General features: G+C 40.7%; 2 protein-coding genes and 1 pseudogene across 12 annotated transcripts in view; 2 read left to right on the plus strand and 1 right to left on the minus strand.

Moving 5' to 3' along the window:
• LOC101419457 (zinc finger protein 596-like) overlaps nt 1-26361 on the minus strand; it is a 74460-nt gene extending 48099 nt beyond the window's left edge. The window contains exons 1-2 of one of the 6 annotated variants that reach the window (XM_071209937.1): nt 26248-26361; nt 14365-14435 (exon numbers count right to left, since the gene is read on the minus strand). Coding sequence is in view for 1 of the 6 variants with exons in the window: in XM_058281881.2 (XP_058137864.1) it covers nt 14365-14427 (63 nt within the window). In the remaining 5 variants the exon portion in view is untranslated. The remainder of the gene's footprint in view (nt 1-14364; nt 14436-26247) is intronic. The other 5 variants (XM_058281881.2, XM_071209938.1, XM_071209939.1 and 2 more) reach the window with 5 other exon arrangements.
• A 4398-nt stretch (nt 26362-30759) lies between these two features.
• Nucleotides 30760-51427, plus strand: LOC101419018 (myotubularin-related protein 10-like; annotated as a pseudogene).
• A 120155-nt stretch (nt 51428-171582) lies between these two features.
• LOC101418574 (zinc finger protein 596-like) lies at nt 171583-436700 on the plus strand. Of its 6 annotated transcripts, XR_009181912.2 has the most exons (10): nt 171603-171733; nt 173575-173615; nt 236282-236367; nt 238630-238756; nt 268384-268476; nt 269025-269116; nt 269572-270626; nt 418689-418797; nt 422525-422583; nt 434653-436700. XR_009181912.2 is itself a non-coding variant. In XM_058281885.2 (8 exons), exons 3-7 carry the CDS (start codon nt 236335-236337, stop codon nt 270607-270609), a joined length of 1383 nt encoding a protein of 460 aa, XP_058137868.1. In that variant the 5' UTR covers nt 171599-171733; nt 173575-173615; nt 236282-236334; the 3' UTR covers nt 270610-270626; nt 275734-275817. The 6 variants fall into 6 exon arrangements, 5 of the variants coding, with proteins under 5 accessions (XP_012380014.2, XP_058137868.1, XP_058137869.1 ...); XM_058281885.2 differs by lacking the exons at nt 418689-418797; nt 422525-422583; nt 434653-436700 and adding an exon at nt 275734-275817 and having other exon boundaries at nt 171599-171733; XM_058281888.2 differs by lacking the exons at nt 418689-418797; nt 422525-422583; nt 434653-436700 and adding an exon at nt 205690-205836 and having other exon boundaries at nt 269575-273253.
• Nucleotides 436701-438822: the final 2122 nt, after the last annotated feature.

A 438822-nucleotide genomic window follows, 5' to 3' on the forward strand; every position in this document is an offset into this window, starting at 1 on the left:
CTGATAAACCTAAAATAAGAACAAGGCCTAGAGCAACATTGTGCCTGGGAATTTCCTCCTGTCAGCCTTCATGTTACTCAAATGTGGCCAGTCTCGAAGCCAAACTCAGCATGTAAATGCAATGCTTTCCCCCCAGCGTGGAACATGACACCCGGGGATGAGCCTCCCTGGCAACGAGGGACCACTATCAACTACCAACTGATGATGCAACTGGAAAATGACCTTATACGGAAGGTTCAATGCGGATCAGCAGAATATCCATGTCTACATAAAATACCATGACTTTAAAATGCTGTTTGACCTAAAGTAAGGGGGAAATGGAAAGGAGAAATGAGTTTATATGGCTACGAGTTTCTAAAAAAGAGTCTGGAGGCTGGCAGAAGGATTGCCCTCATGCACAACTGAGCAGAGTCAGAGAGACAGATAAAGCAGATACAACCCCCAGATATTGGTTCCTTTGAGGGCTAAAGAGACCCATGGGAGTTATGGTCATGGCCGATGGGGTTAACTACCAGGGCAGATGGCCCCTCTTTGGAAATGGTGTTTATGTGTGATGAATCTGGACTCAGATGGGATCTCCCTTCATAAGACTTTCATGCTAATGTGCTGGAGGTGCAGTTAATGTTGGGGTTTAAGATATATTTAGGGGATTTGAATCTCTGGACTGACAATGTGATAGCCAGGTCCTGAGCCTCAACAGACTCCAGCACCTACAATCTGATCTATTGGACTTACCACACTCAGCTAAGATGGAGTTGAAGAAGGACAACCACCACACCATGGAGCCTAGAGTGATTACAACTGAAAATGGAGGATTGCATCCAGCATCCATGTGGAATCTGAGCCTCCTCTTGACATAGAGGTGCAATGGACACAACCAATCCAATGTCCACATAGAAGAGGTGGCATTGGATTGGGAAAAGTGGACATGGTGGACGATGGGTATGGGGAAAGGCAGGAAGAGATGAGAGGTGGAGGCGTCTTTGGGACATGGAGCTGCCCTGGATGGTGCTTCAGAGGTAATCACCGGACATTGTAAATCCTCACAGGGCCCACTGGATGGAATGGAGGAGAGTATGGGCCATGATGTGAACCATTGTCTATGAGGTGCAGAGGTGCCCAAAGATGTACTTACCAAATCCAATGGATGTGTCATGATGATGGAAACGAGTGTTGTTGGGGGGGGGGGAAAGGGGGGGTGGGGGGGTGGGGTTGAATGGGACCTCACATATATATTTTTAATGTAATATTATTACAAAGTCAATAAAAAAAAAAAAAAAGGTAGAAGTAACCCAAATGTCCATCAACAGATAAATGGATACTCAAACTGTGGCATATATATATATTTACTTAGCTATAAGGACTGCAGTATTATTGCACAGGATAACATGGATGAATCTTGAAGACCTTGGATTGAGTGAAGTAAGCGAGGCACCAAAGTACAAGTATTACATGATCTCACTGATATGAACTAAGCAAATTGAGCAGACTCACAAAGTTAGAGTCTGGGAGATAAGTTCACAAGAAATAGAAAGGAGTAGAGGGTGGTGAGCCAATGCCAGTATGGGCAAAATCTATAATAATCTAGATGGATGTAGTTGTGCAGTGGATGAGCATGACAGTAGTGCAGTGATATGATTGGGTCCAGTAGTGCTGGTCTGTGAGGATGATAATGTGTGGGGGATTGCATTGGGCTATCCATGGAACTGGGGGGAAGATCAGATGAAGGAGCAGGTGAACTCTGGGGATTTGCAAGTCTGTGGTTAAGACTACAATGTTGGGAATTTTTTTTGGCAAATATGCCAAATAGTGCAGGGAGTTTGATGTGGGGAGATACATGGGACAGGGCACACCTGTGTCAGGCTTCTAAGGAATATGTAAGTGTTCATTTTGTCATAGCATATCAGTGGGTGGAGAACCACACAGTAATAAAGAAAATATTAAACCCCCATCCTGGGGAATCCTGCTATGTTTTCAATTAGAAAGACAAGAATCCCTCAAGAAGATATGCAGAGCCTAATAAAAGAAAACAGACCAATATGCCAAGCCCTCAATATTATTGCTAGTAACTATATGAATCTTATTCTTCAAAAATTGAAACTTAGTGGTTACCATAAATTCTGAGGGAAGGGGCAGGGAAGAACAGAAAATATGGAACATAAGATATTTTTAGGGCATTAGAATTGTTCAGCATGACCTGGTAATAACAGATATAGGCCACTTCAAATTTTGTCAAAATGTATACATGCGTATAATCCAAAATGTAAACCATTGATGACTGTTAGTAGCAATGTACCATCCACATGTAAAATGTTATTAATAAGGAAGAGAGGTAAAGGGGTAAGGCATTGGGCATATGGGAATCCCTGTGTTCTCTATGTGACTTTTCTGTATTCTAAAACTTCTTTGATGGTAAAATGAAAAAAACAAGACACTGGGCCATATATGGAAGAAAATGTCACTGAACACACAAAACAACAGATCTTAAAATGATCAATTTTATTTATTTTATTTCAATTTTTTGTATTTTTGGTATTTTTTATATTCATTTTTTAATGGTCTTTTTAAAACAGATACATAATCATAAAAAATGTTACGTTAAAAAATATCAAGATGGGAAGTGGATTTGGCCCAATGGATAGGGCATCCGCCTACCATATGGGAGGTCCGCGGTTCAAACCCCAGCCCTTCTTGACCTGTGTGGAGCTGGCCCATGTGCAGTGCTGATGAACACAAGGAGTGCCCTGTCACACAGGGGTGTCCCTCATAGGGGAACCCCACACGCAAGGAGTGCACCCCATAAGGAGAGCTGCCCAGCACGAAAGAAAGTGCAGCCTGCCCAGGAATGGCATTGCACACATGAAGAGCTGACACAACAAGATGACATGACAAAAAGAAACACAGATTCCTGGTGCAGCTGATAAGGATAGAAGCAGTCACAGAACACGGTGAATGGACACAGAGAGCGGACAACTGGGGGGGGGGAGGAGAGGAAGAGAAATAAATAAATAAATCTTTAAAAAAAAGAAGACATTGGAGGAGTACAAAGAAGAATCTGAAAGCATACAGAGAAAAATAGCAGATCTTATGGGAATGAAAGGTGCAATCAATGAAATTTAAAAAAACATTGGAATCATATAATAACAGATTTGAGGAGGCAGAAGAAAGGTTTGGTGAGCTTGAAGAAATGGCCTCTGAAAGTGAACATACAAAAGAACAGATGAAGAAAAGAATGGAAAAAATTGAACAAGGTCTCAGGGAACTAAATGACAGCAGAACACATGCAAACATACATGTCATGGGTATCCCAGAAGGAGAAGAGAAAGGAAAAGGGGCAGAAGGAATATTTAAAGAAATAATGGTAGAAAGTTTCCCAACCCTATCAAAGAACATTGATAACCCTGTCCAAGAAGCACAATGTACTCCCATCCAAAAAAACCCAAGTAGACGAACTCCAAGACACATACTCAGCAGAATGTCAAAGGCCAAAGACAAAGAGAGAATTCTGAGAGCAGCAAGAGAAAAGCAATGCATAACATATAAGGGATATCCAATAAGATTAAGTGCTGATTTCGTACCAGAAACCATGGAGGGAAGATGACAGTGGTCTGATATATTTAAGATACTACAAGAGAAAAACTTTCGGCCAAGAATCTTATATCCAGCAAGACTGTCTTTCAAAAATGAAGGCAAAATTAGAATATTCACAGATAAACAGAAACTGAGAGAATTTCTAAGCAAGAGACCAGAATTTCAAGAAATTCTAAAGGGTGTGCTAGAGCCTGAAAAGAAAAGACAGGAGAGAGGGGCCTGGAAGAGACTCTAGAAATGAAGACGATATCAATAAAAGTACTAAAAGTGTCCAAAGAGTGGTAAAAATAAAATATGACAGATAAAACTCAAATAGTCAGGAGTAAACTTAGCCAATGATGTAAAGCACTTGTATTCAGAAAACTGAAACTCAATGTTAAAACAAATCAAAAAAGCCCTAAATAACTGGAAGAATATTCCATGCTCATGAATTGGAAGACTAAATATCATTAAGATGTCAATTCTACTCAAATTGATATACAGATTTAATGCAATCCCAATAAAAATTCCACCAGCATTAAAGAAAAAATTGAAAACACAATCATTAAATTTATTTGGAAGGGTAAGGAGTCCTGAATAGCCAGAAACATCATAAAAAGGAAAGGTGAACCCTCATCTCCAGACTTTAAATCATAATACCTACCTATAGTGGTAAAAGCAACATGGTACTGGCCTAAAGACAGACACAACAGACCAACGGAACCAAATTTATGGTTCAGAAACAGACTCTCACAGGTGTGGTCAAGTGATTTTTGACTAGCCTGTCAAACTCATACAGCTCGGGCAGAACAATTCATTCAAAAAATGGTACTGAAGAAATTGGACATTCAGAGCTGAAAGAAGGAAAGAGGACCCCTATCTCACACCTTATCCAAAAATTAACTCAAAGTGGATCAAAAAACTAAAAATAAAAGCAAGAACCATAAAATTTCTAGAAGAAATTATTGGAAAATATCTTCAAGACCTGTCAGTAAGTGGTGGATTCTTAAAGGAGATAAGAGAAGGACTGAGTAGACTACTGATGTTTGTACTTGTATGTAGAAGTTTTAATTAGCTTTACTGTAAAATTGTGGAAATGTATAGTGTGGTGGTAACACACAGTGAATAACAGCAAATTTATAAATGGGGATGTGACTGAAAATGGTAGTCTAGTTAAGCAAATGCCAATTGTCAGAATGCTTGAGGATAATCTAGGAACTGGATAGCACAGTAAACCAAGAGGTGGGTGAGAATTGTGGTTGATGGTACAGATGCAAGAGTGTCCTTAGTTAGCTAGAACAAATGTATATCACTACTGCAGGGTGATGGGAATGCGGTGAACCATGGGAAAAATACAGCTGGAATGACCTATGAACTATAATTAGTAGTAATAATATAATATTCTTGCATCTATGCAAAAGATGTACTGTGTTGATACTGAGGCAGTATGAAAAACATGAGCCAAATGTACACTAGGGACATGGTAACAATCAGATGATATTATTTTATCTGTAGCAAATTACACACCACATTGTGGTGTGTTGATGGAGGGGTGTTGTTTGGGAATTCTGCACATGTGCAAGATTGTTTTATAAGTTTAGAACTTCTGTCATAAAAAAGTATATTTAAAAAATAATAATAGGGTGGGTTGGGGGGAAAAACACACCAAATGTAAGATAAGGACTATGATTAGTAGTAAGATTTCAACAGTGTTCTTTCATAGTTTGTAATAAACGTCTCATGACAATGCAAGGTGTTGGTGGAGGGTTGATGTATGGGATCCCTGTATGATGTTGTGCATGTTTGCTTTGTAAGTTCACAACTTTTACTATACACTTGTTTATGTATGTTTTATATAAATGATACAACGATAATAACAATTGGATTGGTTAGGGGAAAACTACTTTGTTTAGTAGTAATATTTTGACAATGCTCTTTAATCATTAAACAGGTTTAAAAACAATGCAAGTTATTTGTGGTAGGCTGAGATGTTATATACGTTTGTTTGATGTTATATATGTTTATTTTGTAAGTTCACAACTATTATGCACTTGTTTATGTATGTTTATGTACGAGTGATATATTTCAATAAATTTTTTAAAAATTAAAAAAGTCTATAGGCTAAAATGTAAAACATAATGTGAAATACAAATTAACCTAAAACTTTAGAAAATTGTACAGACTAAAATATAAACCATAATGTAAACCAAAAGGAACCATGTTTGAAAGCTATGTTTTAATATCTGTACATCAGCTGTAGCAAATATAACATGAACATGAAAAAAGATCAATCCTGGGAAAGGGGGGAAAGGGTTTGATGGTGGATATATGGGAGTCCCCTATATTGTATATGTGAATTACTGTGATCTAAAACTTCTGTGAAGACAAAATTAAAAACCAGGAAAAAGATAAAAACTGATGTAGACACTGAGGAAGAAATGAAAGAAATTGCCTTGCCACTGTACGTACAGGGCAACACCTATTGCAGTAATGTGAGAGACAAAAAGTCAAAAACAAAGCTTTATAATATTTTTCATTTTTTAATACCCAAATTTATTTTTACTTTATTTTAGTTTTTCTAAATTAGTATGTATTCTATTTCTAATCTTTAAAACCAGTACTGTATATTTTATTTTCCTATTAATATGTATTTGGCAATATATTAGGCTTTATTTTTGAAGAAGATTTGGACCACAGAGGGGTTCTACTATGGCAGGGGAGGAACACTGGTGTGGGGTGTTATTGATGGGTGGCACATGGTTGGGAGGGATCTCTCCAGGGCATGTATATAGGGTACATAAAAATGTTTGGATATATGTTGGGTATTTTCCTAGTAGTTACAGTTACAAATGACAACTGAGGGAGTGCTGAGTTCCTAGCCAGGGGAGCTCTATCACATTCCCCAATGGGACAGTAACAATCCCCCAAGTGCAACGGCAAAGACCAACAAAGAAGGATGGTCCAACAATGAGCCCTTGATACTGATGACTATGCTAGTGAGCTGTGTGCCTGAAATATGAACTAGGCCTAGATGTGCAGGGTGCCCAAGAGTTACCTCCTGAGAACCTCTATGTTGCTCAAATGTGGCCACTCTCTAAGCCAAAGTCAGCATGTAAATGCATTACCTTCCCTGCAGTGTGGGACATTACTCCCTGGGATGAACCTCCCTGGCTTGAGGGATTACTACAAAGCATCAGCTGGTAATGTAACTAGAAAAAGACCTTGAATAAAAGGATCAGCTCAGATCAGCAGAAGATCTCAGCCTACATGTAGGATCCTGTGTTAAAAGCTGCTTTTTGGCATTGAATAGAGGAGAAATGGCAAAGGCAAATGAGTTTATATGGCTAAGAGTCTTCAAAAAAGACTCAGGAGGTCATCAGAGGTGTTGCTCTTACTCACACCTCAGCAGGACACCAGAGACAGCCAAAGTAGATACAACCCCAGGTACTGGTTCTCCTGAGGGCTACAGAGAGCTACATGTTCTATGGTCATGGCAAATGACTCTGGAATTCAGTGCCATGTCAGCTGGTCCTACTTTGGATTTTGTGTTCCTAAGTGTGACTGAGTTGGACTCAGATGTGACCTTTCTATACATGACTCTTCTGTCACTTTTACTGAACCTCTGGTTGGTGCTAGAGTTGGTATATACTCAGGAGACTTGAATCTCTGGACTGTCCATGTGCCAGCTGGGCCCTCAGCCTCAGCAGACTTGCAACTCTTACACTCTGGTTCATTGGACTTATCCAGGTCAACTAACAGAGAGGTGAGGATGGTCAACCACCACACCAGGGAACCGAGAGGGCCTACAACTGTAAGCAGAATTGCATCCATCATCCATGTGGAATCTAAGTCCCCTCTCAATATAGAGTTGTAATGGACATCACCATTCCATGGTCCATAGGATGGAGGAATAAAAGATGGATTAGAGTGGACTTACTGATATTCTACTATGGAACTATTGTGACTAGTAATGGAAGCAATTGAGCACTGATGTGGAGAAAGTAGCCATGGTAGTTGCTGAGGGCAGTGAGAGGGAAGAAGAGATCGTATGTGGGGGCATTTTTGGAACTGGAGTTGTCCTAAATGATATTGCAGGAACAGATGCTGGACATTTTATATCCTGCTATAACCCACTGGATGGACTGGGGGAGAGTGTAAACTATTATGTAAACTATTTATCCATGTGGTGTAGCAGTGCTCCACATTGTACTCACCAAGTGCAATGAATGTGCCACAATGATGAAAGAGGTTGTTGATGTGGGAGGAGTGGCATGAGGGGTTGTGGGGGGTATATGAGAACCTCATATTTTTTGAACGTAACATTTAAAATAAATAAATAAATAAATAGAAAAAAAATCTAGAAAGGGGAAAATAAAAAGAGCTCTATTCAAATGGCCAAAACAAAAAAGAAAAAAATTATTTTTATCTTCATTGAAATGAATAAGTTTATTTTTCTTCACAGAATGGTATGAGGAAGGTGAACCTTAAATGGATACTAAAAGAAGTAAAATGTTCATATGAATACTTAAACAGTGATTAAGATTCCTGGAAATTTAACAATGTTTTGGTATAATAGTAGATAAAAATATGATGCTGTTAATCATGGTTTAATTATTTTTTAAAATGCTATGTGTCACAGAAAAAAACTGCCTGGAAATCAAAAGGTGGATGCTTTGATCATATTCATCTGATTTGCCTCACTCTGCTAAAGAAGCTCTATAGCTACAAAAAGAGAGTGGCCATTGAGGGATGCCAGGGGTGGTGCATAACAGTAAATTATCATAAGTTAAAGTAACACCACTACTGTATGCTGCAGTCCCAAATACTGAGTTTGCTGCAAGAAATTAATATCCAGTTTTGTCACTATCACTTTGTTTTAGAACTTGCTAAGGCTTTCTTTAGTATCTCTTTAGGCAAGTCCAGCCAACCTGCATTCACCTTCATGTGAGAAGGCCCATGGTGAATTTTGCAATGTCACCCCAAAGCTGTGTGCATAGCCCAACCACATGTCCTGGGCTGGTGGCAAAGAATCTGGCTGTATGGAAGAAACCTGTGGCTGTAACCCTATTTTTTTATACTGATGATATTATGTTACCAGTAATTCTTTATTCAGAACTAAAAGAAGCATCAAAGACAATGGTATCTTAAGAGTCTAGAGTAGGCAAACAACTGGGACAAGTTACAAAGTCCTGGTTGTGTATCAAATTCTTAAATGTTATTTTGTTGAGTAAAACAAAGATTATACCTTCTGCTATAATTGGTAAAGTACAATGTTTTCTCATATTAATAAGAGTTTGTAATATTGTCAGGACATTGAAAACCCTTCATCCCTCATTTAGATCAAATGTTAAAATCATTGTATGTGTTAAACTAAAAAAAAAGATGTGCATGGAAATAAGAAAAACCCCAAGTGGGCTGCTTTTAAAACAATGGCATAAGCTTAAGCAGTAAGGGAGGGTGGACCCTGACTTACCCTGTAAATTGGATGTGGCCAGCACCAATATTGGCTTTGGGTGGGGTTTGTGGTAGAGGCAGTTTTCTAAAAAACACCCCTTGGATTCTAGTCACAATTGTGGCAAGGGGCCAAAGTACAATATGACCCCTTAGGAAAGCAACTAAGACTGCCATCCCTATCCAGGGGTGGACTGCAGATACTAAAAATAAGACTGGAAAAATGAACTGTTGTGGGTTGCTCTCTGTGAGGGAAAGATCTGTGGAAGAACATCTGGGACACCTGCCAGCGGCAACAGGTAACTGTCTCTCATGTCACCACCCACTCTCTAACACCTCTCTTGTGACTGTTGAGGCAGGTGCCCTCACAAAGATCCAAAGCTATACCATTGAGACCCAAGAAGCAGCAGAGTGACCCCACAGGAAAATGGACATCAAAGCTGCTTCCAGTTGCCTGTTACCTGTCAACAGCATGTGGATATCATCCACAAGTGTCCTTTGTGTTCACTCTGATGACTGCAACATCAGTCCCCTCCTGCTCTCAGAAGGGGCAAGGCATGCTTTCAGTGCTGCAGAAACTGCAACTGAACTCTTGTAACCAGATCCTTACAACAATGGACTAAGTTTAAATTCAATGCTGAGGGCTCTGACTGCAGCTCCAGTTAAGATGCTAAAAGCAGGACCAATGTACACACTGGGATTATGAGTTATAGTGCCAGCTGCCCCTCAGCCCAAAAGGGGAAGTAATAATAATTTGTTGTTGTCTATGCCTCAAACTACACAAAATGGGGAAATGAGGTAATTTTGATCATGGCATTGGTCTATGCAGCCTTACTCATTGAGAATCTTAAGTCCATGGAAAATAGAAGTCATCCAAAACTGTTATAATGTCACCCAAGTCATGCAGCATATGGCATTTCAGATTACAGATTCTAGCACTTTAGCCCATGATCCTAGTAGTAACTGGAGAAACTCTTTAAGCTGGACTTGGAAGAAGGCATTAAAAGGTATTACTATTGCATTGTTCTGTATTATATAAAGTTGTTGCTTGATCACTTGGCATTACTCATTCTGTTTATAATCTATTACTAATATTCCTGGTGTTAGGGTAAGATTTGTACAAAACGGATATGTAGAATAATTAAAATTGTAAGCACCTGTTTTGAGTATGGTGCCCTCTGGTGGTTGATCTTATATATGAGGGGCACCTGTTGTGAGTACACAGCCTTCTAAGAACTTGTGGATTCCTATTGTGAGTATGGTACCTTACAAGTTAGGGTTGTTTTTCTTTTCTTTTTTCCTCACAGCACTGGGAAAACGTGTCTATTGTTTTTCTTTTGTATATATAAATTCCCAATTCTTGGGACTGAATGATGTACTATAAGAAAATTATTAAGAATTGTGAATTTATAAGCTTTCTTATCAATAATTTCTGCTGTTTTAGCCTAGAATTGTGAACGATTAACTTGTCCATTGTCCTTTGGAATGCTGTAATGCTGCTATGCAGACAACCTGCTCATCTAGTCACCAAAAAACAAATGCTTAAAAGGAACAAGTTACGAGTTGTGGCATTTGCATGTCTTGTTTGTATTCCCTGTAAAACTAAAAGCTGAAAACCTTATGTTCCTGTTCAGTATGCCATGAATATAATAAAACAAAGACTGCTTGAGAACTGCATCTCTCCTATGGAAGGCTGGCCACTACCACCCCCAGATGGATTCAGTTACTTTCAATGAGGTCATTCCTCACAAGCTGCAAGACTCATTGGAGTTCTGAGGTTCTGTACCACTTAAAAGGGATGGTCCCCAAGCTGCCAGCTACAGTCTCACCAAGGAGGGAATGGTCTGCCTGGGACCATTTTTTCCAATTAGGACTCTGATCAGCTGCAAAGGGGTTCCCCAACCATATGAGAGATTAGATGCTGAGTTTTCCCCTGATTTGGTGAGTGGTTGTATATACTTTCATTCTTTCCTATGTCTGTTGTGATTGCTCAATTGTTATAATCATTTGATATAACCTGAAACTCATTTGATTGAATAAAGCTGCCTTTATTCAATCTAAATGCATAGCATTTAGAGTTTCTGCCTCTTCCTTAGCAGAACATTTTGGCATGGTCAGGAGTCATTAGATATTAAGCTTCCATTATTGTTAACCTTCCTTAGTAAAACACATAATGAAACCTCAATGACAATATGAATATGGGTTATATTGTATATATGACTCTTTTTACAAAATATAAATACAAATAAACTAGAGAGAAGGAAACTGAATAATAGCTATGCATAGCAGGGGAAGCATAGAGAGATTGAGAGTTGAGAGTTGATGAGTTTTGTTTGGTTGATTTTTGTTTTTTATGATTGTTTTTATTACTGGAATAATGACAGTAATCTAAAATATTGAAGTGATGAATGCATAAGTATGTGATTATACTAATATTATTTATTGTGCACTTTGGATGGAGTTATGCTTTATTAGTTTGCATCAATAAAATTGCTTTGTAAATAAATAAATAAATGAAATGTAAAAAAAAAATTAAAGGAGTGCTTTGAAGATAATTTATAGATGTAAACACCTAATGTAATAAATAAGAAAAACCTTAAATCAGTAACAAAAAACCTAACCCTACATCTTAACGAACTTTAAAAAGAAGAGTAAAGTAAACACAGGGAAGCGGACCTGGCCGAATGGATAGAGCATCCACCTACCACATGGGAGGTCCGCGGTTCAAACCCCGGGCCTCCTTGACCTGTGTGGAGCTGGCCCATGCTGAGTGCTGATGTGCGCAAGGAATGCCCTGCCACGCAGGGGTGTCCCCCATGTAGGGGAGCCCCACGCGCAAGGAGTGCGCCCCGTAAGGAGAGCTGCCCAGCGTGAAAAAAGTGCAGCCTACCCAAGAATGGCATTGCACACAAGGAGAGCTCACACAACAAGATGACACAACAAAAAGAAACACAGATTCCCGGTGCCGTTGATAAGGATAGAAGCGGTCAAAGAAGAACACACAGCGAATGGGGGGGGGGGGGGGGGTGGGGGAGGAAAGGGAGAGAAATAAATAAAAAATAAATCTTAAAAATAAATAAGTAAACCCAAAGATACGAGAAAGAAGAAAATAAGAATGAGTGGACATCATAGAATAGGGAAGAGAGAAAACAATACAGAAATATCAGCAAAACTAAAAATTGGTTCTTTGACAAGATAAATAGAATTGTTAAACCCTTAACTGACAAGGAAAAAAAGAGAGAAAACATAAAAAATTAAAGTCAGAAATGAAATTGTGTACATCACTACTGACTATAAAAATTCAAAGGTTGTAAAATGATGCAATGAACAACTGAACCCCAACAAATTACATAACTTAAACTAAATGGAAAGAATCCTAGAAACATACGACTATAAAAATTGACTCAAGAAGATATAGCCTATCTTAGAACAATAATAAACTAAAAGAGTGAATCAGAAATCAAAAAATCTCCAAAGAATTGTTCAAAACAAAATGGTTACACAGTTGAAATCTCTGAAACATTTAAAAAAGAATTTGCACCAAATCATTCTCAAACTCTTACAAGAAATAGAAGAGAAGAGAATACATCCTAACTAATTCTATGGGTCTAGGCTTGTCCTCATTTGAAAGCCAGACAAAGGCATCAAACCTACAGACAATTATCCCTCATAAACAGATGCCAAAATCCTCAACAAAATACTGGCAAACCAAATCTAGCAGAATGTTAATAGGATTACACAATATGACCAAGTGGGATTTAACTTAAGAATGCAAGGAATGTGTCAACATAGAGAAATCAACCAATGTTGGTTGACCAGAAATGAGAATATCTAATTTGATACAAAAAAAAGCATTTGATAAAACCCATCATTTCATAATAAAAACAAACACCACACTAGGAATGGAAGGGAACTTCCTCAACTTGATGAAGATTATGTATGAAAACCCCACAGCCAGCATCATAAACAATGGAGAAAGCTTGAAACTTTCCTCATAAGATCAGGAAGAAGGCAACAATGCTTGCTTTCACTTTCTGCTATTACACATTGTACAGGATATTCTTTTCAGAGCAATTTGGCTATAAAAAGATAAAATACACATATAAATTGGAAAGCAAGAAGTAAAATTACTCTATTCTAGAGATATATTTTGGCATTTTTGTAATATTGGGGCATTTTTGAGACATTGGAATTGTCCTGAATGACATTGCAATGACAGATACAGGCCATTATACATCTTGTCATAATTTACAAAATTGTACAGGAGAGACTTTAAACTATAAGGTAAACTATAATCCACACTTAGTGGTAATGCTCCAATATGTGTTCATCAATTGTAACAAATGTACCGCACTAATAAAGGATGTTGTTAATGTGGGAAAATGTGGGAGAGGTAGGAATTGGGGCATATGGGAATCCCCTACATTTTTTATGTAACATTTAGGTAATCTAAGTATCTTTTAAAAATTAAAAATATAAAATATAAAAATTTTAAAAATTATCTCTATTCTGAGATGACTAATCTTATATATAGAAAAACCTATAGCAGCTACACAAGCACATGTCTACACTCATGCACCCTAACTATTAGAGCTAATAAATAAATGCAGCAAAATTGCAGGGAAAAAGATTAACACGCATAAATCAGTTGTATTTAGGCAAACAAATTGTAAGGAATCAAAAAGAAATTAAGAAAAAATTAATTTTCGGAGGCATCAAAAATAGTAAAATTGCTGTGAATAATTTTAACCAAGGTATGCAAGATTTACGTACTATCTTTAAAATATTGCTGAAAGAAATTAAAGAGGACCTAAATAAATGGAAAAAATCCCATTTAATAGAATGGGAGATTTAATATGGTTAAGGTGGCAATTCTCCCCCAAATAATTTAGAGATAGAATACAATACCATATATCAAAATCCCATAGCCAATTTTTAAAAAGAAATGTAAAATCTGACGCTTAAAATCATGGAATTATATAAATAGATGAAATTATATTGAAAAAAAAAGAACAAAACTAGATGATATCCAATTCTACATTTCAAAGTATAGAAGAAATCTACAGTTTAATATCTATTGTAATTCTGACATAAAAGTATCTAAAACAAAGGAATAGAATTGATACTTCAGAAATAAAGCCACATATCTATAGTCAATTAATTTTCAACATACATGGCACCAAGGTCTTACACTCAGGAAAGAACAGTGTCTTTACTATATGATGTTCAAACAACTGGATATGCACATGGAAAGCATGAATTTTGATCCTTACCTTACAATATTTACAAAAAATTTAGTCACTTAAAGAGATAAATGTAAAAGCAAAGCTATGACACACTTACAAGTAAATAGAGTGGTAATTCTTCATTAATTTGGATCTGGCAATTGATGCTTAGATATGACATTAAAATCACTAGAAACAAAAGAAAAAAACAGATTAATTATATTTCAAAAAAATTAAAAACTTTTTCATCAAAGGACTCTTTTAAGAAAGTGAAAAGATAACCTACAGAAAGGGAGAAAATACTTACCAAACATGTATTTGAGAAGGACCTAATATCTAGAATATGTATTTTAAAAACCCCTTATTACTTAATAAAAAGACAAATAATCTAATTTAAAAGATGGGCTAAGTATTTGAATACACATTTCTTTTAGGAATATATGCAATTGGCTAACAAGCACATGAAAGGATGCTCACCATGTTTAGTCATTAGAGATATGCAAATCAATACAACAAAATGACATCACTTCACACATATTGGGAATGGTTACACATTTTTGAAAATCTAAAATAACTGTTGATGAGGATGTGGAGAAACTGGAATCTTTGTACATTGCTGGTGGGTATGTACAATGGTGCAACCAATGTGGAAAGTATTTGGACAGCTCCTTAATAAGTTTTATGTAGAAACAGCAGATGATCCAGCAATTTCTTCCTTGATATATACCCCCCAAAACTGAAGAGAGTATTCAAGGAAATATTCATAGCAGTATTATTTATAACAACAAACAGGTGGAAACAATTCAAATATCACGTAATGAATGGATAACCAAAATGTGTTATATCCATACACTGGAATTTTTTAAAAAGATTTATTTATTTCTCCACCCCCTCCCCACCCCACCCCCTGCCCCAGCTGTCTGTTCTCTGTGTCTATTTGCCACATGTTCTTCTTTGTCCACTTCTGTTGTTGTCAGCGGCATGGGAATCTGTGTTTCTTTTTGTTGCGTCATCTTGTTTTGTCAGCTCTCCGTACGTGCGGCGCCATTCCCAGGCAGGCTGAACTTTCTTTCACGCGGGGTGGCTCTCCTTATGGGGCACACTCTTTGTGCGGAGGCTTCCCCGCGCAGGGACATCCCTGCATGGCAGGGCACTCCTTGCATGCATCAGTGCTGCGTGTGGGCCAGCTCCACACGGGTCAAGGAAGTCTGGGGTTTGAATCGCGGACCTCCCATGTGGTAGACGGACATCCTATCCACTGGGCCAAGTCTGCATCCCCATACATTGGAATTTTGTTCAGTCACAAAAAGGAATGAAGTAATGATACAAGCTATAACATGGAAAAATCTAGAAAACATGCCAAGTTAAAGAAGCCAGATAAGAAAGGTCACATTTTTTAAAGATTCCATTTTTATACAATATCCAGAATAGCTAAATCCATAGAGACAGAAAGAAGATTAATGGTTGACAGAAATTGAATGGAGTGGGGAATGTGGAATAACTACTTTTTTGTGTATAAAGTTTCCTCTGGAATTGTTAAAAATGTTCTGATATTAGATAAAGCTGATGCACAACATTGTACTACATACAACTGACTGTACTTTTAAATTGGTTAATTTTATATTATGTGAATTTCACCTTGGTAAAAAATGTACAGATAATATCAAGTACAGAAAGTACATGAGATTTTATTCAAAGAAATCTAATTTTCTCTTGAATATAAAACACATGTTTTACTATAAAAATGTGAATATAAACATTAATGTTTAAATACTAATAAAGTTACTTTCTCGTATTTCTTTTTCTTACATAAATACCATATTCAGAATAAAATAAGAATGGCAAATTAAAAGGAAACACTTGAATTCCTTTCAAATATTTGTACTATTCAACTGTGAATGAAATGACAACAAAATTATGTCCTGCACTGTTATGCACTATAGTTTTTATATAATTTCCCCTTATCAAAACAAGTATAAAACTGGCTTCCAATATTCCTTCAGATAATTATTAACATTTTTATCCTGTTCTAGAGAGTACTACATGGCTTCTACACTGTGATTCTCACCTTCATTCTTCATCCCTTTAACCTGTTGTATTTTTGTCACATCTTTAGGCCTCCTGAAATCTTCATAATTATTCATCTTCCATTTATTTTTATTTCCAGATTTATTTCAGATAATTCCAGCATTTTATCTAGCAAGCCAGTGTGTTAGGATACCTAAAGTATGTCTAGGAACTGGAGTATTTCCTAGTACACATAATGAAATAATAAGAACTTATGAATTAAAGAAGGAATGAATGAATCTTCATAATTTCTCTTCATAATAGTCTTAAATACCCAATATCACCTGAGGGTTATAATTTTGAAATTACCTGGTAAAGCCAATGAAGATGAAGTGTGTGTTCCACAGAATGAAGCACTGACTAGTTTCATTACCTATGTAATCAGGGTATGACTCCTGGAATATAGTCCTTATGTGGTTTATTGGCTGTTTTAAAAGGGTATGGAAAAATAGAGGTTATATTCACCTTGAGAAGAAGAACTAGATGTGGAAGAACTTTGGGAAGAGAGGAAAGTGCTGCTTTCTTTTGGAACCTGTCTCACAACCTAATTGACCTCACCATGTCTTCCAAGTTGGGGATTTTTGTGAGTTCTCCAAACAACAGATGTGAACAGTCCACATTTACTTGCCTATTATAAATCCTGACTATATTCAGCCATTTTTTATATCCCAGAAATATCTTCCATTTTATTTTATCTACTTTTGCCTCACCATTCTCATTTTCTATATTTTTTTAAAGATTTATTTATTTATTTCTCTCCCCTCCCCCACCACCCCGGTTGTCTGTTCTCTGTGTCTATTTGCTGCATCGTCTTTGTCCGCTTCTGTTGTTGTCAGTGGCATGGGAATCTGTGTTTCTTTTTGTTGTGTCATCTTGTTGTGTCACAGGAATGTGTGCGACACCATTCCTGGGCAGACTGCACTTTCTTTTGTGCTGGGTGGCTCTCCTTATGGGGCGCACTCCTTGCGCGTGGGGCTCCCCTACGCGGGGGACACCCCTGCGTGGCACGGCACTCCTTGCGTGCATCAGTGCTGCGCATGGGCCAGCTCCACACGGGTCAAGGAGGCCTCGGGTTTGAACCACGGACCTCCCATGTGGTAGACGGACGCCCTAACCATTGGGCCAAGTCCACCGCCTCATTTTCTATTTTTGACTATTTGTGTCCTTTATTCATTTTTGTTTTGAATCTACTTATTTTTTATTGCATTGTCCAAGATTCTGTCTTTTCTGTTCAATATTGTAAGCAATAGACATATCTGACTATTAACTTAATTTAAAATTAAATTAGACTAAAAACTCAGTGCTTTAGTAGCACTAACCAAATTTCAGGTGCCCAATAGTTATAACAGTGGCTTCAGTAATGGACTGTGCAGATATAGAACATTATCTTCATTGCAGAAAGAAAATTAGGCACATTGATCTGAATCATAAATATTTCTTCTATTTTTTCAATTTATAAATGATTTATTTTTCCCTCTTTATGAATTCCCTATATCTACACCCCAATAATGTTTTTTTACCCTAATAATGTTTAATTTTATTTCTTTTAATCTTTTTAAAGGAGGTGCTTATATCATTTAATTATTTATTTTTAAGTATTTTACACAATATAAGACTAATAATTATCTCAAGAACATTGGTTTAGATTTGTGACTGGTAATTTTATGTAATATATTCAACTATTTTTGTTATTTTTCATAGCATAGATTTTTAATGTGCAAAGGTTATTTAGAAGAGTTTCCCCCCTTAATTCTCAGTTCATAAATTATATTTCCCTTGTTTGTCATTATTTTCTAGTTTGTTTGTTTTTTTTTTTTTGAATAGGGAATACTGGTTACCCCTTTCAAATTTTTGAGGTTTTCCTCCATCCTATTGTATGGTGGGTCCATGAGCTCTTTAAAGGTAGATTTCCTTTTTCAAGACATGTTACTTTAATATATACTCTGTTGAATAATTGTGGAAATCATTCTAATTTTTTTGAGAAAATAGTAAGGATTTTTATTGTCAAAGCAAGAACAGATAGAAGCCTAAGAGATGTTACATAAGTGCCATAGGCCTGAGCTGGAATGCATCATGCTAAGCCCCAATTCAGCAAACAAAAGCTTAACTAAGTTTCTGTCCCTGCTAAGTGCTCCTATCTCATAACCAGAATCCTGAGAACAACCAATTACTCAACAGGTCCCTCCCTTTTCTATAGCTTAGTTCATCTAAGTCAAGGCTGAGCCAAATAAGGAAAACTATCATGGGTCAATAAATGATTATTTTATTTAAGCCTACCTTGTTCTGCCTATAGAAATTTTTTGCTCTTGCTCTTCTGATCTCCCTTCCATTTTATGGATTGGATGTTGTCTGATTAATTAATTGCTTTAAAAAGTTTTGAGATATAAACATTTAATTTTCTTTGGACTTTTTGTTTTGTTTTTGGCAGTTTTGACTATGAGGACAGGATCCAAAGGTGACTGCTGATGATTTGAGATGACAAGAAACAAAGACAAAAGTGCCTACGGAACCCTCTGTGTTTTCTTTTCTCCTCACCATCTCCAAGGTTCATGGATGAGTCCCTCTCATATCTGAGTTTCACCAGTTTTGTGTTTGAGCTCTCTGATCTTGCTAAGGTTAGTGGATTATTATAGATAAGAAAGTTCAAAATTTGAGCCTGAGTCCCTAGACTTTTGGTATGGATCAGTTTCTTTCCTGCTACTGCCAGTTTCTTTGTCCTGTGCATAAGGTAAAAGTGAAATGATAAAGATGGGATCCATACCTTTATCTAAAAACTTTGATTCTCTCCATTATGGCACTTTGGCATATTACATTTTCAAAATTTATGAATTTCAGTGTCTATTCTGGGGAACATCCAACCAGATAAAATTACTCATCACTTCAGGAAAGACACCGCAAACTAAAGAGCTGAATGGAATGCCTACTTTAAATGGTACTCAGACTTACCTAAGGTATCACAAGACTCAAAAAATAATTTCATTAAAAAATTCTTTGCAAAAGGAAAATAAATTGTAAGTTCATGGGATTTCTATGTTTTCTTTATTTCTATTTTTATGTCTGACAAATGACTAAATTATTTTTAATTGAAGCTATAAGCTCTCTATTTGTGTCTGTCTGTATGTTTGAGGTATATTTTCCTACCTCTGAACGGTATTACAAAATTAACATGAAATTCCTATAAAGTGCTCTACTCAAGTTGGCATAAATATAAATAAGCTCTTATTTATAAATTAATATCCCTATAGTTCCAGATGTTAAGAAAAACAAGCATTTTAGGTGAAAGCTAAATGTTGAAGTAGAAGGATCTCATAAGATCTTTTTTTTTTAAGATTTATTTTTTTATTTATTTCTCTCCCCTGCCCCGCCCTGCCCCAGTTGTCTGTTCTCTGTGTCCATTTGCTGCATGTTCTTCTGTGTTCTTCTTTTGTTCACTTCAGTTGTTGTCAGAGGCATGGGAATCTTGTGTCTCTTTTTTTGTTGTTGTGTCATCTTGCTGTGTCAGTTCTCCGTGTGTACAGCACCACTCCTGGGCAGAATGCACTTTCTTTCATGCTGGGCAGCTCTCCTTATGGGGGAACATTCCTTGTGCATGGGGCTCCAGGAACATTCCTTGCGCATGGGGCTCCCCTACGCGGGGACACCCCTGCATGGCACGGCACTCCTTGCGTGCATCAGCACTGTGCATGGGCCAGCTCCACATGGGTCAAAGAGGCCCCGGGTTTGAACCGCAGACTTCCCATGTGTTAGACGGACGCTCTATCCACTGGGCCAAGTCTGCTTCCTGTCATAAGATCTTAACTCCGCTACTCTCCTACCTTTGTACAATGAGGGGATGACTATAAACAGGTGACTTCAAAGATTAATGAACCTACACGCTCTTTGATTAACCCAGATGTCATTCTATTTGTTAATGCTTATTATGGAGCAATTTCAATGGTACATTCCAAGCAGGCTATGTGCTTACCACATACTGATTGAATACGGTAGCCTTCTACAATTTTCTTCTACAAAAAAGGATGAACTCTATGCTCTCACTTAAACCTGTTTTCTATCTGAAGGAAATTCTGTTAATGTCTATAATGATTTCAGCATGCTATGGAAGCAAGGAGGGTTCCTCACTTCTTCTGGTATGCAGCTGAAAATTGTGGACAAGTAAATTATCTCCTTTCTGCCATTTTACTCCCATCTATGGTTGTTATCAAGACAGAGGCTTACATGAAAAGAACTAAGCCTGAATAGTTTTTAAAAAATGCTCTTGCATATTACATGTGAAACAGCTACTACTAAAACAGTTGTAATTATAAACTCAAATTAAAACTATCAAAATTATCTGAAAAATCTGGCCTTTCCTGGTCCAAAATTTTACCTGTGGCCCTCATGTTTATTCATAGAATACCTTTTGGAAATCACAAACTATCTCCATATGAAACTGTTACTATTAGATCAATCTCTAAGAATAAAATTGAGAACAGATCACTTATTGTCACACCATGACATGATCCAATTTGCAAATCTTTAATGAATTATGCCAAAGATTATCTTCAACAAGTAAAGGATACCTTTCCTGTCCCACATATCAGACACCCCATTAATCATAATCTAACATGAGGATAATGGGCATACTGGAAATGACACCAACAAAAGACAGCCTAGATCCTCATTAAAAGGAACCATGAGTAAGGCCCATCAACAGGGCACCAAATTTCTGAGATTGTCTGTCCTGCCTATAGTGCCTGGGTGTCTCTAGAGCCCTCAGGAGCACTGGCATTTGAGGCAGTATTTACTGTGGCAGTCAATGAGATGCTGCTGAGACATGGTTAAGTGTAACCTCTGGAATAATCTCCTAACTCACTTTAAAGTCTCTTAGCCACAAAAACTCATTTGTATTTAATATTTCCTAGTTGTGGGCAAGGTCTTTTTCAAGATTCATTGCTAGCACACACTTGGTAATAATCCCTTAGTGTCAGGGAGGCTCATCCCCAGGGGTCATGTCCCATGCTGGGGGGAAGGCAATGTATTTATATGCTGTGTTTGGCTTAGAGAAAGGCCACATTTAAGCAACAAGGAGGCTTTCAGGAGATAACTCTTAGGCAATATATAATACTAGGCTGTTTCAATTTCACTAGAAAAGGTTCATAAGTATAACTTTCAATTTCAAGGGCCTGACATAATGGCCTGTCCTCCTTTTCTAGGCACTGCCCATGTACTTAGGGGATTTTTCCTGCTCTATTAGAGAATGTAGCTGGACTTCCCAGTATGAGAATTCAATATTCTTTTCATTATTGTGTGGCACTCTACCCACCAAAACAATGCCCCATGACCACTTGAACATATTCATATGCCATAGAGGCATGCCCCAGGTACACCCTTTCCCACACATCCCTCATCACTGACACCCCACAACAGTGATCCTTCCCTGCCATAGTTATGACCCTTCTGTGATCCAAAACCTCCCCAAAAACAAAGCCAAAAAATAAGCAAATAAAAACAGTAAGAAAATGAGAAAAAAATTTTAAAAATACAAAAATAAAAATTTTTTCATTGTGTCTCTCATCACTGTTAAGATCTGTTATCTTTCATGTACAGTGACCATTTCTTCCTCATTCTCCCCCAGTGTTTTATTTTTTTAGGTCTATCTTCAGAGAAACTTTAGGTTATGGAAAAGTCACATAGAAAATATATCCAAATGCCCTACCATTAATAACATTTTACATGTGGGTGGTACATTTCTTACAATTGCTGTACAAATATTGAAGCATTGCTTTTAATGATGGTCAATGGCTTATATTATGTTTTATATTTTGCCTGTATTCTCTTACGGGTTATGACAAAATTTAAAATTGCCTGTATCTATCATTGTATGATCCTGGAGAACAGTTCCCATGCTCTGAAAATGCCGTATGTTCCATCTATTGTATTCTTCCCTCTCACTCCCCTCAGAACCTATGGTGACCACTAAGTTTCAATTTTGAAGAATAAGGTTCAAATTTACATGCAATAATATTGAGAACTTGACATATTGGGCCTTTTTTAGAATATATGCTTTCCAGTGTAGCAGACTTATTAGGCTCATTTATAATTTCCCTACACATGGCTCTTCTGCCCCTTTTATGTGAACTTATAATTAGCACTATACGTGTTAAATATATGTCCCAGAGACTTAAATGTTTGGTCTGTTCATATGCTCATTGAGTCCTGAATGTCAGCAGAGTTGTAACACCTACTCATAAGCTCATTGGACTCATCCATGACAATTAACTAAAGGATGATGATGGACAATGCACATTCCAGGAATCAGAGAATGTCTGCAACTGCAAACAATACAGTTCCATCCATCTGCCCCATGAAATATAAGCCCTCTCTCAATCAGAGACAGGGTGGGCATCACCATCCCCAAATCCTCAAGATTGATGAGTGAAAAAACAAAAGGGGGAAAAGCAACTATGGACTAAACTAGACTTACAATTATTCTAACAATGGAAGTACTTTTATCAGTGATATAAATGAGGTGGACACCAGAGGTTCTGAGGGGAAAGAGAGGGAAGAATAGGTATAATGTGTGGGCATTTTAGGGACACTGGAATTGTCCTGCATGACACTGCAATGATGGATACAGGCTATTATATCTCTTGTCAAAACCTATTGTGTGGGGCAAAGTGTAAACTATAATGTAAACTGTAATCCTTGACTAGTACAATGCTTCAATATGTGTTCATCAATTTTAACAAATGTACCTCACTAATGAAAGATGTTAGTTTGGGAGGGAGAGTAGTGGGGTATATGGGAATCCCCTATACTTTTTATGTAACATTTTGAAATCGAAAGCTTCTTTAAAAATAAAAAATATTTTAAAGAAAAGAAAGAAATGGGGGTAAAAAGGAACCCTGCCAAGTACTCCTAACTTCTAACATTGCAACTTAAGTATAGGGTCTCAACTAAAAAAGTTCCATCAGACTCCAGAACTTGCTCTAATCCTGGAGACTTAAAAATCAAAGTAGTCATGAAGGGCAGTAGACAATGTCACAAGGTACACTACTTATTCCCAAAGTGACAGATAAAGTATTTACATAAACAAGTCCTGACAGACTTTACACTACTAATACTTATAGCGCATAAAATTTTGTATTTCCCTATGCTTTGTCCCTAGACTAGTCTGGAAAGACAATACCATTGTCTGCCCCACCCAGGACATTTCAAAAGGTGGTAACCTTACAGACTGTTGGATTTGTCACCTTTAAACCCTGATCTATGCACATTGCAGGGGACTCCATTTTTCTACCCATAGCAAGTTTCTTTCTTGTCCCAAATGCTTCAGTCTCTTTGGATCAGACTGCACCATTTGTTTCATATCAAATACAAAATAACTAGACCAAGGTCCTCTTTACTCTGCTTTAAACTTTCTTGGATCTGTAACCTTGTAACCAAGATTTAAGAATTAACCAAAGTTTATGATTACTGAATCATTATATAGATACTACTTTTTCTTATTTTCTTCAGTATATTATGGAATAGCTAAAAGCTAATGCCTAAAATTACTGAAACTGGTTAGATCAACCTCACCCTTCTTCATAGTTATTTCACACTAGATTTACCCTTGTGCATACTTACTATGGTGATGGTTATTCCACACAGATTATACCTTTGTTCATGGTTATTTCAAAACTAGGCTCAACCTTGTGTATAGTTAACTATTATAGTGTTTATTTTAGATTAAACTTACTTTTGTTTATGGTTATTTGAAAACCTGGCTTATGCTTGTGTATATTTAGTATGGTAATGGTAACCACCACTCCACCCTCCCCTATTTGAATCCATAAAAACCCTAAACTCCTCAAAATCATAGAGGCAGACTTTGGAGCCCTTGGTCCAATTACCCCTTTTCTAGACTAGAAAATAAACCCTTTCTCACTTGGAACCCCAGTCTCTCAGGAACTGGTCTTTAAACTGTATTGGGAGGAAAGAATCTGCTTTTGCTCAGTATCAACCACACTATAGACACAATTGGCCTAGAGAATTATACAGATATCATGGAAAAGTTTGAAAAATTTATTATGATAGTCCACATGCCTCTATAAACTACAAGGTACCTTAACAATGCATACCCACTTTCAGGTTTAAAACACTGGTTCTGCAAAAGATGCACAACAAAATAAATTCCGGTCAATTCTTCATTTATACTCTCAATATCATCACAGACCCTTGGATACTAAGGACAAATGATAGTATTCCTAGTAATATATCTATAAACAACATCACTTTGGCTATAGTTACATTGTTCTGCCAGGCAATATTTTTATTGTGGAAGTTCTATAATATATTTCCCTGGGCAATAAATTGCCTTAATAGCTGGAAAATGTCTGGGTAATGTGCACTTGGTCTCCTCAAAATTCCTTAGAGTTTATAATCAATCAGAAGCTTCTCACTGGACTACTCCCCTCAATCTAAATTATCGGACAAAACACAATTTATCCAGGGAGTTCATGATTCTGGGTAAATTGGCAGATTGTTGATACTGCTTGGGTTAACACAAATGAAAACCAGATTAGATATCTATAAATTGCAAAAGGAGAAATTACTGACTCTACTGCTAGAGATATAGGTACACAGCAAGTCATTAGATTTAGTAGCAAAACTTGTTTTAGACAATAACATTGCCAAAACTGATTTCTTATTAGTTGAACAAGGAGGCATTTTTGCCATTGGCAACACCACCTGTTGTACTCGGGTACACTTCTGGGGAAGCCGACACCCGCTTGCATGAAATAATGAAACAAACCACATGGTTTTAACAGTTAAGGCCTTCCACAAGGCCCTGATTTGATCACTTTGATTTCAGTTGATTAAAATCATGGAGATTTGAGAATTTTATCACTCATAGCACTCATTATAGAGTCCCTGGCATACTGTTTTCTCTCAAGAGTTTTGAATGTGTGCCCCCAGCCACTTGTGACCCAGAAAATGATTTCTTTATGTCTGGGATAACATAAAATGATGATCATGGAAAAACTGACAGTCATGACCACCTATAAGCCAAACATAAATACAACTTGCAGGTATGACTCCAAGATCTTAGGAAATAACTGAAAATGGGCTCAACCCCTTAAATTTTGATCACAACTCTCAAAGGCTGAGAGCCAGGTCAAAATGGGGGAAATTTTTAAATAAAGTAAGTATGCCCTAGATGGAGTCCTTCACAGGAAGCCCGAAATCAGTGAACTGAAGCTTAAATTAGTTCCAATCTCTTGTAAATACTTGCCCCCAGAACCTGAGACATAACAATCTGCCATAACTTGCCAGCTAGTATCTCTTCGTTGCCCAGGAATCTTCTTCTGTTCTGTTTGTTTCGTGCAGAATTTTGTCCCAGCTCCTCTTAAGTTTTAAAATTCTTTTCCTCACTCAGTGCTACATTTTCCTTAAACTTTTCATTTCTGGGACCCTCTTGTCTCACAGCAGTTCAGTTTAACCCTCCCTTCCCCTGTGTTTTTCTCTGTGAGGCTTTTCTGCAAAAGGTTTCTTTCCTGGCAGGTTATCCTGCCTCTGGGAGTCAGACAGGGTCATTCCAGGAAGGTGGAGCCCTCCAGAAAAGTCTGTTCTGCAATTAGGTAATTCCACTGACAGTAACTGGATGGAGTGAGTGCATCACTCAGCCGCAGCCTTTCAGCCGCAGTTTTACTCCCTCTCCACCCCCCAAACGGGGTCCCTTCATTTTCAGCACTCCTCAGCATCTTGTTTTCCACCCTGGTTCTCTGTGGATTCTGGTCTCTGCGCCCGGATATGCGTGGGGTTCTAACTCGCCGCTGTGAGTTCCTCTAAAATCTGTTTCCCTGGTGAGAGGGACCCAGGCTGCCCGCTGCCTCTCGAGAGCTCCCGAGCTTTGCACAAGGCCCATTGAGAGGGAAGGGAAGAGGACCGGCAATAAATGAAAGTTTCCTACCTGGTATTTTTCTCTTTTTTTCAATTCAGCATCTGTGGAATCTTTCTGCAGTCTCTACCGCTCTCCAGGGTATCTGGGGAGATTTTTTCAGGGGATGTCTTCCGTCGCTGTGTTGATGACGTCATCCTCCACCATTGATTTTTTTAAAAACTTTATTTCAACTTCAAAAAATCAAATATGAGAGAGTCTGGGCTATGATGTGGACCATTGACTATGGGGTGCAGTGATGCTCAGAGATGAACTTACCAGGTGCAATGGATGTGTCATGATGATGGGAGAGAGTGTTGCTGTGGGGGGAGTGGGGGGTGGAGGCGGTGGGGTTGAATGGGACCTCATATTTTTTTTAATGTAATTAAAAAAATAATAAATAAATAATTAAAAAAAATAAATAAAATGGAGAAATAGTTTTAAAAAAATCAAATAATATGCACCTCTCTTGCCTGAAGCACACCTGCACCCATGTATTTGGTGTGTACATTCCCTTTCTCTTGTTTCTCAATAAACTCTTTTACCTGCCTCATTAAAAATAAAATAAGATTCAAAAAGCTTAACAGATTATGGGAGCATTACTCTGAAAAAAAAATCTGTCCAGGCACATTTATCTTACTTAATTCAAAAATAAACTCAATGGTTTTTGCAGTGTTCAGAAGGACATATAAAGGAGCACAGATTGGTTAAATGACAGTACCAAGGTCTCCTTGTTAATGAAGAAAATAAAGAATGCTTAATCATATTAATAGCTCATAAAACTAAACCCCATATTATTATTTTTTACCTTCATAGTTGATATAATATCTTCTTTTCCTTTCCTACAAATTATTACAATACTACTGGTAACTATGGTTACCAGTATAAGTTACATTAGTTGTATTTTCCCCATTATCACCATATTCTTAACACCCTGTAGTAGAACATTTTTGTATTTATATTATTAACCAGAATCCTCATCTACCACAAAAATCACTATGTTACACATCCCCTATATTTTTCTTTGGTAGTCTTTCAATTAACATTAACCTACCTAGACTACCCTCTTTCAAGCACAATCCCATTCATATATAAGCAGTGTGTGTAATACTCATTATAATGTGCTACCATCAACTATCCATTAGAACACATTTACAATTGACCTTATTTAACATTCTACATATATTCAATATCATCTCCCCTTCTTAACCAGCATTCTGTCTTCTAACTAATGTATACTCTATAATTTAATTCCATAAGTTTACTAATAGTGTTTAGTTCATATCAGTGAGAACATACTATCTTTATCCTTTTGTGTCTGTCTTATTTCACGCAATATAATATCTTCAAGGTTCATCCATGTCGTGTGCTTCCCCAGATCTTTCTTCTTACTGTTGATTAATATTCCATCACAGGTATATAACACAATTTTGTTTATCTATTCATTGGTTGATGGGCACTTATGAGGCGTGCTAGTTGAGGGACTGGAAAGACTACTGGCGGAAAAACATGGCAATGAAACACATGGTCATGGAACCACCTGGAACTCACCTGAGGGAAAGATCCTCCACCAGAAGGCAGCTGGAAGAATCCCATGAGAGACCCTTATTTAGAACGGGATTTTATCTGGGATTAAGAAAAAGCCCCAGAAATTCTCAAGGGGCTTTATCATTGGGCTCCTCAGGGGCAATTGATGGGTGTGGCAATCAACCAAAACAGCAAACAGCTGGGACCCCTCCCCTGAACATTACCAACTGGTAGGAATAATTAATGGTTTACAAAGCAAGCACAGAAGCTCAATCACCCCTTTTTTCCTTCTCTTCTTGGACCAGCCCTTAGGTATATCTGGGACCCATAATCAATTATTTTATCCCATTTCTAGTATACCTACCACAAGATCTTAAAGATGTTTCTGTACATTTTCTTCTAGGAGTTTTGGTTCTAGCATTTATATTTAGGTTATTGGCCTATTGTGAGTTAATTTTTGTATAAGATGTGAGATTGGGATCCTTTTCTTTTTTTAAGACATGGATATCCAGTTTTACCAGCACCATTTGTTGAATAGGCTGTTCTGACCCAGTTGTATTGTCAAAAATCACTTGACCATAGATAGACTCAGTCTATTTCTGAGTTGTCTATATGGTTCCATTGGTCATTCTATGTCTTTATGCCAGTACCTTGCTTTTATTGGGGGATGGCACCTTAGTTAAGTGCATACATATTTATTATTGTTATAGTTCATTTTGGTGAATTGTCCCATTAACATGTAGTGATCTTCTTCGTCCTTTATAACAGTTTTGCATTTAAAATCTATTTTGTCTGGCATTAGTATTGCATTGGTGATTTTACTCTGTTGATCAATCTCCCTCTCTTGCCCAGTGTTTTGTTTCACAGCTCTTCTTTGATTTCTGGTTCAGTTTTGCCCTGTTTAAGTTATCAAAATAGGGGAAGGGAACCACTTACGGGGCATAGACCAGATGTAAGGTGACTGGGAAAGAAACTGTGGACACAAGGCTCGTCTTCCTTCATTTTACTGTCTTGCCAGCAGATGGCACTCTTTGGCAAACCTTTCCAGTGCAATGAATTCTTCAATTTCCTTTGACTTCTGAGCCAGCAATTCAAAACCAGATTATATTGCTTAAACTCACTGACGAGAACTCACACTCAACCCTATGCTGCATCCTCCCTGCATCCAGGGAGGAATATATCCTTTTTCCCTCTCCATTGGCTGTCAGCTGCAGATTTAGCAGTGGCTGTTCACCTCAAGTGTGGGGGGGATGAGCACCATTCCCAGCTGCATGGCTAGCAACTCATAGTTTTCCTTTTGGCCTCTTAGTCTTTCCATCCTCAGTCTCTCCTGGATCATGTCTGTAGCACTCTCCTGGTCTGCCATTCCCCAAATCAGCTCCCTTGGACAATTTCTATGATTTCTCCCTATTTCATAAGAGAGCTGCTCCCTGTCTGAGCTTCTCTGTTGCCATGTTCCCAGAACTCTCACCATTGATAACTTGTTTCTTGGTTTCCGTTTTTGCCCAAGATTCTAATTTCTCTTAATTCCAGACGTTGGGAAGACTTACATCACATACTAATTTTTACAAACCTTTCCATGGCTTTTTTCTATATTTACAGGGAACATGTCTCATCTTCATATTCATGAGGATTCTGTATTTATGAGGCCCTTCAATAACACCTTCCCTCATGAATATAGATTTTCTATCCCATCAGGACTGGAGGCCAGATGGAGGCAGATACTCTTCTGGGGCCCATTAGTGACAGATTATCATATGGTCCCAGCATCTGTTATGGGACCACTTGTAATGGGACACATTTAAACCTAAATTCCCATCACCTAGGAATATTCCATATTTCAGGATATATAGAATGGATATTAATCATCCCCCCATGAATCTCCTTAAGTAAATTTAAATTGTTTCTCCAGAACCATTTACATAAAGTATGTGCCTCCAAGAAGGGAGCTCCATTTGGTAAATGATAATCACATTCAAAAATAATGAGGGAGCAAAACCCTCTCCCACTACAATGAAACCAGGCAATATTACCAATATTATTATTTATTATGTTATTATTGGTAATCATGTCAAGGTGAGGGTGGGAAGGTAGAATAAAGCAAGAAAAAGTCTATTGGATGCATGTCTAACACTATTTTGTTGGCTTTTTTTTTTTTATTATTGGTCTGGGTACTTTCATTGGTTTGAAATCCAGAAGATCAAACACTCCAAATAAGCCATTCTTTCAATGAAAAGTGTCAAATGCTGAGGTGCATGTGCCATCAAATTTGGCTAATACAGGCCAGGCACTCCAAAGACCTAGCTTACTTGTCTATCTCCAACTGAACCAACAATTGAAGAAAATGGTCCATAGTAATTGGATAAATTGGAGGAGATGACTACAGGGTAATGCTGGAGCTCCAACCTCAGTCACAAGTATTTTAATTACCAAGCAACCTGACACTTTAGTAGCAACATGTGCCCTAATCAGGCCATATGATTTAAAACTTATTTGCAACAGCATCCTTCTCATCACCTAACTTAGCAAAACCTTGGACTATTGGGACTTTTTCCATTCAGCTGCCATTAATTGGGGTTTTAGTTGTACTAATTGTGTTCTGGTTCCTTGGCTAAATTACAGCAGCATCAACTTTCCTAGCTGTGCACCGACAAAACCCCTTAATTTAATAGATATTTGCAAGTCAGATTTTTGGCCTAATTTTGCCTTCAAACTCTACAAGCAGCTAGAGGTCTGGAGCTGCCAGCTGCCAGCTGCCAGCCTTGTGTGCAGTCTCTCTGGCAGGGTGGCAGGTCAATTCTGGGGATGGGCCCTTGTGATCAGTTTGGCCTGACCCTGCCCCAGCTCCATCCCTCTCAGGCAGGCACTCCTCTGTGTTGGGGCTAGCAAGTAACCTAGTCCTGGATGGTGGCAGGCAGGGCCTGGGCTGCTGCACCTGAAGGCTTCTGAAGGCATGGGGGTGGGGAGGAGGCATCATCATTAATACCAGTGGGTCCCAGGCAAAGAGGAGGAAGCAACATGTTCTCCTTCAAGCTGCCCAGACCCACCTCTGGTGCCACCCCAGACTGACAATAAATTTAATTCAGGACCAAAGATTAAAAAACTGGAGCCGGTCCATTTGCCAGGAGAAATTGTCATAAATGAAGTTAATTTTGTATGAAAAGGCATTGCAACAGATACAAGTCAGAACCAATTTGTGGGGAAAGCTGATATGCAGTGACTTCAAATTTTCCTTTATTCTTAACACTTTGTAAAAGAAGAACATTCTTGCACTTATACTGTTAACCACAAAATTTTCAAATTTTCATCTACCACCAAAATCACTGTCATACTAGTCCCTACATTATTCTCTAGCTTCCTTTTGATTGAAATATTACAATCACAGAGGGCTTCTGGGAAGATGGTGAACTAGAAAGACATGGGACTCTCTTCTCCTCCAGAAAAATAGTTGAAGGACAGACTGAAACAGCCTAGAAAAAGATATTCTAGGGTTTAGGACACTAGAAGGCTGGATAATGCCCAAAGGAGAGAGGGACAAAGAAGGGAAAGCTCAACTACAGAACTGTGAGTTGAAACCAGAGGCTGCTGTAGCTGGCACCCTCCCACATACTAAAGACATTTTTAGAATTATTGGGACTCTGGACCTGCCACTACAGGTAAAGGGGGTCCCAAGGACCTACCACCCCAGGAAAGGGGAGAGAAGGGAGCAAAGCCTAAGGCTGACTCAGCTTCTGAACCACAAATTTGGTCTGCTGTGTCACACCATCCTTCCCAGGCCGGGTGGGACCACACTGTGCTTTGCCCTGGGAGCTCACACAGGACTGGAGAAATCTGACCCTCACAATTTTCCTCTCTTCTAACCAGGAATGATAATTGGGGATGATGCACCTCCCCAGGAAAAGGGAGAGAGAGGGGCACAGCCTAAGGCTGACAGTTTTTGACTCACAAAGTTGGTCTACTGTGTCCCAGGAGCTCTTCCAGAGTGGGTAGGGCCATGCCATTGTTTGCCTGAAAGCAATCACAGGACTAAAGGTATACAACCCCCTACCCAATCTCTTTCTCTACTAACCAGAATTGATTGTTGAGGACTCAGAGGGGAATGGCAATATTTCCTAGCCAGAAAAAGGGCTGCCAGAGAAGGTTGGACAACTGTCTCAGAGAAAGTTTGAATTACAAGGCTCTTAGCCTCCGGTCAGGAAGCTCTGTCACATAGATCCAGTCCGTATTGCAACAAATACACTCCAACCAGTCATTGAACTGAGAGCTGCCAAAGATCACCATCTGCTGGCAGACTAAGGGAGTACATGTGAGAAAATTAAAAATAAGTAGGAAAGGCTTTTTCCAGCCTCTATATCTTCCCTCCTGAAGGTCCTAGGAAGTGAGTCTACAAATAATTATTGGGACCAGAGCCCAGTTTTGAGCAACTAGCAGAGCCAATCCTAACAATCCACGTTGAGCCAGGAATAAAAAAAAAAAAACAGTGGTACCATACAGCCTTCTGCCACTAAATCCCTACAAAAAAGAAACTGAGCATCTGAGTAAACTACATCCTAATCAGATGCCTAGACATCAGCAAAAAATTTTGTGCCATACTAAGAAAATAGAAGACATGGCCCAAGAAATGGAACATATTAAAGTCCCAGAAGAGAGGCAGGATTTGAGAACTAATCAGCAAGATGTGCACAAATTTCCAAAATGAAATTAATGAGTTGAAAGACAATATGGTTAAAGAGATAAATGGCATCAAGAAGATATTAAGTGAGTGCAAAGAATTTGAAATCCTGAACAGAAAAGTAATAGATCTTATGGGAATAAAAGACACAATAGGTAAGATAAAAAAACACATTAGAGGCATATAGCAGCAAAGTGATAGAAGAAAGAAAAAGTGATAGAGAAGACAGGCCAGCTATAATTGAAGAGAAAAAATAAGAAAGAGCGAAAAGAATGGAAAAATTGAACAGGGGCTCAGAGAGTTGAATGACAACATGAAATGCAACTATATATGTGCCGTGTGGGTTCCAGAAGGAGAGATAGGAAAAGGGGCAGAAAGAGTATTTGAGAAATAATAGCTGAAAATTTCCCAACTCTCATGAGAAAAATGAATTTAAATGTCAAAGAAGTGCACTGTATCCCTATCCAAATAAATCCAAATAGACCTACTCCAAGACAAATACTACTCACAATGTCAAATATCAAAGATAAAGAGAAAATTCTCAGAGCAGCAAGGGAGAAGCAAACCATCACATACCAGAGACACCCAGGAAGACTTAGAGTGGATTTCTCTTTAGAAACCATAGCGGTGAAAAGACAGTGGTATGATACAATTAGGATACTGGATGAAAAAAATTGCCAGTTGAGAATTCTTCATCCAGGAAGATTGTTCTTCAAATATGAAGGTGAGTATAAAATATTCACAAACAGAAACTAAGAGAGTTTGCAAAAAAGAATCCACCTTTGCAGGACATATTAAAGGGAGCCTTCGAACCTGAAAGGAAAAGGCAGGAGAGACAGTCTTGGAGGAAAATATGTAAGAAAGAATAGCAGAAAGGATAACTAAAAGAGTAAAAAGACAGACAAAAGTATGGTATGATATGTAAAAACCGAAGAATAAAATGGTGGAAATAAATAGTGCATTTACAGTAATATCATTGAATGTGAATGGATTAAATTCTCCAATCAAATGATACAGGCTGGGAAGTGGATTTGGCTCAATGGATAGAGCATCCACCTATTACATGGGAGGGCCAGGATTCAAACCCAGAGCCTCCTGACCCATGTGATGAGCTAACCCACGTGCAGTTTTGACGCCTGCCAGGAGTACCATGCTATGCAGGGGTGTCCCCTGTGTAGGGGAGCCCCACACACAAGGAATGGGCCCTGCAAGGAGAACCGCCTAGCACGGAAATAGAGCCACCCACCCAGGCATGACACCACACACACGGAGAGCTGACACAGCAAGATGATGCAACAAAAAGAGACACAGATTCCTGGTGCTGCTGATAAGAGTACAAGTGGACACAGAAGAACACACAGTGAATGGACACAGAGAGCAGACAACTGGGGGGGGGTGGGTTGGGCAGGGAAGGGGAGAGAAATAAATAAAAAATAAATCTTCTTTTAAAAAAAGATACAGGCTGACAGAATGGAAAAAACATGAGCCATCTCTATGCTGCTTACAAGAAACTCACCTTAGACCCAGGGATACAGAATGGCTGGAAGTGAAAGATTGGAAAAAGATACTCCATGAGAATAGCGACCAAAATAAAGTAGGGGCAGCTGTACTGTCAGACAAAACAGAGTTTATTTATTTATTTTTTAAAGATTTATTTATTTTTATTTATTTATCTCCCCTCCCCCCCAACCCGCCCCCCCCCCCCCCGTTGTCTGCTGTCTGTGTCCATTTGCTGTGTGTTCTTCTTTGTCCACTTCTGTTGTCAGCAGCACAGGAATCTGTGTTTCTTTTTGTTGCATTATCTTGTTGTGTCAGCTCTCCGTGTGTGTGGTACCATTGCTGGGCAGGCTGAACTTTCTTTTCACGCTGGGCAGCTCTCCTTACGGGGAGCACTCCTTGCGCGTCAGGCTCCCCTACACGGGGGACACCCCTGGGTGGCACGGCACTCCTTGCGCACATCAGCACTGCATGAGGGCCAGCTCCACACGGGTCGAGGAGGCCCAGGGTTTGAACCGGGGATCTCCCATGTGGTAGATGGATGCCCTAACCACTGGGCCAAGTCCGCTTCCCCAAACAGAGTTTAAATGTAAAAAAGTTATAGGAGATACAGAAGACTACTATATATTAATAAAAGGAACAATTCACCAGGAAGATATAAGAACAATAAGTATCGATGTACCTAACCAGGGTGCCCCAAAATACATGAGACAAACTCTGGCAAAACCGCAGGGAAAAACAGTCATCTCTATAATAATCATTGGAGACTTCAACACCCCACTCACATCATTAGATAGAACAACTAGACAGGAGATCAACAAGGAAAGAGAGAACTTGAACAATATGATAAATGAGTTAGCCCTAACAGACATATACAGAACACTGCATCCAAATGCAGTGGGTTATACATTCTTCTCAAGTACCCATGGATCTTTCTCCAGGATAGACCACATGTTACAGCACAATGAGCTCACAGTAAATATAAAAAGATTGAAATTATACAAAGCAACTTCTCAGATCATAATGGAATGAAACTGGAAATCAATAATAGACAGGAAAAAAGTAAATTTGCAAATGTATGAAGGCTGAGCAACACACTCCTAAACAATTGGTGGGTCAAAGAAGAAATTGCAAGTGAAATCAGTAAATATATTGAGACAAATAAAAATGAGACACAACTTATCAAAACTTATGGGATACAGTGAAAGCAGCCCTGAGAGGGAAATTTATAGTCTTAAACACCTTTATTACAGAAGAAAAAGAGCTAAACTCAAAGATTTAACTGAACAAGTAGAGCAATTAGAAAAAGAACAGCAAACCAATCCCAAAGCAAGCAGAAAGAAAGAAATAATAAAGATTAGATCAGAAATAAATGAAATTGAGGACAACATGAAAAAAAATAGAGAAAATCAACAAAACCAAAACCTGGTTCTTTGAGAAGATCAATAAATTTGACAAACCCCTAGCTAGACTAACAAAGAAAAAAAAGAGAGAAGATGCAAATAAATGCAATCAGAAATGAAAAGGAGAAGTTACAACTAACCCCACAGAAATAAAAAGAATCATAAAAGGATATTATGAGAAACTGTATGCCAACAAACTAGACAACCTAGATGAAATGGACAAATTCCTAGAAATGTGCAAACAACCTACACTGATACTAAAAGAAATATAAGAATTTATCAAACCAATCATATTTAAAGAGATTGAATCCATCATCAAAAATCTCCCAGCAAACAAAAGTCTAGGACCAGATGGCTTCACAGGTGAATTCTACCTAGCATTTTGAAAAGAATTAACACCAATCCTATTTAAACTCTTCCAAAAACTTGAAGAGAAGGGGAAATTACCCAACACATTTTATGAAGCCAACATCAACCTAATGCCAAAGCCAGATAAAGATACTACAAGAAAAGAAAATTACAGACCAGTCTCTCTAATGAACATCCATGCAAGAATTCTCAACAAAATACTGTTCAAATAAAATCCAACAACATATTAAAAGACTTATACATCACAACCAAGTGGGTTTGGTTCCTGGTATGCCAGACTGGTTCAACATAAGAAACTCAATCAATGTAATACACCACATTAACAAATTGAAGGAAAAAAACACATGATCATTTCAATTGATGCACAGAAAGCATTTGAGAAAATCCAGCATCTTTTTAAAAAAACATTAATTTAATTTATTTATTTTTCCCTACCCCTTGTTTGCACTTGCTGTGTCTGTTCATTTTCCTTGTTTCTTTAGGAGGCACCAGGAACCAAACCCCTCTGGTACCTTTGATGTAGGAGGGAAGTGTCTAATTGCTTGAACCACCTCCACTCCAGCATCCTTTTTTGAAAAAACACTTCAAAAGATAGGAATAGAAGGAAATTTTCTCAATATGATTAAAGGCATATATGAAAAACCCACAGTCAACATGTACTCCATGAGGAAATGTTGAAAGCTTTCCCTCTAAGATTGGAAGTAAGACAAGGATACCCACTACCACACATTGTTATTCAATATTGTACTAGTAGTTCTAGCTAAGGCAATTAGACAAGAAAAAAAATTAAAGAAAAAATTAAAGAAAAAGAGGAAGTAAAACTCTCACTGTTAAACCACCATACCAGGGAACCAAGACTGCCTGCAACTGAAAGCAGGAGAATTGCATCCAGCATCCATCTGGAATCTAAGCCCCCTCTTGATATAGATGTGGAATGGACACAACCATTCCAAGGTCCACAGGATGGAGGAATAGAGTATGGATTAGAGTGGACTTACTGATATTCTATTCATGAACTATTGTTATTAGTAATTGAAGAAAATGTGGCATTGGTGTGGAGAAAGTGGCCATGGTGGCTGCTGGAGGTAGGGAGTGGGAGGAAGAGATGAGATGTGGGGGCATTTTCGGGACTTGGAGTTGTTCTGGATGGTGCTGCAGGGACAGTTACTGGACATTGTATGTCCTCCCATGTCCCACTGGGTGGAATGTGGGAGAGTGTGGGCTATGATGTGGACCATTGACCATGAGGTGCAGTGGTGCTCGGAGATGTATTCACCAAATGCAATGAATGTCTCATGATGATGGAGGAGATTGTTGTTATGGGGGGAGGAGTGGGGTAAGGGGGGTAGGGGGATATGGGGACCTCATATTTTTTAAATGTAATATTTAAAAAATAAAGACCAAAAAAACCTCTCACTGCAAGTGGATGACATGATCTTGCACTTAGAAAATTCTGAAATATCCACAACAAAGCTACTTGAGCTAATAAATGAGTTCAGCAAAGTGGCAGGATACCAGATCAATATGCAAAAATCAGTAATGCTTTTGTACACTAGTACTGAGCAACCTGAGGAGGAAATTAGTGGGAAAATTCTATTTATAATAGCAAAGAAAAGACTCAAATACTTAGAAATTAATTCGACCAAAGAAGTACAGGACCTATATGCAGAAAACTACAAAACAATGCTAAAAGAAATTTTAAAAGACCTAAACAAATTGAAAGACATTCTGCCTTCATGGATTGGAAGAATAAATATCAGGAAGATGTCAATTTTACCCAAACTGATTTACATGTTCAATGCAATACCAATCAAAATCCCAACAGTTTACAGTATTAGAAAAGGCAATTACCAAATTCATTTGGAAGAGAAAGTGCACCCAAATAGCCAAAAACATTCTTAAAAAGAAGAGCAACATGGGAGGAATTTCACTGCCTGAGCTTGAAATATATTACAAAGCTACAATGGCTAAATTACTGGCATAAAGGTAGACATGTCAATCATTGAAATAGAATTGAGAGCCTAGAAATAAACCCTCACCTATACAGTCAACTGGTTTTGACAAACCTACCAAGTTAATGTTAATGGGACAAAACAGTCTGTTCAACAAATGGTGCAGGGAATAATGGATATCTATAACCAAAAGAGCACCCCTATCTCACTCCCTGTATTAGTCAGCCAAAAGGGTGCTAATCCAAAATACCAGAAATCAGTTGGCTTTTATAAGGGGTATTTATTTTGGGGTAGAATTTTAAGCTACCAGGTCATAAAGCATAAGTTAGTTCCCTCGCCAAAAATCTATTGCCACGGGTTGGGACAAGATGGCTGTTGACATCTGTGAGGGTTCAGGCTTCTTGGGCTCCTCTCTTCCTGGGGCTCTGTTTCTCTCCAGGCTCAGCTGCTGTGCTCTCACCACAAGGCCACCCGTAGATTATCAGGCAAATGGCTCTGTCTCTCTCCCTGGGGCTTCTGCCTGTCTAATGAGCCATCTCTATTCCTCTGTTGTTTTTCTCACACAGTGAGTGTTTACTTTCTGGACTCCAGTTCAAAACTCAAACCAAATCCTTTGCTCTGCTGTATATTTTTATATCTTACTAACATGGCTCAGTTAAAGTCCTAATCATTATTTAATATACCCAGGTACAGACCAGTTTACAAACATAATCCAATATCTATTTTTGGAATTCATAAACAATGCCAAACTGCCATACTCCCTGCACAAAAAACAACTCAAAATGGATCAAAGACCTAAATATAAAAGCCAGGACCATAAAACTACTAGAAGAAAATGTAGGGAAGCAACTTCAAGGCCTTCTAGTAGGTTGTGGTTTCTTGAACCTTACTCCCAAACATGTGCAACAACAGAAAAATAGATAAATGGGACCTCCTCAAAATTCAACACTTTTGCACCTCACAGGACTTTGTTAAGAGGATGAAAAGGCAACTAATTCAATTGGAGAAAATATTTGGAAATCACATATCTATCTGTTAAGGGTTTAATATCCAGGGTATATAAAGAGATGTTACAACTCAACAATAAAAAGACAAATGACCCAATTTAAAAATGGGCAAAAGACTTGAATAGACATTTGTCCAAAGAAGAAACACAAATGGCAAAAAAACATATGAAGAAATGCTCAACATCACTTATGATTAGGGAAATGCAAATCAAAACTACAATGAAATACCATTTCACACCTATCAGAATGAACACTACTAAAGAGACAGAGACCTACAAATGTTGGAGAGGATATGGAGAGATAGGAACACTTATTTGCTGTTAGTGGGGATGCAGAATGGTGCACCCACTGTGGAAGATTGTTTGGCAGTTCCTAAAGAAGTTGAATATAGACTTGCTATGTGACCCTGCAATACCACTGCTGAGTATGTACCCAGAAGAACTGAGAACAGTGACATGAACATCAATGTTCATAGTAGTATTATTCATGATTACCAAAAAGTTGGAAAGAACCCAGGTGTCCATCAATGGATGAATGGATAAACAAACTGGTGTATTCACATGATGGAATATTATCCAGCTGTGAGAAGAAATGAAGTCATAAAGCACATGACAGCATGATGAACCTGGAGGAATTTAGATTTATTGTCTAGCAAGCGAGACACAAAAGGACAAATATTGTATGATTGCATTACTATGAACTAAATGTATTGTATATTCAAAAAAATTATATGTATCCAGTACATTTAATTGAGAAATGGATCCCTTTATTTAAAAAAGAAAAAGAAATAGTACAACCACAGACTACCCCTATCAACCACAAGCACATATATCAACCAGCAGTTTTAGTTATACTCACTATAATTCACAACCATAAAGTTTATTCATTTCCACACATTTACAATATATCTTATTAAAAATCCTGCACACATTATGCATCAGCTCCCATTCTCAACCCACATTCTATTTCCTAAGGGACTTTTGGATTTTTCCTTTTATAGTAATATAAATATTCTAAAATTGACTGAGGTGATGACAGAACAACTCTGTGATGAATATGAGAGCCACTGACTATAAATTTTTAATGGATTTACAAAGCACAGGACTGTATAACACAATGAATCCTGTGATGGAAGATGGACTGTGTTTAATTGAACAAATATGAGAACATTCTCTCATGAAATATAAGTATATACTACTAATACAGGGCGTCAATAGGTGGGTGGGTTGGGAGAAAAATACACCAAATGGAATATATTGTCTATAGTTAGTAGTAATGTTTTGATGATGCTCTTTCATAGTTTGTAGCAATTGTTTCACAACAATGCCAGGTTTTGGTGACAGGGTAGTGTATAGGAGCACTGTATGATAATATGCATGTTGTTTTTGTAAGTTTACAACTTTTACTATCCACTCATTGTTTATATATGTTCATAAATGAATGATAAATGTCAATGAAAAAAGGTAAAAAATGTTTCCTTTATTGTGGATGATCCAATGCCATTACTGAAATTCCATTATAAGAACCTTCTTCCTACTGAACATGATGTCCCTTTAACATGTATTGAGCAAATTGTCACAGTAAATGACCACAAAAGGAAGCAGAAAATCCTAGGCACCAAGCAGAAGCTGAAATCTAATCCAACAGTTAAATTATTTATTGTAAAGATTTCAGGATTGTCAGATTTTGATTTGATAAATCAGATCCTGAAACTGCCAGAAAGGTATACCTTGCAATAACTCATTATCCCCAGCCAATAGACCTGCAACTAGTCTTTCCATTTAAATATGTTGGGAAAAAATACCAAAATTTAGCCAACAATTAAATGGACTACCCTCAGGAGGTGAAGGAGGAAGTGGTGAGGCTAGTCATGGCAACAGCCAAAAACCCTGTTCAAAACTTATGCAGATTAGGACAGATAAATCAAGAGGATGAATACTTCTGGGTGGAGAGTTTGTTCCATTAATGGGGGTTATATGATACCCACTTGCCTTCCATAATTCTTTGTAGTGCCAAGTTCTTTAGCAGACCAAGACCTAAAGATCTTTTCCTTTTCCTTTCTTTTTTTTTTTTTTTTGTTGGGAGAAGGGTGCCACTCCTGCGCTGGAACCACCCTAATGGCAGTGCCTTGGTGAGAATGACTTTCATAAAGGATGTGTGTCAGCAGTGAAAAATTGATCAAAGGATCTGTAATGCAATAACTAGAAAAGTCATCCATAGAGAAGTAATATTTACAAATGTAACATTTTTTGTGATCTATGTATCTTAAAAAAAATACAATACAATAAAAAAAATTAAAGAAAGACCTTGCCTAATACCCAAGAAACACAGGCAGCATTTGTAAAATTTAAGCAAGTATGTATCGATGAGTCTTTTGAAGAAACTGAAGAGAAATGACTATCTTCATTTGAAAGTACTCCGTTAGGTAAAATACATAAGAGTGTTCTTTAAACACACTGTAGAACTTGTGCACATGCTGGAGAACAAACATCCCTCTGTAATCCTACAAGAGGAGGAAGGAAGAGATATTAGTTGTTTCATAGCTTCTCTTATTCAAGTGATGCTGGACCTCTATTTTAGGAAAATCACTGGATTTCAGATACAGAAGGAGTAGCTTATGGTCATCTATCATTTCCTGGACAGATGCAACCATTTAAAGAGGTCAGAAGGGGAACAGATGTAGCTCAAGAGGTTGAGTGCCTGCTTCCCACATTCAAGGTTCTGGGTTCAATCTCTGACCCTGGTAACTCAGGGGAAAAAAAAAAACAAATAAAGAGATGAAAAAGAGTCTCTCTTATTTTGCTCTCTGTAGATGTCACACGGCATCCTATATCCACTGGCATTGGAGTTCTCTGAAACTTCCTTAGGGTCCTGCACAAGAGTATACCCACACCTCACTGTTCTGCACATTCCTATTCAACTGTCCTAACCAGAGGGTGAAGCATAGCAGAAAATTTGCTATAAGTGAAAATATTCAATTGGGTGATGAAAAGGTCTTAAAATTCCCATGAGTTTGTTTCTGGTCTCTTCAGATTATAGCAAAGAATCACACCCTTTTCCATAACCCCTTAAACTTGGGAAGAGCACACCTTATGTACCTAATGGCTCTGTGAAATCTTTTAAATGGACAAAGGAAAGCTACAGCTCCACACTAAGAGGACTGCTGTCCTCTCTCAAGAATGGACTCATCAGTGACCAAGAACTGCTCCAGGGAGAAACTCCTTAATATTAAAACTAAAGCCAGACCCTCTTCAGCACACAGACAGCCAGGATGGTAGCTTGGAACAGTATTTTAGGGAATGATTTTCCAAGCTGGTATACCTGCATGGTGTTCTTCTGCCACATCTCTCTGGAGCACACATAAGTTTTTGGAACCTGTGCTACTTCTGCTAGGTTCCCAAGGTGCAGGTCAACAAAGGCAGCTTCACCACTGCCCCCCACAGTTTCTCCCTCCTGGTGGATGAAGTCAGCCTGCTTGGCAGGATGCTCCAGCAGCACAGGAGCAGCAAGCCTGCTGCACAGAGCTGGAGCAGGGCAGGATGTACTTCCAAGCCAACAGCCTGCATAAAGCCTCAGAGATAGCAGAGTACCTCTCCTCTTCATTTCCCTTTTCTCCTGCATTAAGTCTATGCAGACAAGTCATTCTAGGAATGCAGGAACCAATTTTTCAGTGCAACCAAAATATAATTATCCACTGGGACACCAGCAAATGAGGTTAAAGGTAGTATTTTCTGACATTTTGAGGAAGTTGTAAAAAAATTTCCCTCTGAATTGAAATTGCTAACCTAGGAATTTGAAGCTCTAAAATTTTTATATGCAAGAATTATAGTTAAATTGTGTATTTTAAACACTTGAATCATTCTTCCTTCACATTTTTTTGAAGAACAAATTTTGTTTTTTATGTCTTTCTGTTATTAGGTCTTGTTCATTTATAGGGGATTTGTGGCAGACATCCTTATATTATAAATGGTGGAGCTAATCAGATTTTTTATTTTTGGGGGGTTAATTTTTTTATCTTTAAAGAAGTTTCAGATTACATAAATGTTACATCAAAAGGAGGCTCTGGCACATTGGTCTGCCTTCCTATGCTAGACACTGCCCATGTACTCCAAAGATTCTTTTTTTTTTTTTCATTTTTCATTTTATGATCATATTTTTAAAAGATACATAAAACATAAAATGTTACATTAAAAAATACAGGGTTCCCATATACCCCACTCCCACACCCCCCACTCCTCACACATCAACAACTTCTTTCATTAGTGTGGTGCATTCACTGCATTTGATAAATATATTTTGGAGCACTGCTACACAGCATTGATTATAGTTTATGTGGTAATTTACACTCTCTCCCACACTATTCAGTGGGTTATGGCAGAATATATAATGTCCTGCATCTGTCCCTGCAATATCATTCAGGAAAACTCCAAGTCCTGAAAATGCCCTAATCTCACACCTCTTTTTCTCTCTCCCTGCCTTCAGCAACTCCTGTGGCCACTGTCTCCATATCAATGACATAATTTCTTACAATACTAGAGTCAGAACAATTCTATAGAAGAATACCAGTAAGTCCACTCTAATTCATATTTTATTCCTCCATCCTGAGGACTTTGGGATGGTGATGTTCACTCCATATCTAAATCAAGACAGGGCTTAGATTCCACATGGCTGATGGATGGAATTCTCCTCTCTGCAGCTGTAGACACTCTTGGTTCCCTGGTGTGGTAGTTGACCATCCTCACCTCCTTGTTAGCTGGCCTGGGTAAGTCCAATGAACCAGAGAGTAGGTGTTGTGACTCTGCTGAGGCTCAGGGCCCAGATGCACACAGAGTCCAGAGATTAAAGTTTCCTAGCATACACCAACCCCAGTGCCAACTACAGGTTCAGTAAAAGTGACAGAAGAGGCAGGCATAGAGAGATCACATCTGAGTCCAACTCCATTACACTCAGGAGCACAAATTCCAAAGTAGGGCCCACTGACAGGGCACTGAACTCTAAAGCCATCTGCCATGACCATGGGACCTGGGTGGCTCTGTAACCCTCAGGATCACCCGTACCTGGGGTTGTATCTTCTTTGGCTGTCTCTGAGATCCTGAGATTTGCGTAAGTGCAACCCCTTTGATGACCTCCCGACCCATTTTGAAGTCTCTTAACCATATAAACTCATTTGTCTTTACTGTTTCCCCCTTTTATTCAAGGTCTTTTTCTAGTTGCATCATCAGTTGGTGCTTGGTAGTGATCCCTCAGTGCCAGGGAGGTTCATCCCAGGAGTCATGTCCCACACTGGGGGAAAGGTAATGCATTTACATGTTGAGTTTGGCTTAGAGAGTGGCCACGTTTGAGCAGCAGAGAGGCTCTCAGGAGGTAACTTTTAGGCACCCTGCAGCTCTAGGTCTAGTTGCAATTTCAAGCACACAGGCTCATAGGCACAGACATCAGTATCAAGAACCCATCATTATACCATCTTTCTTCACTGGTCTTTGCCCTTGTACTTGGGGGATTGTTGCTGCTCCACTGGGGAGTGTGACAGAGTTTCCCAGAGTGGGAAATCAGCACTCCCTCAGTTGTCATGTGAAACTCTACCCCCTATGTCAATACCCAATGAACATATGAACATATCTATATACTCTATATGCATGCCCTGGAGAACTCCCTCCCATCCATGCATCCCCCATCAATGATACCCCACATCAGTGACATCAGTGCTCCTCCCCTGCTACAGTTGAACCTCTCTGTGATCCTAAACTTCTTAAAAAATGAAGTCTAATATATTGCCAAATTCAATGACTAGGAAAATGAAATAGTAATGATAGGTTTAAATATTAGAAATAGAAAACATAATAATTTAGAAAAGCTAAAATAAATTAAAAAATAAATTGGAGTATCTAAAAAATGAAAAATATCATAAAAACTTTTTTGATGCTTTGCCTTTCATCATTGGTAATAGGTGTTGCCCTTTATGTACAGTGGCAAGGCAATCTCTTCCAATTTTTCCTTTTTTTAAAACTATGTCTTCAAAAAAGTTTTAGGTCACAGCAAATTCACATATAGAATATAGGAAACTCCTATATACCCAACATCAAATCCTTTTCCCCCTTCCCCAGCAATGAGCTTTCTACATGTGGATGTTACATTTGCTGCAACCGATGAACAGATATTGAAACATATAGATACTAACCATGTTTCCACTATGGTTTACATTATGATTTACACTTTAGACTATACACTTTATAAATTTTTGGTGATATTTAACATGGCCTGTATCCATCATTGCAGGATTATGCAGAAAACTTCCATTGCCCCCAGTTACCCCCTCTTCCAACTATTCTTTTCCTCTCTCCCCCCACCTTGGGGCCCACTGTGACCAGCAAGCTTCACTGCTTGAAGGACAAGATTCATAGATACTTGCAACAATGCTGAGGGCTTGACACACTAGTCTGTCCTCCCCCATTGGGACTACCCATGCTCTCAAGAGAAAACCTCCCCTCTGATTGAGAACATCAGGCCTCCCCAGGATGGGGGCATAACACCTTCCTGCTCATTGTATGGGTCTCCACCCACTGATATAACACACTGTGACAAGTTGAGCACTCACACACTCCCTAGAAGCCCATTCCAGGTGCACCCTGTGCCAGATGCCCCTTGGTCAAACACCTGATACCAGTAAACCTTCTTTATTGTATTTTCTAAAGAGTTTTCTCAATATTATAGTTTGAACCACATACCTGACAACCCCCCATGTTCACTTGCTCCCCCTAACCCTTCCCCCAATTCCTTGGATCATCTGACACAGCCTCCAAACCCTAGCTCCTCTCAATCCTGCAAAGCCCAACCCAATAGTATCCCTATGCCCCATCTTATCCCTTCATTGTACAACTACTTACCTTCATTTCATCATAGATTTCGCCCATGTGGGCACTGACTCACAATCTTCCTCTCCCCCCCTATTTCCTATAAGCCTATTTTCCAGTCTCTAGCTCTCTGAGACAGTTTCATTTGCTTAATTCATATAAGAGAGGTCATGTAGTATTTGTCCTTCAATGCCTGTCTTGCTACACTCAACATAAGGTCCTCAAGATGCATCCATACTCCAGAGATTCTTGCCACTGTACAAAAGAATGTAGCAGGACTTACTAGCATGGGAATTCAATATTCCATAAATTAATCTGTGGATCTCCACTCACTGAAACTGTTGTGGAAGCAAAGAGATTTAATGATTATGTATTGAAGGACAGGACTCAGGAATATTCTTGAGAAGTAAAATTTATTAATGACCGTCCAGGCCAGGGACTCCTGTCCAAAAACTTAAGCCCTGAATAGGTTTTCTGTGTTCCTTTTATATAGAGAGTATGGCGGCGGGGGGGGGGGGGGGGGGGGGCAGCGGGGGGCGGCTTGGAGTTAGGAAGTGTTTGGCGTGAAAGGTTAGGTTTTAGTTTCAGTTTCCAGAGCTTAGCTTCCCAGGAACCAGGCAGAAAAGAGTGGTTGGCATGGTTACGAGAGGCGGGGCTGCAGTTTTTACTGCTTGCAAGCACACATGGCTTATGCTGGAATCTTAAATTTAACAAGCTTACACACACAGCCAAGGTTATTCATGAAGAAACACACAACCCGCACACACAGCCCATATCAGAACAATACCCCATGACCACACGAACACACTCCTAGTGGAGTGCCCCAGGCACCCCCCCCCCACAACATCCCCACCACCACTAACACCCTGGACCAGTGATCCTCCCCTACCACAGCTGCAACCCCTCTACAACACAACACCTCCCCAAAACAAAGCCAACAGAAAATAACAATAACAAAATTTTAAAAATGAAACATTTTTTTAAAAAAAAATTTGCATTGTGCCTTTTATCTCTATAAGACCTGTTATCTTTTATGTATATTCACAATTTCTTCTGTATGTTTCCCCAGTAACTGTTTTCACTTTATTTTCTGTGAAGATTTAGATTATAGAAAATGCATATAGAAAATACAGGGGATTCCCATACATCACACTCCTTCCTCCCTACATCTCCCCCTACCAAATAACATCCTACAGGAGTATGGTATATTTGTTATAATTGATAAACAAATATTGAAGCACTGCTACTAACCACAGTCGGTGGTTTACATTATGTTTTACCTTTTGCACCATATAATTTTATAGGTTCTGACAACATGTATAATGGCCTGTATTTGTTATTGCAAGATTATACAGAACAACTCCAATGCCCCAGATACCCTCAAGTTTTCAGTGACTAATCACACTGTCAAGACCTGTTTTTAAAAGTGAGACTCACCAGACAGTGGTTTTCCAGACAGTGCAGTTTGCTTGTCCTATGACCCAACTTTGCTTGGTGATGCCTGTAAAATTGTAATTTAATTTATGCCCCTCAGGATTATACTGATATTTCTCATGTTAAGTGGCAATAAATCTGCAGTCCCTCCAAAATTAAGGTTCCTGTTAATATCACCTCTCTTGCCTAACGGGTGCCGTGACTGAGGTCCATGCTATATGTTCTCCTAGGTAAAAAGTAGAATTCTGCGGACCTCCTAATGTGTTATTTGTGCCCATTCACTCTCTTTCCCTTCCCTTTTGTCATTATTCATCATCCATATTCTCTCATCAATTTCTCCTACCCATCAATCTCTCTTGCCCTTCTTGCATTATACATTCTATCAAAATCTATAAAATTGTGTGGGTATAAAGTGTAAACTCTACTGTAAACTATAGTTCATGGTTAGTAACACTGCTTCAATATGTGTTCATCAATTGTAACATATGTACCATGCTAACGAAAGATGTTTTCAATGCGGAAAAGTGGGGGAGAAGGAAGGGTGAGTTTATGGGAATCCCTGTATATTTTCAATGTAACATGTATGTAATCTAAAGCTTCTTTCAAAATAATTAAAAAAAAAAAGACTACATGGCAAATTAAAACCAATCCCATTACCACAGCCTCTTGGATATTTACACAGATTTCCAGTCTATACATACATTAACTGGACTAGTCTCTTATGTATTGACTAATTGTAACTGCTGGATTTACCACTGCCCAGCTTTCAAACATTTATCCAGCTCATATCTGGCCTAGAAATGGAAAATATTGGAAAATTAAAACATCTTCCAAACTGCCCCCTCCCCTGAATCTAGGGTGCCTGTCCCCTCATGGCATCTAGTGATTGCTCTCATGTTTCCTCAATACATAGCACATATAAATAACCTAGTAGACAACTCCACACCCTTTTGGTTGAGTTTTTATGCCATACTCCCAGACAGAGCTTTCATGAAGGAATATGTTTACTTAGCATCTACTTGAGTCAGGAATGAGTCTGAATAACAAGTCCTAGCTCCCAGGAGCTTATAATCTATACTAAGCACCATTAAGGATACTTACAAGGAAATTCAGATTTACAACTGCACACATGTGCAGAGATGGACATAGAAAATACATAAGTATCATGTAATCTTTGTGCTTTAGTTCAGAGGTCAGTGTGAAGAAGGGAGAAAAGATTTGTAGATTTTTGCAAATAAGGGCAAATCAAATAAATATTAATGTTAAGAGAACCAATTTTGTTTTCAATTCATTATATCATGACATTATTTTAAATGTCCTATCATAGATAAATTATTTTCCTAAGTAATCTGAGTTATGAAGAGAATATAGATATTTTCCACATCAATAAAAGTTACAATAAGTGTACAAACTTACCTATGTTCAGATGCTGTCATCTGTTTGCTGTGGGGGTAAAATGCAAATTTATAAAACTAATGGAAATTACATTGACCTTATTCTTATGAAAAATTCAAGGCCATTATTAGTCCATTTTGAATAGTGGTACCTTATGCATTTTAAGAAATTAGGGAAAGGGAATGCATGCAATGATCGTTAACCACTTATTAACCCTCTCCAGTGCTCTTGTTACTATTTGATGCCATTTCCTTTCACTGTAGGAATTCCTTTTAGTATTTCTTGTAGAGGAAGTCTTGAAAAAATAGCTCTCTGTCGTATTTTAAAACTTGGAGTGAGTTTATCTCACCCTACTTTTTAAAGAAAAGGTTTCTATTTTGGAACAATATTAGATTAGAGAAGAAATACACGTTGCATGGATCATACAGCAGCCCCATATTCCCTTCACCCATCCTCTAATGTTAGCATCTCACGTAACCATGGTATATTTATCAAAAACGAGAAATCTACATTGTTACATCATTACAACACTACCTACTAAACTACAGAATATTCAGTTCTCACCAATATTTCCCAACAATGTCCTTTTTGTGTTTCAAGCATCCAATCCAGATGTGATTTCGCATTTAATCATTATGTCTCTTTAGTTTCCATTCTGTGACAGTTTCTCAGCCTTTCTTTGTCTTTCATGATCTGGACAGTGTTGAAGAGTACTACTCATGATCAGTAATTTTGTCCTCAATTTGGGTTTGCCTAATTGATTCTCATTGTTAGATTGAGTTTATGGATTTCGGGGAAGAGTACAACAGATGTGAGGTGCTCTTCTCATTATATCAAGGGGTACTTGCTGCCAATATGACTTATCACTGGTGATGTTTCCTTGCTTGCTTGGCTAAGTTGGCATCAACCAGATTTCTCCACTGTGAAGTTACCATGATTTCCCCCCGTGTTTTCTTTACTGCAAGTGAGTCACTAAATCCAGTCACACACTTGAGGGGAAGGGAATTAAGATCCATCTTCTGAAAGAAGTAACATTGCATGTATCAATTTTCCTTCATTTTTGTAAAATACTTTTGATTTATATAAAATTCTTGGTTTTACTTTTGTTATAGCTCCTTGAACATGTCAACAAGGCAGCATGTCTTCTTGCCTCCATTATCAATGATTATGTCAGCCATTAATTGCCTTACTGCTTCCCTGAATGTGGTGAGCTGTTTTTCTCTTTCTGCTTTTAAGATTTTCTCATTTCTTTGGCTTTCAATATTTTGGCTATGATTTACCTAAGGGTGAGTCTATTTTAACCTACCTTGGGTTTGTTCTGTTTCTTTGATCTGTATATTAGTATTTTTCAGCAGATTTGGGATGTTTGATGTCACTGTTCCTTATTTTTAAACCTCAGTGGCCATTTATTTTTCATTCACACACATTTAGGGTCAGGTGGGACAGTTCTGCTGCTTTCACTTGAGCTTGGCTTCAAGCTACAAGTTCAGTTCAGGTCTGCTACAAGTGTTTTTTGTTCTTTTGCAGCCAGTTTGCTTCCCAGGACAAGTATTTTTCATGAGGGATAACAATCTACAAAAGAGCTTAGCAGCAACTTGTAATATTTCTTAAAACCTAGGTTCAAATCTGATACCCTTCATTTCTTCCTACATGCTACTGGCCAAGCCCAACATCAATGGGGTGAAGAACACGTACTCTGCCGCTAGTGAGAAGAACTGCAGTCTCACATGGTTAAGGGTCAAGATAAAACAGTGTGTGAGGAATCAGGGACACTTATGCAATCAATCACAATTTACTTGCCTATTTGTTATTGCATACCCTGACTAGTTCAAAAAAGTAAAAAAACGGTTATAAGGTGAATCCACTGTTTCTAAAGTCACACATTTTCACAGTACTTTTACTGGAGAGGAAAGAAAAAGAAAACACTTTCATATAAATATCTTAAGACATAAATATGTAATTTGTTCATATAGAGGGAAAAATATCACTAAAATAAGAAACCAGGAGCTTTAAGATGGACCCATTCTCTCGCAATGCAGAAATCCTTGTCTGTTTGGGGCATGGCAATATCTGTGTCTAGACATCATAGGGGCTCAGTAAACATTTTTCAATCAATGAGGCTCTCGCTTCTTTCTGAGACAGCTTGTGCTATTCATGCATAGCTCTAATTGCACATACTGTTAATGATTTAAGGTATGATCATCATATCGGGCCTAGGTACTTTTAAAATCATTAGTTAATTGATTTTTTGCATGAGAAATTTTTCTTTGATTAGATGTCAATGAATCAAAAATGTACAAACAAATCTCCTAAATTCACTGAGATAAGGGAAGAGATAAAGGATATTAAGAAGATATTAAAAGAGCCCAGTACTTAGTGCAAGAAAAGCTTAGCCAGAATGGAAGCCAAGAATTTAAACTGAGGTCATCTGAGAGCTAATTCAGTTTTTCCCAGATTGGAGAGATCACCGTGTTTGCTTGCTTGCCTGACTCTTTAACTAATGCATTTATTTATGGTGTTAAAAAGGAAGTGTTGATCGGACTGACAATAAAGAGGTCACCATCGACAATAGCGATGGGATTGGAAGGCCAATTAGAAGGAATGGGAGGGATGAAGTACTTCCAGGAAAAAGAAAACATTTGCACTGGGAACTTTTCCATTAAGGGGAGGGGAAAATGGTTAATAGCAAGGAGGAATATGCAGCAAAGTGAAGAGAAGAAATCGAGGCAGAACCCTCAGCAACCAATTCCATGTCCCTTAGGTCCCTCTCGAGCTCCTCCCAATTCAGCCTCCATTCCTTCAGGGCCCCAGGAGCCGCCAGCACGGGGCAGGGGCCACCAGAGGTGGCGTAGCAGCCCTGGAGCGGGGCTCGGGTGAGGGCGGGCCCTGGGGCGGGGGACCGCGGCTCCACTACCTCCACCTCCGCCTCGCGGAGTCTGGAGCGCGGCCCTGCGGCGAGCTGGAGGGCGCCGGCTCCTCCCGCTCCCGGTCGGCTCTGCCCGCTCCCGCCTCGCTCGGCCCTACCCCGCCGGGGCCGAGGGAGGCGGGGGCTGCGGGGCGGGCCGCAGGCGGTCAGGCCGCGGCGGCGGTGCCGGGGCCCAGCTGAACTCGATGCTTCCGGCGCCGGGAACCCACTGCCAGAGGCGGGCGGCAGCGTGCGGATCCGCGAGAAGCTGGACGCTTCGAGGGCGAGGCGGGGAGCACCTCCATGGTCGGGGGCGCCAGCGGCCCTTCCCAGCCCACCACCGAGCTGGTGAGCCAGCGCCTTGGGTGGCCCGCCTGCGCTGCGACCCCGAACCCTACGCAGTGCGCTGGCAGCCTCAAGGTCGCCCAAGTGGTAGGTGTGGCGCGGGCTTAGCCCCGCCTTCCCTTCCCGCTCCGGCTTCTGGGGCACAGGCTCGTCCTCAGCGGTGCAGCCGCGGCCTCACAGGCCAGGCCCCAGCTCCCGAACCCCTTCTTCCTCCCAGGGTACCTGGACGCTCTCCCGCCTGTGCTGTGGACCCCGCCCCTGGCCGACCTGCCATCTCCCTCCCCGGAGTCGGCTAACCAAGGACTTGTTTCATTTTCAGGCTTGGTGATGCAGAGCCTGGCACCAGGGTCATGCTGTCCCTGGGGCGCTAAAGTTCTTAGCAACTTGTGATATGTTTTTGGGCTCACAACCTCCACCCACCCTCCCTTCCACGGTCCTTGTCCCTCTCAGCTTCCACCACTGGGAACTGGGTCCCTCCCCATGGCCTAGAAAAGTGTGGAGCCTATGGTAGACACCCAACAATTATTTGTGGAATGGAGGAATGTAGCCTAGATGCAGTGGGGTAGCCCACATCTGTCCACAAAGCCTCTAGTTTGTACTGCAGAGTTTGATTTCTCCTAATTAATCTCAAGACAGACCAGGCATCCTTTAGCTCACTGTCCCAGCACAGTGGCTGGCAATCCCCAATTGATACACAGAGTTAAATACTCGAAGGGCTGACTGTGTTGGAGGTAACAGAAACAGAGAACTTTTTGTTGGACTTGTCCATAGTAGAGCTCATTTCTCAGGCTTTTCAGCTCTGCCCATGTCTCGCGGTTTTCTAACAGATCTCTCTGGGCAGTTGCCTGGCTCTGTTGTGGATAGGGTATGCTCAAGCTCCAAAAAAGAAAAAAAAAGTACTGTGTGCCCTCGAGGTTTCCACTACTCACAGTTAGGCCTTGCTCAGAGGCCATCAACAAAACTTCTCCAGAGAAACCATTTGCAGTGAGCTGCAATGTATGTGCATTTTGTTTCTTCCAAGATTTGGTCATCTTGTGATTATGTGAGTGCACAGATGAACTTTCCTTGGGAATAATAGTTTTGAAGGACTCTAAGGAGCCGGTGTAGAATTTTAAACTGATCTTTTGCCGTAAGCTGAAATGCTCTCAAATATATATTGGTTTGGTAGTTATGCCTTGCTGTTAGCAAAAAGAATAGGGGAGAGGGGCCCAGGTGTAATACTGGGCCTTCAGTAAACTTGCATTTTTAGGCTGTGGCCTTTTCAAAGTAAATGGAACTTGGCACTTGCAAAGTTGAACCAACTTGTCATGCAAAATATTGAAATATAGTAGTTTGAACAAAATGTTATCATCTCACTGCTGGGAGTTTGTCACCTAAGGTCAGGGATGGAATCTCTGGTTTTTATTTTTGCCTTTTGGTAAGGTACTATTTTTGTAAAGCGTTACTTTTCATCTGGAAAAACTTTTAGGCCCACCTCCTAAGATTTAGCCTGACTCTGCCAGTTGTCTAATCTCCAGAATTTTAAAAGCAAGAGGTTATGCATGTGTGAGAAGAGAAGGGACCTGCTTGAAGTGTATGGCAATGTGCAAAAGTTTTCCCTGTACTTGACTTTTCAGCATTGACAAAAATCAGGGACTTTAGGGAACCATCCCCACAAAACTCCAAAAAATTGGGTTCTAAATTTAAACTGGAAAAGAAAACTGGAAGTCGTTATAAAATGGTTCTAAGGTATTACATAGTTCAGGATCCCATCAAGAAATATGTTTCTAATTCTAATCCTGTGAATTTTGAGATAAGTTTATTTTAAAAATTTGAATTTTTAAAAAGATTTTTTTTCATGTGATCTGTGGCCTATTACAACTTGATCCTTGCTATCAAAATGTGTTCCTTAGACCATCAGCCTCACCAAATTCTGAGAGCTTGTTAGAAATGCCTCACCCTACACCTTCTGAATCATAATGGGCATTGTAACATAGTCTCCCCAGGTGGTTCATATGCCCATTAAATTTTGAGAAGCCTAGTTCTGTTTTTGTCCAAAAAATCTCACATAGGTGCTAGCCATCAGCTCTCAGAGTCACTTAATAATCCACCTGAAGCCTGAGATTATTCTGGAAAAGGAGTTTTGTACCTCCATCATAGGATTAAAAGGATGAGATAACATTTAAAAGTTAGCATCTATCTTAAGTACTTAATTGGTGTGTAGTAAATATCCATGTTGCTATTTAATATTCTCTGTCTCTAAAGAAATTTCATGAAAATGGTAACCTTGAGACATGGATCTATGTTTAAATTTATGATACTTTACTTCTTCATGATTTATAAGTTAAATTGATATTTTAAATGGGAAGTTACTTGAGACTAAAATTAATCTGAAATATTATTGAAGTTGGGGGCAAGTCAGGACTTCCCTGTGCTACCAAGAGTGGGATAAAAGCCTTGTTAACAAATGCATTTTCAGTTCCTAAGACATTCAAAGCATCTCACAGACCCAAAATGAGGACAGCAGTTGTTGGAAGATTAAAGGTGGGTAGGAAACACCCTTGTGTCTAGGGCTGACTTTCAATAGCCCTCAGAGAGGAAGCTGCTCTGCTCCATATGAAACCCCAACCCAGACTCAGAAGGGGATATGGCAGACAACCAAAAGAGGGCACAAATAGGCTATGACTAAAAGTTCAGACTCATCAGTCCTTGCTGGGGATGGGGAGGCTTTTGGAGGTATCTGGGGCTTCCCCTTGACCCAGATGGGACCTCATGGCAGGGGTCCAGGCAGGGTTTCACAGCCATAGTCCCTGCCAGGTCTCAGTCAGTTCTCAGCTGTGGCTCATTTTCCTTTTCCCTAAACCATCCTGCCTCATAATGAAAACAAATCAGAGGAATTGCATAGATTATATCTTTAAAAAGAGAAACCCATGCCTATCTCTTATTTGGGAGGGTGTCTACTGTAGTTATATTAAACAATAAGAATGCATTTTTTTTGTGGAAATGAGTTAAACTATTGATTTAAATTAGCTTCCTCCTAGTCATGAGTATGAATTTTGTGAGAGCTTATTGTTTTTAGGTCCCATACATGTTATGGAATAGTTAATATGAGTCTTTTGGTTGAGAAATCCAGGTTTCTATTGTTTTTATGAGCTTGGTTGAAAGCAGTTTTCCTTTCAAAGGGGGGATACTATCATATATGCTATGATATAAGGACATTGTGAGAAGGGGATGGGCCCTGGATTGGACAAGACATTCCGAACAACAGTAATAGTAGCCATCACTTACTGTGTGCTTACTGTACTGTTGTCACTTTATGGGTGAGGAAATTGAGGCACAGAAGCTGTAAGTCATTCAACGTCACAGGGCTAGTGGGTGGCTGAGCTGGGATTTGAACCCAGGTTTCCGTGTTCTCTTCTGTGTCTGAATATATCATTTTGAGTTATTCCTCATAGTGGCACAGGAGACTGAGAGCCCAAGGATATTTCTGTGATCTTTGGGCAGGCAACCTGATGCCTGTATGGTTGAGTTTTCACGCACTCAAGTGACAGAATTATAAAGGTTTCCATTTCTCCAATGTCTCCATGGGCATGCAGTGTTCCTAGATACGCATGGTGAAGGAGAGGGCAGGCCTCAAAAGTGCCAGGAGTGGAATCAGCATTTCAGTTCAGAAAGGGCCTTTCAGGGAGCTCTTGTTGCTTCAGATCCCTTCCTCAAATGCCTCCCATGATCTTCTGACATAGCATTTGTTCAGGAATTTTTATAACGTAAGGGAGGGTAATAGGAGATGATTTTAGAATTCAGATGTTTGTTCTGCTGATTTGGAAACCACCTAATCTCATTGTGTCAGCTTTCTCAATGAAGAATATAGGTGGTAATGAATAAGCTTTTTAGGAATTGTAAAGAGTAAAGGGTTAATGTTCGATAGTGCTTTCTTAGTGTTATTGGATTTTATCTAGGTTCTTGGCTATGCTGCAGAAATTAATTTTCAAGAGCACACCGAGTGAGTTAGGTCAGTAATTTATTCAAGTAGGGAGGGAAGGGAAATGGGAGAAAATAACACAGCAGGGGTCCCAGGTAGAGAGGAGGGGCGTGAAGAGGGATAAAGAGGACTAATTTACAAGCTATAATTCCCCATTATAGATTATAAATCCCCAGGTTTAAAAATGGCAAGAGTGGCGCACAGAGGGCTGGAATGGATCCAGAGGCAAGAGAGCAGGGTGAGTGCATGCTCAGGCCTCGTGATTTGCTTTATAAATTATTAATTATTCTATCCCTTTGCTACTGGCAGGGGAGGGGTTCCAGCTGTTTGCTGTTTTGATTGATTACCCCACCCATCAATTAACTAGTGAGGACCCAGTGATAAAGTCCCTCGGGAACATCTGGGGCCTTTTCTTGCTCCCAGAAGTCTTTGTTCTGGAGAGCAGAATCTTGGGGTTGGGGGTCTTCCAGCAGCCATCTTGGAGGTTGCTGATGCCCACGTGGACCCTCTGCTAGGTTCCAGATCCGTCTATTAATTCCCTATCTTACTAGCCTGCTTCATTAGATAACTCACAGACAAATTAGAGTTTTGGCATTTCAGGGTTGGGTAATGACATATCTTTTATTTGTTGGAAACCTTGTCAGTTTTTCATCTCCAGCCAGTCCACCCAGTCCCTGAAGGGTTTCTGCTGGCTGGGTATGTGTTGGGCTGGGTGAGGATGTGCATTTGATGGTAGGTGAGGGAAGGATTTCACAGCATTCAATTCTCAGATTTACCATAAAATGGGTTCTTGTAAGTCCCTTGTGCCCTCAGGAAGAAGGTTACCTTTGGGAGTTGCCTTTCTGATCAGGGACTTGGAATCAAGAAAATCCTAGGAGAAAAGAAAAGTTATAATCACTCTCCAAGTTTTTATGGTGGCTAAAATAGTAAAATTATCATCCAAGATCTTGGAAAAAGGAGTGTTTTACAAATTGCCCCTGTTCTACCCAAGACCCATGAAGCCATCTTTCTTTAGAGATGGTGTGTGTGTGGGGGGAGGTGTGTGAGGAACTGAGGCCAGGGTGGAAGGGAGAATTTTCACTGTACAGTTTTTCCTTCCTTTTGAATTTTGCACAAAATGCAGCTATCTAACACTTAAAAATAACTAAAGTATTAGCTGGTCATTAGCTCTATTTTAGTACAATTAGCCCTAAAGGGAATAAACTGACCATAGTCTGTAAGTAACATTCATTTATCGTCCTTACTTTGTAATTTGACTGTTCTTGGGGACTGGAGGGAGGAATGGTTTAGGTAATACCTCTTGAGCAAAATTGAAGCTGTATTTTCTGTTTCAATGAATTTTTTTGTAAAAGCCAGGCATTCTGCAAACTCATAGGAGAAGCATCTAGAATATGGGTTACCAAGGGATGAGATGAGGATAAGGAATATTAAATTAAGTCTTATAATGTACTAAGTTTCTATTTGGGGGTCATAAAAAGTTTTGGTAATAGATGGTGGTGATGGTAGCACAACCTAGTGAATGTAATTAACAGCACTGAGTTATATATTTAAATGTGGCTAAAAGGAGGAAATTTTAGGTTGTGTATATGATCAAAAAAAACAGGCATCCTATTGATGTAGCACTATGGCAGGTACTTATAGTTTTGTTGAAACTAATGGTAAAGTTTCTTCCATTTGAAAGGATTTTCCCCATTTTATTTATTAGTTTAAGTATTTGTGGCACAATGTGTCCTGATCCTTTTGTTTAGAAAATAAGATCATTTCATTCCCAGGGCCCATGCTGTGTGTGCAAGAGTTAAAAAGAAGTGTGAGATTGATATAGCCTGTGCATTAAAATCAAAATTATTTCCAAGAGTACCTAGTCTCCAAGATGGCCAAATAAGTAATAAAGGCCCTACAGTCTTTGAATGTTCAGAAGGGATGTGAGACTGAATGTGTATTCAGGGCTGCCTCCAGACAATGTGGAGCTATGCTAATCCAAACTGGCTTGGATGTGGAGAATATGTAACTCACCTGGAGGAAATAACCTATCTGATACTAAGATCTGAAGAACCTAACCAAAGGTCTGTTTACCATCACTGTTAGTCTTCCTAATCCTATATCCTCTGTATAAAAGGGTCTGGAAAAGGCTGTTCGGGGCTCGGTTTTTGTTAGGACAAGAGTCCGCCGAGCCCGGCCGGTCGAAATAAACCAACTTCCTTCTCAGTATTCTCTCGTGTCCTGGCCTTCGAAACCGCGCCTATCCGAATTTCTCCACTACATTTCTGGCGAGCCAGCCAGGAGGGCGCTGAGAAGGTCAGAGGCGGCAACAGTTGTTTGCCCCTACCGGACGTCTCCGGGGAGGCCGGGAGGGCCCGGGCGAAGCCCAGCCCTGGGCGCCCCTGGACACCCCATTTGAGTCCAGAAAGAGGTTGTGGTTTTCGCTGGAGCCCTTCCGGAGGAGCCGGGGACACCGGGAGGTTTGAGAGACCCTGAGAACGAAGCAAGGAGCTCCACACGTCGGATTGGTAAGACCCCCGGGGGCATAGTGCAGGGAAGGCCTAATTCTGAAATTAGGAGGGAGTCTGATCAACTCTCATAGAGGAGGCCCTAGTACTCCTGAGAATACGGGAGGAAGCCGTCTCCTCTTCAGGTCCGAGGAAAGGAAAGGGGGGTGGTTGTGTGCGTGTGCTTGTGGCGACTGAGTGAGACGCGGAAAATTGCTTCTGCGGCGCGAGTGCGGAGTCCCGATCCGCGGTTCCGTGGCGACCTCATACGATCAAGGGCGGTCTGGGGGGTCCCTGCAAAGGGACCCTCTTCCATATCGGGGGCTTATACCGATCCGCTAAGGTTAAGAGGCGCCTGAAAGTTCCCGCGAGGGACGCGGCCGGAGACGGACGAAGCGAAAGGCTTGAGTGACTGTTGTACACCGCCGGCACAGGGTGGAAATGGGAAACACACACAGTAAAACCCCGTTAGGATGTATGCTAGAAAACTTCCCCCGTGCATTCCAGGGAGAGATGTACGGCATAAGGTTTCAGCCAGGAAAGCTTAGGATGCTTTGTGAGTTAGAATGGCCAACTTTCGGCATGGGCTGGCCCCAGGAGGGCACTTTGGATCCCCGGATCATCCGTAAAGTCCACGAGGCAGTGACTGGAAATCCAGGGCATCCGGACCAATTCCCCTACATTGATGCTTGGGAAAACGCTGTGAGCCAAAACCCACCTTGGTTAAGGAAGTGCATGGCTAAGGAAGCTAGAATTTGCTTAATGCAGAAACCGAGGAGTGCCGTCCCAGGGACCAAACCAAACAATCACCGTGCAAAGGGCACAGAGGAAGTGCATCCCAAGTCCAGTGCTAATCCGCCCGTTTTGAAAGGGCCAGATGAAACCCGGGCCCCAATCTTTTACGATGCAGATGGCCAGGTTCAGGGAGGAAGCCGTACATTCCTCTATGTGCCCTTTACTACGACAGATCTCTTTAACTGGAAAAGCCACACCCCACCATTTTCGGAGAAGCCTCAGGCCATGGCAGACCTTTTCCAGTCTATCATACAGACCCACAGACCCACGTGGGCTGATTGTAAACAACTTATAATGACTTTATTGAACTTTGAGGAGAGAATGCGGGTCACACAGGGAGCGCTAGCCTGGCTTAGAGAGCACCCACCTGAGGGAACTTTGGACAGTGATCAATATGCCCGCATGCAGTTCCCAGAAGAGGACCCCCTGTGGGATCCAAATAGCGCTGTCGGGCTCAACCGACTAGAGACATTCCATAGGGCATTAGTTGAAGGATTCAAGGCGGGGAGCCGCAAGGCAGTGAATATGGCAAAGACCAGTCAAATTCTACAGGCTCTAGATGAGAGTCCTGCTCAATTCTATGAGAGACTATGTGAGGCGTTCCGTGTATACACGCCCTTTAACCCAGATGCTCCTGAGAGCCAAACAATGGTAAATGCAGCATTTGTTGCTCAGTCACAGGCTGACATTCGGAGAAAGCTGCAGAAATTAGATGGGTTTGCTGGAATGAATATCTCTCAGCTCATGGAAGTAGCTACTAAGGTTTATGTCAACCGTGATGAAGAAACAAAAAGGGAGGAAATTAGGAAGATGAGGAAAAAGGCAGATTTTCTGGCTGCAGCCATAGTGGAAAAGTCCATTCCTGTAACAAGGAAGGTAACTTGGCAAGCCCCAGCCCCAAGGAGAGGGAAAGGCCCACGTCTAGGGCGAAATCAGTGCGCATACTGCAAGGAGGATGGACATTGGAAGCGAGAGTGTCCTAGCTGGCCACTTGACCCGGCTGCCTCTGCAGCCAAAGCATTAGCCAGAAAGGCCAGTGGGGTATCACGACCCAAACGCTGCGACCGTAAAGGTTCAGAAAAGAAACCTGCAAATCAGATCATTGGGCTGGCAGGAATGGAGGACTCTGATAGAGATTATTAGGACAGACCGGGCTCCTATTCCCTTGGCCCCGAGGAGCCTATGGTCGGAGTTCAAATTGGGGGCCGCACCATACAGATGATGGTTGACACTGGGGCTCAACATTCTGTAATGACCAAGCCAGTTGGGCCTCTATCAAAAAGGCAAGCCAATATCGTAGGGGCAACTGGCAAAAGTGCCCAACGGCCTTTCCTTCAAGCCAGGACCTGCAACATTGGGGGAAGGGAAGTCACTCACGAATTCCTCTATCTTCCGGAGTGCCCAGTCCCCCTCCTGGGTCGAGACCTGCTGTCAAAACTACAGGCTCAAATTACCTTTAGTGCCACAGGGCAATCCACACTGATCTTGGGGCCACAAGACCCTCCGAAGGTAGCGCTGACCCTTCCTCTGCAGGAGGAATGGAGACTGTTTTGCCTGAGTGAGACTGGCCAATCTATGGCCACACAGCTCCCCTTTGAAGATGTGCCTGAAGTATGGGCAGAGGGGAACCCGATGGGGATGGCACATGACATTCCTCCAGTTATTATTGAAATAAAGCCTACAGCCAGTCCAGTAAGCATAAGGCAGTATCCAGTTCCACGCGAAGCGCAAGAAAGGGTCCAGCTACATATTCAGAGATTGCTGAGTGAGGGCATATTGAAGCCGTGCCAGTCTCCGTGGAACACCCCTCTCTTCCCAGTTAAAAAGCCAGATGGAGATTACCGCCCAGTCCAGGACTTACGAGCAGTTAATTTGGCAGTAGTAGCCCTTCATTCTGAAGTTTCTAATCCTTATACTCTGCTCAGCTTAATACCAGCATCGGCAATCTATTTCTCATGCCTAGATCTTAAGGATGCTTTCTTCTGCATTAGGGTAGCACCAAGGAGTCAGCCGATTTTTGCCTTTACATGGGAAAATCCAAATTCAGGTGAAAGGCAGCAGCTGACATGGACGCGATTGCCTCAGGGATTTAAAAATGCACCCACTATTTTTGGACAAGCCCTGGCCAGTGATCTCAAATCCTTTAAGGCAGAAAGCCATAACTGTTTTCTTCTCCAGTATGTAGATGACCTCATTCTCGGAAGTTCCACCTATCAGGACTGTGCTGGTGGAACCCATGCTCTTTTAAAACATCTACAGCAGAAGGGCTATCGGGTGTCTAAGAAAAAGGCCCAAATCTGCCTACCTCAGGTCAAATACCTAGGTTACAAAATAACACAGGGGCGCCGTGAATTAGGACTTGAGAGAAAGGAAGCGATCTGTAGTCTTCCTGAGCCCAATTCTCGCCGGAAGCTGCGAGAGTTCCTTGGGGCAGCTGGATTCTGCCGCAATTGGATCCCCAATTTTGGGGTTCTCACGCGCCCTTTATATGAAGCCACAAAGGGGGGAGATAGGGATCCCCTGCTCTGGGAAAGCCCACAGAAAAATGCTTTCACTGCTCTCAAACAAGCTCTAATGGAAGCACCGAGTCTCGGACTTCCGGACCTCAGTAAGCCGTTCTACCTCTATGTTCACAACCGCCAAAGCATAGCAGTAGGAGTACTCACTCAATACCTCGGTTCCTGGCAAAGACCTGTAGCGTATTTATCTAAACAACTGGACACTGTAGCCCAGGGATGGCCTTCATGTTTGCAAGCTGTAGCGGCTGCAGCCGTGCTTACAGTAGAAGCTATAAAATTGACTCTTGGGCAGCCTATTATTGTCCGGGTTCCACATGCAGTAGTCACAATCTTAGAAGCCAAAGGAACACATTGGCTTACTAACAGCCGCCTGGTTAAATATCAGACTCTATTATGTGAAAACCCATCCATCCAGCTGGAACTTGTAAAAACCCTAAATCCAGCCACCCTGCTACCCGTAGAGCCAGGGGTTCCAGCCCATAACTGCCTGGAAACATTGCAAGAAGTATATTCCAGCAGGCCAGACCTTCAAGACCAGCCATTGGCAAATCCTGACATGGAGTTTTTTACAGATGGGAGTAGCTTTATGCAGGGCAGCAATCGACGAGCAGGATATGCTGTAGTAACATCTGAGACCACAGTAGAGGCACAGCGCCTCCCAAATAACACATCAGCACAAAAAGCTGAACTCATTGCCCTCACCCGAGCCTTGCAACTTGCAGCCGGAGCCAAGGTTAACATCTACACAGACTCCAAATATGCCTTTCTTACCCTGCATGCGCATGGAGCCTTATATAAACAAAAGGGACTCATTAACTCGGGAGGGAAGAGCATTAAATACGGCACACAGATTCTGGAGCTACTAGATGCAGTTTGGGAGCCTGCCAAAGTAGCTGTAATGCACTGTAAGGGACACCAGACCAGCCACAGCCCCATTGCCCAGGGAAATCGGAGGGCAGACGCTGAAGCAAAAAGAGTGGCACGGGAGGGATCCCTATCTGAAAACCTGGCTGCTGCTCTCATTCCTCAACCCCTTAATTATCAGAACATCCAGCATACACTGCCTGTCCTTGCCCCGCAGCCTCTGAGTCACCGAGAGCCACAATATACTCAAGCTGAGAGAGAGTGGATACTCTCTGAGGGCGGGACACAAGGGGAAAATGGATGGTGGACATTGCCTGATCACAGAATAGTTGTGCCACAAATATTAGCAGCAGCCGTAGTTCAAGACTACCATGAGAATACACACTTGAGAAAAACTCATCTTAAGGAAGTGTTAGAAAGATTCTTTTACATCCCAAGACTAGTCACTATCACCCATGCTGTATGCCAACGATGTGTGACATGTGCAAAGAATAACCCTCGCCAGGGGCCCACAACAGCCCCAGGGGTCCAGAGAATTGGTAGTATGCCCCTCGAAGATCTAGTAGTTGATTTCACTGAAATGCCACGATCTGGAGGCTATAAATATCTCCTAGTCCTTGTTTGCACGTTTTCTGGCTGGGTGGAAGCCTTCCCCACTCGAACAGAAAAAGCTGAAGAAGTAGCCAAGGTTCTCCTTAGGGAAATTATTCCTCGCTATGGGCTACCGCTCTCAATTGGCTCTGACAATGGACCAGCCTTTGTCTCTGAAATCACTCAAAAGATTGCAAAGGCACTGCGCATCCAATGGAAATTGCACACCGCTTACCATCCTCAGAGCTCAGGAAAGGTAGAGCGAATGAATCGTACAATAAAGACTTATATTGCCAAGATTTGCCAAGAAACTGGGCTAACATGGGTGCAAGTACTTCCAAGTGCTCTCCTCCAAATTCGAGCCAGCCCAAGCCGAAAACTAAGCCTAACTCCTTATGAAATCCTCTTTGGGAGGCCTCCTCCCTTAATCAGAAATATAGAGGGGGATCTTAGAGAAAGAGGGAACTTATCAATAGCTCAGCAGATGATAAGCTTAGGAAAAACCCTACATAACCTGCATCACTGGGTCCAAGAAAGGGCCCCCATTAGCTTAAGCAGCTCTGTACACCCGTACAAGCCAGGAGATGCAGTCTGGGTCAAGGACTGGAAGTCAGCTCCACTAACTCCTCGATGGCGAGGGCCCTATCTTGTCATTTTATCCACCCCCACTGCAGTTAAGGTGGCTGAAATCATCCCGTGGATTCACCATAGCCGAGTCAAGCGAGCTGCCTCAGAGTCCTGGACCTGTGTTCCAGATACCCACAGCCCAACCAAGCTCATCTTGCGAAAAAGGGGAACGCCGAGCCCTGCTCCAGTCACACCCCGGAAGCTGACTGGTCTACGCACGGCTGAAGATTGAGGAGGGAACACCGAGCCCTGCTCCAGTCACACCCCGGAAGCTGACTGGTCTACGCACGGCCGAAGATTGAGGAGGGAACACCGAGCTCTGCTCCAATCACACCCGGAAGCTGATTGGTCTACGCACAGCCGAAGATTAGGAATCCGGTTTAATCTGTTGCAATGCCCCTTTGCCTGTTTTTCCTACTTCTAGCCCTAAACCTCCCCTGGTCCCAGGTCGACACCACAGAATGTGAGCCATGTATTCAAAAGGTGCGTACAGGGGCCCATGTCAACACCACATTAATATATCATAGTCATTACACCTGCAAGGGCCAGGTAACCACCTGTCAGTTTCAGGGAACCTCCTATAGTGTCTGTAATGCATCTGGCCAAATAACCTGCTATGATCCTAGACCCCCAACAGTCTCCCGTAAATGGGAAATAAGAGTGCTTAATCGAAATGGGAAGTTGCTTTCCTCCACCCCAGTCATGAGCCAGAATGAACAAGTGTCCCTCCTATTTGATGCATGTCAGGCTATAGACTCTGGGACACCATGGAACACAAATTGTGGAGGGCTCGGCTGGGAGCGGAAGTATACTCATAGCAATAAGTACATGTGCGCTCCAGAGATGAGAAGTGCAGCCCAAGGGGGGAGCTTTTGGTGCAAATACATAGGTGCATACTACTGCCCTTACTGGTCTTGTGTCACCTGGGCCACCTGGAAAACAAACATAGCTAAACAGACAGCTATCCTCACCAAGGGTATGGCCCCGGCTAACTGTCCACGTGGTCAATGTAACCCTTTAAATCTCACCATCCTTAAACCTGAATCCTGGCAGACTCAGGGAGTCCGAATGGGCCTCCGCATTGATGGTAAAGGAATAGACCCAGGAGCCTACATCTGGGTTGGGTATCAAGAATACCCACTCACAAGTAAAGCCCATTCTGTGTTCCACTCCTTTTATGAAGAAATGGAAAAGCCCTTTTCCATCCCACAAGCAGCAACAAACCTCTTTATAAGCCTGGCTGAAGTGGTGGGCGCAGCCTTAAATGTCTCCTCATGTTATGTATGTGGTGGTACTAATATGGGAGACCAATGGCCATGGGAGACCAAGGAATACAATTACAGCCAACCATATAATGCAACTGGCCTCCCAGCTGTCCCCCGAGATAGTATGTGGCCCTTACAAACTTCTGTCATAGGAAAATATTGTGCTTCAAGGGCCTGCCTAAGCTCCTCTATAGCTGTTGGAAATCTAACATGTACAGGGGGAAAATTCCAAAATTATACCACAAATACAACAGAACCTTGGGGAACATGGAACGAATCAGACCTCGTTCTCATAAATCGTACTTTCCCCAATTTAATCACGGTGTGGAACTCCACTGCAAAGGGCCCCTTTACTGCCCCAAATGGTTTGTACTGGATTTGTGGGAAAGTTGCATTCCGAGAACTGCCACGCAACTGGTGTGGAACTTGTATGCTTGGTACAATAAAACCCTCCTTCTTCCTCATTCCCCTAACAGAAGGGAAAGAGCTAAGCCAGCCAGTGTATCAAAACATAAAGGAAAAAAGGGCTGTCATTACCTGGGGAGGTGAAGAATGGCCCCCTGAGCGTATAATCCAATACTATGGGCCAGCAACTTGGGCAGAGGATGGCATGTGGGGTTACCGAACCCCTATCTATATGTTAAACCGAATCATCCGCCTACAAGCGGTGGTAGAAATAATAACTAATGAAACTGCCCATGCACTGAACTTACTAGCCCAAGAGCAAACTAAATTCAGGAATGCCATCTATCAAAACCGTCTTGCCCTAGACTATCTCTTGGCAGCTGAAGGGGGAGTTTGTGGAAAATTCAATCTCTCTAACTGCTGCCTTGAATTAGATAACACTGGAAAGGTTATTGATGAAATTACAAGCAATATAGTAAAAATTGCTCATGTCCCAGTGCAAACCTGGAATGGCTGGAATATAAATAACCCCTTTGGAAGCTGGCAGTCAATAGTAAACAATTTCAAGCTTCTATTGGGAATAGTTGCCCTCTTCATAGGAGCATGCACCATCCTTCCATGCCTCCTTCCTTTCATCATAAGCAGAATGCGCACCCTAATAGATGGTGTAGTAAAAAGGCAAACAGCTGCCCATCTCATGGCTCTATATACATACCAGCCAGTCCAGAGGGACTCAGACAATAGTGATGCCGAAGTTTAATAACTTAAACTCGGCCTCAAAGGGGGGAATATGATATAGCCTGTGCATTAAAATCAAAATTATTTCCAAGAGTACCTAGTCTCCAAGATGGCCAAATAAGTAATAAAGGCCCTACAGTCTTTGAATGTTCAGAAGGGATGTGAGACTGAATGTGTATTCAGGGCTGCCTCCAGACAATGTGGAGCTATGCTAATCCAAACTGGCTTGGATGTGGAGAATATGTAACTCACCTGGAGGAAATAACCTATCTGATACTAAGATCTGAAGAACCTAACCAAAGGTCTGTTTACCATCACTGTTAGTCTTCCTAATCCTATATCCTCTGTATAAAAGGGTCTGGAAAAGGCTGTTCGGGGCTCGGTTTTTGTTAGGACAAGAGTCCGCCGAGCCCGGCCGGTCGAAATAAACCAACTTCCTTCTCAGTATTCTCTCGTGTCCTGGCCTTCGAAACCGCGCCTATCCGAATTTCTCCACTACAAGATGAGATGAAATTGGATTCATGAACAAGTGGGACTTGAGCAGGCAGAAGGAAGGATAGATGTGGAGAGGTAGAGAGAAAAAAGTAAGAGAGCAAGGAATCCTGGCCTGGGGAATGACTGCAGTAGTACATGTGGTAGCAGGAGCCAATTTAACCTTTAAAAGACTTAGTTCAAAGACTTTGAAACATGTATAGTGTCATGTATCTGTCAGTTCAGTATCATACGGAACAATGCTAAAGTAAGGTCCTGTACAACTATAAAACTGTACAGCACAAAGTGTAAACCATAATATAAACTATAGACCTTTGTAAGTAGCAGTGCTTCAATATTGGTTCATGCATTGCAACAAATGTACCACACTAATGTAAGATGTTAATAGTAGGAGAAATTGTATAAGTGGGTGGGGTTTTTATGAGAATCCCCAATACTTTCTTTGAGGTATTGGGGCCTGGGGATTGAACCAAGGACCTTGTCCATGGGAAGCCAGTGTTTAACCACTCGCCTGATCGGCACCCCTCCCCTATACTTTTTATTTTAAATTTTGTTGACATATATCATTCATACATGAATATACATAAACAATAAGTGTATAGTAAAAGTTGTGAACTTACAAAACAAAAATACGTGACATCATACAGGGGTCCCATATATCAATCCACCACCAACACCTTGCATTGTTGTGAAACATTGGTTACAAATTATGAAAGAGTATCATCAAAACCTTACTATTACCTATAGTCCATATCTTACATTTGGTGTATTTTTTTCCTCAGCCCATGCTCCTTTTCCTATACTTTTTTTTCCCTTATGAATCTGGATGATTTTTTAAAGCTTTATTTTGTACATTTAATAATTGACGATATGAACAATTAAAAACTAAAAAGAAAACACAGCTGAATTAAAAATATACATTTCTCAATTAAATGTACTGGATACACATAAATTTTTTTTGAAGCATACAATGTCACACAATATATTTGGTTCATAGTAATAGAATCATACAGTATATGTCCTTTTGTGTCTGCTTTGCTTCACTCAACATAATGTCTTCCAGGTCTATCCATGTTGTCATAGGCTTTATGACTTCATTTCTTCTTACAGCTGCATAATATTCCATTGTGTGAATATTCCACAATTTGTTTATCCATTCATCAGTTGATGGATACCTGGGTTGTTTCCAACTTTGGGCAATCATGAATAATGCTGCTCTGAACATTGGTGTGCAGATGTCTGTTCATGTTGTTGTGGTATTTAAGAGAAGTTCAATTATTTGAGTATAGAGAGGCCAGGACTCAGGAATGATTTTGAGAAGGAAAAATGGTTTATTGACTGCCGGCCGGACTCGGGAGCTTTCAGTTTGAATCCCGAGCCCCGAACAAGATTTTCAAACGTCTTTTATGCAGAGAGGAAAGGCCAAATGGTCCCTTTGTTTCAGTTCTCAATAGGCTTCAATTAGCATATATCTCTTCCACATCTTAGGTAAGCTTTTAGCATGGACTCCAGACATTCTAGATAAGCCTTGGTTTTTGCATTTCCCCTAAATACTTAAAGTTTACAGCCCTTGCACTGTTAAACATTTCCTGGGACTGGAGCCTGTTGCCATTTTCCCTAAGGGCAGGACTGCAGCCTCTTATCTTTCCACACTCACAAGTCAAACAGCTTAGTTATTTCTGAAGAGACAAAGAGCCTTCCACCCATAGCCCACATCATTCCCCCCTTTCTGCCAAAGATTAACTTGCTAAGCTTTGGCATAATTATTGTTGGAGCTATGAGGTGGATGGCTGTTTGTTGTTTTGATTAATTATTTATCAGTCTTTAGTACAGCATCCAGGACTGTTTTTAGAAGTTTAGAGCTTTTCATTCTGGACAGCAGAATCTTGGGCAGGGGCCTCCTGCAGTTATTCTGCTGCCACTGGCACTCACATGGATTTCCAGTCAGGTTCCAGATCCATCTATTACTTTTATTTTACTCTTAAAGAGTTTACACCTTTAATTTAAAAGGGGTACTGAAGGGAGACGATCTCTTTTCTGTAACTGCTTCCTGCTGGCCATGGGCTGTAGTCATTGCCTAATAAGGTGTAAAACTCTTAATTTATTCTAACTGGAGGAAGATGGATCTGGCATTCTGTACGAAGTTGGATGAAGTTTTCATATGGTTAATAAGATGTTCACTCTGAAAGAAACAAACTTAATTAAAAATTTGGAATACCCGTTTTTAAAAGAGGACACATTGGATTACAGAGGTAGACAAGGTTAGGTGCCTATAAAGATGGCACTCCTTAAAAGCTGGTGGGAACAGCATATATATTCTTTTTTAAGTTATCCATCTTTAGAGAGAAATTGCAACAGACACTAAGCTTTGTCTGAAGACACATTCCAAGCTGTTCAATGATTGACACTCATTCGCTCTGTCAGATGCTCCTGGTGAACTGGCACTCCTTGGGCAACTGGCTTCACTCAGGATTAGAACACTAATTTGGAAATGCTCTTAGTTTTCACCTGTGGGAGTGATCAGAACTACAGAATAAAGATTTTTACACCTTGGTTTTCATTGTACAATTTCTAGCAATTTTGACTTGTTCAATAGGTGACTCACCATCAGCAAGCAAGCCTCACTTTTGCTACACAGCAGAGTACAGCAGAATATAGAAGTTGACTGAGACTGGCTGAGACTGCCACCTTATTCTATAGACATGTTATTAACCGTTTAGAAAATGATTTTACCAGGAATTTAACATGTCTAATATACTTCTGCACTTGATCCAAAATAGAAAAGATAACATTACAATTATTAGGCATATATTTAGTACAGGATAAAAGTACAGCACTTAATATTAACTAATGTATTACTTAATGCATAAGGATTCAAAGTTACAATTATTAGTTTTGAGTTTCAGGTTTGTAATACTTTACATGTTATCTCTCCATGAGAGCAGGCCATAATGCCAATTGTGTTTAAGTTTCACTTACAGTATCCTGGTTTCATGGCTCCACTTAGCATGTTCTTCAATGCAGTGAGCAAGTTGCAGCATCCTTCATCTTAGATTTTCCAGTATTCTACTAGCCTGGTGCATAGTGCTCTCTGGCACCATGGAACAGTGCCAGTCTGGAGGCGATATCCATTGTACACTTGGCTGTACCGAGTCATTATTAGCTGCAGGAGCTTGAAACTGCAATATAGTTTCCATCGACTTCAGGAGCAGAACCAGAGACTGATATAGCACATATTTTTAATTGAGGGGTCAGTGACCAGCCTAGCCAATAACTCACATGGAGAGGCCACCTGTAATGTATACAAGGCCTGGTTCGAATGCACAAGAGTTTGACAATGTTAAAGTTTATTCCTTGTTTTATATATATTTTAAACAACTTAACACAATACATATATCAAATGACTATTTACTTACACAATTTTACTATGAAGATAACAGTAGGTACTTTACTTTAGTAATAGAGGAAAAATATTATTTTTCATTGTTAGAATGAAAACAGAATATTTCCAATAGAATCAAGACAACTTTTTATTACCATTTACTTAAATGTGTATTTTGCAGTGGCCTTCAGACAGGTTTATTATCATGAAGTTATTTCTGCTACCAATACCAATCTAAGTTTCTTTAGTTAACAATGACTTCTACAACTAGTACTATTTAAACATTTTCAGTTTGGAAGATGTTTTACAAACTCTTTATAATTGACTATAACCACATTGACTAGCCACCTCGTGTTTAAATAAACTTACTAAATTACAATTACCAATGAAAGAAATTTACTCTTTATTTAAGAGAGCATATCTACAATCTTTTTCCTTTAGCCTAATTTCACCAATGTGCACTTACAATTTTCATTACTGTAAAGATTTTGTACATATAATGTTAATTTAGTTTATAAATTAACTATGGGAGATTACACTCAAGTTAAATAAAATTGAAACCATAATAGTTTATGCAAGGAATGTTCTCTTTTTCCCTTACAGGAAGCTAAAAACTTCTTTTCTTTAAGTTATGAAAATTATTAATTTAAAAGCATAACTGACTACCAGGTTTTAAAACACATTACACAATTACTTAATTTTTTTAAAAAATCATAACCCAGGAAAGATCTCTCCATAGTTTTTATGGACTTTCCTTTACTTACTGAAATGTGTTAATAGAGCCACTAATTACCTTTATTTTGTTGGAAAGAAATCTTCTGGAAGAAATTAAGGCTCACCAGATTGTGGAGAAGAAAATAATTTATTCTCAATCTTGCAAGAAGGGGTGCAGAGCCAGATATGGCTGGTGCCACGAACAAAGAAAAATGACACAATTTATACCCCTAAGCCTAGCATGCAAGCTCTTCCTGTTTTTCCATAGATTGAATACTTCAGAAGTTACAGCTTATCTGAGATTTAACTTTCCCATGCAAAAGTTTGATTTAACTGCTTCCTCTATCACATTCCAACCATTTTAGTTTTTACCTGCTCCCCCCTTTTTCAAATAAGGAATAGAATTTAGTGCTGAAATGGCACCGACTTAGTTAGCTCCTTCTTGGGCATCCTTCCACTGCCCATAGGACTGGCCTAAACTGGTCTCCTCCACTGCTGTCCAACCCGGGAGTGGGAGACTGAGGCAGCAGGCCACCAGGTTACATCAACATTTTCTTATGTGAAAATTAACCTAATCTTTGTGTTTTTTTTTTTTTTTTTTGCAATTTATGGCTGACAAAGGTTTAAACTGGGAAATTACCAGGCAAACTGATTCTTAATTCCCTAGCCTAGTAGATAGGTTTAATCTGCCACACCTAGTCTCTTGCCTTAAAAGCTCTTGCAAAGAGGAGGCCCTTTCCCAATTGTTTCCATAATCAGATTTCTATGACTTTTCCATCCTGCTTAGTTTAATTTGGGCTTTAAGAATATTTATAAATATAACTGCATATTTAACCTCAACAATTTGAGCAAATAGGCAGACATGAATAGTTTGACACAACAACATGACTTTAGTTACTTTAAACTTTTCAAAGACTTTTGAAACTCTTCTTAATTTGCACTATGACCATGCAGTTTACCACAAGAATTTTCTTTCTTACTTAATGGATTGTAATAACCAAAATGTTCTCAATACCTTAGCACCATTTTGTTTTAGAACTTTATATTTTACTTTGAAATTAGCAGAATTTTGGATAAGTAACAAGATTAATTTTATATATATTTACTGAGGCTATTTGAAGCCTCAGGGAGACAGACTGCTTTCTCTCATGAATTGCCACTCTTAGGAACACTGACCGTCAAGGCAGGAGACTTCTCCCCCTCCACCCCCCTTTTTGATTTTGGAGATAATAAAACTCCAGTGGTCATTTAACCTTATTCCATCAGGCAGTCATTTATTTAGTTTACACTTGAATTCATGAGAGAAAGGGTTACTAATACCAGGAGAGGAGACAGTGATGTCCCAGCTCTTCTCAATTATGAAATAACCATAGGCAAAGGCAAAGGGTGAGGTTAGCCTTGAAGTAACCATAAACAAAGGAAAGGTTAGTTTAGAGTTTACACTTAAATAATAGTTTCAGGCTAAATTCACCCAGCTATAATCTCAGTTATTGTCTTTCCACTGTTTTATAATATGAATGCATTTATAAATGATTTTAACTCTTAGTTACAGTTTTTATTAATTTTTTAAAACCTATTAATTTTATAACACCTTTAAATACCTTTCATTCAACTTATAACATATTAAATGAACTTAACCATTACTTTAATTTTCCTTTAAAGTAAAAGAATAAATCTCTTGCAGTTAGTTTGAAATAAAAGCTACTTTTCAGGATTTGATTTCTAGAACATAAAATGTTCTTTTAAAAGAGGTAAGACTCTTCTTCAAACACTGAGGAAATGATGAGGTTAAAGCACAAGAAGCTATTGATAAAAGATTTTCTTTGTATATTGATCTTATTCAATTTTAATCATAAAAATTTCCCTTCCACAAACCTTCTACACTTTCAGTATTCATTCAGGTTCTGTCCCACACTCTACTCTTTCCAATAGTCAATCATTTTATCTTAGGACAAAATCATCTTCTGTTTCCTTAACAATAAAAACACACTCCATATATCCCACATACTAAGTTACCAGGCAAACTTCTTAAAACATATAATTGCCATTAATACTAAACAAGTTTGTTAAAATAATGAACTTTTCTTCACTTTAAATACTTAGTAGCATGTAATACCAGAAACAGTTTTTTGGAAGTTGGCAGGGGAGATTGGCTGCCGAATAAGTTTGTTATAAAATTGCCTTTTATTATTATTATTATTATCAATTCAGTTTTGTTAAATAATGACTTTCTTCTGCAATTAGCCACTTAAATACCTTAAACAGTGCTTTGTAAAACTTTTATAATTATTTATACCCTTAAGACAAATTTTACCTTCACAGAACACATTCTCTTACTTAAGGTTACTACAATACCTTCTAAGAACCTGAGCAGAATGCAAACGTATTTTGGCTTTGACACCCTAAGGAGGGAACTTTACTGCATTTATTCTGATTCTGCTTTTCACCCCCTTCACTTCCCCCGCTTCCAGGCAGTTGGGTGCACAACAAACAGGAATGAGGCTTAGGAATAGAAGGGTGGACTCACTGGAAAGGGGCAAGCCACTCCCCCCTTTCCAGCTTTCAGCCAAAATGGGCAGACAGAACCTACTCAAATTTGGCAACACTCCCAGGAACCCAGCCACCCTGACTGGGACATCCCCAACAGACTTGGGTGCATGACGCGGACACAGATGTCCTCCAAGCCCCGGCAAAGGGCCAGACCAGAGACAAGACAGCAGAGCATTTACAAACATCTAGACTCCTCAAACATCCAGACTCCTCAGCTTTTGCCCCAGAATCATTTCACCCCCTTGCCAATGGCAAGGGAGGGCTCCAGCTCAGCTGTAATTCCACTTTACATAACTCCAACACTAACATTGAGCTGACACAGACAGAAGCACAAAGGTCACTAATCTGACTCACAAGTTTATATATTTATTTTCACCATGGCTGCCCCCACAGCCATCACAAACCTCAGAACACTTAACATTTGGTATAAAGCGAATTCATTCACAAATTAGCACCATAACAAAAGATTTCAGCTAGACTTTTCCACTGTTTAAACTTTACACCCAGACCAAGCTCCACCAGAAAAGCCGATCCATTTTCCTGTAACCAAGTTTTGTTTCCCTTAATCTAGACCAATTTCCAGGACATTAGGGCTTGAACCTATAAATAGCCCTTCCTATTAAAATCGAGACTCCACTCCTTTAGTGGATATAAGACCAGTACCAGATTCTAACATGCAGTTAGACAAACCCAAAACACCAGGGCTTTTCCCCGGTTTTCCTCCTTTTCCCAAGCCTAGAGAGAACGGCTTCCCCCCAGCCTTCTGGGGCTACTAGGGTTCTCTCGGGAGGTGATCAGCCTCCCCTTCCTATCAATTAAAGCTAGGGCCTTCCAGACTGTGCTCACCCGGGGAGTCTTACCTTCTTCCATGTTCGGAGTTCTTTTTCGTTCCCAGAATCTTTCTCTTCAGACCTTCCATTGCCCTCGATTTTTGTCGGGAAGATTCTGGTGGAGCCCACATCTTTTCTGGATTAAATTTAATCCAGGGGCGCCCAGATTTGGGGTTCACCCGAGTCCTCCCGGCTTCCTCGGGGATTTGGAAGGGGCAGCAAAATGCTACCGTCTCTGGCCTTCATTTATTGTCCCTTCGTGGTCACCAAAAATGTTGTGGTATTTAAGAGAAGTTCAATTATTTGAGTATAGAGAGGCCAGGACTCAGGAATGATTTTGAGAAGGAAAAATGGTTTATTGACGGCCAGCCGGACTCGGGAGCTTTCAGTTTGAATCCCGAGCCCCGAACAAGATTTTCAAACGTCTTTTATACAGAGAGGAAAGGCCAAATGGTCCCTTTGTTTCAGTTCTCAATAGGCTTCAATTAGCATATATCTCTTCCACATCTTAGGTAAGCTTTTAGCATGGACTCCAGACATTCTAGATAAGCCTTGGTTTTTGCATTTCCCCTAAATACTTAAAGTTTACAGCCCTTGCACTGTTAAACATTTCCTGGGACTGGAGCCTGTTGCCATTTTCCCTAAGGGCAGGACTGCAGCCTCTTATCTTTCCACACTCACAAGTCAAACAGCTTAGTTATTTCTGAAGAGACAAAGAGCCTTCCACCCATAGCCCACATCAATGTCACTGCTCTCAGTTCTTCTGGGTATATACCCAGTAGTGGTATTGCAGGGTCACATGACAAATCTGTATATTTAACTTCTTTAGGAACTGCCAAACAGTCCTCCACAGTGACTGTGCCACTCTGCCTTCCCACCAACAGTGAATAAGTGCACCTGTCTCTCCACAACCTCTCTAACACTTTTCTGTTTTTTTAATAGTGACCATTCTGATAGGTGTGAAATGATATCTCATTGTAGTTTTGATTTACATTTCCCTAATCATGAGTGATGTTGAGCACTTCTTCATGTGTTTTTTTGCCATTTGTATTTCTTCTTTGCACAAACGTCTATTCAAGTCTTTTGCCCATTTTTTAAATTGGGTGGTTTTATTGTCAAGTTATAAAATCTCTTTATATATCCTGGATATTAAACACTTATTGGATATGTGATTTCCAAATATTTTCTCCCATTGAGTTGGCTGCCTTTTCACCCTCTTGACAAAGTCTTGTAAGGTGCAAAAGTGCTTAATTTTGAGGAGGTCCCATTTGTCTAATTTTTCTTTGTATGCATGTGCTTTGGGTGTAAGGTCTAAGAAACTACTACCTACTACAAGATTTGAAGAGATGTTTCCCGACATTTCCTTCTAGTAGTTTTATGGTTCTGGCTTTTATATTTAGGTCTTTGATCCATTTTGAGTTGCTTCTTGTAGAGGGAGTGAGATAAGGGTCCTCTTTCATTCTTTTATAGATACCCGCTTCTCCCAACACCATTTGTTGAAGAGACTGTTTTGTTCCATTAACATGGGCTTGGTAGGTTTGTCAAAAACCAGTTGACTGTATAGATGAGAGTTTATTTTTGGATTCTCAATTCTTTTCCATTGATTGATGTGTCTATCTTTATGACAGTACCAGCTGTTTTGACCACTGTAGCTTTGTAATGTGTTTCAAGGTCAAGCAGTGAAATTCCTCTCACATTGCTCTTCTATTTTAGAATGCTTTTGGCTATTCAGGTGCACTTTCCCTTCCAAATGAATTCAGTAATTGCTTTTACTAATTCTGTAAATTATGCTTTGGAATTGTGGAGGCATCTATTTCACCACTTAGTTTTTCCAATGTTTGCTTAATGTATTTTTATGTACCACTTTAGGTACATAAGTGTTTATGATTGTTCTTCTTCTTGATAGAGTTCCCATTTTATTGCTGTATAGTTTACTTCTTTGTCTCTTAGAATAGTTTTGCATTTAAAGTTTATTTTGCCCAATATTAGTATAGCTACCTCCACCCTTTTTTGGTTATTGTTTGCATGTAAAATTGTTTTGCAACAATTCACTTTTGTCTCCTTGCCTCCCTAGGTCTAAGGTGAGTTTTTTGTAGACAGCATATAGATGGGTCATATTACCTTATCCATTCTGCCAATCTGTGTCTCTTGATTGGAGAGATTAAGTCATTAACATTCAGTGTTATTACTGTCAAGGAATTACTAATTTTAGCCATATTTTCTTTAGGTTTATGTCTGCCATATGTTGTTTCTATTTCTCTTTTTATATTTTCAGTTTTTCTTACATTCTCCTCTGACTCTCTCTCTTCTGTTTTTTCCTTTCAACCTGCAGAAATCCCTTTAGTATTTCTTGAAGGGTAGGTTTCTTGTTGACAAACTCTTACTTTCTGCTTATCTGTGAATATGTTGAACTCTCCCTCATTTTTGAATGCCAGCTGTGCTGGATAGAGAATTCTTGGCTGACTTTTTTTTCCCCTCTTTTAGCACCTTAATTGTGTCATACCACTGCCTTCTTGCCTCCATGGTTTCAGATAAGAAATCAGCATTTAATCTTATTGAGTTTCCTTTGTGTGTGATGGATCTCTTTTCTCTTGCTCTTTTCCGTATTCTCTCTTTGTCTTGAGCATTGGACAGTTTGACAAGTATATGTCTTGGGGTAGGCCTGTTAGGATTTATACTGTTTGGGGTGTGCTGTGCTTCCCGGACATGTGCATCCATGTCCCTCAATAGAGTTGGGAAATTTTCAGCCATTATTTCCTCCAACACTCTTTCTGCCTCCTTTCACTTATCTTGTCTCTCTGGGATGCCATAATGCATATGAATAACATTGTTATTCAAGTCCCTAAGTCCTTGCTGGATTTTTTCTATCTTTTTATCTATCTATTCTACTGTGTGGCTAATTTCAGATGTTCTGTCTTCCACATTGTTGATTCTTTCCTCTGCCTGTTCAAATCTGCTGTTATGTGCTTCCAGTGTATTTTTGATTTCTTGCAGTGTGCCATTCATCCCCATTATATCCATTATCTTTTTTTCGTTATCTTTTAATATATGTTTACAATTTCTTCAGTATGTTCTTCCAGTGTCTTCTTAATATCCTTCGTCTCTTCCTTCACTTCATTAAGTTGATTCATGATATGCATTTGGAATCTTTGATTAGTTGTTCCATGCTCTGCATCTCCTCCAGTTTTTCAGTTTATTTGATTGGGCCATGCCTTTCTGTTTCTTAGTATGGCTTGCAATTTTTTTTTTTTGGTGCCTAGCAACTGTTTTTCTTGATGGATTTATTCAGTTGGTTAGCTTCTTTTTCTGCAGTAGGTCTTTATTTTGTTCTTTTTGTTTGTTGTAAGGTTTTATTTTTACACTTTGTTCCTCTTATTCTATTTCCTTGCTGTTGTCTATGTTCCCTTGAACAAAGTATTAGGACCAGAGAAAGGGAAAGAGATAAGAAGGGAAAAAGAAGAATTGTAAGAGTAATTTTAAAAAGGTTGAAGAGGAATTGTACAAGACCTAGGAATATAAATAATTCAGCACAAGTAAAAAATCATAAGGATTATAGATTAATAAGTTTTAAAAATTGGAATAGAAAAAATGAAATGAGAAACAAAAGAGAGAAAAGTATATAGTATGAATTAAAAGGATAGAATTCATATCTATCCCTCTCTTATCATGATAAGATGATAAGAGAGGAAATTTAAAAAGAAAAAATAAAAGAAAGAAAAAGTAAAAAATAATGATAGAAAACAGAGAAGAAAATAATGAGAAAGAAATAAAAATTTAAAAAATGAAGACCAAACAAAAAGAGGTGGAATGAATGGAAAACAACAGAAAACAGAAGATAGAAAAATGAAGGAAAGAAAAGAAATAACATAGGTAGTAAAAATTGGTTAAATGAAAAAAGGGGGGACAAAGAAAGGGGAAACACAACAAACAAGAAAGAAAACGGCAGCAACCAAAAACAACCAAGGAAAATCAGCCTTCCCTTAGGCCCCTAAGGAGCTTCTCAGGCTGCTGATGTTCATCAATCAAGCATTCTGAAGCACACTGAAATTTAATTTAAAATTGAAATTTTAAAAAGTGTTAATAAAATAAAACTGGAACCTTAAAAAAAAACATATCTAAGAAAGCCTACAATGAAAAGAATGTCTGTATGCTCCCTGTTATAAAGTATCAGCTGTATGTCTGATAACCAGTGGATCACTCTCTTAATTGACCCAGGAATTGAAACAGGGGCCTCATATGTGTAAGGCACAGATTCCACCACTGAGCTAAATTGTCTCCATAGGTTAATTGGTCTTCAGAGAGCTATCTACGTCGTTTCCTGCAGGTGTTTTTAGACTTTTGCAGTCTGCTAGAGTCCTGATGATTAGGCATTTGCCCCCTCTCCCTGGGTAGCTGGGCATGACAGCCTGCCTGAGCAGATCCCCTCTCTCCTCTCCCCATTGGATCAAGGTCCCTTCCAAGATTCAAAGGGGACTCAGCTAGACAAACTCACAGCAAAGAAACCACTCTCCACTCTCTTACAGACCCCTCTTCCTCCCAGGGAATGCCCCTTCCCAGCCCCTTGTCAGCAGCAAGCCAGGGACACTGAGGCTACTTGTAATGAGGGTGGGGTATATGTGCCATTTCCAGTCACAGGAATGAACAACTCATGGTTTTACTTTCCCTTCTTTATCTTTCCAGTACCCTCCAGATAACTCAGAGCACCTTCCCATTCTATGTATATCCAAAGCACCTCCTTCAATATGTCACCTGCCTTCCTTCTACTATTTTGTGAGAATGTCAGTCTCTGGATGCCTACTCAATCGCCATTTTCCTGGAAGTCCTCTGTTCTGACTTCTGTATTATTCTTTCTTCTATCATTTAAAGTCTGCTCTTTCATGGCTCTAACATGTTTTTTTTTTTTTTAATCTCACCTATTGTGTTTTTCATCCCATGACCTCTGTTACTTTTTTGTTCAGGATTTCAAATTCTTCTTTACACTCACTCAATGTCTTCTTGATGCTATTTATCTCTTTAGCCATATTGTCTTTCAACTCATTAATTTGATTTTGGAAATTCGTGTGCATCTCACTAATTTGTTCCCTCAAATACTGTATCTCTTCTGGGGCTTTGATATTTTCCTTTTCTTGGGTCATATCTTCCATTTTCTTAGTATGGTTCATAATTTTTTGCAGATGTCCAGGCATCTGATTAGGGTGTAGTTTACTCACATGTTCAATTTCTTTCTCATTTGTGGGGATTTAGTGGCAGAAAGCTGAGTGTTACCACTGCTTTTTTATTCTTGGCTCAACCTGGATGTTAGGATTGCCTGCTAGTTGCTCAAAACTGGACACTTGATCCAGTAGTTGTTTGTAGACTCACTTTCTAGGGCCTTGGGGAGGGAGGGTGTAGTGACCAGAAAAAAACTCTCCTACTTATTTTTAATTTTCTCATTTGCACTTCTTTGGTCTGACAGCCAATGGTACTTTGGTAGCTTTCAATTCAATGCCTGGTTGGAGTATATTTGTTGCAACACAGACTGGATCAGCTTCCTGCCCGGAGGCTAGGGGCCTTGCATTTCAAACTTTTTCTGAGACAGTTCTCCAGCCTTCTCTGGCAGCCCGCACCCTTTTCCTGGCTAGGAAATATTTCCATTCCCCTCTGAATCCTCAAAAATCAGTCTTTGCTAGTAGAGAAGGAGATTAGGAGGGTTGTATATCTTTAGCCCCTTGCTGGCTCTCAAGGTAAAGAAAAGGCATGGCCCCACCTGGCCTGGAAGGGCTCCTGGGACACTGCAGACCAAATTTGTGAGTCTAAATCTGAGTCAGCCTTAGGCTGTGTTCCCCTCTCTCCCCTTTCCTGGGGAGTCCTCAACAATCAGTCCCAGCTACGAGAGAGAGAGATTGTGAGAGTTGACTTTCTCCAGTCCTTTGTTGGCTTCCAGGGCAAATCACTGTGTGGTCCCACCCAGCCTAGAAGGGCTGGTGGGACAGAGCAGACCAAATTTGTGGATCAGAAGCTGAGTCAGCCTTAGCTGTGTCCCTTTCTCTCCCCTTTCCTGGGGTGGAAGATGCATGGAGCCCCCTTTGTCTGTAGTGGCAGGCCCAAAGCCTGAAAATTCTGGTGTCTTTAGTGTGGGGGATGGTGCCAGCAGCAGAAGCTACTGGTTCAACTTACATGTATCTTTCATTTGTCCCTCTCTCCTCTGGGTGATGTCCAGCCTTCATCTGGTATCCTAAATCCTAGAATATTTATACTGTATATGTACGTATCTATATATACATATATAAGTATGTACATAAAGACAATTATATCTATATATATTTCCATATATATATGTTGAAAACCACAAATCCACCCCAAGACCATGTACTTGATTTATAGGATCCAGTGCAAAAGGAAAGGTGGGATCCTTTTTCTAAAAGCAGGAAAAAATGGTGCTATTAATTATACTAAAATATAAAGCTTTTTCCTTCCTCCCACAATACCTCTACTGTTTTTTTATGATTAAACAAATTAGGTAATTGTGTAATGTATTTTATTTTATTTTATTTTGTCTTAATTTTTTAATGTTACATTAAAAACATATGAGGTCCCTATATACCCCCAACCCCCCTCCCCCCCCTCCTCCCCCCATAACAACAACCTCCTCCGTCATCATGAGACATTCATTGCACTTGGTGAATACATCTCAGAGCACTGCTGCACCTCATGGTCAGTGGTCCACACCATAGCCCACACTCTCCCACAGTCCACCCAGTGGGCCATGGGAGGACAAACAGTGTCCAGTAACTGTCCCTGCAGCACCACCCAGGACAACTCCAAGTCCCAATAACGCCCCCACATCACATCTCTTCCTCCCACTCCCTACTCCCAGCAGCCACCATGGCCACTTTCTCCACACCAATGCCACATTTTCTTCAATTACTAATCACAATAGTTCATGAATAGAATATCAGTAAGTCCACTCTAAGCCATACTCTATTCCTCCATCTTGTGGACCTTAGAATGGTTGTGTCCACTCCACATCTATATCAAGAGGGGGCTTAGATTCCACATGGATGGATACAATTCTGGATACAATTCTCCTGCTTTCAGTTGTAGGCACTCTTGGCTCCCTGGTATGGTGGTTGACCTTCTTCACCTCCATGTTAGCTGAGTGGGGTAAGTCCAATAAACCAGAGTGTAGGAGTTGCAAGTCTGTTGAGGCTCAGGGCCTGAGTATCACATGAATACCTCTACTTTTCATGGCATTTTAAAACTACTACTTAATGCCATTCTAAGTAAAGAAGAATTAAAATTTTGTTATTAGCATAAATTTTCTGTTCTTTATATTGTGCAGTGTTACTTTTAAATTCAACTATAAGAGCATTTATCTTGTATGTGGAATCATTAAATTACATAATTCCTATTTCATAGCTCTTATTTCATTGTGCATGTTTTTTGTTCTCATTAGAATAGTTGAAACACTGCCCAAAACTAACACAGCTGTTTTTACTTTGCTTTTTGGTATGTACACGTTTGACCAACACTATCTTTTCCTTAGTGCTGACTATGGAAAGCCTGAAGGAAAGGAACTATTAGTTGCCCTAACTTTCCCTTTCTTTCTCTTGTCATTTTCACTGTAAGTAGTTGACTAATAGAGGGTACCAAGAGTAAGAAAGGATATGATGCTAAGAGCTCCAAGAGGTCACACTCTTCTTTCAAACTAAAACTTACTTCCAAGGTAGAAAGGAGATCATGACCTTCTAAAAAACAAAAATAACCAAGGACCCCCATCATATCATAACTTCCCATTAGCACAAAATTACAATGAACCTATGATGGGTGGGAGTTCAGCAAGACTCAGTGTGAGTACAAAGGTAAGCATGTTACCTCTATGAGTAAAGTTGGTCTGAAGCAATGTGCAGCTTTGCACATCACATTAATCCTTCAGTAAATAATGGAATTTTCCCTCTGACCATCATCACCTGCTTCTTCCTTTTTATTATTAAATTGTTGTTTATACATGATGATAAATGTGATGTAGTCCATTTGTTCTCTAGTTCTTCTGGAACTAAAACTAAAACTCCTTCTTAGACCAGGCAGATCATTGTATTTCTGCCTACTTGTACCATATGATTGTTATCTGTTGAAGACCTGAATTTATGGAATGGGTAAGCAGACGATTTGGAGATGAGAACTTGGGGTTTGGAGACAGACATTCCTGATTTGAATCCTGCTCTAGTCTGGGCTCTTCCTCTTGGCCTCTGTGTGACCACTGGCCCTTCTCCTGACTATTCTAAAGCTCAGTTTTCCCTCCCACCTGTAAAATAGGGTAAAATGACTCCTGTCATGGTTACAGTGACCATTAAAGGAATAATTCTTGTACAGCACTTAGCACAGAGCCTGACCCACATAAGTGCTCAATATGTATTTAAACCTATTTTAACATGATTTTTAAGTGCACCTTGGTATATTGTCTTTGATCTTCCTGGGTTAACACTATATGACAGAGCTCCCCTAGTCATGGTAGGGATTTTCCATTAATTTATGCAACAAGTAATTTTGGAAGACCTGTTTTGTGCCAGGCATAATTCCTCTTGCTGGCAGTAGAGCAATGAAAAAACAAAAACAAACAGGAAATAATCCCAGCCCTGAAGGAGCTTATATTCTAGGAGGGGGTGGGATTTACATAATAAATAAGTAAATTATTTAATACATGAGAAATTGAGAATGCTATGGAAATAAAGGGAGAACAAGGTAGTGAGGGTGTTGGGAGAGAAGAGTATGTTTTAAAATGTTGTCATGGAGGGCATCACCAAGAAGGGTCACTTCAGCAATACTTGAAGGAAAAATAAATTGGGCATGCAGATATCTGGAGAAGAGCATCCCATGAAATCTTTGATGTGGGAGTGAGTTTCTCGTGTGTTCAAAAAATAGCCAGAGGGATAGTGGTGCTGGAGAGCAATTGAGTGGTTAGTTGGTGATGAAGTTGAGATTGGGGGTGGTGGAAGGATGGGACTGGGGCAAGATGGGGAGTTGCAGCTCACTTAGGCCTTGGGTTCTCTCCTGAGTGAGATGGGGGCCATTAGAAAGTATGAGTGGAGGGTAAGTTTTTCAACTTGTGTATCTTACTGTTTTTTCCCTCCCTTCCTTCCTCCCTCCCTCCTTTCTTTCTTCCCCCCTCCCTCCCTTCCTTCTCCTTCCTCCCCTTCTCTTCCTTTCTTTCCCTTCCTTTTTTATATTCTATCCCTCCTTTAAATCCTTCTGAGATAATCCTATCTGTATCTTCTCATTGTTCGCATCTGTTGATTGTCTTTTCTCATTCAAATTGAAAATTTCCTGATTCTTGGAATGACTAGTGGTTTTTTTTCCTACGATCTCTTTATTTTATTTTTTAAATGTTACATTCAAAAAATATAAGAGGTTCCATATACCCCCCAACCCCCTCACCCCACTCCTCCCACATCAACAACCTCTTTCATCATTGTGGCACATTAATTGCATTTGGTGAATACATTTTGGAGCACTGCTGCACCGCATGGATTATAGTTTACATTGTAGTTTACACTCTCCCCCAGTCCATTCAGTGGGTTATGGCAGGATATATAATGTCCAGCATCGGTCCCTGCAATATCATTTAGGACAACTCTAAGTCCTGAAAATGCCTCCACATCACATCTCTTCTTCCTTCTCCCTACCCTCAGCAACTAGTAGGTTTTGATTGTACCTTAGACACTGGGGTTTTGAGACTCGGTCCTACTTAATCTTCTCCTTTGCAGGCAGTTACCCTGTTGAAGTACAGGATGCAGGTCCAGATGGAGATGGATGTTTAACTCCCTATGGGCTCCAATAACACCACCCCAGCAAAAATGAAGCAACCACTGGCCCCACCTCATCTTTCCAATTTCCACAGCATTTTAAAGGTTATGATTGGGGTGGAGGTTCAGCTCTGTGCTTGGCCTCACTGATACCGACAAGGGAAAGAGCAGAAGGAGGGAAAACAAAGTGCTGACTATCCCATCCTTGCTCTGAGACATTCATCCTCACTGTTGCTGAGCTGCCTGAAGCACCCTGCTGACATCACCCTACAAAAATAAGGCACCAATTCACAGCCCCTCACTCTGGCTTGTTGCTACCAGCTGGAGTGGACATTCGACCGACACCTTGACACCAGCCCCACTGACACCTTGGGTAGTTTTTCATTTGGAGCTTGGGTGCGTGGGTATTGTCAAAAAAGGTTTTGTTTGTCCTTTGGATAGAAAGGCAAGACTCTTTTTCTGCAGCAGTTGGTTCCGGGTCATGGGCTTCTTTAGCACCCTCTTTGGGATACATGAGAGGAACAGAGAACTCACTGCCACATTTTTCCTAAAGGTCTAATGTCCTTAGCTAACTTGCTTTTTTTCTTCCACTCTTCAGATTCTTCTATGTTTATTGTATTATGTCCAGGATTTTTTGTTGTAAGTGGGAGAACTAGTGAGGAATATGGCTACTCCATCTTGACTAGGGAGCCAGAAGTCTGAAAGTTAGATTTGTCAGACAAACTGTGTCACTCTTAGGACTGAATGAGTGTGATGTATGGGTGCCTGAGCAACAGGTACAAAACAGAAAATAAGGTCATTATATTTATAATCCTTGTTCCAGGCTAATCTCAAATGGGAATCACTTTGTCACTTTCACTCAAGTTTCAAACACATTTTTGAGAGCCCAGCACTACCAGATGGTGTTGAGGATGTTGATTTCTTTTTGGGACATTTTTTAGGAGGTACTGGAGATTGAACTCAGACCCTCATACATGGGAAGCAGGCACTCAACCACTAAGCTACAACTGCTCCCTGGTCTTGATTTCTTGTCTTGTCTACTACCTGTGGATTTCCACTCAGCATGGGTGTCCTCATTCTCTCTAGTTAAAGAAAGGTCAGGAGTGATATCACTGGATGTTGGGGGATAAGCTGCCCTCAGCCTAAGCTTTTCTCATTACTGTAATGGATGCTACTTGACCTCCTGGGAATGTCACTGGCTCCTGATAGTAGTTTGTACATCTGTGTCTCTAAGATTCCCTGCCTTTGGTGCTCACTTTTTGAGGCAAGAGACGCTTCTGGCTACAGGTCTCTTGTGTTTCCAGGGCTCAGAAATTTCTCTTAAGGTTTTTTGTTGCTTACTGCAGAACCTTGTTCCTTTCATCAAGTAATCTCCAAGTCAGATATTCTAGGGCTGATCCAGGATGAACCTGCCTAATTCTATACAGAGTTACCTCCCAGATCCTTTAAACCTGCTAGGTCCTGATTAGAGGCCCTTAATCGCATGGTGATTATTTATGCTTTGTCTAGAATAAATGCCATAGAGAAGATCTCCCCATCATTTCCATATACAGTTTGTCTCATTTATCTAGGTAATGAATCTCCATGGATATAATGGGAAATAGGTCCAAAATTACTAGGGCAAGCTGGAGTTTACTCCCAACTTCCATCACTGTGCCATTATATATGAACGATTTTGAAATAGTTGTTGGTACATTAGGACAAGAAACAAGACTTCATGTGGCTACCTAAGACTTAGAGTCATCCTGGACAGAGCATATATTTAAGTGAAAAGGTTGAGAATAAGTTTAAGTCTGGACAGAGAATAGGCAGGACTACATTTGGATAGAACTTTTGGGTCTGGATATCTGGATAGCCTATTAATACCCCTGTTTGGGCAAATATTTGTGACTTGATGTGTAGGAAAGAAGCAGTCAAAAAAGGTTATTAGTGTTATTTCTCAAGAGTCAAATTTATAGCTAATTTTTATCTGAAAGAGGCAACATAATATAGTAATTAGATCCATGGACTCTGAAGTCAGAAACACTGGGTTTTAATCCCAGCTCTGCCTATTACCTCTGTGTGTTCAGATGATTCATATGGAAAGAAAATATAGTACCTACCTGATTGAGCCATTGAGGCTTATATGTGATTCTATAATGCTTAGAATAGGGCCTGATATGAAGTAAGTGATGTTTCTGTGTTAGCTTTTACTAGTCTTTTTTCACTTGAATGAAAAGTCATATTACATGAATTTATTCACTTTTATCAAATTCAGAAATTATTTAAGAAATTTTTTTTGGTCTTCAAAAAAGAAAGCAATGATATTTGAAAGCATGAAAGGTGGTTGTTCAAAGAAACTGAGAGAAACTGTTTGGCATGTGGTTTCAGAGAAAAGTTTGTCAGACTAAGAATTAATTCTGTGTTTTAATTCTATAGGGAATAATTCTATTTCCCCACAGAAGGTTTGAAAAACTAACAAACTCAAAAGCACCATCTTCCTCAAATCTCTGGTAATGAATTAAAGGGTTGGAGTAACTGGGTAAGTGCTAAACCAAGAAAATACAGATTGAAACATGGTAGCAGCCCTTGGTGTCTTGCTGGCCCTTTCCCCATCCCTTTCCTGGTGTGGTGGGAAGCTGGCCTGTACTCTCATTATGAATCACTGGCCCTGTTCCAGAGGGAGCAGAGTAGCCCCTATGTACATACTTGGGTATCTGTATGTCAGCTCCAGTCCATCAGGTGGCATTCTGAAAAAGTGAAAACCAGGAAATTAATCTCTGGCTTGGCCTCCCAGAATTTGTCCTGCAAGCAGAAGCAGGTCGTGGACAGCTAATACAGTGTAAGAAACATTTAAGTCAAGGTAGTATAGGCAAAGGATTATGAGTTTAAAGACACACGAAAGAGTATGAATAGGGAAGGTGGAAAATGATAGTTCATAGGATATAGAAGGGTCATATGGATTCCTGTAAATGGGGGAATTCCTAAGGCCATGAGTAAACACAAGTCCATGTCAAGACACAGGCTCAGAAAATACAAAGAGAAACCTTCACTTCAGTTTTGCCTCAGAGTATTCTTGATGGGAAGGTACAACTCTGAAGAACAGCAGTGCGGTCACCCCTCGGGCTGAAGTGTGGTTTGCTGGCCTGGCGGGGGAGCAGCCGCGGCAGGCCAAGCTGCTGCCCCCATAATAGGGTGGCTGGTCGGACTCACCGCCACCCCTGAAGGGAGCTCGGCATGGGCGCAGAGTGCCCTCGGGTCTCCCCTTCTCGGCAGCCATGTTTCCGCGGCCGCCCCACCTCCTGGATGGTGCCACACGATGCCTGAGGGCGGCACCCTTCTTCTTCTTTCTCCCTGCGCAGGCGCAGGGCGGAAAATTCCAGTCTGCCCTTTTCCCCTCCCCCGACAGCAGCAACAGCCAGGCGTAGGCGGAAAAATCCAGTCTGCCCTTTTCCCTTCCCCCGACAGCAGCAACAGCCAGGCGTGGGTGGGAAACTCAAGTCTGCCCTCCACCCCAGCAACAGCAGCCACCAATCCCTAAACCCTGCCCTTTCCCCCAGCAACAGCGACAGCCAATCCCTAACCACCACCCCTCCCCTGTCCAGTACTGCCCACTGACCTTTCGCCGGCAACCAATCAGAACAGGGCGTGGCTTCGACCAATCAGCCTTCCCCAGCCCCTATAAAACTGTTGCCTCTCCCTCAATAAAGTGGACTTGCGTGTTTACCTTGTCTCCGCGGTAGTTCTTCTGCCGTGCGCCCTCCAGTCCTGAGAGCCCCCGACAAGGGCCTGGCCTCCCTTGTCCCCAGTTCGTCGCCTGCTTCTCCGGGCAACCCCTTCATCGCCGGCTTCGCCGGGCGACCCCGTCAGCCAAACCGCGCAACGCCTGTGAGACCGACCCCTCGTCTGCTGCCGGACCGACCCCTCATCCCAAGTGGGACCAACCCCTCGTCCCAAGCTGGACCGACCCCTCGTCCGCAGCCAGACCCCACCTCTACCGACTGAGCAAGCCGCCGCACAGCAGCAAGTGTAAAGTAAATTTGCAAAGACTATAAAAGGAGCTTGCATTTATTTGTTTGTTTTTGTTAGTTCCTGGCACACAAAGAAATCTGTCATTTCACTAACAAGATTCAAATTTAAGGAATAAACAGCTCAGGGACTAAATTCTAGAATTAATGCCTTAAAATATACAATGTTCAATAAAAATTATAAGACAGGGTGGCGGACTTGGCCCAGTGGTTAGGGTGTCCGCCTACCACACGGGAGGTCCGTGGTTCAAACCCCAGGCCTCCTTGACCCGTGTGGAGCTGGCCCATGCACAGTGCTGATGCACACAAGGAGTGCTGTGCTATGCAGGGGTATCCCCGCTTAGGGGAGCCCCACATGCAAGGAGTGTGCCCCGTAAGGAGAGCCACCCAGTGCGAAAGAAAGTGCAGCCTGCCCAGGAATGGCACTGCACACATGGAGGGCTGACACAACAAGATGACGCAACAAAAAAGAAACACAGATTCCCATGCTGCTGACAACAGCAGAAGAGGACAAAGAAGATGCAGCAAATAGACACAGAAAACAGACAACTGGGGTGGGGGTGGGGGGAAGGGAGAGAAATAAATAAATCTTTTAAAAAAATTACAAGACAAAGAAACAGGAAATAATGGCCTATTCAAAGAAAAAGATAAAAGTCCAAAAACCATCAATGAAGAAGAAGAGACATTAGACATAACAGAATAGACTTTCAAAAAATGATCTTTGATATGGTCAAGGAGATAATGGAAAACATGGAGAAAGAACTAAAATATATCAGGAAAACAATAAACGAACAAAATGAGATCTCAATAAAGGAAACTAAAAACTATAATAAATGAAATAAACATTCCTTAGGAGGGTTCCAACAACAGAGTGGAGTTGGCAGAAGAAGGAATCAGTGAACTTGAAGACAAGACTTGAGCACAAAGAAAGAAGAATGAAGAAAAGTGAACAGAGCCTAAGAGAGCTGAAAGACACCATCAAGCAGACTAATACACATGGAAGTAACAGAAAAAGAAGAAAGAAAGGGCCATAATGTATATTCAAAGAAATAGTGGCATAAAACTTCACAAATTTTACAAGAGATATGAATATACACATTCAAGAACCCCAAACAGTATGGAAATGAAAAAAGCCATGACCAGATACATTATAATGGGACTGCTGAGAACCAACAGAGAATATAATGTAACTGATCAAGACTAAGAGAGAATTCTGAAAACTGCAAAACAAAAGCAACCTGTACAAGGGAGCCCCAATAAGACTAAGTGCTGATTTCTCATCTGAAAGCAGGGAGGCAAAAAGGCAATAGGCAGTGGGATGATATACTTAAAGTACTAAAAAAAAACAATTGCCAACTAAGATTTTATATCTAATTTGTGATGGTTAGTCTCATGTGCCAACCTGGCCAGGTAATGGTGCCCAGGTTTTTGGTCAAGCAAGCAGTCCCCTAATTGTTACTGTGGGGACATTTCATGCACTTAAATCATCAGTGAGTTGATGCATCTGTGGCTGACTACATCTATAATCAATTGAGATTGCCTTCAGCAATGAGAGATGTCTTATCCAATCAGTTGAAGACCTAAAAAGGAGAAGTGGTTTCAGCAGTTAGAGGAGAATTCCCATCTCTACTTCAGAGAGTCAGCTTCATCTCAGGAACTAGTTTATCAGGGACCTTCATTGCAGTTCTGGGTTTGCAGTCTGCCTTACAGAATATGGATTCATACATTCCCACAGTTCCATGACAAAATTTTATTAAACTGCATAATATTTACAAATATCTACCATCAGTTCTTTTTCCCTAGAGATCACTATTCACAGTTGAAGTTATCAAATCAGACTTGATTTTTACAAATTTAGGATGTTAAATTTAAGTCCTGTGTAACCACAAAACAAACATCTGAAAATTAACGCAGAAAAAGTGAGAAGATTAAAAATGATTCACTACATGGGACATGACTCCTGGGGATGAGCCTCCCTGGCACTGAGGGATTGCTACCAAGCACCAGCTGATGATGTAACTACAAAAAGACCATGAACAAAGTGGTCAACTCAGACTGGCATGTAATATCAGATGTTAAAAACTGTTTTTTTCCTTTGGATAAAAAGGGGGAAATGGGAAGGACAAGTGAGTTTATATGGCTAAGAGTCTCCAAAAAAGAGTCAGGAGGTCATCGGGGGTGATGCTTATGCATGCCTCAGCAGGGTACCAGAGACAGCCAAGGTAGATGGAAACCCAGGTGCTGGTTCTCCTGAGGGCTGCAGCGACCCACAGGTTCTATGGTCATGGCAGATGACTCTGGAGTTCAGGGCCATGTCAGTTGGCCCTACTTTGGAGTTTGTGTTCCTGAGTGTGATGGAGTTGGACTCAGATATAACCTTTCTACACATGCCTCTTCTGTTACTTTTACCAGACCCATGGTTGGTGTTTGGGTGGTGTATACTCAGGAGACCTGAATCTCTGAACTGTTCATGTGACAGCCAGGCCCAGGGCCTCAGCAGACTTGTAGCTCCTACCCTCTGGTTTCTTGGACTTACCCTGGCCAGCTGACAGGGAGGTGAAGCAGGTCAACCACCACACCAGGGAGCCAAGAATGCCTACAGCTGCAAGCTGAATTGGATCCATCATCCATGTGGAATCTAAACCTCCTCTTGATGTAGAGGGAGACTGGACATAGCCATCCCAGGTCCACAAGATGGAGGAATAGAGTATGGATTAGAATGGACTTACTGGTGTTCTGTTGGGGAACTATTGTGATTAGTAAGGGAAGAAATTGTAGTAGTGATGTGGAGAGGGTGGCCATGGTTGCTGCTGATGGTTGGGAGAGGGAAGAAGAGATATGGTTTGGGGGCATTTTCAGGATTTGGAGTTGTACTAGGTGGTGCTGCAGGGACAGGTACTGGACATTGTGTGTCCTGTCATGGCCCACTGGGTGGACTGGGGGAGAGTGTGGACTACAATGTGGATCACTGTCCATGTGCTGCAGCGGTTCTCCAGAATGTATTTGCTGGGTGCAGTGGATATGCCACAATGATGGAAGAGTTTGTTGATGTGGGAGGGGTGGCGTGGGTGGGGTGGGGGCTATATGGGGTCCTCATATTTTTTGAATGTAACATTTAAAAGAAAGTAAAGAAGAAAAAAAAAATGATTCACTACAAAAGACCAGATCAATATGAAAGAAGGCAGTGATAGAAAAATTGAGGGATACAAAAATTTAAGACTTACAAAACTATGGTAGAATAATAGTAAGTCTACTCTACTCTAGTCCATTATTCACTTCCCATTCCTGAGGATTCTGGGGTGGTGATGCCCACTCTACCTCTGAGAGGGATCTTAGATCCTATGGGGCAGATGGATGGGATTATCTTGCTTGCAGTTGCAGACTCTCTCTGTTCCTTGGGATGGTCATTACTTATATTCCATTATAGACTTATTGTGATTCTAGCAAGGGAAGAACTTTTGTCATTGATGTGGAGGCAGTGGCTGCTGGAGGTTTTAAGGTGAGGGAGAGGGAAAAATAGGTGTAATATGGGGGCATTTTGGGGGAGTTGGGAATTGTCCTGAATGACATTGCAGTGACAGATATAGGCCATTTATATCTTGTCATAATTTACAAAATTGTGTGGGAGAGATTATAAACTACAATGTAAATTATAATCCACACACAGTGGCAATGCTCCAATATGTGTTCATCTATTGTAACAAATGTACCACACTAAAAAAAAAAAAAAAAAGACACAAAACTAAATACCATAGCTGTACTATATTTCAAAGTAGTTTTTAAAAAAATCATATAGGGACTTCTCCATTCCTCCTGTGAGGTATCTTTGCCATGGCTACCACCTGGACACCACTGCCATGCTGACTCTGAGGGAGACAGAGCACATAGATTGTTGACTTAAAGAAGTAAGTATAGAAGACTTGCTTTCTTAATGCACAGCTTCACTCTCTACACTTAAAGATAGAAAAAAGATATATCAATGAGATCTCTAGCTTTTGGAAGGTGTAGCAGTTTAATATTATTGATGAATTCCAAAAAGAAATGTTGGATTATGCTTGTAATCTGATCTTTACCTGGGTATGATTGAGTTATGATTAGGGCGTTGAGTCCCCACTCACCAAGGGGTGGGAACTCACAGATAAAAGTCATGGCAAAGAACAGAACTGGGGGTTTCTGATGTTGGAGTTTTGATGTTGGAATTGGATGCTGGAGTCTTAAGCTGAAGCTCCGGGGAAAGAGAACCATTCACCTGATAGTCTACAGCTGACCTTGAGGAGAGAAGTAAAGCCTAGAGAGCCTCATAGTCTACAGCTGACCTTGTGGAGAAAACAGAGGAGCTGAGCCCAGAGGAACCCAGAAAGCCTGAACCCTTACAGACGTCAGCAGCCATCTTGCTCCAACATGTGGAAATAGAGTTTGGTGAGGGAAGTAACTTATGCTTTATGGCCTGGTAACTGTAAGCTCCTACCCCAAATAAATACCCTTTCTAAAACCAACCAATTCCTGGTGTTTTGCATCAGCACCCCTTTGGCTGACTAATACAGAAGGTATAAACCTACTTCAAAGAAACTGGGCAAAAGTGTAAATAAGAAATGAAAATATGATGAGTTATCTTTCCCTCAGCAGTATAGATGCTAATAATGTACCGTATTATGCCTTAAGCAACAGAGCATTTTCATATAAAACCATGATATCACTTCAGTTTTGGCATCACTTTGAGTCCATTCCTGCAGAGTTATAGAAAAAGGAATTAGATATTTTCAAAGGCAATATTATTAGTTCTTTGAAGCCATATATTATTACAGGTTTTCAAACTGGAAATGCAGAAGCTACTGGAGAATTCTAGGTTTGAATTTCTGATAAGGGGAATATAGATAGCTATAACCCACATAAACACAAAGCTCTTTGGGGTCCTCAATATTTTTGTTAAAAGTGTAATGGGATTTTAAGATCAAAAAGTGAGGAGAAACCACTGAGGATAATCCACAGCTTGGATTGGTCCATTTCTTGTGATTACTTCACAAGGAACCATTGTTATGGAACTCTAAGCCTCTTTATCAGACCTTTGGTCTGAGGTTTATCGTCTGCTAACACAGGAAGCTGTTTTTGTGATGTGTGGTACTAGGACTGCTCTTAGCTTATTTATTTCTCATTCTTGTGGATTCTTTTTAAATTTTTTTCAGTTCAAGTTCCTGTATCCCTTGTTAAGAACCCCTTTTGTAGACCCTTGTAAGAGAACAATGCTACAGCCTATAATGAGAAATCCGTGGGTGAATGTGGGCTATGAACATCAAGAACTTAATCCCTATGTGGAGCCCATCCTGGATTACCAAGACCCCTGCTGGACAGCATTGATGGTGTCCATGGGATACAGCATAGAAGAAGTAAAGGAATCACTGAATGATGAAAAGCATAATGAAGTCATGGCAACCTACCTGTTGCTGGGCTACAACAGGTGGGAGCAGGAGACTTCCACCCCTCCCCTCCAGTCCCATCTCTCACCTGATCAGAAACACAGCTGCACTTCTTCCCCACACCACATGGAAGAACACAGTGTGCATGCCTTGCCCATACCACAAAGATACAGTGAACCTGCAATTCTCCACTCTAATTCATTATCCAAAAACATTAAGGAATACAGAAAGTTCAAGTGCTCTGAGAAGGGCCATGATTCAGGCAGAAAGGCTTGGAGCAGAACCACTATTCCTACCCACCCCTGCCAGGCCAGGAAGGGGAGAAGCCCACCCCTGTCCCTTCTAGGCACAACCTCTCCACCAGCACTGGTCAACACTACAATACTTCTCTTCTGGAGAGGAGAAGACTTTACCAGACCTTCATTCAGAGGGCAGAAAAAGCCAAAGCAAATTAGAGTTGGGATCCTTGAATCTTCTGTTTCAGCTACAGAGTCCTGGGCCCTGCCACACCTGTACCAAGTGCACCCCACGCAAGCTGCCAGGGAGAACCACCAGGAGGGCCCCCAGCTTGGCTCTGTGGCCTCAACTTCTGCCCATACCAGCTGCAGTGGAGATGGAGATCCTAAAGGAAGCAATCCTCCCTAGCTGTTCCAAGGGAAACTCCGTCCATAGCAGGCAACAATAGAATTCGACCTGTCTGATGAGGCCAGACTTCCCTTCTGGCAATAGCCAAGGGTGAATAAGGGACCATGAGGCATTTCATGAAGTTTATTTGAAGTAATATATGCTTGATGTGTACCAGCAGGAAGGAGAGAAAACACCAAGGAGAGAAAACACCAAGGAGGCCTTCAGGAGGCCCAGCCATGCTCACAGAACTTTAAATGGAGGAAGAATATCATGAGCTCCCTGGAGCCCGAAGAGGTGATGCAGGAGATCTGCAAAATGCACTTGGCTGTGAGTGGGACCTGCCTGAGTGCAATGGGCTGCTGTGCATATGCAGCATGACAGGCAGGGAGGGCATTCTTCAGTGGAAGATGGAGGTGTGCAGACTGCTATGGTGGGGTCTCCATGGAGTAAAAGTAGAAAGGCTATCTGGAAACTCCAGGACCTTCAAAAACATTGTTACCAAACTAACAAAGCTGCTTCAGCTTAAACTGGCTCCAATTGTATGTGACTTTACTGTAATCTAAAACTTTTTTGAAGACAAAATTAAAAATTTAAAAAAAGGATGTAGACACTGGAAGGAATGACAGAAATTGCCTTGCCACTGTACATACAGGGCAACACCTATTACAGAGATGAAAGGCAAGATGTCAAAAAGAAAGTTTTATGATATTTTTCACTTTTTAATACCCCAATTATTTTTACTTTATTTTAGTTTTTCTAAATTAGTATGTATTCTATTTCTAATATTTTAACCTATCATTATTATTTCATTTTCCTACCAATTGAATTTGGCAATATATTAAGTTTCATTTTTGAAGAAATTTTGGACCACAGAGGGGTTCAACTATGGCAGGGGAGGAACTCTGGTTGGGGAGTTATTGATGGGGAACACATGGATGAGATGGAGTTCTACAGGGCATGTATATAGGGTATATAAAAATGTTTGGATATTCGCTGGGTATTTTCACAGTGGTTAGAATTACAAATGACAACTGAGGGAGTGCTGGGTTCCCAGCCAAGGGGGTGCGGTCACATTCCCCTATGGAATGGCAAAAATTCCCCAAGTGCAATGGCAAAGATCAGTGAAGAAGGATGGTCCAATGATGAGCCCTTTATACTGATGACTATGCTTATAAGCCTGTGTGCCTGAAATATGAATTAGGCCTAGAGCTGCAGGGTGCCTGAGAACCTCCATGTTGCTCAAATGTGGCCACTCTCTAAGCCAAACTCAGCATGTAAATGCATTACCTGCCCCCACAGCATGGGACATGACTCCTGGGGATGAACCTCCCTGGCACTGAGGGATTACTACTAATCACTAACTGGTGAGGAAACTAGAAAAAGATCTTGAATAAAAGGGGGAAATAGTAAAGACAAATGAGTTTATATGGGTAAGAATCTTCAAAAAAAAGTCAGGAGTTCATCAGAGGGTTGCACTTATGCACACCTCAGCAGGATCTCAGAGATAGCCAAAATAGATACAACCCCAGGTACTGGTGCTCCTGAGAGCTACAGAGACACACAGGTTTTACAGTCATGGGAAATGGCTCTGGAGTTCAGTGCCTTGTCAGTGCTCCCTACTTTGGAATTTGCGTTCCTGAGTGTGATGGGGTTGGACTCAGATATCACTTTTCTACACATGCCTCTTCTGTCACTTTTACTGAAACTGTGGTTGGTGCTAGAGTTGTTGTATACTCAGGAGTCTTGAATCTCTGGACTGCCCATGCGCCATCTGGACCCTGAGCCTCAGCAGAGTTGCAACACCTACTCTTCGGTTCATTGGACTCACCCAGGTCAGTTAATAGGGAGGTGAAGATGGTCAACCACCACACCAGTGAACCAAGAGTGCCTACAACTTTAAGCAGGAGAATTGCATCCATTAAGTATGTGGGATCTAAGCCCCTTCTCAATATAGAGGTGAAGTGGACATCACCATCCCAGAGTCCAAAAGATGGAGGAATAAAATAATATTAGAGTGGACCACTTATATCCTACTACAGAGCTATTGTGACTAGTCATGGAAGAAACTGTAACATTGATAAGGAGAAATTGACCATGGTAGTTGCTGAGGGCAGGGAGAGGGAAGAAGAGATGTGATGTGGGGCATTTTCAGACTTGGAATTGTCCTAAATGATATTGCAGGGAAAGATGCTGGGCATTATATATCATGCCATAACCCACCGAATGAATGTACTGGGGTGAGTGTAAACTACAATGTAAACTATAATCCATGTGGTGCAACAGTGCTCCAAAATGTATTCATCAAATTCAATGAATGTGCCACCATGATGAAAGAGGTTGTTGATGTAGGAGGAGTGGAGGGGGGGGTGGTATATGGGAACTTCTTATATTTTTTAATGTAACATTTTATGTGATCTATGTATCTTCAAAAAATTCATTTAAAAAAAGAAAAAAGGAAAAAAAATGACAACAAATCAAGTGGTAGTTACCAGCATTTTTTATATTTTTTGCCATAATTTTACATGCTTTCCCACTCTCTGAATCTATGAGAATTTCTCACTAGAAACCATTCTGAGTCAGTAAAATTAGTGCAGTATGCTTTGATTGGAAACTTGCATGTGCCTGGCTAAAATGCTCCATTACAAAATAAAAAACGAACCACATAGGAACAGGGCAGAAAATGAATGATTTAAGGAAAATCATCTCAGATGATATTTAAGAAAAATATCATCTTGGGGAAGCTTTTTACTCACTGTGAATGCTGTCCAAGTTGTCCCAATGCTGAGAATGTCTCCCTCTGCAGTTCTGGGGAAGAAGCTCTTATCCTAACAGTGGAAGCTGCTCCACAGTCCATGGGGCTTAACAGGAAGGACATTGCTGAGCAGTCTGAGACTCATTTGCGACAAAAGGTTGGGTCATCTTTCCTTGTCACAGAGCACAGCACAAGGTATTTGGTACTCAGTGTCCAGCTCTGGATATGCACCTATCCTGTTTCCCTTCTGAATCTCTGAAAATTTCATTTTATTCAGTGCCATAAATTTGCAAATTCAAAGGAAATAGAGCTGTCAACTACTTTAAAGAGAATGCATAGAGATAACAAGAAGCAAAGTACAGAGCCAATACACAAATTCAACTGATTTCTCCATAATAATGAACAAAGAGGTAAAAATAAGTGAACAAGTATATTTATAATAAGCACACAATGAATTCCTATGGTTTAAACCTACAAATATAGGTAAATATCTTCATTTGTAAACCATGGAAACCTTGAAAGAAATAAAAGAAAACCTAAATAGATAAATATTCCTTTTTCATGGTGGGTATACTCTATAAAAATTCCAGTTGTTCCCAAATTGATCTATAGAGTCAATGCAATTTCAATCAAAATCCCAGCAAGATATTTTGTAGATATTTACAATTTCTAATCCTAGAAGATCACTAAAATTGCTTATGAAGAATGAAGTTAAAGAGCTCACATTGCATGAAGCCAATATTTATTTTAAAGCTACATTAGTTGAGAGTGTGATTGTGGCACACATAAAAATGGAGAATAAATATAGTCAAATGAGCATAAACCTTTCAATAAATGGTGAACGAACAAGTTTACAACAAAATGGGAAAAAACTAAAAGAAGAAACTTAACATCTTACACAAAAATTAACCCCAAATAGTTTATAGGCTTATGTGTAATATGAGAAATTTAAAAAAATTAGAAGACAACAGAAAAGAAAATCTATGTGACCTTAAGATAGTTGATCAGTTTTTATATGCATCATATATAGAAAGAGTCATGAAAAGAACAAAGGTGGTGATGGGAATAAAATTTTTAAAAATCCTAGTCTGGATTGAACTAGCAAGATGGCCACGGAGTAAGGAGCTCCTAGAGTCAGCCCCTGCTACAGGGCAGTTAACAAACACCCAGAGCTCTCTGAAGCTAGCTGAAGCACCTCTTTGGGGGCTCCAGAAGGCCAGAAGAGCAACCTACACTGTCCTTGGGGGAGTGGAAGGAGGAGACTGCCTGTCTGCAGAGAAGACTCGTAAGTAGAGCGTTCCACGCCACAGAGGCTGGTGCCCATCCTCCACTGGAGGCACAAGGTGCCTCAGGAGCTGTTCTCTTGTGAAATTGAAAGCTCCACTTCCCCAGGATGGGAGAAAGAGATGGTTGGGCACCAGTTTCAGCTATGATGAGAAAATTCGGTGGGCTACTGTATGATCCTGAGAACAGCTAAGATTTGAGACTGTCCAAGTCAGAAAGAGACCAGGAGCTGCCATTTTAACTCTGCACCTGGCACAAGGGGAAGTAGGGTGGACTGAAAATCCCAGTGCTGGTGGGGACCGGCTTTTTCTCATCCAGATCATATTGCAGGTCTAGCCTAGGCCCTAGTGCCACCTCCAGCAGGGAGGAAGCTGCGGGGACCAGCCTCTCTGGGAAATTATCAGCCAAGCCGAGGAAGTTGGTGATTATCCTACTCTGGTGGCACGCACCACCTCAGGAGCTGTTCTGTGATGGGAATTGGAAGCTCCATTTCCCAGAAACACGGAAGGAGGAGACTGTTGGCTGCTGATTTTGGCTATTGATTGGGAGACTAGGCTGGCTAAGAGATAACCTGTGGAACAGCTGGGGTGAGAACCAGCCCAAGTCAGAAAGAGGCCAGTAGCTGCCATTCTTACTCTGCCCCCAGCCTAAGGGGAAGCTGAACTGACTGAAACTCTCACTGTCAGCAGAAATCAGTTTCTTTCATGCAGATCAGCCTGCAGCCCTAGCCTAGGCTTCAGCCTCTCCTCTGGCACCAGCCTATACAGGTAACTGCAAGGAACTTTGACTGGCATAGACTGAAAATCACAAGTCTACCAGGGCAACTGCAGTAATCTTGGACCCACACTGCATAGATTGCTGCCCACACCTGCAGCTCCATCCCTGCCCCAGGCAGGGGAGAAAGGGATGTGAAGCTTCATAAGTCTCTCTGTGTAACTACAGTCTAGGCCTGTACGTGGATTATTCCACATAGTTGTGATGCTGTCCCTACCCCTGGCAAAGGAGAAAGTTGGAAGAAGCTTCATTGGTCCCTGGTGCAATGAGGGCAGCTTGAGCCTCCACAGCTTACAGCACCAACTACATGTGTGGCTCCTACTGCATAACCAGCAAGGGAGAAATGATAGGAAGCCCTAAACTAAAGAGAAAAACTGCACCAGAAAAAATACTCTAGTAAGCTAGATGCGAAGACACTAACAAAAAATTACAATCCACACCAAGAAACAGGCCCAGTTAAAGGAAAGAGATAAGTCTCCAGATGACATAAAGGAGTTGAGATAACTAATTATAGATGTTCAACCAAATATCCTTAATAAATTCAATGAGATGCCTAAAGAGATTAAGGATACTAGGAAGACAATGGATGAGCACAAAGAAGAATTTGAAAGCATACATAGAAAAATAGCAGATCTTATGGGAATGAAAGGTGCAATCAATGAAATTTAAAAAACATTGGAATCATATAATAGCAGATTTGAGGAGGCAGAAAAAAGGATTGGTGAGCTTGAAGAAATGGCCTCTGAAAGTGAACATACAAAAGAACAGATGAAGAAAAGAATGGAAAAAATTAAACAAGGTTTCAGGGAACTAAATGATTGCAGAAGATGTGCAAACATATGAGTCATGGGTGTCCCAGAAGGAGAAGAGATGAGAAAAGGGGCAGAAGGAATATGCAAAGAAATAATGGTCAAAAATTTCCCAACCCCATTGAAGGAGATAGATATCCCTGTCCAAGAAGCACAACATACTCCCATCCAAAAAATTCAAATAGAAAAACTCCAAGACACATACTCATCAGATGTCAAAGGCCAAAGACAAAGAGAGAATTCTGAGAGAATCAAAAGAAAAGCAGTGCATAACATATAAGGGGTATCCAATAGATTAAGTGCTGATATCTCACTAGAAACCATGGAGGCAAGAAGACAGTGGTCTGATATATTTAAGATACTACAAGAGAAAAACTTCCAGCCAAGAATCTTATATCCAGCAAGACTGTCTTTCAAAAATGAGGGCAAAATTAGAGTATTCACAGACAAACAGAAACTGAGAGAATTTCTAAGCAAGAGATCAGAATTTCAGGAAATACTAAAAGGTGTGCTAGAGCCTGAAAAGAAAATACAGGAGAGAGGGACCCAGAAGAGTCTAGAAATGAAGATTAGATCAATAAAAGTAACTGAAAGTGTCCAAAGAGTGGTGAAAATAAAATATGACAGATAAAACTCAAATAGGAATAAACTTAACCAATGATGGAAAGCACTTGTATTCAGAAAACTGCAACTCAATGTTAAATCAAAAAAGCCCTAAATAACTGGAAGAACATGCCATGCTCACAAATTGGAAGACTAAATATCATTACAATGTCAATTCTACTCAAATTGATATACAGATTTAATGCAATCCCAATAAAAATTCCACCAGAATTAAAGAAAAAATTGAAAACACGATCATTACATTTTTTGGAAGGGTAAAGAGTCCTGAATAGCCAGAAACATCATAAAAAGGAAAAGTGAACCCTCATCTCCAGACTTTAAATCATAATACCTACCAATAGTGGTAAAAACAGCATAGTGCTGTTCTAAAGACAGACACAATAGACCAGCAGAACCAAATTTATGGTTCAGAAATAGACCCACACAGGTATGGTCAAGTGATTTTTGACTAGCCTGTCAAACTCACCCAGCTTGGACAGAACAATCCATTCAACAAGTGGTGCTGAAAGAATTGGACATCCATAGCTGAAAGAAGGAAAGAGGACCCCTATCTCACCTCTTATCCAAAAATTAACTCAGAATAGACCAAAAACCTAAAAATAAAAGCAAGAACCAAAAAACTTCTAGAAGAAATTATTGGAAAATATCTTCAAGACCTGGTGGTAGGTGGTGGATTCTTAAAGGAGATAAGAAAAGGACTGAATGGACTACTGATGTTTAATGTATGTAGAAGTTTTAATTAGCTTTACTGTAAAATTGTAGAAATATGTAGAGTAGATGGTAACACACAGTGAGTAACAGCTAGTTTATAAATGGCAATGTGACTGAAAGTGGTAGTCTAGTTATGTAAATACCAATTGACAGAATGCTTGAGAATAATCTAAGAACTGAATGGCACGATGAACCAAGAGGTGGGTGAGAATTGTGGTTAATGGTATTAATGCAAGTGTGTCCTTTATTAGGTAGAGCAAATGTATATCACTACTGCAGGGTGTTGGGAATGTTGAGAAGCATGGGATAAAGTCAGCTGGAGTGACCTATGGACTGTGGTTAGCAGTAATTATATAATATTTTTGCATCTATGCAAAAGATGTACTGTGCTGATACTAAGGCAGTATGGAAAATGTGAGCCAAATGTACACTATGGACATGGTAATAATCAGATGATATTGTTTTATCACATTGTAGTGTGTTGATGGAGAGATGTTGTTTGGGAATTCTGCACATGTGCATAACTTTATAAGTTTACAACTTCTGTCATAAAAAATATATTTAAAAAATAATAATAGGGTTGGTTGGGGAAAAAATGCACAAAACATAATATAAGGACTATGATTAGTAGTAAAATTTAGACAGTGGTCTTTCATAGTTTGTAACAAACGTCTCATGACAATGCAAAGTGTTGGTGGAAGGTTGATGTATGGGACCCCTGTATGATGTTATGCATGTTTGTTTTGTAAGCTCACAACTTTTACTATACACTTAATTGTTTATGTATGTTCATATATAAATGATATAAAGATAATAATTGGATTGGTTAGGGGAAAATACTTTGTTTAGTAGTAATATTTTGACAATGTTCTTTAATCATTAGTTAAGAAGGTTTAAAAACAATGCAAGTTATTGGTGGTAGGGTGAGATGTTATGTATGTTTGTTTGATGTTATGTATGTTTGTTTTGTAAGTTCACAACTATTATACATTTATTGTTGATATATATTTATGTATGAGTATATATTTCAATAAATTTAAAAATATTCTACTCTGGAAGTCACTGCTAACCTGCACTGAGAGAATATTTTGCAAAATGCATTTATAAAAATTACTTGTACCAAAATATTCAAAAGACCTAAAGCTCAACAATTAAAACAAAAAACACCCTATTAGCAAATGGGTAAATGATTAAGCAGACACATCACTGAATTAGCTAAACAGTTGGCAAATAAGCACACATAAACATCATTTGTTATTACAGAAAACCAATTTAAGACAACTATGAGAGACACTACACACCCATTGGAATGGCTACATCCAAAGAACAGACAATACCAATAGTTAGCAATGATGTGTATTTGCTGGGACCCAGCAATCCAAAGTCTCTGAAGAGGGGTCTCACTAGGCCCTTGACCCTTCCCTCATATTCCTGAGTCAGAAGGCTTCTCCACCACCTCCTATGTTGGGGCTGGTAGCCCCAGTCAATGGAGAGGCTGTTTGACTCCAGGGTGTGGGATGGGTGTCATACACTGCCATGAAGCAATTGGCTCACAGTTCCTCAGTAGTTGACTCTCAGTCTACCAGTCATACTCCTTCCTGAATGTTGAACTGTGGTCCCCTGACTTCCAGAGTCCAAGCACAATCATCTCACTCTCCCTATACCAATTTGCATCTGCCTACACCATGCAAGGCTTCCCTCATGAGCTATTCACACCACTTCCCCTGAATCTGGCAAGGTATCCCTCAAGAGCCATCCATGCCACTTCTCCCTGAACCCTGGAAGTAGTTTGATTTTTTTAAGCCTCCAAAGTTAGAGCAATGTCCAGGATTCCCACTGGGCCTTTTTTAGTGAGAGATATGGGCCCATGGCTCAACACCCAATAATTTAGGTTTGGTGTCGGAAGTTACATGAACTTGGTAGAGTCTTTTTAAATGAGTTTCTTTTTTTTTTTTTATTGACTTTGTAATAATATTACATTAAAAATATATATGTGAGGTCCCATTCAACCCCACCCCCCCACCCCCCCTCTCCCCCCCCCAACAACACTCGTTCCCATCATCATGACACATCCATTGGATTTGGTAAGTACATCTTTGGGCACCTCTGCACCTCATAGACAATGGTCCACATCATGGCCCATACTCTCCTCTATTCCATCCAGTGGGCCCTGTGAGGATCCACGATGTCCGATGATCACCCCCGAGGCGCCATCCAGGGCAGCTCCACGTCCCAAATACGCCCCCACCTCTCATCTCTTCCTGCCCTTCCCCATACCCATCGTCCACCATGTCCACTTTGCCCAATCCAATGCCACCTCTTCTATGTGGACATTGGATTGGTTGTGTCCATTGCACCTCTATGTCAAGAGGAGGCTCAGATTCCACATGGATGCTGGCTGCCATCCTCCCATTTTCAGTTGTAATCATTCTAGGCTCCATGGTGTGGTGATTGTCCTTCTTCAACTCCATCTTAGCTGAGTGTGGTAAGTCCAATAAATCAGATTGTAGGTGCTGGAGTCTGTTGAGGCTCAGGACCTGGCTATCACATTAAATGAGTTTCTATCAACAGGATGAAGCACCACCAGAATGATTACTCATGGAAAATTCCACCTAACTCTTTGAGCTATTCTTGGCCAGGTAATGGTGCCCAGTTGTTTAATCAAGCAAGCACTGAACTAATTGTATTACAAGGGCATTTCATGGACTCTAATCATCAGTGAGTTTATTTAATAGATGGTTAACCTAAGCATCACAGCACCCTTAATGCCCATGGAACTTTATATAAAGAAAGGGCAATCCTCTGAAACCACAAATGAAACATGGCCTCACTGTATTACAGCTCTTAGAAGCAGTAAGGCAACTTTCAAGAAGGGTGGAAATAGACCATTGTGGGAGACACCAAAAGGAGAGATGCTGATATAGTAAAGGAAAATGATAAAGTAGATGCCAACACTAGGTAAGCTGCCCACAGATTTGCAAAGCAGCTGGCTCTGCTTCCTGGAGAAGCCAACACAGAAATACTCACCTGTGTACTCAAAATAAGAGGAAGAAATAGCACAGAAGGAGTGTATATTAGTCTGCCAAAGGGGTGCTGATACAAAGTACCATAAATCTGGTGGCTTTTATAATGGGGATTTATTTTGAGAGTAAAAGCTTACAGTTCAAAGGCCAAATCAAGGCATCAGAGAGATCTTTTCTTATCAAAATCAGCTACTGTTAGTCCCACCAATCTCTGCAAGGTTTCAGTCTTCTCCTCTGGACTCCTTCTCTCAGGTTTAGCTGCTCTGCTTTCTTCCCAGTTTCAGCTGCAAGCTGGCATAGAGCTTGTCATGAGCTATCAGGGAAATGGCTCTCGTCTCCCTGGGGCCTCAGCTTCTGAGCCTTCTCCTTTCTGTCACATAGCAGGATAAAAAATGACAGAACTCTCTCTGTGTTTGTCTAAATGAGTGTCCATTTACATCAGACCCAGTAAGGGGGGGACTCAATCTGAGTCACACCCACTGACAGTCAAATCAAAAGCCCTAAGTCAATCTTAACAGGTAATCTAATCAAAGGCCCCTCAACTAAATTTAATGCAATCAAAGGGTATCACACCTATAGGAATAGATTAGTTAACAAACATACTCTTTCTCTTTTGGGGGTTCATAGCATAATGTCAAACTGCCACAATCCACCCTTTGAATCCCAAAAAGACATTACAATATTCAAAAAAATAAAAATAAAAAACCACAACAAAAAAGACAGCATTATTTCAGTAGCAATGCTAAGTACAAAATCACATCAAAATCAGTTATAATAATAAATTTTATTTTGGGGAAATGTTCCTTCTGGCTGTAGACCTGTGAGACTTACAAAACAAGTTATCTGCTTCCAATATACAAATGAGGCACAGACATAGGATAAACATTGCATTACCATACGGAGAATTTCATATGGAAACATGCATTATGGGTCTCCAAAATTCCAAAAATCTGCAGGGCATATACCATTAGATTTCAGTCTAAGAGTCATCCTTAAAATGATGGTTTCTTCTTCTTCTCAGGGCCTCATGGAAGCCCACTCTTTCCACAGGCTTGCCCAACTGCCATACTTTCAGTTCCACCCTCAACAAGCAACTGTGTGGTAACTGAGCTCCAGACCTCATCCTCCAAAACATCGAGATGATGGCCACACATTCCCCAATCTCTGGGGTACAGTCCCAACCCCCTTAATACAGTGAGGTGGTGGCAACATTATCCCTAATCTCTGACATACAGGCCCAACCTTCTCAGAACAGTGAAGTGGTGACCTGGTTCTCCCTAATCTATGTGGACAAAACCCAACTCTCTCAGAGCAGTGGGGTGGTGACCTAACTCCCAACCTATGGGGAATACACTCCATCCTCCCTGTAGCCTGGGGCAGCCAAACTCTCCCTGAACAGCAGGCTGGAGCAGCCACCCTCTTCAAATGGTGGGACAAACTCACCCTCTCCATATACTTGGGCATGGTCCCTCTCTTGGGCTGAAGAAATGTCTTAATTCCAGACCTCAACTTCCATGGTTTTCCTCTTAAAACTATGTGCCTTCAATCTTTCCCCTCACTGTCTGTTTGAGTTCAGGCTGACAGTGGTTTTGTTCATACGGGTCTCACAAAAATCTTGTTTTAGCATGCAGGAAAAAGGGGGCCAAGCCATCAGACAGTAAGACTTTCCACAAGTCTTTCCTAGATAACTGCATTTTCAATCCTAACTTGTAACTCCCAAGTTTACTTAGTACCTCAAATAGGCCACTATCTTTTGGGGGCTTGTTTTCTGGAAGCTTGGATTTTTCAAAATTATTCTATGGCTTCTTTGTGCCCAACAATTCAGTTCTCAACTTATCTCTTTTCTCCCACATTTTGCTGTAAGCTGCAAGGAGAAGTCAGGCTGCCTTTTCCACATTTACTTTGGAAATCTCAGATAAATGTCAAAGCTTGTCATTTTCAAATTCTGCCTTCCATTTAACATCAGGGGTCACTCTTGCCAAGTTCTTTGCATTGTCAAGACAAGGATTACCTTTCCTCCAGTTTCCAATAATACTTTTATAATTTCCTTCTAAGGCTCAACAGAAATAACTTTAGGGTCTATGTCCCTACCAACGGTCTCTTCAAAGCATCTAGGCCATTTCTGTCAAGAATCTCACAATTCCTCCAAAAAATATCCCTTTACTCATTTATAAAACCTTTCCATCATTTTTGGTAATTGCAAGCAACACAAACCACTCTCCTGGTACCAATTTCTGTGTTAGTCTGACAAAGGGGTACCAATGCAAAGTACCAGGAATCTGTTGTTTTTATAGAGAGCATTTATTTGGAGTAAAACCTTACAGTCCCAAGGCTGTGGAAATGCCAACTCAAGGCACCGTGAAAGGTGCTTTCTCACCAAAGTCAGCTGTCACATGTTAAAGCAAGATGACAGGCAAACTCTGCATGGTCTCTCCTCTTTCAACCTCATCTTCCTCTTGAGCTCCATGGGCTCAACCTCTTGAAGCTTCATGCTTAAGTGATCCTGTAGTCCTCTCTGTCCTTGCTTAGTGCTTATTTCTTTCCAGGTCTTCTGTATCAATTTCATTTGTAAGCTATCAGGCAAAATGGCTCAGGTCTCCCCAGGGCTTCAGCTGTTTGAACTTTCTCCTTTCTATCATATGGCAGGATAACAAATGACTGAGCTCTCTCTTCCTGTATCTTTCTGTCCATATGAGTGTCTATTTATATCAGACCAAGAAAGGGGGCAGGGACTCAACCTGAATCACACCCACTGACATAGTTAATCAAAAGTCTTAATTTAATAGGTAATCTAATTAAAGGCCCCTCAACTGAATTTAATGTAATCAAAAGGTATTGCACCCAGAGGAATAGATTCGTTTACAAATATAACCTTTCTTTTTTTTGGGATTCACAAAATAGTCTCAAACTGCCACATGGGACTTCTTTAAAAATGGGGGCTTGTTTGAAAATGAACATGGACAGTTATTTCTGCCCCCAAAATGAGGTGACATATACAATTAGGAAAGCATACCAGAGAACCCAATATGGAAAGGAGGTCTTGCATAAACTGGATAAAATACAGCGTGGTAAACATCGGGATGAAAAACCTGATAGAGCAGGCCATCAATTCATGTCCCACCTACACAATCAGTAATCCAACATTTGATTTCCCATGGTACCCAACATCAAGCCTGTCAAATTGAAGGTTGCCTACCCTGGAGAGGACAGGAAAGTGGAATTCACCTTCATGCCTTGAGCACCAGGTAATTTAGATATCTTCTAGTGGTAGTGAACAATTTTTTTTTTTTTTGATGAATGAGACCTTTCCTACATGAACAGAAAACTGAACTGAAGTCTGAAAGCACCCCTCAAAGAAATAGTCAATAGATTTGGACTCTCTAGATCATTCTAGAGTGTCATAAGCCTCACCTTTGTTTCCCAGGTAGTACAAGGACTTTCAAGAGGTATTGGGCATCAATTATATTAAGTTTGAAGACCTCAGTCTTCAAAGAAGGTAGACAGAGATGATCAGCACCTTAAGAGGACACTGAGGGGATGTGGGGCAAGATGGCATCCAAGTAGGCACACCATTGTCATCTCTTGCAAAAGACCGGCTGTGTGGTCACAGAATTCTCCTGGAGCAGGCTGTTTCAGGAACCTACAGGGCAGGAGGTGTCTAGATGTTGATATGGAGAGACTGCAGCAGAATTAGTGCTTGCTCAAGGTAGAACTGTGGGTTTCTAACACTGAACTTAGAAGTCATGGGAAGGTAAATCCCTTCCCTCTAGGACTGAGGGCTTAGCACTCCTGGAGAACTGCCAGTCTTGTGACAGCATTCCCAAGCTCTATGTTCCCCGTATGCATGAACCACAAGCCCGTGTTCCCTGAACCCCACAACCCACATTTCGCAGACCTACTACCCCAAAAGGACATTCTTCTGGGGCTGTGTTTCCTGAGCACAGCATTCCTGGAAATTTCGCATTGCACTACCCCTCCAGTCTGGGACTGACTCCAGGAGTGGGAGGGTTTAGGTGAGGGGCGCAGATGGGCCCAAGGACTGCAGGTTCAATTTTGTGGTGGCCCCTTTTATTGAGTTTGGAGGAGCATATCAGCTGACTTGAGGAGAGCCTAGGAAGAGAGGAGAGGTGAATCTGCTGAGAGCCTGATTTACCTAAATGCCCTGGGATAGGAAACTTGGTCTGGGAGAAGGTGGAGTCAGAAAATTAGCTCCCCTGTAGCACACCTAAGGGAGAGGGACAGTAGGACATGCTTTGCAGGCTTCAAATAGCATTACTAGGCAGGGGGTGTGTGCTCTCTCTCAAGAAATTAAGAGACATTATTTTCTGAGGAGAGTTGGTTCACCAGGGACCCATTTGAATTTCCTATAGGAGCCATCATGCAGCCTTCCTGCTGCCCTAGGGAAGAGGGAAGTGAGGAAGGGAGAAAGGGGAATTGTCAGACTCTTAAGCAGTCTATTCAGTTGCAAAGAGGATTCCTTGCCTGTGGCCTTATCTGTTCCTTTTTGTTGGGTTTTTTCTTGTTTTTCTTTCCACTTTATCCCCTCCAAGGCTGTTTTTTCCTTTTTTTTTTTTCCTCTCTTTTTCATGCTGGTTTTTTTTTTTTAATTTTTTTCCTTTTTTTTCTTCTTTTTTCTTTTTTTATATTAGGTTCTGGAGGCAACATTTCTTTTTTTTAAAAAAAAGATTTATTTATTTATTTATTTCTCCAACCCCCCCCCCCCCCCCCAGTTGTCTGTTCTCTGTGTCTATTGGCTGCATGTTCTTTGTTCACTTCTGTTGTCAGCAGCACGGGAAGCTGTGTTTCTTTTTATTGTGTCATCTTGTTGTGTCAGCTCTCCGTGTGGGCAGCACCATTCCTGGGCAGGCTGCACTTTCTTTTGCGCTGGGTGGCTCTCCTTTTGGGGCACACTCCTTGTGCATGGGGCTCTCCCCTATGTGGGGGACACCCAGCGTGGCACGGCACTCCTTGCACTCATCAGCACTGTGCATGGGCCGGCTCCACATGGGTCAAGGAGGTCCGGGGTTTTAACTGTAGATCTCCCATGTGGTAGGCGGATGCCCTAACCACTGGGCCAAGTCCGCTTCCCAAAATTTCTTAATTGTTGTGCTTCCTCCTATTCAATTTTCTCTTCTGTGTGTACTGATTTTGCCTACCAATGCATCCCCTTTTCCTTTACATCATTCTCTCTTTCATTATTTAATGATCCTCTTAAATTCCACCTCTCTTTGTTTAGCCCCCAATATTTCTGACTTTTTTATCTCTAATACCTCTAATCTGTCTTCTTTTATTCACTCTTTATACTACTCTCCTTTCTTTTCTCTTTCCCTCTCTCCTGACCACATTGGCCTTTTAATTGATATCACATTCTTCCCCATGTCCAGTTTACTATCTCATTATAGGTACTCTACTTTTTCATGGTTATAACTATGCACAGCTTTTGTGAGTTCAATATCCATTCTCCTAGATCTCACATGGTTCTTCTGCTAATGTTCACTATCAATACTACTATGATATTTTATTTTCTTATTCCTTTTGCCTTCTCTGGCCCTAATATATTCCTTCAAGGGAACTTAACTAACAGCAAGGAAATAGAATAAAAAGAACAAAGTGACAAAGAGAAGACTTAATACACACACAAAAACAACAACTAATTAAATCCTGAGATGAAGAAGCTAATCAACTGAATAAACCTAACAAGATAAAATGATGAAAAGACAGCAACAAAAAACTACAGACCATACCAATAATCAGGAAAACATGGCCCAATCCAATGAACAAAATAAAAACCAGGAAGACAAGTGGAACACTGAACAAATAATTAAAGCTCTCAAAACATGTATCATGGACCAAGTCAAAGAAGTGAAGGAAGAGATTAAGGATGTTAAGAAACCACTTGGAGGGAAACGGACTTTGGCCCAGTGGTTAGGGCGTCCGTCTACCATATGGGAGGTCCACGGTTCAAACCCTGGGCCTCCTTGACCCGTGTGGAGCTGGCCATGTGCAGTGCTGATGTGCGCAAGGAGTGCCGTGCCACGCAAGGGTGTCCCCCACGTGGGGGGGAGCCCCATGTGCAAGGAGTGCGCCCATGAGGAAAGCCGCCCAGTGTGAAAAGAAAGAGCAGCCTGCCCAGGAATGGCGCCACCCACATTTCCCGTGCCGCTGATGACAACAGAAGCAGACAAAGAAACAAGACGCAGCAAATGGACACCAAGAACAGACAACCAGGGGAGGGGGGGAAATTAAATAAATAAATAAATCTTTAAAAAAAAAAAAGAAACCACTTGGAGAGCATACAGAAGAAATTGTAATCATGCACAAAAAGATAACGGATATGATGGGGATCAACAGCACATTCTGAGAAATCAAAAATACATTCTCAGCAAATAACAGATTTGAAGAGGCAGAGGAAAGAATTAGTGATGTGGAAGACAGTACATCTGAAAACAAACAGATAAGAATTGATCGATAAAAAGATAGGAGAGGTGGCAGACTTGGTCCAGTGGTAAGGGTGTCCATCTACCACATGGGAGGTCTGCAGTTCAAACCCCAGGCCTCCTTGACTTGTGTGGAGCTGGCCCATGTGCAGTGCTGATGCGTGCAAGGAGTGCCGTGCCACGCAGGGGTGTCCCCCATGTAGGGGAGCCCCACATGCAAGGAGTGTGCCCCATAAGGAGAACCACCCAGTGTGAAAGTGCAGCCTGCCCAGGAATGGAACAGCACACAAGCAGAACTGACACAACAATATGACACAACAAAAAGAGACACAGATTCCCATGCCACTGACAACAACAGAAGCGGACAAAGAAGATGCAGCAAATAGACACAGAGAACAGATAACTGGGGTGGGGGGAGGGGAAGGGGAGAGAAATAATTAAATAAATAAATCTTAAAAATATATATATAGGAAAAATCCAGCAGGGACTTAAGGACCTGAATGACAATGCAAAATGCACAAACATGCATCATAGGCATCCCAGAAGGAGAAAAGAAGGGAAAGGGGACAGAAGGGGTGTTGAAGGAAATAGTGGCTGAAAACTTCCCAAACCTATTGAGGGAGATGCATGTACATGTCCAGGAAGCATGATGCACAACAAACAGCATAAATCCCAACAGGCCTACCCCAAGACATATTTGTCAAATTATCCAGTGCACAAGACAAGGGAAAATACTAAAAGCAGCAAGAGAAAAGAGAACCATTACATACAAGGGGGGGGGGGGCTCCATAAGATTAACTGCTGATTTCTCATCTGAAATGATGGAGGCAAGAAGGCAGTGGTATGACATAGTCAAGGTACTAAAAGAAATGAATTTCCAACCAAGAATACTCTATCCAGCAAAGCTTGCATTAAAAAATGATGGAGAGTTGAGACTATTCACAGATAAACAGAAACTAAGAGAGTATGCCAATAAGATACCTGTGCTTCAGGAATTACTAAAGAGAGTTCTGCAGAAGGAAAGCAAAAAAGAGGACAGGCACAGTTGGAGGGGAGTATAAGATCAACTAAACTGACAAAAAGAGAAAAAATATCAAACAACATATGACAAACACAAATCCAAAGAAAATATGGCTAATATACGTAATTCCTTGAAAATAATAACACTGAATATCAATGGATTAAACTCACCTGTAAAGAGACACAGATTGGAAGATTGGATAAGGAGATATGACCCATCTATATGCTGTCTACAGGAAACACATCTTAGACCCAGGAATTCAAGGAGATTGAAAGTAAATGGCTGGAAAAAAATCTTACAGGCAAACAATAACAAAAAAAGGGCATCTGTACCTATATTAATATCAGACAACATAGACTTTATATGCAAAACTATTTTGAGAGACAAAGATGGATGACACATATTAGTGAAAGGGATCATCTTTCAAAAAGAAAGAACAATCATAAACATTTATGCCCCTAACAAGGGCACCTCCAAATACGTGAGGCAAACACTGGAGAAACTAAGTGAAGGAATAGATGCCTCTACAATTATAGTGGGGGACTATAACACACCACTATCACCATTGGACAGAACATCTCAAAAGAGAATCAATAAAGAAACAAATACTTTGAACAATAGATTAGAGGATCTGAACCTAATAGGCATATACAGAACAGTACACCCAAAAATACATCAGGATATACATTCTTCTCAAGTGCACGTGGATTATTCTCCAACAATGACAATGTGCTGGGCCACAAAGAAAGTTTCAACGAATTCAGAAAGATTGAAATCATACAACATAATTTCTCTGACCACAGTGCAGTGAAGCTGGAAGTCTGCAAGGGCCAGAGACACAGATTTGGCACCAAGATATAGAAGCTAAACAACACATTCTTAGAAAAACAGTGGGTCAAGGAGAAATCTCAACAGAAATCAATAACTACCTTGAAACTAATGAAAATGATAACACAACATATCAAAACTTATGGGATGCAGCAAAAGCTGTACTGATAGGGAAATTCATAGCCATAAATTCATACCTCAAAAAAGAAAAGAAGAAAGAGCTAAAATTGAAGAACTAACTGCACAATGGGAGAAATTAGTAAAAAAAAACAACAACACACTAACCCCAAAAAAAGAAGAAAGAAAGAAAAAACAAAGGTCAGAGCAGAAGTAAATGAAATAGAAAATAAGAAATGACTCAAAAAAAATAAACAAAATGAAGAGCTGGTTCTTTGAGAAGATCAATGAAATTAACAAACCTTTAGCTAGAATAACAAAGAAAAAAAGAGAGAAGATGCAAATACACAAAATAAGAAATGAGAAAGGGGATTTCACCATTGACCCCAATGAAATAAAGAGAACCATAAGAGGATACTTTGAGAAACTATATTCCAACAAGAAGGACAATTTAGATCAAATGGACAAATTGCAAGAAACATGTAAGCAGACTACACTGAAGAAGAAATCGATGAACTCAACAAACCAATTATAGGTAAAGAGATAGATTCAGTCATTAAAAATCTCCTAACTAAGAAGAGTCCTGGGCCAGATTGCTTCAAAGGTGAATATTATGCCAAACATTCCAGAAAGAATTAATACCAGTCTTACTTAAACTGTTCCAAAAAATTGAAATAGAAGGAACATTGCCTAACTCATTTATAATGCCAACATTACCCTAATACCAATGCCAAACAAAGACACAAGAAAGGAAAATTACAGACCTATCTCTCTAATGAATCTAGATGTGAAAATCCTCAACAAAATATTTGCTAATTGGATTCAACAACACATTAAACAAATTATACACTATGACCAAGTGGATTTCATTCCTGGTACGCAAGGAGGGTTCAACATAAGAAAATCAATTATTGTAATACACCACATAAACAGACTGAAGGGGAAAAAATCTCATGATCCTATCTATAGATGCAGAAAAAACAGCACCCTTTCTTGATAAAAACATGGTAAAATATTGAATAGAAGGAAACTTTCTGAATATGATAAAGGGTATATATGAAAAACTCACAGCTAACATCATTTACAATGGTGAAATCCTAAAATCTTTTCCTCTAAGATCAGGAACAAGGCAAGGATGCCCACATCACCCCTTCTATTTACCATTACATTAGAAGTATTTGCTCGAGCACTTAGGCAAGACCCAGATATAAAAGGGATCCAAATAGGAAAGGGAGAAGTCAAATTTTCACTATTTGCAGATGACATGATCCTATACATAGAAAGCCCTGGATGTCTACAACAAAGCTTCTAGAACTTTTAAATGAGTTCAGTAAAGTCATAGGGTATAAGATCAATGCACAAAAGTCATTAGCATTCCTGTACACAGATGATGAGCAATCTGAGGAGGAACTCAAGAAACAAATACCATTTACAATAGTAAATAAAAAATCTTAAATTTATCTAAAGATGTAAAAGACTTATACACAGAAAAGTACACACTTTTCAAGGAAATCAAAGAAGACCTAAACAAGTGGAAGAATATTCTCTGTTCATGGATAGGAAGACTAAATATTATTAAGATGTCTATCCTACCAAAACTGATCTACAGATTCAATGCAATCCCAATAAAAATCAACACAGCAATTTTTAATGAACTAGAAAAACTAACTACAAAATTTATTTGGAAAGGAAAGAGGCCCCAAATAGCCAAAGACATCTTGAAAAAGAAAAATGAAACCAGAGGAATCACACTACCACACTTCAAAACATACTTCAAAGCTACAGTAGTGAAAATGGCATAGTATAGGCACAAGAATAGACACACTGACCAGTGGAACCTAACTGAGAGTTCTGATATAGATCCTCATATATACATTCATCTGAAATTCAACATTGCTCCCAAGCCCACTCAACTGGGAAAGCATGGCCTCTTCAACAAATGGTGTCTAGAGAATTGGATATCCATATACAAAAGAAGGAGAGAGGATTACTATCTCACACCTTATACAAAAATCAACACAAGATGGATCAAAGACCTAAATATTAGAGCCAAGACCATAAAGACTCGGAAAACAATGTAGGGAAGCATCCACAGGACCTTGTAATAGGAAATGGCTTCATAAACTTCACACCCAAAGCATGAGCAGCAAAAGAACAAATAGTTAAATGGGACTTCCTCAAAATTAAAGCCTTTTTCACCTCAAAAGAGTTTGTCAAGAAAGTGAAAAGAGAGCTTACACAATGGGAGACAATATTTGGTAAGCATATATCTGATAGGAAACTTTAATCCTGCATATATAATGAACTTCTGTATCTCAAAAATAAAAAGACAACCCATTTTAAAAATGGGGAAAAGATTTCAAAAGACACTTCTCCAAAGGAGAAATACAAATGGCTAAAAAGCACATGGAAAAATGCTCAAAATCACTAGCTTTTAGGGAAATGCAAATCAAAACTACAATGGGATACCATGCTACTCTCATAAGTTTGCCAGCTGTCAAAAACACACACACACACACACACACACACACAGAAGACTACAAGTGCTGGAGAGGATGTGGAAGAATGGGAACACTCATCCACTGGTGGTGGGAATGCAGAAGGATCCAGTTATTCTGGAGGACAGTTTGCCAGTTTCTCAAAAAGCTAGCTATTGATTTGCCATATGACCCAGCAATTCCACTGCTGGGTATATACCCAGAAGAACTGAAGATAAGGACACAAACTGATATATGCACATCAGTGTTCATAGCAGCATTATTCACTATTGCCAAATGTTAAAATCAACTCAAATGCCCATCAACTGATGAATGGATAAATAAAATGTGGTATACACATACAATGGAATACTACTCAGCTATAAGAAGGAATACAGTACAAGCACATGTGATAATAGGGATGAATCTTGAGGACCTATGTTGAGTGAAGCAAGCCAGACATTAAGGCCAAATACGACATGACCTCTCTGATATGAAATAAGCAAACCAAGCTGTCTCAGAGAGCTAGAGACTGGAAGATAGTCTTAAAGGAGTTTCGGAGAGGCGAGGAAGATTGCAAGCTGATGCCTACATGGGTGAAGTCCATGACAAGTTGGAGGTAAGTATTTGTACAGAGAAGGGATAAAATGGGGGCATAGGGATAGCTTTGCTGGGACTGGCAGATGGCCCAAAGAATTGGGGGGAGGATGGGGAACAGTTGAATATGGAGACTGTCAGGTATATGTTTGAAGCTATAGTGTTGAGAAAACTCTTTATAAAATATAATAAGGAAGGATTACATGTTTAAGGTGATTAAACGGGGGGCATCTGGTACAGGGGCAAGCTTCTAGGGAGTGTGTGAGTGCTCGTTTTGTCATAGTGTGTCATATCTTTGGGTGGAGACCCATACAATGAGTGTGAAGGTATATACCACATCCTGGGGAGACCTGATGTTCCTAAATAGAGGGAATTGGGTGTCTCGAGAGAATCCATGGCTCCCAATTAGTTAGGGCTGTTTAGTATATCCAGCCCTCAACATTGTCACAGCATCTATAAATCTGGTCCCTCAAGTAGTGAAGATTGATTGTCACTGTGGGCCCTGAGGGGAGGAGATCATATAGTGGATATAGGACATATTAACTTATACCAAAAGTATATAAAAGTCTATAAGCTAAAATGTAAACCATAATGTAAAACATAAGGAAGCTAAAACTTTAGAAATTTGTACAGTCTAAAATATAAACTATAATGTAAACCAAAATGGAACCATGTTTGATAGCTTTGTTTCAAAATCTGTACATCAGCTGCAGCAAATATAACATGAACATGTAAAAAGATCATTGCTGGGGAAAGGGGAACAGGGTTTGATGTTGGATATATGGGAGTCCCCTATATTGTGTATGTGAATTACTGTGATCTAAAACATTTTTGAGGACAAAATTTAAAAATTAGGGGAAAAAAAGGATGTTGACACTGAGGAAAAAAAGAAAGTGCCTTGCCACTGTACATAGAAGGCAACACCGATTATAGTGATGAAAGGCAAAGTGTTTGAAACAAAGCTTTATAATATTTTTCATTTTATTAATAAACCAATTTATTTTTACTTATTTTAGTATTTCTAAATTATTATGTATTCTATTTCTAAACTTTAAACCAATCACTATATTTTGATTTCCTATTAATTGAATTTGGCAATATATTAGGCTTCATTGTTGAAGAAGTTTTGGACCACAGATATGTTCAACTATGGCAGGAGAGGAACATTGGTGTGGGGTGTTATTCATGGGGGGCACATGGGTAGGGGGAGTTCCCCAGGGCATGTATATAGGGGACATAAAAATGTTCTGATATATGTTGGGTATTTTTATAGTAGTTACAGTTACACACATCAACTGAGGGAGTGCTGACTTCCTACCCAGGGGATCTCTGTCACATCCCCCAACAGAAAACAATAATCCCCCAAGGGCAATGGCAAAGACCAAAAAGGAAGGATGGTTCAATAATGAGCCCTTGATACTGATGACTATGCTTAGAAACCTGTGTGTCTGAAACATAAACTAGTCCTAGAGCTGCAGGGTGCCTAAGTGTTACCTCCTGAGAGCCCCCATGTTGCTCAAATGTGGCCACTCTCTAAGCCAAACTCAGCATGTAAATGCATTACCTTTCCCCCAGCATGGGACATGATTCCTGAGGATGAGCCTTCCTGGCACTGAGGGATTACTACCAATCACTAACTGGTGATACAACTAGAAAGAGACCTTGAACAAAAGGGTCAACTTAGACCAGCATAATATCCCAGCCTACATGTTGGATCAAGTGTTAAAAACTGCTTTTTAACCTTGAATAAAAGGGTGAAATGACAAAGGCAAATGAGTTTTTTTGGCTAAGAGTCTTCCAAAAAGAGTCAGGAGGTCATCAGAGGGGTCATGCTTATGCACACCTCAGGAGAACCCCAGAGAGGGCCAAAGTAGGTACAACCCTAGGTGCTGGTTCTCCTGAAGGCTACAGAGATCCATAGGGTATATGGTCATGATGGATGGATTTGGAGTTCTGTGCCATGTTAGAGAGCCCTACTTTGGAATTTGTTCTCCTGAATGTGATGGAGCTGGACTCAAATGTGACCTTCCTGCACATGCCTCTTCTGTCACTTTTGCTGAATCTGTCACTGGTGCTTAGGATGGTGCATGCTCAGGGGACTTGAAGCTCTGGACTGCCCATGTGCTAGCTGGACCCTAAGCCTCAGCAGAGTTGCAATTCCTACTCTCTGGTTCATTGGACTTACCCAAATTAGCTAACAGGGAAGTGAAAATGGTCAACCACCACATCAGGGAATCAAGAGTGCCAACAACTGCAAGCACAGGAATTGCATCCATCATCCATGTGGAATCTAAGCCCCCTCTTGATCTAAAAGTGGAGTGGACATCACCATCCCAGGGTCCACAGAATGGAGGAATACAATATGCATTAGAGTAGACTTACTGATATTCTTCTATAAAACTGTTGTGACTAGTAGTAGAAGAAATTGTAGCATTGAGGTTGAGAAAGTGGCCACGGTAATTGGAGAGGGCAGAGAGAGGGAAGAAGAGATGTGATGTGGGGGAATTTGGGGGACCTTGAGTTGTCCTAAATGATATTGCAGGGTCAGATGCTTGCCTTTATATATCCTGCCATAACCCACTGAATGTACTGGGGGAGAGTGTGAACTACAGGGTAAACTCTTATCTATGTGGTGCAGCAATGCTCCAAAATGTGTTCACCGAGTGTGATGAGTGTGCCAGAATGGTGGAGGAGGTTGGTGTGGGAGGAGTGGGGTAGTGTAGGGTGGCACTGTGTGGGAGCGCGGCGACAGCAAGGGTCGGCTCGTCTCCAGCCGCCAGTGCGAGTCGGACCTGGGTGGCAGGAACGGGCGTTAAGGCCCTCCGCTTGGGGTTCAGGCGTACTGCCCGCCCCTCTGCCCAGCTGCACCCGCTTCCCCCTCAGTGGCCTAACCCTGCCTCTCCCCCGAGGGCCACCGCCACGCCATGACAGCCCCGCCTCGCTGCCGCCAAGAACCCTGGCTACCCCGTCTTCTGCCCGCAACCAGTGATGCACCCCTGCACGAACCTATCATCCGTCTGCTGCCCCCCGGCCACGCCCCCTGCCCCTCCCCCATCTTCACCCTATATTAACCGCTGTACTTCCTGAATAAATCAGATTTGTGCACAGATCCTGGTCTCCTCGGTAGTCTTCTTCCTACCGCGCGTCCTCCGCACCTTGCCGGCCCTGGAGCGCCTTCTCGGAAGGCCCCTCCGTGTGTTGCAGCCCTCCGCCCGAGCCCACACCGCCCCTGCAGCGGCCCTCCAGGCGAGCCCATACTGCGACATTTAGTGTCCAACGTGGGGGCAACAACTTCCCAGCCGGACCCCCACCCCGCCTCGCCCGCAAGGTAAGGACCCCCATCTTCGCTAGGCCCTGCCGTCGGCACCATGGGCGGCCATCTTTCCTCCCGCCAGGCGCCTCAGGTTAGGGCCCTTGCCGGCCTTTTAAACACCAATCATATGAATGTCTCAGTAAAGCAGCTCCAAACGTACTGGGACCTTTTGCTGCCTTTCAACCCCTGGCTCTCCACTTGCCAGCTGTGGGACCCGGACACATACACTAACCTCATTGACCACGTCACGGCGGCTATGGAGTATGAGAACAAGTGTTTTCCCCCCAGCCTTCTCCCCACGCTCATCGCCATTCGCTTGTGCCTCCAGGGCACCCCCGTCAATCGGGATGCTTTCCACTGCACCTGCGGTAAGAGCAAGGGAGAGGGGTCTCAGTCAGACAGTGATTCTGACACCGAGTCCTTGTCCAGCTGCCTCAACAACGCCCTGGACTCTTGCCCGCCCAAACCGGACGCGTGTACCTCGCCCCAGGATGGTGAACTTCCGCCTTCTTCTTGGGAGGATAAAGGGAAGTCCCTCCCCCTATACCCACCCCCTCCGGCCACGGCGCCATCTTGGCCCCCGCCGGAAGAGGAGCGGCCGCCATCTTACAAGCCGCCTACCCCCTGGGGCAGTCCGCCATCTTGTGAGGCGCCGCCATCTTGGGATGAGCCACGTTCTCGCCCCACCCCCTGGGCACCCCCCGCCACGGATCCCTCATCCACCAGAGGGCCCATGGGTACTTGGCCCCCACGGGCAGAGGCCCCTGCGCATCAGACGCTGCTCTTATACCCGCTGAATGCTGCCCCCTCGCGGCACCGTCCGCAGGATTGGTACCTCTTTATAGCCGACGAAATAAAAAACCTCTGCAAGGCTGTTAAAGAGGACGGCCTTGGTAGCCCATACACCCAACATTTGCTTGAGGAGCTTAGCACTCAGCTCGCGGTTCCGTATGACTGGGTTTCCCTCGCTCGGGCCATTCTAACCCCCGGCCAATTCATCGACTGGCGTGCTCACTTTACATCAGAGGCAGAAAAGCAAGTGGCACACAACGCCCGTGTCGGGGCTCGCCATCCCCCGGACGCTTACACAGGCACGGGCCAATTCGCCAATCCGGCCCAATATCACAACGCCCCCCCCGAGTTCTGGCTCCAACTTCGCGAGCTGGCTTTACACGCTTTCCGCAGCTGCTCTGCCACCAGACCTGAGCCACTTGCCAAGCTAGTCCAATGAAAAAACGAAGACTTCGCCGACTTCGTATCCCGGGTTCAGGAGGCCTGCAAGCACAAGGTCCCTGGCGAGCGTGCGCAACAAGCCCTTGCCCAGGAACTCATTCTGGAAGGGGCCACCAATGCCTGCCGACAAGCCATCCTACCAATGAAGGAAAGGGGAGTACACGACTGGATCCTGGCCTGCTCCCACATAGACCTGCAGGCCACTGCGCTGGCTCAGGCCATAGCCACGGCCATGTCCCTCTCCTCCGACTGCTTCAAATGTGGAGAAACCGGACATTTTGCCCGTGAATGCCCTCATGCCGCCCAACCACGACCATCCACGAACACGCCTCGAGACACCGGAGGAGCCAGACCACGCGCGCCTCCCACCCCATGTCCCCGCTGCGGCAAAGGATACCATTGGGCCCGTGACTGCCACACCACCAACAGCCAACAGCAGCCTTTAAACGTGAGAGGGGGCAGGCCTCAGCCCCGCCAGCAAGAGGCCGCTCACCCATGCCACCACCCCCTGCCATAATGTGGACTGTTCCACTGGGACCCAAGAAACCAATAATGGAGTTAGAGGTTGAAGGCCAATGGTTCGAGGGAATCCTTGACACTGGGGCAGAAATATCCTGCTTCCCAGAAACAGCCGCACACAACTGGGGTGTGCTCCCTGGCCCCCGTGTCATTGGAGCCACCGGAACAGCTCCCTCATTCCAAACCAGCTGAGATCTTATTTGGAAGGACAAGGAAGGCCACCAAGGCACCTTCCGCCCCCTTGTCCTGCCCGGCATCGACAATATCCTCTGGGGCCGGGATGTCCTCTCGAACTGTGGAGCCATTCTATCCACGGCTTCCCCCAATGATATACGCCACTGCTTGCATTACACCTCCAGCACCCACTCCTCTTGAATGGGATACCGAGGAGCCCATTTGGGTGGAGCAGTGGCCCATCTCATCCCAGAAACTGTTAGTTCTCTGAGCTCTTGTCTATGACCAGCTCGACGCAGGACACATTGAGCCATCCACCAGTCTGTACTCACCCGTCTTCATCATTCAGAAGAAGTCAGGCAAGTACCAGCTCCTCCACAACCTGCGTGAGATCAACAAGCACATCCGCCCAAGGGGCTCCCCCCAAACGGGGTGCCCCCACCCCACGGCTATACCTAGACACTGGTGCGCCGCCACCATTGACATCAAGGACTGTTTCTTCTTCATTCCACTGCACCCAAAAGACCGTCCAAAATTCGCCTTCACGCTCCCGTGCACCAATCACCAAGAAGTAGCTGAGCGTTACCAATGGCAAGTCCTCCCACAAGGAATGCGAAACAGCCCAGCCATCTGCCAGCTTTAGTCAATAAGGCAATTCAGCCATTAAAGAACTTTGCATACATTGTTCATTACATGGACGACCTTCTCGTGGCACATGAAACCCCCAGAGGCCTTCCAAGCCATCCTCACGGCATTACTGCGCCATCTCAACAACCTTGGCCTACAAGTCCAACAAGATAAGGTACGCATGGAGCTCCCCTTCACCTTTCTAGGCTTCAACATCCACAACACCATCACGCCTGCGGCCCCCCAACTGGCCATTCCGCAGAAGCTATCTCTGACAGAGCTACAGCAAATCTGTGGGCACATCAATTGGCTCTGTTTGGCTCTCCCGATCACCACCGCTCAACTACAACCCCTCTTCGCCCTCCTGCAAACGGACCAAGACCCTCCACAGGCCGTAACAAAGAAAATTGCTACAACCTCGGCTGCGCAGGAGGCCATCCGAGCTGTCAATGATGCCCTGCGAGAATGCCAACTGCAGTGTCACAACCCCAACTGAGCCATCTTGGCACTGATCCTGCCTATCACAGGTACGCCCACCGGGCTCCTCTGGCAGAAGGGGCCCCTTCTCTGGCTCCATACCGCCAAAAGCAAGCTCAGAAAAATCGGCCCGCAAGTCACCCTCTGGATCTCCTTGGCCATTGACCTCGTCTGGCTATGCACCCACATATATGGTACTCCCCCTGACACCATTGTGTGGCTGCTTGATGCCAAGAAAACCACCGCACTGCTTCTGTCCAGTCCAGACATGCAAGTCCTTGCGGAACTCTTCCATGGCGAATTTGACAACCACTACCCCAGTCATCGGCTGCTTTAGGGCATCTCCCAGTTATCCTTCATCCCTCCACCACACCACCCCTTCCCGTCTCGCCGCCCCTACCCACATGCCACCACCGCCTTCACTGATGCCTCCAAGCACAAGTTCGCAGCTGTCATCTACTCACCTGGTACGTCAGAGCCTCAAATACTCATCCACATCAACGTGAACTCTGTCCAGGTAGGAGAGCTCCAAGCCGTCGTCCTAGCTCTCCGCGCCTGTCCCGACAGAACCCTCAACATCTTCACCGACAGCCTGTACACCTTGCAAGTCTGCCAAGTCTTGGCTTTCGCCACGTTTTTTCCTGCCAAAAGGCCTATCGACCAAGCACTCCTAACTCTCCAGAGTCTCTTGGAAAACCGCACGGTGCCCTGGTACATCGCCCATGTGAGGAGCCATTCTGGCCTTCCTGGACCTATCGCCGCCGGCAATAACCTCACTGATCAAGCCGTCCAAGCCCTCCCAGCCTCAGTAGAGCGCTCGGGAGGCCGACCGCCCGCCCCTCCACCTGGCGACCTCCTCAACCAAGCCAAGCTACTCCACTCTCGATTTCACTTCTCTGCCAGGAGCCTTCACAAGTTGTTCCCGGAACTTTCCATCCAGGCCTGCAAGCACATGGTCAGATGCTGCCAAACCTGTGCACCCCTTCTGCCCCTTGGGCCGCTACAGCCGCAAGGAGTTAATCCGCACGGGCTACGCCCCAATGCCTGATGGCAAATGGACGTCACCCACGTACCCCAGTTCGGCAGGCTCAAGTATCTCCATGTGGCCATCGACACCTTCTCCCACCTGTGCTATGCCGTTCCCCTCCCAGGAGAAACAGCCAAGCACTGCATTCAGGCCCTCAGACAAGCCATCCTCTTCATGGGAGTCCCATGGGACCTGAAAACCAACAATGGACCAGCATATCGCAGCGCTTCCTTCTCTGCGTTCCTGAGGCTATACAACATCACTCATCACTTTGGAATTCCGTTCAACCCCCAAGGTCAAGGCATGGTTGAACGCACTCATCTCTTCCTCAAGCATCTTATTCAAAAGGAAAGGAACAACCATCCCCGCCACACACCTGGAGAAATTGTCACCTCTGCCTTAATCCACCACAACCTCCTCTGCTTTGATGAGGATGGCCTTTCCCCAGTACATGCTCACTGGGGCCCATCCTACCGGCCCACACAGGCCCCCCTTGTTCAGTGGAAAGACCCCAAGACTAACATCTGGTCAGGGCCTGCCCCCCTCCTTGCCCAGGGAAGGGGTTTTGCTTGTGTCTTTCCAGATGACGCCGCCCAGCCCATCTGGATCCCAGGACGCCTCATCCGGCCCGCCACCGCCGAACCGCCTGACCCGGAGAGAGAAACGTCGCCAGCGACACCTCGCCCCTCGGATGGGCATGATGACCCTGAATGCCGAGCCCGACCCTCTCCACCAACAAGTTCTGCGGCTACTCCACCTAGCCCAAGCTGAAAGGGCCCGGCGGCCGCCACCACCCACCTTTACCCCCCACCCAAGACAGGCTTCTCGAACGCGCTGCCTGGCGAGGCCCCCCCCAACAAAATGAGCGCTGGCCCTTCCTCTTCCACCTTCTTCGGCGCTTAATAAAAGAAAAGGGGGAAATGTAGGGTGGCACCGTGTGGGAGCGTGGCGACAGCAAGGGTCGGCTCGTCTCCAGGTGCTGGTGCGAGTCGGACCCGGGTGGCAGGAACGGGCGTTAAGGCCCCCCGCTTGGGGTTCGGGCGTCTTCGGCGCTTAATAAAAGAAAAGGGGGAAATGTAGGGTGGCACCGTGTGGGAGCGTGGCGACAGCAAGGGTCGGCTCGTCTCCAGGCGCTGGTGCGAGTCGGACCCGGGTGGCAGGAACGGGCGTTAAGGCCCCCTGCTTGGGGTTCGGGCGTACTGCCTGCCCCTCTGCCCAGCTGCACCCGCTTCCCCCTCGGTGGCCTAACCCCGCCTCTCCCCCGAGGGCCACCGCCGCGCCATGACAGCCCCGCCTCGCTGCCGCCGAGAACCCTGGCTACCCCGTCTTCTGCCCGCAACCAGTGATGCACCCCTGCACGAACCTATCAGCCGTCTGCCGCCCCCCGGCCACGCCCCCTACCCCTCCCCCATCTTCGCCCTATATTAACCGCTGTACTTCCTGAATAAATCAGACTTGCGCACAGATCCTGGTCTCCTCGGTAGTCTTCTTCCTACCGCGCATCCTCTGCACCTTGCTGGCCCCGGAGCGCCTTCTCAGAAGGCCCCTCCATGTGTTGCAGCCCTCCGCTCGAGCCCACACCGCCCCTGCAGTGGCCCTCCGGGCAAGCCCACACTGCGACACCATGCAACTTGAAAACATATCAAATAAACAAAACTAGTTTTAGTTCCTCACTTTTTACAAGGTGAAAGAACAAATCCTGGGAAGCGGACTTGGCCCAGTGGTTAGGGTGTCCGTCTACCACATAGGAGGTCCATGATTCAAACCCCAGGTCTCCTTGACCTGTGTGGAGCTGGCCCATGCGTAGTGCTGATGTGCACAAGAAGTGCCGTGCCACGCAGGGGTGTCCCCGCGTAGGGGAGCCCCATGCGCAAGGAGTGCACCCTGTAAGGAGAGCTGTCCAGCACAAAAGAAAGTGCAGCCTGCCCAAGAATGGTGCCGCACACATGGAGAGCTGACACAACAAGATGACGCAACCACAAAGAGACACAGATTCCCATGCTACTGACAACAACAGCAGCGGACAAAGAAGACGATGCAGCAAATGGACACAGAGAACAGACAAAGGGGGGAGGGGAGAGGGGATAGAAATAAATAAACCTTAAAAAAAAAAAAGAGCAAATCCTTTGTGATTTTCCTGATGAATCTCTGGTTCAAAAATGTATCAATCAGGGTTCAATTGTGGGAAGGTAATATGTCAAAAGTTTCAGGTTTTGACATTTGTTAATTAGGATGATGGATCACTGTGAAATAATATTTTGTCCTGAAGTAACAATAAAATATTTAAAAAGTAAATAGGGGTGGCGGACTTGGCCCAGTGGTTAGGGCGTCCACCTACCACATGGGAGGTCTGCGGTTCAAACTCCAGGCCTCTTTGACCCATGTGGAGCTGGCCCATGGGCAGTGCTGATGCGCGCAAGGAGTGCTGTGCCACACGGGGGTGTCCCTGCGTAGGGGAGCCCCATGCACAAGGAGTGCGCCCTGTAAGGAGAGCCGCCCAGCGCAAAAGAAAGTGCAGCCTGCCCAGGAATGGTGCCACACACACGGAGAGCTGACACAAGATGACACAACAAAAAAAGAAACAGATTCCAGTGCCGCTGACAACCACAGATGTGGACAAAAGAAGAAGATGCAGCAAATAGACCCAGAGAACAGACAACCAGGATGGAGGCAGAAGGGGAGAGAAATAAATAAATAAATCTTAAAAAAAAAAAGTAAATAGGGACTGCATCTCTCATTACTGTAGTACTGAGGTTATTGAAGTTATATAAAACACATCTCAGTTGGTTTCTTGGAAAGGTATTTGTTAAGTCCTGCTGGTGGACTGACAGACAAATGTCATACATAGGCAGAGAGAATTAAGATCAATGTATTTCATGCTTTGCACACAAGTCCAGAGATTGTACAACCACATGACTTCACAGTTGTGATCTCAAAGAAAGGAATTCCACCTTTTATCTTTTTCTTGAAGTTAATGTAAAAATAATCTGAAACTAATCTTTTGAAACATTTTTGATAGATGGTCTAGTAAAGATGGAGTAGTAATGTTTTATCCATTTAGCGATTGTTTATTTTCCCTTATGTAATCTCAAATGTAACTTATTTGTTCAGCTCAGTGATATTACAGCTGAAAAAAGTCATACATTAGTAAAAGGACAAGCAGAAATCAGAAATGTATCTTACTATTGATTATTTTATATTGAGTTGAATATTTGAGTCTAACACTTTCCTGCATACAAAACAAAAGTATCTTCATTATTGCATTATAAAGGAATTCAGTATGTCATAAGTACTTTCTAAAGATTTGACACTTGATTGTAGTATCATATGTTGGGTAATTTCTTTATAAGCCCCGTGATGGGAAGACTTGAAGATGAAAGTGAGAAAAGTTGGAATAACTTGAACTGTCAGGTTCTGTTAAATTGCTACATGTATCTTGCTTGCTTAAGTTTTGTTCATTAATTTATATCCACTCAATTTCATAAAGCGAATATAGATTAAAAAAAGTAAATAGAAGATGTAGCATGATTGTAAAATATACATAATTATTTCAAAAGTGAGATGATTTTTTCTGTAAAAGGATGATGGGGTCAGTATAAAGCTCAGGAGATTATTCTGATAAGATACAGAATGTTTGCCTTCTAAGCAAGTTACTCAGTTAAGGAAATCCTTTTATAACTTATTAAAGGCAGATCAATAACCAAGAAAACTTTCATTCTAACAAAGAGAAAACAAAATTCTAATATTGTATGAACATATTGTCTGATAAGAAAACTTTTAAAAATCTTACAGACTTATCAAATCTTAACCAACCTGGCCCATAACAAATAAAATTCCTTTTCTGTTTCTACAAGTTTCTATATCAATTCATGATTGTCCTACACATTCCTGTCTCACATTTTGCAACAACCAGTTATTTTACTTTAAGACAATACTACTTTATTTTCCCTTAACAAAGCTCATCTTGCATACCTTACATATTTAAATAATCCAAAAGAACTTGGAAACTATCTTCAAGATAACATCCTTAAAACACAATTATGCTTTAAACATAAATTTACATTTTCATCAACTTAAAGATCTAGTAGATATGATGCTAATTTATTTGATCAGTAATCCTGTAAAATTGGAAAAAACACACCCAAGTAGAATGAAATTATATACTTTTATTGTACTTAAAATGATAAATCCAAAAACATGGCTATTATTATTTGGTTAAGAGGTATTCAGTTTTTTGTATACTGACAGATTCATTTTGTACTATTTTGCTAATGTTTGGAAGTTTTTTTTAGATTTGTGAGATTTTGTTACACAGCACCCCAGCATGTTCTTGGAGATCTGTCCATCAGGCTGCAGGCATCCCCTTCTGACTCGTGCATGCAGCCACAAGGCTGGAAACACTAAGTCCAGCAGAGGCCCCACCCCCCACCCGCACATGCATGCTGGCCCTCCCCACCCTCCTCCCACTTTCTGCATCAACTCATCATCTGGAAGACACAAAAAGCATTAGCAGGAAGGGTATAAAGGATGCCTTCAACCCCTTTACTCCTAAAAGCAACCTTTTTAGTTGTAACTATATAAAAAGAAGATGCTTTTATTAAAATGATGAGCAAGAGTAATCCATCAATATTCCATATTTCTCATGTCTCACTTAAAATATTCCAGCAAATTTTAGAGAAACAAGGTAATAAGGGCCTTGCTGGTTACAGCATCATTCAAGTTCCCAGTGGAAAAAAGCAACTAGAATCCTGTGCCAGGTGAAGGAAATATGCTTGCAGCCAGGCCAGGGTCAGGGCAGAGAGGGCTTTTGGTGGATAGCAGCTCCAGCTGCAGTCACCAAGAAGAAGCCAAATGCATGTGCTGGGCCTTTAGTAGGCAGGACTACATCTCCTTGCAAAGAAATGTTCTGAGTTCAAACAGCTGAGAGTTAGGGAATGCACCATCCTGATGCAGGTGGGGCAACTCACTGCATTCCAAAGACACTGACATCCAGGTCAAGATCAAAGGTCTATTTCTTAACCAACCCCAAAGAAGAGGATACAGCTTTATCATTGGCAGGTGCAGAAAGAGGAATGGCTGGCAGCCAAGCACATGAAGAAGGCAACTGGGACATCTACTCTACAGCAGAGGAACCAACACTGTGACAATAAGGACAGATGGAAGGGAGCACATCATTCACTATGAAGGATGGCTTCTGTGTAGACATAAAAACATAGAAGAATTAACCCTTGTTTTCTTTGTTATGAGGATTCTTACTTTCTTCATGATTTTAAAGCCTGTGAGAAGGATCTTCTTGGCTAACTTGTTTCACAGCATTATCACAGAGCCATTTGAAATCTGCCTGAAAAAGAAATAAAAAGTAATTCAAGTTTGAAATGCCGTACAGAAAACAGCAAAGAATCCTAGGTTCCTGTCAAATGAGGTGGAAAAGACAAGGCTGAACTTGAGTGGGAAAAATTGAACCTGGTTCTTGGATTTAAAAAGTAATTTTTAAAAACGTCAAGAGAATTTTCCCTAACTGTTCCTTGGTATAAACTTGCATGAAAACATTAAGAGTTAGTCAAGATCTGTAAGTTCTTTGTGGGCCTAAAGGATACATGTTATAAGGGAAAAGGAATTTCCTCTGCTTCCTTCCCTATTTTAGCGATTGTCACTCACTTTGGGAGGAACTCATACTTAAATGAAGGAGAAGAATGAACAATTGGGTTCTTATCATTAAGACTGAGGGATAAGTTGAAGGATGAGGCTCAGGGACATCCTCTTCTCTGGTATATTTCCACAGAAGAGATTTGAAATGTTTGTCAACATATAGGTATTCTCACACTAAAAGACTTTTCCTCAAATAAGGAGACTCTCATTGAACAAAACAGCAATGTATATTAAAACTACTTTAAACATCAGTATTCTTTTACTATAGCCACCTTTTTTGGCACACACCTGTCACCTGGTAAGCTATGAGTAATGATGGAGAATGACCGCCATGGACATGTATAGGATTTGTCCTTTTCAGCCACACTGACTTAGATGTGCTATTTGGGATCTTTATCCTGTCACTCTTATTTGGTCTCACTGTTGGCAGTGTGCCACAGAGTATCCCAGACATGAGAGGCTATGACAGGCTCTGCACACATCCTTGTTGCAGACACATGATGGGGTGGATGCCACCCATACAAAGGAGTTGTGGGCATATGTTCCTCCTAGTACTCTGACTCTGGCCTTGCCTGGTTCTCCTGTGCATATGCTTCATGTCTCCCACTTTCAGTCAGCAACATGGTGTCTCTGGAGCCAGCAATGCCTTCCAGTCAATGTCTCTAATAAATCAAATATGAAAGTCAAGCTTTTCCAGAAGGTAACAGAACCAAAGAAAAACAATGCCTTTCTCTAGTCTAAACGATATTATTGCCACTGTTACCAAGCATTGAATTTATGCTCTAACAAAATAACTTTTTTCTCCTAGTTTCAGAACTAATAAGCAATTCCCCAATCTCATGACTGATACCCCCAAAAATATAGAGAGCTAACAGGAGAGTACTCAGGAAATGTATGAATTTATTACTCAAAAAAAAAAATCCAGATATTGCAAGAAAAAATAAGAATTAGGAAAACTACATTTCTAAAAATATCTATTCTTGTGTCAGGCCAAATTGGATGTATCATTGCTTGAGTCAATAGCATACAACAGATGGTCCAGCAGAAAAAATAAAATATTGAGAAAATTACATTCAACTCATATCCTTAATGCTGTGTTTGAGAAACATTAACTTAGACTCGGAAATGTGTGCAATCACTTGTGACTGGAAATGACCCAGGATAGCTGAAGAGTTTTGCTGGGCATAAACACATGCACACACCTTTGCAACAATTATTTCTGGAAATAATATTAATCTATTTTAAATTCTATGACTGACTTGTATTTATTAGCTATGATTTTGTTTTTTAGCGGGCCCAAATCTAACAGATGTTTTATCATCATTGAATATGTAGGACCAATTACATCTATGATAGTAAAAGCAAAATACACATAAGGATTTTTTCTAAAAACAAAGAAGATATCTTTATTTATATTGAAGAACCCCTAAAATGTAGATTTCCTAAAGGAAGCCAAGTTACTCACAATTCAAAAATTTTATGCAATTGACTAAATTTTGATTGTTCCCTAAAACTAGAAATGATGAAATTTATCCTTTTTCTATTGTGACAGTTATTTTGGCTATGCTAGAAAATTACATCTGTGAAGTCTCTGTACACTTACCCTCATACCACATCAACTTTGGAGCAAATAGAATCAGTACTGAAAGATCCAGGGACATTCATGAGTTCATGAGCTCTTCCTTCTCTGCTCACTGGTCTTGAGGCCCTGGGATCACTTTGTACAGTTCTTGTCCATCTCCTTCACTGAGGCAAGGGGACAAATGATAACTGGTTCTTGGCAGAGGAGAAGCTATGATTTCAAACATGGTCTCTGTCCTGCTTTATCTACTGTGGACCCTAGAAAATTGTATTCTTAAGCTAACCCATTCCTGTGCTTATAAAGGCAATATAGATGGGTCTTGATTAGATTCAGTTAAGGAAACTTAAATTAGATCATCTTTTGATTAGATAATTTTAAGGCCTTTGATTGGACTAAGTCAGTGAGGTGAGACCCAGGTCGGGTATCTGCCCTCTCGCTGGGGTCTTATATAAACAGATCTAGAAACAGACACACAGAGAAAGATAGCCACCATTTTGACCTTGCCAGGTGAGAGAGAGGAAACATGAGAGGCTGAGAGAAGTCCCAGAGGCCAGAGCTCTGTATGCTTTAAATCAGCAAAGCAGAGAGGTAAGGAAAGAGGCCTCTGAGAGGCTAGGCCCATGGAGCAGCTCAAAACTGAAGGGGCCACTTCTCCACATCAATGCTACAGTTTCCTCCATTACTAGTCACAATAGTTATATAGTAGAATATCAGTTAGTCCACTCTAATCCATATTTGATTCCTGCATCCTGTGGACCCTGGGATGATGATGTCTACTCTATCTCTGTATCAAGAGGGGGCTAAGATCCCACATGGAGTTGCTGAGGGCAGGAAGAGGGAAGAAGAGATGTAATGTGGGGGCATTTTCAGGACTTGGAGTTGTCCTAAATGATATTTCAGGGACAGGTGCTGGACGTTATATATCTTGCCATAACCTACTGAAAGTACTGGGGGAGAGTGTAAACTACAGTGTAAACTATTATCCATGCGGTGCAGCAGTGCTCCAAAATGTATTCACTGGATGCAATGAATGTGCCACAATGATGAAAGAGTTTGTTGATGTGGGAGGAGTGGGGGATGGGGGGGGTCTATGGGAACTTCTTATACTTTAATGTAACATTTTTTTGTGATCTATGTATCTTCAAAAAAAAAAACAATAAAAAATAAACAAACAAAACAAAACAAAAACAAAACTGTAGGGAAAGCCCTGCCAAGTGTTTGATAGCCCACAGCTGAGCTCTGAGAGAAAGCAGCCTCAAGGTGAAGGCATGTGGAAAAAGCCCATGATCCAACCAGCAGCTGACCTTCGATGAGAAAGCCTCTCTGGTGATGCCTTGATTTGGACATTTTTCTAGCTTCAGGGTAAGATTTTACCCTAGTAAATATGCATTATGAAAGCCAATACATTTCTGGTATTTTGCATTGGCAGCCTTAACAAAGTAAAAGTCTCTTTTATTCTTCTTGTTCTCAGGAGATGTGAGAAAGCAGGAGAGTTAAGTGACTGACTTTTGAGCACTCAATTTGGAAACACTTTCTGAATACTTCAACTGAACATCTGACCCATTTTCTCTTCATTCTCCATTAATGGGTAAAGTTGTACCCAAAAGCTAACTCACGCATTCTTGGTAGTAAAGCTATGGACTTGAATGAGAGATAATCTTTCACTCAAATGGAGAGAAAAGCCAAAGAAATCTGAATTGAAGCATCGTAAGATAAAAATCTATTTTAGCATGAACTGGACACTAAAGCCATCTTAACACTTTTCTTGTAGTAGCTTCTTTGGTACATTTGTGCTTATTAAAATCTATTGCCCAGAGAGGTTGAGATGTGAAGAATTTTCTTGTTTGTTTGCTTTTTGTTTATTACTATCATTAGTTTTGAAATGATGAAAATGCTCTAATATTGGCTGAAGTTATGAATGCATAACTCTGTGATTATACCAAATACCACTGATGGTTCATTTTGGATGAATATATGTTTTATTAATATGTATCAACAAAATTGATTTGTTTAGTAAAAAATAGTTTATTGCGCAACATAGTCTGGAAACCTTAGAACTTTAGTTGCTGAAGAATACAAAATACAAACACTAGAAAACAAGAAGATTTCTGCTGTGAGCAACATCAAGTAGCTGGTATCAAACCAGTTGACTGACAAAAGTAGAAAGATGAATGGAATTTTAAAAAGCTGCTTAAAGGCATTAAAAAAACTAAGGTATCTTGGATCTGTGGGTCCATTCTCCTATAAATAAGAAACTCACAAGAACAAGTTGGGGCAAACATATGCAAGAGAGTCTATTCACCCCAGTCAATAACTATCCAACCACAGAACAGGGCCACCCAGCCAACCCACAGCTGACTGCAGACACAAGAGAGAATCCCACCAGGACCACGGATATAGCTGAATCCTCCTAAAGCATCACCCAACTCAATCATGAGCTCTGATTTTAAGTCACTAGGTTTGCAGGGTGGCTTCTTTTGCAGCAATAGCTAACTGATACATAGTAGCCCAAAACAGAACATGTTCTTTCAATTTATTCAAATCTTTTGTTTGAATTTTATATTTTTCATAAAAGTTCTTTTCATTTCTTAACTGTATTTGGGTAATTTCATGTATATCTCTATTTGTTTATATTATGAATGGAATTCTTTGTTACATATTAAATGTTTTGTTATTCCTAGAATATGACTGCAGCCTCTAAAAACAAAACAAAGCAAAATAAAACAAAGAGCTGCAATGTTGTTTCACCAACATGGGAGTCTCATGCTAACAAATCTAAAGAGCACACTATAGCAGACCTTAAGGAGTCCTAACTAATAAATTCTCTAGGCTAAGAACTCTTACTAAACATCATACACTGTAATAAATTAAGTCACATGACATGGATAAATATCAGATTTGCTTCTTTTGATGCAATGAGTCTCAGAGCCCCATCCATTAAGTAAAATTTGTTTTGGTTTTCACAGACAAAAAATGTCCAATGTTGTTGCATACAGTCAATCTCATGTTAGAGAAGAAAATGCTAAGATGACTGGAAAACCTCAGTCCCCAATTGGACTGGGAGTTACCCTGGCACTCTAATGATAGAATGAAAGATACAAAACTGGGTAAAAGTGAAATGTCTGTTTCACAGATTGTGATTGAGACTTCTCAGAAAGTGAGAATAGCACACATCCCCAGTTACAGGCTCTTTATAAACACTCAGCATTTAAGTCTGGAGCTGGCAGAAGGATTGCTCTAGGAATTGCTGAATAGGTGTGTTCTCATTTTCAGTTGGCAATTAAAAATGAAAATAAAAAAGAGTAAATGATTGAGGTATCACTTCATTATCACTCCACAGTATTTATTTAACTGTTTGATGTGACAGCATGGTTTGGGCTCAAGCAAGAAGTGGGGGTACAAGCATAAATCAGATGCAGCCTCTGCACTCATGAAGTTTAATTGGGGGGTAGGGAAATCTGTCACAAAGTCACCTTAAATTACCCTGGCATCCCTTAGAACAACAATATAATCCTATCATTTACCAATCTGTTTCCAGGATATACCACTATTAGGCCTCATAAGTTCTGACACGCTATGGAGGAGAGAACAATGAATTTGGACATAGTCTGATCTTGGCTTCACCAAATATTGTTTTCCTTGAGAAAGTTCCTAAACTTCTGGATACGCTTCAGGTACTTATCTATAAAATGGGGATAAAATACAAACTGCACAGGGATCTTGTTAGGCCTTCAGTTAACTAGCCTTTGGACCATAGACACCCCTCACAAGACAGGTCCCTGCAGAATGACACTCTTGAGTGGATGGCAACCAGTGTGTTTCTGGAAAATGCCAGCAACAGGAGAAACAAAGCATTCTTAGAAGGTTAGGCTCAGATTATGTATGATGAGAAAGACTCCAAGTGTGAGAGAGGAAGCACACAGTAAATGAATACTAAACACAACTGAGGTGAACAGAGTAGACCAAAGAAAGCATTATCTCATCATCAGTGCTTCAGATATATTGGAGGGTACATTGGGGGTACAATCTTGAAAATGTAGTTGGGTTGGTTAAGTTAACATTTATGAGCAATTTTTCTACCTCTGCAGACATGTCCACTTAATTATTGTATTGTACCCAATGTTCTCTACTCCCCAGCACACCCAGCAATAACCTTACAATTTCAACTTGTTCACCACGGCAATGACTCTAAACAGGAGGGGGCATCATTGCCAGAATCTGGCAGTCTCCTCAAATGATGAAATAACACCTTCATTAATTTTAGATACTCAAGCCCAGAGTCAGGAAAAGATATCTCTGCAGAGCAAACTTGCAACTGATTTGGTATATCTGACTATTTGAAAGTCAGAGAGGAAAACACCCACACAGGGAGAATCATAGAAGTGAGCATTATAGAAGCTTCCCTCCGGGAAAGTCAGTGTGGTGCATGTGAGTTGTGGTGTTTGAATAACCAATCCCAGAACTGCCCACTTCCTGTCTTGCATACCTTCCCTGCTGCCTCAGCTTCTCTGCAATCTGTGAGATGCACCCTAAACACAGGACATTTGGGTCATTAGGAAGAAACACCCTCATGGTAAGTACAAATGTCCCCACTTATGCTGCAATTGCTCTGAATTTGGGGTGTGACACGTAAGGGGGATCAAAAGGCTAAATTTTCTTGGTTGGGAATTCTAGCCAAATTCCATCCCTGAGAGGTGGTGGTCTCTCCCAGAAAAAATGACAGAAATTTCAAGATTATCCAACTTCCTTCATTAGTGTATGCTCACTTTAAGTAAGTTCAGAGCTATCTTTTTGGTTTTTAAATGGACTTGAGAGCAGGTAGGAATAATCTGATAATAAGTGACACCTCCCTTCTTTCCAAAGGGAATTATCTGTACTCTGGTTTGCAGATCAGTCTCTTAGGAGTCTGATTAAGTGAGGTGCTGATCTCTTTGAGGTGCAAAGGAAGATGAAGCCAGATTTCTAGGCCAGGGGTTGGTAAATTTTTTCTGTAAAGACAAGATGGAGAATAGTTAGAATTTGTCAGCTACATGCAGTCATTCTCTGTGGCATACTCTTTTTGAAGTCTTTAAAATACATTTCACTCTTAGCTTGTGGTTTTTTAAAAGAGAAACAAAACAGATGATGGCAGCAACCTGTAATGTAGGGTGACACTTAATGAGGCACTGAAAGAGAAAATAAAATGTCTGTTGTCTTCTTTTCCATTTTTCTCCTTAAAAGCTTGAGTGCACTGTGTCAACCTTATTTTAAAATGACAAGCTCTGGTGCTCTAGGAATGTCTATGTGAAATATCCTGACCCTTGCCTGGTTGAGTCCAGCTGGCTCTAATTGGCCTCTGCCTTCTTTCCAGGATCACAGTCCATGGTTTCTCTAGGCCTCCCCCCGCCCCCTTCTCTCTTTCTGAGTTAGGCATCATTTCTTATCTTTCTGTGATGCAAAGCCAAGGTAATGAGGGCAACAGAAACAGCTGGATTATCATCCCAGAATGACAACAGCCTCATCTGTCTCAGTTTCTAAGGGGGAAAAATGAAGCTGAGACAAAGGTCATCTTCCAGAGATTCTTTTCATCCCAGACTTCCCAATTTCACAAGTCCCCACCTAAGGGGTTGTCCTAGAGAAGGTAAGGAATAAACCCAGACCTGAAGCAATTAATGGTCCTTTTTAGGTTTGGAGGGAAGCTGAGAAAGGGAGGCATCTTAAAAATAAGACTGGGAGTCAGGGTCCATATAAACAAAGACTTTAATGAGTTTAGCAAGTGGGCTGCATCTGAAATGGACAGCAGCAGTGAAGCGAGGGGGAGTTTTTATAAATTGCTCTGGGGCTAGACACAGTGGATAACTCATATTGGCTTTGTAGATCCATTTGTGTCCCTCAGATGTGGGCTGCCACTGTCTATCAATGGAGCAGGGAATGCGCTCCCGCAGGAAGAGGGAGGAGGGAGAGGGGATCAAGGAGGGGCAGGATAGGAGCCCTGGGCCTAACATACTGGACTCTTTTTATTTTTATTTATTTTTAGTTTGTTTTTGCTGGGGTAAAGGATGATGATCTGTAGCTACTTCCTGCTGACCAGGGCATAGAGCTGTCCCTAACAGTTGTCTTGTGCCAGGGTTTGGTAGCAGTTGGCTTGCTGCATGAGAAACATATTGCTGATGGCCTGATTGATCATAGCATGAAGAGTCCTGTGGAGGAAACTTGTTAGGAGTCCTTGGGAGACAGGGCCTTGCCTCTTCTGAGGGCAGGAGGGGATTGATGTACAGTTGTTGGAGTGAGCACAATGAACATTCATGGGTTATGTCCATGAGCTATTAGTGAGCAACAGGCAGCTGGAAGTGCTGTCACAGGGTTCAGTAGCTATAACGTCTGTTTTTCTTGTGGAGCCACTCTGCTGCTTCTCAGGTTTCAAGGGGATGGCTCTGGACCTTTGCAAGGGTATCTGCTTCACAGTCCTGAGAAGGCTGTTAGAGGAGTGGGCAGGGATATGATAGACAGTTACCTGCTGCTGCTGGCAGGCATTTCAGAAGTTTTTTCACAGATCTTTTCCCTGCAGAGGGAGGTTCATTCACAACAGTTTCTTGTTCTTGCCTTGTTTCTAATATCTGCAATCCACCCCTGGATAGGGATGGCAGTTTTTAAAGTGACTGGACATTAATAGGTTAAGCCTCCTACTTGTAACAGCACATGGCATGTGCAAAATGGATGCTTTTTAAAAGGGGCTATATTGCAATTTGGCCTTTTTCTACAATTGTGATTAAAACCCAAGAGGTACTTGTTTGGAATGTTGCCTTTGCCACAAACCCCACTGAAAGACAATATTGGTGCTGGCCACATCCAATTCACAGGCTCATCCCCCTTAGTGTTTGAGACTGTGTTATTGTTTTTAAAAACAGCCTCCTGGGGGGGGTTCTTATTTCCATTAATTGGATGTTAATTTTTTGCAACAAAGTAGCAATGTTTGAGACTGCTGTTTTTATAGCAGTGGTGTTACTTTACTTATGATAAGAGGTTGTTTCTGTGACACATAGTATTTTTTAAAAAGTAATTAAAACCATGGTTAACAACATGATACTTTTATGTACTATTATGCTGAACCTCTGTTAAATTTTTAGGAATTTTATATAATCTTTAAGTATTCATATGAATATTTTATTCATATACTTTAACAGAGGGTTAAAGAATCCTTTTAAATTTTGTAACACTTTCTAAACAATTTTCATTCAAGTAATAACATTAAATAAATTCAGTTATTTTATTACTTCACTTTTTCCAGGTAAAAGAACAAGGTGGGAGGGGCAGAGGGGCCCAAAGCCACAGGTAGAGTGGGCACATAGGAAGGGGAATAGAGTCATTCACCAGGTCGAAGGATGTTTCTGATGAGGCATCAGGGGGAGACTGAAGAAGAAGAATATGAAAAGTGAAATAGAACTAACCAAAGGAGGGGCACCTGCACAGCTCAAAAAAGGCTTGCACACAAAGCAGATGTGGCTCAAGTGATAGGGCTTCAGCCTACAATTTGGGAGGATCCAGGTTTGAGCCCTGGGCCCTCCTGTTAAAAAAAAATGAAAAAGAGAAAGCATGCCTGTGTAGTGAGCCAGTGCCTATGTGGTGAGCCAAGTGCCCACATGAGTGCCTGCATGGCAAGCTGAGTGCCCACATGGCAAGCTGAGTGCCCATGCAGTGAGCTGAGTGCCCACATGAGTGCCTGCATGGCAAGCCAGTGCCCATGCAGTGAGCCGAGTGCCTACATCGAGAGCTGAGTGCCCATGCAATGAGCCAGTGCCCACGCAAATGAGTTATGCAACAAGATGATGACACAACAAAAGACAAGGGGGAGAGTCAAGGTGGAAGCACAGCAGAAACCAGGAACTGAGGTTGCACAGGTGACAGAGAACCTCTCTCCACATCAGAGGTCCTCAGGATTAAATCCCAGTGAATCCTAGAGATGAAAAAAATGAGAGGATGAAAAGGGAAATAGATACAGAAGATCACACATTGAATGGACACAGCCAGCATAAACACCAGGGCAGGGGAAAGGGGAGGTGGAGGGGTAAATAAAGATTTTTTAAAAAAGGTTTGGACTTATGGGATTTTGCTCCACTTGTTTAAGCATTGACATAATTATTGAGGTCTATAAGAATTTGTAAGTCTAAGGTCCCATTTTTTTGGCCAGAATTATTGTTGAGAGGGTAATGAGGTCACACAGTGTTAGAGTAAAAGATGAGCATTTTTAGCCAGAGATCAGATTCAAGACTGAGGTTTTTAAGATTTCAAAAGAGGTGTTTTGGGGGTGGCTTGGCTGTTGTCCATGGGGTTAAGGAGGTTTCACCAAGTTCCTGAGGTGCTGATGGATCACAGGAGGCATCCCACCCTGTGTCTCTTTGGGCTGGATAGAGGGCAGAACACCACAGGGAGGTGTCCTTCCATCTAGTCACTCTGCAGGGGGTGTAGGAGCAGAGACAGCCCTCTACCAAGGGCTGGGGTTTAACAGAAGAGGGTGCTGGGCATGCAGGAAAAGGGTAAAGCTCCTTCTTGGGTTATCTGTGAGAGTTTTCCTGGACAACTGAGCACAGAGGAAGGCATCAGCTTGAACAATCCTCCTGGTGTGGATGGAAAAGGGACTGGACAAGTGGATTGGCTCCCATGATCTTGGCTCCCAGGTTTCGGCACCAGAAATGTTAGGTTTGGAGGGAAGTCTTTCTGCATCTGAAATGGACAGCAGCAGTGAAGGGAGGTGGGATAGAGTTTTTATAATTCCTTCTGGATCTAGACTACAAAGGACTACTTTGTGATGATTTATGCTAGCTTTGCAGTTTTAAGGCCAGGGCATGATAACTCATCATGTTTGTAGTTCCATTCATGTCCTTCAGATGTGAGCTGCTACTTTTCTGTTGATGGGAATATTTAGGGAGGGAGCAGGGAATGTGCTTCTGCAGGAAGAGTAGGGAGGGTGGGTGGATGAAGGGAAGGCAAGACAGGAGCCTGGGCCAAACAGCCCTGGCTTACTTTTCACTACAAACCACCTGTTTTCCTAGGGAAAGAGCATGCCCATACTTGGGGTCCTCCCTGGCGATGTTAGGGCCAACACACTTGGCTGCTGCTCTTCATTGCCTTTTCCTTGCTCCTCTCATCCTCATCAAGGACATTTCAACTTCTTTTCTTTGGGACTCTTTTGCTCGTGGTCTGACCTGTCATTGTAATACCTGGGGTTGTGGCTGGAGCCCAAGAGCTCAGTCACTTCACTTCCCCCAACCTTGACCTACCTTCCAGGGCTTCTCCATGGTCATCTCTGCATAATATGTATCAAATTCCCAAACAGACAGTGGATATCACTGCTCTATTTTCAGGATTGAGCCAGCGGAGCTGACAATCAAGGACCTGATATCCTGGTCTCAAACTGCGACAGACACCACCTGCTGCAGAACCCCAGGCTTTGGTGTTCCTCCCAGATCCCAGTCTCAGACTACCCTGTTGCAAGATCCCTGAAGGCCCCTACCCACCAAGGCCTGATGTACCCCCAGGGTGCATGAAGACTCCAACACAAAAGGTGCACAGTGATGGGGTCTGGTAACTCTGCAGAACCCAGTCTCTTATCATGGCCCCACCCCTAAACCCACCACAGAGTATGTGGACTGGGAGGGGTTGGCAGCTGTCCTGAGAAAGAAGAAAAGAGGAAATCTGAAGAGATCTTCAGGACCTTGGCTTTTCACACAAGTGTCAAGGGTCCAGGAGAAGGAAGGACTTGAGACAGGATGGAGGTCAAAGAGGGATCCTGCCTGACTGGGGATGAAAGGGGGCTCTTGAAGGAAATAAACCAAACAAATCCAACTCCCTCCTTTAGGCCTCCCTTCCCCCAGGAGGATTTCTAGGACTACAGAGAGACACAACTCCTAGCAGGAAGTGTGGTCCTTTCAGCCACTTCCAGCTCCCCCTGCAGTGGTTCAGTGGAGCTTACCTATTCCCTCCCTCCAAACATGCTTCCAACCTACCCACACATACTTCCAGACTTTGTTTTTAACCTGGGGCTTCTTCTCATCTCAGTCAGAAGAGTGAACAGCTAAAACTTGCACTGTGAGGGTTTCCTCAGCTAAAACTTGCACTGCAGCCTGGTCAAGAAAAACTGCAAAGACTGCCAGGAAGTTGGGGGCTGAACCAGAAGATGGGCCATGAGTGGTGGATGGCAAAAAGCCACCAGGCCATTCATCCAATGGACCCTTGGAGTAAGTGAGACCCTACCTTGTATCCAGTCTTGGGTCTGCCCACCTTTCTCCCAGTGTTCACCCTGTATCCACATGGTCCTATATCTGCCTACCTATTTCTCAGACCTTTGCCTTCTACTTCCTCTCAAATTCAGGCAAAATTTTACTTGTCAAGTTTTGGTTCACTAAAAATCTCCCACTCCAAATATTGGTAACTGATACTTCGAGTCAGGGAGATGGAAAGGGGCAACAGGCTAAATAGCATTTCAATATATCCATATGCCTGGGGTCAAAATCTTCTTTGTCTCACATATCTGTTTTATTTAGCTTGAAGCTTGAGCTGTGCTTGCTTTATACTGCACAGAGCAATAAGCATTGCTTTCACCTGGGAGTTAGTATTAATGATAGAATAATAGAATAATGAAAAACATCACTCATTATTGGGGTCCTATTACTTTATTAGCCAGATGTAGACTGTTTAGTCCATTTTTCAAAACACACACAAATACTTTTGATATAAATGTAATAATTTAAACAATTGAAAAGTTGTGGTTGAGTGGGCAAGCTTCAGTCTTCCAAGGCATAAATGTGCCAGAAATGTAAAGAGTTATTGGGAATCAGAGGCGGGGGAGATGAAGGGGAGGCAGAAACAGTGCTCACAGGACCTTGAGAAAATCCTCTGCAAATGTTTCCTGAAGACTCAAAAACTAGAGTAGAGGGGCTAGGCCAGATCATGTGAGCAGAGCCATGGGGTAGAGGGGACAATGCTTATGCTCAAGTTGGCAGGATGCTGTGCTGCACACACCAGTTGGGGAATCTGTCCTAGGATCAGGAACAGATCCATTCATGGAAAGTAGTGCTGGTTGTCTCTGAACAAATTTCTTTTTTAGTTCTCAGGTGTGTTATTGCATAGCAGGTAGTCAGCTCAACCAACACTCATAAAATCAACTGCAATTCTGTATAAAGTCATACTTAAACTGCCAAAGTTTATCCTTCATGATGGAATTACACACTAGCTTCTGGTGTGGGAATCTGTGGGCCCTTCATCCATGGACACCTGACTTATGTGACCTGCATTGGGGGTGACCTTCCACCTTAGTTCTTGGTGCATTTATACACTTCCAGCTATTGACAGCCTGCTTAATGTGAGGTCACACAAAGCTTTGCCTTGTGAAGTGTATCCTCTACTTTCTGTAGGATGCTTTTCCTATCACAGCAATGGTTTCCATCTGCCCCAGATGCCTTCCTGCTCCTTCTGCCTCCACTTCTCAGAAGGTCCCACGCTTGGCCCCTTGAACACACTGTGCATCGTGGATGGAAGACTGAAGGACACAGCAGGCATCAGAGAGAGGAAAGCCCAGCTTGCTCAGTGGCTCAGTCCACAGCCTCTTGTTGGCCTCTTTGCTAGCAATCTCTCCCTGTACCTGGCTGTCATCCTTGTCTCCCTCCCATTTTGCCTCCACCTGGCCATTTGAGGCTCTGAACTCTGAATATAGGCTTACCATCCTGATTTTGACCCAATGCTGCTAATTTGCAGCCTAAGGACAACCTGGTCAAGAGGCAGAATGCAGCTGTGTGCAGAAAGTATGAAGTCCTTGGGTAAGAACAGCTGCTGAGGGGGCAGGGAGAGGAGAGAGTGAGAGATATGGCAAGACTGTTGGTGTACCAGGCAGATGCCACTAAAAACAGGGAGATCCTCAGTCCTTCACCAGACTCTTGGGTGGAGAGAAAGGATTAGGGAAGCTGGTTTGGAGGGGAAGCCTTGTGAGGAGGATGGGAATGCCGTTCACATATAAGCATAAGCAGTCACTTTCCCAGGGTGGACAGCCCAACAAAATCTGCCCTGTGGTTGTAATGCTGCCACATTTTCTGATATTCTTTTTATTCTGGCTGTTGACCTTCTTGTGGCTCTTCCTTGGGGTTTTCCTTGTTGTTAGCTAACCAAGACAATCATGCACTGGATGCACTGTGGACCCCTTGGATATCTATTGAAGGATGCACTGCTGGTTCATGGTCTGACTTGCCCTTCAAGTCTCTCACTTTGACCCTGTCAGAGCTTCCTTTTTGAGTTTCCATTCCTGCTTCCACACAGACTTTGCACACAGACACCATTTAACTGTAATTAATTGTCTAGGATGTGGCATCATTCTTGAACTGTGCGAACTGCTGAGCCTGTTCACCTTCAATGTTTTTAGTCCTCCAGAGCAGCTCTCTGGCCTGCTAAACATAAATTCAAGATGGGCCAATGTCTATGCAGTTCTTGCAGACAGTTGTCCATTTCTCCAGTGACTGTGACAGGAAGCATAACCAAAAATTTATCCTGCACCTGGGCAACCGAGAAGCTACCCCTCCACCATGGGGTCTCACTAAGGACCACCCATGTCAGAGAAACTGAGTGAGGAAGCAAGAAAGTGAGAAAATGATGAGATCAGAGGAAGTAGTTGCCCTGGTGGCCCAAGGGGAGGGTTGGTTCTTGCAAAAGAGGTAGGTTCATGAGGCCCCTCCCAAGTGGTGTGGATGAACTAGGCTGGTAAGTTAAGTGGGCAATGCCTGGGAGGGGAGAAGGAGGAGGACCAATGCTCTGTGCCCCCAATTTCTGAAGAGCCTGAAAATTTAAATTCCAGAACAGTCCTCCAGGCATAGTGCCCTAAAGGTGTATGTACCAAGCAGGAAGATGGAGTGTGCTGTGTTGCACAGTGGGCTAGATTGATGTGTAATCACCACATATATTCATGTACCACATGAGGGCTCTATTGTCCTCTCCATCTGGGCCCCATGGATGTCAGGGGACTGGTCATATCTGTATGGCATGTCTAGGAGAAAGTTGTTTATTTCTCACTACCATCTCCTTTGAATTTCTGATAGGTGACCATCACTGTGCTGGGAATCACAATGGAAGGGTCTTTGCTGAACAGTCTGACTCCTTATGCTTTTAATTGAGGTGAAAATGACATACAACATAATGCACAGCATTTAAGATTACAATCAATGAAATTTTGGAAATGCACACACACATGTAAACAATGCCTAACTCAAAACCCAGAACTTTTCCACCACCCTAGAAGTTTCCCTCATTCCCCTACACTTTGTCTCCACCTCTCACCACTGTTCTGCTTTCCCTCACCACAGGTTAATTTTTTCTGTTCTTGGACATCCTGTCAAGAAATCATGTGTGAGCAACATTGGGATCTGGTTTCATTCACATACATGATGTCTGTGATGTACATCCACATTGTATGGGTTAGCTATTTAAATGTTTATATTGTTGAGGACTATTCCCTTTATGAATAGAAAATGGTTTGTTTAGTCATTTTCTTATATTAATTATATAATATAATTAATATAATTATATTAATTACAGTCTGTATTAATTACACTTGTATTAATTACAGTCTGGAGTTTATAAAAAGAAATAAAGCAAAATAGAATTACTATGGCTAAGAGATTGCTCTTAGGTAAATATCAGCCAGATGTCACAAACTGCCAAATTATGCAAAACGTCAAGCCACAGTGTTTCTTAAAATCTCAAAGGCAGATGGTATTCTGGGAAGGTGGCATCAGAGTAGACAGGCATGGCTCAGAAACAGTGAAGCAAGGGTCAAAATTTGTCTTAGGGATCAGCTTTCAGAGTCAGCAGTCCAGAACAGTGTTACACAACTCACAGGAAGGTAAGGGACAGAGAGATAAAGAACCCAAGACAACAAATGTGAGTTAACAAACTCCCTCATCAGCCAGGAAGGACTCCAAAACCCCATTCCCAAGATATTAAGCTGGGATAAAACACCTGATTCATGGCAGCTTTCTAATATCTTCCTTTCTGTCAGCTGTTACAAAGGAAGATGAAGGGGGATTTGGGGAGCTTCTCTTCAGTGAATTCGGTCAGCAGAACTGGCGTTGAATCTTGGCTCTGGTCTGTTTTGACACAGGAAAGTGAATTTTAAAGAAACACCCCCTGGGAAATGTGTAATGATGACCACCATCTGCTGGCTGGTTTGGAAATTGCATGGAGAAAAACTGCTTTTATGTCTCTATTAACGTGAAATCTTCAACCCATTAGTGAGTCCCTGGCCTGATATTGTTAACTTAAGATGGACAATTAAAGAATTATAGTAACCTGAACTAAATATCAAAGAAGAACTTGATAAAAACAATAGACAAGAGAGGGAAATTGGCCATCAGGGAAAATTTATGAATATATTCATAGCTTAGATATCAGTAAAAATTAAAAACCATACTAGGAAACAGGAAGAGATGGACTAGACAAAGGAGCAATCCAAATATTATGAAGAGATACAGGATTAAAGACAATTAATCAATGATAATCCTGCAACTATCTTAGATCAATTCAAAGAATTGAGAGAAATTATGATGAAAGAGATAAAGCATATTAAGACACTGGGTGAGCATAAAGAACAATTTGAAAGCCTGCAAAGAAAAGTAACAGACCTGACAGGAATGAGAGGCACAATGGATGAGATTAAAAATACATTAGAGTAGGGGTACTTAACCAGGGGTTAAGAATTCAAGGAGCCCATTAGCTTGGCTTGAAAATTTGTAAACACATTATTCTTGTGGGACTTGGTGTGGTGTGATACATTTATTAAATAATATACAGTATAGTATAGACTTAGTTAGGGGTCTGTGGTTTTCATCTGACTCTTAAAGGGGTCCGTGGAATAAAAAAGGTTAAGAATACCTGCATTAGAGGCACATAAGAGCAGATACAAATTGCTCAAACACAGAATTAGTGATTTCAAAGACAAGGCATCTGAGCTGGAAAAGACAGGAGAACAGAAAGAGAAGAGAATGGAAAAAATGGAGCAGGTTCTCAGGGAATTGAATGACAATGCAAAATGCACAAACATACACATAATCAGTATTCCAGAAGGAGAAGAGAATGGAAAAGGAGCAGAAAGAATATTTGATGAAATAATCACTGAAAACTTCCCAAGCCTTTTGAAAGCCATAAAATCAATATCCAAGAAGGACAATGAATCACAAAAGAATAAATCTGAATAGAATGTTTCCTGAGACACTTAATATTCACAAAGAAAAATATCAGAGATAAAGAGAGGATTCTGAAAGCAGCAAGAGAAAAGCAAAGCATCACATATAAGGGAACCTCAACAAGATTAAGTGCCATCCTCTTATCAGAAACCATGGAGGAGAAAGTGGTATGATGTATTTAAGGTAATGAAAGAGAAAAACTGTCAGCTAAGAATTCTACATCCAACAAAGCTGTACTTCAAAAATCAGGGTGAGTTCAAATTCTTCAGAGACAAAGAAAAATTGATAGAATATGTTACCAAAAGACCAGAATTACAAGAGATATTAAAGAGAGTGCTGTGGCCTGAAAAGAATAAACAAGGTGAGAGACTTGGAGAAGAGTGTAGAAATAAAGGTTTTTAGGAAGGGTAAATTAAAGGGTAAAAAGACAAACAGTATGACAGAAATCCAAAGGAAAAAATAGAAGTAAATAATACCTTTTTGGTAATAACATTGACTGCTAATGGCTGGAATTCCCCAATCAAAAGTCATAGACTGATAGAATGGGTGAAAAAAATATGAGCAATCTATTTACTGTCTTCAAGAGACTCGCCTCAGACAGAAGGACACAACCAGGTCAAAGTGAGAGATTACAAAAAGATACTCCATGTAAATAGTAGATCTGGAGTAGCAGTACTAATATCAGACAAAATAGATTTTAAATGCAAAACTGTTATGAGAGATGAAAAAAGATCATTATATATTAATAAAAGGGACAATTCATCAAGAAAAAATAAGTATACTAAGTATTTATGCACCTAATCTGAGTGCCCCAAGATACATGAGACACACACTGATGAAACAGAAGGGAGAAATACACATATATACAATAACAGTACCACCCTCCATACTGGATAGAACATCTAGATAGAGAATAAAGAAATAAAGAAAGAGTTTGGATAATATGATAAATGAACTAGATATAACAGACATCTATAGAGCATTGCACCCCAAAATAGCAGGATTCTTTTCAAGCATTCAAGAATATTTCTTCAGGATAATATATTGGTTCACAGACAAGACTCAATGAACTTAAAAAGAATGAAATTACACAAGACAATTTCTGTGATCATAATAGTATGAAACTGAAAACCAATAATGAACAGAAAAAGGGAAAATTCAACTATATGGCGATTAAACAACACAAATAATCAGTGGGTCAAAGAGAAGTTGCTAGAGAATTCAGCACACATGGAGAGATGACACACAAAATGATGCAACAAAAAGAAAACACAAATTCCCATGCCACTGACAACAACAGAAGTGGACAAAGAAGAACACGCAGCAAATGGACACAGAGAGCAGACAATGGGGGGGGGGTTAGGGGAGGGAAGGGGAGAGAAATAAATAAAAAATAAATAAATACATCTTCAAAAAAAAAAAGAATTATACCATATGACCAAGTGGGTTTTATCCCATGTATGCAAATGTGGTTCAACACAAGGAAATCAACTAGTTCAATAAATCCATTGATAAACTGAAGACAAAAAATCACATGACCCTCTTGATTGATGCAGACTAGGCATTTGAAAAACCACAGCATCCTTTCTTGATAAAAACAAAAACAAACTCCAAAGGATAGGAACAGAAGGAAATTTTCTCAATATGGTAACATGCATATAAGAAAAACCTACAGGGAAGCAGACTTGGCCCAATGGATAGGGCATCTGTCTACCACATGGGAGATCCAAGGTTCAAACCTTGGGCCTCCTTGACCCATGTGGAGCCAGCCCATGTGCAGTGCTGATGTGCGCAAGGAGTGCCCTGCCATGCAGGGGTGTCCCCAATATAGGGAAGCCCGATGTGCAAGGAGTGCACCCCATAAGGAGAGCCACCCAGCACAAAAGAAAGTGCAGCCTGCCCAGGAATGGCACCACACACACGGAGAGCTGCCACAGCAAGATGACACAACAAAAAGAAACACAGATTCCTGTGCCGCTGACAACAATGGAAGTGGACAAAAAGAAGAACACTTCAGCAAATGGACACAGAGAACAGACAACTGGGGTGGGGGGAGGGGAGAGAAATAAATAAAATAAATCTTAAAAAAAAAAAGAAAAACCTACAGGCAGCATTGTATTCAATGATGAAAGATTGAAAAATTTCCTGCTAGATCAGGAACAAGACAAGGATGCCCACTGGCACCACTGTTATTCCATATTGTGCTAGAAGTTATAGCTCAAGTGATTCAGTTAGATAAAGAAATAAAATACACCCAAATAGAAAGAAAGAAGTTAAACTTTCATTATTTGCTATGATCCTATATCTAGAAAATCCTGAAATATCCACAATAAAGTTATTAGAACTAATAGATAAGTCTAGCAAAGTGGCAGAACACAAATTTAATATGCAAAAATCCAAAGTTTCTATATATTACTGATGAGCAATCTGAGGAGGAAATTTTTTATAAAAATTCCATTCACAATGGCAACAAAAGTCAAATATTTAGGAATAAACTTAATCAAGGACATAAAGGACCTGTGTTCAGAAAGTACAAAACTTTGTTAAAAGAACTTAAAGAAGGTGCAAATAAATGAAAGGACATTCCATGTTCATGGATTGGAAAACTAAATATTGTTAAGATGTCTGTTCTACTCACACTGATTTATAGATTCAACATAATCCCAATAAAAATCCAAACATTGTGTTTTGCAGAAATGGAAAAAACAATTATCAAATTTATTTGGAAGGGTAAGGGGCCCCAAAGAGTCAAAACTTTCTCAAAAAAGAAGAATGAAGTTGGTGGATGCTCACTTCCTAGCTTTATAGCATATTACTTAGTTACAGTGGTTAAAAACAACAACAAGCCAGCATGGTACTGGCATAAAGACAGATTGACCAGTGGAACTGATTTGAGAATTCAGAAGTAGAACCTAACATCTACAAGTAAGTGATTTTTTACAAAGTTGTCAAGCCCTGCAAGCTGGGCCAGAACAGTCTATTCAACAAATGGTGCTGTGAGAACCTGATAGCCATATCTAAAAGAAAGAGGATGCCTATCTCACACCTCACACCAAAATTAATTCGAGTTGGATCAAGTTTGTAAATATAAAACAACCATAAAACTCCTAGAAGAAAATGCAAAAAACCATTTTCAAGATCTTGCGGTGGGTGGTACTTTCTTAAATCTTACATTCAAATCATAAGCAACAAATGAAAAAATAGAGAAATGGGACCTCTTCAAAATTAAACACTTTTTCACCTCAAAGGACATTTTCAAGAGGGTGAAGAGGCAGCCAACTCAATGGGAGAAAATATTTTGCAATCACATATCCAGTAAGAATTTAATACCCATGATATATAGAGTTCATATAAATCAACAATAAAAAGACAAATAGCAAGGGGAATTGTGGGAACATGTTCATTGGTAGGCAGATAAGGCTCAGTTCTCACCAAAACAATGGAGAAAGAGCCACAGTCTGTCCTTGGGGGGTCAGCAGACCAGGACAATGCTTCACACCTCCCAGGGGTGTGAGGGACAGGGAGATGAAGAAGCCAAAACAACAAACTGTGAGTACCTAAATGCCCTGCCTGCCAGGAAGTGCTCCCACCCCCAGATAATATCTAAGGGAAAACCTCTGGTGCATTGCAGCTCACTAAGAGGAGAGTGGATGTCTTCTTCCCTGTCAGCTGTTACAGGGGAAAATGGAGACAGAGTCAGGGGGATTTTCTTCAGTGTATTTTGCCAGCAGAGCCCACTTTGAATCTTGGCTCTGACCAAACAAAAACAAAGGAAAACCAAGAGAGATACACCTCCTCAGAATGGTGAGCCAGTGAGTGTCATCTGTTGGCCAGTCTGGAAATTACAGAGACAAAAATTGCTTTTAGAGCTCTCTTTACCCAACCCTTGGGAGAAAGTCCACACCACATTAGTGAGTCCCTGGCATGATTTTGATAACTTAAGCTGGGCAATTTTAATGACAGTATAAGTTTAGCCAAATATAAAAGATCTGTTAAAAAATAATAATAGGCAAGAGAGAGAAATTGGCCATCAGAGTAAATTCACTGACATATCAGATGCCTAGACATCAGCAAAAAAAATTACAACCCATACTAGGAAACAGGAAGAGATGGTCCAGACAAAGAAACAAACCAAATATACTGAAGAGATTCAGGGTTTGAGACAATTAATCAATGATAATCACAAAGATCTCCTGCATCATTTTAAAGAAATGAAAGAAAATATGAACAAAGAGATAAAGGATATTGTGAAGACACTGGGTAGGTATACAGAAAACTTGAAATTCTACAAAAAGAGTAACTGAACTTATGGGAATGAAAGACATGATGGATGAGATTAAAAACACATTAGAGTCACATAAAATAAGATATGAATGGCACTGCTTGAAGATAGAATTAGTACTTTGAAAGACAGAACATCTAAACTGGAAAAGACCAAACAGAAAGAGAAGAGAATGGAAAAAATGGAACAGTGTCTCAGGGAATTGAATGACAACATGAAATGCAAAAACATATGGTATTCCAGAAGGAGAAGAAAATGGAAAAGAGATAGAATATTTGAGGAAATAATGACTGAAAACTTCCCTACCATTATGAAAGACATAAATATCAATATCCAAGAAGGACAATAGACCCCAAACAGAATAAACATGAGCAGACCTACCCTGAGACATCTACTATTCAGAATGACAAATATCAGAGATAAAGAGAAGATTTTTGAAAGCAGCAAGAGAAAGCAAAGCATCACACACAAAGGAAACTCAATAAGATTAAATGCTGAACTCTCATCAGAAACCATGAAGGAGAGAAGAAAGTGACATACTTAAGACATTGAAAGAGAAAAACTGCCAGCTAAGAATTCTCTATCTGACAAAGCTGTCCTTAAAAAATGAGGTGAAGTTCAAAGTCTTCACAGGGAAACAAAAACTGATGAATATGTTGCCAAAAGACCAGAATTACAAGAGATACTAAAGAGAGTGCTACAGCCTGGAAGGAAAAACAAGGGCAAGGGACTTGGAGAAAAGTGTAGAAGTGAAGAATATTAGAAAGGGTAAAAAGATAGACTACAGTATGATATGACAACAGAAAGCCAAAGGTCAAAATGGATGAAGTAAGTAATGCCTTGAACTCCCCAATCAAAAGACACAGACTGATAGAATGGATTAAAAAATATTAGTCATCTATATATTGTCTACAAGACACTAACCTCACATTAAGGACACAACCTGATTAAAGTGAAGGGTTGGAAAAAGATATTCCATGCAAATAGTAACCAAAAAAAGAGCTGGACTTGTGACACTAATAACAGATGAAACAGATTTTTAAAAAACATTTATTTATTTCTCACCCCTCCCTCCATTGTCTGCTCTCTGTGTCCATTCCCTTTGTGTTCTTCTATGTTTGCTGGTATTACCATTAGGTGGCTCCAGGTACTGATCATGGGACCTTCCGGAGTGTGAGAGAGGTGATCATTCTCTTGCACCACCTCAGCTCCCTGGTGCTACATCTATTATCTCTCCTCTCTGTCTCTTTTTGTTGTGTCATCTTGCTGTGCCAGCTCTCCATGTGGTCCAGCACTCCTGTATGGGGCAGTACTCCATGCAGGCCAACGCTCTGCATGGGCCAGCACTCCACACACACCAGCACTCCATATGAACTAGCACTCTGCATGGGCCAGCTTGCCACATGGGCCAGCTTGCCTTCACCAGTACGCCATGGGTATCGAACCCTGGACCTCCTATATGGTAGATGGGAGTCCAATTGCTTGAGCCACAGCTGCTTCCCCAAAATAGATTTTAAATGCAAAACTGTTATAAGGAATGAAGAAGGTCATTAAATATTAAGAAAAGGGGCAATTAAACAAGAAGAAATAACTATTCTAAATATTTATGCACCTAACTTCAGTGTCCCAAGATACACGAGGTAAACATCGATAAAACTGAAGGGAGAAATAGATGTTTCTACCTTAATAGTTGGAGATTTCAATACAACTCTCAGTATTGAATAGGACATCTGGACAGAGGATAAATAAAGAAACAGAGAACTTGAATAATATGAAATATGAACTAGATCTAACAGACATCTATAGAATATTGCACCCCGAAACAGTAGGATATACATTTTTTCAAGTGCTCATGTCTCCTTCTCCAAGGTAGACTATATGGTAGGTCATGAAGGAAGTCTTAATAAATTTAAAATGATCAAATGATACAAAACACTTTCTCTGATCATAACAGAATGAAGCTGGAAATCAATAATGAACAGAAAAAGGGAAAATTCATAAATATATGGAGATTAAACAACATACTCTTAATCAGCAGGTCAAAGAAGAAATTGCAAGAGAATTCAGCAAATACCTTAAGATGAATGAAAATGAGAACACAACATATCGAAATGTATGGGAAGCTGCAAAGACAGTGCTGAGAAGAAAATTTAGGGCATTTATGATCACATTGAAAAAGAAGAGCGAACTAATCCCAAACCAAGCTGAAGGAATAATAGTAAAGATCAGAGCAGAGATAAATGAAATTGAGAACAAATAAGCAATAGATAGAATCAACAAAACAAAACAAAAAAGGTTCTTTGAGAAGATCAAAATTGACAAACCCTTAGCTAGACAGACAAAGAAAAAAAAAGAAAAGACACAAATAAAATCAGAAATGGGGGGGGGTCATTACCACTGACCCAGCAGAAATAAAAGAGATCATAAGATGACACTATGAACAACTGTATGCCAAAAAAACTACAAAGTGTAGATGAGATGGACAAATTCCTGGAAATACACGAACCACCTACACTGATTTTAGAAATAGAAGACCTCAACAAACCAATCATAAGTAAAAATGGGAACTGTCATCAAAAAACCTCCAAAAAAAGGAAAAGCCTGGAAGCAGAAGCCTTCACAATTGAATTCTACCAATTATTCAAAGATGATTTAATAGTGATCTTGCTAAAGGTTTTCCAAAAAATTGAATACGAAAGAATATTACCAAACTCATTTTATGAAGCCAGCATCTCCCTAATACCAAAACCAGATAAATATAATACAAAATAAAATTGCAGACCAATATCTCTAACGAATATAGGTGCAAAAATCTTAAACTAAATACTTGCAAATAGAATCCAAAAGCACATTAAAAGAATTATACTCCATGATCAAGTGGGTTTCATCCCAGGCATTCAAGGGTGGTTTAGTATAAGGAAATCAATTAGTGTAATAAACCACATTGACAAATTGAAGAAGAAAAATCACATGATCCTCTAAATAGATGCAGAAAAGGCATTTGATAAAATACAGCACCCTTTCTTGATAAAAAACACTCCAAAAGATAGGAATAGAAGGAAGCTTTCTCAATATGATCAAGTGCATGTACGAAAATCCTACAGCTAGCATTGTACTAAATGTTGCAAGATTGAAAGCTTTCCCACTGAGATCAGGAAGAAGACAAGGATGCCCACGGTCACCATTATTATTCAATATCATGCTAGAAGTTCTAACTAGAGCAATTAAGCTAGACAAAGTAATTAAAAGTACCCAAATAGCAAAGGAAGAAGTAAAACTTTCACTTTTCACTGAGGATGTGATCCTATATCTAGAAAATCCTGTAAAATCCACAACAAAGCTACTAGAACTAATAGATGAATTCAGCAAAGTGGTGGGATACAAGGCAAAATCCAAGCATTTCTATATACCACTGATTTGCAATCTGAGGAGGAAATCAGAAATAAAATTCCATTTATAATAGTGACTGAAACAATCAAATATTTAGGAATAAACTTAAATAAGATTATAAAAATCCTGTATTCAGAAAACTATAACACATTGCTAAAAAAAACTGAAGAAGACTTAAATAATTGGAAGGACATTCCGTGTTCATGGATTGGATAAATAAATGTGGTTAAGATGTCAATTGTACCCAAACTGATGTACAGATTCAATGCAATCCCAGTAAAAATCTCAAAACTCTTTTTTTTTCAGACATTGAAAAGCCAATAACCAAATTTATTTGCAAGTGTAAGGGGCCCTGAAAAGCAATTTAAAAAGTCTTGAAAAAGAACAAAGCTGGAGGACATTTGCTTCCTAACTTTAGAGCATATTACTTGGCTGTAGTGTAAAAACAGCATGGTACTGGCATAAGGACTGACAGAATGACCAATGGAACCAAATTGAGAACTCAGAAATTGGCCCTCGCATCTACAATCAAGTGACTTCTGACAAGGCTGTTAAGCACACCCAGCTGGGCCAGAACAGTCTGGTCAAAAACTGGTGATGGGAGAACTGGATAGCCATATCCAAAAGAAAGAAAGTGGATCATTATCTCATACCTTATACAAAAATTAACTCAAAATGAATCAAGAACCTAAATACAAAAACAACAACCATAAAATTCCTAGAAGAAAATGTAGGGAAACATCTTCAATATCTTGTAGTAGGTGGTAGTTTCTCAGACCTTAAGCCCAAAGCACAAGCAACAAAAGAAAAAACAGATAAATCTGACCTCCTTAAAATTCAAACTTTTGCACCTCAAAGGACTTAATCAAAAAGATGAAAAGGCAGCTGACTCAATGGGAGAAAATATTTGGCAATCACATAACTGATAAGGGCTTAATATCCATGATATATATAAGGAGATCATAAAACCCAAAAATTAAAAGACAAAGTATCCATTAAAAAATGGGCAAAAGATATGAAAAGCCAACTGCCCAAAGAAGAAATACAAATGGTGAAGAACCACATGAAAATATGTTGAACATCACTAGCAATTAGGGAAATGCAAATCAAACTACAAAGAGATATCATTTTGCTCTTATTAGACTGGCTGCTATTAAAGCATCAGAAAAGTGTAAATGTTGGAGAGGATGTGGAGAGATAGGAATCCCTATTCAGTGTGGGAAAGTAGAATGGTATAGCAACTAAGCAGGACTGTTTGGCAGTTCCTAAGGAAGTTGAATATAGACTTGCCATGGGACCCAGCAATACCATTGCTAGGTATACACCAAGAAGTACTGAGAACATTGAACGAATACGTTCTGCACATTTATATTCATAGAAGCATTATTCATGATAACCAAAAGTTGGAAACAACGCAGCTGTCCCTCAACTGATGAATGGATAAACAAATTGTGGACTATACACACAATGGAATATTATGCAATTGTAAGAAAAATGAAGTCGTGAAACATATAACAACATAGATGAACCTGGAGGACATCATTTTGAGTGAAGCAAGCCAGACACAAAAGGAAAAATACTTTATGATTGCTCTATTATGAACTAAAATATATTATGTGAAATATGAATATGAATAGAATTGCATATATGACTGTTTTTCTTTGAACCTGAACAAATATAATAGCACAAAATGTTAATATCATACCAAATAAAAACCCATTACACTAAGTGAAGGAGACCAGAAACAGAGTACTATATATTGTATGATTCCATTTACATAAAATATAATTATAAATCAATTTATAAAGATGAAAGGAGATTAGTGGTTATATAGGTTTGAGGAAGGAATGCTAAGGTGTGTGATGTCTTTCTTTTCAGAGTAATGAAATTGTTCTGAAATTTTTGATATGATGAATGTACAACATTGTGATTATATTAAAAGCCATCGATTATACATTTTGGATAGAATAGCCAGAAACAGGAGCTATGTACATTAGGGAAAGCATAGAAAGATGGAGAGGTGAGGAATTTTCTTATTTGTTTGTTTTTATTATTATTATTGAAATAATGAAAATGTTCTAATAATGATTGAAGTGATGCATGCACAATGATGTGATGATACCAAATACCATTGACTGTGCACTTTAGATGAAATGTATGTTTATTAATGTGTATTAATAAAATTGATTTTTTTTAAAGACAAATGTTCAGTTTAAAAGTGGGCTAAACACTTGAAAAGAATATTTCCTTGAAAGTAATAACACTGAATGTCAATGGATTAAACTCACCTATCAAAAGATTCAGACTGTGACATTGGATAAGGAAATATGACCCATCTATATGCTGTCTACAAGAGATACATCTTAGACCCAGAGATTCATGGAGGCTGAAAGTGAATGGTTGGAAAACAATCTTACAAGCAAACAATAACCCAAAAAAGGCAGGAGTAGCTATATTAATATCAGACAAAATAGACTTTAAATGTGAAACAATTGTGAGAGACAAAGAAGGATACTACATTTTAGTGAAAGGGAAAATCTGTCAAGAAGACCAAACAATCATAAATATTTATGCTCCTAACAAGGATGCCTCTAAATACGTGAGGCAAACGCTGGAAAAACTAAGTGAAACAATAGATACATCTACAATTATAGTGGGGGATTTTAATACACCACTATCAACTCTGGACAGAACATCTCAAAAAAGAATCACCAAAGAAACAAAACATCTGAACAGTATATTAGAAGAGCTGGATCTAATAGACATATATAGATTGCTACACCCAAACACAGCAGGATATACATTTTTCTCAAGCGCACATGGATCATTCTCCAAGATAGACCATATGCTAGGCCACAAAGAAAGGCTGAATGAATTCAGAAAGATTGAAATCATACAAAACAATATCTCTGACCACAGTGGAGTCAAGCTGGAAATTTGCAAGGGACAGAAGCCCAGATTTCACACCACGATTTGGAAATTAAACAGCACAACCTTAGAAAAACAGAGGATCAAAGAGGAAATTTCAAAAGAAATCAATGACTACCTTGAATCAAATGATAATGATAACACAACATACCAAAATTTATGGGATGCAGCAAAAGCAGTACTGAGAGGAAAATTTATACCCATAAATTCATATATCAAAAAAGAAGAAAGAGCAAAAATTGAAGAACTAACTGCACATTTGAAGGAATTAGAAAAACAACAACAAAGTAACCAACAGGAAGAAGAAGGAAGGAAATAACAAAAATAAGAGCAGAACTAAATGAAAAAGAAAATAAGAAAGCACTTGAAAAGATAAACAAGACCAAGAGCTGGTTTTTTGAGAAGATCAACAAAATTGACAAACCTTTAGCGAGACTAACAAAGAAAAAAAGAGAGAAGATGCAAATACACAAAATAAGAAATGAGAAAGGCGATATCACCACTGACCCCACTATCATAAGAGGATACTTTGAAAAACTATATTCCAACAAAAATGACAAATTAGAGGAAATGGACAAATTCCTAGAAACACATAAGCAGCCCATATTGACAAAAGAAGAAATTGATGATCTTAACAAACCAATCACAAGCAGAGAGATAGAATCAGTTATTAAAAATCTCCCAACTAAGAAGAGCCCAGGGCCAGATGGCTTCACAGGTGATTTCTACAAAACATTCTGGAAAGAACTGACACCAATCCTGCTGAAACTATTCCAAAAAAATCAAAACAGAAAGAACATTACCCAACTCCTTCTATGATGCCAACATTACCCTAGTACCAAAGCCAAACAAAGACACCACAAGAAAGGAAAATTACAGACCAATTTCTCTAATGAACCTAGACGCAAAAATACTTAACAAAATACTTGCTAATCGTATTCAACAACACATTAAACGAATTATACACCATGACCAAGTGGGATTTATTCCAGGTATGCAAGGATGGTTCAACATAAGAAAATCAATCAATATAATACACCATATAAACAGATTGAGAGAAAAAAACCACATGATTATATCTATAGATGCAGAAAAGGCATTTGACAAAATACAGCACCCTTTCTTGATAAAAACACTCCAAAAGATTGGAATACAAGGAAAGTTTTTGAACATGATAAAGAGTATATATGAAAAACCTAAAGCCAATATTGTTTACAATGGAGAAATCCTAGACTCCTTCCCTCTAAACTCAGGAACAAGACAAGGATGCCCACTGTCTCCGCTCCTATTTAACATTGTCTTAGAAGTACTTGCTCGAGCACTGAGGCAAGAACCAGAAATAAAAGGCATTCAAATTGGAAAGGAAGAAGTCAAAATTTCATTATTTGCAGATGACATGATCCTATACATAGAAAACACTGAGAGATCTACAACAAAGCTTCTAGAACTCATAAATGAGTTTAGTAAAGTCGCAGGTTATAAGATCAATGCGCAAAAATCAGTAGCATTTCTGTACACCAATAACGAGCAAGATCAGGAGGAAATCAAGAAACAAATACCATTCACAATAGTAAATAAAAAAATCAAATACTTAGGAATAAATTTAACTAAAGAGGTAAAGAACTTATACACCGAGAACCATACAAGATTGTTCAAGGAAATCAAAGAGGACCTAAATAAATGGAAGACTATTCCTTGTTCATGGATAGGAAGACTGAATATTATTAAGATGTCTATCCTACCAAACTGATCTACACATTCAATGCAATCCCAATAAAAATCAACACAGCCTTCTTTAAGGAACTAGAAAAACTAACTATGAAATTTATTTGGAATGGAAAGAGACCCTGAATAGCCAAAGACACACTGAAAAAGAAAGACAAAATTGGAGGAATCACACTACTTGACTTCAAAACATACTACAAAGCTACGGTGGTGAAAACAGCATGGTATTGGCATAAGGAGAGACACACAGACCAATGGAATCGAATTGAAAGCTCTGATATAGAACCTCACATATATAGCCACATAATATTCGATAAAGCCACCAAACCCTCTCAACTGGGAGAGAGTGGCCTATTCAACAAATGGTGTCTGGAGAACTGGATAGCCATATGTAGAAGAATGAAAGAGGATTACTATCTCACACCTTATACAAAGATCAACTCAAGATGGATCAAAGACCTAAATATAAGAGCCAAGACCATAAAAACCTTAGAAAGCAGTGTAGGGAAACATCTACAGACCTTGTAATAGGCAATGGATTTATGAATATCTCACCAACAGCACGAGCAGCAAAAGAACTAATAGATAAATGGGACTTCCTCAAAATTAAAGCCTTCTGCACCTCAAAGGAGTTTGTCAAGAAAGTAAAAAGGGAGCCCACACAGTGGGAGAAAATATTTGGCAACCATATATCTGATAAGAAACTTATAACTTGCATATATAAAGAACTCCTATATCTTGAAAATAAAAAGAAAAACAACCCATTTAAAAAATGGGAAAAAGACTTAAACAGACACTTTTCCAAAGTAGAAATACAAATGGCTAAAAAGCACATGAAAAAATGTTCCAAATCTCTAGCTATCAGGGAAATGCAAATCAAAACCACAATGAGATACCATCTTACACCCATAAGATTGGCAGCTATGAAAAAAACAGAAGAATACAAGTGCTGGAGAGGATGTGAAGAAAGGGGAACACTCATCCACTGCTGGTGGGAATGCAGAAGATCCAACCATTCTGGAGGACAGTATGGCGGTTTCTCAAAAAACTAGCCATAGATTTGCCATATGACCCAGCCATACCACTGCTGGGTATATACCCAGCAGAACTGAAAACAAGGACACAAACCGATATATGTACACCAATGTTCATAGCAGCATTGTTCACTATTGCCAAAAGTTGGAATCAACCCAAATGCCCATCAACAGATGAGTGGATCAATAAAATGTGGTATATACACACAATGGAATACTACTCGGCTGTAAGAACAAACACACTACAAACACATGTGATAACATGGATGAATCTTGAGAACCTTAAGTTGAGTGAAGCAACCCAGATATTGAAGGACAAATACTACATGACCTCAATGATATGAAATAACCAAGCTGCCCTAGATAGCAAGAGACTGAACGATAGGCTTACAGGAAATCGGAGGGTGGAGGAAGGATGTGAGCCGATGTCTGCAGGGGTGGATTTTAAGACGAGATGGTGATAAGTATGAACACAAAGAAGAGATAAAATGGGGGCAAGGGGTTGCCTTTGGTTGGGGCTTTGCGGGTTTGAGGGTGGCTGGGGATGGGCGGATGGGTAATATTGCCCAAAAGTGGGGGGAGGGAGTGGTAGCATACGAACACAGGAGAGTGTCAGGTGTTGGTGGAGAGTAAAATGCCGAGAAAATCATATCAAAATATAATAAAGAGGGTTACCTGTTTAGAATGCTCGGAGGGGAGGGTCCGATGCAGGACGGGCTCCTGGGGAATGTCTAAATGCTCATTCTGCCAGAGTGGGTGACACCATGGGGTAGAAACCCAAGTAGTGAGAGTGGGGGTGGACCCACATCCTGGGGAGGACTAATGCCATCAAATAGAGGGAACTGTATCCCTCGAAAGGGTGGCTCCCAGGGCATTGGGGCAGTTGAGCAAGTTAGGCCCTGAACACTATTCCATCTATCTCTGGAAGTGGCTCCTTGGGAAACAGAGGTTGGCTGTCACTGTGGGCACCAAGGTGGAAGGGAAAATGTACGTTAAATGTGTGGAACCAAGGTAAATGGGGGGTAAGAGAGGAGCTTCGTGAGAGTACACAAGGATGGATATAAACATGTAATGTTACACCATAACATATAGGAGAGGACAGACTGATAATGTAAACCATAATGTAAAACTTCGGATAACTAAGAATTTTAAAAAACTGTGTATCCTAAAGTATGCACCACAATGTAAGCACAGATGTCACCTTGTTTGAAAGCTATTGTCTCAGACTCTGTACATCACGTTAAGTAAATATGATGTGAATAGGGTGTAAGAGTATCACTGTGGAAGGGAAAAGGTTTTGTGGTGGATGTATGGGAGTGCTGTATATTATATATATGCATTGCTGTGGTCTAGGGCTCCTGTGAAGAGAAGTTCAATAATTAGGGGAAAAAAAAAAAAAGATAGGATGTAGAATTTTTTCCAAGTCAACACGTATTCTTTATCTAACCTTTAAACCCATCGCTATATGCCATTTCCTAGTAAGGGACCCTGACATTATATTGGGCTTCAAATTTCAGGGAGTTCTGGATCACAGAGTGGTTCAACAATGGCAATGGAGGAATACTGGTATAGGATACCATTGACAGGTGATATATGGCTGACAGGGAGCTGTACAGATCATATGTCCAGGGTGCATGGTAATGTTTGGATATACTCATAGTGGCAACAATTAAAAACCACAGCGGGGGGGGGTACTGGGTTCCTGGCCAGTGGTGCTCTGTCGTGGTCCCTAGGGGAGCAGCGACAGTCTCCCAGGTGCAGCGGCGGGGACCGGGAGGGAGTGAGGGTTCAACAGTGAGCCCCTGATGCTAATGACTATGCTTGTGAGCTGATAAGCCTAAAATAAGAACAAGGCCTAGAGCAGCATTGTGCCTGGGAATTTCCTCCTGTCAGCCTTCATGTTACTCAAATGTGGCCAGTCTCGAAGCCAAACTCAGCATGTAAATGCAATGCCTTCCCCCCAGCGTGGGACATGACACCCCGGGATGAGCCTCCCTGGCACCGAGGGACCACTATCAACTACCAACTGATGATGCAACTGGAAAATGACCTTATACGGAGGGTTCAAAGAGGATCAGCAGACTATCCCTGTCTACATAAAATAACATGACTTTAAAATGCTGTTTGACCTAATGTAAGGGGGAAATGGAAAGGAGAAATGAGTTTATATGACTACGAGTCTCTAAAAAAGAGTCTGGAGGCTGTCAGAAGGATTGCCCTTATGCACAACTGAGCAGAGTCTGAGAGACAGATAAAGCAGATACAACCCCCAGGTATTGGTTCCTTTGAGGGCTAAAGAGACCCATGGGAGTTATGGTCATGGCCGATGGGGTTAACTACCAGGTCAGATGGCCCCTCTTTGGAACTGGTGTTTATGTGTGATGAATCTGGACTCAGATGGGATCTCTCTTCATAAGACTTTCATGCTAATGTGCTGGAGTTGCAGTTAGTGTTGGGGTTTAAGATATATTTAGGGGATTTGAATCTCTGGACTGACAATGTGATAGCCAGGTCCTGAGCCTCAACAGACTCCAGCACCTACAATCTGATTTATTGGACTCACCACACTCAGCTAAGATGGAGTTGAAGAAGGACAACCACCACACCATGGAGCCTAGAGTAATTACAACTGAAAGTGGGAGGATTGCATCCAGCATCCATGTGGAATCTGAGCCTCCTCTTGACATAGAGGTGCAATGGACACAACCAGTCCAATGTCCACATAGAAATAGAAAAGGTGGCATTGGATTGGGAAAAGTGGACATGGTGGCTGATGGGTATGGGGAAAGGCAGGAAGAGATGAGAGGTGGAGGCGTCTTTGGGACATGGAGCTGCCCTGGATGGTGCTTCAGGGGCAATCACCGGGCATAGTAAATCCTCACAGGGCCCACTGGATGGAATGGGGGAGAGTATGGGCCATGATGTGGACCATTGACCATGAGGTGCAGAGGTGCCCAAAGATGTACTTACCAAATGCAATGGATGTGTCATGATGATGGGAATGAGTGTTGCTGGGGGGGGAGAGGTGGGGTGGGGGTGGTGGGGTTGAATGGGACCTCACATATATATATATATTTTTAATGTAATATTATTACAAAGTCAATAAAAAAAAAACAAGGAAAAAAAAAACCTTGAAAAGACAGTTGTCCAAAGAAGAAATGCAAATGGCAAAAATACACATGAAAAAATTGTCAGCATCACAAATGATTAGGGAAATGCAAATCAAAACTACAATGAGATATCATTTCACACTTCTTAGACTAGCCATTAATAAAATACCAGAAAATTGTGAATGGTGGGATAGAATGTGGAGAGACAGAAGCACTTATTCACTGATGGTGGAAATGTAGAATGGTACAGCCACTGTGGAGTATTGTTTGGCAATTTCTAAGGAAGTTGAATATAGAAGTGCCTTGTGATGGGGCAATAGCTTTACCAGCTATACATCCAAAATGACTGAGAGTAGTGGCATGGACAGACGCCTGCACACCATGGTATAGTGGCATTATTCATGATTGCAAAAGGTTGTAAATAACACTGGTGTCCTTCAAATGATGAATGGATAAACAAATTGTGGTGTACACATGATAGAATAGTATGCATTAGTAAGAAGAAATGAAGTTGTGAAGCATCTGACAACATAGATGAACCTGGAGGGCATATTGAGTGAAGCAAGCCAGGCACAAAAAGAATACTGTATGATTGTGCTATTGTGAACTAAATATATTGTGTAAACTAAAGAGTTAATTAGAATATAGGTCATCAGAAAATAGAATGAGGGTAGAGAATGGAAAGCTGAGGGTTAATCTGTGCAGAATTGGTAAAAAGGTTATCCGTAAATCTTTGGAAATTAATAGAAAAGGTGAAAGCGCAACATAGCATTTGTAACTAGCAGAGCCATTATATGGGTATGACAGTGGTTGAAAATATAAGTTTAAGGTCATGTATAAATGGAAAAACAAAAATGTAACATGGGACTCTATAACATAGTGAAACCTCATGTAAAATATGGATATCAGTAATATTGCATATACGACTATTTTAACAAAATATAAATATAAATAAACTAGAGAGATGGAAAAAATATCAGGTATGTTCTGCAGGGGAATATAGAGGGATTGAGAAGTGATGAGTTTTTTGTTTATTTTTTCTTTTATTATTATTATTGTTATTGGAATAATCAAAATGCTCTAAAATGAAGTGATGAATGCACAACTGTGTGTTTATACTGAATACCATTGCTTATATACTTTGGATATATTTATGCTTTTTTAATATGTACCAATAAAAATAGATTTGTTAAAAAAATCCCATGGACATCCAGACACCATAAAACAAACCATAAGATAAAGAACCCAGTAAACTGTTAAACTGAAGGACCTCTGGAGCACCTCAGATATCCACCAAACACAACTTAAGTAATTTTTCTCTTTAAAAAACCTTACGTAGAAATGCCAAGATAGGACATGATTTGTGTTGCTAGCTGAATATATGATCCTGAATTGCAATTGTAAGACCCCAAATAAGTGTCTTGGTGGCCTTGCAGCTCAGTTTACATTTTTTGGGTGAAAGTTTATTAAAAATAAAGCTGTGGCAGGCCCAGAATGGCAGAGCATGAAGTTTACAAATAGCTTCTTCCCCTAGAATAATGAAAGAGCTAAAAATACAGCAAATGTAAGATATTGGTTATAGTTAGTCATAATGTTTTGATGATGCTCTTTCATCATTTTTAACAACTGTTTCACAACAATGCAGAGGGTTGTTGTTGGGGTAATATATGGGAGTCTATATGATGGTATGCATGTTTGTAAATTCTTAACTTTTACTATAAATTTATTTTTTATGGATGTTCACATATGAATGATAAACTTCAATTTTAAAAAATTTAAGAAAAGAAGTAAAAAGACTGGAATTAATTAGGTGGTAATCTTAGAACCAGAATGAACTTTAAGAACAACTACATGTGTGCTAGAGGAAAAAAAAGTGGACCCTTATCTCATACCTTTACAAAAATTAATTCAAGATGGATCAAGGACCTAAATATAAAAACTAGACCCATAATACTCTTGGAAGAATATGTAGGGAAACATCTTCAAGATCTTGTATATGGTGGTGGTTTCTGGAATCTCATACCCAAATCATGAGTAACAAAAGAAAAAATAGATAAATGGGACTGTCTCAAAATTAAATGCATTTTTTTCTTCAAAAGACCTTGACAAGAGAGTAAAAAGGCAGCATACTCCATGGGAAAAGTCTTCAGAAACCATATATCTTATAAGGGATGGCTCTCCATGTTATCGAGTTCATACAACTTAATGACAAAATGACAAAATTGGGCAAAAGAATTGAACAGACATTTTTCTGAAGTGGAAATACAAATGACCAAAAGATACATGAAAAGATGTTCAGCATCAATAGCTATTAGGAAAATGCATATCAAACGGTAATGAGATAGCATCCCACACCATACAGAATGGCCATTATTAAAAGAAGAGAAACCTTCAAGTGCTGGAGGAGATGTGGAATAAAAAATAGGAACACTCCTTCACTGTTGGTGGGACTGTAAAATGATGCAAACTCTGTAGAAGATGATCTGATGGTTCCTCAGGAAACTAAATATAGAACTGCCATATGATCCAGCAATCCTGTTACTAGATATATATTCAGAAAACCTGAAAGCAAGGAACAAGGATGTGAACAGATATTTGCATACCAATGTTCATAGCAGGGTTATTCACAATTGCTAAAAGATGGAAAGAACATATCCACTAACTGGTGAATGAATAAACAATATGTGGTATAGTCATTTGATGGAATATTTACTCAGCTCTAAGAAGAAATCAACTGGGGAAGCATGTGATAACATGGAGGAACCTTGAGGATATTATGGTGACTGAAATAAGCTGGACACAAAACTTGAATATTGTATGGTCTCACTGACATGAACTAAATACAATAATTAGACTTACAGAGTTGGACTATGAAGTGAAGGTTGGTGGGAGATGGAATGGGAGCTGATAAGGGGCAGAAGATTCTGGATGTATGTGGAATGTTTAATAAGGTCAAATTTAAATATGTGGTAATGATTAGATGTGATGGTAACACATTATAATGAATGTAACAAATACTTTTGTAGTTTCAAAGATTTTGTTAAAATGGTGAAAGGGTAGCCTACTCAATGGGAAAAAAATCTTCAGAAAACACATATCTGATAAAGGTTTTATTTCTATGTTATTTAAAGAGGTCACATAACTCAAAGACAGAAGATAAGCAACCTAATTAAAAAATGGGCAAATGGCTTGAATAGATAATATTTTCCAAAGTGGAAATAAAAATGGTTTTAAAGATGCTCATGAAAAGATGCTCAACATTACTAGCAATTAGGGAAATGCAGATCAAAACTACAGTACAATAACATTTTCTGCCTTATAGAATGGCAATTTAAAACAACAACAACAACAAAACCAGAAACTTATGGATGCTGGAGAGGTTGTGGAGAAATAGGAAATAGGAACACTTCTTTACTGTTGGTGGGAGTGTAGAGTAGAATAGTGTCTACAGGCATCAGTTTGGCAGTTCCTCAGGAAGGTAAATATAGAAGTGCCCTATGATCCAGCAATCCTGCTACTAGGAATATATTCAGAAGGATTGAAAGCAAGGATGCACATAGATATTTGCAAAACAATGTTAATAGCAGCGTTACTCACAATTGCTAAAAGATGGAAACAACCTAAATTCCCATCATCAGAAGAATGAATAAACAAAATGTGGTTATACAGACAATGGAATACTATTCAACTGTAAGAAGAAAGAACTGGGGAAGCATATGGCAACATGGATGAACTTTGAGCATGTTGGAGAAAATACGGCTCTTATTGGGACACGGGGACTGATTGACCATAAGCAAAGAATTTATTGAGAGGCTCTCCCAGTGGAGGGGGTTTGAAGAACAGACTTCAGCCCACTCCTGGAAGGGGGGGACTTGAATTTATACAGAACTTTCCTATGTGGGGAAATGATAGTGGGAGTTGGGGGGTTGAGGGTCCAAGTGAGGTAGTGGGGGGGGGGGTTGAGGGAGTTTATAATTCCTTGGAATGCTGCAGGAGCAGATGCTTTTCATCTGTAGGGATTAAAGGATATGTAAATAGTGAAGGTTTCCATTTCTGTCTCCCTCTGATCTGCAGGTAGAGGTAGTAAGGATCTCCATCTCCCTCTGATATGCAGATGGTGAAGATCCCTATCTCCCTTTATTTCCGTCTCTATGAGGTTTCTTTGTTTAACCTGTAGGAAAGTGCCGTGCCCTCAACACAACACCGGGGATGGGTTTAGCCTCTCCCCAGTGCATATCAGGGGAAACTGAGTTACAGCATGTTAATTATTGCAAACCTCCAACATTCCTCTCTCTCTCTCTCTCTCTCTCTCTCTCTCTCTCTCTCAAATATATATATATATATTTGAGGACCTGGGTATTGGGGTACATGGTACTGGGCAGGATGGGAGGGTGAGGGGATCTGGGGCATCTTCTCTGTCTGGCTACTCCCTGCTCTTAAGGGGCAGAGAAAAGTTTTTTCATCCTGTACAGTGGGCTGTGGTTTTAGGTCCCACAGGGGTTGATATTATTGTTCACACAGCAGAAGGACGCTGTTTAAGTATTTCTGGGTTATTGACTGTACGAATCAGACAAGAAGCTGTAAGAGATAAGGACCAAAAAGAAGCAGCAGCAACACTGTTAATAATGGTGTTATAATGGGTAAAAGGATTGATTTTAATGGTGAAGAAAATAAGAAAAGAATGAAGATAACCATGATTAATTTTTATAATTATTATTTCCGTATTCTGAATGATTTTTATATATTTTCTAAGACTTCAAGATTTTTTTATCTGACCAGTTCTGTTAATGTAAAAGCATCAAGTTTCATTTATGATTGATTGCACAGGTGCCTAGTACATCCTATTGGATTAGGGACAGGGGTAGGGGTTTGGGGTTATTTGTTATCTGTTATTGGGGCAGGGGAGGCCTGAAATTCCCAACTCTTTTTGATATGATTGGGTGAAAAGGGAGAACAGGAAGGTGTTGTGGGATTTAGTTACTGTTTTTTTTTGGTGCTGAGATGTTTTGGCTTCTGGCACGGTGGCTGGCACTATATTTTCGCAGCAGGAGAAGAACATGTACATGATCATGGGTGATATCTTGGACGGCTGTCTGGATAAACTGAGTTATTGCATGGAAGATGTGTGGACCTGTTGATAGGAGAATGAGAGTTATAATTGTGGTAAGAATAGGAATTAATCAGGAAATTTAGGGTTGGCTATGAGGTTATCACCTCCAGGAGTCTGAGGAGAAGGAATAAGATTATACATTCAGCATTAAACAATGGCATTAATGGTTGATAGTGAAATTACCTGATTTGATGGGCTTATTTACTTAAGAGTTTTAGCTGGAAGAGGAGACTTTATTAACTGTGGCTTTATAACAGTGTTTTTGAGTGATTTTTTATGGATTTAAGATTTCCAACCAGCAGAGCTGCATAGACCAGTATGGTGATCAAAATGACCATATTTCCCCCAGTTTATATAGTATGAAGCGTAGGCAATGACAAATTATTACTACTTCCCTTTTTGGGCTTGGAGCAGCTGGCACTTTAACTTGTAATTTAGATTTAGTCCATTGTTGTAAGGATTTAGTTACAAGGTTACAAGAGTCCCATTGCAGTGCCTACAGCACCGAAAGCATACCTTGCCCCTTCTGAGAGAGAGAGGGGACAGATGTATCCACTTGCCATCGTGCTTCTGGAGTCTGTGCTTGGCCAGTATGTTTTGTTCAGTGAGGTAATTGTTACAGTTATTGGAATGAGCACCATGGACACTCATGGGTGATGTTCATGAGCTGCTGGTGAGTGACAGGCAGTTGGAACTGCTGGACTAGGCACCACAAGGTTTGCTATCCACGATGTTTGCCTTTTCAGGGGAGCCACTCTGTTGCTTTTTGGGTTTTAATAGTATGGTCCTGGATCTTTGTGAGAGCATCTGCCTTAAGAGTTCCAAGAGAGATATTAGAGGAGGGGGCAGGGACATGATAGACAGTTACTTGTCACCCCTGGCAGGTGTTCCAGATGTCTTTTATAGATTTTTCTTTTTTATAGAGAACAACTTAAAACAGTTTATTGTTTTTGTTTTGCAATTTGTTTTTTTTTTTTGCAATTGTGACTAAAACTTAAGTGGTATTTGTTTAGAAAGTTGCCTTTGCCACAAACCCCACCCAAAGCCAATATTGGTAGTAGCTACATCCAAATTACAGGGTAAGTTAAGCTCCTCCCCCTGACTGTTTGAACTTGTGTTATTATTTTAAAAGCAGCCTGCTAGGGGGCTCTCATTTCCATGCACAACTTTTTCTGATTAACACATATAATGGTTTTAATATCTGAGCTAAATGAAGGATGAAGGTTTTTAGTATTGCAATAATATGAGAAATCATTATACTACATTAGTTACAACAGAGGGTACAGTTCTTTGTTTTACTTAAGTACCATTTAAGAATGTGATAGACAATCAGGACTTTGTAGCTTGTCCTAATTGTTTACCTATTTCAAGTTTTTAAGATAAACCAGTTGTTTTATTTTAGGACAAAATTATTATCTTTTTCCTTAACAATAAAACACATTTTATATATCCTACATACATAAGTTAAAATGATTTTGGAAACTGTCTTAAAGCAAATTTTTTACAATTTCACGATTACATTAATAACAGGTATTTTATTTTAGCAGTGCAGGAAAAACCACTTTTTTCCATTATTTTATGAAAATTTAAGATTTCCAATGGAATTAAAATTATTTTTTCCCTATTACCACTGTAATATGCAGATCAAGGTGGCTTTTAATCATCAATTCAGTTTTTGTTTGAGAATAACTTTTTAGTTATTTGACTATTTCAGTTTAAGCAATCCTTTACAAATTTTTTATAACCATTTATAACCACATAGAGTATAGTTACTTTATTTTAAGACAAACTCCGCCTTCACAGAACACATTCCCTTACTCAGTGCTACCACAATACTTTCTACAACTTGCCATCTGCATTTAAATTTTGTTTTACATACTTCCATTCTGATTTTATGAAAACCAGCCATCTTATCTTAGGACAAAATACACTTCTTGAACAAACTTATTAAATTTCAGTCAGCACTCTTACAAACTTTCAATACCTTACATTTTATTTTGTGAAGAAATATAAACTTTATTTTAATTTAGGCAAGAACCATTTTTCATGAAGAGATTTGTAGCAATTTTTTCAGTCAAGATTTATAATTTTTATCAGTTATATCTATTTATTAATATAAACACTTGCTTAATTTTGGCCATTTGAATAGAGCTCTTGTAGGAATTAATATTACCATCCAGAGATATTAAAATATATACTGCCAGTGAACAAACAGACAAACACAAGAAGAGTTAAGGCACACAGACAGAAACATAAAATTCATTAATTAGAGTTACAATTTTTACTCCTTATTTTACTGCCTTTAAGATTTTTTGGAATCAGTGTTGCTTGTAATATGCAACTTTGTTTTTGGAAACATGTTTACTAGTAATAAGCAACAGGAATATTTGAGCATGATAAATGCAGTTAAACTTCAATTTAACAATTTGATAGATATTTAGCACATGTATTTTGGATTATTACCTTTTAGGAATATATTTAGATTTAGGAGTCAGCTGAAAGCTTACTTGTAAGGATCGAGCAATTGTAGGTTAAGGAAGGTTATTAGGGACAGCTGGGTATTGGTTAGATGTGAGGAATTAGAGGAATAGGATCTGAGAAGGTGTTTGATTTGGGAGAGAAGGGGGTGTGTTTTCTGCCTCAGCTACTTCCTGGAGAGGGAGGACAGGAGCTGGGGAAGGAACCTGGAGAGTGTGGAACTGGGCTTGAAAATGGACGGTGGGTGGGGAGAAGGAGGCAGGGTCACAGGGAGATGTGGGGGAACTGGAGGAGGATGGACTAAGTTGGGGTGCTGATGAGGCATACAGCAGTGGACGAGGGATGTGATGGGGAGATCTGAGTTGGAAGAAGGGTTTTCTGTGTATGGAAGGCAAGGAAGGGTGGAGTGCGGAGGTGAACTCCAGCTTCTGCACCTGTATGAGGAGGGGAGAATGTTGGGGTGGCAGGCTGTGGGAACCAGAGGGGGAAGAAGGGGAGTCAGAGAATGAGGAGGGTGGGTGGGTTGATGCGATGTTTGAGAAATATATGGAGGAAGTGCAGGGGGAGTCTGATCAGCTGGATTAAAGTTGAGGTTTTTGCGGTATTTGGTGGGCAGAAAGGAGGAAGAAAAAAGCATTTGATGAGGTTTTTGGTGTAAAAGAAGAACAGGATACAAAGATGAGAGAAGTCCTGTGCATAAGGAATCTTACATGTCTATCACTGCTCTGGATGAAGTTTTTTAAGTTTTGGAGAACTTGGGAATTAAAAGTGCATTGATATTCATTGTCCAATTGGTATTGTGGCCACACAGAAAATGAGTTTTTTAGGTCTGATGTTTCCTTTTGGGTTCAGAGTTTTAAGGTTATAAAGGAGACAGCCCAGAGGTGTGGTTTTTGGGGGGCCAAAATTGAATTCTCATTTTTGGTGGCTGGGGTGAGACTAAGGATCTCTAGAAAGGGGGAGATTATGAGTGAGACAGGTGTCCCCGAATCAGTTAGATATCTCCAAGGAAATGGGAAACTGCACTTGGAGCCAGACGTCTCTGGAGCCAAGGGGTTTCTTCCCACAAGGATGCAGGCATACCACCCACAGTGGCCCTTCACTATGTTTTCCCAGTGGGTTGCCCTGGACAATGGAAAAGGAGAGAGAGAGAGACAGCAGGATCCTCTGGCAGATAAATCCTTAACTCACCCAGCCCAGACTCGATGTCCAGTGCCTGATGAGCATTTAGCCATGGCAGAGAGGAGACTCCTCACTAGTCAATCAGTCTCAACATGACCCCAGCCCTGGGTTTTTGGTACCATATGTTGGAGAAAATACGGCTCTTACTGGGACATGAAGACTGACTGACCATAAGCAAAGAATTTATTGAGAGGCTCTCCCAGTGGAGGGGGTTTGAAGAACAGACTTCAGCCCACTCCTGGAAGGGGGGGACTTGAATTTATACAGAACTTTCCTACGTGGGGAAATGATAATTAGTGGGAGTTGGGGGGTTGAGGGTCCAAGTGAGGTAGTGGGAGGAGGTTGAGGGAGTTTACGTTTTCTTGGAATTCTGCAGGAGATGTTTCTTTTCATCTGTAGGGATTAAAGGATATGTAAATAGTGAAAGTTTCCATTTCTGTCTCCCTCTGATATGCAGGTAGAGGTAGTAAGGATCTCCATCTCCCTCTGATATGCAGATGGTGAAGATCTCTATCTCCCTTTATTCCTGTCTCTATGAGGTTTCTTTGTTTAACCTGTAGGAAAGTGCCGTGCCCTCAACACAACACCGGGGATGGGTTTAGCCTCTCCCCAGTGCATATCAGGGGAAACTGAGTTACAGCTTGTTAATTATTGCAAACCTCTAACAGAGGATATTATGTTGAGTGAAATAAGACACACAAAGGGGCAAATATTATATGTTATTACTGATATAAGCTAGGTAAGCTTATAGAATTAAACTACAATGTATAGGTTACTAGGAGACAATGTTGATTATGAAGGTGAAGATGACAGTGAATGTATGAAGAGTGTTTAATAAGGTCAATTGTAACTATGTTGTAATAGAGTTGATGGTGGTACCTTACAATGTGTATAACATACTGCTGATTTCTAAATGGGATTGTGGTTTGTGGGGTAGTCTAGGGAGGTTGATGTTGATTGAAAGACTGCTAGAGGATAATTTAGGAGCGGAATAACTGATTTTGATGGTTGATGAGGATTGTGCTTAATAATATAAAGACAAGAATGTTCTACTACAGGGTGTTAAAGATATGGTGATATACGGAAAAAATACAGCTAATGTAACTTATAGACTGTAGTTACTAGTAATATTGTAATTTTTTGTAGCAATAGCAAAGAGGGTACTAGATCAATGCTAAAGGTCAAAATTTTAAATGAGGTTCAGTTTTATGAGATATGAATATGATTAAGCATTTTCCTTCATTTTCTTCATTAGCAAGGAGAACTTGGTCATGTCATTTAACCAACCTATGCTCATTTATCTTTCTGAAAGCTGAGAAACAATTGAGCTTTTTTAAAAAGGGATAAATAAGATAAATATGTCTTGCAGAATTTTTCAGACTAATGCTTCCATAATTTTTTAAGCTGCCTTCTGTCTGTTATTTTTAGAAATTGAAATAAAGTTTTTTTAAAAAAGCAATGGCGGAGCGGTGACGTCATCAACTAAGCGACGGAAGACACCCCCCGAAAAACGATCCGAGATATTCAGTGGATATAAGAGCAGATTCCAGAACTCTGGAGGATGGTAGAATCTGGAGAAGGACTCCACCAACATCGAATTGAAGAAAGAAAAATATGAGGTAGGAAACTTCTGTTCAAGATCTGCTGGTCCTCTTTCCTTCCCTCTCAACGGGCCTTGTGCAAAGGTCGGGAGCTCTCCAGAGGCAGCGGGCAGCCTGGGTCCCTCTCGCCAGGGAAAGAGATTTTAGAGGAACTCACAGGAGTGTGTTAGAACCCCACGCATATCCAGGCACAGAGACCCAGGGTAGAAAACAAGCGGCTGGAAAGTGCTGAAAACAAAAGTGCCCCCCCCTCCCCAGCCGGGTGGGAGGCGCGGAGGGTGTGAAAGTGCTGCAGGACGGCGGTGGCTGAATGGTGCACTCACTCAATCCAGTTACTGTTGGTGGAACTCCCTGTATGCAGAATGGACTTTTCTGGCAGGACCCACCTTGCTGGAATGATGCCGTCTGACTCTGAGAGTCAGGATAGCATAGCAGGCAGAAACCTGAGGTAGAAAAGCCTCAGAATAAAACATGTGGGGAGGATTAAACTGAACTGTGAGACTGGAGGGTCCCAGAAATGAAAAGTACAAGGAAAATGGGGGCACTGAGTGAGGAAGAGAATTGAAATAAATCATAGGCGCTGGGGACAAAATTCTGCGAAAAGCAAACAACAGATCAAGATTTCTGGAGAAGGAAAAGAAGCTGGCAGGTTATTGCAGGCTGTTCTCTTGTTTCAGGTTCTGGGAAAAGGAGCACTTTCAAGAGATAGGAATTTAGTTAAGCTTCAGTTTGTTGATATCGGGCTTAATATGAGGGACTCCATCTAGGGCATACTTAATTTATTTAACAATTTTCTCCATTTTAATCTGGCTCTCAGCCATTGAGAGTTGTTATCAAAATTTGAGATGTTGAGCCCATTTTCAGTTACTGTCCAGTATCTTGGAGTACTACTTGCAGGTTGTTTTCATGTTGGGCTCATAGGTAGTCATGATGCTGTCAATTTTTTCAGGATCATCATTTTTAGGTCACCCTAGACATAAAGAAATCACTTGCTGGTTCATAAGTACCTGGGGACACACATTCAAAATGCTTGAGAGAAAACAGTGTACCAAGAAGACTGTAATGAGTACTATGAGTGACAAAATGCACAAATGCCCATGGCTTAGGATGCTCCTAAGCCCGGAGTCCATGATTTAAACCAGTTGAAACCAAAGTGATCAAATCAGGGCCCTGAGAAAGACCTTACCTGTTTAAACTATGTGGCTTGTTTACTTTTTTCATGCAATTGTTTCTTAACTTCCCCAGAAGTGTTTACTCAAGTACAACAGGTGGTGTTGGCAATGGTAAAAAATGCCTCCTTGTGCAGACAATAAGTAATCATTTGGCAGTGCTCTTGTCAAAACAAGTTTAGTTAATAAATGTAATGATTTGCTGTGCAGCTCTATCTCTAGCAGTAGATTCAGAAATTTCTCCTATTGTGATAGATAGATATCTAATCCTGTTTTCATTTGTGTTAACCACAAGCCAAAGTAGTATCAATCTGCCAAAAAGAGGCGAACTCAGAACCATGGGCTCCCTGGGTAAATCCTGTTTTGCCTGATAATGTAGATTGAGGAGAGTAATCCCCTGGGAAGTTTCAGTTATAAACTTCTAAGGAACTGTGAGGGGATGACATGCACATTTACCAGATATTTACAAGCTATGAAGGGAATTACCACCCAGGGAAATATCTTATAAAATTTCCACAGTAAAAATATTGCCTGGAAGGACAGAATAACTACAGTTAAGGTGATGTTTATAGATCCATAGATCCATTACTAGGAATACTATCATTTGTCCTTACCATCCAAGATTCTGTTGTATTGAGAGTATAAATGAGGAGTTAACCAATATTCATTTGTTTTGTGAATCTTTTGCAGATCCATTGTCTTGAACCTGAAATTGGACTTCCATTGTTAAGGTAACTTAATTTATGGAGGCACGAGGACTATTATAGTAAGGTTTCAAGGCTCTTTTATGATATCTGTGTAATTCTCTAGACCAGTTTTGTCTATAGTGTGTTTCATACTAAGCAAAAGTAAGTTCTTTCCTCCCAATGCACTTTAAAGACCAATTCCTATGACACTGGGGTTCCAGAGAGAAAGGGTTTATTTGCTGGTCTAGCAAAAGAAGTCATTGGCCCAAGGGCCCAAAAATCTGCCTTCCTTATTTTAAGGAGTTTAAGGTTTTTATGGATTCAGACAGGGGAGGGTAGAGTGGTTATCATCATCACCCTAGTAAATATACATAAGAGTGAGCCTAATACTGAAATAACCATAAACAGAGGGAAGGTCAGTCTAAAATAGCCATCATAATAGTAAGTAATACAGGGGTGAGCCTAGTTTGAAGTAACCATAAAGAAGGGTGAAGTTAATCTAGCTAGTAAAAATTACATCTATATAATGAGTCAGCATAATCATAAAATTTTGTTAATTTTTCTTTCATGGTTACAAGGTTATAAGTCCAAGAAAGATTAAAGCAGAGTAAGAACAAAGGACCTTGAGTCTAGTATTTGTATTTGATATAAAACAAATGGTGCAGTTTGATCCAAGGAGACTGAGCATTTGGGACAAGGAAGAAATTTGTAATAAGTAGCATAATGGGGTCCCCAGCAATGTGCAGAGATTGTAGTTCATGGTGACAGATCCAACAGTTTGTGAAGTTACCTCCCTTTGAAATGTCTTGGAAGAAGCAGGCAATGGCATTGTCTTTCCAGGCCAATGCTTGGACGAAGCATCAGGAAATATAAATGTTTTTATGCATAAATATTAGTAAAGTCAAGTCTATGAGATAAATTGTTTATGTGAGGAATTGATCTTTCACCATAGCTATTAGTGTACTTCATGATATTGTCTACTTCATTTCCTGGTTAGTTTGATTTTTTAAGTCTCCAGAGTTAGAACAAGTCCAGAAGTCTGATGGAACATTTTTTTTAGTTTGACCAATTGTTTGACCAATGGTCAATATCCTATAATAAAGTTGCAGTGTCAGAAGTTAGGAGTACTTGACAGGGTTCCTTTTAATGAGAATCCAGGGCTGTTTTTTTTTTTTTTTTTTTTTTTTTTTTTTTTTTTTAAAGATTTATTTATTTATTTAATCCCCCCCCCCCTCCCCTGGTTGTCTGTTCTTGGTGTCTATTTGCTGCGTCTTGTTTCTTTGTCCGCTTCTGTTGTCATCAGCGGCACAGGAAGTGTGGGCGGCGCCATTCCTGGGCAGACTGCACTTTTCTTTCGCGCTGGGCGGCTCTCCTTACGGGTGCACTCCTTGCGCGTGGGGCTCCCCATGCGGGGGACACCCTTACGTGGCACGGCACTCCTTTGCGCGCATCAGCACTGCGCATGGCCAGCTCCACACGGGTCAAGGAGGCCCGGGGTTTGAACCGCGGACCTCCCATATGGTAGACGGACGCCCTAACCACTGGGCCAAAGTCCGTTTCCCCAGGGCTGTTTTTTGACTGTGCCATTTCCAGTAGACCTATTATCTTGGTATCAGATTATGATTAAACGTATATCGTCTACCTTTTGAAGATTATCTTTAGCAAAACGCATTAAGGACTTGCAAATTGGTTTATATCATGGTGTGAAAATGTTATCAGTTCTCAATTTTATTCCCAGAGACAGGTCTGCTAGTAACAGTTTCATATGGGGAGAGTTTGTGTTAACCAAAGGGAATGCTATGAATCATTATGAGAGCCTAAGGTAACATTTTGGGTCAGGGAAGGCCAGGTCTTTCAGTTAATATAGACAGTTTTAATGCAAGTTTATAATTATAGCTGTTTTAGTAGTGGTAGTTTTCACATGAAAATTTGCAAGAGCATGTTTTAAAAATATTCAGGTTCAGCTCCTTTTGAGTGTACCTCTGTCTTAATGATGACAACCACAGATGGGAGTAAAATGGCAGAAAGGAGATAATTTACTTGTTCCCAATTTTCAGCTGGCATACTGGAAGAAGTGAAGAACTCTTTTTTTTTACATAGCATGCTGAAATCATAAATTGCAGCATATCTGGTATCATAATAGGTGTTACACAATTTTCTGTGGATAGAAAACAGGCTTGGGTAAGAGCACGGAGTTCATCCTTTTCAGCAGAAAATTGTGGAAGTCTACCTTATTCAGTCAGTATGTGGAAGCCACATAGCCTGCTTGGAATATTCCATTGAAATTTCTAACATAAGAAACATACAAATAGAATGACATCTGGGTTGATCATAGGAGCATGTATAGAGTTTTCGTTTTTTTGTTACCATAGGCTGGGTATTGAACCTGGAACCTTGTATGTGGGAAGCTGGCACACAACCACTGAGTCACAACAGCTTCCCTGAGTTGGTTTGTCATTTGTTTGCTTGTTATTTGTTGTTTTTTTGTTCTTTCAGGAGGCACTGGGAATCAAACCCAGGACCTCCCATGTGGGAGGTGGGAGGTGGGACCTCAACTGTTTGAACCACATCATCCTTTATTGTTTTAGAGAACAAAGTATATTGACAAGTCTCTAAGAACTTTATGTAATTTCTGAAATGTTTATTTTAACATTTAACCAACAGGAAGTTACAAAATCCTTTTAAATTTGATAATACTTCCTATGCAACTGATGACATATCAAATAAAACTAACTAGTTTTAAGACTTTACTTTTTACAAGGTGAAAGAAAAAGTCCCTTGTGATTTTCCAAGGGCCCTCTAGAAAATCCCAACAAGAGTTTGAGATAAAGAAGATATCATATATGGTTCAATTTTTTGGAAGGAAGTTGTCAAAAGTTTTCAGGTTTTGACATTTTGTTAAATAGGATCATGGGAAACTGTGAAACAATATTTAGTTCCCTTCTTAATGAAAGTGACACCAAATATTTTAAATTAAGAAGAGGAGGTAGCATGATGGTAAAAAAAAAAATCATTTCAAAAGTAAGAAACTTTGTTCTCTAAAACAATAAAGGGTGATAAGATCAATATGAAGCACGGAGTTTTTCTGATAAGATACAGAATCTTTGCTTTCTAAATAGTTACTCAGATATTTTAGAAAAACCTTTTTAAAAAATTCTTACTAAGAGCAGACCAGTAATCCAAGAATACTTTGTCATTTTAACAGAAAGAAAACCAAATACTAGTTCTACATGAAGATACTGTCTAAGAAAACTTAAAAATTTTATAAACCTATCAAGTCTTAAACCAACCTTGACTATGACAAATAAAATCCCTTTTCTGCATTCCTTCTACAATTCTCTATATCTATTCAGGATTGTCCTACACATTCCTGTTTCTCATTCAGCAGCAACCTGTCATTTGAGTTTAAGCAAAACTATTTTCCTTTCCCTTAACAAAAAGCATCCTGCATACCTTACATATTTAAATTATCAAAGAGATCTAGTAAATTGCCTTCAACTCTACATTCTTGAAAACACAATTTACATTTTTTTTACCATCTTAAAGATCTAGTACATATGCTATATTATTTCATTAGAAAACTGTATAAATTTAGAAAGAACAAACCTGAGTAGAAAAAAATTGTGTGGTTACATTGTACTTAAAATTGAAAATTGCAAAGACATCACTGTTTTCATTTAACTAATAATTTTAAATCAGTCCTGTTTGTCTAGGTTTTTTTTTAAGATTTATTTATTTATTTATTTCTCTCCCCCCCGCCCCCAGTTGTCTGCTCTCTCTGTCCATTTGCTGTGTGTTCTTCTGTGACCGCTTGTATTCTTATAAGCGGCACCAGGAATCTATGTTTCTTTTTGTTGAATCATCTTGTGTCAGCTCTGTGTGTGTGCGGTGCCATTCTTGGGCAGGCTGCACTTTCTTTTGCTCTGGGTGGCTCTCCTTATGGGGCTCATTCCTTGCTTTTGGGGCTCTCCTATGCGGGGGACACACCTGCATAGCAGGGCACTCCTTGTATGCATCAGCACTGCACATGGGCCAGCTCCACACAGGTCAAGGAGGCCCGGGGTTTGAACTGCAGACCTCCCATGTTGTAGGTGGATGCCCTATCCATTGGGCCAAGTCCACTTCCCTGTTTGCTTAGGTTTTACCTGAAGTATATGATCTTTAATTTTCTTTAAAAATTTGGGTTCTCTTCTAAGAATACTGCTTCCATCCCGTTTCAGAGCTCCTCTTCTGGAGTGATGGGTAATTTTGTTTAATTGGATGATCCTCAGAATGTACTCTGTAATTCCAGGTTGTCTTTTGTGAGATTTTGTCATTTTTTTAGATTGGCACAGCTTCCATCCTCATAAATTTTGAACATGTAATATGCCAGAATGCCAGAATGTAGAGAATCAAAGTTTTTAGATAAAAATGAGGATCCCATCTTTATCATTTCACTTTTTACCACCTTGTACATAGGGTAAAGAGACCAACAATGGAAGAAGTAAAATTAGTGTACCAAAAGGCTAGGGACTCAGGCTCAAAATTTGATCTTTCTCATCATTAAGATTAACCCACTAACTTTGGACTGAGAGCTAGCAAGATCAGAGAACTTAAACACAAAATTATTGGTGCTCATATCTGAAAGGGGCTCATCCATGGACCTTGGAGCTGGTGGCAAGAAAAGAAAACACAAATTCAGTAGGCACTTTTGTCTGTCTTCTTGTCTCCAGAGTCATTAGCTGTCAACTTTGATCCTATCCTCATAGCCGAGACTTGAAAATCCCCCAAAATCCAAAGGAAATTATTATTGTTTTGTATCTAATATGCTTTTCAAGCTATTTATAACTTGGGCAACATACAATCTGTAAAATGGAAAGGAGATCAGAAGAGCAAAGAAGGCTTCTATAGGCAGAACAAAGTAAAGAAAATAAACATATTAGTAACATATGATACTTTTCCTGACTTGGCTTAGACTTGACATAGAGGAACTAAGCAACATAAGAAAAAGGGAGCTCTTGAGTAATAATTGGTTGTTCACAAGATCCAGGTTCTGTGATAGGAGCACTTACAGAGACAGGAACTTACTAAGCTTTGGTTTGCTGAAATGGGGCTTAGCCTGAGGGCTCCATTCAGGCCTATAGAACTTATGTAACATCTTTTATGCTTATATCCTTCTTGTTCTGGCAATAAAAATCCTTAACTACTGCCTCAAAAAATTAGAATAATTTCCACAATTATTCAACAATTTATATATTAACATAACATGTCCTGAAAAAAAATCTATGTTTAAAGAGCTCATGGACAAAACATACAAATGTTTCATACAGTAGAATGGAGGAAACCTTAAAAATTTCAAAGGAAAATAAAACCAGAAGATAATGACAAACATGAAAAGTCTATGAACTGAATATTTAGGTGGGAAATTCTTCTGAATAACCTTGGCACAAATAAAAATATATATAATGAAAAATAAAGGGAGCAGATTTGGCTCAAGTGGTTGGGTATCTGCTTCCCACATGGGAAGTCCTGGGTTCAGGTTCCCAAGACTCTTGAAAAAAACAAAAACAAACGGGAACCAAATGGAAAAACTAACACAGAGTAGCCAGTGTGGCTCAGTGGCTGAACACTGGCTTCCCACATGCAAGGGCCAGGTTCAATCCCCAGCCACCAGTATCTCAAAAAATAAAAATAAAAATAAAAATAATAATAGTTGAATATATTACGTTACATAAAATTATGGAGTCACAAGTCTAAACCAATATTCCTGAGATAATTATTGGTTCTTATATTGTGTAAATACTTACATAAATTAAAATAAATAATTAAATAATATAAGCACCTACCTTAGAAAGATAAAAGAAATAAAAGTAAACATTATTGGAGTATAGACATAGAAGGAAATTAGTAGAGAAACAAACAATCACTCATAAATGGAAAAAATAGGAGAAACATCCAAGATCCAGATCAACATCCTAATAGTTCCTTCTGCAATGAAGTTCTATATTGGCACACTCCATTACAGAAGCCACACATAGCTGTTGGGCACTTAAAATTTAGTTAATACTACTAAAGCACTAAATTTTTAGTGTTATTTAAATTTAATAGTCACATATGGTTATTACTTACAGTATTGAATAGCAAAGACCTAGAACCTTGGACAATGCAATTAAAAGTAATTAAATAGATTTAAAATAAAAATGAATAAAAGACACAGTCAAAAATAGGAAATGAGACTCGTAAGGCCAAAGTTGATACAATAAAATGGAAGATACTTCTTTGGTATGAAAAATGTCTGAATATAGTCAGGATTTATAAAAGTGCATGTAAATGTGGCCTGCTCACATCTTGTTTGGAGAACTCAACAGAATCCCAAAATTGGAACACAGGTTAAGGTCAGCTAGGTTCAGAGGTTCCAAAGGAAAGCAGCACTTTCCTCTCCTTCACAAATCCTGCCCTGTCCAGTTTCTTCTTCTCATGGCAAATATAATATTTATTTTTCCATACCCCTTTAAAACAGTCAATAAACAATATAATGACTATATTCTAGTGGTCACATCTTGATTGCACAAGAGAAATGATGAAGATTCACTTATTCCTTTATTCATTCATAATTTATTTTTGTTGCATTATGGATACTAATATTCCTTAGTACCAGTGTGTTATGGGTACTAATGGATGCTAATATTTCTTAGTACCCATAATGCAATAACACACTGGTTCTCTATGGATAAAAGGCTGGAATTCTCTGAAGTAAATCTGGAAATGTAAATGGAAGAGGAATAAATATGAGCATTTCAGCAGGATTAATGATGAGACAAAAATACAACAGTTTACTGGGATGAAGAATGGAGTATGGGAGTAGTAGGGTAGAAACTACATAGTATTCTTTAGAACAGGATAAGATGTTAGTAATTATCTGAAGGAAAATCAGAAACCAATTTTATACTTGTTTGATAAAGGGAAATTATGTAAAAATTTAGTACATAACACCGTGCAGGGCATAATTTTATTGCCATTTCATTCACAATTGTACAAATATTTGAGAAGAATTCAAGGGTTTCCTTTAAGTTGCCATTTTTATTTTATTTTCCTCTGAATATGGTGTTATTTAAACTTGAAAAAAGAAATATAAGAAAATAAATTTGTTCACTAAAATTTAGAACTATTAATGCTTATATTCACTTTATATTAAAATATGTTTTATATTGCAGAGAAAATTGGATTTCTTTGAATAAAATCTCATGCACTTTTTGACATTATCTACACTTTTTTATTGAAATGAAATTCACATTACATAAAATTAACCATTTAAAGAATATAGTCAATGGCATTGAGTACATTCAAAATGTGCATCGGCTTTATTGATTTCAGAACATTTTTATGAACTCTAAAGGAAACCACATACACCAAAAAGAATTATGCCACATTCCCCATTCTCCTCAATTCCTGTCAACCATTAATCTTCCTTCTGTCTCTCTTAAATGAATCTTTAAAAAATGTAACCTTTTGTATTTGGCTTCTTTCACTTTGCCTGTTTTCAAGATTTTTTTCATGGTATAACTTATACCATTTCTTCATTTCTTTTTATGAGGGAACAAAATTCCAATGTATGGACATAAACATTTTTTTTATACCAGGGCTGGAATTGAACCCTGGACCTTGTATGTGGGAAGCTGGTGTTCAACCACTGAGCTAAACCCACTCCTCAATGAGAGTTGAATTTTTTCAGTTTTTAGGTTTTAGGAGGTACCAGGGATCAAACCTGGGACTTGTACATGGTAGGCAGGCACTCATAAGCTATATCTATTCCCCTTATATGGATTTTTGAAGTTTTTTTTTTTTTTTTTTTTTGAGGTACTGGGCCTGGGGATTGAATCTGGAACCTCATATGTGAGAAGATAGAGTTTAACCACTGAGTCACATTGGCTCCTATGAGTTGGTCCCTTCATTTGTTTTGCTTGTTTTTTTTAGGAGGCACCAGGAACCACACCTGGGACCTCCAATCCTCTAATATGGGAAGCAGGTGTCCAACTGCTTTAGCCACATCTGCCTCCCAAAATAACACATTTTGTTTATCTGTTATTAGGTGGTAGATATTTGAGCTGCTTCCACTGTTTCTTATTGTAAATAATGCTTCTGTGAACATTTGTGGACAATTATTTGAATATCCCTCTTCAATATTGGGGGTATATATTAAGGAAGAAAATTCCTGGTTCATTTGCTAGTTCTGTGCCTAATTTATTGAATAATTGCTCAAATACTCTCCACAGTGGTTGCACCACTCTACTTACCCACAAGCAATGTAAAAGGATTCCAATTTCTCCACTTACCAACAACTCTTTTAGATTTTCAAAAAGTATAACCATCCCAGTGGGTGTGAAGTGATACCTCATTGTAGTGTTGATTTGCATATCCTAATGACTAAAGATGTTTGCATCATTTCATGTGCTTGTTATCAACTGCATATATGCTTTGAAGAAATGTCTTTTCAAACACTTTGCCCATTTTTAATTAGAATATTTGTTTTTTGTTAAGTGGTAAGAAAATTTTTAAATATATATTCTGTACATTAGACCTTTGTCAGATATATGATTGGCAAGGATTTTCTCCCTTTATATAGGTTCTTTCACTTCTTTGAGAGAGTTCTTTGGTGAAAATGTTTTAGTTTCTGTGAAATACAATTTATCTATTTTTTCTTTTGTTTGTGGTACTTTTAATATCAAATCTGAGCATCAATTTCCACATTCACAGTCACGAATTATCCCATATTTACTTGTAAGAGTGTTATAGTTTTGCTCTTACATTTACTGCTCTTAAGTGACTTACTTTTAAAAAATAACTGTAGATTTATATTATGTTTTAAAATATAGAATTGGATATCCTCTAGTTTTGTTCTTTTTAACATAATTTTATCTATTCAGGATCTCTTATAATTGCATAATTTTAAGGGTCAGCTTTTAAAAAATGGTTGATTCGATTTTGATAGATATTGAATTTTATCTCTAAATAAAGTGAATTGCCATTTTAACTATATTAAATCTCCCATTCCACTAAATGGGATGTCTTTCCGTTTATTTAGGTCCTCTAGTTTCTTTTAGCAGTATTTTATAGATATCACTATACCAGTCTTGCATACTTTGGTTAAAATTATTCATTGCAATTTTATTATTTTTGGTGCCTCTGAAAATTCATTTTTCTTATTTTTCCTTTTGGATTTTTCACAATTTGCATAAATACAATTGATTTATGCATGTTAATATTTAATGCATTTATTTATTAGCTCTAATAATTATGGTGTGTGCATGCATGAGTGTGCTTGTGTGGATGCTGTATGTTTTTCTCTATATAAAATCATATCATCTCAGTGAGATAATTTTACTTCTTATTTTCCAATTTGCATGCCTTTTATTTCTTTTTATTCTTGCTCTAACAAGAATATTCAATACAATGTTTAATAACAGAGAGTGAATGCAAGCATCCTTGTCTTCTTCCTGATCTTAGTAGAAAAGTTTCGGGCTTTCTCCATTGTTTATAATGGTGGTTGTGAATTTTTCATAAATCCCTTTATCAAGTTGAGGAAGTCCCTTCCATTCCTTGTGTGCTGATTTTTTCATCGTGAAATGATATTGGCTTTTATCAAATGCTTTTCCTGCATCAAATTAGATGGTCTCATTTTTGGTCAATCAGTTGTAGAATATTACATTTGTTGATTTTATATTTTGACACATCCGTTGCATCCTTAAGTCCCATTTGTTGATATTGTGTAATCCTGTTAACATTCTGCTAGATTTAATTTGCTAGTATTTTGAGGATTTTGGCATCTGTATTTATGAGGGATAATTTTAGGTTTGATGCCTTTGTCTGGCTTTCATACAAAGACAAGGCTGGATCCATAGAATTAGTTTAGGATGTGTTCCCTTCTCTTCTGTATTTTGTAGGAGTTGGAGAAGAACTGCTGTTAATATATCTTTAAATGTTTTGTAGATTTCAACAATGAAGCCATATTCTCCTGAGCATTTCTGTTTGGAGGTTTTTGATTTCTGATTTACTCTCTTTGCTTGTGATTATTCTAAGATAAGCTCTTTCTTCTTGAGTCCATTTTCGTAGTTTGTGTGCTTCTAGAATTATTTCCATTTCATCTACATTGTGTAATTTGTTGTTCTATTCATAGTTTTATTTTACAATCTTGTAATTTCTATAGTCAGTAGTAATGTACACAATTTCATTTCTGATTTTAGTTATTCATGTTTTCTCATCTTCTTTGTCTTGTCAGTTGAGCTAAAGGTTTGGCAATTTTATTGATCTTGTCAAAGAACCGACTTTTGGTTTTGTTGATTTTTTTTGTATTTTCTCTTCCCTATGCCATGTGTGTTCACTTTAATGCTTATTGTGGAGGCTACCTGAGTCAGTTTCACAGATGGTTAAATAAAAGCCATCAGTGTTCATTGGCCCAAACCCTTTCACAGTAACCTGAACTGAGATTAGTGATGATGGTTCAATAAAAGATAACCTGCAATCTAAACGGTGTAAATTTATGAATACTTAGACTCCTTATTTGCAGGATAAAAATCATTTAATGCATAATTTCATCATTAGCAGTGACAGTACATTTTCATCATGAAGTCATTTTTTGTAGGCAAGTATAAAAAGTATATTTTTGGCCCATGCTCTTTGGGGCATATTAGATTATTGCAAAGGTTTCCCTTTTCCATTTTATCAAAATCATTGCCATGTTTCTGTCTAATTTATGAAGAATATTTGCCAGATTACTTAGTTTAAGTTATGGAAAAATTTTTTTCCAGTTCTTAAAATAATACCAGGTTTTCCAATATTGAAGATGGAAATTTATCGATAAAATTTATTGTTTTCTCAATTCATCCTGTGAAGTTTTTGATGTTGTTAGAATTATTCTAAAGCAGAAATCAGTCATTTACATGGAAATGTTTGATACTACTTGGAAAATTTGGAAAATTGTGAACAGTGCCCCATCCTTTCTAAGGATTGGTCTGTTGTCTATGATTGGTATATTATAATCAGTACATAACTATTTCAAACATATATTGGGTCACATAAAAACCTCAATAAATTTAAAAAGCTGAAGTCATATAATGTATCTTCAATCCTAATGGACTGAAACTAGAAAACAATAACATAAGTAGAACTGGAAAATATGTGAATATTAAAGAACATACTCTTAAACAACAAATGGGTTAAAGACAGAATCACAATGGAAATTAGGAAATTGAGGTATATTAAAATGAAAATCCAACATACCAAAATTTGTGGGCTGCAACACGTGCTGTGCTGAGATGTAAATTAATAGCTATAAATGCTTATATTAAAAAGGATCGAAGATTTCAAATCAGAGACTTACCTTAACACTGAAAAAAACTAGATAAATATGAGAAAATTAAGCCCATATGAACAGAAGGAAGGAAATAAAGATTAGAACAGAGATTAAGAAAACAACATAGAAAAAATTAAAAAATGAGAATCAAAATAATAAGTTGGTTCATTGAAAAGATAGATAAAGTTCACAAAACTTCAGCTAGATTCATGAAGAACAAAGGAGAGAGGACACAAATGACTAAAATAAAATGGGGGCTATGTTACTGATTCCAATGAAATAAAAAATAATTATAAGAGGATACTTGAAGACCTGCATGTCAAAATATTAGATGACCTAGATGAAATGAACAAATTATTCCTAGAAACAGAAACTTTCTACAATGAATCCAAATGAAACAGGAGATCTCAACAAACCAATAACTTGTAGAAAGATTGAATTAGTTATCAAAAACCTCCCAAAGAAGAAAAGCCATCTTGAAAAAGAAGAATGAAATTCATACTTTCCAATCATAAAAATTCTTATAAAGTCACAATAAGCGAAACATCATGGCACTGGCACAAGGGCAGACATAGGCTAATGGGATTCAATTGAGAACTCATAAATCAAATCTTACATTGAAAGCTAACTGATTTTTGATAAAAGGGCCAAGTCCATCTTCGGAAAAAGAATAGTCTCTTCAACAAATTGTGCTGGGGACACTGGATCTCCATTTGCAAAAGAATGGAGGACCCCTACCACATTCCTTTTACAAAAATCAACTCAAAATGGATCAAAGTCTTAAATATAAGAGCCAGAGCTGTGAAAGTCCTGGAAGATATTGTGGGGAAACATCTTTAAGATACTGTGTTAGGCCATGGTTTCTTAGACTTTACACCCAACACACAAGCACCAAAAGAAAAAAATAGATATAAGGGACATCATCAAATTTAAAAACTTTGTGCATCAAAAGACATTATTATGAAAGTGGAAAAACAAACTACCCAATGGGAGAAAATATTTGGAACCATATATCCAATAAACAATGTCAAGGATATATTTTAAAAATCCTTCAACTTATCGATAGAAAGGGAAAGAACTCACTTGAAATATGTATGGAAAAAGGATCTGAACCAGTATTTCTACAAAAAGGAAGCACAAATGACCAAAAAGGCCATGAAAAGTTGCTCAACATCATTAACAATTAGGATATTATAGATCAAAACCACAATATGATACAATTTCACACTCACCAGAATGGCTACTACTTAAAAAAAAAATGGATAATTACAAGTGTTGAAAAGGATGTGGAGAAATAAGAACATACTTATTTTTGGTGGGAATGTGAAATAGTGCAGCTGCTCTAGAATAAAGATTGGCAATTTTTAGAAAGTTAAGTTAGAATTACCATATGATCTGGCAATTCCATGACCACATATGTACACAAAAAAGAGCAGAAACTAGGAGACTCTTTTGCACACCAATGATCATAGCAATATTATCCTCAAGTGTCAAAATATGGAAGAAATCCAAGTCTCCATCAACTGATGAGTGGACAAATAAAATGTGATAAATACATAAAATGGAATATTATTCAGTAATAAAAAGGAAGAAAGTTATGATAAGATGGCAACATGGACGAACAATGATGACATCAACCTGAGTGAAATAAGCTAGGAATAAAAGGACAAATATTGTATGATCTCACTGATATGAAAAAATTAGAATAAGAAAACTCATAAGATCATAATCTAGAATATCGTTTACTTTGTTATGGGGTAAGGGTAAGGAATGTATTGAAGCTCAAATTGTATAGAATTTCTAGGTTGAATAAAATGTTTCTGTAATGGATGGTATGATGTCATTACAACATTGTGAATGTTATTAACACCACTGAATTACATATTTGTATGTGGTTAAAAGGGGAAATCATAGGTTCTATGTATGGTATTGGAATAAAGATTTTTAAAAAGTGACTGTACAACAGAATCTGTAAACAGTATTGTAAATAATGGACTATAGGTAATACAGTTTTTAAAACATTTTTTTTCATGAATTATAAAAATTCTACCACACAAATGCAAGGCAATGTATGGGAAACCTGATTTTTATGTATGATTTTTTGCTAAACCCACAACAACTGTAAAAAAAAATTTTTTTTGAAAAATTGAAACTACACAAATACCTGAGGGAGAGTTAAGACAAGCCCATAAAAATAAAAGTTGTGGAAGTTTATGTCCACTATACCTTTTCTATAAGAAATGCAAAAGGAAGTTCTTCAGGCTAAAAGGAAAGAATAGTTAACAAATAGATTAAAGATTCATGAGAAAATAAAGATCTCCAGTAAAAGAAACACCATGGGTAAAAATAAATACCATTATTATTGTTTTTCTAGGGGAGAGTTATAATTCCACAGTTTACGTACTACAGGATCTAAAATACAAATGCATGAAAAGCAGTGACAAATCAGTGTTTTTGGACTTATAATAAACATAATTTGTGAGTATAACTGCTTAACAGTGGAGGAATAAAGGAATATAGGAACATAGCATGTGTATGATATGGAAGCTGCATTGATATGAAAACAAAAGAGTTTGTTGTAGTTTTAGGATGCTAAATTTAAGTTTCATGGTAACCACAAAGAAAATTTCAGAAAAATATGCATGCAAAGAAATGAGAATGTTTTCTAAAGTGTTCAGTATTAAAACAGGCAAAGGACTTGAACAGACATTCATCCATAGATGATGTACATATGGCCAATGAGCATATGTAAAAGTATTCGATATCATTGAACATTGGAAAGATGCAAATCAAAGCCAGTGAATTACCACCTCAGTACCCCTAGAATGACTATTATTTTAAAATGAAAAATAACAAGAGCTCATGAGGACACAGAAAAATGGGAGACAGTACAGAGTTGGTGGGAATGTGAGATGATATAGCTGCTATATGAAAATAGTTTGGTAATTTCTAAGGAAATTGAATGTAAAAATACTAATTGATATAGCAATCCCAATTCTAGGTATATATCAAAATAATTGAAAGCATGGTCTGGGTCAGATATTTATACACTAATATTAATGACAGCATTGGGGAAACAGATGTGACTCAACCAATTGGGCTCCTGTCTAGTGGCTCAACCAATTGGGCTCCTGTCTACCATATAAGAGATCCAGGGTTCTATGCCCAGGGCCTCCTGGTGAGGGCAAGCTGGCCCACATGGTAAGCTGGCCAACACGGAGTGCTGAGCCATGCTGAAATGGTGCCCCACATAGGAGTGCCTTCCTGCATGGAAATGCCACCCAGGGCAGGAGAGCTGCCCTGTGCCGGAGTGCTGGCCAATGCTGAGAACTTGTGCAGCAAAATGACACAACAAGAGACACAGAGGAGAGAAAATAAGAAGATGTAGCAAAACAGGCAGTTGAGGTGGTGTAAGAGAGTAATTGCCACTCCCACTCTGGAAGGTCCCAGGATTGGTTCCTGGAGCCACCTAATGAAAATATAGGCAGACACTGAAAAACACGCAATGAATGGACACAGAGAGCAGAAAATGGGGGTATGGGACGGAGGGAGAGGGGGGAGAAGTAAATAAAAATAAATCTTTAAAGAAAAATAGCATTGTTCCAAGTGCTAGGAGTTGGAGGTAATCATAAATGATAGATTGAAAGAAAATGCAACAAACAATTATGCAAGAAAAATCATTGCACAAGCTAGAAATTTATATACAGCTAAATTTAGCAATAAATAATATTTGAACAAGGATGCAAATAATGAAATAATTTAACTAAAATTGTGATTTAATTATTTTCAAAGTATTAGGCTTGGCAGGTTTGCTGTGGGAGTACCAAAAATGTTGATATATTAAGTATTGTTGGAAAAAATTAATTTAAAAATGAATGCATGTAATTGAAACATGGAGATATACACAAAAAGTGTTAAAGTATATAGAAAATGTTACATCTGAAATTGTCGAAAAATAGGACAGGGTCCTATCAGTCACTCTAAGATTGGCAGTATTATTATTTTAACAAACTAATTCTTTATTTTGAGCCAAAATCCAAAGCAAGGGAAATGCTGGAGAACTGGGAGCTTAGCACTAATGTCAGGGTATCTGAATTATTATAGTATAGTTAAAATTCCTGTGATTATCTTTATAAAAATGTCTGAGTTTTCTCTTTTCATCAGAGATTCATTTGGATATGAATGGAATGAGGCAGTGGCAGTATCTTCATTATCTTCATTGTTAGGCATAGGTGTTTTGAAAGTTGACATAGAATGTTGAAGTGAACATTTTTGTACTATTTTTTAAAATATACTTTTAATTTATTTTTAAAATATACTTAAATTACATAAAATGTTACATAAAAAATTATAAGGGATTCCCAGGTGTCACACTCCCCACATCTCCCACCCTTTCCCACATTAACAACTTCTTTTGTTAGTGTTGTACATTCATTGCAATTGATGAACACATTTTGGAACATTGCAACTACTCATGGATTGTAGTTCACTTTGTAGTTTACACTCTTTCCCACTCAATTCTGTAGATTATGGCCATATATATAATGACTCATATCTGTCATTGCAATGTCACTCAGGATTCCAAGTCCTGAAATTGCCCCTGTATTACATGTCTTTGTCTCTCTCCCTGACTTCAGCATCTCTAGGGCCACTGTCTCCACATCTATGATATACTTTCTTCCACTGCTAGAATCACAGTAAGTCTATAGTAGAATACCTGTAATCCACTCTAGTCCATATTTTATTCCCCAATCCTGAGATTCTCGGATAGCGATGCCCACCAAATGCAACGAATGTCCCATGATGATGAAAGAGGTTGTTGATGTGGGAGGAGTGTGGTGAGGGGGGTGGTAGGGTATATGGGGACCTCTTACACTTTTTGAATGTAACATTTTAAAAAAATAGAGAGGAAAAAGAGGGGGCCTCGATCCAATACGGCTGATGGATGGGATTCTCTTGCCTGCGGTTGTAGATTCTCTTGGTTCTTTGGTGTAGTGGTTGTCCATCCTTACCTCCTTGTTAGTTGTCCTGGATGAGTCCAATGAACTGGAGAGTAGGTGTTGCAACTCTGCTGAGGCTCAGGGCCCAGCTGGCATATGGACAGCCCAGAGATTCAAGTCTCTTGGATGTACACCTACAACTCCATCACCAACAATAGGTTCAAATAAAGGGGACAGAAGAGGCATGTGTAGAGGAGTCATATCTGAGTCAAACTCTGTCACACTAGGGAGCACAAACTCCAATTTAGGGTCCACTGATAAGGCTTCAACCTACAGAGCTATCTGCCATGACCATAGGACCTGGGTGTCTCCGTAGCCCTTAGGAGGCCCACTATTTGGGGGTAGTATCTACTTTGGCTATCTGTGAGATCCTGCTGAGACATGCATTACCTCTGGGAAGACCTCCCAACTAATTTTGAAGTCTCTTAGGCATATAAACTCATTTGTCTTTACCTTTTCCCCCTTTAATTCAAGATCTTTTTCCAGTTGCATTGCTCATTGGTGTTTGGTAGTAATTCCTCTGTGCCAGGGAGGCTCATCCCTGGGAGTCATTTCCCACACTTGGGAGAATGTAATACATTTATATGCTGCGTTTGGCTCAGAGAGAGGACACATCTGAGCAACAGGCAGGCTCCCAGGAGGTAACTCTTAAGACACCTTACACCAGTAGGCTATGTTGCAACCTAAAGAACAAAGGCTCATAAGGATAGTCATAAATATCAAGGGCCCATCAATGGACACTAGTCATTGCCCTTGTACTTGGGTGACAGTTGCTCTTCCATTACAGAATGTGGCAGCGCTCCCTAGAATGGTAATTCAATGTTCTTTCAGTTGTTTTATGAATCTCTACCCACAGTGGCAATGCCCCATGAACATTGAACACATTTATATATCTTATATGTATACCCAGGTGAACTTCCTCCTATGTATCTGCCATCACTGACACCCCACATGAATGATTCTCCTCTACCATAGTTGTAACCACTCTGTGATCCAAAACTTCAAAAATAAAACCCAGAATATTGCCAAATACAGTTATTAGGAAAATGAAATTTTAACGATAGGTTTAAACATAGGAAATAAAATACATAATTTAGAAAAACTGACAGTAAAAAAATTGGAATATTGTTTAAAAAATAAAAATATTAAATACTTTTTTTGACATTTTACCTTTCATCATTGTAATATCTGTCATTCTGTATGTACAGTGGGATTTCTTCTATTTCTTCCCCGGTGTTTTACTTTTTTTTAAAAATTTAGTCTTCAAAGAAGTTTTAGTTCACTAAAGTCACATACAGAATATAGGGGACTCCCATACACCCAACATCCTCTCCCCTTTCCTCCCTCTTGTATCAATAACTTTACATGTGGATGGTCCATTTGCCACAACTGGTGTACAATATTGATACATAGCTCCTAACCATGGTCAATGGTTCACATTATGGTTTTCACTTTAGACCATATACTTTTATATTATTTTTGATGAAATTAACATGTCCTGTATCTGTCATTGTAAGATCATGCAGAACACTTCCATTACCCTTTCAATACCCCTCTTCCATCTATTCTATTCCTCCCTTCCCCTCCCCTCAGGTTCCATGGTGACCACTAGGCTTCACTCCTTGAAGGACAAGATTCATAGGTCCCACAATGCTGAGGGCTTGACACACTAATCTGTCCTCCCCTATTGGGAGCCACCCATGCTGTCAAGAGACACCAGCCCCTCTGTTTGAGAACATATCAGGCCTCCCGAGGATGGGAGTCTAACTCCTTCTGTTCATTATATGGGCCTCCACTTGTACAATATGGCAAAATAATCACACATTTTCTAGAAGACTTCCTCAGGGGTGCCCTGTCCCAAATGCCTCCCCCATCCAATACCCTAAACCAGTAACCCTTCCTTGTTATATTGCCAAGAGAGCTTTCTCAACGTTTTAGGTTCAACCACATACCCATCAATCCCCAGTGCTCACATGCTTCTTCTCCCAGGCCCCCTCCCAATTTCATGGATCATCCGAACCATCCTCTCCACCCTACTCCCCTGTCAAGCTTGCACCACCCAACCCAATGTACAACTACACCTCTTTTATACCTCTTCACTGCACAACTACTCACTTCCACCTTACCATAGATTTTGCCCATATGGGCATGGGCTCATAGCCTTCTTCTCCCTTTCTACTTCCTATAAACCTATCTTCCAGACTCTATCTCTCTGAGTAAGCTCAATCTGCTTAATTCATATCAGAGAGGTAATGTAATAATTGTCCTTCAATGTCTGGCTTGCTTCACTCAACATTAGTTCCTCAAGATTCTTGATTTCTTCCTCACCTTGCTCATTATTGGTGTATAGAAATGCTACTGATTTTTGCACATGATCTCATAACCTGCGACTTTACTAAACTCATTCATAAGTTCTAGAAGCTTTGTTGTAGATTTCTCAAGGCTTCGTATGTATAGGATCATGTCATCATCTGCAAATAATGAAATTTTGACTTATTCCTTTCCGATTTGGATGTCTTTTTTATGTTTTTCTTGCTTCAGTGCTCAAACAACTACTTCTAATAATGTTAAAGAGGAGGGGTGACAGTGGGCATCTTTTTCTTTTTCCTGATCTTAGAGGGAAAGCTTTTTGGATTTCCCCATGATGATAACTGTGGGTTTTCCATATATACACTTTATCATATTCAGAAAGTTTCCTTCTGTTCCTATTTTTGCCATGTTTATATCAGGAAAGGGTGCTGTATTTAGTCAAATGCTTGTTCTGTGTCTATAGGGATGATTGTGATTTTTTCCTTAGATCTGCTTATGTAGTGTCTTTGGCTATTAGGTATTGGTATTAGGGTAATGTTGGCATCATAGAATGAGTTAGGAAATGTTCCTTCTATTTTTTGGAAAAGTTTAAGCAGGGCTGGTGTTAGTTCTTTCTGGAATGTTTGGTAGAATTCACCTGTAAAGGCTACTGTCCTTGGCTTTTCTTATTTGGGAGATTTTTGATGACTGATTCTCTTTTTATTTGTGATTGGATCTGTTGAGTTAATCAATTTCTTCTTTCATCAGTATGGGTTGCTTGAGTGTTTCTAGGAATTTGTCCATTTCCTCTAAATTTTCCTTCTTGTTGACATACAATTTTTAAGTTTTCTTATGATATTCTTTATTTTTGTGGGGTCAGTGGTGATATCCCCTTCCTCATTTTCTTATTTTGTCTATTTGCCTCTTCTCTCTTTTTTTCTTTGTTAGTCTAGCTAAGGGTTTGTCAATTTTATTGATCTTCTCAAAAAACCAGCTTTTGGTTTTGTTTATGTTTTCTAGTGTTTTCTTATTTTCCATTTCCTTTAGTTCGGCTCTAATCTTCGTTATTTCCTTGTATCTACTTACTTTGGGTTCAGTTTGTTTTTCTTTTTCTAATTCCTCCAGGTGTGCCTTAGGTCTTTGATTTTAGCTCTTTCTTCTTTTTTGATATGCATTTATGGCCTTGAATTTCCCTCTGAGTACAGCTTTTGCTGCACCCCATAGGTTTTGATATGTTGTCTTGTCACTTTCATTTGTTTCAAGGTAGTTATTGATTTCTTTGGAAATTTCCACCTTGACCCACTGTTTGTCTAAGAATGTGTTATTTAACTTCCATATTTTTGTGCCTGACCTTGTTCTTTGGCCTTTACTTATTTCCTGCTTCACTTTACTGTGATCAGAGAAATTACTTTGAATAATTACAGTCTTTCTGAGTTCAAAGAGCATATTTCTGTGGCCTAGCATGTGGTCTATCTCAGAGAATGATCCATGTGCACTTGAAAAGAATGTATATCCTGCTATATTTGGGTAGTGTTCTGTATATGTCTATTAGGTCTAGATCCTCTAATGTATTATTCAAAGGCTTTGTTTCTTTATTGATTCTGTCAAGATGTCGTGTCTAATAGTCATAATGGTGTATTAAATTCTGCCTCTACATTCGTAGAGACATTTGTTTCTCCACTTAGTTTTTCCAATGTTTGCCTCATGTATTTTGAGGCTCCATAGTTAGGTGCATAAATGTTTATGATTGTTCTTTCTTCTTGAAAGATACCCTTTTTACTAATATATAGTGCCCATCTATGTCTCTTACAATAGCCTTGCATTTAAAGTCTATTTTGTCTGATATTAGTATAGCTACTTCACTCTTTTTTGATTATTGCTTTCTTGTAGGATTGTTTTACAGCCATTCATTTTCAACAACCTTGAATCCCTGGGTCTAAGGTGGGTTTCTTGTATACCGTGTATAGATAGGTCGTATTTCCTTATCCATTCTGCCAATCTGTACCTCTTGACTGGTGAGTTTAATCCATTAACATTCAGTGTTATTACTCTCAAGGAATTACTTACATTAGCCATGTTTTATTTGGTGTTATGTATGTCATATGTTGTTTTTATTTCTCTTTATGTCTTTTTAGTTTTTCTTCCACTCTCCTCCAACTCTCTCTCTCCTCTGTTTTTTTCTTTCATCCTGCAGAACTCTTTTTAGTATTGCAGGTTTCTTATTGGCATACTCTCTTAATTTCTGTTTATCTGTGAATATTTTGAACTCTCCATCGTTTTTTAATTTATTTTTTATTTATTTCTCTCCTCTTCCTCCCCCGCCCCAAGTTGTCTTTTCTCTGTGTCCATTTGCTGTGTGTTCTTCTGTGACTGCTTTTATCCTTATCAGCAGCATCAGGAATCTGTTTTCTTTTTGTTGCATCATCTTGTTATGTCAGCTCTCCGTGTGTGCGGCGCCATTCTTGGGCAAGCTGCACTTTCTTTTGCGCTGAGTGGCTCTCCTTATGGGGTGCACTCCTTGTGCATGGGGCTCCCCTATGTGGGGGACACTCCTGCATGGCATGGCACTTTTTGTGTGCATCAGCACTGCACATGGGCCAGTTCCACATGGGTCAAGGAGGCCCAGGGTTTGAACTGTGGATCTCCCATGTGGTAGGTAGACACCCTATCCATTGGACCAAGTCTGCCTCCCTCTCCATCATTTTTGAATGCCTGCTTTGCTGGATAGATAATTCTTGGCTGAAAGTTTTTTCTTTTAGTACCTTAATTATGTCATCCCATGCCTTCTTGCCTCCATGTTTCAGATGAGAAATGAGCACTTAATCTTATTGAGCTTCCCTTGTATATGATGGTTCTCTTTTCTCTCCCTGGCTTCAGTATTTTTTCTTACTTTTGAGCATTGGAGAGTTTGACAAGTGTGTGTTTTGGAGTAGGCTTGTTGGGATTTGTTTGATGTGCATTGCACTTCCTGGGCGTGTACAACCATCTCCCTCAATAGAATTGGGAAGTTTTCAGCCATTATTTTCTCAAACACTCCTGTTCCCTTTCCTTTTTTTTCTTGCTCTGGGATACCTATAATGTGTATATTTGTGCGTTTTGTGTTGTCATTCAAATCCCTAATTCCCTGATGGACTTTTTTCTATCTTTTTCTCTCTCTGTTCTACTATCTGTTTGATTTCAGATGTGTTGGCTTCCACATCACTAATTCTTTCCTCAACCTGTTCATATCTGTTGTTATGTGCTTCCAGTGTATTCTTGACTTATTGGAATGTGCCTTTCATCACTATCATACCCATTATCTTTTTATATATGTTTACAATTTCTTTATTATATTCTCCCAGTGTCATCTTTTTTTTAAAGATTTATTTATTTTTTATTTCTCTCCCATCCCCTCCCCCAGTTGTCTGCTTTCTGTGTCCATTTGCTGTGTGATCTTCTTTTTCTGCTTGTTTTTTTTGTCAGTGGCACCTGGAATCTGTGTCTTGTTTTGTTGCGTCATTTTGCTGCATCAGCTCTCCATGTATGGGCACCGTTCCTGGGGAAGCTGCACTTTTTTCATGCTTGGCGGCTCTCCTTATGGGGTGCACTCCTTGCGCGTGGGGCTCCCCTATGTGGGGGACACCCCTGCTTGGCATTGCACTCCTTGTATGCATCAGCACTGTGCATGGGTCAGCTCATCACACGGGTCAGGAGGCCCTGGGTTTGAACCTTGGAGCTACCATGTGGTAGGCAGACACTGCTTCTGTTGGGCTAAATTCACTTCCCCCAGTGTCTTCTTAATATCCTTATCTCTTCCTTTACTTCATTAAATTGGTCCATGATATTTGTTTGGACAACTTTGACTTTTTTGTTCAATGGTCTGTATCTCTTCCGGTTTTTAATTTGTTCATTGGACTGGGCCATGTCTTCCTGTTTCTTGGTGTGTTTTATAATTTTTTGTTGCTGTCTTGTCATCTTTTTATCTTGATGGGTTTATTCTGTTGATTAGCTTCTCTTTCTACTCCAGGGTTTTATTTAGCTGCTTTGTGTGTGTGTGTATTTGTGTGTTTGTGTTAAGTTTTCTCTTTGGCGTTTTGTTCTTCTTGTTCTGTTTCCTTGCTAGTTTTTATATTCCCTGAAGGAAAAAAGATTAGGGCCAGGGAAAGTGAAAGAGGCAAGAAAAGAAAAAAGGATAATAGTAGTAAAAATAGTAAAAGTTAGAAGAGGAACTGTATAAATCCTAGGTAAATGAGTATGTAGTTCATGTAAGTAGTGTATAGTAATAGGAATAATGAAGTGGAATACCTACCATGAAATGGGAATCCAAATAGAGAAAACATATATAGAATGAATTAAAAGGTCAGAATGATGAGGAGACAGGGAAAGAGAAAAGAAAGGACAAATGAAAATTAATGAAAGAAAACAGAATAGATGAGTTTGAAATATAAACTGGAAAAAATGAGGGGTAAACAGAGAGGTGGGATGTAAGAATAATGCGTGAAAGTGGAAGATAGGAAGATGAAGAAAGGAAGAGAGATCACTTTGGTAGACAAAATTGGAATACACAGAAATGGGGAAATCACAGAGGCAGAAGCACAGCAAATAAGAAAGAAGCCAGCAGCATCAAATTAAAAAAAAGGGGGGAGGAGATGGGGAAGAAAGAGGAAGGAAAAACAAGAAAACAAACAACAACAACAACAACAAAAACCCAACCACATAAGCAAGTAGTTAAACAAACACTAAGGAAGAACAGCCTTCCATCTTGGGCCCTTGTGGAACTTCTCAGGGTGCAGGTGTTCATCAATTGATTACCCTGCAGCTTTCCCTCTGCACATTTTGAAGTGGATTTTAGTGAGCAAGTTAATTTTTCAAAAAAGTAACCTTCTCTTTTAGGAAAAATAAGAAACCCAAACAAAGGTAGCACAAATAAAATGGCTATGTTTTTCCTGGCCTAAAGTATCAGCTGGCTGTTTGATATCCTCTTGGATCATTGCTCTAAGAGGAACTGGAAATTGAACAAGGACCTCGTATATTCAAGGCAGAAACTTCTCCACTGAGCTAAACTTTCTCTTTGGGTCAGTTAGTCTTCAGGAAGCTACTAGTCAGTTTCCCTCAGTCAGGTTTGTCCCTCTTCCCTTTCTGTTCTTATTGTTTTCTCTCCCAGAGCAACAGGACTTCATAACCTGTGGGATGGAATCCCCCCTCATTTATTTGGGTCAGGTTGAGTTCACTTTTGAAAATCAAATGGGACACTGGTGACAGAATTCACTGTAGAAAAAAAGACTCTCAACAATCTTCTAAACCACTCCATTCTCCCAGTAGACCCTACATACCCTCTTGGAAGCTTATTAGGTGCTTCCTACTGCCTGCCTCCCTTACAGGCATTAATATTTTGATAGTTTTCTGCATGGACTGGTGAGTTGCCTGATTCCACCCTTGCCCAGGCCAGGTTCCTCTCTCCCAGGTTGGCTCAGTAAATCAGACTGCCTCAGCATATTCACCTCTCCACTCTTCCTGGTGCCACATCAAACCAGCTTTTATGGTCTAAAAAGCTCAAATGGGGTCCAGCTAAATGAACCCACAGAAAGAAAACCCCTCTCCAGCATTTGCCAGAATCATCCTGCTCTCAAAGAACACTTGGAGAATGCTCCTTCCCACTGGGTGGCCCCTGGGAGTCAGGGCTCAGAGCAGCTTATTGCCTTATGGGTGGGGCTTAGCCTTCCTGTCTCACAGTTTCTAGCCTCAGAGCCTAGAAACTGAGGGTTATACCTTGAGCAATTTATCTTTGTTTAGCTTTCTCCAGATTGATACCCTGAAGCCTCCTGCTCTGTGGTTTCCAAAACAGTTCAGTTGGGCAGGATCTTGTGCCCATGCAGTGGTTTTGGTGAGAAAGGTGATGAGTGCACACTTAAATGATGTCATCTTGGTCTTTTACCCTTCCATTCTTACACTATAAAATTTTAAAAATTTTCTTATCTTTGTAAAAAAAAAGATACATATATCACAAAAAATGCTACATTAAAAATATAAGAGGTTCCCATATACCCCACACCCCACCTCCCCCATTCCTCCCACATCAACAACCTCTTTCGTCATTGTGGCACATTCATTGCACTTGGTGAATACATTTTGGAGCACTGCTGCACTGCATAGATTATAGTTTATATTGTAGTTTATACTCTCTACCAGTCCATTCATTGGGTTATGGCAGGGATATATAATGTCCTACATCTGTCAAGGCAATATCATTTAGGATAATTCCAAGTCCCAAAAATGCCCCCACGTCACATCTTCTCTTCCCTCTCCCTGCCCTCAGCAACTGCCATGGCCAGTGTCTCCACATCAATGATTTAAGTTTTTCCATTGCTAGAGTCACAATAGTTCTATAGTAGAATACCAGTAAGTCCACTCTAATACATATTTTATTCCTCCATCCTGTGGATCCTGGGATGGTCATATCCACTCCATTTCTAAATTGAGAGGGGGCTTAGATCCCATATGTCTGATGGATGTAATTCTGTCTGCAGTTGTTGCAATTCTTGGTTCCCTGGTGTGATGGTTGACCATCTCCTCCTCCCAGTTAGCTGACCTGGGTAAGTCCAATGAAACAAAAGAGTAGGTGTCGCAACTCTGCTGAGGCTCAGGGCCCAGCTGGCACATGGCCAGTCCAGAGATTAAAGTCACCTGAGTATACACCAACCCCAGCACCAACCACAGGTTCAGTAAAAGTGACAGAAGAGGCATGTGTAGAAAAGTCACATCTGATTCCAACTCCACCACTCTCAGAAACACAAATTCCAAAGTAGGGCCCACTAGCAAGGCACTGAACTCCAGAGCCTTCTGCTATGACCATAGACCTGTGTGTCTCTGTAGCCCTTAGGACCACCAGTACCTGGGTTTTTTATACTTTGTCATCTCTGGGATCCTGCTGAAATGTGCATAAGCCCAACCCCTCTGATAACCTTCTGACTTATTTTAAAGTCTCTTAGCCATAAGCTCATTTGTCTTTACTATTTCCCCCTTTTATTCCAGGTCTTTTTCTAGTTGCATCACCAGATGGTGATTGATAGTAATCTCTCATCAGCAGGGAGGCTTGTCCCTGGGAGCCATGTCCCACACTGGGGGAAGGTAATGCATTTACATACTGAGTTTGGCTTAGAGTGTGGCCACATTTGAGCAACATGGAGGCTCTCAGGAGATAACTCTTAGGTACCCTGCAGCTCTATTTAAATTTCAGTAGAGCTAGTTGAAATTCAGTCACACAGGCTCCTAAGCATAGTCATCAATATCAAGGGCCCTTCATTGGACCATCCTTCTTCACTGGTCTTTGCCCAACACTTGGGGGATTATTGCTGTTCCATTGGGGAATGTGACAGAGCATCCCTGGCTAGGAACTCAGCTCTCCCTCAGTTGTCATTTATATCTCTACCTATATGACCTTACCCAATGAATATCTGAACATTTTTGTGTACCCTATATACATGCCCTAGAGAATTCGCTCCCAACCATGTGTTCCCCCATCAATGACACCCCACACCAATGTTCCTCCCCTGCCATAGTTGAACCCTCTGTGATCCAAAACTTCTTAAAAAATGAACCCTAATATATTGCCAGATCAGATTAGTAGGAAAATGAAATAGTAACAATAGGTTTTAAGATTAGAAATAGAATACATACTAATTTAGAAAAAATAAAGTAATAAATTGGGGTATTAAAAAATGAAAAATATCATAAAACTTTGTTTTGACATTTTGCCTTTCATCACTCTAATAGGTGTTGCTCTCTATGTACAGCGGCAAAGCAGTCTCTTCCATTCTTTCCTCAGTGTCTACATCCTTTTTCTTTTTAATTTTTAATGTCTTCATAAAAGTTTTAGATCATAGTAGTCACATATACAATATAGGGGACTTCCATTTATCCAACATCAAACCCCTTTCCCCCTTCCTCAGCAATGATGTTTTTACATGTTCATGTTATATTTGCTACAGCTGATATACAGATATTGAAACATAGCTATCAAACATGGTTCCATTTTGGTTTACATTATGGTTTCTGTTTTAGACTGTACACATTTCTAAATTTTTAGTTACATTATGGTTTACATTATGGTTTACATTTTATAATATACACTTTTATAAATTTTTGGTGAAATTTAACATAGCCTATATCCATCTTTGCACAATCTTGTGGAACACTACCATCGCCCTCAGTTACCCCCTCTTCCATCTATTCTATTCCTCACTCCCTCTCCCATAAGGGCGTGCAGTGACAACCAAGCTTCACTGCTTGAAGGACCAGATTCATAGATACTTGCACCAATGCTGAGGGTTTGACACACTAGACTGTCCTCTCCCATTGGGAAACCACCCATGCTGTTGAGAGACACTCTTTCCTCTGTTTGAAAACATCAGGCCTCCCCAGAATGAGGGTACACCTTCCTACTCACTGTATGGGTCTCCACCCAGTGATATAACACACTATGACAAGATGAGCACTCACACACTCCCTAGAAGCCTACTCCTGTGCCGTATGTCCCCCATTAAGCACCTTAAACAAGTAACCCTTCTTATTATATTTTCTAAAGAGTTTTCTCAACATTATAGTTTCAACCTGACACCTGACAATCACCTTTGTTCATCTGCTCCCCCAATCCTCCCTCCAATTCCTTGGACCATCTGACCCATACTTCCAACCCTACCCCATCAAGCCTGCAAAGCCCCACCCAGTAGTATCCCTATGCCCCCATCTTATCCCTTCCCTGCCCAACTACTTACCTCCACTTTATGATAGATTTCATTCATGTAGGCATGAGCTCACAATCTTCTTCTCTCCCGAATTTCCTGTAATTTCAGTCTCTAGCTCTCTCAGACAACTTGATTTGATTATTTCATATCACACAGGTCATGTAGTATTTGTCCTTCAATGCCTGGCTTGCTTCATTCAGCCGAAGGTCCTCAAGATTCATCCATGTAATCCCATGTGTCAGGACTGAATTCCTTCTTACAGCTGAGTAGTATTCCATTGTACGCATATACCACATTTTGTTTATCCATTCATTGGTTGATGGGCATTTGGGCTGATTCCAACTTTTGACAATGGTGAATAATGCCGCTATGAACATTGGTGTGCATATATTGATTTCTGTCCTTGTTTTCAGTTCTTCTGGGTTTATACACAGCAGTCTAATTGCTGGGTCATATGGCAAATCTATAGCTAGTTTTTTGAGGAACCACCAACCTGTCCTCCAGAATGGCTGGATCCTTCTGCATTCCCACCAGCAGTGGATGAGTGTTCCCATTCTTCCACATCCTCTCCAACACTTGTAGTCTTCTGTTTTTTAATAGCTACCAGTCTAATGGTATAAAATAGTATCTCATTGTAATTTTGATTTGCATTTCCATAATAGATAGTGATTGTACGCATCTTTTCATGTGCTTTTTAGCCATTTGTATTTCTTCTTTGGAGAAACAACTGTCCAAATCACATGCCTATTTTTTAAATGGGTTGTTTGTCTTTTTATTTTCAAGATACAGGATTTCTTTATATATGCAGGATATTTGTCTCCCATCAGATATATATTTTCTCCCATTTGGTAGACTGTCTTTTTACTAGTTGACAAACACTTGTGAGGTGCAAAAGGCTTTAATTTTGAGGAGGTCCCATATATGTATTTTTTTCTTTTGCTGCTCATGCTTTAGGTGTGAAATTCATGAAGGTATTTCCTATTATGAAGTCCTGTCGATGCTTCCCTACTTTTCCAAAATCTTTATGGTCTTGGCTTTTATATTTAGGTTTTTGCTCTATATTGAGTTGATTTTTATATAAGGTGTGAGATGGTAATCCTCTTTCATTCTTTTTTTGTGGATATGTAGTTGTCCAAGCACCATTTGTAGAAGAGGCCATTCTCTCCCAGTTGAGTGGGCTTAATGGCCTTGGCAAATATCAAATAACTGTATATGCGAGGATCTATATCAGAACTCTCAGTTCGTTTCCATTGGTCAGTATGTCTATCCTTGTTCAACACCATGCCATTTTGACCACTGTAGCTTTGTAGTATGTTTTGAAGTCAGGTAATGTGGTTCCATGAATTTCATTTTTTTTTTTCAATATGTCTTTGGCTATTTCAGGTCTCTTTCCAAATAAATTTTATAGTAAGTTTTTCTAGTTCATTTAAAAAATTCTGGGGAAGCAGACTTAGCCCAATGGATAGGGCGTCTGCTTACCACATGGGAGGTTCGTGGTTCAAACCCTGGGCCTCCTTGACCTGTGTGTAGCTGGCCCATGCACAGTGCTGACGCACGCAAGGAGTGCCATGCCACACAGGGGTGTCTCCCACGTAGGGGAGCCCCACCCACAAGGAGTGCATCCTGTAAGGAGAGCCGCCCAGCGCGAAAGGAAGTGCAACCTGCCTAGGAATGGTGTCACACACACGGAGAGCTGACACAGCAAGATGATGCAACAACCACAACAACAAGAAAAGAAACACAGATTCCTGGTGCTGCTGATAAGGATAGAAGCAGTCACAGAAGAGCAAATGGACAAGGAAGAACAGACAACTGGTGGTGGTGGGGGGAAGAAAAATAAATGAAAAATAAATCTTTTACAAAAATTCTGTGTTAATTTTTATTGGGATTGCATTAAATCTGTAGATGAGTTTGGGTAGAATATACATCTTAATGATATTTAGTCTTCCTATCCATGAAGAGTGATTATTCTTCCATTTATTTAGGTCTTCTTTGATTTCCTTGAACAGTGTTGTGTAGTTTTCTGTGTATGATTCTTTTATATCTTTAGTTAAACTTATTCCTAGGTATTTGATTTTTTAATTTACTATTGTAAATGATATTTGTTTCTTGATTTCTTCCTCAGATTGCTCATCATCAGTGTACAGAAATGCTACTGATTTTTGTGCATTGATCTTATACCCTGTGACTTTACTGAACTCATTTATAAGTTCTAGAAGCTTTGTTGTAGCCTTCTCAGGGCTTTCTATATATAGGATCATGTCATCTGCAAATAGGGAAATTTTGACTTCTTCCTTTTGTATATGGATCCCTTTTATACCTGGTTCTTGCCTCAGTGCTCAAGCAAGTACTTCTATCACAATGTTAAATAGAATGGTTGATGGTGGGCATCCTTGTCTTGCTCCTGATCTTAGAGGGAAAGATTTTACTATTTCACTATTGTAAATGATGTTAGCTATGGGTTTTTCATATATACCCTTTATCATGTCAGAAAGTTTCCTTCTATTCCTATCTTTTGCAGGGTTTTTAATCAAGAAAGGGTGCTGTATTTTGTCAAATGCTTTTTCTGCATCTATAGATAGGATCTTGTGAATTTTTTACTTCAGTCTGTTTATGTGGTGTGTTACATTGATAGATTTTATGTTGAACCATTCTTGCATACCAGGAATGAAATCCACTTGACCCTGGTGTATAATTCATTTGATGAGTTGTTAAATATGAATAGTAGGCATTTTTTTGAGGATTTTTGCATCTAGGTTCATTAGAGTGAGTGATCTGTAACTTTCCTTTCTTGTGGTGTCTTTGTTTGGCTTTGCTACTAGGGTAATATCGCATCTGTCCGTGCAGTATCATTCTGGACAACTCCATGTCCCCAAAATGCTGCCATATCACACCTCTTTTTTCCTCTCCCTGCCCTCAGCAACTCCCATGTCCACTGTTGCCACAACAATGATATAATTTCTTTCAGTGCTAAAGTCACAATAATTCTATAGCAGAATACCAATAAGTCCTCTCTAATCCATATTTTATTCCTCCATCCGAGGACCCTGGGATAATGATGCCTACTCCACCTCTAAATTGAGAGGGGGCCCTTGTTTTGTTAATGGGGGAACTTTTGGGTGGTGTCATGAATTTACTTGAGTGTAAGTCACACATTGATCAGTTGTATTTTGAATGGTTTGGCATAAATTGGGCCCCACCAGAAACCAATCCATTTATACAGAGTTTCACATCCATAATGAGTAATTTGGTGAAAGTATGTTATGATGGGTTTAAGGAGTCCTTCTCGAACAAGAATTTTATGCATATCATCATGTTCATTTCTACTTTCTAACTATTCTGTTGCCAGCTTTTCTCTAAGTTCTTGGCTAAGCTGCAAAAAATGAATTTTAAGTGCAAGCCAGTAATTTAGTAAGGCATGGAGAGAAGAGAAATGGGAGAAAATACAAGATTATGGGTCCCAAGTAGAGAGGAAAGGGGCTGAAAAGAGATAAAGAGGGCTGATTCACAGACTACAGTTCTCCACTACAGATTATAAATCCCCAGGTTTACCTGTATGATGATCCAGGCAGGGGGAGAAAAGGGAAGAGGGGAAAAACATGACTAGAACAGGGCAAGGGCAAAAGGGCTGATTTGGATTTGGCACTTACTTTATAAACCATTAATTATTCTGCCCCTTTGCTAATGTGGAATCCCAGCTTTGATTGATTACACCACCCCTCAATCCCTTAGGAGGGCCCAATGATAAGGCCCCTTGAGAATATCTGGTGTTTCTCCTTGATTCCAGAGGAAATCTCATTCCCAGTGGGGTTTCTCACAAGGTTCTTCCAGCAGCCATCTTGTGGGGTATACATGGCTACATGTTTAATGGTAGCAGTTTTTCTGCCAGGTTCCAGATCCATCTATTGATTCCTAATCTAGCCTTCCTCAGTCCTTGTTCTGTTAAATTTGTAAATCCCCACTCTTTTGCCCTTGCCAAGTTTTTTTCTGAATATTAAGTTTCCCAATACTTTCAAGCTCAGGTCCCCATTCACTGTGAGGTACCTGTGGATTTTGGCTAAAACATGTCTAGAGTTGCAGAAGGGGTTTCCCTCTTGACTGCTTTCTTCACAGCCTTATTTGCTAGCTTATTGTATGTAGTTTCTTTGCTATTATTAGATTGATGTCCTTTACAGTGGATGACCACCAATTCTTTCCAATGTAAAACTGCATCTAGCAGTTGCAAGACTAAATCTGTATGTTTAATATATTCATTTGTAGTGGTTAGCAAACCACACTCTTTCCGAATAGCTCCATGGTCATGCAGGATGGCAAAAGCATATCTAGAGTATATATATTTGCTTTTTGTCTTGCCCTCAATTGCAGGACTCTTAGAGCAATTAATTTAGCTCTTTGTGCTGAAGATCCTGAGAGCAAATGTTCTGCTTCTAGTATTTCAGTGAGAGTGACTACTGAAATAGTCAGTAGTCTCTGACTACTTGTGCTTTCCATGATTCATCTAACTGCTCCCATCAGAGAGCAATTACAAGTCTGGGTGTGAGAGTGGGATGTCAGTCAATCCTGGACAGCTAGAGTATACTTCATCAAGAAGTTGTACACAATCACGTCTGGGAGTTTTCCATTCTGCCCTTTCATTAAATTTCATTAAATTTGGGTAGTAAGGTGCCCTGGTTGAGTTTATCTATAGTTTTCAGTGTGACCTTTGCTTTGTTTAATAAAATGGTTTGATATTTGCTCAAATTGTCCATGGTTAACCTTTGATCCCCTTTTCGTTCTAGTATAATAAGAACATAGTGTGGTGTGAAAACTCAGATGGAAGAGCTCAATGTGAACTTCTCTGATTCCTGTAGAAGATCACAAGTGGCAGCTACAGCTTGCAAGCAAGCTGGCCATCCTTGGGCTACAGAGTCAAGCTGCTTTGATAAGTAAACAACCAGCTGGATGTTTCCTCCAAATTCTTGTACTAATACTCCCAATGCAATGCCTTGTCATTCATATACAAACAATGCAAATCCTTTCATTAGGTGTGGTATCTTAGGACTGGGCCTGAGAGAAATTTATCCTTAAGCTCTTGAAATGTCAGAGAACATTCTAAGGTTCATTCTAAGCAATAATTTTCTTCCCCCTTAAAGCTCCAAATAGGGATTTAGCAATGAGTCTAAAATTTGGTATCCAGAGCCTGTAAATCCAGACATACTTAGAAGCCCTCTAAGTTCCTTTCTGTTTTCTGTTTCTGACTCTCACCATAAGGTTTGCTTTTGGCTGGGCAGCAGGGCTATCTTGCAACTAAACATATAGCTATGAAACTGGTATTGTAGGGTGGTTTTTGTTGGGGAGAAATATAATTGCTAGGTGAATTTTACTGTTATGGAGATTTCTAATGTAACTTTTTATCTTTTGTTCATAATTCTCATAAAAAAGTTGCTGCATCTCCTAAGACTGGACACACTGCACCCTCGTGTTATTGGATTTTGTCTAGGTTCTTGAGTATGCTGCAGAAATGAATTTCAAGAGCATGTTGGGTGAGTTAGGCCAGTAATTTATTAAGGTGGGGAGGGAAGAGAAATGGGAGAAAATAACAGATCATGGTTCCCAGATAGAGAGGAAGGGGCTGAAAAGTGATAAAATGGGCTGATTTACAAACTACAATTCCCCACTGTAGATTATAAATGCCCAGGTTTTACTTGTATGGTGACCATGGCAGGGGAAAAATGGCGAGAGCAGGGTGCAGAGGCAGGAACAAAGGTGAGAGAGAACGAGTTCAGGCCTTGTGCTTGGTTTTTGAACCATTAATTATTCTACCCCTTTGCTAATGGCAGGGGAGGAGTTCTAGATGTTTGCTGTTTTGATTGATTACCCCACCCATCAGTTCCCCAGGAGGACCCAATGATAAAGTCCGTGGGGAATATCCAGGGCTTCTCCTGGCTTCTGGAGGAAATCTTGTTCTGGACAGCAGAATCTTGTGTGTGGGGGCCTTTGAGCAGCAGTCTTGGGGGTTATTGATGTCCTTGTGGACTTCTTGCCAGTTCCAGATCCATCTATTGATTTCTTATCTTACTAGCTGGCTTCACTTGCAAACCCCCAGATGAATTGCCCTACCTCCACATCCTTGTGGGTGGTGCACATTTCTACAGATGTTTTCCGGTGTGTGTCACCATCCTCCAAAGCACTCCTGCCTCATGATCAAGCTGGACAGTCCCATGCTGAAGTTCTCGCTAGGCTGTAGTGCCAGTTTCCCCTTTTCTTCCATGATGCCAAGTCCTGTCTGCCCAAGAAAGAGCAGTTCACTGCTCTTGAAACTCCTCAGGAAATTTTCCAGATAATCTCCTTTGATGTATATGCCCATTGCTCTCATTAACCATTCATTCCAGGTAGTGGTCATGCATATAATCGAGCATCATAAAGGACTTCTTCTGTTTCATGGAGGAGTCGTCCATGCCCCTGAATATTACTATCAAGGTGTCTGAGCCTTCACCGGAGAAGATTTCAACTCTCCCAGGAATTGTCTTGGACCATGTTCTGTAGGCAGCCATGGCAGGGACCCATAGGTATTTTTGGTGGTCATGACTCCCACAAAGAGAAAGTTCCTGTCCCACAGGCTGTAGTCCAGAACCATGCTTGTTGCCAGAGCTGTGCCCTTCACCATCACTGAGTGTACTGTCTACCTAAGGTGCATTCCCTGGCCCAGGCTGGCTGCCATTGGGGCTGGAGCAGAGCTAGGGACTCATATGCTTCAGCTCAGAAGTGGCTCAGTGCAGGGCAAGGCCCAAGGCCCCCAGGAGCCTGAGCAGAATGCTGAGCTGAGCCAGGCCCCACCCCTCCACCCACTGAGCTGTTGCCATTTCTTCACCTGCAGCTCCACGCAGCCCAGCAGTAGTCCGGAGAGCCTATACCAGTGCTTTTTTCCCTGCTCCTGCACCCTGCCAGTGCCTGGCCTGCGCCCTTAAGAGGGGACCATACCAGGCACCGCAGTGGTTGCTCCTCCCCACTGGCATGTGGTTTTATGGGACCAGCACTATGGTGATGGCTGGGGCAGCCAAGTCCAGGCCCTTGTGCCAACCAACTTGCATTCCCTGCCTGTGGCTGCCCTGGCACTCACCCCCATCCTCTTCATAGCCTCTGCTGCTGCTGCAGCTGCACATCCTCTAGCTTATTTTGCCAGTGCAATAGGAGCCCCTCAACTCATGCACAGTGCGTTATATCAACAGCATGTTAAATCTCCACATACTTGTGGATTTTCTTTTCCTGCCTATTTTTAATTTCTAACCTGATTCCATTTTGATCAGAGAAAGTGTTTTGTATAATTGCAATATTTTTAAATTCATTGAGATTTGACTTACGTCCTAACATAAGGTCTGTGGCAGTTTGTTATTATTTATGAGTTCCAAAAAGAGATATTGATTATGTTTGTAAATTGGTCTTTTTCTCTGGGTATGATACCTTTTGCTCTAAATACAAAGGCTTTACATTTTCTTGATTAAATCAAGATTAGGGCTTTTGATTTGACCACATCATTAGGGCATCAAGGGTTGAGTCCTTACCCCCATGGTGGACTATATAAATGGACACTTAATCAAGAAGACAGAAGAAGATGATACACACGGAGAAAGAGAGCTCCATAGACATGACAGAGGAGAGAGCTTTGATTCTGAGGCCCAGAAAGAGATATGAGCTGTGATGGTTAGGCTAATATGTCAACTCAGCCAGGTATTTGTTCCCAGTTGTTTGATGAAGCAAGCACTGGGCTAACTGTAATACAAGGGCATTTATGGACTTTAGTCACCATTGGCTTCACTGCAGTGGTAAATCATAGATAGCTGATTACAATTAACATCTGTCAGGGAGATTGCCATCAGCAATGAGTGATGCTTTACCAATCAGTTGAATGCCTTAAAAGGGGAAGTGATTCCAGTATTGAGTGAGAATTTCCTTGCTCATCTTTGGACAGCCAACGTCTCCCCAAACTCATCAAGGGCCTTCACTGGACTTTCATTGGAGCTCCTGGTTGCAGCCTGCCTATGGAACCTGGACTTGTCCCATGGTCACATGAGAGACTCTGATAGAATATCTTATTATTGACAGATATCTCTTGTTGATTCTGTTTCCTTAGAGAACACTGACTAATACATGAGCCATTCACCTGATAGTTTGTAGCTGAAGAGAACAGAGAATGGAGCATATGAGCTTGAAAGAAATGAGCCCTCCAGCTTATAGCTGCAATCAGATGAAACTGGGCCCATGGAACCTTAAGAGAAAGAGGAAGGCTGAACACTCACAGACATCACCTGCCATCTTGCTTCAACACATGGCAAATGACTTTGGGTGCAAAATCAACCTTGAGTTGGACTCTTTAGGGTCTTGGAACTGTAAGCTTTTACCCCAAATAAATACCCTTTATAAAAGTCAACAGATTTCTGGTACTTTGCAGCAACACCCCTTTTGGCTGACTAATACATGGTGTATTCCTGGAGAAAGATCCATGAGCAACTGAGAAGAATATGTGTCATATTGTGTTTGGGTGTAATTTTCCATAAATGTCTATTAGATCTAGTTCATTTATCATATTATTCAGATTCTCACTTTCCTTATTTATCCTCTGTCCAGACATTCTATTTAATGCTGAAAGTGGAGTGTTGAAGTCTCCAACTATTATTGTAGAGATAATTATGTCTCCCATCAATTTTGCCAATGTGTATCTCATGTATATTTGGACACTTAGGTATATAAATATTTATAATTTCTTTTGGAGAATTGTACTTTTTATTAATATATTGTATCCTAAATAATCTCTTATAACAGTTTGGCATTTAAATCTATTTTATCTGATATTTACACTACATCAGCTTTTTAAAAAAATTGCTAATGCATGGAATATCTTTTTCCAGCATTTTGTTGCCTGTGTTTGGTTTCCAGGTTCTTGGCCATGTTATAGAAAATTATTTATTTAAGCAAGTAAAGAGTTTATTGTTAAGCTAAAGAAAGAGAAAGTACAGATCCAAGACAGGGGTGCAGATGTCTTCAAGGAAAAGAAGGGCATTGGGGCTGGCACTGTGACCTTATTTAAGACCCGCCACCCCTCCTTTCCTTCCTCCATATAAATGAAGACTTGTGAATTGCAATATTCCGATTGGTTCTGAGTATGCAAAAGAAGAATTGGAAACAACGTGTTCATTGGTTCTGAGTGTCTGTTGGCCTGACACTGAGTGGGGTCAGGGGTAGGGGTACAAATTGGCTACTCATTATATTGTCTTCAGGTATTTGGTTTTGGGTGATTGACTTCTACATTATTGGTGGGGACTTTCTGCTGTCAGGCACAGGCAAAGACGGACACACATGAGTAGGAGTTTTATACAGAACTGACTCTTTTATCCTTATTGACTTAGTACTTTCCTATGGCACCCCACTTCCCCTTGGGTCCCTCTTCTAGCCTGCCTCACCTTCCCTCTCAGAGGGTTTTCACCCTTATTCTTAAGGGGGAGCAGAAAGTCTATGGTCATTTTTATGCAGCTGCTTCCTGCTGGTTAGGGGCAGTCATCCCTGCCTGACAGGTGTGAAACTCTCTGGCTATTCTATTGAGGCTGAGGAGAAGTGAACTTGGGACATTGGTTGGAACTGGCTGGAATCCTCTCATGGTCATTAATTTGCTTTGTAAAGTGTTCATCTGGGAAGAGATAAACTTGGTTAGAGATTTAAAAACACAAGGCCTATTAGAAGAATAAAGAGAAAGGTTGAGATTGGACCTAAAAGCAGTATAAGACAGGAAATGTTAGGAACACAGATAATTTTTGGAGGGCTAGATTGGTGGGTCCATAAGATGTGGAAGGGGAAATGTACACTAGTGAGCATAAAAGCCTGTCTAACAGGGAGGTAAAGAGAGGTAAGCCTTGTTTCCACAAAGAAAGAAAATCTAATCTTGATAGTTTAAAGTAGCAGCATATGTGAGAATGGGCAAAGTTTTCATCTTCTGTAGTTACTTCCTCCTGATTAGGGGTGAGGAAAATCTTCATTTCATTTTGGAAGATGCCCTAGACACAAACTCACAAAGACAATATAGGCAATAACAAGACAAGCACAATAAAGACAGTACTGAAGAGAGCCATTCTTTTATCTTATAGGCAAGTTCATCAACTACTTTAGAAAATGAATCAAGTTTGCCAAGACTTTTAGCATGTTCAATAACCCTCTGCATTTGATCCAGTATAGAGGAGATATCATATTCATCAGCTATATAGGTATAGGGCTTAATACTAATTAATGGACATTTTTCTTGGGCTCCAGTTAATATATCTAAGCTTCAGGTTTGCAATGCCATACATGTCTCTGCATGGGAGCAGGCCATAATGCCGATTGTGTTTGTTTAGTTTCTACTCACTTTACACTGCTAATGACTGATCTACTTGTATGTATCCTTCACACAGCCAGCACAATGTAGCACTGACAATTCTAGAGAAAGGCTAAGAAGGCAGACACCAGTGTTTCAATGGCCTGATACATACTATCCTCTGGCAGTATGAAACAGAGCCATTCTGGAGGCAATGTCCATTGTAAATCTAGCAATATTGAGCCACCACTGGCTGCTGCAGGGGTCCAAGACAGCAACATATTTCCATTTACTTCAGGAGAATGACCAGGAGATGTGGTAGATACTTTTATTGTTTTAGGGGTCATATTGACCTATCTAGCCAATAACTCAAATGGAGAGGCACCATGCATGGAACTAGGGGCTTGGTTTAAATGCACAAGAAAGTTTGACAACACAGAAGTCATTTTTATACACTTTCTAAATACTTCAAATGCAATATATATAATACCAAATGAACTAAACTACTTTTAATACTTCACTTTTAATTCTGCACCTTTACCATGATTATGTTAACAGGTATTTTACTTTGGCAGGCCAGGAAAATTGTACTTTCTTAATTATTTTATGAAAACCTAAGATTCCCACTGGTATCAAGAATATATTTCCAAGGTTGTTGATGTGGGAGGAGTAGTGGAATGGGGTATGGGGTATATGGGAACCTCTTATATTTTTTAATGTAACATTTTTTTGTGATCTATGTATCTCTTTAAAAAAGACAATAAAAATATGCATGAACAAGAGTATCCTCTACCATCATCTTAATATGCAAATTGAGGTGGCCTCTGACAGGTTTCTTTTTTGTGATGTTAATTTTGTTACTAATAGCAATTCAGGTTTCTATTTAATAATGACTTCTTCCAATTAACTATTTAAATACTTCAATTTAGAAAATGCTTTTTCAATCTTCCCATAACCAACCATAACCACATAGACTAGTTACTTCACCTTTAAATAAGATCTTTAAATTACACTTGGCAACCAATGACATTTACTTTATTCATTTAAGTCTTTTTTTTTTAAATTTTTAATTCATTTTTAAAAAATATTACATTAAAAAAATATGAGGTCCCATTCAACCCCACCACCCCCACCCCACCACTCCCCCCCCCCCCCCCCCCACAGCAACACTCTCTCCCATCATCATGACACATCCATTGCATTTGGTAAGTACATCTCTGGGCATCGCTGCACCTCATGGTCAATGGTCCACATCATAGCCTATTCATTTAAGTCTTGTCTTACATCCCTTATTCTGTTCTGTGAAACCTAGTCATTTCACTTTAGGAAAGAGCAACATTTTCTTCTTTAACTTAATTTAATTAAACACAAACTTACAACTTTCATCATCTTAAAGATATAATAAATACATTAATTTTATTAGTGTTCTATAAACCTAGGTTGATTACATCCAAACCAAACAAAATTGGAACAATTACAGTTTATGCAAGAGTTGTTCTCTGTTTCTTCCATGGGAAGGTAAAACTTCTTTTATATAATATTCTAAAATTGTGAAAAACCTTAAAAGCATTGCTGACTACCAGGTTTTGGAATATATTATAATTATTTGTTTTAATTATAATTTGGAAAAATCTTTCCATTGCTTTCATGGATTTTTTCTTTACTTACTGAAAATGGAAGTTGGATTATTAATTATTCTCATTCCAAGGTTGTTAAAAGTGTTAAATTGGGGAATTATAGGACAAATTAAGCAAACAAAGGTTTATTCTGTAAAATTTCCTCTGTCCTTAATTTCCCAGCCTAGTAGGCAGAGTCGTAAGCTAAACTTACATTTTCTTATTTTATGACACCTAGCTAGCTAGCCCTTCTGCATAGCTTACTTGAAAAGAATGCCCTGGGAGGGGCAGGGTAGGTCAAGAAGCTTAGTATAAATTCTTTCTTCTTCCAATAATTTCTTTATTTAGATTTCTATATAACCTTTCCATCCTGTTTAGCTTCTCTAATTTGGGCTCCAGGAATATTCATTTACATATATAAGTGCATAATTAATTTTTGTTGTTGTTTTTGCTTTTTAAAAAAATTATTGAAGTGTATCACTCACACATAAACATACATAAACAATAAGTGTATAATAATAGTTGTGAACTTACAAAACAAACATATATATCACCACACAGGACTCTCATACCTCACCCTACCACCAATACCTTGCATTATTAAACATTTTTAACTAATGATTTAAAAGCATTGTCAAAATATTGCTACTAATCAAAAGTGTTTCCCCCACCCACCCTATTATTATTATCTTTATATCATTTATATATGAACATAGATAAACAATGAGAATATAGTAAAAGTTGTGAACTTACAAAACAAACATGCATAGCATCTGTATTAGTCAGCCAAAGGTTTGCTGTTGCAAAATACCAGAAATTGGTTGGTTATTTTATTTGGGGTAGGAGCTTACAGATATCAGGCCATAAAGCATAAGTTACTTCCCTCACCAAAGTCTGTTTTCACGTGTTGGAGCAAGCAAGATGGCTGCTGATGTCTGTGAGAGTTCAGGCTTCTTGGGTTCCTCCCTTCCTGGGGCTCTCTTCTCTTTCCTCTGTGGGCTAACTTCCTGGGGCTCCAGCTTAAGGCTTCAGCATCAAACTCCAACATCAAAAATCCTTAATTCTGTCCTTTGCCATGCCTTTGATCTGTGAGTCCCCAGCCTTTAGTAGGTGGGGACTCAACAACCTACTGGCACAAGAGGTTTACATAATTGATCAAGTAAACCTATGAATCCAATATAATCTAATATGCCCAGAGGAGATCAGTTTACAAACATAATCCAATTATTTCTTTGTGGAATTAATCAATAATATCAAACTGCTACAACATCATACATGGGTCCCATACATCAACCCTCCACCAACTCCTTGCATTGTTGTGAGACGTTTGTTACAAATTATGAAAGAATATGTCAAAATCTTACTGCTAATTATATTCCTTATTTTACATTTGGTGTATTTTCCCCCCAAACTGTCCTATTATTATTTTTAAAAAATATTTTTATGACAAAAGTTGTAAACTTACAAAACAATCATGCACATATACAGAATTCCCAAATAACACCCCTCTATCAACACACCACACTGCGGTGGAACATTTGTTAATGATAAGATAATATCATCTGATTGTTGTTACCATGTCCACAGTGTACATTTGGCACATTTTTCCATACTGCCCCATTATCAGCACAGTACATCCTTAGCATAGATACAAGAATATTATATTATTACTGCTAACCACAGTCCATAGGTCACTCTAGTCATCTATTTCCCATGTTTCTCCACATTCCCACACCCTGCAATAGTGATGTACATTTGCTCCAGCTAACAAAGGACACTCTTGCATCTGTACCATCAACCACAATTCTCATCCACCTCTTGGTTTACTGTACTATTCAGTTCCTAGAATATTCTCTAGCATTCTGTCAATTGGCATTTACATACCTAGACTACCATTTTCAGCCACATTCCCATTTATAAACTGTTATTCACTATGTGTTACCATCCACTCTATACATTTCCAAACTTTTACAGTAAAGCTAATTAAAAGTACTACATACATTAAACATCAGTAGTCCATCTTGTTACTCTAAGAATCCACCACCTACCACCAAGTCTTGAAGATATTTTCCTACAAATTCTTCTAGAAGCTTTATGGTTCTTGGTTTTATTTGTAGGTTTTTGATCCGTTGTGAGTTAATTTTTGGATAAGGTGTGAGATAGGGGTCCTCTTTACTTCTTTTGGCTATGCATACCCAGTTCTTTCAGCACCATTTGTTGAAAGGACTGGTTCTGCCCAAGCTGTGTGGGTTTGACAGGCTAGCCAAAAATCATTTGATGGGAAGCAGATTTGGCCCAACGGATAGGGCATCTGCCTACCACATGGTAGGTCCAAGGTTCAAACCCAGGGCCTCCTGACCCATATGATGAGCTGGCCCATGTGCAGTGCTGATGCACACAGGGGTGCTGTGCCACGCAGGGAAGCCCCATGTGCAAGGAATGCACCCTGTAAATAGAACCACCTAGTGCGAGAAAAGTGCAACCCACCCAGGAATGGTGCTGCACACACATGGAGAGCTGATGCAGCAAGATGATGCAACAAAAAGAGACACAGATTCCCAAAGAAGAACACACAACAAATGGGCACAGAGAGCAGACAACTGGGGGATGGGAGGGGGAAGTGGGGGAAAAGAGCAGAGAAATAATAAAAAAATAAATCTTTAAAAAAAAATCATTTCCCCGTACATGTGAAGGTTTTTTCCTGAGCCGTCAGTTTGGTTCCATTCGTCTACGTGTCTTTCTTTATGCCAGTACCATACTGTTTTTACCACTGTTGCTAGATAATATAATTTAAAGTCTGGAGATGAAAGTTTTCCTTTTTAAGATATTTCTGGCTATTCAGGATCCCTTACATTTCCAAGTAAATTGGATAATCATGTTTTCAATTTTAAAAAATAATGCTGGTGGAATTTTTATCAGAATTGCTTTGAATCTATATATCAACTTAAGTATAATTGACATCTTAATAATATTTAGTCTTTTAATCCATGAGCATGGAATGTTCTTCCAGTTATTAAGGGCTTTAAAAAAATTTTTTTTTAACACTGAGTTGGAGTTTTCTGAATACAAGTGTTTTACATCATTAATTAAATTTATTCCCATTTGAGTTTTATCTGTCATATTTTATTTTCACCACCCTTTTGACACTTTTAGTTACTTTTATTGTTATAATCTTCATTTCCAGACTGTCCTGCAGGCCCCTCTCTCCTGTCTTTTCTTTTTAGGCTCTAGCACACCCTTTAGTATTTCCTGAAAATCTGATCTCTTGGTTAGAAATTCTCTCAGTTTCTGTTTATCTGTGAATATTCTAAACTGGCCTCATTTTTCAAAGACAGTCTTGCTGGATTTAAGATTCTTGGCTGGAAGTTTTTCCCTTGTAGTATCTTAAATATATCATACCACTGTCTTCTTGCCTCCATGGTTTCTGGCGAGAAATCAGCATTTAATCTTATTGGGTATCCCTTATATGTTATGCATTGCTTTTCTCTTTCTGCTCTGAGAATTCTCTCTTTGTCTTTGGCATTTGACATTCTGGTAATATGTGTCTCACAGTTGGTCTATTCAGATTTTTTCAAATGGGGCTATGTTGTGCTTCTTGGACATGGATATCTATGCCCAATAGGTTTGGGAAATTTTCTACCATTATTTCTTCAAATGTTCCTTGTGCCCCTTTTCCCTTCCCTTCTCCTTTTGGGGCACCCATGACACTTATGTTTGCATGTCTCTTGCTGTCATTTGGTTCCCTGAGACCTTGTTTAATTTTTTCCATTCTTTTCTTCATCTGTTCTTTTCTGTGTTCATTTTCAGAAGCTATTTCTTCAAGCTCACCAATCCTTTCTTCTGCTTCCTCAAACGTGCTTATTTTCATTTATTGTGTCTTTCATTCCCAGAAGATCTGCTATTTTTCTATACATGCTTTGAAATTCTTCTTTGTGCTCATCCAATGTCGTCATCTTTTTTTTTTTTTAGGATTAAAAATGGGAATTTATTCACTCACAGGTTTGAGCCAGGAAAATGTTCAAATCAAGGCATCATCAAGGCAATGCTTTCTTTCCAAAAACCAGCAGCTGCCAGTGATCGTTGGCACATCAGCCACATGGATCTGCTAGTTTTTCTACTCTTCCAGGTTTCATTTATTTCAGCTTCTTGCTTCTGTGGCTTTCTCTCTTTCTGTCTGAATTTGATTCTCTTACAAAGGATCCAGTAATAGAATTAAGACCCATCCTGGTTGAGGTGGGACATACCTAAACTGAAATAACCTTATCAAAAGATCCTACTTACAATGGGGTTTATACCCACAGGAATCGATTAGATGTAAGAGTATGTTTTTCACAGGGTACATACAACTTCAAACCACCACACTACAACTTCAATAAGTTCAACTTAATTATAAGCAGAATAAAAAGAAATCTCCACGTAGACATACCATAGTGAGACAGCAGAACACCAGAGATAATCTGTAGATCATAAAAACCATTTAAAAAGTAAAGTAGTGAAAAATCATTAAAGAAGTATCATATATGATGACAGCTGACTTAGCTTAGCAACAAGGGAAGCCAGAAAATAGTGGAGTATCCTCAGTGCAAACAAATGTCAAGGTAGAATTCTATATCCAGTAAAATTTTTTAAAAAATTTATTGAAGTATATCACTCATACATAAACATACATAAACAATAAGTGTATAATAGTTGTGAACTTACAAAACAAACATATAATATCATACAGGACTCTTATAACTCACCCTACCACCAAGAACTTACATTGTTGTTAAACCTTTTTAACTAATGATTAAAGAGCATTGTCAAAATATTACTACTAAACAAAGTATTTTCCCCCTACCAATCCTATTATCTTTATATCATTTATATAAAAACATACATAAGCAATTAAGTATATAGTAAAAGTTGTGAACTTACAGAGCAAACATGCATAACATCATACAAGGGTCCCATACATCAACAACCCTCTTCCAACACCTTGCATTGTCATGAGACATTTGTTACAAATTATGAAAGAATATTGTCAAAATCTTACTACTAATTATAGTCCTTATTTTACATTTGGTGTGTTTTTCCCCCAACCCACCCTATTATTATTTTTTAAATATATTTTTTTCTGACAGACATTGTAAACTTATATAAAACAATCAGCACATGTGCAAAATTCCCAAACAACACCCCTCCATCAACACAACACAATGTGGCATGTCATTTGCTACAGATAAAATAATGTCATCTGATTGTTACCATGTCCATAGTGTACATTTGGGTCACATTTTCCATACTGCCTCAGTATCAGCACAGTACATCTTTCGCATAGGTGCAAGAATATTATATTATTACTACTAACCACTTTCCATGAGTCACTCCAACTGTATTTTTCCCATGCTTCTCCACATTCCCAATATCCTGCAGTAGTGATGTACATTTGCTCTAGCTCACAAAGAACACTTTTGCATCTGTACCATCAACTACAAATCCCATCCACCTCTTGGTTTACTGTGCTATCCAGTTCCTAGGTTATTCTCTAGCATTCTGTCATCTGGCATATACATAACTAGACTACCATTTTCAGTCATATCCCCACTTATAAACTAGCTCTTACTCACTGTGTGTTACCATCCACTCTATACATTTCCATACTTTTACAGTAAAGCTAATTAAAACTTCTACATACATTAAACGTCAGTAGTCCACTCAGTCCTCCCCTTATCTCCTTTAAGAATCTACCACCTACCACCAGGTCTTGAAGATATTTTCCAATACTTTCTTCTAGAAGTTTTATAGTTCTTGCTTTTATTTTTAGTTTTTTGATCCATTTTGAGTTAATTTTAGGATAAGGTGTGAGATAGAGGTCCTCTTTCCTTCTTTCAGATATGGATATCCAATTCTTTCAGCACTGTTTGTTGAATGGCTTGTTCTGCCTGAGCTGTGTGAGTTTGACAGGCTAGTCAAAAATCATTTGACCATACCTGTGAGGGTCTGTTTCTGAACCATAAATTTGGTTCCATTGGTCTATTGTATCTGTCTTTAGGCCAGTACCATGCTGTTTTACCACTATAGGTAGATATTATGATTTAATAAAGGTTCACTTTTCCTTTTTATGATGTTTCTGGCTATTTAGTCTCCTTAACCTTCCAAATAAACTTAATGATTTTGTTTTCAACTTTTTCTTTAATGCTGGTGGAATTTTTATTGGGATTGAATTAAATCTGTGTATCAATTTGAGTAGAATTGACATCTTAATGATATTTAGTCTTCCAATCCATGAGCATGGCATGTTGATTTTTTCTAAGTTGTGTTGCAGTTTTCTGAATTTAAGTGCTTTACATCATTGGTTAAGTTTATTCCTGACTATTTGCGTTTATCTGTTATATATTTTTTCACCACTCTTTTGACACTTTTAGTTACTTTTATTGATATACTCTTAATGTCTAGACTCTCTTGCAGGCCCCACTCCTGTCTTTTCTTTTCAGGCTCTAGCATACCCTTTAGTATTTCCTGAAAATCTGGTCTCTTCCTTAGAAATTCTCTTAGTTTCTGTTTATCTGTGAATTTTCTCTTGTAGTATCTTAAATATATACCACTGTCTTCTTGCCTCCATGGTTTGTGAGAAATCGGCACATGATCTCAGAATTCTCTCTTTGTCTTTGGTATTTGCCGTTCTGATGAGTATGTGTCTCAGAGTTGTCTATTTGGATTTTTTCTGATGGGAGTACATTGTGCTTCTTGGACAGGGATATCTATGTCCTTCAATAGGGTTGGGAAATTTTCTACCATTATTTTTTCAAATATTCCTTCTGCCCCTTTTCCCTTCTCTTCTCCTTCTGGAACACCCATGATATGTATGTTTGCATGCCTTTTGTTGTCATTTAGTTCCTTGAGACCTTGTTCAATTTTTTCCATTTGTTTCTTCATTTGTTCTTTTGTATGTTCACTTTCAGAGACAATTTCTTCAAGCTCACCAATCCTTTCTTCTCCCTCCTCAAATCTGCTATTATATGTTTCCAATGTTTTAAAATTTTCATTTATTGTACCTTTCATTTCCTGTAAGATCTGCTATTTTTCTATGTATGCTTTCAAATTCTTCTTTGTGCTCATCCAATGTCTTCCTAATATCCTTAATCTCTTTAGCCATCTCATTGAATTTATTAAGGAGATTTGTTTGAACATCTATAATTAGTTGTCTCAACTCCTTTATGTCATCTGGAGGCTTATCTTGCTCCTTTACCTGATCCATAGCTTCCTATTTCTTGGTGTGGATTGTAATTTTTTGCTGGTGCTTTTGCATCTGGCTTATTAGAGTATTTACTCTGGGTGCAGTTTTTCTCTTTAGTTTAAGGCTTCCTATCCTTTCTTCCTTGCCTGTTGCGCAGTAGGAGCCAAGCATGTAGTTGGCGCTGTAAGCTGTGGAGGCTCAAGGTGCCCTCATTGCACCAGGGACCAATGAAGCTTCTTCCAACTTTCTTCTTTGCCAGGGGTAGGGACAGCATCACAGCTATGTGGAATAATTCATGTGCAGGCCTAGACTGTAGTTGCCCAGAGAGACTGATGAAGCTTCACATTCCTTTCTCCCCTGCCTGGGGCAGGGATGGAGCTGCAGGTGTGGGCAGCAATCTCTGCAGTACGGGTTCAAGATGACCACAGTTCCCTGGTAGACTTCTGATTTTCACTCAATGCCAGCCAAAGTTACCCACAGTTACCTATATAGGCTGGTGCAGGGCTCCTCAGCCTTCTCCCTGCCAGAGGCAGGGCTGAAGCCTAGGCTAGGGCTGCAGGCTGGTCGGGTGAAAGAAACTGGTTCCTGAGAGTTTCAATCAGCCCTCCTTCCCGTCAGGCTGGGGGTGGAGTCAAATGGTGGCTACTGGCCTCTTTCTGACTTGGGGTGATTCACACCCCAGTTGTTCCCAGGGTTATATCTTAGCCATCCAAGTCTTCGAAGTTGGCAGCCAACTGTCTCTTCCTACCCTGTTTTTGGGAAATGGAGCTTGCAATTTGAGCCACAGAATAGCTCCTGGGATGGCCTATGCCACCAGAGTAGGATATTAACCAGCCTTCCTGGCATGGAGCACTCTACTTACGAGTCTTCTCTGCAGATGGGCGGTCTCCTCCTTCCACTCCTTCAAGGATGTTGCAGGATGCTCTTCTGTTCTCCTGAAGCCCCCAACCAGGTGCTTCAGCTAGCTCCAGAGAGCTCTATGTATTTGCTAACTGCCCTGTAGTAGGAACTGACTCTAGGAGCTCCTTACTCTGCTGCCATCTTGCTGGTTTTCCAATGTCTTCTTAATATCCTTAATCTTTTTAGCCATCTCATTGAATTTATTAGGGAGATTATTTGTACATCTGTGATTAGTTGTCTCAACTCTTTTATGTCATCTGGAGGCTTATCTTTTTGCTTTAACTGGGTCATATCTTTCTTTTCCTTGGTGTGGATTGTACTTTTTTTTTTTGGTGTCTTGGCATCTGGCTTACTAGAGTATTTATTCTGGGTGCAGTTTTTCTGTTTAGGTTAGGGCTTCCTGCCCTTTCTCCCTTGCTGGTTGGGCAGAAGGAGCCAAGGATATAGTTGGTCCTATAAGCTGTGGAGGCTCAAGATGTCCTCATTGCCTAGGGTCCAGTGAAGCTTCTCCCAACTTTCTCCTTTGCCAGGTGTAGGGGCAGAGTCACAGCTGTGAGGAATAATCCAAGTCATGCAGGCCTAGACTCTAGTTGCCCAGAGAGAATGATGAAGCTTCACACCCCTTTCTCCTCTTCCTGGGGTGGGGATAGATCTGCTGGTATGGGCAGCATTCTATGCAGTATGGGTCCAAGATGAACACATTTGCCCTAATAGACTTCCAATGATTTAGTATGTGCTGGTGTAGGGCTCCTCAGCCTCCTTCCTACCAGAGGCAGGGCTGAAGCCTAGGCTAGGCCTGCAGGCTGATTTGCATGAAAGAAACTGGTTCAGTCAGCCTGGCTTCCCCTCAGGCCGGCGACAGAGTCAGAATGGCAGTTACTGGCCTCTTTCTGACTTGGGCTGGTTCTCACCCCAGCTGTTTCCAGGGTTATCTCTTAGTAAGCCAAGTCTCCCTATCTGTAGCCGAAATCGGCAGCCAACTGTCTCCTCCTCCTCTGTTTCTGGGAAATGTATCTTCCAATTCCCATCACAGAACAGCTCCTGGGGCGGCTGGTGCCGCCAGAGCAGGATAATCACTGACCTCCGGTGCTTGGCCACTAATTTCCTGGAGAGGTTGGTGCAGGTTCCTGCAGTTTCCTCCCTGCTGGAAGTAGTACTGGGGTCTAGGCTAGACCTGCGATTTTATCTAGCGATTTGATCTAGATGGAAAAAAGCCGGTCCCCACCAGCACTGGGTTTCTCAGTCTGCCCTGCTTCCCCTTGTTCCAGGCACAGATTTAAGATGGCAGCTCCTGGCCTCTTTCTAGCCTGGACAGGCTCAAACCTTATCTGTTCTCAGGACCACACTGTAGCCCACTGAATTTCCTCATCATAGTTGAAATTGGTGCCCAACTGTCTCTTCCTCACCCATTTTGGGGAAGTGAAGCTTTCGATTCCAGCCGCGGAACAGCTCCCGAGGCATCCTTTCCCTACCGTGGAGGATGGGCACTGGTCCCCGTGGCGTGGAGTGCTCTACTTATGAGTCTTCTCTGCAGATGGGCATCTCCTCCTTCCACTCCTTCAAGTATGTTGCATGATGCTCTTCTGGCCTCCTAGAACCCCCAAACAGGTGCTTCAGCTAGCTCCAGAGAGCTCTGGGTGTTTCCTAATGGCCCTGTAGTAGGAGCTTACTCTAGGAGCTCCGGATCTGCCATTTTCTTTCTTTCTTCCCTTCCCCCTCCACCACCCTGTTGTTTTTGCTGTCTGTGTGCATTTGCTGTGTGATCTTCTGTATCTGTTTCTCATTTTGTCTTTTTTTCTTGTCTTTCTCCTCTAGGATTCACCAGGATTTGATCCTGGTTGGAGAGAGGTTCCCTGTCAATTTTACCACCTCAGTCCCTGGTCTCTGCTGTGTTTCACCTTGACTCTCCCCTTCGTCTCTCTTTGTTGCATCATCTTGCTGTGTGACTCACTTGTGCAAGCGTGGGCCCACCATGTGGGCACTCACCTTGCTGCATAGGCACTCAGCTCAGCATGTGGGTACTGGCTCACTGCATGGGCACTTGTGTGGGCACTTGGCTCACCATGTGGGCACTCGGCTCACTATGTGGGCACTCAGGTCATTGCATGTGCACTTGGTTCACTGCATGTGCACTCGGCTTGCCACGCAGGCATTGGCTCACTGTGCAGGCATACTTGCTCTTCTTTTTCACCAGGAGGCCCAAGGATTTGAACGTGGGTCCTCCCATATGGTAGGTGGAGGCCTTGTCCCTTGAGCCACATCTGCTTCCCAAGATCAGCTATTTTTCTATCTATGCTTTCAAGTTCTTCTTTGTGCTCATCCAATATCTTCTTAATATCCTCAGTCTCTTTTGTCATCTCATTGACTTTATTAAGATTTGTTTGAACATCTATAATTAATTGTCTCAACTCGTATATGTCATCTGGAGGTTTGTCATGTTCTTTAACTGGGCCATATCTTCCTGTTTCTTAGTATGTTGTGGGTGTAGGGTGTGGGGTATGTGGGAATTTTTTATATATTTTTAATGTAACATTTTTCATGATCCATGTATCTTTAAAAAAAATACAATAAAAAAGAAGAAAAAAGGATAGCTGTGGGTAATTACTAACTTCCCTGTAGCATAAGTGACTCTAGGAACTCCTTACTCTGCTGCCATCTTGCTAGTTGTCTCAAGCATATTTTTTTGAGGTACCAGAGCCAGGGATTGAACCCAGAACCTATATGTGGGAAGCTGGCCCTCAACCACTGAACCACATCAGCTCCCTTGAGTTGGTTGTGGTCCCTCATTTGTTTGGTTGCTTGTTTGTTTTTGTTTCCTGGAGGCACCAGAGGTTAAAATCTCGGGCCTACTCTGTGGGAAGCAGGTGCTCAATCACTTGAGCCACATCCTCTCCCAATCCAAATGTGTTTATTTTTTTAAATTTTTTAATTTTTAATTTTTTAGTTTATTTTTTAATTTTTAAAGATGCTTTAGATTACATAAACGTTACAACAAAAATAAAGTTGATTCCCATATACATCACCCCTTCCCCTCCCACACTTCCCACATTAACAACATCCTTCATTAGTGTGATACATGTGTTACAACACATATTGAAGCACTGCTACTAACCATGGACTACAATTTCCACTATAGTTTACATTTTGCACTGCACAATTTTATAGGTTTTGACAAAACGTGTAATGACCTGTACCCATCATTGCAATGTCATGGAGGGAAATTCTCATGTCTTCAGAGTACCTCATGTTACACCTATTCTGCCTTTTTATTTTTTTCAGGCTTAATCCTATTATTGGAGTCCTTTATTTTTATTTTTTTTCAAATTCTACTCAATTTATTCATTTTTAAAAAAATATTACATTAAAAAAATATGAGGTCCCCATTCACCCCCACTGCCCCCACCCCACCACTCCCCCCACAGTAACACTGTCCCCCATCATCATGACACATCCATTGCATCTGGTGAGTACATCTCTGGGTGAGTACATCGCTGCACCCCATGTCCTGTGGTCCACACCATGGCTCACACTCTCTCACGTTCCATCCAGTGGGCCATGGGAGGACATACAATGTCTGGCAGTTGTCCCTGCAGCACCACCCAGGACAACTCCAAGTCCCGAAAATGCCTCCACATCTCATCTCCTCCTCCCATTCCCCGCACCCAGCAGCCACCATGGCCACTTTTTCCACACCAATGCCACATTTTCTCGATTATTAACAACAATAGTTCATGAATAGAATATCATTAAGTCCACTCCGATCCTTACGTATTCCTCCTTCCTGTGGACCTTGGCTTGGTTGTGTCCATTCCACATCTATGTCAAGAGGGGGTTTAGATTCCACATGGATACTTGATGCAATCCTCCTGCTTTCAGTTGTAGGCACTCTAGGCTCCATGGTGTGGTGGTTGACATTCTTCAACTCCATGTTAGCTGAGTGGGGTAAATCCAATAAATCAGAGTGTAGGAGCTGAAGTCTGTTGAGGCTCAGGGCCTGGCTATGATATTGTCAGTCAAGAGATTCAAATCCCCTAGATATATCTTAAACCCCAGCACCAACTACAATTCCAGTAAAGTAGCATGAAAGGCTTGTGAAAAGAGATCCCATCAGAGTCCAGCTCCATCACACAGAAACACCAGCTCCAAAGAAAGGCCAACTGGCATGGCAGTGAACCCCATCTGCCGTGACCATAGAACCTGTGGGTCTCTTTAGCCCTCAAAAGGACCGATACCTGGGCTTGTATCTACTTTATCTGTCTCTGAGACTCTGCTCAGGTGTGCATAAGGGCAATCCTTTTGACAACCTCCAGACTCTTTTTTAGAGACTCATAGCCATATGAACTCATTTGTCCTTTCCATTTCCCCCTTACTTTAGGTCAAACAGCATTTTTACCTCCTGTTATTTTATGTAGACAGGGATATTCTGCTGGTCTGTGTTGAACCTTTAATTCAAGGTCATTTTCTAGTTACGTCATCAGCTGGTACTTGGTAGTGATCCCTCGGTGTCAGGGAGGCTCATCCCTGGGTGTCATGTCCCACGCTGGGGGGAAGACATTGCATTTACACGCTGAGTTTGGCTTCAAGACTGGCCACATTTGAGTAACACGGAGGCTGTCAGGAGGGAACTCTTAGGCACAGTGCTGCTCTAGGTCTTGTTCTTTTTCAGGTGTATAGGCTCACAAGCATAGTCATTAGTATCAGGGGCTCATTGTTGGACCCTCATTCCTTCCTGGTCCTTACCAATGCACCTGGGGGAATGCCGCTGCTTCCCTAGGGACCACGACAGAGCCCCCCCCCCGCCAGGAACCCAGTACCCCCGTTGCACCTGGGGGAATGCCGCTGCTCCCCTAGGGACCACGACAGAGCCCCCCCTCCCCCAGCCAGGAACCCAGTACCCCCCAGCTGTTGTTTTTAATTGTTTCCACTATGAGTATATCCAAACATTTCCATGCACCCTAGACACATGCCCTGTATAACTCCCTGTCAACCATATATCGCCTGTCAATAACATCCCATACCAGTATTCCTCCGCTGCCATTGTTGAACCACTCTGTGATCCAAAACTTCCTGAAAGGTGAAGCCCAATATAATGTCAGGTTCCCTTACTAGTAAAATGGAATATAGCGATGAGTTTAAAGGTTAGATATAGAATACATATTGATTTGGAAAAATTCTATATCCTATCTTTTTCTTTTCTTTTTTCCTAATTATTGAGCTTCTCTTCACAAAAGCCTTAGATCACAGTAATTCATATATACAATATACAGTACTCCCACATATCCATTATAAAACCTTTTCCCTTCCACAGCAAAATCTTTTAACTTATTCATATCATATTTACTGAAACTGATGTACAGATATTGAGACAATAGCTTTCAAACAAGGAGACATTTGTGTTTACATTGTGGTTTATACTTTAGGCTATACAGTTTTCTAAATTTTTTAGTTATCCTATGTTTTACATTATGGTTTACATTATTAGTCTGTTGTCCCCTATATGTTTTTGTGTAATATTACATGTTTTATATCCATCCTTGTGTACTCTTGTGAAACACTTCTTTTGCCCTCACATTTACTTTGGTTCTATCTATTCAATATCTATTTCCCCCTCCCCTTGGGGCCCACAGTGACAGTCAATCTTCATTTCTTGAGGAGCCATGTTCAGAGATACTTGCAACAGTGTTGAGGGCTTGACATGCTCAACTGCCCTAATGCCCTGGGAGCCACCCTTTCTCTTGAGAGATACAGTTCCCTCTATTTGATGGCATTAGTCGTCCCCAGGATGTGGGTCTACCTTCACTCTCATTATATGGGTCTCTACCCAATGGTAAAACCCACTCTGGCAAAATGAGCATTCAGATATTCCCTAGGAGTCTGTCCTGCATCAGATTATCCCCTTTGAGTATCTTAAACAGGTAACTTTCCTAATTATATTTTGAAAAGGTTTTCTCAGCATTTTAATTTCAACCAACACCTGACTATCTCCTATGTTCGTATGTTGCCCTACCTCCCCCCAATTTCTTGGGCAATATTACCCATTCGCCCATCCCTAGCCCCCCTCAAGCCCGCAAAGCCCCACCCAAAGGTAACCCTATGCCCCCATTTTATCTCTTCCTTGTGCATATACTTAACGCCAGTTTATCATAGATTTCACCCATGTAGATGTCAGCTTACATCCTTCCTCTACCCCCCATTTCCTGTAAGCCTATCTTCCAGTCTCTAGGCCTCTGAGGCAACTTGCTTATTTCATATCATTGAGGTCATGTAGTATTTGTCCTTCAATGCCTGGGTTGCTTCACTCAACATAAGGTTCTCAGGATTCATCTATGTTATCACGTGTGTTTGTAGTGTATTTGTTCTTACAGCCGAGTAGTATTCCATTGTATGTATATACCACATTTTATTGATCCACTCATCTGTTGATGGGCATTTGGGTTGATTCCAACTTTTGGCGATAGTGAACAATGCTGCTGTGAACATTGGTGTGCGTATATCGGTTTGTGTCCTTGTTTTCAGTTCTGCTGGGTATATACCCAGCAGTGGAATTGCTTGGTCATATGGCAAATCTATGGTTAGTTTTTTGAGAAACCGCCAAACTGTCCTCCAGAATGGTTGGATCCTTCTGCATTCCCACCAGTAGTGGATGAGTGTTCCCATTTCTTCACGTCCTCTCCAGCATTTGTATTCTTCTGGTTTTTTCATGGTTGCCAATCTTATGGGAGTAAGATGGTATCTCATTGTAGTTTTGATTTGCATTTCCCTGATAGCAAAAGATTTGGAGCATTTTTTCATGTGCTTTTTAGCCATTTGTATTTCTTCTTTGGAGAAGTGTCTGTTTAAATCTTTTTCCCATTTTCTAAATGGGTTGTTTATCTTTTTATTTTCAAGATATAGGAGTTCTTTTTTTTTTTTTTTAAAGATTTATTTATTTATTTTAATTCCCTCCTTTCCCCCGGTTGTCTGTTCTCTGTGTCTATTTGCTGTGTCTTGTTTCTTTTGTCCGCTTCTGTTGTCGTCAACGGCCCGGGAACTGTGGGCGGCGCCATTCCTGGGCAGGCTGCACTTTCTTTTGTGCTGGGCGGCTCTCCTTACGGGCACACTCCTTACGCGTGGGGCTCCCCTACGCGGGGGACACCCCTGCGTGGCAGGGCACTCCTTGCGTGCACCAGCACTGTGCATGGGCCAGCTCCACACGGGTCAAGGAGGCCCGGGGTTTGAACTGCGGACCTCCCATGTGGTAGACGGACGCCCTAACCACTGGGCCAAGTCCGTTTCCCTAGGAGTTCTTTGTATATGCATGTTATAAGTCTCTTATCGGATATATGGTTGCCAAATATTTTCTCCCATTGTGTAGGCTCCCTTTTTACTTTCTTGACAAAATCGTTTGAGCTACAGAAGGCTTTAATTTTGAGGAAGTCTCATTTATCTATTTGTTCTTTTGCTGCTTGTGCTTTTGGTGTGATGTTCATGAAGCCATTTCCTATTACAAGGTCTTGTAGATGTTTCCCTACACTGCTTTCCAAGGTCTTTATGGTCTTAGCTCTTATATTTAGGTCTTTGATCCATCTTGAGTTGATCTTTGTATAAGGTGTGAGATGGTAATCCTCTTTCATTCTTCTACATATGGCTATCCAGTTCTCCAGGCACCATTTGTTGAATAGGCCATTCTCTCCCAGTTGAGAGGGTTTGGTGGATTTATGAAATATTATATGGCTATATATATGAGGTTCTATATCAGAACTTTCAATTCGATTCCATTGGTCTGTGTGTCTCTCCTTATGCCAATACCATGCTGTTTTCACTACTGTAGCTTTGTAGTATGTTTTGAAGTCAGGTAATGTGATTCCTCCAATTTCATTTTTCTTTTTCAATATGTCTTTTGCTATTCGGGACCTCTTTCCTTTCCAAATAAATTTCATAGTTAATTCTTCTAGTTCCTTAAAGAAGGCTGTGTTGATTTTTATTGGGATTGCATTGAATGTGTAGACCAGTTTTGGTAGGATAGACATCTTAATAATATTTAGTCTTCCTATCCATGAACAGGGAATATTCTTCCATTTATTTAGGTCTTCTTTGATTTCCTTGAACAGTCTTTTATAGTTTTCGGTGTACAAGATTTTTACATCTTTAGTTAAATTTATTCTTAAATATTTGATTTTTTTATTTACTATTGTGAATGGTATTTGTTTCTTGATTTCCTCCTGATCTTGCTCATTATTCGTGTACAGAAATGTTACTGATTTTTGCACATTGATCTTATAACCTGCGAATTTAATAAACTCATTTATGAGTTCTAGAAGCTTTGCTGTAGACTTCTCAGGGTTTTCTATGTATAGGATCATGTCATCTGCAAATAATGAAATTTTGACTTCTTCCTTTCCAATTTGAATGCTGTTTATATCTGGTTCTTGCCTCAGTGCTCGAGCAAGTACTTCTAAGACAATGTTAAATAGAAGGGGAGAGAGTGGGCATCCTTGTAAGGTTCCTGAATTTAGAGGGAAGGATTTTAGGATTTCTCCATTGTAAACAATGTTGGCTGTAGGTTTTTCATATATACTCTTTATCATGTTCAAAAAATTTCCTTGTATTCCGATCTTTTGGAGTGTTTTTATCAAGAAAGGGTGCTGTATTTTGTCAAATGCTTTTCCTGCATCTATAGATATAATCATGTGATTTTTTTTTCCTTCAATCTGTTTATATGGTGTATTACATTGATTGATTTTCTTGTGTTGAACCATCCTTGCATACCTGGAATGAATCCCACTTGGTCGTGGTGTATAATTCATTTAATGTGTTGTTGAATACGATTAGCAAGTATTTTGTTAAGTATTTTTGCGTCTAGGTTCATTAGAGAAATTGGTCTGTAATTTTCCTTTCTTGTGGTGTCTTTGTTTGGCTTTGGTACTAGGGTAATGTTGGCATCATAGAAGGAGTTAGGCAATGTTCCTTCTGTTTGGATTTTTTGGAAGAGTTTCAGCAGGATTGGTGTTAGTTCTTTCCGGAATGTTTTGTAGAATTCACCTCTGAAGCCATCTGGCCCTGGGCTCTTCTTAGTTGGGAGGTTTTTAATGACTTATTCTATCTCTTTACTTGTGATTGGTTTGTTGAGATCATCAATTTCTTCTTTTGTCAATATGGGCTGCTTATGTGTTTCTAGGAATTTGTCCATTTCCTCTGAATTGTCATTTTTGTTGGAATATAGTTTTACAAAGTATCCTCTTATGATAGTCTTTATTTCTGTGGGGTTCATGGTCATATCTCCTTTCTCATTTCTTATTTTGTGTATTTGCATCTTCTCTCTTTTTTTCTTTGTTAATCTCGCTAAAGGTTTGTCAATTTTATTGATCTTCTCAAAAAACCAGCTCTTGGTCTTGTTTATCTTTTCAAGTGCTTTCTTATTTTCTGTTTCATTTAGTTCTGCTCTTATCTTTGTTGTTTCCTTCCTTCTTCTTCCTGTTGGATTACTTTGTTGTTTTTTTCCTAATTCCTCCCAATGTGCAGTTAGTTCTTCAATTTTTACTCTTTGTTCTTTTTTGATGTATGAATTTCTGGCTATAAATTTCCCTCTCAGTACTGCTTTTGCTGCATCCCATAAATTTTGGTGTGTTGTGTTATTATTATCATTTGTTTCAAGGTAGTCATTGATTTCTTTTGAGATTTCCTCTTTGGCCCACTGTTTTTCTAAGAGTGTGCTGTTTAATTTCCATATCTTGGTGTGAAATCTGGGCCTCTGGCCCTTGCAGATTTCCAGCTTGACTCCACTGTGGTCAGAGATATTATTTTGTATGATTTTGATCTTTCTGAATTCACTGAGCCTTTCTTTGTGGCCTACCATATGGTCTATCTTGGAGAATGATCCATGTGCACTTGAGAAAAATGTATATCCTACTGTGTTTGGGTGTAATGATCTGTATATGTCTATTAGATCCAGCTCCTCTAATATACTGTATATGTCTATTAGATCCAGCTCCTCTAATATACTGTTCAAATATTTCATTTCTTTAGTGATTCTCTTTTGAGATGTTCTGTCCAGAGTTGATAGTGGTGTATTAAAATCCCCCACTATAATTGTAGATGCATCTATTCTTTCACTTGGTTTTCCAGCGTTTGCCTCACGTATTTAGAGGCGCCCTTGTTAGGAGCAAAAATATTTATGATTGTTCATTCTTCTTTACAGATTGTCCCTTTCACTAATATGTAGTATCCTTCTTTGTCTCTCACAAATGTTTCACATTTAATGTCTATTTTGTCTGATATTAATATGGCTACTTCTGCCTTTTTTGGTTATTGTTTGCTTGTAAGATTGTTTTCCAGCCATTCACTTTCAGCCTCCATGAGTCTCTGGGTCTAAGATGTATCTCTTGTAGACAGCATATAGATGGGTCATATTTCCTTATCCAGTGTCCCAGTCTTAATCTTTTGATAGGTGAGTTTAATCTGTTGACATTCAGTGTTATTACTTTCAAGGAATTATTTATTTTAGCCATATTTTAATTGGACTTGTGTTTGTCATATTTTGTTCGTTTTTTTTTCCTTCTCTTTTTGTCTTTTTTGTTGCTCTTACACTGTCCTCCAATTCTGCCTGTCCTGTTTTTTCCTTTCTTCCTGCAGAACTCCCTTTAGAATTTCTTGAAGGGGAGGTTTCTCGTTGGCATACTCTTTCAATTTCTATTTATCTGTGAATATTTTGAACTCTCCATCATATTTGAATGCTAGTTTAGCTGGATAGAGTATTTTTGGTTGGAAATTTTTTTCCTTTAGTACCTTGACTATATCATACCACTGCCTTCTTGCCTCCATGGTTTCGGATGAGAAATCAGCACTTAATCTTATGGACCTTCCCTTTGTATGTGATGGTTTTCTTTTCTCTTGCTACTTTTAGAATTTTCTCTTTGTCTTGAGTGTTGAATAATTTGACAAGTATATGTCTTGGCGTGGGCTTGTTGGGGTTTATGATGATTGGGGTGCGCTGTGCTTCTTGGATATGTACATCTGTCTCTTTCAGTAAATTTGGGAAGTTGTCAGCCATTATTTCCTGCAACACTACTTCTGACCCCTTTCTCTTCTCTTCTCCTTCTGTGATGCCTATAATACGTATGTTTGTGCGTTTTGCATTGTCATTCAGGTCCCTAAGTCCTAGCTGGATTTTTTCTATCTTTTTATTGATCAGTTCTACTATCTGTTTGATTTCCGATATACTGTCTTCCACATCACTAATTCTCTGCTCTGCCTCTTCTAACCTGCTGTTATTTGCTGCGAGTGTATTTTTGATTTCTTGAACTGTGGTGTTCATTCCCATCATATCTGTTATCTTTTTGCATATGTCTGCAATTTCCCCTCCAAGTGTTGTCTTCATATTGTTAATCTCTTACTTTACTTCATTAAATTTGTTTGTGATATATGTTCTGAGATCTTTAATTACTTGTGTGAAGTTTTGCTCCCTTTCCTGGTTTTTAGTTTGTTCATTGGATTCAGCCATGTTTTCCTGATTACTGGTTTGGTTTGTAGATTTTTGTTGCTGTCTGGTCATCATTTTATCTTAATGAGTTTAATCAGTTCCTTAGCTTCTTTATCTAGTCTTGGGGATTAATTAGCTGTTGTTTTTGCGTAAGTGTCATATCTTCTCTTTGTCACTTTGTTCTTCTTATTCTAATTTCTTATTGCTGGCTGAGTTCACTTTGAAGGAAAGTAGTAGGGCCAGGGAAAGGCAATTGTGTAAGCAAGGAAAATGTGTAAAGTAGTATTGGTAATAAATGTTAACAGAGCAACAATATGAGATCTGGGAGGATGGATATTAGATTCATGTAAGTTGTGTAGAGTTATAGCAGTAGGTAGAGTACCTATAATGAGGTAGTTGACTGAATATGGGAGGTACATGGTATGAATTAAAAAGCTAGTGTTTTCGTGAGAGAGGGAAAGAGAAAGGAAAGGCAATAAATTCAAGAGTGGATAAAAGACAGAAAACAGAACAAAGGTATTAGAAATTAAGAGTTAGATAATTTGGGGATCAAGAAAAGGGAGGTGGAATATAGGAGAGACAGTAGATGACGGAGGATATCAAGATGTAGGGGAAAGGGGATAGTGTAGGTAGCCAAAATCAATTCACACAGAAATGAGGCAACGGAGGATGAGGAAACCCAGCAAATATGAGGTGTTCCCTGCAGCACCTATTGTATAATTAAGATAAAATAAAATAAGAAGAAAATGAGGGACAAGAGAGAAAAATAAAAGAAAAAAAAGAGAAGAAAAAAAGAAAGAGAAAGGGGGTGGGTAAAGGGAAGGGAACAAGTAAGGAAAAGAAAAAAAGATATAGAACAACCACCACAGCAACAACAAAAAACCCCCTTAAATAACTGAAAAAAAAAAAAAAAAGACTTTGGGGGATACGATGGGAGAAAAGACTAGGAGATAATGCAATGTTATCAATCAGGACAATAAAAAATAAAAAAATAAAATAAAAATAAAACAAAACAAAACAAAAAAAGAAAAAACGCAAACGTTGAGAGATAGGATATTCAAGGACCTCAGATGGACCTCAGGGCGTGATGGATTCAGGGATGGAAAGTCTGTGATATTGCAGACTCAGGAGGTGTGAGTCTCTGGGGTGTGGGCCACCAGGGTTTAGGGGACTCAGACCTGGCAACCTCAAATCTGGTTAACAGGGAGCCTGGGTGCACTGCAGTGCAATACAGCCTTCAGGGATCCCCGCAGCTGGGTGCCAGCCCTATGGGGGAGGTCATATCCGCAAATCTGACCCCTGTGTCTGAACCCCACAATTCACCCTCTCACTCGGGTCTCTTCTGTGGCTGTATCACCAATTCGACTTGAGGACACCTCCTGCCCTGTAAGCTCCGGAATCGGCCACCTAGGGTCGCCTCTACACTGTAGCCAATTTAATGACGCAGATCAGTAGCCAGGCCCAGGGGGTGGGGCTCCATCTAGAAACGCAGATATCAGAGTCCGAAACCGGAATTCCCACACTTTTCAAAATATTCCCCTAATCGGCTTCCAGACGTCTCCCACCCTGCCAGTCCCTGTAACAGCCTCCTGGTGGCGTCACTTTATTGTGAGCAATTTAAGGGCACTGCAGATTGGCAGCTGGCCTTGGGGGCGGGGCTCTAGCCGGAAGCTCTATTATTTGTGTCCGCAATCAAAAATTCCCCAATTCGCAATAAAACTCCTGTTTGTCTCCCCAAATTGGTCTGTGAAGGCCTCCTGCCCTGTTAGCCCCCCAATAGCCCACTGAGGGCTTATGAATTCCCCAGTACCGCACCTCCAGGAATCACAGCCGCAGCACCGGTGCCATGGCTCCGTGCACCCCAGGAGGGAGCGACCTGCGTGCAGCCCCCACCTCCGTGTAATAGAGCCTCAATTTTATCTTATACACAAATTTTCTTTGTTACCTTCCCACCAAATCGATGTCCAGACACCTCCTGCCCAGCAAAATCCCGAAATAGCCTGGTCTCGAAGAATTTCCAACGCTGCCCAGCCGCTTCTTTGCAGGAGAGATTATCAAGTGCGCTCACTCAGCCACCATCTTGCCCCGCCCTCCCAATCCAAATGTATTTAATGCAAACATTATCTTCCTGGACTTCAGGTACAAATGGCTAAATTAATCATAGCTCTGTTGATGATACCTTCTCATTATTTGTCCATAAAATGCATATAATTATTAAAGATATATTAGAGGACAATTTACAGTATACACATCCTTTGCAAACACAATGAAATGTGGGGATGTTGAAGTTAATGATGATTAATATAGGAGAAGATTTCACTTCAAAGTGTTCAAATATGTTTTCTCCCAAATCCCTTCATTATGTATCTTCTTCACCTCTTCCTCCTATGAGGATTGTGGGATGTGGCAATGACATTGTGATCCATATAGTTCTGCTATTTTTGATGCAGGGGATTTATATGATTAGATTTACGTGATGGGAGTCATTGATCCCTCCCACTTGACCAAAACCTTGAATTGATCAACCTCATAATATGATATATTCTTAAGTTTCTTGATTGATTTCCAAATACATTGGGGTGAGATTTAGAACTTGGCATTGAAGGGGTTTCATTGTTAGACTTCACATATGGAAGTATCAAGATGATTTAGGACAAGTATATCCAGAAGGTCTGGTTCATGGTAGAGTGTTCCCCACCTTATTTCTCCTGCCCGCCGGCCCCTAGTAACCTTTTTTACATATCAGCCCTTTTTAGCAGCAGCTTATGCTACTGCCTCCCTTCACCCCTCCTCCCAGTCATTGTTATCTTCCCCTTCCAGCCGTTGCTGTTCTCCCCGCCAGTCCCGCCCACATTGCCAACATATAATCTGCCTCCCTCCTTAGCCACTGCTTACCTCATAGCCATCCACCTTTACCCACCTATCCACCACCACCCTGTAGCTAGCCCGCCCTTGCACTAACCCCTCCCCTACCCAGCACTATAAAACTAAGTGTACTTCCTCAATAAAGTAGACCTGCGCACAGCCCTTGTCTCCGTGGCGTTTTTCCACCACGCTGTGCGTCCCCACCACACCTTGAGCCGCCTGCTGCTGGCTCAAAGGGCCCCCGGCCCCCCGGCAGCTTTCCCTGAGCCAACTGAGCCTAGCCGGTCTGCAGTAGAGCAGGGAGGAAGTGAGAGTCCAAAAACAGAGATAGATTTTGGAGAAGCTATGCTAATGGAAAAGTCAAGAATAAGTATGATCAAGAAATTCCAGTCTGCTTTCTCTGTTTGAGACCTAATTCCAGATATGACATGGGCCAGGAATTCCTTTTTTTTTTTAGGTACCATGAGCCAGTGAGTGAACCCAGAACCTCATACGAGGGAACCTGGTGCTCAACCACTGAGCCACCTCAGCTTCCCTGCATTATTTCTTTTTTCATTTGTTTTGCTTGTTGTTTGTTTTTATTTTTTCAAGATGCACTAGGAACCAAACCCAGGACCTCTCGTGTGGGAAGCAGGAGCTCAACTGCCTGAGCCACGTCTGTTTCCATATTCTTATGTTTTTTAATCAGGGATGGAATTGAAAGTCTCTGAACATCATGGACTAATTAATAAATACAGTTCATGGATTTTCATGTTCTTATCTGTACAGTGAAGATATTCATATCATCTTTATTAGCCAGAGAAACAAGATCTCTGGCCCCTTGACCCTGGAAAAGGAGAATCCTCCTCTTATGTCCCTTGGCAAATGCTTCTTGTTCCTGTTGTTGAGTGGGCTGCGGTTACTCCCAGGTGAAGGGTTTGGCATTCGTGACAGATGGGCCTGGAATTTGTGGTCAAGGCTTGAATCTTAAGGTTTCTTTCTCTCTTTTCAGCTTTTCTAGCCTTCTGCTTGTCTGGTTGTAAGTGAAAATTCAGAGGAAGACAGATGCCAGCTGAGGTAATGGCAATGCAATCACAGGTGAGTAGGGAATTCTTCAATTGAATTTGCACCTTGGTTGTCAACAGATGGGAAAATTTCTTTTATTGGCATGGATATTTGAAGTGCATTCAGGAGCTCTTCAATGATCTGGGCTTAAATTAAGTTTATACAGGACTCTAGAATAATTATGGTAAATCAGGGCTTGATCAATAAGTAATCTCTTTCCAACCATTACAGTAGTTGTTTGTAACTTCCATAAAGGCTGTATATTCTCTGAAAAAATGAGATTTTCTTTTTCTCACCCAATGCATGGCCTTATTGGAGAAATAATGTATTAATGAATAAGGTTAATGCCTGTAATTGGTATAGGCATGCAGTGAATGGAAGGGATAGTGATGAGGAAGGATAGGAGTTCACAGTCAGAAAGGAGACTGAGTTTTCAGCTGGTACATTCAGTCAATCCAGTGTTGGAGGTACTGGGGTATAGTTCTAGGCATATAATAAATCTACTTTGATCCATGTTTGAATCCCCCCTTATGTTTGTTCATTCCTCAATTTTGAGGATTTTGGGATGGTAATGCCTTCTTTGCTTCAGATTAAGAAGGGGTGTAAATCTTATGGAGCAGATGGAAGGAAATGTTTTGCTGCAGTTGTAGATAATGTTGTTTTTCAGAATGGGGGCTGGCCATCATTCTCATTATGTTAGTTGCCCTGGGTGAGTCCAATGAACTGGAGAGTAGGTCCAGTGAACTGCTGAGATTTAGGGCTTATATATAAACAGACCAAATATTTAAGTTTCTGGGACATATATTTAATGTATATGGTGCTAATTGTAGACTCAAATAAAAGGCATAGAAGAATCATGTATAGGGAACGTATAAATGAATCTAACTCTGTTACTTTGGGGAAATAGGTTGTCATACAGTCTAAGGTAAGACCCACCAAAGGGAGAGAACAAAGAGGAATGGGAACACTCATCCAGTCATGGTGAGAATGTAGAATGGTGCAGCCATTGTGGAGGACAGTTTGGTGGTTCCTCAAGAAGCTAAGTATAGAATTGACATATGATTTGGCAACCCCAGTACTAAGAATATAACCAGAAGAATTGAAACCAGCTACATAAGCAGATATATGGAATGTTCATCATGGCATTATTCACTATTGCCAAAAGTCAGAAGCAACCCAGATGTCCATCAATGGATGAAGGGATAAAGAAAATATGGTATATACAGACATTGGAATATTACTCAGTTGTAAGAAGGAATGGAGTGTTAACACATGTGACAACATGGGTGAACCTCAAAGACCTTATGTTAAGTTAATCTAGTCATGAAAGGACAAATGTATGATCTCACTGATATGAACTAAGGATACTGAGCAGACTGAGGGAGGCAGAGTCTGGAAGATAGGTTACCAGGAGATAGAGAATAGAGTGGTAACCCAATATTCAATTTTGGCAGAAATTATGATAAGGTGGATGGGATTGGTTTGGCGGTAGAGAGGGTGATGATGGTGCAGTGATGTGAGTCAGGTTGATTTTGCTGAAGTGTTCGTGTTAAGTGGGGTTAGGGTGTGGGTTTTGCTATCCATGGGCTTGGGGGAGGGCTGGAGGAAGGAACAGGTGAACTCTAGGGAGATGGAGGACTGTGGTTGAGAATACAGTGGTGGGGGGACTTGGGTGGCAGAGTGCACCTAGGGTATTCCTTTATGGAATATGAATGTGTTCATGGTGTCATAGGGTGTTACCTCAGTAGGTTGAAACCCATACAATAACCAGCAAAGTGTTAAACTCCCATCCTGGTCAGTCCTGCTGCATTCTCAGAGGGGCAAGAATCTCCTGAGTACATAGACAGTGCCTATTTAAAGAAAACAGAGCAATGTGCCAAGCCCTCAATATTAATGCTTTTACTTAAGAACTTTATTCTTGTAAAGTTGAAACTTAGTCTAATGAAAACTATTGCCTAAGAGTTACCTCCTGAAAACCTTGTTACTCTAATGTGCCCTCTGTCTAAGCCAAACTCAGCGAATAAATTCACTGTCTTCCCCCCAGCATGATATTACTTCCAGGGATGTGCCTTCCTGGCACTGAGTGATTACTACTGAGCACCAATCAGTGATGCATTTGGAAAAAGACCTTGACCAAAAGGGAGACACATTAAATTCAAAAGATATTTTGTGACTAATAGATTTCGAAGTGAGTTGGGAGGTCATTCCATAGGTTGATGCTGTTATTTTGAGCATCACATTCAGAACATTGGTAAAGGTAGCCCTTTGTGAACCTGCATTTCTGTGATGTTTTAGGAGTTACTGACCTTCAAAGATGTGGCTGTAGACTTCACCCAGGAAGAGTGGGTCCTGCTAGATACATCCCAGAGAGAACTATTCAGAGAAGTGATGCTGGAGAATATCAATCACCTTGTTTCAGTGGGTAAGAATCTCAAAATTTATTTATCATATCTATCATCTATCTATCTACCTACCTACCTACCTATCTACCTATCTTTTATCTATCTACCATCTATCTAACTTATCTATCTGCAATCTATCTATATTTATCATAAATCATCTTCTGTTTATTTATTCAAACACCTAGATCAGCTTCTCCATATTGTTGTATAATCTTTATTTTCTCTTATATTTTTATATGTCATAATTTTAATATATTTATATTATTTTATAACACAAACATGTGACTAAATGAAATTTGTTTCCTTACTTTTTACTTATATCTTGTTCACCCCAATAGAACTTAATCTTCTTGACTACAACTTAATGTCTTTCCTGAATCTCAGTTTCCAGAATTCAGGGCAGTATAGGGAACACAATGAATACTTTTGAATGGATAAATAATTGACTGTTGAGACATAAGAATTATGGTCCAAGGGCTATGATGAGGCTTCAGAACACATATATCCTTTTCCACATAGACTTGAGATCATTCTGGTAAAATTCATGTTTATTGAATTTTTTAAAAACATAATCATTTTGGAAACAGATTTCTCCATTTAGAATATACAGAATTCTGCAATTCCTCTAATCTTATGCATGGGCAGCAACAAGTGTTCATCACTGAAATGAGCAAAAGGTCAAGAGTTACATCTTTCCTGTTGAAATATTTTCAGTCATCTCACGTCAAGATACTGTTGTATTGCTGACCTACAATACTTATTGTATTATTCTGCCAAAGGGCTCCTGATACAAAGTACCAGAAATCTGTTGGCTTTTATAAAGGCTGTTTATTTGGGATAAAAGCTTACAGTTACAAGGCCATAAAAAATTCTGACTCAAGGTTGCTTTCTCACCAAAGTCAGTTCCATGTATGTTATTGTAAGGATGACTATTTCCAATAGAAGGGTCCACCTGATCCAGCATTACAAAGGAGAAACATTTTTCTCAATGAGAAAGTGATTTATTTTGAGTACACAAGCAAAGAACTGGTGGAATTTTCTCAAAACAAGTTCTACATAAGAAGCTAAGTTTTTTAAAGGCAAAGAAAAAAAAAAGAAAAGGGGAAGTTGAAAAGAAAAACAAGCTAAAAAAACAAGTGATGCCAGTGGGCTTTTGAGGAAGATACATGCAATTTCTCAGTCCTGTGTTTCCTCAAGCACGTCAAACTTGTCCTTGATTTCAGCAGCTAATAAATCACAGTTTAGTTATAGTGGTGCAGGTGCAAGGCCTTCGTGCTTCCTCATCCACCTGCTGAAGAGTATCAAGCTTTATGTCTCTGAGAAATATACAGATATATACCATTCTGTCTGGTTTTGCTTTGAGATGTTTTCTTATTCCTGTAGGTAAAACTAAGAAGATCTGGTTAATATCCTTCAGGGAACTAAGTGCAAGGGGTAAACTTCTAAAATTAGATGAATAGAAATCCAGTTCAGTTAGTTTTAGAATTTTCAGAGCTGCCTAAGTGAATAAATTTTAATAAGTACATTTCCAACTATCAAATCCCCCTTGTATTTGTACTTTTCTTATTCTTAAGAAGATAAGTTTCATAAGCATTCCTCATATAAGGAAAATGGGCAAAGGTCTTATCTTTTGTAGTTACTTCCTGCTGATCATTGACAGAGAAAATTTTCATATCATTTTGGAGGATCCTCTAGACATAAACTTACAAAACAATATAGGCAACAAGATAAGCATATGTCAAGCAAATTAAAGGCAGTACATAAGGAAGCCATTCACCATTTCATAGGTAAGTTCATTAACCCCTCAAAATGAATCAAGTCTTCCAAGATTTTTAACATGTTCAATATCACCTTGCATATGATCTGGTATAGAGCAGTCTTATCATATTCCTCAGGTATGTAGGTACATTAATTTATACCCATTAACATACATTCTCCCTTAAGCTGCAGTTAATATATCCAAAGGTATTCTATTTTAGAGGATAAACTTTCTCAACTGGGCCACTTCCTTCTTAATCAAAGTGAGTCTTTCCTTAGCCTCTAGCATAAATTGAGTGGTAAGATTTGCCAGGGCAGTAACCTGTGTGAGAGCATCTAGTGCTCCCCGTCCTGGGAAAAAAATAGAGGCCATTTATACCATAGTAAGTCACTTTTAGATCTGACTGGGTTCATTGTGTCTTTATGTAAACTTAAATGGTCCTCCAAAGCTTTAATATTACTTGGGGTCTCAGGTAAATTTTTAAGTATCTGTGCTGGTAGAAAGGGATACCGAATAGTGCATCTCCCTCCCTAGGAAAGTATGGCCAGAAGTTAGACCCACAGAGACAACCAACTCACTCGGGGCAAATAACCTGACAGCTCTGAGCAATCATATTCCTAAAGTGGGACCACAATTGGCCATTCATCTTTCCATGGAATATTTATTCTTTCACACTTAGAGTTGGATAGATTACTTACTGGGCTTGGCCGAGTGGAGCCATCTCACTGTTCTATAAAAATGGGCATTTCCATGTAAAATTCTGCTCTCTCCTACTAACCAGTCTTGCCCATTCCAGGTTGAAGTATATTTTGGGGAGATCTAAAAATAACCTTCTAGTTTGTAAACTCTATAGGTTTCTTTAGCAGTTGTGTAATTAAAATTGTCATATTCTAAATCCATTACAGGGAGGTCCCAACACACAAGTATGGAGGTTCTACGCACCTGCGGGTTAGAAAAATCTCAGACCCTGGAATAGCAGGAAGGTGTGGGTAAAGGTGGTATAGGATAGGCTGTAATTGTCCAGTCTGACCAGTTTCCTAAGTCAGAAGCAAAATAGACCAGGGCAAACTAGCACTTCAGGAGGTGGCAAATGGCTACAAATCCAACAGTTGTTTTTCTGGTAAGTAGCAACTGCTGCTGAAGTCCATTTTAAAATGGATATTACCTTGTGCAGATTGTGATAGGAGAAGAGGGGGAAAAATGCTATTTCCAAGTATTTATAATGGATTGGGTGACCTACAAAAAGGCAGTTTTAGGTTAGCATTGGGGGTACGCAAGTAGGAGATACCTTTTTCTTATCACGAATCTGGCTTAACTCATGAGTGGTGAATCCATGACTTGATGCCCTGTACTTTTAGAGAAGAGTTAGGTAGTTAATAATACAACATAAGGTCCTTGTCACTTAGGAATGAGTTATTTATTCTTCCAGGTTTTTAATAATAACCAAATCTCCTGGTTTATACAGGTGTAAAGACAAATCTGTAGGAAAAGAAAGTCAATTACTTGCAAATTCATAAATCATTCTTATAGTATTTCCTAGGGAAATAACTGCATCTTTCTGGAATTTATCATACATATTTTGCATAGAAATATTCCCAATTATATTTTTGAGGAAAGGTGTCCCATAAATCATTTCAAAAGGGCTTAAATCTAATCTGCCTCTAGGTGCAAACCAAATTTCGATAAGGACAATAGGCAACACTTTGTCTCAAGTAAAGGTTAGTTTTCTGACATATCTTAGCAATAGTTTTCTTCAAAGTATGATTCATCTTTTTGGTTTTTCAAGTCAACTGAAGCCTCCATGATGCATGTAACTTCCTATTTTTTTTTTTTTATTGTATTTTTTTGAAGATACATGGATCACAAAAAATGTTAGATTAAAAAATATAAGAGGTTGCCATATACCCCACACTCCACGCCCCCGCTCCTCACATATCAATAACCTCTTTCATCATTGTGGCACATTCATTGCATTTGGTGAATACATTTTGGGGCACTGCAGCACCACATGGATTATAATATACATTGTACTTTACACTCTCCCCCAGTACATTTAGTGGGTTATGGCAGGATATATAATGCCCAGCATCGGTCCCTGCAATATCATTTAGGACAACTTCAAGTCCCTAAAATGCCCCCATATCACATCTCTTCTTCCCTCTCCCTGCCCTCAGCAACTACAGTGGCCACTTTCTCCACATCATTGCTACAGTTTCTTCCTCCACATCCATGCTACAGTTTCTACCATTACTAGTCACAATAGTTCTAGAGTAGAATACTTCCAAGTGCCTTTGAATGGAGAATGGGACCCCAAATCTAGGTATTATTTCCTTTAACAAAACTTTTGTGACTTCAGTTGCTCTTTCAGTGTGGGTGGGAAGGCTTCTACTCACCCTGTAAATAAAGCAACCAATACTAGAAAATAGTGGAAGTGCCTGGCTGCTCAGGGCATTACTGTAAAGTGTATTTGCCAGTCTTGACCAGATGAGAAACATTGGGCTTGCACCGCTGCTTTCAGAGGGAGTGTACCAGTCTCCAAGCAGGGGTCTGCTGCTTGAATTTTTGGTCCTACTATCCATGCTGCAAAGACTCTTTTCCATAATGGATACCTTTGTGCACTACTTTTTATGGTAGTGCTTTTTATGGTAACAAAACCTGGCCTGATTTTGACTGCAGCCATCCTGCTTTTGACTTGACATTAAATCCCCCTTCTTTACCTCTGTCTAGATCTTTTGCTTCATAGGATGGGGTAAATGAGGAGAGGTCCAAAGTTGGGATGAGCTCATTCTCCCATGTCCTGAACCTTGAACTGTGTCTAAGCAGCCTGTTTTGCTGCCAAACTACCTTTAGCATTCCCTTCCTTTAAATAACTGTGAGATCTTTGGTGCCATTATTTCCACTTCTGTGGATAGCAGTACAGCTTCTAGTAAAGCTAATATAGACTCTGGATGTTTAATCTCTTTATTACTGGTGGCCAAAAGCCCTCTTTCCTTCCAAATTATACCAAGGGCATGTACTATAAAAAAGCATAATAGGGAATCTGTGTAAACATTTACTCTCTTACCTTGTCCATTGACCAAGACCTGGGTCATGGTATTAAGTTCAGTCTTTAGGATTGAAGTACCTGGCAGCAGGGTTTTGGCTTCTAGCACCTACCTCTGTTAAGGTCACCACGACATAGCTCATCAGTGTCTATGATACATAAAACTGTTCCCATCCATGAACATCTCCAAGTCAGTTTCTTTGAAAGGGATGTCCCCAATGTCTGGTTGGCTGGAGAACACCTCAATATTCTGAACACAGTCATGCAAAGGTCAACTGGATTCTAGTATCAGTGTAGCTGGTTTAGAACTGTAGAACCTAAGAGGTGCACATTTGGATTATCCAACAATAGAGCCTGATATTTTCCTGGCCTGCCAGCATTCAACTAGTAGAACCCCTTTTGCTCAAGTAGGAAGAGCACTCTGTGTGGGGTGTACACTGTAACTTCCTGACCCAAGGTAGATTTTTCAGCTCCCTGCAGTACATCACAAGTAGCTACCACAGCCCAAAGGCAAGGTGACCAACCCTGCATTACCAAGTCTAGTTTTTTTTAGAAATATGCCACTAGCCTTTTTTTTTTTAAAGCTACACCAATTATACAAATGTCACATAAAAAATATAGGGGATTCCCATATGCCCACTCCCCCACACCTCCCACATTTTCCCATATTACCAACATCCTTCATTAGTGAGGTACATTCATTGTAATTGATGAACACATTTTGGAGCATTGCTACTAAGTGTTGATTAAAGTTTACATTTTCGTTTACACTCTCTCCCACCCAATTCTGTTGGTTATGGCAAGATTTATAATGGCCTGTCCCTGTCATTACAGTGTCATTCAGAACAATTACCAAGTCCCAAAAGTGCCCCCATATTACAACTGTTTATCTCTCTCTGCCTTCAGAACCTCTAGTAGTCACTGCCTCCACATCAATGACATAATTTCTTCCATTGCTAGAATCACAGTAAGTCTACAGTAGAATACTTGTAAGTTTACTTTAGTCCATAGTTCATTCCCCTATCCTAAGGATTCTGGGATGGTGATGTCTATTCCACCTCTAATTGAGAGGGGCCTGTGATCCCATAGAGCCAATGGATGGGACTATTGCTTGCAGTTGTAGACTCAGTTCCTTGGGATGGAGTTGTCCATCATCACTTCCATGTTAGTTGTCCTGGGTGAGATCAATGAACTGGAGAGTAGGTGTTGCAACTCCATTGAGATTCAGGGCCCAACTGGCACATGGACATCCCAAAGATTTAAGTCCCTTGAATGTACACCTACCAACTGTAGTACTAATAGGTTCAAATAGAAGGACAGAAGAGCCATGTGTAGGGAAATCACAATGGAGTCCAGCTCTGTCACTCTGGGAAGCATAAATTCTAAAGTATGGCTCACTGGCAAGTCACCAAACTCCTGAGTTATCTGCCCTGATTATAGGGTCTAGATATCTCCTGACCCCTCAGGAGCCCTACCATTTGGAGTAGTATCTACTTTGTATGCCATTAGTCTTTGATGTTCTCCCGAAGTTTGCATGAGAACACAAACCCTACTGCTTGCCTTTCATGTATGAACAGGTCAAAAGTTTATGTATGTCAGGCAGTCCCAAAGCTGGAGAAGTGCTCAGCTTTCCCTTAATCTAGTGAAAGGCCTGACTGCATTCTCCAGTCCACTCTAGGGCTTCTCTGTCTGAGCCCTATACTCAGCATTATACTAGTGTTAGCAAAAACTTCTGGATTCTGGACTTCTATTTTCCTGGCTATGTTGCATAAAGGAATTTAAGGGCATGTCATAGGGTAGGTAAGGGAGTAAAGATTTTTATTAAGAAACAAGAAAAGTAAAACAGTACACAACCCTAGACATGGTTGTGGGTATACTACAGAGTGAGAAGTTCATGTGGGGCCCCAGGTTAGGCCCCAGTTGGGGAGAAGCCCCACCTGTTTGCTGTTCTATTTGGTTGCCCCACCTGTTAGTTCTCAGGGGACCAATAATGAGGCCTTTTGCTTGGAGTTAATCTGGGGCTTTTCTTTGACCCAGAAATATTCCAAAAGGGACCTTATGGCCAGGATCTAGGTAGGGTCTTTCTAGCTTTGTACTTAGTGGCAGGAAGTTTCTGGATGGAATCTTATTGCCATGTTCTCTGCCAGGTCTCAGCCACTTTCCCTCATTCCCTATACTAATCTGCTTCAACTCCTCCCTCAGGAGAGTTTACACCTTTATTCTTAAGGGAGAGCTGAAGAGTGATGGTCATTCTTCTATAGCTGCTTCCTCCTGATTAGGGGCAGTAGTCTTTGCCTGACAGGGTGAACAACCCTCTTTCTGTTCTGTTGAGGTTGAGGAAGATAGGTCTGGTACCATAGTTGGAACTGGAAATCCCCATGTGAGTAATAACTTTTCCTGGAAGGCATTTATTCTGGAATAAATAAACTTAGTTAGAGTTTGAGATATATCATCCTACTACAAGGATAAAGAAAATGGTGGTAAGCAGGCCCAAAATGCGGGCAAGCCATTACATACTGGACCATGATGGTAAGAAAGTCCAGGTGACTTCAGAGGCTGCATCCTCCCAAAGTTGATGGGGAACAGGATTCTTCCTTGAGTTGTTTTATACTTTGGGTAACTGTAGGGAGAGATTGTGGCAGACCTGCTGGGTTTGGTATAAATTGCCATCCCCAATTCCCATGACAGTGGTTATGCCCAGGGCAGCTAGGAGAGAGGTATGAAGAGAGGCACTGCCCTAGACATAAACTTGCAAAGACAGTATAGGAAACAAACATATGGCAAACAAAATAAAGACAGTACTTAAGAGAGGCATTCCTTTTTTTTTTTTTTTTTTTTTTTGCACTGTTTGGTTTTTCTTTTTATTTTTTATTTATTTATTTTTTTTTTTATTGACTTTGTAATAATATTACATTAAAAATATATATGTGAGGTCCCATTCAACCCCACCCCCCCACCTCCCCTTTCCCCCCCCCCAACAACACTCGTTCCCATCATCATGACACATCCATTGGATTTGGTAAGTACATCTTTGGGCACCTCTGCACCTCATATACATTGGTTCACATCATGGCCCATACTCTCCTCTATTCCATCATGTAGGCCCTGTGAGGATTTACAATGTCCGGTGATTACCTCTGAAGCACCATCCAGGGCAGCTCCATGTCCCGAAGATGCCTCCACCTCTCATCTCTTCCTGCCTTTCCCCATACCCTTTGTCCATTTTATCTAATCAGTATGTTCATTAACTACTTAGAAAATGAATTAAGTTTACCAGGACTTTTAACATGTTCAATATCCCTCTGCATGGGATCTAGAATCGAAGAGATAATCATGTTCATCAGGTATATAGGTACAATACTTAATACTAATCAATGCATAAATTCTTCTTTGATTTGCAGCTAATAGATCTAAATTCCAGGTTTGCAATACCATACATGTCTCTTCATGGGAGCAGACCCTAATGCCATTTGTGTTGGTTTAAATTCTATCACATCACTTTCATAATTATTGCTCCACTTGGTACATCTTTCACACAGCCAGCATGCTGCAGCACCACTAATCCTAGAGAAAGGCTAGGAAATTAGGCTCTAGTCTTTCATCAGCCTGGTGCATAGTACCCTTTCAGCACTATTAAACAGAGCTAGTCTGGAGGCAATATTCATGTAATTCTGGCTGTATCAAGCCATTGCCAGCTGTTGCAGGAATCTAAAACTGCACTGTACTCTCCATCTACTTCAGGAACATGTCCAGATGTGATAGATACTTTTATTTTTTTAGGGGTCATAGGGGCGAACCTAACCAATAACTCAAATGGAGAGGCACTATTCAGGGTATTGGGGCCTGGTTTGAATGAACAAGAGAATTTGACAATACTGAAGTCTATCTCTTTTAATTTTTGTACACTTTCTAAATACTTCAAATGTAGTTTATAACATATCAAATGAACTTAACTATTTTTAGTATTTTACTTTTTACTTTTACACCTTTGCCATAATTACATTAATTAACAGGTATTTTACTTTAACAGTACAGGAAAAAATAATGACTTTCTTCATTATTTTATGAAAGCCTAAGATTCCCAGTGGACTCAAGATTATCTTTCCCTTACCACCATGTAATATCCAGATTGACATGGCCACTGACAGGATTCTCTGCTATCAATATCTGTTTAAGTTTCTAATTAATAATGGCTTTCTGGAATTAGTGATTTAAATATTTCAGTTTAGAAAATGCTTTTGTGAATTTCCTATAACCAGCCATAACCATATAGGCTAGTCACTTTTACCCTTAAATAAGTATATTACTTACAGGTAGCACCCAGTGAAATTTACCTTATTCATTTGAATCTTGTCTTACATTCCTCATTGTGTTCTGGGAAAACTAGTCATTTCACTTCAGGATAGATATACATTTCCTTCTTTAACTTAATTTTATTAAACACAAATTTATAATTTTTATCATCGTTGTAATTTAATACATTTAAAGTTAATTTATTAGTATCCTAGGGAGATTACACCCTAGCTAGGGAGAGTACATCCAAGCTAAATAAAATTGAAATAATTATAGTTTATGCAAGAAATGTTCTTTTTCCTTCACAGGAGGCTAAAATCACTTTTTCAGAGTTAATAAAATTCTAACATTGTGGATAACCCTAAAAGCATACTGACTGCTAGGTTCTGTAATATATTATGTTTGTTTAATTTGTTTTAATCATAATTTAGAAAAGATCTTCCCATTGATTTAAAGATTTGCCTTTACTTACTTAAATTTAACAATTTGATTATTAATTACTCTCATTTTAAGACTGTTAAAAGGTTTAAATTGGGGAATTATAGGACAAACTTGACTCTTAAAATCCCTGGCCTAGTAAGCACTTATTTAATTTTTGTAATTTGAATAGAGCTTTTTATACATATATGTATATATTTATTTTTTTTAAAGATACTTAGATTGCACAAAATGTTGCATACAAAAATATAAGGGATTCCCATATGCCTCACTCCCCACACCTCCCACCCTTCCCCACATTAACAACTCCTTTCATTACTGTGGTATATTCATTGCAAATGATGAACACTTTTGGAGCATTGCCGCTAAACATGAATTGTAGTTTACACTCTCTCTCACTCAATTCTGTAGGTTATGGCAGGATATATAATGGCCTATATCTGTTGTATTACACCTGTTTATTTCCCACTCCCTATCTCCAGAACCTCTAGTGACGACTATCTCCACATCAATGATATAATTTCTTCCATTACTAGAATAACAAAATGTCTATAGTAGAATACCAGTAAGTCTACCCTAGTCCATATTTTACTTCCCAGTCCTGAGAATTTTTGAATGGTGAAGCCCATTCCACCTCTAATTGAGAGGGGACCTTGGTCCATTATGGACTCTCTCTTTTTTTTTTTTATTCATTTTTAAAAAATATTACATTCAAAAAATATGAGGTCCCATTCAACCCCATTCCACCCCACCACTCCCCCCACAGCAACACTCTCTCCCATCATCATAACACATCCATTGCATTTGGTAAGTATATCTCTGGGCATCGCTGCACCTCATGGTCAATGGTCCACATCATAGACCATACTCTCCCACGTTCCATCCAGTGGGCCCTGGGAGGATCTACAATGTCCGGTAATTGTCCCTGAAGCACCATCCAGGACAACTTCAAGTCCATTATGGACTCTCTTGCTTGCAGTTGTAGACTCTCTTGGTTGCTTGGTATGGAGGTTGTCAATCCTTACCTTCTTGTAAATTGTTCTGGGTGAGTCCAATGAACTAGAGAGTAGGTTTTGCAACTCTGCTGAGGCTCAGGACCCAGCTGGCACATTGCCAGCCAAAGATTCAAGTCTCTTGGATGTATACCTACCAACTGTAGTGCCCACTATGTGTTCAAATAGAAGGGACAGAAGAAGCATTTGTAGAGAAGTCACAACTGTGTCCAACTCTGTCACACTAGGAGCACAAACTTCAAAGAAGGACACACTGGCAAGGCAACAAATTCCAGAGCTATCTGTCATGACTATAGGACCTATGTGTCTCCAGAACACTCAGGAGCCACACTATTTGGAGTAGTTATCTACTTTGGCAGTCTATGAAATCCTCCTGAGACATGCATAAGTATTATCTCTGGGATGACCTCCTGACTCACTTTGAAGTCTCTAAGCCATATAAACTTATTTGTCTTCACATTTTCTGCCTTTTGGTCAAGGCCTTTTTCCAGTTGCATTGCTTGTTGGTGCTTGGTAGTAATTCCTCAGTGCCAGGGAGTCTCATCCCTGGGAGTCATGTCCCACATTGGGGAAAGGTAATGCATTTATATGCTGAATTTGTCTTAGAAAGAAGCCATGTTTTAGCAACATGTGAGCTCTCAGAAGATAACTTAAACAGAGCTCTTTTAAGAATTTTCATTTGTTAATTTGATATTACCATCCCAAATTATGAAAATATACACTGAGCAAATAGGCAGTCACAAATAAAGTTATTCACAGACAACTCACTAATGTTACTTATCATTTTCATTCTTACAAAATAAGCTTAACTATAAAATGTTAACAGCTTTCAAAAGATCTCTTTGTAGACTCTAATCTGCACTGTTATGATGCAGTTTTGCTCAAGAATTTCATTCTTTTTAGTAATTGGTTTATAACCAAATTTTTCTTAGTGCCTTACAGTACAGTCTACAACGTTTTTCTTTACTTCAGAGCTCTGCTTATTTCCCATTTTGACTTTGACAGACCTCAGATGATGAGCAATACCAATTCCAGTATATATTTACTAAGGTCACTGAAGTCTTAGAGAAAAGTGTTTTCTCATGACTGCTGCTTTTGGAATTCTTGACACTCAAGGTGGATGATACTCCACTCCCCAATCTCAGAGATAACAGGACTCCAGAAGCAGCTGGACTGGAAGAGTGGACCCTGGGGAACAAGAATTCCCACCATGCAGCAATTTCTTCAAAGATCATGGTGTCCATCTGGGATCTTGCCCAGAGTAGGTAAATTCGAGTCCACATCTGGATAATCATGAAAGCAAGCACCTACCAACACCATTAACACCAGTGTAAAGACTGGAGACAGGGGTTTCTCAATGTTTTCTTCCCCCAAGCATTGGGGCCAGAAATTGCCATGCTACAAACAGGGGAGAATAGAGTAGTTATCTTTAAAAAGGTGAGCAAGTACACCCAAGGGTGAGGCCAGTGCTGAAATAATGATAAGCAAAGGCAAACTCAGTTCAGAATTACCATTACAATAGCTCAAGTCTAAGGGTGAAGCTAGTAAACTAGTACTACAGCAAGCATATAGGAAGGTGAGGCTAGACATGAAGTAACCATAAACAAAAGTAAATTTATCTAAGATTACTATCACCATAGTAGATCTAGGCTAAATCCACACAGTTATAGCAATTTCAGCTTTTGCTGTTTTATATGGTTTATGAATTCCGAAAATAGGTACTAGATTATATTTGTAATCTGGTCTGTTCCTCTGGGCATATTAGAGTATATTGGATTCAGAGGTTTTGCTTTTATTTGATCAAATAATAATTAAGGCTTTAATTGAGCAATGTCAGTAGGATGTTGAGTCCCCACCCCCTTGGTGGGTGGGGACTGTCAGGTCTGAGCTCCTCAGCCAGAGTGGAGGAGTCAGCACCATTAGCAAAGAAAAAGGCATGTGGAGCTCTGGGGAGTTTATGCATATTGAATTTATTCCATGCTCTTTCCCTTCCTCTGCTCACTCTCTGCTGTCTCCTGCTCCTGCTCCTGCTCCTTTACGGTTCCTTTGTTCTCTCTCTGCTCTCTACTGCTCCTCTGTTTACATGGCAACTGCTATTATGTTACTACTATCAGAATATATGTTTGGTTCTTACTGTGGCATACCTATCATGTTATATATACTGATTAGCCGGTATATGTGCTGGTTGGGATCAAGTCCATCCCCCAGATGCTGAGTGCAGTTATGCTGTGTCACTGTTAGCCAGCTACAGCCAAGAAGTATCCAGGATGCTTAGGCCATTTAACTACTGGGCTCTAGCTCCCCCTACAGGACTCCAAGAGAAATTGCACTACAGAGAAGGGAGTTGGAATTTGGATGCTGCAGTCTTGAGCTGGAACCCCAGGAAGCAAGCAAGAGGGGCTTGGTTGTGAGGAAAGAGAGAAGGCCCCAGGAAGAGAAACAAGCTGTTTGCCTAATAGTCTACAGCTGGCCTTGTGGAGAGAGGAAATCCTAGAGAGCCTCATAGTCTACAGCTGGCCTTGTGGAGAAAACAGGAGCTGAGTCCAGAGAGAAATGAACCCTGGGGAGAGAGGAACCCAGGAAGCCTGAACTCTCACAGATGTCGACAGCCATCTTGCTCCAACATGTGGCAAAAGGCTTTGGTGAGGGAAGTATCTTAGTTTTTATGGCCTGGTAACTAAGCTTCTATCCCAAATAAAACCCTTTATAAAAACCAACCATTTTCTGGTATTTTGCACCAGCACCCCTTTGGTTGACTAATACAGTTACCTTTCATCATTATCAAATTTGTAGCAGGCAAACTCCAGATCTAATTTATGAGTTCTTAGGCATGAGCAGACTGACAAAGTTAAAGTAAGCACAGATTAGAGCAGAAGAGAGACTTTTACACACTTAATTAGCATAGGGAAAGACCTGACAGAAGCCTTTCTCCAAGAACTTTTTAATCTTAATTGATGGCATATGAGGAGGTTCCTTATTCTACAGGGGAGAGGTTTAGTAAACAGCCTAGATCTTGATTCACAATTTACTCCCCTTATTAGGCACAACTGATGCTAGAGAGGTCCAGAGTGGCAGGTTAGGACTGAGTGAAGTAGCTTCTATGTTAATTAAGAAATTAACAATGTTACCTGCCATGTAAGGGTCACCTGAGGCTCTTCCTGGTTGATGGTTCACATGTGGCTTTAGATCCCTTGAATCCTCCCCTGGGGCAAGCCCCCAGTCATCTAGGTGTTTAGGCAGCTTGGGTCCTAGTTCCCGTTGATGTGGAGCCTGGATTTGGGTGGCCTTGAGATGACAGTGACTTTAATGGTGGAAGCTAAAAGATGAGCCTACCCTGGACCCCATGCCTGTCCCTTCTTACCTTTTCCATCTTGGAGGCATGGCCTCAATTGTTGAAAACTGAGAAGGTTGTTGCTAAAAGGGAGTTAATGGAAGTTTGGGAGCCTAGCGAAGTTTTTGCAGCTTTCAACAGATATCCAAGATAGACTGGCTATAAAAGTGAGTTCTTAGGAGGTTCTGTCCTCTAGAATTATGATCTAACAGAAGGCATTTTTTATTGCTCCTACCAGCTTGAAATAAGGCTGGGTTTTTAGGTCCTGCCTCTGAGTAATTTCCCTGAGCTTATTAAAATTGACTGGTTTTGTAGGTACTTCCTAATCCCTTGAGTAGACATGTGAACACATGGTCTCTGGCCCTCAAATCTGTCAGTCTCCTCCTCTCTTACATAGGTTTAACTAGAATACAGGGTCCCATGCGGAGCCCACTCTTGGCCATACTGTGGTCATGTGGTATGGCAGGAAATGATTAGCCTCTTCGTTTTTATACCATCAGTAGGCAGGTTGTCCCAATTCCTGAGAAGACACCCCAGTGGGGAGACTGCTGGAATGCTGGAGAAGCCACCCATTGTCTTAGAAGAGAATAAATGCATTTGTCAGTCTTTGGTGGCATCCCACTGCTAGATCTGACTGAATGGATTGCTTGCTGAGCCAGAGTCCTGGACATTGGAAGCCCTGCTCGATGTCCCCATGTTCTGGGGATTGGAAGTCTTATGTCTCTGAGCATCCCCAGAGCTTAGACATCTAGGCAGACATTTGGGTCCAGTTCCCAGACTGAAGCTTCCAAGCCAGTTTTTCCTAATGAGAAAGGGACTGGCTAGGAACCTACTCTTGCAGAGGTCTTAGAAAGTAGTTGTGAGTGAGATCTCATTTTATAGCCACTGCCAGGGACTGAGTTTTAAGAAGCAGAGACTGTTCTGTGGCTTACAGGAAAGCAGCATCAGGAACCCTGATAATTGATTACCAGGAATCTCAGGGCCTCCTGGGGGCTAAGTAAGGAACAAACCTCTTGGCATGGCCAAGGTTGAGAGACTCAGGTATGTCACTAATAAAACAAAAGAGAGCACAGGCAGGCTTTAATTAAAAAGCCTAGACTCACCAGTCTTCATAGGGTGTCAGGGAGCACAACTTGCCTCTTTGTCTCCTGCCTTGGCTCACCAAATATGTTAGCAGAAAGCTCTGGGTTCTGGGCTTCTACTTTCTTGGCTCTGTTGCATAAAGGAATTTAAGGAAATGCTATAGGGTAGGCAAGGAAGTAAAGATTATTAAGAAACAAGAAAAACGGTACACAACCATAGACATGGTTGTGGCATGCTATGAGGTGAGCTATGCATGTGGGGCCCCAGGTTAGGCCTTTTAAAGATCTTTCCTCCTCCCCTTTCCTAATGTTGGGGAGGAGCTCCAGCTGTTTGCTGTTCTGATTGGTTCCCCCACCTGTTAATTCTCAGGGGACCCATTATAAGACATTTTATTTGGAATTATCTGGGGCTTCCTCTTGACCCTGGAAAGAGTTCCAAATGGGATTTCATGGTCAGGGTCTAGGCAGGGTCTTTCCAGCTTTGTTCTTAGTAATAAGGTGTTTCCAGGTAGAGTCACATGGCCATGTTCTCTGCCAGGTCCCAGCTACCTTCCCTCATTCCCTATACTAACCTGCCTTACAAGGATTTTGGGATCCATATGTGCCTGAAGCCCACTCTGGCTGTTTGAGATTATATATGAACCCCCAAAAAGATAAGGATTATATTTGTAAACTGGTCTGTTCCTCTGGGTGTGATACCCTTTGATTGCATTAAATCCAAAGGCTTTACATTTAAGTGATTAAATTAAGGTCATGGCTTTGATTCAACCATGTTAGTAGGGCATGTCCAAGGGTGGAGTCCCCACCCCCGTGGGCCATATAAATGAACACTCACTCAAGAAGCCACATAAAGGAAGATAAACATGGAAAGAGTGAAGCTCCGTAGATACCAGAGGAGAAAGCTTTGTAAGTATTGACCCTGTGGCCTGGGGAAGAGAGATGAGCCAGTCACCTGATAGTTTAGAGCTTACCTTATGAAGAGAATGGAGTAGCTGAGGCCAGAAAGAAATAAGCCCTATGCCAGCCTACAGCTGAGATCAGAAGAAACTGGGACCATGGAGCCTTAAGGGGAAGAAGGAAGGCTGAACCTTTGCAGAGATCAGCAACAGACTTTGGTGAGAAGGTACCTCTTATGGCACCTTGAGTTGGAATCTTCAGGGCCTTGTAATTGTAAGCTTTTAACCCAAATAAATACCCTTTATAAAAGCCAACAGATTTCTGGTACTTTGTATCAGCACCCCTTTGGCTGAATAATATGTCCACCATTCCAAAAAATCCCATAATTGCCTCTTTGTCTTAGTGACAGAAATATTCACCAGGGCTTGACATCTATTAGGCAGGATGGCCCTCTGGCCCTGGGTGAGAAAATACTGTAGGTATTTGATGCAGGATTTAGTAATTTGAGCCTTCTGAGATGTGTTGTATCCCCTGAAGTTTAGAAAATTCAATGTTCTAATGGCATTTGCATCTGGAACTACAGGAGTTTCACTGGCTATTAGTATGTAATCTACATATTGGAGTAGGATGCCTCTGATGCAATTGCAAATCTCATAAATCTTTGGCTGACTTCCCCAAAAGGGATGGGGAAATGGTAAAACAGCCCATGTACGTTGTTCTTCAGTTTTCCTGTCTGGGTCTTCCCATTCAAAGGCAAATATTTCCTGTGACTCATAAGCCATGGAAATGCAAAAGGAAGCATCTTTTAAATCCATTATGGAGAACCATTTAAAATTGCCAGTTAAAGTAGTTAACAAAGTGTAAGGATTAGGCACAACTGGGTGAACATCTTGTGCAATCTTGTATATAGCTCTCAAGTCCTGGATGAGCCTGTATTCATTACTAGTTCCAGGCTTCAAGGCTGCAAGTATAGGAGTGTTATATGGAAACAGACAAGACTGAATAAGACCAGCTCCTTTTAATGTCTCTATTACTGGTTTAATGCCTCTCCTAGTGCTACCGGATTCTATCTAGGTTCTTGGCTATCCTGCAGAAATGAATTTCAAAAGCATACTGGGTGAGTTAGGCCAATAATTTATTCAGGTAGGGAGGGAAGAGAAATGGGAGAAAATAACAGAAAATAATAGAGCAGGGGTCCCAGGTAGTGAGGAAGGAGATGAAAAGGGATGAAGAGGCTAATTTACAAACTACAATTCCCAATTATAGATTATAAGTCCCCAGGGTTACTTGTGTGGCCACATGGTGAAGGAAAAATGGTGAAAACAACACAAAGAGGGCAGGACGGTCCGCAGACCAAAAGAGCAAGGCGAGAGAGTGCACTTAAGTCTCACAGTTTGCGTTTAAATTGCTTATTATTCCACCCCTTTTGCTAATGGCTGGGGAGGGGGTTTTAGCTGTTTGCTGTTTGGATTGATTATCCTACCCATGAATCCCTTAGGGATGACCCAATGATAATGTTCTTAGGAAACATCTGGAAATTTTCCTTGTTCCCGGGAGGAAGCCTTTGTTCTGGATAGCAGAATTTCAGAGGTGGGGGCCTCTAGCAGCCTTCTTGTGGGTTTCTGATGTCCATGTGGATTCTGCCAGGTTCCAGATCCATCTGTTAATTCCCTATCTTATTAGCCTGCTTCAGTAGCATGCAATGATAAAAGAGTATCGATGTACCTTTGGTTGATTTGCTCCTATTTTGAGCTCAATCTTTACCAGGAAAGCTGTTACAGCCTTCCCTGGAATGTCAGATCACCATACCTCAGGGGTGACTTGTTCCAAAATATGGGCTGGTACAGGGTCCTTTTCATGTTTTTTGACTTGTAGGAGGGCACTTTGCAAATGCAGTCCTTTGTTGGGGGTACTCAAATTTTTACCTCTCCTTCTGAAAACACAATTTGAGCATTTAATTTGGTCAGCAAGCCTCTTCCCAATAGGTGTATAGGACACTCAGGCACATACAAAAATTGATGCTGCAAATATTCCTTTCTAGTTGTGCATTCCAGGGCTTCTAAAAGCACTCCAGGCGTGCTCTGCCCATTTAGCCCAATTATTATTATCTGCTCTTTTTTTTGTGACTAATTGGTGATTCAGCTCTGAATATCCTACCCCTTTATCAATAAGAAAGCCCTTCAGTTTACATCACACCCCTACTTTTACCCAAGGTTCTTGGTGTGAGATGGGAATGGCAGACAAAAGGACTGCCAATATCCTTGGCCCCCCTAATCTAAATCCTCTGAATTGAACCTGCAGACCATCATTTCCATTTCACTTTTCTCCTTTTTTTTTTTTTTTTTTAACCAATTTGGGGCATTTTTTTACCCCAATGGTCTTTTTCTGTACAATAATGACACTGTTCTTTAGTAGTCTTACTACCGCCCTTCTTAAATCCTTTGCCTTACTCACCTTGTAGTTTGTTTACAGTCAGAGTAGCTGCTAACAATGCAGTCTGCTGCTCTAGCTGTTGCTTCTGGCCTTCATCCCAGTTATTACATACTTCGAAAGCAACATCTATTAGCATTGTCATAAGCACTTAAAACCCACCTTCTTTGTTCTGCAGTTTATGACAGATATCTGGAACTTTGGCTAATGAAGGTCATATTAATAATCCTAGAATTCTCAGGCTTCTTTGGATCTACATCAGTGTACCTATGGTATGCCTCAAAATTTCTGTTCAAAAAGGCTGAGAGTTTCTCAGATTCCTGGCATACTCCTTGTATTTTACTCAGAGATTTTTGCTTTGGGGTCCAATTATTTAAACCAGCCAAATGCATACCTTATAATGATGTAGAAGTCAAGAGAGTTTCAATTATTTGTGTATAGAAAGACCAGGACTCAGGAATAATTTTGGGAAGGAAAAAAAAAGAAAGATTTATTTATGAGCAGTTGGGCTCAGAGCTTTTCATCCCAAAATGTGAGCCCTGAATAGAATTTGGGTCCTTTTTATATGGGGCCTGTAGTCCAATGGTGCTTTTATGAAAGAAAACGACTTTCCTTTGTTAGTTAAGTGTTTGACTGAGTACCAGATAGGTCTTGAATTAGCATATTCCCCACATTTCAGGTAAACTTGAATTAACATATTGCTTACATTTCAGGTAAGCTTGAATTAACATATCACCCACATTCCATCTGGATACAACCTTGAATACACATTCAGTCAAAGCCTATATTGCCTATATTACTTAAGTGGATTTCTAGAGAGTAGGCATACTTGGATACAGAATTAGGTAATTTTGAATTTAGGCACAGGCTCTATTATATTCCCCCCTTTGAGGCCAAGCTTAAGTCCATTAAGCTTTGGCGTCACTATTGTCAGAGTCCCCCTGGACTGACTGGTATGTCATGAGATGGGCAGCTGCCTGTATTTCGATTGATTACCCCACTCATTAATTTTTCAGTGAAAGCCTAAAGACAAAGTTCCTGGGTAATATTGGGGCCCATCCTGTTTTCAGAAGGTCTCGTTCTGGACAGCAGAATTCTGGGGGCAGGGCTTCCCCCCCAGCAGTCATCCTGGGGGCCACTGGTCCTTATGTGGATTTCCTGCCAGGCTCCAGATCCACCTATTAATTTTATTTTACCCTAAAGAGTTTACACTTTTAATCTTAAAGGGGTGCTGAAGGGAGATGATCTCTTTTCTGTAACTACTTCTTGCTGACCATGGGTTGTAGTCATTACCTTGTGGTAGAAGTTGAGAGAGGTTCGATTATTTGCGTATAGAAAGGCCAGGACTCAGGAATAATTTTGGGAAGGAAAAAAGGATTTATTTACGGTGGGCCGGACTCAGGAACTTTCTGTTCCAAACCCTGAGTCTTGAACAAGATTTTCAAGTTCCTTTTATACAGGGTGGGGAGTCAAATGGTGCTTCTGTGAAAGAAAATTACTTTCTTTGTTAGTTAAGTATCTGTCTGAATACCAGATAGGTTTTGAATTAACATATTGCCCACATTCCGTCTGGATGCAACCTTGAATACACATCCTTTCTGAACATTCGTGGTCTAAAGGGCCTATATTACTTAATTGGATTTCTAGGCACACTTGGACACAGAATTAGATAATTTTGAATTCATGCACAGGCTATATTATATTTTCCCATTCAAGGCCAAGTCCAAGTCCACTTAAGTTCGGCATCACCACCATCAGAGTCTCCCTGGACTGACTGGTATGTATATAGAGTTTGCGTTGCTAAATGGCCTCCTGGGACTGGAGTCATTGCCATGGTCACCAAGGGCAGGGCTGCAGCCTCTCACTGTCCCATATTCACAGCTCAGGACACATACAGCTTAGGTTATCTACAAAGAGATGAACAGCCTCCCACCCATAGCCCACATCAACCTAACAAGGTTTTGGTACTTTATTTTGTTACTTTATTTTGAATGGAGGAAGATGGATCTGGCATTCTGTACGAAGCTGGATGAAGTTTTCGTATGGTTAATAAGATGTTCATTCTGAAAGAAACAAACTTTATTAAAATTTTGGAATACCTGTTTTTAAAAGAGGACATTGAATTACAGAGGTAGAGAAGGTTAGGTACCTATAAAGATGGTACCCTTTTTAAAAGTTGGTGGAGAACAGTGTGTGTGTGTGTATATATATTTAACTTATTTATTTTCAGAGGGAAATTGTAATAGATAACCGTATTAAGTACTTACCTTTGTTTTGAAGATGCATTTCAGGTTGTTTAATGATTGGCACCCATGTGCTCTGTCAGGTGTTTCTGGCAAATTGGCACCTTTTGGGCAGTTGGTTTCATGCAGAATTAGTGCACCAAGTTGGAAATTCTCTTAGTTTTTAGCTGTGGGAGTGATCAGAACTACAGAATAAAGTTTTCTTTTACATTTTGGTTTTAACTGTACAATTTCTGGTAATTTTGACTGTTCAATAGGTGACCCATCACCAGCAAGCAAGCCTCGTTTCACTACACAGTAGAGTAAAGTAGAGTAGTAGAGTGGCTGAGCCTGGCATTAATTAACCGGTTACCTGCAAACCACTGGTGGCCCCTTTTTTTTTTTTTTTTGCTAAGATGGCTATTTTATTTTATAGACACGTTCATTAACTACTTAGAAAATGAAGTTTACCAGGAGTTTAACATGTCTAATGTACTTTTGTACATGATTTAGAATAGAAAAGATAACATTATAATTATTAGGCATATATTTGGAACAGGATAAAGGTACAGCACTTAATATTAATTAATATATTACTTAATGCATAAGGATTCTGAGTTGCAATTAATAGTTTTAAATTTTAGGTTTGTAATACTTTCCATGTTATCTCTCCATGGGAGCAGGCCATAATGCCAATTTGTAGTTACGTTTTACTCATGGTACTCTGGTGATCATGGCTCTACTCTTTATGTTCTTCATGCAGTGAGCAAGCCGCAGCATCATCAGTCCTAGAGAGAAGCCAAGAAGGCAGTTTCCAGTATTATACCGGCCTGGTGCATAGTGCTCTCTGGCACTATGGAACAGTGCCAGTCTGGAGGTGATATCCATTGTACATTTGGCTATATGGAGCCAATATGGGCTGCTGCAGGAGTTTGAAACTGCAACATAGTTTTCATCAACTTCAGGAGCACAACCAGAGACCTGATGTAGTAAATACTTCTATTATTTGGCGGGTCATTGACCACCCTAGCCAATAACTCCCATGGAGAGGCAACCTGTAATGTAGTCAAGGCCTGGTTTGAATGCACAAGAGAGTTTGACAATGTTAAAGTTTATCCTTTGTTTTATATATTTTAAACATTTTAATGCAACACATCATATATTAAATGACTTTGTTTACTTATACAATTTTACCATGAAGGTAATAGTAGGTATTTTACTTTAGTAATAGAGGGGGGAAAAAAGCTATTTTTCATTATTAAAATGAAAACAGAAGATTCCTAATGGAATCAAGATAACTTGCCATTACTATTTACTTAGATATGCACCTTGCGGTGACTTTCAGAGAAGTTTTATTACCACGAAGTTACTTTTTGCCATCAATACCAATGCAGGTTTTTAACTAATAATGGCTTCTAGAATTAGAACCATTTAAATATTTGTTTGGAAGATGTTTTTACAAACTTTTTACACTTAGCCACAACCACATAGACTAGTTAGCTTACATTTAAATAAACTTATTAAATTACAATTACCAACCAAAGAAGTTTACTTTATTCATTTAAGAGAGCATATCTACAGTTTTCTTTAGTTTAATTTCATTAACATGAACTTACAATTTCCATTACTCCAGAGATTTTGTACATATAATGTTAATTTATTTAATGGGCATTTTATAAACCAAGGGAGATTACACACAAGCTAAATAAAATTGAAACCATTATAGTTTATGCAAGGAATGTTCTCTTTCCTTTCTTTATAGGAAGCTAAAACCTCTTTTTTTTTGTTTAAGTTCTGAAACTGAATAATTTTTAAAGCATACTGACTACTAGGTTCTGAAATACATTATAATTGCATAATTTGTTTAATCATAATTTAGGAAAGACCTTTCCATAGCTTTTATGGATTTTCTTTTACTTACTGGAATTTGGTAATAAAATTATTAACCTCCCTTATTTTAAGGCTGTTAAAAGGTTTAAACTGGGGAATTATAGGGCAAACTAATTCTTAATTCTCCAGCCTAAAAGATAGTTTTAATCTGCCACACTTAACCCCTCCCTCAAAGCTCTTGCAAAGAGTAGTTCCTATCATCAGATTTCTATATAACCTTTCCATCCTGCTTAGTCTAATTTGGGCTCCAGGAATATTTATTTACATATATAACTGCATATTTAATTAACAATTTGAATAGAGCTCTTTTAAGAATTTTCATTTGTTAATTTGATATTATCCTGATGTATGAAGATATACACTGAGCAAATTGGCAGACACAAATAGAACTAGACACAGAAACACAACTCACTGATGTTACTTATAATTTGCATTATTTTATGTACTGTTTAATTTGGGTTTTAGAAATATATCTTACTTATATAACTGCATATTTAACCCCAATAATTTGAGCAAATAGGCAGGCATGAATAGTTTGACACAGAAACATAATTTAGTTACTTAAAACTTTCGTTTTTTTACAAAATGAGTGTGACTGCAAAACATTTGAAAGACTCCTGGAAGGTTTTTTTTTTTTCTTAATTTGCACTATGACCATGCAGTTTTGCACAAGAATTTTGTTTCTTAACTAATGGCTTGTAACCAAAATGTTCCCAATGCTTTAATACAATTTTCCTTTCTTTCAGAACCTTATATTTAACTCTGACTTTAGCAGATTTTGGATGAGCAAGACTATTTCTATGTATATTCACCGAGGCTATCGCAGCCTCAGGGAGACTGGTTTCTCTCATGAATTGCCATTCTTAGGAACCCTGACAGTCAAGACAGGAGGTCTCCTTCATTTCCCAGGCCTTGGAGATAAAAAGATCCCAGTGGACATTCAACTCTGAGGGTCGAGAATTCCACCAGGCAACAATTTAGTCCACTTGGAATCATGAGAGAAAGCAGGGTTACTAATACCAGTAGGACAGGAGACAAGGATGTCTCATGTCTGCTTTTCCCTAGGCTATAGGGGCAGAAGCTGTTATGAAATAACCATAAGCAAAGGCAAGGGGTGAGGGTAGGCTTTAAAGTGACCATAAATGAAGGTAAGGTAGTTTAGAATTTATGCTTACAATAATAGGTTCAGGCTAAATCCACCCAGTTATAATTTCAGTTATTATCTTTCTGCTGTTTTATAATATAAATGCACCTATAAATGATCTTAACTCTTAGTTAGAGTTTTCATTAAGTTTTTACCTTAAGGTGAATTGGATACCTTTATTAATTAAGTTACAAAAATTTTATTAGTGACAATCCTGTGAAGTTGTGCCTTTTTCTAGTAATAGAACAAATTCTCATCTGCGAGTTATGCATTTAATTCACCAGCCAGAGAGTATTGGCATTTAAAGATTCATTTTGAAACTACCTTTTAGCGTGAATTCTTAGACGCAAGCAAATTGACAAAAGCCAAACACAGATTCTAAAGTTGAGGTTTATCCTTTTTTTCCTGCAGTTTTATGACCCTTACTGCTGATGTTCCCAGCCAGACGGTTAAAAGGGCTTTCAAGTCATTAGAGGTCTATTGTTTTCAAGCAATAGCCTCCTTCCTTTAGACAAGTTTACAGCTTTAAAACATTACATAGCATTTCTACATAGACTCATAGGGAGAGAGATTCAGAAAAGCAGGACCTGGGTAGAATGCAAATTTATTTTGGCCTTTGACACCTTAGGGAGGGAACTTTATTGCATTTATTTTGATCCTGCTCTGTGTCTCCTTCACCTCCCCCTTCCAGGCAGTTGGGTGCATAGTGATTAAATAGGAATGTGGCTTATGAATAGAAGGCATGGACTCAATGGAAAGGGGCAAGCCACTCCCCCCTTTCCAGCTCTTTGCTAAAATGACTTGAAAGAACTTTTCAAATTTGGCACCTTTCTTGGGAACCCAGCCACTCTCACTGGGGCCAGTTTCAATAATCTTGGGTGCGCAGCATGGGTACGGATGGCCCCCAAGTCCCGGTAAAGGGGCGGACTCAGAGACAAGACAGCAGAGCATGTGCAAACATTTAGATTCTGTGGTTTTGCCTTATAAACTATAATCAATTCACTCCTTTGCTAATGGTGGGAGGGTTCCAGCTTAACCAAAGATTACCACTTTATGTGATTACACAATTCAACACCAGCCTTTGAGCACAGACAGAAGCACAAGACTTATCAATCTGACTCACAATCTCTATATTTTCTAGACACGGCTGACCCTGCAACCATTATAAACCTTAGAAAGAGAGAACTTTCAGTACTAAAATTTAACAGGATTTTCTATCGACCCTGTCTCTTTACAAAGTGAATTTATCTGCAATTCAGCACCAAGATAAAAGACTCCTGGTTAAACTTTTCTCACTGTTTTAACTTTACACCCAGATCAAACTTCACTAGAAAGCCGATTCGTTTCCCTGTAGCCAAGTTTCTCAAAATCCAGACCAATTTCCAGGACATTAGGACTTGAACCTATAAACATCCTTTCCTATTATAATCAAGCCTTCATTTCCTCAGTGGAGACAAGACCAGTACCAAATTTTAACATACAGTTAGACAAACCCCAAACACCAGGCTTTTTCCCTTTTTTTTTTCAGACCTACAACGGCTTTCCCCCAAATATCTGGAGGTACTGGGACTGTCTCGGGAGGTGATTGGGCTCCCCTTCCTAGCAGTTAAAGCTAGGGCTTTTCCCGACACTATGCTCCCTGGGAAGTCTTACCTTCTTCCATATTTGAAGTCTTTTTGTTGTTCCCAGAATTTTTTTCCAGACCTTCCATTGCCTTTGATTTTCATCGGGAGGATTCTGGTGGAGCCCACATCTTTTCTGGACTAAATTTAATCCAAGGGCACCCAGATTCAGGGTTCACCTGAGTCCTCCCAGCTTCCTTGGGGATCTGGAGGGGTAGCGAAATGCTACCTTCTCTGACCTTCATTTGCAAATCCCAGATGAGCCCCCCAAATGTTGTAGAAGTCGAAAGAGGTTCAATTATTTGCATGTAGAAAGACCAGGACTCAGGAATAATTTTGGGAATGAAAAAACAGATTTACTTATGCCTGGTTGGGCTCAGAGCGTCTTATCCCAAAATCCATGCCCCAAATAGAATTATGGGTCCTTTTAATACAAGGTGGGGAGTCCGGTGGTGCTTTTATGAAAGCAAACGACTTTCCTTTGTTAGTTAAGTGTTTGAGTAGCAGATAGGTCTTGAATTAGCATATTCCCCACATTTCAGGTAAGCTTGAATTAACATATCTTTGAATTAGCATATTGCTCACATTCCAGGTAAACTTGAATTAACATATCGTTCACATTCCATCTGGATGCAACCTCGAATATACATTCAGTCAAAACCAGTAGGGCCTATATTACTTAATTTGATTTCTAGAGAGTAGGCACACTTGGATACAGAATTAGATAATTTTGAATTTATGCACAACTATATTAATAATGATTCAACTGGACAGCCTCCATGAACGCATTTGGATCCTAGTGGAGATCTGCATCAGGAAGAAATTCACCCAGGTCAGCAAAAAAAGGATTCTGAGGGAGCCCTTTCCCTCAGGTTCTCAGCTTTTTGTCTAGCCTTATCTAAAACCATCCTTGTTTTGGAGTCAGTAAAAATTTCAATAATGTCTTAATATCTACTGAAGGTGTGTTACCAGATTTTATCTAGGTTCTTGGCTATGCTGCAGAAATGAATTTCAAGAGCACTCCAGGTGAGTTAGACCAGTAATTTATTCAGGTAGGGAGGGAAGAGAAATGGGAGAAAATAACAGAGCAGGGGTCCCAGGTAGAGAAGAAGGGGGTGAAATGGGATGAAGAGGGCTGGTTTACAAACTACAATTCCCCATTATAGATTATAAATCCCCAGGTTTACTTTCATGGCCGTGTGGCAGAGGAAAAATGGCGAGGGGGGGAGGAGTAAGAGGGCAGGACAGGTCTGCAGGCAAGAGAGCAGGGCAAGAGCCCGCGCTCAGGCCTGTGCCTGGCTTTTGAACTGTTAATTATTCCACCTTTTTGCTAATAGCAGGGGAGGGGGTTCCAGCTGTTTGCTGTTTTGATTGATTACCCCACCAATCAATCCCTTAGGATCCAAAGTTCCTAGGGATATGGGGCTTTTCCTCACTCCCAGGAAGAAGTCTTTGTTCTGGATAGCAGAATCTTGGGGGTTATTGATGTCCACATGTACTCTTTGCTAGGTTTCAGATCTGTCTATTAATTCCTTATCTTACTAGCTTGCTTCAAGTGTATGTCACAAAGATAGATAAAAACAACCTTCTCATTTGTTCAGGTTCTTCCTTATAGCCAGGGGTGTTTTTTTCCCAATTTATTAGCTCAGAGGTGGAGACTGGGGCATGTATGAGCATGAATCCTTGAGACTGTCCTTGACTGTCAGTTCCTAAAGAGACTTGTCATTGGGAATTGCCCTACCCCAGAAGTGGCTGCTCCCTGACCAAATTGTGTACCACTATGGGTGTGAGGCAGAGAAGCCATTCTTCCAGCTGCACCCTCTCCTGGATCATTAGGAGGTATAGAGGGGCATCAGGAGCCACCACCAAAACTGCAGGGGGTGGCAGAGGAAGGAACAGAATATCATCTAAGGGGTACCCTCTTCAGCCACTGGAGGCTGTAGGGACTCTTTTTTATTTAATTTTTTAATTATCTTTTTTTAAAGTTAATAGATCACACAAAACATTACATTTAAAAACATAAGAGGTTTCCATATACCTCACTCCCCACCCCTCCACTTTTTTTATTGTTTTTTTTTATTGTTTTTTTATTGTTTTTTTTTTTTTTTTGGAGATATAGATCACAGAAAATGTTACATTAAAAAATATGAGATTCCCATATATCCCACACCCCACCTACCTCCACTCCTCCCACATCAACAACCTCTTTCTTTCATCATTGTGGCACATTCATTGCATTTGGTGAATACATTGTGGAGCACTGCAGCACCACGTGGATTATTGTTTACATTGTAGTTTACACTCTCCCCAGTACATTCAGTGGGTTATGACAAGATATATAATGTCTAGCATCTGTCCCTGCAATAGGCATTTTCTTTTGACTTTTAAAACACGTAATCTACATTTTTCCAAGGCTTCCTGGTCATTAAGTCTAAGAAAATTTGAACCTAAGGTAACTCATCCCATTTGTGATTTTTCTTAACAAAACAAATTAACTGCAAAATAGTATTAAAATTTACAGCCACATTCTTAGGCCATTCTTCACCTTCATCCAATTTATGCTGTGGCAAGGCAACATTGCAATAGAAAATAATTTTCTTCCTCTTAAGGGGGTCTCCTCCATACTTAGACCAATTATCCAACATACAAGCCAGAGGAGATATGGTCAGCAAGTTTGAGAGTTTCCCACATCTAGGCAACATCAACAGAAATCATGAAGATAGAACATCAAGAACAGGAGCTCCTCAAAAATCAGTAGGCTCCCCAACTTCAAAGCAAAAATGTGACTTTATAATCAACAGGTGAACTCCAAATCTGTGATTATGGGTAATGGGACTCAAACACTGGGTCTGTATTCATGAGTTCAGATCAGCTCAAAATTCAATGGTCACCTTGACATGAGCAGACTGACAAAACTAATCCAACAGTTTCCTTGGTAAAAGCAGTCTGACAAAGTTAAAGTAAGCACAGATCAGAACCAAAGAAAATTTCACACACTTACCTAGCACAGGGAAAAACTGAGCTGCAGTATCACCTTCACACAAAGCACCATGACTGCCCATGGCAGGAACTTCACCTGAAACCTCCAGCCTTGGTCACCCAGGAAAATCCCTAGGCAGTTGCTAGGCATGGATATGAGGGATCCAGGGAAGCCCTGCAGCTGGTGAGATACAGATCTGACCTCCAGAGGCTTCCTCCCAGAACAGCATGGCTTCTGGCTAGATCACCAAGTTTTGTTAATGTAAGGATGGATATTTCTAACAGAAGGACCCATCTGATCCAGTGCCGCAAAGAAGAAACATTTTTTCTCCGTGAAAAGGTGATTTATTACAAGTGTACAAGCAAAAAAACTAGTTGAATTTTCCTAAAACCAGTTCAAAGTGAGAATAGGAGCTAGGGTTTTTAAAGGCAAAGAGAAAAAGAAAAGAAAAGGAGTAGTTGATAAGAAAAACAAGTTTTAAAAAAATGATGCCAGCGGTCTTGTGAGGTGGGTACATGCAATTTCTCAATCCTGTATTGTCTCAAGCATATCAAACCTGTCCTTGATTTCTGTAGCTAATTAATCACAGTTTAGATATAGTTAGTCTGGTACAGGGCCTTCATGGCTTCTTTTTCATCCAAGTTCTCAAGGATATCAAACTTTTTGTCTCTGAGAAAAGTTACAGATTTACACCATCCTGTCTGGTTTTGTTTGAGATGTTATCTTTTTCTCAACAAAACTGAGAAGGTCTGGTTAATATCCTCAGGGAACTAACCGCAGAGTAAACTTCTAAAATTAGATAATAGAAAACCAGCTCAATTGGTTTTAGAAATTTCAGAGCTGCTTAAGTGAAGAAATGCTTAATAAGCACATTTTCCAGGCATCATGTATTTACTCATGATGGTTGTTCATCTCTGGCGTGTCTCTACATTCCCCTCTGGGCTTCCTCTTCCTCTTGAGATTCTGTGGGCCCAACTTCTTAAGGCTTCATGCTTAAGTGAACCCCTTTCACTCCTGCTAGGGCTTCTCTCTCAGGACTTCCTATATCAGTCTTGGCTCTCTGCCCAAGGTCAGCTATAGGCTATCAAGCAAAATTGTTTATCACTCCCAGGGCTGTAGCTGTTTGAGCCTTCTTTCTATAACATGGCTGGAACAAAAATGACAGAGCTCTCTCTTCCCATGTGTCTGTCTATGTAAGTGTCCATTTATATCAGACCCAACAATAGGGCAGGGACTCAACCTGAGTCATGCCTTACCGATGCGATCAAATCAGAAAGTCCTAATTTTAACAGGCAATCTGATAAAAAACACTTCAGCTGAATTTAATACAAAGGGTATCACAGCCAGAGGAATAGATTAGTTTACAAACATAATCTTTCTCTTTTGGGGATTCATAAAATAATCTCAAACTGCCTTTTTTTTTGGTAACCTGCCATAGATATCATGATCATGCACTGTTACTAACACAACTCAAATTTCAGGTCTTTTGTTTACTACAAACAGGATATCAAGTCTGCAAATCAGATGTACTTTCCCAGTTGGAACAAGAAGAAGTATGGAGAGAAAGAATAGGATTTTCTAAATACCAGAGTACAGGTAAGCTCTAAGGACCTGTGCATCGGTAGAAGAGGGACCTCTTCATATAATGAACAGTTGCTTAAAAATATCAACTTCAGGATCCCTTAAGTAAATTACAGTTCTTCAAATTTCCTTAAGTAAGTTATGATTTCTGAAATGTATCTGAGGATATTGGAGAAATTTTAGTCACATGCAGTCATTATTCCATACACTTCTCAAGCTCTATTCAAGTATTCAGAAAGTGACATTAATTTGCTGTTGCAATTACATTTTCACATAATGCTCTTTGTTCTGATCTATTAAATAATTCTTGGAAGATTTACCCTCTTTTTTTACCACCCTCACATTCCAACTTCTTTTTATTCTCATATTTCATGCCTGAAAATCTTTTCTGAATTTAATGTCCTATAATGTTTTCTTATTCCAAAGTATTCATTAATTTGATATCCTTTTCCTGCTAATTGTGAATGTTAGAAATATACTAACAGGGATTTTTGGAACTTTCCAACATTTTCATCTCCTAACACTACTCTTATAATTTATTTTGTTTTTTCCTATTATTACAGGAAGGAAAAGTGCCTTTAAAAAATGGGACATGGTAGAAATGATATTTAACCCACCTCTGTGTTGGAAAGACACTTCTAAAATTATGTCATTGGTAAGCTTCATTGTGTATAGACCCTTGTAGTCCAAATATGTACCCAGGAATGGAAAAAGTTAGGAATTCAGTAAAATCACATATCTGTAATAAATGTTGGGATTATGTGCTAATCCAGCAAAAACCTGTCATCATTTGAATTTAGGGAAAAATTAACCTAAGCACAAAAATCTAATATGAGTACATATGAAAAAAGAATTGCATGAACAGGTTTCACATAGATAATCTTGGAAACATCATGAAGTTGAAATTTGATTTGATAGTGCTGAAATTGGATAGCTATAATAGAGATAATCTCTGTTTATGGAGGAGAATTGTGTATATATAAATATCATGAGAAAGATTTAAATTTGAGACTACCACTAGTAGATTACTTTAGAATTCACATGTGGACAAGTGAGGAAATTCGTATATATGAAGAAATGTTTTACATTTTCTCATCTAATTCCCCACAGCAGAGATCCCACATTCAAAAGAATTCCTTTAAATGTAATTATTTGCAAGAAGATACCACTCACAGATCCACAGTGACTCAATATGCATTAACTCACATGACAAAGAATCTGTGTTTCAGCAATCCACTCAGAAACGTCCTCAGTGACCATCCATCTTTTTGTCAATTCAAGCAGGTTCACAATAGAGATACATCATATGAATTTCACCAAAGTACTAAAGCCTTTACGAATTGCTCTGGTCTCAAACAATATAATGGAGAGCACATTGGAGAGAAACCCCATGAATGTCATCTATGTGGGAAAGCCTTCTGTCATTATTCTCATCTTAGGCAATATGAGAGAATTTACACTAGAAAGAAATCCCATGGATATCATATATGTGGGAAAACCTTTGGTCACTGTTGCAATCTTAGACAACATGAAATAACTCACACTGGAGAGAAACCCCATGAAAGTCATCTATGTGGGAAAGCCTTTGGTCATTATTCTCATCTTAATCAACAAGAAAAAACTCACACTGGAGAGAAATCGCATGAATGTCACCTATGTGGGAAAGCCTTCACACGATATTATGATTATAGGCAACATGAGAGAACTCACACTGGAGAGAAACCCTTTGAATGCCATCTTTGTGGGAAAGCCTATGTTCATTCCTCTTCCCTTAAACTACATAAGAGAACTCACACTGGAGAGAAACCCCATGAATGTCATCTATGTGGGAAAGCCTTCAGTCGTTATTCTAATCTTAAAACACATGAGCGAATTCACACTGGTGAAAAACCCCATAAATGTCATCTATGTGGCAAAAGCTTCAATCAGTATCCCAATCTGAAGCGACATGAGAGAACTCACACTGGTGAGAAACCCCATGAATGTCATCTATGTGGGAAAGGTTTCACTCAATATTCTCATCTTAAACGACATGAAAGAACTCACAGTGGAGAGAAACCCCATGAATGTCATCTATGTGGCAAAGTTTTCAGTTACAGTTCTGCCCTTCAGAGACACAGGAGAATGCATGCTGGACAGAAACTATAAGAATATCATTTATACAGGTAAATACTTAATTTTTATAATTGTAGACAACATGAGATTACTCAAAGTGAAGAGAATTCCTGTGAATGACAGTAATGTGAGAAGTCAATGCTCTGACCTTAAATGAAAGAAATTACACTGTAAAGTTTTTGGATATGAAAAAGACTTTAAACACACCAGAGAACTAACATACTGAAGAAATGTTATGTTTGTAATCAATATTGAAGTGCCTGTAGTTATCCACACTACTGATAATGTATTGGCATTCATCCTGGAGAGAATCCATGTGCATGTCATCTATGGAGCAAACCCCTTAGTAGATGGTTAGATTATTTACCACATGAGGGAACTCATGATATAAATATAAGGGAAGTAGAGAGGCCTCATCTACCACTCTAACTTATAACCAGAGAAATTACATGTGAGGAATTCTATATCTTCATACCATAGGGGATTGCCTTATTTTCTAATTTATCCTTTAAATAACATGGTGAACTCCAAAAGAGTGAAGCACTATGTCTGTAATCAATGATGTGCACTATCATTCTGTCAAACCCAAGCCTTGGTGTGCTAAAGTAAACTCATTTTAAGAATAACCACAGGGTGTTAATAATCAGGTAGTTTGGGAGAAAAATACACCAAATGTAAGAAGTAGTAATATTTTGATGAAGCTCTTTCAGAGTTTTTAACAAATGTTTCACCACAATGAAAAGTGTTGGTGGTGGGGAGGTGTATGGGAGCATTGTATGATATATGCATGTTTATTTTGTAAATTCACAAATTTTGATATACATTTATTGTATATGTTCATGTATGAATGATATACTTCAATAAATTTTTATTTAAAAAATAACCTAAAAAGTATGAAATAATAGGAAAAAGTCTTTATTAGCAGGATGAAACCCCTTGAGGGATTTCCAGGAAATTCATGGTGGAGATTGTATTCAATGAAAAATCATGGGAAATCATTTATTTAGAGATTGAGGAGGTTGTATGCATCAGTAATTTTGTTTCTGTAAGGGATAGTGTTTCAGGGGTTTGGGAAAATGATTAGTTATCTGAGGACTGAGTTATGGACATCAGTGGTGGAAATGGTGTAGGTTTGGGGGATAGAAGAATGTGTGAAATCTCTGATTTTGGAGTTTTCTAGGGTAAATTAATACAGTTCCCTGGTTGCCTCTCTTGGACCAGTGATTAAATATCTGAAGAGTAGGAAAAGACACAATTGCTTTGTTTTTGATCTTAGAGGAAAAATTACTTAAGTTTGGTGACTGGAATCCTTATCAATGGGTATGAGAGTTATGCACCCAATAGTTCACTGTGCTGAAGAGAGGTCCAGATCATTCCCATTGCCTTTTACTAATGACCCAGTAAGGAGTCAAAATATGCTGCATTAATCATATTGTTAACCAAATATCTAATAGATTCCAAAACATGCAAGGTCCATAGGCAATGCCATTATGATGGTCCCACATTTGGAAATCTTGTCCTTGACCTTATTAAAAAAATCATTACCCAGAGCATGCAAATAGGAAAAATTTGCTGCTAAAGACTGTTCAATGCTTTCCTACTAAAATTGGGGTCACTAAATGTATTTCTGTTCTCAGTACTAACTTTATCTTTCATGTAATATTGAAAGACAGAATGCTTTATTCCAAACAGAGACCAAAAAATGATCTCTTTTCTCATCACTTCCATAATGTAGAAATATAATGCCCAATAGCTTCAGTTTGGCTGATTCATCAGTGAACCAGCACTGAGCATCTGATGTCCTCAGGATGTAAATGCAGTGAGGGCAAGGCCTTTGGTATTGCATCAGAATTATTTTTGCTGGGTGTCTCTACCACCCAATCATGAAAGTTTGTCACTTCCTAGGGGTTGTGGCAAGCATGGTCCTGAATTTATCACTTCCAATTGATGATACTCTGTCATTGGGAACTGCCTGGGGAAGTGTTCTGGTTACCCAGAACCTAGGATGAGATGGAATTTTCTAGTCTCAGGAGGACCTAAGAGCTCTTGGTAACCTTCCCATTTCTACCAGGGTATGAGCACACAACACATTGCCTTTTTTTTTTTTTTTTTTTTTTTAAGATTTCTTTCTTTTCCCCCTTTCTCCTCCTCCTGCCCTACTGTTTTTGCTGTCTGTGTTGTCTTCTCTTCTCATTTTCTCTCCTCTAGAATTCACTGGGATTCCATCCTGGAGACTCTTGATATGGAGAGAGGTTCCCTGTCAATTGTACCACCTCAGTTCCTGGTTTCTGCTGTTTCACCTTTACTCTCCCCTTGTGTCTCTTTTTGTTGTATCATCATCTTGCATGACTCACTTGCACAGGCACTGGCTCACCATGCGGGCACTCATGTGGGCACTGGATCACTGCATGCACATTCATGTTCAATGTGTGGGCACTGTCTCACTGTGTGGGCATGCTTTCTCTTCTTTTTCACCAGAAGGCCCTAGGGATCGGACCCAGGTCCTTCCATATGGTAGGCAGATGCTTTATGACTTGAGCCACATCCCCTTCCTTTTTTCAGGAGTACTGCTGGCTCAGACACAGATAGAAGGTCTTTGATGAGTTCTGTAACGACCTTTTCTCTATCTGGAAGGCAGTATTGCTGCTCTTGACAATGCACGGAGGTGCATCCCCAAACATGAGATTTTTGGGATGGGGAGCATAAAATTTTAGTCATTACTGGGATATGCAGTGGTGCAGAGGATGTATATGTATAGAAACTCCACAAGTTTTAACCATTAATTATAGATGAACTATCACCACCCTGCCCCTGGTAACTAACCTACCTTGCATCAATGAGAGTGTTAATTATTTCAGAACACTGGGCTAACAAAATGTTTTCATTTTTGAATCTACCTTATTTCACTCAACATATCTTGTGTTAATTTATGTTGTTGCGTGTGTTATAACTTCATTCCTTTTTTAATACTTAGCAGTATTACATTATGTGTACATAACATTTTATTATGCATTCAGTGGTTGATGGACATGAGTTTCTTCCATTTTTTAGTGATTGTGAATAATGTGACTATGAACATCAGTGTGCAAATATCTGTCTGAGCCACTACTGTTTAATTTTTTATTATCTTTTTTAAAGTTAATAAATCATACAAAACATTACTTTAAAAAACATGAGGTTCCCATACACCCCACTCCCCACCCACCCACCCCCACCATTTTTTAAATTACATTTTTTTAAAGATACATAGATCACAAAAAACATTACATTAAAAAATATAAGAGGTTTCCATATACCCCATACCCCACCCACCGCATTCCTCCCCCATCAACCACCTCTTTCATCATTGTGGCACATTCACTACATTTGGTGAATACATTTTGAAACACTGCTGCACCACATGGATAAGAGTTTGCATTGTAGTTTAAACTCCCCTTGTCCATTCAGTTAGTTATGGCAGGATATGTAATGTCCAGCATCCATCCCTGCAATATCATTTAGGACAACTCCAAGTCCAGAAAATGCCCCCACATCACATTTCTTCTTCTCTCTCCCTGCCCTCAGCAACTACTGTAGCTACCTTCTCCACATCAATGCTACAATTTCTTCCATTACTAGTCACAATACTTCTATAGTAGGATACCAGTAAGTCCACCCTAATCCATATTATATTCCTCCATCCTGTGGACCCTGGGATGGTGATGTCCACTCCACCTCTATATCAAAAGGGGGCTTAGATTCCACGTGGATGGTGGATGCAATTCTGCTTGCAGTTGTAGGTACTCTCAGTTCCCTGGTGCAGTGGTTGACCATCTTCACTTCCCTGTTAGCTGACCTGGGTAAGTCCATCAAACCAGAGAGTAGGAGTTCCAACTCTGCTGAGGCTCTGGGCCCAGCTGGCACATGGACAGTCCAGAGATTCAAGTCTCCTGAGTATATACCAACCCTTGCACCAACCACAAGTTCAGTAAAAGTGACAGAAGAGGCATGTGTAGAAAGGTCACATCTGAGTCCAACTCCATCACACTCAGGAACACAAATTCCAAAGTAGGGCCAACTCCAGAGCCATCTGCCATGACCTTAGAACCTTTGGGTCTCCATAGCCTTCAGGAGCACCAGTACCTGGGGTTGTACCTACTTTGGCTATCTTTTGCGTCCTGCTGAGGTGTGTGTAAGCGTGACGTCTCTGATGACCTCCTGACTCTCTTTTGAACACTCTTAGCCACATAAACTCATTTGTCTTTGCCATTTCCCCCTTTTATTCAAGATGAAAAAGGAGTTTACCATATTATCCTGCATGTAGGCTGAGATGTTCTGCTGGTCTGAGTTGAACCTTTTATTCAAGGTCTCTTTCTAGTTGTGTCGCCAGTTAGTGATTGTTAGTAATCCCTTGGTGCCAGGGAGGCTCATCCCTGGGAGTCATGTCCCATGCTGTGGGGAAGGTCATGCATTTGCATTCTGAGTTGGCTTAGAGAGTGGCCACATTTGACCAACATGGATGAGCCACTACTTTTAATTCTTTTTGGTATATACCTAAAATTGGGATTCCCAGGTCATATGGTTCTATACTTAGCTTTCTGAGGAGCTACCAAACTGTTTTCCATAGTGGCTGCATCATTTTATATTGTCATCTGGAATGAATGAGTTCCTATTTCTGCACATCCTCTCCAAAACTTATTTTCCATTTTTACATAGCAGCCATTCCAATGTATGTGAAAGAGTATCTTCCTGTCGTTTTCATTTGCATTTTCCAGATAGTAAATGATGAGCATCTTTTCCTGTACTTTCTTGTCATTTCTATATCTTCTTTGAAGAGATACACGTTCAAGTCTTTTACCCACTTTTTAGTTTTGTTTTTTTTTTGTCTTTTTGTTATTAAACTGAAAGATTTCATTATATATACTGGATAGTAATCCCTTATTAGATATGTTTCCAAATATTTTGTCTTTGAGTAGGCTGTCATTTATCTCTTATGATAAACTCCTTTGAGCAATAAAGTGTAAAAGTTTGATGAGATCCCGTTTACCTATTTTTTTATTTTGTTGCTTGTAATTTGGGTGTAGAGGCTAAGAAACCATTGCCTAAGACATGGTCCTGAAGATACTTCCCTACAATTTCTTCTTAGAAATTTCATAGTTACAACTCTTATATTAATAGGCACAGAGAAAAAAGAAGCTGCTGTTTTTTATCTTGCCATGTGAGACAGGGCTCAAGGATCGCTGCCAAAGCTTAAACACAAAGCCCCCAAGAGGCTAGGCCCAAAGAACAGCTCAACACACCATGGAGTCTAGAGGGCCTACAACTGAAAGCAAGAGGATTGCATCCAGTATCCATGTGGAATCTGAGCCTCCTCTTGACATAGAGGTGCAACGGACACAACCAATCCAAGGTCCACAGAGAAAAGGTGGCATTGGAGTGGGAAAAGTGGACATGGTGGCTGATGGGTATGGGGAATGGCAGGAAGAGATGAGAGGTGGAGGCGCCTTTGGGACTTAGAGTTGCCCTGGATGGTGCTTCAGGGGCAATCACCAGACATTGTAAATCCTCCCAGGGCCCACTGGATGGAATGTGGGAGAGTATGGGCCATGATGTGGACCATTGACCATGGAGTGCAGAGATGCCCAGAGATGTACTTACCAGGTGCAATGGATGTGTCATGATGATGGGAGTGAGGGTTGCTGGGGGGGGGGGGGGGGGGGGAGTGGTGGGGTGGGGGTGATAGGGTTAAATGGGACCTCATATTTTTTTAATGTAATATTTTTACAAAATCAATAAAAAAAAAAAAAAAAAAAGAACAGCTCAAGGTTGAAGAGATGGGCAATATACCTGATAACACACAGCTCAGTACCAGGAGATGGTAGATTGTGGAAGTGAAGGCAGGGTCCTCAGCAGAGAACAGTTGTCATCTTGCTTTGCCATGTGGCAGGGCTCCAGGATCATCAGTAGCTAATTTTGGTGAGAAATCATCTCTGCTGATGCCTCAGTCTGGACATTTCACAGCTACAGCATCATAATCTTGTACCATAAATAAAATTCTCTTTATAAAAGCCAACTTATTTCTTGTATTTTATATCAATAGCCTATGGCAAACGGACACATCTGTTCATAGAATGCCCCTATAGTCCTTTTATATTTCAGTAGGGATGGTAGTAATATCTCCCTTTTCATTTCTGATTTTCATTATTTGTACCCTCTCTTCTTTGTTAGTCAGCTAAATGTCAATTCTATTGATCTTTATAGAGAATCAACTTGGAGTTTGTTAATCCTCTGATTCCTTGTTTTCTATTTCATTTATCTCTGATCTAATCTTTGTTTCCTTCTTTCTGCTTGCTTTTGATTTAGTTTGCTATTCTTTTTCTCATTGTTCCAGTTGTGAGGCTGATTTTCTGATTTGAAGCCCTTCATCCATTTTTTAAACAAGTCAATTTTATTGGAACTTATTAATAAAGCATAAATCAATCCAAAATGTACAATAAATGGTATTTGGTGTAATCATGTATTTGTGCATTCATCACTTCAATCATTCTTGGACCACTTTCATTATTCCAATAATAATAAATAAAAAACAAAACTCAGCACCTCTCAATTGCTCTGTGCTTCCCCTGCCATACAAAGCTGCCATTCTTTTTCCTTTTCTCTAGGGTATTTTTATTTATATTTTGTAAAAACTGTCATATATGAAATATCACCCATATTCATGTTTTACATGAGGTTCCATGTTACAGTTTTTAGCTTTCCATCTAGTAATATACATGATCTTAGACTTTAGCTTTCAGTCACTGTCACACATATATAATAGCACTGCTACTTATAAATACCATGCTATGCTTTCATCATTTCTGTTTATGTCCAAAGATTTACAAACAACAATTTTACCAATTCTGGAAGTGGACTTGGCCCAATGGATAGGGTGTCTGCCTACCACATGGGAGGTCCGGGGTTCAAACCCCGGGCCTCCTTGACCTGTGTGGAGCTGGCCCATGTGCAGTGCTGATGCGCACAAGGGGTGCCGTGCCACGCAGGGATGTCCCCTGCATAGGAGTAGGGGAGCCCCATGCACAAGGAGTGCGTCCTGTAAGGATAGCTGCCCAGTGTGAAAGAAAGTGCAGTCTGCCCAAGAATGGTGCCACACACATGGAGAGCTGACACAACAAATTGACAAAACAAAAACATAGATTCCCGGTGCTTCTGATAAGGATAGCAGCAGTCACAGAAGAACACACAGCAAATGGACACAGAGAGCAGACAACTGGGGTGGGGAGGGGGTGGGGAGGGGGTGGGGAAGGGGAGAGAAATAAAAAATTGTAAAGTTTTTTTTTTTTTTTTTTTTTTTTTTTACCAATTCTGCACAGATTAAATCTCAGCTCTCCATTCTCTAAGCTCATTCTATTTCCTGGTGACCTATATTTAATTATTAACTCCATGAGAATATGCAATATATTTAGTTCATAAAAGCACAATCATACAGTATTTGTCCTTTTGTGTTTGGCTTGCTTCACTCACCATAAAGTACTTGAGTTTCATCCATGTTGTCATATATTTAATGACTTCATTTCTTCCTGCTTCATAATATTCCATCATGTGTATACACCACAATTTGTTTATCTGGTCATCAGTTGATAGACACTGGGGTTGTTTACAACTTTTGGCAATCATGAATAATGCTGCTATGAACATCAGTGTGCAGATGTCTGTTCATTTCTCTACTTACAGTTCTTTTGGATATGTACCTAGTAATGGTATTGCCAGGTCACATGGCAAGTTGATATTCAACTTCCATAGTAACTGCCAGAGTCCTCCACTGTGGCTGTACCATTCTACATTCCCACAAACAGTGACTAAGTATTTCAGTCTCTCCACATCCTCTCCAACATTTGCAGTTCTCCAACTTTTTAATTTTGGCCACTCTAATAGTTGTGAAAAGATATTGTATTGTAGTTTTGATTTGCATTTCCCTAATCACTAGTGATGTTGAGCATTTTTTCATTTGTTTCTTTGTCATTTGTATTTCTTCTTTGGACAATTTTTTCAAGTCTTTTGACAAAGTGTTTGGTGGTGCAAAAGTGTTGAATGTTTAGGGGGTCCTATTTATTTTTTGTTTTGCTGCTTTTGCTTTGGGTGTAAGTTTCCAGAAACTACTCCCTCTCAAAATATCTTGAAGATGTTTTTCTACATTTTCTTCTTGGTATTTTATGGTTACTTTTATATTGTGTTCCTTGATCCATTTTGAGTTGATTTTTGTATAAGGTGTGTGATGGGATTACTCTTTTTTTCTTTTGCATATGGCTATCCAATTCTCCCAGGATCATTTGTTGAATAGAGTGTTCTGGTTCAGCTGGGAGGGCTTGACTTCCTTGTCAAAAATCACTTGATTGTAAATGTGAGGGTCTATTTCTGAGTTCTTGCTTTGGTTCCATTAGTCAATGTGTCTGTTTTTATGCCAGTACCATGCTGTTTTAGGAGTGTAGCTAAGTAATATGCTTTAAGGTCTGGAAGTGACAGTCCTCCAAGTTTGTTCTTCTTTAAGATCCTTTTTGGCGCTTCAGGGCCCCTACCTAAAAATAAATGTGATAATTGGATTTTCCACTTCTGTAAGAAAGCCTGTTGGGTTTTTTATTCAATTGCATTAAATTAAATAAATATATTTATTTTTAATTTATAAATTGTTAAATTTAATAAATTGTGTAGAATTGATATCTTAATGATATTTAGTCTTTCATTCTATAAACATGGAATATCCTTCTATTTATTTGTGCCTTCTTTAATTTCATTATCTATGTTTTGTAGTTTTCTGAATACAGGCCCTTTATGTCCTTGGTTATTTTATTCCTAAATATTTAATTGTTATAGTTGCTATTATAATAGAATATTTTCTGATTTATTCCTGAGATTGCACATCTGAACAGTATAGAAATATTATTAATTTTATGAATTAATCTTGTATCCCAACACTTTGCTTAGATTGTCTATTAGTTCTAGTAGTTTTGCTGTGGATTTTTTAGGAGATTCTAGATATAGGATTATATCATCAGCAAACAGTGAAAGTTTTACTTCTTCCTTTCCTATTTAGGTATGTTTTATTTCTTTAACTTGCTTAATTGCTCTAGCTAGAACCACTAGCACAATATTGAATAGCAATGGTGACACTGTGCATCCTTGTCTCAGTCCTGATCTCTGCAGAAAAACTTTCGGTCTTTTACCATTGATTACAATGTTTGTTGTAGGTTTTTCATATATCCACTTTCCCATATTGAAAAAGCTTCTTTCTATTCCTATCTTTTGGAGTATTTTTATCAAGAAACTGTGCTGTCTTTTGTCATATGCCTTTTCTTTTCTTTTTTTTTTTCTAATTCTCGATTTATTCATTTTTTAAAAAAATATTACATTAAAAAAATATGAGGTCCCCATTAACCCCCACCGCCCCCACCCCACCACTCCCCCCACACATATGCCTTTTCTGCATTAATCAAAAGGATCATGTTTTTTTTTTGTTCAATTTATCTATCTAGTTTATTATGCTAATTGATTTTCTTGTGTTGAACTTCCCTTTTTTTATTCCTTGCTGAATATCTTTTATTTTATTTTTTTAAATTGTCTCATTTTTTAAAGATACATAGATCACACAAAATGTTGCATCCCATTTATCCCCCTCTCCCCTCCCCCCAGTTCCCCACATCAGCAATCTCTTTCATCATTGTGGCACATTCATTGCATTTGGTGAATACATTTTGAAACACTGCTACACAGCGTGGATTATAGTTTACACCATCCCTCAGTCCATGCAAGGCAGTTAAGTGGGTTAAGGCAGGATAAAATGATGTCCTACATTGTCCCTGCAAGATCATTGAAGACAACTCCAAGTCCAAAAATGCCCCCATATCACACTTCTTTTTCTCTCTCCCTGCCCTCAGCAACTCCTGTGGCCACTGTCTCCACATCAATGATACAATTTCAGTGCTAGAATCACAATAGTTCTGTAGTAGAATACCAGTAAGTCCACTCTAATCCATATTTTATTCCTTCATCCTGTGGACCCTGGGATGGTGATTTCCACTCCACTTCTAAATTGGAAGAGGGATTAGATCCCACATGACTGATGGATATGATTCTCCTGCTTGCAGTTGTAGACTCTCTTGGTTCCTTGATGTAGTTGTTGACCATACTCACCTCCCTGTAATTTGAGCTGGGTAAGTCCAACAAAATGGAAAGTAGATGCTGCAATTCTGTGAGGTTCAGCTCATAACTGGCACATGGACAGTCCAGAAATTTAAGTCACCTGAGCATACAGCAACCCCAGCACCAACCATGGGTTCAGTAAAAGTGACAGAAGCATGTGTAGTGAGGTCACATCAGAGTCCAACTCCATCCCATTCAGGAGTACAAATTCCAAAGTAGGGCCCACTGGCAAGGTACTGAACTCCAGAGTCATCTGCCATGGCTGTAGGGCCTGTCTCCAAAGCCCTCAGGAGCACTAGTACCTGGGGTTCTATCTGCTTTGGCTGTCTCTGAGATTCTGCTGAAGCATGCGTAAGCATGACCCCTCTGATGACCTCCAAATTCTTTTTGAAGTCTCTTTGCTATATAAACTCATTTGTCTTTACTATCTCCTCCTTTTATTCAAGATCTTTTTCTAGTTTCATCACCAGTTAGTGATTAGTAGTAATCCCTCAGCACCAGGGAGGCTTACCCCAGGAGTCATGTCCCACACTCAGGGGAAGGTAATGCATTTACATGCAGAGTTTGGTTTAGAGAGTGGCCACATTTGAGTAACATGGAGGCTCTGAGGAGGTAACTCTTAGGCACCCTGCAGCTCTAGGCCTAGTTGAAATTTCAAGCATTCAGGCTCATAAGCATAGTCATCAGTATCAAGGGCCCATCTTTGGGCCATCCTTCTTCACTGCTCTTTGCCCTTGCACTTGGGGGATTGTTGCTGTTCCATTGGGGACTGCAACAGAGCTTCCCTGGTTAGGAGCTCAGCACTCCCTCAGTTGTCATATGTAACTCTACCTACTATGACAAATACCCAATGAATATCCAGACATACTTATATACCCTATGTGCATGCCCTATATAACTCCTTCCCACCAATGCATACCCCATCAATGACACCCTACATCAGTGCTCCTACCCTGCCATAGTTGAACCCCTCTGTGGTCCAAAACTTCTTCAAAAAATGAAGCCTAAAATATGTCAAATTCAATTAATAGGAAAAAGAAATAGTAATGATAGGTTTAAAGATTAGAAATAAAATACATAATTTTAAAAACTAAAATAAAGTAAAAAAATTGGTGTATTAAAAATGAAAAATATCATATAACCTTTTTTTTTTTACATTTTGCCTTTCATCAATATAATAGGTGTAGCCCTGTATGTACAGTGGCAAGGCAATCTCTTCCGTTCCTTCCTCAGTGTCTGCATCCACTTTTTTAATTTTTAATTTTTCTTCAAAAAAGTTGTAGATTACAGTAAATCCTATATACAATATAGGGGACTCTCATATACCCGACATCAAACCCTTTTCCCCCTTCCCCAGCAATGATCTTTTTGCATATGGATGCTTTATTTGCTACAACTGATGTACAGATACTGAAACATAGCTAGTAACCATGGTTCCATTATGGTTTGCATTGTGTTTTATATTTTAGACAGTAAAATTTTCTAAATTCTTGGATAAATTATGATTTACATTTTAGACTATACATTTTTATAAATTTTTGTTGAAATTTAACATGGCCTATATCCATTGTTGCACGATCTTGTGGAACACTTCCCAGTGTCTTTTTTTTTAAGATTTATTTTATTTCTCTCCCATCCCCCCCATTATCTGCTCTCTGTGTCCACTTGCTGTGTGTTCTGTGTCTGCTTGCACCCTCAGTGGCACTAGGAAACTGTGTCTCTTTTTTGTTACATCATCTTGCTGCATCAGCTCTCCATGTGTGTGATGTCACTCCTGGGCAGACTGCACTTTTTTCACCTGGGGCAGCTCTCCTTACAGGGTGCACTCCTTGTGCACGGGGCACCCCCATGTGGGGGCCCCCCTGTGTGGCACAGCACTCCTTGTGCATGGCAGCTTCTGCTCATGGGCCAGCTCAACACACGGGTCAGGAGGCCCTGGGTATCAAACCCTGGACCCTCCCATATGGTATGCAGAGGCTTTATCAGTTGAACCATGTCCACTCCCCCCCAGTGTCTTCTTAATATCCCTTATTTCCTTAATCAGTTTTATTTAAATTATTTGAAGTGATTTAGGTGATTTGTGTGATTATCACTGCCTAATTGTCTTAAATCATGTATATCTTCAGAATATTTGGTTAGTTCTTTTGGCTGGGACATCTCTTCCTGGTTCCTAGTATGGCTTGTAATTTTTTGCTCATCTTCGGCATCTAAATAGGTTGGTGTATTTATTCTGATGGCCAATTTCTCTCTCTTGCCTATTTTTTCCCCACAGCTCTTCTTTGATAGTTGGTCCAACTTATTCTGTTTTTAAATTTGCCTGGCTTAAGTTATCAAAATTGGACCAGGTACTCACTAGTGGGGTGCAGATTTTCTCCCAGGGGTTAGGATATAAATAGTACAGAGAACAGCTTTTTTTAATATTTTTTTTTTTGCTTTTTTAAAGATACATAAATCATACAAAATGTTACATTAAAAAATATAAGAGGATCCCATATATCCCCTTTCCCCCCCCTCCTCCCACATCACCAAACTGTTTCATCTGTGTGGTACATTTATTGAATTTGATTAATACATTTTGGAGCACTGCTACACAGCATGGATTATAGTTAGCATCGTAATTTACTCTCTCCCAGTCCATTCACTGTGTTATCACAGGATATATGATGTCCTGCATCTGTCTTTGCAGTATCATTCTGGACAACTCCAAGTCCTGAAAATGCCCCCGTATCATACCTCTTCTTCCTTCTCCCTCCCCTCAGTAACTCCCATGGCCACTGTCTCCACATCAATGATACAGTTTCTTTCATTGTTAGAGTCACTGTAATTCTATAGTAGAATACCAATAAGTCCACTCTAATCCATGTTTTATTTCTCCATCCTGAGGACCCTGGGATGGCAATGTGCACCTCACCTCTAACTCAAGAGGGGGCTTAGATCCCACATGTCTGATGGATGGAATTCTTCTGCTAGTGGTTGTAGACTCTCAGTTCCCTGGCATAGTGGTTGGCCATCCCTCCCTCCCTGTTAACTAAACTGGGCAAGTGCAATGATCCAGAGAGTAGTTGCTGCAACTCCATTGAGGCTTAGGTCTCAGCCAGCACACAGTCAGTCCAGAGAGTCAAGTCTGAGCATAAACCAACCTCAGCACCAACCACAGGTTCAGTAAAAGTGACAGAAGAAGCATGTGTTGAGAGGTCACATCTGAGCCCAACTCCATCACCAGAGAACAGTTTTGTCCATGCAATTCCCAGACCAGTCAGCAGTTAGTGTTCATCAGTGCACATTTCCACAGAGGTGTTTCAGTTTGGGTTTTCCCGTGCTCCTGTTCTGGATTTCCAGGGTGGAGATTTGAAGTAGCCTAACTCCATCTCCTTTTTCCTTGAAACAGCTGACAGGGAGGATGGTGTCTTTTCCCCTCAGTTGACTGCAGTGAGGCCAGGGCTTTACTCCAGTTTAATATCTTTGGCATTGTGGAGGGGTTCCATTTCCTGCTGCCATGGGTGCTTGGTAACTCAGGTTTGTTTTGGCTTCTTTGTCTCTGTCCCTCACCCTTCTGGGAGTTGTGTAGCACTTTGTTGGTCTGCTGACTCCCAAAACAGGTCCCTCAGACAGTTTTTGTCTCTTTCTCTGTTGTTTCTGTGCAAGTATTGAACTCTGCCTCTTAGCGTGGTGCCATCTTCTCACAATTTCCCCATTTTTCGATTTTAATGTAGGCATCTAGAGCTATAAATTTCCCTCTCAGCACTGCCTTCATTGTGTCCCAAAAGTTTTGGAATGTTGTATTTTCGTTTTCATTCACCACAATATATTTCCTAATTATGCATCTGATTTCTTCATCCTAATGATTGTTTAGATTTGTACTGTTTAATTTCTCCATATTTGTGAGTTTCCCCTTTCTCCCTCTGTTACTGATTTCTGATCTGAAAATAAACATTGTATGAGTTCAATATTTTTAAATCTATTGAGACCCAACATATAGTTTTTTTCTGGAGAATGATGCATGTGCACCTGAGAAGAATATGTATTTTGTTTTTGGCAGTTGCAGTGGTCTATCTATGTCTGCTAGGTCTAGTTGGTTCAGTATATTGCTGAAGTAATGTCCTTCCTTATTAATCTTCTGACTAGATACTCCACCCTTTATTGAGAAGCCTATGTTAAAATCTACTAATGATGTAGAACTATTCATTTTTCCCTTCAACTTGTCAATATTGATGCATATATTTTGGGCTCTGATGTTAGGTGCATATATATTAATAATTGCTACTCCTTCCTATTGAATTGTCCCTTTATAAGTGTGTAATAATCATCTTTGTCCCTCATTTCTGTTTTTGATTTAAAAACTACTTCATCTTATATTATTATGGCCACCTCAGTTCTCTTTTGATTTCAACTTGCATGGTAGACTTTTCCATCATTTCACCCTCAACCTAATTGTATTTTTGAATTTAAAATGAGTCTCTTGAAGACAGCATATTGTTCCGTCAGGCTTTTTAATCCATTTTGCCAATCTCTAACATTTGACTAAAGAGTTTATTCCATTTACATGTAAAAGTACTACTGATAATATAGGACTTTCTTCTCTCATTTTTCTATTTAAACTTTGTAAGTCTTATACCATTTTGTCCCTCACTTCTATTTAAGCCTACTTTATTATTAATTTTCTTTCTTGTGTTGTACCATATTGAGTGCCTCCTCATTTCTATCTGGATATATTTGTCATTTCTTTTCCTTGTAGTTACCATGCTGTGACAATTTGAGATTATTTATGAATCCTAAAAAGAAAAAGATTATATTTGTAAACTAATCTATTCCTCTGGGTACAATACACTTTGATTGTATTAAGCTCAAAAGATTTATGTTTATTTGATAAAATCAAATGAGACTTTTTGATTTGATCATGTCAGTAAGGTGTGACTCAGTTTGAGTCCCCACCCCCTTAGTGGGCTGATATAAATGGACCTTCACTCAAAAAGACATATGGGCAGAAAGAAAGCTCTGTCATTTTTTATCCTGGTCCTCCAGGGAAAGATGAGCCATTTGCCTGATAGTTTGCCACTGACAAGAACAGAGAAGTGGAGCAGCTGAGAAGGCTTGGAAAGAAACAAGTCCTATGCCTGAAACTGATATAGGAAGCACTGAAAGATGAGCCCTAACCAGGAGAGAGGGAGGACTGAAAGCCTGGGGGGAAAGGAGAGATCAGGCAGAGAGCATCAACCATCTTGCTTCAACATGTGGAAACTGGCTTTGATAAGAAAGCAACTTTGAGTTGGACTTTTTAGGGTCTATACCTATAAACTTTTACCCCAAATAAATACTCTTTATAAAAGCCAACCGATTTCTTGTGTTTTGCATCAGCATCTCTTTGGTAGACTAATACACATGGGGCTAAAATTTGACATAGTATATAAAAATTATCTTCAGTTTGATACTTATTGAACTTCAATAACATGTATAAATACTATAAGCCTCTGACCCTCCACCATCTTTTGTATTGTTATTACTTATACGTTTCAGTGTTGTATGTACAAAGTAATTTATCATTAATTTCTATGCATTTGCATTTTAGCACATGTAGGAAGCAAGAAGAATTACAAACCAAACAATACAATAATACTGGCATTTTCAGTTACCCAAATGGTTACTTTTACTGCACGTCATTATTTTTCATGCTGCTTTGAAGTATTTTATAGTGTACTTTCATTTCAATCTGAAAAACTCCCTTTAGCATTGCTTGTGGGTTAGGTTTTGTCATGAAGAATTGTGTCAGCATTTATCAGAGAATATCTTAATTTCTCCCTCAGTTTTGAAAGAAGATCTCACTGAATATAACATTTTTGGTTGGCAGTCGTTTTCCTTCATTACTTTAAATATTTCAACCAATTGCCCTTTGCCTCCATGGTTTCTGATGGGAAATCAGAACTCAATCTAATTGGGACTCTGTTGTATATAAAATATTGCTTCTCTCTTGCAGCTTTCAGAACACTCTTCTTGTCCTTTGCATTTGATTGTGTAATCAGTATATGGTGGGGTATGTTTTTCTTCATGTTTATCCTGTTTGGGATTCTCTGAGCTTCTTAGATATACATATTCACACCCTTTTCTATGTTTGGGAAGTTTTCTGTCATTATTTCTTTGAATATTCCTTCTGTCCCTTTTTCTCTATTTTTACTTTCTGGAACTCCCATAATGTGTATACTGGTATGCTTCATGGTGTCCCATAGATGTCATAGGCTTTTTGTAAATTTTAAATATGGTATATATTCCCTCAACCCACCCTATTCTTATATTTAAATATATTTTTATTACAAAAGTTGTGAACTTAAACAATTATGCACATGTGTAGAATTCCCAAATAAAACCCCTTCACCAACACACCACACCATGGTGGAACATTTGTTACAGATTATGAGATAATATCATCAAATTATAACCACCAACCATAGTCCATAGAGTATATTTGGCACATTTTTTCCATACTACCTATTATCAACAGGACATCTTTGGCACTGATGCAAAAAGATTGCAGTATTGCTATTAACTACAGTCCATAGATCACTGGAACTGTATTTTCCTGTGCTTCTCCTGCAATAATGGTGTACATCTACTCTAACTCACAGGACAGTCTTGCATCTGTGCCATGAAACACAATTTTTATCTACCTCTCTGTTCATGGTGTTATTCAGTCCCTAGGTTATTCCCTAGCTTTCTTTCTGTTAGAGAAAAGGGGGCACTCATTGTGTCATGGGGACCGATGATAACAGGCTGGAGGTTTATTGAGAAGCTCTCAGAGTGGAAGCAGTGTGAAGATTAAACTTCAGCTTGCCCTTGACAAAGGTGGTCATGAATTTATACAATACATCTATAGGCAGGAAAATAATCAGTGGGAGTGATTAGGGCTTGGATAAGACCCAAGGGCCAATAGGAAATTGTAGAGGTGATTTTTTTCTCCTTTTATGGCTAGGGAGTGGTGGGCTAGGGGTAGTGAATTCTAGGGGTATGGGAGGGGTTAGTGGTGCCATATGGCTCCTTTGTCTATTCATGTGAGAAAATGAGCTGTATCTGAAAATGTAGGCTCTGGATGGGGGGCTCTTCTATATCTTGGGAATGCAGGTCATTTGTTTGTTTAACCTTTTGATCAGTTAATCATTATAAATCTTGTGAGAGAGAAGCCTTTAACATTCCTTACTCTTTAGTTTTATAGTTTATATTATATATATACTCATATGGTAAGGGACCTAAGGAGGGGAGTAAGGGCTGGGCTGGATGGAAGGGTGAGGGGGTTGGGGCATTGACTCCTCTAGTTACTTCCTCCAGTCAAGGGGTGGCAAGGGATTCACTTACATCCTGCCTTATGGGTTCTGATTTCTGGCCCTGAAGAGCCTGGCATTGGCATTCAGACAGCAGAAAGAAGCCTTTCACATATTCCTGAGTTGTTAATTATACAGTAGGCATATGACCTGGACGAGGAGCTGTAAGAGACCAAGGACTAAAGAGAAGCAGCAAAAATAATATCAGTACTGGTGTTATGAGGAGTAAAAGGATTGGTTTAAGGATGAGGAGAAATAAGAAACAAATGAGGATAGCCACAATTGAGTATATTTTAAGCCTTGTCAGGCACTCATGGAAAGGGGATACTGTGGAATGTTTGTGAAAGAGGAGGGTTTCTTTAAGATTATCCTAACAGGGCTGGTGTGTCATGACTGAAGGGGAACTAGTGTTCCAGACATGGGACGTACTTCTGTCTGCATTACAGGAAGGATGTCAAAAGGAAGTGGGGAAGGTATCGGTGTAGTGTATAAAAGGAATGAATATGAGGAGAGGAGAAAGGATAGGCAAAAGACAGCTTGGTCAGCTTGGTGGAGCACTCAGGGGTAGAAGGTGGCAGCAAGGGTGAGGATAGAGATGACTTTGGAGGCTCATGGAAAAGGGGTACGGGAGGATCTTGTTTACTGGATTAACGTCAACATTTTCAGGAGACTTGGGATGTGGGTGAGAGGGTGATGAAAGTTTTAGTGGGAATTTCTGATGTAAAAGAAGAATTTAGTAAGAAGAACAGGATTGGCAGAGGAAGGGGCAATTTGCTCACTGGGATTACAGGCAGAAATGAAAGAAAAAGAAAGCCTGAATGTAAGGAACACCAGACAACCCACAACTCCACTGGGTGTAGATTTCTAGGTTTTGGAGATGTTGGAATTTGAAAGTGCTGCATTCTGGCCATTGACTTTCATTGTTTAATTTGTATCAAGGCCACACAGAGATTGAATAGAAAATGAGTATTTTAGGTCTGATGTCTCCTTCTGGTCTAGAGTATTAAGGTTATGAGGAGATAGGCCAGAGGCATGTTTCTCTGGGGGCAGAAATTGAATTTCCCATTTTAGGTGGTGTGGATGAGACTAAGGATATCTAGCAAAGAAAGAACAGGGGAGATTCCGAATGAGAGAGGCATCCCCAAATCAGTTGGAAATCACCCAAGGAAACGGAAGACCACACTTGGGACTGGACATCTCCAGAGCCAAGGGATCTCTTCTCACAAGGACACAGGCCTGCCACCTGCCCATGGGGATGGTGAGGATCACTGGCCTAATGCTAGGATTTTCAGTGGGTCGTCCTGGACAAAAAGAAAGAAAGCAGGATCCTCCAGTGGAGAAATCCTTCACTCACCCAGCTATGATTCAGTGTCTGGTATTGGATGGTGTGATGGTTAGGCTATTGTGTCAACTTGGCCAGGGAATTGTGCCCAGTTATTTGGTCAAGCAAGCATTGGGCTAACTGTAACACAAGGGCATTTATGGATTTTAGTCACCATTGATTTTCCTGCAGTGGGAAGTCATAGATAGCTGGTTATAATTACATCAGTCAGGGAGATTGCTATCAGCAGTGAGTGACACTTAACACAATCAGTTGAATTCCTTAAAAGAGAAAATGATTCCAGCATTGAGAAAGAATTTCCCAGCTCTTCTTTGGACAGCCAACATCTCCCAGAACTCGTCAAGAATCTTCACTGGACTTTCATCAGAGCTCCAAGTTGCAGCCTGCCTGCAGAACCTGTACTTGTGCATTCCCATGGCTGCATGAGAGACTCTGATAAATCTCTTACTATCGACAGATATCCCTTGTTGATTCTGTTTCCCTAGAGAACCCTGACTAATACAGATAGGGTCTCAGCAATCAGTCTCAACACCAGCCCAGTCCTGGGTTTCACCACCAAATGTTAGAGAAAAGGGGGGCACTCACTGGGACATGGAGACTGATAATGGCAGGCAGGAAATTTATTGAGAAGCTCACCCAGCAGAGGACATCTGAAAACTAGACGTCAGCCTGCCCCTCACAGAGGTGGTCATGAGTTTATACAGTTTATACAGTGGGAGTGGGTTGGGGCTTGGGTAAGACCTGAGGGCCAATAGGGGACTGTAGAGGTGAATTTCTTCCCTTGAATGGCTAGGGATTTGTGGGCTAGGGCTAGTGAATTCTAGGGATGTGAGTGGTTGGTGGTGCCAAATAACACCTTTGTCTATTCTTGTGAGGAAATGGGCTGTATCTGAGCATGTAGGCTCTGGGTGGAGCTGCATTGAGCATCAGTAGTCATCTCATCCATCCTTTTATCTCCTAATAACTGGTACTCTAGATTTTAACTCCATGCACTTATTCTTCATATTTAGTGCATTTTAATGAGACCATGCAATATTTGTCCTTTTGTATCTGGCTTACTTCACTTAGCAAAATGTCTTCAAGATGCGTCCATGTTATCAAATGTGTTCCAATTTCATTTTTTCTTACTACATCATATGTATATCACATTTTGTTTATCCGGTCATTGGCTGATGGACACTTGGGTTGTTTCCATCTATTGGCAATGGTGAATAACACCACTATGAACATCAGTGTGCAGATGCCTGTTCATGTAACAGTTTTCAGTTCTTCTGAATTTATTCCTAGTAGAAGAATTGCTGGATCATATGGGCATTTCTGTATTTAGCTTCCTGAGGAGCCACCAAACTTTTTCCAAAGAGGCTGCACTGTTTTACAATCCTACCAGTAGTGAAGGAGTGTTCCTATTTCTCCACATCCTCTCCAGCATTATTGTTTTCTGTTTTTTAAAAAAATTACCATTCTATGTGATGTGAAATGATAACTCATTGTCGTTTTGATTTATATTACCCTAATAGTTAATGATATGGAACATTTTCTCATGTGCTTTTTGGCTGTTTATATTTCTTCTTTGGTAAAATGTCTATTTAAGTCTTTTGTTGATTTTTAATTGGATTAATCTTTTATTGTTGAGTTGATGATCTCTTTATATAGAGTGGAAATTATTGTGTTTGGTGTCCAAATATTTTCTCCCATTGAGTGGGCTGCCTTTTCACCTTCTTGACAAAGTCCTTTGGATAACAAAAGTGTTTTAAGTTTAAGGCAGTCCCATTTATCCATGTTTTCTTTCATTGCTCATGCTTTTGGTGTAAGGTTTAAGAATCCAGCACCTACCACAGTTCTTGAAGATGTTTTCCTACATTTATTCTAGGAGCTTTATGGTTCTTGCTCTTATATTTAGGTCTTTGATCCATTTTGAGTTAATTTTTTAATAAAGTGTGAGACAGGGGTCCTCTTTCTTTTTGATACAGCTATCCAATTCTCCCAGCACCATTTGTTGAATAGACTGTTCTGCCCCAGCTGGGTGGGTTTGACAGGCTTGTAAAAAATAACTTGACAGTAGATGTGAGGGTCTGTTTCTGAACCTTCAGTTCCGTTCCATTGCTCTGTGTTTATCTTTATGCCAGTACTATGCTGTTTTTACCACTATAACTAGATAATATGATTTAAAGTCTGGAAGTGAGAGTGCTCTAACTTTGCTTTTCCTTTTTTAGATGTTTCTATTTGGAACCCCTTATCATTCCAAATAAATTTGATAATTACATTTTCCATTTCTTTAAAATGCTGGTGGAATTTTTAAAATCAGGATTGCATTGAATCTGTATATCAATTTGTGTAGAATTGACATCTTAATGATATTTAGTTTTCCACTTCATGAGCATAGAATGTTCTTCCAATTATTTACATTTTAAAAATTTCTTTTAACAGTGCATTGTAGTTTTCTAAATACAAGTGTTTTGCATCCGTGTTTAGCTTTTTCCTAAATATTTGACTTTATTGGATGCTATTGCAAATGGAATTTTTTTCTGACTTCCTCTTCAGATAACACATTACTAGTTGTAGCAGTTTGATACTATAGATGAATTCCAAAAAGACATATTGGATTATGTTTGTAAACTGATCTTTTCCTCTGGGTATATTAGATTATATTGGATTCATAGGTTTACTTGATTAAGTAATTATGTAAACCTCTTGTGCCAGTAGGGTGTTGAGTTCCCACCCTTTGGTGGTGGGGACTCACAGATAAAAGGCATGGCAAAGGACAGAGATGAAGATTTTTGATGTTGGAGTTTTGATGTTGGAGTTTGATGCTGAAGTCTTAAGTTGGAGCCCCAGGAGGTAAGCTCACAGAGGAAACAGAAGGAAGCCCCAGGAAGAGAGAAATCCTGAACCCAGGAAAAAGAAGACCTTAGAAGGAAGGAACCCAGGAAGCCTGAACCCTCACAGATGTTGGCAACCATCTTGCTCCAACATGTCAAAATAGACTTTGGTAAGGGAAGTAACTTATGCTTTATGGCCTGGTATCTGTAAGCTTCTACCCCAAATAAATACCCTTTATAAAAACCAACCAATTTCTGGTATTTTGCATCAGCACCTCTTTGGCTGACTAATACACTAGTGTATAGATACACCACTGATTTTTGCATATTGATCTTGCATCCTGACACTCTACTGAAATAATTTATTAGCTTTCAGCTTTGTTGTATTTTGTGGGAACTTTGTAGATATAGGATCATATCTGCAAATAACAAAAGTTCCTTCTTATTTTCTGATTTGGATTCATTTTATTTCTTTTTCTTGCCTGATTGCTTTAGCTAGAACATTTAGCACTATATTGAGCAACAGTAGTGACAGGGGGCATCCTTATCTTGATCTCAATAGGAAAGCTTTCAGTCTTTGAAAATTGAGTTCAATGTTAGCTATGGATTTTTCGTATATGGCCTTCTTTATATTGAGAAAGTTTCATGCAATTCCTACATTTTGTAGTATTTTTCTCAAGAAAGAATGTTTTTGGGAAGCGGACTTGGCCCAGTGGTTAGGGCATTCGTCTACCACATGGGAGGTCCACAGTTCAAACTCCGCGCCTCCTTGACCTGTGTGGAGCTGGCCCACATGCAGTGGTGATGTGCACAAGGAGTGCCGTGCCACGCAGGGGTGTCCCCGTGCAGGGTAGCCCCATGCGCAAGGAGTGCACCCCATAAGGAGAGCCGCCCAATGTGAAAGAAAGTTCAGCCTGCCCAGGGATGGCACCATGCATACAGAGAGCTGACACAATAAGAAGATGCAACAAAAAGAAACAGATTCTTGTGTCCTTGACAACAATAGAAGTGGACAAAGAAGAACATGCAGCAAATAGAACAGACAACTGGGGTGGGGAGAAGGGGAGATAAATAAATAAATCTTTAAAAAAAAAAGAGAGAGAATGTTTTGTGTCCTGTTGTGGCCCCCTGGATGGACTGTGGGAGAGTGTGGACTACAATGTGGACCACTGTCCATGTGCTGCAGTGGTTCTCCAGAATGTATTCACCAGGTGCAGTGGATGTGCCACAATGATGGAAGAGTTTGTTGATGTGGGAGGGGTGGCATGGGTGGGGTGGGAGGTATATGGGGACCTCATATTTTTTGAATGTAACATTTAAAAGAAAATAAAGAAAGGAAAAGAATATTTTGTCAAATACTTTTTCTGTGTTAATCATTAGGATCATGTGATTTTTTTCTTCTTTGAATTATTAATGTAGTGTATATGCTGATTGATTTTCTTGTGTTGAACCACCCTTGCATGCCTGGTATAAAACCCATTCAATCATGATGAATAATTATTTTAATGTCTTGTTGGATTTAATTAGCAACCTTTTGTTGAGGATTTTTGCATCTGTGTCATTAGGGAAATGAGTCTGTAATATTCTTTTTGTTCAATATCTTTACCTGGTTTTGGTATTAGGGTGATATTGAAATTCATAGTATGAGTTTTGTAGCATTCCTTCCTCAATTTTTTGAAAGAGCTTGAGTAAGATTGGTATTAAATCTTTGAATGCTTGGTAGAACTCACGTGTGAAATAATTTGGTCCTGGGTTTTTCATTTTGAAGAGCTGTTTGATGACTGCTTCAGTCTCTTTACTTGTGATTGGTTTGTTGAGGTTTTCTATTCTACTAGGGTTAGTGTAGGTTGTTCATATGTTACTAGGAATTTTTCCATTTTATCTACATTTTGTAGTTTTTTGGCATACAGTTCATATTATCCTCTTATGAGCTCTTATTTCTGTGGGGTCAGTACCAATGATGTCTCTGTTTCACTTTTTAAATTTTATTTACAGCTTCCCTCTTTATTCTTTTTCAGTTTAGCTAAGGGTTTATGGATTTTGTCAATCTTGAGCAACAATTTTTGGTTTGTTAATTCTCTCTATTGTATTTTTGTTCTCAATTTATGAGAACAAAATGCTCTGATCTTTGTTATTTCATTCCTTCTACTTGCTTTGGGATTCGTTTGCTTTTATCTGCTTCCTTCAGCTGTGTAGTAGGTTATTGATTTTAGCTCTTCTTTTTTAATGTAGTCATTGAGGGTATAAATTTCCATCTCTCCACTGCTTTCACTGTATCCCACAGGTTCTGATATGTTGTGTTCTTGCTTTCATTCATCTCAATATATTTATTGATTTCTCATGAAATTTCTTCTGTGATCCACTGCTTATTTAAGAGTGTGTTTTTAAAATCTCCATGTATTTGTGAATTTCTCCTTTTATCACCTATTATTCATTTCCACCTTTATTCCATCTGATCAGAGAAATTTACTGAGATCTGCTTTGTGACCCACAATATGGTCTAGCTTGGAAAGAGATCCATGAACATTTGCAAAGAACATATATCCTGCTGTTTTGGGGTGCAATGCTCTGTACATGTCTATTCGACTTAGTCCATTTGTCATAATATTAAAGCTCTCTGTTCCTTTATTGATCATCTGCCCAGATGTTCTATCCAATTCTGAGAGTGGTGTATTGAAGCTTCCAACTCTTACTGTACAGAAATCTATTTCTCCCTTCATTTTGCCAGTGTTTGCCTCATGTAACTTGGGGCATTCTGGTGAGGTGCATATACATTTATGATTCTCATTTTTTCATTTACCAACTGCTTGAGTCTCATCCATTTCCCTCTAGTGTACTTTTAATTTCATGTTATTGTGCTTTTCATTCCCACAAGAGCCACTGTTTTTCTATGTATTCTTTCAAATTCTTCCTTGTGCTCACTTAGTGTCTTCTTAATATCCTTAATATCTTTAGCCATCTCATTGAATTTATTAAGATTTGTTGAACATCTATGATTAAGTTGTGTCAACTCCTTTATGTTATCTGGAGATTTTTCTTGTTTGTTAACTGGGCCATATCTTCCTGTTTCTGGGTATAGATTGTAATTTTTTGTTTGTGTGTTGGCCAAAATTGACCAAGTTGTGTAGGTCAAAATTAACTCCTGTCTTCCCTTGCCATGGGAATGGGCCCTCTGGATTGCCCAAGAATATAATCTATGTGGGCCAAAATTACCTGTGGTTGCACCATGAGGCTGAAGTAGTACTGTCCCTTCTCCCATTTAGTGGGTGGGAACAGAATTACTAATATCCTACACTTTAGTGCCTATAGGCTGAAAGTGCCTGTCTTTGCCTGGGTAAGCTAAGGAAACACCAGCCTCCTCCTCCTATCCTAATGGATGATGGAGGCAGAGCCACAGGCACTCAAAAGTTCAGTCCCTGTAGGCCAAGAGTTCCTGCCGTTGCTTGAAGAGACAGGAAACACCAGGCCCCTCCTATCCTCTCAGGAGGCAGACACCCAACAGTTCTGTCATTGTAGGCTGAAATTACTTGCTGTTGTCCAGAGAGGCTGTGGAAACACCAGTCTCCTCCTATCCTATTGGGGGGCGGTGGTGGATCTGCAGGCACCCAGCAGTTCAGTGTGTGCAGGCCAAAATTGCATGCCATTGTGTTTTAGGCTATTTTGACTTTTAATATTTCTTTTCTATTTCTTCTCCTTTGCTTTATTCTTTTCAAGGGCCTTCAGGTTCATTTTCACTGATTCTTTCTTCTTCCAGCTCCAGCCTCCTCTTGAAACATTTCTGGGCATTTTTTTTACAACTGATATTGTGGTCTTCACCTTCAGTACTACTGTTTTGTTACTTTTTAAAATATCTGTCTCCTTATTTAGAATATCATATTGTTCATTTATTGTTTTTCTGATATCCTTTAGTTCTTTTTAATTTTTAAAAAATTTTTAGAAAAGCTTTAGAGTATATAAATGTTATATAAAAATATAGGGATTCCCATATCCTCCACCCCCTACCCTCCCCACACTTTCCCACATTAGCATCTTTTGTTATTGTGATACATTTATTAAAATTGATGGGCATATATTGAAACATTATTACTAAGCATGGTCTGCAGTTTACATTATACTTTAACCCTGCCCTGCACAAATTTATAGGTTACGACCAAATACATAATGACCTGGATCTGTCATTACAGTGTCATGCAGGACAATTCCAATGTCCTGAAACTTCCCCCATGTTATACTTATTCTTCCCTCTCCCTCCCCTTAGAACCTCTGATGCCACTGCTTTTATATAAATGATAAAAGTTCTTCCACTGCTAGAATAATAAGTCTATAATAAAATAAGTCTATTTTAATTGATTGTTCATTCCCCAGTCTTGAGGATTTTGGGATGGTGATGTCCATTCTGTTTCTAAATTGAGAGTTGGCTTGGATCCCATGGGACAGATGGATGGAACAATCTTGCTTGAAGTTGCTGACACTCTCCGTTCCTTGGAATGGGTGTTGTCCATCATCTCCTCGTTAGTTGTCCTGGATGAGCCCAATGAACTGGAGATTAGGTGTTGAAATTCCACTGAGACTCAGGGCTCAACTGTACATGAACTGACCAAAGATTTAAGTCTCTGTGGCATATATTCAACAAGTATAGTGCTAATTATAGGTTCAAATAAAAGGGGCAGAAGAGTCATATGTAGGAAAACTATAAACAAGTCTAACTCTGTTAAATTGGGGAGCATAAATTCCAAAGTCAGGCCCACTGACTGGGTGCTGCAATCCTGAGCTAAGGCATTAGTATTGTTCTACATTGTTTTGCAATAATGAGTACAGGCTATTTTAAATTTCATCAAAACCTATAAAAGTATATGGCACAAAATGGTGACATCTGCTCCATCTCTAAATCATGTAAAGCATAATGGAAACCATTGACAATGGTTAGTAGCAATGCTTCAATATTTGTACATCAATTGTAAGAAATGTACCATCCATATGTAAAATATTATTAATAGAGGAAATTGGAAAAGGGGGAAGGTGTTGGGTATATGGGAATTCCCTATAGTTTTCTATGTGTCTTTTCTGTAAACTAAAGCTTCTTTGAAGATAAATTGAAAAAAAAAGACATGGGTGGAACATACAGAAGAAATTGTCACTATATATACAAGATTACAGTTCTTAGTGATGAAAAACAATGTATCCAAATTTTTAATTTAATTTTAATTTTAATTTTGTTATTTTTGGAATTATTTTCTTTTTAATTTTAATTCATTATCTTTTTGGTTTCATTTTTTTAGCGGTTTTTGATCACAGAAGTGTTACAACTGTGACAGGGGAGGATAATTGGTGCAGGGTGTCAGTGATGGGAGGATGCATAGGGAGGGGTGTACCTGGGGTATAGCTCTAAGGCATATATGTTCAAATATTCATGGGGCATTGTCTTGGTGGGTGGAGACCCACACAATATAGTGAAATAAGACAGACCATTATGTCAGTCCCTTGATATTGATCATTGTATTTATGAGCTTTTTCTGGTCAAATTGAAAGTTTGACTAGTATTATATATTGCCTAAGAGTTACCTCCTGAAAGCCTCCTTGTTGCTCAGATGTGGCCTCTCTTTTAACCAAACTCAGCATATAAATACACTGTCTTCCCCCTGATGTGAGACATAACTCCCAGGGAAGAGTGTCCCCGGCACAAAGGAATTATTAACAAGGGCCAACTAACAATTCATATAGGAAAATACATTGACCTAAAGGGGAAATATGAAATACAAATGAGTTTTTTCACTTTTTTATTTTTAAAAGATACTTTGATTACTTAAATGTTATAGAGAATATATAGGGGATTCCCATAAGCCCTATTCCCCACACCTCCCACATTTTCTCACATCAGCCACATCTTTTTTCAGTGTGGTACATTCATTGCAATTGGTAAACACATTTTGGAGCATTGCCACTAAGCATGGATTATAGTTTTACGTTGTAGTTTACACTCTTTCCCATTCGACCATGTATGTTATGGCCAGATATATAATGGCCTGTATCTGTTGTTGTAATGTCATTCAGGATGATTCCAAAGATGCCCCATTATATCTGTTTATCCCTCTACCTAACCACAGAACATCCATGGGTCACTGCCTCCACAACAAGGGTACTTCATCCATTGCTAGAATCACAATAAGCCTATGGTAGAATTCTAGTAAGTTAATTTTAGTCCGTATTTCATTTCTAAATCCTGAGAATTCTGGGATGGTGATGCCCATTCCACTATTAATTGAGGGGCTTTGATTCCATACATATGATCAATGTGACTCTCTTGCAGTTGTTGGCACTCTTGGTTCCTTTTTACATTGCTTGTTCATCTTCTCCTCCTCATTAGTTGTCCTGGGTGAGTCTATTGAACTGAAGAATAGGTGTTGCAACTCCATTGAGATTCAGGGCTAAGCTGGCACATGGACAGTCTGAAAATTTAATTCTCTTGGATGTACAAATACCAACTCTAGTATTAATTGTAGGTTCAAATAGAAGGACAGAATAGTCATGCATAAGGAAACCACTGTATCTATGAGGTTTTATGGCTAAGAGATTTCAAAGTGAATCAGAAGGTCGTTCCAGAGGTTACACTTAGGTACATCTCAGCAGGATCTCATTGACTGCCACAGTAAACAATGCCTCCAACAGTGGGGCTCCTGAGGGCTCTAATGCCATCCTTTATTTCTTTACCTGTACTTTCCTTCATGTTCTTGAGCATTTTTACCTTTACTTTTTTTGTTGTTTTTAAAGATTTATATATTTATTTTCTCCCTTTCCCTCCTCCCACCCTGCTATTTCTGCTGTCTGTGTTGTCTTCTCATCTTTCTCCTCTAGGATTCAGAGGGATTTGATCCTGGAGACCTCTGATGGGGAGAGAGGTTCCCTGTCAATTGCACCACCTCAGTTTCTGGTTTCTTCTGCTCTTCATCTTGACTCTCCCTTTGTCTCTCTTTTGATGTGTCATCATCGTGCTGTATGACTCACTTTCACAGACTACTGGCTCACCTTGTGGGCACTCATGTAGGCACTGGCTTGCCACACAGGCATGCTTTCTCTTCTTTTTACCAGGAGGCCCCAGGGATCGAACCCAGGTCCTCCCATATGGTAGGCAGAAGCTCTATCACTTGAGCCACATCTGCTTCCCTACCTTTATTTTTAATGAAATTTTAGATTACAGAAAAGTTACATAAAAAATATAGGGGAACTGGGTGGACTGGGGGAGAGTGTAAACTACAATGTGGACTGTTATCCATGTGGTGCATGTCAGTGGGCCCTACTTTGGAATTTGTGTTCCTGAGTGTGATGGAGTTGGACTCAGATGTGACCTTTCTACACATGCCTCTTCTGTCACTTTTACTGAACCTATGGTTGGTGCTAGGGTTGGTGTCTACTCAGGAGACTTGAATCTCTGGGCTGTCCATGTGCCAGCTGGACCCTGAGCCTCAGGAGAGTTGCAACTCCTACTCTCTGGTTTGTTGGACTTACACAGGTCAGCTAACAGGGTGGTGAAGATGGTCAACCACCACACCAGGGAACCGAGAGTGCTTACAACTGCAAGCAGGAAAATTGCATCCATCATTCATGTGAGATCTAAGTCCCCTCTTGCTATAGAGATGGAGCAGACATCACCATCCCAGGGTCCACAGCATGTAGGAATATAATATGGATTAGGGTGAATTTACTGATATTCTACTATAGAACTATTGTGACTAGTAATGGAAGAAATTGTAGCACTGATGTGGAGAAAGTAGCCATGGTAGTTGCTGAGGGCAGGGAGAGAGAAGAAGAAATGTATTGTGGGGGCATTTTCAGGACTTGGAGTTGTCCTAAATGATATTGCAGGAACAGATGCTGGACATTATATATCCTGCCATAAATCACTGAATGTACTGGGGGAGAGTGTAAACTACAATGTAAACCATTATCCATGTGGTGCAGCAGTGCTCCAAAATGTATTCACCAAATGTAATGAATGTGCCACAATGATGAGAAAGGTTGTTGATGTGGGAGGAGTGGGATGGGAGAGTGGAGTATATGGGAGCCTCTTATATTTTTTAATGTAACTTTTTTTGTGATCTTTGTAGCTCCAAAAAAATACAATTAAAAAAAAAACGATGGGTGTGGGGGCTGGGGAGTGGAGTATATGGGAACATCTTATGTTTTTATTTTTTATTATATTTATTTTCATTTATTTCTCTCTCCTTCCCCACACCCCCAGTTGTCTGTTCTTTGTGTCCATTCACTGTGTGTTCTTTGGTATTCTTGTCAGCAGCACCCAGAATCTGCATCTCATTTTGTTGAGTCGTCTTGCTGCATCAACTCTTTGTGTGTGAGGTGCCATTCCTGGGCAGGCTGCACTTTTTTTTCATGCTGGGCAGCTCTCCTTATGGGGTGCATTCCTTGTGCATGGGGATCCCCTATGCGGGGGGACACCCTTGCGTGGCATGGCACTCCTTGTGTGCATCAGCACTGCACGTGCTCATCACACAGGTCAGGAGGCCTGGGTTTGAACCTTGGACTTCCCATGTGGTAGGCAGATGCCCTATTCATTTGGCCAAATATAGTTCTATAGGTTACATTATTTGTATTTTCCCCATGCTTCTCCACATTCTTACCACTTTGCAATAGTGATCTACATTTGCTTTAGTTCATAGAAGGACATTTTTGTATTTGTACTATTAACCACAATGCTCATCCACCTCTTGGTTCGCTATATTATTTAAATCCTAGATTATCTCTAGCTTTATTTCAATTAACATTTACATCCCTAGACTTACCCTTTTCAGCCAAAATCTCATTTATAGACCAGCAGCATTAGTTCTATTCAGTACATTGTGTTACCATCAACTCTATCCATTTCCATACTTTTACAGTCACGTTAATTAAAACTTCCAGATATCTTAAGCATCAGTACACATTCTCAGTCCTCCTCCTATCTCCTAATAACCATTCCTCTAGGTTTTGACTCCATGAATTTATTCTTCATATTTGGGTCATTTTAGTGAGGCATGCAATATTTGTTCTTTTCTGTCTGGCTTATTTCATTTAGCATAATGACTTCCAGGTTCATCCATGTTATCCTATGCATCCAAGAAAGAATGCAGTGTTAATACATGGATGAATCATGAAGACCTTATGTTGAGTGAAGTAAGTCTGTCACTGAAGGACAAATGTGACCTTCACTGTTATGAATTGAAGCAATTTGAGCAGACTCTCAGAGCTAGAGACTGGAAGATATGCTATCAGGAGACAGAAAGGAAGTAGAGGGTGGTGAGCCAATACTCGATATGGTAAAATTTATGATAAGATGGAAGGGGGTGATTGGGCAGTGGATGGGGATGACAGTGGTGGAAAGATATGCTTGGGTTTGAGGGTGCAGGAATGTGAGAGGGAGTAGGATGGGTCCTTGAGTTGTACAATCCATGGAACTGCAGAGAGGATTGGAGGAAAGATCAGGTGAACTTGGGGGATTTGCAGGACTGTGGCTAAAACTACAATGGTGGGGAAGCGGATGTGGCTCAACTGATAGAGCATCTACCTACCATATGGCAGGGTCCAGGGTTCAATACCCAGGGCCTCCTGACCCATGTGGTGAACTGGCCCACACACAGAGCTGTTGTGCACAAGGACTGCCATGCCGCATAGGGGCGCCCCCATGTGGGGATGCCCCATGTGCAAGGAGTGCACCTTGTAAGGAGAGCTGCCCCATGTGAAAAAAGTGCAGCTCTCCCAAGAGTGGCACCACACACACGGAGAGCCGATACAGCAAGATGACTTAACAAAAAAGAGATGCAGTTTCCCGGTGCCACTGAGGGTGCAAGTGGACACAGAAGAACACACAGGGAATGGACACAGAGAGCAGACAATGGGGGGGGAGGGGAGAGAAATAAATAAATCTTTAAAACAAAAGAAAACTACAATGGTGGGAATGTTCTTTTGGTAAATATGACAAAGGAGGATTACTGGTGCAGGGCAAGATGTATGGGATGATATGTGGGATAGGGCACACCTGGGGCATGCCTCTGGAATATGAAAGTGTTCATCTCATCACAGTGTGTAATCTCAATGGGTGGAGACCCACACAATAATCAGAAAATATTAAGCTCCCAATCTGGAGAGTATTACTATGTTCTCAGTTAGAGGTGCAAAAATCTTTCAAGAACATAGACAATGCCTAATAAAAGAAAACATCAAGTAAAGCATGTAACTATGAATCTTATTCTTCAAAAATTGAAAGTTAGTGATTACCAAGGTTCTGAGGGGAGAGGGAGGGAAGAATAGAATAGATGGACAGGGCATTGGAATTGCTCTGTGTGATCTTGCAATGATGGATAGGCCATTGTAAATTTTGTCAAAACCTACAAAAGTGTATGGGAAAATGTAAACCATAAAGTATACCATTGACCATGGTTAGTAGCAATGCTTATGTATTGATACATCAATTTTAACAACTGTATCATACATATGTAAAATGTCATTAATGGGAGAGTGAGAGAGAGGGAGGAGTTTGGGTATATGGGAACCCCCTCTATTTTCTATGTGACTTTTCTCTAACCTAAAGTTTCATACAAGTTAAAGGAAAAAAAATAAGACACTGAGAGAACATACAGAAGAACTTGTCACTGTACATAAAGATAACAGCTTACAGTGACAAAAGGCACAATGAAAAATATTTTTATTTTAAAATTGTGTTTATTTTTGTATTTTATTATTACTATTTTCTTATTATTCTTATTTTTAAATATACTTTTTTTAAAAAAAGATACATAGATTACATAAATGTTACATAAAAAATATGGGGGATTTCCATATGCCCCACTCCTGTCCTTCCCACATATTCCCACATTAACAACATTCTTTGTTAGTGTGGTACATTTGTTACAACTGTTGAACAAATTTTGGAGCATAGCCACTAAGCATGGATTATAGTTTATATTGTAGTATACACTCTCTCCTGCACAATTTTGTAAGTTATGGCAGGATATATAATGGCCTGTATCTGTCATTGCAATGTCATTCAAGACAGTTCCCACGTCCCCCAAAATGCCCCCATATTACACCTGTTTTCCCTCTCCCTTACCACAGAACCTTCAAGGGCCACTGCCTCCACATCAATGATATAAGTTCTTTCATTGCTAGAATCACAATAAGTCTATACTAGAATAGCAATAAGTCCACTCCAATCCATTGTTCATTCCTTGCTCCTGAGGATTCTGGGATGGTGATGCCTACTGCACCTCTAATTGGGGGGGGGGGGCTTAGATCCCATGGGGCAGATGGATAGGATTATCTTGGTTGCAGCTGTAGTCTCTCAGTTCCCTGGAATGGTCATTGTCCATCATCATCTCCTTGTTAGTTGTCCTGGGTGAGTCCAATGAACTGGAGAGTAGGTTTTACAACTCTGTTGAGATTCAGGGCCCAACTTGCACATGGAAAGCACAAAGATTTAAGTCTCTTGGACATACACCTATCAACTCTAGTACTAACTATAGGTTCAAATAGAAGAGGCAGAAGAGACATGTGTAGGGAAACTACAGATGAGTACAACTCTATCAAACTGGGGAGCATAAATTCCAAAGTAGGGCCCATGGCAGAGTGTGAAACTCCTGAACTGTCAGCACTTCCTATTGTGTCTGGATGTCTCCAGAGTCCTCAGGAGTCCCGCTATTTGAGGCAATATTTACTTTGGCAGTCAATGAGATCCTGCTGAGGTGTGCATAAATGTAACATCTGGAAATGACCTCCTGACTCACTTTGAAGTCTCTTAACCATGTAAGCTCATTTGCCTTTACATTTTCCCCCTTTTGGTCAAGGTCTACTTCCAGTTGCACTGCTAGTTGGTGCTTGATAGTAATCCCTTGGTGCCAGGGAGGCTCATCCCTGGGATTCTTGTCCCATGATGGGGGGAAGGTAATGCATTTATATGCTGTTTAACTTAGATAGAGCCACATTTGATCAAAAAGGAAGCTCTCAGGAGGTAACTCTTAGGTACTCTATTATATGGCTAAGTTTTAATTTCAAAAGTAAAGATTCATAAGTAAGTCCTCAATGTCAAGGGCTTGTCAATGATCCATCTTCCTTCACTATTCACTGTCCCTGTACTTGGGGGCTTCTTCCTGTCCCATTAGGGAATGTGGCAGAGATCCCCACCACAGGATGGGAATTTGATATTCTCTCAGATATTGTGTTAACCTCCACCCATGGTGACAATGTCCTATAAATACTTGAGCACATTTCTATGCCTTGTAGTTGTACTCCTCATGAACCTCCTCCCATGCATCCCCCATCACTGACACCTTACACCAGTGATCCCCCCCTATCACAGTTGTAACCCTTCTGTGATCTAAAACTTCTTCAAAAATGAAGGCAAGGGAAATGGATGTGGCTCAGCCACTTGGGCACCCACCTACCACATGGATGGTCCAGGTTCAGATTCCAGTGTTTCTTAAAGGTAGATGAGAAGCTGCCTTCTACCTCAATGAGCTAGATGCTGCCTCCTGCTTGCAAAGAGCTAGATGTCTCTGCCCTCAATGAGCTAGATGCCACCCGCACTGCAACAACCAAAGACCACAAGGCAGCAGACCCTGCTACCCATAGGTTGTGGATGTGGCTCAGGCTGTTGGACACTCCCTTTTCATGTGGGATGTCCTGGATTCAGTTCCCACTGCCCCCTGGAGAAGGGGCACAAACAATGAGCAGAGAAATAAGTGAACTATCTGGGGGAGGAGGGATACAAATAAAAGTAAATTAAAAATTGCAAAAAACTTCATGGTCATAGTTTCATGTAAAAAAATGAAGCAAACAAAATAACCAAATACAATTAATGAGCAAATGAAATAATGATAGCTTAAAAATAACATAAAATGCAAAAAAAAATGGGAATAATAAAAATAAAATTTTTAAAAATGTTGACATGTCTTTTATCACTGTAAGATATGTTGTTTTGTATGTACAGTGACATTTTCTTCAATTTATTCCCCCAGTGTCTAATTTTTTCATTTTATCTTCAAAGAAGCTTTATGTTACCAAAAAGTCACATACAGAATATAGGGGATTCCCATATTCCCAACATCTTCCCCCTTTTCCCCTTTCCTCTATTAATATTTTACATGTGAATGGTACATTTGTTAGTATTGATGCATAAATACTGAAACATTGCTACTAACCAAAGTCAATGATTTACATTATGGTTTACATTTTGGATGATACACTTTTATGAATTTTGTTGTAATTTAACATGGCCTGTATCCATCACTGCAAGATCATGTAGCACAGTATCAAGGTTCCAAATACTCTATTCCTCCCTCCCCCTCCCCTCAGGACCCATGTCAACACCAAGCTTCATTTCTTGAAGAACAAGATTTATACTTACTTGCAACAACATTGAGGGCTTTACATACTGACCTGTCTTCCCCTATTAGGCACTGCTTATGCTCTTGAGAGACTCCCACCCCTCTATTGGAGAGCATAGCAGTAATTCCCAGGATGGGAGTCCAACACCTTCCTGCCAATTATAGGGGTCTCCACCCACTGATACAACACACTATGACAAGATGAACACTCGCACACTCCCTAGAAGCCTGCCCCAGGTGTACCTTGTACCACTTGCCCCCTACATCCAACACTCTAACCTAGTAACCCTCACCTGTCATATTTACCAAAAGAACATTCCCAACATTGTAGTTTCAACCACATATCCATAAATTGCCAGAGTTCATCTGCTCCCTCACCAACCCTATCCCCAGTTCCAAGGACAGTCCAACCCACACTCCCCTTCCTGCACCCCTCACAAATCAGCACCACCTATCCCAAAAGCATCACTACACCACTGTCATGTTCATCCACTGAACAACTGTTTACTTTTTGACTTTCTTTTTGGGAAGGTTTTGGATCACAGTAAGGTCACAACTCTGGCAGAGGAGGGTCACTGGTGCAGAGTGTTTGTGATGGGGAGATGTACAGGTAGTGGTACACCTGGGACATGCCTCTAAGGCATATGAATATTTCAAGTGATTATGGGGCATTGTCTTGGTGGGTGGAGACTCACATAGTAAATGAAAGAATATTTCATTCTAAGCCTGGGAAGTACTGCTACGTTCTCTAGTAGAGCAACAAGAATCCCCTGAGTACACGGGAAGTGCCTAGTGAGGGAAGACAGTCAATTATGCCACACCCTTGACATTGATGGTTGTTCTTATGAGACTTTTCTTGTGAAATTGAAACTTAGCCCTAATATACATGGCCTTGGTCTTACCTCCTTAAAACCTCTTTGTTGCTCAAGTGTGACCTATCTCTAATCCAGACTCAGTATATGTATGCACGACCTTCTCCCCAGCATGGGACATGGTTCCTGGAGATAAGCCACTCTGGCACTAAGGGAGTATTACCAAACACCAACTAGTGATGAATCTGTAAAATACCTTGACCAAAAGGGGGGAAATATTAATTGCAAATGAAGTTTTTTTTTTGGCTAAGAGACTTCCAAGTGAGTCCAGAGGTTATTCCAGTGGTTATGGCTATGCATGTCTCAGCAGGTTCTCATTGATAGCCACAGTAAAGAGTGGCACTCCTGAGGGTCCTAGAGCCATCTACACACTATAAGCAGGGCAGAAAATCTCAGAAATTTGGTACCTTGTTCAGAGTCTTACTTTGGAATATATGTTCCCCAGTGTAACAGAGTTAGATTCATTTATAATTTCCCTACACATGGCTCTTCTCACCCTTTTATTTGAACCTGTAATTAGCACCATACTTATTACATATATGTCCCAGAGATATCATGAAATTTCTTCTTTGATCCACTGCTTATTTAAGAGTGTGTTGTTTAATCTCTATATATTTGTGAATTTTCTTTTTTCCCACCTGTTGTTGATGTCCAGTTTTTTTTCCATTAGGATCAGAGCAAGTGCATTGTATAATTTCAATCTTGTTGAATTTATTGAGATCTGCTTTGTGACCCAACATATGGTCTGTCCCAGAAAGAGATCTATGTGCACTTGAGAAGAATGTATATCCCATTGTTTAGGTGTGCACTGTTCTGTACATGTGTTTGCCTAATAATAAAGATGTAGTCTACTTATCGTATTATTCAAGCTCTCAGGTTCTTTATCGATCCTCTGCCCAGATGTTCTGTTCAATGCTGAGAGTGGTATATTGACATCTCCAACTAGTATTTTTTTGTAAAGATTTATTTATTTATTTATTTCTCTCCCCTCCCCCCCCCACACACACCAGTTGTCTGTTCTCTGTGTCTATTTGCTGCATCTTCTTTGTCTGCTTCTGTTGTTGTCAGCGGCATGGGAATCTGTGTTTCTCTTTGTTGCATAATCTTGTGTCAGCTCTCCGTATGTGTGGCACCATTCCTGGGCAGGCTGCACTTTCTTTCACACTGGGTGGCTCTCCTTACAGGGTGCACTCATTGCGCATGGGGTTCCCCTATGTGGGTCACACCCCTGCGTGGCATGGCACTCCTTGCGTGCATCAGCACTGCTCATGGGCCAGCTCCACACAGGTCAAGGAGGCCCGGGGTTTGAACCGCGGACCTCCCATGTGGTAGATGGATGCCCTAACCACTGGGCAAAATCCACCACCTCCAACTAGTATTGTAGAGAAATCTATTTCTCTCTCTAGTTTTGCAAGTGTTTGCCTCATATGATATGGGGCACCATTCTAAGTTGCATATATATTTATGATTGTTATTGTTTCCTGGTGAACTGTCCCTTTTATTAATATGTAATCACTTTCAGTCTCTAATAAAAATCTTGCTTTTTAAAAATCGTTTATTAGTTCTTTAAATATACATATATCATATAAATGTTGTTTGAAAAATATGAGGTTCCCATACACCCAATTCCCCAACCACTCCCACTCCTCCCACATCAACACCTCTTTCATCAGTGTGGCACATTCACTGCATTTGATGAATACATTTTGAAGCACGGTTACACAGCATGGATTATAGTTTACATTGTAATTTACACTCATTCCCAGTCCATTCAGTGGGCTAGGGCAGGATATATAAGGTCCTGCATCTGTCCCAGCAATATCATGCAGGACAACTTCAAGTTCTGAAAATGCCCCCACATCACACTTCTTCTTCCCTCTCCCTGCCCTCAGCAACTCCCATGGCCACTGTCTCCAGTTTCTTCCATTGCTAGAGTCACAATAATTCTATAGTAGAACACCAGTAAATCCACTCTAATCCATATTTTATTCCTCCATCCCGAGGATCCTGAGATGGCGATGTCCACTCCACCTCTAAATCAAGAGGCGGCTTAGATCCAACATGGCTGATGGATGGGATTGTCCTGCTTGCAGCTGTAGACTTGCTCAGTTCCCTGGTGTGGTGGTTGATCCTCCTCACCTCCCTGTTGGCTGACCTGGGTAAGCCCAATGAACTTGAGAGTAGGCTTTACAACTCTGCTGAGGCTCACGGCCCAGCTGGCATATAGACAGTCCAGAGATTCAAGTCTCCTGAGCATATACAAATCGTAGCACCAAAAACAGGTTCAGTAAAAGTGACAGATGAGGCATGTGTAGAGAGGTCACATCTGAGTCCAACTCCATCACTCAGGAGCACAAATTCCAAAGTAGAGCACATGGCAAGGCACTGAACTCCAGAGCCATCTGCCATGACCATAGGACCTCTGTGTCTCTGTAGCTCTAAGGAACACCACTATCTGGGGTTGTATCTTCTTTGGCTGTCTCTGAAATCCTGCTGAGGCATGCCAAATGCAAACCCTCTGATGACCTCCTGACTCATTTTGAAGTCTCTTAGCCATATAAATTCATTTGTCTTTACTATTTCCCCATGTTATTCAGTCTTTTTCAAGTTGTATCACCAGGTGATGCTTGGTAGTAATCTTTCAGTGCCACGGAGGTTCATCCCGGGGAGTGATATTCCATGCTGGGGGTAAGGTAATGCATTTACAAGCAAAGTTTGGCTTAGAGAGTGGCCACACTTGAGCAACATGGAGGCTCTCAGGAGGTAACTCTTAGGCACTCTGCAGTTCTAGACTTAGTTGAAATTTCAAGCACACAGGCTCATAAGCTAGTCATCAGTATCAAGAACCCATCATTGGACCTTCCTTCTTCACTGGTCTTTACCCTAGCATTTGGGGGATTGTTGATGCTCCATTGCAGAATGCAACAGTTCCCTGGAATGGAAACCCAGCACTCCCTCAGTTGTTCTGTGAAACTACCCACTATGTCAATACCCAATGAACATCCGAACGTATCTATATACCCTATATGCATACCCTGAAGAACTCCCTCCCACCCATGCATCCTCCATCAAAGACACCCCACATCAGTGCCCCTCCCCTGCCAGAGTTGAACCCTTCTGTGGTCCAAACCTTCTCCAAAATGAGGCCTACTATGTTGCCAAATTCAATTAACAGGAAAATGAAATACTAATGACTGGTTTAAAGATTAGAAACAAAATACATAATAATTTAGAAAAACTAAAATAAAGTAAAAAATAAATAAAAAAATGAGAAATATCATAATTTTTTTCATGTTTTGCCTTTCATCACTGTAATAGGTTTAGCCCTGTATGTACAGTGGCAAGGCAATCTCTTCCATTTCTTCTTCAGTGTCTACATTTTTTACAATTATGTCTTCAAAAAAGTTTTAGATCACAGTAATTTACATACACAATACAGGGACCCCCAAATATCCAACATCAAACCCATTTCCCCATTCCCCAGCATTGATCTCTTTACATGTTCATGTTGTATTTGCTGCAGCTGATGTACAAATTTTGTAACATAGCTATCAAACGTGGCTCCATTTTGGTTTACATTATTGTTTATATTTTAGACTGTACAAATTTCTGAATTTTTAGTTTCCTTGTGTTTTACATTATAGTATACATTTTAGTTTATAGATGTTTATACACTTTAGATGTAAATTGACATGTCCATCACTGCATGATCTTGGGGAGCACCTCCATTGCCCCCCAGTTGCTCTGCTTCCATTCCTGCTATACCTCTCTCCGCCTTCCCTCAGGGCACACTGTGACGCTCAGTCTCCACTACTTGAGGGACCAGATTTATGGATACTGCAACAGTACTGAGGGCTTGACATACTAGTCTGCCCTAACTAATTGGGAGCCAGCAATTCTCTCTCTTTGGGAACATCAGGTCTCCACCAGGATGTGGGTACACCTTCACACTCATTGTATGGGTTTCCATCCAATGATATAAGACACTATGACAAGAAGAGCACTCACACATTCCCGTAGAAGCCAGGTGAGCTCTGTGCCAGATGTTCCCCATGAAACACCTTAAATCAGTAACCCTTCCTTATTATATTTTCTAAAGAGTTTTCTCAACATAGTTTCAATTACATATGCAACAATCTCCTTTGTTCACCTGCACCCCCCCCAATCCTCCACCTAATTCATTGGATTATCTAGTCCATCTTCCCAACCCTAGCCCCCCTCAATCCCACAAAGCCCCACCTAAAGGTATCCCTATGCCCCCATCTTATCCCTTCCCTGTACAAATACCTTCAGCTTATCATAGATTTCACCCATGTAGGCATCAGCTTGCAACCTTCCTTTCCCCCCCCAATTCCTTTAAGCCTATCTTCAAGTCTTTAGCTCTCTGAGACAGCTCGGTTTGCTTGTTTCATATCAGAGAGGTCATGTAGTATTTGTCCTTCAATGCCTGGCTTGCTTCACTCAACATAAGATCCTCAAGATTCATCCATGTTATCCCATGTGTATGTACTGTATTCCTTCTTATAGATGAGTAGTATTCCATTGTATGTATATGCCACATTTTATGTATCCATTCATCTGTTGATGGGCATTTCTGTTGATTCCAACTTTTGGCAATAGTGTATAATGTTGCTATGAACATTGGTGTACATATATTGGTTTGTGTTATTTTCAGATCTTCTGGGTATATACCCAGCCGTGGAATTGCTGGGTCATATGGCAAATCTATAGCTAACTTTTTGAGAAACCACCAAACAGTCCTCAAGAAAGGCTGGATCCTTCTGCATTCCCACCAGCAGTGGATGAGTGTTCCCATTCTCCACATCCTCTCAAGCACTTGTAGTCTTCTGTTTTTTGGATAGCTGCCAGTCTTATGGGAGTAAGATGGTATCTCATGGTAATTTTGATTTGCATTTCCCTAATAGCTAGTGATTTTGAGCATTTTTTCATGTGCTTTTTAGCCATTTGTATTTCTTCTTTGGAGAAGAGTCTGTTCAAATCTCTTGCCCAATTTTTATTTGTTTATTTATTTATTTATTATTTCTCACCGCCCCCCCCAGTTGTCTGTTCTCTGTGTCTATTTGCTGCATGTTCTTCTTTGTCCTCTTCTGTTGTTGTCAGAGGCATGGCAATTTGTGTCTCTTTTTGCTGTGTCATCTTGTTGTGTCAGCTCTCTGTGTGTGCAGTGCCATTCCTGGGCAGGCTGCACTTTCTTTCGTGCTGGGTGGCTCTCCTTATGGGGTGCACTCCTTGCGTGTGGGGCTCCCCTATGTGGGGACACCGCTGTGTGGCACGGCACTCCTTGGACATATCAGCACTGCATGTGGGCCTGCTCCACATGGGTCAAGGAGGCCCGGGGTTTGAACAACGGACCTCCCATGTGGTAGATGGACGCCCTAAACACTGGGCCAAGTCTGCGTCCCATCTTGCCCATTTTTTAAATGGGTTGTTTGTCTTTTTATTTTTGAGATATATGAGTTCTTTATATATGCAGGATATAAGTCTCCTATCAGATATATGTTTACCAAATATTTTCTCCCATTGAATAGGCTCTCTTTTCACTTTCTTGACAAACTCCTTTGAGGTGCAAAAGGCTTTAATTTTAAGGAAGTCCCATTTATCTATTTGTTCTTTTGCTGCTCATGCTTTTGGTGTGAAGTTCATGAAGCCATTTTCTATTACAAGGTCCTGTAAATGCTTCCCTACATTGTTTTCCAAGGTCTTTATGGTCTTGGCTCTTACATTTAGGTCTTTGATCCATCTTGTGTTGATTTTTGTATAAGGTGTGAGATGGTAATCCTCTTTCCTTCTTTTTCATATAGATATCCAATTCTCTAGAGACCATTTGTTGAAGAGGCCATTCTCTCCCAGTTGAGTGGGGTTGGTGGCCTTGTTGAATATCAGATGAGTGTATATATGAGGACCTATATCAGAACTCTCTATTTAGTTCCATTGGTTATTGTTTCTTTCCTTGTACCAATATCATGCCATTTTCACTACTGTAGCTTTGTAGTATGTTTTGAAGTCTGATAGTGTGATTCCTCCTGTTTCATTTTTCTTTTTCAATATGTCTTTGGCTATTCAAGGTCTTTTCCTTTCCAAATAAATTTCACAGTTAGTTTTTCTACTTCATTAAAAAATTCTGTGTTGACTTTTATTGGGATTGTATTGAATCTGTAGATCAGTTTTGGTAGGATAGATGTCTTAATAATATTTAGTCTTCCTATTGATGAAAAGGGAATATTCTTCCATTTATTTAGGTCTTCTTTGATTTCCTTGAACAGTGTTGTGTAGTTTTCTGTGTAAAAGTCATTTACATCTTTGGTTAAATTTATTCCTAGGTATTTGATATTATTATTTACTATTGTAAATGATATTTGTTTCTTGATTTCCTCCTCAGGTTGCTCATCATCAGTGTACAGAAATGCTACTGATTTTTGTGCATTGATCTTATACCCTTCAACTTTACTGAACTCATTTATAAGTTCTAGAAGATTCGTTGTAGACTTCTCAGGGCTTTCTATGTAAAGGATCATGTCATCTGCAGATAGTGAAAATTTGAGTTCGTCCTTTCCTTTTTGGATTCCTTTTATATCTGGGTATTGCCTCAGTGCTCAAGCAAGTATTTCTAACACAATGTTAAATAGAAGGGGTGATAGTGGGCATCCTTGTCTTGTTCCTGATCATAGAGGGAAAGATTTTAGAATTTCACCATTGTAAATCATGTTAGCTGTCGGTTTTTCATATAAACCCTTTACAATGTTCAGAAAGTTTCCTTGTATTCCTCTCTTTTGCAGTGTTTTTATCAAGAAAGGGTGCTGTAGTTTGTCAAATGCTTTTTCTGCATCTATAGATATGATCATGTGATTTTTTTCTTTCATCCGTTTATGTGGTTTATTACATTAATTGATTTTCTTATGTTGAACCATCCTTGCATACCAAGGATGAAGTCCACTTGGTCATGGTGTATAATTTGTTTAATGTGTTGTTTAATACAATTAGTAATTATTTTGTTGAGGATTTTCACATCCAGGTTCATCAGAGAGATTGCGCTGTAATTTTCCTTTCTTGTGGTGTCTTTGTTTGGTTTTGGTATTAGGGTAATGGCGGCATAAAATGAATTAGGCAATGTTCCTTCTATTTCAATTTTTTCGAAGAGTTTAAGTGAAATTGGTGTTATTTCTTTCCAGAATGTTTGGTAGGATTCACCTGTGAAACCATCTGGCCCAGGGGTCTTCTTAGTTGGGAGGTTTTTAATGACTGATTCTATCTCTTTACTTGGATTGGTTTATTGAGATCAATTTCTTCTTTTGTCATTGTAGGCTGCTTATGTGTTTCTAGGAATTTGCCCATTTCCTCTAAATTGTCTTTCTTGTTGGAATACAGTTTTTCAAAATATCCTCTTATGATAGTCTTTATTTCAGTGGGGTCACTGGTGATATCACCCTTCTCATTTCTTATTTTGTGTATTTGCATCTTCTCTCTTTTTTTCTTTTTTAGTCTAGCTAAGGGTTTGTTAATTTTATTGATCTTCTCAAAGAACTGGCTCTGTTTTATTTTTTTGAATGCTTTCCTATTTTCTATTTCATTTAGTTCTGCTGTAATTTTTATTTCTTTCTTCTTTCTTTGCAGTTAGTTTGTTGTTTTCTTTACTAATTCCTCCAATTGTTCACCTAGTTCTTCAATTTTAGCTCTTTCTTCTTTTTTGATGTATTAATTTATAGCTGTGAATTTCCCTCTCAGTGAAGCTTTTGCTACATCCCACAAATTTTGATATGTTGTGTTATCATTTTCATTAGTTTCAAGGTAGTTATTGATTTCTGTTGAGATTTTCTCCTTGACCCACTGTTTTTCTAAGAGTGTGTTGTTTAACTTCCATATCTTGGTACCAAATCTGGACCCCTGGCCCTTGCAGATTTCCAGCTTCACTCCACTGTGGTCAGAGAAATTATTTTGTATGATTTTGATCTTTCTGAATTCACTGAGACTTTCTTTGTGACCTAGCATGTGGTCTATCTTGGAGAATGATCCATGTGCACTTGAGAAAATGTATATCCTGCTGTATTTGGGTGTAATGTTCTGTATATGTCTATTAGGTCCAGATCCTCTAATATATTGTTCAAAGTCTTTGTTTTGTTATTGATTCTCTTTTAAGATGTTTTGTCCAATGGTGATAGTGGTGTGTTATAGTCCCCCACTATAATTGTAGAGGCATCTGTTCCTTCACTTAGTTTCTTCAGTGTTTACCTCATGTATTTGCAGGCGCCCTTGTTAGAAGCATAAATGTTTATGATTTTTCTTTCTTCTTGAAACATTATCCCTTTCACTAATATGTAGTGTCCATCATTTTCTCTCACAATAGCTTTGCATTTAAAGTCTATCTTGACTGACATTTATATAGCTACACCTGCCCTTTTTTGGTTATTGTTTGCCTGTACATTTGTTTTCCAGCCATTCCCTTTCAATCTCCTTGAATCCCTGCATCTAAGATGGGTTTCTTATAGACAACATATAGATGAGTCATATTTCCTTATCCAGTCTTCCAATCTGTGTCTCTAAACAGGTGAGTTTAATCCATTGACAATTTGTGTTATTACTTTCAAGAAATTACTTATATTAGCCATATTTTCTTTGGATTTGTATTTGTCTTATGTTGTTCGATTTTTTTTCTCTTTTTGTAGTTTTAGTTGTTCTTACACTCTCCTGAAACTCTGTCTCCCCTATTTTTTTCTTTCCTCCCCCAGAACTCCCTTTAGTATTTCTTGAAGGGCAGGTTTCTTGTTGGCATACTCTCTTAGTTTCTGTTTATCTGTGAATATTTTGAACTCTCCATCTTTTTTTTTTAAGATTTTTTAAAAATTTATTTCTCTCCCCTCCCCCCCCCCCTCCCCCCCCAGTTATCTGTTCTCTGTGTCCATTCGCTGTTTGTTCTTTGGTGACCACTTCTATCCTTATCAGCAGCACTGGGAATCTGTGTTTCTTTTTGTTGCTTCATCTTGTTGCATCAGCTCTGGGTGTGTGCAGGGCCATTCTTGGGCAGGCTGCATTTTCTTTCATGCTGGGCGGCTCTCCTTACAGGGTGCACTTCTTGTGCATGGGGTTCCCCTACACGGGGGACACTCCTGCATGGCAGGGCACTCCTTGCACGCATCAGCACTGTGAATGGGCCAGCTCCACACGTGTCAAGGAGGCCTGGGTTTTGTACCACGGACCTCCCATGTGGTAGGCACATGCCCTATGCATTGGGCCAAGTATGCTTCCCTCTCCATCATTTTTGAATGCTAGCTTTGCTGCGTAGAGTATTCTTGGTTGGAAATTCTTTTCTTTTAGTACCTTGACTATGTCATACCACTGTCTTCTTGTCTCCATGGTTTCAGATTAGAGATCAACACTTAATTTTATGGAGCCTTCCTTGTATGTGTAGATTCTCTTTTCTCTTGCTACTTTTAATATTTTCTATTTGTCTTGTGGATTGGATAATTTGATAAGTATATGTCTTGGGATAGGCCTGTTGGGATTTATGCTCTTTGGGGTGCTTCCTGGACATGTACATGCATCTCCTTCAATAGGTTTGGGAGATTTTCAGCCATTATTTCCTCCAACACTCCTTCTGTTCCCTTTTCCTTCTCTTCTTGTTCTGGGATGCCTATAATGCATATGTTTGCGCATTTTGCATTGTCATTCAGGTCCCTAAGTCCCTGCTGGATTTTTTCTATCTTTTTATCAATCAATTCTATTATCTGTTTGATTTCAGATGTATTGTCTCCCACATTACTAATTCTTTTCCCTGCCTCTTCAAATCTACTTTTTTTTGCTGAGAGTGTATTTTTGATTTCTTGAACTGTGCTGTTCATCACCATCATATCTGTTATCTTTTTTTTTGGATGATTGAAATTTCTTCTATATTCTCTGCAAGTGATTTCTTCATATTCTTAATCTCTTCCTTCACTTCATTAAATTGGTCCCTAATATATGTTTTGAGGGCTTAATTACTTGTTGAATGGTCTGCTTCTCTTCCTGGTTTTTAGTTTGTTCATTGGATTGGGCCATATTTTCCTGATTATTGGTTTGGTTTGTAGTTTTTTGTTTCTGTCTGGTCATCATTTTATCTTGTTGAATTTATTCTGATGATTATCTTCGTCTAGTCTTGGGGTTTAAATAGTTGTTGTTTTTTTGTGTGTGTTAAATCTTCTCTTTGTCACTTTTTTCTTTTTCTATTTCCTTGTTGTTGGCTAAGTTCCCTTGAAGGAAAATATTAGATTCAGAGAAAGCTAAAGGGGTAAGAATAGAAAAATATAATAGTAGTGTTGATTGTAAATGTTAGCAGAAGAACCATGTGAGATCTAGGAGAATGGATATAGAACTCATGTAAGCTGTGTGTAGTTACAACTGTAAAAAAGTGGAGTACCTATAATGAGATAGTAAACTGAATATGGGGAGGAATATACTAAGAATTAAAAGATCAGTGTGGTCAGGAGAGATGGAAAAAGAATAGAGGACAATAATATAAAGAGTGAATAAATGATGGAAAACAGATTACAGGTATTAGAGATAAAAAGTCAGAAATATTGGAGGCTAGAGAGAGGTGGAATGTAAGAGAAACAATAAATGATGGAGTAGAGAATGATGTAAAGGAAAGGGAATAGCATTGGTAGCCAAAATCAGTACACACAGAAAGGAGAAAACTGTGGATGAGGAAGCACAGCAAATAAGAAATATTGGGCGGTGGACTCGGCCCAGTGGTTAGGGCGTCCGTCTATCACATGGGAGGTCCGCGGTTCAAACCCCGGGCCCCCTTGACCTGTGTGGAGCTGGCCCATGTGCAGTGCTGATATGCGCAAGGAGTGCCCTGCCATGCAGGGGTTTCCCCCTTGTAGGGGAGCCCCATGCACAAGGAGTGTGTCCCATAAGGAGAGCCGCCCAGCACAAAAGAAAGTGCAGCCTGCCCAGGAATGGTGCCACACACACACGGAGAGATGACACAACAAAAAGAAACAGATTCCTGTGCTGTTGACAACAACAGAAGTGGTCAAAGAAGATGCAGCAAAATAGACACAGAGAACAGACAACTGGGGTGGGGGGGGAGGGGATAGAAATAAATAAATAAATAAATCTTTAAAAAAAAGAAATATTGCTGTAGCGCTAATATAAAAAAGAGAAAAAATGGAAAAAGAAAGAGAAAAGAAAAAAAAGCAGAGCAAGAAAAAGAGAAGGGAGAAAAAAGAAAAAGAAAAAAAAGGCAGTGGGGAGAATAAAGAAGAAGAAAAAAGAAAACAAACCAACAAAAAAGACCAGACAAGGCCTCAGGCAAAGAATCCTCTTTGTAATTGAATAAACTGCTTAGGAATCTGATCTTCCCCCTTTCTCCCTTCCTCATTTCCCTCTCTTCCAAGGTAGCAGGAAGGCTGCATGAGGGTTCCTGTAGGAAATTCAAATGGATCCCTAGTGAACCAAGTCACCTGAGAAAATAATGTCTCTTAATTTCTGGAGAGAAAGCACCCACCCCTTGCTAGGAACCCTAAATATGCTATTGGAAGCCTGTAAAGCACGTTATACTGTCCCTCTCCCTTAGGTATGCTACAAGGGGGCTAGTTAATTTTCTGACTCCACCTTCTCCCAGACCAAGTTTCCTACCAGGGCATTTAGGTAAATTGGACTCTCTAACCAGATTCGCCTCTCCTCTCTTCCTAGGCTCTCCCCAAGTCAGCCGATATGCTCCTCCAAACTCAATAAAAGGGGCGACCAGAAAATTGAACCTGCACTCCTTGGCCCCTCTGCACCTCCCATCTAAACTCTCCCACTCCCAGAGTTAGTGAGTGACTGGAGGGATAGGGCAATGCTGGATTTCTGGGAGTGCTGGGCTCAGGAAACAGATGCCTGAGTGAATGTGGACTCAGGGTATGTAGGTCTCTGAAACATGGGCTGTGGGGGTCAGGGGACACAGGCTTGTGGTTCATGCATTTCGGGAACATGGGGCTTGGACACTCCACCCCATGACCAGCAGTTCTCAGTGAATGTCACAGCTCTTAACCCTAGGGAGAAGGGATTTACCTTCCCATGGCTTCTGAGTTCAGTGTTAGAAACCCATAGTTCTGCCTTGAGCAAGCACCAATACTGCTACAGTCTCGTCAGTTCGATGTCCAGGCACCTCCTGCCCTGCAGGTTCCCAAAACAGCCTGCTCCAGCAGCCAGAATTTCCTCTTAAGCCCCTGCAGATTTTGTCATGCTGCTGGTGTTTATCAACCAATTACTTTGCAGCTTTCTTTGTTAAAAAATATTATTTTATATTCTAATAGAAAATCAAACTTCAGTTTTGCATCAGTACATCATTTGGCTAAGAAATCCTAGTTATCCTAAATCATAACAGATTGACATGGCACCTGACAGATTTCTCTATTATGTAGTTACTTTTTAAAAAATTATCTTTTTTTTAAGGTTAATAGATCACACAAAATGTTATATTAAAAAACACAAATGTGGACCACTGTCCATGTGCTGCAGCAGTTCTCCAGAATGTATTTGCTGGGTGCAGTGGATGTGCCACAATGATGGAAGAGTTTGTTGATGTGGGAGGGGTGGTGTGGGTGGGGTGGGGGGTTTATAGGGGCCTCATATTTTTTTAATCTAACATTTAAAAGAAAATAAAGAAGAAAAAAACAAATGGGGGAAGGGGAGAGAAATAAATAAAATCTTTTAAAAACCAACAAAAAACCATAAGACATTCCCATATACTCCACTCCTGATCCCCCCACACCCATGAATTTTTAATTGTATTTTTTGAAGGTTCATAGATCACAAAACATGTTATATTCAAAAAATATAAGAGGTTCCATATATCCCTCAACCCCCCTCACTCCACCCCTCCCACACCAACAACCTCTTTCATCATTGTGGCACATTCACTGTATTTGGTGAATATATTTTGGAGCACTGCTGCACCACATGCATAATAGCTTACATTGTAGTTTACACTCTCCCCCAGTACATTCAGTTGGTTATGGCAAGATATATAATGTCCAGCATCTTTCCCTGCAATATCATTTAGAACAACTCCAAGTCCCCAAAATGTGCCACATCCATCTCTTCTTCCCTCTCCCTGCCCTCAACAACTACCATAGCAACTTTCTCCAGATCAATGCTATAATTTCTTCCATTACTAGTCAAAATAGTTCCATAGTAGAATATCAGTAAGTCCAGTCTAATCCATATTTTATTCCTCCATCCTGTGGACCCTGGGATGGTGATGTCCGCTCCACCTCTATATTGAGGGGAGGCTTAGATTCTACATGGGTGAAGGATGCAATTCTCCTGCTTGCATTTGTAGGCACTCTCAGTTCCTTGGTGTGGTGGTTGACCATCTTCACCTCCCTGTTAGCTGACCTGGATATGTCCAATGAACCAGAGGTTAGTAGTTGCAGCTCTGCTGAGGCTCAGGGCCCAGGTGGCACATGGCCAGTCCAGAGATTCAAGTCTCCTGAGAACACACCAACCCTAGCACTAACCACAGTTTCAGTAAAAGTGACAGAGGAGGCATGTGTAAAAGATCACATCTGAGTCCAAATCCATCACACTGAGGAACACAAATTGGAAAGTAGGGCCCACTGACATGGCACTGAACTCCAGAGCCATTTGCTATGGTCATAGAACCTGTGGTTCTCCACAGCCCTCAGGAGAACCAGTACCTGGGGTTGTATCTATTTCAGCTGTTTTTGGGTCCTGCTGAGGCATGCATAAGCAGAACCCCTCTGATGAACTCCTGAATCTTTTTGGAAGACTCTTAGCCATATCAACTCATTTGTCTTTGCCATTTCCCCCTTTTATTCAAGGTCAAAAAGCAATTTTTAACACGATCCTACATGGAGGCTGAGATATTCTGCTGGTCTGAGTTGACCCTTTTATTCAAGGCCTTTTTCTGGTTACATCACCAGCTGGTGCTTGGTAGTAATCCCTTGGCACCAGGGAGGCTCATCTCTGGGAGTCATGTCCCATTCTGGGAGAAGGAAATGCATTTACATGCTGAGTTTGACATAGAGAGTGGCCTGGCCACATTTGAGTAACAGAGGCTCTCAGGAGATAACACTTAGACACCATGCAGCTCTAGGCCTAGTTCATATTTCAGGTGCACAGGCTCATAAGCATAATCATCAGTATCAAGGGCTCATTATTGAACCATCCTCCTTTGTTGGTGTTCGCCATTGCACTTGGGGGATTGTTGTTGTTCCATTGGGGGATGTGATAGAGCTCCCCTGGCTAGGAACTCAGCACTCCTTCAGTTGTCATTTGTAACTGTAACTACCATGAAAATACCCAACATATATCCAAACATTTTTAGGTACCCTATATACATGCCCTGGAAAACTCCCTCCCAACCATGTGCTGCCCATCAATAACACCCTACACCAGTGTTCCTCCCCTACCATAGTTGAACCTCTCTATAGTCCCAAACTTCAAAAATGAAGCCTAATATATTGCCATTTTCAATTAATAGGAAATTGAAATATAATGATGGTTTAAAGATTAGAAATAGAATAAATACTAGTTGTGGAAAACTAAAATAAAGTGAAAATAAATTGGGGCATTAAAGAATGAAAAATATTATAAGTTTTTTTGATGTTTTGCCTTTCATCACTGCAATAGGTGTTGCCCTGTATGTATAGTGGCAAGGCATTTTCTTTTATTTCTTCCTCAGTGTCCACATCTTTTTTTTCCTTCTAATTTTTAATTTTTAATTTCACAAAAGTTTTAGATCATAGTAATTCACATATACAATATAGGAGACTCCCCTATATCGAACATGAAACCATTTTCCCCCTTCCCCAGCAATGATATTTTTACATGTTCATGTTATATTTGCTGCAGCTGATGTACAGATATTGAAACATAGCTTTGAAACATTTTTCCATTTTGGTTTACATTATGGTTCATATTTTAGACTGTACAATTTTCTAAATTTTTAGTTACCTTATGTTTACATTATGGTTTACATTTTAGCATATAGACTTTCATACATTTTTTGTGTAATTTAACATGTCCTATATCCATCATTGCATGATCTTGTGGAACACTTCCATTGCCCTACAGTTACCCTGATTCCATCCATTCCAAATGTCTCTCCCCCTCTGCTCAGGGCCCACAGTGACAATCAATCTTCATTGCTTGAAGGACCAGATCCATAGATACTGGCAACAATGCTGAGGGCTTTACATACTAGACTGCCCTAACCCATTGGGAGCCACCAATTCTCTTGAGAGACACATTCCCTCTGTTTGAGAACATCAGTCCTCCCCAGGGTGTGAGTATACCTTCACACTCATTGAATGGGCCTCCATGCAGTGATATAATGTACTATGACAAAATGAGCTCTTGCACACTCCCTAGAAGCCTACCCCTGTGTCAGAAGGCCCACTTAAGCACCTTAAACAAGTAGTCCTTCCTTATTATATTTTCTGAAGATATTTCTCAACATTATAGTTTCAACCACATACCTGACAATCTCCCATGTTCAAATGTTCCCCCCAGCTCCCCCCCCCCAATTCCTTGGGCCATCTGACCCATCCTACCAATCCTAGCCCTCCTCAAGCCCACAAAGTCCCACTCAAAGGTATTTCCTATGCCTACATCTTATCCCTTCCCTGTACAAATAAAAAGTCAGAAAAATTGGGGGCTAAACAGAGAGAGGAGGAATGTAAGAGAAATAATAAACAATGGAGGATAGAAAGATCTAAAGGAAAGGGGACAGCTTTAGTAGCCAAAATCAGTACACACAGAAAAGGGAAAGTCAATAATGAGGAAACACAGCATATAAGAAATGCTGCCTGCAGCACCAAATATGAAAAAAAAGAAAAAAGAAGAAAAAAAGGGGTGGGGGTGGAAAGCAAGCAAGAAAAAGAAAAAAGAGAAAAGGGCTATGGGGGGATAAAAAGGAAGGAAAAACATGAAAGCAAACCAACAAAAAAGGCCAGACAAGACTTCAAGCAAGGAATCCTCTTTGCAGTTAAATAAACCATTTAGGAACCTGACCTTCCCCCTTTCTCCCTTCCTCATTTCCCTCTCTCCCAGGGCAGCAGGCAGGCTGTGTGAGGGGTCCTGTAGGAGATTCAAATGAGTCTCTGATGAACCAATGCACCACAGAAAATAATGACTCTTAATTTCTTGAGAGGGAGCACCCACACCTTGGCAAGGAACCCTAAATATGCTATTGGAAGTCTGCAAAGCACATCCTACTGTCCCTCTAGCTTAGGCGTACTACAGGAAGGCTAGTTACTTTTCTGACTCTACCTTCTCCCAGACCAAGTTTCCTATCCCAGGGTGTTTATGTAAATCAGGCTCTCTCAGCAGATTCACTTCTCAGAAGCTCAAAAAAAAAAGGGGGTGGGGGGAATGGAACAGAAAATTTACCTGCACTTCTCAGGCCCCTCTGCACCTCCCACCAAAACCCTCCCACTCCCAGAGTTAGGCCAGAGGGCTAGGGAAATCCCAGATTTCACAGAGTGTTGGATTCTGGAAACAGAAGTCCAATATGGAGAGACTGCAGCAAAAGTAGTGCTTGCTCAAGGTAAAACCATGGGTTTATAACACTGAAGTTAGAAGTTGTGGGAAGGCAAAACCCTTCCCCCTAAGGCTCAGGGCTGCAGCATTCCCTGAAAATTGCCAGTCACGTGGAAACATTCCCAAGCCCCATGTTCCCCAAATGTGTGATCCTCAAGCCCATGTTCCTTGAACCCCTGTAACCCACACTCCACAGTCCCACAACTCTGAGTCCACAATATATATGAAAAACCTATAGATAGAATTGTACTTAATGGTGAAAGACCTGCTGAAATCAGGAACAAGACAAGGATGCCCATAATCAATATTCTTATTCAATGTTGTACTATAAGTTCTAGTTAGAGGAGGAAGGGCAAGATGGTATCAGAGTAAGTGCACCCACATCATCTCTCCTACAAAAAAAAAATGGCTGAATGGGGACAAAATCCTACCTGAGTGATCTGTTTTGGGAACCCACAAAGCAGGACGCTTCAGGACATCGATCTGGAGAGAGCATGACAAAAAGACTGCTAAAGATGAAACCCTGAGTTTCTGGCACTTGAAGCTGGAGCTGTGGGATGGCTAAGCCCGTCCCTCAGGTCAGGAAGCCAAAGCATGCCCTGAAACTTCCTCACTGATCACTGAGCCAGAGGAGACAAGCTCTGAGAGACGGAGGGTTCTGGTGAAGGGTGGAGAGGGGTACTAAAATTGCAGGTTCAATAGTCTGGACCCCCTTTTTGGAGCTTTGAGGAGCATACCAGCTGGACTGAGGAGAAAGCAGGAAGGGGGGAGGCAAATCTGCTGAGGCAGCTTGATTTACCTAACCTCCCTGGGATAGGGAAAGTAGGTCTGGGAGAAGGTGGAGTCAGGCAATTAACTAGTCCTTTGTAACACGCTAAAGGGAGGGGGACAGTAGGAAGTGCTTAATAAGCTTCCAAATGCATATTTAGGGTCCCCAGCAAGGTGAGGGTGCTCTCTCTCAGAGACTGAGAGTCATTATTTTCTGTGATGAGTTAATTCATCAGGGTCCCACTTGAATTTCAAAAGGTAACTCACATGAAGTCTTCCTGCTGCACTGGGAGAGAAAGGAGTTAGGAAAAAAAGGGGTGGGGGAGAGATTCCTAATCAGCAGTTTATCCCATTGCAAAGAATCAATCCTGCCCCAGGGAAAAGGACTCTTTTTGAAGAGCAAATCAACCCAGAAAGAAAGTTTAGCTCAGTGGAGGAGTTTCAGCCTTGAATGTGCAAGGACTCTACTTAAATTCCTGGCACCTCTGAGAGTAGAAACCCACTGGAATCACAGATATTAAACATCTAGCTGATACTTTAGGAGAGGGAGGCCATAGACATTCTCCTTGCATTAGTTTCCCTTTGGTCTTTTAATTTTCCTAAAAAAATACTTTTGTTACATAATTAAACTTGGTTTACTCACTAAAACCTACTTCAAAATCTGCAGCTATAAAGCTGCAAGGGAGAGATGGCTTCTGAGTGAGTATACCCTCATAATCTCTCCTGCAAAGGACCGGCTGAGTGGGGTTGGAACCTTGCTAGAGCAGGCTTTTTCAAGAACCTACAAAGCAGGTGTCTGGATATCGATCAACATTTTACCATATTGTGAAAGCTTCCCTCTAATCCTATGCCTTAGTGTATTTTTATCAAGTGTGCTGTATTTTGTCAAATGCCTTTTCTGCATCAATTGAGAGGATCATGCGATTTTTATTCTTCAATTTATCAATGTTGTTTATTACACTAATTGATTTTTTGTAATGAATACCTTTGCATACCTGGGATAAAACCCACTTGATTGTTGGTTTGTAACTCTTTTAATGTGCTTTTGGATTTCTTTTTCAGGTGTTTTGTTGAGGATTTTTGCATCTATATTCATTAGAGGTATTGGTCTGTAATTTTATTTTTGTAGTATCTTTACCTGATTTTGGTATTAGGGTGATGTTGGCTACATTGACTGTGTTTGATAATGTTCTTTCCTGTTCAATTTTTCTTTGGAAAAGGTTGAGCAAGATTGGTATTAGATCATCTTTGAGTTGATTTGTAGAATTCTGTTTGAAGCCATCTGGTCCTGGACTTTTCATGGTTGGAAGGATTGTGCTGACTGTTTCAATCTCTTCACTTGTGATTGGTTTCCTGAGGTCTTCTCTTTCTCCTAGGGTCAGTGTAGGTATTTCATGGGTTTCTAGGAATTTATCCAACTCATCTACATTTTCTAGTTTTTTGGCATACAGTTGTTCAAATTATCCTCTTATGATCTCTATTATTTCTTCAGGGTTACTGGTAAAGTCTCCCATCCTATTTCTTTTTTTTTTTTTTTAATTTGCATCATCTCCCTTTTCTTTGTCATTCTAGCTAAGGGCTTGCCATTTTTTAAATCTAAAAACAGCAATTTCTGGTTTTGTTGATTCTCTTATTATTTTATTTTAAATCTCCGTTTCTGCTCTAATCCTTGCAATTTTGTTCCTTTGGCTTGTTTTCAGATTAGTTTACTCTTCATTTTATAGTTCCTTCTGGTTTGCAGAATTTTAGCTCTTTCTTCTTTTTTTAATGTAAGCATTCAGGGTTATGATTTTCCCTCTTAGCACTGTCTTTGTGGTACAAGTTTTGATATGTTGTGTTCTCATTCTCATTCACAAGATATTTGCTGAATTTTCTTGAGATTCTTCTTTGACCCACTGATCATTTAAGAGTGTGTTGTTTAATCTCCATATGTTTTTGAATTTCCCTTTTTCCATCATTATTAATTTCCAGCTTCATTCCATTATGACCAGAGAAATTATTTTGTATAATTTTGATTTTTATAAATGTATTGAGACTTATCTTGTGACTCACCATATAGTCTGTCTTGGAGAAGGATCCATGAGCTCTTGAAAAGGATGTATATCCACCTCTTTTGGGGTACAAAGCCCTGTATATGTCTGTTAGGTCAAATCCAGTTGTCATAGTATTCAATCTCTTTGTTTCTTTATTTATGCACTGTCCAGCTGGTTTATGCAATACTGAGAGTGATGTATTGAAGCCTCCAACTATTGTAGAGACATCTATTTCTCTGTTCAGCTTTGCCAGTATGCCTCATGTACTTTGGGGTACTCAGGTTAGATGCATACTTAATATAGCTATTTCTTCATAGTGAATTGCTCCTTTTATTAATATGCAATTACCTTCTTCATCCCTTATAACAGTTTTGCATTTGAAATGTGTTTTGTCCAATACTAGGATTGCTACCCCAGCTCTCTTTTGGTTTCTAATTCCATGGAATATATTTTTCCAACCATCATCTTTTACCTAGTTTTGTCCTTTATTCTGAGGTGGGTCTCTTGTGGACAATCTATAGATGACTTGTATCTTTTTAAATCCATACTATCAATCTATGTCTTTTCTTTTGGGAGTTCAAGCCATTAACATTCAATGTTATTACTATGAAGGCATTACCTACTTCATCCATTTTGAGCCTTGGCTTTCTATTGTCATATCATACTATTGTCTACCTTTTACCCCTTAAATTTGTTCTTCTTAATAATCTTAATTTCTGTACTCTTCTCCAAGTCTCTTGCCCTTGTTTTTTTCCTTTTAGGTTGCAGCAATCCCTCTAGTATCTCTTGTAATTCTGGTCTTTTGGTAACATATTCTATCAATTTTTGTTTATCTGTGAAGACTTAAAAATCACCCTCACTTTTGTAGGACAGTTTTGCCAGATACAGAATTCTTGTCTGACAGGTTTTCTCTTTCAGTACTTTAAATGCATCATACCACTTCACCCCTCCATGGTTTCTGATGAATGGTTGACACTTAATCTTATTGAGGTTCCCTTCTATGTGAATCTTTGCTTTTCTCTTGCTGCTTTCAGAATGCTCTCTTTATCTCTAATGTTTGTCTTTCTGAATGTAGGTTTCTTGGGGTAGGTTTATTCAGAATCTAACTCTTTTTTCTTTTATTGAGCACTAATTCTTTTATTGAGCAATTCAAATCTGCTCTTATGTGCCTCTAATGTATTTTTTCTCATTCATCATGTCTTTCATTCCCAAAATCTCTGTTCCTTTTCTTTGCAAGCTTTCAAATTGTTCTTTATGCTCACCTAGTGTCTTCTTAATATCTTTTATCTTTAGTCATATTTTTTTTCAATTCTTTGAATTGATTTGGGAGAGTTGTGTGATTATCATTGATTAATTTTCTTAATTTCCATGTCTTTGGGATGTTTGTTTTGTTTCTTTTGGATGAATCATCTCTTCCTGTTTCCTGGTAGGGCCTGTAATTTTTTTCTGTTTTCTAGGTGTCTGATATGTTGTTGAATTTACACTGATGCCCAGTTTCTCTCTTACATATATTTTCACAGCTCTTCTTTAATTTTTTTCAACTTATTCTAAGTTTTTATAATTGCCCACCTTAAATTATCAAAATTGGGCCAGGGTCTCACTAATGGGATGCAGATTTCCAAAAATTAGGATATAGAAGGAACCAAAAGCAGTTTTTTTCCCAAGCAATTTCCAGATCAGTGAGCAGATAACAGTTTTTAACACAACTTAACATGGAAATGTTTTTTTACCAGCATTTTTGTAATTGTAGTTTTTGAAGACACATAGGTGACAAAAAATGTTACAGTAAAAAATATAAGAGGTTTCTGTATACCTCTCACCCCCTACCCGACTCCTCCCACATCAACAACCTCTTTCATCAGTGTGTCACATTCATTGCATTTGGTGAATACATTTTGGAGCACTGCTGCACCAAGTGGATAATACTTTACATTGTAGTTTACACTCTCCCCCAGTCCATTCAGTGGGTTATGGCAGAATGCATATTGTCCAGCATCTATCCCTGCAATATCATTTAGGACAAGTCCAAGTCCCCAAAATGCCCCCACAGCACATCTCTTCTTCCCTCTCCCTGCCTTCAACAACTACCATGGCCACTTTCTCCACATCAATAGTACAATTTCTTCCATTACTAGTCACAGTACTTCTATAGTAGGATACCAGTAAGTCCACTCTAATCCATATTTTATTCCTCCATCCTGTGGACCCTGGGATGATGATGTCCACTCCACCTCTATATTAAGAGGGGGTTTAGATTCCATATGGTTGATGGATGTGATTCTCCTGCTTGCAGTTGTAGGTACTCTCAGTTCTCTGGTATGGTGGTTGACCATCTTCACCACCCTGTTAGCTGACCTGGGTAAGTCCAATGAACTGGAGAGTAGGAGTTGCAACTCTGCTGAGGCTCAGGACCCAGTTGGCACATGGCCAGTCCAGAGATTCAAGTCTCCTGAGTATACACCAACCCCAGCACCAACCACAGGTTCAGTAAAAGTGACAGAAGAGGCATGTGTAGAAAGGTCACATCTGAGTCCAACTCCATCACACTCAGGAGCACAAATTCCAAAGTAGGGCCCACTGACAAGGCACTGAACTCCAGAGTCATCTTCCATGACTGTAGAATGTGTGTGTTTCCTTAGCCCTTAGGAGCAGCAGTACCTGGGATTGTATCTCTTTGGCTGTCTCTGGCATCCTCCTGGAGTGTGCAGAAGTGCAACCCTTCTGATGACCTCCGAAATCTTTTTTTGAAGACTCTTTGCCATATAAACTCATTTGTCTTTACCATGAAGATGTTTTAATGTCCATTTTCCTGTGTTTTGGTCTGGACAGACATGAAATTCAAAGCAGCCTCTGCTGGCCCAAATCGCTGAAGAAAACCTCTTATTCTCCTTATAACAGTTGACAGGAAGAAAGATGTTTGTTTCCCTCTGTGTCAGCTGCAGTGAGCCAGGAGTTTTACTCCAGCTTGATATTTCAGGAGTGGAGGAGGGGAGTCCTTCCCAGCTGCTATGGGGTTTTAAGAATGCATGTTTGTTGTTTCAGATTCTTCCTCTCTCACCTTCCTGGGAGTTGTGTAGCACTGTCCTGGTCTTTGACCCCCAAAATAGGCTTTTCAGAGATTTTTGTTCATTCTCCATTGTTTTTGTGAGTGTTTATTCCTGCCTGCCATACCATCTTCCCACATTTCCCCACCTCACCCCTTTAGATACATACTTTAGATATAGGGGAGCAATGTACATGCTTCATATCTACGCCACAACCACCATCGCAGTCCTGGAGAAATAGCTAGGCTATGTGATCTGATGTACCACAAGACTCCAATTAGATCACTATATCTCATTTACAGCCCACAACTCAGCAATGGACATGTTCCCATTACATGATATTGGCCTTACATGTTCCCTATTATCTCCAATGATCAAACATTGGAATAGATGACTCTAGTAACCATTACACAAATGCTATCACGAGAACAATTTATTTATGTGGAACTTCTATATAAATTAAGCTACTTAGGCGTTGAACACTACTTCCCAGTGGAAGAGAAACATGACAGTGCAGTATATGTTGGGAAATACTCAGCTCTGAAGAGGTGGAGATCCAGGCAGTTGCTTGATTAGGCTACTTCTTTGGAAAGGAATCCAAATCTCAATGTACCCAACTGAGAGCATAATCCCTGGTGGTGATTTGTGATCTGATGACAGTGGTGTTACTGAAAGTAGCCCCCCAATTCCAATGTGGAGTTGAGGCAGGTGCCTCCTCCTGTGGGATTCCATGGGAAGATGGTTAAATGCAGCAAGATGTCAAGGCACTTGGATCCTCTTTTTGCACTGGAACTGCTGACCAGATGCAACCAGAGGATGGTGGGCAACATCATTGACTCTCAATTTGTTCAGGATATGACTTCCCTCCCCAGATTAAATGATCTGGGCTGGAAGATCTGGGTTAAATAACAGAGGTGATGGGTCCCTGCAGAAATAATGACTTCAGGGTTCTGAAAGACAGCCTGGGTGTCTTAGCAATCCTCATCTCAAGTTATTGGGCAAGAGCAACTTGACCCCCAGGAGGTAAGAGGAAGGGTATTAAATGATGCTGTCTATTTCTCTCCCCAGATTATCTCACAGTGATAGACAACCCCCTCACCCAATGGCTCCATGATAAAGGCTTTTGCAAATCTGTCAGTTCTATCAGCATTTGGCCATTATTCCATATCACTCCAACCAAACTGTTAACATGGAGTACCACAATGGCCTACTGGTTATATTACCTAGTAGCTCAAGGAAACCACTCTGTAGGCAAGTAGGATAGTGTCCACTGCCCATGGGAGATGTCTTTGGAAGCCAAGGGTTCCCAATACAGAATGCTGTAACATTGGGGGAGAAATGCTTCCTTTGATTTGAAACACTAAATGCCACCAGGCTATCCCTGGGAGAAGTTCCTAATTACTACTGTAACAAAATGGAGTGATTTGATTCTGAGGATTTTTTTGAGCCCATCTGAATTTAATGTTACTATAGACAACAATACTATTGTAGAATATGGCAAAGTAGTCCAATGTACAATAACTTGTGCCTACAGCTGGCACATTGGTGAATCTAATATGCTGAGGAATTCAGGAACAATCCTAGAGGCCATCTCCCAGCCCTTCCACTTCTGTCTTTTACAGATGCCTCAGTATGTTTCCATTCCATAGCCTGGTGCATATGTTAGGTCTAATGGAAAGGTCTGGCCATATCTTAAACTCAGACACTGAAAACATGCAGCTCCAACTGCTTAGCAGGGCAAGAACTCTCACTGGAAGATTCCCCCACATGATGTGGTATATAAATACCAAAGGGTCAAACAGCACAAGTCTCCTTTCCAATGAGAAGTGGGACATACAAAACTGCCAACTTCCATCACTGACCCAAGCAGTGGGCCTCCATGGGAGACTAGACATGATGGAATCTTTTCCCTTCTCTTTTGGACAATTTGTTCTGTGCAAGGAATAAAGTGTTCATTTACTATAAGTAGTTTTTACGCCTGAGCCTGAGTTCTCATGATGTATCATGGAACAAAGTGCTCCACAGATTTTTGTACTGCAAGCAGAGTACATTGGGAAGTATGGAGTGGAGTGGATCAATTTTTTGGCCATTCTTTTCATAGCTCTTGCATTTTATACAGGAGCATCTTGGACAAAATAAGACATATCTTTATGGGCTAACCTGAAATTTCACCCCTTCCCCACCAGTCTGGGTAGAGGTAATGGCCCACAGGCGGGGGACCTAGAGCATACTGTTTCCATCCTATGGAGGAAGGGTGGAATAAATGCAACTTTGAGAACCTCCCCATGAATTTCAGGGAGTTGCTAGTAGATTCCTCACAGACATTAATGAGGTTGGGGCTTCCACTAATGGTCATACACTCCTCTAGCACATTGCTTTCTTTTTTTTTTTTTTTTACACTTTTTAAATTAAAGTTAATAGATCACAAAGAACATTACATTAAAAAACATTTATAGAAAAAAAAAACATAGGAGGCTCCCATATACCCCATTCCCCATCATTTTTGTAAATTGTGTTTTTTTGAAGATATATACGTCACAAAAAATGTTACATTAAAACATATAAGATGTTCCTGTATACCCCACACCCCCACAACCCACTCCTCCCACACCAACAACCTCCTCCATCATTGTGGCACACTCATTGCACTCGGTGAACACATTTTGGAGCACTGCTGCACTACATAGATAATAGTTTACCCCATAGTTCACACTCTCCCCCAGTATACATTCAGTGAGTTATGGAAGGATATATAAAGCCCAGCATCTGACCCTGCAATATCATTTAGGACAACTCAAAGTCCCAAAAATTCCTCCACATCACATCTCTTCTTCCCTCTCCCTGCCCTCAGCAACTACTGAGGCTACTTTCTCCACCTCAATGCTACAATTTCTTCTATTACTAGTCACAATAGTTTTATAATAGAATATAGGTTAAGTCCATTCTAGTCCATATTTTATTCCTCCATTTTGTGTACCCTGGGATGGTGATGTCCCTTCCATCTCTGGATCAAGAGGGGGCTTAGACTCCACATGGGTGATGGATGCAATTTCTCTGCTTGCAGTTGTTGGCACTCTTGATTCCCTGGTGTGGTGTTTGACCATTTTCACCTCCCTGTTAGATGACCTGGGTAAGTCGAAAAAACCAGATAGTAGGAGCTGCAACTCTGCTGAGGCTCATGGCCCAGCTGGCACATGGGCAGTCCAGAAAATCAAGTCCCATGAGTATGCACCATCCACAGTGCCAGCCACGGGTTCAGTAAAAGTGACAGAAGAGGCATGTGTAGGAAGGTCACATCAGAGTCCAGTTCCAGCACACTCAGGAGCACAAATTCCAAAGTAGGGCCCTCTGACATGGCACAGAACTCCACATCCATCTGCCATGACCATATACCCTGTGGATCTCTGTAGCCTTCAGGAGAACCAGCACCTAGGGTTGTATCTACTTAGTCTCTCTCTGGGGTCATGCTGAAGCATGCGTAAGTGTGACCCCTTTGATGACCTCCCAGCTATTTTTGGAAGACTCTTAACCATGTAAACTCATTTGTCTTTGCCATTTCCCCCTTTTATTCAAGGTCAAAAAGCAATTTTTTAACACTTGATCCAGCATGTAGGCTGAGATATTCTGCTGGTCTGAGTTGACCCTTTTATTCAAGGTCTCTTTCTAGTTGCATCACCAGTTAGTAATTGGCAGTAATGCCTTGCACTAGGGAGGCTCATCCCCAGGAGTCATGTCCCATGCTGGGGTGAAGGTAATGTATTTACATGCTGAGTTTGGCTTACAGAGTGGCCATACTTGAGCAACATGGAGGTTCTCAGGAGGTAAATCTTAGGCACCCTGCAGCTCTAGGCCTAGTTAATATTTCAGACACACAGGCTCCTAAGTAGAGTCATCAGTATCAAGGGCTCATTGTTGGACCATCCTTCCTTGTTGATTTTTGCCATTGCACTTGGGGGATTATTGTTGTTCCATTGGGGAATGTGACAGACCTCTACTGGGTAGGAAGTCAGCACTCCCTCAGTTGATGTTTGTAACTGTAACTACTATAAAAATACCCAACATATATCAGAACATTTTTATGTCCCCTATATACATGCCCTGGAGGACTGCCCCCCTAACTCATGTGCCCCCATCAATAACACCCCACACCAGTGTTCCTCCCCTGCCATAGTTGTACCTCTCTGTGGTGCAAAACTTCTTCCAATATGAAGCCTAATATATTGCCAAATTCAATAAATGGGAAATTGAAATATAGTGACGGGTTTAAACTTTAGAAATAGAATACATAATAATTTAGAAATACTACAATAAAGTAAAAATAACTTGTATTAATAAAATGAAAATATTATACAGCTTTGTTCAAACATTTTAACTTTTATCACTATAATAGGTATTGCCCTGTATGTACAAGGGCAAGGCACTTTCTTTTGTTTCTTCCTCAGTATCTACATCCTTTTTTTTCTTTCTTCTAATTTTTAAATTTTGTCTTCAAAAAAATTTTTAGATCACAGTAATTCACATACACAATATAGGGGGCTCCCATATATCCAACATCAAACCCTTTTCCCCTTTCCCTAGCAATGATCTTTTTACATGTTCATGTTATAATTGCTGCAGCTGATGTACAGATTTTGAAACAGCTATCAAACATGGTTCCATTTTGTTTTACAGTATGGTTTATATTTTGGACTGTACAAATTTCTAAATTTTTAGCTTCCTTGTGTTTTACATTATGGTTTACATTTTAGCTTATAGACTTTTATACACTTTTGGTATAAGTTAACATGTCCTATATCCACCATTGCATGATCTAGTGGAGCACTTCTGTTGCCCCCCAGTTGCCCTGCTTCCATCTATTATATACCTCTCTCACCCTTCCCTCAGGGCCTACAGTGACAATCAATATTCACTACTTGAGGGCCAGAAATCACAGATACTGTAACGATGCTGAGGACCTGATATACTACACTGCCCTAACTAATTAGGGGCCACCGATTCTCTTGATAGACACAGTTCCCTCTACTTGGGAACATCAGGTCTCCCCAGGAGGAGGGTACACCTTCACACTCATTGTATGGGTCTCCACCCAATGATATAACACATTATGACAACATGAGCACTCACACACTCCCTAGAAGCCTGCCTGTGTACCAGATGCCCCCCCCCCTTAAACACCTTAAACATGTAATCCTTCCTTATTATATTTTCTAGAGAGTTTTCTCAACATTATAGCTTCAAACATATACCGGACATTCTCCCATATTCAACTGTTTCCCATAACCCTTCCCCCAATTCCTTGGGTCACCTGACCCATCCTTCCAACCTGAGCCCCCCTCAAGCCCACAAAGCCCCACCCAAATGTGTCCCTATGCCCCATCCTATCCCTTCCCTGTACAAATACTTACCTCCAACTTATTATTGACTTCACCCATGTAGGCGTCAGCTCGAAACCTTCCTCAGTCCCCCAAATTCCTTTAAGCCTATCATCCAGTCTCCAGCTCTCTGAGACAGCTCAGTTTGCTTGTTTCATATCAGAGAGGTCACGTAGTATTTGTCCTTCAGTGCCTGGCTTTCTTCACTCAAAATTAGGTCCTCAAGATTCATCCATGTTATCACATGTGCTTGTAATGTATTCCTTCTTATAGCTGAGTAGTATTCCATTGTACGTATGTTCCACACTTTATTTATCCATTCATCTGTTGATGGGCATTTGGGTTGATTCCAACTTTTGGCAATAGTGGATAATGCTGCTATGAACATTGGTGTGCATATATTGACTTGTGTCCTTATCTTCAGTTCTTATGGGTGTAGAATTGCTGGGTCATATGGCAAATCTATAGCTAACTTTTTGAGAAACTGCTGAACTGGCCTCTAGAATGACTGGATCCTTCTGCATTCCCACCAGCAGTGAATGAGTGTTCGCATTCCTCCACATCCTCTCCAGCACTTGTAGTCTTCTGGTTTTTTGATAGCTGCCGGCCTTATGGGAGTAAGATAGTATCTCATTGTAGTTTTGATTTGCATTTCCCTAATAGCTAGAGATTTGGAGCATGTTTTCATGTGCTTTTTAGCCATTTGTATTTCTTCTTTGGAGAAGCATCTGTTCAAATATTTTTCCCATTTTTAAATGGGTTGTTTGTCTTTTTATTTTTGAGATCTAGTAGTTCTTTATATATGTAGGATATGTCTCCTATCAGATATATGGTTACCAAATATTTTCTCCCATTGGGTAGGCTCTCCTTTCACTTTCTTGACAAACTCCTTTGAGGTGAAAAAGGCTTTAATTTTGAGGAGGTCCCATTTATCTATTTGTCCTTTTGCTGCTCATGCTTTTGGTGTGAAGTTCATGAAGCCATTTCCTATTACACGGTCCTGTAGATGATTCCCTACATTGTTTTCCAAGGTCTTTATGGTCTTGGCTCTTATATTTAGGTCTTTGATCAACCTTCCATTAATTTTTGTATAAAGTGTGAGATGGTAATCTTCTTTCATTCTTTTGCATATGGATAGCCAATTCTCTAGGCACCATTTGTTGAAGAGGCCATTCTCTCCCAGTTGAGTGGGGTTGGTGGCCTTGTTGAATATTAGATGAGTGTATACATGAGGACCTATATCAGAACTCTCAATTCAGTTCCATTCATCAGTGTGCCTATCCTTGTGCCAATACCATGCCATTTTCACTACTATAGGTTTGTAGTATGTTTTTTTTTTTTATATTTTAAAACTTATTATAAATTAAACAATGTGTATATATCTTTTTTTTGTTCTGGGAATTATATTTTTATTTTTATTTATTTATTTTTTTATCTTTTGTAAAATTAATTATTTATTATTATTTTTTAATTACATTAAAAAATTTTTAATTACATTAAAAAATATATGAGGTCCCATTCAACCCCACCGCCCCCGCCCCCCACTCCCCCCACAGCAACACTCTCTCCCATCATCATGACACATCCATTGCACCTGGTAAGTTCATCTCTGAGCATCACTGCACCCCAGAGTCAATGGTCCACATCATAGCCCAGACTCTCTTACGTTCCATCCAGTGGGCCCTGGGGGGATCTACAATGTCCCGTAATTGTCCGTAGTATGTTTTGAAGTCTGGTAGTGTGATTCCTCCAGTTTCATTTTTCTTTTTCAATATGTCTTTGGCTATTCAGGGTCTCTTTCCTTTCCAAATAAATTTCATAGTTTTTCTAGTTCATTAAAAAATGCTGTGTTGATTTTTATTGGGATTGTATTGAATCTGTAGATCAGTTTTGGTAGGATAGACATCTTAATAATATTTAGTCTTCCTATCCATGAACAATGAATATTCTTCCATCTATTTAGATTTTCTTTGATTTCCTTGAAGACCATTACATAGTTTTCTGTGTATATTTTTTACATCTTTGGTTAAAATTATTCCTAGGTTTTTTATTTTTTTATTTACTATTGTAAATGGTATTTGTTTCTTGATTTCCTCCTCAGATTACTCATCATTGGTGTACAGGAATGCTACTGATTTTTGTGCATTGATCTTATACCCTGCGACTTTACTGAGCTCATTTATAAGTTCTAGAAGCTTTGTTGTAGACTTCTCAGGGTTTTCTATGTATAGGATCATGTCATCTGCAAATAGTGAAATTTTGACTTCTTCCTTTCCTATTTGGATCTCTTTATGTCTGGGTATTGCCTCAGTGCTCGAGCAAGTACTTCTAACACATTGTTCAATAGAAGGGGTAATATTTCCTTATCCAGTCTTTCATTCTGTGTCTCTTATCAGGTGAGTTAAATCCATTGACATTCAGTGTTATTACTTTCAAGGAATTACTTGTATTAGCCATATTTTCTTTGGATATGTGTTTGTCTTATGTTGTTTGATTTCTTTTCTCTTTTTGTCATTTTAGTTGACCTTGCACTCTCCTCCAACTCTGTCCTGTTTTTTTCTTTCCTCCTGCAGAACTCCCTTTAGAATTTCCTGAAGGGCAGGTTTCTTGTTGCATACTCTCTTAGTTTCTGTTTATCTGTGATTATTTGAACTCTCCATCATTTTTGAATGCTAGCTTTGCTGGATAGAGTATTGTTAGTTGGAAATTCTTTTCTTTTAGTGCCTTGAGTATGTCATACCACTGCTTTCTTGACTCCATGGTTTCAGATTAGAAATCAGCACTTAATCTTATGGAGGCTCCCTTGTATGTGTAGGTTCTCTTTTCTCTTGCTCCTTTTAATATTTTCTCTTTGTTTCGCATATTGGGTAATTAGACAAGTATATGTCTTGGGGTAGGCCTGTTGGGATTTATGCTGTTTGGGGTGCATTGTGCTTCCTGGACATGCACATGCATCTCCCTCAATAGGTTTGGGAAGTTTTCAGCCATTATGTCCTCTAACACTGCTTTTGTTCTCTTTCCCTTCTCTTCTCCTTCTGGGATGCCTATGATGTATATGTTTGTGCATTTTGTATTGTCATTCAGGTCCCTAAGTCCCTGCTGGATTTTTTCTATCTTTTTATTGATCATTTCTACTATCTGTTTGATTTCATATGTTCTATCTTTTACATCACTAATTCTTTCCTCTGCCTCTTCAAATATGCTGTTATTTGCTGAGAGTGTATTTTTGATTCCTTGGGTTATGCTGTTCCCCATCATATCTGTTTTCTTTTTGTGCATGATTACAATTTCTTCTGTATGCTCTCTAAGTATTTTCTTAATATGCTTAATCTCTTCCTTTACTTCATTGAATTGGTCCATGATACATGTTTTGATAGCTGTAATTATTTGTTCAGTGTCCCATGTCTCTTCCTGGTTTCTAGTTTGTTCATTGGATTGGGCCATGTTTTCCTGATTATTAGTATGGTCTGTAATTTTTTGTTGCTGTCTGGTCATCAGTTTATCTTGTTGGGTTTATTCAGTTGATTAGCTTTTCCATCTCAGGGTTTTAGTTATTGTTTTTGTGTGTGTGTTAAGTCTTCTCTTTGTCACTTTGTTCTTCTTAGTCTATTTTCTTGTTATTGGCTAAATTCCCTTTAAGGAAAATATTAGGGCCAGAGAAAGCAAAAGGGGTAAGAAAATAAAATATAATAGTAGTGTTGATTGTGGCAGAAGAACCATGTGTGACCTAGGAGAATGGATATTGAACTCAAGTAAGCTCTGTATAGTTATAACCATAAAAAAGTGGAGTACCTATAAAGAGATAGTGAACTGAATATGGGGAGGAATATAGTATGAATTAAAAGGCCAGTGTGGTCAGGAGAGAGGGAAAGAGAAAAGAAAGGACAGTAATATGAAGAGTGAATAAAACATAGAAAACAGATTAGAGGTATTAGAGATTAAAAGTCAGAAATATTGGAGACTAAACAGGTCGACTGTAAGAGAAACAATAAATGATGGAGGATAGAATGCTGTAAAGGAAAGGGGATAGCATTTGTAGCCAAAATCAGTATACACAGAAAAGAGGAAATCAAGAATGAGGAAGCACAGCAAATAAGAAATGTTGCCTGCAGCACCTAATATGAAAAAAGAAAAAAGAAAAAAAAAGGGAAAAAGAAAACAAAAATTTTTAAAAAAGCAAGACAAAGAGAAAGGAATTTTTAAAAAGGGCCATAGTGGGGATAAAGAAGAAAGAAAAACAAGAAAACAAACCAACAAAAAGACCAGATAAGTCCTCAGGCAAGAAATCCTCTTTGCAATTGAATAATCTGCTTAGGAGTCTGACCTTCCCCCTTTCTCGCTTTCTCACTTCTCTCTCTCCCAGGGCATCAGGAAGGCTGCATGAATTTCCTGCTCCTGTAGGAAATTCAGATGGGTCCCTGGTGAACCAACTCTCTTCAGAAAATAATGTCTCTTAATTTCTTGAGAGGGCACCCAACTTTGCCAGGAACCCTAAATATGGTATTGAAAGCCTGCAAAGCACATTCTACTGTCCCTCTCCCTTAGGTGTGGTACAGGGGGGCTAGTTAATTTTCTGACTCCACCTTCTTCCAGACCAAGTTTCCTATCCCAGAGCATTTAGTTAAATCAGGCTCTCAACAGATTTACCTCTCCTCTCTTCCTAGGCTCTCCCCAATTCAGTTGATATGCTCCTCCAAACTCAATAAAAGGGGGACCAGAAAATTGAACCTGCACTCCTTGGGCCCCTCTGCACCTCCTACCTAAACCCTCCCAATCCTGGAGTTAGTCTGCGACCAGAGGGCTAGGGCAATGCTGGATTTCTGTGAGTGCTGGTCTCAGGAAAGAGAGCCCTGGGAGAATGTGGACTTGGGGTATTTAGGTCTGCGAAATGTAGGTTGCGGGAGTTCAGGGAATATGGGCTTGAGATTCATGCATTTGGGGAACACGGGGTTTGGGAATGCTGCAGCTTTCAGGGAGCCCTACACCCTCAGCTCTAGGAGGAAGGGATTTACCTTCCTATGGCTTTGGAGTTCAGTGTTAGAAACCCACAGTTCTACCTTGAGCAAGCACTAATTCTGCTGCAATCTCTCCAGATCAACGTCCAGACAACTCCTGCACTGTAGGTTCCTGAAACAGCCTGCTCCGGCAGAATTCCATCACCACACAGATGGTCGTTTGCAGGAGAGATGTCGAAGGTGTACTTACTCAGACGCCATCTTGCCCCACCTCCTCACATTCCTTCTTATATCTGTTCTCATTCTGGAACCAGACATAGTTTCAATCACTCCACTTAGATTGATTTGTGGTTATTATAATCCTGGTCATTATTCAGCGGGCTATTAGAACTGAAGATAGGGACCCAGAGGTGAAAATAAAATTATGAGATTTTACAAAGGAGATATGGGATATGAAAGATAGGTATGGACAGAAACTGGAGAGAATCTTCCTCATATTTGTCCTGACTTTACAATAAGGATACCACCATCACCATGATCAAAGTGAATGGAGGCATCTTGGCTGCATCTTATCCAAGACCATCCTCCAGCAAACTCTTAGTTGGAGTTAAGAGAGGAGAGGAGAATGGGGAAGGAGCAATTGATGGTGTGGCTGCAGCCTCTATTTAATGGAACCCTTCAGGAGTGACAGGAGCATATAGCACTGTGGGTGACCTCCCCCTGAATTCCAACTAAGCCTTGGCATGTAGAGATGGAAACTGTGGTCATACTCAGACAACAGAGTTTTAGCACTTCCCTATCAGAGGGATTTAATCTCTTACTATGTTCCAAGTTCATGATAGGACATTGATAATTTTATTAGAAAATGTCCCTGTGAGTGGGACCAAAAACTGGTTCTGCTCACCCCCAGTATTTCTCTGAGAGGTGCTTTATTGTAGCCTCCTTGCTTCACACTAAAAGGGTGGCCTCTGTGGTAATTGACAAAGGAATCAGAGGTGAGCAGTAGGTGCTTGCCTGTTAACCCAGCAAGTCCTGAGATACACCAAATGCTTCAGCAGCTACCCTTCCTTGGAACCCCTTCTTGCCAAGCTATGTTCTTGTGGTTACTAGAGCAAGGAGATCAAAAGACAGCATAGATGGGATTCCAGTGGAGAACTCTGGGAAAAATTAAAACGAGGGTCATGGGTTCAATAGTAACAATCTTCCTCCTCCAGATCCCCTCTCCTAAATCACTGGATATGGGCAATAGAGAAGGAGCAGGAACTTGGAGATCTCCTGCCTCCACCTTCAACTCTGAGGAGACTGGCCCCTGGGAGGGGCTTCTTTATCAAGACATGACCAAAATGAAAATGACTTAGGAATGGGGCCAAGAGCGCTGACCATTCTCCAGGGATCCTAGGCCATATGTCCCAGTGCATATACAACTTGGGGGCATTGAACACAGTTTTATAGCACTTTTGAATACAGGTACCCAGGTTACTATCATTCCAGTAGATGTAGAAGTGAGGCACTGCCATATTTGGGGGCATTCCCCAAGGGTACGGGGAAAGGAAGTTACTGCTACCCTGTGGGTCAGTCTTTTAGCCTTTGTGGTCATGCTTCCTGCCAGAGAATAAGTTGCAGCAATTGACATCCTACACCACTGCACATCCCAATGGTGACTACAAGTATACAGTCCCCAGTTCCAGGAAATTCTGGCCATCATTATTGGAGAAGAGATGAACCTAGCACCCTCAGTGATCCTACCTCCTTGCCTTGTCCAGCAGTGGCAATATTGCCTTCCTGGTGGAGAAAAGGAATGCATAAAAGACCTGTCAGCAGCTGTCTTCTGTTTTATCTTTTCTGCCTGTAATAGCCTGCTGTGGTCAGTGGAAGCAGCAAGTGGAGCATTCTGACTAATTATAAACTATTGGTGCTTGAATGCAGAGGTGCTGCCTTTAGTACCTGCAGCCCCAGACATTGTACCTCTCTTGGAAACCATCATGGCCCCCAGTGATGTTTGATATGCATTTGTTGACCTGGTAAATGCCTTTTTTTCCCTTCCCACTCTGAGAGGAGGAACAGGATCGATTTTCATTCCAATGGCAAGGCCTACAGTTTACCTTCACTGAACTTCCACAATGAGTATTTAAACTCACACTACCTGCCACCAAGGGGTGGAACAGGATTTGAATAAGCTACCCTTGCCCAAAGAACTCCAAATATTCCATTATTTTGATGATTTCAAGTTGGTGGGCCAGTGTGAGGAATAAAGTACCCAGGAATTGCAAGAATTTCTAACTGTGCTTCAAGAAGCTGATTGGGCCATAAATTCTAACAAAATGCAATGCCTAGCCCAGCAGGTCACTTTATTTGGTAGTATATTGGTTCAATCAGCACTGGATCCCTAAGCTAGTAAAGGAGAAAATTACTGTCCCTAAAGCCACTCACCTCCAAACAAGAAGCCCACTGATTTATTAGGCTATTTTCATATTGGTGATAGCTTACTCCACATGTTGGTATCCTTCTGGCTCCTCTATATCAAGTCATATGCAAAGCAGAGCTATGTGTTTTTAGGCCATTAAGTTCCCAGACACAGCCCAGAACTAGTCCTTCAAAAGGCAACTTCTGGTGTACTAATGGGCCTTGGTGGAAATGGAAAGGATGAGGATTACCAAGAGCTCTCAGGTCCTCCTGAGTCTTCAAATCCCCATCAAATCTATGGTACTAGGAAATCAGAACACCTAACCATGCTGTGCCTAATGACAGAGTATCACAAAATGGAAATGGTAAATTCAAGAATGCTTTCCTGGACCTCCAAGGAATGACATGCTTGCATGAAGTAGTGGCAGAAGCATCCCTCAACAATGATCCTGTTGCAAATTGAGATGCAGGACCTCCCCTCCCTGCATTGGAATCCAGAGGGCCCCAACTCAAGGATGCCCACCAGGTGCTGGTTCACTGATGGATAAGACAAGCTGAAGCAATCTAGCTTCCAATGGGCAGTTGTTGCTGCTTCCCTAGCCTTGGAAATACAATATACCACCTATGGCTCTGGGAAAACGTGTCCAATGGGCTGAACCATGAGTGAACTGCTTAACCCTGGAACACTTGGATCCAAGCACCCCAATGTACTTGTTACTGCATCATGATGGGAGCTATAAATAATGGCTTAGCATTCTGGTCAGGATCATGGACAGAATGTGATTAATCAAAAGTTCCCAAGTGTGGCAAAGGGGCCTTGGAAACATCTGGCATTGTGAAAAGTCACAGTATATGTTACTCAAATTGATGTGCAGGTCAAGGGCTCTATCATGTTAGACATCTATGGAATGACATAGCCAATGAAGGATGCATCAAGATGCTTTGCAAACACACTGATGGAGAATCTGGGGGAAAGAGACTGAGGATGATTCCTGCCTGTAGGATGAGAACAATGAACTTACCCTCATTAACATCCATGAAATAACTGAATTACCCATGACTGTTTCTGCTACAGGTGGATCCACCACCAAACTAGACATAGAAATTCTAACACCATGAAGTTTTGGTCCCAGGAACATTGAGTGCCTCTCTCATTAAATTCCTAGTATATAGCAATTGAAGTTTATTTTAACTTTGGATACCATGACCTCAGTAAATTTACTAATTACCTCTAATTTTTGAAAATTTAATAATGGTTTCTATATACCCAATCATATCATTTGCAATCAGAAAAGTTTTCCAAGTTTTCTGGAAAGCTCTAACACCCCTCTCAATCTGAAGTGGAGTAGGAATCATCATCTTAAAATCATCAAGATTGAGGAATGAACAAACTTAAGGGATGAATATAACCCTGGACCAAAGTCGACATTATTATTATAACAACAAAAGAACTTGTAATATTGATATAATTATAGTGGTTACCAGAGGTACTTGGGAGGGGAAGGAAAGAATAGATGAAACATGGGGCATTTTTTTTGGGCATTGGAATTGTTTTGCATGGTACTGAAATGATGGATAAGGGTCATTACATATTTTGTCAAATTCTATAAAATTGTACAGTGAAGAAAGTGTAAACCCTATGCTAAACTGTAGATGGTTAGCAACAAAGCTTCAATATTTGTTCAAGTGTGACAAATATACCACAATGATGTAAGATGTTGTTAATGGGGAAAATGTGGGTGGGGGATGGGGTTGGAAATACCCTATAATTTCTATGTAACTTTACTTGTCTATAAATAAAGTTATTATATGGAAAAATATAAAAAAATTACTGAGGAAAAATTAATAGACCTCAGACACCTGTGAGACAACATCAACTACACCAAGTTCTGTGCAATAGAGCTCACAGAAAGAGAAGAGAGAAAGGGGAAGAAAATATTTGAATAAAGACCAAAAATTTCCCGGACTTACTGATAAATGTACATATCTAGGAAGCTCAAAAAACCCTAGTAAGATGAATACAAAGGATCCACACATCACAGTTTAACTATGAAAATCAAATACAAGTAGAAAATTTTGAAAGCAACAAAAGAAAAAAAATCTCATTACATAGAGTGGAGTATCAATAAAATTTATGGGTGGAGACCACAAAGCAGTGGAATGACGTGGTCAAAACAGTTTAAGGAAAACACTGTCAACCATGAATTCTATTAATATTTCTAGCAAAATGAACGTGAAAAAAGACAATCTGAGATAAAGAATGGGAATGTATTGCTATCAAATATGCTGTCTCGATTTGCAAGCCTCCTATGAAAAATACCACACAGTGGTTGACTTAAATAATGGGAATTATTGTCTCATGATCTCAGAGGCTTGCAGTCCAAAATCAAGATATCAGCAATGCTGCACTTTCTTCTAGGGTCAGTCATTCTGGTGATGTCAGTCCTTCATCACTGGTGATGTCCTAGATCTCTGCATGTGATTTTCTCTGGCTGATGTGGGCCAAATTAATTCTTCTTATAAAAGATCCAGTAACAAAGATTAAGGCCCAAAAAAAGGAACTTAGAAAATCCTATTCTCAAATGAGTCCACATATTACTTGATAATACATCTTCAAAGGATCATATTTATAAATAGTTTCACATCCAGAGGAATATGACTTAAGAATAAGAGCTTGGCAGTTCTGGGTACAAGTAATTCATTCTAGCATTCATACTTTACAAGAAATCTGAAAGCAATTTCTTCAGGCTGGAAAGAATGTACTCCATAGGGAAGCAATGAGGAACACTAGAAATGATAATTATGTGGATTAATATAAAAGGCTTTATAGGTATACTTTTTCTCATTTCTTGTTTTCTTTAAAAGATGTGAAACTGTATAAATCAGTAATTATAACATTACATGGTGCATTTATAACATACATAATAATATATATCAAAACAACATTAAGGAAGGGGGGAAGGAATGAAGGTATGTTGGAGTAAAGTGTCTATATTTCTGGAATCAAATTAGCACTGAGCTGAAGTAGATTGTCATAAAATAAGATATACTGCAAACTTTCAATTAGAAGCCCTAAAGAATAGCTAACAGAAAAGTTAAAAGTAAATAAATCATCTTAAATGGTGCACCAAAAATAACCTACAAATGAATATGGTCAAGAGGAACAGAAGAATGCACAAGAAGGAAGATACAGAAAATAACTAGGAATGTGGGATATATAAATCCAGATATCCAAATAACTCCATTAAACAGTCTAATCAAATTTAGAGATTCTCAGACTGATAGAAATTGCAAAATTCAATTATGAACTGCCTCCAAGATACCCACCTTAGATTCAAATACTCAAATAGAGTGAAAATGAAATATGGAAAAAGATATACTATTCAGGGAAGTGAATGTGGCTCAAGTGATAAGGCCTCCATCTACCATATGGAAAGATGTGAGTTCAATCCTTGGGGCATCCTGGTGAAAAAGAAGAAGAGAAAGTGTACTTGTGCAGAGAGCCATTGCCCATGTGGTGAGCCAAGTGCCCACACTGAACTGAGTGCCTGTGTGGTGAGCTGAGTGCTCATATGGTGACCCAAATGCCTGCACAGCCAGCTGAGTACCCCTGTAGGTACCCACATGGTGAGCCAAGTGCCCACTTGGTGAGCTGAATGCCCACATTGTGAGTCAAGTACCTACATATCAAGTCAAGTGCCTGTGCTGAGCCTAGTACCTGCATGAGTGTCTGTGTGGTGAGCTGAATGCCTGCATGTGTGCCAACATGTTGAGCCAGTGCCCACACTGTGAGCCAGTGCCCACGTAGTGAGCCAAGTGCTCACATACCTAGCTGGGTGCCTGCACAGTGAGCCAGAGCCTGCACAAGTGAGCCATGCAGCAAGATGGTGATACAACAAAAGAGATGAAGGGGAAACTCAAGGTGAAGCACAGCAGAGACCAGAAACTGAGGTGGCCCAATTGACAGGGAAACTCTCTCCACATCAGAGGTCCCCAGGATTGAATTCTGGTGAATTCTAGAGGAGACAGACAAGAAGAGAAGACAAAAAAAAAAAAAGAGAGAGAAATAGATACAGAATATCACACAGTGAATGGCACAGACAGCAAAAAGCCCCAGCAGGGTAGGGGAAGTGGGAGGGGAAGAAAATAAAGATATATCATTCAAACTATAACCATTAATGAGCTGGAGTAGTTATATTAATATCAGACAAAAATAGATGTTACAACAAGAAATGTGATTGGAGACAAAGAGAGGCACTTCATAATAAAAGAATCAATGCATCCAGAAAATATAACTGTAAATATATGTACACTTAACACCTAATCCTCAAAATACCAGAAGTAAAACTGACACTTTTCTCAGAGATAGCCCTGTAAAGAAGGAGGGGGAATGTTATTGTCTCCTCATGTCCCCTCAGTTCCTCTCACTTTATGCTGACAAGTTCACAGCATTTAACCTGAATGTTTTAATCATAAGTTGGATAATTTGAACATAGAGTATGTTCTCCCTCTGAATGTCCAACCTGTAGTAGTTTTAGTATATAGGGACAATTGATGAACAATGAGTGCTTTTGATGAGCAAATAAAGGAATAAATGAATGAGTGGATGGCACCCCAGGAGGAAGTGGAAAAGCAAAGGAGCATAGCATATTCTAGGAAAACTGTTATAAGTTGTTCCATATGCCTTCAGTAACATTTCTCAATTTCTAGAGATGTTAATGGGTTTTCAATGAAAAATAGGAGTTCAGTACTGAAATTTTACCTTCCCTGTTACCTTCTTGGATATTCTGTTTCAATCCATTTCCCCATTTTTGCATACTTAAATTTATCTGACCAGAATTTTATTAAAAACTTGAGAATTTTCCCTCAGAATGCTCTTTGGAATATGCTGATCTCTATCTAGTGTAAGATAGTTCTGGTGAGTTGGTAAGGTGTGAACCTGAATAGGTGGATTGTGGCTCAGTCATGATATTTCTTATATATAATATTGACAGATTTGAATTTTATTGTGTCCCCTTATAAACCATTAAAAGATTTTAAATAAGGGAGTTATATTGCCTAACTTGCATTTTATAGCTATCTGAGCAGAACTATCGAGGATAAATTGGAGAGAGCCAAGCAAGAGACAGGTGAACTAATGCGAAGTTTGTGACAAAAATCTGGGCTATAGGAGATGAAGACTTGGGCTAAATCTGTGACAAGAAGAACAGGGAGGAAGAGGGAAACTAAGAAAAATTTAGAAAATAGAGTTAACACTTCTTCATGACCAATTGCATCAAAATGTGAGTGAGCAGGATGTATCAAGGAAACCTTCCAGTTTCTAACTTAGAGCATTGGCAATGACCTTCATCTTAACAGGAAAGAGGGGGAAGAACTTTGGGGAGAAGAGTTTTACTTTGAGTTATCCATGAGAGTCTGATTGGGAATACAGCTCTGGGGCTCAGGAGAGAGTTACGGGGTAGATGTAAAGAGTTGGGGTTCGCTTGCATATTGATTTAGTTGAAGTCATAGTTTGGATGTTTTCACTCAGCGTGTATGTAGAGGGAGGGGTATATGGGCAAGAGATTGGACCTTTGGAAACATCAACATAAAGGGATAAACAGAGGAAGACTACATTGAGAAGGAAGAAAGAGGGCTAGGAGGGTAACACAAAAGGATGATATGGGTAAGCCATGGTGGTTATAAGGAAGAATATAGTAAAAGCTATAAACAAGGATGAGAAATCAGGAAGAAAAGATCAAGAATGACAAAGAAAGGAATGTGGGGAAGCAGACATGGTTCAAGTAATAGGACCTCCACCTACCATATGGGAGGACCCAGGTTTGATCTCTGAGACCTCCTGGTGAAAAAGAAGAAGAGAAAGCATACCTGCACAGTGAGACAGTGCCCATGTGAGTGCTCACATGGTGAGCCAGTGACCATGCAGTGATCCAGTGCCCATGCAAGTGAGTCATGCCACAAGACGATGACACAAAAATATCCCCCAAGTGCAAAGGCAAAGACCAGTGAAGAAGGATGGTCCAGTGATGAGCCCTTGATACTGATGACTATGTTTATGAGCATGTGTGCCTGAAATTTGAACTAGGCCTAGAGCTGCAGGGTGCCTAAGAGTCACCTCTTGAGAGCCTCCATGTTGCTCAAATGCAGCCATCCTCTAAGCCCAACTCAGCATATAAATGCATTACCTTCCCCCGCCCCAGTGTGAGACATGACTCCTGGGGATGAGCTCCCTGGTGCCCTGGGATTACTACCAATCACTAACTGGTGATGCAACTAGAAAAAGACCTTGAATAAAAGGGGGAAATAGTAAAGACAAATGAGTTTATATGGCTAAGAGTCTTCAAAAAAGAGTTGGGAAGTCATCAGAGGGGTCATGCTTATGCACGCCTGAGCAAGATCCCAGAGAGAGTCAAAGTAGATACAACTCCAGGTACTGGTGCTCCTGAGGGCTACAAAGACACACAGTTTCTATGGTCATGCAGATGGCTCTGGAGTTCAGTGCCTTGTAAGTGGGCTCTGCTTTGGAGTTTGTGTTCCTGAGTGTGATGGAATTGGACTCGGGTGTGATCTTTCTACACATGTCTATTTTGCCACTTTTGCTGAACCTGTGGTTGGTGCTGGGGTTGGTGTATACTCAGGAGGCTTGAATCTCTGGACTGTCCATGTGGCAGCTGGGCCCTGAGCCTCGGCAGAGTTGCAACTCCTACTCTCTGGTTCATTTGACTTAACCAGGTCAGCTAACAGGGTGGTGAAGATGGTCAGCCACCACACTGGGGAGCCAAGAGTGCCTACAACTCCAAGCCAGAGAATGGCACCCATCAACCCTGTGGGATCTAAGTCCCCTCTTAATACAGAGGTGGAGTGGACATCACCATCCCAGGATCCACAAGGATGGAGGAATAAAATATGGATTAGAATGGACTTACTGGTATTTTACTACAGAACTATGTATTTTTAAAGATTTATTTTTTATTTATTTCTCTTCCCTCCCCCCCCCCCCCGTCCCCCAGTTGTCTGCTCTCTGGGTCCATTCCCTGTGTGTTCTTCAGTGTCTGTATTCTTGTCAGCAGCACTGAGAATCTGTGTCTCTTTTTCTTGTGTCATCTTGCTGTGTCAGCTCTCCATTTTGTGGTGCCACTCCTGGGCAGGCTGCCCTTTTTTGCATGCTGGGCAGCTCTCCTTACGGGGTCACTCCTTGTGTGTAGGGCTTCCCTATGCAGGGGACACCCCTGTGTGGCATGGAACTCCTTACACACATAATCACTGCACATGGGCCAGCTCATCACATGGGTCAGGAGGCCCTGGGTTTGAACCCTGGACCTCCCATGTGGTAGGCAGATGCTCTACCCATTAAGCCAAATCTGCTTCCCCTATTATAGAAATATTATGACTAGTAATGGAAGAAATTGTAATATTGATGTGGAGAAAGTGGCCACAGTATTTGCTGAGGGCAGGGAGAGGGAAGAAGAGATGTGATGTGGGGGCATTTTGGGGACATGGAGTTGTCCTAAATGATATTGCAGGGACAGATGCTGGACAGTATATATCCTGCCATAACCCACTGAATGTACTGGGGAGAGTGTAAACTACAATGTAAACTATAATCCATGCTGTGCAGCAGTGCTCCAAAATGCATTCACTAAATGCAATATATGTGCCACAATGATGAAAGAGGTTATTCATGTGGGAAGAGTGGGGTGATGGGGTGTGGGGTATATGGCAACCTCATATTTTTTAATGTAACATTTTTTGTGGTCTATGTATCTTCAAAAAATACAATAAAAAAAAGTCATCCTAGTTCCCTGGTACATGAAGAGAATCATCTGCTGTGCAGTGTTCAAACCTATTGGCAGATAAAGACACTTTCTTAGAGAGCATGTCTGATTTATGATTTGATATTATAGAAAATTTAAAAATAACTACATGTGTTCGATCAGAGTTTTAAAATGTATTTAAATAAATATTGGAAATGTGGGGAAAAAATTGAGACGAATGGAAGAGTCAAAGCGAAATGCAGCAGAGACCAGGAACTGAGGTGGTACAATTGACAGGGAACCTCTCTCCACATCAGAGGTCCCCAGGATCGAATCCTTCTGAATCCTAAAGGAGAAAGATGAGAAGAGAAGACAAAAAAAGGAGAAACAGATACAGAAGTTCACACAGCAAATGAACACAGACAGCAAAAAATAAAAAAAACAGCAGGGTGGGGGTGGGGAAGGGGGAACATAATAATAAATCTCTTTTAAAAAGAAAGGAATGTGTCCATTGTATTTGAAAATTTGAATGTAAATGGTAACCTCAGGAGAGCAGTTTCAGTGGAGCAGGTGGCTGAAGTGTGACAAGATCACAGTTAGTTGAACTGGAAATCAGCAAATGGTACCAAATAATTGCATAAGACTTGTTTAAGAATCTTAGCTTTGAGAGAAGAATGAGAGGGCAGTACTTAGAGTGTTACAGACCTTGAGGAAAGCTGTTATCTTAGTGTTGTATTAGATGTAAAGAGAGGGGAGAGCATGCTTATGTGCCTAGGGGAGGCCAGAGAGATGGAAAAGAGTCATCTGAGGGGATTGAGAAAGGTTGGTGGGGCAAGATGAGAAGAATAGTCAAGGACAACTGTAATAAGGTAGTAATAATTTCTTTTTCTAGTCTTGTCTAAGAGACAGACACAATATTTATGATAAATATTTCCCTAAGACACAATCTTTATGATAGATTCCATAAGTTGGTGTAGCAGTTTGATATAATTGAATTCCAAAAAGAAATATTGGATTATGTTTGTAATCTGATCTGTACCTGGGCATGGTTAAGTTATCATTAGGGCATGGAGTCCCCACTCAGTCCCCACCCCTTGGTGGGTGGAGACTCACAGATAAAAGACAAGGCAAAGGACAGAGTTGGAGCTTTTGATGAGGGGATTTCAGATGTTAGAGTTTGATGCTGAAGACCCAGGAAGTCAGCACCCAGAGGAAAGAGAAACCAGCACCAGGAAGGAAGGAACCTTGAACCCAGAGAAAAGCAAGCCCCAGGAACATAGGAACCCAGGAAGCCTGAACCCTCACAGACGTCATCAGCCATCTTGCTCCAAGTAGATTTTGGTGAGGGAAGTAACTTATGCTTTATGGCCTGGTGTCTGTAAGCTCCTACCCCAAATAAATACCCTTTATAAAGCCCAGCAGATTTCCGGTATTTTGCATCAGCACCTCTTTGGCTGACTAATACATTTGGGTAGAAACATCTTTTTCCCATTTGTGTATTCCCTATCATAGTAGGTTAGACACAAATAGGAGTTCACTTACCCAGAAACATGCCTTGATTATCCTACTGCTTTTACCCTGCTCTCACCCCATCATAATATTATTACCCTGCTCCCTTCTCTATATAGAGATTTTGCAAGTAAAATCCAATAATATGGTGTCCTATCAAATTCCCACATGATCTGCCTTCTGCCTAACTCTCCTAACTCTCCAATTGCATCCCCAACCACTTTTCCCCACTCTCTTCTGTTCCTTGAACTGGAGAACTGCTATTATCCTTCTAGGTATTTGCCCTTCCAGGGACTGCTTCAAGGAATGTTCAATCCTTAGCACCTTGCATGGCTGCCTCCTTCTCATTCTTCAGGTCTAATCCTGAAGGTCATTTCATCTCATCACATGAATGGAAATCTATGTAAATACCTCATCCTTTATTAGTGATAATAATACTCTCTTTAATTCCTTCAAATCTTTGAGTGGAATAATTGCTATCTTTTCTTGCTTTTAATTAACCTGCTGGTAATAAAGCAAGGTGACCATGATTTATCATAAGGCCATTTTTACAGTGTTCTTAAGTGTACATTTTTCAGATTGTGAAGTAAGAGCAGAGGTAATAAGAATGATTGTCCCCTTCCCACTGGGGTGTATAAATACTCAAACAGCACAGAGTCTCTCTTCTTTGATAAGTGGGACATAGAGAGCAGCCATCTACAACCATGGCTCAAGCAACTGACCTCCCTGGGAGACTGGCTATGATGGAATTTCCCCCCTACTCTTTTGGACCCTTGTGCTAAGTAATAAAGTGTTCGTTTATTAAAAATTTTGTTGTGCCTTAGCCTGTGTTCCCACGATGCAACATAAAGCAACTTGATACGTTGATTTGGGGGCTGCAAGCATAGTGCCTTATGATGGATGGAATGGAAAGGGTTGATTTTTTTGCCATTAATTTCATTGTTCTTGAATACCATTTTTTATTAAAGACTTTATTCAATGGGTCCACATTCTCAATGGTATTTTCTGTTATTTTTATCTTCTTCCTTTGGATGGACGATCATTTCCTATTTCTTTATTTGTCTTGTACTCTTTTGTTTAATGTGCTAATATTTAAGATGCAAATTCTGGAATTCCCATCCTGGGATGTCTTTTTCTTGGTTTTGTAGAAAGCATAATACAGATACTTTCTTGAGCTTCAGTGCTCCAATCAGGAAGGTCTGCCCAAGGCAAATGCAGTGTGCAGGGCTTTCCTTGTCTTTCTGGGCCTCTTTCTTGTGTTGGTATTTGCCTGTCAGTTGTTTCAGAGTTCCACTGCTTGCAGGAGTTTGGTTATCTCCTCTTTTCCCAGGATGTAGAACCCCCTCTCCTAGGTATTTGAAGCTGGCAGGGCTTTGTCCCAGACTTTCCACCTCTATAGTTTTTTTCAGGGGTTTATTTTATTTATTAATCTCTCCCCACTCCCTCATTGTTAGCACTTGCTGTGTCTGTTCATCTTCATTGTTTCTTTAGAGGCATCAGGAACTGAACCCAGGACCTCTGATGTGAGAATGAGGCACCCATTGCTTAAGCTGCCTCTGTTCCCTGCTTTGTTGTTCTCTCATTATGTTTCTCCTTTTGTGTCTCTTGTTGCATCATCTTTTCACAATAGCTCAGTCCTGCTTGTCCTCTTTAGGAGGCACTGGGAATCTCTGCTCCCTACTTTGTTGTGTCTCTCACTATGTTTTTCTTCTTTTGTCTCTTTTGTGTCATCTTGTTGTGTTGGCTTGCCATGCCTGCCTGTTGTGCCAGCTATTCTCCTTAGGGGCACTGGGAATGGAACCATGGACCTCCCATGTAGTAAGTGGGAGCAAATCACTTTAGCCACATCCACATCCCTCTATAGTTTTTTACACTAGGAGAGATGGCCCCACCCTTGGGGATCCCATGGTTGGTGTCACTAAAAGAAGTGACCCCACCATTAGAACTCCCATACATTGGGTCATTGAAAGAGGTAACTCCACCCTCAGGTACTCCCAGGGGAATAGTGAGTGAATAATTGATGGCTGATTCTTTGCCCACATGTACAAAAACTCTTCCACTAAAATAGAACTGTGTGCCCAGCTTGTGCATGAGAGGCAGGCAGTGCCCTGGGGACCCTGTGATGGAGCTGGGCTCAGGAGTGGGCCCCATGGGGGTCAGGACCCAGTTCCTCACCTGGGGTCTGCAGGTGGGCCAACACCTCTGTCTCAATCTGGGAAGCTGCCATCTGGCAGCTCTTTCTTCCCAGATTGAGGATTGAGGGGTGGTGGAAAGGGGTAGCATGAGGGTTGCTTCCTGGAAGGGTACACTTGAGAAGGGACCAGATATGGGGTCCCTGTTTTCATAACCTTCCTCCTCACTGTCCTTGTCCAGGCACCCCACCCTCCTCCCTTTGCCTAGAGGGTCTGAAGAGTTGGAAGTTTCCTAGGGAGATTTGCCAGAAGCTGCAGAATTTCACCTTTGATGTGGGCACCAGCCCCAAGAACCAAAGGGTGAGAGTGGAGGGCAGGGCTGCTTCCCCAGGCTGTCCCCTGCCTGGGCTACTCCCTCCTCCAACTGCTGCTCTGCAGATGTTTACCACATAAGATGCTCCCCTTAGAAAACTCCCCACCCAGACTATACCCCTAAAATGCTCCCCACTCAGACTGTACCCCTCCAGGATGCTCCTTCTCCACCAGGATGTTCCCTTTATTATGCTCCTGCCCCCAGAATTCTACCCCAAATGTAACGACAGCATGACCTTCCTCCCAAGAATTCTTTCCCCCAAGAATCTCCCCTTATCATCCCTCCCTAACCAATCCCCTTGGAAGCTTCCCCCAGGACTCTCCTCCCCCAGAGGATGCCCTAGGCTGTTTCTCCCCCAGGGTGCTCCTTTCAAGCTGCTTCTCCCCAGTATGCTCAGGGTTCCAGGTTACCTCCCCTACTAACCTGTCCCCTCCCTGGAGAGCTCCATCCTCAGACTGCTGCTCTACAGAATGTTCACTCCACAAGCTGTTCTCCCATAAATGGTTCCCATCCAGACTGTTCCCCCTAAAATTCTCCCCACTAGAAAGCTCCCAACCCAGATTGCTCCCTCCAGGATTCTCCCCCAACAAGCTGTTTCCCCCCTAGAAAGTTTCCTCTGGAGTGCTTCCCATAAGGTGCTTCCTCCAAGAAAGCTCCCTATCCAGACTGTCCCCCACCAGGATGCTCCTCTTCCCCCAGGATCCTCCTCTTAGCATGCTCTTCCCTAATATGCTTCTCCCCCAGGATGCCCACACCCCAGTTTGCTTCCTCCACTAAGCTGTCCTCTCCCTGGGGAGCTCCCTACCCAGCATCTGAGCCCCAGGATATTCCCCCTTAGCTGCTGTATTAGCCAGCCAAAGGGGTGTTGATGCAAAATACCAGAAATTGGTTGTTTTTTACAAAGGGTATTTATTTGGAGTAGGGGCTTACAGATAGATACCAGGCCATAAAGCATAAGTTACTTCCCTCATCAATGTCTATTTTCATGTGTTGGAGCAAGATGGCTGCCGATGTCTGTGAGGGTTCAGGCTTCCTGGGTTCCCCCCTTCCAGGGTCTTGCTTCTGTCCGGGTTCAGGGTTCTTCTCTTCCTGGGGTTCCAGCTTAAGGTTTCAGCCTCAAACTCCAACATCAAAACTCTAACATCAAAAAACCCCTAACTCTATCCTTTGCCCTACCTTTCATCTGTGAAACCCCGCCCACCAAAGGGTGGGGACTCAACTCCCTACTGGCACAAGAGGGCTACATAATTACTTAATCAAGTAAACCTCTGAATCCAATATACTCGATATGCCCAGAGGAAAAGATCAGTTTACAAACATAATCCAATATTTCTTTTCAGAATTCATCAATAATGTCAAACTGCTATAGCTGCTTCTCTAACTGGATGTTACTCCAGTTAGAGTAACTGGATGTTACTCCCCCAGAATGCTTCTACTCCCCACCCAGACTGCTCCCCTGACAGGATGGACCTTCTTCCCCAGGTTGCTCTCCCCAGGGCTCTCCCTTCAGAGGCTGCTCCACAGCTCCTGAGGGTTCCCTATATGCCATGTGCTAGTGGACCCAGGACAGGGGCTCATTTTCTGATAGGCTGGCTTGTCCTGACTGGACTGTATGCACACACATGGGCTTTGTTTTGCCACATAAAGCAAAAACATTACCAGTAACATGGCTTCAACCTTTGTGCCTTTAGCATCTCTAGTGTGCAGGTCCTGAGCACTTACAACATGGGGGGAAAGATACCAAGCAAGGTATCACCGAGGAAGATAAGACTGAGGAGAGGTATAAGCCTCACAGGGAGGAGTCTTGCCTGTTAGGGGCCAGCGGGTGGCCACTGTGCAGGGGCCTGCAGGGAGTGCTGGGCCATGGCAGGAAGGCAGACAGCCAGCACTGGAGGAGAAGGAAGAGGGCCCTCTGCTGGGAGATCCAGGGCTCAGCACTGTGCAGAGCCCCTAGAGGCTTGGCCACACCTGGGGAGATCCATGGGCAGATGCACACCCCACTCAGGTTTGTGCTGGCCACAGGAGAGTGACACTAATGGCTCCATTACCTTGGTGCTTTTAAAATGGCATCTGCACTTCTACCCAGAAACACCCTCCTGAAGCCTGACCATGTTCACAGCCCATCTTTGGGTTTGTGAAGGGGGAGTCCCTCTTAGCAGGTCTGGCAGTACCTCCAGCACACACAGCATGCCATTGGTGTACAAGTAGTAAGGTCCTAGGGCTCACAGGTGGAGACCCACACCTCCATGACCTCCCATCCACATGGGGTATAGGAGACTGCAGGGACAGTCCTGGTCCCCAGAGGCCTCCCAGGGGAGTGGGCACCTAGACAGCAGTGGTTGCTCCAAGGGATTCCCTGCGGGCATCAGTTCCATGCAGCAGGGGCTGTCTCTCATTCACTACTGACCCCATCTGCACCTTGTCCAGAGGGACCCTCCCTAGAAAATGTGTGAAAGTGCCAGCAGGTGACACTCCAGTTCTTCTGGGTTCTTTCTTGGCTGTCTTTGAGAGACCAGGGTGGACTCAGATTGACTGGGCACCCATTTTTCCTGGACAAGAGCACCTGGCATTGGAGATGAACTTGACAGTCAAGCAGGTCTGCAACTGGCTTACCAACAATCAGTGGCATCAGAGATCCCTCCTCCTGAGCCCAGAGCACGTGACCCCCACACTAACAGCCAGTGTGCAGACAGGCCTGTGTGGTCAGGTGAGTGGTCTCAGGGTCCAGGCTCCTCATGGTTTAGGGCTTGTTCTGGCTTTCAACACACTTTACAGTAACTCTGTGTCATTCTGCTTAAGCAGAGGCAGTGCCCCTTTGGCAGACTCAGGAGTTTTCCCAGTGGCTAGACTTCACCATCAGGTGCTGGGTCAGTTTGTCATCAGGGAGTTTATAGTGCTTCAGCTGATGGTGACATCAGATTGGGCTCAGGGCATTGGCCAGTTGGATCTCTGGTAGCCACCCTGAGATTAGAAGTTAAAATGTAGTCAGGGCCAGGAGTCAGGCAGGAGAAAGGATCATGTGGCCAGAGGATGGATGTTGGTGAACAAAGTTTGGGAGGTGAACCAAATGCCATGGTTTTAGGGTGTCCTGTATTCATAATCCTGTGTTTTTTTAATCAAAGTCAGACTGAGCAATAAAGAATATTGAATTGAAGCAGTGGACCCCACATTGGCCACGCCAGGATCCTGGCTGATGTCCCTTGCATTGGTGTCCTCCATGGAAGTTTATTTCCAGACTGGAAAGCTGATTCATAATACCCCATCTGGACAACACTACACTTATGCCTCTTACTGCCCTGGATGATCCCAGCCCCACTAGTGGGCCTGCTCCAGATAGGACAATTGGTAGCTGCACCAGATGCCATGACCCCCTTGCCTCTGGTTTTAGGGGGCAGAAGTATGGGAAGTGTTTGGGATATTTACTTTCCTCCTGTTTAATCCAATTAGACCCAGAACCTGTGCCACAGAGACTCTTCCCACAATTAATTCTGATTACTATTTAGTTTATTTTGCTTAATAAACTATACACATGGGTAAATAGTAAGCCTGGCATGTGGGGGTATGTGGGATATATGGGAACTTCTTGTATTTTTTAATGTAATATTTTTTATGATCTATGTGTCTTCTAAAAGTATAATTTAAAAAATGATGGGGGTGGGGGGTAGGGAGTGGGGTATGTAGGAATCTCTTATGTTTTTTAATGTAACATTTTGTATGATCTATTAATTTTAAAGAAAGCTAATTTAAAAAAAGACTGTATGGAAAGAGTTAAAATGAAAGGAAAGGACTCCTGCCGCTCTGCTTCCCCCTCTGCCACTTGACCTTACCAGTTACCACCTCCTGGGAAGAGGAAGAATGTGGTTCTTGGACTTCCCAGCTCTCCTCCACCCTTATCACATCATGGAAATATCATTATTGTAGTTTCTTTCCTAGTTATCATTGTAGCATTGAATACTGTAAAACACAGCACAATCTTGTGGCTTCCACTTTATGAGGAGGATACCATCACTGTCAATTTATCCTACCACCTAAATTCCCTAGTATTCTGTAGTTTATTCTCCCAGAGTTTCCAATTGCCTTTCTTTATTATATATAGATATATTTTTTTAAAATTTTATTCATTTTGTAAAAATATTACATTCAAAAAATATGAGGTCCCATTCAACCCTACCACCCCCACCCCACCACTCCCCGCCCCCAGCAACACTCACTCCCATCATCATGACACATCCATTGCATTTGTTAAGTACATCTCTGGGCATCTCTGCACCTCATGGTCAATGGTCCACATCATAGCCCATACTCTCCCATGTTCCATCCAGTGGGCCCTGAGAGGATTTACAATGTCCGGTGATTGTCCCTGAAGCACCATCCAGGGCAACTCCAAGTCCCAAAAACGCCTCCACATCTCATCTTTTCCTCCCATTCCCCATACCCATCAGCCACCATGGCCACTTTTCCCACACCAATGCCACCTTTTCTCTGTGGACCTTGGATTGGTTGTGTCCGTTGCACCTCTCTGTCAAGAGGAGGCTCAGATTCCACATGGATACTGGATGCAGTCTTCCTGCTTTCAGTTGTAGGCACTCTAGGCTCCATGGTGTGGTGGTTGTCCTTCTTCAACTCCATCTTAGCTGAGTGGGGTAAGTCCAAAAAATCAGAGTGTAGGAGCTGAAGTCTGTTGAGGCTCAGGGCCTGGCTATCATATTGTCAGTCCAGAGATTCAAATCCCCTAAATATATCTTAAACCCCAACATTAACTACAATTTCAGTAAAGTAGCATGAAAGTCTTGTGAAAAGAGATCCCATCTGAGTCCAGTTCCATCATGCAGAAACACCAGCCCCAAAGAAGGGTCATCTGACATGGCAGTGAACCCCATCTGCCATGACCATAGAACCCGTGGGTCTCCTTAGCCCTCAAAAGAACCAATACCTGGGGTTGTATCTACTTTATCTGTCTCTTAGACTCTGCTCAGTTGTGCATAAGGGCAATCCTTCTGACAACCTCCAGACTCTTTTTTAGAGACTCGTAGCCATATAAACTCATTTCTTCTTTCCATTTCCCCCTTACATTAGGTCAAACAGCATTTTAAAGTCATGTTATTATATGTAGACAGGGATATTCTGCTGATCCTCATTGAACCTTTAATTCAAGGTCATTTTCTAGTTGCATCATCAGTTGGTACTTGGTAGTGATCCCTTGGCGCCAGGGAGGCTCATCCCCAGGTGTCATGTCCCACACTGGGGGGAAGGCATTGCATTTACATGCTGAGTTTGGCTCCGAGACTGGCCACATTTGAGTAACATGAAGGTTGTTAGGAGGAAATTCCTAGGCACAGTGCTGCTCTAGGCCTTGTTCCTATTTCAGGCATACAGGCTCACAAACATAGTTATTAGTATCATGGTCTCACTGTTGGACCCTCGTTCCTTCCTGGTCCTTACCGTTGCACCTGGGGGACTGCCGCTTCTCCCCTAGGGACCACGACAGAGCACCCCCGACCAGGAACCCAGTACCCCCCCAGCTGTAGTTTTTAATTGTTGCCACTATGAGTATATCCAAACATTACCATGCACCCTGGACATATGCCCTGTATAGCTCCCTGTCAGCCATATATCACCTGTCAATAGTATCCTATACCAGTATTCCTCCGCTGCCATTGTTGAACCACTCTGTGATCCAAAACTTCCTGAAAAGTGAAGCCTAATATAATGTCAGGATCCCTTACTAGTAAAATGGAATATAGCAATGGGTTTAAAGGTTAGATATAGAATACGTGTTGATTTGGAAAAATTCTACATCCTATCTTTTTCTTTTCTTTTTTCCTAATTATTGAACTTCTCTTCACAAGAGCCCTAGACCACAGTAATTCATATATACAATATACAGTACTCCCACACATCTACCATAAAACCTTTTCCCTTCCACAGCAATATTCTTATAATATTCATATCATATTTACCTAAACTGATGTACAGACTCTGAGACAATAGCTTTCAAACAAGGTGACATCTGTGCTTACATTGTGGTCCATACTTTAGGATATACAGTTTTCTAAATCTTTAGTTATCCTATGTTTTACATTATGGTTTACATTATTAGTCTGTCATCCCCTATATGTTTATGGTGTAATATTACATGTTTTATATCCATCCTTGTGTACTCTCGCAAAACTCCTCTCTTACCCCACATTTACCTTGGTTCCACACATTCAACATCCATTTTCCCCTCCCCCTGGGGCCCACAGTGACAGCCAACCTCCATTTCCCAAGGAGCCATGTCCAGAGATACTTGCAACAGTGTTCAGGGCCTGACTTGCTCAACTGCCCTAATGCCCTGGGAGCCACCCTTTCTCTCGAGAGATACAGTTCCCTCTATTTGATGGCATTAGCTACTTTTGTCACATCCTTAATTTCTTCTAGCTTTCCATCTGAAGTCCTCACTGCTAGGCCCTCTCCTTCTTCTTGTTTCCATCCAGAGTCTCCCTAAGCCTGGGGTAGAGCCTCCTTACTAAGAGTTCCTAAATTGCTTCTCTGGGTTTGCTCCACTGCCTTCTGACTGGCATCTTGTTCTTTCTCTCAGGACTCCCTTGTCTTTTTAGATAATATTTTCAGTGAACTTTCAAGAAAAGTTGTCTTGAAGATAAAGTTCTAAATTCTTATGTGTCATCACAATTGTTGATAATTTGGCAGAAACAGAATTCAGTGTTGAATATTCTCTTCCCCTTAGCAGCTTGAAGGCATTTTATCATTAATAATATTTTGTAGCTTTCAGTGTTGTTGCTGGTGAGTCAGGTATCTTTCTGGTTATCCCTTTGCAGACAACATTTTTTTCCAGAGAGCTTTCAGGTTAATTTTATTTTTAGTCTCAGTGTTCTGAAATATCACAATAATGGTTTGGGGAGTGAGTCTTTTTAATTCATTTGGTTAAGTCTTTCAGTTTAAAGAAGAAGGTGCTTTTAAACTCTGGACATTTCTTGTTCTATTTATGTGATAATTTCCTCTCTCTGCATTTTCTATCATCTCTTTAGAGCAGAAATATTATTTGCATGTTAGAACCCCTAGACCAATCTTCCAAATAACTTTCCCTTTTTCTTATATTTTCTTCTCAATTTTATATTTTATTGGGTATTTATTATCTCTTTTCATCATGCTTTTGGGGATATTTCTTAAAGTCTGAGGTTCACCAATCCCATTGAATTATTTATTTTGACACTAATGTTTTATGTTCCCAAAGCTCTTTCCTGATCTCTGAATTTTCCTTGTTACCTTTGGGGACTGAATCATGTCCCTCACTTTCCTGATCTTTGAATAGACCATGTTACTTTTGGGGACTGAATCATGTCCCTCACTAAAGACATGTTCACAACCCAACCCCTGGTCCTGTGTATATATACTCACTTGTAAACTGAACCTTTGAAGAAGTTATTCATTAACAAACTGCCCAAACTGAGTGAGGGGGCCTTAATCCAATAGAGCTGAAATTGTTAAAACAATGGGAATGGAGAGAGAAAGAGAAGGTATGGGGAGAAGATAACTGCTAGAAAAAGCCAAGGAATGCAATGATTGCTATTCAGCCAGAAGATACTGACGCTGGGGGGCAGTGAGTTTTCTAGTCTCTGAAACCATGAACCAAAAAATTCCTATTGTTCAGCCAACCCGCTCTAGGGTTTTAACAGCCAGGAAACGAATGCATTGCCTTCTTATGGGTACAATATCTTATGTTTCTCTGAGAATGATAAGAATTTTTTTAAAACTATGCTTCATTGCCTGAATGGGTCTTATTGAGATCTGATTCCAGCTCTGCATTGTGTAGAGAAGGACGTGGGTCCAGAAAGAGGAAGGAGCTTGGGTTCTTGCTCCTCCAGAAGTGATTTCCAGTCTTTTTGTGTTGGTCTTTCAACTGTCTCTTTCCTTTCACCATTTGAGATTTATATTGTCCTGTCTTTCACTGAGGCTAACTCAGTGCCCATGAAGTCAATGTGGACTTCAGGCTGGGATGAAGGGAGCTTGTCTGCTAGCTTCCTTGTTCTCCCAGGTTTCTATAAGTCCCTGCTTGGGGATTCCTGCTGACTCCCCAAGCAAAGGCATACATACAGATGCTTGGTCAGTGTTTTAGTTCTCCTGGATACCAAAGCAAATACCAGGCAATGTACTGACTTAAACAATAAGAACTTATTGTCTTGTCATTTTTGACTCAGAAGTCCAAAATCAAGACGTCATCAAGGTAATGCTTTCTCCAGAGGATTGGGCTGTGTAGGGCTGCCTGCCAACTATCCTTTGTCATTGGCTTTTCTTCCACATAGCAATGACCATGGTTGACTCTCCTGGTTTCTTCTATCTATTACAGTTTCCATTTACTTTTACCTTTGGCTTTTCCCCTGGCTTTCTGTCTCTGAGACCTTCCTTATAAGGCCTTCCCTCATATGCTGGCTGAACCCTGAATCTCAGTAGGGTTGCATCACTTACTCTCCAGTTCACTGGACTCACCCATGACAACTAAAAAAAAAATGGGATGAACAATGCCATCCCAATAAACAGTATCTACAACTGCAAGCAAGACAGTTCCATCCATCTGCCCCATGGGATCTAAGCTTCCTTTCGATCAGAAACGGAGTGGGCATCACCATCCCCAAATCCTCAAGAATGGGGAATGAGTAATGGACTAAAGTAGACTTATTATTATTCTATTATAAATGTATTATTCTAGAAATGGAAGAATTTGTATCAATAATAGACAGTGGCCAACAGAGGTTCTGAGGGGAGGAGAGAGAAGAACAGGTGTAACATGGGGGCATTTTTGGGACATTGGTATTGCCCTGCATGACATCTTGATACAGGTCATTATACATTTTGTCAAAACCTATAAAATTGGATGGGACAAAATGTAAACTATAATGCAAACTACAATCCATGGTTAGTAACAATGCTTCAGTATGTGTTCATCAATTGTAACAAATGTACCATACTAATGAGAAAGATATTGTAACTGAGGGATAGTGTGTGTGTGGGGGGGAGGGATTAGGGTATATGGGAATCCCCTAATATTTTTTTTCTATCTGCTTGGTGTCCTCATCTTTTTGGTACATTGCTTTATCACATGAGGGCCTGTGCCTCTCTGTGCTGTGTGGGGCCCTGTACCTCTCTGCACAGCACAGGGGCCTTCACTTTTCTGTGCAAGTCTGGGATACCTTCTTTTCTTTTTTTACCAGGAGGTCCCAGGGGTCAAACCCAGGTCCTCCATATGGTAAACTGGAGCTCAATTGCTTGAGCCACAGCCACTTCCCAATTTTTGATGTAACATGTAATCTAAAGCTTTTTAAAAATTAAAAAATTTAAAAAAGAATAGGATTAAGGTCCATTGGGATTCATCTGGGCCATGTCTTAACTAATGTAACCTCATCAACAGGTCCACAGGATGCATTAAGTTTAACAACATGCTTTTCAGGGGTATGTAGCTCCAAACCATAAAAACATGGTACCCTGCTCTTGCCCCACCTTGCTCCCTGCCCTATTCCCCAGATGTATCACAGGCACCCACAGGCCATGAGCCTTCCCTGTGTTTCCTGCACCTGCAGAATTTGGAATCTCACACCTGCTGGTCACCTCACCCCATTACACACCTTCACTGTTCTGGGCTCATGCCTATATACTTCTCTTTTACTTGGAGGGAGAAGCTATAACATGTTCTGCTATGTTTAATCCAGAGATGGTTAAATTAGCACTTAAACTACATTTCTTTTACCTAAGAGGATCTTTATTTCCAGGGAAAACAAAAGAGAGGAATGCAAAATTAGGGCCACTGAGTGGCCATGAAGTTTTGCTTGATTGGAGCATCCTGCAGAGATGGCACCAGGGTTAGGTTGTCGCTCTAGACATGAACACTGGATGGGGAAGAGGGAGGCATTGCAGGCCTGGCCACATGGCTTTCATTTTGTGCCTGAGTTCAGGGAACTTCTTTTTGTAACAACTTTGTATAACAGGCAGAAATGAACTTAGAATCTCAACTGGCTTCTCTCCTAAGTTTCTGATTACCCAGAAGTGTTCAAATTCATTGCAGGAATGAAAGATACTCTCCAAACTCTTTTAAGTAGAGAAAAAATTGAGAAGGCAAGGTTAGGTAGTGACAGCTTACACCTAAGGGAGAACTAAATAAAACCTATGGTGCAAGTGTAAAAGACAAAAGGTAAAACCCAAGTTAACAGGTAAAATAAGAGTAAAAGTCCAGAGGCCAGCCATGTGAGGAACCAGCCACAAAGGAAACCTGTGATGTCCCAAGCTCCACACCCCAAACAGTTGATGGGAGTAGGGGTGGGGTGCAGGATCTAATGTTTAGTCACTAGGACCAGAGGTTGGCCTTAGATGTGGAATTTTCCCTAATCACACCTGTAGCAAAGAAAAATTCAGAGCCAGCAAAATCCAACTTTGTTTTGGTTTCTAGAAACAAAACCAAAAGAGCAGAAAGGTGATGGAGTTGCTGGTGTGAGTGTGCCTTTCTCAGAGGTGTAATGCCCTGGCAGGCTGAGGCTGGTTCACATAGCCAGGCACTCACCACCATCCATGTTGCCACCTGCCTCTATGCTTTCAGGTCCCAGTTGTGCCAGTTTGTGCTCCTTCCTCCAGGCAGTGGGTTCTGCAATTTCTTTGCATGCAGGATTCATTTACCCACTCTGCAGGGACCCCTGGAGCATGTATCTGGAGGAGGGTCCAGGGTCCACAAGTGGGCCAGCAGATGTGGAGGTGGGAGGCTATATGGTGACACAGACCCCACTGCAGCTTCTGGAATTCATCCTCCCCCAGAGATAATCCCGGCAGAGCCCTGGACCTCTAGTGACTCTGCAGGACACAAACTGGGGAGTGAGGGCCTGAGACATGAATGCCCAATCCACAGACCATGCAGGTCAGCCCTGTCCTTGTGTATTTCTGGAAATCAGGCATACATGGGAACCTGTCCTGTGGCTTCTGTTTCTGTGGTGTCTTGGTGTGCCCAAGCTCAAGGATCTCCTCTTCCCCATGATCACTCTGGTCTCCTGAAGCCTCATTTTTGGCATATTCTTTGCTCCATATAGAGAGATATCTGGGTTTCTAAGCAGCTACAACATCCTGATTTTACATTCCAAATTGTAGCTTGAAAGGGGTCTGGAGGGTAGTGTACATTCCAGGTGAAACTTTCCTGCTGTTGGTGTCAAAAATGGAGAGAAGACCACCAAAGCCACCAGGGTTTGGGGGTCTTCATAGGTGAGAGGAGAGACAGAGAGGAGAGGGACACTGAGAGCTGTGAGAGTGCCAAGGTGGTCCGGCAGGGGTTCCCCCATCTCCCATCCTACAGTGGACACCCCGTTCTGTTGTCACATCAGGCACCAACAGGACCAGGTCCCCCAGGAGCAGGATCCTCCCTAATGTGGAGCCAAAGGCCTGGGTGACTTAGCAGTGCCCAGGGAGATCAGAATGATGGGACATGAGAGAGAGGGAGAAAGCAAATACCCAAAACAAAAGCTCTAGTTGATAAGCAACTGCATTGTGAGACAAACAGCACCATGTGGCCTGCACCCACCCTTACTGTGAGCTTCTCTTGTGCTCCACACACCCACATGGCTATCTCATCCCTTTTCTTGGTCCTCAGGCTACAAAAATTCCTGCCCACACTCACTCTTATCTGATAACCTTGTTTCCTCCTGTTTAAAAACAGGCTCATTGATGTGTAATTGACATACTATAAAATGCAGATGTTTAGATGCTATTATTGTTACTGTTTGATGTGTTGACACATGTGTCCACCTATGAAGCCAAGACTAAGGGAATGGATGCCTCTACCCCCATCCCCGGGAACCACCGATTTGCTTCCTGTCACTACAGATTTGCCTGCATTTTCTAGAATTTCATGTGAGTGGAATTGGACAGCATGTCTTCCCCTCCACTCTTTCCCTTTTGTCTGCCTTCTTGAGCTTGGCATAATTATTTGGAGATCCATCCCTGTGGCATGTATCCATAGTCTTTTCCTCTTTATTGCTGAATAGGACTCCACAGTGTGGCTGAGACATCAGATGTTCATGCCCTCCCCTGTTGATCCACATCTGGTTTGGCTCCAGATTTGGGTCTTCACAGAAAAAACTGCTGTGACCTTCAGGAACACATTAGTATTAGCAGCATGCTTGCTTTCATATCTCTTAGGAAAACACCTAGGAGTGGAATGGTGGGGTTGAGTGGCAGCTGCTAGACCTGGCCAAGTGGTTTCACCTGCTTCTTCCCTTCTCTACTTCTCACCCACCCAGAGTGGACCTTAGCAGCCTCTTCTCTCCTGTCATGTCCCAGGCAGACTCCAGTATCAGGACCCCCACTTCCTTTCCATTCTCCCCACAGGCACTTTTCCCAATCGAAAATTGCCTTGAGTGCAACCCCCACATGTTGGATTGTCTCTTGCTCTGCCTGTGTAACACTTTGCCCCCCTAACATCCTATTCATTATCATCCTCCTACCAGCACCTCTTAGGACACAGAGCTTTGTTTTTGTTTGCTATCAATCACCTGTATGCTTATCAATATATAGGAAGAGCTCGTAGGTGGCTGTTATTTCCTAAGTTTCCCTGGACATTTGAGGAAGAACCTCTCCTCACATTTCATCCCTTTTCTAGCCCCTCAGAGATGGTGCAGACTTTACCCTCCTTTCCCAGCCCCATGTCCACCATGGAGCTGAGCCAGCACCTGCCATTTACCCAGGTGAGGCCTACCTGTGGGCCTCCATTTGTTTCTCTCCTACCACTTGTGTCCACTGTAGAGGCACAGGAGGGGCCCTACTAATGCCTTTGGGGCTAACATCGAAGATGAGCTAGCTGGAGGAGAGGACCTGGGGATGGGAGCAGTAAGGGAAGGTGGGTCTCACATGCTGTGGGGAGGTCTCTCCTGAGACCAGGGCTCTTGAGGTAGCTAGGATCTTTCCAGGGTCAGAAAATTGTCAGGAAGATTCCTGGAGTCCTTGGGTCAATGCTGTGGAGAGTGATGTTGTGTTTGGTTTCCAGGCTAACAGTTCTGGAACAGGCCTGACAGGTCTCCAGTGATGTCTTCTGGAAAACATGGAAGTTATTTGAGTTTTTTAGGGGCATCTGGGCTGAGCCTTCCTCCACCACTGGGCTGCACCCAGGTGTAATGGAGGGCATTGGCTGGCTGTTGATGATGAGTTACAGAGCTTTAACCCCACTTAAAGAATGAATTCCCTAGCGTTCCCCAGGGTAGGTCCTCTGAGTCACTACGAGGGCTTCTTTAGGCCACTTCCAATTTGAACAGTTTAATTAGTTGCTCCTTATACTGGAAAAAGCATTTGAGCAATGTTTGTGAGATCAGAAGTCCACAAAGGTCTGTTTCTCCTTAGGAAGCAATAGTTCAGAGAGAGTCTAGCTCCTTGGATAAGTTTGTGAAGCTTATTTGAGTTAAGGTATGGCCCACCTCAATAAGGATGGGTCTTCATCTATTACTAGAATATTTTATAAGTAGGAAGTTACAGTGGGAGTTAGTGCTCACCCGATATCGATTGGCTCCTTAAAATTTGCCAGCTCACACCAAGGTTGGAGAAGAGTATTGACTGGGTGGGACCAAATCAGTGCAGCATCTGCAAAGGCAGCAAATAGAATGAGATTATGGGATGTTTTTCCAGGGTTGGAGGGCAGACATGTAGAATACACAGAGCCCTCGGTGAAGGTGGTGGCATCTCAGGCCTCTTTTCTCACCCCCCTGCCTTTCACATGGGTGGTTCAGGAGGTCTAAACTCTCAACCACCTTCCTCCTGCCCACTCCCATTCTGCAGACTTGGGACAACACTCAGGCTATTCTCAATGACTTTCACTTTCAGTAACCAACACTCTGCATGTCCAAGTTTTGGGCATATATATCTCTAATGATATATGCCTCAACTCATTCAGTGACACAATCTGCATTCCCTAAAAGCACTTCTTGAACAGTGTTTGAGTTTCTTGGGCTGCTCAAGGAAATACAATCAAATGGGTCATGTTTAAAAAAATGAAAATTCATTAGCTTATGGTTTCAGAGCTAAAAGAAAGTCCATTCCAGGCATCAACAAAGTGATGCTTCTTCCCAGAAGACTGTGGCATTCTAGGGCTAGCTGCTGGTGATTGGACTCCTCTGCCACATGGCAAGCCATGTGGTGATGTCTTCTGGTCTTTCCCTTCTCTTCCAGGTTCCATAGATGCCCAGCCTCTTGCTCCCTGTGGATCTCTCTCTGTGTCTGTGTTATGGGAGATACCATATTTCTGTCACCAAGCACCCTTCCCCTTTTGGTTTCTTTCCTTGAACTGTTTGAGAGTAAGTTATTGACCTGATAACCCATCATTCCCCTAATACTTATTTTGTGCATTTCCCTCAAATGAGGAATTCTACATAAGCATATTACAGCCTTCAGTATCAGGAAATCAACTCTGAAACAGTACCACCATCTGTTCATCAGACCCCATTAAAGTTTAGTCATTCATCACAGTAATGTGATTTGGACATTCCACAGCCTAAGAACAGTAAGTTTTACCCTAAATAAAATACCCATTATAAAAGCCAACCCTTCCCCATGTCCTACATTACTGCATCACATACTTTTGCCAACTACTTCTCCCATTCCATGTAGATCTTGCTAAAATGGGACATTACCCAGTCTATCCAAAGTCTTTGTATGGAATTCCATATATGGATATTAAGAGCAAAAGAATCTTTCTTCTTTTGAATAGCTGGGATGAAAAGAGTTTGAAGCTATGTGTCACCAGGTCACTTGCTCTGTATGTACCCCTTCTGCTCACCCCCATCACCTGCCATAAGAATGAAACCATCTGAAATAAGAGAATAAATCCATCACAAAGAGAGAATTTGAGAAGAAAGGTGAAAAGAAAGCCTAACAATATAATTTGATTCATTTGCTGCAGCCCTGCCTTTCATAGTTACCTCAGTCAGTAAATCCCAAATTTTCTTTAAGGTACATGCAGTTGAAGTTCTGTCACTAGAAACTGGCACATGAACAATCCAGAGATTCATGTCTCCTGAGCATACACCAACCCCAGTGCCAACCACAGGTTCAGGAAGGTGACAGAAGAGGCATGTGTAGAGAGGTCGCATCTGAGTCCAACTCCATCACACTCAGGAACACAAATTCCCAAGTAGGGCCCACTGGCAAAGCACTGAACTCCAGAGCGATCTGCCATGACTGTAGGACCTGGGTGTCTCTCTAGCCCTCAGGAACACCACTGTCTGGGGATGTACCTACTTTGGCTGTCTCTGGGATCCTGCTGAGATGTGCAAAAGTGTGACCCCTCTGATGGCCTCCTGACTCATTTTGAAGTCTCTTAGCCATATAAACTCATTTGTCTTTACCATTTCCCCCTTTTATTCAAGGTCATTTTCTAGTTGCATCACAAGCTGGTGCTTGGTAGTAGTCCCTTGGTACCAGGGAGGCTTATCCCCATGAGTCATATCCCATGCTGAGGGGAAGGTAGTGCATTTACACGCTGAGTTTGGCTTAGAAAGTGGCCACATTTGAGAAACATGGAGGCTTTCAGGAGATAACTCTTAGGTACCCTGTAACTCCAGGCCTAGTTGAAATTTCAAGCACACAGCTAAAAAGCATAGTTATTAGTAGCAAGGGCCCATCATTGGATTATCCTTCTTCACTGGTCTTTACTCTTGCACTTGGGGGATTGTTGCTGTTCCATTGGGGAATGTGGAAGAGGTCCCCAGGATGGGAACTCAGCACTCCCTCAGTTGTCCTGTAAAACTGTACCTACTATGAAATACCCAATGAACATCCAAAAATATCTGAATACCCCATATGCATGCCCTTGAGAACTCCCTCCCACCCATGCATCCCCCATCAATGACACCCCACATTAATGCTCCTCTCCTGCCATAGTTGAACCCCTCTGTGATCCAAAATTTTTAAAAAATGAAGCCTAATACATTGCCAAATTCAATTAGTAGGAAAATGAAATAGTAATGATAGGTTTAGAGATTAGAAATACAATACATAATACTTTAGAAAAACTAAAATAAAGTAAAATATAAATTGAGGTATTAAAAATGAAAAATATAAATTTTTTTTGATATTTTGCCTTTCATCACTGTAATACATGTAGCTCTGTATGTACAGTGGTATGACAATCTCTTCCATTTCTTCCTGTGTCTACATCCTTAAAAAATTTTTTTTATTATGTCTTCAAAGAAGTTTTAGGTCACAGTAAAGTTACATATAGAACATAGGGGACTCCCATACACCCACCATCAAACCCTTTTCCTCCTTCCCCCTCAATGATCTTTTTACATGTGGATGTTACATTAGTTATATCTGATATACAGATATTAAAACATAGCTACTAACCATGGTCCCCTTATGGTTTACATTATGGTTTATATTTTAGACAGTACACTTTTATAAATGTATGGTTATATTATGGTTTACATTATGGTTTACATTTTAGGCTATACACTTTTATGTATTTTTGGTGAAATTTAACATGTCCTGTATCCATCATTGCATGATCTTGTGGAACCCTTCTATTGCCCGCCCCCCCCCCCCCATTACTCCCTCTTCCATCTATTCTAGAGAGGAATACCCTTGACAGGTATTCCTGGGACAGGTAGCATATTTGAGATTTAGATTCAGTGAAAGTACTTATTCAGTGATCAGAATGTTACCTAATATATTCTTTAAGAAATATGAAACCTATCTTCATGTCAGTACAGGTATTGAACAATTATTGCTTTATGGAAAACATAAATTCCAGATGAGCCAGTGCGTTGTTTGTGAGCATTTTAGTTGAACATATATCATATTTAGTAACTGCCTTCTTGGCTTTGTGATTTTTTTGTGCTAGAATTTTGTCAGGACATCTGGCATATGAATCTCATTTGTCCCATATATAAATCCATGATTTGATTGATTCCTGTAATGAGGATGACTTGTGGGGTGAATATTTGTGCCAATGAATCCAAGATTGCAAATAAATCAAAGGATGATTAAAATTACATGCTTACTTCTTACGTAAGTCCAAACCAGAAAGTGGCCTGAAACACTAATCTAAATATCTGTCTGACATCCTCTGACATATTTAAATGGGGTTAGGGTACACATTCTTCACATTTTAATTTTTAAAATTACTAAAAGAGCATATTATTCGCACCAAAAAAAGTAGAGGAATTTTGGAAAGTACCCACAGGTTTGTATTGTTTCAAGATATATCTATTTAAAATTTAAAAATCTGGAGTTAATTTTGAAAGCAGCATTAAACAGCATAGAGACCTGAAGCTAATTCGTATTTTGTCCATAGTTAGGCCAGTAATACTATTTAAAATCCCTCTTGGATAATTCCAACACCTGTGTCTTCTCTCATTCATGCTGAAATTTGCTGAGTTCTTAGTATGATAAGTGATTTTTCAATTGTACCCTAGACACTGGGTACCCTAGATCCTATTGAATCCTCTCTTTGCCTGTAGTCACACTGTTGAAGTAGATTATACTGGTCCAGGTAGAAGGAGATGACCACCTGAACCCAGACAGCAAAAATGATCTCCAACTAGTCCCACCTGGCTTCACCTTGCCCCTCCCCGCCTTGTAGCTGACAGGTGGAATGGAAATTCAACCCCTGCTTGGTCTTGCTGATACCAAAGAGGGAGAGAATAGAGAGAGGGGATGAAAAGAGCTGACTTAACACCACCATGCCCCCCCTTTCCACCTCACCGTTGCTGTGTGAGAGTGGAAGTTCAGCTCCCCAATGGTCCCTGCTGATACCACCTCTTCCAAAAGCAGAGTACCAACACATGGTGCCTCACTCTGGCTTGTTTTTACAACTCAGGTAGACATTCAACTCCCTTTTCAGTCCTGCTCATCCTTTGAGCAGCTTTTCCTTTCAGTTTTGGATGGGTGGGTCTTATCAAAGTTTTGTTCTGTCTTTTCCCAGTCCTTTGGCTAGATGGGCAAGCCTCTTTTTCTGCACCTGCTAGTTACAGGTGGTGACTTTCTTTTGCATTCCATTTGGGATATATTGTGGGCAAAGGAAATTCACTGGCTCATTTTCCCTGAAGTCCTGAGGTGTCTAGCTAACTCACCTTTTTCTTTCCACATTCAGTGGCTTTCTAAGTTTGTTGTATTACGTCGAGGGTATTTTGTTGAAAGAGGGAGGACTAGTGAGAAATGTGGCTTCTCCATCTTGCCTGGAATCAGAAGACTGATAATGCAATTTAGAACAAACTGGACCACTTTTGAGAGTAAAAGTGTGTGATCTCTGGATGCCTAAAACAGGACATGTGGGTGGCGGACTTGGCCCAGTGATTAGGGCGTCCGTCTACTACATGGGAGGTCCGCGGTTCAAACCCTGGGCCTCCTTGACCCGTGTGGAGCTGGCCCATGTGCAGTGCTGATGCATACAAGGAATGCCCTGCCACACAGGGGTGTCCCCGTGTAGGGGTGCCCCACGCGCAAGGAGTGCGCCCTGTAAGGAGAGTCACCTAGTGTGAAAGAAAGTGCAGCCTGCCCAGGAATGGCACATGGAGAGGTGACACAAGATGACGCAACAAAAAGAAACACAGATTCCCGTGCCACTGACGACAATAGAAGTGGACAAAGAAGATGCAGCAAATAGACACAGAAAACAGACAACTGGGGTGGGAAGGGAAGGGGAGAGAAATAAATAAATCTTTAAAAAAAAAACCAGGACATGTGGTCACTACATCTATAGTCCTTGTTCTTGGTCAATGTAAGTAGGAAACACTTTGTCACTCCCACTCAAATTCCACCCACATTTTCAAGGGTCCAACACTACCATATGGTGGTGAGGGTTTGCTTTCTATTCTTGGGCACTAATTGTAGAATTTCCATTCAGCAACTTGTCCTTCTTCCTCTGGTTAAAACTCCCAAGGAGGGCCAGGAGTTATAATACTCTGTGTAGGAAAGAAGACTGCCCCCAGCCCAAGCTTTTTCATTATTTTTGAGGATGGTTTTTGACTTCCCAGAAAGGTCACTATTCCAGATAGGAGTTTATATGTCAGTGTCTCCAAGAGTCTTTGCTCTTAATGCACACTGTTTGAGGTAAGGGATGTTTCTGGCCACAAGTCTCTTCTCTTTACAAAGCTCAGAAATTTCTCTGAAATTTTTAAAGCCTTAACTCCTTATTCCCTACATCTACCCTGCTCCCTGGTAACCTATGTTCTAGAATCTGGATCTGTGAATTTGCTTATTCTAATTATTTCACATCAGTGAGATTATACAGAATTTGTCATTTTGTGGCCTTACTTCATTCAATATGATTTCTACAAGGTGCATCCATGTTGCCTTAATTATTGGAACTTCTTTCCTTTTTCTGGCTGTATAATATTTCATTGAGTGCATATACCACACTTTTTATTAATTAACATTTAATTTAGGTACATTAAAACATCCTTTTTTGGTGTATGTTCATAGTTTAAAAAGATGCATGCAGTCATGAAACTACCACTATAATCAAGATATTGAAAATTTCATCACCTCCAAAATTTCCTTTGATCCTCAATATCATTCATTGCCTGGTTTTGGTATCACAGTTAAGTTGCCTCATAAAATCAGTTCTAAAAGTTTCTCTCCTCTTTCATTTTTCTGAAATGCTTGGGGAAAATTGTTATTATTTCTCTTCTAAGTGTTTCATAGATTTCAGCAGATACATCATTTGGACATGATCATTTCTATATGAAAAATTTTTATTTATAAAATTAATTTCTTCATGGGACAATTCAGAGGAATGTTTTCTTCTTGTGTCACTGGTAATTTGTGTATTTTAAGGAAATTTTCCATTTTGTCTAAACGGATTCATTTAATAGCATAAAATTATTCATGTTATTACTTTACTTTCTTTTTAATGACTTTAGGTCTTTAGTGATGTTCCCTTCTTTTATCATTGTGTTTCCTCTCTCAGTCTAGTTAGATGTCTATTAATTTTATTCATATTTTCCAAGAAATGACATTTTCTTTTCATGAGATTTTTCTGTTTTCAATTTATAATCTCAATGACTTCTACAATCTGTATTTTCCCTTTCTTTATTTAAATTTACTTTTTTTCTAACTTTCAATGTTAAAACTTAGAACTTAACATTAAACATCTTTTGTTTTCTGATATAAAGAGTAAAATCCATAATTTCAGCATTGTTTTAGAATTACCCTACAGGTTTTGTTTTGTTGTTTTTATTATCATATTTTCTTTGTGGTTTCCTCTTCAACCCATGAGTTATTTGGGAGAGTGTTCTTTAAATTTTGAATATTTGAGGATTTTCCAAATATCTTTCATTTATTCATTTCTAATGTAATTCTTTGGGAATTTAGAACATACTCAGTATGATTTTGATCCTTTGAACTCAAATGAGAATTTTTAATGGCCTGGTATATAGTCCATCTTGGTGAATGTTCCATTCAAACATCAATTAAATGTATGTTTTACAGATGTTTATAGTGTAGTGCTGTATAAATATCATTCAGGTAATTTTGGTGGACAAAGTTGTTAAATCATCTGTATCTTTGTAAATTTATTTTTGTGTGTTGGTCTAATAATTTCTTATGGAAAAGTGTTAAATTCTCCACCTATAATTGTACATTGGTTTACTTTCCTTTTTTAGTTCTGTCAGTTGTTTTCTTCCTATACTTTGAAGCTCTGTTTCACAAATTTAGCTTTATGATATCTTCTTAAAGGACTGTCCATTTCATGATTATTAAGTGTCACTACATCTACTGATACTTTCTTTCTTGAACTCTACTTGGTCTGATGTTAACATAGACACACCAGTTGTCATACTTAGCTCCTTGTAAACTATATCTTTTACATCTTTTTACTCGTTTTGATGTACCAGGGGCCAGGGATTGAACCAGGGACCTCATATGTGGGAAGCCAGTGCACAACCACTGAGCCTCATGTGCTCCCCCATCATTTTACTTTTAACCTTTATGTCCCTTTATATTTGAAATATGTCTATGATTATACATAGGATGTAACTGTGTGTCTTGCTTTTTAATCTGAAATTTCAGCCTTTTACTTGGAGCATTTTTTCATTTACATTAAATGAAATTGTCGATATAGTTGCTTTTAACCAATGATTTAGGTACTTGTTTTCTATTTGTCTCATGTTTTCCTCCTATTTCCTTCACACCTTTCTTTTGCAACACCTGATTACATTTTGAAATTTTTATCTTTACTATTGGATGTGTAGTTATACCACTTCATAGTTTTTGTTTTTTTAGTGTTCACTCTAAAGAGGAAAGCATTGAATTAATATTTTATTACTTCATGCATAATGCACAAACCTTAAAATAATAGCTTTCACTTTCCCTCATGCCATCCATTGTGCCATCCTTAGCATAGATTTTACTTCTACATATATTATAAACCTCATAATACTTTGATATTCTTTCTGTATAGAATATCTAGAGAAGGTTTTCTACATTTTATCCACATATTTACCATTGCTTCAGCTCTTCATTTTATTCCATAATGATCCATATTTACATGTTATCATTTTTCTTGTCCGAAAAACTTCATTTAAATTTTTTTATAGTACAGATATGTTAGGGTAAAGTTTTTCAACTTTTCTTTATATGAAAATATCTTTATTTCACCTCCAATTTTGAGGTATATTTTCATTTGACCAAAAATCCTAGACTGAGAGCATTTTGTGGATTTATTTACTGATATTTGTTTCTTTTATTATGGTTTTGTTTGGTTTCGGGGGTTAACCTTTCTATACTTTAAGAATATCTTTCCATTTTTATCTGGTTTCTGAAGTGAAGTCATTGGTGATTTTTATCTTTGTTCCCCTAGATGTAAAGTGTGAATTTGTCTCTGGCTGCTTTTAAGATTTTCTTTTTATCATCCTTTATCACAAATTTGGTTATAATGTACATTAGTGTGGTTTTCTTTGTGTTTATCTTTGGGATTCACTGACCCTCTTAATGTCAGAGAATATTAAGAAATACAATTTGTTCGTTATTTCTTCAATGTTTGTCTTTGCTCTTTGCCTGGAAGTAACTACATTGCGTATTTTGTGGACACAGTTTCCAAGACTACAGTCACTACGGACACCAACTTCAAGTTGAGGGGATTTCTAAACCCATCCTCAGGTTTTAAGATTCACTAGAAGTGCTCAGAGAACTTAGTTTAAGGTATTTTGCATATGGTTCAGCTCACGACAGGTAAAAGATACATGTTAAAATCAGTCAAAGGATGAGATGAATAGGGCAAAGTCAAACGTGAGATTCAATTGTTCTCTTCCATGACTTTAGGATGTTACTCCCTTGGAATTAATGTGTGACAACACAGAGTGTGCAGAGCTTCAGTGTCCAGTTTATTGGGTCTTCATTATATACACATCATGCATTGATTGCCTAGGTAGTTGAAGTGCCTCCATGTTGACTGATCCCATGTGATCAGAGCCTATACACTAAATCACTTAGTTTTTCTATGTGATTGGGTCTGAGAATATTGGGTGTGGTAAGCCCCATCCTAAGATTTAGCATTACAAGCTCTTGCCCCAAACAAAGACACTCCTACCAAGTAATGACATAGAGGGCAAGGCTAGTCCTCTATTTGGGTAGGGCCAAACTCTTTACTATGTATACCATCCCTAGTTTTTGGTCAAGGTTCTCTTATAGCAAAGTGTTAACATTGGTCTGGGCATCTGAATTCAGTATAGCACTAATGTGATAGACATAGCAATAGAATCATGTAGCAATTACTCAGTTTCTTCCTGTGAGATACTTGTGCCAAGGTCAAACTCCCAAACTTCCCCACTCTTGGTGAATAAAAGGAACATGAAGCACAATATATTGTTGGCTAAAACAAGGAAAAGTAGAAGACTTACTTTTTCAACCCATAGCTTTACTCTCTACATTTAAAGATAGTGTAAAGGATATATCACAGAGATCTGTGACTTGTAGAAGAAAGAGACCTACTCCAAAGAAACTGGGCAAAACTGTAAATAAGAAATATTATGAGAGCTCTCTTCTCTCAGCTTTATAGATGCTAATAATGTGCCTTAAGGTGCTTTAAGCAACAGAACATTTACATATTGAACCATGATGTCACTGAAACTGTGGTAACACTTTGAGAGCAATCTTTCAGAATTTACAGGAAAACAATTGGATATTTTCACTGTAGGCATTTTGAGTTCTTTCAAAGCCATATATTATTACAAGTTTTCAAACTAGAATGAAGAAGCCACTGGAACATTCTAGGTTTTAATTTCCAGTAAGGTAAATATAGACAGTTAAAACCCACATAAAGGGGAAGGAGATGTGGCCTCAAGTGACTGAGCGCCTGTCTGTCACATAGGAGGTCCCAGGTTTGGTTCCTGATGCCCCCTGGAGAAGATAAGCAAGACAGTGAGCTGGTGTGATGGGCAGGTATGGTGAGCTGATGCAACAAGATGATACAACAAGGAGATACAAAGAGGAAAGACAATGAGAGAAACAACAAAGAAGGGAGCTGAGGTGGCTGACATGATTGAGTACCCATCTCCCACATGTGAGATTCCAGATTCAGTTACTGGTGCCTCCTAAAGAGAAAACAAGTAGACAGAGAGCCCATAATGAAAGGACACAGAGAGCAAACAGTGAATGCAAAACAATGGGGGGGGGGGGGGGAATAAATAAATAAAAATAAATATTTAAAAAAACATGTAAACACAAAGCTCTTTGGTATCCTCAGTATTTTCTTTAAAAGTGTGGATGGTTTTTGAGACCAAAACATGAGAAGAAACTACTGGGGAAGATGTACAGACAGTTTCAGTCCATTTCTTGCTATGGCCCCACAAGGAGCCATTCTTCTAGAACTCCAAGCCTACTAAGTTCTTAGATCTTAGGTTCATGGCCTGCTAACCCAAGAAGCTGTTTTTGGTGGCCTATGGGACTTGGACTAATCCTAGCTTGTTTATTTCTTGTTATTGTGGATTCTTTATTTTGCTTGTTAATATATTTTTTCTTATTCATTTTTCTCACTTTTTAAAAAAATTTTTACTTTTTTCTTTTGCCTGTTTCTCATTTTAACAAATATTTCTTTTTTTCCCATTTATTTTTCATTTGCTTTTTTATTTAATTTTTCTATTTTTAAACTTCCATTTTTCTCTAGCATTTTATTTCATTAAAAAAAAAAAGATTTATTTATTTATTTCTCTCCCCTTCTCCCCCACCCCGGTTGTCCACTTCTGTTGTCAGCAGCACGGGAATCTGAGTTTCTTTTTGTTGCGTCATCTTGTTGTGTCAGCTCTCCACATGTGTGCGGCACCATTCCTGAGCAGGCTGCACTTTCTCACGCTGGGCGGCTCTCCTTATGGGGCTCACTCCTTGTGTGTGGGGCTCCCCTACGTGGGGGACACCCCTGCGTGGCATTGCACTCCTTGCGCGCATCAGCACTGCACATGGACCAGCTCCACATGGGTCAAGGAGGCCCGGGGTTTGAACCTCGAACCTCCCGTGTGGTAGATGGATGCCCTACCACTGGGCAAGTCCACCGCCTTATTTCAATTTTTTATGTGATTAGTTACTCAACTTGGGAGGTTGGGAGGATTTGTGTTTTTGGTCATTTTGTCCAACTTGTCATGATCTCTTTCCATTTGAAAGTCTACTTAGGGATAACAGGTCTCCAGCCCAGCAGAAATACAACATGCTGCAGGATCTCTTAGTCATCCACACTGAGGAGGAGACCCACAATGGGACCTAGTGGTTCCCTAGAACCATTGGAAAGGGTAGCATTTCCACAGTGAAACTGGCATGGCACATCCTCACAGACCATGAGATAGCCATAAATATCCACAAAAATGAACATAACTCCACAAGCCTCTATATGCTCTCTCAAGATGTGAGCATATGGAAAGTCTTGAAATATTCAAATATAATAAAATTGTTGGAAGTCATTGAAAATGACAAAACACTGTCTCATTATGGAGTATGCTAGAAAGCGAACTCTTTGAATATCTGGTGGCTCAAGGCATTATGGAAGAACAAGCCAAATTTCATCAGGCAGTATCTGTTCTGCAGTGTTGGCACCAAAAGTGTATTGTCCACAGGGACATAAAAAGAGAAAAACCTGCAGCTGGATGTTGAGAATATAAAACTTGCAGATTCTGGCTTAAGCAATAAATTTACCAGTGACAAGAAGTTGGAAACCTTGTGTGGTAATCTGCATTACACTGCCTCAGAAATCTTCCAGGGACAAATATATGATAGACCCACCATTGATGTCTGGAGCCCGAGGGTTCATAGCTATCTTTCTTTCACAGAGTTTTTGGGACCTATGGTCGCAGGTACTCAGCAGAGAGTTCTACATTCCATTGTAGCTGTTGACTGCATAAACCTTATCAACATTGTCTTAGAAAAAATAAAAACAAAAACAAAAAAAACTTTATGTAGACCCTTGTAAGAGAGCAATGCTACAGTATATAATAAATAATCCCTGGGTAAATGTGGGCTATGAACATCAAGAACTAAAGCTCTATGTGGAGCCTCTCCCAGATTACCAGGACCCCTGGTGGATAGCACTAATGCTGTCCATGGGATACAGTGTAGACTAGAGCAAGGAATCACTAATGAAAAGCATGAAGTCATGGCAACCTATCTGCTGCTGGGCTACATCAGACAGGAGCAGGAGAACTCCCCCATCATCCTGCAGCCCTAGCCCTCACCTGATCAGAAACACAGCCCAACTCCTTCCCCATGCCAAATGCACAGCATGTCTGTCAAGCCCATGCAGCAGATTCAGTGAACCTTCAATTCTTGCCCTGTATTACTATCTAAAAATATTAAGATTATCCTCTAGCTTTCTTTCAACTGACATTTACATCCCTAGACTATCCTTTTCAGTCACAACCCCATTTATAAACCAGCCTTGTTAGTTACATTCGCTATGTGTTACTATCTCTCATGAACTATAACAAATGTACAATACTAATACATAGTGTTAATAATAGTGGGTGTATGGGAAAAATATACCAAGTGTACTCTATGGACCATAGTTATGGGTAATAGTCTGATAATGTTCTTTCCTAATTTCTAACTAATGTTCCAAAGCAATGTAAGGTGTTGGTGGAGGGGTGATGTATAGGAACTCTGCACTTTAAGCATGCTCGTTTTATAAGTTCACTTCTCTGATAAAAAATTCTAAATAACAGTGATAGCTGGAAAACATGCTTATTAAAATTTGAAAATTCTAAAACTGAACTTTTTCTATTAATCTAATATTAGAAATTCACTCTTTGCACTTAGTTCCCTAAAGGATGTTAACCAGACCATCTCAGTTTTGCTTACATGAATAAGATAATAACTCAAAGCAAAACCAGACAGAATGGTGTAAATCTGTAACTTTTCCCAGAGACAAAACGTTTGATATCCTTGTGCAACTGGTCATCTGAGAAAGGAGCCATGAAGGGCTTCCACCTGCATAACTATATCTAAACATGTTTTTTAGCCACTGAAATCAAGGAAAAGTTGGATGTGTTTGAGACAACACAGGACTGAGAAATTGCACGTACCCTCCTCACACATTACTTTTTTTAAACTTGATTTTCTCCTCAACTATCCCTTTTATTTTCCCTATAAAAACTGTAGCTCCCATTTTCACTGGTTTTGGGAAAATTCCCCCTAATTTCTTGCTTGTACACTCCGAATAAATTCCTTCTCACTAAAAGATAAGTTTGTCCTTTGTAGCATGGGATCAGGCAAGCCTGTCCATTGGAAATAGCCGCCCTTACGGTAACAATAGCAACTCTGGACTTGGTAAAAACAACTCACTACCAAGTAAACCACTCCAAAACAAAACTAAAAAATCCATTAAGCTACACAAGGACCAGTCTCCTCAGATAGCCCTCCAGCTGACAACTTTCCTCTTCCCTCCCCCTTCCTTTACACCGTCCTTCCCTTCTTCCCTTCCCTGCTGGTGATGGGCGGTGGTTGCTCCTGCAAAGGCTGGGCCCAAGCTGTGAAGAAGACTTAGCCAAAGCCTACAGCGAAGGCAGAAGCGGGAGCTCGCAGGGCGGGGGGAGGCCGGCGTGGAGTTGTGACAGCTGTTCTTCAGCAGACGAGTCCAGCCTGCGCGGCCAGTTGGAGGCCTGCGGGCCAACGACAGACTGCGGCGGAGGAGGTGGGCGCTCGGCACCTGCTCCAATGCGCACGGGGCCGCCAAGGCTCCCCACGCGGTGGAGCCAACGCGGCGGCGCTGAATGGAGCTGGCGGGGTCCCGCGGGGATTCGGCGCCACGCGGCGCCCACGCGCAGGTTAAGAAGCTCTTCGCCGTGGTCTTGAGGAGGAAGGGGCCGAGGGCGACCTGCTCGAAGCTTCTCGCAGTCCGGCGCCGTGGAGAAGGCCGAGGTCTTGGCGACGAGCTGTCCGGCAGGAAGCTGGCTTCGGTTTCGGTTTCGAGTATTTCCAGAATCTTCCCGCAGCCGACAGTGGATAAGCTCCATCCGATTCTGGGCCGTCCGGTGGAGGGGAGGAAGACCGTTCCCGAGGAGGATTTCCACTCCGGTGGGGAGGCGGCGGCTCCAGGTCTCCCGGAAGGCCGTTCACCTACCTGGGAGCGACCCCGGTGGCGATTTCTGCGCCTTGGGCAGCTCCAGCCTGCACCTGTCCTCTGGTGCGCCCCAGAGGGGCTGCGCCGGCGGCGAGGAGGCAGTGAAGGCTGGTAGCTCCTTCTAAAGGAAAGAATTAATGCCGGGGAGTGGCTACAGGGGTAGCACTTCTCAACAAAACAGCCAGGTCGACCCCTAAGTCCCTTCCGCGGCCCACCATCTTTCACATTATGCCCTTGCGGGAGCTGCCTCTCCTCGGGGACGCTGCTCTCTTTACCTCCCACCTCTCTTTTCTCTCCTTCTGAAGACGGCCTGGGCCCCACGTACAAGTATTTGTGTTACAGTCATTGATGGGCTCTTTTTTTTTGTACTAGCAAAATGTTATGTAATTTGTGGTTTTTGTTTTTTTTTTTTTGTGGCAGAAGGAGTGGACCTGCAGATTCTGTAGCAATATCTGAGAGGGATTTGGGGTGGGGGTTGGTTCACTTTGTTGTAAGGACTTGATACCTGCTGCAGCGTTTTCTGTGAAATCTGCTTGAATCCTATGCCTGAAATTTGGAAGCGTATGTACAAAACTTATTTTTACGTTTTATTTTTAATCAATCATTATGGTTTTTTTAGACCGATCATGTCTCACTTTTTTATTTCTCTAGGATCCTTTCTGTAACATTGTGTACCTGAAAAGAAAAGGGGAAGGAAGGAGAAAGGCGTCAGCTAGAGGGTGTTTTTAAGGATTATTAGTTGAAAATTTTTCTTAATTCTTTTTTTGTTTTGTTTTGTTTTTGTTTTCTTGTTGATTCTTAATTCTTGATGTGTATTTAGAGAAATTTTTAAAGATGTCCTGTGGTAATTTTTTATTGTTATTGTTGCCCTGCTAGTAATGTGTTGAATTTTGTTCCTTACAGGCAGAACTTTTGAGTGGCAGACATGGCTTTTTAAAAACATAACGTTTACTTTTCTGTGCATCCATCTCTTATACTAAGCAATTTGTTTATATTTTGATGTGGTTGGTCACGTCTTCCTATGAGAATTTATTTCGAAGTATGTACTGTGTAGTTCTAAAGAAATAGTTTCTGTTAAGCCTGTGTTTTCATTCACTTAAATTTTTAAAAAGATTTCAAATGGCCTAGTTTCAGCCCTCTTCTTGGTTTGTCTGTATTTAAAGGTTACAAATAACTGAAACTAAATGCATTTTTGTATTTTCAGAGCAGGTTTAAATGTTTGTTTTTTCCTCTATACTTGAACTGTTGTCCTTGTGGAAATCCCCCACTCCACCCCCAAAGCTTTATAACACCATCTACTGGCAGAATGGCAGTACCTCTACAAAGCAATTTGTTAACTTGTTTAGGACAATTGCGTTAGATTTGGATGTTTTACCATTAAAATCTGCACAAACTTGGAAGTTACACACTTACTTGTAAGAGAGATGGGATTCACAGGAATGTATTTAACAGTCCATATGACAATTGTCCTTTCCACAGGAGATTTGGAAATGTAAATTGCTATCCTATCTTGGACAGTAGTTCCAAATTGCTGTGACAACTAATGAACTAGCTGCGTGTTGGTATTGCAGGTGCAAGTTGTAAAGCGAAATATCTGTATTCTGTTTGGTTAGCAAATTTATATTTGTAGACTGTTCATGCAATAGAATTTAAGTTGTTGAAAAAACAGAACAAAATTAAATGATGATAGGAGAAAATTGCTTTCCTGAATAGACATAGAATAGCAACATTTATGGATATTGAAAATGAAGAATTCAATTATTTAAACAAACAAAAAGAAATACAGGGAGTTCAAGTGCTCTGAGAAAGACCTGAATTCAGGGAGGAAGGCCTGGCACATGGCCAACTTTCCTGCCAGCCCCTTACAGGAAAGGAGGAGAAACCCACCCTATCCCCTCCAGGCACAAACTCCCCCCAGCACCCATCAAACCTGAAATACCCTTCTTCTGGAGAGATCAGCCTGGATCAAGTCTTATTCAGAAGGAAAGCCAAGGTGCACCAAAGTTGGGAGCATCCAAGACTTTGGCTTCAGCCAGAGTCTCAGACCCTACCCCACTTGCACCAGCAGACCCCAATCGCCTTGGTGCTGCGCATCCAGGCCTCCAGGCTGTGCCCCAGAGGGAGTCACTAGGAGGGACCCCAGCCCAGTACAGGCTCCCAGCTAGTCCCTCTGGTCTCACCCTTTGCCCATATCAGCTACAATGAGCAAGGAGACCATAAAGGAACCAGTTCCCCCCTAGCTGTTGCCAAGGGAAACTCCATCCACATAGGGTTACACCAAGTGATGAGTGAGCCTGAGCATTTGCTCTGTGGGGTGAGGCCAGCAACTGCCTCAAGAACTGTGGCCATGAGATAGTTCATGAATTTTATCCGCAGTGATGCTTGCTAAAGATGGTGCCAATAAGAAGCAAGCAAATGGGAGGGGACCTACCTGTGCTCACCTGTGCCCACCTGTGCTCATGGAACTTGAAATGGAGAATGAATATCATGAGCTCCCTGGAGACCCTAGAGATGATATGGGAGGTCTGAGATGCACCATGCACTTGGTTGTGAGTGGCACCTGACCGAATGCTTCTGGCTGCTGTGCATGTGTGGCATGCTAGGCCAGGAGGACTTTCTTCAGGGGAGGATGGAGGTGTGCAGGCTGCTGCAGTGAGATCTCCATGAGGTGCAAGTAAAAAAAATATCTTGGACCTCCAGGGCCTTTGAAACCATTGATTCAGCATTAAACAGTTCCCAGGAGCCAACTGGGAGATAAGGGGAAGGTCCTGCAGGCCCTTGCTGCAAGGTAGCACTCTGCACACAACCTGGGCAGAGCTCCAGAGAGTGGACTGGTATGTTTTCTATGTAGCCCTGCTCTCCTCTCCTGTCTCCCAGCCTGCTGGTGAGGGAAAGTGTCCATCATCTTGGCTCCCACATGAATCTTTGAAGACTATTAAAGCAGGAGCTCCTCTGTGATTTTGGTGGTAATGGTTTTGCAGGCCATGGAGGTGCTGGAATCTTCCTCAGTGGAATCCAACTGAGAGCCTGCTATAGCATTTGCACTCCTCTACCTGCCCATCACAGTATCCTCCAACCTGGTGTGACACACATCACAGCAGCATATATTGGTGCTCTGGTCCCATTCATGGCTATTTTTATTCAGCATCTACTGATTTCCGATCATCTCTTGGCTTTGTGGAGCTCATGATCTTCATCCTCCATCAAAAGTCTAATGAGAGTACTGTAGCTTCCTGAAGATTATCTCTCCTACTTATTTACATTGAGGTTCATTGAGGTTCCTTATGACAAACTTGACATGCATATATCTGCATATAACCCTGAAGAAGTTCCCATTGGCTTGCTACTTGTCCTGGCTGTTGCTGGAGCAAGAGGCTGGGGTCCCACTGCAGGGAAATTTTCCTGGTCACCTTCCTGTGGGAGCTGTCCTATGTAGAGAGAGCTCTCTTTGAAGTCAGCCCAAGAAAATGGTTTTTTGGAGATTCCATCCCTGCTGCTAATGTTATGGGTAGAGGGAAAGCAACAGGGCCCTGCTGAATGCATGATCTTTCCCACTGAGTCTCTGTGGGGTCCAGTCCAGAGAGCCTGATGGGCTGCTGCCAGCTGTGCTGTGTTTGATTCCTGGTGCTGGTGAGTAGTCCTGGGAGATGGCAGCAAAATCAGAAATCAGTTGTACATCTATACTTGCAATGAACTGTCCACAAAGGAAATTAAGAAACCAATTCTATATACAATATCATCTGGGAGACTAAAATCTTGGGAATGAATTTAACAAAGGAAATTAAAGATTTTCACACTGAATCCTATAAAACATTGCTGAGTGAAATTAAAGACAACCTAAATAAGTTGAAGGACAACCTGTGTTCATGGGTAGGAAACTTCGTATTGTATGATGTCCATGCAATCCAAAGCAATCCATGAATTCAATACAATCTCTATCAAAATCCCAAGATCCTTTTTTCACTTAGAATGGAAAAGCAGATGTCCAAATTCATTTGAAATTGCAAAAGGCTCTGCATAACCAGGACAATTTTGCCAAAGAAGAACCAAGTCAGAGGACTAACAAATCTACAATAATACAGAGAGTGTTGTATTGGCTTAAGGATGGTCTTTACACCAAAGGAATAGAATTGATGGTATAGAAATAAATCCGTACATCCCTGGGTAATTGATATTTGAAAAAGGTGCTAAGTTCATATAATGGGAAAAGAATAATATAAGAAATTTTTATTGGACAACTGCATTTCCAATAATAAAAAATGAAGATGGATGCCTACTTTATGCCATGAACAAATGTTAACTCATAATGAATCTCACTGACCTAAATAGACTACCTACATCCATAAAACTCTTATAGAAAAATCTAGGAATAAATCTCAATGACCATGAATTTAGCATTGGGTATGATATCAAAAGCACAAGGGGAAAAAGAAAACCCTAATAAATGGTGTGAGGAGGACCACCCTTGTTTCCTCAAAGAACAATAACCTCAATACCAGCCCAAATCAAAGCAGGAATCCCTGACTTTTGGAAAGGACAAGACTTGGCCTCCTTCCAGAATGGCAAAGACGTTCCATCCCAGCCAGTGTCCAGTGCTCCAGAGCTTCTGACTTTGAACCTGAAAGCAGCTAGTGAGTGGAGATGTTCCCACCTCACATGATGGGCAGAGGAAGCAGTTACCAAAAAAAGAAAACATGTCAAGAGGCCAAACTCTTCTCACTATACTTTCCATGGAGGAGAAAAATCATGAGATCCATGGAATCTGATAACATGATGCAGGAGATGAGCAGGTGCTGGACACAAAGAGTTGTAAGTTGGACCTGAAGAGCAAATTCAGGCTGCTGGGCATGTGTGGCACATGGGGCTGCAGGACTTCGGGCAAAGGAGGATAGAAGTGTACAGATACTACAGTCTCATCTCCGCGGACTTCAGAAACTACTTCCAAAGTATCCAAGAGGCTTCAGCTTTCAAAGTTTGAATGGAACTGCCTGGGAGACCAGAGGAGGGGCCTGCAGACCCTCACTGCCAGGTGGCCACTAGTCCCCATTGTACACAGCTGCATTGACAGGACTGGAGTGTTGCCTCTGGAGATGTTGCACTCCCCTGACTTCTCCACCTTTTCCTCTGTTTCTAGAAGAGTTGAGTTGATTCTGAAGAAGTAAAGAGAATTCAAATGAGATCAGAGTCTTATTACAAAGCTGCCTATAGCAAGAGAGTCATCAGCCATCTCTTGTGTTTGGTAGGGACCCCAAAGTAAGCAAGATTATGGGGAAGCTTCATAGTGAACAGCAAGACTCAGGTGTGCTCCAAGGGAGGTTTTTGCCAGTGAAGCTTAATTAGGGCTAACTAAAAGGCATCTCAAGTGATTGTTTGGGGAGCTTATTTGCTTCCCCTAGTGGGTCCTAACTTGGAAGACTAGGTGGCAGCTGGAGGGCAAAAAACATAGGGAGGCTCATTGTCATAGCCCAAATTCCTCCTGTTGAGGCCTGATATTTACAGAAGTTTTAGATTTCAATTCTTTCCCTGCCCCGAGATTCCCCTTCCCACCCTATCCCCTACAGTGGTCCAACAGTGGAGGAGGGGAAAAGACAAAAAGTCTCAACCACAAAGCAGGTTACAGAGAGAATTTCCTCTACACTAAGAAAATAAGTAACAAAAATTAAAATTCCAGGGGGGCACTTTTTCTCCAACTTGTTAACAGAAACAAATAAAATGAGGGAGATGGGCAGAGAAGGAAAAGAACCCCAGCCCATTTTGCTGGAGAGCTTCCAGCAGAAGCAACACCTTCAGGGCTGGGATAGGCTCGTGTGACCCCCTGGATGTTGCTGGGGCTAGGCTGGTCCTTCTGGAGGCCACTGCCTCAGTACCAAATCAAGGGGAAGGGGCAAGAAAGGAAGTGTACATGCCTTTCTTCTCACATCTGTGCCCAGGACTGCTGATGGTGATCCAGGCCCAAGGAGGAGGCAAGGGGCATAAAGAGAAACTTTTTCTGAAGTGGAGAACAGGTTGAGTGGTGGGAGTGGGCTGGGACTGGACAGCAAGGTGTATGGCTCTGTGCCCCAGGGATTTGGCACTGAACAGCAGCTTCCTACCCACTCCAGGCTGGCCCATGCCCTGCAAGGAGGTGTGGGAGACAGAGTCAGCCACAGAGCCAGGGAATGAGGGATGCTGCAGGCTGGGCAGATGGGATGGGTCTGTCCTGTGTTCCCTGGGAAGAATGGTGTCTTCCCTCCTGTTTGCTGGCTGAAAAGGCCTGAGCAGCCAGCAGGGTGGTTGCCTGGAGCTGGGTGATTGTGTCTGAACATAGGTCTTTGTGACCTTGGGTGTAATCTATGTGGGGAAGGGTGAGACCTTAAGATCAGGCAGAAATTAGAGATGATCTCTGGGCTTTCCTGCAAGGCTGGCTCAGTGTGGAACATTCTCAGTTCCAGTGGTGGAGGTCCCTGTCACACATCCCTGGGCTCACTTAGGCTTGTACCCTTTCCTTCCTCACTAAGCAATCCATCAAGGTAAGCTGTCCCTGACCTCAGGACCCTGGGCTCCATACCTGGGCAAAGGACTTGGCTCAGTGCAGCTCTGAGAAGGAGAGTCTGGCAGCCGCTCTGAAATGCCAGTGAGAGTAAGGAGCTCTGACCACCCTCCACATTGAACCCTATGCCCTGCCTCTTTCCCCAGAGCTGGGAATGTTCTTCCCAAAGCTTCTGTGCAGAAGGCCTTGTCCTCTTAAAAACCTGTGTCATCACCTCCCATAGACCTCCCGGGCAGAAAGAGGAGCTGACCCAAGCCGGAGTGGGTAGGGGCTGCAGGGCTGATGGACTCCTTGAGGCCTCCTGGAGGCTGCTTGGACTTCTCCTTTCCTTGGGAATAGAACACTGAGCATTCCCTCTTCCATACAAACCTCTGTCTGCAAGCATGCCCACCCCTTCCCTCTTCTGCCCCTGGGAATGCCCTTGGCTGTAATTAATAACCAGCTCCTTGCCTTCTTCTTGCCCCTACCTCATTGCCCCCTTTCTCTGCTTCCTACCTTCCCTTCCTGGCTGTATGGTCCTTCCATGGGCCAGGGTACAGGCAGGATGGAGACGCTCCAGCCATCTCTCTGTAAGGCCATGGTGGAATTGTGTCACTATGGGCACTTATTTTGTGGCATCCACTGTGCCCTTATTTATTTCTCTGCTATCTTGTTTTTGAGATATTGGGGAAGGGAGCCATTCACAGGGGACCGCCCACTTTTACCTGGACTGTGAATTTTTTGTGAGGATTTATTTTTTACTTTTTATTGAAAAATTACTTTTTATTAATTTTTTGGATCTCTGATGAATCCACAGCTATTCATCACTTTCCCACTCTCCTGGTCTCAATCCAGTCTCTGAGGAATGTTAAGCTCTAGGGTACATGAAGGAGGCCCAGCCAACATCAGCCCTCCTGTCTTATTCCCCATCTGGGCACCCCCTCCCTCCCTCTCCCTTCCTGCCTGTTCTGAGGGGCCAGGAGGGCACAGCTTGGCTCCTGAAGAGGGTGGGAGCCAGGGTAACCCAACAAGGTAGACCCTCCCCATCCAACTTCCCATCCTGCACTAGCCTCTCTAAGCCATCAAACACACAATAATTGTTTTTTTGAAGGAAAACCATTTGGGACCTTAGGTCTCATAAAGACTTTTACCTGAGAGAAATGGGGAGACATAGAGGGTTTTCACTGATAATTGACATAATCTGACATTTGTTTTAATGGGATCACTGTTTTGAAAAAGTGGTATGGGGACAAGGGAAGGAGGAGGTGGGTACTAGGAAATGTTGCCATAATCCAGATGTTTGCTTGAATGGACCAGTGTTGTGGAAACAGTGTTGGAAGAGGAATGTGTTCCTGTGGCTGTGACATGCACCTTATGCACTTCCATGAGTTGACCTGATTTGCAATGGACTCCGACAGGGCTGTCTCTGCCTCCAGGTTCAGTATGGTCATAAACTTTCATCTCCCAACCTCTTCTCCATGACCCTGTTTCCAGGTAATTCCAGAAGCTACAAGTAACAGAGGCAAAAGACTAATATAAAGTTTATATTAATAAAGAACTATGGAAGAGAAAGCAAGAGGAAGTGACAGCAATCAGTTTATGGGGCTTAGTTGCAAATGACAGAAGCCAAATCAGGTTGATTTCAACAAGAAAAAAATTTATGATATTGTGGCAGTTTAGTATTGTTTATGAATTCCAAAAGTAGATATTGGATTGTGTTTGTAAAGTGGTCTGTTCTTCTGGGTGTATTAGATTGTATTAGACTCAGAGCTTTCACTTTTAGTTTATTAAATCAAGATTAGGACTTTTATTTGACCATGTGATTATGGTGACTCAGTGTGAGTCCTGGCCTACAGCTAGTCTACATCAGTAGGCTATATAAATGGATGCTCAATCCGTAGGCTATGTAAATGGGTATTTTCTTCAGAGAAGGAGAACACAGAGAGTTGAGTTTTGATGCTGGAGCTCTGGGGGGAGAGCCAAGTTATTTGCCTGATAGTTTACAGCTGGCCTTTAGGAGCCAGCAGAGCAGTTGAGCCTGGAAGCAGAAAGCCCTGGGAAGAGAGAGATGAGCCTTATGCCATTCTACTGCTTGAGATTGGAAGGAGCTGGGACCACAGAGCCTTAGGAGGAAGAGAAAAGCTGAACTCTCACAGAGACCAGCAGCCATCTTGAATCAACACAAGGCAACAGACTTTGGTGAAGGAAGTAAATTGCACTCTATGTATCTTCAAAAAAAAAATACAATAAAAAAATGATGGGTATGGGGGGGTTGAGGAGTGGGGTATATGGGAGCCTCTTACATTTTTTAATGTAACATTTTGTGTGATCTATTAACTTTTTAAAAATTAATTAAAAAATAAAATAAAATAAAATGAAACTACTGGGGCAGCCAAAAAATAAAAAAATTTAAAATGTGTGAGATTTGAAGGAATGTCCAAATGTAACACAAACATGATGCTTTCAAATAAACCATGTTATCATAAAAAAAGATAAAATTACATTATCGGTAATGTAGAACTGGGGAAGGACTACTAAGGGGTGTGCAGTTTTTCTTTTTGGAGGAATGAAATTGTTTCAAAATTTTTTGCAGTGATGAATGCACAACATTGTGATTAAACTAAAACCCATTGATTATACACTTTGTATAGATTATTTCCTAGTATCCACCTCCTCCTGCCCTTGTCCCTATACCACTTTTTCAAAACAGTGATCCCATTAAAACAAATGTCAGATTATGTCAGTTATCAGTGAACACCCTCTATGCCTTCCCATTTCTCTCAGGTAAAAGTCTTTATGAGATTAAGGTCCCAAATGGTTTTCCTTCAAAAAAATAATTATTGTGTGTTTGGTGGCTTAGAGAGGCTAGCGCCGGATGGGAAGTTGGATGGGGAGGGTCTACCTTGTTGGGTTACCTTGGCTCCCACCCTCTTCAGGAGCCAAGCTGTGCCCTCCTGGCCCCTCAGAACAGGCAGGAAGGGAGAGGGAAGGGAGGGGGTGCCCAGGTGGGGAATAAGACAGGAGGGCTGATGTAAATATATCTTAATAAAATTGCTGAATAAATAAACAAATAAACAAAATTGCACTTTATGTTACTGCCTTGTGACTGTAAGCTTCTACCCCAAATAAATACCCTTTATGAAAACCAACCAATTTCTGGTACTTTGCATCAGCACCCCTTTGGCTGACTAAGACAGATATTGTGTAGACTAAAAAATTGTGAGAATGGATGGAGAACTAGGTTCTATGAAACATGGATATGATTGATACCCATAGCCACGTGGCACAACTCACCTTGTGAGGACATCCCCACCATGCCCACTAAGCAAAAGACTGTAAAGTTGTAGCACAACATACCACCAGCTCAGGACACTGACCCAACAGCCCCAGAAACTCAGTCTGAATGAAGGTTTCCAGCCCAAAGCTCTCTGGATTCTGCTTCCAACTCTATATCTGATTAGTGGAATATCCTTCACTTGACCATATCCTAGCTGCAGGGGAGTCTAGGAAGACAAGTGTCTGCCATGTTCATCCCCATTTATATGAGGCATTCTATGCTCCCATGGAGGCTAGTAAAGTTGGGAAACCCCAATCCTGTATTGGGTTGCAGATGCTAACAGCCTGAAAATCACCTGTGGCCCTAAGAAAAAGTACATCAGATCACAGCAGTAAATTTCCCATGGATATAAAAAAATCCCAGCATTTTCCTTCTCTGAGTGGCTCTAATCTATTCTATCAGAAGGAAATTCAGAAAGATAAATTATAAAAATGTCCCATTCTTTCATTCTATGAATTAGTCTCCTGAGGGAACTATGTTAAATGACAACACTCATTTTGATGTTAATTTAAATATTATTGTCAAAAGCATGGTGAAATTAAATGAAAAGTATGATTATGTGTACATATATACATGCATGCATAGATATAGGGAGAGAGAATGAGGAAACACTAAAACCCTGAAAATATCATTTGACACCCTGTCTTTAGCCAGCTGTACCTATAGCTGAGTAAAGCCTTGAAAATCCTGGGTATTCAAACAAATTAGTTACATTTTGGGTTACAGTTAATTTGTGATGAGCCTGTCATTTGCATCTGGAGTGTCTGGAATAAATAAACAACCATAAAAATAAAATTATAAAATTGACCTTTACATATGCTGATTCTTTTTTTAATGCATTTCAGATTTAAATGGATATATGTGAGAGTATTTGTTTGTACTATAAGAAGGAAATGGGAGGTAAATACTGAAATGATTAAATTTGTTTTTTTATCCTCCATCTGTCATATGTATAAAAATATTTACATGTAAAATTTTAAATTTGCATTTAAGATTTACTTTTCTTCTACCATGTGGAGGTGGGACACAAACATATTTGACAAAATGATGATAAACTTATCGTGTTTAAAAAAATTATTTTTGTTTCAATTAAAGCTGGTTCCATTCATTCCTAGAAGTTATACTTGCTTTGAAAAATATTTACAGTTAATTGCAAAAGAAATATCTTAAAGTTTATGCAATTTTAAAATATGAGCACAAAAGGGTAAGGAAATTATATTTGGGATTAAAAATATATTATGAGCATAAAATTGAGGCTGCACAAAGCATCTGAGTCCTTGCTGATCCCTCATATCTTCAATACACACACATATACACAAATACTTTCTTCTAAGAGTTTTAGAACACTAGATCAAACAGGGTATGAACATTAGTATAAAATTTTATGAGACACTTGCCAGTAATCATTGAAAAATGAATATGGACTTTGCCTCTGCTCTCTCATGTAATTCACTGAAATGATAGTGAATGATAATTTAAAAAGTTGAACCACAAGGGTAAATAGAAGAGACAAGGGGAAAAGAGCAATCAAACTTTGAAAGCAAGAATACAGCTATATGGCTAGTAACTTGCTGGCAAACAGTAGAAAACACAAACTGGAGGCAACAGTGGCAGAAGCACAAGCATGCTGATTTACTTATGCTCCTGATCCCTGCAAAGCTCTGAACTGGAAATATTAGGCACTCTCTGGTGGAACAAGTCGGGTGAAAATAGGAGGATTACCTGGAATTGTCAGAACCCCATATATCCTCATTACTGCCAAAGACTGGAGGTTTACTTTCTAGAGATGTTGATTTCATGAAGTCCTGGTATTAGAGAATCATAGGCAGTACTAAAAACAAGGGACTAAGTAAAGTCTACATGACAAACAGTGAGACTTCTAGTACTGGATATTTCATTGTTTCCAATAATTATTTATTTTTTTAAAATTTTGTAATGAGCAACCATGTGCATGTAGATTTTTTCCTTCTATTGGCATATTTTCTCTTTATATGCTTAATCTATGTAGAGTTTTTCATAAACCTACTTAGTAACAGAGTGATTTACCAAGTTTTCCTATGTTTCATTTTTTTCCCCCGAATAACTTTTTTATGGAAAAATTATGTGTAACTTGGCAGGCTCAATATTAAAGGCTGAAGTTTTTTTAAATTAAATTCACAAATTTTTTTCTCTTAAGATTCAATTATGGGAAGTGGATGTGGCTCAACTGATAGAGTGTCCATCTACCATATGGAGGGTCCAGGGTTGGATCCCCAGGGCCTCCTGACCCATGTGGTGAGCTGGCCCACATGCAGTGCTGCCACGCACAGAGTGCTGTGTCATCCAGGGGTGCCCTGTGTAGGGGTGCCCTACATGCAAAGAGTGCACTCCACAAGGAGAGCCGCCCCACGTGAAGAAAGTGCAGCCTGTCCAGGAGTGGCACTGCACACACGGAGAGCTGACGCAGCAAAATGACACAACAAAAGAGAGATGCAATTTACCAGCGCCACCAGATATTGCAAGTGGATGCAAAAGAACTCACAGCAAATGGACACAGAAAGCAGACAATGGGGGGGGAGGGGGAGGAAGGGAGAGAAATAAATTTTAAAAAAATCTTAAAGAAAGAGGTTCAATTATAAAAGTATTTAGGCTTTCTGAATCATCAACAGTGTTTAATGAGAGTATTGTTAAATTCTGTGTGTATGTGTGTAGTGTTTGTGCAAGTTTGTATTTGTGTCCACAAGTAGACTCTAATTGCTGTCTTTTATAAACACAGTATCATGAACTTCATGGAACTCAAATGGGAGTATCTGTTTTCTGCTTGTCTGTATGAACAAGGCAGTGAACTCTCTCTAAACAGGCCATCGAGAAAACCTTTTTTAAAGATGAGCATTTGCTCATAAGTAGTCTGTGAAATCATGATTTATATTGAACTAGCAAATAAATGCAAAGACTTTTTGACACCTACTAAGCTTTAAGATTTCAAACAAAATAAATGTTGAAGTTTTTATGGGGCTTTATTTTTGTTTTGAATTTGTTGAGAGAACAGAGGAAAGAATGGGGGAACTCACAGTCCTTCCCTAGGACTTTTGCTTTTCCCCTTTGTTAGACAGATATTAACAGACTAATACAAAGATTTTAATCTTCCAATAGAAAATAAGACTTTAAGATTTTATTTAACCCTGTTTTCCAAATAGAAAATAGAAGAAAATAAAATTGCAGTATCTTCTATAATAAAGGTGCTTCTCATTCAAAGGTGATTTTTGTAATCCATATGAGCAATGACTGCTCTACTCCTACAATTGTTTGCCAAGTCTTAAATTAATCAGTGCTGGAAAAAAAAATAAGGAAACAAAACACATACTGTCTTTGAAACAGTATACTTTGCTTGATTGTTGAATAAAAACTAAACTTTAATGATGAGAAATTTCAATGTTAATGTCACACACATCCATGATCATGACATGGATTTTGAACATCTATTGATCTTTTAATATGTAACATCATATAGCAGTTTGACAATAGTGATAAATTCCAAAAAGAAATATTGGATTATGTTTGTAATCTGACCTGCACCTGGGCATGACTGAGTTATGATTAGGGCATTGTGTCCCCACCCACCAAGGGGTGGGGACTCCCAGATAAAAGGCATGGCAAAGAACAGAGTTGGGGGTTTCTGATGTTGGAGTTTTTTTTTTTTTTTTTTTTTTTTTTTTAAAGATTTATTTTATTTTTATTTAATTTCCCCCCCTCCCCTGGTTGTCTGTTCTTGGTGTCTATTTGTTGCGTCTTGTTTCTTTGTCCGCTTCTGTTGTCGTCAGCGGCACGGGAAGTGTGGGCGGCGCCATTCCTGGGCAGGCTGCTCTTTCTTTTCACGCTGGGCGGCTTTCCTCATGGGCGCACTCCTTGCGCGTGGGGCTCCCCCACGCAGGGGACACCCTTGCGTGGCACGGCACTCCTTGCGCGCATCAGTGCTGCGCATGGCCAGCTCCACACGGGTCAAGGAGGCCCGGGGTTTGAACCGCGGACCTCCCATATGGTAGACGGACGCCCTAACCACTGGGCCAAAGTCCGTTTCCCAGATGTTGGAGTTTTGATGTTAGAGTTTGATGCTGAAGACTTAAGCTGGAGCCCCGGCAAGTAAGCTCACAGAGGAAAGAAAAGCCAGCCCCAGGAAGAAAGAAACCTTGAACTCAGAAAAAAGCAAGCCCCAGGAACATAGGAACCCAGGAAGCCTCAACCCTCACAGACATCAGCAGCCATCTTGCTCCAAATAGACTGGTGAGGGAAATAATTTATGCTTTATGGTCTGGTATCGGTAAGTTCCTACCCCAAATAAATATCCTTTATAAAAACCAACCAAGTTCTGGTATTTTGCCTTAGCACCCCTTTGGCTGACTAATACACATCATAACCATAAAATTTTGAGTAATATTGAGGTGTTGTGATTTATAGCCAAAATTATGTATAAACATAAGTTTCATTTCCTTTTTTAATTTCAGGGGAATTAGTGCTTGGAAATGTTTTTGGTGAATGTTTTATATATTTCTGGTTCTCATTGTCAGTCATGCCCTAATGATCCCAACAAGCTAATATACTACTTCCTAAGATATGCATCAAATCTAGTACACTCTAAAACTCTTTTAAGGCCATGCATAGTTTATACTTAGTCACTTGATGATCAGTTATTTTCCTATTTTGTCATTTTCTGACTGTTGATCAAAGAATCTATCAACTATCAAAAGAGGTCTGAATTATGCATGTGTGAAAACAGAAATAATTGTATAATAGCTTGTCATTTTTACTGCTAATTTTTGTGAACAGAATAATAAATGATAAAAGGAGTTGAAATTTTACTCCTAAACCTCAGAAGTAACATCACTATATATCCAGCATATTTTCAGTAACTTCATCAGACAATAGAAAGGCATAGTGTTATATATACTAAACTATTATGTTCTTATTTTGTAATATCTTAAAACATTAATCACACATACTACATCATCTTAATGCTGTGAGGGAAAAAGTCATGAGATTTTACAACAGAATTTATCTTACATGTATTTGTAAACTAATGGTATTTCACATTTTGTTATGATTAGACAGCAAAAGCTTACCTAGTACTGGGAAAGAGTGTAAACTACAACATAAACTATAATCCATGTTATATAGCAATGCTCCAAAATGTACTCATCAAGTGCACAGAATGTACCACACTATTGAAAGAAATTGTTAATGTGGGAGGGTGGGAGGAATGGGAAGTGGGGTATGTGAGAACCTCTTGTATTTTTTAATGTAACATTTTGTTTGATCTATGTATCTTTAAAAAAAAGAGATAATAAAGAGGCTTACCTAGTGCAACACTCTCTGGAATAGGAGTATACTGTTCTTGAAAGGGAAAGGGAAGTAGAGTCAGTATGAACATATTTAGTAAAGTCATGATGACTGGTATTAATTCCACTTGTACTACTACTAATAAGAGTGCTTCTGCCTCTGGAACACACAATGGTTTCAATTTATGTTGGGAAAGGAAAAGTGAAGTAATGCTTTTTTCTTTATATATACTCAATGAAAAATTTAGTATCAGTTCATTCCAGTTGCACCCAGCACTTCTCTAATGCCCACCATAATGGAAATTCCATGTGTGCTCCTACTAAATGTGAGCCCCATTAATGCCCAGGCCAGAAATTTCTTGTTCATTTGTGTCTCCAGCACTTAGTGCACAGTTCTGCTCCCATAAAATTATTTATTGACTGATGTGAGTTAATATAGTCATAATTATGTAAAGAAAATACATGTTTCATAAATGAGGGACTATGGGTCAATATTTAACATACCAAAAGCCCTCAGACATTTGACAGCCTGGCTATTTTGACTATGAGGGCCTTATGCTTGCTGCTCTACCCTCCTATGGCCTTTTAATAGGGTGTGGAAAGAACAGTGATTTAGGAAGTGGGGACCTGGGTCCTGGTCCTAGTGCTTTTACTAAGCACCTGGATGATGTTGGGCAAGATGCCTTTCTTAACTCCTGGTATTATATGTAGATTGAGATATTCTGCTGGTCTGAGTTGACTGTTTTATTCAAGGTCATTTTCTAGTTTCATCATCAGCTGGTACTTGGTAGTAATCCCTTGGCGCCAGGGAGGCTCATCCCCAGGAGTCATGTCCCGTGCTGGGGGGAAGGCAACACATTTACATGCTGAGTTTGGCTTTGAGACTGGCCACATTTGAGCAACATGGAGGCTCTCAAGAGGTAACTCTTAGGCACCCTGCAGCAGTCTCCAAAAAGAGCCAGAAGGTTATCAGAGGGGTTGCCCTTATGCACCCCTGAGCAGAGTCCCAGAGACAGATAAAGTAGATACAACTCCAGGTATTGGTTCTTCTGAGTGCTACAGAGACCCACAGGTTTTATGGTCATGGCAGATGGAGTTCAGTGCCATGTCAATTGGCCCTACTTTGGAGTTTGTGTTTCTGTGTGATGGAGCTGGACTCAGATGTGATCTTTGTCCACAAGTCTCTCCTGTTACTTTTACTGGAACTGTAGTTGGTGCTGGGATTTAATGTATACCCAGGGGACCTGAATCTCTGGACTGACCATGTGATAGCCAGGCCCTGAGCCTCAACAGACTTGCAACCCCTGCTCTCTGGTTTACTCAGCTAACATGGAGGTGAAGAAAGTCAACCACCACACCAGGGAGCCAAGAGTGCCTACAACTGAAAGCAGGAGAATTGCATCCAGCATCCATGTGGAATCTAAGCCCCCTCTTGATATAGATATGGAATGGACACAACCATTCTAAGGTCCACAGGATGGAGGAATAGAGTATGGATTAGAGTGGACTTACTGATATTCTGTTCATGAACTATTGTGATTAGTAATCGAAGACAATGTGGCATTGTTGTGGAGAAAGTGGCCATGGTGGCTGCTGGGGGTAGGGAGTGGGAGGAAGAGATGTGATGTGGGGGCATTTTTGGGGATTGGAGTTGTCTTGGGTGGTGCTGCAGGGACAATTGCTGGACATTGTATGTCCTCCCATGGCCCACTGGATGGAACGTGGGAGAGTGTGGGCTATGGTGTGGACCACTGGCCATGGGATGCAGTGATGCCCAGAGATGTACTCACCAGATGCAGTGGATGTGTCATGATGATGGGGGAGAGTGTTACTGTGGGGGGAGTGGTGGGGTGGGGGTGGTGGGGGTGAATGGGGACCTCATATTTTTGAATGTAATATTAAAAAAAAAATGAATAAATAAAAAAAAACAAAACAAGAAAACCACAAGAAACCATTTGCTTTTAGCTGGCAAGGCCAGAAATACACTTTCTCTGTCTTTTGTAAGGTTTATATAAACTCTCCAGCCCTATTTTATAATCTACTCTTCAGGAAACTTAATCATTTCTCTCCCACAAGAAAACCTATTTGTCCATTATAGTGATATCATGTGGAATGGACCTAGTGAGCAAGAAGTAGCAACTACTCTGGAATTATTGGTAAGATTTTTCATGTCAGAGGATGGGTGACTGCGGTCACCCCTCGGGCTGAAGTGTGGTTTGCTGGCCCGGCGGGGGAGCGGCCGCGGTAGACCTAATTCCGCTGCCCCCATAATAGGGTGGTTGGTTGGGCCCACCGCCACCCCTGAAGGAAGCTCGGCATGGGCGCAGAGTGCCCTCGGGTCTCCCCTTCTCGGCAGCCATGCTTCCGCAGCCGCCCCTCCTCCCGGATGGCACCACACGATGCCTGTGGGGTGGCACCCTTCTTCTTCTTTCTCCCTGCGCAGGCGCAGGGCGGAAAATTCCAGTCTGCCCTTTTCCCTCCCCCCGACAGCAGCAACAGCCAGGCGTGGGCGGAAAAATCCAGTCTGCCCTTTTCCCCTCCCCCGACAGCAGCAACAGCCAGGCGTGGGTGGGAAACTCAAGTCTGCCCTCCACCCCAGCAACAGCAGCCACCAATCCCTAAACCCTGCCCCTTCCCCCAGCAACAGCGACAGCCAATCCCTAACCACCACCCCTCCCCCATCCAGTACCGCCCACTGACCTTTCGCCGGCAACCAATCAGAACAGGGCGTGGCTTCGACCAATCAGCCTTCCCCAGCCCCTATAAAACTGTTGCCTCTCCCTCAATAAAGTGGACTTGCGTGTTTACCTTGTCTCCGCGGTAGTTCTTCTGCCGTGCGCCCTCCAGTCCTGAGAGCCCCCGACAAGGGCCTGGCCTCCCTTGTCCCCAGTTCATCGCCTGCTTCTCCGGGTGACCCCCTCGTCGCCGGCTTCGCCAGGTGACCCCGTCAGCCGAACCGCGCAACCACTGTGAGACCGACCCCTCGTCTGCTGCCGGACCGACCCCTTGTCCCAAGCAGGACCGATCCCTCGTCCCAAGCGGGACCGACCCCTCGTCCTGAGCTGGACCAACCCCTCGTCTGCAGCCAGACCCCACCTCTACTAACCAAGCAAGCCGCCGCAGTTGGCGCCCAACGTGGGGCAGGGTAACTCCACCACAGCCTCACTCCATAACCTGGCGGCCCCCCCCTCCTCTCTTCTCACCGTGGGACTTCTCTCGTGCAACATTGCTGCTACCTGAGCCTTGGCTACCTCATACGATCCACGGCGGTCTGGGAGAATCGCTGGATGGCTTTCTCCTTCCATGTCGGGGGCTTATAACTGACCCGCTATGATTAAGAGGAGCCTTGGATTTCTCGGGAGCACGTGCTTGCACGTCTGAAGTAACCCTACCACAGCCCTACACCCTCCTCTCTTCTCACCCCTATCTTTTCGCTCTGCATTGCTGCTCCTGAACCTTGGTGACCTCATATGATCCATGGCGGTCTGGGAGAATCGCTGGATGGCTTTCTCCTTCCATGTCGGGGGCTTATACTGACCCGTTATGATTAAGAGGTGCCAATAAAACTCTCAGGAGCGCGTGCCTGAGCACCTCCACCCCTGCCTTCACCTCTGCCTCCTCCCCTCCATGCTTGCTCCCCTTTGCCTTGCTCCACTGCTCATCGTTCTGACAAGTTCAACAAATTTCCAACTCACTGACTGAAATTTCTAGGTGTCTAGTGGTATGAGATATACCTTGCAAGTGAAAGACCCACTGTTATACTGGCCTCTTCTACTATCCAAAAAGAGGCAAAATGCGTACTTGCAGTTGCACTCTTTAGATTTGGAGATAACATATTCATCATTCTGATGCTGCTGGAAGTGTCAGTGGCAAATAGAAATGCTGTTTGGAGACTTTGGCAAACCCATATAGGAGTTTCACAATGCATACCCTTAGGATTTTGGAACAAAGCCTTGTCATCCTCTGCAGATACCTACTCTTCTTTTAAAAAATAGCTTTTGACCTGCTATTGGACCTTAGTAAATAAGGAACACTTAACCATGGGCCACTAAGCTCTATGGCATGAAGTTATTTGTGTCTGATGTGAATGCTCACCTGAGGGTGAATACGTCAGATAAAAATTTCAATAATCAAGTTGCTAAGATGCCACTATCTGCTTTGACATGTGGCAGAGGGTTCAAGGATAACCACCAGACAGTCTTCAGGAAGAAAGCATTGCCTTGATGAAGACTTGATTTGGACATTTTTCTCAGCCTCAAAAGTGTAAGCTAATAATTTCCAATTTTTAAGGCAACCCATTTCATTGTCTGTTCTAAGCAGCCTAGGAGATTCAAACATCAGGATTTACAGGTCCAGGAATCAAGGAGTGGAAATGGGAGTGACACCACTGACAATTATTCCTAGTGATCCACTCAAAAAGTTTTTCTTTCTGTCCCAGCAACCTTAAGCTTTTCTGGTAAACACATCTTGTTCCAGAAGGAAGAGTGCTTTCACCAGGACACACAATGATTCCATCGAATTGGAAGTCAAGACTGTCACCTGACCACTTTGGGCTCCTCATGCCTCTGAATCAACTGGCAAAGAAGGGAATTACTGTACTGATTGGGGTGATTGCTCTTGACTCTCAAGTGGAACAGGAATGCAGCTGAAAGTGGAGATAAAGAAAAGTTGCTTGGAATGGAGAAGAACCCTTAGAGCATCTTTTAGTACTACCATGCTCTGTCATTAAAGTCAATGGAAAACTGCAACAATCCAACCCAGGTATGATTATGAATGGCCCTGAAACTTCAGGGATGATGGTTTAGGCCAGGCCACCAGGCAAAGAACCACAGCCAGTTGAAGTGCTTGCTGAGGGTAAAGGGGATATGGAATGGGTAGTGGAAGAAGGTAGTTGTAAATATTAGCTAGACCATGTGACCAGTTACAAAAACAAAAACTGTAGTGGTTATGAATATTTCTTCCTTTTTTCTTATAGTATGATTGCTTATCTCCATAAGGAGAATATGTTTGCTTTTTTCCCCTTTTGTATACCTTTTATCTTTGGCATAAGTTGCATTAGTTTCCTATCATGGTATTTGAGATAGAGGATATCAAGTTTAAGAGTGAATATTCCAATTCACTCACACCCTATTCTGAGGGCAGTTAGTGTATTTCTAGTTGTCCACAGGAAAATTGAATATTTTTAGACAAAAAAGTTGAATAGTTTTAGACAAAAATTTGAATATTTTTAAGTAATAGTTTGCTTTAGTTGCATTTTGCCTGATATTAATATCTTGTAACATTAACATACATTTGTTCAGTTTAAAAAAGTCTTATATATGCATTATTACCCATATTCATATTTCCCATGAAGACTCACTATGCTATAAATCCCATGTTATATTTTTAAGCTTTCATTCTAGTAATATACATGACCATATACTATCCTTTTCATTCACTGTTATACCATATATTATTACTGCTACTTGCAAACACTATGATGTACTTTCACCGTATCTATTCATTTCCAAATATTTACAAAGAGACCCCCCTTTTTTAAAATAATTCTGCACAGATTAACCCTAAGGTTTTCATTCTCTAGCCTTATTCTGTTTACTGTTGACCTATATTCTAGTTATTAAATCCATGAGTTTACACAAGCTATTTACTTCACAATAGCACAATCATACAGAATTCTTTTGTGTCTGGTTGCTTCACTCAACATAATAACCCCCAGATTCATTCATGTTTCAATACACTTCATGACTTCATTTCTTCTTACAGTTGCATAATATTCCATCCTATTATATAACACAATTTGTTTACCCATTCATCAGTTGATGGACAGTTGGGTTGTTCCCATCTTTTGGCAATTGTAAGAAACACTGCTATGGAAATTGGTGTGCAAATGTCTGTATTGCTGCTCTCTGTTCTTCTGGGTAGTGGTGTTGCCAGGTCATATGACAAATCTATATTCAACTTCCTTCAGAACTGATGCATAGTCCTCTACAGTGGCTACACCATTCTACATTCCCATCAACAGTGAATAAGTGTTCCTATCTCTCCACATCCTTTCCAAAACTTTGTAGTTCTCTGTCTTTTTAATAGTGGCCATTCTAATAGTTGTGAAATGATATCTCATTGTAGCTTTGGTTTCCATTTCCCTAATCAGTAGTGTTGTTGGAAAATTTTTTTTTTCATTTATAGTCTTCTTTGGACAAATATCTATTCAAGTATTTTGCCCATTTTAAATTTGGTCATCTATCTTTAATTTTTGAGTTGAAAGATCACTTTATTATATTTTATTTTTAAATTTTTATTGTATTTTTTGAAGATGTGTAGATCACAAAAAATGTTACATTAAAAAATATAAGAGGTTCCCATATACCCCACACACCCCCCACCCCACTCCTCCCACATCAACATCCTTTTACATCATTGTGGTACATTCATTGCATTTGGCGAATACATTTTGGAGCACTGCTGCACTGCATGGACTATAGCTTACATTGTAGTTTGCATCTCCCCTAGTACATTTGATGGGTTATGACAGGATATATAATGTCCAGCATCTGTCCCTGTAATATCATTTAGGACAGCTCCAAGTCCCAAAAATGCCCTCACATCACATCTCTTCTTCCCTCTCCCTGTCCCCAGCAGCTACTTTCTATACATCAATGCTACAATTTCTTCCATTATTAGTCACAATAGTTCTATGCTAGAATATCAGTAAGTTCACTCTAATCCATATTTTATTCCTCTTTCCTGTGGGCCCTGGGATGGTGGTGATATCCACTCCACTTCTATATCAAGAGGGAGCTTAGATTCCACATGGTTGATGGATATGATTGTCCTGCTTGGACTCGTAGGCACTCTCATCTCCCTGGTATGGTGGTCAACCATCTTCACCTCCCTGCCAGCTGACCTGGGTAAGTCCAATGAACCAGAGAGTAGGAGGTGCAACTTTGCTGAGGCTCAGGGCCCAGCATGCACATGTCCAGTCCAGAGATTCCAGTCTCCTGTGTATACAACAACCCCGGCATCAACCACAGGATCAGCAAAAGTGACAGAAGAGGCATGTGTAGAAAGGTCACATCTGAGTCCGACTCCATCACACTTAGGAACATAAACTCCAAAGCAGGATCCACTGACAAGTCTCTGAACTCCAGGGCCCCCTGCCATGACTGTTGAAACTGTCTCTGTAGCCCTCAGGGGCACGAGTACCTACTCGTTTTATCTACTTTGGCTGTCTCTAGGATCCTGCTGAAGAATGTGTAAGCCTAACCCCTCTGATGACCTCCTAAATCTTTTTTTTGTCTTTATTTATTTTTTTTAATATTACATTAAAAAAATATGAGGTCCCCATATACCCCCCACCCCCTCACCCTACCCTTCCCCCCATAACAACAACCTCCTCCATCATCATGAGACATTCATTGCACTTGGTGAATACACCTCTGGGCACCGCTGCACCTCATGGTCAATGGTCCACATCAGAGCACACACTCTCCCCCAGTCCACCCAGTGGGCCATGGAAGGACCTACAATGTCTGGTAACTGTCCCTACAGCACCACCCAGGAAAACTCCAAGTTCCCAAAACGCCCCCACATCTCATCTCTTCCTCCCACTCCCTACCCCCAGCAGCCACCATGGCCACTTTCTCCACAACAGTGCCACATTGTCTTCGATTACTAATCACAATAGTTCATGAATAGAATATCAGTAAGTCCACTCTAATCCATACTCTATTCCTCCATCCTGTGGACCTTAGAATGTTTGTGACCACTCCACATCTATATCAAGAGGGGGCTTAGATTCCACATGGATGCTGGATGCAATTCTCCTGCTTTCAGTTGTAAGGACTCTTGGCTCCCTGGTGTGGTGGTTGACCTTCTTCAATTCCATATTAGCTGAAATGGCCTTTTGAAGACTCAATTACAATGCCATTTAGGTGGCAATACTTTGCAGGGCTGGGGCAATGTTCTCCAGGAGGTTTTGTATCCTCTAATTCAACATCCACTGGATGGTGCTGTTTCTCCCATAGTCAGCATTCACAGGCTCAGGAATTAGGGGATGGAAATGGAAGTGTCACCACTCTTTATCACCCCAAGTAACCCATTAGGAAAATTTTTGCTTCCAGTCCCTACAACCTTAAGCTCTGATGGTATACAGGTCTTAATTTGAAACGGAGGAGTGCTTCCACCAGCGAAAGCAAAAATTCCATTGAACTGGAAGTTAAGACTGCCACCTGTCCACCCTGGGCTCCTCTTGTCTCTGAATCACCAGGCAAAAAGGGAGCTGATTGGGGTGATTGATCCTGACTATCAAGGGGAAACAGGACTGCACCTACACAATAGAGGTAAAGAAGAGTTTGTCTGGGATACAGAAGATTCCCTAAGACATCTATTAATGCTCAATGCCCTGTGAATAAAGTCAATGGAAAATTTCAACAACCCAATGCAGGAGGGATTAACAATGGCCCAGAATCTTGGGGAATGAAAGCTTGGGTCACTCCACAAGGCAAAAAGTCACGGCCATCTGAGGTGCTTTGGAATGGGTATTGGAAGAAGGTAGTGCTAAATATGAACTTTGACCATGTGACCAGGTACAGAAATGAAGACTGTAATGGTTCTGAATATTTCTTCCTTGTTTTGTTATGAGTAGGTTTGTATATTTACATAAAATGAATGTTTTTGCTTTCTTCCCTTTCCTTTCCCCTTTTCCCATGACATAAGTTATATTAGCTTCATATTGTCATATTTAAGGGTGTCAAGTTTAAGAGGGAATATTACCTAAGGACTTGCATCTTATTCGAGAGGAATTTAGTGTATTTTTGGTTATACAGAGGTCGGTTGAGTATTGTTAGGTGGAAATATATGTATATGTCTGTTATTGGTTTTACTTAGATTCTAAATATGTGGTTTAAGGTGATGTGTGCAGCTGCCACATTGTCAAGGGGTGGACTGTGACAGTTAGGTTAATGTGCCAACCTGGTAATGTTGCCCAGTTGTTTGGTCATGTAAGCACTGGGCTATTTGTAATACATTTCAAGGACTTTAATCATCAGTGAATTGATTTCATAGATGGTTGGTTACATTTACAATCAACTGAGGAGTTCATTGTCAGTAATGCCTCATCCAATGCTATATTCCATTTTTCTGCAGACTTGGCCCAGTGGATAGGGCATCCGTCTACCACATTGGAGGTCTGCGGTTCAAACCCCGGGCCTCCTTGACCTGTGTGGAGCTGGCCCATGTGCAGTGTTGATGCATACAAGGAGTGCCATGCCATGCAGGGATGTCCTCCGTGTAGGGGAGCCCCATGCGCAGGGAGCGCGCCCTGTAAGGAGAGCTGCCCAGCGGGAAAGAAAGTGCAGCCTGCCCAAGAATGGCACCACACACACAGAGACACAACAAGATAATGCAATAAAAAGAAACACAGATTCCCAGTGCCGCTGATAAGGATAGAAGCAGTTACAGAAGAACACACAGCAAATGGACACAGAAATCAGACAACTGGGGGGTGGCAGGGAAGGAGAGAGAAATAAATAAATAAATAAAAGGAAAGTGAAACACCCTCCCTTCTGTTTGAGAATGTCAGGACTCCCCAGGACGGGGGTACAATACCTTTCTGCTCATTGTATGATTCTCCACCCACTGACATAACACACTATGACAAGATGAGCACTCACTCCCTAGAAGCCTGCAGCAGGTCTACCCTCTCCCAGATGCACTCTATCAAACAACTTAAATGAGTAACCCTCCCTTATTTTATTTTCTAAAGAGTTTTCTCAACATTATATTTTCAACCACAGTGTGATATGGAGGCATTTTCAGGACTTGGAGTTATCCTGAATGATACTGCAGGGACAGAAGCAGGACACTATATATCTTGTCATAATCCACTAAATAAATGGCCTGGGGTAGAGTGTAAACTACAATGAAAACTATTATCCATGTGGTGTAGCAGTTCTCCAAAATGTATTCACCAAATGCAATGAGTCGGGGTTGGTGTGTGGGGTATACGGAAACCTCCTATATATTTTTTTGTCTTTATTTTTCTAATATTATATTAAAAAATATAGGTCCCCATATACTCCCCACCCCCCTTACCCTACTCCTCCTCCCATAACAACATCTCCTCCATCGTCATGAGACATTCATTGCATTTGGTGAATACATCTCTGGGCACCACTGCACCTCATGGTCAATGGTCCACATCATAGCCCAGTGGGCCATGGGAGGACATACAATGTCCAGTAACTGTCCCTGCAGCACTACCCAGGACAACTCCAAGTCCCCAAAATGCCCCCACATCTCATCTCTTCCTCCATTCCAAGGTCCACAGGATGGAGGAATAAAGTATGGATTAGAGTGGACTTACTAATATTCTATTCGTGAACTATTGTGATTAGTAATCGAAGAAAATGTGGCATTGGTGTGGAGAAAGTGGCCATGGTGGCTGCTGGGGGTAGGGAGCACTTAATCTTTTTGAACTCTCCTTGTACATGATGGATCTCTTTGGCAAGTATGTCTAGGGGTAGGCCTGTTGGATTTATACTGTTTGGGGAACACTGCTTTCCTGGACTTGTACATCCATATCCCTCAATAGGGTTGGGAAAATTTCAGCTATTATTTCCTCCAACAGGCCTTCTCACTCCTTTCCCTTCTCTTCTCCCTCTGGGATACCAATAATGCATATGTTTGTGTGTTTTGTACTGTCATTCAAATCTCTAAGTCACTGCTGGAATTTTTCTATCTTTTTTATCTATCTTTTCTACTGTCTGATTTCAGTTGTAATGTTTCTGCATCACTGATTCTTTCTTCTGCCTCTTCAAACCTCCTGTTTTTTGCTTCGAGTGTATTTTTGATTTCTTGCATTGTGCCATTCACCACCATATCAGTAATCTTTTTATGTATGTTTATGCATGTTTATAATTTCTTCAGTATGTTCTTCCAGTGCATTCTAATTTCCTGTATCTCTTCCTTAATTTATTAAATTATTTCATGATATTTTTTGGACATCTCTGATTAGTTGCTTCATATTCTGCTTCTCCTCTTGATTTTTAGTTTGTTTGTTAGACTGGGCCATGTCTGCCTGTTTCTTAGTATGGCTTGTAATTTTTTGTTGGTGTCTAGGCAACTTTTATCTTGATAGCTTTATTCAGTTAGTTATCTTCTCTTTCTACTCTAAGTTTATTTTGTTGTGTTTGTGTTTGTGGTTAGGTTTCACTTTGGCACTTCATTCCTCTTATTCTATTTCCTTGCTGTTGTCTTTGATCCCTTGGAAAATAATTAGGACCAGAGAAAAGGGAAGAGATAAGAAGAGAAAAAGAATAACAATAATAAGAATAAAAAGGTAGTAGAGGAACCATACAAGACCTAGAAAAAGAATTAACACTGTAAAATATCATAAGAAGTACAGGGGAATAAGAATAAAAAGTGTAATAGAAAAAGTGAAATGAGAAACAAAATAGAGAAAAATACATAGAATGAATTAAAAGTCTGGGATTATGAGAAGAGGGGGGAAAGAAACAAGAAAAAGAAGAAAAAGACAACAGAGAAAAAGAGAGAGAAATAAAAACCATAAAGTTGAAGACCAAACTAAAAGGAAGTGGAATGAAAGCAAAACAACAGAAAAGAGAAAATGGGAAAGTGAAGGAAAGAAAAGAAATAACGTAGGTAGAAAAAATTCCATAAAAGTAAAAAATAAGAGGGAAAAAAAGAAAGGTTAAACACAACAAATGAAATAAAACAGCTGCAAACAAACTATCAAAGGAAAACAGCCTTTCCTCTTAGGTCTCTCAGGAACTTCTCAATCTGCTGGTGTTCATCAGTCAATCACTCTGCCACCTACCTTCTGCAAGTGATGTACCAGGTTTTAGCAGTAAAATAATGAAAAAAAGGAAACTTTTACAAAAATTAACAAATCCAAGAAAACCTAAAACAAAAAGAATGTATGTTTCCTATCATAAATTATCAGCGGGATGCCTGATAACCTGGTGTATCTCTTTTTTCTTTCTTTCTTTTTTTTTTTAATGCTTAAAGTTTCCTTTATTTTTTGTTTTAAAAAGAGAGTCCTGGATGTTTTTTTCCTATGACACACACACTGTAATTGTGAGACATATATTTTATGAAGCATAATGGATTTTTAAAGTTCTGTGCTACCGTTGTTAAATTTAGAGAATGCTGAACAAAATTTTTAGGCTATTTTGACCACTCTTCACATCAGTGGTTACTCAAAGTAAAATCTGGTTTCCATAAGAGGGCAAAACTCTAGTTGATACAAAAAGTATTACTGACACATTGCAAAGATAAATACAACATCCACCTGAATGTTTATGTTGTTAATCTCTATCTTTCTAACATTCTTTCCCTACATTTGATTTTCTCTTTCTAGATAACTTCTCTAAGGAGATGTAGAAATTGACCTACCGATATGCAAGTCAGGAGACTGATCTAAACTGTCTCCTTAGGCTAATTAGGCTTCAGAAAGCTACCTTCCGTCTTTCCCTCAGGCCTTTTAGACTTCTACAGTTTACTAGAGTCCTGCCGATTAGGTCCTTGTCCCAGCCCCCTCTCTAATCTAGGTCTTCTTTTTTCCTGGGAGGCTGGGTATGACAGCCTGCCTGAGTAGACTCCTTCTCTATTCTCCTTGTTGGGACAGGATTCCTTCCAAGATTCAAAGGGGGCTCAGCTGGCCAAACTCATCACAGGGAAACCACCATCTGCGATTTGTCTGACTCCTTATTCCTGCCAGGGAACACCACATTCCACACCATTGGCAGCAGTAAGCCAGGGGCTCCATTGAGGTTACTTGCCCAGAGTGTGGGGTATATGTGTCACTTCCAGCCACAGGAGTGAGCAATTCACAGGAGTGAGCAATTCACAGTTTTCCTTTGGCTTTTTTACCTTTCCTTTAACCTCCTCGATGACTCAGAGCACCTTCCCATTCTATATATATCCAAAGCAGCTCCTTTAAGTAGGTCCCTGCACTCTCTCCATTTTTTTTGTGAGAGGGTCAGACTCTGCCTACCTACCATGGCACCATTTTTCCAGAAGTTCCTCCTTCAACCTTCTCTCTCCAGGTTTACTTCTAACCTGAAGAGCTCCCTTTAGTATTTCTTGAAGGACAGGACTCTTGTTGACCAACTCACTCAATTCTGTTTTTCTGTAAATATTTTGAACTCTCCTTCATTTTTGAATGCCAGCTTTGTTTGACACCAATTTCTTGGCAGAGAGTTTTTTTTTTTTTTAGCACCTTAACTTGTCATACCATTGCCTTCTTGCCTCCATGGTTTCAGATAAGAAATCAAGACTTGATCTTATTAAACTTCCCTTATATGTGATTGTAGCAGTTTGATATGGTTTATGAATTCCAAAAATATATATTGGATTATGTTCGTGCACTAGTCTGTACCTGGGCATGATTAAATTATGATTAGGACTTTGACTGGGACATATTAGTAGGACATTGAGTCCCCACCCCCTTGGTAGGTGGAGACTCATAGATAAAACTGTGCCACAAAGAAAGGAATTTTGAATTCTGATGTTGCAGTTTTGAGCTGGAGCCTGGGAAGTGAACACACAGGAGAAAAACACAGAGGCATAGAGATAATTCTTTAGACATGGCAGAAGCCCTAGGGAGTGAGAACTCTTCACCTGATAGTCTACAGCTAAGATTGTGGAGAAAGGCAAAGCTAGAGAGTCTCATAATCTATGGATAACCTTTTGGAGAAAACAGGGGAGATAAGCCCAGAGTGAAATGAACCCTAGGAAAAGAGAAACTCAGGAAGCCTGAAACCTGGCAGACATTGACACCATCTTGTTCCAAAACATGGCAAAAGACTTTGGCGAGGCAAGTAAATTATGCTTAATGGCCTAGTAACAGTAAATTTCTATCCCAAGTAAATACCCTTTATAAAAACCAACCAATTTCTGGTATTTTGCATCAGCACCCCTTTGATTGACAAATACAATGATGGATCTCTTTCTCTTGATGCTTTCAGAATTCTCTTTGTCTTGAGAATTTGACAATCTGATAAGTATATGTCTTAGGGTAGGCCTGTATGATTTATATGGTTTGGTGTGCAGTGTGATTCATGGACATGCATATACATATCCCTCATAAAAGTTGGGAAATTATGGGACATTATTTCCTCAAGCAGTCCTTCTGCCCCTTTCACTTCTATTCTCCCTCTGAGATACCTAGAATGTGTATACTTGTGCATTGAATATTGTCCTTCAATTCAGAGGCCCCACTGAATTTTCTCATTTTTAATATGTTGTACTATATGTGCAATTTCAAATGTTCTATCTTTTTTAAAAGATTTATTTTCCTTATTTCTCTCACCTTCTCCTCCATTGTCTGTTCTGTGTCTATTTGCTGTGTGTTCTCCTGCATCTGCTTGCATTGTCAGGCAGCACCAGGAAACTGTGTCTCTTTTTTATTGTGTCATCTTGCTCCATTATCTCTTCATGTGTGCAGTGCCACTCCTGGATAGGTTGTGCTTTTTTCATGCAAGGCAGCTCTCCTTGCAAGGCACAAACTTGTGCATTGGGCTCCCCTACACAGGGGCACCCCTGTGAGGCACAGGACTCCATGTGTGCAGCAGCACTGCATGAGGGCCAGCTTACCACACAGGTTGGGAGGCTCTGGGTCTTGAACCCTGGACCCTCCATATGGTAAGTGGACACTCTATCAGTTGAGCCACGACTGCTTCCAAAATGTTCTATCTTTAATGTCACTAGTTCTTTTTTGCTGCCTGTTCAAATCTGCTTTTATATGCTTCCAGCATATTTAAAATTTTTGCATTTTGCCTTTCATCATCATCCAATCTTTAATCTTTTTTGGTATGTTTATGATTTCTTCTTTAAGTTCCCCCAGTGTCTTCTTAAGAGCTTTTCTTAAAACTATTTTTACTATCTTTTTTAAAGATACATAGATAACACAAAATGTTAGATTAAAAAATATGGGGTTCACATATACCCCACTTCTCAAACCCCCGAATCCTCCCACATCAACAACCTCTTTCATCAGTGTGGTACATTCACTGCATTTGATGAATACATTTTGGAGCACAGTTATACAGCATGGATTATAGTTTACACTGTAATTCACACTCTCCAGCAGTCCATTCAGTGAGTTATGGAAGTATATATAATGTTCTGCATCTGTCCCTGCAATATAATTTAGGACAACTCCAATTATGAAAATGCCCCCATATTACACCTCTTCTTCACTCTCCCTGCCCTCAGCAACTCCTTTGGCCACTGTCTCCATACCAATGATACAATTTCTTCCATTGCTAGAGTCATAATAATTTTATAGTAGAATACCAGTAAGTCCACCCTAACCCATATTTTATTCACCCATCCTGTGGACCCTGGGATGGCAATGTCCACTCCATCTCTAAATTTAGAGAGGAGTTAGATCCCACATGACTGATGGATGTGATTCTCCTGTTTGCAGCTGTAGGCTCTCTCAGTTTCCTGGTGTGTTGGTTGACCATTCTCACCTCCCTTTTAGCTGATCTGGGTAAGTCCAATGAAACAGAAAGTAGATATTGCAACTCTGTTGAGGCTAAGGGTCCAGCTGGCACATGGACAGTCCAGAGATACAAGTCTCCTGAGCATACACCAACCCCAGTGCCAACCACAGGTTCAGTAAAGGTGAGAGAAGACACATAAGTAGAGAGGTAACATCTGAATCCAACTCCATTACACTCAGGAGCACAAATTCCACAGTAGGGCCCACTGGAAAGGTACTGAACTCCAGAGCCATCTGTCATGGCCATAGAACCTGGTGTCTCCATAGGCCTCAGGAGCACCTCTTCTTGGGGTTGTATCTACTTTGGCTATCCCTGGGATCCTGCTGAGATGTGCAAAAGTGTGACTCCAATGATGACCTTTCAACTCATTTTGAAGTCTCTTAGTCATATAAACTCATTTGTCTTGACTATCTCACCCATTTATTTGAGGTCTTTTTTGTTGCATCACCAGCTGGTTATTGGTGCCAGGGAGGCTCATCCCAGGAGTCATGTCCCAAGCTGGGGGTAATGCATTTGCATGCTCAGTTTGGCTCAGAGAGTGGCCACATTTGAGCAACATGGAGGCTTTCAGAAGGTAACTCTTAGGCACCCTCCAGCTCTAGGCCTCGTTGAAATTTCAAGCACACAGGCTCATAAGCATAGTCTTCAGTATCAAGGGCTCATCTTTTGACCATCCTTCTTTATTGGTCTTTGTCCTTGCACTTGGAGCATTGGTGATGTTTTTTTGGGGGGAATGCAACAGAACTAGCCAGGATGGGAACTCAGCACCCCCTCAGTTGTCATGTGTAACCCTACCCACTATGACAATACCCAGTGAAAATCTGAACATACCTATATGTCCTATTTGCATGCTCTGGAGAACTCCCTCCTCCCCAGGCATCCCCCATCAATGACATCCCACACCAGTGCTCCTTCCATGCCATAGTTGAACCCTTCTGTGATCCAAAACTTCTTCAAAAATGGAGCCTAATATATTGCCAAATTCAATTAGTAGGAAAGTGAAATATTAATGACATGTTTAAAGACTAGAAATAGAATGCAGAATAGAAAAAGTAAAATAAAGTAAAAAGTAAATTGGGGTATTAAAATGAAAACTATCATAAAACTTTATTTTGATATTTTGCCTTTTATCACTGTAATAAGTGTTGCCCTATATGTACAGTGTCAAGGCGATCTCTTCCCTTTCTTCTCAGTATCTATGTCCTTTTTTTTTTATTATTATGTCTTCAAAATGTTTTAGGTCACAGTAAAGTCACATATAGATTATAGGGTACTCCTATATACCCAATGTCAAGCCCTTTTCCTCCTTCTCCAGCAGTGATTTTACATGCGGATGTTACATTTGCTACAACAGATGTTCAGATATTGAAATTTAGCTACCAACCATGGTTCCATTATGGTTTACATTATGTGTTATATTTTAGACTGTAAACTTTTATAAATTTTTGATTACATTTTGGTTTACATTATGGTTTATATTTTAGACTGTACATTTCTATATTTGTTTTTTGTATTTTAGCCATTCTTTTTTTGTCTTTATTTTTTTAACATTACATTAAAAAAATATGAGGTCCCCATATACCCCCCCCTCACACACTCCTCCCCCATAACAACAGCCTCCTTCATCATCATGAGGCATTCATTGCATTTGGTGAATAGATCTCTGAGCACCGCTGCACCTCGTGGTCAATGGTCCACTTCATAGCCCTCACTCTCCCACATTCCACCCAGTGGGCCATGGGAGGACATACAGTGTCCAGTAACTGTCCCTGCAGCACCACCCATGACAACTCCAAGTCCCGAAAATGCCCCCACATCTCATCTCTTCCTCCCATTCCCTACCCCCAGCAACAACCATGGCCACTTTCTCCACACCAATGCCACATTTTCTTCAATTACTAATCACAATAGTTCATGAATAGAATATCAGTAAGTCTGCTCTAATTCATACTCTGTTCCTCCATCCTGTGGGCCTTGGAATGGTTATGTCCACTCCACATCTACATCAAGAGGCGGCTTAGATTCCACATGGATGCTGGATGCAATCCCCCTGCTTTCAGTTGTAGGCACTCTTGGCTCCCTGGTGTGATGGTTGACCTTCTTCACCTCCATATTAGCTGAGTGGGGTAAGTCCAATAAACCAGAGTGTAGGAGCTGAAGTCTGTTGAGGCTCAGGGCCTGGCTATCATATGGTCAGCCCAGAGATTCAGGTCCCCTGGGTATATATTAAATCCCAGCACTAACTACAGTTACCTGGCAGGTCTTAATCTTCCCCGAGGGTTAAGAAGGCCCAGGAGAGCAGCAGGAGGGCCTGGGATTTGGTCCAGAGACCATGCTGTGACTTCTATAGACCAATACTCTTCCTCTATCCTGTCCCAGTCCCAGGCTGGCCCTCCCAACCCACCACTGTTCACCACCTACTCTCTGGCTGGGAAGGGACATGATCAACAGAGGTAGTATAGCTTTGCTATCTAAGAACCTTTCCCTTTGTCCTACTTGGCTTCCACCTATGCTTACCTTGGATGTGCTCCCAGACCTCTGTCTTCAGCCTATGGCCACAAATCCCCAAGAATCCTGAATTTTCTAACTTTCCTGGCATAGTGACCCTGCCTTGCTCCAAAGAAACCAAACATTCCAGAAGGACATGTGGATAGCAGTGAGGGTAGCAGCATGGGGTTGTGGGGGTAGGTCTATGTCCCTATGGAATGGGATGTAGACCTGTGAATTTTAGTGGGAAAGTTGAACCCCACTTTATCCAAACAGTGTTATCCACAGTCCCCTGGTTTTGGCCATGGAGCTGCAGCATTTTCTCCCAGTCACATACATAACACCTACATGGCACAAATCAGACATGCACCTGACATGACATGAAACAGAGGCCATCCCACAATGCCTTTCCTCCAATGTGCTTCCAAGTGTGTGTGTGATCCATCTTTTGTTTATTCTGACAACCCCTAATCAATGTCCACTAGGAAACATGGGCAAGGAGTTGGTCTCAATCCTGGACACCTGACCTGGTTTCCATTTGAGCCCAGGCTGAGTCCATACCTTGTCCCAGGGGTATCTGTACTGTTGTCTGCCCTTGTCCTTCTGGAGCCCATAAATCTGTGTGTGGGCTGAGCCAGGGACCATGGGTGGGAAGGGCCTTCTGTTGGCCATGTGTGTGTATAATGCTGAGGACCACATGGGAGCACCAGAGCCTTATCTAACAGGGAAGTGAATTTCTTGACTCTGAAGCTCCAAGGTGCTGTGGATGGACTTGGGGGCCCACATATCTGGGCAAGGGTGGGCCCTCAAAGGAGGCAACTTCAGGCTAGCCTTGCCCTAGCCATACTGAACACTGAGACAGATTCAGAGTGAGTTCCAACATAGGTCCTGAACTGAACTCCAACATTGTGTCAGAGTGAAACCCAACTCCATCTCCTGACTCAGCCCTAGCCTCAAGAAGACCCTTACCTAGGTTCTAAATTTAACCCTGATATCTGCTTCTGCCTGACCCTCAATCCTAGTCTCAAAACGAGCCTTACTGTGGTGGTTTGCAATTAGGTTCTAGAAAAACACGTTCTTAACCTTATTCCATTTCTGTGGGTATGAGTCCATTGTAAGTAGGACCTTTTGATGAGATTACTTCACTTCATTAAGTTGTGGCCCAACTCAACTAGGATGGGTCATAATCCTATTACTGGAGGCCCTTACAAGCAGAATGTATTTCATGCAGAGAAAGAGAAAGACATGGGATATAACATGATGAAGGTCAATGGAACCTGGAAGAATAGGAGAGGCCAGTAGAGACCACTATGTGAATTGTCATATGACAAAGGAGCCCAGAACCAAGGATCACTGGCAGCCAGCCCCAGAATGCCAGTCTTTGGAAAGAGAACATCACCTTGATGTCACTTTGATTTGGACTTTAGCCTATCCTCAAAATCATGAACCAATAAATCTCCATTGTTTAAGCCAATCCTTTGCAAGGTGTTTTCTTAAGCATCCTAGGAAACTAAAAAACTGATTTTGATACCAATGCCAAGAGAGAGGGGTGTTACTATTGCAAATATGAAAAAAAAAATGTGTGAACAGCTTTGTAGTTGGGTAATGGGTAAGCACTGCTGGAAGAGTTGTGAGGCGCTTGATAGAAAAAAGATTGTTTGAAGAGACTGTTCGTAGAAATATGGATGCTAAAAGCACTTCCAATGAAGACTTAAAAGGAAATGCTGAATGGGAAGCAGATTTGGCTCAACTGATAGAGCATCTGCCTACCACATAGGAGGTCCAGGGTTCAAACCCAGGGCTTTCTGACTGATGTGGTGAGCTGGCCCATGTGCAGTGCTGATGCATGCAAGGAGTGCCATGCCACTCAGCGGTGTTCCCTGTGTAGGGGAGCCCCAGTCCAAGGAGTGTGCCCCTAAAGGAGAGCCACCCCATGCAAAAACAAAAAACAAAAAACACAGACTGCTCAGGAGTGGTGCTGCACATATGGAAAACTGACACAGCAAGATGACACGACAAAAAGAGACACAGATTCCTTGTGCTGCTGACAAGAATGCAAGTGGACAAAGAAGAAGACACAGTGAATGGACACAGAGAGCAGACAAGGGTGGGAGAGGAAAGAGAAGTAAATAAAAATAAATATAAAAAAAGGAATTGCTGACTGTATTACTGCAAATTGGGAAAAGGCAATCCTTCCTTTAAAGTGTCAGACAACTTGACAGAATTAAGTTCTGATGTTGGATGGAAGGAATAACTTGAATGGGGTGAATGTGTATATTTAGCTGATGAGATTTCTAAGCTTAATGTGAAAAGTGCAGTCTTGTTTCTCCTTGAAGTTTATAGTAAAATATGAGAGGAAAGGGATAGGCTGAAAACTGAACTCTTAGGCACAAAGAGTCCAGTAATCTATGGTTTGGAAAATTCTGAGCCTATCCATTTAGGGTGTTCTGAGAGGAGAGCCAGAAGCAACTCTGTCAGGGACCTCCCTGAGCTTCCAGGCAGTGAGTCCCCAGAAAATTGGGCTTCGTGTGAGAGTTTAACTGAACATGAATTCAGTCTGCTATATTCAGTAATCAGGATTGGAAATGCAGTTATGCAGGAATGATGTGTGAAAAGTTCTGTTATCTGATGGATTGGACCCCTGTGAACTGCATGAAAAGTCAACAAGATTTTTGCGAAATTTGTATGAGCAGAACCACTGTCAGCATGGATGAAAAGGACAGAGAAGAGATGAATTGAAGGAAGAATGACTTCAAGAGCAGAACTATGGAAGCTGAAGTCTGGACTGAAGCTATCTCCTCTGGCCAACAAAGGAAACCTACCTATGTGTGTGGAAAGTTTGCTCCACTCCTCATGTGGAATGGATGGGCCTTGCACCCTAGTGTTCAGGAAGAATGCCACCACAGTAATGCTCAGGCTGGGTGGGTTCTATGCTCTGGGGTTTGCAGAAAACCTGTCCACCATCTTGATGCTCAGAGTGGATGAAGTCTTTACTTCAGTGTTCATGGACATCATGGTCATTGTGCAAGCACTTGGAAGGTGTGGAACTGCTGCTCCATAAGGCTTGGAGGACAAACCATTTATCCATAGGTGTCTCTGATTTAGAAATCTAAAGGGGTATCACCAGGTGCATTTCATAATTGCTTGGGGCCTGTGACTCTTGTTTTCCTTTCAATTTCTTCCTATTGGAATGGGAATGTCTGTCCTATGACTGTCCTTCCATTGCATATTGGAAGCAGATAACTTATTCTCAAGGTTTCACAGGGCAATAGACAAGGTAACTGTGTCCTCAAAGAGACCATATCCATAATTGAGTTTGATGAGACTTTGTACTTAGTATTTTTTTCTGAAAAGAATTAAGGCATTTGGGATGTTGTGATGGAATGATCATATTTTGCATATATATATATTTGAGTCCAGAAGATTGATGGATGGCAGTGGTTTAGAGCTATGTACCAAAGAAAAAACGTGTTCTTAAACTTAACCCACTCCTATGAGTGTAAAGCCATTGTAAGTTTTACCTGGTGATGAGGTTTCTTCAGTTAAAATATGCCCTAAACTCAATCACGATGGGTCTTAATCATATTACTTGGAGTCCTTTATAAGCAGAAAGAATTTAAGACAGAAAAAGAGAAAGATAAGGGAAGCAAGCTGAAGGTCAACAGAACCCAGAAGAGAAGGGAGAGCCAAAAAAGGCCACCATATGCATTGCTATGTGACAGAGGAGCCAAGAACCAAAGATCACTGGCATCCAGCCCCAGAAAAACAGTCTTTGGGAAGAAAGTATCACCTTGAATATACATTGTTTTGGATTTTATCTTAATCTCAAATCTGTGAGCTAATAAATCACCCTTGTTTAAACTAACATATTGTGTATTTGCTTGAGCAACCAAGGAAACACAAACACCGACAATATTTCAGACCCAGTGGGAAAACCAGCAATCAGGAAGCCCTCAGGCCCTGGTCATCAGGCTCTAACTCATCTGCATCTGTGGTTATGAATGGCTCCCTTGAGGTTAGAATCTAGAAATTTCTGGAAATGCTGGGGTTCTGCATGCTGGAATGTTGGTGATTTGGGTCATGGAGTGAGGGCATCCCACTGCAGCTGTACGTATTCCAGGTCTTGGCTCCTCCCCATGTCCAACGGAAAATATACTTGGTGGAGGGCATCCTTTGCCCTGCCATGACACAGAAGCCTATGAAATTGAATCTACTTACATCTCCAAATGGAGTTTCTGTCAGTGCTGGGCCAGGGATGGGGAGGATCAGGTCCTTATGTTAAGAGGATATATACTCCTGGTTACCAGGATCCACGGAAAACCATGGAGCTCTTTTTCAAGTTTTGTGCATTTGCAGACCACCTTTTGGTGATGAGTGTCCATAAGGGTCACAATTGAGGTGAAAGTTTGCTTAGTTTTAGAAAAAAATAACTAATAACTTTAAAGATTGAAAATGGTACTGATATGACACTTCTAATACCTTCAGATCTAAGTAAAGGAGGATTTTTCAAATTATCTATAGATATGCTTGAACTGAGTTCTTTAGGGTTGCATAACAAATAGTCCAAAGCTAGTGGCTGAAACAATTTTTCTATGATTATGGTTAAAGCCTCATGGATCCAGGATCAAGGCAGCTGACCAAAGCAGTCCCAGCCAACCTGTATCCCAGGAAAGGAAAAATGCTACCTCCTTCCTGAGAACATTTTAACCCTTTCCAGGTGGGTTTCTTTTCTTGGTCTCAATGCTATTAAGTTAAAAAAGTTGTCTCACACATCCAGCCATGATAAATGTAAATGTTGTGTATTTTGAGATGATCTCAAAATTTCAGAAACTTTGAAAGAACAATACAAAAACCTCTAGTTAATTTCATCTTCTGTGTGTGCATATGTATTGTTTTGGCCTTCTCGATGGACAGGTAGGAAATATATGTTTGTAAATAAGTATGTACACACACTCACATCCATGCCCATTTATCAATTTCCCTAGTGCTGAGGTGTCAACAGAAGTTACCCACTGGGAATTCCTTGAGGGCAGAGTCTCCTGGTCCTTGGTTTGGAAAAACATGCAATAGACCAGCATGCCCATCAGGGGTCTCCAGAGCCTCAGCTCTGTCCAGGTCAGAACTGACCTGTCTTCATGGGGAGTGGCAGGAAATTGCACAGGGAGAACTTCCTATATGATCCTGACCTAGACTGAGCTCTGACCAGCACTGTAGGTTGAGCCTAACTCTGCCCGCATCTGTTTCTGACCAATGCCTTGACCAACTGTGGGATGAGGATCTTCCCTTCATCCACAGGGCAATTTGAGTTCCCAACTGGCAGACACCTGGCAGATTTTACTCTCTTCTGCAGGCAAGAAGCCCCAGGGGAACAGCAAAACAGTCTGGGGTCTGGAACAAGAGCTGTGCCAGATGGGCAGAGGATGTGGCATTTGATACACCTGATAAGCATACTCCACTCACCCTGTCCTGGCCCTAAGCTTGGTTCCTCCTGGCTCCCCCCACTTCTTGATGGCTGGGAGGGGCATGGCCATCAGGGACAGTGTAAATATGTTGCTCCAGAAATTCCCTACCAGTTGGTGTGGCTCCACAGGGAATGTTCATGGAGCTTACATCATTTGTTCTCATGACACAATGGCATAGCACAAACAACACATATTTACCAGGACTCAGGACAGGGTACATCTCAGCCACTGCTTCCAATGTGCTTACACATGCATATGATCTGTCATTTGTGGTTGCCTTAAGGACCCCAAACACACTTCCAGTAAAGGAGGTGGTTCCAGGCTTCTGCCCCCTGCCTTTGGTTTCCTGAAGGAGACCAGTGACCCTGGGTCTGGGAAAGCATCCAGTTGACCAAGAGTGAGGATGGTGCTGACAACCACAGGGGGGCACCAGAGCATCAGCTCTCTCTGGGGGCAGTGAGTTAGCCAGGTGGGGAGAGTGGATTTTGCAATACGGATATGGGCCAGGGTGGACCTTGTACTAAGGTCAACTTGAGGCAAGTTTGCTTTATGTTGAGCTCCAACTTGACCATGACTGAGCTCCATCCCTGGCCCTGAATCAGCCCCAACCCAGGTTCTAGACAGAACCATATATAGTCACAGACATGGTGGCAAACCAGCCACATGCATGCATGCTCCTGAGCACTCACTGACAGACATAAGTCAGCTGTGTCTGTGGTGAATGGCCTCCCTTGAGGTCAATCTCTAGCCATCTCTGAAAATTCTCAGATCCTGGACAATAAAATTCATTGACTTACAATAATCAACCTGATACATGGCAGCACATGTTGCATATTTTTTTCATTAATCATAATATTTGGCTTTTATTACTGAGCACCATGTTTTGAAGTTATATCCTAGCCTATATCAATACTTTGGGGGATGGAGACTAGGGTTAAATACAGGATTTCACTTCTCATTTGGAACTTTTCTGTGTAGTTTTGATAAAAATAATGGGAATATCATGGGTGGTTTTGAGCATAGATGTAAATTATATTAAATAATACATACAAACCATTGACCATGGTTAGTAGCTTCAATATTTGTTCATCAATTTTAGCAAATGTACTATATTTATGTAAGATGTGACTAATAGGGGAACATATAAGAGGGGATGGGGTACATGGGAATTCATGTTGCACATTTTGACATACTCTCAAAATTACAGTAACTTCACAAGAAGACTACAGAAAACTACTCATCTTCATCCTGCATGTGTGTTATTGTGTATTTTTGCTTCTTGGCCCTCCTGGTGAATAGAGTAAGGAAATATATGTATGTAAAGTGTACACGCATTTATGCATAAAGAAACACACTTTAATCCATGGCCCTTTGTAAATTTCTCTGACGCTGAGAAGCTCACTTAGTTAACATTCCCAGAGTCTTAATGTGTCAGTCTCCTGGACCTGGGCTTAGAAGAACATGCAGTAGTGAAACACGGCCACCAGAGGGCTCCAGAAACTCAGCTATGCCCAGGCCAGTATTTGTGGGGAGGCACTGGCCTGTGAGGTTACATCCAGTACAGGTGGACCTGTCAGCATGACCCTGACTACAACTGAGCCCTGAACAGCACCGTAGGCTGAGCCTAACCATAACCCGACCTGAGTCTGATCCCAGGCTTGACCAGTTGTGATATTAGGGTCCTCCCTATCATCTTCTCAGCATTTTGAATGCCAAGTTGTCATACACGTGACAGGTATTATTTTTCTGTGAGCTCCAGGGGACTGGCAGGAAGGCTTAGGTTCTGGGCCAGCAGTTGTGTTTGACCTTTACAGACCAGAACACTCCACCCACCCTGCCCCAGTCCAGGCTTTGTTCCTCCCAGCCCACCCTGTCAGCTTCTCACAGGTTTGGAAGGATATGGTGACAAATCTGCTGCCACAAAACCTTAGCTTTTGTTCTGGTTGTCATTCGCTTGCATGCTTTTCTTGGGTGTATTTCTTGACCATATCTTCAGATTCTGTCCACAAAGACTCCAGAATCTTGGATTCCTGGGCTTCTTGGCATTGGAGCCTAAGTCCAGAGGATCCTATGTTCCAGAAGGACTTGTTGGTAGCAGTGAGGGTGTGGGGGCATGTTTTTTCCCCATGCCCTGAGACATGTCCCTGAGAGCTTTCTTGGGAGGGCAAACCACACTTCATCCAAACAGAGTTGCTCCCATTCATAGGCATTATCCCCAGGGTTTGGCCATGGAGTCACAGCATTGGTTCTCAGTCATTTACCTGGCACACCTGAATGACACACACTTGACTTGAACTGACAAGGAAATGGGAGAGGTGACATCTTAAAATGCATTCCCTCCATTGTATTTACACATGTGTGTGATCTATCCTTTGTGGTTGCTCAATGGTCCCTGAAGCCACCTCTTTTAGAGGACATGGACTGAGGAGGTGGACTCAATTATGAACATAATGCCCTGTGTTCTGTCTGAGCCCTGGAAGAGCCTGGACATTGTCCCAGTGGTGCCTGACCTATCTTCTGCCCTTATTCTTTTGGGTACCACATAGCTGTGTGTGGAATGAGCCAGGAACACTGGAGTGAGAAAGACCTACCACTGGCCATGTGTGGGGATGTTGTTGAGGACCACATGGGGGAGCCAGAGACTCATTTAACAGGACAGGGAATGTTATTGCTGTCTCTGAAGCTCAGAGGTGCAATTGATGGAATTATGGCCCTGGATCTGGGTCAGGGTGGATTTTGCATGAAGGCAACCTCAGATTACGCTTGATTAGACCATACTAAGGCCCAAGGAGGCATGAGAGTGAGTCCAAACACAGGTCCCAGGTTGAACCCCAACCTTGTTGCAGAGTGGGGCCTAACTCCATCTTCTGGTTCAGCCCCAGCCTGACTTCAGGCAGACCCTGACCCGGCTCTAAAGAACCCCAATCACTGTCCCTGTCAGATACCCAATACCAGCCATGTACTGATCCTAACCTATTCCAGATCCAGAAGGAAAAACAGTGACCAGAACACCTGTGGGGCCTGGCCAGCAAGACCCTGAGGTCAGTATCTACAAATCTATGGAAATGCTTGGCTCCTCATACTGAAATGTGGGTGATTTGGGACATGGGGCAAGGGGACCCCATTGCACATATACCTATTCTTGGCTACTCCTCATGGGGATACAAATTCGATTGAGATCACCATGGAGTTCAGATTGGGGAAGAGTTATGGTTTTCCTGATATGGGAGGGAGGCTTAGGTGGATGGGTGGGCTCAGACATACACATGAAGGTTCTGCTATTGCTGGACCAGGTAGGGGCAAACCAGCTCCTTATGTGACCAGGATTCACATTCATGTTTGAAAGCGTTAGGGGAACATCTTTTCAAACTTTGTTCAAATGCAGACCACCTCTTGGGAATGGGTGTGCATGAGGATCACATTTGAGGTGAACATTTTATCAACAGTTTTAGAATATGAATAACTAATAGCTTTAAATATTGAAAATGATGCTATGACACTCACAATAGCTTCACATCTAAGAAAAGGATGGCCTGTTACCTTAGCCTCCATGTAGGATCATGTGTTAAAAACTGCTTTTTGACCTTGAATAAAAGGGGGAAATGGAAAGGACAAATGAGTTTATATGGGTAAGAGTTTCAAAAAAGAGTTGGGAGGCCATCAGAAGAGTCGCGCTTGTGCTTGCCTCAGCTGGACCTCAGAGACAGCCAAAGTAGATACAACCCCAAGTACTGGTTCTCCTGAGGGCTATGGAGACCTACAGGTTCTATGGTCATGGCAGATGGCTCTTGAATTCATTTTCATGTCAATTGGTCCTACTTTGGAATTTGTGTTTCTGAGTGTGATGGAGTTGGACTCAGATGTGACCTTTCTACACATACCTCTCTTATCACTTTTACTGAAGCTGTGGTTGGTGCTAGGGCTGGTGTATACTCAGGAGACTTGAATTTATGGACTGCCCATGTGCCAACTGGGCCCTGAGCTTCAGATGAGTTGCAACTCTTCCCTCTGGTTCATTGGACTTACCCAGGTGGGCTAACAGGGATGTGAAGATGGTCAACCACCACACCAGGGAACCAAGAGTGCCTATAACTTCAAGCAGGAGAACTGCATCCATTATCCATGTGGAATCTAAGCGTCCTTTTTTTATTTTTATTTTTTTATTTTTTCCTTTTCTTTTTTTTTTATTGACTTTGTAATAATATTACATTGAAAATATATATGTGAGGTCCCATTCAACCCCACCCCCCCCTTTCCCCCCCCCAACAACACTCGTTCCCATCATCATGACACATCCATTGGATTTGGTAAGTACATCTTTGGGCACCTCTGCACCTCCTAGACAATGGTTCACATCATGGCCCATACTCTCCTTCATTCCATCCAGTGGGCCCTGTGAGGATTTACAATGCCCGGTGATTACCTCTGAAGCACCATCCAGGGCAGCTCCATGTCCCAAAGACGCCTCCACCTCTCATCTCTTCCTGCCTTTCCCCATACCCATCAGCCACCATGTCCACTTTTCCCAATCCAATGCCACCTCTTCTATGTGGACATTGGATTGGTTGTGTCCATTGCACCTCTATGTCAAGAGGAGGCTCAGATTCCACATGGATGCTGGATGCAATCCTCCCATTTTCAGTTGTAATCACTCTAGGCTCAATGGTGCGGTGGTTGTCCTTCTTCAACTCCATCTTAGCTGAGTGTGGTAAGTCCAATAGATCAGATTGTAGGTGCTAGAGTCTGTTGAGGCTCAGGACCTGGCTATCACATTGTCAGTCCAGAGATTCAAATCCCCTAAATATATCTTAAACCCCAACATTAACTGCACCTCCAGCACATTAGCATGAAAGTCTTATGAAGGGAGATCCCATCTGAGTCCAGATTCATCACACATAAACACCATTTCCAAAGAGGGGCCATCTGCCCTGGTAGTTAACCCCATCGGCCATGACCATAACGCCCATGGGTCTCTTTAGCCCTCAAAGGAACCAATATCTGGGGGTTGTATCTGCTTTATCTGTCTCTCTGACTCTGCTCAGTTGTGCATGAGGGCAATCCTTCTGCCAGCCTCCAGACTCTTTTTTAGAAACTCGTAGCCATATAAACTCATTTCTCCTTTCCATTTCCCCCTTACTTTAGGTCAAACAGCATTTTAAAGTCATGGTATTTTATGTAGACATGGATATTCTGCTGATCCACATTGAACCTTCCGTATAAGGTCATTTTCCAGTTGCATCATCAGTTGGTAGTTGATAGTGGTCCCTTGTTGCCAGGGAGGCTCATCCCCGGGTGTCATGTCCCACGCTGGGGGGAAGTAAGCGTCCTTTTGATAAAGAGGTGGAGTGGACATCGCCATCCCAGGGTGCACATGATGGAGGAATAAAATATGGATTAGAGTGGACTTACTGATATTCTACTATGGGACTCTTGTGACTAGTAATGGAAGAAATTGCAGCATTGGTGTGGAGAAAGTGACCACAGTAGCTGCTGAGGGCAGGGAGAGGAAAGAAGAGATGTGATGTGGGGGCATTTTTGGGACTTGGAATTGTCCTAAATGATATTGCAGGGACAGATGCTGAACATTATATATCCTGACATAACCCACTGAATGGACTGGGGGAGAGTGTAAACTACAATGTAAACTATTATCCATGTGGTGCAGCAGTGCTCCAAAATGTATTCACCAAATGCAATGAATGTGTCACAATGATGAAAGAGGTTGTTGATGTGGGAGGAGTAGAGTGAGGGGGGATGGAGGTACATGGGAACCTCATATTTTTTTTAATGTAACAATAAAAAATAAATAAATAAAGGGAAAAAAAGGATGGCCTATTACAACATCCATGGATATGCTTCAGCTGAGGTTTTGAGACATACATCAGTTCTTGGGGGCTGGGTAAAGAAATTTCATAAACTTGTGACTGAAACAACTGCCCTGTGTTTATATGTTAGGTTTCATGGGTTTGGAACTCAGGGAACTGGCTAAACAGTACCAGCCAGCCATGTTTCAGGGAAGGGAAAGATGCCACCCTCCTCTGGAGACACTTATCTATCTTCACCAGGGGGAGCCCTTCCTTAGACTCAGCGCTATTAAGTTTAAAAAAAGTGGGCCCACAACAATTAGCCATGATAAATGTGAATCCATGTTGTGTATTTTGAGTTAATCTTAAAATTAAAGAATCTTTGCAAGAACAGTACAAACACTTTAATCACTTTAATCCTGTATGTGTTGTTGCTTCTTGGTGGACAGCTAGGAAATATATGTATATAAATAATTACTCATATACATGCATACCCACTGTATTAGTCGGCCAAAGGGGTGCTGATGCAAAGTACCAGAACTCTGTTGGCTCTTACAAAGTGTATTTATTTGGGATAGAAGCTTATAGTTACAAGGCCCTAAAAAGTCCAACTCATGGTACCATAAGATGTACTTTCTCACCCAAAGTCTTTACCATGTATTGACACAAGATGGCAGACAGTGTCTGTGTGAATTCAGCCTTCCTCTTCCCTCTTAAGGCTCCATGACCCCAGCTTCTTCCAGTCTCAGCTGTAGGCTGACAGAGGCTTGTCTCTCTTCCTGGGACTCATTTCTTTCTAGGCCCAGTTGCTCTGTTCTCATCACAAGGTCAGCTGTAAACTCTTAGGCTCATCTCTCTTCCACACACATAGGATCCTCTGTGTATTTTCTCCTGTCCATACCTACTTCCATGAGAGAGTTTGTTTTATCAGTCCAAGGAGGCTGGGACTCAATGCTGAGTCATATTCAAATCACATGGTCAAATCAAAGCCCTAATCTTATCATAATTTAATCAAAGACATCTCAGCTGAATCGAATACAATTAAAGAGTAGCATGTCTAGAGGAACAGACCAGTTTATAAACAGAATCAATATATTCCTTTTGAAATTCATAATATCAAACTGCCACACACACACATACACATACTCACATCCATGACCATTTGTAAATTTCTCTGATGCTGAGAAGCCCACAGAGCTCACTTTTCTGGAGTCCTGATGAAGGCAGAGTGTCCTGGTTCTGGGTTTGGAAGAGCATGCAATAGTGAAGCATAACCCCCAGCGGGCTCCAGAGTCACAGCTCTGCCCAAGACAGAATGGTTAGATCTTTGTGGGAAGGGGCTGGTTTGTGAGCCACTGGGTCCAGCAAATGTGGACTTGCCAGTGTAACCCTGACAACAACTGAGCCATAATCAGCACTGTAGGCTGAACCTGATGTTGACCCCATCTGTGTCTGACCCCATCCTTGACCAGTTGTAGCACCAGGATATGCCCTTTCATCTTGGTCTTTTGAGATTCCTTGGATGTGCTTGAGGATCATAATCTTTAGCTGCTGCCTTGGAAAGCCTCTAGAATCCTGGGTTTCCTGGTGTTCTTGGCATTAGAGTCCTGCCCAGGTCCAGAGGATTCTGATGTTCCAGAAGGAAGTGTGGGTGGGGATGGAGGCTTACAGCATTGGCAAAGGAATGATATATCTGAAAAACATGATCCATAAAGGGAATTTAAATGGAGAGGCTGAATAATCCCTCTATTAGTCAACCAAAGGGATGCTGATACAAAATACCAGAAATTGGTTGGTTTTTTGCGGCGGCTTGCTCGGTCGGTAGAGGTGGGGTCTGGCTGCGGACGAAGGGTTGGTCCAGCTCTGGACGAGGGGTCGGTCCCACTTGGGATGAGGGATCGGTCCCGCTTGGGACGAGGGGTTGGTCCGGCAGCAGACGAGGGGTCGGTCTCACAGGGGTTGCACGGTTTGGCTGACGGGGTCGCCCGGCGAAGCCAGCGACGAAGGGGTTGCCCGGAGAAGCAGGCGACGAACTGGGGACAAGGGAGGCCAGGCCCTTGTTGGGGGCTCTCAGGACTGGAGGGCGCACGGCAGAAGAACTACCACGGAGACAAGGTAAACACGCAAGTCCACTTTATTGAGGGAGAGGCAACAGTTTTATAGGGGCTGGGGAAGGCTGATTGGTCGAAGCCACGCCCTGTTCTGATTGGTTGCCGGCGAAAGGTCAGTGGGCGGTACTGGACAGGGGAGGGGTGGTGGTTAGGGATTGGCTGTCGCTGTTGCTGGGGGAAGGGGCAGGGTTTAGGGATTGGTGGCTGCTGTTGCTGGGGTGGAGGGCAGACTTGAGTTTCCCGCCCACGCCTGGCTGTTCCTGCTGTCGTGGGGAGGGAAAAGGGCAGACTGGAATTTTCCGCCCTGCGCCTGCGCAGGGAGAAAGAAGAAGAAGGGTGCCGCCCCACAAGGCATTGTGTGGCGCCATCCAGGAGGAGGGGCGGCCGCGGAAGCATGGCTGCCGAGAAGGGGAGACCCAAGGGCACTCTGCGCCCATGCCAAGCTCCCTTCAGGGGTGGCGGTGAGTCCGACCAGCCACCCTATTATGGGGGCAGCGGCTTGGCCTGCCGCGGCTGCTCCCCCGCCAGGCCAGCAAACCACACTTCAGCCCAAGGGGTGACTGCAGTTTTTATAAAGGGTATTTATTTGGGGAAGGAGCTTCCAGACACCAGGCCATAAAGCATAAGTTACTTTCCTCACCAAAGTCTATTTTCACGTGTTGGAGCAAGAAGGCTGCTGATACCTGCAAGTGTTCAGGCGTCCTTGTCCTCTGAGCTCAGCTCTCAAAATTACAGTAACTTCAGAAGAACAGCAAAAAGCAAAACAAACAAAAACAAACAAACCAAAAGTAAAAGATTACTAGTATTCTCTAGTAATCTTCCACCAGTGTATGTTTGTTTATATTACTTCTTGACCCTCTTGGTGAACAGAGTTAGGGAATATTAGTATGTAAAAAGGACACATATGTAAATATTTGTCCCAGAGATTTAAACATTTGGTCCATTCATGTGCCTGTTGAGCCCTGAACCTCAGCAGAGTTGTGAGAGCTACTTTCTGGTTCACCGACTCACCTAGGGCAACTAACAAGGAGATGATGATGGACAGCGCCCATCCCAAGAAACAAAGAGTGTCTGCTACTGCAAGCAAGATAGTTCCATCTATCTGCCCAATGAGATCTAAGCCCCCTCTCAGTTAGAAACAGAATGGGCATCACCATCCCAAAATCCTCAAGATTGGGGAATGAGCAATGGACTAAAGTAGATTTATTATTATTCTATTAAAGACATTATTATTCAAGCAATGGAAGAACATTCATTATTGATAGAAAAGAAGTTGACACCAGCAGCTCTGAATGCAGGGAGAGGGAAGAATGTGTATAATGTGGGGGAATTTTTGGGACTTTGGAATTGTCCTGCATGAAATTGCAATGATGGATACAGGCCAGAATAAATTTTGCCATAACCTACAAAATTGTCCTGGACAGTGTAAGCTATAATGTAAACCACAGTCCGTGGTTAGTGGCAATGGTTCAATATGTATTCATCATTGGAACAAATGAAACTCACTGATGAGGGATGTTGTTAATGTGGGAAAGTGTGGGAGGAGGAAGAAGTAGGGCATATGATAATGACTTCTATTTTATTTTTATGTAACATTTATGTAATCTAAAGTTACTATAAAAATAAAATAAAAAAGTACACAAATGTATGCATGAAGAAAAGCACTCACATCCATACCCATTTGTAAATTTCTCTGATGCTGAGAAGCCCACAGAACTTACCTTCCCGGAGTCCCAGTGAGGCAGTCTCCTGGACCTGGGCTTAGCAGAACATTCAATTGTGGAACATGGCCACCAGGTAGTTCTAGAGCCTCAGCTCTGCCCAGGCCTGTATTTGTGTGGAGGGGATTGGTTTGTGAAGGGCTGTGTCTGGACAGGTGGAACTGTCAGCATGACCCTGACCATAACTGAGCCCTGAACAGCACTGTAGTCTGAGCTTATACTTAACCCCGTCTGTTTCTGACCCCAGCCTTGACCAGTTGTGACAACAGGGTCCTCCCTGTCATCTTCTCAGACTTCTGAGTTCTGGACTAGCGTACACCTGGTAGGTTTCACTTTCTTCTGAGGGCCAATAAACTCAAGGGACTAACAGGAAGGCCTGGGTTCTGTGTAAGTGGTTGTGTTTGACCAGGGTTCACATTCATGTTTGCCATCTTCCATGGAAGACACTGTGGAGCAACTTCTCAAACTTTGTTCAACTGCAGACTTGTTCTTGTGGATCAGTGTGCACAAGGACCACATTTGAGCATTTTACCAACAATTTTAGAATATGAATAATAAGTAATAGCTTTAAATATTGCATATTATGAGCACATTATTCTCATAATAGCTTCACATCTAAGAAAAGGATGTCCTGTTTTATGACCCATGGATATGCTTGAGCTGAGGTCCTGATACATCAGTTCTCTAGGGCTAGGTAAAAATAGTCCCAAATTTGGGGCTTGAACAACTGCCCTTGTGCTTATATGTCAGGTTTCATGGATCAGGAACCCAGACAGGTGTCAAAATCAGTCCCAGCCAGCCCATGTCATAGGGAAGGGAGAGATGGTAACTTGTGTCTAAAGATACTTTAATCTTTCCCAGGTTAGTTCCTTTTTAGTCTTAATGCTACTGAGTTTAAAAAAAAATATTGGCTCACAACAATTAACCAAGACAAACGTGATTACATGTGGTGTATTTTGAGATAACCTCAAAAATAGGGAACCTTTGCAAGAACAGTACAAAACACTTTAATCATCTTTACACTGTGTGTGTTGTTGCTTCTTAGTGGGCAGAATTAGGAGACAAATGTATGTAAATAGGTACACACGTATATAAATACACACACGTACACATACTCACATCCATGCCCATTTGTAAGTCTCGCTGATGCCGAGTTGCCCACAGAACTCACCTTCTCAGAGTCTCCTCTAAGGCAGGGCCTCCTGGTCCAGGGTTTGGGAGGTCATGCAGTAGTGGAGGATGGCCACCAGGGGGCTCCAGAGTCTCAGCTTTGCCCAAGACAGGACTGTCGGGTCTTTTGTCAGGAGGGATTGTGGCCAGGAAAGTAGGACTTACCAGTGTGACCCTGACCACTACTGATCCCTGACCAGCGCTGTAGGCTGAGCCTGATATTGAACCCATCTGTGTCTGACACCATCCTTGAACTCTTACGGTGTCAGGATTTTCCCTTCCATCTTCTTGGCCTTGTGCTGTCTCTGTGTGTTCCTTTCAAGTGCTCAAGGGCCAGGGTCTTCATCGTGTGCCACAAAAACCTCTAGAATCCTGGATTTCCTGGGTTTCCTGGTATAAGATACCTGCCCACGTCCAGAGCATCCAAACATTCTTGAAGTATATGTGGAAGTCCTTGGTTCTAGAGGTTTATGTCAGTGGTAAAGGAATTCTGTATCTGATAAACATGACTGTAGCAGTTTGATATAGTTATGATTTCCAAAAATAGATATTGGATTATGTTTGTGATCTGTTCTATTACTGGGCATGATTGGGGTATGATTAGGGCTTTGATTGGGCTACATGATTAGGGTATTGAGTCCTAAAAGGCATGGCAAAGGACAGACTTGGAGCTTTTGATGTGAGCATTTTTGATGTTAGAGTTTGATGCTGAAGCCTTAAGTTGGAGCCCAGGGAAGTAAACTCAGAGAAAAGTGAAACAATCCCTAGAAAGAGGAAACCAGGAAGCCTGAACCCTTGCAGATGTTGGCAGCCTTCTTGCTTTCACATGTGAATATAGACTTTGGTGAGGGAAGTAACTTATGCCTCATGGCCTGGTATCTATAATCTCCTAACCCAAATTAATACCCTTTACAAATCCAAATAATTTCTGGTATTTTGCATCAGGACCCCTTTGATGTCTACTACAGAATTTGGTACCAAGTAGTGGGGAAGTGCTTTTGCAATTACTGAAATGCTGGAACTGTTTTATAAATGGATAAAGGGTATTTTTGGGGGGAATTGTGAGAGGCTTGGAAGAAAAGACCTACAGTGCTTTGTATGAACAAAACTGTCAGCAAGGAATAAAAGGGACATGGAAAGGAGAGACTGAAGGGGAAATAACTTCAAGAAAAAAACCGAGGCAGCTGAGATCTGGAATCAAGACATCACCTTGGCTGAGAGAGGAAGCCCACCCACATGTACAGAGAGGGGGAGTTTTCACCAGCAATTGAAGAGGGTGGATGGTCCTGCCCAATGTTCTGGGAGAGTTTTGCTGCTGCAGGGTACAGAGAGGGTGGAAGATATTTCCCAAAGATTAGGGCAGTTAAGGTCAGTACCCCACAGGTCTGGGAGGGGTGGATCTGCCCCCTGAAGATTAGGGAAGCCCAGGTGGCCAACTTGTTCTTCTGAGAGGGCTGAGCCTGAATGCCAAAGGCTAGGGAAGGCCAGTGGTCAACTCACTGCTCTTAATGGGTTAAGCCTATTTGTCAAAGTTTAGGGGGAATGTTGTTTTCACATCACTGTACTAGGGCTGTTAAGACTCTAACCAAAAGTTTGGGTAAGGTATGGCAATCACCTGAACACTCTTGGAGGGTGTGGTCTGGAGCTTGGTTGACATCCAGATGATTAATGAGGGTGGAACCAAGAAAATGGACATTGGGCAAGCATGTGGAAAGGGTGGGTTCCTATAAGGTACCAAGAAGAAGAAATCGCCATGTTAAGAATGATACTCAGACTGAAAATGAATTGAGGATGACCTGTAGATTTACTGAACTGTAGAGGACCCATGGTCCATGTTTCCCTCCAAAATTCTCCTTATTTTAATGAAAATGTTTATTCTTTATCTCTCCATTTGTGTATTGGAAGAAGATGAATTATTTTGTGTTGTTTGTGTTGGTCACTGCAAGGGTGGAGCTGAGAAGCACATGGGGGCATGAGAGCCTCAGCCTGGCCCAGGGTGCTAAATTAGCCTGGGTGGGATTTGACATACTGGATCTGGCCAAATATCCAACTCTGAGCCCCAGCCCTGGCCCAGAATCACCTCCAACTCTGTCTCAGATGGAGCTCCATTAGTCAGAGACAGGGTAGGAAATCCCACCACAGGATGGCTCCAGGCCCTCTTCACAAGGCCCTGCATCAGCTGAATCTGTAGTGAGCAGCCTCCCATTGTGATCAGAGAAATCTCTGGGAATTCTTGTCACCTGGACACTAAAATATGTTGGTTACCAACAAATAGCAATGATAAATGGTAGCACATGTTGTGTATTTCAAGGTAGTCTCAAAATTTTAATAACTTCACAAGAACAAAACAAAAAACTCTAATCACCTTCAGTGTGTGCATTTGCACATATTGTTGTTTCTTGGCTCTTTTGTAGAATAGAGTTTGGAAATGGATGTAAATAAAAAGTACACTCACGTGTGCATCTACACACACATTCACATCGATGTCCATTTGTACATTTCCTGATGCTGAGAAGACCACACAGCTCACCTTCCTGGAGACCCAATGAGGCAGAGTCTCCTGGACCTTGGTTTAAAAGAGCATGCAGAAGAGGAAAATGGCCACCAGGGGGCTCCGGACACTGAGCTCTGCCTCAGCCAGTATTTGTGTGTAAGGGTGGTCTGTGAGAGACAGAGTCAAGCACAGGTGGACTGTCAGTATGACCCTGACCACAACTGAGACCTGAACAGCACTGTAGTCAGAGCCTAATCATAACCCCAAATATGCCTGACCCCAGCCTTTACCAGTTGAGGCAACAGGGTCCTCTGTGTCATCTTATCAGCCTTTTGAATTCTGGGATGGCATACATTAGGCAAGACTTACTCTCCAATGTAGGCCAAGGCGCATTAGGTGACTAACTGACAGGCCTGGGTTCTGAACCAGCGGCTGTATTTGACCTTTGCAGACAAGAATGCTCCACCTACTCTGCCCCAGTCCAGGCATGGTCTTTCCCAGCCAACCTTACCTGTTACCATCTCATGGACTGGGAGGCCTGTGGTTACCAGGAACAGGACAAATCTGCTGCCCCAGAACCTTCCCCTATATCCTGGTTTTCCTCTGCTCTGGTGCTTTACTTGGGCAGGCTAATGGATCACATCTTCAGACTCTGCCCACAAAGAGTCCAGAATCTTGGGTTTCCTGGGCTTTTCCACATTGGAGCTTAGGTCCAGAGCATCTCAACATTTCAGAAGGACATATGGATAACATTGGGGGTTGTGGAGAGATTTGTTTCCCCATGCCCTGAGAAATGGCCCTGAGAGAATTCTTGGTGAAGCTGAACCCCTTACCATCCAAACAGGGTTTACTTTGGCCCTAATTTCTAGGCATTATGCCCAGAGTTCAGCCATGGAACCACAGCTTTAGCTCTCAGTCATTTATCTGGCACAGCTGCATGACTCATACTTGACATGCACTGACAAGAACATGGAAGAGGTAACGTTTCATAATTCATTCCCTCCACTGTGTTTCCACACATGTGCGATGTGTCCATTGTGGTTGCTCAATGGTTCCCAAATCCACCACTGTTCGAGGGTGAGGAAGAGGTTTCAATTCTGGACACTGACTTGGGTTCCATCTGAACGCAAGCAGACCCATGACTTTGTCCCAGTTATGGCTGCCTTGTTCTCTGAACATTTTCTTCTGTATACCACATATCTTTGTGTGGAATCACCAAGAGATCCTGAATGGGAGAAACGACTCCAGTTGGTCACGTGTGTGATGGTACTGAGAACCACACAAGGTCACCAGAACCTCATCACCAAAAAGGCATTACATGTGATTGGTGTCTCTAAAACTCAGAGGTGCTATGGATGGAATCAGAACCCACAGATCTGAGCCAGGGTGGACTTTGCATGAAAATAGTCCCAGAACAGTCTTTCACAGATGATACTGAACCTTAAGGAGATATCAGAGTTAGTCCCAACACAAGTCTGGGACTGAACCCCAAACTTTTTTCAGAATTGCACCAAGCTATGTCTCATGGCTCATCCCCAATTTCACCTCAGGGAGACTCTGATCCTGGTCCTAAGTGGAACCCCAATCGCTATCCCAGTCTGTGCCCCAACCCCAGTCACATATAGATTCCAACCCTGTTTCATACTCAGAGGGAAAGCAGTGACCAGAATATTAATGGGCTGTGGCCAGAAGGATCTTGAGGTCAGTGCCTAAAAATCTCTGGAAATGCTGGGCTCATCACAGTGAAATGTGTATTCTTTGTGTCATGTGGGAGAGTACACTAATGCAGGTGTGCCTATTCCTGGTCTAGGTTCCTCCTCATGATCATGGAGATCACCACGGATTTGGAATTGAAGAAGAGTTACAATTTTCTTGCCATCAGCGAGTAGCCTGGTGAGTTTATGGGCTCAGACATACATGTGGAGATTCTCTCAATGCTGGATCAGGTGTAGGGGAGAACCAGCCCATTATGTGACCAGGATTCATATTCATTATTGTCATCTTCCATGGAAGACACCATGGATCAGCTTCTCAAGCTTTGTTCAACTGCAGACTTGTTCTTTTGGATCAGTGTACACAAGGACCACATTTGAGGTGAGCATTTTACCAACAATTTTAGAATATAAATATAAGTAATAGCTTTAAATATTGAAAATGATGCTGATATTATGCTCATAATAAATTCACATCTAAGAAAATGATGTCCTATTATATCATCCATGGATATGCTTGAGCTGAGGTCCTGATACATACATCAGTTCTCTTGGGCTGGGTAAAAATCGTCCCAAATTTGGGGCTTAAACAACTGCCCTGTGCTTATACACCAGGTTTCATGGATCGGGAACCCAGGTTTCATGGCCAAAGCAGTCCCTTCCAGCCCTTGTCACAGGGAAGGTAGAGATGCCACCTCCTGTCTGTGGACACTTTACTCTTTCCCAGGTTGGTTCCTCTTTTAGTCTCAATGCTACTGAGTTAAAAAAAAATACTGCCTCACAATTATTAACCAGGAAAAATGTAATCACAAAATCACAAGTGGTGTATTTTGAGATAACCTCAAAATTAGGGAACCTTTACAAGAACAGTAAAAAACACTTTAATCACCTTCACACTGTGTGTGTGTTGTTGCTTCTTAGTGGACAGAGTTAGGAAATATATGTAAGTAAGTTGGTACACACATGTATACATGCACACATACACATACTCACATCCATGTCCATTTGTAAATCTCGCTGATGCTAAGTTGCCCACAGAGACCACCTTCTCAGAGTCCCCTCGAAGGCAGAATCTCCTGGTCCCAGGTTTGGAAGGTCATGCAGTAGTGGAGGATGACCACCAGGGGGCTCCAGAGTCTCAGCTTTGCACAAGACAGGAGTGCAAGGTCTTTTCTTCTTTTTTTAAAAATCTCTAACACTGTATTTTATTTATTTGGTTACATGTCTGAATATCTCTTCTGAAAATAATATGGACACTGGGTAAAGGTTTAAATTGCAAAGTGCATTTTTTTTTTTGCAGAGGATATCCACATATTTCATTACTTGTTAATCTATGACACTATGTATATTACCCGTTGACTATTTATGGAACTTTAAGTGTGTGTGTTGAATGTGTTGCTTTTTTTTTTTTTCCTTTTTTACCAATGTCAAAACTTAAGCTGAGCTGGGAATCTCTTTACTTGGTCTTCCAATCTGATCTTGAGCAGATTGGCTTCTGGAATCACTACTTACCCTGGGCTGAGTGGTTGGAGCTCTGTAGTCAATCTGCTTGAATAAAATTCCAATATCACTCTTCCCCAAGCTTTAAGTTAGCTCTGTCAACACCAAGGCTGATGTTATAATATTGTACAGTGGCTTTGCCCCTTCTTCTGATGTTCACAGGGCTGTCTGATCTGAATCTTCACTCTGATTACTTATATTCCAGCTCTCTACATTTGTGCCCATATTTATACCAGAGTTTATTATATGATTCTTTTATGTGCACTGTTGTTTTATTACTTCACTATGGAAAAAAGCATTTCCATGAGAATTCCGTAATGTGCTTACTGAAAGAGCAATTAATTTTCTACCTAGATAGCAATAGAGGAAGTTTAACAGACTTCTGCCTATGAATATCACAAAGTCTACACCATGAGTTATAAATTCCCCTTCCAACATCTTTATATGTATGCTGTATCAAGAAAGGAAAGTTGAATTACATAAAATGCATACATGCCAGCAAGTAGGCGGATGAAAGTCCTGGAAAACCTATTTGATCTGTTTTCTAAATATATTTATGACATTTTCATATCTAGCCTAGGGTGGGGAAATCTTTTTTTGTCTTTATTTATTTTTTTAATATTACATTAAAAAAAATGAGGACCCCATTTACCTGCCACCCCCTCACCCCACTCCTCCCCCCATAACAACAATCTCCTCCATCATCATGAGACATTCATTGCATTTGGTGAATACATCTCTGAGCACTGCTCCACCTCATGGTCAATGGTCCACATCATAGCCCACACTCTCCCACAGTCCACCCAGTGGGCCATGGGAGGACATACAAGGTCTGGTAACTGTCCCTGCAGCATCACCTAGGATAATGCCAAGTGCTAGAAATGCTCCCACATCTCATCTCTTCCTCCCACTCCCTACCCCCAGCAACCACCATGGCCACTTTCTCCATGCCAATGCCACATTTTCTTCAATTACTAATCACAATAGTTCATGAATAGAATATCAGTAAGTCCACTTTAATCTATACTCTATTCCTCCATCCCGTGGACCTTGGAATGTTTGTGACCACTCCACATCTATATCAAGAGGGGGCTTAGATTCCACATGGATGCTGGATGCAATTCTCTTCCTTTCAATTGTAGGCACTCTTGTCTCCCTGGTGTGGAGGTTGACCCTCTTCACCTCCATGTTAGCTGAGTGGGGTAAGTCCAATAAACCAGAGTGTAGGAGTTGCAAGTCTGTTGAGGCTCAGGGCCTAGCTATCACATGGTCAGTCCAGAGATTCAGGTCCTCTGGGTATATATTAAACCCCAGCACCAACTACAGTTCTGGTAAAAGTAACAGGAGAGGCTTGTGAACAAAGATCACATCTAAGTTCAGCTCCATCACACAGAAACACAAACTCCAAAGTAGGGCCAACTGACATGGCACTGAACTACATCTGCCATGACCATAGAACCTGTGGGTCTCTGTAGCCCTCAGAAGAACCAGTACCTGGAGTTGTATCTACTTTATCTGTCTCTGGGACTCTGCTAAGGTGTGCCTAAGGGTAACCCCTCTGATAACCTCCTGGCTCTTTGGAGACTCATAGCTGTATAAATTCATTTGTCCTTTCCATTTCCCCCTTTCATTCAGGTAAAAAAGCATTTTTAACTCCTGGTATTATATGTCGATTGAGATATTCTGAGGTCCGAGTTGACCCTTTTATTCAAGGTCATTTTCTAGTTACATCATCAGCTGGTATTTGGTAGTAATCCCTCGGCACCAGGGAGGCTCATCCCTGGGAGTCATGTCCCACTCTGGGGGGAAGGCAATGCATTTACATGCTGAGTTTGGCTTCAAGATTGGCCACATTTGAATGACACAGAGGCTCTCAGGAGGTAACTCTTAGGCACCCTGAAGCTCTAGGCCTTGTTCTTATTTCAGGTGCACAGGCTCACAAGCATAGTCACTAGTATCAAGGGCTCATTGTTGGACCTTCCTTCTTTTTTGGTCTTTGCTGCTGCACTTGGGGGATTGTTGCTGTTCCTTTAGGGACTGTGATAGAGCTCCCCTGGCTAGGAACTCAGCAAGGAGTGCAAGGTCTTTGTCAGGAGAGATTGTGGTCAGCAAAAGAGGACTTGCCAGTGTGACCCTGACCACTACTGAGCCCTAAGCAGCACTGTAGGCTGAGCCTGACATTGACTCCATCTGTGTCTATCACCATCCTTGAGCTCTTATGGTGCCAGGGTTTTCCCTTTCTTCTTCTTGGCCTTGTGAGGTCCCTGTGTTTTTCTTGCAAGTGCTCAAGGGCCACAGTCTTCAGCGTGTGCCCACAAAGCCTCCAGAATCTTGGATTTCCTGGGTTTCTTGGCATTAGATCCCTACCCAGATCCAGAACATCCAAACATTCTTGAAGTATATGTGGATGTCCTTGGCTCTGGAGATTTTTGTCAGTGGTAAAGGAATTCTGTATCTGAAAAACATGACTGTAGCAGTTTGATATAGTTATGATTTCCAAAAATAGATATTGGGTTATATTTGCAATCTGGTCTATTGCTTGGAGTGACTGAGGTATGGTCAGGGCTTTGACTGGGTGATGTCACTAGGATATTGAGTCCCCTCCCCTTGGTGGGTGGGGGCTCACAGATAAAAGGCATGGCAAATGACAGAGTTGGAGCTTTGGATGTGAGGGTTTTTGTTGTTGGAGTTTTGATGTTGGAGTTTGATGCTGAAGTCTTAAGCTGGAGCCCATGGAAGTAAACTCACAAAAAAAGTAATCCCCAGGA

This window comes from Dasypus novemcinctus, chromosome 19, assembly GCF_030445035.2.
Source record: "Dasypus novemcinctus isolate mDasNov1 chromosome 19, mDasNov1.1.hap2, whole genome shotgun sequence".
Lineage (NCBI taxonomy): Eukaryota > Metazoa > Chordata > Mammalia > Cingulata > Dasypodidae > Dasypus > Dasypus novemcinctus.

Coding starts and splice junctions, on each gene's coding strand:
- LOC101418574 (XM_012524560.4), top strand. CDS start 236,335: ATGCCAGCTGAGGTAATGGCAATGCAATCACAG. Junction 238,757..268,383: donor CAATCACCTTGTTTCAGTGG/GTAAGAATCTCA, acceptor TACTACAAACAG/GATATCAAGTCTGCAAATCA. Junction 269,117..269,571: donor CTTCTAAAATTATGTCATTG/GTAAGCTTCATT, acceptor AATTCCCCACAG/CAGAGATCCCACATTCAAAA.